The sequence below is a fragment of the Rhipicephalus sanguineus genome, chromosome 6 (assembly GCF_013339695.2).
Source record: "Rhipicephalus sanguineus isolate Rsan-2018 chromosome 6, BIME_Rsan_1.4, whole genome shotgun sequence".
Lineage (NCBI taxonomy): Eukaryota > Metazoa > Arthropoda > Arachnida > Ixodida > Ixodidae > Rhipicephalus > Rhipicephalus sanguineus.
In genome coordinates, this window is record NC_051181.1 from 16,626,726 (window position 1) to 17,203,441 (window position 576,716).

At 48.7% G+C, this 576,716-nt stretch overlaps 2 protein-coding genes, 1 non-coding gene and 1 pseudogene across 5 annotated transcripts in view; 3 read left to right on the plus strand and 1 right to left on the minus strand.

Moving 5' to 3' along the window:
• Positions 1-913: 913 nt before the first annotated feature.
• LOC119395618 (ribonuclease ZC3H12A) lies at positions 914-311,281 on the plus strand. Its single transcript, XM_037662598.2, has 9 exons — positions 914-1,317; positions 153,738-154,073; positions 154,125-154,309; positions 208,483-208,622; positions 209,123-209,357; positions 239,271-239,539; positions 260,925-261,132; positions 281,862-282,266; positions 302,694-311,281. Exons 1-9 carry the CDS (start codon positions 1,078-1,080, stop codon positions 302,992-302,994), a joined length of 2,319 nt encoding a protein of 772 aa, XP_037518526.1. The 5' UTR covers positions 914-1,077; the 3' UTR covers positions 302,995-311,281.
• Positions 311,282-323,473: 12,192 nt separating this feature from the next.
• Positions 323,474-576,716, minus strand: part of LOC119395622 (uncharacterized) — a 293,261-nt gene continuing 40,018 nt past the window's right edge. For 2 of the 3 annotated variants that reach the window (XM_049416706.1, XM_037662604.1), the window contains 10 exons: positions 567,347-567,416; positions 560,235-560,513; positions 516,379-516,467; positions 501,918-502,003; positions 471,814-472,047; positions 437,965-438,082; positions 405,162-405,337; positions 377,660-377,704; positions 376,320-376,443; positions 323,474-323,661 (listed from right to left, as the gene is read on the minus strand). In XM_049416706.1, coding sequence (XP_049272663.1) covers positions 323,544-323,661; positions 376,320-376,443; positions 377,660-377,704; positions 405,162-405,337; positions 437,965-438,082; positions 471,814-472,047; positions 501,918-502,003; positions 516,379-516,467; positions 560,235-560,513; positions 567,347-567,416 — 1,339 coding nt within the window. In that variant the 3' untranslated portion in view covers positions 323,474-323,543. The remainder of the gene's footprint in view (positions 323,662-376,319; positions 376,444-377,659; positions 377,705-405,161; positions 405,338-437,964; positions 438,083-471,813; positions 472,048-501,917; positions 502,004-516,378; positions 516,468-560,234; positions 560,514-567,346; positions 567,417-576,716) is intronic. The other variant, XM_037662606.1, reaches the window with a different exon arrangement.
• On the plus strand, positions 435,108-435,753 carry LOC125758924 (uncharacterized; annotated as a pseudogene).
• Positions 476,837-476,909, plus strand: Trnat-ugu (transfer RNA threonine (anticodon UGU)). Its single transcript has one exon. It is a non-coding gene; the product is annotated as a tRNA-Thr (tRNA).

Consider the following 576,716-nt stretch of genomic DNA (forward strand, 5'->3'; position numbering starts at 1 on the left):
TAGGTACCTAGCCGTCGAACACAAAAGGATTTTGTACGGGATATAGACGCTCGCGTTTCGGAGCACGCGGCAGGCTGTACCCGTGCGCTTTTTATCCAACGGCCGTGGTAATGGTTAGTGGTCTATACGAGCGAATCTTATCCTTTCCTCCTTTTCTTTTATAGATTACGTTCATTCTACTTTTTCGCCAACTGGTCGGTATTTGCCTGTCCTGTAAGCATTTTTCTACGGCTTCCAGCAGTGCTTCTTTATGGTACATTCGACTGGTCGTTTGAGAGTGTTTGAAACTGTTGAATTCAACAGCTTTAAACCTTTTCAAAAAGAAGAAGCAGGTATGCAAGTCATCTTTCTCCTTCCTGATCATGTTTTGACCCGATAATGTTAGTAGCAATGGTTATTTGCTATTTTACACACTTTTTTCAGCGCCTGCGGAGCGCTCGAAAACGACCAGTCGAATGTGCCATTAGTGTGATGTCCTAGTTCGTTAATGAGGCTAACGGGAACCCCATCTAAACCCGGGGCAGTGCGCTTTGGAATTTTTTTTTCGGCCTTTTCCTAGTTGAAATTCTCAAGTACTAACTCTTCCTCGGCTGCTCTCTCCGTCATACCTTTACTCACCTAGGAAATCCCCTGGACGATCTCTTTAAACGAATCGGCTGTGACCTTTCGGATGTTCGTACCCTCCCAATTGATTTCCTCCTTCATCTACAATATGTTGTTGCGTTGTGACAGACTTCCTACTGCGCGTCTTTATGTGGCTCAATAATATCCTAGGCGCGGTGAATGCAGCGCCTAGTCGTGTCTAGCGAATGCAGCGCCTAGCCGCGGCAAGTCCACGCGCGCGTTCCCCTCCGCCGGGCGCAGCGGGCACGTCTACGTATTTACGCTCCGTGTGCTCCACTGCTCCACTCCACGCCTTCTCGCGTTGCCAACATGGCGTCGTCGCAGCGACGAAGGTCCGGTGGCAGGCAGCCCGTCGTTGACGGCTCGGCCCTACTGGCGAAGCGGTGTGCGCCTGAAAGAGCGGTGTGGCGGTGAATCGCCGCGACGAATGCGTCGTCGCGCACCACCGTCGTCATGGAGTGCAGCGCCGACGTGGTTCTGCAAGTGCGCGACATGGACGCGCTGCACGGCTGCCTCGAGCGCATCCGGTCTCTCTTCAACGTGCGTCCGGAGATCGTGAGCGTGGACGATGTGCTGTGCTGCGCGCCTGAGTCGGGCCTCGCCACGGGATACCCGCCGCCCGGCGGCCGCAGCGTGCGGCTCAAGCTCTGGGCGGATACGGCGAGCAAGCCGTCGGCGCTCAAGGCTTCCAAGGTGAGCGGCCCGACGTCAACACCGGCCCGCCTACTGCGCCCGCTCCTGCCAAAGATGCACACACTACAGTGGCCCGAGAAAGCGATCTAACAAAGAAATGTGCACGCCGAATAACGCGCCCTCCTCGGGTGCAGCTTTTGCCAGTCCGAGGTGGGCTGGAGCGGTGCCTCTCGCCAAGCTGTTCGTGCTCGTCTGTGTTCGTGTCGTCGCTTGAGTACCGTCCGCACGAGATATGATGTGGTGCATACTAGAACGGCTCATCAATTTCCGTTGAGGAAAACGGACGCCTTTTTATTCTGCGTGGTATCCCCCGCTTGTTTGTTTGGTCATAAGGCCTTTTTTCCCTCGAGTATAGGGCACATAAGCGGCCGCGTGTTTATATACCGAACCTTGGCGACTATCCGAACGAGATATAACCGTTGTGGTCGTAGGAGAGGCGCCAAACTTGAATTGGCTTCGCAGAAACTTGAAAACCAACACACAAAGCAGTTGAACGGTTCAAGTTTAGCGCCTGTCTTCTCTCTACGTTCATCCCTTGTTAGCAGCGCCCAGTGGAGGAGCGTGTGCGAGAATGAATGATAAGTAGTTTTCGCCTGCAAACGTGGTTTTTGTGCTGGGAATCCGTGCCTGTTGTATCGATGTTCTTGTCGGTCGGCTCTTGAAATCGTCAAGAATCCTTCGGGTGAGAAAAGGGCGACCACAAAACGTTTCCATTCGGCCCCTCTCGGCGGCCGAAGATGAACCGTCACATTCGGCCGTTTCCGTCCTGCATCGTGCTGTTGAGGCGACATCATAAACCCGTGACCGACAACCATGTATGCGCTCGACTTTCGAACATTACGAAAACACGCTAGTCTGCCGTATGAGAAAATTTACAGCTTCACGTCGAGTTCGGAGAATGCTAGGTGAAGAAATATATGTTGGCCATATCCGCGGGTGCAACTCCACAACGAGTCTGCCGCGTGTTCTCAAACGCCGATACTCAGCACCAGTGGGCGGCTGACGTCATCAGCTGGACGGCATGAGGGGCACTATTTCTTTAGTCGCGTAGGGTGCCCAATCAATCAATCAATCGATGAATCAATTTATTTGGCATTGATTACAGCGTCAGCAACATAACCAACGCGAGGACAAGAACAAAGAGCTGCTACCTAGCAGCTGGACATGGGTCTTGCCTCTATCATTGACAGCCAAAACTACATTTAATAAGTAAACATTTTTTAATTGTCGTGTTTACCATTTGTAGATTATAAATAAAAGAAAAAACACACAATGTAATAGCCTACAAAAGGAAAGAATACATCGAAATGGTGATTATGAAATACAAGCTTTGTTTTGGAAAACTATATGTGAAATTTCCTACAATGAAAATACATAAATTATCCAACATGAACCATTTCTAGATTACTATATAAAAGAAAAAAAACACACACAAAGTAATAGTCTACAATTGTAAAAGAATACATCGAAATGGTGATTATGAAATACAAGCTTTGTTTCGGAAAACTCTGTGCAATTTCCTACAATGAAAATACATAAATTATGCAACATGAATGAGGAGCATTAATTTTTAAACACTATCGAATATTTGTGTAGGATACATAGGAAGAATGACTAGTGAAACGTCCCAGCCCAAAATTTGACCACCAGCGATTCTATATTTTACAAAAAATTGAGCTGGAAGGTGTGAGAGCCGCCTTAGTAAAGTATTTTCGTTCAAAAAAAATTATGTGGTCACGTGACCGCCCTTTGAATAGACTGGCTAGGAGGAAAAGTTGGGTGTGAATCGATTATGCGTATTGAACCTCGAAACTGGGTACAACGGCGCATTGCGTTTCAAAGTTTTCTATGGCCGTTGTTCCTTCACGTGAATTCACAAGTAAAACCGTATATTAATTTTCCGTCTTAAATAGGCTTAGCAAAGAAGCAAGAAAACATGCAAATTCAGACAAATTTTTATAAAAAGGGCGGCAAAGTCTCAGTCGCAAAAAAATTTTAGCTCTTTTACCAGCCGACATAGTATCTGCTAAAAAATATTTTCAACATATGTAAACAAACGTTTGTTGAGAGAAATGCTTTGAAATTTGACCAAAAAGAAAAAAGGCCTTTTCGGGAGATTTACTAGCAAATTAAGCATCAAGGCCCTCGCGATGAAAATATATGAGAGAGTTTATTATATGCTCCGACGTCTTCTCTTGTGATGTGGAAATTTTTATCTGGTAAATTTTGTTTAAAGCGAAATGATTTCTGATGTCCACAACCAATGTCACTACATAGTAGGCAGTACCGATGTATGTCTTCACTGTAGGACTGTTTGTGATTTTTCGGGCTTGAATGAGGACGCCGTCAGTTTTTCAAGCAAACTCTGGCAGCGTGACTTGGCATCATCAGTGTTTTACTTTTGTCCCGTCATAAGAGCCTTCCTTGGCACTGAGGGAAGTCGAGCACACGAGCACAGCGTGGCCGTGGGCTCACTTTGCTTCGTTTTATGCCACACTGGTGCGTGGATCACATGGTTCCTTGCTCTCGGGTGTTTCTTCACACAGCGCTTCATGGTTTACCAACGCTTACAAGAGGAAGCTTCGGGCTTTTTGCTTTGCGATGTGTCGTCCTCTGTTTTGGGCACCTTAACCGTTAGGCTACCTTGTCGTTCACACCGGCTTTCTCACTTGAATTTCATTAGTGTTTGAGAGTAATGTAATCCCAGCATGGAATGTCGAAAGAGTACACGTTTTGAAATGGTGCAGTTGTCGGGTCCCTTTGACAGCGATCTCTGAGCGAGCTGTATTCTCTTGAATTGTGGAAGGTGGCACCCAAATTTACATTCCTTTTGGTCCAGACGAACAAATCCTGTGGTGCCTGTGGACTTGCTCTTGCTAGTAGGCTGCCGACACGGTCGCACGCGCTTTCTGCCATCTGAAGGGAGTTCCGCTCTTCTGATAGGTTGTGGTCCTCCACGTGGTAGCAAACGTTAAAAAAAATACATTTTGCGCTAGGTGGCGCCGCCAAGCTTGGCACAGCGAAGCCCGTCGCCGCTCCCCGTGGACCGACACGTCTTCGTGATGCGCGACTTCCCCCGCGGGAGTGTACACACTTTCTTCGGACGCCCCATGACTCTGGATACCGTCGGGTATGCACTATAATAGAGCCGAGTTTGCGCTATAGGTGGGCGGGGCTTAGCTACTGCGCATGCGCGGCTTGACCAGGTGGTGCGGTGTCTGATCTTGCTTCCTCTCTCCCTCTCTTTCGTTGATCTTCCCTCTATTTCTCTCATTCACGCTCTACTCTCTCCCCTCCTCCTCACGCTCACTGCCCTCTCGCACTCCCTTGCTACACCGCTATACTATACCAGGTTATGATATATGCTCTGCTAGCGTGCCTCGATAGCCGACGGTCGCCTTCGGAACGCGAATCCATCCTCGTGAAGAATTCTTCTTTCTTTCCATCTCTGATTGTTTCTCTTTCTCTCTCTACCTCAGGGTTATTACAGTCCATGCCGTAGCGGTGAGTAGTAGGATCTGCCCAAATTCTGTGGCAAATACCCGTTCATGATGATGATAGTTTTCGGGCACACAAATTACGCCGAGCTAGAACAGCTCAAAAGTTCTTGTTGTTTTAAGCTTGTCGTCCATCCGCTGTCGCATGGTCACGCAGCGGTCAATACAGGCCTACGACAAGGTTAACAATGCTCAAAACCAGTGCAAAATAAATCAACAAGGTCTGAAACAATATAAACTTCACAAATAACCAAGAATCGATCGCAAAAATTACCTAAAATCGCGGAAAACGCTTTTTTGCTAGCGCGGCGGTATACCATTGACATTGGTTGTGGACATCAAAGATTATTTTTTCGCTTTAAACAAAATTTACACGAATAAAAACTTCCTGGTCACAAGAGAAGAAGTTGGAGCATCCCACTCATACATTTTTATCACGAGGGCCTTGATGCTTAATTTACGAGTGAATCTCCCGCAAAATACGTTTTTTGTCAACGTTGCAAGCATTCCTCTCAATAAACGTTTGTTTACATATGTCTAAAATATTTTGAGCAGATACATATGTCGACTTGTGAAAGAGCAAAATAATTTTTGCGGCTGAAACAGTGCCGCTGTTCTTGCAAAACTTGTCTGAATTTGCATGTTTTCTTGCTTCTTTGCTAAGCCTATTAAGCCGGAAAATTCTTAAGGTTTTATTTGTGACGTCACCTGAAAGAACGATGACAATAGAATTCTTTAAAACACAGTGGGCCGTTGTAGCCAGTTTCGAGGTTAAATACGCATCATTTACTCCTACACTGTAAACCACTTTGCACCCTTAAGGGGGTTTCAAGCAAGCAAAACACCCTTTTGCCTAACTAAAACTTGGGAAAATTAGGGTGTAAGGGTGTTTTCCTTCCCCAAAATAGCCTTTAAGGGGTAATGCTTTAACTAAACACTCTTTAGGAGTCAAGGGTGTTATGGGTTGTCGAAACACTCATGGACCATACCACATCGTGCCAGATGATAACTGGGACTCGCTGATTAAATGTCGTTGGATCTTAGGCGAGCTTAGATTAAAAGATATGTCTCTTTTAGGGCTATCTACAAGCGTACCATAAATTGACGCCTATTCTCTTAATGTTTAATGTTCATTTATACGGAACAGGAATATCTCCACCGGCACTGAACGGCGGCTTAGGATACTATGGCTATATATACCAGATGGTCAGTGTAAGGCTGTGTAGCACGAGCGCTCAGTCCATGTGGTATTTTACAATACGCTCTGCTGTGTGTGTGGTTTGGCGCGTGCGTGCACCTTCTATGCTGATGTCATCTGTAATTGCGTGTTCCCTGACTGGTAGATTTTATTGTTCATTTTCAGTGATAAGGGTGTTTAGGCCATTGGAAACACCCAATGAGAGGGGTGTTAGGCCAGTGGAACACCCTATGGTATGGGTGTTTTGATACGTGAAAACACCCTTTTCCTAGGGTGTAATGCTGTTAGTTATAGACACGGCAAAACACCCATAAGGGTGTAAAGTGGTTTACTGTGTACCCAACTCTTCCTCCTCACCGGTCGCTCTCACACACTCACCTTGCAGCTGAAATATTTTCGATAGAATTGCTGGTGGTCGAATTTCGGGCTGGGACGTTTCGCTTGGAATGAGCCAAAAGCAACGTAACTATGCAGAAAACACATGAACAAATCGACTACAGAAAAGGACTCAGAGATTTAGCACAAAACGCATAATAGGCAGTTATTCGGAGCATTTTATGAATATTAGCGTTACGCACTGCTAGTTTAAAACAAGTGGGCAATATCATACTGTTTTATTGCACCTGTTGGAGATTTTTCTATGCCATCTCTTTTAAATTTATTGAGCAGCCATGGCACACGATATGACAGTTTTCTGAATCCATATTTAGCGCGAGAAAAAGCTATGAGCCATTTGTTTTTTTTTTTTAATGCGAAGCATTTCTTAGCGAACCTTTGTTACTTTGAGCGTTTCTATCTACGTATCTATCTATCTATCTATCTAGCCGCCTACGTCTGGGTGCTCTCATGATCGCCTCCTTAACTGGGTGTATACCAAAATTGGCATGGGAGGGTAAGATGATTTGACGAATGTGACTGTCTGGTCATGACATGACTAACGTGAAAATCCTGTCGCGTACGTCGTCAAACCCTTTCCTCCAGACACGTGTGGCACATACCCGTTTACCACGGGCCTCGGTGTACGGGTATGCGCCACAGGTGATTGACAGTTTATATCTACCATGGAACGGCAAGAACAGACATTTGTAACTTAAAGGCGAGAACGTTAAGAAAAACCGACATCGGTAGCGTTGACCCGACTAATGGAAAGAATGAAAGTTAGGATCCTAGCAGGAATCGAACCCAAGTTTTCTGCGTGGCAATCAGGTATTCTACCACAGAGCCACGCATGGTCAATAAACTGGTTTGGAAAAACAGCGTAAGCAGGCGTAGTATCGGTGCAACGTCAATTGTGGTTGTGGTTCTTGCTATCTAATTTTACAGGAAAGCAACAAACACTACATGATATTCCTAGGATATGTACTCCTACAATACAGGCGTCATATCAGATTAACATATGTGGTTCCAGTGTTGGCTCCGCTTTTATAGCAGTGTAATAAACATGGCATTTGTATTCGTATGATCCAGCAAGCTATATTGAAGCATTGCCCGACCCCGGAGGAATACATTAACGAAAGTTACATATGATAATCACATCACTGCACTGTAATGTGCACTTAGTCCGCCAGAACGACGCAGTGTCCTCTTCATTTCTTACGATGATGGGCGATAGCCTCATGCTGACCGAGGGTGCTGCCAGATTGATTGAATGCCGCTTTGTAGACATGGCTACGTAGGCCACATACGCCCAGGTAGTTTACGAATGCAAGTGCTATCCACTGATGTTGGTCTGCGTAGCACTATCCAGGCCTACAAGTCTCGACGGCTTATACCTCACCAACGGGCAGGGTGACTTCTCGTTCCGACATGTCGCCGGCTTTATCGACAGACAACTTGTCGACGAAATGACCGAGGCGTGAACGATTTCGAACAGCTGTACTATACCTCATACTTCACTACGCAAGGACCCCTCGTCACATCGATGACGACCGGATCCGATAACAAGTCATGACCAGCTGCTGGTGCTCACTGATCATGGTGGCGATGACGTCGTTCAAGAACTGTCAAGAACTTCTACCACACATGCTCACGGGCTCGTGAAACGTGCGTGCGTTCTCCATCATAACGGACAAGTATAAGCACTACATATCAGCTTACCGCTTCTGGTGCTGGTAATACACATGTTGCCGTTGGCAGCGTTACCCAACTGTAAACAACTGGTTATGTAGCACATGTGCGGTTCTTCAACATATATGTGTGCCTATAAAATTTATACAAATCTCTAGCGTCATTCTGTAACGTTGCGCTCAGTAAAAAAAATTACGCCACATTCCCGCCGCATGCTTCGCATAACATCGACTCCCACGGTACGTGGGATCTGCCGAATTTTTTCTCTGACGTTATATGAGATAGCTTGTCGAATACTGAGGTTACTAAAAAAAAAAATAAAACTGCCTACTATACTATACCAGCCTTGTCCGCAGGTGTTATAACAATATCCTTTCTGTTTGAGGGTTGTTTCAAGATGTCGTCTTCTGCATAGGTTAAGTTCTTCGGCTTTCGACTCTCTCTTGTTGTGCTCAGGATTTCCCTTGAGGCTAGTTTTGTGTATTGGTCTAACTCTTGGCACTGTTCTGTATCTGGTGTCTCTTCTTGTATTTGTCCTTGTCCCGTTTTGCGCCACCGTCTTATATTTTAAAGGAGTCCTGACACAAAAATTTTCGCCCCGCGTTTTTTTGCTGCAATGTGTTGCTGGGGACCTGTTAGTCATAACACGGCACATCGTTTGCTGCAGCGCGCGACAGATAATTAATTACAAGCTCCTTATTACCGACACAGCCTCAGTTTCGGTTTGACAGAGCTCCAAAAACGGCAAGCCGCCGGGCGCAACTATCACCACCTAGCGAGTGAAACGCTCGGTCACGTGAGCACTCAGAACAGTGACGCATTTCCGCGCGGTCTGTCGTCGTCGGGCTCATCGTCGTCTGATGGCGACGATTTTCTTGCGGCGGGGATCGAAGGAATTTTCGACGTGGCGAATCACTTCATGTTTGACCCGCTGGCGAGGAGCGATTCGTCGGGAAGCGCGTCAAAACAGAAGTGGCGGCTACGACGTCATCGTAACTTGTACCGGCTGCAACGGTTACGTAGGGGAAGTAGGGGGGTCACCTCGGGTCACCTCCGAGGGTGTCAATGCACTAGGTGCGGCCTATAATGCTGGATCGCGCTCGCGAACTTCAAAATTCATATAAAATACATTCCAAGCTTTATTCGCTGCCGATATTTTGCAGATGGTACACGCACGTACACGGGAATCGATCCAGCAGGCTATCTCGGCCGCGAAATTTTGTGTCAGTACCCCTTTAACTATGCACCAACTAGCCCAGCAACAAATTTTATTGGGTGTTTTATTGGGCGGTCGCAAAGAGTCATTGCTTACGTTTTCTGTGTCTGCCTTATCAAAAGAATAACTTGATGGAATTCTTTTAAATTCGAAGCATTTCTTAGCGAACCTTTGGCACTTTGAGCGTTTTTATCTATCTATCTATCTATCTATCTATCTATCTATCTATCTATCTATCTATCTATCTATCTATCTAGTTTATATGTATCTAGCCAGGAACGGCGAGAACAGAGCAATGTCTGCTCTCGCCGACATCAGCAGCGTTGACCCGATTATTGCAAAGAATAAAATTTAGGATCCCAGCAGGAATTGAACCCAAGCATTCTGCATGGCAATCAGGTGTTCTACCACAGAGCCACACCAGGTGTATAAAGTGGTTTGGAAAAGCACCCTATGCACGCGTAATGTTGGTGCAACGTCAACTGTGGTTGTGGTGCTGGCTATCTAATTTTACAAGAAAGCAATAAACACTACATATGTACGCCTACGATACAGGCGTCATATCAGATTAACGTCTGTGGTTCCAGTATTGGCTCCGCTTGTATAGCAGTGTAATAAACATTACATTCGTACTCCTATGATTCGGCAAGCTATATTCAAGCATTGCTCGACCTCGTAGGAATACATTAACGAAAGTTACGTATGACATTGACATGATTGCACCGTAAAGAGCACTTTGTTTCGATAATACTGGCGTATGTACTCTAACGTGAGTGCTGACGTTACGTCAGGCCATAAGTTACCCCTTAAGTCCCAGTGTTGTCGACGTGCCTGGTAAGTCCACGATGTGCACACAGCTGCTACACTTAAAAAAACACGCCGATCCACTTCGTAACGCTTGGCTCAAAGTCACAAAATGCAGCATAGAACAACTCGCTGACTGCTTCGCATGAAACGGATTCCCACAAAGCGTGGCATCTGCCGAATTTTTTTGATAAGGCAGCAACAGAAGACGTAAGCAATGACTCTTTGCGACCGCCAAGCACTTGGACACCAGATATAGAAGAAATGCCAAGAGTTAGATCGATGCACACAACTAGTCTCAAGGGAAATCCTGAGCACAACTGATAGGCCTCAGCTGGGCGTTGCGGTCAAAGGCCGCATACAGGGAAGCTTGAGTCAACAACATTCGTTGCTGCCGGCTAATTATTCGACACAGCTGGAGAGAGAAAGAACACTCGTCCTAGTGTGTTCTTTCTCTCGCATTGAAGCTTTTATCGAATAGTTCTCACTGGCATTCATCAGGACATGACAGAAACTTTGGATCAACTTCGAAAATGAAATTGTGTACTACGTGTGCTGTTGTCTGCCGCACGTCTCTGATATCCGGGAAGGCTAGTCTTTCTTGCTTAATGGTAGAAAATAATCGACAGAAATGATCGAACGCTTGCTGCTATGTAAAACGCAGGGGGGGGGGGTGCACCGAACGGCATGGAAAGTACATTTTCTGTGATTACCTAAGGGTCACTTTATACACAAGCACCACTCGCCATTTGAAGTTAGTTCGCTTCAGTCACGCAAATGTGCGAACGTAATTGGCTAGCCGTATGCTTATCGTCGAATCGTTAGGACACGCGTGTTCATTTTTGCGACATGGAAACCTTCACTGAGTAGCATGCAGAGTGGTTAACAAGCATGTATTTGCTGCTCGGCAGGGAATAGAAGGCCGAATACGCGCGAAGGAAGCGTTCAAAACAATTTGCAGGTCTCGTAACAGTGGCGATCGGGAGCCAAAAATAGAACGACCACTGATGGGGCGGAGAGAAAGCCTGTCGATGACGATCATGCACGCGTCTTGGAAGCCAGCGGCGTCCCTTGTGCATAGACCAGCGGAAGGCACTGAAATGCGCGACAAGTGCTGCTGTGGCTGCTTTGTGAAATGGGCACGCCCGTAGCCAGGGACTGGATACGGGCCTGGTTAGAAGCATACTTCATATTGTCCTGGCACGGCCTCGCATATGCATCTTGCGGGTGCCTCATTATCAAAAGTACAATGCTTAAATCGTGTCTATCACCTGTTCAACTTCGTTTCCGCATTCGACTGGAAACGACCACTGCTAAGCTCTCACGGCACGTAGTACGCCAGAGAAGCGCGGGGGAATTGGATGACAGAGATGGGCGACAAACAACTGCATAGCTGAAAAGTGTAGACGCATAATGGAGCGCAAGAAAGTTGGCAACGAAATGGAAATACCATGTGAAACCGATGCTCACAACGAAAAAAACAAACAGCATGACAATTTGCAAGCGTAGAGAAAAGGAAATGACACACGCGTTGAAGCCAGTGGACACCGGCGAGAAAGTGGCCCCCACCACTCCGACGCACTGGTGAAGGCACCACAACAAACATTCGTGCACAATTCGTGCACATTCGTGCCTCCGCTCCTTGCTGGTGCGGTTACATGTGGTGTGTCTAGGATGGGAAGCACAGCCATTGTGCGTGAATGCGCAGTGATGGACGGGAAGGCGACCCTCTGGCCCGGCCATGGCAAGGCACGGGAGGAACTGCACTGCACGTATCAAATGTTCATTGTGCATGAGCTTTTGTCGTGCTTGTAGTTTTTGCAACTACTCGTCTTTCGCAGGGGCCTCAAACACGCGGCGCGGCAAGCACATGACGTTCCAAAATGTCTATTTTTTTCATTTCCTTAAAGGGCTAGTGAACAAAAATGTGAAAAATCTACGAAAACACTTACATTCGACTCGGACGACACGACTGTTCCTATAAACAGCGTTTATTTCACGTAATTTCGAGCAGTTGGCCGTATTTTTAGTGGATTGTGAGAGCGCGGCGACTGCACGCCAGTGCGCTTGTCGAAGGCCGTGACGTCGAATGCTCCAGCAAGAGGGGGGCAACCGGCACGCTCTCTCCTGCCCTGCCACTTCCCTTCTCCACCTCTCCTTTCAAGAACCGAGGGTGGCTGGGGGGGGGGGGGGTGCTGCTGTGGCGCTGAGCCTCGTCCCGTTGGACGAGGCTCAGCGTGAGAGACACAAGTGCTATTTTGTCACATGGGAGACAAAATAGCACTTCTTCCTCAAAAACCACTACAACTACCTAGCGTGTCGCGAACGCGCAAAGATGCAAAGTGCGAGTGACAGCGGTTCTACGAGCGGTGATTGCGACTCCGAGTTCGACAGGCCTCCAAAACGGATGCGCCAAATACAACCATATGCGTGTGACCCTTCTGCTTCGTCAAGCGACAGCGAGAACGACGAACCAGACGAGCCGCCATAGCCCAACATGGGTCGGCAGCCGGGACCAGCAATTTATAAAGTGACTCATAGTCACTATCCTCGAAGTGTTCGGAGCACCAAAAAGTCACGCTTTGAAGGCATCCATATTGGCTGCGATGGGCCATATCCTTCGAAGCTTCGGCCTCGGTCGCAAAGGTATGGCAGGGCTTGTCTCTCTCGACGCTGCTTTTCGCACACCCTAGCGCACAACAGCGTTGAGGCATTCTGCGTTGCGCCAGGTGCTTCACCGTTCACATTACTAGCAGCACACAAGAGGCAAATTAGTAGACGTGGGCGCAAGCTCCGCTTGAGAAAACACATATACGGCCGAGAGCGCGGCAATGGCGTCGTTGGCTGTCGGTTGAGAACACGCTCGGAGAACACGCTTTGAGAGAGACGCGCGGCAGCGGGTGCCGGCTTGTGATGTCGACTGGTAACGATTTTGCAGCGAGCACGGTTGGCGAGTCAATATCCGGCGGGTTTCGCGTCACTTCCTCTCTAGTTCGCTGCGCGACGCGCCAATTTGCGAAAAATGCAATAATTTCATTAACTTCTGCCACTTTCTGTCTGAAATGAAAGTTGTATCAACAAATTTCATCACCCAATGTTTCAATTGGGCCGTCTGTCTCGGCGGCGAAAATTTTGTCCAGTATCCGTTTAAGTATCTACGCAAACGTGACTGGTCTCAAGCATTGTTTTGCGTGAGGCACTCCACGCGGTCACTATGTCTTGAAACATAATTGTGGAACAAAATATTTCTTTATATTTCGGGGTCATTCAGGAGATAGGTATCGATATGCATCTCGAGGCCTGACGCCAAATCCCCTTGAGAAAAATATAAGAGATATGGGCAAGGCCCTCTTTCAAATGGCAACGTAGCGGACCCGCCTTGCTTCGGCCCCTGCAGGACTACATTTCGCGACTAGTTGAAGGGAGTCAGACCCCTGCTCTATTGGCCTGGTGTGCCACCGATGGCGGCGCTGCGAACGGCGCTCCGGTAGTGTGCCTCGATGTGCGCGCCCCCCTTAGGGTGCTGCCATTCTTTGAAGGGGCTGATGCCGCCGCGACGCCATTTTTTGCCCCGCGTCTCGCATCACACAGCACAGCCTCCGTAGAGTGGTAAAACACCAGTAAGACGCCGTGGGCTCAAATATGGCAGCCGCGGCGCAGTAGACGCTGCAGATGTCCTCACCCTAAAGCGGACAAAACGCGCATCAAGGCACCCTACGCTCCGGTGACGCAAAGGCCTTTTGTCGTCTGCTAGGCTGTGGCTAGAACAGCAGCATTTTCTTTATAGTTCGCTCACGTCGCACGGCGTTCCTCGACTACTAGCGGTATTTTCTTGTAATGATAGTTGCTAGCATTACAGGAGGTTAAGAAACGTTAATATTTAATGTATCTTCTATATACACAGAGCCATCGCGGTCAGGATCATGCCACCGAGTTCGTAGTGTCACTCACTAGAGTGGATGGCGTTGAAATAGCTTACGTGAAAGCGCGAACGTCCCACCAAGCGAGTTCAAAAGAGTCTGCGCTGATTTGGAAGCGAAGCGCGATCAATTTTACGGCTTATTCGCAAAAGTAAGCGTTATGTAAACAGTACGTGAACGAAAGTTCACACTCCACCCAATTGTAGTCACGTACAAAAAACGTTTGCCGACAAAATAAACTTGATAACTTCATCGGCCAGCGGGTTATTGCGGACAACTGGCGTAGACTGGGCGAGTTGGATGCACATTCAAACTATCGGCTCCGAATGAAACGCCAGCAGTGATGCGCGTGGTACAGTTCGCACCCTTATGATTAGGGACAGATACCTCTTGCGGTTTGCCGCTCGAGAGCCAGATTCATGCTTTCTATTTCGCAGTGCTGCGGAATCGGGTGTGCTTGCATGTCAAGGGTGATTACAGGACGGCGCCTATTATACAGTTCCTAATGCTTGGGGAACGTGCTCCGCTGTTCGTGTTTCGTTTGTCACCGATAATACAGCTTGGTAAACAGTCGGCGAATATGTCTAAGAAGAGGAGAAAGGGAGCTCTTTCCGACCATTCTTTTGGCCCCTGCAACAAGATTGAATATTTTACGGTAAAAGTTTCCTGATCAAAGGCGAAAATTCACCGTCGGCAGCGTCAACACGAGTGATGCAAAAAACCATCACACGATCACGTCCTCATGACATCACAGACCGCCAATATTTGTGACGTCATAATGTCACGTCACATGATGAGTCGTTTGCATTGCCTCCATGATCGGTGGGTCGATCACGGAGGCAATGCAAAACCAGGCGATGTGTAAAAAGCTTGCAATGCCTCCGATCCTGGAGGCAGTGAAAAACCACGTTACGTCCAAAAAGCATTCGGTAGGAGGCGGGGAACATCGATTGAACATCGATGAACAAAAAGAAGGAAATGGATTTCGCCTTCGAGTCATCTAGGCAAATGCATAAAGAACCCTGCGGGTCTTCTTCGTACATTGACCGCATCACGCCCTATCAGGAGTCGACCGTTGAGAGTGGTTTACACTATCTTATTGCAAATACATCTTACTACGACTTTTGATGCGAAAGCTTTGCATTTATCTACGTTAGTATGATTACACTGATTCTGTTCAGCATACTTTCAAACGCCCGGGAACGAGTCAGCAAACGTTGATTTATTAACGTATGGGTTAAAATATGGTGAAAAAAAGTTAAAAAACAAAACTCCGCACAACCTACGAAATATTTCATATAACCGTCGTGCATCCCTTTTTGACACGTGCTCTCAACCTCTTTATTTCTTGTTTTAACTTCAAGTACTTACGACGCGCTTACACGGGAGCTGCTGAAAACCTGGATTTAATGAAAGGTTATTGCCTGTAACGGCCATTTAATTTATTTGAATGACATCACACGTCGCTTGTCATGCGCTCAAAACTCCGAACAAAGGAACTGAATCGAAGGAGCAGGCTTGGCAACCGAACATGCGCAGCACGCGGTGTACGTATGTTGCGCTTTAACGCAGACACAGTAGCCGAAGCCCGAACGCTGAAATCAGTGATCGAAAATTGGCCGGAAAGTCATTTTGAGTGCGCCACAGCCATAGGACCGTCGCGAAAAGAAATCGTCGCGTATACATGCAGATGTACACATTGATGGCTAGCAGACGGCACCAGGAGCAATCGGCACTGAACGTGCTCCTGACGCCAACTCCGCTCGATTTCGCTGGGCATTTTGCTTGAACATTCAGTACAAATTGCTTTATGAACTTGCCCACTAATGCTTCAATAACTCGAGCAGGAGAGACTGGCCGGTAGCGTCGAGCAGCCTTCACGTAGCGAACGCGCGCTCGAAGACCCGAGTCCCCTCTCTGACGTCACACGCGAGAGGGCGCCACTCAAAGATCTCGAGGCCAATAGGGACACCGCAGCGGTTTCCACCGATTGTTAGCGGAACAGTGGCGGTGCTTCGTTCCTCGAAAAAGAAACGAATTCCAGGAACGCCGTTCCGTACAACACTGGATCAACATTGACGTGAGAGGCATTGGATGGTGTCACAATTACGCTCGTAGTACTCTGCACTAAATTCGTTGAACTGAAACACGTTAGCATTGGGTCCAGTGGCGCTTCGGTGGGGGATCAAAAGAACAACCGAATAGATCGTTCAGGTGGTATTAAACTGTAGCAACTGCAGAAATTGATCGCTTGTCCCCGTAACCGTGAGTGAGACTCCGAGTGAACCGGACGCCATTGGTGATGAGGAACACCTTCCCTGTCCTCGTCGCATCATCAGCGGGGCCTTTCATTATGCAACACCAACTGGCCCATTTACACAACCTTCGTGGTCACTGGAACATGTTTCGCAGAGGCCTTTGCACGTTGCACCGTACAGAGCTTATCGTAGACAAGTTGGCGTTGAGCACACTTTGCACGAATGTCCAAACTCTCGTGCAAACCTAGAATCCTCGGTACTTGCACAGGCCTTTCGTGCGCGCCCTACTCCAGGTTGACTGCGCCTGGCTCGTTTCCTTCACTCTTTTTCGCCGGGCATCCTCGACGTTCAGCAGCAGTCGCTTTCTTGGCCACATAAGCAGGGTCTAAACGTCGCCTTTGATCTCGATCTGCTGCACGCCGATCCTCGCGGTAAGCAGCCGCTTCTTCGGGTGTGCGGATTTGCTTTGGACGCCCCATGGCTACAAACTGCCTTGACACGGCTATGACTTTTATGGCGTTCTCCGCGCATGCGCAAGAAGTCTGTTTTATGACGTAGACGGTTGCTAGGCGATGATTTTATTTGCCACGGTCTACGCGCGGCTTTGCTGACGTCGCAGCAGCGGTTGCGCGGAGTGTTCCCGTCGGTGGCTTGCAGGGGGCTTCGTCATCTTTTATTGTGTCCTTTATGCGCAACATTATACCCACTAATGGCAAACCTTGGCTTCCCTCTTCTGTTGCTTCGGCGCATGCGCGGCTTGACGAGGTTACGCCAGGTGGTGCGCAGCTGTGGCTTGGTCGGTTGCTAGGCAACGGCGCGGCGAGGTTTTTTGCGGAGCAGGGACGTTTTCATGCCGTGCTTAACAACTTCGCTATTAAAGGGGCCGAAACTGACCAGAGCGTGTGATAAAATCCTGGTAGAAATGAAAAGACCGTGGAATATAATACAGATTCCAGCATCCTTTTCACGTTGTGAGTGGGATTTAAATTTCAAATTGTGTTTAAAAGTAACAAAAAACCGGTATGTCGCGCAGCCTAGCGGAAGAGCCTTGAAAATTAATTATGGAGTCGATCGCATTGCTGTACGTAGTCAGATGCTGTCTTGCGAGCCATAATTAGTACTGAAATTTAGAGTATGTATATTATTAGAGGCCGGATTTTTAGGCACTAAAAAAAAAGCTCGTTTTAGGCGCCAAAAGTAGGCAGGCAAAACAATATTTTAGGCTTCCAAATTCGTAAATATAGGCACAATAAATTTTCATATAAATGCAAATAATTTCAAACAAACACGTGCGCGACCTCTGTCTACGACAGGAAAACAAAAATGTTATTGCTTCAGATGGCACAAAGGCGCCAACATTTGAACATAGTATGCTTTGTCCCGTACAGTTCGCACTCCCGTGTTCTGCAGAGTGAGTCAAGTGTCCACTGTCGAATCAATACGCCCCTGAGTGTCTCTCCGGCATGACTGAGAAGTGCAGAACAGGAGCAGACAGCCACATTCCGAAAAGACCAGAGGGGAGAGATTCCTCCTATTGGCCGGGTCGAATTGCGTAGAGCCAATTTCTCCCCTGGCAGTAAACCAGTGGCGTAGCCAGGCGGGGGGGGGGGGGGGGGGGGACTCCCTTGAAACTTTTCAGTTCTGCGTGTCGGTATATACACGCACACATACAAACGCATGCACAAACATATATAAACTATGGTTGTCCTCGCCCCCTCCGCCACTCTGAAAAATATTTCTGGCTACGCTACTGCAGTGCACACATTAAAAAGTAAATTACAAACAAAAGGAAACCTGCGTGCACATCACATTTTTCTTTCTTTTTAGATGCGAAGCATCTTATAGCGGCGGCATGTCCCGCGGCGTCGTCGGCGTCCGCACTCACACTGTGCATGCGCGACTTTCCTCCTTCCCTCTCCATCAGCTGCGCGTTATTCTCTCCACTTCTCTCCTACCACCTGCTTGCGCTTCTCCTGCGTTCTCGTTTCTGCTCTCGCGGTGCATGCGCTACTCTCCTCCTCTAGTCTCCTCTCCTTCAAGTGTGAATATAAAGTGGGTAGAGCGCTGCGCGCGTTCAGTTCAGCGCTTGCTTCAGGCGGCGGTCTCACTCCGGCGGCACGAACACGTCGTTTTTGTCACTTTTCCAACCGACGCGGCGGCTGTTCTCCGTGCTTTATATAGTTGACTTATATATCATTGAAAAGCTTGATCTTTGTACTTTTCAAATATATTTATTAAAAACAAGTCAACCATTAGTATTTGGGGATGGATAGCCAAGAATAAGCGCAAGTTACACGGTTTTGGCTGACTGTGCCTCAGCAGTGACCATTTTTTTTTTAAATCTGCTACAGTTACAGCACTGTTCTTTGCGCAGCACATTCAAGACATATTTACCTATTTCCTCAACGTAGCAAATTGATGTTGGAGTTCTACTTTTTTGTTGCTGAGCTTTTGAAAACAGCCAAATTTAGTAACTTCCGCAGCAGATTGTCCAGTAACTATTCGCTAGAGAAAGTTCATTTTCGGGGCGTATGTAGAGGATAAAATTTTCCGTCTGAATACCCAATTTCATCGATGTGCACGTGCTACTTTTTAAATTATATTCATCTAAAGTGGGCGATATTCTCAATATAGGGACCTACCGTGGCCCATTTTCGTGGAAAGCTACTCAAGTTCCATGGCCGAATTTGCACGTAGAGAAACTATAGTCCCCGATCTATTTCCTGGACCTAGCGTTTTTCAATAAAGCAAGCAGAAATGCGATGCGAAGCTCGTAAACTGTCTTAACTTTTCAAGCTGAAAACGTCAACAAAAGTGGAGTAATCTTCAAACTGCGCTGAAATCTCCGCATGCATAGCTTAAAATATAATAGTTACGGTCTCCTTATATAATTATACACACTAATCACACATAAATACTGCAGGAACACTGAGAAATCTGCATTATTCCTATCACTACAACGAAAATCTTCCTCTAGCGCCACCTAGACGGACAACACGAAAGCGCTGCATTGGAAAGCTCCCCGTCTCCCCGACTGTGGCGTTCGAAAACATTTTACTTCAGGGGAGAATGTCAACTTCAAACCATGCCCCAGCATCTGCAAGTCTTTTCTTTTTGTCTGCCTTTCAGACGGCTGCGCGGGAGAGCGTGAAAGCAAGTGTGAAGCATGGGCGCCTTGGGGGGTGCAAACCCGTCTTGCATCGCGGCTGGGGGAGGGGGGGAGAGAGAGAGCTGGCATAGCTTGGGTGGGGGCAAGTGCCGGTGTGGCTGGAGGGGGGCAAATGCCGATTTTGCACAGAGAGTATGGGGTGAGCGTCGTCAAGTGAAAAAAAAAAAAAAAAGCCGTACTCTCGGAACGTCCCCCTCGTGTGCGTGCGTATGTTTGTGGCCCCACTCGGGCGACCACTAAAACCGAGGGGTGTGCAACGGCAGACAAAAGAAAGCAGAAAAACGGGCAGTGCGCGTGCGATGCGAGGGAACTGAGTAGATCTGCGTGGGCGAAGTATGTTTTGAATAGCACCTCAGCTTTCCTTTTCTTTCCTTTTTTTTTTAGAAAAAATGTCGTTTTCCAGAGGTGTGGTTTGCTGGGCTTGTTCATATGAATCCACAGCAATAAACATCATAAATACGAGATAAGGCACACATATATAGGAATGACACGACAACTGTTTTGTACTTGCTGCGTGTTCCTTTCTGCCACTGCTAACAAACTAAACACCGCACAGTTAAACTAACTAAATTAACAATTAAACACAATTAAGATGTATACCTCCGCTTCTAAAAAATGTAGGCCACTCGAATTTCTTTGGTACCGGCTTCCTTTCCTTTATGCGTCGCAGCATTTTCCCCGGGCAAAAGTGCGTGAGCGCGAAAGTAACCCATCCCGTTCAACTGGGCTTGCTAGATTAGGCTACAAGCGGAAACTTGGCAGGATACGCTCGCTCCGATTCGCCGTCTATCATATACTTTGGCAAGTTATGCATCGGACTGTTTCGCTTCAGGATGTGGGTTCGATTTCCGCCTACGACAGGCGCATTTCCATGGCAACGAAATCCAGGAACACCCGCGTATATATTTCCGTGCACTCTAAGTGTTCAGGAGTGCCCCATAGCGGCGTTCCTCATAATTACATAAGGCTAGCTCCAAGGGGACGCGGGCGTTTGCGAACTCTTCACTCTGAGTCGGAACACCGTGCAACAAGGCGCTCGCGTGGTTACCCTGCCTCCGCCCCCGCTTCTATCACGCGCACCTTTAGACAGCCTGCGGTTACAGCCTAGGAACTGCGAGCTCACTTTGCGTATTTCTCTGATTCATTGCTCTTGCTTTGAATGATTGTACTTTGGGGTGTGGAACGCGGTTTCTGTCAGCCCAGTATCGCAAACTTCACACCTAAATTTGTATACCTGTTTGCTCGAATCACAAATAAAGTTTATATAAAAAGCCTTAGTGGTAAGCTTCGGCCGTATTTGCGGTCACCCTGTGGCATGTGCGGGCACATATTCATTGGGATTTTCCGAATGGTCTACTCTACATCACTTCTGGCACTTGGATTTGTATGTTTCGGCCGTAAATAGTAGGCCTCCTAAGTTTTTTATTTCTTCAGTAAACCTCCTCAGGCAAGGTTTTACAAACGGCAGGTAGCATACATGCGTGATACGCTTGGGGTCCCGGTTCGTTCGCTGCTGTATATCCTTGTGCGCAGACCATATCGGTGACTACGCAGCAATTCTTGCGGTAGCGGGAATTTGCGTCCAATGCTGATGTGGTGAGCTGGAAACCCGAAGTATGACATCGTTCCACGCAACACAGCTTTGCCGTCGGAAGACAGTGACATCCGATTGATAGCCTCCGGCCGGGAATCTTAGGCGCGTGCCTGTAGGCTTGTGTTGCTGCACTGGCGGCTGAAATCAACAGCTATTCCTCGATATCTGGGCAGTGCATGCTGTTGTGCTCGTGACACGCGATCGAACACCTCCTCTCTGTTTTCTTTGCTCAGCTCGTGCTTTATCAGCCGCCGCTTTCGCCTGAAGGAGAAACGTTAGGAGCTAACAACTCAACGTCTTTGGAAAGTCTGCCGTGCTGAGAACTTGCGATGTCTGAGGATAGCGGGTCGTAAACTCGTAGCGTGAGTCGTAAGGCTGACGAGCCAACGTAGCCGAACTGGGACTTGCGCCTAGTAGCCAGACAAGAAGAGAAGCGTTTTTGAAAACGATAAGTTTATAAAAAGTATAGTTGGTATCGTTGTGCATAAAACACGTTTACATGAAAGCGACAGATGCGCATCGCGTTCATGTTAACAATGGCAATTCGCTAGGAAGGCGCATTGCAGTAATACGTCAGACAGGGATGGTTTTGCGAGTCCCGGTCGAATCACAGGCCGTAAATCACGAAGAGAGTAACGGTGGCCTCCCGTCGTGCGAACTCCGGGCGTGCCTCTTTCGCTATAAGGTATTCATATTAGCGCAAAGCAGAAAACAAACACTCGAGAAGGAATTGGAAGGGAGCAGACAGGTCAGGCGCTGAAACCTTTCTGCTTCCTCCCACTTCTCTCTGTAGTCTTTGTTTCTTTGTTCGCGCTAATATGTATCTCTTTGTATAGTGGTTCATGAAGGAGAAAAAGGTGGTAATTTTTGTCTCCCGTGCTTCAGACACGGCTAAGCGCATGTATCCCTCTGACATCAATGAACTCGGCCAGCAACAAGTCTTGCTCGCTATAACCCGACACCACATGGCCGCTGCGGCGAAGAGAGGACGAGGGGTTCTGTAAACGGCGTCGCATCGCCTTTCCGAAACGCGCTTGCAAAGCCGATGCGCTACTGTCGCATTCATGTAAACGGGATTATAACCGGCCAGCTGGGGCGACTCCATTCATTCAACAAGACGCCGACACGCCGTCTCCACAAAATGGTCTCCACGTTGTCTGAGTGTGGCCCAGTTCATCTTCCCACGGTAGGGAAGTGTGCCTGCGTTGACAGTTTGCCGTAAACCGGCACGGCACGCACCTCGTTCACACGAATGCGACAACTGGCGCATCGCATCCATGTAAACGGGTGTAAGCGCTGGAAAGGCGCATCGCACAAATGCGCCAGGCAGGTGTGGATTTCGAGGGGTAAGCCGACTCATGGACCACCTTACACAATTGAAGGGGAACGCCGGCCCCTCCTCGAGTCGGCTTCGAGTGCACCTCTTCGATACTACACGACAGCTGCGGGGGCAGAAAGCGAGGACTTCTCGGGAGGGTTCATGCACTCCATGTAAACGGCGGCGCATTGCTCTAGGAAAGGTGATGTGCTACCGCTGCATTCTGTCGCATTCGTGTAAAAGCAGCTGGAACGCGGCACTGTTTCCCACGGCAATGCAGTCTAATAGACCGATCTCACCGCGAGTTGCACTACGCCACCGCTGCCGCAGTGCATGCCGGTACTTGTAGTACTCGGTACGTTCAGCTGCCTACAGCTTGTGCATTGGCGAGCTGCATTACCGAGCTTTTTATAGCGGTCTTATTTAGATGAATTGCGATGGTTGGGTTGACGTGCTATGTGCTGGGATGCTACAACAGGAGCTTGAAGCAAAATGACTCGGATTTTACGTGTTCTCAAAGGACTACAAGCTCCGACAGGAATGTGTGCGACAGTCAACGAAGTCGGACAGAGAGGCAACTACCGCGCACTTTCTTGTTCAACGTGTTTGTGAACTCCCTGTGCATGATGCATCGTGGTTTAGCAGTGCCCCATTGCGTCATAACAACCTTGCTGCGCGAACGATGGACCGATCAGCGACAGCAAAAGTTCATACAACGCGAGCTCGATCCCCTTGCCGGGGCGATCGCCGCCAGCGGCGACAGATTGGATACAACGTCCTTTCCGGGCTCAACAGATAATGCTTTAATATATAGGGAGAACTAAACCGACCTCTCACCAAATGCGATGACGACTGTCAAGCGTCTAGCATGAACGATCCTGTAATACAAGCCAAGATTATAACTGCATGCTGTGTACAGCTTGCGCCGTGGAACGCACGGCGAAAACTCGGCCGTGCCGGCATCGCAGCCAACTCCGCCGCCGGGATTTCCCTATTCCTTCCAATATGCGATATTACTGTGAACGCATCGTAAAGCGGGCAACAGTGGTAGCAAAGCTGAACTTTATGAGCGTAGGCTATTAACCGTACACTGCCGTTTCGAAGCGGTAGGCCTAGCGATGATACCGGCGCCGAGCCACCGGCTGAGGCCGCCGCCGCCAGCCGGAGCGAGCTACTGCTTATCCGCCGCATTGCGTGTGTCGCCAAAATCTCTTACTGACTCATCCATCTCTTGTACAGCAGGAAATATTATGCAATTCACGAGATTTTTGTGATGTTAACCTTTGACAAACGGCATGAGCGGCCAGTCACCGTTTAGCGGACGCGCCTCTAACCTGCTTCACGGCGACCGTTTTATCTTCATTCACGTTTAACTTATTACTGTGATCGAAGTCCTGCGTTGACAACACAGTCTACATGGAAAGTGTCGCCTCGACAAAAAAAAAAAAAAAAATGCGCAATAATCTCTTTTTTTTTTTCTCCTGTTGTATAGCGGAGAGCTCTACGCAGTTTTCCGGATACTAAGCTTGTGTCGCTTGAGTGCTTGCGTTCACTGAAGAAGATATTTGCTCTCATGACGACGGGAACGCGATTTCTTTTTTTTTTATTACTAATATTTATTCAGCAAAACGACGCAAGCTCATCAACCCGACGAGACGACCTCGTCACATGTAAGCACTATCAACTGTTCTTTCTTTTTTCTTTTAGCGCTAGGATGCAGTTAACCTGAAATAAAATAACATACACTGGAGGTGCGGACACAGTTTTCCACTGCGTTCAATCGTCTTGCGTGTCGAGGATTGGTGCAAAACGCCAATATACCTGAAACACGCACCAAGCAGCCGCACCAGCAACGCACCGAGAACTACAACTAAGATGGCGGCAGTGCCACTGTCGGAAACTCGCGCATGCGCAGATGGTCTGGTGAGATCGGTCTATTGAGTTAGTGGGGGAGACAAGGGTTTCCCAAAAGTCTGTAGGCTAACCAATCCTTCCCTGGGAAGAAGGGGTGCACTATGCACGAGGCAACACCACCAAGACTGGTGTAGTCTAGACCCCACGAGTACAGGAGATGGGGCATAACATCCACTGTGCTAGCCTGAAGCTGAGAGGCAGCATGGGAGGGGGGGGGGGGGGGGCGATTGAGCGTGGATGAGAGCACGTAATAAAATGTGTGCTGCAGCACGAAAGCCGACAGTCTGTGCTTAGTAACGGGAGACGCTAGAGAACGGAACGCATTTCATTCGCATCCTCTGGTGTCCACTGCTCGCGTAGAGTGCTTCGTTTGAGCTTCTCGAGCGTGCGCTGTGCACTCTTAGAAAAAAAGTTAGTAAATGGTTAGTAAATGCTTGCATTTACTACTTTCGAGCGTATTTTACTACCATCGCGAAATCTGTTTACTAGCCAGCAGTTAGTAAAGGTCGTAAAGTGCTGCCTTCACTAACCAGAAATTTTACTTGGTGTTTTTAACTAAGTAACTACTAGCCACCCACATTGCCAGATCTTTCGTAGATGCGCAGTATACTTTGCCGTAATCGTGACGGTCTTTAGCAAAATTTAAACAATTTTTGTTTTGTTGATTACCTTGGAATTAAAGTTTCGTGCTACGTGATGGCACGCATATAAGCAAATATAAGGGCACACGACAATGTGTAGAAAACATCAATTATTCTTCTAAATTCTATGATTGCCAACCAGTACACGGTGCATAGGAGCATAGTCTTCAAGCCGCTGCTAGAGTAGATATCAGCTACGTAAAAGTCTTGCTATTCTGTGTGTGCACTTGCGTGTGTTTTCTCATTCGTGATCAATTCATGCCTCTATGTATGTTGCTTTGTGTACCTACAACGGTAATTACATGAAGTAATTAGCGGCCATTCGTTAATGTACGAGGACAATGCCACTTCGTTTTTTTAGTCCTTTAGGTACTTTTGTAATAGAATCATCTTTATATGGCAATGCACACGCACATATAAACAAAATAGGCGTAAGCCTCTAATTCAGTTGTTAGCGCGGTTACTAACAACTTAGTAATGGACTAGCCATTCGAGCTAGTACTATTCACTCACTAACTAGGTAGCAAGTTCCACTAGCCTGCATTTTACTACCTTCACTTACTAAGAGGCTAGTGTATTTTGTGACAAGTAAACGGTTAGCATTTAGTCAGTGAATATGCCGACCTTTTTTTTCCAAGAGTTGTCGCAATCGGCGAGCCACCCTTTGCCTCGGGCGCCGGGACGGAATAAAGGCAGCCGCCTCACTTTGCGGCGATAAGGAAGACGCCGGCTGTTTCTCATGCACCAGGAGGTGCATGGTTGCAATTGCTCGAAACAACACCATTGTCGCTGGTGCCGAAGCGGTAATGCGACACATGGCGCCTTTGTGCCCCAGGAAAGGCCGTGACGCCGAGTTTCCGCCGAAGACGGACCTCGGACTACCGCACTGTGCGTCTCCGGCTGTTAGGCCGTCTACGCTTCGATCAGCGCCAGCTTGCTGTCAATTACTGACAATTTGGGTGAAACGACCACTCATCATGTTATTGTAACGAACTTTATTGAAAATCAAAATCATATTGAAATAGCGTACGCGAATAGAGAAGTCGTTCCCCCGACAAGAGAATAACGCACCAGGACCATTCATGCCACGCATATATGTCGCTCAAGACGTAATTGCTTCAGCTCTGTCATAGAAATGGTTTTGCGGTTCGTCTGATGCTTTGCACACGGTAACATGATAAATAAATGCTGCATCAACCAAAAGATGAATTGATACTACTCTGCTGAAGTTTCAATTCAAATGAAATAAATGACGGTACGTATAGCAGGGAAAACTGTGCTGCTTAGGCAGTTAGCACGGGTTTGACACCATGGGTCAGAGCGGCAGCGTTGTAGCACGCAATTGCCAAACTACCCGTCTTTCGAACATTCGGAAGCTTAGGTTACATTCGGAAGCTTATGTTACACGGTGAAGGAAGAGCACAGCTAGTCAAATAGAATTTGTCTTCTCCTACAGACGAACGAGAAGTTGTGTCGGGTATAATGAGGGGAGGAGGGGGGGGGTGGGGGTGGAGGTGTTACACACAACCACTGGGCGCGTTTCTTCCATGGGGGAAGGAAGGAGTACATACGAGTTTGCTTACACCCCGTGTTGCAGGTCAGGGTAAAACTGTGCCGTGTTCCCAACAAGGGCCGCAGAAATAGCGTCACGACCCTCTACAGGGTATCACAAACGGCAGAGTTTTGACAACGGGACAGAGTTGAATGCTATCCTGGAGGCAGTCTCGTCTTTATTCTTTCTTTTTCTTCCTGTCAGACCACCATGTCTCACGTTCCAGCACAATTGCAGTGACAACGATGTCTTCTGCATACTTTTGGCGCACAAAGATTGCTGCCAATTCTACTGCGCAAATATATATATATATATATATATATATATATATATATATATATATATATATATATATATATATATATATATATATATATATATATATATATATATATATATATAACACTCGGAAACGACGCAGGGTTTCTAGGTTCGGTAAAAGATTCTCAGAAAAGTCAGACACGCGTGCGAAGCAATTTTATTTACGTTCCGCTCGGGGTCCGAGCTTTATCTGATGAAGCTTAGACCTCCAGTGAAACGTAAATAAAATTGCTTCGCACACGTGTTTTTTTTTTTCACTTTTCTATATATATGTGTGTGTGTGTACGCGAACAGAACTTCCCTGAGCATTTGCAAATAATTCATAAACTGTGAATAGGAGCCCTCATGTCACCACAGTTATTTGGAGAATAATTACTGCATAATTATAGCGTTCTCTCTACAAAATATTGCTGTCAATTCTTTCTCGAGAGAAATAAAATCTTTAGTACATAGATCGATTGTGTCAGGGTGTGTAACGGCATATAGAGTGGTAGACGTAAGTGGCTGTTTACTTGAGGAAGTACATAGAAATGGAACAAAGAAAAAGGAGAGTTTATTATGATGACCGCTGTCTAGCTCAAGCAGATGACTGAGTAGTGACAATCAGTAAATGAGGTAGGAGTAAACTACAGCGACAGAGGGGATTATTTACATAAGTACACTGTACACGGAAGGATGTGATGTCTCATGGTTCGCTTGTGATGTGACCTCCGCGATAGAGTTTGGCACCCAAACCCGCATTTCGGCACTGTATGTCACGGAGAGCAGCTGGCCAGGCAGCCTACGTGAGCGGTTTGCAGCGCAATTGTTCCTCCCGTGAAAAGAACCGCACCGCTGGGGACAGGGACAAGTGAGCGAGGGTCATCACAGAAGGAGAGATAGAAAGAGGCGTCGTTGAAGGGGAGAAAAAAAAAAGCAGCCCTTGCGGCAGCGGCGCGTAAATAGTTATACTACCAGGAGAAAGAGGCACCTCTTTTCTAGACAGTGGCATGGGAGTACGAAGGCTCTCTGGGCCGTGCTTTTTATTTTCTTTGGGGGGGGGGGGGGAAGCGGGCGGGAAGGGAGGGGGCGTCAAGCACATCTGAAACTTTTCAAAGGAGCAGCGGCGCCCCTGAAAAGAGTGGATTAGTTGCAGCAGGGAGAGGCTCTTCGCTGTCGCGACGGCCGGAGAGCGCATTTTCCTCTCTTTTTTCCAAATGTGACTTGGTGGCGTCTTCTGGCGGCTCAGAATGAAACTACACTGCAGTGGAACCCCCACCTTCAGTTCACTCCGCTTGACTTCTTTGATGCTTCCGATGAAGTGTGACGGTCCGATGAAGTGTGATGGAAGCATAGTCCCGTCAGTTAGTGGGTTGGCGCAAGCAAGCGTCAGCATCGGCCCACAAACTAACAGCAACGCTACATCCACTGAAGACAAAGCTGCGCAGCGAAGGGCTCGCAACGCTGAGCGCAAACGCTTGAAGCGAGCTGCGGACCCTGAGCTTCGTCACCTCAAGTACTAGACGCTGCTCAATAAAGGCCTTCGTTAACCGTTTCACTTTCGTCTACGCAATTAAAACAACCCCCCCCCCCCCCCCCGATGCTTCGCATCACCTCAGGGTTCCCTTCGGGAAGATGCGATTTAGATGCGAAACATCTTTTGGCGGAGTCCAAACCGGTGGTGGTGGTGGAGGTGGTGTGCGGCGTGACCACCCTTACTGCGCATGCGCAAGCCCTCCCCGCTCGCCCTCCCCCTTTCCCCTCTCCACGGCACCTCTCTCCTTCCCCTCTCCACTCCTCTGAAATGCGGGCTCGACATGCCGAAATTCTCTCCTGCGCAACGCCGCGATGAGCGCCAGCGCATGCGCGTCCCCTCCCCCCCTCTCCTCCTACGTTGCCCCCCTCTCGCGCGCCTGTCGACCGCGTTCCCTGCTCACCCTGTGAGAATTAACGGCCAGGTTAGAGGGAAGACATGACGCGCGTAGCGTTCCTATTCGCGTTCCACGACGCGAGGTCGGTAGCATACCTAACGAAGGCCAACGGAACGTGATCGTGCAAGTGCTCCGGCTTCGCATCGCCTCATGGTCACCTTTAGCGGGGGATGGTGTAATTTTTTTTTTTTTTTGCTCTTCAGTCTCCTTTTCCGCTGACGGCTCTCCGCGGTTTCGCATTGGCCAACCGTTCGGGCCATGTCAGCGTGGCGGCGAATGCTCGCCGCCGTGTTCCACTTGACTGCTGCTAACGTTTGTTGGTTGGTTAAACTAGACGACTAGAGTTGGTTGAATTAGAGGACTATGTTGAACGCCATAGTTCCCAACAGTCAATCTTACGCGGTAACATGAATAACGGTCTCAAACAGCATCCGGGAGCGAAACTTGAGGCTAAATAGCGTTCACATAAGCGCCAATTTTGAACATGCATTTGTAAGCGTTTAGGCACGAACGCCAAAAATAGGCATTTATAGGCACCAGAAAAACACTATAAAAGCCCTTCTTAACCTCTATCTAATTCATGCTCATATATCAAAATGGCGCGATAGGAGCGCAAGGAACAAAATAGGCATTTGCCTAAATAACGTCCTATCATCCTACGTATATATCGTCCTATCGTCCTCGTCTCGTCAACTGCAGCGCAACAAAGAAACCATGCCTAAAATCCGGTCTCTAATTGTTATCTATGCCAGCTCTATTCTGTGCTGCTTACGAGGTAAAAGCATTTGCGCGCTGAGAAGCGGCGTTGCCTTCGCGGTGGAACACGTCGAGCCGCGGCGCGTGTGCAGCAAACCGCCGCGCTCGAACCGCTCATGGCGCGTTCACACTTGGCTTTGACGGGGGCGGCAAAACTCACCGGAAATTCACTCGCTTCGCCGCCTAAGCGGCCGAAAAACCACGCCGCGAGCCGGACGCGAGAAAATCGGTCCGAGACCGATTCTTCCGCCACGTGAAAGCGGATCGCCTTTCCGCTTCACGGGAAGCCGTACCTTCGCTGCGCTAGCCTGAATCACGTGACGTAAACAACCGCCTGCAAATTCAACATGGCGGCCAAGGTGTCGGCGGTGGCTCGCATCGGCGCATTTGCAAACTACCCGTGCAGCACGACAAGACTCAGAGCCTCGACAAGGACGCGTTCATCGACAACCTGGTTTGGATTACGATTGACGAGAACAACACTAGGAGTATAGAAGAAGGTGTCGCAGCAGCGAGTCGGCGTGCCCCAACGTGTCTCGCTTTTGCACCGCCGGATGAATCCGCCGCCGTTGCTGGCGCTTATGTTGTTTCTGCTGGTGTATCTCCCGAAACAGCGGTGCGAAAAGGTGAAAACAGTGGCGTAATTAGAGGGGGGGGGGAGGGAGGCACACCGGGCCCGTGCCCACCCCCGAAATTTTTCTTTTTTGTTTTTGCCATGGCATACAGAGCACAAAGTGACACTCGACCACATGTGCCTGCCCGGCCCCCTCTTAGGACCAAGAAGGGTGCCCCCCTCTCCCCCCCCCTCCGAAAAAAATTTCTGCCTACGCCCCCGGGTGAAAGGTATTTGTTTTCCGTGTTTTGCATGTATAACTTTAATTCGGTACGAAATTAAATGCGCAGGAAACGGGAAAAAGAGAATGAATTCTCGAAGTGGCGAAGTGGAGAGGCAGAACAAATGTGAACATCTTCGACGCGCGCGAAAGCGGTTTTCCGGCCGCTGTAGCGCTTTCTCTTCGCTTCTCAAATGTGAATGCACCATCACTGTTTGCAGCATGTGCTGTCACTTGTGTATACGACCTCACAATCGCCGCAGATAGAAAAGTTCTGGTTACAAATGTTCCACGGCGTTTTCCACGTTACCATTCCGTGGTTAGACACTCACCGCTAAGCTTTCTATTGCGCTAATGAAAATAGGCACCACGAAAATTGGTTGTCGGTCTCTTTAAAATATCCATGCTGTGGGGAATGACGGAGCATGCTTTAACTGAATATGAAGGTATGTACCCGGGTGTGTGCCTGGGCCTACATGAAGCTTCGGGTTTTAGGGACAACGATGGAAAGGCAAGCACCTCCGCAGGCCAGCCCGTAGTTGGTCTTGTAGTGAAGCACTTTTGAGCACTTTGTCTCGATGTTCTTGGCGTAGCTCGGTGCACAAGCACGCAGCATATGGTCTACACGTTCACTGCGCTGTTCACACACGCACATGTTGTCCGTCGTAGTCTGGGTCCTTCTCTGGGCAATACCACCACCAAACACCTCCGCGATAGAAATGAGGCGGTTAGAGTATTGGCACAGTTAGAGAGAAAGGATAAAAATAAGTAAGTAAGCTCATTCAGCCGTAAGGCGCAGAGAGGTATGTAGTAAGAATGGAAGTAGACAAGCTTGGTGGCGCACAGCTCCGTACGCATCCAACCTCGGTTTCGGAGTTTGGAATTTGTCCGGAAACGGCAGTGCGTGGCCGAAACTGGCTGGCCTGTTTATTATTGAATCGTTTGGAATTCCATTCCTTCATGCTGGCTTTCAGTGCCCAAGTCCGTGGCCGCCAGTAAGATGTTTTTGGGTGCACACCTGCAGGCCAACTGGTGCCACGTCAAACCTTGCGCAGAGTGTCGACCACCGCCTATGGTTGCGTTCACGGCCAATGACCGGCTTTCGTTTTCAAGCGCTGCTGTGCCTGGAATGCCGTCGCTCAGCACTGCTGGTTGCACTGCACTGCCTTCCTATTGTGTGCTTCCGATTCACTGTTGTCGGCCATCATTGTCCGTGGTGGAGGCACCTCTCCTCCTACCACGCCCCCCTCGGCCTGATGGTGCGGCACGAAGCGAGCTGCCCATCGTGGTTCTCGGAGCGTTTGCTCTCCGCAACCGCTTTATCTGCCGGCCAATGTCGGTTTGCATGCGCTGTGTGTTTGTCACTAAATGAATCGGAGCTTGGTTGATGAGAGATGCGGAAATTTGCGCATTTGTACTGATGCACAGTTAATACGATACATTGTGCATCATCAGCACATCTGTAAGTTGCGTCCTCTTGGTCTTGAGATAAGAACTTTGGGTGGAAGGCAGCAAGCGACGAAAATCTTGCACATGTATATGCATGTGCGTCAGCGAGCGAAAGGTGATTTAGAGCAGCACACCGGAAGTTCCTGTCGTCGCCCATGCGAACAGGCCAAAGCACAAGCTACGCGCAACCATTTCTTTGTTTTTTGCCACTTTGTGAAATGTCCACTCGAGGAAACAAGCCCGAGTGGCGATTTTGCAGGGATGCCTTGAAACAAGCGCCGTGACACCGCCGAGAAGGTTGTTCCCTTCTCAAAAGACAGGGCGTGCAAACAAGGACACAAGAAAGAAGTCAGGACACCACATACGCCGCTTGTTCCCTTGTCTCCGCTGAGAAGACCCGCCGCCGTCGACGCTCGTGTCGGCACTGAGCAAACAAATTCGCAGGGCTTGTGTGTTGGTAAGAAGGTATCGGCGAGTTACTGGGCCACCCTCGATTCGTATATCTCGTCGGGAGTGCACCTTGTGCGTCGTCTGCATCCTTGGCAGTGCACGTGGGGCGACGGCAGGCGTCAGCGTTCTTGCAAGTTCGCACTCGCAGGGTTGTGTTTGTTCGTCTCACCGAGCTGCACGTTGCAAATGTATTCGGATACCTGGGCTTGAAGCGGCCATCCTTAGATGCCAGAGTGCGGCTCCTTTTTCGCGTGTGCAAGTAGGCTGGCGACGCACGTGCTTTGATTGGTTGAGAAGCAGTGTCCGCACGTGTTAACATCGGCATGGCCGTACACATACTGCCGTACGCGCACAGTGGCCCTTTCTCGAGCTGTCGCTTTTTGCGACTACTGCGTTTATCGCCTGTTTTAAAGGCATCGTTGCTGAAAATTGCGGAACCCAGCGCAGACGCACCTTTCGTGGCGCTGGGCGATACGCGGCGCCATAAAGCTCAGCGACTCACGCGCGCGGTTTGATGAGAGTCAATCGCGTGACGTCGTGGTCATGAACCTGACCGCCGTCAGTGCGGCCGCAAATCCGGGTTGTCTCCTCCTTTCTCTCGGCCCCACGAGAACGTGCGTGATCACGCTCGGCCGGGCCATTGGACGGCAACCACTTTCTTTCAACGCAGTGCAGTTTAGCAAGTATTGTTTTACGCTCTCGCTGGTTCTCGCTCCGAATTCCGGTGAATGCGAATGCTCTTTAAGAGAAAAGTGTCATTTCTTGCCTGCTGTCGTTCGGGGGACCGCCGGAACTTGCTCTCTCTCCTATCACCGCGATCGGTGTCTGTCGCCGTGCTCGTTTGATTTGTTCAGGTAAATCACAGGTTCCACATTGCGGGGCTGTACACCAAATATCAAACAGCATGGAGCGTGTGTTAGTGAATCCACAGACAGGTGAGTTGCTCAAGGTAAATGCAACTACAAATCTATTTAACACACCGGATTAGTATTGATTAGGCAGGAAATGACAGAGGAAATGCGCAATGAAATTGCTGCTACTGTAGGGAAACACTCGAGTAGGCAAATTGAAACATCGTTGTACGATAGCTGTATATGTGGAAGCGATTCTTGGATGCCGTCAGCAGCGGCAGTCCCGGTTCATGCTGTTGCCTAACTTTGTATGCGTTGTCCAGTTGAAACATCATGTTTACATGCGAACCGAAATGTTCCCGGATAGCAGGATTGCGGTGGCGCCACAAGGCCGCTGCTTCCGCCATCGGAACGACGCCGCCGTGGTTGGCCGAGCCTGATGCCCCATCAATCCATGCAGCGTCAAAAGTGGTTTGGTGTCAGCTGATGCAGCTTGGCCTTCTCTGCACTAAACGCGAATCGGTTCGCAGCAGCTGCTCGCTTTCTCCGCGAGACACCCAAACGGCGAGTACGAACCGAGCCACTGAAACGTCAATTCAATAAGCAGCGGATGACCAACACGTGTATAATGACGTGCAAGAAGTGATTTTGAGGCACGCCGCAGTGCGCGTGCCCCCATGGAGACCGCCTTGCGTGGCACTGCTATGAGATACTTCGGCGGGAGACATTGTAAGCAAGCAGTGTGCAGCAACCTTCCTCAGCAACCGCACGCCCGGATGCGCCAAAGGCAGGTAGCCGACTTGCGTTGATTCGTACGCTAACCACTCCCTGGGTTCGGAACCCAGCGTATCATCCCAAAACTCCTTCGCATGAAGGTCCGAGCGTTCACGGAGACATGGACGGTGCGCTTACGCAAACCCAAGTAACGCAACACCATAGGCAGACCGATGTGGCACCAGCCGAGCCTTCGTTCTGTTTTTGCCAACGTTCCCGGAAGAAGCCTTCGAGCAACCAGGCATCTTCAGTGCAACCGCCATTTACACGAACATTCAAGATATCTTATTCGTTGTTGTTGTTGTTCCTGCTGTTTGTGTAAGCCAATAATCCATGCTATTTCGCAAGTGGATGTTATTACACAGTTATATAGTTTAACGGCCTAACGGAATAGCGTGCTTAGTCCAACAGCGGTATCGAAACGCGCATGCGCGGTAGGCTCAACGACCCTTAGCGTTTACCGTACACACGCTGTTTTTCAGATTTAGCGTTACCGTGTTTGCGTGGTTTAATTACGTATGTGCACGTAAAACACGGCGGTGGTTTCAGGGCAACGTTCTTGAAAGTTCCTGCACTCCACTAAAACGAAAGGTCTGCGCGTAGTCTCGTTAAGTAGAATCACTATAAAGACACGTTCTTTTTCCGTGACTGCGTCACTGCTCCCAGTGGTCATGTGACGCACATGGACATGCACAGCCTGCTTTGTGTTCCCACATTGTTAACGTCTGAGCTTTCGTCTTGTTCCGCTATATGGTGCGAGAGCTACGTGATACTGCCGCAACAGCGTTGGAATGTGCAGGAATAGCATAGGTCCAATAAACAAGGTGTGGGGCACATGCATATTCACTTGACGATATTGTGGCGGAATAGCAGGGAGGCAAAACTTTTAGGTTGGACGACGACAGAGAATCAACACGTCCGCTCGGTTTGAACGCATCACGAAGACTCCTTTATTTGTTCACTATTTACGGTGTTCTCGTAGAGAGCAAAATAGAATCACAGAAACACAGTCAAAAGAGTTTTCTCTGCACCCCGCACGTGCAACGGACTTGAAGATCAGGGGGAGAAAACGCTTTCCCTGCGTTGGGTGACGGTCCCTGTCTGTCTGTCTGTCTGTCTGTCTGTCACCCGATTGAGCCACACGACCAAAGTTTAACCACTTGCTGAACGCCCAGCCATCTTGAACTGGTAGCGCCGTTCATACTTGTGAACATTGTCGATCAAAAAGGAAATATTACGCATATCTGAGGCACAACATCAATACGTAAGTATTAGGTGGTGTGTTCCTTTAGTAGAAAATACATAGATACGTAATTCTAAAGACCCTATATAGGGTGATTCCACGTAAGATCGAACAAACGATGGCTGGTCGTTGAGAATTGCACTCTTGAATTTATTTCGAAATTTTATATATTATTGCTTGATGAGTGAAAAGAAGAGATCCGCAATTTGTTTTGCCGCCAAAGATTGCTTCGAAGCACAGGAAATAAATAATAACGAAGAGGTGGAGTGGAGCGCTCATCCGCTCGGCTGTTTTGGCCAACTTTCGTTATGAATTGCAGAAAACACATTAAAGTTAGGCAGCTGAAATTTCTTTAACTAAATATATGCGTGTTTTTGCTCCTGCTCAGGTATTTTTAGTTTTTATGTGTAGTGTAGATGTTTTTATAAAAACCTCAAAATTGGCCCAGGAAACGTTATTTTCTTTACTTTGAAGGTCTTTATCTCAAAAAAGCCTTGTAGCAGAGCGACAAAAATTCCGCATTACGTTCTTCGCATGCTCATCTACCAAACTGCCGAATCTTATATTTATATAACTTTTCGGTAAAGATATATGATCGGGCTAAGTTCAAGAAAACACCGAACAATGGAAACTTCTGACGACAATTAAAAAAAAAAACATTTTTTATATTTCTTAAACTTTGTCCACTTATTCTCCTCTACATCAACTTTCACAATCATTGAAAACGTGTTGCATATATAATGTCGTTGCAGTAATAGTTACGGCCCCTCCAATGAGACGCTTAGGCAAGGATTGGCAATTCCGACTTCTTGCCCAGCAAGTGTATAATATACAGGCAGGATTGAATTTCTTTTTATTGGAAGGCCAGCAGGTATCGAAAAAAGTGTCGCCGGCACTGAAGATGTTAATTTTGAGATTTTAGACGAGCGCGGGGCTGCCGAGATGCTCGTTGTAAGAGACGGCGCAGTGAGAGCTCGTTTTCGCGTCCTCAGACCGATTGAGTTCGAAACTGCAACACCACTCGGCTGACTTGAACGCACGTGCACCGGTAGTCGCAATGATCTGGTTAATGACGTCGATTTCTTCTTCAGGGGGCACAAGAATGTCATCGTTAAACGGTGCGTTCCGTGAAGATCTTCCATTGCAGTGGTAACAAAAGCACGCGTAGCACAAGTAGTCCGTCTCACTGACAGTCACTGATCTTTCGGGCGTTAAACGTTCCTTCGAAGCATTTATGTCTAGGTCGGTAACTGCGAAATTTTGGCTTCTTTGCAATCATTAAAGGAGTAATGACACGATTTTGAGACATCGCAAAAGGGACATTTTTTGCTTCGTTGGTATGCAGTGTCCACGCTGTCCACACACTGGAGTCGGAGAACACGTATAAAATATTTTAATTTGACTTTGAAGTTTTCGTCGCTGAGCATCTGCAAGCCAGCCCCTCTGCAAGGACATTATCCCGACGAGTCAAGACAGTTCCCCCGAGTTTGCGACTTCTGCGTCCTGCATGCAGCCTAAATCGTAGAAATCACTGTCAGGGTCACTGGACGACAATTCACTCATCGTTGTTTATGTGCACCACGAGCAGATGACGGATTTGCCGCTAGTACGTCGCGAGTTTCTGTATCTCCGTGACGTCACACTGCTATGAAACGACACTGAGAAGCCACCTCCTCGAAATCTAAAGTGTCTTTTTAAGGTGGCGCTAATTAAAATATATACGATGCATTCCCAGGCACCACAATAGTCGTTTTAGGTTTCTCGACACCAGTATTTTTATTTATAGCAACAATCCGAAATTTTCTAAAATTCGTGCCAGTACTCCTTCAAGCTTCTTATGCTTCGAAAGGTAGTCTCGACAATAGGCTCATTCAGAGCTATACTTTATCGCCATGAGACGCACAGGAGGAGTAGAGTAAGAGCAAAGCACAAGAACTATCCGCGCCGAATGAAGTGTGAGCAGCGCACCGAACGCGCAGTACAGGCCGTCTGCTGCCAACATCTAAGATAGGCAAGCGCATCCGGTTACCGATAGTTTTGCTTTTCTTTCCTTTGACATTCCATATTTTGCTTTGCCACTGGAGCGCCACGTTCATGCTTCCCACTGATCGCAACTGGCGCAGCGCAGTTTCTGTGGCAGCAGCGTGCGTGAAGCGAGCGCTCAAAGCTCATCTTGCTTCCATCTCCACCGTGTTATCTGCGCCTAGCTGCGATGCGAACAGATTTCGATTGGAAAAACTTTATTTACGTCCTGCAGGACGCGCTCAGCGCGTAGCAGAGGGCGGATAGAATAGCGAAGCTCCAGTGCACGTGCGTTGAAGTCACCCGAGAGGTGTTGCTCTTTCGAACTCAATCGATTTGAGGACGCGAAAAGGAGCTCTCACTGCGCCGTCTCTTACAACGAGCATCTCGGGTGCCCCGCGCTCGTAGCCGCTGCAGTGACCAAATAATCTCAAAATTAACGTCTTCACTGCCGGCGACACTTTTTTCGGTACCTGCTGGCCTTTTAATAAAAAAAAATTCAATCCTGCCTGCATTTTATACACTTGCTGGGCAAGAAGTCGGAATTGCCAATCCTTGCCTAAGCGTCTCATTGGAGGGGCCGTAACTATTAGCGCAACGACATTATATATGCAACATGTTTTCAATGATTGTGAAAGCTGATGTAGAGGAGAATAAGTGGACAAAGTTTAAGAAATATATAAAAATGTTTTTTTTTTAATTGTCGTCAGAAGTTTCCATTGTTCGGTGTTTTCTTGAACTTAGCCCGATGATATATCTTTACTGAAAAGTTATATAAATATAAGATTCGCCAGTTTGGTAGATAAGCATGCGAAGAACGTAATGCGGAATTTTTGTCGCTCTGCTACAAAGCTTTTTTCAGAGAAAGACCTTCAGAGTAAAGAAAATAACGTTTCCTGGGCCAATTTTGAGGTTTTTATAAAAACATCTACACTACACATAAAAACTAAAAATACCCGAGCAGAAGCAAAAACATGCATATATTTAGTTAAAGAAATTTCATCTACCTAACTTTAATATGTATTCTGCAATTCATAACGAAAGTTGGCCAAAACAGCAGAGCGGATGAGCGCTCCACTCCACCTCTTCGTCATTATTTATTTCCTGTGCTTCGAAAAAATTTTTGGCGGCGAAACAAATTGCGGATCTCTTCTTTCCACTCATCAGGCAATAATATATAAAGTTTTGAAATAAATTTAAGAGGTCGACCAGCCATCGTTTGTTCGATCTTACGTGGAATCACCCTATAGTGTTTCTTAGGCTGCGCTGAAAATGCTAGTGTTTTTGGGCTGCCCTGAAAATGCGACGCTATGAGCCAGATGCGCGATTCAACATAGAGGAGGAGGAGGACTCATGTAGTACGGTCGGCAGAAGACTATCGTCTTTCGACGACATTTGCAACGAAGCACGCAGATACGCGGCCTATATTTTTTTTCTCGGGTTCGGGCCGGGCCCGGCTCTCGCTTTGAGTCACCGGGCCGGGTTCGGGCGGGTAAACTTGAACGAGTGCTGGGCCCGGGCGCTTAATTTTGTTTGCTCGAGGGATCGCGCACTCGAGAAAGAAAACGAAGGAGTGCGAGGAGGAAATTGGCACCGTTTGACCAGTGTTGGTTTGACGGCTGTTCCACCGCCGGACTTCACCCCCAGGAGACCGGTTTCCTCCTCGCACTCCTCCGTTTGCGAGGAGGAAACCGTTCTGATGGACGCCTGTTCCGCTTCTCGGAAGGGAGACGTGTGGCAGTTTATTTCTTTCTTTTTTGTTTCTTTTTTATGAGGGGGAGAGGAGGCGTTGGCGCTCGCCGCCCGCTCCCTGTCCGACCAAGTTTGACTGGTTTGGCGCGACTGATTCCGAAAGCACTCATGCGGCTGCGTGAGTCCTGGCTTTTCAGCGCCTAGTGCGAATCTGCGTGTCGACGTTGAGCAGTACTGTTGATGTTCAGGAGCCTATTCTCAGAAGGCACTTGCAGGACTTAAAGCATGAAGATGGCATTTGGTCTGGATACCTAAAATCGGAAAGGTTATTCACGTGTGTCAGGTACTAAAGTGCTCGTGAGATAAAGATCAGGCTGTGCTTAGAGTATGTGTTACTTTCGTGTGGGGGTATCAATGGGAACCAACTCGCAGGGATAATTTGTTTCTCCCTTCAATATCTGCTGGGATAATACATTTCTTTGTACACTAGCTTATGCCTCGGTTTGTAGTAGGCGCGTTGCTTATTAATGTACCGTGCTTGTAATCAGCCAAGCCATTTTAAAAACACGGCTTTATTGCTAAATTCGAGGCTCTAACTTACTAATGTTCGAAGTTTGAAAAACAGCGCATAGACAAAAACGTGCTCTCTTTACGGAAAAAGACGCAATTCCATTCCCATTCCATTCCGTACAAAAGGCGCTTAATTCCATTCCCATTCCATTCCTCCAAGCTTTGTCCCCATGCCATTCCCATTCCATTACAGGGTCGCGAAAATGCGGAATGATTCCGGATTCATTCCAATTCCGGAGTGGCAACTCCGCAACACTGGTAGATATCAAGCTAGAGGAGGCAGGCCCAACAACCTAATCTCAAATGACATGCTTACTTCTCATACGTTAATGGCTGATAGCCTTCAAATTCATTAGGCTGCAGTCTACAGATACAAATCCGAGTGTATGTGAAATGCACGTAATGCTGATAAATTGAGACTTATTTCCTGTTCAGCATTTCAGCTGGTTGGTTAGCTTTGGAAATTATCAATAATTGCGAAATCTACAAACACTGCTACGATGAACACCAGTGGTTGCATATTGTACACGAGCTCACATTATCAAGCACAGAATATAATTGTGAGAAGTACAGGGATCATATAATCGGCCTTCAACAGGATGGATACATAACCTCTAGATCCTGAGCCGACCATGCCCAAAGAAAATACAAAAAAAGCCTAGCCGTAAGGGGCGTAGTTCCAAGAGTTCATTCCGGGTGGGAAGGTTGTCTGACTCCTCATTACATATGTTCTTGCGTATGCTTGTATGACTTCCAGTATGGGCGCTCGTAGGTCAACATTGCCGCTCATTAGTACGCCGGAGAAACGTCAAGAGTGTAGTCCTTACGGAGCAGCCGCGCACGCACATGCGCGCACACACGCACACAATGCGATAGCTTCTCCTAGGAACGAGCCTTCCCCCTTCTGGTGGTGTGTAAACACACACACACACACACACACACACCACACACACACACACACACACACACACACACACACACACACACACACACACACACACACGCACGCACGCACGCACGCACGCACACACACACACGCACACACACACACACACACACACACACACACACACACACACACACACACACACACACACACACACACACAGAGAGAAAAGACGCAGTACCAGGTAGTACGTGGTTGCAACGTCTGACCCGGGACGAAGAGCCGCTTTAAACACACTTATATTCATTAATTTCTTATTTGCCCCGTTTCTCGCAGCTGCGTACGCGAAGTAGTAGCTGAATTAGAGAAGCGAGTTGGACTAGTTGGTGCGTATTAACTGCAGGCATATCTACTAGCGCGAAAAACGCAGAGGACGAGGTAAAGACGGCAGATTAGGGCTGCGTCCTGTCTGCCGTGTTTACCTCGTCCTTTGTGTGTTTTTCGCGATGTCTGCAGTTAGTAGCTGAACACCAAACTCTAGACGCGCGGGTACGCCGACAACGCAGACACGAAGTGTGGCCAAACCGGCACTGCCCGCGCTACATTGGACAACTGTACTACCCGCGCCCGCGCAATGCGCGCATCAAACCAAACAGAAAAAAAGAGAGACTGCTTCGCACGTGACAAATGACGTCGCGGAGCAGAAGCCCCGCCCTAGACGGGCGAGTTGTGGAAACAACGTCTCCCTGCAAATGCAACTTTCTGCTGCAATTTATGCCATTATATGAATCCGTCTTAAGGCGTGCACACTTCTTGTTGGTTGCTTGCTTCTTAGTGGGCATGTCGCCGTGTCAAAGGTCTGTGCGTGGCGCTGGTTACGCCTCTCGTGATAGTTTTCCTAGTAATGTTGTTAGCGACTGCAAAATGATCGCACTGGACTAGTTCACTGTCAAGAAGTTTACATCGTGCTTTAACCGCGTGGTCCGCTTACTATCTATGTTAACGCAAAGAAAAGGCGAGACAAGCATATGTCACTTGTTGTGTTTGTCTCGTTGGAACCTTATTCCTTCCGTTAACCAACTGGCCCAACAGAAAGTTCTATATCATCGTTGCCTCTGCAAGTTGTTCACGAGGCCATTGGCTTCAGGCCTCTTTTGAATGACTCACGAGTTTTGTGCATTGGCGCGGTGTGCTTCGTTGTGAAAGGGAAAATAGACACCCACCCGTTTGTAGCACGAAGCCAGAAGGAAATCCATGCGGATTTCTCAGAAATAAAGCCTCGTAGTTCTGCGGGTTTCGTTGTGTTGGGACGACATGGGGTGGCGGCGGTGGTGACGCGTTCACGTGACCCTCCCGTTCAATGGGCGGTTTGTCGTTGCTTTTGTAGGCAAGTACTTGTACTCAGTCGGACCGTCATTGCTGAAACGCCACGCAGGTATTCGATGATAATGGCAGCTTGCATTCCAAGAACTGTTTACTCCCGGAAAGGCAGGCCATTGTGAGAGGCACGCCATGGCTTTTGGAATGGACCAACAAACGGCTGTGATGGGGTTCCATCATAGGCGACAGCCGTTTGTAGCATTTATTCTAAACAAACGGTGTTGTTCTTAAAGGGATGCTCAAGTGGTTCTACAATTCGGTAAAACTTTGTTGTTAACAAGGACCAACATTATTGTCGACGATGGCGTAATTTTTTTCGCTGTTGTGGCAGCAGGAGCTCTAAAATACGCGAAAGAAAAGTTCGTCTTGCTCCCCCCAAGCAAGCGCGCCAAAAATGTTGGTGTGGAATGAACTAACCGGAACTACGTCATAGTCGGTAGTTTTGGCCACGGTGGTAGAATAACAGGTGGCCCGACGCGCCGCTACGCCAATGCGCCGCGCGTGTCATGGTGCTCGAGTTGCCGCCGCTTTTCCGCAAGGTGGCAGCAGGTATTGGACGCGAGATCGACCTATAGACGATTTTCCGCAGCGGCGCACGGGCGCTGCCAAGGAGGTTTAAATAAAACTTGCTGGAGTGGAGGCCGCCTATACTTGCCAATGGGCCGCAGTGAAGCCGCGCCGCGCGCGCGGCGGCCATCTTGCTATAGGCAAGAAACGGGAGGCAAAGCGCGCCCGCCGCGCTGACCGCGTCCCTCAGCCCTTGTTTTTAACGGTTATGGCCAGCATTAAGGGAGAAGTTGTCAAGAATAAGAAGCAAAATTGCAAATAAGTATGCAGTCAGTTTTATTCTGTTTCTTTTGGCGTTTTCCTTGCAAGCATGCACACCGAAGAGGGGTCTGTATCACTGGCTTTTAAGAATAATGATCCTCGTACGAGCACACCTCACTTCGCGGCACTCATTTTCCTGTTTATTTCATTCGTCATGTGACAGAGTCTTATGCATATGTGGAGTTCGGCCACTTTCTTTGAGAGGAATATAAATGTGGGTGTCCAAAGCACCACACTCAAGGATATGTTCATCAAGGCTTGAAAGCCATTTCTTGTCTCAACACAAGCACATAACCTCCAAAACCAACAGTTTTTGGCGTTGCATAGACGTGCTTCAAATATGGGCATTCAGCTTGCAGTCGACACTATTTCAATAGATATATAGTTTTTCGATACTATTTTGTTGGCTCGGCTCTCTCTTATCCTGTCAATGAATCAATTAAAAACGCCCAAGTGGCATCCTAAGTCGTAAGTTTAAGCCAACGAGCATATACGCATGCAGTCTGTTATCATGCATTCCAGTCCCAAATTCCAGATATCTAACCTCTTAGTCGCCCGCAATCTCAACATGTTTCCTCATTTGTCAACAACAAAACAGTACAGTTTTTGTGCGCCATTGGGCTAGCTTTTTCGAGACAGTGACTCATCTGTGAAGCCAACATTTCCTTCCATGGAATTCTGTATACCATTCTCATATAGTGCGCTCTGCTGACAGTGCTCGATTAAACTTCGAGCGTATTCGCAATGCCCACGGACTATAGGTGGCGCGCCGTGCTTTTCAAGATGGCGCCAGGAGGAGGGTCAACCCGTTTGTTAGCATAGGAACAGATAGGACGTGCGGACGTAGGGCCCGTGCCACTTTGACCGGATGAAGTCATGAGCCGCGCTGAATTGGATATGAGACTAAAATACTTTCCCAAACCATGAAAAGTGCAAAGTACCCCCCCCCCCCCACCTAATTATTTGCTGCGGTGTGAAAGGTTATATTTCAGCTCCGTTACCGTGCATAACGATGCTTTGCGAAATCCTGTGCGTGCTACATAAAACTGCATGAACTAAAATTGACGTATGAGCTGAACGGCACACAGAGGTAGTACGTACCGAGCCTGCCTGACGGATTTGCCGCAGTAGTAGGCCGCCAGCGAGTAGCGTCATCGCTGCAGCACGGGACCGCACGTTTAACGTGGTTATGGTTTGCAAACATCATTACTTGCGCAGTCGGGAACGCGGTATTACGTCTTCAACGGAACACGAGCATTTAACATCCCATTCAGTAGCGCTTGTGTCACAGCCATGCTGAGACTCTAGCCGTGTGCAATTCACTTCACTCGCATGCTGCAGATTCGATCAGCCCGATCCAAACATGAATATCGAAAAGAATGCACACATATGCTTTTCGCAACGTCGAAGAAGTTAGCCGAGAGGCGTAGATTGTGGCCGTGACTGCACGTTCCATCGCTCTAACCATTTCGCTTCGCTGGTCGAGCTCGAGCGTGTTGGCGGCATGCGGCGCTCCATAATATCCACAATAATTGTGATACATGCAATGCACAAGAGGAACTATGCTTTTATTCTGATCTCGCTCAAGGATATTATACGTTAAATACAATCAAAGTGACTTACGAGCGTGAAAGAACATTAACGCACGAGGGGACGTGAAGTGCAACTCGCTCCTCGTGAGTTCAGCTGATCGTTCATCGTCGCTGTTACAGCTGTCACTCTCGGTGCTTTCACAGTCTTCAATGTCCAGTGAAAAATCCTCGTCGTCAAGATGGTTTCTTTCAACATCACTGCTGAAAGCAATCCGAAGAAATTCCTCCGCCGAACGACTGCGACCACTCCGCGTCACCACGTTTACAATTAGAGAGACGTCTGGGGGTCTGGGCGCGAAGAACATTATGCTCTCGGATCGGTCAACGAGCAAATCGCTTGCAGTGTGCTGCCACCTATCAACAAACGTACAAAAACAAACGGCGCAGCGCTGGCTATGAAACAACGCCAACACACTGGCGAAGGACGGTGTGGAGAGAGAGAGAATAAACATTTATTATTATTGAGTTTACAGAAGACCATCGTTGGGTGGGGCCCTCAGTCCAGGGCTCCATTGCCTTGCGCGACCCGGCGAGCCCGCTGGACCAGCTGCTGCTGTTCCTGCCGGCGTAAGCTGAGCAGTGCAGACTCCCAAGAGGAAAGGGTGGGATTTGGGATGGAAGGAACGCCCCGTGGGCCAGGGCATTCCCACGTGGAGTGGTACACTGTTGGTACGGATCCACAGAAAGGGCAGTAGGAGGGGTATAGGGTTGGATGAAAGAGATTTAGCATGTAGAGGCAAGGAAATGAGTTAGTCTGCAGTTGCCGCCAAGCGACGGCATCTGCTCTGTTAAGTGAAGGATGAGGAGGAGGATATGTGTAACGGCTCTGTCGGTAGTACTCCAGCATCGCATTGTAGTTTAGTGGTTCTGTCGGTGCGTCGTCTGGGTTGGACAGCTCTTCCGATGGTGCCCGGCCGGTCAGACCTCGGGCAACCGCATGAACGCGTTCATTACCATGGAGAGAGGCGTGTCCAGGAGTCCAGACGATACGCACCGGACGTAGTGCGGACGGCGAGACAGAAGACAGGATATTGTGTGTATGTGCAGTTACAAGTCCTTGAGCGAAGGCACGGTAAGCAGCCTGCGAGTCTGTGACTATAGTGACAGGGGCGTCATGTGACAATGTCGTGGCGTGGACAATGGCCAGTGCGAGAGCACCCTCCTCAGCCGAACCACTGTCCGTAGTTCGAAGTGTGGCAGACGCCACAAGGGCGTCTGTGTCGTCTATCACAACACCGTAACCGAACTGCTCGAGGCCCACCACGGTGTGGAAAGCGTTCGCTCCACGAAAGGCGTGGAGCAGACGCGTCCTCGAATGATTGAAACGTCGCTCGCACAATTAGTAACAGCGCTTTGCTGACAAAGGATAGAGGCCCTATTTTGATGTATCGACAACTTGAGATCGCTGAGTTTTACAAGAGCACATCGCGTGCCCGCGCGACCTCCCGCGTAGCGTTATGGGATTCATCATAGGCGTGCGCAGGGGGGGGAGGGGCAATGGGGGCGAGAAGGGGGGGCGCAAAGTCAGCCCTATACATTGTAGGGGGGGCGAGGAGAGGGGCGCAAAGGCAGCCGCATACATTGACATAATAGGGAGGGGGGCGCTGCGACGAACCTTCGCCCCCCCTGAAGGGGAACCCTGCGCACGCTTATGGGATTCATGCTATACAAGAAACACTGACCAATGCTATATACAAGTAAAACAGGGTGAGATTCAACTGAATATGTCAGACGATAACATTTAACTAACCTGCGTGGCTACAGAAAGCCTCGGAAGCTGATAGTATGCGTACGCTGTGGGCTAGCATTGAAAGCGCGAGTCGTCACGTATTTTCACGAAAACTTCGCGCCTCGCAAGAACGCATCAGATTTCTCGTGTCACGGAGGGCCAGGTTTGTTCACTGATGCAGGGAACATGCAAAGTCGTAGTGTTCCTTCCTTGCCAATGCGTTAACACTGAGGTTAGCACAGCCGAACAAGGGAGAGACTGCGTAGTGCTGCCATTTTATCGTCTACTAATCTCGGCCCAACGTCGGCAAATGACGGCAGCAATATTGGCCCCACGTCGGCAAATCACACTCGCGCTACTTTCACCCGCATCGGCCCGACGTCGGCTAGCCGCCTTTGGGCCGATGCGGGCTTGCCGGCTTCGGGCCGACGTGGGCTAGCCAGCGTCGGTCCGAGACGGGCCTGCCGTTATTCAGCCGATGATGGCAAGCCGTCATTGGGCCTATGTATGCTAGCCGATGCTGGCGCGGTGTCGGCCCCGCCGACGTCGGGCAGCCGTCGGCGTGACCGTTTACACACGTTATTATGTTTTAGCAGTGGTGGCTTACCGTGCGTTAAGTACGGTAGTACTGTACCGTCGTGGTCGGCACGTAGCTAGTTTATATGGAGACACCGGCGGTAGCTGCTCGATACGTAAAGTAACCTGATCAGGCAGGCTGATACATGTGTTATAAAGTAAAATGGCTGCGTGCCGACCACGGCAGTTCGGTATTACTGTGGTTACTGTACTGTAAGTCAGCAGCGCTAAAATAGACTATTAGCGGCCCAACGACATTCATCGACTGCCATTGGTGCCATATTCGAAAAATGCTTCCTAATTAGAACGACTGCTCCACTGATGTCTTAGTGTGCGATTAAGACCCACAATTCTGTCGAACCGTGCAAGGCCGAGAACGAAAGTCAATATTGTCTCAAACAAAACTAAATTGATGAAAGGCCTGCTGCACCAACTACGCATGCGTCTGAGAAATTAAAGAACAACACATTCGCAAGGTGTTAAACACAAATTTATTCACAGATATGAACACACGCCAGCAGTTCCGGAATAATTATGCCATAAAGGAATATCTAAACATCTATAGATACCGTAGCCAACATCTAAAACAACCCTACAGCCACCGTATTCCTCAAAAAAAGCAGGACAATCCAATCGAGAATGGGATCAGGCGCAAAATCATAAGCGTGAGCAGGGTTCCCCTTCAGAGGGGGTGGGGGGGGGAAAGTTCATCGCGGCGCCCCCCCCCCTATTAAGTCAATGTGTTTGGCAGACCTTGCGCCCACCTCTTCTTAGGTGACTACGGGGGCCGGCCGCCCCCCCTGCCCCACTGTGCGCACGCCTATGCGAAGAGTTACAATCTCTTCAACGTTATGCGCGGCACATTCACTATAAATATTGAAAGAACTAGAACGGGCAAAAATAGGAATAAGGATTAACGAAGAATATCTTAGCTACTTGCGTTTTGCAGACGATATCGCGCTTGTCAGTAACGACGGTGCCGAATCACGAAAAAAAATGTTAGGCGGCTTGCCGAAAAAGCGAGATTAAGAGTGGCAACTAGACTAGAAGATCGTGTATACGCGTGAGCTAATTACGAGCAGAGGAGCTACCCCCCCCCCCCCCCCCCCCACGTTTATTAAGTTCACCAAGGAACGGTAGGCATTCGCAACACACGACTGGCAATTAAATTAGCTTTATCCTTTAAGCGGGAATTGCAATTTTTTCAGTGATATCTTAAGGGCCAAAAAGATGGATAAACTGCTGCACGCGACGCGAAAAACATTGCGAGCGGTACCACAAGATCCCATGAACTCTACATCTAAACAAGATAGACAGGCACGCATTCCTAATCTAAAGGTAAGATTGTAACAGAAAGGAATCGTGCATAAAAACCACTCACGTGTGCCCGTTGGATCGCTAAAAACACGAGCGAATAAAAAAATGCAAGCGCACCATATCACAATACACAAAACACGATGGTCAATAGAGAATACGCAATAAGAAGAGTACAAAAATCTGATGACACGTAACAGCAGTGAACACGCGGCCTTATATGAGGTGAGCATGGAAGCAGGGGGCCACTGGTTTCTCGCTGCGGTGATCTCTGCCGAAAACAATGCCGGAATCCTGCCGCGTATCCGTCTCGTGCACGATTTTGACTTTCCACCACACATGTCCACACACCGCACTTCTTGAAGAATTCTGCTGGTCGGAGTGAAAAAAAAAAACCTGCTCCCGCAGCTACGATTGTCCCGCCGTCTGGAAGGCTACCCTACCCTGCCTGGTCAAGCGAGTTTCGCGACAATGACTCTGAACGAGGGGAAGTGAGGGAGGGGGGGGTAGAGGTTGAAGAAAACGAAAAAAAAAATGCGAATTCTCCCTTCTTGAAAGCACGGCTCAGCCTAACACAATGGTGTGCGATCCCCCCAGCATGTCTATGGGCATGCCGTTTGAGAAAGGCGTTCGTCGAATTTTCAATGCATCACTTGTTGCCACACGTCGCTGCATGAAAACTTTGCGTACACCACGTTGGAGCCGCATTTTTCATCGTATTTCACGTGCCATAATTATAATTTTATGCGACTGTTTCTGAAAGCACGTGGGAAGCAATCGTTGAGCGAGATTTTTACTTGAAAAAGATATGTATGTCGCAAAATGGACGGCAAAGAAGTGCAAATGCGAACTGACAAACACGTGGCAAACACGTGTTTGTCACTTTGTTAAAGATGGTCAGCGGGCTAGTTGATTTGTAAACATTCAAACGACAAAACGTGTCTTCACTTCGCCCGGTCTTTTTTGCACCATACCTATTTTTCTCAAGTAATGAACGAACTAGCTCAGCAACACGCCTTGCTGAGCTTTTACTATTTTCATAAAGTGAAATTATGTGACATCACTGAAGCAAATGCGCTTGTTACGCTTCACCCTCACACGCGCGTGAGTAAATATGTGTAAACACAGAGATCGGAAACTGTCCGTGTAGTATATGAGCGCTGGCGGCACACATTCAGTGGCTGAAAGGATATAGCGCTATAAATATGATGACGGGCTCGATTTATGCACAGAATTAGTATTCACATAAAACTTCTTCCGCTAAAAGCATTCGTGCGGGAATGTTTGGGTAAATTTTGATGCTGGATACATTAGCGAAGTCGGCCGACCAGTGGCAAAAACATTTACGAAACAGAAGTACTTCGAATTTGACCCATGAAGTTAATGGTATGTGTTATAACGTTTCAACGTTTTTGATAGCATTGAACAACTGGTCAACGAAGTGGCCATCTAATTTCAGTCAGGTATTCTTCTAAAGACCACCTTTTTCGGTAGAAAAGTGACTGCGCTAGTGATAGTTGTGAGTCATTGTCATAGCAGAAACGAATAAGAGAATGCAAGCTATTCAGTCGGCGATACTTCGCGCCCCGAGTCGTACGTGCGGCATTAGCACGGTACAATATTTGAACTTTGTTATTTGTGCTAGTACAGCAATCCATGTAGCGGTATTCTACAGCTTAAGCTACAAATATTCAAGCGCCTAATGCTCTATTGCATTACGATTGTATCCTAGGCGGGCGAGCTGCCGGGCTTCTTCGGCGGGCTAAAGGTAGAGCGCAACGTCCAGGTTATTCTCGTCACTGACGGCCGGCAACACGGCGTCCAGCGTCGTTGAGGGGCTTCCGTGAACTAATTTGAACGGCGTCATATGTGCGCCGTTTCTTACACTGCCGTGTTAACCTCAGGTTATGTGCGGAAGATATAGCGTCCCATGTCATGTGTACGATGTACAGTACATTGCCAGCATGTCGGCGAGGGTTTTATTTACCCGCTCGGTGAGGCCATTCGCCTGCGGGTGGTGTCCGTCGGTGACTTGTGTGGCTCTATTTCAAGATGGTTTGCGTTAGCTCTGCCGTAAAAGACGTACCTCTGTCGGTGACAAGGACTTTTGGAGAGCCGCGACGCAGGAGGACGTTCTCAACAGGGCATGTATAAATGTCTGAAGGGAGAAAAGAAAGTTCCAACATCGTCGATAAGCCATCGGCTCCGCCGATGTCAGCTGAAGCACGGCAGAATGACGGCATGCTCGGCCCAATGGTGCCGGTGAAAACCATCGGCTCGGCCGATGTCGGCGAAAGTACGGCAAAACGGCGGCTAACTCGGCCCAATGTTGCCGGTGAAAGCCATCGGCTAAGCCGATATCAGCGGAAGAACAGCAAACGCCGGCAAACTCGGCCCAATGTTGCCGGTGAAAGAAATCGGCTAAGCCGACATCGGCGGGAAGACGGCAGAAGGCCGGAGAACTCGGCCCAATGTTGCCGGTGAAAGGCCAACATCGGCTGAAAGGCGGCAAAATCGGCCCAGTTTTGCCGCCAAATATCAACGGCTCCGCCGATATCGGCGCCAGGCTGGCAATGCTGGCCCGAGGTGGGGCCGCGCACAGCCGCCGTAAAACCAATATCGGCCCGACGTTGTGTGCTGCCTGGGTATATACATGCGCACATACAAACGCACGCACGAACATACATAAAGTATGGTTGAACCCCCCCCCCCCCCGAAAAAATTTTCTGGCTACGCCCCTGGCGCAAACGCCCGCAGCTCGGATGGATACGTGCCTTTCTGGTCTTTTCATGCCCTGTGAAAGCAGTAAAGACAGCAGTAAACATCCCTCTGCTGCCCTACTCACACATGAGCTTTTGATCCTTGATCTCCTTTATTATCGCTTGGGGATCGAGCCCCGCACTTTTTAGTCAGCCTGCAATTTTTCTGCTGCAGAATTTTCATCTTGAGCTGTTTTATCTCGCCTTGGGAAACATGAAGCGCTTCTTCGTAATGCTGTCGTGTAGGTGATGCAACTGTCACATCTTCAACAACTTTTTTCAATTTGAACACATATAACGGCCGCAGTACCCCGGGACCTCGGTTAGGTCGCTTTATTAGCAGCTGAAAGGACCATTGCACAGTTTAGACCTACTGGTTTAGCGCTCATCCTGTTGCCTTTGTTTCCTTCTTCGCTGAAGCCTCTTTTCTTTATGCTCAAACTGAGCTGCGCTATACCAATACGTTGTCATAATGCACCAACTTGCCCATTCTGCAGTACTTGGTTTTACTCGCTGCACTGCATAAAGTAAATACAAATCACAAAAGAAAAGGCACGAATGTAAAAAAAAAGAACAGGTCCTTGTGTATTGCCCAAATGACGTTACTTATCCTCGTAGTTGCGAGCTACCCTTTTAAAACACTACAGGGCAACGGATAACGAAATCTAGGGAGTCACCTATTAATATAATTTCAACGAATAGGAAACGGTGCGTCCTTTTCCTATTCGCACTCCTCACAAATGGAATCAACAAGCACACGAATGTGTGTCACTGGGTTTTGCAAGTGTTTTACAAGTGCGCCAAGCATAGTCGCAGCCTAGTGCGGTCGAAACAATTCGGCGAGAAGTGCGTCTAACGTTGTGATCGCCGTATTTTGGCTTCCACACTTCCCGTCAAACAGCCTGCCCCGACGTGCTTCGAACATTTAGGCCCTTAAGAAACCGGTTAGGAAAAAAGAATGACCGTCAGATGTGAAATTAGAGACAGACTGCGAGCTGTAAGCATCGGTTGCGGCATGTAGAGCTTTCATCAAGCTCGAAACGTTCTGCTTACAAGTGAAACTTCATTCCAGAGTACCTTTTCGCTCGATTTATATAGCCGTACGCAACGCACGATGTACCCAACAACGTCCGGACGCCACCACGCCATATAACAGCTGGAACATCTACGCGGCCGCTGCAGCCTGCGTTGCGGAAGGCGCGCTTTCTGCCTATGGCAAGATGGCGGCGAGCTACCCTTTTAAAACACTACAGGGCAACCGATAACGAAATCTAGGGAGTCACCTATTAATATAATTTCAACGAATAGGAAACGGGCTTCAGCTGAGGGGCGCCTCCTCCACTCCAGCAAATTTTATTTTAGCCTCCTTGGGCGCTGCCATGTTTGATCACGTGATCGTAACTGGCCTTCCCCCAGCCATTTGCCCCAGCCAACGCATTGGGCCAGCATTGGGCACGGTCAGCATTGGGCACGGTCAGCAATACGGCCACGGCCAGCATTGGGCCGTGGCCGCACTACACAAGCTGGCTGCTGCAGGGTGTAAGCAAGTCACATGCTTGCGCAGCAAAACATAGTTCTACATGTAATCGCCTCAGAGTTGAAAACGTTGAGACATTTACGTTTGTTTGGTACGTACCACGCCACAACGATAAGGGATATGTTTAATCTGCGTCGTATTTATGGTGTATGTCTTTAATTGTTGTATTAGCAACCGCCAGTAGCTGGGGTTACAAGCCAACATGGCAGCACCCACGCAGACGCGACACCACGCTTCGATCCGAACTCGCGCTTGCTACTCGCCCACTGTCCTCACAGCAATAAATAAATGGCAAAATCGGCCATCGCTTTGTGTCAGCTCACGCTGGAGAAGAAACGTCAGGTATGCCTTGTCTTTATTATTGCGATCAGCTGTGTTTATTTAGCCATGCCTGCTAAGCCTTGTCTCGGACTATATGAGAATGAATCTTGGAAATACTGCAAAATACCGACGAGTACATCGCTCTCGAAGCTTCAGGACGCGAATATAAAGCACATAAATGCGTAGGTTTTGAACTTATGGGCCACACAGCGCAGGACGACGACGTGATAAATTCGAGGCGGAATGAAACTACATTCACAGGTGCCGCCATGTTTACTTTTCCGGCGCTGCCGTCTGCGCCGTCTGCTCGCTTTTACTCGTGTGCGCGCAGACGCTATGGGAACGCCGAGCAGACGACGCGACGCGGATGGAGACATATTGAGCAGCGCTGCCAAAGGCCACGGCAGGGGGATGGCCATGGAGGCGGCCACGGTAGGGGGACGGCCACGGTGCGGGGGCGCCAGTGGCGCCATCTAGTTTGATTTAATAAACCAGCTGCGGAAAATCGTCTATAGTTGGCAGCACCGTCGCCGCGTTAGTGTGGAGAGGCGGTCGGCGGCGCGTATGCAAATGCACACAGCGGCGCTTCGTTGTGAGTGGTTTGAGCCTATTGTCGGCGAATAAGATGCGTTTATTGCAGCTCACTGGTAATATACGCTCTTCATTATTGAATCGATGCACGAAGATCATCCTATGTTACTATTACTAGTGAGAGGAGCGCAATCTGCCGATGAAAGGGATGCTCGCCCTGGATGACAGTCTGCGCTTACGCACTATATGACGCTTTTTGTTGTTTTCTCTGTACGTGTTTAGCTTGTGTTCAATGTACTACGCACTGCTGTAGCACGACTGAACTACTTAAGTGTTTACTTCTTGTTATACCAGCCCATATTCCTGTGCAACGAGTTCAATAGCACTTTTCACGCGAATACGCATACGCACGTAAGAGCTTTCATCGATTGATTACGTGCACGACAGTGATGCAACAAAGGTCCGATTATATTATGGAATAAGTGTCTTCTTTTTCCAATCAATAATGTCCGCTGCCTTCCATCAATTTATAACAACTCCACACAAACGCTCAAGATAATATAAGAAAAAGGATGAGGTTTTGCGCGAAATTATACGACATAAATGTAAGGCGCGTCATCGGAATTAATTTGGAACATCTGGTTCTTCAAAGCGTACCCAAATCTAAGCACATGGGTGGTTCTACATAAATTTCGACCCAAGTTAAAATTGCGCGCGGAAACTCCGTTCTATCACTGCCGTGTCATTCCACTGTCTGTTTTTTTTTTTTAGGAGACAGTTTCAGTACCGAAGTGTCAGACTTCACTGGATAGAAATATTTCGCTGTAACGGGACCACGACCATACAATAAAAGGACATATTAAGCACAACTACAGCTCATCATGAACTACAGTGCCGCAATTATACACCTAACAACAACGCGAAAGTGCATGAGCCTCGTTTTTGTTTACCACCGAGTCGCTAAAACGCTGCATTCACACACAGTTTAATGCTCCTCATGTTTGGGACTATGCCAAGTGCATTACGATGTGCTTGAACCAGAAAGCTGCACCAACACTGAAATGATTCTGGCGAATGAAGGGTACGACACCAATACACAGCACTCTCAAAAGTCGCACTCACTTATCTTTTTACAATGCGTATGCAGCCGAGCAAGCCCATTTGCTTCTGTACACCATGTTAGCTATACGTACGAGCAGTTAAACTCGCGCTAACATAACAGAACAAACCGCCCTTTGAGAACGTGCAGGACGTACGCGCACATGCAAACACGATGCGGCTAGCAGACGACGCAGGGAGCAATCCACACCACTGACCTCCATTTGCTCCTCCCAGTGGAGATCAGTGATCCACACTAGGCGCGCTTCAGCCAGTAGCCGCCAGGCGGCGACTCCGCTCGATCTCGCGGCCAATACTCTGGGCCGATATCCCCGCTCCGGCGCATTTGAAAGCATGTGGCCAGCGTGCGTCGCGAGCATTTAAACTGCAATTTACATCTTTAACTTTTGAGAAAGAGATCCGCGGTGTATTTATTGCACCAGAGAGGCCTTGAGCCAGGGGCGTAGCCAGAAATTTTTTTCGGGGAGGGGGGGGGGGTTAACCATACTTCATGTATGTTCGTACGTGCGTTTGTATGTGTGCGTGCATATATATGCAAGCAAAATTGAAAAATTTCGGGGGGGGGGTTGAACTCCCCCCCCCAACCCCCCCGCCCCCCTTGGCTACGCCCGTGCCTTGAGCAACACTGAAGAGTTGCCGTCGCTTAGAACGGACGCGCCACTAAGGAAAGCATGCAACGCAACCAGCGTTGCAGCGGCGTCTCTTCCTTTCTGCTTGGTCATCTTCGATAAATGCGGAGGCGTCCGTGGGTGCAAGCGTCCGAAGGGCAAGAGCGTCCCTATGCGACGCAACGAGCGTCGCAAAGTCGCAATCAGCCTTCGAGTCATGATCACGGCCACATCACGGTGGTCGTGATTAGGTGATCCCTCGGCTTGAGATCCGCTCTGATGCGTCGCATTTGTTGCGCTCTGTCCAACGTTTTTAGATTACTTCAGTTGGCAAAGAGCGCGGCTTTCCAGTGGCGCGGAGCGGCTCGCCGCGATCGCCAACCAGGCGGGGGCGCTGCGGTCGCGTTAGGATTAAAGTCCCTCTATCTTTCAAAAGTAGCGAAAGGTCTTGATCCAGCCGCCGCGCCCTGCGATAGGCCGGTTGGCGACACGTGACCTTTTCGCCTTCGCGTCCCGCCCAAAGGGTCCAGCGGCGGCAGCGCTGTGCCGGCGACAGGTACGGATCACTGTGTTTTCAAGCATGGAGTGGGGCGATTTTAGCAAGTAAAGAGTACTTCACGCGCCTCTGACGCACTGCTGTTGCAAACTAGAAGCGTTTATACCTGAAACTGAGTGGGCGCAGGAATTCCGTGTTTCAATTTAATGTTTGGAGCGTGACGTGCTAGTATGTCGGGTCTCTATGCCTTCGGTTGCCTCCCCGCGCGAAGGACAGAAAAAACGTTTCTTTTTTTTTCCGTTCCTTGCGGTGACAAAAATATATGCTGAAGGAAGGCCCAACAAAATCAGGCGCAAGAAATTTGTGCCCACAACACCCTGCTATGCGAAGTAAGTGATTTTGTAATGGTTATAACTTCGATCAACCTTTCGCCTGGCCCGGGTGCTTTTGTTCGTGCATATGCATGAGCATTATCTCAGCCACGCTATTATTGCTTCGGCATTCCTTATGCCGTAGATTTGTGCGTAGTATAGTCAATACAGAAACACACCCCGTATCTCTAACATTAAATTGCTCAGAACCCAATACAGCTGCCTTTGTCTTTCTCACCGGGGTGGCTTCAACGCTACAAGATCACAGGGAAATGAGCATTTGGGATTAGTTGTTTGCCACACCTTGCTGTGTTTTCCCGCACTGCTGTGTGCGAGATCGATTAAAGGGGTACTGACACGAATATTTTGAGTTGTCGTTTTTTTGCGTCAAATGAAAGGTCAAGCCCTCAAGAGCCTGGTAGTGCTAAGCGCGCCCTAAAAAAGTAATTACAGTATGTTTTTAAAAGCTAGTTTCGGTTCCTACTGTACCCTGACGTCACAACACGGTATGGGCTTCTCGTCACGTGCTTGCACAATATATAGTGACGTTTCCACGCACAAGCGGCCATTTTGGAAGTTTTGATGACTTACAAGCGGCCATCTTGGAAGTTTCGGTACCTAACGTCATCACAACAAGCCAGACTGCTGCGTGGTCACCAGAATTTGTACTGTAGCCTGACGTCAAGCTAATGTCGATGTGAGTAGGTGCGCCATGGAAAAATTGACTTTCATATCAAATTAAAGTATCTTATCAGCATTTGCTGAGCTTCACACTTGCTCAGAGCCGTCTCTGCATACAGGAGATATGTATGGCAGAGTAAACTTACCTTCGAAAAAAGGTGTCAGTACCCCTTTAAGGCTTCTTCGTTGAAGCATTCCGCGTAATGTTTTCCCTAGAGGATCACAATGCTTTTCAGAAGTTCGAATAAATTGTACTGCAAGACACTTGGAGGAAAATAACTAAAACCATATATGCCGCACCAAGCATCTTTGCTAATTTTCCAAGGCAGAAAATTAGCAGATTACCTGCCTATTTTATTCGAACAAGACAAGCACTTTTAACTCACCCAAACACCACCTGTTCTTCAAGTTACGCTCAATGTCGACATATGCGAAGGAACAAAAAAAAAAATGCCCTGCATGACAGCTGCTGTGGGGAACCCGCTCGGAACCTGCTTCGGAAACGCACGCGTTTTATTTCAATATTTAACGTGCTCCATGCACGTTAAAGTTATTGTCCCTGTAGTTTGATAACTGATGAGCATCTTAGGCCACAAATATAAATAATTTAACTGTTCAAGCGAGCACCGAGTTCGGTTTCAGGCGCCCGCAATATGCACGGGAGCGAGCGGCGCGTCGTCTGCTGTCGCTGCTCCTTGGACCCCTCGAGAGGGCGCGCGTGTAGTTTTGGTGGTGTGGTGGTGCTGCTAGAGGACGGACGTGTTTTTCGTGGGCTCCGGAATGACAGCGTCAGATAAGTGCTTTTTTTTTTTTTGCATGATTCGAGCTTGTTTCTTTAGTTAAGCCACTAGATTGCAGCTTAATAGAGCTTACAACTTTGTGCTGTTGGTACAAAGTGGTGTGACAGTCGCTTCGGGTGTTTTTTTTTTTAATATTTGTTTTTTTGCCACCACGTGGCTGAAAGGTGCACAGGTGTTTTGAAATGTAACATACTTGCGGAGTTTTGTGATATCATTTGGCTTTAAGTGTATCTAATCTGCCGCGTGAATGCTCTATAGCCATGGTCAAAAAGACCGTAAAGTGTTCAGGATGCGGAATGGGGCGGAAAATAGAGGTTTGTGAGGATGAGACGACAGAGAGAGCTGACGCCAAGTGTAAGCAATGCGAGTTAGAGGCGAAGATGGAAATAATGATGGCCGCCCAGAATGAGCTCAAGGTGAGAATCTCCGAGCTGGAGAAAGCGGTAGCGACAGAGCGGGAAAAAACGATGGCTATGGCGGAAAGGCTTAAGTCAGCCGAGGAGGGATTGGCAAAGGTAGCCATGCCAGCAAATGTAGCCACGGGGAACAGGGAAGCAGGCGACAGCGGGAAAAATGGGGCATCGACCCCCACAGTGGTAGGCGCGAAGGGGGAAACAGGTTTGGAAAAGACAGGTGCAAGGGACACAGGACCCACCTTCCGCGAAGTAGTCTTGGGAACGGGAGGGGACAAAACAACAGCAGTAGCACGCGCTAGTAACAGGTGCAGTGGCCAGGTGCGGGAGAGTCCACCAGAAAAGTCGGATCACGTGATAATCGCCGGGGACTCGAATTTAGCTACATGCGCAGAAGCAGTCAAGGAAAGGGTGAGAGGCGACAAACGAGTTTTAATAGGAAAGTTCCCGGGCCATAGGCTGGGATCAGTGATGAGACAAGCTAACGCAAAACTCGCAGCTAAGTCTAATGGACGTAACCTCGTGATAATCGCGGGAGGTCTAAACGACGTCTTGAGTAACGAATCAGCCGAACTAGCGACCACATTGGCGAAAGGGGTCGATGACATGCGCGCCATTTCCCCTCAGGTGCAGATAGTGGTATGCACAATACCGGAGGTACCGGTGCGTGACGGCAACCTGCAAAGAGCGGTTGTCGACGCAAACAAACAGATATGGCAGATGAGTAGAGAGAAAGGCATCGAGGTAGTGGAAATAAACAGAGAGGTGCACAGGTGGGGTGGTTTTCGAAGAGACGGAATACACTTCGATAGGAGGCTTGGCCATGAGGTGGGTTGGCGTCTCGCAGGACGCGCAGTAGCTTTTTTGGGGGGCACGCGGGCCCTTCGGTGCCCATGGTAGCTTGTAATGAGGAAAACAACCAGGGGGACTCTTTGACAGGTAGTATAGCGAAAAAACAGAGAAAAGGTAAAAGAAGGGAGAAGGCGCGTGTTGCAATTAGTTACATTAACATGCAGGGTGGCAGAAAAAAGGCAAAATGGTTAGAGATTGAGGGACAGTTAAACAAGGAACAGATAGGTGTTTATGCGGTTACAGAAACACACCTTAGAGACTTGGAAGAGCCACCACATATTGAAAATTATGTTTGGGAAGGATGTAACAGGATCACATCAGAAAGGAGCGGTGGGGGGGTTGGAATGCTAATTCATAGCAGAACAAAATGGGAGAGAGTGAAACAAACGTGTTCAGAACACATGTGGGTTTCGGGCACAGTAGGTGGAAAGAAAACGTGGCTAGGTGTAGCTTTTTGTGGACAGGCAATAACTGCAGAGAAAAGAATCTGGAGATAGTGAAATGCATAAGCACCGATATTAAAGAATTTGGTCATGATGCCGAGATAATCCTTCTAGGGGACATGAACGCTCACATTCATGACCTTGACGGATATTCAGACACCAATGGCAAGTTATTGCTAGATCTCTGCGAGCAACATAGTCTTGAGATAGTTAACGTGGGGCCTAAGTGTGAGGGGCAGATCACGTGGGAAGTCAGAAACAGGCAATCGAGCATTGATTACTGTCTCATGACAGAAGGAATATATGACAAACTTAGAGAGATGAGAATAGACGAAGAAGGCATTAACAGCTTAGGTAGTGATCATAAACGCATAATATTACAAATGGGATATAAAACTGAAAATAAGAACATAGAATCAAAGTTTGGCAGCTCGTATCTAAATGACAAACAAATAACAAATATAGCCGCAAGAGTCGAGGAAAAAGTAGACGAACTACCAGGCAAAGTCTGGAAGTATAGTGAGCTGCTACATGTAATCACGAAAGAAATGGAAATAGAGAAGAAAACTATTTGTTGGAAAGGAAAGAAAAAGCCAAAAAGTTGGTGGAACAAAGAAATCCGGGAAGCGATCGAGATGCGACGTCAGGCATCACGGGAGCACAGAAAGGCAAAAAAGGAGAAGCGGCCACAGGACGAAGTCAACCAAATATGGGAAATATATTTAGAGCAAAAATCCATTGTGCAGAAATTAGTCGAGGCAAAAATTAAAGGTGAAAGTGAACGCTGGATGACAGAGATTCGCGAAAAGAAGAAGGCCGCGCCTAGGATATTTTGGAGCCATCTAAAAGCGCTGGGTAGGAAGTCTGTCACAATGCAACAACATATAGTAGATGAAGGAGGAAATAAATTGGAAGGATATGAAGCGCTAGGTTACATCCGAAAGATAACAGCCGATTCGTTTAAAAAGGTCCCCCAGGGGATTCCCCCGGTGAGTAAAAGTACGCAAAGGAGAGCAACCGACGAAGATGTAGTACTAGAGAATTTCAATTGGAAGAAGGCCGAAGGAAAAATTCCTAAGCGCACTACTCCGGGCTTAGATGGGGTTCCCGTCAGCCTCATTAACGAACTCGGACATAACACTAAAGAAGCACTGCTGAAAGCCGTAGAAAAGTGCTTACAGGAGAGGGAAATACCAGACAGTTGGAGAAAAAGTAGAATGAACTTAATCTATAAAGGCAAGGGAGAAAAGGATAACATTCGCTCGTATAGACCGCTAACAATTACATCGGTGCTATACAGGTTGGCGATGCAGGCAGTAAAATTAAAAATAGAAGCGTGGGTAGAACAAAATGATATTTTGGGAGAACTTCAGAATGGATTTCGAATCGACAGGCGGTTAGACGATAATCTGTTTGTTCTTACCCAGTGTATAGAAATATCTAAAATAGAAAACAGGCCCTTATACGTAGCTTATCTAGATATCACCGGGGCGTATGACAACGTTAATCAGGAAATTTTGTGGGATATATTGAAGGAAGTGGGCATAGGTGACGACTGTGTACAGCTTTTGAGGGAAATATACCGAGGAAATACAGTTTGTATAGAATGGGAAGGAATAAGTAGCAAGGACAGCGTTGAAATTAGCAAGGGGCTGAGACAGGGATGCCCTTTGTCCCCGCTGTTATTCATGCTGTACATGGCGAGGATGGAAAAAGCGCTAGAAGGTAGCAACATTGGATTTAATTTGTCACACAAACAGGTCGGAGCGATGGTTGAGCAGAAGCTTCCAGGTCTATTTTATGCTGATGATATTGTCTTATTTGCGGACAGTCAAGATGATATACAGCGACTGGCAGATATATGCGGAAGGGAGTGTGAGGCTCTAGGACTAGGATTTAGTGCAACAAAATGTGGATTGATGGTATTCAATGATCACGGAGACCATACGGTATTAATACAGGGCCAAAAAATACCGAGGGTAAGCGAGTACAAGTACCTCGGAGTATGGGTAAATGAGGGGGATAGATATATGGAGGTACAAGAGAAAGCATCGGTAGCAAAGGGAAAGAGGAATGCTGCAATTATGAAGCACAGAGCTTTATGGGGATACAATAGGTACGAGGTGCTTCGAGGGCTGTGGAAGGGTGTGATGGTTCCGGGGCTTACATTTGGGAACTCAGTGGTGTGCATGAAGTCAGAGGTGCAATCAGGAATGGATGTAAATCAAAGGACGGTGGGCCGCCTCGCGTTGGGCGCTCACGGGAAGACGACAAATGAGGCGGTAAAGGGTGATATGGGATGGACAGGCTTTGAAGTGAGGGAAGCGCAGAGCAAAATGAGATTCGAAGAGAGGCTGAGGAAAATGAAGGAGAGTAGATGGGCAGAGAAGGTTTTCAGGTATTTGTATAGAAAAAGCGTTGACACGCAGTGGAGAAAAAGAACTAGGAGGCTCACCAGTAAATATACGGCTGGCAGTGCGGGCGATATGGCAACAAGGAGCATTAAGCGGGAGGTCAGAGAGGCGGAGAGGACTTATTGGATGACAGCGATGGAAAAGAAGCCGGCTCTGAGTAACTACCGAAAAGGAAAAAACGAAATAAGGAGGGAAAGGTTTTATGATAATTCAAGGGGAAGCGCTTTACTGTTTGAAGCAAGGTCGGGCTGCCTTAGAACGCGTAGTTATAAAGCGAGATTTAGTAACGAAGAAGAACAATGTACATGCTGCGGGGGAACTAAGGAAACGATGGAACATATACTGATTGAATGTGGCGATATTCACCCAGGTATACGTGTGGGCACGAGTCTACATGAAGCCTTGGGTTTTAGGGACAACAATGGAAAGCTGAACACGTCCGCGATAGAAATAAGTAAGAGACGGTTAGAGTATTGGTGGCAGAAAAGTAGAGATAAAGAACAAAAATAAATAATGGGGGAAAAATAAGGTCATTCTGCCTTAAGAGGCAGAGAGATGGACCGTGAATTTATATTTTTGGTATAATAACATAGATTTAATCAATGTAGATAAGGTATTAGGCCAACATGAAACAAGGAAGCTTTTTTTTTTTTTTTTTTTTTCTTCGAGCCTGGTGGCAGACATGTCACCGCCCCGTTTTAAAGGGGACGCTCATAGCATCCATCCATCCATCCATCCATCCTACCTTTAAAAATATAGGGACCTTAGTCAGGATTAGAGTTACTGTATATGCTACCTTTAGCAGACTTGCGCCTCTGATAGAACTCGCCGCTCACGTGCGCAAAAAGCATCCGTTTTAGGGAAAGCCAACTTCACGGCCGCGCGGGTGCTGGCGATCGCCGCGCCACCAAGGCTGTATCAAGCCAAATCACGCCGTCCGGTGAAGCGCAAGACGGTCCAGCTGAGTTCGGATTGTTTGTCGTTGTTGTGGCGGTGTCTTCTGCTAAAAATCAAACGAGACAAAACGGTGACAAAAGTGACTGTGTGAAGGAGGCGATGTGTGTGAATATAAACCTTACAAGTCTATCAAAACAGCGTGATTCATTCCGAGCACTGTGCGGCATAAAAGTTTGAAGCATGACCGAGTGTTTATTATATGCCACATCTACCTAGACGTACGCGAAATTCTCGTTAGCTTGCGCTATTTGTAAAACACAGTGATAATTTTAGCATTTGTCTTCTCGAGCTATTCACTTAATCTTTTGAAGAGCTGCATCAAAAACTACGTGAAACGAATAATTAGGCTGAATTTAATTGGTCCGGAATCGTGACCGTCGCACTTTTCCTATTTGCCATTTAAAACAAAAATATTACTTGCGATAGCGTTCCATCTCCACCTGCTCCATTTCCACCTGTTCCATCTCAAATTATTGTTTCTCCGAGCTTTCCATTGTTTTTTTTCTTCGAATCGAAAGTCACTGAGCCAGCGACGCGCAATGAACGAACGAGAAAGTAACGGAGCCGCTGGGCCGAGAGGACAGCAGCAACAACAGCAGCCGCGTCGGCTCCTACACTCCAGAGGGGTGGCTTTCCTGCTTAGCGTGGATGCCACGGCGGGCAAGATGGCGGACCTATGCGCGACACTGCTACCTAAAGGTAGCATATACAGTAACTCTAGTTAGGATTGGTCTCGGCGCGTCGTCTGCTACTGCTCTACTGACTGAAAGGGGTCGACAAGCTACTATACAACGATTAACTCGATGTGGTAGTCGCTCTCATTTCACTTGGCTCGAGCGAAACGCGCGTCTTAGTTGTATCTGAGCATTATAACAAGAAACAAGCAGCATGTAAGACAGGACATGAAGAAAAAATAAGTTAAAGATAAGTCGAACGCTGCACAGTGCGATTTTAATTTCTCGCCAGTATATGCGCAAATCATCGTAGGCTCCCGTAATGCTCAATCATATTCCAAGATCACCTGAATGCGTATTACGCCTGCTGTTGAAAAGCTTACCAAATCAAAAACCAACAAGAAAGCCAGAAAAACACGTCATTTTCATTCGATTTCGTGAAACAGAATGCAACAGCTACAATATTTGCAGACGTATTTACGAGTGTGTGCGAGTATTCGAAAATTTTGATATTCAAATGGAACAGTGCCTTCTTCGATTCTATCATCGAATCGATCGAATAGCAGTCATATGTAAGCCCGAATATTTTATGAATAATTCAAAATGTCAACTGCAATGAAGCAAGGCCAAAATTAGCGCAAAAGTACGATAACTGTAATCCCTGTAACTGTAATCCCTGTAACTGTCATCCCGGTAACTGTCATTCCAGTGCGTTCCTCCCGCCATACGCCTGCAAATGATGTGTACCTATAGCATGCGCCCATTCTAATACGTATCGACCTTCTTTTACAGCAAAGCTGTATATGAGTATGGGCGAAACCTACATTTTCAACATGAATTTTCGGCAATGCATATACTTTCATGTATTTATGTACCCACTCACACGGGCCGTGAAGGGCCTGCTGTATACTTAAAAAAAAAAAATATATATATATATGGAATGTCCTTCTATCTGCCATCGTCCTAACCATAGGCGTGCGCACAGGGGGGGCAGGGGCGGCGGCTGCCCCCCCTAATCACCTAAGAGGGGGCGCAAAATCTGCCCTGTACATTGACCCTTCTAGTCACCTAAGAGGGGGGGGGGGCGGCGTAAAGCGGGGGGGGGGAGGCGCTGCGATGAACCTTTGCCCTCCCCCCCCCCTAATAGGGAACCCTGCGCACGCCTACGGTCCTAGCCGACCTTTCTTTCTGGCATTACTTCTCATGCAATGTCTAGTTTTGAGACCTTTGAGTATAATAAATAAATAAATAAATAAATAAATAAATAAATAAATAAATAAATAAATAAATAAATTTTCACCTCATTGGCTCAATAAAATTTCCTTAAACTTGCCGAATTACTAAGGTACCTGACTTGGCTGGTTGGATATTCATACCGATAATAAACAGCGCGTAATGAATGAATGAATGAATGAATGAATGAATGAATGAATGAATGAATGAATGAATGAATGAATGAATACGAGGACGTGAACATCAATTTACATTTGTTCTAATTAGGAACGGCTGTTTCATAAATTCGTGGCTTATTCAAAAAGTATACCTTGTTCAATTCTATTCGCTTCTGTCACTATTCCATTCGGCCTCAAAAATCACTATTCGCACACCCCGCAACCGCTACGTCGGTTCAAGCTGGTTACGATGACGGAACTGTACGGGAAGCCTTCACATTAGCTTTAATTTCTTTTTTGCGGATGCGACCTTTTCTGAAGCAAAATGCTCTGCAGCAGTGGTGGTCCGCCTCGGTAGTGCAGTGGTTATGGTGCTCGACGGCTGATCCGAAGGTCGCGGGTTCGATCCTAGCCGCTGCGATCGCATTTCGATGGATGTGCTAGAGGGCCGTACGATGTGCGATGTTACTGCACGTTAAACACCTGATGGTCTAAATTTCCGGAGGCAGTACTACGACGCGCTTCATTATCATATCGATCGTGGTTTTGGCACGTAAATACCCCAGCTGTTATTGCAGCAGTGGTGTCCTTGTGAACGGGACAACCGACACTTATTATGTCACATCACAGTCCCGAAGTGCGCCAAGAAGGGTTCAAAAAGTGTCGAAACAGACCCAGTTCCTTTGCAGCTAAACTGAAAACAACTTGGTTTCAATTCCTCTAAACATAAAAAAGCTCTCACGAAGAAATGTCGCGCTACGGCTTGCCGAAGCCGAAGCGTACCCCGAACAACACGGCGCGCTGCACCTCGGCATGTCGAGAATCGGCGCTTACACTTCGCGGTATCTACTCAAATACGTACACACGATCACAGCAAAGAGCTCATGCCTTGGTGGAACGCGTGAAACCTCAGAATACATGAGTGATTAAAGTGCGAGCACGAAGAACGCAGCAAAAGCACGCGGCTGAAGCAAGCGTCGCCCTTCGTACTGCATCTCAACCGATCTCAACGCTACGCCAGCGCCACCTCTCGCGACGGCGACAAAACCTGGCCGCCTCTCGAAGCTAGTTTGCAAACTGAAATAATCTAAAAACGTTGGCTTCCCTTTAAGTGCACAAAAAGAGTGCGCGCATTTCGGATGCTGTCAGGCGGCGTCCAAAGCGTGTGCCGTCGTGGTAGGCACGCAGCTTTTAACAGCGGGGCTGTTTTGCCAGCCGTTATTTGTAATCCGGCAGCAAATAATTATCATCATCATGAACCGACAAGAGTATGAAGTTGGGCATGTTGGTAATGCATAACTGATCCTTCGTCTTCGTCCCTCTCTCTTGTCCTGTGTCAAATTTTGCGCTACGTGATCAGTTATCATGAACCGGCACGCGCTAACTTGGTCCTCTTCCAGAACACGTGCATCGATCTGCCCGGGTGGGATGGCATAACTCTGATGGGCGAGAGAACCTGGCCGGGATGAAACATACTAGCTCGTGCAGTGGCCGCCCAATCTGGAACCACGCAGAGACGGGCCGCGATTCCGTACGTTCCGGGTGTAAGCGAGCCTCTTGCACGAGTTCGTACGACGTCCCGTCCAGGAAGGAAAGGGTGTTGTCATCCCCTGTGTGGGCTGCCCTCACGTCTACGTGGGGGAAACCGGCAACTTCAAGACGAGACTTCAGCAGCGCGAGAAGTCAAGAATAAACATGTTGCGTCCAATGCCGTGGCCGAACACTGCGCAACTACGTGACACGCTGGCAGCTGGAAATACGCTCGTGTGATTGCCAGGCAGAACCATGCTACACGCCTTTATCTGGAGTCCCTGATCATCCAAACCACGCCGCACACCCTTAATCGCAACGAGGGTAATCTTCCTCCGATGTATGCCAGGTGTCTTGGTCACGTGATGCGCCGCACTTAAAAAGGCCAACTGCTGTGCCGATCCTTGTCATTGTGAACATGGTTCCCATGGGGCGCCGCACTTAAAAAGGCCAACTGCTGTGCCGATCCTTGTCATTGTGAACATGGTTCCCATGGGGCGCCGCACTTAAAAAGGCCAACTGCTGTGCCGATCCTTGTCATTGTGAACATGGTTCCCATGGGGCGCCGCACTTAAAAAGGCCAACTGCTGTGCCGATCCTTGTCATTGTGAACATGGTTATCATGGGGGAGCCGAAACGTCAAAAATACATTCGTTTTTTAAATCGTTTGGTGGGTGTCCGGATCCCTTCAGCTAGTAAGAGAGAGAGAAAGAGATGGAAAGAACGCGAGAAATTCTCAGCGAAATAATTTCCTGACGAGACGGGATTTGAACTCGTCTACCCATGATCTGAAGGCGAGCATCGTAACCACTCGGCTATCCAGGCACGCCAGCAGAGCATAACATAGCCTTGTGTACCAAGGGGGTGAGGAGGAGAGACGAGGGAAAGAACTAAAGCTTAGAAAGAAGAAAGAGATTTTGGAGATAGGTTTGCGAGACGCTTACCCTACGAGGCGACGTTCTCCACTGCCGCAGCGAAAAAAGACGCAGATGCGGCCGGGTTCGTCGACTCTCCGGCACGGCGCAGAAAAGGCACTCGAGAGCGGATTGTCAACAAACACCGGTTTATTAACCCAAGATGCAGCACAGTGCGACAATCACGGGTTTGCGGGCCGTCAGGGTAACTCTTCAAGACCGATCGAGTACACTTGCCTGCAGCGCTACGGTTACCACACAAAGGGGGAACCACCGAAGCGCGCTAACGAAAAGCCGCCTGCAATAGCAGCACGTGACTAGCTATTTGCATGCGTGCGAGCATCTCCCGCGGCGAGCCAGCGCCAGACAGAAGCGAGCTCATGTGGAAGGGGGTTGTCACTGGCGGCCAATGAGGACAGGCGTTGCACAGTGACGTAGGCTGTCGTGGTGGCGCGAGCATCCGGGCATGTTCGGACGCGTTGCTTGTGCGGGGCAGACCAACGCATGGCTCGTACCAAGCAAGAAGGCCTGGCGGCGTAGCCACAGTAGCCTTATCGCCGATTAACGGCGGTTCCCGGCGCTCGAGCCGCGCGGGGCCAGCACACGCGCTAACTGGGGAACGAGGCGCCAAGGGGGAGGGCGCGCTCGATTCCCACAAGATACAGAAGGAGCGAGAAATAAGAAGAAATACGTAGAGGAAGACAAAGAGCAACAAAAAGCTTGGCACCACTGGAGCGAAGCTGCCTTCTTCTTTTTTTTTTTTTACAATCGACAAAACAAGTAATAGCCATTTTGATAATCTTCTCATCACGTTACCGAACGCAACGATCAACTCGCGCGGCAAAAAACACTAAATAAAATTCAGCAGATCCCACGCATTGCGGGAATTGCTTTCACGCGAAGCAGTCAGCGAGTAGTTCTATGCTGCATCTTTCGGCATTGAGTCAGGCGTTACGAGGTGGACCGACGTGTTTTTGTAAATGGAGTAGTTGTGTGCACATGGTGGGCTTACCAGGCACGTCGACAACACCGGCGTTTAAAGGGTACCTTATTGCAACAGTATTGAAGGTTGGGCTAGTTGGTACGGTAGCATGTATGCGAACATGGTAACTTATGGTCTGACCTAACGTCAGCACTCACGTTAGAACACAGGCGTCAGTTTTATTGAAGCGGTGCGATGATGTGATTATCATTCGTTAGCGTATTCCCCCAGTGTCAAACAACGCTTTACTATGGCTTGCCCAGTCACAGGAGTGCATATATGTAATGTTTATTAGAGTGGTATATAAAAGCGGAGCTAACACTGGAAACACAGGTGACGTTCAGCCCACATGACTGTATCATATGCAATTTTGTAAAATTAGATAGCCAGCACTGCAACCACAGTTGAGGATCTCAGTTTTCTAGTACTGCTACTACTGCAAAGGATCTTTTTCCAAGGCAGTTTCAAGACCTGGCGTGGCTTTGTGGTAGAATACTTGACTGCCACGCAGAATGCCTGGGTTCGGGTGTTGTTATTTGCATTCATCGGGTGAACGCTGCCGACGCCGGACTTTCACCAATGCAGGTTCTCGCCGTTCCTGTGCAGATATAAACTGTGAATCACCTGTGGCGCGGCAAGCCGAGCCTGCCGGCCACCTTCGCGTTCTGCAGGCCAACGAACCTAAATTGCTGGTTCATAATAAAGTTTATTCCTCCTCCTCCTTCACCTGTGACGCATACCCGCATGCCGCGGCCCTTTGTATACAGGTATGTGCCTCACGTGACTGGATGAAAATTTGTCATGACGTGCACGACAGGATTTTCACGTTATTCGCGTCATGGCCAGACAGTCATGTTCGTCATACCCTCATGCCCTCCTATGCCAATTTCGGTCTATACTGAGTTAAAGGGGTGGTGCCATCAAATTTCGAGACTATAACAAGCCTGCTGTGGGTCTCCTCTGTATGCTAGGACACTCCACACGAAGGGTCTGACACAGCAGACGTTTAGAATATATTTTAATTCACTTCCAAAATGTACCTAAATGCCCATTCTCCCGATCGAGACCCATCGCTAGCGCGCCAACTCTGACGTAGCTCTGTAGGAAGGGCAACGAAAGTTGCAGTGACGTCACACCAGATCTGCAGTAGTGACGTGAGTGACCTCCGGACCTCTGCCACCTCCGCAACGTACGTACCGGCTGTAGTGAACTAGAATATATTCTAGTTCACTATAGTACCGGCAAAGCATCGGTGGCTACATCACTCGCCGAGTTTCGATCGCTTCCTGGCTAAGTGAGTCACAGCCTTGTGTGGTCACGTGGCCAAGCCCCCTACACTTCTACGTCACTGCCTAACCTCGGCACCCAGAAACCGAAACCGAAAGTTGTCCACATCAAAAGGCGATGTTAAATTATTTAGCGAGAATACATGAATCTTGGTGCGCGCATCATGGTTCCTGGAGCTATAGGAAACGCTTACAGAAAAGAACGCGCAAGCCACAAATTTGGCGGCACCACCCCTTTAAAGGCCAACTCCGGCGATTTTTCGAGGTCGATGGATCTCAATGAAATTCGCTGGGTACGTTCCTTTGCACGTTTCCGTCATTTATGCCAAATTACAGGCTTGAGACATGCGCAGATTGTTTGCAAATGAATTTTAAAGATTGTCTGCAAACGCCCTCCTGGCTTCCCACAATTATTGGCAACATTGCGTCTGTGACGTCAGTATTGGGAAGGCGGCGGAAGTGACGCAGCCGAGGGCACCGCTAACTTCGGGGCTTCGGCCGCTACAACGAGCGTCTGTTGTGCACAAGGCGATAGACAGCGTTGGTTTGGCCGGCGCTTCGCTGGTCGTCCCGGCTGTCACAGTTTTCATACTCCGCGCCGGCGTGACCGGCATGCCTTGCACGACTTCCGGTTCGTTCGTAACAACGTCTACGTCATACGTAGACAGACTCAGTTTGGTTTCGGTTTCGGTGTTGCGCTTTTTTGCTTATTTAATATTATTCTCCAATTTGTCAAGTATTTCTGCTATCGGGCCCGTAACAGGAGCGTCTCAGGAACATAAAAGCACCATTACTTTGACATGGCCAAAAAATCGCCGGAGTTGGCCTTTAAGGAGGCGACCACAAGAGCACCCAGACGTAGGCAGCTAGATAGATAGATAGATAGATAGATAGATAGATAGATAGATAGATAGATAGATAGATAGATAGATAGATAGATAGATAGATAGATAGATAGATAGATAGATGGATGGATGGATGGATGGATGGATGGATGGATGGATGGATGGATGGACGGACGGATGGATGGACGGACGGACGGACGGACGGACGGACGGACGGGTGGGTGGGTGGGTGGGTGGGTAGGTAGGTAGGTAGGTAGGTAGGTAGGTAGGTAGCAGTGCTGGGCAGTATCGAAGATACATGTATCTTAGATACTATCTTAGATACTCTATGGGTATCGTGTATCTGTATCGCGATACACGATACAGATACACGATACCCATACACGATACCCATTTTTACGCCCGAGCAGCGCCTCCTCTATTTTTCAGTGCCTGGGCGAACGCTCTCCTCGGGCCGTCGAGCGCGCGCTCCGCGTCCGCTCGCCGCTGCCATGTGGTGGCGCTGTGCAAGTAGACTACGGGAAGCTGGCGTTGAACGGCCGCGCGTATCACGAAGCTCACGAATTCGTGTTTGCATCCGAGTTTAATTGCATTTGTGCTTCTTGCAGGCTTTCACAGGTACAGAGGGAGGGAAAGAAACGCGAACATAGCGGCGCGCTGTTTTCATCATGCTCTAACCGTGGTGGCAATAAAGAGATGCTAGATGGTCCGTTATTGTGTCATAGATGACGTCGTATTTTCATCAATCATCCAGGCTACAACTACTTGAAAATAAATGCGAAACAGCAAAGAATGCAGATGCCGCATGTTCGCGTGTCTTTCCATCCCCGCTGTAAGTATTCCGCAGGCAGACTGTCAGGCCGTGCTGCCGGTTCGATACTTGCACTCGAGTTTGATAGTATTCGCGTTTTATTTTCTATTTCAGTCTATTGCAACCGCCCCAATGCCTTAGTATTTCATACTGTTGTGTTCCACTCTGCAAATGGAACTGAAAGAAATCACGATTGTCTTTTTTTATTTCCCGTTATTGATAAAGAAAAAAAATCTCACAGGGTCCTTTATGCATTCATCTAAGACGACTGAAAGGCGAAAGCCATCTTCTTCTTTTCCTTCTAGTCAATGTATTGAACATTTCCTGCCTCCCTCCGAGATATTTCTGTGCCTAAAGTGGTTTTCTTACAGCCTCAAGGATCGGAGGCACTGCAAGCTTTCTGCACATCAGCGGAGGCATGCACTGCCTCCGTGATCGGTCCATTTTGACCAAGCGAATATGTAATATGACGACGTCACGTTATGTGACGCCACGACGACGTCACAAAATTTTATGATCTGTGATGTCATATGATGACGTCATCACGTAATCATTTTCGCATCAGTCGCGCTGACGCCACCGACGGTCAATTTTCGCGTTTGACGAGGCATCAAATGCTTTCGCCTTAATACACTGTTCGGCTGCCGTTCCATGAAATTCCAGCTGCCGCTGGTGTTCGGTAGAGGTGGCTTGCAGTAATTAGGCGGGATAATTGGTCTCCTAATACATCCTCAAACTACACTAGAATATGCAGCCGTCGTTTACGACGCGAAGATTTCATAGAATATAAGAAGCGGCGGCTTACGAAGGATGCAGTGGCGTCACTCTTTGCAGACTACCCTTCACGTTTGCAGCCCAAGGTAACAACTGAATCAAGCATGGCAAGTATCCCTAAACGTGACAGTGTTGCGTCCGAACAGTCAACGAATGCATGTAGTACCAGTAGCAACGCTGCCTCGCGATCGCCGCCATCTGCATGCAGCGCTGACATTAGGTCCCGAAGCTGAAGAATCGGAGCCCATGGACACTACATGCGCTACCGGCGAAACAACCGACAATCATTATGCACATTGCCCTGGAAGCAGCTTAGTGACATTTCAAGCTATTTAGCGCATGAACTCATGGCTTGCGTATAGTGTGCTCCACCAGTATACGGTAGCACGCATCGGGGAACTTTAAGCGCCCAAGCTTTCAGTATTAGCTCTTGGCAAATGCTGCTTTCGAAAATCGACTTTCAGACAGTCAATAACCGACTCTCAGTCAAGCGAACATAACGGTGACAAAACAATTTTCCGGGCATCACTGGCATGGGCTCTCTGGAATCGGGCTAGCAGACGACGCGCGAGCGTCTCGATCAAATAGCCGCGAAAGACACATGCCTTCGAAATGGACTGGTTGCACAGAACGACAAGTGCTTCATGATTCCCGTTTACTAGTTTTGATTATACTTCAAACAACACGAATACAGCCGAAAACTGAACCATATAGCAGCTTCGAATGCAGCCACGGCATTCGTTTCCGCGAGCGACGACGCGGCGGCTAGTCTACTACGGTGGCGGCGCCCGGCGGTTAAAAGCCGCACTAACGCCGACGGTCGGTTCCCATTGCGCTCCGCTCCTTCGCCCAGGCACAGAAAAATAGAGGAGGCGCTGGCCCGAGTCATCCAGTGAGGGTAGAAGGTCAGGAAGACAAGCACGTGGAAGTCATTTGCGCAGCCCACGTCCCTCTTGTTTTCTCGATTTCTTTCCTTTTTAGTTGCACCAATGCAGCGACACTTGCTCTTAACCACTGTACTGCGCCGCGTACTCCACTGCATGCGGCGCCTATCGTGCAAAATCTGATCTTGTTGCAGTATCGTTATTGAAGATTCTCTTGCGTCTTGCTCCGTAACAGAAATGCGATGCGTGCAAGAATGGGGTTGCTTTGCGTCGCATAGATTTTACAAATAAGCGATTTGAAGGATCTCGTGGATGTAAGTTTCACTTGCATGCAATGAATTAACTTATATGCAAATAAAATTCTAACAACTTTAGCACCACTGGTACTGATGCTAGATCTAAAAGAGCAAGCGTTTACCTAACGGAAAATATCTTGGCGCCCCGTATTTTTCGGTTCCATCTACATTTATTCAAAGAATTTATGAATTCATAATTTGATTATTACCACAAGTGCTTTCTTAGCTGTCGCTTTGCATCACATACATTACCTAGGTCTCTGCACTGTTTTTCCGGTCTGGTCACTGCAGTATGTCTATTGTAACGCGCTCCCAAAATAATATTTCTGCTTTATTCTTCTAACTGTATGCTTTATTTCTACTACTATTTACACATTTGCACCTTGCCAAGGCGAGTTTGAAAACAAATATATTATTATGTGGGCTCGCCTCGAGTATACAGTACAAAATATTCTGCTTACCGCTTAAGAAAACAGCCAAATTGAGTTTGCATTATAATAATGGAAATCATTAAGAGCCATCTTAAAGATGTTAAGGAGGGGATTCGAGAAACGTTGTTTTACTGAATGCTCCGTTTTACTCACGAGCGTCCCAACGAGCCGTTTCAGGCAATTTTCCATAGGCAGGGAATTTCGTATTGTCTCCACAGGTAAGACGACTTCATGCTCATAGCTATTAATGGTGCCGTCTGTATCACGTTGCTGTACTCATTCAACGTGAATGTTTGATACACAACCACCTCTCTATTTTATTTATATTTGTTTTCCTGTTTTAGGCCTTCTTAAATATTTTTCTTATTACTAATCGCCGCGTTATTGCAGCTATAAGCGGGAATAGCGCGAATAGCGGCGCTGTCCTGCGACGCTTTGTGCAACTGTAGAATACGTATACACCAGGGGTCTGAAACTCAGCTTATAGCCGGCGGGCCGCAGTCGCGAAATTTAGCTCAAAGTGCCGGGACAGTGACGATGGCGGGGTCGGAGAGAGTTTGAACAAAATGACGTTGCCATTTGAAAGGAAGCCTTTCCCATATCTCATATATAGGTCATTTCTGAAGGGGATGTGGAGTCAGGATTCGAGAAACATCGATACCGATGTACACAACGAGTGAAATCTGGACGCGGATTGAAATATAGAGTTCTTGTTCCACGGTTATGTTTCAGCACATGATGACCACATGTTCCTCACGAAATAAATGCTTGAGACCTTTCATGTCTGTGTAGCTGACGAACGTACTTATAAGAAATGGGACGGAGATGGTCATTTGTGTCGGCCGGGCCGCTTCTTCTTTTGTGGTTATTAAGGAAAGGAAAAAGGCACCTAATTTCTGTCTGCCTATAGGCGACACGGCGCAGTGCCTTGTAGGGGTGGGGGTAAGGAGGGAATAAAAGAATAGTAGGAAAATAGAGAGAAAAGTGATAGGAGCACATCCATCCAACGAAGAGAAAAGAGGACAGGAAAGATGGGGAAACGGTAACGGTCTCAAACCCCGTATACACCATGCGTTCCCCCCTCCCCCCCCCCCTAAAAAAAAAAAAAGTCGCTACCAGCGTTGTTGCTGCTATACACCTGTCCGGTACGGTATTGTGCAAACTGTCTTTTACGGACAAGGTAAAAGTCCACACCGATATTTGCGCTGTCGTGAGAAGGCTTCTTATTGCCATTATTGTGATTATATGGCAACCCGCTAACTGGTCGGCAGGCTGGGCAGCGACTCCCATAAACTGCAAAAATGACAAGCAAGAACCACTGTCAGCGAAGTGTATAAAGAGTTGTCGTGTGAAGAAGCTAAAAGAAGCCCCAATAAGTTGTTTTGGAAGCAAACTAATGTACTTTGAGTAAGAAGGGCAAAACTTTTGAGATACTAATAGACATTTCATTCAAGTGAAACAAAATAGGCCACAGTTAATAAATTTTCAAGCAGACATTTTCGTGTATAGGCGTTTGCTGCTACATTATATAGATCTATAATAACAAATTTGAGAATGTATCGAAGTATCTTAAGATACGATTGCCAAGTATAGTATCGGATACAATTATTGCAGCAGTATCTTGTATCTGTATCTCCAATACTTCATGCCTGAGTATCTTGTATCGTATCGCGATACAATTTCAAAGTATCTTTGCCCAGCTCTGGTAGGTAGGTAGGTAGGTAGGTAGGTAGAGGTAGGTAGGTAGGTAGGTAGGTAGGTAGGTAGGTAGGTAGGTAGGTAGATAGATAGATAGATAGATAGATAGATAGATAGATAGATAGATAGATAGATAGATAGATAGATAGATAGATAGATAGATAGATAGATAGATAAATAGATAGATAGATAGATAGATAGATAGATAGATAGATAGATAGATAGATAGATAGATAGATAGATAGATAGATAGATAGATAGATAGATAGATAGATAGATAGATACGGACGAAAGAAAGAAAGAAAGAAAGAAAGAAAGAAAGAAAGAAAGAAATGCTCCTTTGGTTCGCTAAGAAATGCGATCGCAATTGAAAGGTGCATACGTGGCGAAGTTATTTGCACACTTACCGTCGCACGGTACACCGGTACTCGGAATGTGGCTAATGGGGAACCGAACCGGCGAGCTTGGCGCTCAGCCGCAGTACGGAACGCGATCACTACTGCCGTGCCCTTTGAAGTTATTCACTAGTGATCACAGTCCTTCATGGTCACTCCTCGGCTCGTGTCTTCCGGATCGACACGGGCTGCGCAAAACAAGTGCGTGGTGCCCTCAGTGAAAATGGCATTCATTACGCACCGAGGGCGTTCCTGTCCTGAATCGATCATTCATGGAGAAGGCGTGGCGGGCAGCCTTCGCGGACCTGCAGTGGAATGCACTAGCGACAGCACTCCGTCTCTTTTTTGTGTTTTTCATCGATAGGTGAAAAAGAATAATTCTTCTGACCCGCATTCTTTTTTTACAGAATCGCTTACCGCTAAAAACGAGACGCCCACGTGCAGCTAGGGCTTCGGAAAAGACGGCTGACTCGAAACGAAGGAGAGAACGCGCGGTCAAGACTTTTGCAAAAATACCTTGTCAGCAGGGTGTCGGAACGGAACGAAAACCGAAAACGAAAAACGAAAAAAAAAACGATATTTTCGACCGGAACGAAAACGTAACCGAAACTTTATTTATTATTTCGTTCCGGAGTGAAACCGAAATTTTTTCAATCGTTTTTCGGTTCACGAGAAAACTTCCCTATCCGGAGCAATTGAGCCCATGCTTTGTGAGCATATCTCAGGGTACAGTATTAGCGCGTACCTCAGGCAGGAATTCCAAAGCAAAGATATGTTGAAATTGTGCGAAAAACAAAACAGTGGCAACCAGAGATGTTTATATTAACGCAAGTGGACTTTTGCGCGCCTGTCACGCAGGCCAGCGTAGAGAGGGCATTGTCGGCGCTGAAGTTTGTTACAGCGAAAGCTGTTATGAGATCGCAACAGCTGATTTTGGCGCCATAGTTGTCCGCCACCGCCGGTGTCCGTGACCACTATCGCGTGATATAAGAAAAATTAAATGAGAAAAAAAAAATCCAGGATCGGATGGGATTTCAACCCGCGCCCTCTGCGTGGTAGTCGGGTCTTCCACCACAGTACCACGCTGGTGCTTGTAACTCCTTCGAAAAATTACTCTATACAGGCGTCATGTCACGCACGGAATCGGGTTGATATATGTAATATAGTGTGGCAGAAGAGTAAAATAACAACCAGTCATTACACAATGCTAATAGCGCAAGGAGTGTGTTGTTTAATGCTTCTAACCAGTGTTGCGGAGTTGCCCCACCAGAATTCGAATGACTCCGGAATCATTCTACGTTTTCGCGACCCCGGAATGGAATGGGGACAACGCTTGGAGGAATGGAATGGAAATGAAATTAAGCGCCTTTTGCACGGAATGTAATGAGAATGGAATTACGTCTTTTTCCGAAAATAGAGCACGTTTACGTCTACGTGCCATTTTTCACACTTCAATTATGAGTAAGTCAGAGCCTCCGAATTAACAATAAAGCAGTATTTTTAAAATGGCTTGGCTGATTACAAGCACGGTACATGTATAAGCAACGCGCCTACTAGAAACCGAGGCTTAACTCAATAAAACTATCAAGATGCCTTTCCTATGTCAATGAATTACAGGATTGGAAATGAACTGCCCGACCCTTCCCAGAGTGCGAATGGGCTAAGTTTTTTTCATTCCGAGGAATTGAAAGGAATGGAATTGCGGCAAGTTCTAATTTCCCGGAATGGGAGTGAAATGGAATGGAGGCGCCCATTACGCAACACTGCTTCCCACCCATTGCAAAGTGCTCAGCCATAATTCTTTATCATCATCAGTCACAGCACTAAGTGCACACAATGCCTTACAGATGCGTAGCGTGTACCACGAGACTACGAAGAATGATGAAAAATGGCATAGTTGGAACTTCGCTACTTCAGAAAAATTGGGATGATTTATGGCGTAGTAGGTACCTTGCATGTTCACTTGTATTATTGCCCCAAGAGACTCTCCAACGGGCTCTACAAAGTCCGCTCTTCCAGCTTTCGCTGTGACTGTGCTGCGTGTTCCGCGCAGGCCTAGCGATCTTTTTATTAGAACAGCGGTCTCGCCTATCAGAGAGTACACTCAATGACGCGCTGCTTCGGAGATCGTGCTCCCTCCCTTACAGAAAGCGTTGAGCCCACTAAAAAAATTCGTATTTGTCTTTTAAGAAAATAAATACTATCACTTTGAAATTATTACTGGTTTGTGCTAGTTGGTAGGAATTCGTGGTACAGTTACTTCCGCTCCTATGAAGGCATGTGCTTTACCTTGTCCCACTTTCCTAAGAGGAGGGCAAGTAACTACATCACAAATCCAATGTTCTTTACGATTACCTTAACTTCAAATTTTTGCATAGAAAAACCGTTACGAACCGTTACGGAACATTTCTTTTTTCGTTCCGGAACAGAAACGGAACGGAACTTTTTGCGGTGGAACGAAACTAAAACCGAAACGAAAACCAATTCGTTCCGACAGCCTGCTTGTCAGTCTCCGTGAACGTCTGCGCTTAGGCTTGCCGCAACACGGTGCAATTTCCGACGTCACCTGCGGTGGGAGGCAACACTGTGCGGCGCGTGAGACAGCTGGCGAGGCCGCCGTCACGTGACCCGAGCAGAAACGTCACGACATGCCGAAACTTGAACGGAAGTGTCGCCAGCATCTGCTGTGGTGTGCCACTTTGGGCCACTTGAAGAAAAGCCAGCAAATTCACAGCACATGAGAAAGAAGCAGTGTTCCAGCGTTGTGTGCGTTTGCTTCTTTCTCAAGTCCCGTGAATTTTCTGGCTTTTCTTCAAGTAACACGAACCAACTGGCCCAGATTTCGATATTTCTATACGCCACCCACACCGTTCGGCCATGCTGCTGTGGTGCCAGGGTCTACATTTCTGCAGCAGAGCGTGACTTTTTTTCACCTGAAAAAAAAAAAAAAAGAATGTGGTGCGGTTCTTTTGTCCGAATCAGTGTGCGTACAAATGAGCCACGCAGGCGGCCATAACAACTTATCGGCTCATTTCAGCGCATTCTAAGTGATCGCGTCCTCGAGCTCGGCAGCGCCACGAAGCCCCAAGTGGAGCCCCTGTCGAAATTGCGCTATAATGGGAGACCAGCGATGGATAGGTGGCGCGCCGAAAAAGGGTCGCGATATAACACAGCCGCTCGCGCCCAGACGGCGGGCTGCAGTCATAGAGTTAATATACTGACTCTAGAGGAAAAGCTCCCCATATGATGGAACAAAACGATCGTTGCCAGCGTTGCCAGACCCTCAGACGCTCGCTATATTTGACGGTTCAGTTTTAATCTACCAACCTAAGCCAGCTACGCGCTGTTCAGGGAACATCAGCTGTGTTTTGATGCGTGAAGCCGTGTGTTAGTGTACTGTTGTCTGTGTAGCTGGTCCGGTTGATAACAGTTAAAATTTCCACCTGTTTGTGCACGGTTTTTACTAGGCACTCCGTACCAAAGTTTCTCCGTTCGCTGGCACAAAGGTCACTTGACAGATTCGCAGCTCGAAGCAAAGTCCGTAGGCCGTGGTCGCGCGCTGATTCGACTTGCAGTGGCGAGACACTTGTATCCACGTTCTTTTTCAGCTCATTGCTGCCGTACTTCAGCGCAGAGAGCCGGAAAGCAGAAAAATGTCGATTGCAGCATGCAGCGGTGAATGTGAATGAGACGTCACCCGAAAGCTTCAATCGAAACTAAAGTTACACGGCCCACGAAGCTTTATCGCCGTCAAAAAGTCTTAAAAAAATCGGTTGCGACTAGTTCGTACATAACTGTCAGGGCTTGTCTCATCTCTTCTTTGCCGTCCGTCCTGGTTTGCACTGAAGTTTCCAGCTTGAAAGAAAAAAGGGCTGTCACATGAAGTCGAGTGGTATGCGGCGACAGAAAACGCACACAACGGGACACTATGACAACTACGAGATACACGACGCGAACGAAGTTTCAAGGGCTTTAACACGACGCGCAAACCGGCGCAATCGGCCGCAAGCACACAATCGCGTACTCGCGAGTGTTGATATGGTGGTGCCATCTAGTTAACCAGCCTGGAAACGCTCCTTTCCGCGCGCAGTAAATTGCATGAATAGTCGTCGTATTCTTTCGTAGAAGTATTCAAAGTAAACACAAAACAATATCCGCAAGTTTTTAATTGTGCAGATGCTTCTTTAGGATTGATATGTGATGGCAAGAATGACAATGTTCCAAGATGTCAGCGTTCTTGTGGTTATAGGTCTCGCGGCCCAGCTTTTCCTCTAGAGTCAGTATATTAACTCTATGGCTGCAGTGTATCTCGGTTAGGGTGGCTAGACCTATCTCGGTGAGCACACGCGCGTGCGCCATTCCCGCGATATTGGCGCGAACAGTTCGAACAGCCATTGCGTCAGAAATGCTGCACTGTGGTTTAGAAAAAAATGTGTTCGTCCGGCGATTTTCACAGCAAAAGGACTGGAAAACAGAGAGACGCTCTACAAAGCGGATACCTCTATGCATACGGCGTGGAAGAGACAGTGCTGTGCTGCGATGCCGATCCCTCGTCATGATTTTCTGGCTACGGGGAGAGGTTCTTTGCAGTACGTTCCACATGGGTCTCCTTTACGCATGCGTGTCCACGCCTGGCAACCATGGGCAGCGCGCGCTATCTAGTAACGTTGGGATACGGCGGCGAGAGGTCACGTGATGCGAGTAAGTCAATCGCGTCGGCGGCGGCGCTCGGAAAACAGATGCGATACTATTCTAGCCACCCTAGTGATACTCTGAAAAATTTCCAGTGACTCTACGCTAGAGTGACCTAGAATAGAGTCTTCTAGCAAGTTACGGAAATACGGTACGCAAATACGGTAAGCCAGTACAGTAGCGTTCCTCCTTTCCCACTGGTTGTGCTTTGGCCGCTCAACGACCGGGAAAGGAGGAGCGGTTCCGTACTGCTTTACCGTATTTGCGTACCGTATTTCCGTAACTTGCTAAAAGACTCTAATAGGGGGAGTGTCCAAAGCGCCGGCTCCCGCGTGGGCCTTTTGCGGTGAACTCCCGCGCCGCTGCTGCGCCGCACCCGTGGGCTTTCCGCGCTCGGGAAGCGCGCGGAAAGCGAGGGGCGTCTGCTACGCGTTGTACTTTCTTGCGCCGCGTTTCCACAAAGTCTACTTACCTTTTATAATGTGGTGCGGAATGGAGGTTATCCATCTTTAAGCGTTGTGTTAGTGCTGGGGCAACAACAGAATGCAAAAAAATCACAGCATATCCACGGAGTGAATGATGATGAGTGGGCGAAGCTGCGGAGGTTCATCGGTAAACCGTGAATCTTCCGTGAATTCTGCCCAGTACATCATCACCGACGTGAGATCGGGCGCGTTTATACTAAAGGTTCGATGAGTTATGACGACTTGCAGCTCACTTTAATTTTACATGTACGCTGTGAATTTTCATTGTTTAGAAAACCATTGCTTTAGAAAAATCTGGCGTCTTTCGTTAAGCAGCTGGCGTCTTTTCGTTTTGCTTTAGAAACATCTGGCGTTCTTTCGTTCTGCTTTTACAAGACATCTGGCGTCTTTCGTTGGTTTATTTCATCAATCAACGGCGTTTTGAACAAAATTTTTATTGTTTAATCACGCACAGGAGAAATCTCACCAGGCACTACCTTGGAGGTAAACAATGGCTGCTAATGGGAATGAGAGACAGAAGAAGTCGGCTTTTAGCTAACACTTACACTTCTACTTCTACTAACGTTTTCTACTGGAACATGCCAATGGCTGCTAATGGGGAATGAGAGACAGAAGAAGTCGGCTTTTAGCTACCGCTGCGAATTTTTTATTGTTCAACAACGCACAGGAAAAATCTCCCACCGGCACCACCTTGGAGGTCAAAGCGTAAGACTTGTTACGGACTACGACTACGACTACTACTACTCCAACGACGACGACGACTACGAGGGACGAACGGGTGCCGCCTTAAGGAGCTTCGCCCCTAAAATCATGTGTCAAGCGGCATCAGCGTGGCCTAGTTCCGGTCACAGAGTTCGAGAACGTTGGTGCGTGCGTAAAAACGCGCAAAACGGACACGCACAAGCAAAGAACGAAAAAAATACTTATTCGCACGTGTAATCGGGCAATATCATCACGCATGCACGAATTAAGAGTAATAAAAAAAGCAAATTGCACGCGCAGTCAGCTGAAATACTTACGCGCAGTCACTAGCTGCTTCACACTACGAGCTTTTTAATCATGGTCGCCACTGGTTTGCTAGCAATATGCACACCGCTTTATTCGACGATTCATTAGCCTCCACTAGCACTTTATTATGGACGGAGCACACCGGTAAGACGCAAGAGAAACAGAAAAAAGAAGAAAAATTCGGCAGATCCCACGTACCGTGGTAATCGATGTTATGCGAAGCATGCGCGGGATGGTGACTCTGGCGTAATTTTTCCCATTGAGCGAAACGTTACGGAATGACGCTAGAGAAATGTCGAAGTGGTATACGCACACTCGTATGTTGAAGAGTCGCATATGTATTATGTAACCACTTGTTTACAGTTGCGTAACGATGCCAACAGCAACGTGGGTGTTACCAACACCGGACGCGGTAAGCTGATATGTAGTGCTTATGTTTTTGAATACTGGATAGTGCGAATCCGAACAGGACAAAGAAGGAACATAGATGCACAGGACAGGCGTTACTCGCAACTAAGCTTCAGCCGAGTGGCACGCGCAGGCGCACTGCACGTACGTTACAGTCACAGTTGCAGTTGTTACAGTTGCGTTAAAGTCGTTATGCTAATATTTGTCCGTTAAGACGGAGAACGCACGCACGCTTCACGAAGCTGTGTGTATGTGAAGGAGGGGTTCTTGACAGTTTTTGAACAAGGTCGTCATCACCGTGATCAGTGAGCACCAGCAGCTGGACCGGACCTCTTAATCCAATCCGTTCGTGACCGCGGCTACGAGGGGTCTAAGTGTAGTGAAGTGCGAGGTATAGTGCATCTGGATGCCTCTTACAATGCCAAATCCTGGATGCCTCTTACGATGAAATGGTCTATGATGCCTCCTGTCCTGGACGGGGCAGCGAGGTCTTTTGATGCCCTGTCCACATCCAAGCCGTCTTTCACGCAGTATAAGGAGCATGTGTTGTTGGGTCATGATAAGTCAACGTTGAAGTCACCGTTACTGATGAGAGACCTGGTTCTCTCGGCATAATTATTGTAGGGAAGCATTCACCCCGGTTTTTCTTGTAATCAGTTTGTCTTCAGTTCCCCCACTTTCCTGGCGGCGGCTGCGGTGGTGTAGTGGTTACGGTGCTCGGCTGCTGACCCAAAGGTCGCAGGTTCGATCCCGGCCGCGGCAGTCGCATTTCGATGGAGGCAAAATGCTAGATGCTCGTGTACTGTGCGGTCTCGGTGCACGTTAAAGAATACCAGATGATCAAATTTCCGGAGCCCTCTACTACGGCGTCTCTCATAATCATATCGGGGTTTTAGGACATAAAATTCCAACAATTATTATTAATATAACTTTCCTTGCGTGTCAATGTGTGTGTTCGCCGTTACTGTGTTGGTTGAGACTCTGTATCACCTGTGGCACATAGCCGCATAACATGAACTATGATATACGGGTATGTGCCACACGTGACTGAGAGAAAGGGTTTCATGACGTACGCGACAGGTATTTTGCGTTATTCATCTCATGACTAGTGAATCATGTTCGTCACACACTGATCCCCTGCTGTGCCAATTTTGGTATATTACAAGTTATGGAGACGACCAGGAGAGTGTCCAGACGTAGGCGGCTAGATAGATAGATAGATAGATAGATACGTAGATAGAAACGGCCAAAGTGCCTGAGGTTCGCTAAGAAATGCTTCGCATTTAAAAAGAGTAGAGACAGCCATACGACCGCAACGCTGTTGGCTTATTTTTGCTTGTGAGGTAGCGTACAGCAAGGGTCACCGTGCGCAAACATTTGAAAGAAAAGCAATGCCAGGCAAACTAACCTTATTCCACAAGCTTTTGCATAAAAGGCGTCATATAGAAAATGCTTTACCCAGATATCATGAAACAAAGTTACAAATTCCCCCATTCTTGATGTACAAGCTGCCTGAACGAAAATACGGTAAGAAATTCACAAATAGCAGTGTAATATCTCAATCACTTCACAAAATCGTTCAAATGCAGAGATCCCTTATGTACCTAGCCTGAAAAAATGCAACATGCGATAAGATATATATATATATATATATATATATATATATATATATATATATATATATATATATATATATATATATATATATATATATATGTGTGTGTGTGTGTGTGTGTGTGTGTGTGTGTGTGTGTGTGTGTGTGTGTGTGTGTGTGTGTGTGTGTGTGTGTGTGTGTGTACATATATTATTATATTATCGCATGTTTCATTGGATCTCTGAACGTCACCACGAAACGTTCGCGCGAGATGTGTGCATTGCTTCAAGCCTTCACCATACGAAATGAAAACAGTTTCAAGCAACTCATTCTCAACTACAGATGTTTTCACGGTTCTCGGAGGTTAGCGTTCGCCCGGTTCAGAGACTTTACAAAAATATGTGGATGAGTAGTTACATAAAATACAATTGTTCCCGCGGCAGTTGAGCGCGCGCCAACAGGGCACCCGACCGCAATTTCCCGCTTTTTCCTGATGACCTCAATATAGCGTCCACCACAATTTCGTGCTGAAGCTCCGGAGTACTTAAATAGCGAGTCTGGTCATCTCTTGAATAAATATAAAGAGATGACCGGGCGGGTAAAGCAAGCCTCTTTTGTCCCGCAGACGCGTGAAATGAGCTGCTCAGAACTGAGAATCACGTTTGTTTTCGGGCGATCGCTCGTAACATGATGTGAGGCATACACGATGTTGCACTGTTATCGTTTCATTTTCTTTGGTTTGTCTTTTTTTAAGGCTAAAGCCTTAGACGCCTCATCAAACACGAAAATTAACCGTCGGCGTCCCGCGTAGCCAACACGAGTGATGCACAAAATCATCACGCGATGACGTCGACAGAACTTGTGACGTAACTATGACGTCATATGATGACGCCATCACATGACATGGTCACTTTGCATTGCCTCCGTGATCTGAGGCCGATCACGGAGGCAATGCAAAAGCAGGCGAGGTGCAGAAAGCTTGCAATGCCTTCGATCCTGTGGGCAGTCCGAAACCGCGTTATGTGCAGAAAGCTTTCGGAGAGGGGCGAGGGTGGATCAATGCATCGACTGACGGAAGAGATGACTTTCGTTTTCCAGTAATCTCATGCGAATGCGACCATGTTTTTTTTTTTTTCATGTAATTGTTTTCGCATACATTTTACCTATGCGGTCAGTTCTTCAATATTTATAGGTAAGTCTAACATGTTGACATCGATATTGGTGACCACCACGTTTTTTTATAACCTGACGGAACCAAATCGCCAGACCACACATCGGCTACTTCTGGCTACAGAAAGCGGGTTTGCGCGCCACACACCATATTATTATTGTTAGTCGTTACGCAAATGGAAAGCATATGTCAAGTTAGTGATGCCATGACCTATCGATCGTGTTGGGCATACGTACATTCGTGCCCCTCCGTGCCAATTTTCGTGTATACCAAGTGAACGAGACGCGAGTTACGCGAGTAATTTTTTACTTTTGGTACCGCGGCCACGCCGACTGACACATTCGGCATGGCATGAAATGGCTTGAAACAGGAGAGCGTCGGAGGCATCCTTGTAAAACAAATCGAATGCACGAAATAAAAAGTGGGATATGAAGGGTGCAAACGCGTTAGCATGCATGAGCTAGTTACTACGTGCATATGTGCTACGTTCTCCTCATTATCTCCAGTTTATTCTCTCCTGCAGCAAGTTTACGTTCGTCATTCCACACGAAAGTAAGTTAAGCGCCTTTTCTCACGATGACGTGCGCGCAGGATGCGTTCCTCAAACAGCCGCGGAAGTGTGGACCAATGCGGTGACAAACCAGCTGAGAGGATATATACAAAATCCCTGTTTCACAACACACAAACAAACAAACGCGTTCTCTGTGTGATGAGTCGCTGCAGTGACGAAAGTAATAAGTATTGCCCCAATTTCCGCAATTTTAGCTAATAGCGGCCAAAATATCACGCGCGTAGCAGACGCTCGCCGCTTTGACGGAGAAAGCTCACTGGTCCGGCACGGCATCGCCGCGGCGGGGAAGTTCACCGCAAAAGGCCCTCGCTCCTCCCGTGTATTCGCGCGGCGCTTTGGACACTCCCCGTATTCTAGGTCATTCTATCTACGCTGCGTGAGATATGGACGCCATCTGGCAATACGTCGGGAAACATGAGCTTGTGCAGCTTCCTCCGTGGTAGGGGGCGTTCGTCGGCGCGCATAGGCATTTTCGGCGCAGCTTAAGAAACTAGGGTCTTTAGAATTGCGTATCTATGTATTTTCTAATAAAAGAACACACCACCTAATACCTGGTGATATTGCGCCTCAGATATGCGTAATATTTACTTTTTGATCGACAACGTACATAAGTATGAACAGGCGTACCAGTTCAAGATGGGTGGGCGGTAAGCTCGTGGTTCAACTTTGGCCGCGTCGCTGAATCGGGTGACAGACAGAGACAGACAGACAGACAGACAGACAGACAGACAGACAGACAGACAGACAGACAGACAGACAGACAGACAGACAGACAGACAGACAGACCAAAATTTCTGCGTTTAAGTTCCCCAAGAAAGACTATCGTCTTTAAAAAATAGAGGCAAGGGGTAGTTGCGTGGTATGTATGCCCAGTCCGCAGTATGTATGCACGCGCACGTTGATCAAGCAAACCACCGTGGTAGCACAGCAGGTATGGTGTCGCGCTGCTATGCTCGAGGGCGCTGGATAGAATCCCGGCCACGGCTGCCGCATTTCGATGGGGGCGAAATACAAAGAACACACGCGTGTACTTAGATTGATGTGCACATTAAAGAACCTCAATCGGTCAAAATTATTCCCGATTCCAACACTACAGCGTGCCTCATAATCATACCATGTTTGGCACGTAAAACCCTCGCCATTATTGATATGATCGAACACCTTTATTCTAAGCAGACACAGGCAAGCGAGAAAAAAAAAAGAGTACGTTAGGCGAATTAATCGACGAGCAGAAATCCAAAACATTTGAAACTTCTCTAGTGAGGCATAAATTCCGATGTCACTTCGCCACGGCAGCCAATGGAGAAAGCTTTACCGCATCGGCTGACTGCAGTAATCTAAGCTTCGAGTAGTCCGCTGCTTTATTCCTAACAAGAACCCTGTCTGTAGCACGATACAAGTGGTTATGGCGCTCGACTGCTGACGCGAAGGTCGCGGGATCAAATTTCGGCCGCGGTGGCCGCATTTTCGATGGAGGCGAAAATGCTTGAGGCCCGTGTACTTAGATTTAGTGCACGCTAAAGAACCCCAGATGGCCGACATCTCCGGAGCCCTCCACTACGGCGTCTCTTATAATCATATCGTGGTTTTGGGACGTAAAACCCCAATAATTATATTATACTATGTAGCACAAATAAATTAAACGGAGGAATCTCAGCATCGAGTATCTATCGTGTGCGTATTTTTGTAGCGTTAGCTACACTTGCCTAGCCGGAGCCGATTTCGCGTGGATGGTCATGAGCCGTGCTGCACATGCGCGAGGATCAGTGATGTCACACAGCTGGGTCACCGGAGCTGGCATCTCACGCGCTCTCCGACACCGCCGCGCGTGGTTCGCCGCTGCTGGTCTGCGCGTTCGGGAGGAGTGGCGTCGTAGGCGCGGCAGACACGCTGGCGCCCGCGCGCGTCGCTATTCGCCTTCGCTGTGCATTCGCCGTCTGACACTGCGGTGGGGCCGCTCGATAGCGCCTCTAACTGGCGGTGGGTAACGCCATGGAGAAGGAGAGCGCAAATGCTGCTCGACGGCGCAAAAGAGCCGAGAAGCTTATCTCTTCGGATCCCGATGTAGTTGCCTGGCAATTGCCAGGCAACTACATCGGGATTCATCGTACGAAGAATGAACATAAGAAAGCTAATCATCCTAGACAATCTGGAAAGCTAAGAATGTTCAGCTGAACCTTTGCTAACGCTACGTATATCCTGGCATAGCCGAGCTAAGCCACTGCAAATTTTTATAACCGTTCAGCTGCTTAGGCGAACGTTCACCCGTACGCATCTTGTAGATAACGCAGATTTCCTTCTAAATACCTGTTTGCAAATAATGCAGACTGATTGCCTATCGTATCATTCACTTCACATGGTGGCATCAGAATGAGCTTGGTTGTGGTGGTAAGATGAGACAATTGTTACACATGCCATATGCTGCATAATATGCTCGTTTTATTTGCGCAAAACACCGGTTAAATTCTGCTCTTTGGCCCGGGTTTCCACTGCTAGCCGTCTTCACTATCGAATAAGTCTAGCAAGTACGCGCAATAGACCTTTTTCAAGCACACGAGCGCCACCAACGGGCGCGCAAGCGTTCATGGGAATTGTGTGTACGCCGCCGCAGCCGCCGCGACGAGCGCGCGGGCCTCGCGCTGTAGCTTTCCGCTTGCGGCGTGCCAGGACTTCTTAGACACAGTGAATTTGGCAAGGTGCAACATGTTACTGCGCCATTCAATCACGAACTTCAGTGTTTAGCTGCGACGGCCTCTCGACGATTTCCATCTGTCCCACTGTTGGACCAGTTGAGCGGCTCAGAAGCGTCACCTATCATTTATTATTTTTATTGCGATAGCAATTATATGGACAGTCTCGGCTGGATTTTGCCGTCGCCGTCGCCGCCGTCATGCACCGTATATGTATAAGTATGTATATATATATATATATATATATATATATATATATATATATATATATATATATATATATATATATAAAAGCCCCAAAGAAAAATAATTCAGAAAAATGCATCCGAAGCGCGGAATCGAACAAGGGACCTCTTCCTCCGCAGTGAGAGGGGCTAGCCACTACGCCACGACACGCAGATCCTCCACGTAGGTAACGGCTAGCGTTATATACACATCCTTTACCGCTGGATGGACTCAGAGACGGCTGCGCTTATAAGCGTATCTTCATTACCAGCGAGATGGCGTTAGGAGCGCGACAGGCGCATTTAAAAGTAGTCGGCGAGCTCGCTCTCTTCTTCCTATACTTGCGCAGGTAGAACCTTGCCCTTCCGCTGTCTGCTCGCGCGGTTTTCTTGTGCTGAGGGGAAGAGGGATGTTTCACGCTTTCACCGTGATGTCCGCGCTATGTTACGGAGCGTACGAAAGCCACTCGAGCTCAAGGGACGCCGCTAAACGAACAAACAGAAGATGAGCGCGAACTATCAAGTGTCACAGCTCGACACTTGAAGCACGCTAGTTTCATTCGCTGCTTCGGCCGCCTTTGCAACATATAATATAATAATATCTGGGGTTTAACGTCCCAAAACCACGATATGATTATGAGAGACGCCGTAGTGGAGGGCTCCGGGAATTTCGACCACCTGGGGTTCTTTAACGTGCACCTAAATCTAAGTACACGGGCCTCAAACATTTTCGCCTCCATCGAAAATGCAGCCGCCGCGGCCGGGATTCGATCCCGCGACCTTCGGGTCAGCAGCCGAGGGCCATAACCATTAGACCACCGTGGCGGGGCCGCCTTTGCAACAGGAACGCTGTTCAAACTGAGAGTATCCATTGGCGAGCCTCACTTCATATAGCATTAGTTTCTTGCTATCGCATTCATTGCTTCGGCCTTGCGGCGAAACTGTGACTTTTTTTTTTTTTTTTGGCGCCAGTGCGCCTTACGGCATAAAAGAAAAAGAAAAACTTGGTTGCCTATGAAGTGCAGGAGCGGTCTGTGATTCGCCGATGCATTTGGAATCAACGTCCATCAACACTGCCGCAGAGTACAGCGTGAGGTTCTGATATTTAAAAAGTACACTAGAAAGTGTAGTCGGCATTTGGGGAAATGAGATGCATTCATTGCCTCGCTCGCACCCTATATGTAACGAACGATAAGTGCCTACTAACCTTAGTTGGTGCTCTAACTACAGGTTGGAATAATACTTAGAGCGAAAAAAGAAAGGAGCAGTACAGGGAAGGAAATGCACAAACCAGCGCTCACACGCAAGTGAAAGTTTATTGCACACGTGAAAAAAAGCATATATACAAAAATGAGGGTGCGTCGCGCGTGTCATAAAGAGGCACGAAAAGTCAAACAACCAAAACGTGTGCTTGCGGTCGATTAATATAGTTCAATTCCTTGTCTTGTAACGACTGAGAAGGTTGACTGACACAAAGTGTGGCGTTATTTAATTGTGACATGATAGGCCTCCAAAATTTCTCGCGTTGTCTGATTAGATTGATTGTACAAAATTACTGTGCTTTCGACGATAAGATTACATTTTCATGACTGACATAGCGATGCGAGATGAGACGGCTCTATTCAATGAATTTCGATGCTCGCTGAGGCGCGTATTAATACATCGACCAGTCTGGTCGATGTACATGTAGACACAAGAAAGAGAAATTGATGGTTAACTCCTACACAATTTACAAAACAATTGGCATGCCTCTGACCGCATTTTTCTTTGCCTACCGCAGACCACTGCGACTTTAAAGGGACACTAAATAGCAAAACGATTTTTCTCGCATTAGTAAAGTAGTCTTCCACGATACCAAAAACACCACGCTTGCTGCGAGAAGACGCTTAATAAGCGAGAAACCGCGCAAAAAGAAAATACAGGTGGCGACGCCACCTTAGAATTCCCGCACCATTTGCCGTGACGTCACATATTTTTGACGGCGCCTGCTTGAGCCTACGTAGTTCTTAATCGGTTAAATCGAAGTACATTGTCCTCTGAGGGGGCCATAGACTTGACATAACGAGTTTGTGGAAATTTCGTCGAGCCAGTGGCGCTAAAATACGTTAAATTCTCTTTGAAATCTTTTACGTCACGAATTACAAAGTTCGGCGCGAAATTTAAAAATTAATCTTTGAACTTGGTTTTCTCCTGTAATAATAAACCTATGGTGGTGAAATAAACTACACGAGAGTTCTCCGAACACACTTTATCAATCTAAACCAATTCATTGTTTTTCTTTAGGGTCCCTTTAATGCGACTAAGCTTATTTGGGGCGGCAAACACAACCTTCACCCCCACATCGCTACGTTCTTCAGGCAATGCGACTTCTTATACATATGTGGAATAACTGCAGTATTTCTAGTTTCTTCATTATTGACGGATGGAGGACGTCCGTGTTAATCTTTCTTTGCCATGCGAACAGATTTTCGCAAACCGATACAACGATACGCAGGATATCCCGTCTCTTTGATCACTTTGCAGCTGGAAACCACTGCTCATCTTATGTGCGCAAGTTTTTTTCCCATGCCGTGCGAAATCATGACATCACCATTCCTCGTTTAACAACATTCGAATGCGCCGACTCGAAATTAAACACCGATTTCGCTGAACGCGGGCTATCCTGCCCGCAAACGTGCTCCGTAGTGAAACTTAAAAGCATGTATCAAGAAAGTGCAAATTATCAGAGCAAGGCATCTCGCAAGTGAATTATAGTCCCATCCCTTTTTTTCTTAAACACGTTTAGAATGTGCTCACTTCTTTGTACAGCGCGTGACTTGACAATTAAAATCAAATAATCATCTGTATACCTGAACACTGTAACACCTCTCTACAGTTTGGTTAAACCCGATCACGAGCCGCTATGGCATTAAATGCCATAGCGGCTTGTGAACAAGTAATCATTGAATAAATACAAATTCGGTCTTCCAGGTCACATTGCTCACAATAGCACGTTTTGACTGCATGTATCAGCACATGATAACTCGCATGCCGCTTAACTGCTACATCCGGTATACATCCGCTCGGTAATACCTACACTGATTGCATCATTCCTTTCGCATTTCATGCGTAGAGATACATGCAGATGCGTCCATACATGTGTAGTATTTAGGATTTAATAATAGTGAACCAGCGGCGACGCGTTTTTTTTTTTCGTTTGGCAGGGGCGTAGCCAGGGGGGGGGGGGTTCAACCCCCCCCCCCGAAATTTTTCAGTTTTGCTTGCGTATATAGGCACGCACACATACAAACGCACGCACGAACATACATAAAGTATGGATGAACCCCCCCCCCCCCCCCGAAAAAAATGTCTGGCTACGCCCCTGTCGTTTGGTGCTCCCACGGCGCCAAGGAGCAGCGAGCGACGGAACAGCCGGCGGGCTCGCCGTACACACTTTTCTCATAGTGCTTCGCGCGCCCGCGGGGGGTTCTGGGATTGCTTGGAAAAGGTCTATTCGGTTTCGAAACCAGCTTGAGAAAAGAGCAGAAGCAGAACATTCTGCCTGGATGCAACGCCGCCTCCGTTCCTATTCATGTGGCTTAAAAGGAAAAAGGTAGAACGATACGTGCTCCCCCCTCATTTCTACGTATTGGGGAACTTGAATACGCAACAGTAGCGCCAGCGTTCTTTTGCTTTGTTTCGGCGATCCGCATCGCCAGTCGCCGCTCTCGTCCGCAGGGGCGGCTGGGATATGCGCGCTTTGACCTCCAGGGCGGCGCAGCCCGCACCGCGGAAACTCGAGCGCTGGTTCCCTATGCCCGTGTGACTTTGAAACTGTGACGACGACGTGACGCCGGCGTTAGCGCCGCCTTTTCAATTATCATTTTTCTCTACATAATACGAAGCACACGAAGGCACGCATAGCGTCCCTAGCTCATCAGCAACCATAGCGCATCAAAGAACACGGGGCAAGGAAGTGACCAGGACAAGCGCTTCCTTGTCCAAGGAATGTCACGTCCTTGTCCCGTGTTCTTTGTTGCGCCATGGTTGCTGATGAACGATGAATAACCAACACGTCCAAACGTTCTCCCTTCCTAGCTCTTTTGCGGCCACCTGTTCAGGTCGCGTGGCAGCGATCTTCCACGATTCCTCGTCACCTCAGCTCTGATCGCTTTCCCTCACTGCTTCAGATGTCCGCGCGAAGCCGTCTAAGCTATCCGTAATTTGTTTGGTCAGAAAACTGTCATGTTCCACAGAAATTGTGCAGATCCCACCACTGGACCACTGAGAGAGATTGAAAGACTATAGTGCGAAGCGGCCATACTGTAGGGTTCAACGGCGGCTGCGAGAAGAGCCTGAAACGCCAGCGAGGACGTGCCCGTCGATCAAGGAGAGGTGCGAACGCTCGGTTCTGGTGTTTGGACATCCGTGTCGTGACTGACCTTGCTAAGGCCTAGCAACGACCTAAAAGCAGCCAGATTAGACTTGAAGCATTGCGCGACTTAGTGCGAGCTTCGCCAATTTTCTTTTTGTTTTAATCGGACTTTCGCTTCGCCCTCAATAGTGTCAACAAAACAGACTAGTTGGTACTCCGCAAGGAAAAGACACGCGTTTTCTGTCTTCCTTCCCTTGCGCATAAAGCTCGAGACATGTATTGCATTTTATGCTCCACAACAATCCACCTTGTGCGCTGATCGTGTGCCTTTTTCCCACGTGGCGCTTCACTAGCCATGATCACCAATTACATCGGGTCACTAATGTAACCATCACAAAATAAATGGGGACGTCCGTCTCTGGCCAGGCAGCCGACGGAATGCGAAAGAGCGGAGCGGGAGAGGAGCGCGTGCCTCCTCTCTGCTGCTCGCCTGGTTTCCCGGATGTCGTCGCTGACCCGCCGCATATCCTCGGCTCTGCATTCGAGACGCCGCCGTGTTGTTGCCCTTCCGAGGGGCTGCCGTGTAGCTTTGTGATGGTGCGTGACAGTGTTACGCGACTCCGCTCGAGCCCTCGATGCCGATGCTGTGAGTGATGCCGTGTTACAGTTACAGTTCGCGCACCACTTAAGGCGGCCTCGTGTCACCGAGGTCCGAGCCGTTTTCGGGATCCTTCGCCGTCTCTGACATTGGGCTTCTTCGATACGAACGCGTCATGCACCGTCCGGCGTCTGCCGAAAGCGCCTCCGCGCTGTGTCGGATGCGCCCGTCTGCCTCGCCGAGTTTGTGACCTGCGTGCCGTTGGATTGGTGCGCGTATTTCGAGGACATCCTGGCTGCCTCCGCTCTCCTGATGGCCGCCCAGCGCGTGCCTGTGAGTAGTCATTCTGTCTCAACGGATATGTTCGCTCGGGATTTGTTTGTAATATTACACTTTACAGCGCCGCTCCTGTAGATGGCACTGTCAAAGCGCTGCCGTTTGCGGCGCAGTGATTTGTGCTCGAAATTCTTGCAACCGTAGGAACCCAGTGAAAGTTTTTTTCTCTCAATTTTTTTTTTTTTTCAGAGCTGCCCACAGGCCGTTTTATTGACTTACGTTCCGTGACGGAAATCACGTTCGTCAGTTGTTTGTGGACCCCTACATAAAACACTTTTGTGTTCAAATGGATGCAGATTTTCTGGGTTTCCCGTATGGTGATGCATGCAATGTATCGCGGTAGTAAGAAAAGCCGAGCTAGTTGGTATGAAGGCATTGTGGAATAACGCAAGAAAAAAAAAACACACACACACACACACAGGCAAGAGAGAGGATAAAGGCGCTAACCTTCAACTGACGTTTATCTTGAGATATAAAGACACGGCATCGTTGGACGGAGTCATTGCGCATAACCAATTGTGTGTTGTCTCTCTGAAAATAAGCGTCAGTTTCTATCGTCTCTCTTGCTTGTGTCCCTGTGTTTTTCTGCGCGATGCAATGTACCGGCCTATGAATGTAAACGAGTCAATGAGAGTGTTGATTTTTATCGCGAGTACTGAGACGATAAGTGAACATTCAAGGAGAGCCAGGGAGTAGGTGTAACTGGCTATACGCGGCATCAAGTGGTCCCGTCCTGAGCGCTGCAATTTCACAAAGCGATTGTGTGGAAGCCCTTGTAGTTGCATTTGCACAAGGTTGCCTACTTAATCATCCATTTTGCCGACTGTTCTCTTCGCTCGTCTGGATCAGGTAGCTGATTTCTAGGGCGGGGCCTCACGGCTTGAGTCAACATTACGAAAACCGAGTTGGTTTCCATATGGGTACAGAATATTAGAGTGTGAGACGGCCGAAATTTGCCGTGGATACCCAGAAAGATAAGATGAACAACATTTGTCAACGCTTGTAGTCCGTGCTCGAGCGCAGGGATTTCCTACGCCACGGTTAAGTCAAAGGCAGTCCGGGAGGAGCAACGAACTTTCCGGTAGGAAGCAGTCGCGTAGCCATAAATTTATTTCAAGGGGGGGGGGGGGGGGGGGCTGGCATGTCAACACGCACACACAGTAACGACGAGAGAAGAGACGCCCGATCGCTAGTTCAAGCACGAGGCAAGCTAGGCTCATCGTCATGACACCATGACTGCGAAGCCGCCGACAATGTCTCTGGTGGCCGATGCTTGTCGCTGTGGTCGGTCGCTACAACCAGTGTGTCGGAGCGGAACGAAAACCGTAAACGAAAAAGAAAACGATATTTTTGTCCGGAACGAAAACGTATACGAAACTTCTATCTATTATTTCGTTCCGGAGTGAAACCGAAATTTTCTCAATCGTTTTTCGGTTCACGAGAAAACTTGGAAATCCGGAACAACTGAGCTCATGCAATGTGTGCATATCTCAGAGTACAGTATTAGCGCGTACCTCACGCAGGAATTCCAAAGCAAAGATATGTTGAAATTGTGCGAAAAACGAAAACAGTAGCAATCAGACAGGTTTATATTAACGCAAGTGGACTTTTGTGCGCCTATCACGCAGACTAAAGTGGAGAGGGCATTGTCGGCGCTCGAGTTTGTTACAGCGAAAGCTATTATGAGATCACAACAGCTGATTTTGGCGCCATGGTTGTCCGCCGCCGCCGGTGTCCGTGACCGCTATCGCGTGAAATAAGAAAAAAATGAAATTAGAAACAAATTTCTAGGATCGCATGGGATTTTCACCCGCGACCTCGGCGTGGCAGTCGAGTTTCCACAACAGTGCCACGCTGGTGCTTGTAAATCCTTCGCAAAAATACTCTATACAGGCGTCATGTCGGGCAAGGAATCGTGTTAACATGTGCAGTATAACTGCATGCAGACATGACTGAATAGCGCAAGAAAAAAACCACAGACAAGGTAGAGACGACAGACAGGAGAGGACGTCTGTCGTCTCTAATTTAATTAATTAGTCATAACTAGGTTTAAATAATTAGTCATAACTATATTTGTAACTGGACAAGTACTCACCTAATCGTCAGAATGTCAGGGAGGCAGGCACGTTCAAAGGACATCTAACTGCGCAATTTTTAACAACGTACTAATTATACTTTTTCATTTTTTCCGACTGATAAAGAAAGCCCGCGAAATATGAAAAATAACACGTGACTACGCTCCCACCCGCAAAGGAAACCAGCGCCCTCAAATAAGCTTGCTGCAAACAACCGCTTTGCCTGTTGTCCGTTGCGAGAGACAGCGTTCCGCATTTTGGCAAGGGTCGGGCGCCAACGATATGCGTGCAATTTCACTGACACTCATTCCGTTCGATAGTGCGCCACAATCATTATTCATATCTCACGGCCGACTGTTCTCACTGATAACGCGGCAGATGTTCTGATTACGGCCTCACTGTAAAACCAAGCGGTGCGTTTCTTAGGCCGGGGAGTGGCAGACAGGGCGATGCATTTTTTTTTTTCTTTCTGCATTTTTTCCTTGATACTGTCTACCTCATGGGAGCCTGTTTGAGGGCGCTGGTTCCAGACGCGCGCAACAGTCTAGTCACGTGTCACTTTTCATATTTCGCGGGCTTTCTTGATCAACCGAAAAAAAAAATGAGCGCGCAATTAACACGTTGTTGAAAGTAGCGCAGTTAGATGCCATTTCAACATGCCTACATACGCCTCATTGACATTTTGACAATTAGGTGAGTGTCGAGTTACAAATATAATTATGACTAATTAATCAAACCTCATTAACGAAAACATAGCAGTGGCTACTCCAGTGAGCTAGGAACAAGATGCAGTGCCTCTTTTTTTTACATCGTGCTGCGTGATAGCTGGGACACCACCTTACATGCTTAACAGTGACCAACTGTAACAAAAGTATATATATATATATATATAAACAAAAGCTGCATACGAGGCGACGTTGGTAAGCCCCGAGAGCCAAGGTAGGGTGGCTAAGCGAAGGAGTCGAGCAGAATGCTGGCGAGTCTTGTTGCGTCGGATGCGATTGCAGAGCAGTTCTTTCTGCAGGTATCAGCAACAAATGAGCGGAGCTCTGACACATACGTCCTTGTAAACGTCCAATAGAGGGCCGCGGTTGTCGTTGCAAGCCGGCGGTTTAAGACCAATGAACCACGATTCCAGGAGTTTTCTTTTGCCCCGTTCGCGAACCAATCGTCGTCGCAGCGTTTAGGCCCTGGGCAGGGGTGTATGCATGGGTGCTTATGTGGCGAAACGTGTGTGTCACTTTGTAAGTAATTGTTTTGTTAAATCGGAGTAAACATTTTACAATCATGGCTTCACCCGTCTTTTGGAACATTCTTGCGTCTAGAGAGATATATCATTTAGGAACAGAACTTGAGCGCAAACGAAGACGAACCACAAAGGCTAGGAAGACTTTGTGGTTTGTCTTGGTTTGCGCTCAAGTTCTGTTCCTAAATGCACCAACTAGGCCCAACAAAAGTTTTACTCGAGAGACCTTCTCGCGGAGCGACGCCTTCGTTCCCAGCCCTCATAGTTTTGTAGCCCTGACACTAAAATCCTTTACGCGAAGGGACATCTTCCGGAAAGGCGTTCATGTAAAGTGACAAAGCAGTATCTCCCTCGCGGAGATGTTCCTTTTCGGGAAAACAGATCCCGCGTCGACTTTTCGAACGTAAAGGCTGCTCTCGCACACAGCGTGCACGACAATGCAGCCTTTCAACGAAGGCTCTGTGGGTGCCGCGTAATCCCCGCTGTGATTTTGTAAATATGTGTGACCCCCCGAAAATGCACTGCTGAGGCAGTGACGTCGCCCTCTGCATCAAGCGCCGCCACGCTCATCTGCTCTTTAGTGAGCGCCGTCACCCGGTTTTTAAGATGTTTTCTCGCCCGCTGATTGAACGAGCAGCGTCTCTCACTGTCTTTTCTTGTGGCGCTGATCCGAGAAACCGCGGAGGCCACGAACCCACTAAGGAACTTGCCGTGTGTCATCGGCGCAACTTTTCTGCAAAGCGTCCTTCAGAGCAACGAAATGGGCTTGCTTGAAGCACTGTACTTTTTGCCCGTGTGTGAGGATTATTAGGTAAACAGACGAACAAGTGTGTGTCCAAAACGACTCCCCGCTCTCCGTACAGGGGCAAGAGAACGAAACTTGTCTGGACAGCTGTCAAAGATGACCACCCCCCTCTTTGCGCCCTCCGCTTGCTCGATAATCATTTCATGTTCAAGACGTCCCCGCCGCAACGGTGTATTCACAATGCCGTCTAGTCAACAACGCGCGGTGGCACAGCTCAGCGTGAGAGAGCGGAGCCCGTTAATCGCTGCGTCGCAAAATGGCGATCCACGGCATTGCGCCTCTGTTTGCAGGGTATTTCTGACGGCCATGCGCTGCGTAGCGAGGACAGCCAGCCGAAATCAGCGATGTTCGCACCGAAGTGTCTTTTCGGCTGTGGAACGGAATTGTAGAGAAAATGCAGGATGACATCCGGCGAAGGTTTTGGTCGACGGTACATGACAGTACGAAAAATTCCCGGGGTGCTGTAGCCCGGTCATGTGTTGCCCAGAGGTCATGTGACTTTGCGAGGAAGGTTTCGTTGACAAAGGGCAACTGCTGCTCCTTTGTATTCAGGAATGTTCTTGGAAGATAAGGCACTTAATAAGGGGAGAAATCCGGCCTCGTTGGTAAGACAGTCGCTACAATGCTGTGGTGAGAGGCTTAATGAAGCCGCCGCATAGCAAACTTGCGATTATTATTATAATATGAGGGAAGCCGTCACAAGCCGAATGAAGGAAGTTTGAATGCGTACTCTCCTCATTACCCGGACACAAGTGTTCCTTTACTGCGCGTGAAATTCCGTGAATAAACCATGGCCTCGGAGATTGGCACGAGCGATATCTCGGAGGCCCTTGCTTAGAGAGAGAGAAACGAAGGAGAAAGGCAGGGAGGTTAACCAAGCTAGGCTCGGTTGGCTACCCTACACGTGGGGTGAGGGAAAGGACGAATGATATATAAGAGAAAGAAAAAAAAATTGTCAATTAGTGAGAACACAACACGGACTCGCGCTGAAAGTTCACAGGCGCTTGTCAAGTACGGTCGCCTTCAGGCAGCTGCTTTCGCGGCCTTGTGCATACAGGAAACCGTGGGCCAAGGTCACATGATATTCTTTTTTTCTGACAGCGGTCTTGCATCAAGACTATTGAGTTTGGATCCTAGAACACGTCGTTGAGTCTGGTAGAATGTACAGTGGCATAGAATGTGCTCAATCGTCTCCTCACAGCCACATAAGTTGCACGCCGGACTGTTGGCCATTCCTTTGAGATGAGAGTATGCATTCGTAAATGCCACACCCAACCGCATGCGACACAACAAAGTTGCATCTCGACGGGAGAGTCCGGATGGCAGAACCAAAACTTGCGTTTTGCATAACTTAGGATGGCATAGCTGAGGTCAAAAGCGGGAGCTCCCGCTTTTAATCGCCTAGTAACTTGATACGCGCTTCTTTGCAGTCGTGTATGGTTCCCTTCCGTTGCACTCGATGCATCCGGAGGCTGTGAGCACCGGATTCGTGGAGTAAGCAACGTGCCTTGTATACCGTGGCGGTGGCTTATCGCTTGCTCCCTGGACGTTTCTTGACCTAACATGGCGGCCGCGATGACGTCATTGCAAGCTAACCGTCGAGGCTCTCACGCACTCGCTCCTCCGCCCGGAAAATGACAAATGTATGCAATTACATTACCTGCCGTCGTTGTGCTAAGAGTTGCCTTTTTTGTCTACCGGTAAACTTGTGTCTGTCGTTCTTCTCCGTCCCGTGTTTAGCGCCGTTTGCTCTCGTCTTAATCATGTACCAACCATGGCCCAGTTAAGCGCACTCCTGCAGTAAACTTGTCGCTTGCATATTGGGCGATCCAGGCCGCTATGATATAAGCGCCACGGGCAGCGCAGTGACGACGCGCGTGGCCCACTTCAAAAGTGGCGGCTGCCCGTGTGCCCCGCCGTTGCAGCAGTTGTATCAATTGTAGCAGTCGTGTTGTGCAGCTTTGTTACGGTAGTTAGTGTTAATAAGCGTTTATTTTGGAGCATCATTCCGCGGGACCTTGGCCCGCAATATATACGGCTGCATCAATACCCTGTTCAAGTGGTGATGGTGCTCGACTGCTGAAGTCGCGGGATCCTATTCCGGCCGCATTTCAATGGAGGCGAAATGATAGCGACCCGTGTACATTTAGGTGCACGTAAAGAACCCCAGGTGGTTGAAATTTCGGGAGCTACGGCCGTCCCTCATAGTCATAGACACCAACAATTGTGCCTGTCTTTCAAAGGGGATGGTAGTTCGGATCAGTCGGCGTATTCCTTCGGGGTTGGGCAACCCTCGACTATATATAGCTTGCTGAGTCATAGGATTACGTACGTAATATTTATTACATTTTTATCAAAGCGCGGAGCCAACACTGCAAACACAGACGACGTTGCGCCGACGGGGTCTTTTAGATGCGAAGCATCTTATGGCGGAGTTCAATCCGGTGGTGGTGGTGTGCGGCGGGATCACCCTTACTGCGCATGCGCATACCCTCTCCACTCTCCCCTCTCATCTTCCCTCTCCCTTTCCCCCTCTCCGCTTCCCCTCTCCCACCCCCCTCTCCACTTCCCCTCTCCCCTTCCCATTTCCCCTCTTCCTCTGAAACGCGGGCTAGACATGCCGAAATTCTCTCCTGCGCAACGCCGCGATGAGCACCAGCGCATGCGCGTCCCCTCCCTCTCTCTCTCCTCTCCTACGCTGCCCCCTCTCTCGCACGCCTGCTGACCGCGTTCCCCGCTCGCCCTGTGAGAATTAACGGCCAGGCTAGAGGGAAGACAAGACACGCGTAGCGTTCCTCTTCGCGTTCCACGACGCGAGGTCGGTAGCATGCCCAACGAACGCCAACGGAACGCGATCGTACAAGTGCTCCGGCTTTGCATCGCCTCATGGTCCCCTTTAGCGGGAAATGGTGTAATTTTTTTCCGACGCAGTTTGAAGTGATATAGAATGCACTCGACTGCCACGAACAGTGTCGGGGTTCGATTGCGGCTCGAACCGTGGTTTTAATGCTCTGCGTCTATCTGGATTTTCTGCGACACTGTCGCTGCGTCAACACTTGCCATGTTTGTTCTCGCCGTTCCTGCGCTCATATAGGCTGTGAATCATTTGTGGAGCAAACCCGCATTTCACGGGACGCGGATATGCGCCGCACGTGACCGAGGGAAATGATTTCATGACGTACGCCGCAGGCATGTCACGTTATTCATGTCATAAGCTGTTGGCCTTGCGCCCACGTCCTCCTGTGCCACTTGTGGAAGTGAAGCCGTGGTTCTGTGCGACAGTCGTTGTTGCCAGGCATTGGAGGCACCTTGATGGCGTTTCCTACTGCGGCCATTCTTTGCCAATCAGTCGCGAGAAAAAGATGAGGCGCGTAAGCGAGACGCATATTGTCGAAAACTGCTCTACGCGAATGACGCCTTATCTCTTTCATGATTCACTTGTCGACACTGCCACCAAGGCGTTGTCGTGCGGGATAAACACCCAATCGCGCCAATTGGGAACGTGTGACGTCAGCCAGAAGCCGTGTGGTGACTAAACCGTCGCTGCAACAGTCGCCAATTATATTCACCTGCTTTTTTTGCGGCGCCACACATTAGCGCATAAAGTTTTTAATAAAAACTTGCATGCTTATCAAATGAAATTATCCAAGTTGGTTTATTTGTTTATTATGAGCGCTGCACCAAGTGCAGTATGCAATCCAGTTGTATTTCAGTTTCGTACGTAACACACGAGTTGCCGAATGACGCTTTCAGGCTTTTATTCCATGACGAACGCATCGACTGGAAGTAGCCACTGCTTCCGTATCAGCTCCAAGTTGGTGAAGAGGGGAATATAGGGAATACTTGCTTGCTCATGTCCTGAGCGCATGAGCGAAAGCTTTAGTGAACAAATGGGCCGGTACGCGGGTTCACGCATGTGCTTGTCGACTGGTCAAAAAAAGCTGACACGAGGGAAGTCATTCCGTGTATACACGGGTTATCACACCGACTGAAAAAGATCGGACAACGTGCGAACGTAAAAGTAGTGTTTTCGGCTCCCACGAAATTTCGGTGTTTGTGCGGACTAACCAGACCTGCCTCATTGGAGAAGCAGGGCCGGGTGCAACAAGAAGCATACAAATAAGTTTATACAGAATCTACAGGCTTCTATCAACATGCGGCAAGAATTACCTGGGTCAAAGTGGACGGTTCGTTAATGCGCGTTTAAAGGAACACCACTGCAACGTGAAGGAAAGAAAGGGGTGGGTTCCTCGATGCAGTAATTCAGGTGCCAGTGCAAGTGACGATGTTCATACCACGGGTATGCCCATTTTGCAGCAGAACCCGCGAAATTATCGAGGCTGAATTGATTGATAGGCTGGAAGATAAGTGTATTTCCAAACCGTCGATTGCCCTCTTCTGCAAGGAGTTCTGCGTAAAGATTGTTGAATTTGCAAAGTGCGCGTAATGACGAGGGTGGAAAAGCGATGGGGTTCCTTGATTTCGAAAAAAAAAAAAAACAGTGTTGCAAGTTAGCGCCTGTGTGTGTCACGTCTTTGTCCGTGTTTTTTCGTGCGCTATAAGCTTCAGTATGACATACTAACACGCCCGAAACGCCACGTTATCGCATATTGCCGCGTAGAATGCTCCGGCCGCCATTTCACGTGTCTTTGGCGTTGCAGCTCTTTCGTCGCCAAGCGTCGAACATCGCCACCGTCCTCGACAGCCACAAGTTTTTTTCCGGGGTTTCCTAGGCCGGCATTTACCCCCGTATTGAGAAACGCTCCTTGACTTGCCACCGCCTAAAGGCAGCGCGTTTGAAACGCGTTGAAGGCGGTGGCAAGTCAAGAAGCGTTTCTGAATACGGGATATCGGTGCGTTCTCCTATGCTCTTCGCGCTTGGTCGGAGCGGCGGTCTGTCCGGTATGGCCGTGGTAAGGCATAGAATAAAGCGCGTCGCTACACAATACCGGCCCTGCATACAGTCAGACCGACACTGAATTGCACACTGACATCGGCCTCGGTGGAGCCCAGTCAGTGGCAAGTCGCCGTCTAACGGGCCATTGCTTGTGCCGCATTTTATCATCTGCGGAAGCGAATTACTTAACCACGCAGAAGGAATGCGTCCAGAGCTGTTATTTACTGCGACATAGACTTGCCCTCAAGGCATAATACTTTGCGTGTATTAGATGCGCGCCGTTAGACCGTATGAATTGAAGCAGCGTTTTGTGTTGACGTGTGTCCAGCGGCGGTCGTGTCACTGTAGCGCTCGCAGGCGTCATATCATGCCCTATGCTTAGTGGCAGGACAGCTCTCGCCTTGAAGACCTCGCAATCGTCTGGCCTAGTCTGCATGGCCGGAGGCACACACGCGCGCTCCACTTGCAACGACCTCAACCCATGACATAATCGAGGACCGTTTTCTTTGAGCATCCGAGCTTTGACAACTTATCTCTCTGGACATGATGCATTGTTCTGCCTCCATATCCTTCATAAAAACCAAGTGTCGCCACAGTCTTTCATTTTCGGGGCCAGTAAGAGCGTTCGTGTCTCCACTCACCAAGAAAGCTCGACTCGGTTCGCCATTTCACGTTCACCAGAAAGACGTGTCAGCTACACGACTTGGGCGAACCCACCGAAAAGAGTGATCGGTCGGTTGGAGGCGAATGCAAACCCCTCGCTGCCCAATGTACAGCTGCTGGCCAGCATGGACTGAGCCTGATCGACGGCGTTTTATTGTGATGGACATTTCTTCCGTCGCCTGCATCATCATCCCGTGTATGTGCGAGGGCTCCGAGGAGGTTCTTGGATCTTGACAGAGGTCCTTGTACTTGCTGCAGTGTTTGGTCGAGTTACGCCAGACGGGAAGCTGTTACTTCGTATAACGTGCGCTCGCACTGCTTGGCCCTTGCAGCGATTCTCAAACCTCGACGCCACAGCGGTCGGTGGCACGCCGCTTGCGCAGGCCATCGCCGGGGTCCCGCGCGTGTGCTGTTCCCGCGACGGGGCACGACGCAAACTCGTTTCTGCCCAGCCCCCCATCGGAAAGAGCTTCGTGTTTGCTCGTTGTTTTCTTTTTTCTTTACGGCGTAATGTAATGATTGCGTGCTTCTCTTGTGTTGTTTTTTACGGATCTCGCTAACGGATCTCGCTAGATGTGGCCGACTGGGAGCGGAGGAACCTGTGGCGCACTGCACTTTTGGCGAAAGTCGTGCGTTCGCCTCCCCCACCGTTGGCGCCGGCGATCTCCTGCCCATTGGAAAACGGGAAGGAGCGTGCTCATAGAATCCTCGGAATGGCCCCTTGAGAATGAGCTGTTCATCTAGGGAGCAATCGGTGCGCGTCGGAGAACGCTCTTGCGGTGTCGTGCACACGAGGCCGGTGGCTTACTCGAGTGTTCTTCGTACACCGCCACTTCATGGCCCACCTCAGTGCGACCTGGGGCGGGCAGCGCACCGCGGCAAGTCCGGCACGCGCCCGACAACCGGCTCTGGCAACGGCGGCCTGCTCCGGAGTGCCGCGGTCGACTTCTTAGTACGTCAACAGTTTATTTCCCTTCCCCGATCGTTAAATTCTTCCTAGCGCCATTTCGATACACTGCCAAAGCAGTGCGGCGCCAATTTTTCTACCTCGTGTCCGTTCCGACCCTGCCACGTGATCTTCTGTGCGACTCTTCGCCGCGTAGAAAAGGCCTCGGACTTGGACCACATTACGAGGCGTTCGTTCACGTCTGAGAGCAGCAAGGTTCCAGTGAGCATTTCCTCAACGTCTCGTGCTTTAATGGATTCCCGAGAGTTCCAAGCGCTATACAATGACTAGTGCGAGTTAAAAATTAAAGGGGGGACCAGCAGTGGAGTTTTGACGGTGCGTGCAATCGGGTTCGATTCCCAGTGCCGACCGGGAACCCACCGGTTTTTCTAAAGGGGTAGAGGAGTACACCTACCTGGCGCTCGGTTGTTAATGGGTATTAATCTCGAAAGGTGGCCCCGTAAGGTTCTGTAAAGGCCCCTGGGCGCACCTTAAGCCACCACAGCCTTGGTGAAATAGTTGAGCATCCGCCGCTGCTGTGGGAGGCAGAGATTTGCTGCCGCCGGGTACCTACCGGTAAAATAGGGACAAGCGCACTTCCGGCCTGGTGCTCGGCAGAACGAAGTTCAAAGTCGCTTGGGAGGGCACCCACCCTGTGGGAAATTGGCGGCATGGGACCGCCAGACCTAAAAATAAGGTCACCTTTTTTCTTTTTTTTTTTTTTTGTGGCGCTTTTTTGTAGCGCCGTGTCCTCGTCCCTTCTTGCTCGTGTTTGTGTCTCCTTGCGCTGAAACTTAAGAAATTATATTAAACTCAGTGTGAATATACATTGTTCATACAGAGTAGATAGTTCTTGAGAGATACAGAGTAATCTTAAACGTTCCAGCCAACAAGCCAGTAGAAACAATAAACCTCTAAACAGTATTTCCTCGAAGCTGCAGACCGAATTTGAGTTACAAGTCCAGATAGTGAAATGCACTGGGACAATGAACAGCCTAGTTTGACATTGTCTCGGATCTCTGTTTTTGTCAAGTTCACGGAGACTTGCGCGTAGCATCAGCACAGGTGCCATGCTTTTGCCAACATCTTGGCCACTCCGCACTTGCAGGACGCGCGCATCCTCTGAAAAGCTTAAAATGTGTGTACTCCACAAGAGAAATTTGAAAGTAGGGTATCCATGGAGCCGAAGGGTACTGCGGCCGCTCCGATCCAACATCCGAGTTGTGCGGCGTCTCTTCGCCTTTTGAGGCGAAGCAGACACTGTGAGATAGTTCACTATGCCGACACATGTGAATGTGGGTGTGCTCAAGTAACAGGGCTATATTCACAAACGTATTGATTGCTCGCCTAATTTTTTTTCTCCCGTGTGAAAATCCGCGAAATGTGCAAAAAGAAAAAAAAAGAGAGAGAAAGGCACGTGAGTACGCACAAGAGAGCAGCGCCCTCCACCAAACAAGCTTGCTTCAAGCGACCGCTTCGCCTGTTGTCCGCTGCCAGCGATCCGTACCTTCGCAATGTTACGCTACTATCGTTTTTATTGTGGCCGGATGATTTCATTGATAACGCGGCCGTTATAAACACGGCCTTGTAGGACCAAGATCGACGCGCTGCTTCGGCCGGTCAGGTAAAGCACATGCGGTGATCTTCTGCATTCTTTCCTTGATGCTGGCTACATCGCAGTGAGCCGGTTTCAGGGCGTTGATGCGCACTGCCGTTTAGTCACGTGGTATTTTCATACTTCGCGCACTTTCTTCTTAAGCCAGAAAAACTGACGACGCAGTCAGCGCACTGCTGAAAATACCGCAGTTACCCGAAGCACGCCAAAATGTACCTCAATTAAATCTCATTAAGGTGTACTGCTTAGCGTAACGCCGTTCGACATTGTGCATCGAGTAGCTTTGTCAATCGCGTCCGTCACGGCGTACTCGATAGAGACCGGATCGCCGTCACGCGTGCCCTTTCCCCGCAGTTTGGTGAGTCACAACGCTAATGGTCGTCTCCTTCGGCTTCCGTGGTGTGGTACACATTGACAGCTGGACGGAGACCATTCGTTTGACCTTGGCTTCAAACTTCTCACCACTGGCAGTGTGCCAGGCCACTGCGCCACTGCCGACATCGTCAGGTTGCAATTTGCCGCTTTCAGTGCAGAAAACGGGCAAAGAAGGAAGCGTGTTGTACGTAATGACTTCGCTGTGCGTGTTCGGTACTATGCTCGGTCATTGCACGTCAAGCGCATCAGTTCTGATTTTAAAAAGTCACAGTTTCGCCACAAAGGCGAAGCAACGAATGCGATAGCAACAAATTAGAATGTCACACGAAGAACGGCAAGCAGCTCGATACTCGCAGCGTGCCGCAAAGGACGCAGGAAAACAACGCACACAGGACGAGCGTGAACTAAAAGAAGGATGGCTGATCGCTCTGTCATGGGAATCGGTGTAACACGAAAGTGAAACGTGTCCGCTTGATGTAGACGCACTCACGTTGACGCCTAGTGGCACATCTCCGTATTGATGTGATCGGGGGTCTGCCCAGAGGACCGGAGCCAGCCAGAGTCCCGGGGAGATGTCGAGGAGAGGAGCCCAGAGCTGTTAACAGTAACGTTTATTTACAGGTAGCGTGTTGCTACATGATGGGGTTAGCATCATGGAAGCTCTCGGAGCTCGTGAGAGCTTGAGAGAACTTGTGAGAGCTTGACGGGAGCGCATCGGCGCTCGCATTTTATGTCCTGGCCTTCCCAGGGTTCCCTGTAGGAAAAAACAATAGAGGCCAGGACAGTCCAATGAAAATTTCCATCTTCACCTCAGCCCCCAAAAGGGGAAGGTGAACCGCCGCCTCCTTCCCAACCCACGAAAGGAGAAAGAGGCACATCCAGTTCGTCCCATGGCGAGGGAAAAACACTGCCCACCGCGCACACACGGCACAGCACGAAGACGTTGAGTCTTACGTGGAAGTCAATTTCGTAGTCTGTTGCAATGATGGTTATGCTCGAGGCAGACCACAAATTGTGGAAACAGCGGCAACAAGGCGCCACGGAGAACGTGGGAAATGCATCCGCAGACGGTTCCCAGACGCTGGGTCCTTTGTCCGGGGCACCTTGACGACAAAGCAAGCCGCCTCGACGGCCAACAACTCTTCCTAATCTGTCAGTCGGTCAGGCGTGCCCAAAGGGTTTTACGAGGGGCGCAGACAACCTGAGAATATTAGACGAACGACCTTCGTGTTGTCGCCGCTCTTGGGGCATCTCTGGAACCGCTGACCCGGAAGAAATCAAGGTAGTCTTAGCCGCAACGTCTCATGCGTCAAAGCGGCGCCAAGCCAGGCAGGCCGATCATAACAGCCCGTCCACCGTCACAGGAGGTCTCGAAGGGGTTGCAGCACCAAGGCACTCCGCAGAGACCGTAGACCTGCTCCCTTGTAGACGTTGACGCAGGCTGCACCAATCTCTGGACCTGAGCCATGGCCAGCAAACGCCAGAAACGAACCACGCAAGACCCGAGGCACAACAAACATATAGAGCACCCAACTGACCTCGAGAAATGCCAGGTTACAGTTTTGGTAAAACTCCCTAGAAATTTACAATGGGTGCGCTCACTCGTGAAAATCAAGAATCAGATAACGAAGCCATAACAAACTCAGACCTACTACGTGCGAAGCAAATCAACAGCCTAACGTTTTGTATCATTTCCCAGAGAGATTCACAGCGTTCAAGGCACGCAGGTGCTACGGGCGAAACAAAACTGAAAGGAGGTAGTTAATGAATTACGCCTCTCACAGTATAAGTAAAACTCAAAATCAAACTTGCGCGTATGAAAATAAAACAAACAGAGAAACAAAAAAACCTACACTACACTGATGCGCATACTAACAAGTGTGCTGCAATTTACACAAGGTTTATACAGAGGCTTTTACCCTCAGCCTACTTCTCTGTTAAAAATCAACTTGCGCAAAACCCTCAACTCGGGTGTTAGGTTTCGCTAAATGTAAGCACACTCAGTACAAGTATCTTAATGTCTGCAGTTATCATGAGGAAGAAAATAAAAGTTACAAAAATCGACATATTCTTTGCTCATCTGCAGACACGCGAACATTAAAAGCAAAACAATTCAAAACTGGATACAAGAGAATTTCTTGGTAGCCTTACACTGTCCGAAAATTATGCTGATAAAATAAAATCAACAAAAGCAAAAACCTACACTACACTGCAAAAACATAAGGTTTAAACAGAGGCTTTTACCTTCAGCCTACTTCTCTGTTAAAATCAGCGCCAAAACCCTCTACTCGGGTGCTAGTTTTTGCAAAATGTAAGCAAACAAGCAGTTTAACAAATGTCTCAATGTCTGCAGTTAAGGTGAGGAGGAAAATAAAACTCAAAAATCGACACAGTCCTTGCTCATCGGCAGACATGCAAACGTTAGACAGCTAAACAAAACAATAATAAAACTGGATACAAGACAAATTCTTAGTATCCTTCGTGACACTGCGTAAATTCATGCGGCACCCTTTCAGACGTGCTCTGGGGGGACGCGCATACCACAGTTGTCGATGGGCCAGATCGCGACGGAGGGACAAAAAGCCAACCTGTCCGAAGCACACAGTGGCGGTGACCCTTGCCCCGCGGGCCCCGAACTCCGACAAAGACGCACCCGGACGCCTAAGCTTCCTCATTGTGGGCCGCCCAGAGCAGCGGTCACTCTCTTCGAAACTTGGGGGAGGACCTTTGTCGTTACAGTCGCGTACGCACCACCTCGCCTTGCTCCACCGTTTAGCCTTCCAAAAAGATGATGAAACCAGGCGACCACTTCGACGTCTCTTTTTCTTGGCCCTCGCGACACGCTTTATGCCTAATCTCGATTTGTGCGAGACCCGCAACTTTTGACTTTTAGAGAACTTTTTCGGGGTTTCCAGCCTCCGCTCGAGGCAACTTGGACCTTTCCCCTTTCCCCGAAGTTTTCGCTCGGCGCCTTTCTCTTTCAGGGCGGCACGGAACGCTCCCCGACTCGGCAATAATACTCGGAAGTACATTGCTCAAAACTCCAGGCGGCTCAACTGGCTTATCCTCGGCGTTATTTCTAGCTGTCTGCTCTTCAGAAACAACGCTACAATCGACACTTGCTAAACCAGCCGGCTCGCCATCAGATGTCTCTCCTTGATGAGAGTCATCACCTTGCGCTAATCTAAGCGCTTCATCACCTCGCGCTATGTTGAGCGCCTCTTCCTCTCGTGGTAAGCTAAGCGCCTCATCATCTGAACTTTTACAGTCTGCTTCGTTAGCGCTTTCTGCTTCCGGAACCTCATGAGCAGACTCACAGGCCATCGGATCCGTCATAGCTGCCGCCGATTCGTCACCAAAACAAAGGCCTTTCGAAGGCATATCCACGTCATTCTGAGAGGGATAATGCTCGGGCAGGTTTTGGGACACCAAAGTTTCCGTGGCGAGCAGTCTGAACGGTCCCTCACTCTCAACGCGGGCTAATGGCAAACACACACTTTCATTTTCAACTACTTGCCATGCACACGGGCGTTCCCCTGCGGTCACCTCATTTGTCAAAGAGTACGGATGTACACTATCAAACGTTGCGGAAGAGTCCCGCAGTACGTTTTCCTCAACTAATTCCTGAATGGGGGGTTTCAATTGTTCCAGATTATTGTCGCTGCTGTCCCGAAAACAGAGAACATTCCTAGGCTTGCGGCAGCCGATTGCGATGTGACCTAGCTCTTTGCAACGGTGGCATACAACCGGCTTCCTAGCCTTAAACGCCTTTTCTTTCGATCTTCTGAGTGGCTCACTGTAGACGTGGACTTAGCAGGACTGCCTTTCTTTTTCTTATCTGAGGCTGCTTTCTCGTTATTCGGGTTACTTGATGCCTGATAAAGTGCTAAAGCCAATCGCCTTTTCTCATTTATCCTGTCTTCTTCAGCCCATCTTTTGATTCTCTCGGCCTCTTTTTGCCTTTTTTCTACTTCTTCCCAGCACTCCTCAATTTCGTCATCCTCCGCACCGCATTCCTGAATAGCCCTAATCAGCTGTGACTCTCTCTCTTCTCTCCCAACCTTAATTCCCAGCTCTTCACACAGTAGTAAGAGGTCTGGTCTCTCTAGCTTCTTTACCAACTCCATGGTCTTCACGAGTGAGGACTTTCTACCCGCCGTGACGTTAGGTAGCGAACAAGCGAAGCCTAGACGTACGGAAAAACACTGCCAGTTTTAGAACATGAAAGCTAAAATGGTGAATAGCTGTGACGTATGGTAGCGGTACAACGAAGCCTATACGCACAGAAGATTACACACAGATTTAGAAAACTTCAAAAGCTAAAACCTGGCAAAACTCAAAGAAAGTCAAGCACTCACCATATCGTTGAGGCCCGAGTCAAGCATGGGTCATCCCGTTGCTGCTAACCAGTTGATGTGTTCCAGTTGTCAGCAGCATCACACCGCTGCCATCCAGTTGATGTGATCGGGGGTCTGCCCAGAGTACCGGAGCCAGCCAGAGTCCCGGGGAGATGTCGAGGAGAGGAGCCCAGAGCTGTTAACAGTAACGTTTATTTACAGGTAGCGTGTTGCTACATGATGGGGTTAGCATCATGGAAGCTCTCGGAGCTCGTGAGAGCTTGAGAGAACTTGTGAGAGCTTGACGGGAGCGCATCGGCGCTCGCATTTTATGTCCTGGCCTTCCCAGGGTTCCCTGTAGGAAAAAACAATAGAGGCCAGGACAGTCCAATGAAAATTTCCATCTTCACCTCCGCCCCCAAAAGGGGAAGGTGAAACGCCGCCTCCTTCCCAACCCACGAAAGGAGAAAGAGGCACATCCAGTTCGTCCCATGGCGAGGGAAAAACACTGCCCACCGCGCACACACGGCACAGCACGAAGACGTTGAGTCTTACGTGGAAGTCAATTTCGTAGTCTGTTGCAATGATGGTTATGCGCGAGGCAGACCACAAATTGTGGAAACAGCGGCAACAAGGCGCCACGGAGAACGTGGGAAATGCATCCGCAGACGGTTCCCAGACGCTGGGTCCTTTGTCCGGGGCACCTTGACGACAAAGCAAGCCGCCTCGACGGCCAACAACTCTTCCTAATCTGTCAGTCGGTCAGGCGTGCCCAAAGGGTTTTACGAGGGGCGCAGACAACCTGAGAATATTAGACGAACGACCTTCGTGTTGTCGCCGCTCTTGGGGCATCTCTGGAACCGCTGACCCGGAAGAAATCAAGGTAGTCTTAGCCGCAACGTCTCATGCGTCAAAGCGGCGCCAAGCCAGGCAGGCCGATCATAACAGTATCGACGACAAACGCCCACGATTATGATTTAACCTTGCGCACGGCCGCTACATAAAAAAAAAACAGACCTGTTTTTTTTTTTTTTATGTAGCGGCCGTGCCTTGCGGTAGCTGAAGTTCTTAACATATTCCTGGACATCGCATATGGGGGGAGGGAGGGTGAATCCAATCGACAGGCATATAACAAACACTGATACTCTATATGCACTCCAACGCTTCGTGAAACGCGAAGAGAAACGCTACGCGCGTCGTGCCTTCCCTCTAGCCTGGCCGTTCATTCTCACAGGGCGAGCGGGCAACGCGGTGCTACAGCCAGGGCCCGTATTCTCAAACGATCGCAAAAGGCGATAGTATCGCGTTTGGTGACGTAGAATTTGATGCGTTCAATAAGTAAAAAAAAGACTTGCCTGTGACGTCATTGTTGCAACTGGCCGTTGGTATTACGAATGTCTCACAACACGGGAGTGAGCGCACTGTACGAGCGCAGAGCAACCCGAGTACGGCGTTTTCGAGCGTGTGCTGCTGCTTCTACGCAGTGGCCAGGCTTGGCCGGCTTGGCTGTGGCTACTTGAAGTGTAAGACGTGTTGAAAGTGCTTTCAACATTTTTTTTGTTCGATTACTTAATGCACAGTATAATATTTAAAGAATGCAACTTTGCGTGAAACGTATTTTCGTTGAGAGTTTAACACGGCGTGCTCGGAGAGTTCAGCTGTAGCGTGCAGCCGCAGCGACATCGTCTCAAGATCTCAACATGTTGCCGGCTCGCGATAAGCCACGCGAGCAACGCACGGTTCATGCTCCTGGGACGTTCGAACCACGAACAAACACGCGCTGGCAAAGAACGAGTGCTGATAACACCCCAAGGTAATGCTCGATGAAAGCTTCAGCGTAAAAAATGCTGCGTATATCCACCGAGGATTGAATACTAGAAGCTACCGCCTACGTCACTGAAATGCTAGACTTCACCACGAACCGACGGTTAACGGTGCCTTCGCTTATTGCAAATATGTTGAGAGCACCGTCGAGCACCATGACGCAAAATTGACGTCGGCGGAACTACCAGATGGCGCCCTAACTTTTCCGGTTTGCTCAATAGCCAATCAGCGCGCACCAAAGGCGATACTTTTGCGATTGTCGCCTTTTGGGAATACGGGCCCAGGGGTGCTATGCAGGATGGCCCGAGTTTGGCGAAACTCGGGATCTTTCCGAGCTCTGGCGACACCCCCTTTTGAACGAGCTAATAGTACGAGAAGGTGAAATCCATCCCTCAGCGCGCGCTCCGTTCCATTGGTTACGATGGAACGCGGCGTCACGTCAAGAGCGGCCGAGAAGGTTGGGTGGTGTCGTCAAACTTCTTTCATTTGTTTGTCGTTCCACTGAGTGCAGAAGTGCATCCATGCAAGGAAATTGGCAGAAAGCTCTACTAACTATACTTTTTAAGTGTGCGCGGGCCGTTTGAATTCATTTTCAAGCGTTTAATGTCTGCACTAAATATCCTTTAGGATAGTCAGCACCGTGTCCTCTGAGATTAGTTCCGACCGAGTGCCTTATAACACGGCGGCTAGAGCTAATCGCCGAGGCCATGTGTATAATCACCATGGTCGGCCTGTTACATTCTAGCGCCTTGCTCGGCCGGCGCGCGCCCTCGTCATTCTCTTCTTCATCGTCCGCTCGCTCCCAGAGCACGTGCGCCCGGCTGATTAGCTAATTGGCTGGGCGGCACACCTAGCTAAGCCAGGACGTGCTATGACGAAGCTGATTAGGCCAAATCATGCGAAAGCCGAGCTAACTAAGCCACGTCTTACTAAGACCGTGCTAATGAAGTCGTGTAAAGCTAGGAACAAGGTAATCAAGATCATCGTAACTAATACGACGATAATTAGGAGCATGTAATTAAAATCAAGATAATCAAGACCTTACTCACCGATATCATGTTAATTAGGGTCGTGCTAATTATGATTATGCTAACTACCTCTGTACTATTCAGGACCTTGCGAAATAAACCTGAGTAATTAACGCCATGGCAATTAATACACCATAAATTAATGTTATCTAACACGAGGCTAATTAGGAGTGTGTTAATTATGATCGTGCTCATTAAAATTATGCTAATTACCTCTGTACTATTCAGGACCTTGCGAAATAAACCTCAGTCATTATTGCCGCTGTAATTAAAACATCAACAATTACTGCTAATTAACACGACGCTAATTAGGAGCGTGTACTTAAAACCAAGATAATGAAGACTTTACTCACTGAAGTCGTGTTAATTAGGATCGTGCAAATTAGTATTATGCTAATTACCTCTGTGCTATTCAGGACCTCGCGAATTAAACCAGGGTAATTAATGTCGTGGTAATTAAAACATTAACAATTAAGAAGGGACATTCAATATCATGTTAGTTAAGACCTTCCTAATCAATAGCACCAATATTGAGACCCAACTGACACGGTCATTACTCCGAAGCAGACCAAGCATACTGAGTAGACGAGCCACGTAAAAAGCTGGAAGAAGCTAGGTGATCACAAGATCCTTCGATGGCCCCAGCCTTGCACAAGTAGTGCAAGCTGACCAAATTATTTTACATGCAAAGAAGCTGCCGAGTAGCGTCCACCGCATAAAACACTTGACAAGCACACCGGCACTATGACAGTTACGAGTTGAACTGGGGCCTTTTCAGAATCAACGAGTTTGTGCCCGAGTTCGCGCGTCAATCAATTTGACAGACAGACACGCCCGCGGCGAAGAGCAGGTCCGCCCACCGCGTTTCCTCTTGCCGAGAAACAGTGCTCACGACGCAACGCCAGCAAGCGGCACGATTCATCTCTGAGCCTAACCGCACAGACTATGCACACACGCACGAAGAACTAAAGGTTATATCATCACGTGGCTACGATGTCTCGCATTCACTTTCACCGCTCTCAAAACGTACCACTCACAGCTAGGAAGCAAGCGCCCCTGGTGGGATTTTCGGCGAGAACTATTTACTTGTTTACTATTTACTTGTTTGTTGAGGCATTGTTTCTACCGATTCGCTACTACAGAAAAATCTTCAGACGTGTAATGTAAGTATAGCAGTAACCTGTCCATTTTTTTATGTGTAATATTCCAGAGAAGCGAAACGAGCTGCACCAGAGTGTTGCGTGTGCGCCCTTGTTGCCTTCGAGAGTGGAAATTTCCATGCTGCAGGAGGAACGAAAGAATTTTCCGAAAGAGGACAAACGCCCACGAACACGCCCGTGGGAGGCGCGATGATTAGTTGGCAAAAAGATAGCGCGACAGTCACGCTGACGTCGCTGCACTGTCAAAATATTGACTGAGTGGCGGCGCTGACGCGTTCACACGCGTAAACGCGCGCGGCGTTCCTTTGATAACCGCCGCAAATGCCGCACATGCGTTTGTGACGCCATCCTCGTTCTCGTAGCCGTTTTTATCAACGCTGCTATCGCGTGCTCCGCACTGTCTTCCTGTTATAACCGCCGTAATGCGAGCTCGGAGCAAACTCGTGTGCCCGAGAAGCTCGGGCCATCCTGCATAGCACCCCAGGCTGGCGTCGGAGGGCTATTTTCGATATGGATGGATGCTATATGAGCGAGGCTTGGGCTAAAGCCACCACCTCCCCGGTGTGTTAAAGCGTTGACGAAATTACGCTTCTATTGGAAACGCGCCGAATCGGACGGTCGTAGCAACGGCGCGCTTTTTTTTTTTTTTCGAGCCTGGTGGCACACATGTCACCGCCCCGTTATAAAGGGGACGCTCATAGCACCCATATATCCATCCAAGAACACTGTGAGAGGAAAGTGTGATAAATAAAAGGCGCGTTCATGAAGCCCCCGTTTATGAAGCCATGAAGCAGCTCACTGAGCTATAGCTCAGTGAATAATAAAGTGGCTGACTGGGCTAGAGGAAAAAACTGTAATGACGCAAAGAAGACGGGGACGAAGCGAAGACACGAACAGACAGACAGACACGGGCGCCCGTGTCTGTCTGTTCGTGTCTTCGCTTCGTCCCCGTCTTCTTTGCGTCATTACAGTTTTTTCCTCAAGTTATGAACCAACTAGCTCAGCAACAAGCCCTGTTGACTGGGCTAGTTGGTTGTGCATACTTAAGGTTAACAGCGCGAAAATAACACACAGCGTTGGAAGACAGCGCTTGTCCCGTCTTTTTCCTGTCCGCTGTGTGTTATTTTCGCGCTGTCAACCTTAAATAGCTCAGTGAGCTAAACGCCCGCCAGCCATCATCGCGGACCTAGAGGTCACGAGTTCGCCTCCTGGCAACGGAACTTTTAAAGACGATAGTCTTTCTTGGGGAACTTAAACGCAGAAATTTTGGTCTGTCTGTCTGTCTGTCTGTCTGTCTGTCTGTCTGTCTGTCTGTCTGTCTGTCTGTCTGTCTGTCACACGATTCAGCCACAAGGCCAAAGTTGAAGCACTTGCTGAACGCCCAGCCATCTTGAACCGGTAGATGCGTTCATACTTGTGAACATTGTCGATGAAAAAGCAAATATTACGCATTACGCATAGGTGGCGTGTTCCTTTACTAAAAAAATAGATACGTAATTCTAAAGACCCTAGTGTTTCTTAGGCTGCGCCCAAAATGCTAGTGTTTCTTAGGCTGTGCTGAAACGGCGCAGAAACGGCCGGCAGAAGACTATCGTCTGTCGGCGACATTTGCAGCGAAGCACGCAGATACGCAGCCTGTTTTTTCTTAGTTTTTTTTTCTTTGCCATCTGATGGCGTTCATTTTGCTGACGTATTTCCGTGACGGATATACGTCATGAAAGTCTTGGTGGACCCCGGCATAAAACACTTTCGCGTTAAAATGGTCACGGCTCGACACTTGCAGCCATGCTTTGAGCGCGCAGCTCATACACAAGGAAGGACAATCGAAAAGAACGCACAGGTATACACAGGACGAGCGCGAACGAACAACTCTCACAGTTGTTACTTCTTCGTGTTTGAGCAGCGCGCTAAAACCCAATGCTCTTAGATTTTTTTTTTCTTGAAAAGTGCGGCGCGGGGACTGACCCCTCCGCGTGTCCTGCCGCGCAGTGGCGTTCGACGCATTGTTTACCCGGTGTTCCACATCGCGAGTGGGTATACAAATGGGCCACCTTTTAGCGCGCGTCTCAAGGGCAGTTTTCACGCTGAAGCATAATCTAGGAGTATTGCTTTAAAGCGCGCCCTTCGGGCAACCTTGCTGCGTACCGCCAGCCACAAGTAGTGTATATGAATTGCTCGCCGTTAGTATCCCAAAGAACGGATGGCGCGTGGTCTAGTCGTCTAACGCGCTGCGCTGCGGAACGAGGGGTAACAGGTTCGAATGCCGGTGGCGCGCTCCGTAATTTTTAAAGCGAAAGCTGTTATGAGATCACAACAAGGGCTGTTTTTGGCGCCGTAGTTGTCCGCCGCCGCCGCCGGTGTCCGTAACAACTATCGCGGGAAATAAAAAAAATCCGGGATGGAACGAGGTTCTAACCTGGGTCCTCTGCGTGGGAGCCCAGTATTGTACCTGAGAGCCATGCCGGTGCTTGAAGCTGCGTTGCAAAAAGATCCTATACAGGCTTCATGCCGGAAAAGAACCACATTAACTTATGTAATGTAGTGTGGTGGAAGAGTAAAATAACAACCAGGACGTCACACAACGCGACTTCTGTAAGCAGGCGTCACACAATGCGAATTGCGCAGCGAGTGGGTTGTTGAATGCTTCCAACCCATTACAAAGGGTTCTGCCATAATTCTTTATCGTCATTAGCCACCGTATCAACAAAGGGCATATAATGCCTTACAGGTGTTTAGCGGGTGCCACGGTTCTCCGCAGAATGACGAAAAATTGCATAGTGCACTGCAAACCGTTTCACACCCTTATAGGTGTATTTGCGATAAAACACCTATCGTACACCCTTTTTTCTGTCAATATTATCCGAAAGGGTGTAATGTCTTCTTTGCACACCCTTCGCGCACCCTTTTTTCATTTTTGGGTGTACAATGGGTGTATGTTCTGTTAAACACCCATGGGTGTTCTTTGGATTTTACACCTATGGGTCAATTCACGCAGTGAATTGACCCTTAGGTGTAAACAGGTATCGTTGTACTGCTGAATGCAATTAACTGAGACATTGAACACCACGGGCAACGCCTCCTGAAACCACGGGTCACCACCCTGTTCGACAGAGCGTCTTGGCACAGGATACTGTTTCACGAGGCACCTGTGTGTGAAGCTACCTGCTCGTGAATCAGTAATGGTTCACCTTGGTCTGCTAAGCTTGCCACTCAATTTTCATTCTTTTAGTTGTGCATCACAAGTCTGCTGTAATTGCAAAGACGCGAGTATTTTGCCTACTTTGTTAGGCAAGTGGTAGTGAAAAAAAAAATATAGCGTTGTCGTGCCTGAGGTTCTGAATGCAGTGAGTCAACTGATGTTACTTAATTTGAGCTCACATATATTTAAGCCTTTACATCCAGATTTATTTTTGAGAAATCATTTCCAAAATAATTTCATTTATTGCTTGATTGGATTGACACGTTGAATGAATGCCCGAAATACATTCGGAATAATATATGTATTTGTTTAGCATTCATAAGCATTTGTTCAGTTTAGAGACAGTTGGCTTCACTGCTCTGTGATCATCGCAAACACCTCTCCTAACGCTTAATCTATAGCATACATATACAGTGAAATCTCGTTGACACGATTCTGCAGACAGACAGACAAACAACTTTATTGTGGTCCTGAGAGGCAAGGCAGCGGGCCAACTAGGTAGGCCCCCACCCAGCCGTTGGCTAGTCCCATGTCGGAACAGAGAGGCCATGCCTCTCCGCTCTTTCACGAGCCCTCTGGACAGCCTGAAGCTGGACGTCTTGTCTGGGGTCTGTGATTGCCGTCGTCCAGTCTTCTTCTCCTTTAAAATCCTGTAACGCAGGGCACTGCCAGAGCATGTGACTCAAGGAGTCAAATTCACCACAATCTGGGCAAAGTGGATCAATATCCGAATGAAGCATGCTCAGAAAGCCCCTAGAGGGGTAAGACCCCGTCTGCAGCATGCGGAGCGTGCTTGCTTGTGATCTGTGGAGCTTATAATGGGGAAAGGGAAAAGTCTGTCGCTCTCCTCTGTAATGAGATGTGATCTCGTGAAAAGTAACGAGAGGATCACTTTGGACGAGCTCTCCCGAATTCACCCGAGAGGCCACCCCGTCGCGGCTTGTGAAACCTCGCGCACGGTCGTGGGCTATCTCGTTTGGGTTCAGGTGACCCGGCAGTACGTCTGGTCCCATGTGGGCGGGAAACCAGACTATGTGATGAATGGTGTCTGAGGGAGGTTTGCTGCGGAGAATTTTGGCTGCCTCTGTGGCTATCAATCCCGATGCGAACGCCCTAACGGCCGCTCGGGAGTCGGTGTACACCGTTGTGCGTTTCGTGTCCAGTAATGCCAGCGCTACAGCAGCCTGTTCTGCTACATCGACCAAGGAGGTCTTCACCGAAGCTGCCGAGAGGAGTTCTCCCCTGTCACTGACGACTGCCACGGAAAACTTGTTGCCGCTGGCGTGGCGCGCCGCGTCAACAAATGTCTCCGTTCCGGAGAGGCGCTTTATGAAAGCCCTAGCCCTCGCCAACCTACGACCTTTATTGTGTTGGGGATGTATGTTTCGTGGAAGTGGGTCTACAATAAAGGAATTCCTCGTTAGATAATCAAGTTGCGTAGTTTCTCCTTGATTGAAAATAGGACGGAGGCCTGCCGCATCGAGCAGTTGTCTTCCTGTTTTGAAACTTGATAGCCGAATTATTTGTGCTGACCTTTGTGCTTCAATTAATTCCGAAGTGGTATTGTGCACTCCCAACTTCATGAGCTTTTCTGTGCTAGTCGTGATTGGGACGCCAAGCACCTTTTTGACACTTTTGCGCATGAGTGTGTCCAATTTATCCCTCTCTGTTTTGGTCCAATTGAGAGCCGCAACTATGTAAATTATATGGCTCATGAGGAAAGCGTGGTGAGCCCTAAGGAGGATATCCTCGCCTATGCCGCCCTTCCTGTTGGACACCCGCATAATTAATCTTAGAATATTCTCCGTTTTTGTGGTGAGATGGGCTATAGTTTTTGCGTTGCATCCCTTAGAGTCTAATAAAAGCCCCAGAATTTTCATAGAATCGACTCTAGGAATTGTGCGACCATCCTTGGTGCAAACGGTAATGGGCACCTGATCGAGTGGGGTGAGACCCCTAGCACCCCGTCTAGCCTGTCTGTACAGCAGGAGTTCCGACTTTTCTGGCGAAAGCGCCAGTCCTGTACCTTCCAGGAATGACTCTGTAACGTCCAGAGCCTCCTGCAGAGCTTGTTCAACCGCCGCCTCCGATCCTCCGGGACACCAGATTGTAATGTCGTCAGCATATAAAGCGTGTCCGACATTAGGAATTGTTGAAAGACTTTCCGACAGCTTGCGCATGGCTATGTTGAATAGAAGGGGGGAGATAACTGCCCCTTGGGGAGTACCCCTTCGTCCGAGTTTGAAAGGCTCTGAGATTGATTGTCCCAATTTTATTGCCGCCGTCCGGCTCTCGAGAAAGGATTCAACGAAGGAGAAGAATTTAACTCCCAGGTTCAAAGCCGATATCTCCTTAAGAATATAGTCGTGTTTCACGGTATCGAAGGCTTTAGAGAGGTCCAGTGCGAGGACCCCTTTTACATCTTTGCTTGGAAAGTCAATTATTTGTGTTTTGAGGAGGAGCATGACATCTTGCGTAGAAAGTGAGGGCCTGAAACCTACCATATTATATGGGAATAGGTCATTCCTCTCGATGTAGCGCGAGATCCTGTTGTGCACTGCATGTTCCGCTACTTTGCTAAGGCAAGAAGTAAGAGAGATCGGGCGGAGGTGATCCAAGCTGGGTGATTTACCTGGCTTGGGGATTAGGACCACTGTGGCCCTCTTCCAACTTTCCGGTACGACGCCCTCCTCCCATACCCTGTTTATCTCCTGCACTAAGGCCTGAATGGCTTTATCATCCAAATTTCTTAAGACCCGATTAGTAACTCCGTCAGGTCCTGGAGCAGACCTTCCGTTTAGGCTATGGAGCACTTCCCTGATCTCAGCTTCCGAGAAGGGAGCGTCCAACTCTGGGGAAGGCACGCCCTCATACCGGTGGGGGACAGAAGTTAAGTTTTGGCTAATAGGAAGGTACTTGTTGGCAAGTATCCTAAATTGGGAAGCTTCTGAGATACCTGCCATTTTCTCCTTATTAATAAGTCGGTCTATGGCTAGTTTCTGATTGCCTTTGGATTGTCCATCGTCTAGGAGGTGTTTGAAGAGGGTCCATTTGCCTCCTTTGCGCATTTTCCCGTCCGCAGCCGAGCAGGCGTCCCTCCACTGTTGTTTGTGGAGTTCGGAGCAGTGCTCCTCAATGTGCCGATTGAGCTCCGCAATCTTTTTCCGTAGTCTGCGATTAAGCCTTTGTTTTTTCCATCTCTCGATGAGAGAGCGTTTGGCGTCCAAGAGGTGCGCTAACCTTGCATCCATCCCCGGGGCATCAAATTCTGTGACTATTTCTTTGGTGGCCTTCTCGACATCCTTCTGGATTTGTACAAAAAGTTCACTGAAGGTGTCGTGTACTGACTCATCTTCACCTCTGATTTGCCTAAAAAGGTCCCAATCTGTATATTTATAGGTTCTCGGGGATGGTGCCCTTATTTCCATCCGGAGTTCTATGATGCTGTGGTCGCTTCCCAAGTTCTCCTGTAGGTTGGACCACTGGACCACCGCATTTCTAGTGAAGCTGAGATCAGGCATCGTGTCTCTGGCGACTGAGTTTCCCAGCCTCGTGGGAAAACGCGGGTCGGAGATAAGCGTTAGGTTTAACTCTATACTGGCGGCAACTAGATTGGCCCCTTTCTTTGTCCTCGTAACATAACCCCAAGACGGGTGGGGAGCGTTGAAATCTCCAGCCACTATTAAAGGGTGCGATCTGGCGGCAGTTGCGACCCTATGAAGGAGTGAGCGGATGTTATGTTTATAAGCCGAAGGAGGGCTATACAGGTTAAAAACGAATATGTTACTTCGGATTTTGCCGTTGGGAATGATTTCAATTAATTGTGCCTCGAGGCCGGATCTCTTATCCGAGTCGCAAATTTTGACTTCGTGCTGCTCAAAGGAGGTATCTTTCCTGATCAACGTCGCGATACCTCTACCATTTGCGCCTTTTTGGCTAATCGAACGGTAGCCCGAGAGAACTACCTTCTCGTTAAGGGTTTCCTGCAAGAGCAGGACGTGCGGCCTTGATGCTTGTGCTTTGATGAGCTGCAGTAGAGCAGCTTTACGCCTTAAGAAACTTGCGCAATTCCACTGCCAGATAATTATGTTTCCGGTTTGGCCCGCCATGTTGAATTTTATTGAAGGAGCATAGCTTGCGGCGAATTCGTAGCGTCCGAATCCTGCTGCACTATCTTGGCTTTTGGAATCGTACCAGTGTTGGTCGTCTGTAGTTTGCTAGAGTCGATGATTTTCATTTTAGATTCGAGGAATCCTACTCGACGTGCCAGGTGGGAGACGCTGCCGTCCATACGCTCGATTGTGCTAGAATTAACGGCTAAGGCCTCTCTCATCTGCTTGAGCGATTCCTCAATCGCCGCTAAAGACGCGAGTACATTTTGCTCAGGGACCTGAGCGGAGGACTCGTCACTTTGCATTGCCTCGCTTTCCACAGTCGCGGGTGGGGAAACGGCCTTGCGCTTATTCGACCCTCCTGCTTGAACCGGTATGGGTGTGACGACTGCACGGGGTTCACGCGAGTTACGGAAGAGCTCGAACTCGGACCTCAGCGTACGTAGTGCTTCTTTAAGCTTTGCATTTTCTTTTTTAAGCATTAAAATCTCTGATTGTTCTCTTTTTTGCTCTGGTAAAATGCCCTGCGTTACCTCTTGGCCGCTTGGGATGTTCATCCTGGCCTTGTCCGCCCAAGACATTTGTTTCTGGACTCGGCCCTTGGAACCCGATCGTCCTCTGGAACGGGAGCGGCTGCTGCCCTTGTCACGCCCTCTGGAGCGAGAGCGCGATTTGCTGCCGGAGCGTCCTCTGGAGCGGGAGCGTCCTCTCGATGCCGATCTGCCGCGATGAGGGCTGGAGAAGGGTTCTTCTTCCGCCATTGCTTCTTCGCCACCAGCTGTGTCGGAGCCACGCCGCGCGCGCCTTCGGCGGCGCCGCCGTCTTTGGCGCACGATGTACGGCACCTGGAAGCGCTTCTTGCACTTGCGGTCCGCCGTTGGGTGCGCTCCGCCACAGATCGCACACGTGGGATCACACTGATGATCCGGTGACGGTGACTGCACGCCGCATCCGCGGCATTTCTTTTGGTCATCGCCCTTGGGGCAAACATCGGACCTGTGGCCCAGATCACCACACGCATAGCACACGTCCACTTGCCTGCGATACAAGGAACATGGGTATCGAACACCATCACACAGGACGTGTTGGGGGACCTTTTGTCCATCAAACAACACGATCACTGTTGGTGTCTTCTTGATTCTTCGAACTCCCAGAGCATCGGGGTTCCTCCGGTTGACGATCATCTCCGTCAGTTCTGCGTCACTGAGATCCACATTGATTCCACGGATCACTCCTTTACATGTGTCGTCCGACGCAGCCACGTAAGCCGCCAAGCCTATGACAGTCTTGCCCATACTTATCTCTTGGACCCTGGCGTAGGCGCGCGCGTTCGCCTCGAACGGCGTGGCAACGACGAAAATGTTCTGGAAGGGGTTCGTGCACAGCGTGTCGTCGAACACCTGCTCCGCTGTTAGGGAAGCCGCCTTTGCAAGCGAGCGCTTGAAGATAAGAAGGTCCGTCTTCTTGACATCCATTCCTCCACGTGGCCGTATAATGGTCTTAAAGTGATCCCTGGGAAGGTTCGGGATCCTGGAAGCTTTCACAACACGCCTCAACACGTTCTGTGAGGCGGCAGTGCGGGAGCCGCCGTTAGCGCTTCCTGTCGCTGTCGTGGGCGCGTTACCAGCGTTACAATCCGCCCGCTCGGCAAGTTTCTTCTTCTTGCTGGCTACTTCAATCCATCCTGCGCACTCCGCTTCTTCCGGATTGATGTCCATGCCTTCTACAACCGACACATTGGGGTTGGAGGCCATGCTCTAGCCCGACGACGCGTTAGGCGTCGTCGCGACGCTGTTGCAGAAACCGAGAAACGCGTCGACGCGGCGTCTGCGTGGCGTGGGGTAAAAAGTCCTGAGTAAGTCCAAGAATTTCACCCACCGGTAAGATTTGGTATCCGCTGGTTCACTGCAAGGAACGGCGTCGAATGATGCACAGTTCTTGCTGGTTGAGGCAAAAAATCAGTGCCAAAACGCTTGCACAAACGGGAGCCGACGTGTTCGCACATCCGCACTGGACGAGCGCCCCCTGGCTTTTTTTACACATAATACGCATAATACGTTTTTTAGCCTAGTACGTTTTCGTTTTTATTTCCTGCCAACATCCCTTGAAAATAATGCATTTTCATGAGTTTAATACCATCACATTTTTGCCAAAACTGGATAATACGACCGCGAAAGTGGATCTTGACCGATATATCGAGAAACCCTGCGTTTATTCTTCGCTATGACAGCTCTCACCGCGTTCCAACAAGCCACGATCTGCGCGTAGCAGAGCCGCTGAGACCACAGCAGCACCAGTTTAGCGGCGAAAAGATCGCTGCTAGGCGATCTTTTCTTTGAGATTATATATATACATATATATTGCCGCTTTATGTGAGGGCCTCCCCTCTAGTGAAGGGAGACTTTAAGCCCTGCTTGTAGTCAAGCAGCCCTTACTGTGTCGTCGCAATGCTTACTGCGATTCGAATACACTGTGTAAAGCATAACAAAACATAACACTGCAGCAGAAAGAAAGCTGCGCCCACGCGACCCAACAACGGCCGGGGCGCCACCTCCTCTGCCGGCGCAGCCGCCGCGCGTGCGCAGCGCGCGGAACAGCTCTATCACCACGTGACTTAAGCAACGCGCTCAGACACGCCGCCGGACTCCATCGTTTTCTGCGTGTGTTGTGCATCGCCTCCCGATCGGTCGAGTTTTGCAATCGGTGTGTTTCGGTTAATTGAAGTGTGCCTGCGCTGTGTGCTCGTCCTTTACCTTCTGCCAGTGCTGCTTATTACGAAGATGCACTATACTCAAAGGGAGACCTGCTGCTTCATATCGTGGAGCACTTGAACTGAAACGGTATGTACCACTATCACGTTGCTACGGCCAGCGCTTTGTTAACTCCGAGAGCGCGATCTAATGCCGTTAACTAAGCTTTTCTTAACTAATTGACGATCGGTGAGCATTGTTAACGTAGCGAGCATATGTGAGTGTATTGTTTCATCGGGATGAAGGCAAAGTTGTGTGACATTAGGCGCGGGCAAGCTTGCTTTGTTTGGTGTTGAAAGCAGTGTGCGCATGCGCGGCTGTGATTCGGAGGGGGATTTGAACGCAGTTGTGGCGGTGCCCTCCTGTCGGCGGTGGTGTTGGAAGGGGCCCCCGCTCTCGATGAACCACTATTTTGATTTAAGAATAGTTGGGTTGTGACGGCACCTGTTACCTCTAAGCGTCAAGCGTGTCTAAGGCGCGTATGCTTCGGCCTGTTGGTAATTCAAGTGCATTTTTTTCGCACAAGAAAAAAAAAAAAAAAACAGGACAGAAAACAACGACGTGGTGTCCGCGTCGTTCTTTTCCGTCCGTGTTCGTTTTGTGCGCTAAAACTACCGTGATGCTCGGGTTGATGCGTGTGGGTCATTTTAACGCAGCATGTTGCTTCGTTTTAGGTACGCCGCGCGACGCTCGCCTAAGTGCTAATACATTCCGTTTCGTTAAATTCGTAACGACGTTTTAATTCATCCGTAACATAGGTTTTCTGATAATGCCGGCACCCGTGCACGGGGAGCCGTTCGTTAAACTTGACTTGTGTTCGAATGAATTTTTCATGTCTGTGTTTTGCCGAATCGCCTTAACTACCTGAACTGTGCAAGCGCTAGTTCGAGCATCAGTGTGCACTTAGACGTGCGCAGGGTTTCCCATCAGGGGGGAGGGAAGTAGGAAGGTTAATCGCTGCCCCCCTCCCCCCGCCTTACTAAAAAGTCAAAGTATGGGGGCAGACTTTGCGCCCCCCCCCCTCTGTCTGAATTGACTAGGGGGGTGCACCCCCCCCCCCCCCCCTTCGTGCGTACGCCTGAGTGCCCGCGTTCGAGCACAATTTATTTTATTCTATTTGGTTCCATTATGTCTAGCTTTCATTATTTTGTTGTGGTTATTAAGAGTTATATGCGCCTCGCCTCGCTTTGGCGTTGTAACTTCGCTAAATACTTTTACGTGTGCAAACATTAAAAAACGCAGTTTGTACGACTACCTCCAATGATATTATTTGGTAAAAGATAAGCCTAATTATTTATAAGACATTTGATTATAAGACTTATAAGACATTCAAGGCTGCAACTTGCAGCCTTGAAGAGAAGTCCTTATGCAGAGTTTTGTTTTATATGCTTTTTATCGCTGTGCAGGAATCCTTCATGTCACTAAAGAATGCTCCTTTTTCTTTAAAAATGCGGATGATATTTGTCAAATAGTACTTTCTCTTTCCCAAACAAGCTAATTGCACGTAGAAAAGTTGTTAATTCTCTCCAGTTCCATATGGGCCATGTTATGAGCTTCATTTTTGGATGGTACTATCGGGAACAATATGAGCTCGAACACGCGAGCGCGTGGCGAACAGCCTTGAACCTTACGTCGGCTAGAGTTACTGTATATGCTACCTTTAGGTAGCAGAGTTGCGCATCTGTCTTCCAACGCCGCTAGCAACCATGCATTGCGGAGAAGCTGCCGCTTGGGCCAATTTTTTTATTTCTCGACGCCGCCGATGCACCGAGTTGAATTAACACTAGCTATCGACAGCCAATGTTTATCGTCGGTCTTCGACACGCCAGACAGGTTAACCGGCGACACGGTAGGCATGTCGCCTACAAAAACGAAGTGCGACTTCACCGCATAGCTGTGGTTGCTAGCCGGACCTATGCGCAACTCTGCTACCTAAAGGTAGCATATACAGTGACTCTAACGTCGGCTGATTCGCAGCGGCGCCTGTCGGAAACAAAGCGGAAAGGGCGCCGCGCTTCCACTAGCTGTTGACCCTCCCGCTTCGATATTGTTGATGTGAAACAGCATCTTAGAGAGTGTCAGAGGCCGCTAGCGGTGATATGAATTCCCATCAACGCGAACAGCCACATCAGACTAGGTAGCTGCTGAGATATCGGCTGTGACGTAGCCTGCTACGATGCGCAGGCCATGCTTGCGCATCGGTATCTCGGTGGTGTCGGCTGAGGATTTTGCTGCGCCTCATTTATTTATTTTGTTATCATTGCTAGCGGTCATTGGCACGCAATCAGCCGATCGACACCTCGCAGCAACGCTAGCGAGGCGGGAGTACCAACAGTCAGCGGAACAGCCCCCCCCCCCTCTCCCCTCCAGTTTCGGCAGCGCCATCCACGTATCACCCTATCTCAGCTTTAAGGCTATTTTCCACGTGCTCTCATGTTCGAGCTCATATTACTCACGATAGTACACGGTACAGAAACTGTTATTTACTGAAACAAATAATTGGAAGTCTGCGTAGCGCTTTCCAGACAATGATCTTTTTATTTTTTATCATGCAGGGAGCGAGCGTTCTAATAACACCTTGCATTGTGTACGATGGCCCCGATCTTCCCTATGCAAGCAAGCTTTTCCTCCATGTGGACAAAGAACTGCTCTTCAGTGGGTCCAATGCCGAAGAATGAGTAGCTGCACTCATGGCAGCACATTGGCTGTTAAATATCGACTGCCATCACAAGGCGTTCAACGTTCTCGTCGCTGTTGAATGACTCCTTCTTGGCCAGTGGGTAATGACTCCGAGGACACAAGTAGTAAAGCTCCTGAACATTTTCAAGAAAGCCTAGAAAATAGGCCTTAGCTTCTGCTTAAAGTATGTAGCCACCTGTGATTAACTCGAGCTTAAGCCATAAAGTTATATTTTCATATGGTAACGAGTAGTTATTTGTTTTACATTATACAGAAACGAATACTATGGCGGTACTAGTATTTCATTTCAACTTCTTGCTCATTTTCTTGTGACATTTTAATACAAGCCATTTTGTCTCTGCCGATTTCAACATGTTCTCGCAGTTTTAGTTTGGCTTTTAGTGGCTTAGTTTTTATATTCAAAGGACTTCGTGACTTTCTTGCAGTAGTTTTAATAATTTAAATCTTTTGCTGTGGAAACTTTAGCTTAACAAAACTTCCAGTACTTGTCAGTAAAATCAGTGCATCGAATATTGTTTTAAAATTTATATTTGAGCTATATGACAAGCTTTAAGTTTTGTCAATATTTTTAAAGGAAATAAATACTCGTTTTATTCAATTACCAATGATTCTGTTGTCTTTGCTTGGAAAGGGATAATCTTTAAATTTCTCTGAACATGCCCGTGTAAAATTTGATTGAACTGTTGTTATGTAGGTAATGCTTCTGCAGGGCTGTCGTGGTCATAACGTCTCTATTCCCATGCATTTCCTGCATATTACCGCATTCAGCATACGCTGCAACGTGCGCGTCATGGCCCAATTGCTCACTTTTTTGTGTTGGAGCCACAATCCATTGCTTTTGAGAAAGTGGGAAATATTTCATAATTCCAGCAATGTGCGCAGTTTTCTACTTCACTCATGTACTTTCCCAGAAAAGAGATAATATGGAGGCCTGCTGTGGAAAACGACATTCTGAGTCCTTAAAATGTTGCGTGAGTTGTCACGGAGCATTGATACCCTGCTCGTGTATTAGCTACAGCTGTGTGATGACTGTGTTTACCCTACTAAGAAAGTCGACAACAGGCACAATGGTGTGGGCACTGCTGGAATTTTGAAACTTTATCAATCCACTTTCTCATCAAGGAATTGCACATTTCTGAACTATCTCTTTAAGAGGAGAACGACCAGACCGTACCTTGTGTGTTCCAGTTGATTTCAAACACATACACTGATGTTATGCAGCCCATTTAAGACGATGGCACCTTATTTTATCAACTGCATAAGTGCAGGTATAAGAAGTGGCACCAATATTTCCCTTCTTGGGAAGGGCAACTACAGCGGGAAAATTCATTCTGGGGTGCGCCCGAAGGGACCATGTGTCTGTAGTGCCCCAAGGGGGCTGACAGGGAAGAAGGTTCATTTGTGCTTCTCCCTGTAACTGCTACCTTTTCGAGGGCGGTTTCATCTATTACACCCCACTCGCACGGGTGTAGCTTGTTCTAAGACCCATACTGCACTATATGGCTGTGTTACAATGAATTCCTCATTATTCCTCAATGAATTCCTCATTATGAAGTGGAAATAACACCCTTGCTTCATATTTTGACACAAACGCCATGGTCATTTGTGCTCCATGTCATTTGTGCTCCTTGTTTGGCGGCATACGCGATGCCGCTCCGCACACTCGAGAAAGGTCATTGAATACCGTAAAATTTTTCTCGGATGTATGTACGAGCTCTGTGTTTAATAAAGCTGGACTTTATTTTGTACTATTGGATAATTGTGTGAACATCTTGCAATATGTCAACATATTTTAGGTAATGACTTTGTATTCAGTCACGACTGCACTGTATATGTAAGGGCCATATACGCCGTGCTTCATATGCACCATAAAATCAGTGCTGCTGCCAGCATTTTCCTTCTGTGGCAGGAGCCACTATAATAGGTCATGCGCCCTTGAAAGGACTAGCTAAAGGGTAAGCTTTCTAGCGTATCAATGGGAGCCAACTGGGAGGGGGGAACCACTCGAATTATGGAAATTTTTGCCTGGGTGTTTGGGTGTAATTGTGCATAAACACCCTAACGCCCTTTTTCTCGTTTGGGTGTAATGTTCTTTTACACCCTACACCCTTTTTTTCATTTGGGTGTAATATGCTTTTACACCCATTGGGTGAAAGTTTGAAATTACACCCATTGTATAGGTGTAATCCTGCTTGGTACACCTATTTTTTGGGGTGTAGGGGTGTGAGTTATAGACACCAAGTTACACCCATACGGGTGTAAAATGGTTTACAGTGTGGTTGCTTCCCTACTTCACAAAAATTATGATTTATAGCGTAGTGCATGGGTATGGTTCCTCCCAAGTGCACTTCTATTGGTTGCCAAGGAAGCCCATAAGGCTCCCATGATTCAATTCTTCAGGGTCTCAATAAAGTTAATTCCCTCTCTCTCTTTCTTTCTCACGTTAACGTATGTTATAAAGCGTGGTGGGAGAGTTAAATAACGAGCGGGTGTCACACAATGTGAATTACGTAACTAGTGGGTCGTTTAATGCTTCCAACCAAGGGTTCAGTCATAATTCTTCATCGTCATCAACCGTCGCATCAACGAAGTGTACATAATGCCTTACGGATGCTACCTCGCTTCTCCGCAGAACGACGAATAATGTCGTGGTGGGTGCTTCCCAACCTCACGAAAATAATAATTTGTGGCGTAGTGGGTACGTTGCTAGTGTACTTCTGTTGGTAGCCACTAGAAAGTTTATAACGAGCTCTAGAAATGCCGCTTTTCCAGCTTTCGCTGTGACTGTGCTGCGCTTTCCGCGCAGGCCTTGCGTTTCTTTAATGACGATCGTCTTTCTTGGGATACTTGAACGCAGAAATTTTGGTCTGTCTGTCGGTAGGTCGGTCTGTCTGTCACCCGATTGGGCCACACGACCAAAGTTTAAGCACTTGCTGAACGCCCAGCCATCTTGAACTGGTAGCGGCGTTCATACTTGTGAACATTGTCGATCAAAAAGAAAATATTACGCATATCTGGGGCGCAACATCAATACGTGAGTATTAGGTGGTGTGTTCTTTTACTAGAAAATACATAGATACGTAATTCTAAAGGCCCCAGTGTTTCTTAGGCTGCGCTGAAAATGCGACGCTATGAGCCAGATGAGGCGATTCAACACAGAGGAGGAGGACTAGCCGGCAGAAGACTATCGTCTTTCGACTTGCAGTGAAGCACGCAGATACGCGGCCAGTTTTTTCTTCCGATTTTCTTTCTGGCTTTTATTTTTATATACGTACGTATACATATCCGGGACAATGCGGCAACGGCGATGGCGAAAACCCGCCGAGTGTGTCCATATAATTGCTATCGCTATAAAAAAAAAACATGTCTCAACTTGCCTTTGCAAAAGTTCATTTAGACAGTCTATAGACTGTGTAAACCCATTTTTAGAGTGTCTATAGACTGTCTCAGTATGTTTTTGTAAGGGTGGGAAGTAGTAGTTCATGAAAATAATAACTGCTTACTTTTTATATTAAAGATATGAAAGTATTTTTCTCATGGTGGGAATCATGCAAAGTAGTCACCGAGTAGCACCGGATTTCTCGCTTTGAGCCAAGTATTGCGGTCGACGTCTTTGCGTAAATTGAGTACTTGTGCCTATATCGTGTGCTTACGAGGCACGTCGACTACACTGGCGCCAAAAGGGTCCCACTTAACGCCGGCACTCACGTTAGAGCGGAGACGTCAGTTTTATCGCACAAAGTGCATGCTACGGTGCGATTACGTGCGTATCGTAAGTCGTCGAGCAATGCTTGACTGTTGAGTCGTGTGTAATGTTTATTACATCCTTATAAAAGCGGATGATCGACTCTGCAGCCACAATGGCGTTGTCCCGACATGACTGTAGGATCTTTTTCCGAAGCAGTTTAATGCACTGGCGTGGTAGAATACTTGACTGCTTCCATTCAAAATACCTGCTTTCGATTCTTTGCTTCAGTCGGGATTTGCCACCAATGGACAACGCCTCCGACGCCGCATTGTCTGCGACACGGGTTCTTTCACCGTTGGTAAAAATTTTATTCAGTGTCCTGCAGTTTGATGACCTGGGCTGAGGTCTCCCACGTAGGGAGGCCTAATTGCCTAGTAGCCGTTTCGCGGGCCTACTCTGAGTTGTGCACCTCGCCTATCGGGATTAATGCCTTTAGCATTTGCTTCACATTCCCTGAGCATGTGTCTCCGTGGTCCGCAGACCTTGCAGCAATTGGGATAGATCTCCTATACCATGGGAGATCCATCCTTCACGAGTCGAAAGTATGGCTTGATATAGACTGTGAATCACGTGTGGCGCATACCCGCATACGTCACTGCTGAAAAGGGTTTCATGTCGTACGCGACAGCCAAGTCATGTTATTTGTGTTGCGAATCGCCCAGATTAATGTCATTCGAATGGAATGACATTCGCATCCAGTGACATTATGCGGCTGCTACGCAGTGATATTTAATGTCATTAGATTCGAATGACTTAAGAAATCGAATGAATTCGAAAAACAAATTCGCCGTCGCGGTCAAACGGAATGTATACTCTCTACCCCAGGGACTGCTTGAAATGCGGCATTCAGCATTCCCAATTGGACACGCATTCATACAAGCTCGCTATTAATGTTGCTTTTTTACGGCATCTGTCATTTTCACGAGAACGCAAGGCTGTTGCAAAACCTTTTTACTCTCCACCTAAACCTGCTGGTTTCTGCCAATAGAGTTTATTCCTCCTCCTCCACCTCGTCCGGCTGTCGGCCATAATGTAAACAAACAGACACCAATGTGCACGTGTATCTGCAGCGATGGCATCAGCTCCTCCACTGGACGGAGAAGTTTGCTCTCATAAGGAAGACAACTTTGCGGAGTTCCCTTGCAAACTATTTTCCCGCGTGGACGCGTGCGAGACCGCGTTTTGAAAGCGAACAAACGTGGAACGCTCTGGGTTTCTGTGTGTCTGCTGTCGCACCGCAATCTGCCACGGGTGCCTCTGTCACTTCGCGTTCAATAGACGCGGCACATTTTTTTCTTTTCTTCTTTTTTTCCCCCCGTTGAGCGAACGCACTCCTCCGCCTTGTTTCACGTGCATACTCAAGAAGCTGCGTCTTTCTTCTTCTTCTAATCATCTGACGATCAAGTCTCTATACGCCAAGTATATAGCAACTAAATGCTTTACTTGCTCCAGCATAGCGTCGTTGTTCATCGGCACTGCCATGTCAGCCATGTTGCTTGTGTTCATTCGATCGGCTGTGGCTACTGGCTAAGCGTCGTGTTGGCTTATGGTGGCCAGATATTCTGCGATATAAAATTTTTATCCGTGTTTATTTAGTGAAGCGACTTGCCACATGGCCGGCCATTTTTTGTCTCAATTATCGACATTCGTATCATGAACGAATGACTTTTTCCTCTGTAGCATCATCACGGATCGAATGGCATTCGTTGCACCGAATAACATTCGAACCTAAGGACACCTCCAGTGTGACATGGGTATCAGACAGACAGACAGACAGACAGACAGACAGACAGACAGACAGACAGACAGACAGACAGACAGACAGACAGACAGACAGACAGACAGACAGACAGACAGACAGACAGACAGACAGATAGATAGATAGATAGATAGATAGATAGACAGATAGATAGATAGATAGATAGATAGATAGATAGATAGATAGATAGATAGATAGATAGATAGATAGATAGATAGATAGATAGATAGATCTGAGGCTCGTATTGGCAAACGAAACTTACCCTTTACTTATGACTTCAGTAACCGATCAGTGCTTAACGCGTTTCACAGACCATTATTGTCTGTGCCAAGATTGGTCCACCGGAAAGTAAAGTACAGCTACTGGCTAAGGCGTGTGGAAGAAATTGCAGAGGATGAAGTATAATTGTTATGCGCCGCTGTTACGTCCAATTCTCAGGGGTCGACAGAAACCCATACAAGCGCTGGACACGTACGATTCGGCATCCGATCCGACGTGCGGCGTACGACGATTCAGGACACATGTGGCGAACGAGCAATCAGCGCGCAGGCTCCGCCTACATACGGCACCTCAGCTTGCACGCTCGGAAGACATCGTATCCTCTTCATTAAGTACAAAACAAACAACCTTACACAGCCATGCTTCGTTTTCTGAGAACATTGCCAACAAATCTAAGCCTTCGCGACGCGGGCTCATCGTCCAGCGGTTATTACGATAAAAACTTGTACTCTTAATATGACGTGTTTACATGCGCAATTGGTTTTCTCGGCCTCGATGTCAATAGAAAAGGTGGGAGCGAAGCGAGCCTGTTCGCCGAGACGACCGGTCGCTCGATGCTGCTATTTACCTGCGAAGTGGCCTTCCGTCGCGGCTCGATATCGCGCTAGTGGTTCGGAAACGGGCGTCGCCTTGCAGAAATCGCATACTTCAAGCGTCATTTTATTCAATCATGAATTATTCCATGTCAGAAACAAAGTTTATCCAATGGTTTTCATGCCACCGTCAACGGCGATATCCGCAAAGGCTAGGGCGATCGGAGCCATCGGAGCGGCGAGGAGTGGATGGATGGATGGATGCTATGAGCGTCCCCTTTATAACGGGGCGGTGACAAGTGTGCCACCAGGCTTGACAAAAAAAAAAAAAAAGAAACCCTTTACTCTTCTTTTTCTTAGTGTTGGCCTAGTGTCTTTACTTCAATTAAAACTGTCTTACTCCAGAAAAAAAAACAAAAAAAACTTAAGTTTTCAGCTCCGTTCCCTGCCCTTCACGGCAGAATGTCCTTATTTTTTTCCAATATTTATTTTTGTCCTTTCTCTCTAATTTTCTGCCACCAATACTCTAACCGTCTCTTACTTATTTCAATCGCGGGTGCGTTCAGCTTTTCATTGTCTCTAAAACCCAAGGCGTCATGTAGGCTCGTGCCCAAACGTACACCTGGGTAGATATCTCCACATTCAATCAGAACATGCTCCGCCGTTTCCTTATCTTCCCCGCAGCACGTGCATTGTTCTTCTTTACTGAATCTAGCTTTATAACTACCCGTTCTAAGGCAACCCGATCTCGCTTCAAACAGTAAAGCGTTTCCCCTTGAATTATCGTAAAACGCCTCCCTCCTTATTTCATTTTTGCCCTTTCAGTAGTTACTCAAAGCCGGTTTTTTCTCCATAGCTGCCGTCCAGTAAATCCTCTCCGCCTCTCTGACTTTTCGCTTAACGCTCTTTCTTGACATATTGCTTACACTACTAGCCGTATATTTACTAGGCCTCCTAGTTCTTTTTCTCCAGTTTGTGTCCACGCTCTTCCTATATAAATAACGGAACACCTTCTCTGCCCATCTACTCTCCTTCATATTCCTTAGCATTTCTTCGAACCTTATTTTGCTCTGAGCCTCCCTCGCCTGAAAACCTGCCCATCCCATATCGCCCTTTACAGCCTCATTTGTCGTCTTCCCGTGAGCACCCAACGCGAGGCGTTCCACAGTCCTTTGATTTACATCCATTCCCGATTGCACCTCTGCCCTCATGCACACCACTGAGTTCCCAAAAGTAAGCCCCGGAACCACTACACCTTTCCACAGACCTCGAAGCACCTCGTACCTATTGTATTCCCACAACGCTCCGTGCTTCATTACTGCAGCGTTCCTCTTTCCTTTTGCTGCCGAGGCTTTTTCCTGTACCTCCATGTACCTGTCACCCTCATTTACCCATACTCCGAGGTACTTGTACTCGCTCACCCTCGGTATTTCTTGGCCCTGTATGGACACCGCCTGATCACAGGGATCATTGAATACCATCCACACTTCGTTACACTAAATCCTAGTCCAAGAGCTTCACCTTCCGCATATATCAGCCAGCCGCTGTGTATCATCTTGACTGTCCGCAAGTAAGCCGATATCGTCCGCATAAAATAGACCTGGAAGCTTCTGCTCAACCATCGTGCTGACCTGCTTGTGTGACAAATTAAATCTAATGTTGCTACCTTCTAGCGCTTTTTCCATATTCACCATGTACAGCATGAATAACAGCGGGGACAAAGGACTTCCCTGTCTTCAGCCCCTTGCTAATCTCAATGTTCTCTTTGCTACTCATTCCTTCCCATTCTATGCAAACTGTATTTTCTCGGTATATCTCCCTCAAAAGCTGTATACAGTCGTCGCCTATACCCATTCCTTTCAATATATCCCACAAAATTTCCTGATTAACGTTGTCGTACGCCCCAGTGATGTCCAGAAAAGCCACGTACAAGGGCCTGTTTTCTATTTTAGATATTTCTATACACTGAGTGAGAACAAACAGGTGATCGTCTAACCGCCTGTCGACTCGAAATCCATTCTGGAGTTATCCCAGAATATCGCTGTGTTCTGCCCACTTTTCTATTTTCATTTTTACTGCTTGCATCGCCAACCTGTATAGTACCGATGTAATGGTTAGTGGTCTATACGAGCGAATGTTATCCTTTTCTCTCTTGCCTTTATAGATTAAGTTCATTCTACTTTTTCGCCAACTATCCGGTATTTGCCTGTCCTTTAAGCATTTTTCTACAGCTATCAGCAGTGCTTCTTTAGTGCTATTTCCTAGTTCGTTAATGAGGCTAACGGGAATCCCACTAAACCGGCGGCAGTGCGCTTTGGAATTTTTCCTTCAGCCTTTTTCCAGTTGAAATTCTCCAGTACTAGCTTTTCCTCGGTTGCTCCCTCCGCCACACTTTTACTCACCGGGGAAATCCTCTGGACGCTGTTTTTAATCGAATCGGCTGTTACCTTTCGGATGTAACCTAGCGCTTCGTACCCTATACCAATTGATTTCCTCCTTCATCTACAATATGTTGCGTTGTGACAGACTTCCTACCTAGCGCCTTTATGTGGCTCCAAGATATCCTAGGTGCGGCCTCCTTTTTTTCGTGAGTCTCTGTCACCCAGCGTTCACTTTCACCTTTCATTTTTGCCTCGACCAATTTCTGTACAATGGATTTTTTTCTCTAGATATACTTCCAGTGAACCAGCGACACGGGCGCCACCAGTGGCGTGACGTCACACGCCTCCCGCGCTGCTATTGGCGGCGGCCGCTAGACCGGTACGGCAGCCGCGCGGCTACATTCAGCAAGTTCGATGCCCGTGCGGCGTGGGAATCGTCTCCGCGTACTGTTGGAGCCTGTTGGGCGTATGTCGGATCCGACGTGCGACGCCGCACGCGGTATACGGCGATTCAGGACACATGGGGGCGAACGAGCAATCAGCGCGCAGGCTCCGCCCACACACGGCACCCCGGCTTGCACGCTCGGAAGACATCGCATCCTCTTCGTTGACTGCAAAACAAACAACCTTACGCAGCCACGCTTCGTTCTGTAAGAACATTGCCAATAAAGCTACGCCTTCACAAGTGACAAACATCTCAACAGCCCGCATTCACTCGCGACTCCGAGAGTAGGCCTGTCACGACACCGAGCGTAGGCCTAGCAAGGCGGACGCTGTCGCTAGCGCCGTTCGCGATCAAACGCGAGCTGATCGTCGAGCACTTATTTTTATCAACACGATTAAAACTTTTACGCTGATGACACGCGTTTACATGCGCGATTGGTTTTCTCGTAGGCCTCGATTTGACGAGCAACGGTGGAAGCGAAGCGGGCCGGTTCGCCGAGACGGCCGGTGCGGCTGTTACCTGCGAAGTGGCCTTCCATCACGGCTCGATATCTCGCTAGTGGTTCGGAAACTGGCGCCGCCTTGCACAATTATGACACACTTCAAACGTCATGGGTTATTTGATGTCAGAAAGAAAGTTTATCCAACGTTTTTCATGATCGGAGCCGTCCGAACGTAGTGCAACAAACGCGCAAACAAACAAACAAGCAACAAACGCGCCACCAGAGGGCCAGAGGCGTGACGTCAGGCGTCTCCCGCGCTACCATTGGCTGCGGCCGTCAGACCGACGCGGCAGCCGCGCGGCTACATTCAGCAAGTTGGATGCCCGTGCGGCGTGCGAATCGTCTCCGCACGCTGATGGAACCTGTTGGGCGTCTGTCGGATGCGGCTGTTGGCACGAACAGCCGTACGACGAATCGCATCCGAATTCGTACCATGTGTCCAGCGCTTTACGGTGAATCGCATCCAAATTCGCACCGCTTTCCCAAGCGAGTGGCGCTACGCCTGTTAGAAATGTTGCCGCTGGGTCCAAAGGACAACGTGCGCGGTCACCTGGTTCCGCCATTTTATGCCGATGATATGCGTGAAATATTTAACACGAAAGTGTTTTATGCCGGGGTCCACCAAGGCTTCAGTGACGTATTTCCGTCACGGAAATGATGTCGAAAAAATTTACACGATCAGATGGCAAAGAAAAAAAGTTCCGTCAACGGGCGTCGAACCCACCACCGCTCGGTCTGCAAAAACACATGCCGGTGACGCTTTCCACTGCGCCACGGTCACAGGCTCTAGAGGCGTTGCAAACGCGCCTTTTATATCTACCACTCTCCCGGTCGGAGGGGTGGTGTTGCCCCCTGGGAGCGGTAATGTAAAGTAATTCGTCATTACTGTGGGCTCTGCGATTAGCACCTACAACGCGTTACTCGTCCGTCCCATTCGGCGCATTTTCAATAGAAGTTCAATTTTGTCAATGCCTTCATACACCGCGAGGTGGCGACCTTAGCGCAAGCGTCGCAAAAGCGTCGGCCTGGCTCATAGCATCACGCTAATCCAAACCAAAAATAGCTCTGCGACGCGCGCCTGCCTCACCCGGCTGTAACACGGCGTTCCCCGCTCACGCGCTCACCCCGAGAACAATCGCGGCCGGGCTACCGGGGCGGCACGACGCGCTTTGAGTTTCCCTCTATACTCGCCGACAACTTTTCTTGGCACTGAAGGGAAAGCTACGGGGGCGGAGCGTCTGCACATGTACTGCTACGCGAAGTAGTCCGGTTTGGCGCGCGTCTCGTAACGCTGTGGAGTGTGATGGCTAGCGTTGCACTTCGACGCAAACGCTGCTTAGCGTCTAAGGTACGGGTAAAAGGCGCGACTTTTTCACGCACGCAAAAACGCGAAGTGAGAACGTGTAAAGTAAAAGAAATGCAGATATCTCGCTTGTGTGTGCTGCGTTCCGTCACAAAAAAATCACAGCATATCCACGGAGTGAATGATGATGAGTGGGCGAAGCTGCGGAGGTTCATCGGTAAACCGTGAATCTTCCGTGAATTCTGCCCAGTACATCATCACCGACGTGAGATCGGGCGCGTTTATACTAAAGGTTCGATGAGTTATGACGACTTGCAGCTCACTTTAATTTTACATGTACGCTGTGAATTTTCATTGTTTAGAAAACCATTGCTTTAGAAAACACCTTGCGTCTTTCGTTAAGCAGCTGGCGTCTTTTTCGTTTTGCTTTAGAAACATCTGGCGTTCTTTCGTTTTGTTTTTACAAAACATCTGGCGTCTTTCGTTGGTTTATTTCATCAATCAACGGCGTTTTGAACAAAATTTTTATTGTTTAATCACGCACAGGAGAAATCTCACCAGGCACTACCTTGGAGGTAAACAATGGCTGCTAATGGGAATGAGAGACAGAAGAAGTCGGCTTTTAGCTAACACTTACACTTCTACAGAGACAGAAGAATTCGGCTTTTAGTTAACGCGCACGCTGCGAATTTTTTATTGTTCAACAACGCACAGGAGAAATCTCCCACCGGCACCACCTTGGAGGTCAAAGGGTAAGACTTGTTACTCACTACTACGAGCACGACGAGGGACGAACGGGTGCCGCCTTAAGGAGCTTCGCCCCTAAAAGCTACATGTAGAAAATGAAGGAGCATTTTATATATCTCACGCAGAAAATACGGACGCAATTGTGGGACTACATTCATTAGCGGTAGGATACGTGCATTGTGGCTCTGTAGCCTTCGCTTCAATGCCAAGAAAAGTTGTCGGCGAGTATAGTACGGCCGTGGTGTTCAGTCACATTTAACAGGCCGCGGGATGGCGACCAAGTTCTGCGTCCAATATGCGACGCTCTTCTGGCTATCACACCTCGTTCTCTGCTTTCGCTTTCGCCGTTAACTACTACAGCTACCACAAGGGTTTGTTCAATCATTTAACATGGACCCTAGTCGCCGGGATGGAGATGTACCACCAATTATCAAAGTGGGTGCATCCACGCTAAACGCTGCTATAGCTGCCACTCATCAATACACATTGTGCAAACTCTCTTATATCAATGTACAGTAAACATTCAGTTACTTCTGTAAGGGCACGCTTTACTTTCGTGTTTTTCCGATTCCTATGACGGAGGGATCAACCATTTTTTTGACAGGTGAGGTTTTTTCTCTTGCTTCATGAAACAGATGGGCTATTGTGCTGTTGGGCGTCCGCAGCAGCTCTGCAGACGCAGGCTTTCATTGAAATGGCTGGCAGCGCGCGTCCGTAGAGCTGCTGCGGGCGCCTAACCAAATCTGTTGACAGCCTGCGTCCGCGGAACTGCTGCGGTCGTCCAAAGAAACTGTGTAACGAAGCACGTGAAAGGCGCACACCTGTCAAAAATTTTTGTTGTTGCCTTCCGTATGGTAGCACTCCCCTTATCAGAAAAAATGGGAAACGCACACGGGCGGCTAGAAAAGAAGTTGGCGAAATGCACAAAACGCCGAAAAAGAGTGCCGGGAGCACAGTGCACGTTAGGCGACAAACAACCCTCTCGTGTTGCGACAAAATAACCGCTAATTGCGACGCCGGCCGGCAGCATTTCGCTTCTCACGCAGTAATGATGATGATGAAAACATTTTGCTATTCAAGTGCAAAGACCTTCCACTGCTCTGAGGTGGACCGGTGGGAGGGCAGTGGTGCACTCTACGGTGACGTGAAAGGTTGTGGCTCCACATCCTGGAGTCGGCTATAGTGTATGTGCTGCAGATTTGGGAAAGCTTCTGGTGCGGGCGGTTGGTATATCGCTGTCGTATGTAATGACCTCGTGATGTGTGACAAGCGGGGGACCTAGCTCTGTGTGCTCGGAGGGCGGCCGCATGTTCATGATAGCGTCCAAAGTAATAGGTGTGGCTGATGTGGTGCGGATGCGCGTCAAAGAATAGAATGTGAGCTTTTGTTAGGAAAGCCTGACATGCCTCTTACGAATCGGTGATTATGTTTCCGCGGGGAGTCTCGAGATGTGTTGGACGGCCGGGGTCTCGCCCAAGTCGGTGGCTGAACGTCGGGAGGAGGCAGCACTTTTCATGAGGGCCGCTAACCGCCATAGGCGTGTGTCCGTTATCCGTGCAAGTAGCAAGGACGTCTAGTAATTTATTTGTGCCTAGTTTAATGAACCAAAAAGTGTGAAAACTTTTATAGCCTTGTTCCCAGGAGCCTTACTTACCCAGAAAAGCTTTTGAAACCTTCCGCAAACTTATCTCAAACTTATACTTTTTTTTCCTACATTCATAGGTCAACCGTTCGCCAAAAAGTTAGAGAGAGAAGCAATGAAGGAAGGTTAACTAGACTACGTAGGGGAGTAAAAGAGAAGGAAAGTTACAACACACACAGTGCAGGGTTTCACAGGCGGTCGCTCAATGCTGTTGCCTTCAAGTACTGCACGAGGGCTCGTGTGGCTTTCTGGGCGGCGGTGCTGTGAGACCAGGCTCCCAAGATCTTCCTTGCAGTAAGGGGCCGAGTCTCCTCAAGGCACACTGGAGACTTCTTGTTCAAATTGGGGACGGTGGCACAAGAGATGATCAATAATCTGTGTACAGTGGCAGTTATTGCACATGGCTGACTCTGCCATAGCAATGCGATAGCTGAATGAGTTGGTAAACCGGCCCACAACCGACACGTCAAGGAACCTTGGACGGCTGGTGTTCTGTGCGCGACGATTGGAGTTCCAGAGCGTCGTGGCATTGTGCGCGATCTTCTCTTGATAATGGTATGAACAGCGTGGGCGCTCCATCGTGGGCACATCGAGCAGCGTCGTCGGCTAGCTGGTTACCACTGATCCCATGCACCCGGCAGCCATCGTAAGACTATGTCGTGTCCTTGATTAGCGGCGTGATGACAAATTCCATTGACATGAGACACCAACTGATGGTAGTTTCCACGTCGTAGACTTCGCACGCATTGGAGGGCCGCCTTCACTCTAAGCCAAAAGAGAGCAACGGGGGTATAGGGGTTCCTCCTTTGAGGGAGTAAGTGCATTGCCACTCCCATTACTCTCCGAAAAGGAGCAACGGCAAGGGGATGAACCGTTGCTCTCCTTTCAGTTGCTCCTTGAGGGGATGAACGGTTAGTCTGCCCAGTTGCTCCTTGAGGACAAACTGTTACTCCTTCCTGATGCTCCTCAATAGAGCTGTGCACGGGCCGTATTTCCGAGCCCGAGCCCGGCCCGGGCCCGCTGACTTTGTCGAAGGCCCGCCCGAGCCCGACGGCAAAGGGCTGCGAGCCCGCCCGGCCCGGCCCGACGTACGAAAACACAATGCCGGGCCCGGCCCGGCCCGGCTTTTTGAAGGTTCGCTGCGAAAACAACACATCGTTTTCCGGTAATTTGGCATTTTATTGAGCATATCAAATATGATCAAACGACACACGACGAACAGTCTCTATTACACAGATTACAAATTACAAGGAGACGGCCTCGTGCCAGCAACCATGGAGTTCGCTCGTCAAAGCCGTCACGTGTATGCCCATGCAAGCGTCAGCTTGCACGAAGGCCATCTACGTCGGGTCGCAGTCGCGTGCATTTTTCACTCATATGGGATTTGGCCTTAAATCTAACGCGAACAGTTGCGTGACGCCGTTACTAGCTCAGGTGGTGTTACTTCTCTGTTTGTCGGAGTGCAACAGAGCATAAGCGTGCGCAGGGGGGGCCAAGGGGGCGAGAAGGGGGGGGCGCAAAGTCAGCCCTATACATTGTAGGGGGGGCGAGAAGAGGGGCGCAAAGACAGCCGCATACATTGACATAATAGGGAGGGGGGCGCTGCGACGAACCTTCGCCCCCCCTGAAGGGGAACCCTGCGCACGCTTATGCAACAGAGGCAGTGCTTTACCTGCTCTCCTTTTGTTTAAGGTGCATCCAGACGACGGGCCAAACCGCTCTTTTGGCCCGCGGCCTCGCCGTCACGTGACCCTCCACTTCCGGTTGGGCGAGGCCGCGGGCGGCCCGGGGAGGGAGGGCGCGAGAAATCCCGAAAACATTTTCACGGGCTGCCCGTACCGGCCCTCGCGGGGGTGGTGTCAACAAAACCGGGTTTTTTATTATCTTTTTTTGGCAGCTGGGCACGCCGGCGGCTATTCGAACATGTGTTTCTGTTTGAAAACAAGCGCGCGGCATCATTCGCGTCGTTTTTGCGGCCCAGTACTCGTCTTACCGTGCTTGTGTAAAGATGGCTACGTGGAGCGACGATGCTACGTTATACTTTCTCTCATTGGTGGAGCAGTTCCCGACACTTTTGAACGAATATATCTGCAGATCCTCGTCGTCCTCAACCGATAGCGCGAGAGCCGCCAGGGTTTTCTTTCGCGCAACCTCCGTGTTCAAACTGAGAACTTCCGTAGCGGTACGTTCTTTCCTCTTAGCTTTCGTCTTTCGCGCGGTTCTTCTCAGTGCATTTCTTTCCGTCATTTTTTTTTCTTGTTCGCATGCGAAGCCCTCCCGACTGTCGCCTTTTCCAATTTTCCGGCGCTTCCTCTTTTGTCTAGCTCCGTAGCCTTCGCTGCTCTACGTTACCTTTAGCTTTACGTTACCGTATTACGAGTTGCCGAAAGGAATCTGCGCAAGCGCGGGCCTTTACGGAACGTGGACTACTCGCCGGATTGGCTTTACGTTTACGGCCCTATCTCGCAAATCCACAGTCATTCACGGCTACTCGCGATACCCGCTTTGCCGAGGCTCCAGCCGCCGAGTAAAAATAAGCTGCAAGTGCGAGCGCCAATTGCGATCGCACTTGTTTCAGCGGCTAAAGTCACTGAGTGAGCCGTAAGAACGTGAGAAGCCTTGACATAAATACCCCGACAGGCTGGATAGGTGATGCCATCTAGCGGGAACAAGATGAACCATGCAAGCAAAATATTGTTATTGCAGAAACATCGTGCGTTCTACTTCTCTACTTCTGGTGTAGAAGCCTTGCCGCGGCATAATTACAAATAAGTTACCTTTTCAATCATTTTTTTTTCCTGAAAAACACTATATAAAACACTAAAACAAACGTTTGCACGAAGTGTCACAAGATGGCAACACTATCGCCACCCCTTTGCGCATGCCGGGATAGTGTACACGCTAAAAACCTCTCGTGATTTTGCCGCAGCGGTGATACAATCTTATCTGAATTAAATATAATTTAAATGCCGTTATCATCGCCATCTCATGATTTATTCAAACGTAAAGGTATCCGTTTACGTACGTGCGTAAACGTTTACGTACGGGGAGCTAAAACTTTTCTAAAACATGGGTTAAATGTCCCTATTAGCGGGCGTATCTCTCTGTTCAGTTTACAAAAAATGGTTTCCTTACGCCAGCCCGCAAGAAAATGTGGCCCATGCATCGACCGAGACAGGGTGCGTCCTGCAGGAGAGCAACGGTTGCGCGCCGAGTGCAACCGTTGCTCCCCTGCAGGACGAACCGTTGCCGTTCGTCCTTCTGTTGCTCTCTTCCAACCTAACACTAAACGCTTACTCCCCCAACTTGAGACATATGTCAGCCATCTTGTTCCAGTTGGTCTTTTTGGGGAGTAACAGTTGGTTTTAGGACTAAAACACCCCGTTACTCTCATTTTTTCCATTTTTGGCTTAGAGTGTAGAGTCGCAGAATATGGCCCATTTATTAGAGGATTCCTGTGCAACAAATTCCATTGCGGCTCGAAGAGCGGCAAGCCGGTAGATGTCGTGACGTGTGAGGTTTTGAACTTGACGGTGATTGATCGAGATGGCACCACAAGGGCGCCCGTCGAACTTCCCGAGACCGAACCATCCGTGTAAATATGAGTTCGGTTGGCATACGACATTAATAAATTCTGTTCTTGAATACGGGCCTAAGTGCCATTGATTCGCAATGAAATGCCTCGCATTAAAACTACTTTTAAACTTTCTATGTAGATTGAAGATGCATACTACATATAGGCCGCATTTCTGGTATGCGGTATAGACCGCATTTTTACTTGGACTACACTGCGAAAAGAAGCCGCAATATAGAAAAAAAACGGTATTAAATGCGAAGCATTTCTTAGGGAACCACAGGTACTTTGACCGTTTCCATCCATCCATCCATCCATCCATCCATCCATCCATCCATCCATCCATCCATCCGTCCGTCCGTCCGTCCGTCCGTCCGTCCGTCCGTCCGTCCGTCCGTCCGTCTGTCTGTCTGTCTGTCTGTCTGTCTGTCTGTCTGTCTGTCTGTCTATCTATCTATCTAGCAGGGGCGTAGCCAGGGCGGGTGGGGCTGACCGGGCTACAGCCCGTCCTCCACTCGAAAATTTTTCGTACTGTCATGTACCACCGACCAAAACAGCCACCTGCGCCGGAAATTATCTGTATTTTTTCTAGAATTCTTTTCCACAGTCAAAAAGACACTTCGGCGCGAACACTGCTGATTTGGTCTGGCTGTCCTCGCTACGCCCATGGCGGCCCTGTAACTGGCTGCCATGCTGGCTGCGCAGCGCATGACCGCGAGAAATACCCTGCAAACAGAGGCGTAGTGTCATATATATATATATATATATATATATATATATATATATATATATATATATATATATATATATATATATATATATATATATATATATATATCAAAACGTTTATTGAGGGGGAAAAAAATAAAAAAAAGTCTTTAGGGAACGGGTAGGTGGGGCCCTATTCCTGGGCTCCACTGGCTTGAGCGGCCCGCTGCGCCTATTCGAGGAGTGCTAGTTGCACCACCCGATCCTCGCTGGCGAGCAAAGTCTCCCACTGCTCCCTTCCGGAAATTTTGCTGGCTATTTGCGGCGAGTTAATTTCGGGTGGCCTGTTCTGGCAATCCGACGTTATGTGGGCGGGAGTGGGCCTGCCTCCGCACCATGGACAGCTATCGCTGTACAGTGTGGGGTGAATGGCATGTTTCAAATAAAGGTTCGGATATGTATGTGTTTGTATACGGCGCCAGTCGTAAGAGTCCCGCCCGGATAGATCAGGGTGTACTGGTGTACTGTACTGTCGTCGCTCAAGCCGTTGGTGCTCAAGGATGTCTCGCGGTAAGAAAGGATGTTCGTCGGAGTGGTCGGCCGCTCGGTTGATAAAAGCACGAGCTGCGCCGTCCGATCTCTCATTGCCATCGAGTCCTGCATGACCCGGGCACCAGATGATCGCATGGTCCTGCATGGATTGCCATTTTGCGACGCAGCGACACGCTCAATAACGGGCTCCGCTCTCCCACGCTGGTGCCGTCCTACCGCGAATGAATAACTATTGTTGACTAGCCGGACCCTCGGGATTGAGCTATAGAGAAGGTATTGTAAATACACCGTTGCGGCTGGGACGTCTTGAATTGAAAGGATTATGTTGTGTTATTGGAGGGCCCCAAAAGGGGGTGGCAATCTTTGACAGGCAAGTTTCGTTCTCTTGCCCGGAGAGCGGGGAGTCGTTTTCGACAGACTTGTTCGTCTTTTTAACGACTGCCCCTCAGACGCGGGCAGAAAATGCAGTACTTCACAATAAGCCCATTTCGTTGCTCTCCAGGACCCTTGGGAAAAAGTCGTGTGTCTGTCACGGATAGCCATTTTTGCGACCCGGCGCCACGCCGATTAACGGACGCCGCGCTCCCCCACTGACCGGCGGGACCGCTTGACCACGAGCAGAAGGGGTATTCTTCTTCGAACGTTCGCCGCTGACGTTTGATCCTTTGTACCTGTACCGGCGGCGACGGCAGAGTCGTTGAAGGCCGCGATGTACCCCGAACCAGGTATAGAGTGCAGGCTGAGAGCCAAGGAAACGGACCATTCTCACGGTGAAAACTGCAGGTGGGCAAGTCGTATGCCATCGCCTTAACAGGTTGTCACTCTCGCTCAGTTGAGTTCCCTCCCATAATTAAAAAGGGGGCGTGGTCAATATATCTTTATGGCCGAGTTGGCAACAATGAAACGAGCATGACTGGACCCATGTCGAGGTCCCTGTTCCCCCAGGAGGAGAAGCGGGGGACGCGAAGCGATATCGCCCCGCTAATCAGTCTAGTCGCTTGTCTAAAATGGTGTAGAAGCAGATCAGTAAATATCCCTTCTGGAAGCTTTTAGTGTGGCTCTGTATCGGCTGACCACCTAAACTTAGCCGTTCGTGTAGTTGATACGCGTAATTAATATCTGCAACGTAGGTATCGGCTATTCAATATGAAGTTATCTCAACTTGCTTGAGATCGCCTTCAAGCACTATAGATCAACGTTGAAACTCCGCCAACATCGCAGTCGTGTCAGACCTCTCTGTGACTTCTCCCATCCGATCGTCGGGGACTCAGTGCTTCCGGTCATCGCACGTATGCCTTCATCTATTTATACTTTTGAACTTTCACATCTTTAGCTACTGTTAACTCGATTAACGTCCGCTGTTAACCTAGATGTACAGCCTGCGTTAATATCTACTACTGTTTGTTAATTGTGTGATACTTGCCTCTTGTAAGCCGATTGATCGATTTTTTACGCATGTTAGTTACTTATGTTGGGTTTTATGGCTCAAGAATAGGTATGTTAATTTGCTTCAAGGGTCGTACTGCTGAAATTCCTCGAGCTGCGGTACTGCTAGATTAAAGTTGTTCTTTTGTTTTCCAAACACGTCTCTGATCTCTTCGCTGTATTTGCTTGCGTACGGAACGACCTAACCTGCTGTCATTCCCGTCGCCGACTTCGCGCTGGCGAGGCGCCAATTTGAAACAGTGTCACTGCACATTAACGCCTTTCCGGAAGATGTCCCCTCACGTGAAGGACTGTAGAGTGCCCTTGTGTCAGGGCTATAAAACGATGAAATGGCCGTGTGCCGCGCGGGCTGGGAACGAAGAAAGCGCTCCGTTTCTTAACAGAACTGCAAATTGGGCTAGATGGTGAGGATTCATTGTGGGCGAAGCGCAAAAAAGGTAGACGGAAAAGAAGAGAACGAAACGGGACATTCATCTGTCGTTCTCTTCTTTTCCGTGTACGTTTCTTGCGCTTCGCTCCGTTTCTATGAGAAAATCGCAGGTGCAGGATGTACACATCTCTTTGGATGCAAACATGTTCTAAAATACCGGCGAATTTATGATTGTAAAATGTTTACTCCAATTTAACAAAACAATGATTAACAAAATGACATAGACGTTTCGCCACATATGCACCCATGCACACCCCTGCCTGCACAGGACGATGCGACGACGTTGGCTCGTGAACGAAAGTGGGGCAAAGGACTGGCATCGTGGTTCATTCGTCTTAAACCATCGGCTTGCACCAACAGCCGCGGCCCCCTACTGGACGTTTACAAGGACGTATGCGACACTGGTCGATCTCCGCTCATTTGTTAATTACCAGTGTATATATACTGAGAATGCCACTTGGCTCTGCAATCCCATCCGACGCAAGAAGACTCGCCAGCACTCTTGCAGACTGCTCGTCTCCTTGGCGTGTCGCACGCTAGCTTTTCTTTACTTTTGAACTTTTGTTATAGTTAGCCACTGTTAAGCATATGCTTTTGAACTATCTTGTAAATAGACTTGAAAAACTTCAGAACCAAGCGGCAAGGTTTGTTTTAAATAATTACAGCCCCTACGCCAGTGTTTCTCAAATGAAGGCTACGTTGGGATGGGATCTGCTCCGTGTACGTAGACAGAAACTACGGCTTAAGCTGCTGCACCAGATCTATAACTCTAACACAGGTATTAATCGTCATAGCTACCTTGTTGAACCATACTACAATCCACTCGCTGTGATAATAGCAAAAAGATTTCTACCTTTAAATGCAGATTCAACACTTTTTTCTACTCGTCCTTTCCTAAAACAATAAGAGATTGGAACAGTTTAACAGACGACTTAGTAAATATAACAAATAATGATTTATTTTTTTCCATGTTGCGAAATTGTTCTTGCAATAACAAATGTATGTATTACGTGTCTTGAAATTGTATTTGGTGATCCATACTCATGTTACTCCTGATAATGTGATATTTCTATATGTGTGTATATATCTCTGCAAGCGCTCATTTGTTCTGGTTATTGTTTTTGTCCCCCCCCCCCTACGTAATGCCTATATGGCGATGCGATGTAGGTAATCTGGAAATAATATATATATACATATATATATATATATATATATATATATATATATATATATATATATATATATATATATATATATATATATATATATATATATTGCCCTACGTGATGCCTATACGGCGATGTAGGTAATCTGTAAATAAATAATATATATATTCTTGAGGTGTTTATTAGACGGCAGTCGGCGACGATGCTCAATGGCGACAATTAAGGAAGAACACGGGCTCAGAGCGCGAGCGGGAAGAGCCAAACAGGACGACCCACTAGAAGGCTATAGAGAGCGCAACCCATTACTCATCTCAAAGGCTTCGCTACAATTACCCCGGGTACGAAAAGGGAGCCGTCCGGCGACTTAACAGCTCGTCACTATGAGTGGGTCATAGTAGGCCTTGAGGCTCTCCACGTTGACTATGTCGCGCCCTCGACGGCGCATGTCCTAAGATGGTTCGATGGGTTCGATCACGTAGTTGACCGGGGATGTGCGCTCGACGACCCGGTAGGGGCCTTCGTATTTCGGCAGTAGTTTTGTAGAGAGGCCAGTTGCAGTGGTAGGGACCGAGAGCCATACGAGCGCTCCAGGGAGGAACGTCGACTCAGAAGTGGCGGTTCCACCGCGAATGCTCTTCTGCCGCTCTTGTTCCTGCGTTGTAAAAGTCTTGGCAAGCTCGCGACACTCTTCCGCAAGCCTGGCTGTGTCAGATATCGACGCACACTCAGTTGAATCCGGCTTGTATGGGAGTATCGTGTCGATGGTGTGCGACGGGTGCCTTCCGTACAATAAGAAGAAGGGTGAAAAACCAGTTGTGCCTTGAGGGGCGGTATTATAGGCGTAGGTGACGAAGGGCAGAATGGCATCCCAATTTGTGTGATCGGCGGCGACGTACATTGAGAGCATGTCGCCGAGCGTGCGGTTAAAGCGTTCGGTTAGGCCATTCGTCTGAGGGTGGTAAGCAGTAGTTTTGCGGTGAACAGCATGGCACTCTTTGAAAATGGCTTCGACGACTTCGGACAAGAAGACACGGCCTCGATCGCTGACAAGCTCCTGGGGTGGATCGTGACGCAGCATGAATAGGTGTAGCAGGAAGGAGGCAACATCGCGCGCTGTAGCCGCTGGGAGGGCGGCGGTTTCGGCGTATCGCGTGAGATGGTCAACAGCGACGATGGCCCAGCGGTTACCAGCCAATGTCAGAGGAAGTGGTCCGTACAAGTCGATGCCCACGCGCCCGAACGGACGGTTCGGGCAAGGTAATGGTTGTAGACCGGCGGGTGACGCGTGCGTTGAAGTTTTTCGGCGTTGGCAATCGAGGCAGGAGCGAACGAACTTCTGCACGTAGCATTACATCCCTCGCCAGAAGTATCGTTGTCGAATGCGGTGGTAAGTTTTGGATACCCCAGAGTGCGCGCATTGCGGATCAGAGTGAAAGGACTCGCATATTTCAGAGCGCAGACTGCGGGGTATCACAAGTAGCCACTGGCGGCCATCGGAGTTGTAATTGCGTCGGTGCAGTAGGTCGTCGCGAATGGCAAGATGGTGGGCTTGACGACGCAACGCGCGAGTGGTTGGTGTTGCCGACGGATCAGTGAGCAAGTCTATCAGCGAGGCGATCCATTTAGCCTTGCGCTGTTCGGTAGCGATGGTGTGAACGTCGATGGAAGAAACAAAAATGTTACGTGACGAGCAGGGGGCATTGTCGTCAGGCAAGGGGGAGCGCGAGAGGGCGTCGGCGTCAGCATGCTGGCGTCCGTTGCGGTACAGCACGTGGATATCGTAGTCCTGTAGGCGAAGTGCCCAGCGGGCGAGGCGGCCTGAGGGATCCTTCAATGACGACAACTAGCATAGTGCATGATGGTCGGTGATGACATCAAATGGGCGACCATACAAATAGGGTCGGAATTTCGTAAGGGCCCATAGATCGCCAGGCATTTCTTTTCAGTGACGGTGTAATTGGTCTCGGCTTTAGTAAGCGTACGACTTGCATATACCACGACATATTCAGGGAACCCTGGTTTGTGCTGCGCAAGAACAGCACCAAGGCCAACACCGCTAGCGTCTGTGTGTACCTCTGTAGGGGCCGTAGGGTCGTAGTGGCGTAGTATGGGAGGAGACGTCAACAAACGACGGAGCTTTGCGAAAGCGTCGTCGCACTCTGACGACCACGAATGGAGGGGCCCGTTACTTCCGAGGAGCGTTCGTCAGCAGCGATATGATAGTCGCGAAGTTTCGAATGAAGCGCCGAAAGTAGGAGCACAGTCCTACGAAACTGCGCAGTTCTTTGACGGACGTAGGTTTGGGGAACTCGGTCACGGCCCGAAGCTTGGCTGGATCGGGGAGAATTCCGTCCTTAGACACGACGTAGCCGAGTATTGTCAGCTGCCGTGCTGCAAATCGGCACTTCTTTAGATTCAGTTGCAGACCAGCGTTGCTCAAACGCGTCAACACGTGCCGGAGGCGTTGAAGATGCGTGGAGAAGTCTGGAGCGAAAACGACGACGTCGTCGAGGTAGCACAAGCACGTGTGCCATTTCATGTTGCGCGTAGTATCCATCATGCGCTCGAATGTGGCAGGCGTATTACACAGCCCAAACGGCATGACGTTGAATTCGTACAAGCCATCGGGCGTGACAAAGGCGGCCTTCGGTCGAGCGTGATCAGCCATAGGTACCTGCCAGTACCCTGAGCGCAAATAGATGGATGAAAAGAATTCTGCTCCTTGTAGGCTGTCAATCGCGTCGTCTATTCGCGGTAGTGCATACACGTCCTTACGAGTGATCTTGTTGAGTCGTCGGTAGTCCACACAGAACCGCACAGAACCGTCTTTCTTCGCAACAAGAACGACAGGAGACGCCCAGGGGCTGTTAGATGGTCTAATAGAATTGCGTCGAAGCATCTCGTCGACTTGCTCGTTGATTACGCGGCGTTCTGTGGGAGATACGCGATATGGACGTTGCCGCAGTGGTGGTTGGGCGCCAGTGTCGATGCGATGCGTAACGGCGGACGTGCGGCCGAGAGAAGTTTGAGCGACATCGAAAGAAGCGCGAAATTCTTCCAAGAGGCCCAGAAGCTGGGTACGCTGGACCATCGTAAGGTTGTCGGCAATTGAAGAAGCAAGTACGTCATCGGGCGATGAACCAGACGTGGTAACAGCATTGAGCGTACTGGAACTGGGGCAGTGCGTGTCATCTGGTTCGTCCATAACTTGGGCGTCTTCGAGGGGTTCCACGCTGCCGAGACATTCTCCTCGCACCAACGTAACGTTGTACGGAAATGGGTTCATAACAAATACTGACGCGCTGCCCTGAGTGACTTGCACGTTCGCGAAAGGCACCAGCAAGCCTTTCCTCGTGCAAACACGGTCAGATGGCGAGAGGAGTGCAACGGTGTCGGAGAGACTGGCGCAGTAGACGGACACCGCCGTTGACGAGTTTGCAGGCACTTTGGTGTCGTCTTTCACGAGTACCTTGCTGACCGACGATGGACTGTCAGCCGGCGTCAGATCAGAGAATGGTGAGAGCTCTATTTCGGCTGTTGCGCAATGAATCACGCCGTCGTGGTGGGAGAGAAAATCCCATCCTAGGATGACGTCGTGAGAGCATCCTGGAATTATGATCAATTCGACGGCGTACAGAGCATCGTTAATCATGACGCGGGCTGTGCACACCGCTGTAGGGTGAATACTTTGGGCGCTGGCTGTGCGGAGGGAGAGCCCGGGAAGTGGCGTCGTCACTTTTCGCAGTAATCGGCTAAGTTTGGCGTCAATAACGGATACGGCGGCTCCAGTTCGATAAGGGCCGATGCGCCAACACCGTCCACAAACACGTCTAACACGTTCGATATGGGCTTCGCTGAGGGCTTTCGCTGTTCGATAGCGTCGCAGCTCTTGCCTCGTGGACTACGACGACTAGTCTTCCTGGTCACGTGGGACCGGACGTGGCCGCATCGGTGAGATTGATTGGCGTCGTGGTGACGGCGAACGGCATGTAGATGGAGCTGGGCGAGACGACGGTGACCTAGGCGGCGGTGAATCGTAATACGGGCGGCTTGACTGGCTGGTGATGGTTGAGGCGACACTAAGCGGCTGCACGCGATTGCAATAGCGGGCAACATGACCGACGCAACCGCACGCGAAGCAGATCGGGCGGTTGTCAGAAGTGCGCCATCGGTTCGCCGGGGTAGGTCCCATCCATGACGCAGGACGCGGTGGACGAGGCGTCTGCTGATGCGTCTGCTTATACTTTCCTTTATACGGGGGCACTTCTGACCGATTATTAGTGGCGAACGTTGCCTTTAAAATATCTTAATTTGGTTTTAAAGTAAGCGTGAGTGCTCATTTTAGTTGGCTGCACCTCGCGACATCCTAGTATGACGTATATCGAGGCCCCGTGTGACGTTCCACAAGTAAAGCAAGTATTGTGGACGTCACAGAAGGTTTGCGGGGCGCACACAATACCACGACTGGCACCCGGCGAGGCCTATTGTTTCTCACCCCCTCTCGCTTTGTTGTCGGGCTGCTGTCGAGGTAGTTTTCGTGAGGGGACACGCGCTGAACAGGTTTAACCCATACCAAGGCACCCACGTACTTTCAATCTCTACCGCGCGCGGGGCCCCGATTTGAAAACTGCGCTTTAACGTCACCACAAGTTGTGTGCACGTGATCTTTGGCGCTCCCCCGCATGGGGCGCTAATTTCTTATGGTTTTTAGGCGGGCGTTTTGAAGTGACGCTAAAATGATCACAATTAAGTACGCTAGAATTAGTTATACGATACGTTAGAGCATTTACATTCAACTTAGGGATTACCTGACACAAAAATTGGGGGACTCTTAAGCTTCGTCTTTAAGAGTTGAACGCAATAGCAAAATCCGGCCCCTAGTGCGCACTTCAACCACTAAGTGCATACTTATTAATGTGTATTGTTACACACACACGCATACACACACGCGCGCGCGCGCACGAATGGTACATACAGGTTTTTGATCTAAAGCAAGAGTCGCATGGCCTCCAAGATAGACGCCGCGCGCTCGCCATGTCGGAGGCCATAAAGAGTCTCACAATGCCTCACAGATGGCAGCACATTATCTAGCGTTTGCTGTTTGCTTGATGAACGCCTCTGGAAAGCCGGCGTTGGCTTGATATGTTTTCCGCTAGATGGACATAGTTGTCTATTTTTAGAGCTGTTTGAAAGTTCGTGTGTGTTTTTAGCGGCGATGGCTGCACTATCCCGGCCTTTTTCGACGTAGTTTGATGGCCTCCCAAATGCGCCTACAAATCGCCGAATGGGCTCGTTTTCGTCGTGACACCTGTCGAACAAAATGCGTTAGGGAGACTCCTTCCACTACATGGCATTTATGTAGTGTTTTTTTCCGAAGCAGCTGCAAGTAACATCGTGGCTTTGTGGTAGGACACCTGCATGCCACGCGAACGGCCCGGGTTCGACCCTCAATGGGACCGAAAATTTTATTCTTTAGTTTATTTGCTTCTTTCTCGATTTTTCGCTCACGGACGATTTTTCGCTCACAACCAGCGGTGCCGACACCGACGCCGACGGCGGAATTTCTGCGACACGAGCTCTCTAACGCTGTCGCGTTAAAATTACAAATTACAGTAAAATGTCACAAACAAAAATTTTGCTGTCAGGGGTCCCATAAGTACACGCACATTTTGAGAAATGTTTCGGTTTCCGACTGGGCTTGCACACCACTGCCGTGTGAGATGCTTGGGGAATCTCCACTACACGAACAAGTTATGCAATCAAGTGACACCACAGCAGAGGTTCACTGTAGGTTGTCTGTGCAGGAGCTGCTGGCGACGGCGTGCGAGTCCGTGTCGGCGGCCGACGCCTTGTCAGCTCTACGCTGCGGCGCCTTCTCGTCTTCGGGCTCGGTAGAGTCCGGAGGAGGGGGCCGACCGGACTCGGTGCGCCGGCGCCGGACCCTGGAGTCCGAGGACTCCAGCTACGACTCAGACACCGAGAACCCCGGGGACACAACGTCGTCTACGCGGCAGCACGAGGACGTCTCCCGGACCGTATCCGACACGCTAGGCGCAGAGTTCGCCGAATACGTGACGGCAGGACCCCAGTACGCCAGCAGGCTCGAGTTCGCCGTCAAGCTGGGATACACCGAGCAACAGGTGAGGCGTCACGAAGCGTCACTTGCAGGTCTAGAATTGTGAACGTCGCAGGTGCAGCAGGCCCTTCGTCGGCTGGGCCCTCAGCCGGGCCAGAACGAGCTGTTGGCCGAGCTGGTGCGGCTGGGCGCTCGGGAACAGCCTGGCGACACGGCGGCAGCCCGAGCCGACGCGTCCGCGTCGCAGGCCGAGGACCCGCTCAGGCCGATCGTCATCGACGGAAGCAACGTCGCCATGAGGTGACTGTTCTTGAAATACATGCTCCCGTTAGCCCATGGCCATATAGCTGAGCCGGCATCGAGGCTGATCCCTCGCACGACCAAAGGTGTGGCTCAATCATTGAACCGCATCGTGTTGTGACGAACAAATGGCGGCAGTGGGGTGACACTGTTTTGCGCACCATACAAAGGGTAGGGATCGTCGATTAAAATTTTTAATCGATTAATCGTTCGTCGATTTAGCCTTTCATCGATTAATTGCTTTCTATGTGATGTTTTAATCGATTAATCGACATTTTTGATCGGTGCTTTAAAAAAGATATCTGATTGTTTGAGAGGCATTGTTTGTGTTTCATCTCGACCGAAGTTTTTCTATCAGACGCGCTAGAGATCACATTTGCGCCTTCGCGAGCATTCGCTCTTTCGCCCAATGGGGCCCTTCTTCGTCTTTGGGTGATGTCACGGATTGAAGGATCTGTGGCCATCATCCATGGACTGTTCGGCAGCAGGTCGTATTTCCTCGAAGACTGCCCACTCAAGCGCACCGAAATCGGAGGCGTTTTTGGTGACCACGCTGGTCGAAAAGACGCACCGGCCTTTTTACGTTAGATATTGTGGAAGCCCTCGATAATTGCACACTGACGTCATCTCTTCTTTTTGAGGTCACCCATGCGAGAATGCACAGCAACATACTGGCCTCAAACAAACCACTTATTATTATTATTATTATTATTATTATTATTATTATTATTATTATTATTATTATTATTATTATTATTATTATTATTATTATTATCATCTGGTGTCTTACGTCCCAAAACCACGATATGACTATGAGAGACGCCGTATTGGAGGGCTCCGGAGACTTCGACCCCCTGGGGTTCCTAAATGTGCAGTTAAATCTAAATACACGCCCCTCAAGCATTTTCGCTTCCAACGAAATAGCGCCTGCCGCAGCCAGGATTCGCGACCTTCGGGTTAGAAGTCGAGCACCGTAAGCACTAGACCACCGAGGAGCCCGAACTCTAAGCGTGTCTAATGTATCAGACATTAGAACATAAAAAACGAAAAAAGGAGAACCTTAAGAGCTCGTTTTTCTTTGTTAAGCACACAGAAAAAAACATATATATCCCATAAAGTGGACCGGGGGATGACCGCCGCTGTAGCTCAGTTGGTAGAGCATCGGACGCGTTATTCGAAGGTCGCAGGTTCGGTCCCTGCCAGCGGCAAGTTGCCTTTTCGTCCACTTTACTTTCTTCACATTTACATCATAATTACTACAAATAACATCCCCTATGCTTTCCTTGGCTTTTTTTGTCTGTTAGTTCTCATTAGAACACACTGTATTTCGCGACTGTCCTCCTTTCGCGCAACAGCAGAAGACGGGGAGTGCAAGCATTAGTTGAAAGCTGCATATCTCCAGGGCCTTTTAGACCCGTTTCATAATCCGCGTGTGCGCTTCCTTGCGCTGCCTATTCGCCCATCTAATGGAGGCACCTGTTGTGCTTCAAGTGGAGACGAGGTCGTGGTTGCGCGTGCTGGGGTTTGTCTATTATGCGTGTTTATGTCAAGAGAGCTGCTGAGTCTACATTTTCTGCGCCATAGCGCAAGCAAACGGCGCTTCAACACGCTGTTCGCAGAAGTGACTAGACTAGTTGCTATGAACTGGGCTAACTGCATCGCAGGAAAGCTAGCTTTGCAATCACGAAAAGGGTACGCTATAAGGCGGACATTTGGGCTAGTTGAAATCAAGATCATCATAGTGGAAATCAAGAAGAAGAAATGGATATGGGCCGGGCACGTAGCACGTCGGCAGGATAACCGGTGGTCATTACGCGTAACTGACTGGATTCCAAGAGATGGCAAACGCGTGAGGGGGAGACAGAAAATTAGGTGGGTAGATGAGATTAAGAAGTTTGCAGGTATTACGTGGCAGCAGAAAGCACAGGACCGGGTTGATTGGCGGAACATGGGAGAGGCCTTTGCCCTGCAGTGGGCGTAGACAGGCTGATGATGATGATATATATATATATATATATATATATAGTTGCAGCAAGGAAGTCAAGTTGGACCCGGTAGAATAAGGAACAAGAGAGAGTACGACGCACGTTGGTTTTTGCGGTATGTTTACTGACGTTTCGGCTGGTGGACCAGCCTTTGTCAAAGTAACAAGTACATGTCAACGAGTCTCCTTATAAATACGATATACATGAGATAGCATAGCATGGCGACGTAAATCAGCGATTACACAATTCACTGCGTGCAGTGCTCATGACGGTACAGTTAGATCACATGCGGAAAAAAGAAGAAAAGAAAAAAAGTACAAACATCACTTCTTCGCGCACACAGCATTACAATGTACGAACGCGATATCGACAATTACAATGCTAACATGGCAATATCAATGTGCCGCGGACAGTGCAGCGAGATTGTACGTTCAGTTATTGCGAGGCAAATAGATGAGTAGTCTACTCTTTTTATTGGCGCGTGCGCGGTGAAATACAGTCTTGCATCCATACCTATGGTAACAGGAGGGGTGATTAATCAGCGCAACTAACTATAAAACATGGATACATAAATGCACACAATCAAAGCGGCATTACAGACAGTATTCAGCAAGCTTAATCGATGACGTAACGGGCTGTGGGTTCAAGCGCAAAGCTGAACGTTCATGGATTGTCCCAGTTAAGGCTGATGATGCTTCGTGGGCACGCTAGAAAGTGTGCCTGTACTTTCGTTTAGACCTGATGAAACGGTGTTGAATTTATAGATTAAGTAAGACTCGCGGATTTCACGATCATGATGAGAATGAAAGCCTGATTCAAGTACAGTGGCCCTGATTTTGTCGAAAGAATGCCCTGGTAAGCGGATATGTTTAGAAAGCGGCAGGTTGGGTAGCGTATTAGTATGAGATCTATGGTTGTTGAAGCGTACTCGGAACGGCGTTTCAGTTTGGCCAATATACTGTTTTTGGCAGACGGCGCACTCGAGCATGTATATGACGTTAGAGCTATCGCAATCAAAGGAGCCGCGAACCTTAAGGGTGAAGTTTGAAGACGTACTAATGACTTCCTGGGTGGTTTGCATATGTAGACACAACTTGCAACGTGGTTTGTTGCAAGGTGCACAACCAGATATTGTGGGTACATTTAATTTCGACGATGTTAACATGTCGCGGAGATTCTTTGACCGCCGGTAAACCACGCGAGGTGGTTCAGGAAAGATATTTTTCAAATGTTCACTTTGGGTAAGGATGTTGTGGTGGCGTTTCAGTATAGAAACAACCTTTGGCACTGATGCTGAGTAAGTCAATACGAGATTAGTATCAGTACGTCGTTCAGGTAAACAGTTTCCGCCAAGAATGTCGGCCCTATTCAATTGGTCTGTTCGGTCTATAGCGTCATCAACCAAGTCCGTCGGATAACGGCGTTTAATGAGAGCGCTTTTAAGTTGCTCGCAATTCGATACGAAGTCTTTGCGGTCGGAACACAATCGCTTAAACGAACGTTCATGGGACAATCCATGAACGTTCAGCTTTGCGCTTGAACCCACAGCCCGTTACGTCATCGATTAAGCTTGCTGAATACTGTCTGTAATGCCGCTTTGATTGTGTGCATTTATGTATCCATGTTTTATAGTTAGTTGCGCTGATTAATCACCCCTCCTGTTACCATAGGTATGGATGCAAGACTGTATTTCACCGCGCACGCGCCAATAAGAAGAGTAGACTACTCATCTATTTGCCTCGCAATAACTGAACGTACAATCTCGCTGCACTGTCCGCGGCACATTGATATTGCCATGTTAGCATTGTAATTGTCGATATCGCGTTCGTACATAGTAATGCTGTGTGCGCGAAGAAGTGATTTTTGTACTTTTTTCTTTTCTTCTTTTTTCCGCATGTGATCTAACCGTACCGTCATGAGCACTGCACGCAGTGAATTGTGTAATCGCTGATTTACGTCGCCATGCTATGCTATCTCATGTATATCGTATTTATAAGGAGACTCGTTGACATGTACTTGTTACTTTGACAAAGGCTGGTCCACCAGCCGAAACGTCAGTAAACATACCGCAAAAACCAACGTGCGTCGTACTCTCTCTTGTTCCCTATATATATATATATATATATATATATATATATATATATATATATATATATATATATATATATATATATATATATATATATATATATATATATATGTACACACACACACACACACACACACACACACACACACACACACACACACACACGGATCACTTCTTTCTTTCTGTCACCATCATCATACTTCATCGCTATTTTTCCGCCGTTGCCTTTTCCTTTTCCAGGCGCAGTGTGGAGGCCCGGGCGTACTAGCTCAGGCCACTCTCCCTGCCTTCTAACATATATTCTCTCTTTCATTCATTAGTAAACAATAATCTTTTATTTGCTCAGGAGTAAAATATAACGGCAGTAAGAACCAGTCAAGAAATAAACAACGCATATTGCAATGTGGTAACTCTTGGACCACTGTATAGTGCAGTTAAACAAGAAAAAAAAGCAAATAAAACCTTAGAGTTACATAATAATAATATGTGGGCTTTTACATCTCAAAACCACGATATGATTATGAGGGATGCCAAATGGAAAGCTCTGGAAATTTTGACAATCTGGTGTTCTTTTAACGTGCACTACATTGCACAGTACACGGGCCTACCAGGGCCGTAGCCAGAAATTTTTTACGGGGATGGGGGAGTGTGGGGGGCACCTCCTTGATCTGAAGTGGGAGTCGGGCAGGCAGTTGTGATCGAGTGTCATATTGAGCTCTCTATGCCATGGCAAAAAAAAAAAAAATCGGAGGGGGCACAGGCCCGGTGTACAAATATGGGCTGGCTCTTAGTAAAGCTTAGCAAAGAAAATAGAAAAACAGTTGAAGTTCTATTTTTTTTTATTGCGCTAGCAATTATATGGACAGTCTCGGCTGGGTTTTGCCGTTCCCGTTGCCGCAGTCATGCACCGTATATGTACAAGTATGTATATATATATATATATATATATATATATATAAAACTCCCAACGAAAAATACTTCCGAAGCGCGGAATCGAACCAGCAACATCTCGCTCCGCAGCGCGTGGCGCTAGCCATTACGCCACAAAGAGCAGATCCTTCAGGTGGCTAACGGCGAGCGTTATATACACACCTTTTACCGCTGGCGGGACTCGGAGACGGCAGGCGCTTATAAGCATTTCTTCATTACCAGCGAGATGGCGCGAGGAGCGCAACGGGCGTAGAGAGCCTTCATGTGCGGCGCGCACATAAACACATAAAGGCTCCCTAAACGGGCGCATTTAAAAGTCCTCGGCCAGTTCGCTCGCTCCTTCTAATATTTGCACAGCGAGAACGTTGCCCTTCCGCTGTCTGCTCGCGCGGTGTACTCGCGGACAAATTTTCTTGGCAATGAAGGGAAAGCTACGGGGCGGTGCGTCTGCACATGTACTGCTACGCGAGCTAGTCCGGTTTGGCGCGCGTCTCGTAACGCCGTGGGAAGTGATGGCTAGCGTTGCATTTCGACGCAAACGCTGCTTAGCGTCTAAGGTACGGGTAAAAGGCGCAACTTTTTCACGCACGCAAAAACGCAAAATGACAACGTATAACTAAAAGAAATACATGTATCTCGCTTGTGAGCGCTGCGTTCCGTCTCAAAAAGCTACATGTAGAAAACGAAGGAGTATTTTATATATCTCACGCAGAAAACGGACGCAATTGTGGGACTACATTCATTAGCGGTAGGCAGGCCCGTAGCCAGGGGGGGGGGGGGCAGGGGGTTCTCCCCCCTCCTTCCGAAATTTGAATGACACATGATGTTTTATCGAAAATAAATCATGAAAGTAGGCGTTTTTCTCAGATAGTCAAGGTTTTCAGGAAGTGCCCCTCCCCCCCCTCCCCCCTCCCCCCCCCCGAAAAAAATTCCTGGCTACGGGCCTGGCGGTAGGATACGTGCATTGTGGCCCTCGCTTCATTGCCAAGAAAAGTTGTCCGCGAGCATAGTTGCTGCTGGCGGGGGACAGATGTTTATGCAGCGTAGCAGCGCGTCCATCACGGGCCGCTTTTCTTGCTCGCATTCTTATCGCATTCATTGCTTCGCCCTTGCGGCGAAACTGCGACTTTTTCTTTTTAAATGATTAATCAGGAACGTCTTTGAAAAAATTGTGTAATCAATGTTTCCAACGCGAGTGTAGAAAAGAGCGTTAAAGAAAATGTCCCGGGTTTGCTTCTATCCGCTTTTTCATGTTAGTTGTGCAATTCTTTTAAATAAATTTTGTTGCTATGTTTTACTTTCACCGTACTTTAATGACTTGACATGTGCCATATAGGCAACATTTAATTTATATTCTGTAGTGAAGAGGAATGTCCAGCGCTGCAGCCACATCGCCAGCCCTGCGCGGGGCACGAGATGGAGCAGCCCGTGTTTTTGTCTAAAATAAGGTACCGCCTGTTTCATGGCCGATCCCCCGTGGTGGGTTGCGCCAAGTAACTGAGGACCAACCAACCAACCAACCGTGTTTTTGCTGCAACGCTGCCCGCGCCCGTCCAGTTCCTGCTGCTACTATTACGACGACCACCGCTTGTAGCCCAGTGTTTTCATTATATTTTGGTGGAGGCTGCTGCGGTTTTCCCCGGCCCTGGAATTGCGTAGCCGAAAGCTCCCGTCCGTCATGCCTGACGACGCCGTCTCGACACCGGCTTCCCCGCCCATGTGTCCCGGTGCCCAGCGTCTGCGAGAGCCCGAGATCTTAAGATGAAAAAGACGTTGAGGATTGGCTTGAATCCTATGAACGCGCGAGTGCTAGCAACAAATGGGACGATCCCATGAAGCTCGGCATCGTGATGTTTTACTTAACGGATGTTGCCAGGCTATGGTACAAAAACCACGAGGCCGATATCCCCACTTGGACGACCTTTAAAACCAGCATCGCAGCTGTTTTCGGACGTCCTGGTGTGCGCAAACTTCGGGCAGAACAACGACTTCGCAGCAAACTGGCGAAACATTCACCAGCTACATCGAGGACATCCTCGACCTCTGCCGGCGTGTTAACCCAACCATGGCGGAAGCGGACAAGGTACGCCACATCATGAAGGGCATTTCCGATGATGCCTTCCAAATGCTGCTCTCAAAGAACCCTGCCACTGTCTCTGAACTTATCGAGCTTTGCCAGAGTTTCGACGAGCTCCGCAGACAGCGTCTTCTCACGCGGCGCCAGCACGTTTCGGACGAAACCATTTCGAGCGTGGCTACCGCTCCTGACCTTGAGCCACTGCTGTCCCAGATCAAGCATTTCGTACGTGCTGATGTTGCTCGTCAGCTTTCTCTGCTATCACCATCCGGACAGCCACCGTCGCCTTTACCAGCAAACATTCGCCAGGTAATCCAAGAGCAAGTTTGCGCGGCCCTGCCTTCTGCCCGCGACACTCCGCCGTTGCCGACCCCTGTTGTCTGTGCCGATGTGAATGCGCCTCTCAGCTATGCTGAAGTTGCCGCACGGCCACCGCCTCAGAAATTTGCTTCATTACCATCAGCCGTGCCACTGCGACTAACTCCCCGCTTCGACCAGGCAAGGTACCCACTGAGTAGTGGCCAATGGCGCACTCTCGACAACCGACCGATTTGTTTTGCGTGTGGCCTGCCTGGCCACGTCGCGCGATATTGCCGTCGGCGCGTACCTCCCTACCACCAGAGCTTCGATTCTGACCCGTATGTGTCACCGCGCCCACCGTTCTCAGCGTCTCGGAACCCCGGCCAGATGTCTTCTTACACCGACCACCGCCCTCCTGTGAACCGCCGCTCGCTATCGCCGATGCGTCGTCGTTCATCCACGCCGGAACAGGAAAACTAATTGCCGCAGTTCCAGAGGCAGGAACTGCGTCACCCGCTAAACGACCAAGACCTCTCCCTTCACCGACGAATGTTATTGATGTATCTGTGGACGGCGTCGCTGCACTCGCCCTTGTCGACACTGGTGCCGCAGTTTCAGTGATGAGTGCCAAACTCTGCCGCTTGCTAAAAAAAAAAGTTACGACGCCGCTATCGAACATATCTCTTCGTACCGCCAGCGCAGATCGCATCACGCCGGCCGCTGCATGTACTGCTCGCGTTGTGATTAATGGCCTGCTCTATGTCGTCGAATTGTTAGTGCTGCATTCGTGCTCCCACGACCTCATTTTGGGCTGGGACTTTCTCCCCGCTAATAAGGCCGTCATCGACTGCTCCCGCGCTGAGGTGGCATTTGAAGTGCTTTGCGGCGCCCCGTTATTTGACGCTCCTGAAACCGAGGACAAGCTATTTGTTGCGGAAGACGTTTCAATACCGCCGCACTCTTTTGCCCTTGCCACGGTGTCCTGCAACAGCATCGCCGAGTCGAGCGCCCTTTTTACGCCATCTGCCATTTTCGCCCGTCGCAAATGCTCCCCGCTGCCTTTTGCCCTTTGGGAAATTCGTGACGGCGTCAGCAGACTGCTCGTCTCGAACCTGCTGTCATGTCCTTTAACACTGCTTCGTGGCGAGTGCGTCGGGCGTGTCCACAGTGTCGACCCTTCTACCATCATTGACCTGCCAACTGGTTCTACCGCCGAACACGAAGTCGCCGGAGTTTCCTGTGACTACTCGCAGCAGACTACTACGCCTGATGTACTGAGCAGCTTCATCGCCGACACGCTAACCGTTTCTCAACGCGCTACGCCTCCTCGACAAGTTCCGCTCTTCCTTCGACTGCCAGCATGCTTCCCTCGGCCGCACGTCCGCTGTAAGTCACCGCATCGACACGGGTACCAATGCGCCACTGCGACAAAGACCCTATCGTGTGTGCGCGACAGAGCGCCAGGTTGTCGACGACCAAGTAGCTGACATGCTGAAGCGTGGCGTCATCCAGCCTTCGAATAGCCCCTGCACATCTCCAGTTGTTCTCGTTAAGAAGAAGGATGGGTCAATTCGCTTCTGTGTTGATTACCGTCGTCTTAACAAGATAACTCGAAAAGACGTTTACCCCTTACCGAGAATTGACGACGCCCTTGACTGCCTCCAAGGCGCGGAGTTCTCTTCTATCGACTTACGGAGCGGCTATTGGCAAGTCCTCATGGCACCTGACGACCAACCTAAAACGGCTTTCGTCACACCTGATGGTCTTTACGAATTCCATGTCATGCCTTTTGGTCTTTGCAACGCGCCCGCAACATTCGAGCAGATGATGGACAATCCTTTGCGTGGTCTTAAGTGGAAAACGTGCCTGTGCTACTTAGATGACGTGGTTATATTTTCACCAGATTTTCCCACACATCTCTGTAGGCTAGAGGAAGTACTGCAGTGCCTAACTGACGCCGGCCTTCAGCTCAACCTGAAGACATGCCGCTTTGGCGCAAGTCAGCTCACCGTCCTCGGCCATGTTGTGTCCAAAGACGGCATTCTTCCCGACACCGCCAAGCTTCGGGCAGTCGCTGACTTTCCTGGACCTGCGTCTTTAAAAGAACTTCGCAGCTTCCTTGGCCTCTGTTCGTACTTTCGCCGCTTCATTCGTAATTTTGCGACCATCACCGCTCCCTTGAATCAACTCCTACGAAGCGACTCGAAAACTTACGTTTTGTCGCCCGCCTGTGACAATGCCTTCGAAGAGTTGCGCTGTCTGCTAATCTCACCACCAATCCTGCGTCACTTCGACCCTTCCGCTCCGACTGAGGTACACACCGACGCCAGCGGTGTTGGACTCGGCGCCGTGCTCGCGCAGCGCAAATCGGGGTCCCAAGAGTACGTCGTCGCATACGCAAGCCGTACCCTCACTAAAGCCGAGAAGAATTATTCTGTTATGGAGAAGGAATGTCTGGCCATAATTTGGGCTCTTGGCAAATTTAGACCCTATCTTTATGGCCGCCCCTTCGACGTAGTGACAGATCACCATGCCCTTTGCTGGCTATCTACGTTGAAGGACCCCTCCGGCCGTTTAGCTCGCTGGGCTTGCGGTTGCAAGATTTCGACATGCGTGTCGTATACAGGTCTGGCCGCCGCCACGCCGATGCCCTATCAGGCTCGCCTGTGTCAACTGAAAGCGCTGCTTGCCTATCTGCCGTGGACGAAACACTTCCGTTCCCAGCAGGCTGCGACATGGCGTCTGAGCAACGCAAGGATGCCTGGATCAGCGCCCTTCTGCGATTCCTTTCCGACCCGTCAACTTCTCAGCTTCTCGAGCATTGCGCCGTCAAGCTTCCCACTTTGAAATCCGCGATGGTCTCCTCTATCGCCGGAACTACACTTCTGACGGCCGCAAGTGGTTACTGGTCGACGCTTCGTGCAAAAATATGTTCAGCCTTCCACGCTGACCCACAGTGCGCACATGCGGGCGTCTTCAAAACATACGCCCGCCTTTCCTCCAGGTTTCATTGGCGAGGCATGTACACCTTTGTGCGCAAGTACATTCAGTCCTGCCCACAGTGCCAACGACGCAAAGCTGCTCATCAGCACGCCTCTGATCCGCTCCAGCCAATCCCGTGCCCGGCCAGGCCTTGCGACCGCATTGGCCTGTATGGGCCCCTTCCGTGCACGGCTTCTGGAAACCGCTGGGTAGTTGTCGCTGTTGACCACCTGACGCGATACGCAGAAACAGCCGCTCTGCCTGCTGCCACGGCCCGCGACATGTCATCTTTCCTCCTGGGGAACTTCATTCTCCGTCACGGCGCACCGCGCGAACTTCTGAGCGACAGGGGACGTGTGTTCCTTTCCGAAGTCGTGAACCCACTCCTTGCCGAATGTCGTATCGTTCATCGTACTACTACCGCCTACCATCCTCAAACTAATGGCTTGACGGAAAGATTCAACCGCACCCTTGGCGACATGATCTCCAAGTATGTTGCCTCGGATCACTCTGACTGGGACCTAATTTTGCCCTTTGTGACGTACGCCTACAACACTGCTCCACAGGCGACTACAGGCTTTTCGCCATTTTTCCTCGTATATGGCCGAGAACCCTCGACCACACTCGATACCATTTTGCCGTACCGACCCGATGCCTCCGAATCTACACCCATCTGTGAAGTTGCCCGCCGCGCCGAGGAATGCCGTCAGCTCGCTCGGTCGTTCACAACCGTCAACGAATGGAGACAAACGTCTCGGCGCGACGATGACCACCCGTATCCTCACTTTCTTCCGGACTCCCTTGTGTGGCTTTGGGTTCCAGCTGTCCCTACTGGTCTCTCCTCCAAGCTTGTTTCCAAGTATCAGGGACCCTATACCGTGTTGTTGCGCAGACGTCACCTGTGAACTATATCGTCGAACCAGTCACACAATCTACGGACCAACGCTTTCGGGGTCGTGAAACTGTTCACGTACAGCGTCTGAAGCCCGATCCGCTCGTAATAAGTTCACCGTGAGTCGCCTGGATGGCTCCTTTCCGCCGGGGGAAGAATTGTAGTGAAGAGGAATGTCCAGCGCTGCAGCCACATCGCCAGCCCTGCGCGAGGCACGAGCTGGAGCTACCTAGCCCGTGTTTTTGCTGCAGCGCTGCCCGCGGCCGTCCAGTTCCTGCTGCTACTATTACGACGACCACCGCTTGTAGCCCAGTGGTTTCATTATAATTCCTTGATATTACGTGCCAAAACCACGATATGGTTACGACGCACGCCGTAGTGGTGACCGGATTGATTTCGGCCACCTGGAGTTCCTTAGCGTGCACCTAAAGATAAGTACACGGGTGTTTTTGCATTTCGCCCCCATCAAAATGCGGCCGCCGTGGCCGCGGGAATCGCACCCGCGTCCTAGGACTTAACAGCAAAACAGCTTAACCGCTGAGCTACCGCCGCGGGCAAAGCAACATTTCGATGCATATACACACCGGATTTTCCGTCCGAACGCCCGCTACAAAGCGCAAGGCATCATTAATAATAATCATCAACTAATATCCTCTAGCGGGCCTGGGCCGGGTCTGGTCATGAACACGCGCGCCCTGGATAAGTTTAGTAATGAACGCCCGGGCCGGGCTAGGTTCGCTCGTGTACGCCCGGGCCCGGGCTGGGCTCGGGTTTCATAAAGCGGGCCCGGGCCGGGCCCGTGCAGTGCTCTAGCATACACTGCCGTATGGATGCGTAATTTTTTTTTCCCGGCACTTGAGTGTCCGAATTCCGGAGGAGGCCTTTTCCATCGTTCGTGTAGGCTTGCAAGGGAAGAGGCCGAAGTAGGCAGCGCTAGCTGTGTCCTAAAGGAAAACGTCTTCTTTCTAGCTCTATAACTGGTCTGGGCTGTTGAAAACATTTTATTTTTACCCTTTAATTTCAGCAGACAGGGACGAATGATAATATAATAACGAGTTCTCGACAGTTTGCTTACTAATTATGGATGTCAGAATTGGGGTCATTACTTCGGTTACTGTTCTGCATATGGAGAAATCCTGAGAATGTGCGTCACCGAAATGCGCCGCTCTGTGTTGCTCGCGGCTGTCGGCCGAACCGCTGCGTTGATGGTATTGTGTTCGAGTGAGCTGCAAGTGTGGCTGTGTGGCGACTTGGCAGCCGCGTCGTCCTTCTCGCCGAGTGCATTCGTCATCCTCATCGGCTACGCCGTCTTTTACAATCAGTCTAGGAACCGTTACGGGACGCCCCTGTGAAGAAAGGCTTGGTACGTTTGCGACCTTGAGAAAACACGGTGGAGGCGGGCACGACCGCACCGCACGTCATCAGTGTCACTCGTGGTCGATGAATACGAAGCAGTGATGCAGATGTTCACTTGGGTTGGCTGTCAGTCAAGTCGCGCACTCGACGTGCGATATGGACCTAAGAGAACGCGTTTTGTTTTCACGCGTGCGGCTCCGCGAAAGCGCCGCCGTCGGATCCGGTGTCTGGCGGACCAATGGAGCCGGGTCGAGGATCGCTCCTGTCCGCCGGCATGGCGGCGGCCAGGCACGCCGACCGGATGCGGGAGGGTCTCGCGTGGAGAATAATAATAAGTGGCCGAGGGGGAACCAGGATGCGGTCGGCCGGTGCGCTACCCGGATCTCTTCGAGACGCAATGCGAGAGGTCGGCCGGTGGCAATTACAGAGCAATCCGTCACGACTGTGTGCGTGCGCAGTCGATCCTTAATTAAAGTGATCCGTATTGAAGCTTCGCGTGGTGCTATACTGAAAGGAATATTTTACAGACGGACTGAAAGCGTCTGAAAGAAAGCCCATTTGTCTCTGTTCCTTCGGGAAATATTCGGCTTGTGGTCGATGCGATTGCGGCCACTGTCCCATGAAACGATGCACAAAAGTGAACGTTGCTTTCAATAGGCGCTGTAAAAGACGAGCTTTCGGAGATGCTACGGATTACAAATGCTTTCTTTTTTATGCTTCAAAATACTTATTTTTTAGACGGATTTGGTGGAAGCTATGTATTAAACCTCGACTATGATTGTGTTACTTTAAAATTCACCGGTCAACGTCGACATCAGAAATGCATCCGAATGGACAACTGTTGTGGGCCTCCTAAAAAGTGGCCATAGGGTGTCTGAATATAGTATTCGGCTTAGTCTGCATCAAAAACAGTCGACCACAAAAACGATCAAACAGCTATTTCTTAATATTCTACCCTTCGCCCTGTTGGCTACTCCCTCCAGTGACGCACTTCCTCGCGGTTGCTGCATCGTTCACATATTCGTGACGGGTCAAGCAGAGACGCTTGTAATGGCCCATAATCGCTGCTGGGGTTTTCCTGCTTTTCAGCAAGTCTTGATCCAGATCCTTGCACCTGTGTTTTCTTTTTTTGTTCTTTATAGCCACGGTGCGGATTTACTGTATATACAGTTCACTTTCCTCACCTCCTTTGGCAAATAATTTTCTGTGTGGCCTCTTTTCCGCGTTCGCTGCTCTGTGAACGCGGAAAATCCGTGTTTGCCGCGAAAATCTTTTATCGCACGTGCGTGGCATGCGTAGCAGTTCAGTCCGCTGCCAGTTTCGCGAAGCGTCAAAGTACAACACAAAATGAGTCGAAGGCGCCATTGGGCAAGCGCAGTGCGGCAGTACGCGTGTTTGACGGGGTCCTGCTACACTTTGCGGATCAGTAGTCAATCCTGCGAACGTGTGAGCTAACATATGCTCTGCACGAACCAGGGACGGCCCAAAATCGCAATATGACTATGAGGGACGCCGTATAGTGTAGGGCTCCGGAAGTTTCAACCGCCTGGAGTTCTTTAAAGGGACACCAAAGTAAAACAGTAGATTAGTTTAGACTCTAAGAACTCTATTGTCGTTAATTTCACCATCATAAGTTTATTAATGAGAGAATTTATTAAGAGAGAAACAAGACTGCCATTTGAGGCCCGAGAGGACACTGTCCATCATACGCTGGAATGTCGCCGGCGCACAACAGAGGCCGAATGGGAGTGCTTTAAATTCATACAGGCCGTCCGGCGTTACGAAAGCAGTCTTTTCACGGTCTCTTTCATCCACTTCAATTTGCCAATACCCGCTTTTTAAATCCAATGAAGAAAAATAATATCTTGCGTTCCGGAGCCGATCCAATGTATCATCGATTCGAGACAAGGGGTATACATCCCGCTTGGTCACGCTGTTCAGCTTGCGGTAGTCGACACAGAATCTCAACGTATTGTCCTTCCTCCTCACAAGAACTACCGGCGATGCCCATGGGCTTTTGGATGGCTGAATGACATCGTCCTCCAACATCTCTTGCACTTGACCCTTTATGATCTCTCGTTCTTTCGGCGATACTCGATACGGGTGTTGGTATACTGGCCTTGTTGTTTCGTCTGTTATTATTCTATGCTTAACGATCTGGGTGCGCCGAACTTTTGACGAAGTGGAGAAACATCCTGCAAAATCTCTTATCAGGTCTTGTATGATTTTCTTCTCGGCTGGCGACAGATTTTGGCTGATTGCAACTGTTCCTCCAACATCATGCACAGTTTCTGAGGCAGGTGGTCCTGACGCCAGGCTACTTAAATCTGTCACAGCTGCAAAGCTGTGTAGAAAGGCAATGGCAGTTCTTGCAACATGCTGAATTTCATTTCCGAAATTCGTGAGCAATACATTGGCACACCCACCACGTAACTGAATAATGCCCCGAGCTATGCAAATGCCTTTCTTCAGTAGCAACTCGACGTTGGCATCCGCTATGCCTTCAAAGTCGACGAATGCGTCATTCCTTACGCCAACCAGCACGCTGCATCGTGGTGGCACCGTTACGTCATCGTCGATAACACGCAATGCAGGACACTCCGGCTCCTTCGTGTCTATGGCCAGCTTCGTCGAGAAAGAAACGCTAGAATTCTGCAGGTTGATTATAGCACCGTTCGCCAACAGAAAATCCATCCCGAGTATTACGTCCCTCGAGCATTCTGGAAGTACGACGAAATCAGCGACGTAAATAGAACCTTGAATTCCGATTCTTGCGGTACATCTTCCCAGAGGTGTAATGAGATGGCCCCCAGCCGTACGTATTTGTGGTCCACTCCAAGGCGTCAAAACTTTCTTTAAGTCCTTTGCGATAGCATAGCTTACGACTGAATAATCGGCACCTGTGTCGACTAAAACGTTCAATTCACACCCGTCTACGGTAACGCGCAAGTCCGAAGAAATTTTTTCTTTACTTATCTTAGTCCTCGTATTCTGCTCGTCGCTGCTGCGCTGGGGCCTTGACGGAGGATCTTCGCTTTGTCGGACATCAGCGGCCTTGCCTCCCCAGGTCGCTGGCTTCAGTTTTCCTGACGGGGACTCATTGAACGGCGCTTGTTGAGCTTGAAGTTGGTGAATTTGAACGCCGAGGGCTTGGCGATCGATAACGAGCAGGCGCTGGTGACCTTGGCTCGTGCTGGAAACTAGCAGCTGGAAATTGATGCCTTGACAAGTAGTCCTCGATTTCGACGGGTCTTTCGCCATTTCGGGGACATGGCGCATTTACAGATAACCCGCGGAGACCGACTCTACGATATGGGCACATTCTGTAAAGGTGTCCAGCTTCTCCGCAATGAAAACAAAGCGGCGTCCTGTCGGGTGTGCGCCACACGTCGCTTTTTCGTGGCCTCAGATCTCCTTGAAAAGGTGAGCCGCTCGAAGCCGATGGACGGCCACCGGGGGCTGCAAACGAAGCACTGTGCACGACGGGTTGGCGCAAAGCGTCGGCGTACGTTGGTACTCGACGTTCCTGCAATGGCTGTTCGAGTCGAACAGGTTGCGCCTCGGGTTCCGCTTGCAGAATGGCGTGACGAACTTCATCCCGAATAACAGTGGCAAGAGGTGAAACTGTCGGCGTAACTTGTGGGTGCAGGAGCTTTCGAAGCTCTTCCTTTACAATGGATCGTACCATTTCCCTCAGCGCTTCGCTGTTGCTGCCCATGCTTGTCGAAAGGACATCTGCAGGTACACTACTGGCATCACGGTTGTAGTGACGGGAGCGCTGCTGCAATGCGCGCTCTATGGTCGTGGCTTCGCATGCGGAACTCAGCAACGGTGCGTGGTGGGTTGCGAACGAACCCTGCGAATAAGTCCTCTTTGACTCCTCGCATCAGGTGACGCGGTTTTTTCTCTTCGGTCATGTTTGGATCGGCGCGTCTGAAAAGGCGGGACATATCCTCGATATACATGCCAACGCTCTCGTTCGTGCGCTGGTTCCTGGACTGGAGAGCATTCTCTGCCTTCTCTCGACGATCGGTGCTGGCATACGTAGCGACCAGATGTCGTCGAAACTCTTGCCAGGTCGGTATCACCGCTTCGTGGTTTTCATACCATGTCCTCGCTGCATCCTCCAACGCGAAGTACACGCGGCTCAGTTTTCTTGCCTCGTCCCAGCCGTTGATGTTCGCCACCCGCTCGAACTGTTCCAACCAGTCCTCCACATCTTCGTACGTATCACCGTGGAAGGGCTCAGGCATGCACGGTGGGGACACGATGAGTTCGGATGTCACCGGGCTGGCCATCGTTCTTTCGTTGGCAGTGGACGATGCCTGTGTTGCCGGAGCAGTAGGGAGCGGTCCAAATTCAGGCGGGTCTCCTCGGAGGCGGCGGCTTGCACGCTGGTGTACTGGAGTCAGTTCGCCAGGTTCCAATCGCTGAGGGTCAGGGCTCCGCTCTCTTGCACCCAAGGGACTTCCAATCATACCCCTCCACCAGAATGTAGCGTATTGAAGAGGGGAAACACTCGTTTATTGTAGGCGAACTTGTGCCCAGATAACTAGATACAAAATCAAGGAGTCCGCTATAGCGTGCCACACATAAAAAGTGTCCGTTCGACGAACGCACTTCTTCTTCTGGCCCGCAGGTCAACCTGCAGTCTCGTGACCGTGCGCGAGAAGCACGTATTGTCGGCAGTCTCTGCGGCAATATAACACATATGCGGCTCTTCAACATGTATGTGTGCGCATAAAATTTATACAAATATTTAGCGTCATTTTGTAACGTGTCGCTCAGTAAAAAAAGCTACGCCACAGTCACCTTCCCGCCGCCTGCTTCGCATAACATCGACTCCCACGGTACGTGAGATCTGCCGAATTTTTTGATGACGCCGCCCGCGTGATTCCATCCTGACTGCCATTCCCCGCACGTGCTGAACGTATCGCTCATAGCATGGCGTCCGACGATGGCTGTTTATTTATTTATTTATTTATTTATTTATTTATTTATTTATTTATTTATTTATTTAATAAATGCGAAGCATTTCATAGCGAACCTTTGGCACTTCGAGCGTTTCTTCCACGTATCTATCTAGCCGCCTACGTCTGGGTATTCTCATGATCGCACCCTTAACTTGGTGTAGAACAAAATTGGCATGGGAGGGTAAGAGGATTTGACGAATATGACTATCTGGCCACGACATGAATAACGTGAAAATTCTGTCCCGTACGTCGTCAAACCCTTTGCTCCAGACACGTGTGGCACATACCCGTTTACCACGGGCCGCGGTGTACGGGTATGCGCCAAAGGTGATTGACAGTTTATATCTAAGCAGGAACGGCGAGAACAGACAATGGAAACTTAAATGCGAGAGCGTTAAGAAAAACCGACATCGGCAGCGTTGATTCGACGAATGGAAAGCATGAAAATTAGGATCCCGGCAGGAATCGAACCCAAGCATTTTGCCTGGCAATCAGGCATTCTACCACAGAGCCACGCCAGATCTACAAACTGGTTTAGAAAAACAGCCTATGCAGGCGTAATGGCGGTGCAACGTCAATTGTGGTTGTGGTGCTGGCTATCTAATTTTGTAAGAAAGCAATAAACACTACATAATACTCCTACGATGCGTACTCCTGCGACACAGGCGTCATATCAGATTAACATCGGTGGTTATAGTGTTGGCTCCGCTTTTATAGCAGTCTAATAAACATTACATTTCTATTGCTATGATTCAGCAAGCTATATTGAAGCATTGCTCGACCCCAAAGGAATACATTAATGAAAGTTACGTATGATATTCACATCATCGCGCCGTAAAATGCACTTAGTCCGTCAGAACGACGCAGTGTCCCCTTCATTTGCAGGAGGATCGAAAGGTGGGCCAGTTGGTAATTCATTTTCTTCGTTCAGCGAACTGGGAGCGCGGAAAATACACAAAGGACGAAGCGAGGAACCACATAAGACGAGCGCTCACTAACAACTGATTTATTTTCCACATCGGAAGGACACATTTACACACAAATTGCGCATGTCAAGAAAGATTATGACGACGGCATGAATAGCATGCGAAGCGTATGATCAAGGCACATGTCTAACGGTTATCTAGGTAGCTCAATTCACAGTCATGCAGTGACAGGGAAGGATGGCTTATACATTGATCTGTATTCCTGGAAATGTGATATGCTTCAGATATTTCGCGCGTAGTTTGATGAGGATGCCGGAACAACACAACTGTATTCTCAAACAGAGGTTGGCACTTGCACGAAAAGCAATGTGACGCTAAATGGGAGTAAGGTGTGTTCTTCAACGAGCTTTTGTGTGTATAAGCCATCCTTCCCTGTCACTGCATGACTGTGAATTGAGCTACCTAGATAACCGTTAGACATGTGCCTTGATCATACGCTTCGCATGCTATTCATGCCGTCGTCATAATCTTTCTTGACATGCGCAATTTGTGTGTAAATGTGTCCTTCCGATGTGGAAAATAAATCAGTTGTTAGTGAGCGCTCGTCTTATGTGGTTCCTCGCTTCGTCCTTTGTGTATTTTCCGCGCTCCCAGTTCGCTGAACGAAGAAAATCCCCTTCATTTCTTACGAGGCTGGGCGACGGCCTCATGCTGACCGAGGATGATGCCAGATTGATTGACAGCCGCTCTGTAGACTAGGCTACGTAGGCCACATACGCGCAAGTAGTCTACGAATATGATGTTGGTCTATGTAGCACTATCCAGACCTACCAGCCTCGACGGCCTATATCGACAGATAATTTGTCGACGAAATGACCGAGGCATTCACAATTTCCAACAGCTCCACTACACATGGACCCCTCGTCACCGCGATCACGACCGGATCCGATAACAAGTCATGACCAGCTGCTGGGGCTCACTGATCACGGTGATGACCTTGTTCAAGAACTGTGAAGAACCTCTTCCACGCATGCACACGGGTTCGTGAAACGTGCGTGCGTTCTCCATCATAAGGGACAAGTCAGGGGCGTAGCCAGAAATTTTTTAGGGGGGGGGGGGGGGGTTCAACCATACTTTAGGTATGTTTGTGCGTGCGTTTGTATGTGTGCGTGTATATATACGCAAGCAAAACTGAAAAATTTCGGGGGGGGGGTTTGAACCCCTCCAACCCCCCCCCCCCCCTTGGCTACGCCCCTGGGACAAGTATAAGCGCTACAAATCAGATTACCGCTTCTGGTGATGGTAATACCCACGTTACCGTTGGCAGAGTTACCCAACTGTAAGAACTGGTTATATAACACATATGCGGCTCTTGAACATATATGTGTGCGTATAAAATTTATAGAAATCGTTAGCGTCATTTTGTAACGTTTCGCTCAGTAAAAAGACTGCGCCACAGTCACCTTCCCGCCGCATGCTTCCCATAACATTGACTCCCACGGTAAGTGGGATCTGCCGAATTTTTTATCTACGAATCTATCTGCCTAGCCACCTACGCCGAGGTGCTCTCATGATCGCCTCCTTTACTTGGTGCAGACCAAAATCGGCATGGGAGGGTAAGAGGATTGGACGGATATGGCTGTCATATCATGACATGAATAACGGGAAAATTCTGTCGCATAGGTCGTCAAACCCTTTCCTCCAGACACGTGTGGCACATAGCCGTTTACCACTGGCCGTGGTGTACGGGTATGCGCCACATGTGATTGACAGTTTATATCTACCCAGGAACCGCAAGAACAGACATTGGTACTTTAAATGCGAGAGCGTTAAGAAAAACCGACATCGGCAGCGTTGACCCGACGAATGGAAAGAATAAATATTAAGATCACAGCAGGAATCTAACCCAAGCATTCTGCGTGGCAATCAAGTATTCTACCACAAAGGTACGTCGGGTATATAGACTGGTTCGGAAAAACAGCCTATGCATGCGTAATGTCTGTGCAACGTCAAGTGTGGTTGTGGTGCTGGCTATCTAATTTTGCAAGAAAGCAATGCACAGTACGTATGTACTCCTACGATACAGGCGTCATATCAGATTAACGTCTGCGGTTCCAGTGTTGGCTCCGCTTTTATAGTAGTGTAATAAACATTACATTTATATTCCTATGTTTCAGCACGCTGATGTAGTCGGGGGTCTGCCCAGAGGACCGGAGCCAGCCAGAGTCTCGGGGAGATGTCGAGGAGAGGAGCCCGGAGCTGTTAACAGTAACGTTTATTTACAGGTAGCGTGTTGCTACATGATGGGGTTAGCATCATGGAAGCTCTCGGAGCTCGTGAGAGCTTGAGAGAACTTGTGAGAGCTCGTCGGGAGCGCATCGGCGCTCGCATTTTATGTCCTGGCCTTCCCAGGGTTCCCTGTAGGAAAAAACAATGGAGGCCAAGACAGTCCAATGAAAATTTCCATCTTCATCTCCGCCCCCAAAAGGGGAAGGTGAAACGCCGCCTCCTTCCCAACCCACGAAGGGAGAAAGAGGCACGTCCAGTCCGTCCCATGGCGAGGGAAAAAACACTGCCCACCGCGCACTACACGGCACAGCACGAAGACGTTGAGTCTTTCGTGGAAGTCAATTTCGTAGTCTGTTGCAATGATGGTTATGCGCGAGGCAGACCACGAATTGTGGAAACAGCGGCAACAAGGCGCCACGGAGAACGTGGGAAATGCATCCGCAGACGGTTCCCAGTCGCTGGGTCCTTTGTCCGGGGCACCTTGACGACAAAGCAAGCCGCCTCGACGGCCAACAACTCTTCCTAAACTGTCAGTCGGTCAGGCGTGCCCAAAGGGTTTTACGAGGGGCGCAGACAACCTGAGAATATTAGACGAACGACCTTCGTGTTGTCGCCGCTCTTGGGGCATCTCTGGAACCGCTGACCCGGAAGAAATCAGGGTAGTCTTAGCCGCAACGTCTCATGCGTCAAAGCGGCGCCAAGCCAGGCAGGCCGATCATAACAGCCCGTCCACCCTCACAGGAGGTCTCGAAGGGGTTGCAGCACCAAAGCACTCCGCAGAGACCGTAGATCTGCTCCCTTGTAGACGTTGACGCAGGCTGCACCGATCTCTGGACCTGAGCCATGGCCAGCAAACGCCGGAAACGAACCACGCAAGACCCGAGGCACAACAAACATAGAGCACTCAACTGACCTCGAGAAATGCCAGGTTACAGTTTTGGTAAAACTCCCTAGAAATTTACAATTGGTGCGCTCACTCGTGAAAATCAAGAATCAGATAACGAAGCCATAACAAACTCAGACCTACTACGTGCGAAGCAAATCAACAGCCTAACGTTTTGTATCATTTCCCAGAGAGATTCACAGCGTTCAAGGCACGCAGGTGCTACGGGCGAAACAAAACGAAAGGAGGTAGTTAATGAATTACGCCTCTCACAGTAAGTAAAACTCAAAATCAAACTTGCGCGTATGAAAATAAAACAAACAGAGAAACAAAAAACCTACACTACACTGATGCGGATACTAACAAGTGTGCTGCAATTTACACAAGGTTTATACAGAGGCTTTTACCCTCAGCCTACTTCTCTGTTAAAAATCAACTTGCGCAAAACCCTCTACTCGGGTGTTAGGTTTCGCTAAATGTAAGCAAACACTCCGTTCAACAAGTATCTTAATGTCTGCAGTTATCATGAGGAAGAAAAAAGTTACAAAAATCGACATATTCCTTGCTCATCTGCAGACACGCGAACATTAAAAGCAAAACAATTCAAAACTGGATACAAGAGAAATTCTTGGTAGCCTTACACTGTCCGAACATTATGCGGATAAAATAAAATCAACAAAAGCAAAAACCTACACTACACTGCAAAAACATAAGGTTTAAACAGAGGCTTCTTACCTTCAGCCTACTTCTCTGTTAAGGTAAACTTGCGCGTAAAACATAAAACAAACAGTGAAACAAAACCTACACTTCACTGCAAGAACAGAAGGTTTAAACAGAGGCTTTTACCTTCAGCCTACTTCTCTGTTAAAATCAGCGCAAAACCCTCTACTCGGGTGCTAGCTTTTGCAAAATGTAAGCAAACAAGCAGTTTAGCAAATATCTCAATGTCTGCAGTTAAGATGAGGAGGAAAATAAAACCCAAAAATCGACACAGTCCTTGCTCATCGGCAGACATGCAAACGTTAGACAGCTAAACAAAACAATAATAAAACTGGATACAAGACAAATTCTTAGTATCCTTCGTGACACTGCGTAATTTAATGCGGCACCCTTTCAGACGTGCTCTGGGGGGACGCGCATACCACAGTTGTCGATGGGCCAGATCGCGCCGGAGGGACAAAAAGCCAACCCGTCCGAAGCACACAGTGGCGGTGACCTTTGTTCCGCGGGCTCCGAACTCAGACAAAGAGGCACCTGGACGCTTAAGCTTCCTCATTGTGGGCCTCCCAGAGCAGCGGTCACTCTCTCGCAAACTTGGGGGAGGACCTCTGTCGTTACAGTCGCGTACGTACCACCTCGCTTTGCTCCACCGTTTAGCCTTCACAAAAGAAACCAGGCGACCACTTCGGCGTCTCTTTTTCCTGGCCCTCGCGACACGCTTCATGCATAATCTCGATTTGTGCGAGACCCGCAACTTTTGGCTTTTAGAGAACTTATTAGGGGTTTCCAGCCTCCGCTCGAGGCAACTTGGACCTTTCCCCTTTTTCCGAAGTTTTCGCTGGCGCCTTTTTCTTTCAAGGCGGCACGGAACGCTCCCCGACTCGGCAATAATACTCGGAAGTACATTGCTCAAAACTCCAGGCGGCTCAACTGGCTTATCCTCGGCGTTATATCTAGCTGTCTGCACTTCAGAAACAACGCTACAATCGACACTTGCTAAACCAGCCGGCTCGCCATCAGATGTCTCTCCTTGATGAGAGTCATCACCTCGCGCTATGTTGAGCGCCTCTCCTTCTCGTGGTAAGCTAAGCGCCTCATCATCTGAACTTTTACAGTCTGCTTCGTTAGCGCTTTCTGCTTCCGGAACCTCATGAGCAGACTCACAGGCCATCGGATCCGTCATAGCTGCCGCCGATTCGTCACCAAAACAAAGGCCTTTCGAAGGCATATCCACGTCATTCTGAGAGGGATAATGCTCGGGCAGGTTTTGGGACACCAAAGTTTCCGGGGCGAGCAGTCTGAACGGTCCCTCACTTTCAACGCGGGCTAATGGCAAACACACACTTTCATTTTCAACTACTTGCCATGCGCACGGGCGTTCCCCTGTGGTCACCTCATTTGTCGAAGAGTACGGATGTACACTATCAAACGTTGCGGCAGAGTCCCGCGGTACGTTTTCCTCAACTAATTCCTGAATGGGGGGTTTCAATTGTTCCAGATCACTGTCGCTGCTGTCTCCAAAACAGAGAGCATTCCTAGGCTTGCGGCAGCCGATTGCGATGTGACCTAGCTCTTTGCAACGGTGGCATACAACCGGCTTCCTAGCCTTAAACGCCTTTTCTTTCTTTCGATCTTCTGAGTGGCTCACTGTAGACGTGGACTTAGCAGGACTGCCTTTCTTTTTCTTATCTGAGGGTGCTATCTCGTTATTCGGGTTACTTGATGCCTGATACAGTGCTAAAGCCAATCGCCTTTTCTCATTTATCCTGTCTTCTTCAGCCCATCTTTTGTTCTTCTCAACTTCCTCCCAGCACTCCTCAATTTCATCATCCTCCGCCCCGCATTCCTGAATAGCCTTAATCAGCTGTGACTCTCTCTCTTCTCTCCCAACCTTAATTCCCAGCTCTTCACACAGTAGTAAGAGGTCTGGTCTCTCTAGCTTCTTTACCAACTCCATGGTCTTCACGAGTGAGGACTTTCTACCTGCCGTGACGTTAGGTAGCGAACAAGCGAAGCCTAGACGCACGGCAAAACACTGCCAGTTTTAGAACATGAAAGCTAAAATGGTGAATAGCTGTGACGTATGGTAGCGGTACAACGAAGCCTATACGCACAGAAGATTACACACAGATTTAGAAAACTTCAAAAGCTAAAACCTGGCAAAACTCAAAGAAAGTCAAGCACTCACCATATCGTTGAGGCCCGAGTCAAGCATGGGTCATCCCGTCGCTGCTAACCAGTTGATCTGTTCCAGTTGTCAGCAGCATCCCACCGCTGCCATCCAGTTGATGTAAACAGGGTTCTGCCCAGAGGACCGGAGCCAGCCAGAGTCTCGGGGAGATGTCGAGGAGAGGAGCCCGGAGCTGTTAACAGTAACGTTTATTTACAGGTAGCGTGTTGCTACATGATGGGGTTAGCATCATGGAAGCTCTCGGAGCTCGTGAGAGCTTGAGAGAACTTGTGAGAGCTCGTCGGGAGCGCATCGGCGCTCGCATTTTATGTCCTGGCCTTCCCAGGGTTCCCTGTAGGAAAAAACAATGGAGGCCAAGACAGTCCAATGAAAATTTCCATCTTCATCTCCGCCCCCAAAAGGGGAAGGTGAAACGCCGCCTCCTTCCCAACCCACGAAGGGAGAAAGAGGCACGTCCAGTCCGTCCCATGGCGAGGGAAAAACACTGCCCACCGCGCACTACACGGCACAGCACGAAGACGTTGAGTCTTTCGTGGAAGTCAATTTCGTAGTCTGTTGCAATGATGGTTATGCGCGAGGCAGACCACGAATTGTGGAAACAGCGGCAACAAGGCGCCACGGAGAACGTGGGAAATGCATCCGCAGACGGTTCCCAGTCGCTGGGTCCTTTGTCCGGGGCACCTTGACGACAAAGCAAGCCGCCTCGACGGCCAACAACTCTTCCTAAACTGTCAGTCGGTCAGGCGTGCCCAAAGGGTTTTACGAGGGGCGCAGACAACCTGAGAATATTAGACGAACGACCTTCGTGTTGTCGCCGCTCTTGGGGCATCTCTGGAACCGCTGACCCGGAAGAAATCAGGGTAGTCTTAGCCGCAACGTCTCATGCGTCAAAGCGGCGCCAAGCTAGGCAGGCCGATCATAACAACGCTATATTGAAGCATTGCTCGACCCAGAGGAATACATTAACGAAAGCTACGTATGATATCCACATGGTTGCACCATAATGTGCACTTAGTTTCGATAATACTGACGTGTGTGTTCTAACGTGAGGGCTGACGTTACGTTGCACCTCAAAGTTACCGTTTAAACGCCAGTGTTGACGTGCCTGGTAAGCCCACGATGTGCACACATGCTACTACACTTACAAAAACACGTTGGCTCAAAGCCATAAAATACAGCATAGCAGTACTCGCTGACTGCTTCGCATGAAACAGATTCCCACAACGCGTGGGATCTGCCGAATTTTCTTCCGGTTGATTTCTTTTGAAATGTGGTGAAGCCTGATTTTACAGCGAAAGCTTTTGGGTGATTCCACGAGAGATCGAACATGCCTGTCCGGTCGCAATTTTTGTTTTGCCTGGGTTTTTTATATGTTATGTGGGCACATTCAAAGTGCACGGAACTGAAAATTTTATTTCGAAGAAACGCTCCCAGCGTGCCAAAAAAATATTTGAAGGTGGCGGCGCGGGCCTCCTGTTTTTGCTCACTGCAATGTTTTCGGATTTCACGGCCGAATTTAGCGCGAACTATAAATGATGTGTCGAAAATTTTTTTGCTGCTTTTAATACGCATTACTGTGAATTACATCCATGCTTTCTTTATGCCGTCCTAAAAAAAAGAAAATATGAAAAAATGGCAAACACGGCCGAAATCAAAAAAGGGTCCTAAGTTAAAGGCGCCTTGGCGCCTTTGCTACTTCAAACAGAAACTCGAAAACAATGTCAACTATAGAAAAGTGCCTTTGCAACATTTGTACGGAAGATCATTTTCCTACGGGCAGCGCAAAAAAAGAAAAAAATAGTTAAAGAAGCGAGTTTTTTCAAAAAAGTACATTTTCAAAAAATAAAATAAAAAAAAACTCCGGTCTCAATTTTGACGACAATTTTTTATCGAAGAGCGCTTATGTCAGTAAACACACGGTTTTAATATCATATGTCCTCATTTGCTTTGTTTACGAGATATAACTGGTCAAAGTGACCCCTGCTGTGTGTGCTCACTTCAGTGCGACTGATGGTTGTTTTTAGCTTGCATTGTGCGTACATCGCAGTTTTAATTATTCTGCTGCAGCAAAACCTTGCTCTGGTGGCTCTTCGTCAAGAAAAATGTGTTCTCAGATTTTATTTGTGTCTAGAGTGTGCAAAAGTGGGCTGCTGCCGCCCTTTAAATGGCTAACGTGTAAACAGTTTGCAGCCTACAACCTCGCCTACAATCATCAAAGTAAAGATGGGCGCGCCTGTTCAAGATATCAATCGCTTCTTCCTGAAGGAATGCCTGGTCTACCTCATCGCGGTTAGATGTATACAGGTTTTCCTTGAGGAGCGTAAAACAATGCAAGCAGACTTCGCAGGTGTCGCGAAGATCCTCAGCCTATGACAGTAGCTTCTGGAGGTAGGCAACAGCAAAAAGAGCAAGAAAAAAAATTTGCGCCACGAAAACGTTTTTCTCAGCAATCTTCTTTTTGTGAACGCGTAAATAATCGGCACAGAATACTCAGACATAGCCATGGGCCGTGCGCATCGCGTGTAGTGAACAGATAGACCAAGTTGAAACGTTTATACTGAACGACGCTGCACACATTTTCTCACTTCTGTGCAGCTATCATGTATGAGTTTCCAGAACTGCTCACGGTTTCACATTTTACGACCAATGGTGTCTAAGCGCTTTGGGCTGTGATAATTAATTTGTAGGCCACACTCATTGTCAAAACTAAGGGTAATGTCCGTCTGGCCTCTGCTGTCCTCGACATGGGAAAGCACTTTAGTAAAGTGGCAACAAAACATCATCAATCGGGCAGCTTCGGCCACTTATGGCTTAATCATGTCGCACCGCACGTTTTCTGGCTGTTGAAACGCTGAGGTAAAGGTCGAGATGATACAGGAAGACGTTATCTGCGACGCCGAAAACATGTGATAGCGGCAAGTGAAATAAACGGCTCGGAAATCATTGAGCTAACTTTTTACAAATGTTGTTTAAGCACAGTGTGCGTCGAACGGGGAAGATGGTTAGAGCGTACAATGCACGTAATGGAAGGGAAGCAAGCAGGCAGTGAGAAAACAACTGCATAACAGCGCGCCTGCTGATTGTGGCATTTAGTTACTGATTAAGTTGGCCTTCGCTGCATACAGATGCTTTATTCTGTGTGCAAGGAGAGTTTTGACAAAGTGACCTAAACCATGTGTTCGCGCTGTCTCGCGTGCTTCTGATGAGCGAATACTGGCGGAGTAAGTTGAGGTTGTAAGCTGCAAACTGCGTGCGCGTTAGGCCTTTAGAGAGCGGCAGCAGCCCACCCCCACACACACTAGACACAATTAAAGTTTGAGAATACATTTTTCTTGACGACAAGACACAAGAGCAAAGTTTTACTGCAGGAAAATAATTAAAACTAGGTTTACGTGCAATAAAAGCTGATGACAACTATCAATCGCACTGAAGTGAGCACACGCCGCAAGGGTATTTTGGCCCGTTAAATCTCGTGAACAAAGCAAATGAGGACATACATATTAACATGGTGTGTTCACTGACATAAGCGCTCTTCGACAAAAAAAATGACGTCAAAATTGAGGCCCGAGTTTTTTCTTATTTTTGAAAACGTACTTTTTTGAAAAAAGCTCGCTTCTTTAACTATTTTCTTCTTACTTTGCGCTGCCTGTAGGAAAACGATCTTCCGCATAAATTTTGCAAAGGCTCCTTGAAATACTTGACACTGTTTTGAAGTTTCTGTGTGAAATAGGAAAGGCGCCAAGGCGCATCAAACTTAGCAAACGTTGTTGATTTGGACCGGATTTGCCTTTTTTTTCACATTTTTTTATTTTTGAGGACGGCATAAGAAAGCATGGATGTAATTCACAGTAATGCGTATTAAAACTAGCAAAAAAATTTTCGACACATCATTTATAGTTAGCGCTAAATTCGGCCGTGAAATCCGAAAACATTGCAGTGAGCAAAAAGAGGAGGCCCGCGCCGCCACCTTCAAATATTTTTTTGGCGCGCTGGGAGCGTTTCTCGGAAATAAAATTTTCGGTTCCGTGCACTTTGAATGTGCCCACATAACATATAAAAAACCCAAGCAAAACAAAAATTTCGACCGGACAGGCATGTTCGATCTCTCGTGGAATCACCCTTTAGAGGGCGGTAGCAGCCCACTTTTGCACACGCTAGAACCAAATAAAATCTGAGAACACATTTTTCTTGACGAAAAGTCACCAGAGCACGGTTTTGCTGCAGCAGAATAATTAAAACTGCGATTTACGCACAATGCAAGCTAATAACCATCAGTCGCACTGAAGTGAGCACACACAGAAGGGGTCATTTTGACCAGTTATATCTCGTAAACAAAGCAAATGAGGACATATGATATTAAAACCGTGTGTTCACTGACATAAGCGCTCTTCGATAAAAAATTGTCGTCAAAATTGAGACCGGAGTTTTTTTTATTTTATTTTTTGAAAATGTACTTTTTTGAAAAAACTCGCCTCTTTAACTATTTTTTTCTTTTTTTGCGCTGCCCGTAGGAAAATGATCTTCCGTACAAATGTTGCAAAGGCACCTTTCTATAGTTGACATTGTTTTCGAGTTTCTGTTTGTAGTGGCAAAGGCGCCAAGGCGCCTTTAACTTAGGACGCGTTTTTTATTTCGGCCGTGTTTGCCATTTTTTTACATTTTCTTCTTTTTGAGGACGGTATAAAAAAAGAATGGATGTAATTCACAGTAATGCGTATTAAAACTAGCAAAAAAATTTTCGACACATCATTTATAGTTCGCGCTAAATTCGGCCGTGAAATCCGAAAACATTGCAGTGAGCAAAAACAGGAGGCCCGCGCCGCCACCTTAAAATATTTTTTTGGCGCGCTGGGAGCGTTTCTCGGAAATAAAATTTTCAGTTCCGTGCACTTTGAATGTGCCCACATAACATATAAAAAACCCAAGCAAAACAAAAATTGCGACCGGACAGGCATGTTCGATCTCTCGTGGAATCACCCTTTTATCAAATCACAACAGCTGTGGGATGGTTGTCCGCTGCCGCCGCCGGTGTCCGTAACTACTATCGTGCGAAATAAGAAAAATGAAATAAATAAAAATAAACAGGCTCATATGGGATTTAAACCCGGGTCCTCTCCATGGCAGTCGAGTATTCTACCACAGAGCCACGCTAGTGACTGGAAGGAACTCCTTTGCAAAAACATCCTTACAGGCGTCATGTCGGGCAAGGAATTGCGTTAAATGTGTAATATAGCGTGTCAGAAGAGTAAAATAACGACCAGGCGTCACATAATGCTAATTGCGCAACGAGTGACCGGATCGTTAATTGCTTCAAATCCATTACAAAAGGCTCAGCCATAATTCTTCATCCAGGAACCACAGGCAGCATCAACAAAGAATGCCTTACAGATGTGTAGCGGCACCTCGCTTATCCGCAGAAAGACGAATAATGGCATAGTGATTGCTTCCGTACTTCACAAAAATTATGATTTGCGACGTAGTGGGTACCTTGAAAGTGTACTTGTATTAGTTTCCCCAAGAGAGTTTAGAACGGGCTCTAGAAAGGCCGCTCTTCCAGCTTTCGCTGTGACTGTGCTGCGCGCAGGCCCGGCGTTTTTTATATACAGCTTGGTAATCTTCGAGCAATGAACGGTGGGAACGCGTTGTCACGTTTCCTCAAATATACTTTATCCTTAGAAGGGTGGTGGCTTGGGCTAGTTGGTAGGTCATGACAATTGTTTAGCGCGAACGTCAGGACAAGGACAAAGTCCTTGTCCTGACGTTCGCGCTAAACAATTGTCATGACCTACCAACTAGCCCAAGCCACCACCCTTCTAAGGATAAAGTATATTTGAGGAAACGTGACAACGCGTTCCCACCGTTCATTGCTCGAAGATTACCAAGCTGTATATAAAAAACGCCGGGCCTGCGCGCAGCACAGTCACAGCGAAAGCTGGAAGAGCGGCCTTTCTAGAGCCCGTTCTAAACTCTCTTGGGGAAACTAATACAAGTACACTTTCAAGGTACCCACTACGTCGCAAATCATAATTTTTGTGAAGTACGGAAGCAATCACTATGCCATTATTCGTCTTTCTGCGGATAAGCGAGGTGCCCTTATCCATGGATCTTATCCAGAAGAGCTTTTTCGTAATTCCTTCCTCCAGCATATCCGGGTTTGTAATCGCTCGGTAAATACGCCTTAAAAGGCCTTTCGAGCTCGTGAGTGCTGGGGTCCCAATTCGAAAAAAATGTCATCTCATTAATAAAAGCATGCCTGGAGAGGAGAAAGAGGGGGAAGCGTAGGAGAGGAGAGGGCGATACATATCACGTACTGTCGCAGCGCATTGTCTTTAGGGAGCCTTCATGTGTGCACGCCCCCTCCGTTTTTAAGACTGGTTACACACTACTACGACGGGGACGAACGGGTGCCGCTATAAGGAGCTTCGCCCCTAAAAAAAAACTCAGTTTCGCCTAAAGGCAAAGCAATGAAGGCGATACCAACAAATTGTATTGTTATACGAAGTAAGGCTAGCAGCTAACTCTTTTGGATACGATATCGCGTAACTCAACAAAACGCTGGTTTAAGGGAATATGGCCGCTCCAAGAACTGAAGCTGTTTTCGTGCTGTCAGCTCTCTAAACGGGAAGTAAGCGTTGAGAGCACAGCAAGTTTACGAGCCGTCTTCTGGTGTCTCGAGATAGCGCGCACCAGCGACGCAGCCCTCCCCCCTCTCCTCCCCTGACATACCGCTGCTTCCGAAGGAAGGGCGGAGCGTCTCCTCTCTTTTGATGAGCAATCGACGGCAGGCCTAGCACGCTGGATGATGTCATCGCGTGCGCCGACCGTGCGGCGGAGACGGCCGGCTCGTTTCACCTCCACATCAGCCGCGCTCGTCGCCAGCGCTCGCGAGCTTTTACCCGCGGGCATAGGTCGGCAAACTCACTCAAGAGTCGACTCACTCAGACTCAGATCGGGCCGTGAGTCTGAGTGAGTCCGGGTGAGTAATATTTTGGTGAGTTTGAGTCGGAGTGAGTCCGGTTGAAGAAAATTTCAGTGAGTCTGAGTGCCGAGTGAGTCGAGCTGAAGAAAATATTGGCGAGTCTGAGTCCGAGTGAGCCCTAAGCGCAGAATATATTTCTTGAGTGAGTCCGAGTGAGCTCCACCCTTTGATGCCGACTTATATGGTCCTATCTACTCATCTTCAGCATTACTATCAGCCTTATGTCGGCTTACGTTTTTACTCAAGTCTATTCACACATACGCCAGCACACTAGCGTTCATGCACCACCTCAATATTTATTGATCAGAGGCGTGAGTTAGGGGAAGGGGTACCATGACCTTCCCCCGCAAACTCTTTTATGGGAAGTTCTTGATAAAAATATCTTATGTCAGCTTAGAATAACAGAGAGCTGAACTAGTTGGTAAGTATTCATTCTAAAAAGACAGGGCGTGCAAACACGGACTCAAGAAAGAAATCAGGTGGTGTCCTGACTTCTTTCTTGTGTCCGTGTTTGCATGCCCTGTCTTTTTAGAATGAATTCTTACGTCAGTCGCGTATTTGATAAAAATGTCTTTACTGGATCGATATATGATAATGATGATATATGATATGTGATGATAACTCGTATTTGGAGGTACAAGATCAAAAGGTGTATTGTAGAGCTCTGATTATGCGAGATATTGGCGTTAAAGAGGACTGTCACCATGATCGAAAAAGCTAATTTTATGCCAACGAACTCATGAGTCGACTCAATAAGGCTCACTCAGACTCGGGTGAAGCCATGAGTTTGAGTCTGAGTGAATCCGGCTGAGTAATATATTGGTGAGTTTAAGTCTGAGTGAGTCCGGCTGAGAAAAAGTTTAGGGACTCTGAGTCCGAGTGACTCCAGTTGAGGAAAATTTTGGTGAGTCTGAGTCCGAATGAGCCGTCAGAGCAAAATATATTTCGTGAGTGAGTCTGAGTGAGCTCCAATTTTTTTGCCAACCTATGCCCGCGGGTAGAATGCGCGAGGTGATGTTATCACTTTAGACTTCATACGGAAAATGACGGCAACGGCAATGGCAAAACCCGTCGAGAGTGTCCATATAATTGCTATCGCAATAAAAAGAAAAAAAAATGAGCCATTCCACTCTGAGGTGGATGATCAGCGAAGCTGTTACGCCCACGGCACAGGGGTGGCATGCTGGAGGACAGTTTGGTATGCAAGGCCAGGTTGTTAACGAGCATGCTGTTAACGTTCAATACGCAATATTAATGCGAAAGCCTCAGATGCCTCATCAAACAGGAAAATTGACCGTCGGCAGCGTCAACACGATTGATGCAAAAAATAATTACGTGATGACGTCATCATGACGTCATAGATCGCCAGAACTTGTGACGTCACGTCATGGCGTCATCACATTCATTTCGTTTCCGAACAGCGCAAAGACAAAAGACGTCATCACGACATCGTCGCTTTATACTGCATCCGTGATCGGTGCGCCAATCATGGAGGTGCAGAAAGCTTGCAATGCCGCGGATTATGGAAGCGGTGCAAAGCCGCGTTAGGTGCAGAAAGCTTGCAGAGGGGGGCGTTACAGTGAGAAGAAAAAGAGGAAGATGGATTTTGCCTTCCAATCGTCTTAGGCATAAGGGACCCTGTGAGGGTTTTTTTTTCTTTTCCTTTTTTTTTTAGGGGCTAAGTACCTTAGGGTCTCGGCTTGCATGTCGTCGTCACGGTCCATCATAAACAGGTATGCGCCACAAAAATTGGTGTATGTTTAGCTTAGCAGCATTACATTTGGCTTAGCAGCAATTTCAGAATTCCCGACGAAATCTGCCAAGGCGCCCAAGTTTCGTATCTAAAACCAGAGACACAAACGTGGATCTCTACGGTAAAGTCATCTCTTTCAAACACCACTTCTTGAAACATATCTATATTAGAGGGCATTCTAATGGATCCGTACCAACGAGCTCGCCTCAACACCCTCTTATATCTGCAAAGTGCTGGTGCTTTACTGGCCACTGGTTGACTAAAAAAAAAACGCCAGGCCTGCGCGGAAAGCGCAGCACACTCACAGCGAAAGCTCGAAGAGCGGCATTTCTAGAGCCCGTTATAAACTCTCTTGTGGCTACTAATACAACTACACTAGCAACGTACCCACTACGCCCCACCAAATACGCCACAAATCAAATTTTTTGAAGTTGGGAAGCGCCCACCACGACATTATCGTCATTCTGCGGAGAAGCGAGGTACCATCTGTAAGGCATTATGTGCAGTTTCTTGATGCGACGGCTGATGGCGATGAAGAATTATGACTGAGCCTTTTGTAATGCGTTGGAAGCTTTAAAGGACCCACTAGTTACGTAATTCGCATTGTGTGAAGCCCGGTCGTTATTCCACTCTCCCACCACGCTTCATAACATATGCTAACGTGAGAAAGAGATAGAGAGAGGGAATTAACTTTATTGAGATTCTGAGGAAATGGATCATGGGAGCCTTATGGGCTTCCTGGGCAACCAATAGAAGGGCATTGCGAGGAACCCACTGGGCTATAAATCATAATTTTTGTGAAGAAGGGAAGAAGCCACTATGCAATTTTTCCTCATTCTGCGGAGAACCGTGGTACCCGCTAAATACCTGTAGGACATTATGTCCACTTCGGTGATGCTGTGGCTATGGACGATGAAGAATTATGGCAGAACCCTTGGGTTGGAAGCATTCAACAACCCACTCGTTGCGCAATTCACATTGTGTGACGCCTGGTTACAGAATTCGCGTTGTGTGACACTTGGTTGTTATTTCACGCTTCTAGCACACTACATTACGTATGTTAATGTGGTTCCTTCCCGACATGAAGCGTATATAGGGTCTTTTTGCAAATCAGTTCCAAGCACCGGCATGGCTCTGAGGTAAAATACTGGGCTCCCACGCAGAGGACCCAGGTTCGAACCTCGTTCCACCTTGGGAATTTTTCATTTCGTTTTTTTTTTTCTTATTTCGAGCGATAGTGGTTACGGACACCGGCGGCGGCGGACAACTACGGCGCCAAAAACGGCCCTTGTTGTGATCTCATAACAGCTTTCGCTGTAAAATGAAGAAGGCAACAGTTAGCCCAACAAATAGCCGACGACGTCAGCGGAGCTGAAACACACGATCCCCACATGCTGTAGGGAAGTGAAATCGGGCATGTAGGGAAGAAGAAGAATGATAATAAAATGAAGAAGAACGAGACGCACCTTAGGGTAAGCTGCGTTCCGACGCAGCTTACCCTAACGCTTACCCTTCACTGTGTCGGAACGCCGAGCTGCGTTACGACGCAGTGAAGCTGAAACACCGCCCCCAGGTGAAAATGTGTAACTGGGAATCCAACTGGTTTCAACTGGTATCAACTGGGATCAAATGGTTCCAGTTGGGATACAACTGGTCCCAGTTGATTTCAGTTGCAACTGATTCCAGTTAGCAGCTGGTCCCAGTTAAAACTCAACTGGTCCCAGTTGATTCCAGTTGCAACTGGTCCCACTTACAACTCAACTGGCCACCAACGGGAACCATGACCAGTTGAAGTGGAAGCAGCTGGTCCCAGTTGGAAACCATAACCAGTTAAATTGGAAGCAAGTGGTCCCAGTTGTGCCCTAACTGGAAGTGTGACCAGTTGTCCTGGTTGTGCGATTCTTCAAAGTGAAAGAAGAAAGAAAATTGAACTCGAACGTATACGCAGAATTGCTGTACTTGAGCGAACGGGTTTTATCCAAGAGCTTTTTGTGTCCTACTCACACCGAATCACTGGCCTAGTAATATTCCTAGGGGCTGGCATTAAAACAGAGGACAATGAGGGAATAAGAAAATAGCATCTCATGGTTTACGAATGGTTTATCTTTTCTTGTTAACACATCATCCTCTTCGCGTTGTTTAAACCCCATTACAATAATATAAACAGTCTTCCCTCACCTGATATATGTATTTTTTTAAATCATATTATCATGGATTATTCCGTCACGCAAATGCGCAACACAGTGCACTCAAACGTACGCTTGTTTTAGCATCAATCAGTACATTCAACTAATATTACATTTTACGTAATATTAAAAAGCTGTTGTCAATCTTTTTACGTCCATCACAGTGACAATATGCGCAACCGAAGCGGGCCCGATTGATGTCGGGGTGTTAACCGATTGACGTCGGGGTGTAAATATTGCCGTTGTCTCGCTGAGAGCATGCAATGCTTAACAGTCTTGTGTGCAGCACAGTGGTTACTTCCGTACGAGAACGAAAAATTGAGTAGTGCCAAGAGCTACCACAGCTGAGACTGCCGACATGCTGCTGATGCTGCCGACACAAACCGTTGCACAAACGCAGCCTCTCTACATCGACAGCCGTCACATTAGTTCCGTATCTCATACGCCCAAACATTGAACGAAACAAAACATAAAGATTACACATAAAATAAACTGAAATGAATTATTTCGTGCCAATTCCGCATTAGTTAATGAAAGAAAGAAACTGGATAACAAAGAAAGAAAATTTAGAAGCACATGCGATGCTAGTTTCGTACACCACACGGGACGAGGGCTAGCTACCAAGCGGTGGTCCGTGGACGCGCTGGCGGCGCTGCTTAGTTGTGCTGTTTTTCAAAAGGAACGTGCAGTCATGGCGTGCGTAAATTAGATTTTGTCGAATTAGTGTTCGACAGTTTCACCTCTGGAAGACGCAAGACTGACTTCAGGCGAACACCGGAGAATAAGTGGATATATGGATCAATTGTCTGCGAAATGCTGCGCTGCCTGCCTTGTCCGCGATGCAGCCGTTTGAAGGTAATTATATCACTTTTGCTTCGAGTGCTAGTTGTTCAATATCCTAGGGAAGATGCAAGGCAGAGTTTGTTGAGACGATGAAACTTTTCATTGTAAACAAATGCTAGCTCGGTACTGCTCTGTCACATGTTTGTTTATGGGTTTGTGTGGAGTGCTCGCAAATTTGCTGCCATTTGTTTTGGAGCATCACAGAAAACGAGTGTCGTGCAATACTTGTGCTTTGAACAGCGTGCTAAATAACTATGAAGTATACTCGTGCAAATTTGTAACTCTGTCCGTGAGTTCCAAGGATAGCGCAAAGGGCCCGTATTCGCACTCTAAATGAATATTCCTGGACCTGTTGCATGTGTAGGCATATGAATTCGAGTAAAAATAAAGGTGTTTATTAAATGCAAAGCATTTCTTAGCGAACCTCTGGCACTTTGAGCGTTTCTATCTACGTATCTATCTATCTATCTATCTAGCCGCCTACGTCTGGGCGCTCTCATGATCGCCTCCTTAACTTGGTATAGACCAAATTTGCATGAGGGTAAGAGGATTTGACGAATATGACTGCCGGGTCATGACATAAATAACTTTAAAATCCTGTCGTGTACTTCGTCAAACCCTTTCCACTAGACACGTGTGGCACATACCCGTTTACCATGGGCCGCTGTGTACGGGTATGCGCCACAGGTGATTGACAGATTATGTCTACCCAGGAACGGCGAGAAGAGACATTCGTAACTTAAATGCTAGAGAGTTAAGTTAAACCAACATCGGCAGCGTTGACACAACGAATGGAAATAATGAAAATTAGGATCCCAGCAGGAATTGAACCCAAGCACTCTGCGTGGCAATCAGGTGTTCTACCACTGAGCCACGCCAGGTCTATAAATTGGTTTGGAAAAACAGCCTACGCAGGCGTAATATCGGGGCAACGTCAATTGTGGTTGTGGTGCTGACTATCTAATTTTACAAGAAAGCAATAAACACTACATGATACTCCTACGATGTGTACTTCTACGATACGGGCGTCATATCAGATTGACGTCTGTAGTTCCAGTGTTGGCTCCGCTTTTATAGCAGTCTAATAAATATTACGTTTGTATTCCTATGATTCAGCAAGCTATATTGAAGCATTGCTCGACCCCGGAGGAATACAATAACGAAAGTTACATATGATATCCACAACACCGCATCGTAAAGTGCACTTCGTCCACCAGAACGACGAAGTGTCCTCTTCATTTCTTAAGAGGCTGGGCGATGGCCTCATGCTGACCGAGAATAATGTCTGATTGATTGACAGCCATTTGTAGAATAGGCTACGCAGGCTACATGCGCCCAGGTAGTCTACGAATAGGACAAACACCATTCACTGATGTTGGTCTACGTAGCACTATCCAGGCCTACCAGCCTCGACGGCCTAATTTGTCGAGGAAATGACCGAGGCATACTTCAATACATATGGACCCCTCTTCACCACGGTCACGACCGGATTCTATAACAAGTCATGACCAGCTGCTGGTGCTCACTGATCACGGTGATGATGCCCTTGTTCAAGAACCGTCAAGAACTTCTTGCACACATGCACACGGGTTCGTGAAACACGCGTGCGTTCTCAGGACACGTATAAGCACTACATATCAGCTTACCGCTTGTGGTGTTGGTAATACCCACGTTGTCATTGGCAGCGTTACCCAACCGTAAACAACTGCTTATATAACACATATGCAACTGTTCAACATATATATGTGTGCGTATAAAATATATACAAATCTTTAGCGTCATTTTGTAACGTGTCGCTCAGTAAAAAATGTTATGCCACAGTCACCTACGCGCCGCATGCTTCGCATAACATCGACTCCCACGGTACGTGGGATCTGCCGAATTTTAAAAATTTTTTTTGCCTCTCATATATAAACTCGACTTAAAAATTCGGTATAGATCAGCCCATCCTCTGCAGATGGTGTTTGTAGTGTGATTTTTAAGAAGGTAGGTCAGCTGCGTATATCTGTAAATTGATATGACTGTTCTGAGACATGCATGGAACATGTTACCTCTTATTTTGCAGCTAGGTCATTTCATTGGTCACGGATGAATGGCACAGATTCATCAGCTGCGCTGCCCGAAACTTCAGTATATTGGTTGAGAAAATACAGCACTGCATTAAAGCCGAGCGGAGGAAATCTTTGCACTGAATGTGCAACCACAGTGCTGGTTCAAACCAGCTACAGCAGGAAATGCCTATATAGAGCTGTGTAATATTTTTTGTGTAATATCAATAAGTCATGATCATCTTCTACACTTAACATGGAGTGTCAAGTGTTCCTTTGGAGTGTTTGATGTGCTCAGAATGAACATTATTTGCACGTTCAAGATTGTTTGACCTAGCTGGAATGCATGCATGCACTTTTGGGCACCGACAGGGAATGGGACCAGTTCACAACTGGGAAAGCATTTCCAACTGGTTGCAGCTTCCAACTGGGAAAGCATTTCCAACTGGTTCCAGCTTCCAACTGGGAATGCATTCCCCACTGGTCCCAGTCGCCAACTGGGAATGTATTCCCAACTGGTCCCAGTTACACATTTTCACCTGGACATGCCCGGTTTCAGGCTTGGCACCACTAGTGCCTCATCAAAGAAATCTCTCAAAACGATGTGGCAAATTACCTCGGCCAGGCCCTTCTTCTTCTGTCTCTCATTGCCCATTAGCAGCGATCTTGCTGTGGGAAACACCGGCGCACACTGCGTGTTTCGCCCCCTCCCCAGGTTTCACGTTAGTGGAGCTGAAACACCCTTCCCCGCGATGGCTCCGCTCCGGCTTTTTACAGACTGGCCAAGGTACACAAGCCTGATGTACCGATGCGGCCAATCGTGGATTACAGACGGTCACCACTTCTTAGCCTTCTAAAGTACTTGCACCGCATCATATCGCCACTTGTGGGATGCGGTCCAACACACTTACGCAACTCGTCCGACTTCATTAACAAAGTGCACGATCTCAAGCTTGACGATGGCGACACTATGGTGTCGTTCGACGTTACGTCCTTGTTTACGTGTGTCCCAATTGATGTCGCTGTCGAAGCATGCTCTACTGCCCTCCAAGACGACGCGCCGCTTCCCCAGAGGACACCGGTTGAGGCATGCTTGCGCAAGCTCCTGCAGTTCTGTCTCGAAAATACGTACTTCGTTTTTCAGGACGCATATGGGTGCCTCTCTCTTGGTCACCCCTGCAAACTTAACGATGGACTCAGTCGAACGCCGGGCTATCGCAGCATTCATGCCTCAAAAAAGAATTTTTCTTCTGTACACACACGTCCCACGTTTTTGCGTTTTTGTCACGCCCAAACTCAATTGAACCGGCCATAAATTTCATAGTTGAACTGGAGAAGGATCGTTGCCTTCCATTCCTTGACGTTTCGGTGCAGCGTGAAGGGACAGGATTTCGTTTTAACATGTATCGAAAGGCTACACACACAGGACGCTACCTAAAATTCACTTCAATTCATCCTGCTTGCCACAAACGCTCCGTCGCTTCCTCACTCATACAACATGCACAACAAACTTGTAGCTCTTCAGACGACTTGCCTAACCTAACCTAATTCCTAACCTAACCTAACCTAACCTGGACCTGGAATTGGTGCATGCTGAACTTTCAGGTAACGGCTACCCTGCTTCGTTTGTTAATTCTGTGCGCCAATTATCCCGTCCGCCTATTACTGCCTCCTCCCTGCTTGCTCCCTGTAAACGTGCCGCGATATCGTATGCTCCCGGAACCAGTGATGCCTTAGCACGCGTGCTCCGTTCCTATGATGTACACGTGTCGCATGTGCCGGTAAAAAAGCTGAAAAGTGTACTGACAAAGGTGAGGGACAAGCTTCCTAAAGACAAGTTCCCAGGCGTCGTGTACAATATTCCCTGTGCAGACCGTGTGTACATCGGCGAGACAGGCGATTTCCAAAGGCGCCTGAAGGAACACTGTTATGACATTAAAAAAGAAAAAGTGTCTTCAAATGCACTCGCCGAGCATTCTGTGTCAAAGGGACATGACATTGACTGGGCCAGTGCGCATGTGCTAGCCACTGAAAGAAATCTAACCTCGCAACTTCATCTCGAGTCATTACTAATCCAAACCACTGATATCACTCTAAATCGCAATGACGGCACCCTTCCTTCTGTTTATGCACGCTGTTTGCACCATCTATTTGCACGTACACAGGCGTCCACTGTTAAAGGGAACATCGGAGCGTGTGGCGGCAGCTCCGCGCCACCGCCGGCCAGCGGCTGCAACAAGTTTTGCGCAGACGCAGTGAGCACTGTGCCCGGTGCTCTTTCGCCGCGTCAGCGGTTCGCTTCGCGACGATTCGCAGCGCGGAAGCAGACGGCAGCAGACGACGAAAGAGCACGACTCAAAGCGCGCACTGCGCCTGCGCAAAACTCGTTGCAGCCGCTGGCCGGCGGTGGCGCCGAGCTGCCGCCACACGCTCCGGTGTTCCCTTTAACAGTGGACGCCTGTGTACGTAGTCAACCCCCATTCTTTCAGTAACACTTCTTTTGGGCCTAGGTGCTTCATAATCCTATAAGTACATTTACAGCGCAAATGCAAAGACGCACCACAAAGAAAGAAACGACACACACAAGCGCTGACTATCAATTGACTTTATTTCGGCGATTGTCGTTTGTGTCGTTTCGTTCTTTGTGGTGCGTCTTTGCGTTTGCACTGTAAATGTACTCCCCATTCTTTGATTGCTTCATGTGTGAACAAGGCCCCCGTACGGGAGCCGAAACGGCTTTGTTATTTCTAAGTGTTTTTGGTCGGCGTCTTCTCACTTTTGACCATGATTGTTCCCAACCAGACGAGGTTTCGTCGAACTCTGGATTTCACACCCTTCCGTACTTGCTTCGCCCCTCCCCAGTTTTTTCACTGCTCCCTAGAGCGGGTTTTCGGCTTACAATGTCCTAGCCATATGCAGCTCTGCTGTAAATCGAGTTAATTATGTAGTCCCCCGTTTAACGCACTTGTGCACATTTCCGCGGAAGCTCGACTTAATACGGATACCCATCTTCCAGGCAAGCCGGCGCATGCGCAAACGATAGTCTGGAAGCACTGCGAGAATGCTCTTGCTGCAGCGCAGAGACGCCTCAGGGGGAGGGAAGGGCTGGTCCTGTTTCATCTGTCTCGTCCTTGTAGTTGTTTTCGCGCTGTTCTTTACTATAAATGTGTACCAACAAGCTCAAGTTCACACGCTTCTCAAGGGAAGGGTGTGTTGGAGGAGGTTGGGTTTTAGAGGCTAGCTAAGCGACGTCATGTTGCGCCCAGCAATACAATCGATTGAGAAAAAGAAGCTGGCTTTCGTCTTCGAGTCTTCTTAAAGGGGTACTGACACAGATATTTTCAGTTGTTGTTTTTTTGCGTCAAATGAAAGGTCAAGCCCTCAAGAGCCTAGAAAAGGTAAAAGCGCGAGTGCGCCTTGAAAAAGAAATTACAGTATGTTTTTAAAAGCTAGTTTCGGTTCCTCTGTACCCTGACATCACTTCTCGTCACGTGCTGGCACAATACGTAGTGATGTTTCCACAGCCGCTCTGCACCGTGGCTCCGTTGGTGAACGGAACAGCACATGAACGGAACTATTTTTATTTGACCTGATTTCAGTAAACTGGCCGTATATGATCTTTACTGGCCGCTTGATGGAGCTAGTTTGAATACATAAGTTAGCTTAAGCAGCGTTTGCCACATAAGAAACTCGGAGAATCGTTACACATGTGTCACGTACGTGCTTTCTCGTGCCACTGCAACAAATATCTGGATAAGAGAATCTTCTTAATGACAGTGTACTAGTTCGTCGTTTTTCGCACAGTACTATAGCACAGTACTATGCACGTGACAGTATGTTTTTAAAAGCAAGAGCCCGGGCGCACTTTTCTATTAGTTTCGAATTTCTGAGGGCATGATAGAAGTAGGGCATTTTTTCTCAGTTCCTGATGACAATTTGCCTTTAATGTCTCGACGCGTGCGTTGGAAATTGTGGCTTTTATTTTCCCTTCTCTGTTAACCTCCTCCTTCATCTGTTAGCAGAATGATGGAAAAGTTGTCGTCGCTTGCGCCTGCTTCATTACAACAACATGCTCGCTCTCAGCCGTTATCGAGTTTTCGCTTGTCTCGTATTAATGCATATGACAAAATTCTCTTTTTCTCATTTTTTGCAGGTGGTACTTACTTTAGATGTTTAGAAACGAGCACTACAGTACCAATCAAATTATGACTTCTCTATTGATGGGGTTACCGTATTTTCCGGTGTATAAGACGCACCTTTTTTCCTAGATTTTCGCTGGTGCGTCTTATACAACGGTGCGTCTTATATACGCAAAAAGTCACTTCTGCGAGACCAATTTGTTTGTATTTAATTTATGAGTACGATAAACAGAGCTCGAGAGCATTCGTAAAAATATATCTAATTTTGTTTTAACAATGAAGCGGCTGCGACCTTAGATGTCAGCTACTTGCTGTTCAAGCAGCGCGGCGACCACGGAGATTACGGCCGCAATAAAAGTCACCACTGTCGCGTGCCCCATTGTACTGTTTGAATTGTTTGTTCTTAAACGAAGAATTAAACCCACAGACCTGAGGCAATAAATAAAAAAGAGCACCACAACGGTCCATTGTAACGTTGTAGCGCCCACAATATCAGTTACAAAAGCGAAAGTACCACTTCATTATTATCATCATCAGTTTTCGTGTGAGACGTCGCTGCAGTCCAGCAGTAGTCGCAGCTTCCGGTCGCCATTTACGTTTTGTATGCGTGTGTAGGTGGTATCCGACGATCGTGTGATAACCGTGCGGCGCGTTCGTTGTTTATGTGTTCTCGCCAAGTCTGGTAATGCCCTAAAGGTATGGTAGCCACCATAGTACAGGCAGTGCCAACGATGTGCTTCAAGGTGCTTACAATGCTGCGTAAAAGTTACTCAGAGGCTGACGACGGCAACCCAGCGATGCTGCCAACCGAGGCGGAAGAACTTTTGACAGTGCGCCGGAGGATGTGGCTTCAAATCCAGTAGACTAAATAGTGGTTTTCTGCGCCTTAATAAAACTGCTGCTTACAGATATTCAGTGCCGTGCGCGACTACGCATTTCGCAATCAATGTACCCTGCGTGGGTCATTGTGTTTTATCATGTCGACTGAGTTAAAAATAGATGCGTCTTATACAAAGGTGCGTCTTATATATGATTTTTTCTTTCACAAGTCGTAAAAAGTAGGGGGTGCGTCTTATACAAAGGTGCGACTTATACACCGGAAAATACGGTACTTGTTTTTTTCGTATGAATACAGATACTAGATGTCAAAATATTTTACGTTTTTTATTTTCCTTGGAGACTGTAAGGACCGAGTGGTAGTTCGTCACGTTTGCGAGCGCTCTTTACCTCTGTTGTCTCGTCCCTTCCTAATCGTTCTTGCGCTGTAAACCTTTTTGAAATGAATCCACACCAACTTGCCCAAGCATCAACCCTTGCAAACGTTTGCGAGTGCGTGGCTCAACGGAACAGGCGACAAGAGAATACGCACGACTAAGTTTCAATAAACATTTATGGGGACGAGGGATTCTAGGGACGATGACGGAGAACAAGCACAGAGATAAACACACATAAATTAATACGAACGTCCTAACCGCGGAATGTCCGATCGAGGGTACAAAAAAAAAAACATCTCACAACTTGTAGATGTCGTTGTCTTGCGGAGGGTCAGTCCCCGTGCGGCGACGAGTCTTGTCGAAGGCGAGCCCAAGCACGCAGGTGACACGTCCCGTGTGCTTCACAGCAGGAAGACAAGGCCTCCGTAAGGCCTCCCGCTTGATCACGGCCTTGCGCCGTCCCAGGTGGCGACTGTGTTCAGGAACTCGTGACGCCTGCCCGCCGACACAGCAGGAGCCTCACCCGGTACCGGTAGCCTCAGGCAGGTAGCTCGGCTCCCCAGGTCTCACCGAGAACAGGCAGGAGGAGCTCCCCGGACAGCGCCCTGGTCCGGCACGTCCTCGCTGGAGCCAACGCCCGAACCACCAGGCAAGCACCAGTCCTCGCTGAGCACGGCCACGACGAACTTCTCGGACAGCGCCCTGGTCCGGCGTGTCCTACGGCTAGCTTCGCTCAGCCGTCTGCGCGTTCCACACGCGCCTCTCTTCTTTCTCGTCTTCTTTTCTCTTGTGCTGCCGCCGCGCGTGCCACCTGTCCCTGGCTCGCCTTCATGTCGCCGTCGTCTTCACCCTCACAATTCCGCACAAACATCTCAAAATTACACCAAAAATTCCCAAACATATAAATTTCTTTCAGAAATTCCCTTCATTCATTACAATTATCCCCCCACTCAAGAAAGTTGTTCGGCACAACAACTTTTCCACGATCATGAAGTCCAACAACACAATAATGCTATTTACATGAAGTCGCACATGTTTTGCGATAGTTCTGAGCAAATGTCAGCACACCTTTGTTCGAAAGGACCCTATCGGTGATGGGGTTGGATTTCCCTTTCCTCATATCTCTTGAGGAGGTTAGCGTGAAATAAGCTAACTCGCGAACCCAGGTCTACTAGATAATCCCAGTCGTTGCGTCTCTCGACGACTGTAAAGGGACCTTTCCATGTGAGGAGTAGCCTATTTTTCTCCGATGGAAGGAGCAGCAACACTCTATCGCCTGCATACAGCTCTCGAGGTCTTTTCGTTCTGTCATCATACTTCTTTTGTGAAGCTTTTGCTTTCTGGACCTCTTCTTGGGCAATCTTGCAGGTGTTCTGCAACCTCTCTTGTAGCTTGGTGACATATTCGTATATCGTCTTGGTCTCAGCATCGAGGTTGTCGCTTGTCCACAGTTCCTTGAGGATGGACATTGGGCCACGTACAAATCTTCCGTTCAGGAGGTCAAATGGTGAAAAGCCAAGGCTCGCTTGTGGGACCTCACGATAAGCAAAGAGTAGTGGAGCCAAGTACCTGTCCCATTGTTTAGGGCACTCCTGACACATTCGCCGAATCATCTGTTTGAGGGTCCCATTGAATTTTTCCACAAGCCCATTCGCCATGGGATGGTACGGCGTAGTGGGGAGTTGTCTAAACGACATTAATCGTCCCAGTTCTTGCATCAGACGAGATGTAAATGGCTTGCCACAGTCACTCACGATTTCCCGTGGGACTCCAACGCGAGCGAACATTTCTAGTAGCGCTTCTGCTACTCGCTCCGTTTCAATGCTTGGCAAGGCTACCGCATCAGGGTAGCGCGTGGCAACGTCTATCATGGTTAAGACGTATCTATTTCCTTTTTCCGAAGTTGGGGACAGAGGACCGATAAGATCAATCGCAACTCGATGAAATGGGGTTTCGATTTTGGGCATATTACCCAGATCAACGCGACCCACGAGGTGCTTCGGCACTGTTCGTTCACACAGGTCACACGACTTTACAAAGCGTGTGACATCCGCTTGTACTCTCGGCCAATAAAACTCTTCAAGGACACGGTCTACTGTCCTCTTTTGGCCCTGATGTCCAGCGAGCAATCCCTCGTGTGCCATCTTCATTACTGTGGCCTGTAGCTTCTTCGGAACCACCAGTTGTTTGAAGTGTCGCTGTTCCGCAGTCTGGTAATGCCGGAAAAGGATGCCATGGACCAGCACGAACTTGGTAGTAGCTCGTTTCTTGGACGTTGTAGTTTGGTCCAATGCCTGGAAACAAGCCTCCAGTGTCTGATCCGTGCTCTGCAATTGCCAAAGTTCTTCCCGGCTGACGTTTAAGGGGTCAACATGCGGGGCAGGTAATTTTTGCAGTTTTCCCGTCTTTCCTGCAGCGGCCGTCACTTCCTCACTCCGTACTTTAGGCTCTGTCTCTGTATTCTTGGCTTCCTCTTTCGATGAGTTGGCTTGCTTGGAATCATGATCCGCCATTGGGGCAGCACCTTCGATGTTGCCAAGGATAACCTCGTACAGAGGGTTCTCCATGCAAACAGCACGAGCAACTCCCCTGAAAAACGGTGAATCAATAAATACGTCGGCCTCTGGCAGACACTTTTCTGACCGGTCTAGTAAGCGTATAATGCGTGTGTTGCCAGTTAGCTTGGTGTCGGGAACCAGTGACCGTTTTACTACAACCGTGTTGCAGCCAGTATCTCGGAGGACAGTCGCCAAGTTCCCTTCAAGACGACCCGTGACCGTCGGCATCTTTTCCAGCGCTCCACAGCACGTTGTACTGCTTTGAGCAGCGTCAAGCACGTCATCACTGTTGCGTGCACCTTGTTGCGGAGGCTTCAGTTTTTCCGGGTCACTCTGCACCTCATGTCTTAGAAGTGTGCATGAAGCTTCACCATGTCTGCCAGAGCCGGTGGGACACATATCGGCGCTGTGACCTGTCTTCTTGCATTTCCAGCATGGTGGCTTCGGTGCCCTCGTTCTGGTCCAGCAGTCGGAAGCTTTATGTCCCGGCTTGCTGCAGAGGAAGCAGAGAGGTTTTCCCTTGCTTGCTGTTGTCGCAGCTGCTTTATAATGGCCAGGCGGCTTTTCCTTCTCTTCTCTGGTTTCTTTGCCTTTAGCCAGATTAAGGATGCCTTGAGCTTCCAAGTACTGGTCGGCTGTCGTGGCCAGTGTATCTATGTTATGACACGCTCTTTCCTTCAGAAAGATCGCCAACTTTTCCTCGCAGCTGCCTAGAAACTGCTCCGACACGATCTTGTCTCGCAGCGCTTCATACGTCTTCGGTGTCTTGGCTAACTCTTGCCAATGGTCAAAATATCCTAGAAGACGCCCAGCAAACTGCCGTGCGGTCTCAGCATTTTCAGGCTTGGCATCCCGAAACTTTACACGGTATCCTTCTTCCGTGTAGCGGAACCGCTGCAGCAAGGTCTGCTTGAGCTTGGCATAATCGGTAGCGTCTTCCGCGGACATCCGACCTACTGCCGTTAGTGCTTCGCCCGTCAGACAAAGACTCAAAGACAAGGCCCACTTGTCTTGTGGCCAACCTTGACTAGACGCTACTCTCTCAAACCTCTGTATATAAGCATCTAGTTCATCCCTCTCCTCGTTATAGGGAGGGATAATCTTATGGGGGCTGCGAAAACCCTGACCACTACCTGTCTCGCTACCTACGGTTCTCGGACTCGACCGCTCTGCCTCTAACACACGCCTTCGTTCTTCAAGGAGCGCCCGTTCCGCCTCTATACGCGCCAACTCTCGCGCGTGTTCCTCCTGCGCCGCTACCCTCGCTTCTTCGCGCTCCTTAGCTCGCTGATCCCTCATATCCTTCTGTTCTGCACTAACCCATGCCTGCAAGGCCTCTCCACTGAGTCCCATCTCCTTCCCTAACTCAACGAGCGTTCTCTTTTCGTCCATTGCCGCCCACCACACACAAGCAACGTGAGGCTCTAAGGTGTACGGAAGAGCTTGGTCCTGTCTCGCGGACGCCAGAAAATTGTAAGGACCGAGTGGTAGTTCGTCACGTTTGCGAGTGCGTGGCTCAACGGAACAGGCGACAAGAGAATACGCACGACTAAGTTTCAATAAACATTTATGGGGACGAGGGATTCTAGGGACGATGACGGAGAACAAGCACAGAGATAAACACACATAAATTAATACGAACGTCCTAACCGCGGAATGTCCGATCGAAGGTACAAAAAAAAAACATCTCACAACTTGTAGATGTCGTTGTCTTGCGGAGGGTCAGTCCCCGTGCGGCGACGAGTCTTGTCGAAGGCGAGCCCAAGCACGCAGGTGACACGTCCCGTGTGCTTCACAGCAGGAAGACAAGGCCTCCGTAAGGCCTCCCGCTTGATCACGGCCTTGCGCCGTCCCAAGTGGCGACTGTGTTCAGGAACTCGTGACGCCTGCCCGCCGACACAGCAGGAGCCTCACCCGGTACCGGTAGCCTCAGGCAGGTAGCTCGGCTCCCCAGGTCTCACCGAGAACAGGCAGGAGGAGCTCCCCGGACAGCGCCCTGGTCCGGCACGTCCTCGCTGGAGCCAACGCCCGAACCACCAGGCAAGCACCAGTCCTCGCTGAGCACGGCCACGACGAACTTCTCGGACAGCGCCCTGGTCCGGCGTGTCCTACGGCTAGCTTCGCTCAGCCGTCTGCGCGTTCCACACGCGCCTCTCTTCTTTCTCGTCTTCTTTTCTCTTGTGCTGCCACCGCGCGTGCCACCTGTCCCTGGCTCGCCTTCATGTCGCCGTCGTCTTCACCCTCACAATTCCGCACAAACATCTCAAAATTACACCAAAAATTCCCAAACATATAAATTTCTTTCAGAAATTCCCTTCATTCATTACAGAGACCTTAAACAAAACAAAAGGTGACAAAACTTATTAAAGCAGTTGCGAACTTCTGCGAGTGTCTGTGTGTGTTGGCATTGTCAACAAATCGCACCGTGGGGCGCCCGAGCCGTTTCGGCCAATCATGGTCGCACCATATGTGGACGCCATACGCGTGCTCTCCATAGCTGTGTGCATTATTTCTTCTGTTAAAGGTTACAGCATGCTACCGCTATTTGTGTAGCATACCTTTAGGTAGTTCTCACTTAACTGATTTTAACCTTTCCCATTGTTCTTTTGTGCAGTGTTTGAACATATATACTGCCACTATATATTTATAGGGAACTCACAATTGCTATCTTTGCTCTGTATCTTGTTTCATTACTTAGCTCTGTGATTATACTCTTCTATCAAATTGTAATATATCATGGGAGCACCGTCTGTGCAACTGATTTCTTGTTGTCACTTTTGCGCATTTAGTGCGTGTGAACAAACAGCTGTGCGTTTGAGATAAACCCTTGTAGCCAGTGAGCTTAAATATAAGTACATGCTCTGTTGCTGCTCGAGTCATCTCACCTATATACAAAAGTCTACATACGAGCTAGCTTTATCATTATCATCAGCCTGTCTACGTCCACTGCAAGGCAAAGGCCTCTCCCATGTTTCGCCAATCAACCCGGTCCTGTGCTTTCTGCTGCCACATTATACCTACAAACTTCTTAATCTCATCTACCCACCTAATTTTCTGTCTCCCCCTCACGCGTTTGCCATCTCTTGGAATCCAGTCAGTTACCCCTAATGACCACCGGTTATCCTCCCGACGTGCTACGTGCCCGGCCCATATCCATTTCTTCTTCTTGATTTCAACTATGATATCCTTAACCCCCGTTTCTTCCCTGACCCACTCTGCTCTCTTCCTGTCTCTTAGGTTACACCTATCATTTTCCTATCCATCGCTCGCTGCGTCGTCCTCAAGTTAAGTTGAACCCTCTTTGTAAGTCTCCAGGTTTCTGCTCCGTAGGTAAGTACCGGTCAGATGCAGCTGTTATATACCTTCCTCTTGAGGGATAGTGGTAGACTACCATTCATGATTTGATAATGCTTGCCGTTTGAGCCCCATCCCATCCTTACTCGCATGGTTCGGCTCCGCGGTTACTACCTGTCCTAAGTAGACGTACTCCTTTACAACTTCCATTGTCTCGCCACCTATCGCAAAGCGCTGTTCTCTGCCAAGATTGTTCCACATTACTTTAGTTTTATTCATATTAATTTTCAGACCTACTCTTCTACTTTCCGTATCCAGTTAAGTAATCATGAGCTGTAATTCGTCTCCCGCGTTACTCATCAATGTAATGTCATCAGCGAATTGCAGGTTACTGAGATACTCTCCATTAACTCTTATCCCTAATTCTTCCCAATCTAGGGCCCTGAAAACCTCCTGTAAACACTCGGTGAATAGCATTGGAGAATTCGTGTCTCCCTGCCGTACGCCCTTCTTTATTGGGATTCTGTCGCTTTCTTTATGGAGGACTATAGTGGCTGTGGATCCGCTGTAGATTTCTTCCATTATGCTTATATAGGCTTCGTCGATGCCCTGATTCCGCAGTGCCTGCATGACTGCTGATGTCTCCACTGACTCAAATGCCTTCTCGTAATCTATGAAGGCTATGTATAAGGGTTTGTTGTATTCAGCGCATTTCTCTATCACCTGATTGATAGTATGAATATGGTCTATTGTTGAGAATCCTGTACGAAATCCTGCCTGGTCCCTTGGTTGATTGAACTCTAATGTCGTATTAATTCTGTTAGCAATTACTTTTGTAAATAGTTTGTAGACAATGGACAGTAAGCTGATTGGCCTGTAATTTTTCAAGTCCTTGACGTCCCCTTTCTTATGGATCAAGATGATGTTGGCACTCTTCAAAGATTCTGGTATCCTCCCCGTCGAGAGACACTTCGTATACAGGGTGGCCAGTTTTTCTAACATAATCTCCCCACCGTCTTTCAACATTAATGGACTAGCTCTGAGAGGGAAAGTACAGGAATTCAGAGTTTCACTTCAAAATAGGTACGCGGCTTTAACCGAGGAAACCGACCTTAGCGTTGACGCAATGAATGATAATCTGACTAGTATCATTAAGGAGTGTGCAGTGGAAGTCGGGGGTACAGTCGTCGTTAGACAGGACACTGGTAAGCTATCCCAAGAGACGAAAAACCTCGTTAAGATACGTCAAGCCATGAAAGCCTCAAATGCAACAGAAAAATAGAGCTGGCGGAGCTTTCGAAGTTAAGAAAGTATAATATGGAGAGAATTGAGCATGCTCTAAAGAACGGAAGAAGCCTCAAAGCTATGAAGACAAACCTGTGCATAGGCAAAAATCAGATGTATGCATTAAGGGACAAGGAAGGCAAGGTCACAACCAATATGGATAGAATAGTTGAGGTAGCGGAAAAGTTTTACAGAGATCTGTACAGCAGCCGAGACAGTCAGGATGATAACGTAAGAAGCAGTAATATCCCAGAGGAATCTGACATCCCACCAATGTTGACAGGAGAAGTAAAGAAAGCCCTAAAGGGAATGCAAAGAGGCAAAGCCGCTGGTGAGGATCAGGTAACATCAGACCTGTTGAAAGACGAGCTAGCTTATTACAATCTTTAAAATCCAGGCAGTTGTGATCTCCACACGAGACTTGCGTGTTTTTCATGGCCGTTCCTGCAATTTCACTTGTGACACATAATAAAATATTGTCGCTGTACTTGTGCCTCCCGCATCATCACCTGCCGGCAGCCGCCCCCGAATGTGTACCAGAAAGGGAGTGCATTTTCGGGGGAGCGGTACGAGAAAGCTAGGATCATGAGAAACGTAAACAAGGCAAGGAGAGGGGGCATAAATAATTAGAAAAGGGGCATTACAACCCGGATTGTAGAATTGAGATTCTATTCCTACTTTTCAAGACTTACACGGTGCTCATTGAATATCCGCTTTGAAGAACAGATTTCTGGGACCTCCTTAAAGCAGGATTATAGAACCGCTTGAAATGTACTGCCGGGCATTAGCGGAGAAATACAACCGATACAGTCAGATGAACGGATTTCAAAAACCCGTCGGAAGACGTTCGTCTCGTTTTGGCCAGTCCGCTCCGTAGCAGTTTTAAATCGCTTTTGTTAGCTGGGAAAGTGCAGCATGTCTTTCTTTGTGCCCTTTCCCTCTACAAGTATGTCTTTTAAGGCCTTAAATGCCTCATCAAACGACCGGCGGTGGCGTCAATAAGCCTGTGTGGCATGCTGCGAGGATCACGTCCGGGCCTTCAGGTGTCAGTGTACCACCGTGGAAACGATGATACCGCACCTTCTAAGCCTCTTTTTTTTCGTCGATTTTATTTGTAAGACTGCAGATCAGTACGCAAAAAACTGTTTCTAATTTAATTTAGGCTGTCAGAAGCGTGTATAGCGTGAACCAAAAAACCAACAGTCGCGCCGCACTGATGGTCGTGAAAGGCACGTGCGGATATGTTCATATCAATTACCATAGGCGTGCGCAGGGTTCCCCTTCAGGGGGGGGGGGAAGGTTTGTTTGTCGCCCCCTCCCTATTATGTCAATATGTGGGGCTGACTTTGCACCCCCCCCCCCTCGTGCGCATGCCTATGTCAATTACAGACAGTTTGCCGAATACTGTGAACAAAGTGGTGCGACATCTTGAGAAGGGCCCGGGGTTTAGCGGTATACCTTTATTACACCAGCGAAGACTTCATGGAGTTCGATGTATGTATCGTCCAGCGCTGGACAGCTTTTGTGCTCCGGACATCTGTGGTGGGGCCATGCGTAGTACATGCCTTCCTTGCATATAAACGCATATGCACCAGCTTGTAGCCAGGAATATTTTTCGGGGGGGGGGGGCACTTGCTGAAAGCTTTGACTATTTGAGAAAAACGCCCATTTTCATGATTTATTTGCGATAAACAACATGTGTCATCAAAATTTCGGGCGCCCCCCCTCCCCCCCTGGCTACGGGCCTGACTGGTATACATGCTAAAAGGCTACTTACGTATGCTGTATTTTATGCAAACATCGATGAGGTTGCGATAAAATGGTTTATTGGAGCAAGTTTGTGTGATCAGCGTTGTCATTTCGCTCGATCGGCCTATATGCGGCAGCACTTACCTACTAAAGTAAGTATGCAAGATGTTTCTTAGTTTCCAATGAATAATTTACTACAATGTGCATTATGGAAATGAGAGAAATTCAGGGAGGGGGAGAGGGGGCTGCCAGAGCGAGCGGGGGACGAAGCAGACGACGACGGCATCTTCTAGCTGCTACGCGGAACGCCAGCCGCCATATCAAAGGGCCCTTGTGCTTTTGAAACACAATTCGTATGACGTAGCGCACCACGACAGGGACAGAGAAGAGGGCCGCGTACACACAGTCTCTCTCCCTGTCGTGGTGTGCTATGCCATACGAATTATGATTCCCAAGCAACTAGCCCAGCAACATGCCTTAGCAAGTTTTGAAACACATTTCATTTTATACACAGCGATATATTATACAAACAATACTCATTAGAACTAACAGACACTAATGCCTGTTAGTTCTAATTAATATTGTGTCTAACAAAGAAAAACGAGCCCTTAAAAGTCATCTTCTTTCCTACAAATAATACTCATAGTTCATCAAACTAAATTGCATGTGAAAGATAACAAAAGCTTTTCTGTTGAGAGCAAGATAACATTTTTCATTGTTTGTGCAACTACCGTTAGGCGGCACTACCATTGCGTCCAAATTTTCGTCCCCATTGGCTCTATGGGCATGTCACTCCCTTGCCGGTGTCCTGCGGCGTCGGGCACAGCACGAGTGATGCAAAAAATCATCATGTGGTGACGTCACCACATAGCGTCATCGTGACGTCACAAATTCTGGCGTGACGTCACACGGTGCTGTCTTCATAGCTTTCGGAGGGTGGCGGGGCAGGATCAACACATCGACTGATAAAAATATCGCCTTTTCCATTGGCATTATCCTTATAACATTGTTGCATAGATGCATGGTGCATCAACGCCAAGCCAGGATAATGCATTGTGCATTATCCTGCCTTGGTGTTTTGGCATTTTCAGTGTGTGAGAAGTGCGACTCATGCGTGTAAAAAAAAGAAGCGTAATCTCAAGACCTTCCTGGTGGATAGACATAAACATTACACGAGTTGCATAAGATGTAAGTAAACCTAATAGTGCAGTCGACCACAAAATAATTTCCTGTTGAGTCTCCTACTGTCAAGCACAAAAAGCTGCGCATTGTAAGTAGCATCCATTTTGGCAATGTAGAAAAGATATGCAGTCAGGATGATCAGTGAGCGAGTTCTCATTATGAAACGGCATGAAATGCTGTTTCAGTGCTGGCTTGTGACATTTGCTTCGAGCATCTAATGCTCACTCATGGCTACTCCTGCTGTTGCCAATTTGTATATTTGCTTTGCTAGCACACCACCAGCTGTGTGCGTGTTGTTTTGTGAGCTGACATGATTATACATAGCGGTTCTACACAATTTCTTTTTCTCAGTCATGGAAACAAGGAAGTGTTCTCATGCCGAGGCATCAAGTTGGCAGTGGACTGGTTCCGAGACAGGGGCCACACCAACATCAGCGTCTTCGTCCCGAGTTGGCGAAAGGAAGCCTCACGTGCGGAGACTCCTATTAAGGGTGAGCTTGTTGCTGTCCTCTTCTACAGCACTGATCGAACATAATTTAAAGAGTATCAGCCATCCTTTACAGCTTCCCAAGATGTCTGAGTTTGTTGCATTTATGCTTCAGTGACTTTTGGGACCATACATTTTGTTTAGGGGGTCAGCCCAGTAGAAAGAAGCTTAAAATGTCCCCATCCTGCTTACTCTCTTTTTCTCAACTTGTTTATCAGATTGGCCCAATTGTTAGTTGTATTGTGAAAGGTGCCAACGCGTGTCAGTCAAATCTACAACTTTGTTGCAATGTGATGAAAGCGAACATATTGCACTTTCAGATGTTTTATTTGCATATAATTTATGTTAGGAACAGGCTAGCCTATTTAGTACCAAGTGAAAGCCTACAAGAGAGGCTTTAGGAATGTCCCTGCACAAAGGACGTTGTCCTCATATTTTGCAGAAAAAAGTGAAAACTGGTTAATCTGTTGACCCATTAAATTGATGCTCACATACCCCACACAGACCAAGAGATCCTGCTGCAACTCGAGAAGGAGCGATTGCTGTTCTTCACACCCTCGCGCAACGTGGGTGGCAAGCGTATGGTGTGCTACGAGGACCGCTACATTCTCAAGATGGCTGCACAGACGGGTGGTGTGGTCGTGTCCAACGACAACTATCGGGACCTGGTGGCCGAGAGCCTAGACTTCAAACGTGTTGTTGAAGAGCGCCTGCTTATGTACACATTTGTCAACGACAGGTATGTCAGCCAGTCATGGCAACAAGGAAGTGTAGAGTTTTCCTGTAGAGTTTTTCGCAATTATCAGCAGAGGGAAAGGTAGCGTAGGGTTTTATGTATTGTAATACTAGAAAGTGACTCATATCGGCACCGGTGCAAAATTATGACGCTGAGTTTGTGGGCGTCGAGACACCAACAATGATGTGTTTCCATGCAGATGAATGTGCTCACGATACGCAACAGCACCCTAATGCTAGCACTGCTTGAGATGCATCTGTCGACTCAAGAGTTGAACGAGCAAAGCTTGTTTATTTTCAAAATTCAACTACTTGCGTACAGTTATATTACCAGTCTTCCTTTCTGGTCGTTAAATTTAAAGAAAAAAAAGGTCAACATAGTTTGCACCAACTGTTCTGGTCATAATCTTAGAGGGCCAGTAAGCAACCTCGCAGTCCAAAATTTGTAATGGAGAGATAACTGTGCAATTGTACGATTTGAGCATGCTGCCGCAAGAATTTGGAAATAAGTGCTGTAATAAGAGTGTAATAACAGGGCGTAGAACAACCCGCTTCGGCCAATTTTGTTTTCTCGCTCGGCTTTCCCACCCTTCTTGGCAGCGAAGAGGGCCTTAGTTGTGACTATGCCCACTTGTGCAACGTAGCACGACGTCAGCGATTACGTCATCGGTGCACAGCCAACGAACAAGCAAGGCTTCCTCTGTGTGTCACTTGTGTGGTGAGTAAGTGCAGTGTGAGGCACTGGCGAAGTGAACAAGTATACCACATGAACCCAAGCAGTGATGTCGTTCGGGCAGTACCGCTTGGCTCTACCAAAATGGCAGGAAAATGAAAATGCGCACTGTGTGGCCAAAACTGCATCACAGCAGGGCCAAGGTGCCATTTTGTTGTGCGAAGGACCAATCGACGAAGTCGGTGCTACGCAATATTGCCCATGAGCAAGATTACGTCACTGCGTGGCCGAAAGGACTAGTCGGGCAGGCGCAAGAGAAGGGCGTGGGGATCTTTTGCTTAAGTGGAGCATCTGCGCGGCACACAGCACTGTGATATATTCACAAAATGTGATCACTGCAGCCTTCTTCACAAATAGCAAGCTTGTTTTAGAGGTATAAAAAAAAAAAATACCGGAGCCTGTTTAGTGGCCCTTTAAAAAGGCCCTGTTGCTCAGGTTTTTTTTTTGCCTGAGTCATTCGCACCTGAAAATATTTGTGGTGCTATTTCACACCTGAATGGCACCAGGGTTCCCACAATCTGTTGCACTGCTATCGGCAGCCCTTAGACGAAAAGAAATCATGGGTGCTTGGTTGACAATGGGGATGTAGAACTTCACTTCACTTCACTTCACTTTTATTTGCTTGAAGGCCCCCTCAAGGGGGTTATTACATAAGGGGTGGGTGTACAATTGGGTGACATATATACATAATAATAATATATATACAATTAAACATACACAAAAATTATACATAATAATATGTACATTCATAAAATATACACAATAACCACATTTGCATATAACTGGTAACCACATATAAACATAAGAATAAATTAGTGCTTAAGCTTTTCAGCAAATGATGATGGGCAGGCGATATCAACGATAGAATGAGGCAGGCCATTCGACTCAGTCGATGAACGGCAAAAAAAGGAGGCCGAGAACGTAGTACATAGTGCGGCTGCGTGGACGGGTTACTTGTAAGTGATGCCCAGGGGAAAGACGTGGGGGTGGGGCCAAGATGTATGGTGTCTGATGAAGCGAGCTGTAATAGAACTTGTGAAAAAGGATTAGTGAATCAATGCGGCGCCGGGATGACAATGAATCTAAGCCGGATCGTGCCTTCAGTAGTGATACGCTTGTGTGATAAGAGTACGATGAATGAATGAACCTTGCCACGTGATTTTGGACTGATTCGAGTGCATTGATGAGATATGCTTGATGTGGGGACCATATCGGGGATGCATACTCAAGTTTCAAACGTACAAGTGTTTTAACTGCTAGTAGTTTGACGTGAGGGGGTGCATGACGTGACGTTTTAAGAATCCCAAGGTTCGGTTGGCTGAGGCAGTAATGCGCGACGCATGAACAGACCAATCTAAATCATATGAAAGGGTGACACCAAGGTACTTAAATGAGTTTACTTTTTCTAAGGGAGTATTGCTGATGTTATAGAGTATATAGGAGGGCTGATGGCGGCGAGTGAAACACATCACTTTATTGAGGTTAAGGGTCATGAGCCTGTCGTTACACCAGTGTTGTAGTTTGTTAAGGTCGTCTTGCTGTGATCAGAGTCGTTATTAATTGCGCGATATACGGCACAGTCATCGGCAAACAGACGGATATGAGAAGAGACATGGAGGGGAAGGTCGTTAATGTAAATAAGGAAGAGTAGGGGACCCAGGACACTTCCTTGTGGGACACCAGACGTTACGGGGAGGGGTGCGGATGTACGATTATTGACATGCACTGACTGATGGCGGTTAGAGAGAAATTCAGCAATCCAGTTTAGAATGTTTGGGGGCAAGTTCAACCGGGATATTTTTAGTAATAGCCGTTGATGAGGTAATTTGTCAAGTGCTTTTGCATAATCGAGAAAAATAACGTCAACCTGGGTGTTTCTAGACTCAAGGTTATAATGTGCAAGTCATGGGTGAAGATGGCAAGTTGCGTTTTGCGTGATAAGAATTTGCGAAAGCCATGTTGGGCAGGGTGAAAGAAGTTTGCGGTGTCTAGGAAGTGCATGATTTGGGTGTAGATTACGTGTTCCATTATCTTTCAGGGTACACTTGTAAGGGAGATTGGCCGGTAGTTAAGAGGTGAATTTTTATTTCCTGATTTGTAAATCGGAACGACTTGCCTGCTTTTCCAGTAGGTGGGAATAGGATGATAAAGACTGAGCGAAGATTAGTTTCAAGTAAGATGCTCACACATGTTTTGTATTTTTCAACAGTTTAGAATTGAGACCGTCTACCCCGGATGCTGACGATAACTTTAGTTTTTATAGGATTAGCATTATGCCATGTTCGGCGAATTCGATGGGTGGCATGGCAGACTGTAAATGTGCAGGCGGTAACGGACCGGGAGTGGCAGGTTCAGTAATAAAGACAGATGAAAACGCGACGTTAAACGCATCGGCACACTCTTGGTCAGTGATCACTAAGTCATTGCGATCTGTGAGGATGATAGTTTCAGGTACCTTGGGTTGCAAGATTTGCCAGAATTTTTGGGGGTTGTTATTTAGTACACTGGGTAGGGTATCATGGAAAAAGGAGCATTTTCCGCGACTAACAGCTAAGAGGTAGTCTTTCTCTGCCTCATAATATTTGCTCCACATCACAGGAGAATTGTGTTGTTTTGCGGAGCAGAATAGCCTTTTCTTCTTGTTTTTTAGGGTTCCTAACTTTTTTTGTGAACCATGGTTTATGATGATTGGCCCGGACAGTTATAACAGGAATATGTTTAGAAGCAAGTTCACTAAGCTTGCTATGAAATATCGACCAATTATCTTGAAGTGTGCGGTTGTGGAATTCGGAACAGAAGATAGGGTAGTGAACTCTGAAAGAATAAGCGCTAAAATTGACGAGCACACAAAGAGGAGAACAGACAAAGGACTGGCGCTACTAACAACTGTTTATTTTCGTCACACCCACCTAGTTTAAATACATATAATCATGGTGTCGCGCGTGCGCAACTTCACATTGGAACATAGAGCACAAGAAATCAAGTGTAATACAAAAAAAAAAACCAAAATGCGATAACACCTGCCATAAAACAAGAAGCGAGTTACAACTGCGCATGTCAAAGGGAGCCTTGCGGAAATTCAAATTCGGAAGCATGCAAGGATATCGAAGCCTCACTTATACAAGCGCCATCATTCTTTTTGATAAAAAACGCTTCTAAAGCGAGCCGAGTGTCTCGGAAAATCGGCTCGCACCCACATGCAGAAATGTGCGCGACCAGATGCGCATACTTGTCCTCTTTCCTTTTTGCACTTAGTGCGTGCTCCTTAAGTCGGTCATTGACGTATCTTTCGGATTGGCCGATGTACATTTTCCCACAGGACATGGGAATAGAGTAAACAACTCCAACAGAGCATTCGACGAAAGGAACCTCGTTTGCTTTGAGCGCAAATTCGAGGGCAAAGTTTCTGCAGTTTATTAGGGGCAGAAAACACCAGAGGCACTTCATGCCGGTTTGCCACCTTCTTGAGACCGTGCGACAGGGTGTGCACGTATGGCATGACCAGTGGTCTCCCATTCAACCCCCGATCCCCTACCCTTTCTGTTCCGTGTTTGACTCTTTGCAAGAGCGACTCGGCGACTGCTACGATGACCTGCGAAGGGTAGCCTGCCGCCAAAAGGCGGGACACTTGCCAATTAAAGCTTTCCTGCATGAAGAGCAGCCTCTGCCTTTTAGGGGCGAAGCCCCTTAAAGCGGCACCCGTTCGTCCCCGTCGTAGTGCGTAACCAGTCTTAACGCTAGTACCAGATCTTGACCTCCAAGGTGGTGCCGGTGGGAGATTTCTCCTGTGCGTTGTTGAACAATAAAAACTTCGCAGCGTGCGCGTTAACTAAAAGCCGAATTCTTCTGTCTCTCATTCCCCATTAGCAGCCATTGGCATGTTCCAGTAGGAAACGTTAGTAGAAGTGTAAGTGTTAGCTAAAAGCCGACTTCTTCTGTCTCTCATTGCCATTAGCAGCCATTGTTTACCTCCAAGGTAGTGCCTGGTGAGATTTCTCCTGTGCGTGATTAAACAATAAAAATTTTGTTCAAAACGCCGTTGATTGATGAAATAAACCAACGAAAGACGCCAGATGTTTTCTAAAAGCAAAACGGAAAGACGCCAGATGTTTCTAAAGCAATGGTTTTCTAAACAATGAAAATTCACAGCGTACATGTAAAATTAAAGTGAGCTGCAACTCGTCATAACTCATCGAACCTTTAGTATAAACGCGCCCGATCTCACGTAGGTGATGATGTACTGGGCAGAATTCACGGAAGATTCACGGTTTACCGATGAACCTCCGCAGCTTCGCCCACTCATCATCATTCACTCCGTGGATATGCTGTGATTTTTTCCTTGCGGTCTGTGCTGGCGTAAGTAGACAGCACTTGGCGTCGAAATTCCTCCCACGTAGAAAAAGAGGACTCATGGTTCTCAAACCATGTCTTTGCAAAGTCTTCCAAAACAAAGTACACGCGACGAAGCTTCTCCCTCTCGTCCCATCCATTCAAGTTCGCCACGTGCTCTCTCGAAGAGGTCCAACCAGTCGTCCACGTCTTCAGACGAGTCGCCATGGAATACTGGCGGCTTGTGCGGTTGATTGACGACCACTTGTGACGGTGTTGCCTGACTAGTCATAGTGGCGGCATCCGTCGTCTGAGTTCCCCTTGGCGTGAAGTTTTCATCAGAAGTCCCGAGCGCGTGACGCATGCGAGCCAGGTCCGACCAGGTGCGCGTGCCACTATGGTCTTTGCGCGGCACGACAATAGGCTTCCCAAGCAACGCTTAGCGGCGCTGCTGCTCTTGACAGGCAGCGCCATCTCTGGCAAAAAAAGAGAAACTGGGGTGTAAGCAGCGAGCGTTTTCCCTTCTCTCCACCGCGTTGCCGCTCGCTTCTGTGCACGTGCAGAGCTCTCGCGGCGCCTCACAATGTACCGCCTGCAGTGCGGGTTCAAAAAGATCTCACAGCTGGACAAGCACTTCCGAAAAGCGAACTAGATAAAAGGAGAAAGGCTCGTCAATCACGTTAACGGTGAAGAGCAGACGATCGACGACAACGACGCCCGACTCAAAGCGAAATGCATTTCCCAAGTCGCGATTACACCGTGTAGGACGTATACCTCGAGGTAAGTCTCATTCTGTTATGTTAAAGATGAGTAATGGTCCACATGCATTCCGAAATGAAGCCGTACACGCTATGGATGTTCTGCGGTGTGGACTACGAATCATATGATTGTTGTTTTGATATGGCATGCTTAACAGTAGCAGCCGTGTACTTTCGTGAACAAACGTTTGCGGCGTGCGAAAAAAAGAAATAACACGGCCATGGCCCTGTTTCCTGAGAAGGTTTGAGTTAAGTCCTCCGTGCCGCTGGAGAATCACCCGCCGATTAAGACGCGAGGCAGCTAGCTGAGCTTTAACCACTGTGAAGCAAGATGAACTGCTCGCCTCGTTTTTTCGGCTCTCGTACGAGTCATGCTTGCAGTCTCTTTTTACGATATCGACTTGACAGGCGTATATAACCTGCTGCGCGAACGCGGCTACAAAATCGCACAAAGTCAGAAGTTCAAGGTTGCAATTGCAAAGCATGTATTAAGTGCCAGTTGTATTTAGCGGCTCAAATATATATCACACTAATAAAGTGACAAAAACAAAGCAAACCTGCAGAACGATGTCAAAGCTTGCTGAATCACGGACGTCCGTTCCGGCGTGATAAAGCAGCCTTCCCGACGCGTGAATTGCAGGCGCCGAACTTCTGACAATGTGCCGAGTTCAGTTGAATTCAACCAACCGCGCAACGCTAACGGTATAGCGCGAGTGTGAACGTTCAACAACGACGGGTAGGTCTCACGAACACGAGGAATGAAAACACAAAGTTGTTTCACCTACAACCGTAACTGGACTTTCACAATGCGAGAAGACAGCGTGTAATCATTACTGTAGTCGCTGCATGCACGCGCCGCGTTACTTACCGATTCAGGTAGTCGAAACGAACAAAAGCGATGAACTCAGACAACCAAAATTGAAAGTGAGACATCGCTGTCAGCTATCCACGCTTGCCGCCTTTATTTCTCGTGCGACACGACCGGGAAACAATACAGTTTCACACGTAAATCGCGTGTCTTGGTGTTGTCTGCACTGTTGTGGCAGCCCACGACACAGGAATACTTCCGACCTCACGTCCACTTTCGTGGGGTCGCTTCTGCCATATCGCGGAAATGCGCAGCTTCGCACAGCAAGCCTCTCGGTTCAACGTGCCGAGCTGACAAGAACGCGTGCGCACGTGCGCTACCGCTACCGTGAAAGGGGCTGAGTCGGCCGCGCATAAGCTCCAGAGCTTTCCGACAGAACCGCAGCGCGCGCCCAGCGCGGCGCTGTCATCGCGCCGCAAACTTGAGCTTGGGTTCCCTATACGGCGCGCATGCGTGTCCTGTATGCATGGGGATGTGCGCGTTATTTGAATGCAGCCAAGATGTCGCGGCAATATGTATACCCTCCTTCTTACCACTGCCTCGCCCTCTCAACTCATCGAAAACAATGTCGTCGCTGGCGACTGACGTGCCCTTATGAGTGCACTTGAGGGGTTGAGCTACAGTGTACTAGAATAGGGCTGGCTGCAGTTTGCTACAGTGTACTAGAAAAGAATTCTAGTACACTGTAGTTGAGCTCTGTCGAATGCGCCCGGCAGCGCGTGCCGCCTGGCAACAGAAACGAAGCGAGTAGAGTGGTTGATGTCTGCTCCGACAGGGGCCGCCATCAGCCGTTCGAATTTTATTCTCCAGTACAGCCACAATCTGCAAAGGCATGCGGACGAACAAAAAGTATTTGAGAATGATCACCGATAAGCGTAAACTCGGGCAATGTGACTGTGTCTTCAGTGGTGAAGTTCCAGTCGCAGATGCGTGGATCCTGGCGTTGACCAGATCACGAGGTCGTGGACCAGATAGGGCTGATGCGCTGGAGTTTTGAGTACTGTGGCGGAGCCTGGTGGCGTGCGCCGAAGTTGGTTGGGTAGTCAAAAATGGACGCCGACCGGTGAGTTACACAGTTCTCACTTGCTTTGAGCGTTTTACTTAATTTTGCGCGTTGTTTTCAGACTCAAAAAGTGCTTAAAACGTACGCAGAAACTTGTCCGCTATGCCTGCAAAGCCTGACATGTTTGACGAGCGATCCCTGCCTCAAGAAACCGTGCCGAAAGCAGGCGGACCGGGCGACGGCTCTGAGCAGCGCGCGGTCCCGAAGCGCGGTCGCCGCTGTTATTGTTGCGTGGTTAATTGCCACGAACATGAGGGTAAGGATCCTAATGCGCGATTCTAGCGGTTCCCCTGAAAGCCGTACGAAGTGGAGCGATGGAGCCGCTGGATACGTGCCGTCCGACGCGTGAAGTGAGTACGCGAGAAAAACGCGGTCTGCTACGTAACGTGCTGATTACTTTTCTTGCACGCGTTCTATATATAAGGCCTAGTGCGCTGCAGCTTGATGATGAGTTGATGATGAGTTGTGGCCGTGCCCTTTAGATCGGGTGGACTCATGATCGCGTCCTAGCCGGAGAAGAAAAAGAGAAAAAAAAAAGCAAAAAAGAAGGAAAGCTAAGACAGAACGGGGCGGAGATTGCAGTCATCGTCTCACTAATGTCCACCACATTCGTAGACGGGCCTTTGCAACCGATACTGCATTGTAGCGTCGGTCCTCAGATGACTCAAATCCCAGTGCCATGTGGGAGCGTGGTGCCCTAGCTCTGTTGGTCGTGGCGTCAGTTGCGTACACTTGAGAAGTATGTGTTCTGTCGTCTCCTCCTCGCTCCCGCAGACCCTGCAAAGTGCCATCTGTACGTCTGGATTGGCGTCAAAGTGTCGCCGGTAGGACAGTGTGCGAAGCGCTCCCGCCCGAGCCTCAAAGAGCAGCGTACTGCCGACACTATTATCGTATAGTGGCTCCGCGGAGATTTCGCCCTTGTGCTCGCAGTACAGTGCCATCGTGGTACGCCTTGGTACCTTGGTACGCCAAGCGGAAACCTAGAGTTACTGTATATGCTACCTTTAGGTATACAGTAACTATTCTACGGAAACCGAACAGGCAGCGCCACCGGACGGCCGCGGCGGAAAACTTGAAATTGTCGTTTGTTGCTCCCGTGCCCGCAGTCACGGTAGAAACGCATGGCTCCTCGCCGAAAGGACGTAAAAACGTCGCAGTTGTAGTGTGCACGTACTTCACAGGAGTACGGCCACTAGCGTGGGTTCGGACTTAGCGAGCGACAGGACCGCGTCTGCCGTCGCCTCGCGTGAACTAGCGCGCCGCTGCACACGTACGTTCGAGCGCAAAGGCGCCGAGCGCAACGCGGCAAGTACACAGTACTGCTCCCGAGATCCGCAACAGTTTATTGCCTGCGGCAACACCACAAAACGCCGTACAACGCCCGCTCCCAAAGGCGGCGGGAGAAGCAAACAGGCTTCGCCACGCCACGGGCGAAAATACAACACAAAGGGTGCCGCTAGCACGTCTCCGCGGGCAACGGGCTCACGGCGACACGCCGCTGAGAGAAAACGGGTCTCTCGCGACTATGCTGCGTACTCTTACGATCCGCGACCACAGGGCCCGATCGCTCGAGTGAAGGCAAACTCCGCTCGCGTTGGCTTCGATAAGCACGGTTTCGGCGTAGTACGACCACGCGCGAATGCACCGCACCGCTCTTCAGCCTAGCGTTCGGAAAAGGACAACGTAAGGTAAGCGCTCGCCGCTGGCGCAAGGCACCGTTAGCGAGTTCCGTCCGAGCGAGCCCAAACGAGGAGCCGACGGACGGGAGAGAAAATACGTGCTTACCCTACGAGGTCCAGAGAGGGTCTCTCCCCCCCGCTGCACGAAACGTCTCGCGAGACGCGAAACACGAGCGCAGCGCCCCCCGTCGAGGTCCGGCGCCGGGAGAGAGGAGGTTAACGTCACTCCCGGCTCGCCCAGCGCCGTAAGACGGCGGAGGAGAGGAACGGCATGATCGGACGTGGGGATGGCAGAAATAGGCGAAAACCAGCGCAATGGCGACGGGCAAGCCTCAATCCCCACATCCCCCTCTCCTAAATTTGCCCTTTACCGGTCTGCCAAGGCAGCCGGCGGTCACCCATGCAGTTAAAATAACACTGCTATGAGCAACCACTAGCCTCATGTCCAGCCCTGAAGCTGCTGCTAAGAAAAAGAATACATTATAGTGCGAGAAAAATCAATAACAAAAGACAATACGCTTGAAACACATAATACAATAAAATGGCGCTGCGGAAGGAAGGTAAAGAAAATTAAGGCAAGTGTTCGTGATGCTTGCGCGAAAGAGCGTCCACAGCGCGGAGGGGAGGCGGAGGCAGGAGGCTTCATTGCAGTCCTCACACCGCGAGCGGGCTCACCGATGGCGCGTCGCTCTTGTTGGTGATTAGCCTGAGTCCGACGAACGCCACTTCGGTGGTGGTGCGAAGGTACCGGATTTTTCGGCTGGAATAACGGGAGACCTCGCTGGGACAGCCGGCCCTTTTTTGGAATCAATAAGGCCGACCCGAACTGGCTGCGAGGCATCCTATGCCACCTGGCCTAGCGCAGGAGCCATGATGGAGAGGGCAGCCAGGCTTCTCGACGACGGCCGAGAGCAGAGCACCGCTGGTCTGTCCGGCGTCAGCGGGTCATTGACCCGAGTGTCCACGTAGATTAGGTGAATTCACCACGCGCACTCTTTCCAGGCACGCACCAATGCACCACGCACGTACGCACGCACACACACACGTCACTGCACATAGCAGCGCTTTCACCAAGCGCAGCCCGAGTTCGCCGTCCAAGGCCACTGCGCCTCACTTTTCACGGTGTCATGTCGCCAACCGCGCGCGCTCGCGTGGGAAGGCGCAAAGCGTCCTTCGTTCTTCTCCCCCCCGCAAAGCACCGCTAGTCACGAATCCTTCCGCAGGCACAAGAAATAAAACACCGAAAAGAAAGTAAAGAGAACAAAATGACAGTCAATATGCGGCAAACACAACCGAAAAAACGTATTAAATACACATGAGTATTCAAATAAAACAGAAAACACTAGCAGCAAACTGGGCGGGCCGATTTCTTTGCGAGCACTGGCCGCAAAGAAGCTAGCATACTGAGGCTAGAAAGTTAGTGAGGGCCTTCGGTTGCGGAAAACAGAGTCCGCCGTCCGGCGCGAAATCACAAAGGTGACCGCTTCCTCAGATTATACCGATGCGGGGTCCGAATGCGGTCCGCCGCACCGGGTGTGCCCCGTTGCTTGCGCGAAGTACCACAGGGCGCTGGCGCAAGCTCGTCAGACCGTGATGCAAAGGCTTTCAGGTCTGCGATATGGGCACGGCTGAGTTTTCCCGAAATGGGATCTTTCAGCAAGTACGCGAGTGGAGTCCAAGCTTTCTCCACTCGGTACGGACCAAGCCACTTAGGAGCGAGCGAGGCTGAGAACCCCTTACTCGCGTTGCTAAGGGCGTGGTTGCGCTTCAGGACAAGATCACCCACCTCAAATGCTAGGTCGCGATGCTTGCGGTCATATTGGGCCTTCTGCTGAGCCCTAGACGACGCCAAACTTTGCCTTGCTTTACAGAAAGCTCGACAAAGCCGGTCCCGAAGCTGTGACGCGTACGCAGAACAGTCTGCCTGCTTCTCCTCGTCCCCGAGCTGGCATTGAATGACACTGGTCACCGGATTTGCCAACTCCCTTCCAAAATTTAAGAAGGCGTGCGAGAAACCAGTCGAGCGACTCTCGGATGTTCGAATGGCGAACGCGAGCTCGCTCAAATGGTCTGCCCAGTCCTTTTGACTTTCGGCAAAGGCCGCCAACGTTGGTTTGAGCGTACGATTGACGCGCTCCGTCAAATTGGACTGGGGATGGTAGGGTGAAGTGGTGCAGTGATCAATTCCGAGGGAACGGCACGTGACACCAAACACTCGAGCGGTGAAATACGAAGTGTTGTCAGTGATGAGCCTTTCCGGAAAGCCGAACCGGCAAAACACTTCCTGCAGCTCCTCGAGCACCGCCCTCGCTCTCACCTTCCGAAGAGGGAACAATTCCACCCACTTCGAAAAGTGATCCACGACTACCATGAGGTGAATGAACCCCTGCTTACTTCTGGGAAAAGGTCCCATTAGATCGCAGGTGGCCACTTGCCACGGACGCTCACTGACAATCGGTTTCATCAGACCAGGTGGCTTGCCACCCCTAGACTTCACCGTTTGACAGACGTGGCAGGAACGGCAATAGCGATAAATGTCACGCTTCATGCCGGGCCAGGTCACCGTCTTGCTCAGTTTTGCGAAAACTTTGGAGCCACTCAGGTGACCGGCCATGGGTTCGTCGTTAGAGGATCGCAACAGGGCGACTCTCAGACTTTTGGGCATAACCACCTTAAACGGATCGATAGACTCGTCATCGGTGGCTATATATTTCAGCAGGAGCCCGTCATGGTCCAGCAAATATGAATCCGCCGGGGACTCAGCGACACACGCTGGTTCCAGCCCCCTATCCGCGCCCGCTGCAGGGCAAGCAGCGTAACGGCGCTCCGTCTCCCTGAGACCGTCGCACATTTCGCGACAAAACGGATCACTTTGCTGAGCCTTCAGTAGCTCTTGTCTGCTGAAAGCGATTCCTATTCTCCCAAAGGGGAACCTGGTATCGCGCCCACTCAGGACCACAGCAACCGCCGCTTGCGTCGGCGTCACGGGTTCGCTCTCGGCATCGTGGCCTTTGGAGAGCTCACCCGCTGGCCGGCTTCGCGGAGCGCTGTTTGCCTGGATAGCAGCCAGGGTTCGTCCGAATGCGGCGGACTCGCCCCTTTCGCCGAACGGCGGCGAAGCCGCTGTTTCGCCCCCACCGCTTGCTTTTGCAAAGGCACCGCTAGCGGCTGTCGCACCGGAATCAAAGTTCTCGGCAGACAATGGGGCACGAGATAGCGCGTCAGCTACCACGGTGGTGCTCCCCTTTCGGTACTGCACTGCAAAATTATAGTGCTGTATCAGGAGAGCCCAGCGCGCCAGCCTGCCCGCAGGGTCACGGAGCCGCATCAGCCAGCTGAGCGCACTGTGATCCGTTTGCACCGCGAATTTCGTCCCATCAAGGTAGACGTCAAATTTCCGCAGTGCAAACACGATGGCGAGGCACTCCTTTTCGGTGACGGAATAATTTTTCTCCGCGGGTACCAAGGAGCGGCTGGCAAAGGCCAATGGCTGCAACACGCCATCGTATTCCTGTAGGAGAACGGCTCCTAATCCCAGATCGCTCGCATCAGTCTGTACAACGAACGGTCTGGTCAGGTCGGGGAGTCTGAGCTGCGCTGTCTCCGCAATGGCGCTAGACAGTCGGCAAAACGCCTCTTGCTGCTCAGGTCCCCATTGCCAAACAGCAGACTTACCCAAGAGCTTGGTCAAGGGCGCCTGCAGTCGGGCACAGGACGGTATGAAGGAACGATAAAAGTTAACCATTCCCACAAAGCGGCGAAGGCCACGTACGTCCTTGGGCACGGGGAAATCGAGGATTGCTCGAAGTTTCTCCCGATCCGGCTCAATGGAGCCTTCGCCCAGCGTAAACCCGAGTAACTGAATACGGGTCTGCGCTAATTGGGCTTTTGCAGGATTTAACGTCATCCCGGCAGCCCGCACCCTCTCGAGCACATCGGCAACATGGGCCAAGTGTTCTTCGAAGGTTCGTGAATAAATCACGATGTCGTCGAGGTAGCACAAGCAGTAAGACCACTTTGCTTCCCCGAGGACGCGGTCCATGAGTCTTTGAAACGTCGCAGGAGCATTGCAAAGACCAAAGGGCATCCGAGTGAACTCGAACAACCCTCTGTGGGACGTGTTATGACTGGAGTAGGGCCCTTCGGGTGCGCGGCGTAGGATCCGAGGTCGTTGCATCCCACCGCTGCCACCACTGTTAGGAATGGGGTAGCGTGGCCCATCGCTATCGTGCTCGGAGTAGTCAGTAATGGCAAGGTGAAGAAGGAAAAGATTTTATGTACAACTATTTACATATTTTTGCTACTAGGCAACATGACTGCCAGCCCGACCACGTCGGCTGGTTCGACTCCGTTCGAGTCGTTCTCCTTCTCGTTCCTCCTTCTCTCCCCGTTCCACGGACCGGCACGGCCTTAAATCGTCTAGCCGTCCATTGTCCTGTTGACTGTCCGCCGGTCGCAGGTGTTTGGCTCCTATCCAAGTTCTCCAAACTGCGGCGCGCTGCCAGAAGTATCAATTGCGACGCGCTGCCACAAGCCGCACGCAGGTGTTGGCTCCTATTCAAGTTCTCTAAATTGCGACGCGCTGCCAGAAGCCGCACGCAGGTGTTGAACCTCCTTTACACCGCAGGAGTTGAGCAGCCTTTCCATAGCTGGGCAGCTTTGAAGAACGACTGGCGTCAGTTGACGGGGCCGGCCGGGTGAAGACGCCGTTTTCCCCGGATTGCAGACAAAGCATGCAGGGGTTGATCCCTGCTTCGACGTTCGGTCACCTGCTCTGGCACAACAGACGTGAAAGCAGTTTTGCACTGGTCACGCTTACCCATCCGGACCTGTGGGTAACCTTTTGAGGCGTCAAGCATGGTAAAGTACCGTGCCTCGCCCAGGTTTCCTACGATGGAGCTTATCGTAGGGAGTGGATAGGCATCCTTACGAGTCACTCCGTTCAGACGGCGATAGTCGACGCACAGGCGATGACTGCCGTCTTTCTTAGGCACCAACACAAGTGGAGACGCCCAGGAGCTAGACGAACGGCGAATAATGCCTGCCGATAGCATGTCGTCTAGCAAGCCGTCGATAATCGGCCTTTTGGCGAGACTGACGGGCCTGGGGTTACACTTCAAAGGGAGCGCGTCGCCAGTTTCGATCACGTGGCTCACAAAATCGGTACAGCCCGGTTGATCGGTGAAGAGCTCATCGTGTTGGCGTAAAAGTGCCGACAGACGAGCCTTCTGTGTATCATCCAAATGAGTCGCACAGGCGATCAAAGGATGTGGTGCCTCTTCGTGTCGTGTCGGTCGATCCAAAAGGGGGTTTCGAGCCGACGAGCGCGTACTGCCGGAGTATGACCCCGAAGTTTGCGCGCGACATGGTTCGTGCCGTCCCTCTCGTTCCCAAAGGGGACTGTGAGAGGAGGACTGCGTTGAGCAGGGGTATGACCCCGAACTCTCCGCGTGGCACGTTTCCGACGCTTCTGCGGCAAAGGCAACAGTAAGCGCCGGCGGGCTGATGAACGGCTTGAGTTGGGAAAAGGGCCCATCACGATAGCCGCCATTCGCAATGTCCACAACGATCCCGGTCTTCAAAAGAAAGTCCCGACCGAGAATCACAGGAACATTGAGCCCTGGGAGATGAACAAAACGCGCGCGTCTCATTCGATCTCCCCATCTGACAGTCAACCTTGCGGCGCCAGCCGAATGGGCCACGCCTGTTGCAAGAGTGAATGTCGTTCGGCAGTCCCGCAAGCGCACCGAATGCTTCTGCAAGTGGGACAATACCTGCGCGCCGAACAACGAAGCGCTAGCGCCCGTGTCCAGCAACGCCGAAAATTCACGGCCGGCAATAATGACCGGAATAAACGGCGCGTGCGCACCAGCAAGACAGCTTGCCCTGCACGCAGAGGGTAGAAGCAAAGGTTCGGCCGCCCGTGCTTTCACGAACGACCCGCAGTTCCGTTTCCCTGCCTCACAGGAGGCCTAGATCCGGTGCATTCCCTTGCTACGTGCCCTCTTTCACGGCAGCGAAAACAGCGCACTCCATCTCGATCTCTTTCACGAGACGGAGCAGCCTCGAGCTGCTGTGATCGGCTCGCCACGTTATCAAAGGATACGTATCGACGAGCGTCACCCACATTGCGTTGGGTCGGATGGCGTCCCTTCGCGTGGGTTTCAGGTGGTGCAGCACAGGCTGCCCGCCTTTCGTGCGTATAGGGGTCAAGAGTGCGATCGCTCAACTCCCACGCACAGCCACCGGCAGCCGCAAAGGCAGCGCCATGTGACTTTTGTTGGGGCACGGCCCCTCGCCAGGCGCAGCGCGGCTCAAGGGCATCGCTGGCTGGCGGCGGCGGGCGATAGGCGCGCGCGGCGAGAAGGTCGCCTTGAATGCGCTTTGCCTCGGCGGCCAGCTCCTCCAAATCGCGGAAGCGACCGCCCCGCAGGTACGCCGAAAAGGTCGGATGTGCCTGCCGGATCACCCGTTCGACGCGTTCCTCGTTCGAGGCTCGGGGCTCAGCGATAGAGAAAAGGTCGTCCATCGCGTGTACGTACTCCTGAAGCGACTCATCAGGAGCTTGTGTACGGAGCTCGAGCTCTCGCCGCATCCTACTCTCGTAGTCAGCGGGAAGGAATTCGCGCAGAAAGGCCGCGCGGAACTCCTCGAGGGTTGCTGCTCGGTAGCCGGCAAGCCGATACCACCTCGCCGCCGTATCAGTCAGTGCAGCCGGGACAACGTGCCCGAGCGCCTCCTGATCGTCCAAACCCATTGCTCTCTGATAACGTGACAGAGAGTCAAGGTAATCTCGGGCGCTGAACATATCACCGTATCCGCTGTAAGTTGGCACAGGCAACATAACAGCGGGGTGAGCGCGTTTCGGAACGGCCGAAAGCGTTTGTACAGCTCCCGAGAGCGCTTGGATCATCTGGACGGCGTTTTGCAGCAGCGTCTGAGTCGCACCTGCTTCACAGGAAGCCGTTGGTGCGTTAGCGGCGCGGTCGAGCGAAGGTGAACAGTCTCCCAGCTCGATCAGTGGAGCGGTTTCAAAAGGACTACCGCCCTGCGCGCCATTCCCAGAGCAAAAGAGGCTCCTAGCGGGATTTGCCTGCTGTCGAACATAATTTGCGGCTACCGTCGACAATACAGGCGCCTGATCAGCGTGCGGTCGAACTGTCGGTTGCACGGCTGACGGCGGGCAAAAGTCGGCACAGGCCAGAGCCTGCGTCCCGTCACTTCCACAGGGAACCGACGGAAAGCGCTGTGCCGTCGAACTGCCACGCATTTCGAAGGGTACTGCAGCAGTCGAAGGTGCCTGAGCACACCGTTCGGGTAGGGCAAAGGGCCCAGTCCGCAACGATGCTCCATCTCCAAACGGAGCTGGCAGGCGCTTTGTGTCGTCCCCACAGGGGGTTGCGACACGTAAGGCACTGGCCTCATTCTCGTGCAACGCGGCATCCGCCAGAAAAGTCAGCGGACAAAAATCCCGCGAAGCAGACATGTTGCGGCGAGCCCGAGACGCACAGGCGTACTGACTCGCTTTTGATACCGCGTTGGGCGCCAGTGTAGTGTGCACGTACTTCACAGGAGTACGGCCACTAGCGTGGGTTCGGACTTAGCGAGCCACAGGACCGCGTCTGCCGTCGCCTCGCGTGAACTAGCGCGCCGCTGCACACGTACGTTCGAGCGCAAAGGCGCCGAGCGCAACGCGACAAGTACACAGTACTGCGTACTGCTCCCGAGATCCGCAACAGTTTATTGCCTGCGGCAACACCACAAAACGCCGTACAACGCCCGCTCCCAAAGGCGGCGGGAGAAGCAAACAGGCTTCACCACGCCACGGGCGAAAATACAACACAAAGGGTGCCGCTAGCACGTCTCCGCGGGCAACGGGCTCACGGCGACACGCCGCTGAGAGAAAACGGGTCTCTCGCGACTATGCTGCGTACTCTTACGATCCGCGACCACAGGGCCCGATCGCTCGAGTGAAGGCAAACTCCGCTCGCGTTGGCTTCGATAAGCACGGTTTCGGCGTAGTACGACCACGCGCGAATGCACCGCACCGCTCTTCAGCCTAGCGTTCGGAAAAGGACAACGTAAGGGAAGCGCTCGCCTCTGGCGCAAGGCACCGTTAGCGAGTTCCGTCCGAGCGAGCCCAAACGAGGAGCCGACGGACGGGAGAGAAAATACGTGCTTACCCTACGAGGTCCAGAGGGTGAGAGAGAGAGAAAAACTTTATTGAATAAACAGAGGAGTTCGGAGCTCGCAAGCTCCCGGGCCCCCGCACGACCCCGTTGCGTTCAAGCGTTCATTTGGAGGTGGTCCATGACGCTGGCAGCCCGGCAGGCAGCCATGGTCTGCGTAACCGGGTCCTCTGAACGCAGTAGGGTCTCCCAATCCTCCCATGTCCTTAGGTGTGCTAGGGCCCGCGGGGGAGGATCCGCCGGGCAGTTTGAGAGGATGTGAATAGCAGAAGCGTGAGGTTCAGGGCAAATAGTACAGGCTGAGGTGAGGAAGAGGGGGTGATAGTGTGATAGAATGAGAGGAGAGGGAAGAGTGTGAGTTTGTAGCTGGCGCCAGAGGGTTGCCTGTCTGTTGTTGAGGGACGTATGTGGTGGGGGATATAGCTGACGCGCTGCCCTGTAGGCTTGAGTCAGCTCGTTGAAACTGTGCGCGCGCTCCCTCGTGAATCCCGGATCGGAGGCCGCCAGAGCCCGGTTTAAAGAACCTCGGGCTAAAAGGTTGGCAGCCTCGTTTCCAGGATTCCCGCAGTGCGCGGGCACCCAGATCAACTCCACTTGACGGGGCGGGGGTGCAGCGGGCGAGTCCATTATGCAAAAAGCAGGGACGTGAACTCGGCCTCGCGCAAAATTTAGGATCGCGGTTTTGGAATCTGATAAGACATACCGTGCTTCTGTGTTTACGATTGCTAAGGCAATGGCAGCTTCCTCTGCAGCTTCCGGGGAGGTGTTGGGAGGAAGTGTGCGTGTACCTATGGGGGAGAGATTGTGATCCACCACGGCAGCGACCGCTTCATCGCCCACGCAGGCTGCGTCTACCCATACGGCGTCCGTTTCGGAGCCGTAACATCGGTGTAGAGCTTTAGCGCGAGCTCTGCGGCGTTTATCGTGGTGGTCGGGGTGCATGTTGCGGGGAAGTGGTGTAATGATGAGTTCGCGATGCAGGGGTTTTGGTATGGGGAGTAATGTCGGATCATTGGCGGGTATCTGGATTCCAAGAGAATGCAGAATATGCCGACCAGTGTCGGTTTGAGTGAGACGAAGGTATTGTGCTTGGCGGTGCGCGTCTATGAGTTCTCCGATAGTGTTGTGAAGGCCTAGATGGAGAAGTCGATCGGTAGGTGTACTTATGGGAAGGTGGAGGGCTACTTTGTATGCCCGACGTATGAGGACATCCACAGCGTCAGCGTCGCGGCGAGAGAGTTGGAGGTATGGGATGGAGTAGAGCACGCGGCTGAGTACAAAAGCATGAATGAGACGACACAGGTCGCCCTCCTTCATGCCCCTGTGGCGGCCTGAGACCCGTCGGATGAGGTGCGAAATCGCCCCTACGACCTGCTTGAGTCTCCGAATTGTGTTTGTGTTCTTCCCATCACTCTGGATATGCATGCCCAGTATCCGGAGGGTGTCGACCTCTGGTACTCGTCTGCCATCCAGTTCGATCTCTCCCCCCCCCCCCGCTGCACGAAACGTCTCGCGAGACGCGAAACACGAGCGCAGCGCCCCCCGTCGAGGTCCGGCGCCGGGAGAGAGGAGGTTAACGTCACTCCCCGCTCGCCCAACGCCGTAAGACGGCGGAGGAGAGTGTGGCATACTTTTCTTCTTCTTCTGGCACGACACACTTAGGACATAAACTAGTAGTGGGTAGTCTGCTGAGGAGGAAGAAGAGGTAGTTGGAACAATGGCGGAGATACAATAATAAACCGCGCTGTGTTTTCGGAACCGCGTTTCAGTGTGCTATATTTATTGGTGACCCGGACTACGAACGCGACCTTCCATGGAGCAGCGTGAGCATCTCGACGGCCTCAGCCCTCGTACCGCTGCCGCTGCACCCGGCCATGTACCCTCTTCGGGCGTTGTTGGAGGTACTACTACCATAACGCTACCACAGCTGTGGCTTGCCGATCCCTCCTTATGGCTCATTCAAGTCGAGAACAAGTTCCGCATTCATCGCATCACGTCAGAAGTTCGCAAGCATGAGCTCCTCGTTGAAGCGTTGCCGCCACAGGCAATGGCCGAAATACGCGACATCCTCGTGGGCCCGCCTGGTGACACTCCATATACGACAGTCAAACAGGCTCCGTCTGATCATTCTTCTTTCTTCAAGTGCCCACGGCCACTTGTCTGCAGGGGGGGCCTATCTGTGGCATACTTTTCTTCTTCTTCTGGCACGACACACTTAGGACATAAACTAGTAGTGGGTAGTCTGCTGAGGAGGAAGAAGAGGTAGTTGGAACAATGGCGGAGATACAATAATAAACCGCGCTGTGTTTTCGGAACCGCGTTTCAGTGTGCTATAAGAGGAACGGCATGATCGGACGTGGGGATGGCAGAAATAGGCGAAAACCAGCGCAATGGCGACGGGCAAGCCTCAATCCCCACACAGTAGTCCGGTACTTTTTCGTACTTCTGCGTGCATGGCTGGCACAACAGCTGTAGGAACACCGTTCGGAAGCAACTAGCTTTAAAATTCTGCGGGTTACCTCAGAAGTCGAATGAAAATGAAAGACAACTCTACCGCAGCTGTGCGGGGTTGCGTAAGCAACGCCTCGAATTCCGTCCATAAGTGTCCCCACTCTCGTGCGTTTTTTTTTTTTCGCCTTTTATTTATTTTAAGTGTATGCACAAGCTTACAAGGTCACAAAGAAATAGGAGGATAGCAGGCTAAAAACGGCCACCTAGAGGGGCAATGTGCCTGTCTGCGTCTGCTCTCACGCGTGATTTCTTGCCAGCCAGAGCGGCGAGCAGGGGTAGCCGGTGCGGAATCAGATACAAATTTGCCGCGTCCTCTTCGTTGGGTACGAAAACAGTTCGGTATGGCTCAGCACACGTAGAGCGCTGAAAAATCAAAAGCTCACCTCCACTCGTACGTCGTAGTCCACGATTTTCGATTGCACTCTGCATTTCCCAATAATGTCGGAAGATTCCATCGCGCACATCAATTCTTCTTTCAGACCACACACTGACCACTCGCTTGCAACTTCGTACCAAGCGACCAAGAACTCCTCTTGAAACGCACGTTATTGCAATTTTATTCCTACGGAAACCGCACAACAACACACGATCGTCGCTTCTTGTCCTTACGTTCACGCGCGGGCTGGCGGCGATGCGCTTTCCTAGCAGACGACAACCAGTGACGAACTGATGGGCGCTTGCACTGCCTTGCAGTCTCACTGTCTGTAAAGTGTGTATGCGCGTTGTGAGCGTGTTGGTGTGTGTGTGTGTGTGTGTGTGGGGGGGGGGGGTAATCTACTGTTCCCCGCGTGGTGTCCAAGGGATGGAAAAGAACTTGTTTCCGGTGCAATCAGCTGGGTTTGTCGGCTTTTTCTTTTGTTTTTTGTTTTTTCTTGGCAGAGCTCGCAGTTCGGTTTTCAGTGAAGAGAATGACTGAGAGGGGTCTCTCTTTCTCGAATGGCTTGAGGCGAATAGGGGACGAAGTTTTGTGGAATGCTTTTTTTAACAAGAGTTGCTGCCTGCTGGTTTTTCGGCTACAGCTTTAAACGGCTCTAGTTTGAGAGGTTTTTCAGACAGAAAGAAAAACATAAATACACATGAGTTACCACAACGTATTTGCACACGCAGACAGAAAAAAAAAAAAAAAAAACTACGGTGGCCGTTCTTGGAGAACGCCGCCGCAACCATAGCCGCCGCCTTGAAACATGCAGACGGGCCCGTAGGCGACAATCCTAACAGTGCGCCGCTAGCCCGATAGAGGGCGAGAGCAGTAGCGCCACCATACCAGCTCACGAGGTCTATATGCCGACGGCAAACACGATGATATGCAGCCCGCACTTGGTGGGAAACGAGAAAAACGATGGCATGAGTCACCCTGCATATTATGTGCCTACGATTTTTCCGGCAGCTTACAGCCGGCCGCTTCCAGCTGACCCCTCAACTGGACAACGAGAGGTCCAGGCCCCCCTTCGAAGCGAAGCTTTGCCACACAACAAACATTGCGTGCCGTCGCTCCTCGACCGCCAGCGCACGCTGACAGAATTTGACGAATTCCCTGGAAGCAAATGTTGAAAATTACGACCGTGCATCGTGCAAAAGTGGGTTTGCGACTGAATGCGGCAGAAAATGGCACACGTCGCGAATGCGCTCATTCGCGCCGCCGCCGGCTAGCCTTCGTCACTGGACCTTTCTTAATTCCGTTTCGTCGTGTAATGTGCATCATTTTGGCTTTCTTAACAGCAATCTTTTCGTTTATGCACTGTTGCTAATCGCGCGAACATGCCTCGTAGAACTTACCTCGAGTTCAACGTCGTATGCGAGTTGGAGCGCGCCGAAACGGTTCCTTCAATCTCCTGCACGTCGTAAACATACTTGGCGTTGACGAGTTTCTTGCCTTTACGCAGATTGCTTGGTCTGAAGAACTCAGCCACGCCAGAAATTGGCCGAAATCCAAAGCGCAGCACAACCGACAGCGGCGGCTCCATCGTGCATTTGAGCTTAGTGCTGCATGCGGCCGCCAGTCTTCCTACTCGAAACCAATGAACTTACCGTAGGGGGCGCTTATTAGCACCGCTTTCGCAGTGCCGCCTGGGCAGCCAGGCAGGCCTATTATCATAGGCGTGCGCAGGGTTCCCCATTAGGGGGTGTAAAGGTTCGTCGCAGCGCCCCCCCACCCTACTAAGTCAATTTGTATGGGGCAGATTTTGCGCCCCCCCCCCTCTTAGGTGATTAGGAGGGGCGGCCGCCCCCCCCCGCCCCCCCTGTGTGCACGCCTATGCCTATTATGACCAAGCGCCGCCTATTTCACCGACGTCCCACCCCGCACCGTGTACCCACCGTTCACCGTCTCCACGACGTCGCTCACTGTCTCCGATGCGGCCACGTCCGGTCACACACGACCAGGAAAGCTAGTCGTCGTAGTGCACGAGGCAAGGGCTGCGACGATATCGAACTGCGAAAGCCTTCAGCGAAGCCCTGCAAACGTGATAGACGTGTTTGTGGACGTTGTTCGCGCATCTGCCCTTATCAGCACTGGAGCCGCCGTATCCTTATGGACGCCAAACTTAACCGATTACTGCGAAAAGTGACGACGCCACTTTCCGGGCTCTCCCTCCATACAGCCAGCGCCCAAAGTATTCACCCTACAGCAGTGTGCGCAGCCCGCGTCATTATTCAGGATGCTCTGTATGCCGTCGAGTTGATCATAATCCCTGCCTGCTCTCACGACGTCATCCTAGGATGGGATTTTCTCTCCTGCCATGACGCCGTAATTCATTGCGCACCAGCTGAAATAGAGCTCTCACCATTCTCTGATTTGACGCCGGCAGACAGTCCATCGGCTGCGGGCAAGGTACTTGTCAAAGACGACACCAAGGTGCCTGCATACTCGTCAACGGCAGTGTCAGTCTACTGCGCCAGTCTCTCCGGCACCGTTGCACTCCTCTCGCCATCTGACCGTGTTTGCACGAGGAAAGGCTTGCTGGTGCCTTTCACGACCATGTAAGTCACTCAGGGCAGTACATCAATTTTTGTTATCAATCCATCTCCGTACAGTGTTACGTTGGTGCGAGGGGAATGTCTCGGCAGCGTGGAACCCCTCAAAGAAGCACAAGTTATGCATGAACCAGATGAAATGCACCGCCACAGTTCCAGTATGCTTGGCGCTGTTTTGACGTCTGGTTCATCACCCACTGATGTATTTGGTTTCTCCATTGCTGACGACCTTACGCCGGTCCAGCGTTCCCAGCTTCTGGGCCTGTTGAAAGAATTTTGCTCTTCTTTCAATGTCGCTCAAACTTCTCTCGGCCGCACGTCCGCCATTACGCATCGCATCAACACTGGCGCCCAGCCGCCACTGCGGCAACGTCCATATCGCGTCGCATATCTCCCACAGAACGCCGTGTATAATCAACGAGCAAGTCGACGACATGCTTCGACGTCTTGATGGGAACTGATGCGCACAAAAGATTCGTCTGTCCATTTATGTTCCTTCTTGTGTCCCTGTCTTTTGTGCACATCAGTTCCCATCAAGGTGAATCACCAACAAGCCCAAGTCGAAACCCTCTTGATGCTTCGATGCGATGTTATTCGATCTTCTAACAGCCTCTGGGCATCTCCCGTCGTTCTTTTTGCGAAGAAGGACGGTTCTGTGCGGCTTTGTGTGGACTACCGATGACTCAACAAGATCACTCGTAAGGACGTGTATTCACTACCGCGAATAGACGACGCGACTGACAGTCTGCAAGGAACAGAATTTCTTTTCATCTCTCGATTTGCGCTCAGGGTACTGGCAAGTACCTATGGCTGATGACTCTCGACTGAAGACCGCCTTTGTCACGCCTGGCGGCTTGTACGAATTCAACGTCATGCCGTTTGGGCTGTGTAATGCGCCAGTCACCTTTGAGCGCATGATGGATACCGTTCTGCGCAACCCGAAATGGCACACGTGCTCGTGCTACGTCGACGACCGTCATTGTTTTCGCTCCGGACTTCTCCACGCATCTTCAATGCCTGCGGCATGTTTTGACGCGTTTGAGCGACGCCGGTCTGCAACTGAGTCTAAAGAAGTGCCGATTTGTAGCACGGAAGCTGACAGTACTCGGTTGCGTCGTGTCCAAGGACGGTATTCTCCCCGATCTAGCCAAGCTTCGGGCCGTGACCGAGTTCCCCAAACCTACGTCCGTCAAAGAACTGCGCAGTTTTGTAGGATTGTGTTCCTACTTTCGGCGCTTCATTCGAAACTTCGCGACTATCATATCGCTGCTGACGAAGCTCCTCAGAAGTAACGGGCCCCTCAATTCGCGGTCGTCAGAGTGCGACAACGCTTTCGCAAAGCTCCGTCGTTTATTGACGTCGCCTCCCATACTATGCCACTACGACCCTACGGCCCCTGCGGAGGTACACACAGACGCCAGCGGTGTTGGCCTTGGCACTGTCCTTGCGCAGCGCAAGCCAGGGTTCCCTGAATATGTTGTGGCATATGTAAGTCGTACGCTCACCAAAGCTGAGACCAATTACACCGTCACCGAAAAGGAATGCCTGGCAATCATCTGGGCCCTTACGAAGTTCCGACCTTATTTGTATGGTCGCCCATTCGATTTCATCACCGACCACCATGCACTCTGCTGGTTGTCACCATTGAAGGATCCATGAGGCCGCCTCGCCCGCTGGGCACTTCGCCTACAGGACTACAATATCCGGATCAATGGAACGCTTCACTGATAGACTTGCTCACTGATCCATTGGCAACACCATCCACTCGCCCGTTGTGTCATCAAGCCCACCATTTCACCATTTGCGACGACCTCCTTCACCGACGCAATTACAACGCCGACGGCTGCCAGTGGCTACTATTAATACCCCGCAGTCTGCGTTCTGACATATGCGAATCGTTTCACGCTGATCCGCAGTGTGCGCACTCTGGCTTATCGAAAACATACCACCGCATTCGCCAACGGTACATTTGGCGAGGGATGTACCGCTACAACGTGCAGAAGTTCGTTCGCTCCTGCATCGATTGTCAGCGCCGCAAAACTCCAACGCACCAGTCACCAGCAGGTCTGCAACCTTTACCTTGCCCTGACCGGCCATTTGGGCGCATTGGAATCGATTTGTATGGGCCACTTCTTCTGACGTCAGCTGGTAACCGCTGGGCTATCAACGCTGTAGACCACCTTACGCAATACGCCGAAACTGCCGCCCTCCCAGCAGCTACAGCGCGCTATGTAGCCTCTTTCCTGCTGCGCCGGTTCATGCTGCGCTACGGTACACCCCAGGAGCTGCTCAGCAATCGAGGCCGTGTCTTCCTGTCGGAAGTTGTCGAAGCCATCCTCAAAGAGTGCAACGTTGTTCACCGCAAATCTACTGCTTACCACCCGCAGATGAACGGGCTCACGGAACGCTTTAGCCGCACGCTCAGCGACATGCTCTTGATGTACGTCGCCGCCGATCACACAAATTGGGATTCTATTTTGCCTTTTGTCACCTATGCCTACAATACTGTCCCTCAAGGCACCACTGGTTTCTCACCCTTTTTCTTATTGTACAGGAGGCACCCGTCGCACACAATCGACACAATACTTCCATACAAGCCTGATCGATCTGAGTGTGCGCCTATTTCTGCCACAGCCAGACTTGCTGAGGAGTGTCGCGAGCATGCCAATACCTTTACTACGCATGACCAAGAGCGGCAGAAGAGCATTCACGGTGACACCAACACTTTTGCACCCACGTTCCTACCTGGAGCACTCGTATGGCTCTCGGTCCCTACCACTGCAACTGGCTTCTCTTCCAAACTACTGCCCAAATACGAAAGCCTCTACCGTGTCATCGAACGCACATCCCCGGTTACCTGATTGAACGCCCGGTTATCTGATCGAACTACCTGATTGAACCCATCGGCCCATCTTCGGACATGCGCCGTCGAGGGCGCGACATAGTCAACGTGGAGCGCCTCAAGCCCTACCATGAACCGCTCATAGTGACCAGCTGTTAGGTCGCCAGGCGGCCCCCTTTTCGTACCCGGGGTAATTGTAGAGAAGCATTGGAATGCTGTAATGGGCCGTCCTCTCGAGCGCCTTCTAGTGGGTCGCCTTCTTCGCCTCTTCTCGGAGAGCACGCCCCTCGTGCTCGTGCTCGTGAGAGTCTGCGCTCTGTTGTGACTGTCGTCGTCGTGCATCGTCGTTGTGAATCCCTCCGTCAATGAACGCCTTTACATTTACATCATAACTACTACAAATAACATCCCCTTTCCTTGGCTTTATTGTCTGTTAGTTCTCATTAATTGCTAGATTTGTGGCACACACCACAGCTATGGCAATCCATGGGTGTCCAAGAAAAGAAACCTCGTGATAAACACTGTTGCTCAGCTCACATCAACGCGGAGCACATTGTAACACAGGTAGATGATGCTCGCTGCCTACTTGAGGTTCAGTCACGTGGAGTCATATCCACTCAGATCGATTGCTGGTGTCACGTAAAATGGAACAATGCTACATGGTGCGAGAAATTAAAACTGCATGGTGCGAGTTTGACTGAGCCATTGCGACCTGTAGTGATTCACATGTTTAAGGTCTTGTAATAAAGTCCTGCAAAATCGTCAAAACCGTATCAGGGTCCCTTTAAGAATGCGCGTACAGATGCTTGGCACACATTCACAGCGTTGACAGTTTGTTGGCAGTCTCATCCCATGAGTTCACAACCTTGCAGGTTGTCACCTGCGCCACCACTGGTGGCATTGTGACCACTAGCTCTTGCAGGTTGTCACATGTGGTGTGCACTTACTTGACCTTGCCGGTGCCTCATGTGTGTCTGTTGCGTTTACCATTATATATCAACAATTAACTTTTACCTCGCAGCAAATCAATTGGTTGTTAGTCCTTTCTTGTTGCTTTGTTTCTTACTCATGGTTTTCTTAATTTCTTAGCATCAGTTTGGCCTTCTACGTACAGTGCAATAGCTAGTGTATCAGCTGGCCACCCCTGTGACATTGCTTCTGGCACGTGCAGTACACAGGAGACATACTGCTGTGGATGTGCATATACCACATACTGCTAATTTTGTGTACAAAAATCTGTAGCAGCGATCAATTTTTGTAAGTTTCATGCTACAGTGCAGCATTCCAACTCTATTTGAAAGTTTGAAATAAATACATGCAAGATTGAAGCAGCACTAAAGATGAAGACGTAAGAAACGGAGTGCACAGGACGAGCACTGTCTCGCAACTGAAAGATTTACTTTGAAAAAAAAAAACATACTGGAAAACAAAGCCGAGCATGGCAGACATGCACATAAGTAGGAAAGTAATACATGTCATTTAACATCAACACGTGCGCATCCGTAAGAAGATCAAACATGTCACTTAACATTACATGTGCCGAGCAAATATGAGAACTCCTTGTCTGCTAAGAAAATCGACGCAAAGCTAACGCATGTGTCTCCCATTCTTTTAAAGGAGCACTGACATCAAATTTACGCAAGATTTTTGCATCCACGAGTACTTATCTACCGCCTAGCAGCGATTCGCAACCGAAAATGCAACTGAGGGACGAATAACTATCTCTTTTATTGATTTATATCACCGGTATCTAGCACGATTCAAAACGGCCGGCAAGCCCGCCATTTCTTAGCGCTGGCAGCGCTCCCTCGCGGTCAATTCCAGACCGCGTCCCAGTTTACCACTTGTCCGCAGAAAGGAGTGACGTGAGGATCAGCTGCTCAGCTAACATTTCGTCTGCTAGGCGCGCACGTTCAGTCATGCCTTGTCACCAGCATCGCCGTCGCCGCCGTCAAGAGTATAGACTAGTGTTGAAGACGGCATTCTGGAACTTAGAATCACTGCGATACGCGACGTCGCGAATTGTTTTCGCTTCGACCCTTAGCAAAACAGCGATTCAAAAATGGACGCTGTTCCAAGCAGCAACGAGCAGGTGCCCAGGGACGCACGCTTGGGCCACACTCGCTGGTGTGTCTCAATTAGCTATATCAGGGAACTTTAGCGTGCACAGCACTCTGGTATACGCAAAGGGGTCTGGAATATCAGCATAGCGAATGCACACCAGCGGAGAAATAGAATACGATAGGTTTCTACAATAACAATTCTGTGTTTGCCAGGTTCTTCTTTGCACCGCCAGATGGCCCCACCTATCCGGCCTCTCACGGTTACGGCTGCAGTAACCCGGTATTACGCTAGCGCAAGGAAGTCCATGGACGAACTAACATTCACTAATAACGCTACATACGTGTTACTTGTTAGTGATGATATTTATCTATAGGCTGCTCCACTTCGATAGCTTGTGCTCGTGTTGGCGTGTACCGTACATGTAATGAAACGCCACGCACTTTCCGCTTTTTCCACTCCTCGACGAGCAGGTCCGTACTACGCAGCGGTTCCCCGACATGCTGGCACGTAGTCGCTCCGATTGATCGCACTCGTGCTGAGGATCACACGACAAATCAGTCGATACGACACGATGAATCGCAGGCACGGATCTGGACAGCAAGGAGAGCCACTGGCTGGGAGTGAGAGCCGGTGAGAGCGTCGCCTGGCGTCGACGGCACAATAAATACACTCAGATCGTCGATGTCATTGTTACTAGCGTATCGTCACTCAGGATGGTATGGTCGGAATGTATCACACCTGTTACGTAGCACTAGTGTTGATGTCGCAGCGTGATCAACCTTCCGTTGAGCTTTCGTGCGCTGTTTGCCCTCGAAATAAAATTACTTCCACGCGATGGACGCTATTCAAATTTGGCGAAGGAGACCTATGCATACCGAGCAATCGAATGAAGGGCACATCTCGACTTTGAAATTTGATGTCAGTGCTCCTTTAATGTGAAAAGCTTCGATTGTTTCTCAGGTTAATTTGCAACTGTGCCTAGAAAGTACTTCCACATCTACAAACACAGGAGAGCAGCCACACGTATTACAATGCAATGCAAGATGTGATGCATTAGGCTTTTTCAAACACTGATTATGCTCCTTTAAGCGAATGTTAACGCATCTGTCGCTTTGTCCCAAGTACGATTTACAGCAAGTAAGGGGAATCTGGTACACAACCCCACGCTTACAAGGTACATAAGTGGACACATGTTTAATTTCACAGCGATCAGTTTGCTTTTCACTACCCTCCATTCTTTTCTGAACAGGAGGGCAGATTCTAGATAGTTTTCCTGGAGCAGAAAACGCTGTGCTAGTACCATATCTCTTGCCAACATTTCTCCATTGTTTTCATGTATGTTTTTTCGAAATAAATCTTTCAGTTGCGAGACAGCACTCGTCCTGTGCACTCTGTTTCTTACGTCTTCGTCTTTAGCATTCCAACTTCAGTCATTTCAACTAGCCCAACTTTCCATTCTACTGAAATAAATAAACTTTCAAACAGAGTTGGAATGCTGCACTGCAGCATGAAACTTACAAGAAAATGCCACCTTAACGCTGCTACAGGTTTTTGTGCACAACATCAGCAGCATGTGGTATCCACATTGCACTCCACAGCAACGGTCAGAGTTATCTGTAATGGATTGTAACTTAGCATTTGTAAGTGGGATATGCATTATTAGGCTTGAATGACATTATAACTTGTCATCAACCCACAGCTGCGTAATTTCTTCAGGAGCAGGTTTGCCAAGTGAGTTGCTAGTCCAGCTTTCTTGAGGTGAACGCCACCCTCTTAAAAAAAGCACTCTTCACTTCTCTGCACTGCGTATGTGTTCCTTCTGTTTTGCATCGTTTACCGCTTTCTGTAATATCATCTGTAGTAGTACTGCGTACTCACCCTGCAATAAGACGTGATGTGTGCACTCAGGTTCATGCCCCCTGACGACCCCCTGGGGCGGCATGGGCCCTCCCTGGATGCCTTCCTGCGCAAGAGTGGCACCCTGGCTCCCGAAGGACCCCCGAGCTGTCCGTACGGCAAGAAGTGCACGTATGGCAACAAGTGCAAGTACTACCACCCCGAGCGGGGGAACCTGCCCCAGAAGTCGGTCACTGAGCGGCTTGCCGAGCAGGCCCGCCTGCAGCTGCAGGAAGTCAAGGCTCGCGGTGCCATCAAGAGCCGCGACTCCTCCCCCGGTGGTGAGTCAAGTGATTTCCGATTGTATGTGATTGTCAGCAGTGCATGGTTTATACTTGGCAGAAATGCATGTGCACAGAGCATGCCAAGAAGCACCGATTGTGATCTGGGAAGGAAATTAATTTTTAACGCGACAGCGTTAAAGAGCTCGTTTCGCAGAAATTCCGGTGTCGGTGTCTTTGGTTGTGAGCGAAAAATCAGCGTTGTCCATGAGTGAAAATTCGAGGTAGATGCAAATAAAAGAAATAATTAAAAAATGTTCGGTTCGAGTGGGACTGGGGATTTGAATCGTTCTGTGCGCGACGCGTTTAGCCGCTCAGCCACCGCACATACATTCTTTAGCACACTAACGGCGAGCTGTTCATCTACACCATTTACTGTTGGTGGTACACCCATCTCGCAGGGGCTTCAGCGGCTTGACTATCACCCGCAAGATGGCGCAAAGGGCCCACTGGTGCGCTTTTAACCGGCATGGCCCCACCGTGTGGCCATGTTTCGTCGCTCCGCATGCATGGATATTGGAGCGTCCGCACTTTAACTTTTTTTGCTTTAGGTCTCCACTGAGAAGAGAAGCCAGGATAGCGATTGGGAAGGTGATATGAACACGGTCCGATTACTCTATCGCGTTCTACTCTTGAAAGCGAAGCTCACGCATTCTTCAAGCTTCTACTTTCCTTACACACTAAATCGTCATCTGTAGTAGACTGCTTTGCAAAATGCCTGCTTAAGTCTCCAGCCTTTGTGATCACTGAAGGTCAAGGCAATACAATATTTGAAGTAATACTTGCAAGGGATGTTGTTTTTGCTTCTTAGTGGTGCCTGTATATTGCCTCGATTTGCATGTACTTTTCCCACTGGACCCATCCCAGTCTATGCCAAAGACCATCCTTTGCTTCGCTGCTTGCATTCACAAGGCAGACATTCGCAGCATGTTCCAATTCATCCACATTGACAGACATATCTCCTAGGTATACAGGGAACAAACTGGCAAAGGAATCCCACTACTGTTTGTCACAGATCTCCGGACAACAGTCGGCCAGAAGGGACGGACGAGGCGACAGCGTTAGACACACAGATATTTAATTACACACGAAAGAAAAACAAATGAATATCCAAAACCACTGCAAACATATTAAAAAAAAACACCGGCACTAAATAAAGCTATCACAAAAAAGAACAAATGAAGGAAACAAACATCTATACAGCACGAAGCGTTCTTCGCTCAAACAACTCGCGGCGTTCTGTGCCGATACACAATGAGGCGAGGCATTGTCGAGGACACTGGCTTAACGTCGGCATTCAAGGCGATGCCGCACGCTTGACCGGTTGCAGAACGCGAGCTGGGATTGTAGTTGAAGCTGGGAGGCTTGGAGTTCAGTGACCTGTGCGTCGGAGGTACTTGAGCTGGCCAGCGTTTCGTGGGAACAGAACTGGTTCAGACGAGGCCTACGGAGCGGTGCCATAGGACGAAGCGCTCGGGACACAAGCCGATGACGCTCCCTGGCCGCTGCAGGTGTTCGTGACAGCCATTCAGTTCCTAGGACGTGTCCTTGAATGGCCGGTGACTACGGTGCGATGCCGTAAGCAAAGAAGGAGCACGAGACTACGGTGTGACGCCGTAGAATAAAAGGAGCCGGAGCACCCGGAACACAGGCCGGCGACGCTCGTACCCGCCTCACACGCTCACGATCGAACACCCAGGGCCCCCTATGGCCACGTCGCCTTCTTTTTTATATCTCCCACTTCGTTTACATCTTCTTTACTCCTCTTAGTTTTACGTCACGCTACCCTTGGCATCTTCCTCTTCCTTTCCCGCGTTTTTGCTGCCACCTGTTACATGTGACAATGGCCCCCTTCTTAAAGAGTTTTCTCCGTAAGAAAACTGCTTCAGACCTCCGATATCTTCACACGAGTAACAATCCGATCTTTTCCACGATCTGTCGTGAGCTAACGCTATAACACCACCACACTCCTAATAAGCTGATCACCAAGCAGTTTCAGGGACACTTCACCAAGACACTGAAATCACTCACAGTTCGCACTGTTCAAAAATAACTTTGTATGACACACCTTGGTGAGTGAACACCAACTAGGTTGCTCTATGCGCTAAGCGTCTGAGTTAATATCTCTTTTCTAGCACATGAGAAGTATAAAATTCCAACTTTGTCTTCTCCTCCTCACGTTGCGCGTCTTTCGTGACTTTCTTCCGCGTCTTTGTACTGTGCGTCGTTGCGAACACTCAGTACAAACGCTGCCTTTATTCGTGCTCCTAACGATCATGGAACACCTCATCCATACGACTTTTCTAGGGTGCGTCCTGGCTACGTATCCACGGCTGAGCTTTTGCACAACTCCTTTGACATTCGGGTATCCGTTATTAGTTTTCGGGGCAATTTTCTTTCTACAATGCTTTAACTGAGCAACACCGTGAGTATCAGCCAAGCCAATTAATCTAATGCTCTCCGATACTACTACGTCTTGCATATGCCCTGTGGGTTTCTCTACAAGACGCGTTCCTTTCAGCGAACTGCTACTCTGAATTTCTGCGACGCCAGTGAAAGCAGCGACCGTTTCTTGAGGTCCCTGATCATCATCTTCGGCGTGCCGTTCACTACCAACTTCATTACTGGATCTACAAGCCACATCTGAGTCCACTTCTTTGTTAGTGCTAATTGCCTTTCTTTTATACAGCTCCCATGGTCGCTAGTCTTTTCTTCTACCGAATGGTCGCTAGTCTTTTCTTCTACCGATAGATGTTTGATCTATCGTCTGCGGCCTTTGCCAACCTCAGTTTGTGCTCCCCACCTTGACCTAAGGCTGTCCGCTCACACAGATGCAAGTATGCATCTAGGTCATCTCTTCTGTCGTGACAATGAGCCATCAATTTTCTGGCACACACTCGCGTTGATCTTGGAGGTTCTGTCTCTGCTATGGAGCCCCTATCATCTGTGCTCCTCTCACTACTTCTCTCCGAAGTCCGCTGTTTGCACAAAGTAAACTCCTTCTCGCGCTCAATCCTCCTGATTTCGTGTTCCTCCTCTTCGCACCTCTCCTAGCGTGCCTACGCTCGTTCATCTCTCAGCCTCATTTCCTCGCGATCATAGAGGCTCATCGCATCTTCACTCGATAATCCAAGCTTAAGTGCCAACTCTAGAATCTTTGTCAAGTCCATCCTCCCTGCCGAACAGAAATTCGTGAGATCCGAAACAAAAGATAAGAAAAGGAATCCTGAGAGGCTCGCCACTTATTTTTGTCACGGATCTCTGGACAACAGTCGGGGAGAAGGGACGGACGAGACGACAGCGTTAGACACACAGATATTTAATTACACACGAAAGAAAAACACAAATTAATATCCAAAACCACTGCAAACATATAAAAAAATTACCGGCACTAAATAAAGCTATCACAAAAAAGAACAAGTGAAGGAAACAAACATCTATACAGCACGAAGCGTTCTTCGCTCAAACAACCCACGGTGTTCTGTGCCAATACACGATAAGGCGAGGCGTTGTCGGGGACACTGGCTTAATGCCGGCGTTCGAGTTGATGCCGCACGTTTGACCGGTAGAAGAATGCTAGCTGGCGTTGTGGTTGAAGCTTGGAGGCTTGGAGTTGAGTGACCTGTGCGTCGGAGGTACTTGAGCTGGCCAGCGTTTCCCGGGAACAGGACTGGCTCAGGCGAGGCCTACGGAGCGGTGCCGTAGGACGAAGCGCTCGGGACACAAGCCGATGACGCTCCCTGGCCGCTGCAGGTGTTCGTGACGGCCATCCAGTTCCTAGGACATGTCCTTGAATGGCCGGTGACTACGGTGCGATGCCGTAGACCAAAGGAGCACGAGACTACGGTGCGATGCCGTAGAACAAAGGGAGCCGGAACACAGGCCGGCGACGCTCGTAGCCGCCTCACACGATCGAACACCCAGGGCCCCCACGTCGCCTTCTTTTTTATATCTTCTTTACTCCTCTTAGTTTTACGTCACGCTACCCTTGGCATCTTCCTCTTCTTTTCCCGCGTTTTTGCTGCCACCTCTTACATGTGATACTGTTGCATGGGGAAATTCAATTACGGCAGACTGTTTTGAGGAGAAACGACATGCACATCTCGCATCACAAACTGCTTTACTAAATTCGGCAGCGTTCAGCGAATAATGCCAATATGAAACAAATGGACAGCCATCAAGAGACGAATACGTTGAAGAAGACGGCGACTCGGAGACTGTTTTGTGCTTTAGGATGAAGTGCCCACGTACTCTCCTGTAAATACACTTGTCTATAGCCTTTCGTCTGCATCTCTTCGGGTAATATTTTGGTAGAGGTGCTGGGTACCTCCCTTCATCATGAAGCTTTGCAGTAGATGTCAACTTGAGCCTTCCGTCGTGGCTCCGGAAAATACGTCAACCATTCTGGTTGAAACACCTGCCGCCATGCGACCTACGTCAACACCACTGCTCCTCGTGATCCTGGTGTTTTTTCTGGCACCAATGGGCAAGACGTCGACAAGTGGCTCAAAGGTTGAGCCACTCGTCGACGGTGGGGCCCGATGGGGCCCACTCTCATGCTTACAAATGTGCTATTTTACCTCGATGGCACACCTCGTGTCTGGTATGAGACATGTGAAACTGAGCTGACCAGTTGGGACACATTTAAAGAGGAGATTCGAGAGCTGTTCGGCAACCCTGATGGTCACCAGCTTGCTGCGAAAAAGGCATTATCAAGCCACGTGCAGACGTCGACAGAGCCTTACGTGATGTACATTTAAGACTTCTTGGCTCTCTGCTGTGTAGACTCACACATGACGGAACAGGACAAGGTTGCCCACATCTTCAAGGGTATCTCTGATGATGCCTTCAACCTGCTCATTTTCAATAACATGTCCGCTGTTGATGCAGTCATAACAAAATGCTGGTGCCTGGAACTCGCGAAAAGCAAACGCATCACTGAACAGTTCGCTCGCTTGCCTAACATCGTACCGACGTCGTCTTGTGCCAATGTTCCCCGTTCTACTAGCAATGATGTCAATGTTACCCGAATTGTGTGGCGAGAAATTGAAGCTGCTTATTTGGCTACTTGGAAGCCTGCTCTCCACCTGCAGTCCCGGTTTCTATGATTCAGGCAGTTGTTTGCCAGAAGAACATGGGACTCCGCCGGTGAATCAAGTGGACTCTCGGCCATATCCTCCGACTGCACTATTCTCACCGCCTCAGTTCCAACCACGTTTCTGCAACTCTGAATGGTGCACCACTGACGACAGGCCCATTTGTTTCATTTGCCACCGGATTGGACACATATCTCGGCATTGTCGCAACTCTCCTGCACACAACACGTACACTGGCTACCACCTTGCGAATGGCTCTTACCATCCCTCTACAACATGTACTGATCACGCTGCCACTGATGCTCTCGCTCCTAGCCACCCGTACTCACGCTCACCTTCACCCCTACACCGGCGGCCTCACTCACCCCAGCCTCGTCACTCCAATTCGCCAAGCTTCAACGCACGCCCCCAACTGGAAAACTAAATGATGCAGAGTTCGGAGGTGCTGCTGCATTGCTCCCTATGCTGTCAAATCCTCTACTGACCTTTCCAGCCAATATGAACCTCGTTGAAGTGCACATCGACGACGTTCCTGTTCATGCTGTCATCGACACGGGGGCCCATTTATCTGTGGTGGGCGCTGATCTTCGAAAACGTCTGAAAAAAGTTCTAACACTCGCCACGATGCAAGTTGTCCGTGTTGCCGACGACGGAACAGCTTCTGTAATTGGTATACGTCTACGGCCCTAGTCGACATCGCTGATCGCTCTACCTTCGTCGTTTTCACTGTCCGCGCCCACTGCCCCCGTGACGTCATTCACGGCTTAGACTTTCTTTCTGCTCATTCGGCCCTCATAGACTGCTCTACCGGTACTCTCTGCCTTGACTGCCCTCTTTTTGGTCACCCTGAACTGCCTCCCACTCGCCTAAGCTCCGCAGACTTCATTCGCTTAGCACCCACAGTTCTAACATACGTAGACTTGGTATCATCCCCACCAGTGCCCGGTGGTGAGTACGTCGCGACTCCTGTCAAGGATATTCTTCTCTATCAAGGTATTAGTGCCTTGTACTGTTTTATCTATTACGTCTAATCGCACGTTTGCCAGTGGTCAACATTAGCTTGACAACACAAGTGCTGGCCCAAGGAATATCCTTGGCGCAAATTAGCGCCTTCGACAATCACTCGATAGCATCAGTGACGTTGGAGGATAGTGCCACCGACCATACCAATCTTTCGAAGTCTGCCGCTTGTATTATTAACGACCTGAAGAGAATGATTGCACCCGACCTGCTGTCGAAGAATGCTGACGACCTCTGCTGCATTCTGTTTTCATAACGTGATATTTTTTATCTTCACAACCGTCCTTTGGCACAAACTACAACCGTGAAACATCAAATAAATACTAGCGACGCCCCTCCTATTCATTGACGTCCATATCGAGTGTCACCCGCAGAGCGTCAAGTGATCCAAACAAAAGTTAAGAAGATGCTCACCAAGAACATAATCGCACCATCATGCAGCCCATGGGCGTCACCCATTGTCTTCGTGAAAAAGAACGACAGTTCGTGGTGATTCTGTGTGGACTACCGGCACCTTAAATAAAGTTACAAGGAAAAAGGACATGTACCCCTTACCTCGTATTGATACCCTTGACTACCTCCATGGTGCTTGTGTCACGGATTCGGGTGGTTGCGGGTGATGGACTCGGCCAAGACTCGTTGAACACCAAAACACATTTAATAAACAAAACACACGGCACTCAAAAATATATATAGATGTAGAGAAATACAATCAAACAAACTTAAATTATAATAAACTATTTAACTAAACTGCTCGACTCGTAGTCAGTCGTAGAACAACTAATACATCGGATTGGCCTTACTTGGCATTGCTGATGACATGGTACATAACCAATGTCCCGTCTGTCGTCGTTCCTGTTGGGTCATCTGTCGTGGCTCCTGATGTCTCCACAAACTTAATGTCAACTCTGCAGCTCGACGCAGCAGCCGTCGCCTGTACACAAGCAGGTCGTCGTAGCGCTGGCCTGACTGCTAGGCCCGTTAGGCCTAACGTCGTCGTCGGCGCCTTCACCCGGCGTGGCGTTCCACCGCCGACGTGGCGCTCTGGGGATTGCCTTCGGCGGCCTGCTGCAGAAGGGGTCTTGCGTCAGGAACGCTGGTACTTGCGGTGCACGGTAGCTGCATCTCCAAGGAGCCTTGCTCGAACGCCGTCTCGTTCGCCGGCAGCACCTCGGAACGCCCGCGTCACCAGCCGCACACCCGAACGCCCGTCGCTCCCGTCGCCAGTGTGGAGGCTGGCGATGCAACCTTCCGCTGCCGAGTTCACCCAGACAATGCCAGCTCACTCCGCTTCGTGTTCTTTCACTGCTCAGTTCACGCGCCACGAGCTCTAGAATTTTTTCACGCACGCGCTCGTGCCGATGCGAACACTTCTTTGTCGTTTTTCTGCCTCCGAGGTGCTCTTACAGCTTGCTACTTTTCGTCTATTGACCTGCACTCTGGCGATTGGCAGATCGCTGTGGATGACCAAGACCGCGACAAAACCGCCTTGTCACACATGAGGGTCTCTATCAATTCAAGGTGATGCCATTCAGACTATTTAACGCACCGGCCACATTTGAGCACATGATGGACTCGGTCCTTCAAGGATTCAAGTGGTCCACATGTCTGTGCTGCTTGGACGACGTTATAGTGTTCTCCCCCAACTTCACAACTCATCTCGAACGCCTGTCTGCAATTCTGCACGTTTTTGCTGAGCCGATTTGCAACTTAATGCATCGAAGTGCCTTTTGGTCGTTGCCAGATTACAGTGCCTCATTGATGCCAATGGAGTACAACTAGACCCAGGCAAAATATGCGCTGTTATGAACTTCCCTGTTCCTAAGTGTGTTAAGGATGTATGCAGCTTCGTTGGACTATGCTCATACTTTCGCTGCTTTGTAAAAACTTTGCACACACAGCCCGACCACTTACTCAACTTTTGAAGAAAGAGGTCTCATTTATACTCGCAATGCCCACCAACTATAGGTGGTGCGCTGTGCAATTCAAGATGGTGCCCAGAGGAACCCGTTTCTTGGCATAGGAACAGATAGGACGTGCGGCTCGTGCCACCTTCAGCGGATGAGGTCATGAGCTGTACTGAAATGGATATGAGACCTAATACTTTCCCAAACGATGGAAAGTGCTAAACGCTCGCCGCCTAATTATTTGCCACGGTGTGAAAGGTTATATTTCGGCTCCGTTACCATGCATCAATGATAGTTTAAGAAATCCTGTGCGTGCTACAGAAAACTGCATGAACTAAAATTGACGTATGAACTGAACGGCACTCCGAGGTAGTACGTATCAAGCCTGCCTGACGGATTTGCGGCAGTAGTTGGCCACTAGCACCATCGCTGCTGCACGGGGCCACATGTTTAACTAAGTGTTTCCAAACATATTGCGCCGTCATCGTTACTTGTGCAGTCAGGAACACGGAGTTACTTCTTCAACAAAACCCATTGAGTAGCGCTTGTGTCACAGCCATGCTCAGACTCTAGCCGTGCCATTTCACTTCTCTCGGATGTTGCAGGTTTGATCAGCACGATCAAAACGTGAATATCGAAAAGAATGCACACGTATGCTTCTTGCAACTTGCTAAAAATTTGTCAAGAACAATGACGTTCGGAAGGTACCGGTGGAGTAGCTGAGAGGCGTGGATCATGGCCGTAACTGCACGTTTCATCGCTCTAACCATTTCGCTTCTGCTGGTCGAGCTCGAGCGTGTTGGCGGCATGCAACGCTCCATTATATCCACAATAAGTTGTGCTACATGCAATGCACAAGAAAAACTATGCTTTTACTTTGATCTTGCTCAAGGATATTATACATTAAGTACAATGAAAGTGACCTACGAACATGAAAAAAAGATGCGGGCAGTTTGCACTGTCGCGCTAGTTTTTTGCGACGATGATAGTTTTCTGCGATAGACTCACAAGGAATGATTTGCCAAACAGCTTCGCTGTTTGGCTAATCGTTAAATTGAAATTAAAATTGAAAATAAAATAAAAATAAATGGGAAAAAAAATAAATGGCAAAATAAATAAATGAGTCAATTTTTTCTGATGCGAATGGTGTATAGTCGTTAAAAACGCTGCTCAAAGGATGGACGACTGCAGAAGCTGAATTTCCATTTTCATTCTTCACTACCTCCTTACTGTCTGCCTCACTCTTAGCATGAGTGTCAGACAACGCTACCCTTTATTCCCTACATAGCTCCAGAGCAATATCAAGGAAATAGCAGTCAGTACACGTTGAAATCATTATAACATGCACAAATAACATTGGACTGCTCTAATGTACTCTGACTATATCTACTGAGTTTATTGGCCTGTTAAAAATAAAGACACCTTTTAAAGCTCCATGTCATGCTTCAGGTCTGTTATCTAGAGGAAAGATTATTTTTCTCTGGTTCAGCTTGACATAAAAGACAAATTGCTTGAACAAATGCAACGGTGCTCCCCTATTTCTGGACAGTGTCTGTTCACATATCATACCATTAATGCAAAGTTGATTGAATAGAGCTAAAAACAAATTTTTTCAAATACATTACAAACTGCACAGCCTGTTTCATAAGACACTGTCCTTAAGCACAGGCTTTCATTCTCCTACTCCCATCATCAAACATTATTTATTTGATCTGTTTAATGACGGGACGAGTGCTTTGCTATTTCAGAACAATATCACTCCGTACAATCAAGTGGTATGCGTAACTTTTTGTTTCAGCACTACTGTAGCTTTCCCTGCTATGCAACAGTCTTGACATTTACAGCAGTCTATACTGAGTGTGAAAAAGAAGTGCTGCTAAATATGCACTGCTACTGGCCCATTTGCTGCCAAGTTATACTATGTGGCACTCACTGTCCAAGAAATTTGTAGCTAGCAGACATGTCCTCTAAATTGAATAATTCATGAAGCAAGAAACAATAATCTGTGCGCCCAGACTCTTGAGCATATCGTGCACTGTCGGTGCTTTTCAGTACCGCCTGGTAAAGTGTTGTCGCTATGGGGAAGCTTCTTACAGAGACTTGGTGTGGGTAGCTTGCAAACCAATGATCTTTCTTTATGTCCAGTTGAAGAAAAAAAAATCGAGTCACTTGAAAGAGGAAGGGAGAATGGTGAAACTAAAATTTGGTTCAATAAATAAAGTGTCCACGACCATACCTTGCGAGGATTTTGGCTCATGGGTTCAGTGATGACACATTTCCTGCTGACTTGAGGTAGGTCCAGAGATAAAATGCCCAAGGGTGTGCTGATATTGTCACATGGTTGTGACGGTGAACAAGGTTGCAGCAAGACTGGGAAATACGGAACTCTTTATTTGGGCAAATTTGTGCCCGGATAATGAAAGCTCGAAATACAAGCTGTAGACGCTGCGCACTGATAGCAACGTGAACTGTCGTCCGAGTGAGCCCTAAGCGCAAAATATATTTGTCGAGTGAGTCTAAGTGACCTCCACCTTTTTTTTCTCGACCTCTGGCAATATTTATGATTGTAAACTTACGAAAATGTGCGTTGAATTTATCAGCATTTATTGCAGCAGACTAATTTGTGCAGAAACAGGTAAAACTTATGATGTGGTCCGTGTTGCAAAGTTTAGCAGCAAACATACTTTTTGTAAATGTGAGAACGGAGTAGGCAATTTTAGAAAATGTCATTAGAATCCACAAGCTGTGCATCTGATCAGCTGTGTAAGTCTTAAAACCTCATGAAATGACAAAAATCGTAGCGCATGCAAAAAAAAAAAAACAAAGCTGTGTTCAAAATGCAAAGCAGGGCATTTTTATTGACCGGTGCGCATGCCCACATGGTGTACGGTTATTTCGTTTTCTAGGGAGTCCCCGAGCACTTTGCCGGCATTGAATTTTCATGCTGTAAGCTGGATTGGTGGATGCTATGAACGTCCCCTTTATAACGACATGTGCCACCAGACTTGACAAAAAGAAAAAGAAAAAAAAAGACACCTTTTTCTAAGTTGGCCTAAAACCGTGTCTACTTCGATTAATTCGATCTTACCATTGAAAAAAAAAACATAAATTCACAGCCCAGCTTTCTGCCTCTTACGGCAGGATGTCCTTATTTTTTGTTCTTTCTCTATAATTTTCTGCCACCAATACGCTAACCGTCTCTTACTTATTTCTATCGCAAACATGTTCAGCTTTCCATTGTTGGCCCTAAAACCCTAAGCTTCATGTAGGCTCGTGCCCACACGTATACCTGGGTGGCCACATTAAATCAGAACGTGCTCCATCGTTTCTTTAGCGTCCCCACAGCATGTACATTTTTCTTCTTCTTTACTGAATCTCGCTGTATGACTACGCGTACTAAGGCAACCCGAACTTGCTTCAAACAGTAAAGCGCTTCCCCTTGAATTATCATAAAACCTTTCCCTCCTTATTTTGTTTTTACCCTTTCAGTAGTTACTCAGTGCCGTCTTTTTTTCCATCGCTGTTATCCAATAAATCCTCTTCCAATCCCAATAAATAAATTTTTGGCCACGTTGAGCGCTCCTAACAGGGAAAATGCAAACTAACTTAGACGACCGCTAAAAGAGGAGTCAGTAGCTCCACTGCGTGCATCTTGATGGAACTCGTCCCGGTTAATTTTTTCGCCCTCTGCGGCAATTGCTGGAGCACTGTAACCATAGGTCGGCAAACTCACTCATGAGTCGACTCGCTAGGGCTCACTCAGACTCAGATCAGGCAGTGAGTCTGAGTCTGAGTGAGTCCGGTTGAAGAAAATTTTAGTGAGTCTGAGTCCGGGTGAGTCCGGTTGAGGAAAATATTGGTGACTCTGAGTCTGAGTGAGCCCAAAGCGCAAAATATATTTCTTCAGTGAGTCTGAGGGAGCTCCACCTGTTATTGCCAACCTATGGTCCTATCTACTTATGTTCAGCACAACTATCAGCCTTATACAGGCTTAAGTTTATACTCAAGTCTACTCACATATATCTCAACGCACTAGTGTTCATGTGACATAGTATCTATATTTATGGATCAGAGCCGTGAGTTCGGGGGGGGGGGGGGGCACCGTTTATGAGAGATATTGGCGTTAAAATGCATTGACACCGTGATCGAAACAGCAAATTTTGCCCAACGGACTCATGAGTACACTCACCCAGGCTCACTCAGACTCAGGTCAAGCCGTGAGTCTGAGTCTGAGTGAGTCCAGCTGAGTATTGTGCTGGAGTTCGAGTGAGTCCGGTTGAGAAAAAATTTAGTGAGTCTGAGTCCAAGGGAGTCCGGTTGAGGAAAATTTTGGTGACACTGAGTCCGAGTGAGCTCTTAGAGCGAAATATATTTCTTGAGTGAGTCTGAGTGAGCTCCATTTTTTTTGCCGACCTATTGTAACCACTGAGAAACTGCAATGACAGAGAACCTGTGACGTGCACGGCGGCTCAAAGACACTTGACACACCACCAACACGACCATGTGCAGAATGACAACAGGAAAAACAAATGCACAAAATGAAACCCCATCAGCGTATTAATGGTTACTATAAGGCTGACTGAAAAAGAACAGTTGCATCCCCTAGAGCGTTTTGCCAGCCAATGAAGAGCAGGCATGGCCTCTGAAACTGGAAGATTGTGCACACTCCCACTCCTGCAGAGTCAACACAATTGGCTACTGGAAGCCAAACTTGACCAAGCCAGCGGCAAATTCAACTGGGCAGCTTTCAAAATCAAGTGGCGTGGCTTAAGGTGGCGGTCCCACTGCCGCCATCTTGCCATTAGTTCAAATTCAGCCACCAGATGATGCCACTCAGTCATGCTAGGAAAAAAGGGGGGAAAACTATGTTATTCGCTGTCGCAGCATGCTCTGGTCTGTCCCCGTTGCGACTCCTCCCTTCTTTTCGGGGGTGCAGGGGTGCGGCGACACCAAAGAGCTTCGTGGGTGTTTCGATAATCTCTTTTGGAATGTTGTAAGTATGCGTGCCCCCCCCCCCCCCTAAGAGAAAAAGAAATGCTTTGCCCAGGGAGCCTTTGCATTCCTGTGCAACTCTCCAGAAACTACTCTCTCTCATGGAAAGTTAGAACCACTGGTAACTGGTACAACTATATCTGATAGAGCGTCGTCGACGAAAATAGCACAGGATGAACAGGGACACGAGAAGAAGACGCACAACACAGGCACTAACTTTCAACAAAACGTTTATTTTGCATGTGCACAGCTACTTATACTGAACACCTTACAAAAAACAAGATCACACGTGCACAGATCCTTCTCATGTCACTATCGCCCTGGCATGTTTATCTAATTTCACTCAAGGGAACAGATGGGCAGCTAATGCAATTGTGACCAGCACGTGATATGGCGGCTGCCTTGATGATTTCTCACGAAGGGGATGACACACATCGAGTTAACCCTTTGTATCCCAGCGTCCACATATGTGGACAAAACATATCAGTGAAGTAGCATCAGGCTAGCCAATGCATTGCCTTAAAAATCAAATTGAAATGTTGGCATTACTTCAGCATTTCATAAAAACATTTATATATGTGTCCACTTCTGTGAACAAACAGTGGTAAAACAGCGGCAGAACAATGGCATTCTTCTCACGTCGCCTGTAGAGGTGTATGCCTAGATATTTTTTTATAAGTTCACTCTAAATTCGTAAGAGTTTTTAAATTATTCAGCTTTATTCAAGAAAAGGAAGGTTTTTATGTGAGTTTTTGTTTGCACTGTGAGCGACGAAAGTTTTGTAAGTCTGGTTGTCGCAGGCATACCGAGTTCGTGTAAGAAGCTAATAGAACACCACACGGTAGTAGGACCTGCTTCGTTGCCGTGCAGCTCTGCGCAAAACATTACCTGTAATATAGCTAAATACGCCTTTTAGAAGTTATGTTTTGAATTTATTTGCTTTATTTGGGACGTGGATTAAGTGATGAAGGCACATGTGCCATAATTTTACAATACAAGCTGACTAGCGGAAGCAAATGTTCTGATTGCACCGATAATTAGCAGCCTGAAGCAGAGCCTCTTGAACAGTGCTACTGCTGATGATGAGAGCATTCAGTATGAACGTAACCATGAACGCATTGGTAATGATGATCAACGACGATAAAGACGATGACGAACACGTTGCAGCAGAGCTGTGGGCAAGCAAACGGGCCTTGAATGGTGCTGGTTATGATGAAAGCGTTGAACATGAGGATTAACGTGTTGATGATGACGATAATGAACGATGATGATGAAAGTGTTGAATCAGAGGCATTAGCAAGCGTGATGATGATATTAATGGTGAAGGCATTGATTATGGTAAGTAGTGATGATGGTTAATGCGTTGAAACAGAGCCAGCAAAATTCCCATGTAGGATGAAGGAGGATGCGCCCAGTGTCCACAGATGTGGACACTTGTTTTCTTCTAGAGCTACATTTCCCTCTTAATATGTATTCTTATTGTATATACGCTAAAAAATATTTACTTGCGCAACTGGATTGGCTGTGGGATACAAAAAGTTAAAAATCTTATACCTATCAAACATATGTTCGCACCCGCAGTCACGACAGTGTACACTAAGATGACCTTGAATCGCACTATTCACATCGTACTAATGTTCACTTAGCTGATCGTTGATTCATCGGCCAGTTTGGCCGATGTAAACTTTACTACAGGTGATAGGGATCTGGTACACAGTTCTGTGAAACGCTGTCTGTGCTTTTTCATTACATACAGCTTTGGTTTGTTTGCACAGTGAGACAACAAGCTTCCTAGGTGCTGAAAAAGCATAAAAACAACATCAAGGCCAGGGTTCTAATGTTGGTGCCTTAAATTTCATTTCCTCTGTTAAGGCTCTCGTTGATGGCTTCCAAGATGTGGGAACATAGCTCGTGTTGAAATCGAGAGTTCGATGGAAACCGGTCTGGTCGGGAAGAAACATGATGAAGGGAACGAAGTAAAAAAAAACCTGTAAGGAGACATTAATAGTTGTTTGGCCTCATTGTGAACAAAGCTACCGTATGGAAGCCAAAACGTCGTTTTCTTTTAAGCTTTTATTTGGTCGGTGTACTTCATTCCCTTCATCATAGCTCGTGTTACAATATCTGACTGACTTGTGCACTTGGAGATCAGCTGAAAGAGCTAATTTTTTGAAGTTGAACCACATGGATTCCACAATTAATGCTGGCTGCGATTAGCCTGGGGTGGAGCTAGTTCTACAAAAACAAAAAGGTTCCTGCTAGGTCATACTTCCTGGCTCCTGGCCACTTGGTTTAATTCATTTCCCAACCAACTGGTTCTAGCTGGTTTTCAGACCAGCTGGTCACAGCTGGTTTTATTTCCTGGTGAACTGGTTCCAGTTGGTTCCATTTCCAGAACAACTGGTTCCAGCTGGTTTCATTTTTCAGACTGGAGTGGTTTCTGCTGGAGACCAAATGGAACCAGCTGGTAACCCACTGGAAGCCAATGGGTCCCAGTTCAAACCAGCTAAAAACCATTTAAATATGTTCACCTGGGAAATGACTGCAGTAATTTTTATGACTGTCAGTAATTTAGTACTCGCAATATTTTTTATAACTGCATATTACTGAGGTCGAGAGTATTTATTCCGCCACTAATTGAGATTGCCTAACTCTTTTTGCGATAAGCTCCGTTTAACTTCTGTGCCATAACAGAGAGCGTGTGACAGGGTTATTATAGCGTGTGACAAATCTCTGCAACTCTGCTCAGTCCCTGAAGCATGTGAAAAATTTTTGGTGCACTTGAATTGTGGGGCAACAAGCCAGAGTTGCCAGGTGCTTTCAAGCCAAGAGAAGCCCAATGAAGCGGAAGTTTAGCCGTTTGCGGTCCTTTACCCGCCTTTTGTCCATTCCGGTCTGAAACTAAGGAAATCAAAGCTTATTTATTTTATTTATTTATTTTGTTACCCTCAATCGCCGAAGCTTTACAGAGGGGAGTGGGTTACAACATGAAAAATATACGTGCTATTTTATACATGAACAAGACTAAAGCAAAAAACATCTCTACTCAATGAAACGCAACAAAAGTGAAACGTAAAAATAAGGAAATCACAATAAGCAAATAGTGAATGTGGTAAAATTATACAGTACTAGCAAGAAAGTGTAAAAGTAAGAGAAATGACACGCACACACAAAAAATCAAGAATCCACTGGAAAACGCTGGCATCTTGACACGTGGAGACAGAAATTCGTAGGGAGGGGGAATAGATCGGATGACTAAGGAGAGCTATCGCGAAATAGGTGAGCCGATAAAGAATGACGAAAGAGGGAGTGATCAGAGATGGAAACGATGTCACCTGGTAGCCGATTCCAATCGTTTGATGTGACCGGTGTGAAGGAGCAAGAAAATGTGTTTGTGTAGCAGAAAGTACCTTTAACCTTGTGTTCGTGGTCGATCCGAGAGGAGTGATATGTGGGAGGCGTAATGAGCTCATTACGCAGTCATGGATGATGGTAGGTCTTATGGAAAAGGCAAAGGCGGAAGTACTTGCGACGCAGTGATAGAGGTGGCAGTGACAAGTGGTGCTTCATTGCTGTTACGCTTGATGTACGGTGATAATCCGATAGAATAAAACGTACAGCGTTATTTTGAGTTAGCTCAAGGTGCCTAATCAAGTTTTCGTGGTGAGGGTTCCAGATTGCAGCAGCGTACTCCAATTTCGAGCGCACGAGGGTTTTATAAAGAAGCATCTTCAAGGAAAGTGGGGCGTTGCTAAAATTTCGACGTTTTATATCCCAATGTACGGTTAGCATTGTTCGTGATGACGTTAATATGGGCATTCCATGTTAGATTGAAAGAAATGGTAACGCCTAAGTACCGGTATGACGACACGTGGTCAAGATAAACATCACCCAGTTTGTATGTTGAGGAGTTATTAAACTGGCGGGAGACTGTCATTAGCTTGCATTTTTTGGGATTTAATTTCATAAGCCATTTATCGCACCAATTCCTAATGGTATTTAAGTCTGTCTGCAAGATGTTCCTATCATCATCGGTACGTATTTCTCTGTAAAGCACACAGTCGTCGGCATATAAATGAACGGATGAAGAAACGCAGTCAGGGAGGTCATTAATATATATTAAAAACAGCAGAGGTCCCAGAACTGAGCCCTGCGGTACACCCGATGTTACACTTATTTCCGGCGAGTCATGACCGTTAACAGTGACGTACTGAAGACGGTTTGTTAGAAAGTAGTCGAGCCATGCCAGTACATTCGAGTCAAGGTTGAGAGAGGAGAGCTTATGCATTAGTAAAGCGTGATTGACTTTTTCAAATGCTTTTGCAAAATCCAGGAAAATGCAGTCAATTAGAGATTGTTTATCAAGAATGGTATGCAGGTGATGAGTGAAAAGAAGCAACTGGGTTTCACAGGAAAACGTAAGCCTAAAACCGTGTTGGGCCGATGTAAAAAATGAATTCGATTCTAAAAATTTCGCAATATGTGAGTGCAGTACATGTTCCATTAGTTTACACGGAATGCTCGTTAGTGAAATGGGCCGAGGAGTGTTTATTACCAGACTTGTGTATCGGCACAACCTTACCGACCTTCCAGTCCAGCGGCAAGGTTGCTTGGTCAAGTGACTGCTGGAAAATCTTACACAAGAAGAGAGACGAATATGCGCTTGTTTGTTTGAGAAACCTTGAGTTGATACCGTCAGTCCCACATGATGAGGATGTTTTTAAGGTGTCAATTAACTTCGAAATTCCTGCAGAATCAAAAGTGATAGGAAACATTGAGCGGTAGTCACGGCACACAACTGCGTCAACAGGTGCAGCAGTGTTTCCCGAGAAATTGGCTGAAAAAATATTGTTAAATAACGCGGCACATTCAGATGGTGGTAGCGGCTCACCAGAGTCATCGTTGATTGATAAATCCGCATTTTGGTTAGAATTGATAACATTCCAAAATTGCCGGGGGTTCCTTGATAACAATTCAGGCAACGTATGCGTTTGGAAACGATTCTTAGCAGCACGCACAGCTTCCACGTATTCTGCCTCAGCATTTTGATACGCTACCCAGCAATCTCTAGTATTTTGCAACTTGGCTGTGCGGAAAATGCGCTTTTTTCTATTAGACAAACGTTTGAGATGCGTGTTATACCACGGTCTTTTTGTGTTGTTCCGTATGCGTCGAAGGGGAATGTGCGCATTGGTGAGATTAGTAACTAAGTTTTTGAAAAGATCCCAGTTCTCTTGTACACTTCTCTCTTCAAAATTGCAACAAAATGTGTCTAAGTACGCGCACATATCTTGGTTAATGGCGTCAAAATCTGCATTGCGGTAGTCCCGGATGTACTTGTCTTCATCAGTTCCACGTGAAAAAGACATGGTGATGTCGAAATGTAACACCAAATGGTCGCTCAGACCAGGAAGATAGATAATTGGGGATATGAAGTCTGGATGTCTTGGCAAGACTAGGTCTAATGTATTAGACGATTCATTAGTTACCCTTGTTGGTTTCGTTACAACCTGGGTGAAGTTAAAACAATTACAAAAATCTAGGAACTGTTGGGATTGTGTTGAAAAGGGGTCGAGCAGAGGAACACCAGTGTGCCAGGTGATGTTAGGAAAATTCATGTCACCAAAAAGAAAAATTGGTGACGAAGGATACCGAGTGACGACATAGCCGAGAACGTCATGCAATTCATCGACGAATGACGATGTATAGTTTGGAGGACGATAGCATACGCCTAATATAATCTTTGTGTGCTTACTTGAAATACCAACCCAGACTGTTTCCAGAGAGGACACAACTTCTACTTGAAAAGAGGAAATTGTTTGCGATACGACTATCAATACACCACCACCCTGTCTATCTTCTCTATCGCACCGATACACATCATATGTGACGTCAGTCTGGAAAATTTCTGTATTTTCCACCGTTGAGTTGAGCCATGTCTCGGTTAATATTACTAATTTTGCCTCCATTGAGGAAATATTAGAATTAAGCTGAATCCTGTGTTTCATAATGCTCCTTATGTTGGAAAAAAGAACAGGGACTTTGAAAAGAGCAGTCACGTCATCATTCCTACCTCCGGCTAATTGTTACTTGTGAGAACGACTGGAATGAGTAGAATTCGCATTAATTTTGCGGTTACGAGTACTAAAGGCGGGTCCATTGCGACTACCCGATGGCTTATCTTGGGTGACACTGTCGTTTGGAACGGGAGTTGTAGTCTTACGAGTTTCCTTCTCTAGTATACCATCAGTTGCACGGTCATAAATGTAGCAAGTGTTACCTACATACAACTTATCATGCCGAACTGAGAAAGCTGGTGACTGTGGCAATGAGTTTGCAAACTCAAATAGTTTTTTCCGTGCAACTCGTGTGGCTATTGAAAGGTCTTCTGTGACGGAAACATTAATACCTTTAAACGTTGCTCGCTTAAAAAGAACTTGTTGCCGAAGCTTAAAACGACTAAACTTGACAATGACAGGTCTACACCTGTTTTCTTGGTAGCTGCCACCTAACCTATGCGCACGCTCAATTACATCATCAGTTATGTTCGGGTCGACATGTTGCGTCAGAAGGCTTACAATTTTTTCCTCGGTTTGTATCCACGATTCCTTAGCGTCCGGGATACCATGAAAGATTAGGTTATCACGACGCGCCCTGTCTTCAATGTCGTCAAGGCGTGAACTCATGACAGTGCTTGTTCGTTCGAAGGTTTTCACGGCCTCTTCTGCTAGATTGAGCCGCTCTTTTACGTCATCGATTTTGTCACATTGGGCCTCGATTTTCAATATTCGCGTATTCATTGCGACAAACTTTTCTTCGAAAGACTTCTGCGCTGTTGCGACATTAGCCGAGATATCCACTTGGCCCTGGGCTAGCCTACCCGTCTCAGCCTTTAGTTCTCTTAACATCGTTAGCACTTCTTTTTGCCATTCATCGGGACCGGGGTTGCTTTCAATATCTCCGCAACACAACAGCTTAGAAAGTACATGAACATATTCATCATATGCGGTACACAGTGCGTGGGGGCACGGGAAAAGCAAAGTACATCTGTTGCTAGTGCGCTTAGCGAACAGGGAACATTTGTTACTAACCTGCACGAAGTAAAAAAGTCGCATGAAGCGGAATTGAGCCATGGTGTCGCAGGTGACTTTCCCGTGCCCACTGAAGCGATGCGAAGCTCCGAGCCTGGTTATAGCTTGCGCTGAAACTGGTTGCTTTGTCGATGCGGCTGTCCGGGTCAAGCGGAGCGATGCGTCTTGCGGATAATCGTTGAAAGTCATCAGATGGTACGGCGTTTCACCGCTGTCGCTGTGCACCGGCTGATTTGACTGTTGATCCGTAGGCATCAGATAGACGGTGCGTGACACGTGGCAGCTCGGATAAGTGGCGAAACGGACCAGAGCCTGCACGAAGTAAAAAAGTCGCATGAAGCGGAATTGAGCCATGGTGTCGCAGGTGACTTTCCCGTGCCCAGAAGTCTACTTACTCAATTAGAGACGGTGCATAATGCAATGAGAAGATGCGCGTGTGAATCCAGCAGGAGACAACTTGTCGCGCAGGGTCCGACCACGGACTGCTGTGGCCGTGTTGCAATGTCGGGAGGGGCTTGACCACAAAGGGTTCATAATTGTTCTCATTCTTGAGCGTATTTTTAAATTATTTTAAAAAAGTCATTCAGATATAAAGGGAAAGTAAAAGATAGCCTTAAACATTCTGTGCAACGACAATGGAAAATATGTGCAACTATGAACGAAAGCACATTTTAAGGTAGTCTACCGGGTAGTTAGTGCCCACTCTGTTTAGTGCACATTTGCCAGTGTATCAATAATGTTACGTGTTGACTCCTCCAACGTATCTTTGATTTCGACACTGTACTGCGCAGTCATAGACAAGCGTACTATTAGTGAACGCGACGAGCACTAAAATCACTATACATGCAGGAGAAATGTGAGTGAGCCCAATAAACTGAACAAGCAGCTCGGGGAAAAAAGAAAGCCAAGTCCGCTTATTATAAGCGGAAAGGGCAACTGTGCAGTAAAACTCCAATAGCGAGGTAGTTATTTGGTGGTTACATGGAAAAGTGTTGCAGGGCTCCTTGAAAACTACCCAACGATGCATAAAAATTTATAAAAGCAGCTCTCTAGCACTTTTTCTTAATTCAGGGTCTCGGAATTGGCTGCGAAAATACTAGTTATAGCTCTTCAGTGCTGCCTACACCTTTCTTAGACCAAGTCATACAACAAACATTATTGATGCATTATTGTGACACGCTTAGCTTTGTGCCAAGTGATTTTGAGTTTATATATGCTTGACTTTTGGGAAGATGGGGCCAGTGCCACATTGACTGAAGTGGTTCTTCATGCAATGCAGGTGAGCTGCTGAAGACGAAAAGCCTGCCGCCTGGAACGAGTGAAACGATGCTGCCCAAGAAGAAAGTGCCACTCTCGCGGACAAAGTCGTCAGTGCCGTCTCTGTTGGGTGCTGACCTGTTGGAGGCTGACGGTGGAGGCCACTTGTCCGTGGCTAAGCGGCTCTCTGATCCGGACTCGGGACTCGGAGCGTTCTCGCTGCCCAAAGGGTGAGCTGCCACAAGACTGCTTCCCCTGATTTGGCCACAAGCATCTGCCACGCAAAGGAAAAGGGCCCAAACTGAAAATTTTAGGCTGGTGGAGTTTCTTCAACTTATCATCATCATCGGGCTAATGATTTACCCTGCCTAAGGATAACCTTACTTATTTCTTGACTAAGTTAGATGAAACTGCGCAGATTTGTTCAGCTGACTTTCACTTGCATCTTTAATAGGTCAAGTAAATCCCGATGTAACTGGTGATGACTTTCTTTTGTCTGCTGGAACAATAAATATATATGTATGGATGCGAGAATTCATGAGGAGTGCAACGCTGCAAGCAGACTTGAGATGGAGCTGTTACTGTTTTGACTTACAGCACAATGAAGCTCGGTGTTTGCACATGAAGAACATTAAAATTAAAAGTGAACGTTTGGAGCCATAAATGAAAAGCTTACTTTCAGCGGTGCCTACCCTGCCTATTTAGCTTTATGTAGCAAAATGAATTGTAGCTCTAGCTGTCCTAGGTCCAAATACTATACAGTGATGCTGCAAACAAGGAAAGTGGCCAAATGCTGTGTTCTGAGAAAAGGATGAAAATATGGTGAAACATTTACATAGTCTTATGCAGCGAAACATATGAACAAAGTAATGAACAATAAAGCGTGAAACTTGCAGATTAGTGCAAAAAATAGTAATGGATTCTGTAAATGTGTTTCTTAATGTTCACGATTTTCGGCCTTCAAAGACCCGTAAGAAACTCGTGAATTTCATCACTTTCCTGTTCCCACTACGTGACCCTCCCAGCCACATTTCTTTAATGTCAACTGCAATACTCAGCTCCCTCTTACCATTTTCCGTGGTTATTTTTTTAGTTTCTTTGTTATCCTCCAAGTTTCTGCCCTGTACGTTGGAACTTTCCACTTTAGGGACGGCTGTAAATTGCCTGTCACGATTTGGGAATGCCTTCCCTATGCACAAAAGTGCATGCTCATTCTTTGGTGACTTTCAGGAGCAGGCTCTTAGTAACTGCAGAGCTAGACTGTGACCTCTAGTGGTGGCTGAACAAGCGCTCACAGTGAAGCCCTGCATTGCATCCAAGTGGTGAAGCATGCGTTCTTTCCTCTTGCTAGCCACGTTACTCGTTACAGTGTTCTTAATTAAAATGAACACAACAAAGCCACGCATGCGAACCTGTCTCTCCTTTGGATTGCCCCGCGCGCTATATCGGAGTGGCAGTCTCTCTCACTAGTATTATGCAGCAGCCCGATCAGTTAGAGCTGTGACCCCCTATTCTGCGGTTTGCGTTGAGCCGCGACCGCAGTGGGTTTCAGGCCAGTGGGGATAAAGACAAATCTTTCAACTGAAGGCGTTTAGTCACCTCAGATACATATCTGCCAATTGCAACAAATACAGCAGCACACCCAATTAGCACAATAGCACTTCAGCAGCTGGGGGCAAACAACAATTAACAAATATCAAGCACACGTCGATGGAGCGATAACTGCTCAGCTCACCTTGCGCGGCTTTTGCACTCCGGTCTGGGGCAGTAGTTGACACTCCATGACTGGGACGCTGCAGGGTTTGATGGCGGTGCTCGGGGCTTGGGTCCGATGTGGTCAGTCACACCTGACTCAGACACACGCTCCCGGGTTGGAAGGAGGAGTCTCCCCACCAAAGGGGCTGTGGGGCAGTGGCAGAAAATGCCCCCTTCCCGTCTCTCGTTGCTGCACGCGTAAGAGGTGCCGTGTTGAAGAATGTAACCCGACAAACGACAGCTACACGGTCGTCTGGGAAGAGAGAATCATCGCGCCTAATCTATTTTCTATTTAATTAGACAGCTTTAATATAGTGGACGCAATGCCTTAGCGAATTCAAACTGCTCATGTTTGGCTCATGATTTGGAGAACCTTGTGGGTTTTCGTAATGTGTGGCAAAGCGCAGGGCATCCAAGCGGGAAAGACAACATGGATAGACCAAAACTAAAAGCAGGCCAGCTTCAGTGTAGATGCCTCAGGCAACACAGAGGGAATGAACTACACTGACATTCGAGCACTGAGGCAAGAAGTAAGCAAGCTCTCTCAAACCACTAAAGACTCGACTACAGGGTGATTCTTTTAGAACTGACCTATTTCGTTTGGGCTGTAGTTTTGTTACAAAGTATCCGATTTTAATGTGTTTTGCGGAAAAACATTCGGGAGGGACGAAAATTCAATGGCCTTTCTCGTTTTTTTTTTGTTTGTTTTTTTGTGCAACGCAAACAAACAAGAATGAATAAGAAATAATGAAAACTGCGAAATGCTATACGAGAAGGCATGGCTTGCGCTTATAAAACATTAGTCTGATTGCCATGCAGTGTGCCAAACATGACTAGTAAAGGTTTGTAAAAGTTATAACGGTTTATAATCACTTAACGTACAGTAGATGTCGAAATGACCACCCGAAACGTCAAACTGTTCTGACTTGAACAGTACGCAGTCTCTCATTGTATGGAAGTTCACGGAGGGTCATCGTTATTTCTTATTCTTTTTTTTTTTTTCGACATTGCAAATAGCTCCCCGAATCTTTTGCCGCAAACCGCATTAAAATCGGCTAATTTGTAACAAAATTTGAGCCCAATGAAAGAGGTCAGTTCTGAATGAATAAAGAAAATGAGAACACATGACAGATAAAATGGAATTCTCTGATCTGTCAAACAGAGACATATGGAATTATGACCTCAAAGAAGAGTAGCTAGCGGCTGTAAAAAAAGGCCGTCTGAAAGATGAGCAGGGAAATATTAATAGCAATTTTAATGACATAGGTCATTCAACCTTACTAAGAAAGCCAAACGGGACACCAACGTTGCATGGGTAACTATCAACAGGATTAGAAAGGCAACTTCTCCATTAGGAATTTACCTATGGCAAGGTGATTCACTGCTTGTCTAGAAGTACTTAAACCACTAGATTTTGAAGAAATGCGAATTAACATTGAAGGGGAATTCCTCGATTGTACAACACTGAGGGGACCAATCGAAAAACTAAGAACGTAGGCAGTTTTGCCCAAAAGACCATAAATAAGCCTGCAATTCTCCAGGGAGGGTACATTAATTTATTTTTAAAAAAGCATTTATTTGCAAGAGGTGCGAGTGAATAGTTATCCTTACCTTTAAAAAATATCGAATATAGCGTGATACAACAACTCCGAAAGTTGCCTGCGCATTCAAACGAAACCATTGCCAACAGCCTCCCGTCAGAGGGGTCAGATGTAGTGTCATTGCCATCACAAAATGGCGACGAAGCACCTTTTGTTTTGAGCTTGCGTACACGATTTCGTGCGCAACTGAGCTGTCTGTGTCATATTTGTTCCCAATGAATTGGAATTGGTGATGTGCACTTTTATCGTCAATGCTCTTGTCAAGGGAAGGTTATTTTGCATGCTAAAGATAGCAGCGTCGCATCCTTTTTGCACCTGTGACTATGAGTAGCGCAAACAAAATGAGGAGTTCCTCAGCTGCATGTCAGTCGGGAAAAGTTTTCATGGGCCAAAAAAGGGGATAATAATCAGACGAGCTTGCCATGTAGCCCAAGTTACTCCGTGTAGATAAAGCTTGTTTAGGTAATAGCCCTGGAACACTCACGCTATGGCGTATCTAGTAGCCCAGGGAAACTGGATCACTGGAGAAAATGAACTGTCAGGAGAATAAATGTTCCATTCTAAGAAGGCAAGCCGGCGTCATTGCATTTGGGTACGTTTTTATTTTGAACCCGTGAAAATTTGGTGTAAAAAGGGTGATTCTTTTGTGGATGTTTCTAAAAGTTCATCATACGGTGCGGTGTCGGCATACGACTTGCGTAGTAAAATCAAGGTTACATTATTTGTGTAGTGGCGTTGCCAAGTAAAACAGAGGTCGGGGGACGTATAATCAATGTTCCGCTGCATCTCACCAATCTAAGACTTGCAGATGACATAGTGTTCTTCAGCAACGAAGGCAACGAATAGTAAATGATGATGACGGAAGGATTAAACTGAGAAAGCATTAAAGTAGGGCTGGAAATGAGTACGCATCAGAATACCTAAGCCAATTACAAACAGTGCTCATGATTCACCGGAGAGTGAGGATGGCCCGGTGCCTCTGCATTCCCAATTCATGACTGGCTTGAAGCGGAGAGTCATTGCACATAGCCAGCGCTTGCGTATGTGGCAGAATTGTGGAGAATAAGAAATACCGCACTCGTGAAGAAGGTGTGTGATGGACAACAGGCTGACAGCAGAGTGGAGCAAACAGGAGTAGCTGATGTGCTTGTCGACATGGCAGAGGTCCAATTAATGCAGGGATGAAATGCTTCAGGGTAAATTGGAGATTGAACAGGCTGCTTGCTTGTTGCTGGAATTGTTAGCACGTGTAGTTGCCCTTTTTTGCATTTATAGCCTTATTCATGTCCAGAATGGCCTTTACCAACATGGCATAAGATATTCTAACATACCAATTAGTTCTAGCAGCCTTGCTGGTCTCGATATTGCCATCTAGAGGCGACTTTAAAAGTAGGCGGCTATCATACGACTACCAAAACATGAAAATTGGGGCGGTCAGCAGTGCCTGTTCTTTGTTGCATCTCTGTGCAGAAGAACGAAGAGCACCACAAGTTGTTCAGGAAAGTTCTCCCTGTGCATCAATAGGAATGTCATACTAGTACACATGTTTGCCCTTCTTTTTTTGCAGCTCTGCATTACTTCTTTATGTTCAGTAAAACTTGACCCAATTAAGCTTCAAGAATCTCTTTGCCTAATGGTGACGCCTTAATAGCTCACTTGCAACTTAATGACTCAAAAGCTGTGGCATGAAATGTTTTAATAACCTGTTTAAAGAGGCTCTGCGGCACAAATTAAGTATGTCATTTTCACCACTTCTTCTGGTACCGTGGAATGCGGCGATATCATAATGCAAGTGGGAACGCTGAAAACAAAGCAGTTATAATTCTATTTTTAACAAAGAAACCACCTTCTGCTCTGACTACAGCGCCACAAAACATCAGTTCTCGGCACTAAAAGTGACATTTGGTCACGCCGGCGGCTGTGCATTCTGATTGGTGTTGTGGTAGCCTCGATGCTCACCGGAGCCGAAGACTACCGCGGGTTCAGGCTTAGCGAGCCACAGGGCCGCGTCTACCGTCGCCTGCTTACGTTTAGCGCACCGCTCCGCACGCGCTCAGCTAGCAAAGGCGTTGAGCGCCGCGCAGCATAAACACAGTGTTCGAGCTAACATACACACACAAACACTTTATTTGCCTTCTGCGGCACCCCAACACACACACAGTACACGTCCGCTCCCGGGCACGGGGAAGCAAAGGGCTTCCCACGCGGACGATACACCAACTGGGGTTCCGCGAAGCACGTCGCAGCTCGCAATGGCGAGCTTTGACACGCCGCTCGGGAAAAAGGTCCCTCGCGGCTATGCTGCGCACCCTAGCGATGACCACTGGGCCTGGTCGCGGGAGTTAGGGCAATCTCCGTACGCGTGGGCCTCCGGCAAGTGCGACTCGGCGTGGTACGACCGCGCACGAGCACTAGGCACCGCTCTCTGGCTTAGCGTACGAACCGGAGCTAACACTGAGGTAAACACGCCTGCAAGGATGCCGAGGCACCCAGGCAGGCTTCAGTCCAGCGATTCCCAAAGGGGACGTTGGACCGGAAAGAAATACGTGCTTACCCAGCGGCGTCCGAGGAGAGAGAGAGTTCGTTCCGGCCTGCCCGCGCGTCAGTCGCCGAATTTCGCGGCTCTCCGACCGCGCGCAGCGCCACCACGAGTGTCGGCGCGTAGCGCAAAATGGCGCCGCTCGCCGTCGCGGGAGAACGGGAGAGGGAAAGGATTCGAAATGCCCGCGCAGTGGCTTCGGGCGCGCCTCGGATCCCCACATCCTCCTCTCCTTAAATCACCCTATACCGGTCTGCAAAGGCAGCCGGTCGTCGCCCATGCATGCAAAGGCGTTATGCAATGAGCAACAGCTAACCTCAGCCCAGGCCCACAACTGCTCTCTACAAATAAAAAAAGGAAAAAAAATAATAACACAATACACTTGAAATACACTATACTATACAATATGGTGCTACGGAAGGGGGTAAAAGAAATTAAGACGAGTGTTCGTGATGCTCACACGGGAGAGCGTCCACGGCGCGAAGGGGAGGCGGCGCGTAATGTTGTTGGCCAGAGTGCGAGGCAAGAGGCCTGTTTGATGTCCGCATGCCCGGAACGGGCTCACCTTCGGCTCGTCAATCTAGTCGATGACAGACCCGCGAGTCCGACGAACGCCGCTTCGGTGGTGGTTCGGAGGTCCCGAATTCCAGGCTGGATGACCAAAGACGTCGCTGGGACAGCCGGTCCTTCTGCTGTAACCCTGACGCCAAACCAAATTAGCTGCAAGGCGTCCCGGCGTCGGCAGAGAGCCGGGCGCAGCTGCCATGTCAGCTAGCCTCACGCAGCAGCCGTGAGGCAGACGGCAGCTAGGCTTCTCGACGACGGCCGAGACAAGGACACAGCCGGGCGGTCCGCCTGACGTCAGCGGGTTCCCGAACACCTCCGGGGTCCACGGCGATAGGGTGAAGGTGGTTTCCTATGGTGTCGTCACCACGCCGCACACTTCCAGGGCACGCACAGATGCACCACGCACGTACACACACGCACACACACCTCCGAGGTCGGGCCTCTCCCAACGCGCCACGCGATGGATGGATGGATGCTATGAGCGTCCCCTTTATAACGGGGCGGTGACATGTCTGCCACCAGGCTCGAAGGATAAAAAAAGAAAAAAAAGAAAAAAAACTTCCTTGTTTCATGTTGTCCTAATGCCTTATCTACATTGATTAAATCTATGTTATTATAACAAAAAATATAAATTCACAGTCCATCTCTCTGCCTCTTAAGGCAGAATAACCTTTTTTCCCCCAATTATTTATTTTTGTACTTTATCTCTACTTTTCTGCCACCAATACTCTAACCGTCTCTTACTTATTTCTATCGCGGGCGTGTTCAGCTTTCCATTGTTGTGATGGAAGGCGCGAAGCGTCCTTCGTCGCTCTTTCCCCGCGTAAGCACCAGTATTCACGCCCCCTCCGCAGGCGAAAGAAAAACACAGCGAAAAGCAAACAAAACAAAATGACACTCCATACGCGGAAAATACGAAAAAAAAAACACATCAAGTATAAACATGAACACTCAAACAAACAAAAATAGCAGCAAACTGGGCGGGGCCCACTTCTTTGCGAGCACAGGCCGTAAAGAAGTTAGGCAACTGAGGCTAGATAGCAATGTGAGGGCCTTCGGTTGCGGAAATAAGTCCGCCGTCCGGCGCGAAATCACTAAGGTGACCGCTTCCTCAGATTATACCGGTGCGTGGTCCGAATGCGGTCCGCCGTCCCGGGTGTGCCCCGTTGCTCGCGCAGTGCCACTGGGCGCTGGCGGGAGCTCGTCAGACCTCGACGCAAAGGCTTTCAGGTCTGCGATGTGGGCACGGCTGAGTTTTCCCGAAAGGGGATCTTTCAGCAAGTACGCGAGCGGAGTCCAAGCTTTCTCCACTCGGTACGGACCAAGCCACTTAGGAGCGAGCGAGGCTGAGAACCCCTTGCTCGCGTCGCTAAGAGCGTGGTTGCGCTTCAGGACAAGATCACCTACCTTAAATGAAAGATGGCGATGTTTCCGGTCATACTGGGCCTTCTGCGCCGCCCTGGCCGATGCCAAACTCTGCCTTGCTCTACTGAGAGCTCGACAAAGCCTGTCCCGAAGCTTTGATGCGTAAGCAGAACAGTCTGCTGGTGCTTCCTCGTCTCCGAGCTGGCATTGCATGACACTGGTCACCGGATCTGCCAACTCTCTTCCGAAGTTGAGGAAAGCGGGAGAGAAACCAGTAGAGCGACTCTCGGAGGTTCGGATTGCGAACGCAAGCTCACTCAAATGGTCTGCCCAGTCCTTTTGACTTTCGGCAAAGGCCGCCAACATCGGTTTGAGCGTACGATTGGTTCGCTCCGTCAAATTGGACTTGGGATGGTAGGGCGAAGTGGTGCAGTGATTAATTCCTAGGGAACGGCACGTGTCACCAAACACCCGAGCGGTGAAATACGACGCGTTGTCAGTAATCAGTCTTTCCGGAAAGCCGAACCGACAAAACACTTCCTGCAGCCTCTCAAGCACCGCTCGCGCTGTCACCTTCCGAAGCGGAAACAATTCCACCCACTTCGAAAAATGATCCACGACTACCATCAGATCTATGAACCCCTGCTTGCTTCTGGGGAACGGCCCCATTAGGTCGCAGGTGGCTACTTGCCACGGACGCTCACTGACAATCGGTTTCATCAGGCCGGGCGGCTTGCCACCCCTTGATTTCACCGCTTGACAGACATGGCAGGAACGGCAATAGCGGAAAATGTCACGCTTCATGCCAAGCCAGGTCACAGTCTTGCTCAGTTTTGCAAAAACTTTGGAGCCACTCAGGTGACCGGCCATGGGTTCGTCGTGAGAGGATCGCAACAGTGCGGCTCTCAGACTTTTGGGCATAACCACCTTAAACGGGTCCACGGACTCCTCATCGGTGGCTATGTATTTCAGCAGGAGCCCGTCATGGTCCAGCAAGTATGTATCCGCGGGGGACCCAGCGACACACGCCGGTTCCCGTCCCCCTGCGCCCGCCGCACTACCAGCAGCGTCACGGCGCTCCGTCTCCCTGAGACCGTCGCTCAACTCGCGACAAAACGGATCATCTTGCTGGGCCTTCAGTAGCTCTTGCCTGCTGAAAGCGATTCCCATTCTCCCAAAGGGGAGCCTGGTATCGTTCCCACTCAGGACTGCAGCCATCGCTGCCGCTTGCGTCGGCGTCATGGGTTCGCTTCCGTGTTGCTCACCCTCTCGCCCGCGTCGCGGCGTGCTGCTTGCCTGGCTCGCCTGGCTCGCGGAAAGGGTTCGCTCGTCGGCGCACTCACCCTTCTCTCCGCTCGGCGGCTCGGCCGCCGTTTCGCCCCCGTCGCTTGCTTGCGCAAAGGCACCGCTTGCGGCTGTCGCACCGGGATCCAGGCTCCCGGTAGACACTGGGGCACGAGATAGCGCGTCAGCTACCACGTTAGTGCTCCCCTTCCGATACTGCACTGAAAAGTCATAATGCTGTATTAGGAGAGCCCAGCGCGCCAGCCTGCCCGCAGGCTCACGGAGCCGCATCAGCCAGCTTAGCGCGCTGTGATCTGTTTGCACTACGAACTTCGTCCCATCCAGGTAGACGTCAAACTTACGCAGTGCAAACACGATGGCGAGACACTCCCTCTCAGTCACGGAATAATTCTTCTCCGCGGGTATCAGCGAGCGGCTTGCAAAGGCCAGCGGCTGCAACACGCCATCGTATTCCTGTAGGAGAACTGCTCCTAATCCCAGATCACTCGCGTCAGTCTGGACCACGAACGGTCTGGTCAGGTCGGGGAGCTTGAGCTGCGCTGTCTCCGCAATGGCGCTAGACAGATGGCAAAACGCCTCTTGCTGCTCAGGTCCCCATCGCCACACCGCAGACTTACCCAAGAGCTTGGTCAAGGGCGCCTGCACTCGGGCACAGGACGGAATGAACGACCGGTAAAAGTTGGCCATTCCAAGAAAGCGGCGCAGGCCGCGTACGTCCTTGGGCACGGGGAAATCGAGGATTGCTCGAAGTTTCTCCCGGTCTGGCTCAATGGAGCCTTCGCCCAGCGTAAACCCAAGTAACTGAACTCGAGTCTGCGCTAATTGGGCTTTCGCGGGATTTAACGTCATCCCGGCAGCCCTCACCCTCCCGAGCACATCGGCAACATGGGCCAAGTGCTCTTCGAAGGTTCGTGAATAAATCACGATGTCGTCGAGGTAGCACATGCAGTATGACCACTTTGCTTCCCCGAGGACGCGGTCCATGAGTCTCTGAAAAGTCGCAGGAGCATTACAAAGACCAAAGGGCATACGAGTGAACTCAAACAACCCTCTGTGGGAGGTGAACGCGGTCTTGCACCGGTCACGCTCATCCATCCGGACCTGCAGGTAACCTTTGGAGGCATCTAACGTGGTGAAGTACCGCGCAGTGCCGAGGTTTCCTACGATGGAGCTAATCGTGGGAAGCGGATAGGCATCCTTACGAGTCACTCCGTTCAGACGGCGGTAGTCTACGCACAGGCGATGACTGCCATCTTTCTTAGGCACCAACACAATTGGAGACGCCCAGGCGCTGGACGAACGGCGAACAATGCCAGCTGAAAGCATATCGTCCAGCAAGCCGTCAATAACCTGCCTCTTGGCCAGGCTGACGGGTCTGGGGTTACACTTCAAAGGAAGCGCGTCGCCAGTTTCGATCGCGTGGCTCACCAACTAAGTACAGCCCGGCTGATCGGTGAAGACTCGTCGTACTCGCGTAACAGTGCCGACAAACGAGCCTTCTGTGTATCATCCAAATGAGTCGCACAGGCGGTCAAAGGATGCGGAGCCTCTGCGTGTCGTGCCGCTCGATCCCGATGGGGATTTTGAGCCGACGAGCGCATGGCGCGGGGGCCTGCCCCCGAACTTTGCACGCGACACGGTTCCGACGCCTCTACTGCACAGGCAGTTGTATACGCCGGCGGGCTGATGAACGGCTTGAGCTGGGAAAAAGGTCCGTCGCGATAGCCGCCATTCGCAATGTCCACAACGATACCGGTTTTTAGGAGAAAGTCCCGACCGAGAATCACAGGAACACTGAGCCCTGGAAGATGAACGAAACGCGTGCGTCTCCTTCGATCTCCCCATGTGACAGTCAACCTTGCGGCGCCAGCCGACTGGGCCACGCCTTTCGCGAGGGTGAATGTCGTTCGGCTGTCCCGCAAGCGCACCGAGTGCTTCCGCAAGTGGGACAAAACCTGTTCGCCAAACAACGAAGCGCTCGCGCCCGTGTCTAGCAACGCCGAAAATTCGCGGCCGGCAATAATGACCGAAATAAACGGCGCGTGCGCACCAGCAAGACTGCTTGCCCGGTACGCGGAGGGGAGAAGCAAGGGTTCGGCCGCTCGTGCCTTCACGAACGACCCGCGCCCCCGTTTCCCTGCCTCACAGGAGGCCTACATACGGGACACTCCCTCGCTATGTGCCCTCGCTCGCGGCAGCGGAAGCAGCGCATTCCGTCTCGGGAAAGGGAAGATGCGCCGTCGCGGCCCCTCTCCCGAGGAGGAGCAGCCTCTAGCGGCAGGGGTCGGTTCGCCTGTTGATCAAAGGATCTGTCACGGCCGCTGATCTGTTATGACGAGTGTCACCCTCATCGATGCGCTGGGTCGGATAGCGTCCCTGCTCGCGCGCGTCGAGTTGCGGTGCAGCACAGGCTGCTGCGCGCCTCGCGTACGCGTAGGGATCTAGAGCGCGATCGCTCAGCTCCCAACTGTGCCCGCTCCTAGCGGGAGCCGCAAAGGCAGCTCCGGGGGGCTGTTGCCGTTGGGGAAAGGGCACGGCCCCTCCCCACGCGCAGCGCGGTTCAAGGGCCACGCTGGCTGGCGGTGGCGGGCGATAGGCGCGCGCGGCGAGAATGTCGCCTTGAATGCGCTTCGCCTCGGCGGCCAATTCCTCTAAATCTCGGAAGCGGCTGCCGCGCAGGTACGCCGAAAAGGTCGGATACGCCTGCCTAATCACCCGTTCGACGCGTTCCTCGTTCGAAGCTCTGGGCTCAGCGATAGAGAAAAGGTCTTCCATCGCGCGTACGTACTCCTGAAGCGACTCATCAGGAGCTTGCGTGCGGAGCTCGAGCTCGCGCCGCATCCTACTCTCGTAGTCTGCGGGTAAGAATTCGCGCAGGAAGGCCGCGCGGAACTCGTCGAGGGTTGCTGCTCGGTGGCCTGAAAGCCGATACCACCTAGCCGCCGTGTCAGTCAGTGCAGCTGGGACGACGCGTCCGAGCACCTCCTGATCGTCCAGACCCGTGGCTCTCTGGTAACGTGTGAGGGAGTCCAGGTAATCTCTTGCACTTTGCAGATCACCGTACCCGCTGTAGGTCGGAACGGCCAACATGACAGCGGGATGAGTGCGTTTCGGAACAGCCGAAAGCGTTTGGACTGCCCCTGTGAGCGCCTGTATCATTTGGGCGGCATTTTGTAGCAGCGTCTGTGCACCTGCTTCAAAGGAAGCTGTCAGTAAAGTTTTGGGTCCTTTACCCGCGATCGGATGATCGCGATTCGGCCAGAGGCCGACCACCAGGCTTGTGAAGGTTCGTCACCGAGGTGCCCCGTCAGCGACGGTCGTGGTGGCGATTTGCAGGCAGAGGCTCGGAGATGATGGAGAATTAAAGCAGTTTATATACAGATGGTTACAAAAACAACATATTTACAGCATATTTACAAAGTCAGAGCGTCTACGTTGGACATAGCCCACACCTCGGGAGACCCGAGTACTGCCTCGCAGTAACACCGCCCTGCTCAGACTGCCCTACTTTCCACGGTCGGCCTCTTTTCCTCCTTCTCAGCATCCCTTTCCTCAATGCGGCTACGTGGTCCCGCCAACTCTGGCGCGCCAGTTCCTAGAACCCATGCGGCCGCACCCGCGGAGGGAAAAGCGCTCCACCGAAGGGATGACGTTACACAGTGTTCCAAATGAGGTCACCTCCCGAGTTGTTTTCGCGGCAGCCCGCACTCGGGGGAGGGGGGGGGTGCTTTCAAGAAACGACGCCGGCACGCCGCAACCGGCCACCGACTGCCTTCCCTCGGCGCCGACTTGACCCGTTGACAGATGTCTGTAAACCCCACGCCGTCCCTCTGTTTGCGTGGGGCACGGTGCCGGCAAACTGGCGCCAACGGCCCTCCCCAAGCTCTCTGTTTTTTTCCCGAACCTTACACGCCCCCCTTAAGCTTCACATAAGAGGCCGACGCGTCTTATGGGAACAACAATGAAACAAAAAAAAGGTTTGGGAAACCTTAAGTCCTCCGTACTCGGCTAAGGGTTAATGGCCCTTCGCAACGCTAAACATGTATGCACCACGACACTTGCGTCAACACGCTCTCGATTTTCCACAAGAAAAAAAAAAGGAACATGGCAACAATGTCTAACGTTGCGTTACGCGGCCATAAACACAGTGGGCCAGGGTCTCCAGTTACAGGGGAGACCCGGCGAAGGTAAACAACAAAAAATAACGTTCATGTACGTCCGTCCAATAACCGTCCACTGCGCACACACACTTCCACCTCGCAGTTTGTGGGTGACACGGTTTCAGAGGCGTGCAAAACGCGTGCACAAAATGTCAACCGCGGCACGGAGTTCACAGACTTAGTTCCGTACTGCTGGTGCACAAAGGGGAGCACTCCCCCCTCCCGCCGACTGCCCGGCACTGTTACTCGGATACCGCCATGCATTTGGCACGCGCAACACCGGACCCTCGTTGACATGGGCGCTGCCCTTTCTGTGATGTGCAGAACGTTCTAGCCCTGGAGCGCCAGCGACTACCGCGTTATCTTTGCCCCGTCGGCGTCGCCAACGGTGTCTGCCGCGGACCCTACCCGGTCCGTTCCGCTTAGGGAACATTTTTCCGGAGCACTGATCGTCGAACGCTAACACGGCCTCGCTCACTCGAACCCTCGACGGCTTCGCCCGCATATCAGGCTGCGGTGCGTGCGCGGTCTGTTGTCTAACTCTATCCGCCTCCTTGAGCAACTTCCACGCATCCTCGGACAACAAACAGTCAGTGCGTGCCCTTAGTTTGTCCGTCAGCGCGCACAACACCGGCACTGCTGCCTTACCGTCCGCGAAGATTACTGGGCCACGCGCGAGCGCCAGCGGCAGCATTGTCAGCCTTGCACGTACCTCTTCCCCGAACGCGGAGATCAGTGTAATTGACCCGTGCGGCTGCACAAGCTCCGGCGGGACTACGCTTTCCCGGACGACCGTGACGTCAGTGCCCGTGTCAAGAATGGCGCGAACCCCAACGTCTCCGCAACATAATCCGATGGGCTCGCGTTCATGCCCTCCTGCAACTATCGCCGTCGCCGATACGCGTGCGGACAAACCTATCCTCTCCTGAGAGCCAGACGCCGCGGCGTCGCGATTTTCCGCTCGCGGGCAATCCGCCTTCAAGTGTCCATGCTCACCGCATAGGAAGCAACCCCGCGCCTTTGTGGGCTCCCGCGCTAGTGGTTTAGCCCGATCCTTTGGGCCCGTGGTCATTGTATCAATGATTTTGCGTTCCGACCTTTTCACACCACTGTTTTCGCCTTCCGCTTCCTCGAATGTTACGACTAACGCCGCAATTTCGTGGGCCTTGCGCCAGCTCCCTCCCTCTTGGAGCGTTACATATTTTAAGGCGGCCTCCGACAAGCTGTCTTTCATCTGGTCCGCGGTAAAAAGGTCGACGAGCTCCTCAAAGGTACTCACGCCTCTCGCCTCCACGTAACAACGCAAGTAGCTCTGCAGCCTGGTCGCGAACGCGCGCCACCCTTCTGCCGCTCGCTTCTTCGCCCCATGGAACCGGCGGAGGTATTCTCCTGCGGAAAGCTTCATTTCCTCGAGTACCGCGCCTTTCAGTACCTCGTAGTCCCTATGCTGTGGTGGTGCCAAGCGCGTCGACAAAAATGGGATTTTTTCCGCGACCAATGGAAAAATAATCTGGCCCCACCAAGCTTTTGGTACTTCGTACCCTTCCAGCGCGCTCTCGGCAGCCTCAAACCATACCGGGACCTCGGCTTCCGTCGGGAACTTTGGCAGCACGCTTCTAATCAATTTTGAAAAATGTCGCATTTCACCGTGGTTCTCCTGCCCTCCGTTACCGCGCGGGGTCGGCCCGGAGCCACGTTGTTCTCTTGCAATTTCCAGTTCTAACTCTCTCAATCTGATTTTCATTTTGAGAACTTCTACTTCTGAATGGCTCTCTGGCTCCTCCAGACCGGCGGCCTCGTTCCCGACTTCCTCGTTGTCGCTAGAGTCGCCCATACCGCTGGTCGTGCCTTTATCTGGATTTAAATAGGCGAACCGTGTTTCCATTTACACCTCGACCTAGCCTAATCCGAACACAGTGCACAGGCCCAGGCGGAAGAAGAAGAGCACTCACCCGTCGAGACGACCGCTGCGTAGCTCCTGTCCTCCCCTCCGCGCTGGTTTTGCTGTAGCCTTCCGCTTCGATCCGCCGGCGCCCAGTGGACGACTTGAAGAAGCAGGCCAGCCGACTCCCACGGCTGTCTCCTGGCGTCCTTAGGACCCTGGTCCTCGTGCTGCACTGCTTTGCTGAGGCCGCTGCTTTCTCTCCGCCCACGCCGAGTGCTCGACACGGAATCTTCACCCGCTGCCGAAGCGTTGCCTCCCCTTCACAGCCTGTTGAATCCCTTCGCCGTCTCGAGATGCTTGAAGAGATCCCACCGCTGCCACCAGTAAAGTTTTGAGTCCTTTACGCGCGATCGGATGATCGCGATTCGGCCAGAGGCCGACCACCAGGCTTGTGAAGGTTCGTCACCGAGGTGCCCCGTCAGCGACGGTCGTGGTGGCGATTTGCAGGCAGAGGCTCGGAGATGATGGAGAATTAAAGCAGTTTATATACAGATGGTTACAAAAACAACATATTTACAGCATATTTACAAAGTCAGAGCGTCTACGTTGGACATAGCCCACACCTCGGGAGACCCGAGTACTGCCTCGCAGTAACACCGCCCTGCTCAGACTGCCCTACTTTCCACGGTCGGCCTCTTTTCCTCCTTCTCAGCATCCCTTTCCTCAATGCGGCTACGTGGTCCCGCCAACTCTGGCGCGCCAGTTCCTAGAACCCATGCGGCCGCACCCGCGGAGGGAAAAGCGCTCCACCGAAGGGATGACGTTACACAGTGTTCCAAATGAGGTCACCTCCCGAGTTGTTTTCGCGGCAGCCCGCACTCGGGGGAGGGGGGGGGGGGTGCTTTCAAGAAACGACGCCGGCACGCCGCAACCGGCCACCGACTGCCTTCCCTCGGCGCCGACTTGACCCGTTGACAGATGTCTGTAAACCCCACGCCGTCCCTCTGTTTGCGTGGGGCACGGTGCCGGCAAACTGGCGCCAACGGCCCTCCCCAAGCTCTCTGTTTTTTTCCCGAACCTTACACTGTCGGTGCGTTAACGGCGCGTTCGAGCGGTGGGGAACTGTCTCCGAGCTCGATAAGCGGCGCGGTTTCAAAAGGGATACCGGCCGGCGTCGCGCCACTCTCGGGGAGCGCCTGTCGCGCATGCTGGTCGAAGGGGGCACTGGCCCTGTTTTCGAGCAAAGCGGTATCTGCTAAAAACGACAGCGGACAAAACTCACGCCTAGCAGACATAACGCGGGTAACACGGCGAGCCTGATACGCAAAGGCGTGCTGACTCGACTAAGTCTAATCAAAGGCTTAATGAGCTTTTGATACCGCGTTGGGCGCCAGTGTGGTAGCCTCGATGCTCACCGGAGCCGAAGACTACCGCGGGTTCAGGCTTAGCGAGCCACAGGGCCGCGTCTACCGTCGCCTGCTTACGTTTAGCGCACCGCTCCGCACGCGCTCAGCTAGCAAAGGCGTTGAGCGCCGCGCAGCATAAACACAGTGTTCGAGCTAACATACACACACAAACACTTTATTTGCCTTCTGCGGCACCCCAACACACACACAGTACACGTCCGCTCCCGGGCACGGGGAAGCAAAGGGCTTCCCACGCGGACGATACACCAACTGGGGTTCCGCGAAGCACGTCGCAGCTCGCAATGGCGAGCTTTGACACGCCGCTCGGGAAAAAGGTCCCTCGCGATGACCACTGGGCCTGGTCGCGGGAGTTAGGGCAATCTCCGTACGCGTGGGCCTCCGGCAAGTGCGACTCGGCGTGGTACGACCGCGCACGAGCACTAGGCACCGCTCTCTGGCTTAGCGTACGAACCGGAGCTAACACTGAGGTAAACACGCCTGCAAGGATGCCGAGGCACCCAGGCAGGCTTCAGTCCAGCGATTCCCAAAGGGGACGTTGGACCGGAAAGAAATACGTGCTTACCCAGCGGCGTCCGAGGAGAGAGAGAGTTCGTTCCGGCCTGCCCGCGCGTCAGTCGCCGAATTTCGCGGCTCTCCGACCGCGCGCAGCGCCACCACGAGTGTCGGCGCGTAGCGCAAAATGGCGCCACTCGCCGTCGCGGGAGAACGGGAGAGGGAAAGGATTCGAAATGCCCGCGCAGTGGCTTCGGGCGCGCCTCGGATCCCCACAGTGTGACACGCCAAGTCAAACCTACCTAACATTTTCGGGTCTGAGCTAGGCACACTGTTGTGCACTAGGCGTTTATTGGACGCTGGCGTAAGGGTCGACCAATAGCTCAATTTCACAGACCCCGAGCATGAGTGGCGTTCATGAGTAATGCACGGTAGAGACAGAACTCATGATTGGTGCTTGAGAGGATGCAGTGTTACTTTTTGATACAAAAGCTTCTGTATTTTTAAATATCATACTTTGAAGACAATTGCAACACATGACAATAAAGTTGTTTCCACTACAGCTGTGGTGGCTTGCAGCAGCCAGCATGAGGTGATTCTTTCGGTATATCTCCATCAAAGGCGCACCTAGGCTGGAAGCTGCCAGTGACATCACTGGCACAGTGAAATGTGAAAGGAAATGTTTTCACTCGTCTGCTTAGATTTGCAACTTTGAAGACATAACTTTAGTTCCCACCCACCAATTTTTATCATTCCTGTATTGCTCAGTGTTCAGTACTGAACACACTACAGTGCTACAGAACGCAATTGCAGGGCTCCTTCAAGGGGCTCTCTTGTTATTTTTTGACCACATTCAATTAAAAAGCACAGATATATATGTATATTTTTGTGCTTATTTTAAAAGTGCAGTAATTATTCTTTGGTTCATATATATAGTGAGAAATTTAAATGTTAATTGCTATTGTTTTGTGAGACAATAGATAATAATAAACTGGGCAGAAAGTTATGTTTAATGCATGAGTGGAAAGCTGAATGAATAAGAATCCAAGTGCTGCAAGCAGTTTTAAAATCCAACAACAATTACCAATTGAAATTCAGCGTTTACAGTATAGCCACTAATGATCAAGAACATAGGAAGGTCAAAAAATTATAGAAGTGACGAAAGAATCTGCTTGCAGCATTTCAAGCTTTGTACATCCAGCTTCATACATCAAAAAACGTTACAGCCGTAGCTTTTCTAGAGCTTGAGAAATTGTCGCACCAAACAACCAGGGTGAGTAAAAGCTTGTTTTGAGAAAATGCAAGAAAACAGATAAATCTCATTTTTAACCGCAGTAACCGAAAATATGGAAATATTTTTATTGGATGATTAGTAGCCACCAAGGACATGCTGCAATCCTACTGCATGTCATTAAATGAGCCCATTTTTTGTGATTTTTCTCAATCGAAATACAGCTTGTCCTGGTGATATAAATTGCTGTTGGGGCTGAAATATCAATTCACGATACTCGTGGCAATGCCTGTATGTTACAAAAATGCTGTATTCAGAAAACTGACTTTTTGCCATGGGTAGTTTGTTTTTTATTTTATATATTGCCACACGTGTTTATATCTGCTTGTGTCCGTTTCTTCGTACAGCATGATTTTCAATTTACAGCACTGCATCTGGGCCAGTTGGTTCATGATACTTGAGGAAAGCCGGCAAACGAACGGGACAAGAGGCAGACACCACGGCTGCTGGAACTTACAGCAGCTGTTCCAGCGGTGTTTGTGCCTGCCTCGTGTCCCGTCCTTTTGCTGGCTTTCGTCAAGTAGCACTGGATTGCTAGTGTGTTGCAGATGCGCTTGATAAAACAGTGGGTCCACTTGATCAGCTGATGCATGCACATCTGTGGGTTGTTCTTGAACGTTTCGCATCGCGGTTATAATGGATAAAGTGTTTGCATTCTTTCCACCGAGGTTCAACCGTGCATGCTGTTTTCATCACAAGTTCTGTTATGGGCACAAGTTTGCCCAAACAAGGCCAATTCCCAAGTCACTTGGTTTCTGTGGCTACGGATAAAGACTGTCGCTTCAATGTGGTAATATACAGTACCCTCTGGTGAGCTCTACTACGCTATAGCCATCAGGAAGGTGATGACCCTGTGTCATGAGCTAAGGTCGTTGCGAAGCCTCCTTAACACTTTCGTGACCACGCCTATTCCCATCGATAGTATGTTATCGATGACTTCAAGATCAAGTTTTGGCACTCTCTGAGCGGTTCTGGACAGCTAACGCAATACAAAGCATAAAATAACATGTTTTTTATCACTTTTGTTTGCGAGTTTGTTTTTCCCACCGCGGGGAGATTTTTAAAGCTCGTTCGCAGTCGGGTAGGTGAGCGCTCATTGTTTCGGACTTCGCGTCGATGCCGCTCGCCGGTGCTCCACAGAAACGGCGAATTTCGACGGATTCCGATTAATATGAGCGGTAATCTCTGGATCATGGTAGCACCACAGACACAGAAGACGACTTCGATTCGCCAGGCTTCAGTACGGACGGCGAAAGTGCGTCAAACCTCCCCGGAACATCAGCAGATATCCGCCGTAAGTTTCGTCTTCTCCTCGGGTCGTTTTATCGCTGCTGCGCGTCGATGTAAACGTATCTGGTGTGTTCTAAAATAACAGCTATTATCTTCGTTCGGGCGGGAGCATTTGGCGCCGGCTGCAGAAAGAGCGCAGTTCTCTTCGCGAAGACGGCGCGGAGCACACTTTGACCCAACGCTCCGGTGTGCTGCGCGGCGGCGTCTTCGTGTTGTTTTTTACCGCAGAAGTCGTCAGAGAGATATGCAACCACACAGATAAGTATGCGTGGATGCATACTTTCGAAAAGCCAGCATACAGTGAGAGGAACGGATCCATGGAGGGAGGTTACTGAAGAGAAGATGAGCAAGTTCGTCTAACTCCATGTGTACATGGTAATCGTTGAAGTCCCGCGCTTGCATTGGTGTTGGTGTCGACGACACATATTTCCAGGCCTTCGTCCACCGTCACTGATGCCACAGAAAAGGTTCAAGGCTTCTTGAGTGTCTCTGATCTGAAGAAGACGACCGTCGCCTCCCACGAGAATCTTCACCCCGTGTCTTCTCTATTGCAACACATGAACGATTTTTCTACGCTATCTTTTAACCCCGTCGGAACCTTTCAGTGGATGAGAAAATGGTGAAATGTGAAGGTCGGTATGGTATTCGGCAGTATATGAGCGAGAAAGAGGTCAAATGAGGGTACAATTATGGATTTTTGCAGATTTCGAACAGGCTACACTGTTCATTTCAACAAATAAACAGGAAAATTGAAAAATACCAGAAATGCAAACTATGCTAGGAAAGTTGAACAGAAATAAAAATTTTTTTCCCGAAACATGCACAGCCAGCCTTTGTTTCACCGCGTCGAGAACCTGCATCGCGCGGTGGCATGATGGGCACTAGTGCCTATATTCTCGTATTTATGTAAATAATCTGTGCACTTACAGAGCTTATATTTCCACTATTATTCTACGAGGGCTTTGCGTTCAAAACGTATATTTCGATTTTTTTAAATGTTTAACCATTGCAGAGTAGCATTGATGTTTTTATGAATCCTTCTTTCTTTTTGATGCATTTTTCTTTGTTTGATTTTTTTTTATTGAATTCGAAATAAATCCGCTGTTTGGAATTAATACTGTTAGAAAGACCAATTCTTCCTCTATCATTTCATACCCTACACGTTAGCATCAATTATATTCTGTGGCAGGAAAAAAATATTTCCTGGACTAGCCAAAAACAACCGATTTTTCCGCGGTCACGAAAGTGTTAATTTAATGAAACGACCGTGCCTTTCATGCAGCAGTCCCGTACTGTCGCCTGGCGGTGCGAGCAGCGCTGAGGACACTCTGGGCAGTGGAAACCTCCACCGCAAGCTCCAGCGGCAGCTGACGCTCAACCCAGCGTTTGACCCGCGGCTGTACCAGATGCGAGCCGCAGTGTCGTCGGGCCTCGTTCCGCCACCTGCGGTGAGCCTGGCGGACGCTGTGCACGGCCGCGCTGGAAGCCACGAGAACCTCCAGCATCGAGCCCTCGGACGGCTGGCAAGCGACTCCGGCTTGGTCGCCGTGGCTGGCGGAGGGTGGGGCTCTCTGCCAGGGGCACACACCGAGGTGACGCGCATTGCCAGTGCCCCGGACACGACACGGCAGCAACGGTCACAACAAGGGGCCGGCATTCAGCGCCTCAGTAGCACATCCGACACCAGGTTAGTGCAGAGCTCTTCATTGAAACATTCTGTACCTGTGAAACAGCATGATTTTCCGGTTGATATTTCTTAGATATAGTTGAACCTGCTCAATGAATTTCAGTACTTATTTCGTTACACGGAATATTATCAAGTTGGGTGAAGACATGCTAACGAAATAACAGTAAAAGCTCATTAATTTGGATTTTGTGGAGCCGGAAGAAATGTTTACTGTGTGACATTCTGCCTCTAGTGAAAACAACACGCAAAAGAAAGACACGAACACGACATGTTGTCATGTTCATGTCTTTCTTGTGTGTGTTGTTTTCACTAGCGGCAGAATGTCATACAGTAAGCAATACCAACTAGGCCAAGAAGTTCTCCTCACGGAAGAAGTGTCTCAATTAACCCAATGTCGAATGATTGAGTATCAAGAAAACAATAAACAAATGTCTATTACATCAATATAGTACTTTTATTTGCTGCATGAGAATGCAATTTCTGTTCTTGTTTGAGAGCAGTGCCACAATGCCTTCACAATACGACTGTGGCCCCGTATCTTAATTAATCCAAAGCATGTTCTGCTCCCATCCCTTCTCAATTACCACCACCACCATGTGCTCTTGACGATAATTTTGTCACAGACAATACGCCCAGCAACAGATCGTTCGTCCATTGCAATGTAGCAGGCAAGTTTTATGCCAGGATAGCACTCTGAAACGCGGTTCCGAAAACACAGTGCGGTTTATTAATGTATCTCCGCCATTGTTCCAACTACTTCTTCTTTCTCCTCAGCAGACTACCCGCTACTAGTTTATGTCCCAAGTGTGTCGTGTCAGAAGAAGAAGAAAAGTATGCCACAGATAGGCCCCCCTGCAGACAAGTGGCCATGGGCACTTGAAGAAAAAAAAATGATCAGACAGAGCTTGTCAGAATGGGTGCCGGCTTGATCCTTTCAATGCTGACTGTGTCTTCATGCCCATCACGCAGGATTTAAAATGATGTTCAGAACGCTTGATGACTGGGAAAGGACCGTCATAGCGAGGCTGAAGAGCACGGCGAGACGCATCGACACGAACAAAAACGTGTGAAGATGTCTGTAGGTTTGCCGGCAGAAAAACGTCGTTCTTAGTATGAGCTGAAGTTGGTGATGGGCGCAAGTTTTGCATGAAGACCCGCAGACGCTGGACGAAAGAAGATGGATCCGAAACACTCTGCGTAGTAACGGGGCTGACGAGGTCACCAGGCAAACGGAGTGTGCAGCCATAAACCATCTCGGCTACAGAGCAGGCAAGTTCTGGCCGAAGTGTTGAACGCAGGCCCAGAAGCACGATGGGGAGGTGTGATACCCAATCTTCGGCGTGAGGCTGCGAGGCGAGTGCTGCTTGGGGGTCTTATCCATTGGAGACTGCGTTGTAATCTCCGGAAACTCGTTGAGCAGAGCTGTATATGGTGACGTAGGCGGTTTCACGAAAGTGGGGTTTAGGGCCGTAGCGCGTGACAGAAAACCATTGACCGATAAGCCGGTATAGCTATCCACCAGGCGACAGCGGTTCATATTGTCACGTGGTCGTGACGTCGATGAAGACAGCAGTCGGCGTTTGCAGGATGAAACTGTTTATTTGGCCGAACTTGTGGCCGGAAAATGAGAACTATAACTACAGCAATACACGCTGTACAAATATAGCGGCGAACAGGGCGTCGTCCGTCGATCAACTGACAAGCGGTCAATCGCGTCGGCTTTTATACAGGCGGTATCGAACTTTCCAGCAATATCGCTGGTGGCGGCGTTATCTCTAGACAAAGCTGGAACGTTCGCGTGCGGGGCGCAATCTTAACAGAACGATCTACTATAGACGTGAAGCTTCTCGAACAATGCTTCGCGGACAGCGTCGAGCGTTGATAACCGTCCCTGCCGGTCAAACCCGAATACATCAAAACAAGACAAGAAGTGGGCGTGGCATTGCCCCCCTCTGAAAAAGCATCGTCCCGATGCTTGTGAAAGAACATAGAAGAGAGAAAAAAAAAACAAAACAAGTGCATACAAAAATAAATTACAATAACAAAGGAAGAAAAATAGAGTCCCCAGGTTCGCTAACGCGCAAAAAACGGCTTAAGGCGCACGACATGGACGACTTCAGGTCGTGCGCGGCGTCGCTGGGAGTTCGTAATGCCGTCCGGGATCACCTCGTAGTCAAGAGCGCCGAGGCGTCGAAGAACCTTGTATGGCCCGAAGTATCGCCGAAGGAGTTTTTCGCTAAGCCCACGTCGGCGTATCGGCGTCCAGACCCAAACACGGTCGCCGGGCTGGTATTCCGCGAAGCGTCGTCGAAGATTGCAGCGACGGCTGTCGGTGTGCTGCTGGGTCTTGATGCGCAGGCGGGCGAGCTGTCGAGCTTCTTCGGCACGTTGTAAGTAAGCGGCGGCATCGAGGTTTTCTTCGTCGGTGACGTTGGGTAGCATGGCGTCGAGCGTCGTCGCCGGGCTCCTTCCGTAGACCAACTTGTACGGAGTCATCTGCGTCGTTTCTTGGACGGCCGTGTTGTATGCGAAGGTCACATACGGAAGGATGGCATCCCACGTCTTGTGTTCGACGTCGACATACATGGCCAACATGTCGGCGATGGTCTTGTTTAGCCGCTCGGTCAGGCCATTTGTCTGTGGTTGGTACGCTGTGGTCCGGCGGTGGCTTGTTTGGCTGTATCTCAGTATTGCCTGAGTTAGGTCAGCAGTAAACGCCGTACCTCTGTCGGTGATGAGAACTTCTGGGGCGCCATGACGCAGGACGATGTTCTCAACGAAGAACTTCGCTACCTCGGCGGCACTGCCTCTAGGCAGGGCCCTCGTCTCGGCGTAGCGGGTAAGGTAGTCTGTAGCTACGACGATCCATTTGTTTCCGGTATTGGACGTCGGGAACGGACCCAGTAAGTCCATCCCGATTTGCTGGAACGGCCGTCGAGGTGGCTCGATAGGCTGCAGAAGTCCGGCTGGCCTAGTGGGCGGTGTCTTGCGTCGCTGACAGTCCCGGCAGGTCTTCACGTAACGAGTGACGTCGGCGGAAAGGCGCGGCCAGTAGTACTTCTCCTGTATTCTTGCTAGCGTGCGAGAAACACCCAGGTGTCCAGCCGTCGGGTCGTCGTGCAGAGCCTGGAGGACCTCTGGCCGCAATGTCGAGGGTACCACGAGAAGGCTATCGGCTCGAAGCGGTGAGAAGTTCTTCTTTAGGAGAACACCGTTGCGCAAGAAAAATGACGGCAGTCCCCGCGTGAATACCTTCGGAACAACGGTGGTCCTGCCCTCGAGGTATTCCACAAGGCCCCTGAGTTCTGGATCCGTTCGCTGTCGTTCGGCGAAGTCGTCGGCACTTATGATTCCCAAGAAGGAGTCGTCCTCCTTGTCGTCCTGCGGCGGTGGGTCGACGGGGGCGCGAGACAGGCAGTCAGCGTCGGAGTGTTTCCTTCCGGACTTGTAAACGACGGTAATGTCGAATTCTTGAAGTCGTAGGCTCCACCGTGCGAGGCGACCTGAAGGGTCCTTCAAGTTAGCTAGCCAACACAATGCGTGGTGGTCGCTCACAACTTTGAAGGGCCTGCCGTAGAGGTAGGGGCGAAACTTGGATGCAGCCCAGATGATCGCTAGGCACTCCTTTTCTGTTGTGGAGTAGTTCGTTTCTGCCTTTGATAGCGACCGGCTAGCATAACTGATGACCCTTTCCTGCCCGTCAGTCTTCTGCACAAGGACGGCGCCGAGTCCTACGCTGCTTGCGTCGGTGTGGATTTCCGTATCGGCGTATTCGTCGAAGTGTGCTAGTATAGGAGGCATCTGAAGGCGTCGTTTCAGTTCTTCAAATGCTTCGATTTGCGCCGTTTCCCACTTGAATGGCACGTCGGTCTTCGTGAGGTGAGTTAGCGGTTCGGCGATTCGTGAAAATTCCTTGACAAAGCGCCTGTAGTAGGCGCACAAGCCGAGAAAACTGCGCACGGCTTTCGTGTCGGTGGGGGGCGGGAAGGCAGCGATGGCAGCTGTTTTCCGCGGGTCTGGGCGAACACCACCCTTGCTGATCACGTGACCCAAAAACAGCAGCTCCTCGTATGCAAAGCGGCACTTTTCAGGCTTCAAGGTGAGGCCAGAAGTCTTGATTGCTTGTAGTACAGTGTCCAGGCGCCGGAGGTGTTCGTCGAAGCTTGAGGCAAACACAATGACGTCGTCCAAGTACACAAGGCAAGTCTGCCACTTCAGTCCAGCCAGCACGGTGTCCATAACGCGCTGGAACGTCGCAGGTGCCGAGCAAAGACCAAAGGGCATAACCTTGAACTCGAAGAGGCCGTCTGGTGTTATAAAGGCAGTCTTCTCTCGGTCTCTCTCGTCGACTTCGATTTGCCAATAGCCGGTCTTGAGGTCCATCGACGAAAAGTACCTCGCGTTGTAGAGTCGATCCAGGGTGTCGTCTATCCGTGGGAGAGGGTAGACGTCCTTCTTCGTGATTTTGTTGAGGCGGCGATCATCGACGCAGAAGCGTAGGGTTCCGTCTTTCTTCTTCACTAACACCACGGGTGACGCCCATGGACTCTTCGACGGCTGGATGATGTCGTCGCGTAGCATTTCGTCGACTTGTTTCTTTATGGATTCGCGTTCTCGCGTTGAAACTCTGTACGGGCTCTGCCGGAGTGGCCTGGCACTTTCCTCTGTTATGATGCGATGTTTTGCGACTGGGGTCTGGCGGATTCTTGACGATGACGAAAAGCAGTCCCTGTATTTCAAGAGCAGGGTTTTGAGCTGTTCTTGTTTATGCTTCGGAAGGCTAGGATTAACGTCGAAAACTGGTTGAGAAGCTTGGTTCGTCGGTGTTGGCTCGGAAGAATCGGCGATGGCGAAAGCCATCGACGTAGCCGTGATTTCTTCGATGTAGGCGACTGTCGTGCCTTTGTTTACGTGCTTATACTCGTTGCTAAAATTTGTGAGCATCACTGTTGCTTTGCCTCCCCGCAACTCTGCTATTCCTCTTGCGACGCAAATCTCGCGGTTAATCAACTGGTGCTGGTCGCCTTCAATGACGCCTTCCAGGTCTGCTACTTTCTGAGAGCCGACGGAAATGATGACGCTGGAGCGAGGGGGAATGGTGACTTGGTCTTCCAGCACATTCAAGGCATGCTTCCCTGGCGGCGTGTACCGCGGTAATGCTTTTTCTGTAGATAGTGTTATCGACTTCGATCTGAGGTCGATGACTGCACCATGAAGGCCTAAGAAGTCCATACCAAGGATGACATCTCGGGAGCAATGCTGAAGGACTACAAAGCTTGCGGGATAAATCCGGTTGTTGATGGAGACCCTCGCTGTGCAGATTCCTGCCGGCGTTACTAGGTGACCTCCCGCTGTGCGGATTTCGGGGCCTTCCCAGGCGGTCTTGACTTTCTTCAGCTTCGTCGCGAACGGTCCACTGATGACGGAATAGTCGGCTCCAGTATCGACGAGAGCGGTGACGTTGTGGCCGTCGATGAGAACGTCGAGGTCACTCGTTCGTCGCCTACCGTTTCGATTTGGTCGCGGCGTCGGATCACGGCTACGTCGGTTTGTCCCGCTGCTTCGTCGTTGTGTCGTCAGGTCTTCTTCGGGCCGTGAAGTTTCGACGTCAGGGCTTCGTTCGGCTTGCGGCGTGTTCTTTAGATGTCGTTGCGGCGTTGTCGTCGGCGGCGGAGGATCTTCGGTATTTCGTCGTACAGCAACCGCACCTCCATCGGTTGCTGCCCTTAGTTTTCCGGATACGGGCTAGGTGACCGGCCCCGAGTTGGGCCAGTGTATGGTCGGCGTTGGGGAGAGACGTAGCGGCCTGGCGACGGCGAACGGGAAGGTTGTCGGGGCGTCCATTGCGTTCCCGCGAGGTAGTCGGCGATGTCACGTGGTCTTTCCCCTCGCTGTGGACGCGGCGCGTCGATGGCGAATCCACGCAGTCCCATCTGTCGGTACTGGCAGCGGCGGTAAGTGTGGCCAGCTTCTCCGCAATGGTAACAGAGTGGGCGGTGGTCGGGGGCGCGCCAAACGTCGGTCTTCCTCGGCGTGTATCGTTGGCCGGCTGGCGGGCGGTGTGACGTCGGTGGCGGCGGCGGTGGTGCCTGGCGGCGGAACTGTTGAGGCGGCGCGGCGTCTTGACTTGGGCGAGGAGGGGGAGCGTTGCGTCGGGCTGCAGCAGCATAGGTCACTGCTTGCAGCTGCGGCTGCGCTGACTCGGGGGTGCCCAGAGACTGCTGGATTTCCTCTCGGACGATGTCAGCGATCGACGCAACTTCAGGCTGTGGTGAGGGTAAGAGCTTGCGTAGTTCTTCCCGCACGATCGCTCGGATCGTTTCGCGCAGGTCGTCGGAGCCGACAGCATGAACAACTGGGTTGTCTTGAATCGATCGGCGATTATACTGCCGGTTGCGCATTTCCAACGTCTTCTCAATCGTCGTCGCCTCTGAGACGAACTCTTGGACTGTCGACGGTGGGTTCCGCATTAGCCCAGCGAAGAGCTCTTGCTTTACCCCTCGCATGAGCAAGCGGACTTTCTTGTCCTCGGGCATGGCTGGGTCGGCGTGTCGGAACAGTCTGCTCATCTCTTCCGCGTACAGCACCACGTTCTCGTTTGGAAGCTGCACACGGGTTTCCAGCAGAGCTTCGGCCCTCTCCTTGCGGACGACACTCGTGAATGTGGCAAGGAATCTTGTGCGAAAAATGTCCCACGTCGTGAGGCTTCGCTCTTGGTTCTCGAACCAAGTTCGGGCAGAGTCCTCCAAGGCGAAGTAGACGTGTCTTAACTTGTCTTCATCGGTCCATTCGTTAAAAATGGCGACGCGGTCGTACTTCTCCAGCCAACTTTCCGGGTCTTCAGCAGATGATCCGTGAAAGGTCGGTGGTTCCTTTGGGCGCTGTAGCAGCACGGGTGCAAGCGGCATGGTTGCTGTCATTGTCGCTGTTGTGTTGGTCATGGTCGGGGTCTTCCTGGTCTTGTCGGGTAAAGGCTGGTATTCTGGAGGTAGTCCTTGTGTCCTGCGGCTTGCTCGCTGTTCGGGGTAGGCGTCGATGTCTTCGTTGCGGCCCGGACTGGGTTCACGGCCTGACGGGAGCGACCGGAACATGAGCGAAGCAGCACCTCCACCAGATGTCACGTGGTCGTGACGTCGATGAAGACAGTAGTCGGCGTTTGCAGGATGAAACTGTTTATTTGGCCGAACTTGTGGCCGGAAAATGAGAACTATAACTACAGCAATACACGCTGTACAAATATAGCGGCGAACAGGGCGTCGTCCGTCGATCAACTGACAAGCGGTCAATCGCGTCGGCTTTTATACAGGCGGTATCGAACTTTCCAGCAATATCGCTGGTGGCGGCGTTATCTCTAGACAAAGCTGGAACGTTCGCGTGCGGGGCGCAATCTTAACAGAACGATCTACTATAGACGTGAAGCTTCTCGAACAATGCTTCGCGGACAGCGTCGAGCGTTGATAACCGTCCCTGCCGGTCAAACCCGAATACATCAAAACAAGACAAGAAGTGGGCGTGGCAATATCCACGAGCAGATGAAAATGCCTTAAGAAATCGGCGCCTAAGATTGCGTAGCGCACGTCTGCTATGCAAAATAACCACTGCAGTTTCCTCTTGAGACCAAGATCAAGGGTCAGAGACTTCTGTCCACAAGTTGCAATGACAGAAGAATTGATCGCTTGCAAAGGAGTTGACTTCTCGCGGAGACGCCGGTCAGTTTTGGACGCTCGAATTATGCCGACTTCTGCTCCAGTGTCCACCAGCAAGCAAAGACCTGTGGTTCTGTCGGTGATGTGGAAGAGGCGGCTTGATGCTTGGCCTTGATTGCCCGCCGCTGTTATTGACGATCGGCCGGAGCGTTTCCCATGCGCCATGAGCAGGGTGGCACACATCTGCGAGCCGCGGCACGAAAACGCCGGTGATAGTAGCATGTCTTCTGCGGTGAAAAGCGGTGCTCGGGCTGGTGGAGGGGCCGTTGCGGAGCAGGCGACGTAAGAGATGGTTGGTGTGGACGAGGCTGGTCATTTAAGTTGCGAATGCTCAGCAATTGCAGACGCAAGTTGGCGACTTCAGCTGCGAGATCTTTTACCATTTCTCGAAGGGAACCTGCTTCGGAAATCGGAGAGGTGTGGGCAGCGTTTATGACTGCCGGAGCAACATCCATCATGTCATCGGCCATTTCTGCCAGCTCCGACAGCGTCTTATCCTGAGCTGGGACAAGAGCCATTCGCACGGTAGGTGGAAGACGCTGTAGAAACAACTCACGTAGTATGGATGTTTCCAAGCCGTCCGGCTGGTCCCCAAGCAGGTGCTGCTGGTGACGTAAAAACTGTGTGGGACGGCGGTCCCGGAGCTCTTCGTTGCACAGAAGTTGCGCCGATGCTTAGGCGGAATGAGTCGGCGAAGAAGAGCCTCTTTGACTGTCGTATATGGAGTGTCACCAAGCGGGCCCACGAGGATGTCGCGTATTTCGGCCATTGCCTGTGGCGGCAACGCTTCAACGAGGATCTCATGCTTGCGAACTTCTGACGTGATGCGATGAATGCGGAACTTGTTCTCGACTTGAATGAACCATAAGGAGGGATCGGCAAGCCACAGCTGTGGTAGCGTTATGGCAGTAGTACCTCCAACAGCACCCGAAGAGGGTACATGGCCGGGTGCAGTGGCAGCGGTACCAGGGCTGAGGCCGTCGAGATGCTCACGCTGCTCCATAGAAGGTCGCGTTCGCAGTCCGGGTCACCAATAAATATAGCACTCTGAAACGCGGTTCCGAAAACACAGCGCGGTTTATTAATGTATCTCCGCCATTGTTCCAACTACTTCTTCTTTCTCCTCAGCAGACTACCCACTACTAGTTTATGTCCCAAGTGTGTCGTGCCAGAAGAAGAAGAAAAGTATGCCACACCAGCATGTGGACCGCGGCTGAAACGCTCCTCATTTTTGAAAGCTTTTGCCATGTATGAGTGTTGTGATATTGCTTGCGCATTGCATTGAACCAAAACAAAGCTACTGAATGTCGCACCCACTGTGAAAGAAACCGTGGTTGCTAACGACGCAATCATAGGTAGCATCCATGCATTTCTGTAGCATGTGATACAAGTACAGATGGCCGGAAGATAGCCGGAGACTAGACAGCAAAAATAAGACATGGCGCTACGAGAGCCCGAAACGAACTAACCCTTTATTTTCCCGCGTCCCCATCTTTCAATCCCCAGGCGTGACGCCACAACACACAAAGCAGCAGCGCCGCGTGTTAGCTATTAACATTGTGACAGCATGCACAGGGCCTACGCACACAGAGTCGAAATGAGACTAGTGAGCGGTGCGACCCAAATGCCCACGCAGTTTTGAAGGCCTGTGTGGCCTACACGTGCCGAATCAAGAGAAAACTGCTGTTTGCCGCAGCCATTGCAGATGAAAGCCAACTCGCTGATGCACGATGACAAATGGTAGCTAAGCAATTCTGATGGCATGTGGCGAAAACAAAACTACTGCTTGTCACAGCCGTTGCAGATGAAACAGCAGTCGCTGTTCACGCATTCATCGATAGCACCCGTGCTGTTCGCTTGCACGAGTCAAAATGAAACTAGTCTGCCAGCAGCCGCACAAGCCTTCGTCGCCAGCGTGTGATAGTAAATGGCGACCACACTCTTCTGAAGGCCAACACTGTGTCACATCCCAGTGTTGGTCATGGTACCAGCGTTATGACACTGTCTCGTTTCAGTTGGACGCTGTTTTCTGTTGCACACTTGCAGCACTTGGCCAGAGAACAGCTGCATGCTTTGAGGATCACCCAAGTTGACTGAATTAATGATAATTTGATGCCAACAAATAAACATGGTGGCCTTGACATATAGGCACTGCCAAGCACGTGATGCAGCACATATGCAAGCTTGGCCTTTGAAATTGGTGCACGCTACTACAGATGCTGTTGTTGGCAGTGTGACTCGGACACCTCTCATCTGAATCTGAACTAGCGGGCCGCAGTCCCGAAATTTAGTCCAACAACGGCTTTGAACAAGGGGGATTTCAACCGCCATTTGAAAGAATGCCTTTCCTATATTTCATGTATGGGTCGTATCCAAAGAGGATTTGATGTAGGTTTCGAGAAAGATGTCGGTACTGACCTGCAGAATAACTAAAATTCTGGAATAGATCTTTTGTTCTACGGGGTGCCTTAGGAAAAAAATGCTTGAAACCAGTCCCGTCTCTGTAGCTCCCCCGAACAAAGTGTTATTAATCGCAATAGGTGAGAAAATAATGCAAATCCCATTTAGCAAAGTCACAAAAGTTTATTCCTTGTGAAGCCTGCGCGTTTGAGACCCCTGTCCTAGTGCCGATCACCTGCACTCTGGGAACTGTCTGAAATAACTGAAGTATGAGCAAATACGTCCCAAGAGTTTCGTGCCATAGGCTTATCTGCATATTTGACACCGCCAGACGACATGTCCTAATTAAACAAATTTCCAAATTTAAGGGGGCTGAGTTAATGAGGGTCATGCCATTCATCATGCTTAATGTGCTCCAAAAGCAATTTATTGTCCAACAGTGTGCACTTACTTGCAGTAGGTGGTGATATTAGTTGGCACTAGCAACATGAATGTGAATTGCATTCCCACCATGTGAATTAATGTCATCCAACTCAAGTTCACTTCCTTGGACATGGGCATAGTATAGTGGTGAAGCACATGAGGTCACCTTTATTGAAGCCTTCTGCACCTCACGTGGTGTTGCACTGCCCCTGGGACCTTTGACCCAGCGACAATGCCATGTCATGATAAAGTGACAAAATTTTGACAGTCTGTGACATCACAAAAGCAACCAAGCTTTGCCCTCCCTTCTCGCCGACTGAGTGTACCGCATTTTGAGTGCCACCATCTGATGAGGCACTGAAGGCCGCCCTGTCACATGCCACCTCGTCATCAACCACGACATCTTCACAGCAGACTTATCGGGGCAGGAAACGTCGGCCTTGCAAAAAGCAGCAACCTTCCTTTGGCTGCACTCACGGCACCCGCCTATTGCACTCCGGTGTGTCGAAAGAAGTTTGATGTTGTCTTGGCGAGAACATCTGATTGTCTGGACTCCACTTCCATGCAGCATGACCAACTACGGGATGTGAGCAAGCCACATACATAGTTCGACATAGTTACATTACAATTGACATGACATGCGCTTGTGTGGCATGTGTTACATCATGTCAATACAGGATATAGTGATTCTTTTCCACGTTTGTGGTATGCCTTTAATTGTTGTTGCAGTAACTGCTGGTAACTGCAGTTACAAATCAACATGGCAGTGCTTATGAAGACACGACCACCTGCTTCGATCCGAACTTGCGCTTGCTACTTGGCCACTGGGCTGACAGCAATAAATAAATGGTGAAATCAGCCATTGTTTGGTGTCATCTCATGCTGAGGACAAAGCATCAGGTTTGTTTTATCATTACAGTCGAACCCACTTATAACGATCCCACATATAACGATCTATCGGTTATAACGACCATATTTGGGTGCACTTACGATTTTCCTGTGCTAACCATTGAAGCTGCGTCCAGATATAGCGAACATTTTTCAAAGCCTCCTACTTTTACAACGAACACTTCAGACACGGTCGCGGTAAAAATATGGCGCATACGAAGCGAAAAAAAGTTAAAACATGCCTTCTAAAGCGTGACAGGGGCGCGCGCTCGCGCGTGCCCCGCTTACTCACGACTTGAGATATCCCTGATCGGCGAGCACCGCACGCAGATTTCGGACGCTGCGAGCGCGGTCGCTCACTTTCCAGGCGTTTCTTCAGTGGTAGAATGACAGTGAGGAAAAAAAAATAGTAGGTAGCATGAAGCCTTGCGGTCAGCTTTCGCGCGGTAACCTTTCCTGACGCTGTTCTCTGCAGCTACGACCGCCTGCGATGAACCAAACAATGCCTTGGAACGCAAGAAGGCATAAATGCAAGAAGTTATAACCGCGATAACTTTCCATCGCAAAAAGGTTCACTGCGTCCCTAAACATGTACGCCGACGCCACAATGTGCCGCGAAAAGTCCTCCGTCATTTCGGTAACGGCAGAGACCGCTCGATCGGTGATTAAGACTTCCGCGCGATTGCGGCGATGCCTTCACGGATAAGCACCAGAAAAGAGCGAAGGCGAGGTGGCGGCCGTCGATGAACGTGCCATTATGCCTTATAGCCGACAACCTTATCACAGTCATCTGTAGATATCTGCTTGGCTGCACGTGTGGCGTACGCCGTACACTGCGGATTGACGGTGGTACTAGGATACGAGCGCGCCATGCTTAGCCATGCTGCCGTTCGCAAGTTCGCCACCGCCGCGTCGTGCGAGACCGCTTTAAAGTGCGCATCGCTTTGTAGAAACAAAAGTAGCTCGCTGTTGCTGAGCGACGCGGGCACCGAGAAACGTCCATGCACTGACAGCGATCGTATACTGCGTTTGACTTGGTGACAACTGAAGTGCGCCGCGCATCGTCGTGCAGGGCCGCAAGAGCACCGCGGAGACGTAGAGTGTGCGTTGCTTGGAAAATGCTTGTTTTCGCTGGTTTTCGCCGCGTTGAACGAAGAGGCTAGTCGGTGCACCCGTGCACGGTCCGGAGTGAAGCAAGCACGAAGAACGTATACAAACGCGCGCATACGGCATACAGCAAGCGGCCCGGCAGTGACTCCGCGACCCGAGTAGGCGACGCGCTGAACTAGCCAGAGATGATCGGCTCCACGGCGCGATACCGCGCTTCGGTGAAACGGTGTCAGGTCACTGCAAAGGCGGTTAATTCACTCGTGAGCACGCAGCGGGCGTAGCTTCATGACGCGAAAAGGCTTAGCTTGTCACCGAAGGGGTTGTTAGCACTTTAATAAAAGTGCACAAAGAAAATAAAAAAACACAGCTTGGCCGCTAAGCGCACGTTTTTAAGGGTGAGTCCATATACAACGAACTACTGATATAACGACCACTTTTCGCGACACTTTCGAGTTCGTTATAAACGGGTTCGACTGTATTAACGAGATCAGCTGTTTGTTCAGCCATGCCTGCTAAGCTTAACACGCTTAGAATTTCATAATGTTTCTTGGAAATAATACAGTATAGAGGTATTCCACCACCCCTAATCACGAAAATGCAGCGGCACTATCGTCGGGTACTTAGCTTCTTGCAGTAGGCAAAACCCGCTGTGGCTACCGCAGTTGCTGCTGTGTTTTTGCTGGTGCGTGTGCTGTTTCCGTCGTGCAAAGAAGAAAAAAACCGTGTACCGACGAGCTGCATTGTGTTCACTTACGCAGAAAGGCAAAAAAAAAAATTGGAATAAGTTTTTGTCGGTTCTTTTTTTACGTAGACCATCGCAAGAAATTAGCTGTAGCTGCAAAACATGAGAACTCGTCTGCGACACCGGCTCATCGATTACGTGGCAAAAGCTGAGCAGTTTGCACAGCTTGTTTTATCTAACAAAGACAATTAGCTTTGTCAACGTAATATCCCACGCAACCTTTTTTTGGCCTTGTGTGTAGCCATAGTGAGCATGCTTACCTCAGAGCACAAATAGCAAGCGGTGTGGATAGCTTCATTCAGCATGGTTCCAGACTGCAGAAGTCAGACGGGTCTTAGGGATCTTGTAGTATTCGCATGAATTAAAGGTGTGGCCCGGTTCGTTAACACAGCAGCGAACGAAAGGAGTACGACTTTGGCTATTAACTGTGGACATATCTACTAGCGCGAAAAACACAAAGGACGAGGTAAAGACGGCAGACAGGACACAGCGCTAACTTCAACTGATCTTTTACTTCCACAAGACACAAGAAATCACAAGCTGCGCAGGAGGCTGCGCCACACGGAAGAAAACAGCCAAAAACGCCCCCATAAACGTAACTACATTTTTTTACTTTCACATGCCCTAAGTTGATGAATCGTGTGATAACTAATCCAACGGTTCTATGCGCAGATTACGGTTCAAGTATGCGCACTCCTTGTTGCTGAGGGCCAGCGATGGTGCGCTTACACACCGATCACCCGCTTTTTTTATGCAGAAGGCCTCGTAGATCTCTCTGTCTGATTAGCGCTGTGTCCTGTCTGCCGTCTTTACCTCGTCCTTTGTGTTTTTCGCGCTAGTAGATATGTCCACAGTTAATTCGCACCAACTAGCCCAACTCACTTCTCTAAGACTTTGGCTATGCTTTTCCAAATTGTATGCGGGTGCTATGACACATCTGACACAAGTGCATTGGACATGGCTGTTCTGGCTGCAATGCACATTATAGGGCCCCTAAACTACCTCCGATATTTTTTCAAACATTTCAAGTAAACACGTGCATCGTGTGCAGAATGCTATCACCAAGGAGGTTGAAAAAAAGAGGGTGAAGCCTGGGAAACCGGTTCGCAGCCATCTTGCTCCAGGCAAGAGGGAGCACAGCTTGAGTGCGAGCAGCGTAATTAGGAGCTTCTGCGGGGGCGTTGCAGCATGAGAACGGGACAGTTAGTGTCACTAATATGGCCCATTTTTTTTTGTCCTACAAGATTGAAGAAGGCAGTTTCTTACGCCATAATACATGGGCCGAAGCGTACCTGATAACACGTAGAATTCGCTTCCAGCATTTCCGAAATGAAGCAAATAGTGGAGCCAATAAGTCGTACATAAAGTTTTATTCAGCCCCGGCTTTCATACAACTTCAAAAGGAAAAAGAAGCATATACAGTGTGGTTTATACGTGAATCGATAAGCAACAAATCCCACAAGAAGTTCAAAATGCATCATAATGCAGGCAGTCACGAAACTAACCATATGAAACACGCGCCCTTAAAAAAATAAACACAGCAAAAGAAGAGATACGAAAGAAGATTAATTGACTAGCTTGCTGCAGCTCTTGTTTACGCTCGTTTACAAAATTTTTAAAATAACAGTTCTTGTCAGCTGTGTTCTTACTCCGCTCTGGGAGCTTTAAGTGCGAAGCATTTCTTAGCGAACCTCTGGCACATTGAGCGCTTCTATCTACTTATCTATAGGTCTATCTATCTATCTAGCTGCCTACGTCTGGGTGCAGCAGGACTGAAAGTTGGGCTAGTTGGTGATACATAATGGGCAAAAAATAGCACGCAGACGGATGGGACGAAGAAAGGTATACACAGAACAAGCGCTTGTTCTGTGTATACCTTTCTTCGTCCCATCCGTCTGCGCGCTGTTTTTTGCCCATTACGTCTGGGTGCTCTCATGAGCGCATCCTTAACTTGGTGTAAACCAAAATAAGCATGGGAGGGTAAGGGGATTCGACGAATATGACTGTCGGGTCATGACCCGAATAACATGAAAATCCTGTCGCGTACGTCGACAAACCCTTTCCTCCAGACACATGTGGCACATACCCATTTACCACGGGCCGCGGTGTACGGGTATGCGCCACATGTGATTGACAGTTTATATCTACCCAGGAACGGCAAGAACAGACATTGGTAATTTAAATGCGAGAGCGTTAAGAACAACCGACATCGCCAGCGTTGACCTGACGAATTGAAAGGATAAATATTAGTATGACAGCAGGAATCGAGCCCAAGCATTCCGCGTGGCAATCAGGTATTCTACCAGAGAGCCACCAGAGTCGATGCCTCTCCGCTTTATTCGCTTAATCTCTGGCATGAGCACGCTGCGCTGTTTCGGCACCTTGCCTTCTTTGGCTTCTCACAGTGCTGTACATCATATATAGCGCAGCCATGCCATCATGCTACTACCATGAGGCAAGCGCAGCTGCACGAGTGCACTCTGCCAGCTGCGCCATCTTCATTTTTTGTCGGCATTATTTTTGTTTACATAAGGACGAAAGACACTCAAAATACCCTCCTTGGGAACGCATGGGCTAGAGGTAAACAGAATCACTTAAAAAAAAAAATCTGGCAGATCCCATTATCTGTGGCAATTGATGTAATACGAAGCAGTCAGCAAGGAGCTGCATACATCGCTTTGCTTGCCTTTGAGGCAAATGAAGTCATTCATGTCATGGCATGTAGTTCACTGTCGCATGTTTGCCATGCATGCATGCATGTACAATCTGGTATATACTGTGCTAATAAAACATATATCCTAGTAATATACAACACATGACCTGTCATTTATGTTCGTCACACATTCATGTCATGCCACACCAATTTTGGTGCATATCCAGTTATCAAAATGTCTGGAAGCGCACCAAGACTGTCATGTAAATCATGTTGTACATGACATGCATATCATGATTTGCATGTTAGGACCTGTTCATTATACAGTCATGTCACACCACAATTTTGGTATATATTCAGTGAATGAAGCGGCCACGAGCGCTTCAAGTTAATGTCTCATATAGGTCGTGCCGTTCATGACATGCATGCCATGATTTTAATGTTACTACTTGTCATTTATGTCGTCATACAATCACGTCGCATAATACCAATTTGGCATATATCAAGCAGCAAAACGGCCGCGAGCGCACCATGAGCATGGCATGTAAGTTATGCCGTACATGTCATGCATGTCATGATTTTCACGTTACCACCTATCATTTATGTTTGTCATACAGTCACGTCGCGTAATATCAATTTTGGTATATATATCAAGTTGGTGAAACGGCCGCGAGTGCACCATGAGCATGGCATGTAAGTTATGCCGTACATGACATCCATGTCATGATTTTCATGTTACCACCTGTCATTTATGTTTGTCATACAGTCACGTCGCGTAATATCAATTTTGGTATATATCAAGTTGGTGAAACGGCCGCGAGTGCACCATGAGCATGGCATGTAAGTTATGCCGTACATGACACCCATGTCATGATTTTCACGTTACCACCTATCATTTATGTTTGTGATACAGTCACGTCGCGTAATATCAATTTTGGTATATATCAAGTTGGTGAAACGGCCGCGAGTGCACCATGAGCATGGCATGTAAGTTATGCCGTACATGTCATGCATGTCATGATTTTCACGTTACCACCTATCATTTATGTTTGTCATACAGTCACGTCGCGTAATACCAATTTGGCATATACAGTCAAACCCCGCTACAACGAAATTGACGGTGCTCGGAAAAATGTTCGTTGAAGCGAACATTTCGTTGTAGTGAAATCGAAAAAAATATGGCTGACCTGAGCTAGTAGAACAGTGAAACTTTTATTTCCAATATTCAAAAAGTGTCTGCTGCTTCCTTTGCGTCCCCAACAGCGTTACGACGCGATTCTCATATATGCATAGCGACGCCACGTTGAAAAGCACGCAGAAACAACGGCTTCCGCGAACGAATCAAACAAGCACGGGCGCGCAACACGAACTGCACAGTTGCACCAACACGCTAACACTAGCTATTCGACGACAACGGCGACATGCAGGCGTGCTATCGCGGAGCGATGACTTACGCCTTATGCTATGCTATTCTTATCCACCACTCGCGGCTGGCTGATCCCGTTGATAACGCGGACGAATTGTTGCTCCGACCACCGGTCGCACTCGCCAAGCACGAAAAGCATTGGCATTGGAAAAGGCACCATTCCGCGACTGCACCCCAGGGCTACTCGCGTTGATAACGCGGATGTGGCGGATGTACCGTCGCTCTGACCACTAGCGAAGCGCGAAAAGCACGAAAAGTATTGGAAAAGCATCGGAAAAACTATCGTTTCGCGATTGCACTGATTGCACCCCAGTGCCGACAACTGAGCTTTGGCTTCGGATTGTCTGCGACTCAGAAGCAACTCAAGCCAGTTGCGAAAGCAGGGCAGTCTGATCGCCGTCGCTATCAAGCAATGGCGGCCCCCATGCTCAGTCAACAGCGGCGGTTTCTGGTGGTTCCAACACGCGATTCAGACTTTGAATTCGTATTTTTATGTTCTAAAATGCATCAAAATGTCCGAGATTGTGTTTATTGCACGGTAAATTAAATTTTTGAGCCCCGGATGGCATCGTCAAATTTCGTTGAAGCGGAACGGCAGCAGAAAAAGTGTTCGTTGTGGCGAGCATATTTATGCATTGACTCCTATGGACTGTTGACGGGGAACCGAGAATTTTTCGTTGTACCGGAAATTTCGTTGAAGCGGAGTTCGTTGTAGCGGAGTTCGACTGTATCAAGCAGCAAAACGGCCGCGAGCGCACCATGAGCGTGGCATGTAAGTTATGCCGTACATGTCATGCATGTCATGATTTTCACGTTACAACCTATCATTTATGTTTCTCATACAGTCACGTCGCGTAATATCAATTTTGGTATATATCAAGTTGGTGAAACGGCCGCGAGTGCACCATGAGCATGGCATGTAAGTTATGCCGTACATGACATCCATGTCATGATTTTCATGTTACCACCTGTCATTTATGTTAGTCATACAGTCATGTCACGCGGTACCAATTTTGTGTATATCAAGCTAGCGAAATGGCCACGAGCGCACCATGAATGTGGCATGCAAGTCATGCCGTACATGACATGCATGTCATGATTTTCCTGTTACCACCTATCATTTATGTTTGTCATACAGTCACGTCGCGTAATATCAATTTTGGTATATATCAAGTTGGTGAAACGGCCGCGAGTGCACCATGAGCATGGCATGTAAGTTATGCCGTGCATGACATCCATGTCATGATTTTCATGTTACCACCTGTCATGTATGTTAGTCATACAGTCATGTCACGCAGTACCAATTTTGTGTATATCAAGCTAGCGAAATAGCCACGAGCGCACCATGAATGTGGCATGCAAGTCATGCCGTACATGACATGCATGTCATGATTTTCCTGTCACCACCTATCATTTATGTTTGTCATACAGTCACATTACGCAATACCAATTTTGGTATATATCAAGCTAGCAAAAATGCCGCGAGCGCACCATGAGCGTGGCATGCAAGTCATGCCGTACATGACATGCATGTCATGATTTGCATGTTACGACCTGTCAGTTATGTTCATACTCTTGTCACGCGATACCAATTTTGGTATACATATACAATTAACGAAACGGCCACAAGAGCACCAAGACCATGGCATGTAAATCTTGTTGTTCATGACATGCATGTCATGATTTTTTTGTTATGACCTGTCATTTGTGTTTGTCATACAGTCATGTTATGCCATACCGATTTTGGTACATAACCCATTAACGACACAGCCACGAGAGCACAATGTCTCAGGTAGCTAGATAGATACATACGCTCAATGTCGCAAAAGTTCACTAAGAAATGCTTTGCATTTAAAAAGGAAGTCATGATGGGCATCTTATGCACATCACCCTCTTTATGGTTTCGCCACGTTTCTCCGAGCGCAATAGGCACTGCAAGAATATAGCTCGTTCATAGCAGTTGCCAAATAGCACTTGCACTTCTAATACGCAAAGGAGTTTTGCCTGCGTGTTTCACGGGCACAGCATCTTCTATTCCACTAAACAACTAGTTCCACCTCCGTTTACCTCGAATGACGGTCACATGCACCATTGCATGGGACATTACGTAAATCTACCACAAAAATACCATATTTTTCCCCATATAACCCACCCCCTCTACAAAAAGAAAAAATATGCATATAACCCCTGCATATAACCCACTTTTTAAGCACATTTCTCCGTTTCTTGGTGTGGGTTATATGCAAGAAAATATGGTGTGCATGTATGGTACGTCTCACCTCAAGAGTGATACCTCAAGATGGCCTGTTTGGCTTTTGCACGATCAGTCTTTTTATTTCTCAGCTGCCAATTGAGCGATGCAGGCCTGGCAGCCCAGCTTCACTAGCACATCGGCACATGTGGGTGTTCATTGATCGCGTACACTGAGTTTTAAATGTGCAGCATGTTATGGAAAGTAAACTTCGCTTGAATAATTGTGAGACAGCTTTGAATATTCTATATATAAGCATAGTTCACTCTACCCGGGTTTATTATACACAGGTTTACCTGAATAACTGCCAGTTGGGCGTGTTGGTATACATTCATGATGGTGAAGTGCTAAAAGAAACGGAGACTTACGAAGAACACAGGACGCAGCGCTTCACTAGTTAGCGCTGTGTTCTTTGTAAGTCTCCGTTTCTTTTAGCGCTTCACCATCATGAGGTTTACCTGTAGTCTATTTGCATTTGTGGCTGGCCCGACTACTATATGCTGTACTGTGCACCTTTGGTGTAATCATGCCATGAAACAAAATGGTGCCACATGAAAACTTCCTTATACTGTGCATCATCACTGGGAATAAAGTGAGCGTGATACATTTACACATCTAGTGCATACAAAATATGTCACAACAAAGCAGATTTATGTGGATATCATCATAGATTATGATAACAGCAGCACAGCTGCACCATAATCGACTGTTACTTATTTTTGTGTCAGATTCAGTACTGTTTACTGTGCCAACGCATGGATTCTAATCGATGAACCGTGTACAAATTTTGGATGACCTTCAGTGGCCACTGCTAAACTTGTGGTGCAGGTTGGACGCATTCCCGCTGGCGGGTGCGGCCACACCGCTGCCCCCTGGTCCCCCATTCCCATCTTTCTCGGCCCTGACTGGCACCGGTGGCTGGGGGGCCCTGCCGATGGGCAGGCCACCCCCGCCGCTTGAAGTGGGTGCACTGCCGCCAGACACGGCCAGCCCCCGTTATCGCCTCTACTACCACCTGTCGTCCATCTTTCCTGAGGAGCAGGTGCGTGCCGCCATGGACCTTTGCCCTGAGGAGACCAACCCGCAGAAGGTGTGCGCCGCCATCCTCGCCATGTTCCCCAAGGGTTAACCACTCCTTGGCAGATGGATAGTATTGCCATTTTTGTTTCTTGCCAGGGCACGGTGTTGCAGAGTTGGGTGGATTGTGCATTGCTGCAGTCTTGTTTCTCTGCCACCACAGTTCCTCAGTCCTGGGAGCACTTCCTAATCGGGAGGACGAAACGCTCCACTCGAATGTTGCGGTGGCAATGGTTGTTGTGTGCGGTGCCTCTCAGAGAATGCCGCAAATGTAAGTGAGTGTGCGTGTACAGCTGTCCCCCGACGACCTCCAAGCCCAAGTTCTGGTTGGCATCTGTTCTAGAAGACCACTGCAGGAAATTTCAATGTTCCTGTCAGTGAGCCTGCAAGTGTCTACAACCTATTTCATGGGTGTGAGGATATCTCCCCTGGGGCAGCTCAAAGGAAGCTTCCCTGTTTAGCCCATTGTACGTGATGCTCTCAGGTATGTTTGCATAGGAAGGGTTTATTCACATTTTTCTCTTCGAAAAGTCTGCGCTTGCATTGTGTTGATCTGCAGCGCACTGTCAGCACAGTCCCTGTCATTTCCTGCACTCGTTCAGACCGAGGCTGTTACCATTAATGTGAGGCCCAGTCGTGACAAAGGTGTGCAGAGATTTGTTAATAGCAAGGTGTAGTGAACAATACTGTCTGAGCCATATTATTTATTAAGTAGTGCACGAGCTACGTTTGCTGTTGGGCTTGACTCTAATGAATCAAACGGCGCAAGTAAACGACCAGGACCCAGAATGGGAACACACAAGAGCATTGTTGTGTGTTCCCGTTCTGTGTCCTGGGATGCAATCGCAGAATGATGCCTTTTCCGATGCCAATGCTTTTCATGCTTTTCGCGCTTGCCAGTGGTCAGAGCAATGGTTCGTCCGCGTTATCAACGGGATCAGCTAGCCGCGAGTGGTGGATGATAAGAATAGCATAGAATAAAGCATAAGCTCCACAATAGCATGCCTGGTCGCTTAAGTGCGCTGTTTGATTCATAATGCTATACCAACAAGCCCAAATTCTCAATATTGTAAACTTGACCATTAGCTGTGACATGTTGAGTCATTGATAGACGCAGCCTAACTACACTCGGCAGCGTGCATTCACACCCTCACTGGCAGCACACCGACGGTACTGTTGGCCACATACTTGAGCACTGCTCTCAAAGACGTCTTGTTTGCTCGCCATATCACACTGCAGCTTGGTGCACGTTTGTCCAACAAAAAGGCACCATACTTGCAGTTGATTAACCCTGCAAATCAGGTTTGCATTCGCAACCTGATCTCTACGGCCTTGGCCGTCATTGTTGTCTACATTCCTCCTCACCTGTGCACAGGGGGCAACACAGCCCATTGAATCAGACACAGCTTCAAAATTGATGCCATGTTCTGTGGTGCAATGCCAAATCTGATGTGGCATTCCAACATATGACATGTTCTCGGTGCCTAGTGAGCTTGGAAACAATCTTGTTGATGTGTGAACACTCCTTAATGATACCTAGGCACAGCAAGCTCTGAAGCCTATGCGTTTGTGGCCACAAATGCAGTCACTTCGCTGTACATTGGGTGGATAGAGAGGACTTGATTGAGCCTTTTGTGGACAAAATGTCTTTTGTGGAGGAGTGACATCTTCAGTGGCTGTGCCATGTTTTCTTGTCATTAGCTGAGCAGTAGGTGTTGGGACATCATGCTAACAGTTGCCATATGTGATCTTCCGGGGGTGGGCAAAACACTCATAGGCGTCTCGTGAAATCAAAGTGGACTGTTGCCAAAAAAATCTCCAGGGGCATGCAAACTTTTGCAAAGGTTTGCTTTTTTTTTTTTGCTAGGAGGGAACATTTCTCAGTGGTTTGTTTTCTGCTTGCAAGTTCTTGTGCCATCTTTCTGATACGTTGCCTCATGAACAGAACTGCAAGTTGAAAGTTAGCTTCTTTTCCATGTTGGCGGGTTTTGGCCTGGCTTTTCTCTCACCTTCACTTTGGAGGACCAGTACATAACAATGGATGTTGCATTGCTACTGCCACAGTAATGCGTCGGAGACGAGTTTTTCAAAGTTGACATACACATACAAACAGCGTCGCTATTTTTTTCCTTTCTCTTTCTTACGGCAGGCCTTCCATGGTCATTTTTACATTTGTACGTCGTGTCTCTCGTGTCAGATGTGCAATGCGTTTTGCTGTCGGCACATCTTGCAATTTTTTATGGCAAGTGTTTCCATTCTCTCTGATGCCCCAGATTAACATTCTGATGCAAGAGTTCTGCTAACATGCAACTTTGGCTGTGTGCAAGAATTAATGGGAATCTCTTACGAGTCTGCTGTAATGCTGCATATAGGTGCTTTCCTTGAATGCAGCCGACAAAGCGGCTAGACAAAGTGGTTCATTCACAAGGGCTGAAACATCCGAGAGGGCAGTTTGTTACAAAATGCTGGGGCCCTTGTCTTCAGGCACAGGCAGCGCATTGATGAGTCTTGTATGTCCTGGCTGAGAAGAGGCAGGCCACGGGTTTCAAATCCTGCCACCGCTGGCTACCAATCGGTAGAAGTGGGTGCGAGCATGCCTTGGTTTAGCACCGAGCTGTTCTTTGGGGTACCAACCGCTCGAGGACGCACCGCTTCCCCAGTCGAAACAGTGTGAAAAGCTGACTTGGGCAAAGGGTATAGCAGGGTTTTTATGCTTAATTTTTAGTAAGATGAGGTATTGGGTGGGTTGTGTAACGGGTGAACTAACTGAACAGAACGGTTGTCGAGGGAGTACAGCGGGGAAATATGTTGTGTGATGAGTGTGGGAAAGCTGCATCTCGAGGCTTGGTCATGTCTCACATCCAGCAGCGCACAGGACGAAACACAGAGAGGGTGAAGTAAAGCCCCTGAAACTTTGTACGCTTTGGCACTCCTCTCCGAGGCAGAGTTTGTTTTTGCTCTCGTTTGCCATTGGTGCTCCAGATATCTCTGGGTGCTGGCGCATGTATCATGTGTAGGCATCGTTGCTGCTCCATGCGTGTTGTCTTGCAACATTGTTTACAAGATTGGCATCACTTTTCATCGCCATGAGTGGGTGCTGCACTTTCGGAGGCCGAAACAGATTTCACAATAGCAAAAAGCTCCTCGTGACACCATGCTGTAGGCACAACAAGTTACAAGGAAAGACATTGGAATGGAGAAATTCAGGCCGATATCTTTGACTCGAGTTAATTAAGTTATGAGTTTGTTAATGCTTGTTGGTGGGCTAGTTTGTTCTCAAGCATTGTAATGAAAGACAGGGACGGAAAGGGTCACACACAGGAGCGCTCATGTGTGTGCCCCTTTTCGTCCTCCTGCGCGGTTACAAAGTTATGAGTATCTCAGCGTAGTACATTTCACGGTTTGCACAATTTGCTGCGTGCTATAACATTGTAAACAGGTTAAATTTCACTGAGCACGTCAGTGTTTCTCTTGGCCGCTCTAGGCCAGCTTCCACGGGATCTTTACTTTGTATCACTGTCTGCTTTTTGTGTGCTTAACACATAGAGTTTCATACTATATAACCTAGAGGGTAATCTGGTGACAGCCAGATACGTCCCACTTTTCCGTCTGCAGAAAAAATGTTCTCCCACATCACCCATTGAAATTAAAGCAACGTTAAGTCTTACCAGAGTCTTTGTAACTTTCGAGGAAAATTCTTTTACCACGCTTTCGAAGGACGAAAGTAGTGTTACAATGGTGTTGAATTTCTATCAATCTTTTATGATAGGTTTTGAATTTTCCTCTTCTTCAGATAAAAAGAACCTACCAATCTAAATGTCGGATAATTTCCTCTTTTTCTGGTTTTTCAGAGGCGATTTTAGCTCCCAGTCAGCACGTGTTTTTGTAAATTTGCGCAATAACTTGACCGATAAATGCATCAAAACGCAGTCCCCTGCGAAATTGCCACGCTCAGCGTAATTGCGGATATTAGTGCTTGGAAATATTTTTGTTGATATCATATACCTCTCACAGCCAAAGCAAAGGCAGGCAAATGGACAAAATAAAATGGTTGGTGCATGTGGTGAAGTAAGCTTTACAGGAACAGACCACGGGGCTATCAAGGCTCGCAAGAGGCGCAGGTGTTGTTCTACTGCTGGAAATGAAGTCCGCACAATGGCCGAAGCAAGCAGTACAGAGTACCACTTGCTTCGGCCGTTTCATCCCAAATACCCATTGATGAAATTGCGAGATGGTGCCTTCGTGAGTCAGTGGGACCATGTTCTCCCACTTTTTGAAAACACTCTCACGAGTCAGTGGGACACATATGTCCCACTTTTTTTCAATAAACTACTCGCTTGATTTTGATGAAATTTGCTGTATACTATTTCTTTGCAGTTTTTATCAGTATACCACAGCCGGTTTTTATATCATCGTTTCAAAAATATAGGCAAACCTACAAAGGGTTTCGTACCGCGCGCAGCAGGTGCATCCTCCTGCAATACCTACGGTGTTCTCTGGTGTGGGTGCGTGTTGGGGTGTCTTTGTTGTTGAAAGTGGCTGGAACGCACTAGGTTTGCTGCGACTTTGTGGCTTTACAGGTTGCATTTGACAGTTTTAGCAAAGCGTCGTTCACTCACCGGTACGCACTGATGTAGTGTCCCAAAATCTACGCAGTTCCCTGCATAGATTACTTTTATATATATATAATTGCGCCTTGCCAAGGCGCCGTCAACTTGGCTGCCAAACGACAACGAAACAAAGTGGACGCACCGCCATGCTCCGCCAGCGTGAGTGTGAGCCATGCGTATACAAGGATCAACTCCGCTGAATCTGCTTTACAGTGGAGGGAGAGATGCGTTGTACGTACCGCTGCTCTCACAATCGTTCAGCACACGGGCAGACGCACCTGGCGTCTCAGCAAAAATATGTTTAGTGTTTCTCGCTCAATACAGTATTTCTAATTTCCATTAATAAATTTGTACTTTCGAGAGAAAAACACACATGTTTGTTCTCACTGTTGTTAAAAAAATAATTCGTGATTGGTAATGCGAAATCTGGAATGCAATTGCAAAGCAATGCATAATACCCTGGTGGAAATTTGTATCGGTTTCGCTTTAATCTCACGGTCACGTAAACTTGCTCCAATGAATTTTACATACGGAAGAATTAAGTTAGCCAAGCTTTAATTTCATATCATTTTGTTTAAAGCTCAGTAAACCAGCGTTGCGAACCTGAAGAATGAAATCCATCCGAAGCAGACCTGAGGCGTGTACTTCCCATCATTCCCATGGTGGTTGAAGCGCCGCTCAAGGAGCCCGCGTAGACGCTAGCACCGATGCCCCTCTAGGTAGTATAGTATGGAACTCTATGGCTTAATGTTATACATGCCAAATGGCTCAAAGTCGTGGTTATACTTTGTGTGCCCAACATTATAAACGCCGACTTACTAATTTACGGGCAGGCATGGGCAGGTCCGAGAATCGGTTTATGGTACTTTAGAAACTCAGCCCAATTTTTGTTTTTTTATGACAAAACATGGGGCTCAGGTGTGAAATCTCACCCCAGGATTGCACATTTGTGCCTCTTTTTACAGCTAATTGGGCTTTTTGGCTCTTTATCCCTGACGGTGCAATTGGGAGAGAAAAGTAGATTACGTACCTTTGCATAAGGTGTGAGCCCGACCGAGATACGTGGCGGAATCGTTGCCAGACAATGGCACAAGCCTTGGACGTACGATTTCGCACCGCACACTGCTGTTGACGTTGATGCGTTAAAACAATAATAGTGCCCACCATCTGTGCGTGTCTGCATGTTTGGTACAAACATTGGCATGTAAGCAGTACTGAAGCTGTAACACCCTTCCGAATTTTTGGCGCAGCTGCCACTCGTGCTTCCTGCCAGCCTTCGTGAGTCATAACTGATATACCCTGCAAATTCACCTGGCAAGATCGACGAGGATTATCTAGGTTCCAGAGGGTTTGCCGTATACCATGATGTAAACGTTCAGTCTTGAATGTATAATTTACAACGATTCGCAACAGGACCTGGTGATACGGACTCTTCACAAAAGTTGCGCACTGAATTGTAGCGTGCACAGTACCTTTGGACATGTCATGGGCCACCGTTACGCCAGTTGAGACACTTTCATTGCAGCAGAATAGCTGTCAAAACAGTAGAAAAGTGCAGTTAATATACGGAGAAATTTTGTGCCGTGAATGAGATGCTAGAATGCAAGTGTGAATTGTAGTGCGCGCTCTGCGAAATGTCTGCTGTGCTGGTAATGCTCGACGTCCCCACGTGGGAGGCCTAGGCCAAGGAACTTAAATTGCTGGTTGATAATAAAGTTTATTCCTCCCTCCCTGGTAATGCTGGCGCAGTGCTGGTAGTGCCACAGTCGTAGAGGGAGAACAGGGTGTCGCTACTGGACCAAGTTTTAGGGGCTTCAGGATGAAACGACCTCGCATTGCGGCCACTGCTGCCATTTTTCATGCCACATTCTGAGCATGCCTATTGACTAGTGCGTAGAAGAGTGAAGCAGCATACTTTGTGACATCACTGCCAGGGTTGACAGTAAGCTTGCCTTGAACACCAGAGTGTTTGCACCTAATACGCTGCAGCGTTTGATGTGATATCTGCAGATGCTGAGCTGACCGAAGAGATAAGGATTTGAAAGACCTTTTTTTTTTTTAGAATGCACCAATGAAGCGAGTGTTGTGTACAGCTGCTGGGCCTTGGCGTTCAGAGCACCCTTGTGATGAGATTACTTCGCAATCCACTCCATCCCAACTGCAAAAATAATAATAATCGAGGGTCGTGTACAGCACAGCAGCCCTCCTCTATCTAGAGTGCGGCTCTGCAGTTTTTTGCACTGTGTCTTGGGCTGAACAAAGCATTGTGTGAATGTGTGCGAGTTTGTACATTTATATGCTTACACTGCGTCACAAAAGAATACTATGAGATAGGAATTACCAATGTTTGTTATTGTGTATACAAGTGTTGTCTTTGGTGGTTGCACATTTTTTTAGAAGCAAGTGGCTGTTCTCAACATGCTTGTCGAGTATGAACATTGTAAGATGAGGATTTCAGACATTCCTTGGACGAGCACGAGTTGCATTCCCAAGTCTGTTGACAGGTTTTGTTGAAACAGTTGCATTAGCTGGCATGATACAAAAAAATCTTTGTACACTGGGCAAAAGTAAGCAAGAAAATATGAAGCGCTCCTTTATGTGTACAGCTTGAACCATGTTGGCATTGCCACATAGTTGAATTACAAATTTGTGCCTACATAGTTTGGAACAGATGGGCGTGCCATGTGCATGTACAGATAGCAAGAATTGTGGCAAAGCAGCACCATAGGGATGTCACTTTGCCATAGCCTTGTGTTTTTTGTGGACTAAATGATAATTTCCCCTGCGTGATCACCTGTGCCAGACATGCTTTTGTCATTTAATTTAACAGTCAGATGTGATGAATGTGCTAACAGGCTTGTTCTGCAACAAGGTCAAAAACATGCCTCTTACTTTATGCCAACAGTTTGTGTGCCATGTTATCAGTGTTACACATGGGTTGGTGTTGTTCATTCCTTCTGTTAGCCTCCCATCCGTTCTGCACTGTCCTCCTTGACATAGTGGCTGCACTACCAATGGTTGTGTGCAGCTAAGCCCATGACTCAGCATTATTTTGCATATCATTCTGTTGATACCCGTGATGGCTGGTAATTACTCTAGTTTCGGTAGCTTTCTCTCAGTTCAGGAAGAAAGCTGTTAATTTTCTACAGTTTTGGCGTGAGCAGTCCCGTGAAAAAAACAGGAGATGGCACTTCCGATGTGAAGAAGATTATGGATTGCCTTTCTCAAGTGCTGCGAATCTATCCTCTGACCTGCACCATGAAATGGTTTTGATGATACAACAGGCTTTTCAATTAGGACATTTTGCAGCAAGGGCTGGATGATCTGCTTTTTTCTTACCATGATTCTTATTATTTCTCTTAAGTGCTATTTATTACACCTCGATGAAGCGATCCAAGCCATTTTGTAATCCAAGGGATTGTGTGTAGACAGCCTGTGAAGAAAATTTGTGCCAGCCCTCTTAGTTGTTTTATCTGGGAGGTTTGAACCTCTGAAGAAAGAAAATGTTTGCATTGACTACGAAGGCTATTCTTTTTTTCAAGGTCCGATCAGTTGCTAAATAAAAACCAGAGTGAAAATTAAAACTGCTTTACCTGGACATACCAGCTACTTCTCTACATAGTTGCTGTTTCAGCGTGGCACCCGCTTTCCTGTACCCTCCTTTCAGAAGGTCTCTGCTTTCAACCAGTTCTGCAGCTTGCTGTCCTCCCAGCACGTGAGCAAAGAGATCGCGGTATCATGGAGGCACCCTGTTTCCCTTGCTGTCACTCATAAAAGTTGTGCAGCTGCATTGCACCCATGCAGAGAGCGAATTACAGCTGGCACTGGCCGGCCGAGGCATGCGCGCTCACAACTGTGACCTCATGCAGTGGGCACGCATCCTATAGAAATTGTGCAACATATGTGCACCTAGCGTCATCAGATAGATTTTCACTGTGGTTTTTATTTGGTGGCCAATTGGACCTAGGGAAAAAAACAGACCTTGTACTTTTTTTTCCCATCTTGTTGTCTGGACTGGATTCAATGTCTGGTGTAGATGTTGTTGCTTGCTTTTACTCAATGCATTTAGCTGTGTCACCCATCGTAGCTTTGTAATATAGCAGTTTATCTATTTGTTTGTTTCACAGCAGCTGTAAGACTGTGATGTAGAAAATGTTCTGTTTGCAATCTCGTAATTCGGCGCTTTTTCTCTTATTCAAACCTTGCCGATTTTTGTCACTTCAATATCGTTTACATAGATGTCCATACAAATGCAAAATGGGGCTTTTCCAGTTCGATGCACTGTCAACAAGCGGTAGGCTTTCCTTTATAGGAGACTTGGCTTACGTGTCAACACGTAAGCCAAGTCTCCTATAAAGGAAAGCTTGCAGCCTATACCTGCAGATCGAAGTCAGCTGGTACAAACCAATGCATTGACATATGATGCACGGTGGTGGGACCAGAAGTATTTTTTCCTGATGCCAGAAGTGTTTTGCGCTCCACAACTGATTCTTTTTTGCTGTTAATAAAAATTTTGTTTGGACATCCTTAATGGTTTCTGCAGGGCCATCCTCTTGCAGTGCAGCACAAGAATAGCCTCTCGACAAAGCTCACTACTTGCTAAATGCTCGCTAAGGTCACAAGTTATACTTGAAAAAGAGCTCTGGCTTTGTGTCGACATGAACCTCGCTTAAAAATATTAACGAGGGATAAAGATGTATGTGGTTAAACACTGCAGATATATGTAGTCTGCTTTCTGGCCTCCCCTACACGTTTATTTCCAAAAGCACATTTTAAGGGGCAACACAGTATAGCAAGTCCTTTGGAGACCGTGTTTAGCAGATATGTGTACGCAGAACATGCCGGCAAAGTCACGCATCAAAAGTCATTAATGTCTCCAGGCAATGACCGACGAGTTGGAAGGAGGCACCTTGCTGATGTTACGGCAATCACACTTTCACTCAAATGTGAGGAACACCAATACTACTTTGTAGATGCAACGACCATCACGGAAAGCAGGTCTTCCGTTTTGACACATTGTTGCTGAGCCTTTGTTGGCTAGAGCATTACGATGTAGAGTTGTTGATTTATTCGTTTTTTGTTGCTTCCTTTATCTGCATTTGTCTTGACACCGAAAAATGCGGTTTCCTTCGGACTCACGTGTTGTCAGGAGATGCAAGTACGTTGCTTTGGCAACGCTGTTATGGTCGCCAAAAATTGTTCAAGCATTTTTTTTATTTCTTCACTTGCACCCCACCTCTTCCTTAGCAGGGTCCACTCCTTGAGTGGAGAAAGAGATGTATTGTTTAAGGGAGGAGGATTGTTGCACTTTTGGAGACTGTGTTTGACTTGGTTTGTCTTGTCTTAGTTTGACAAAACACCTACTCCTGCAGGTCCTTGATGAGTTTGACTTTTGCACGGGATGTAGAGCGTTTGCTGAGCATTGCAAAAGGCTTTAGAGTTGTATGTCATCAACATATTGGGCGCAGTGCTCGACATAGTTGAACTGCCATTGTTGTGTTTTAATTAATGTTCTTTCTTCATTAACATAGTGCATCAGCTGGACAGCTAGCCAACTGTATTATCAAATTGGAGCTGGAGGGTCTGTAAAGAAATCTTTTTTTTTTTTTTTGTAGGAATCTCGGCTTGAGATGTTCAGGTGAATTGGTGGCGTTTGGAAAATTTGTACAAAACCGGAAATGGCCTGCCAGAAATGCACTACAAATGCCTTTAAATTAATTGTAGAAAAGTTGCAAAAGAATATAGTTGTACAAAGGTTGTGCAAATTAATAGTTGCGCAGCTTATGTACAAGTACCATTTTATGCGGATTACAATTTGTATAACTTACAGATGCACAAAATTATACAAAAGTTCTGCGAATTACAGTCCTGGTTATGAGAATACGTCTGTATTGTTACATGGCTCGTCTGTCAGACGACTGACAACAAATTTGAGAACACATTTTCGTCTCGCGAATAATAAGACATATGCTGTCGCCAGAAAGAATAAACGTTGCTGCAACCATTGACTAAAATACTGCTGCTTGAATTTATAGCACAAGACTTGAAAACACTTCCCGAACCGTGAAGTTGCGTGCATAAGCTTGTGTAATCCAATTAATGGTAAAGATGTTTGCCTGGGATTAGCATTAATTGAAATGCAAGCCTTTGGTCGTTTTCGATTATTGGAGGCAACTGCGACAGCATGCGAAACTACCAACTAGCTTCTTAAGTAAGTACCCGAAGTAATGGAAACACTTAAGTTTGGCTGCCAGGTGGTCTTCTCCCTTCAGTTGTGTGTGGTCCTAAAAGGTTGAGTGGATGAGGTGGCAGTGGCTGTGCCCTGCGACTAATACAAGTGTTGCTACAATACCATGTATTGTCATGTACTGGGGTCTTGTGATATGCCCCTCCCTCCTCCCACTTTCTTGTCTCCATCGTTTTCCTTTCTTCTTCAGGCCATTAATGTCCTGATATGTGAGTGTTTTTTTTTTTAATGTTATGGATGTTAGTATTTAATGTGTGTCACTTCTACTGGCATGTAATAAATGTTTTTTGTCCTTTTTTATTAACATGACTGCCTCCGACTGAGTTCTTGTCTCATTTCACAGAGACAGCTTTGTCACAATTTCTGTAATAGCCACAGCTGGCTTTACAGGTAACAAGTGTGACACTGGACTTGCGAACCGATTTCATGAGGTACATATTTGTCTGTTTTGGAGTGGAAGATATATATTTATGGAGCAGCTTGGTCAAGTTCAAAATGCCTAAAACACAGGCAGATTAAGAAGTGTTCGTTATTTGACTGGAAAGAACAGCATTCATGTCTTCCAACGTTGCCCGAGTCACAAATGGAGGTGTCTGACATTCCAATAAGAAACAAGGTGGAGTCGCTAAATAAAGTGATCACTTTTGAAAAATATGTCACTATGCATCCTTGCTTCAGTGATGTCAGTGGTCTCGCATATAAACCTTTTCAAAGAGTCACTGTCCTGCATGACAAACCTTTTCTAAAACTAAGAAGCATGTTCTTCTGTTGTCCTTTTATTATTTCCAACAACCTCCCCCATAAGCACACGTGCGCACTAGGTCCCTGTATAGGCCGTCACAAAGCAAGAAACAAAAAGCTTACTCGCACACATTTCTGTACTTGCATAGTTTAAACAATGCTGTAGAGGGTAACTGCAGCCACGTGCTTTCCCAAGGTGGTATAGCTAGCAGTTGTACAGAAAAGTGACTGTTTGGGATTGGTAAATTGCAGTGCAGAAAGACAGAAAAAGCTAGACAACACACAATTGCTAGTTGTAGACATACATCTCGGGCATCCCCATCATAATTTCAATCGAGATAGATGATATATGTGCAGCTTGCAAAATACCCCCCCAATGCATGCCCATGGCAAAATGAGTCAAATGCAGACTGTAGAGTTGCACAATTCTCCTGAAGCTGGTACCTTTGCTCACAAAGGCTCGCTCTTCCAACTTTCTTGCCGTGCACTTCTTGAGTGAGCCAGTCTTCAAAGTCTGTTGAGTCATGCAAGAGAACAAGGTCCCAGACATTGGTCCAGTGTGAAGCTGCATGTTTGGTGTGCTAAAAGGCACATACTCTTGGACCAACATTCTCAAAATGTAAGTCACGCCACTGGATGAAAAAATTCAGCTCCTCTTTTTCACCCAAGTCGTCTTCTTTTTCTTCTTAGTCAATTGTACTGATCCTTTTCCCAGCCAGCCAAAACGTTTTTGCATCTCATGTGATTTTGCACTGCCTCTGTCATCAATGTGACATCGCGCCATGACATCATCATGTCACATTTGGCGATGGTGACGTTATGATGAAACACGTTCCCGTAAGACTGACCTGGACGAGTTGGTTCATAGTTGTTGAAAAGCGCACCGCGAACAAAACAGGATAATAAGAGGAAACGACGTCACAAGTGCTTGTGATGTCGCTTCTTATTGTCCCGTTTTATTTGCGCTGCACTTTTGATGAGTCGTGATGTGACAACACGTGGGTTTCATGAGCAGTGAGGAATTTCAGGTCTTTGCTTGCATTGTTGCGTGGTCTCGCGCTTTTCTTCAGAGCAGAAAGAAAGCTTAGCAGCGTGCAAATGTGGGTGAGATGTAGGTGAACCAAAGCGAAGACAAGGACGGTAGTTGCGCTGTCCTCCTTCCTTTTGTCCTCGTCTCGGTAGCTGAGGTTCATCAAGCTTTATGAATCAGCCACTCATGAAATTATCCCAGTCGCATCATCTAGAGCATGCAACCAACCGCCTGCCAAAGGGAAATTTTGTATTTTTGTTTAGCAGGTTGCTTTGTCATTAGGTAAATACTGCAAGTTTTGCCAATGTAGCCAATACCAAACTGTCTACATGTTTTGCAGGATAAACTCAATACATACGAGTTACGCATGTAAAAGACCAATATTTAGCAGTTAAAGATTGCCGATAGCTATGATTGTTGTTGAGTTGAATTAATTTTCGAGATATCAAAACGGCGGTTGTTGCCATATACAGAAAAACCCGCAATAGTAATTAAGTGACCTATAGTAGATAGAACCATCTGCCTCATTGCACTTGAATGAATGCATACTGGATACTACTGCGCCAGTTTCTACACTCTGTAAATATTGATTATATATAAACATTATGTACATGTACAATTCTCACATCATGGGTAAAGTGCATTAAAGCCACACTTACCGGCTTGCCGGTGTAGATCCCCAGGTCATTTGGGTGCGCAGGTTCGTCGAATGAAGCATCCTTGGTGAGGACTTGCTGACCGATGGACTCATCTGACGACGATATCTGACCAGTCACCGGTTCCTCTCCGACTGGAATTTGGCATTGCGGCGTTGTTGCTTCATCTCTTGAATTCGCACACGGACTCTTTTTGGGGAAGTAAGTGAGGAGCGCGTTCGACTGGCGCTTCAGCGAGGAGGCTTTGGCGAGGTAGCTCATTGTCGACGCTGATTCGCTCAGCATACAGAAAAAGAAGTTCCAGCAAGCGATCTAAACGTAGGTGTGGGTGCACACCAAACTTTATAGCTTCCGTCGGCTATAAAAAGAAGAAATGGTAAAGAGAGAGAGAGATGTTTATTAAAAAAGGGAAACGTGGCGCGCGAAATATCTTTCGCACTTGCCCAAAACCCTTCCCTTTCCCTGCTAAACGTACCCAAAAACATTGACTCATTGTGCCATGGCCTCTTGCTCTGCCCGCACACAGACACGGTGCAAAAAAGCGCTCTGGGTAGGTGGGGTCATGCGATGCTGACGGCGCACATGCTACAACTTTCCTAACTTTGAAGATACCGCACCGTCGGTGCGTTCACAGACGACAAATGACACTCGTGCACTGAACCAGCGTACTAAAAGCAAGGCTCGCTCAGAAATGCAGGAAGCAATATGAATGTGCTTAAAGTAATTTCGTCGTGTGGCCGTGCTATGCAGCCTCCGTGGGGTCGCGGTCGCTTCGACGAACGAGCCGTGTGTGAGGGCGCCTTCTCGCCGCACTAATGCGCCTCGTTCAGGAAAAATGCACGATCACTCCGCTGCAGCCATTAAGTGACAGACGAAACGACTCGTCTGCCTGCGCCACAGCAGCTGTACTATAACAGGCACACATAGCACATGTCGTTGAAGCAGTGGCTCATTGTTTCCCTGATGTATGCAGCGGGGCATGGCCCGCGTCGTCTTGCGTTTCTTCAGCCGCAGCAATGTCCGAACAGTGGTGGGTGATTCCAGACGATGAGCCTGCAGTAAACACAGGCTCCTAAGAAAATAGAAAACATGTGTGTCGTCGGGTCGAAACTTGCTTCAAAATGAAAACATGTGCCTAAAAGCTCGGCTGATGGATCGGCCGCTGCCACCGGCGCGAACGCCATCGTGTGATAACCGGGTAGTCCTGGGCCATGCCGGTCACCGGACCGAATCACACACATGTACGTTGGCGGGTTCCACACATGACTGGCTGGTCATGTGCGCCGTATTTATTTCATTGCAACATCGACGCCCCCGGGCGCCGGAAAGGCAAACTAATCTTATCACATCCCTCCCACCTTTATTAATGGATGCAAACAATTTGTTTAAGGTGAGTAGCACGATACTGGTCGTAGAATTCTGGTACTTCGACGCAGGACAGGAGTACTGGGTGCTGTGACAGCAAGTTTCGTTTCCCTCGCCACGTCTTCCCTGGGATCTTGCCTAGACTCGGTGTCATGAAGGCGATCCGGAGTTAGCTACCTCTGATCCACGTCCAAGCTTGGAGCCAGACCTGTAGCTGCTGGGCTGCCTGACTCTTGGTTGTCTGCACTTAGTTCCTCAGGGGGCTGGTGGATGTGATCCAGATGTCAAGTTAAACGCCGTCCGTCCTCCTGTAGAACATCCATGGACGAAGTGCATTGTTCGGTGACGACTGCAGGGAGCCATGCAGGACCTGGAGGGAAGTTCCTTGCGAACACCTGGTCACCAGGGTGACCCAAAACCCTGGGTCTTGTTCCTTGGTCGCATCTGATTCTCTGCTTTAGTTGCTTCTGTAGCACCTTAGTCCTGAGGTCTGGGTGTAGCAGGTCCAACGCAGTCCTCAGCTTCCGCCCCAACAACAGCTCCGACGGACAGCAACCCGTGACCTCGTGAGGCGTTGACCTGTAAGTCAGGAGCATGCGGGCAATTTGAGTGCGAATATCTCCAGGGCCAGCCTTCCGCAACTTGTTTTTGACAGTCTGCACTGCCCGCTCTGCAGCACCGTTTGACGCTGGATGATACGGCGGCACCAGCATTCGCTTCACCCAATTTTTTGAGGAATGTGGAGTAGAGCTCATTGGTAAATGCTGGCCCATTATCCGACACGACCACATCTGGAAGGCCTTGGTTTGCGAACATAATTTGCATGCAGGAAATAGTTGCTTCATCCGAGGGTGTGGAGACCGGGAACACTTCAATCCACTTTGAGAACGCATCGACTGCGATAAAAAAATAGGTGTTCCTGTAAGGACCGGCATAGTCCACATGCAGCCATGACCACGGTTTCTCCGGGAACGGCCAGGGCATGACAGGCACTGGTGGTGACACTCTTTCATGCTCCTGGCACATATGGCACCTTTGAATAGTTATCGCTATGTCGTTATCCAAGCTAGGCCACCACACATGGCTACGCGCAACTGCCTTCATTTTGGACAGTCCTGGATGACTGTCATGCAGCAACTGGAGGACTTCCCTTTGTAAGGATTTCGGAACAATGACTCTGTTGCCCCACAATAGACAATTCCCTTGCACACTCATCCCATGAAAGTGCGTCTCGTAGGGTCTTCCCTCTGACCCTAGGTTTATCTGGCAGCCTGACCACAACGCTGCTCTTACTTGCGACAGCACCGGGTCTCTGGAGGTAGCTGCCGCAACAGCATTTGACGGCAGTTGTGACAGATCGTGCTGTCGTGCCTACACCAACGCGTAGAATGACCTCCCCCACAACTGAAAGCAACAGCTATCATTTTTCCCCGAGGCGACAACGTTCGCTTGCTCCAGAGCTTCGTCAGATAGTAGCTGTGCTTGCTGACAGCTCGAATGCGCGTGAATCTTTACGCGCAGCTTCCATAGCTACGACGGTGTCCTTCGCAGTTTCGAAGGTTAAACACGTCGTTTCCAGCAGCCGTGTTTGCATGGTTACGTCATTGATTCCGCTGACTATCTGGTCGCGCAACATGCGTTCTCGAAATGCTGCGAAATTGCAGTCTTCGGCTAATTTCTTCAACGAGGCAATGTAGTCACTTACGGTCTCCCCCTCTTTTCAATGCCTCGAGAAAAACTTGAAACTTGCCACTACTTCTGATACGCGAGGGGCGTAGTGCTTGCCAAGTGTGGTAAAAGTTTCGGTCAGTCCTGCTTGGTGCTAGGAGGCCTCGTAGCAGAGAATAAGTCTCTGGACCGCAGCATGTCAAAAATACAGCTGTCTGCTTGTCGCTCGGGATGTCGTTCGCGATGAAGTACAGCTCGGCCCGCTCACGGTATTCCACCCACTCCGATGTACTCGGATCGAACGAATCCAGCTTCCCGACGACAGGCATGACGACGTGTGATTGTGCTGTGCTCGCCCGGTTCGTCAGTCGACCTCGTCGCCACTTGTGATAACCGGGTAGTCCTGGGCCATGCCGGTCACCGGACCGAATCACACACACGTACGTTGGCAGGTTCCACACATGACTGGCTGGTCATGTGCGCCGTATTTATTTCATTGCAATATCGACGCCCCCGGGCGCCGGAACGGCAAACTAATCTTATCACACATCGATGCCTTCTTATCTTTGGAAGTTTGGGTAGGCATTGTGCAGACGTTTGTCAAACCATATGGTTCCTTCTTCAAAGTTTGAGGAAAGGAGACGCATTTCTTGTTCGGCGTGTATGAAACGGTGCGTCGGGCGGTGGTGGTGCATGTCGGCAAGAACACAGGAGTTCGAGTGCTTGACGGGTGTTGAAGCTCTATGGCTGTGTTGAAGCTGTGTGGCTGTGTTGGTGAGATTGGGGACAGAGAAAGGGGGATACTTGGAGTGCTGGGCTGTGCGAGGCTGTACGCCCACGTCTTCTTTTTTTTTTTTCTGCACTGCGCAGAGAGGAGCGAAGGCCCAAAGTGTACACAAGAGGCAGATTGCCTTGAGTGAGGTTAGCGTTGTTTGGGGCCCTTTGGATATGCCAGGATTCATTTCTGGTAATTAGTTTCAACTGCGAGAACTGCAGTTTCAGTAAGATTGACTCAGTGGTATACGTCTTGGAATGTTCGGCTATGGGGTTGCGATCTCTTGCAAAATCGGGGACGTCGTTTCCGTCTTTCTTTAAGGTTCTCGGTTTCGCTTATGCAGCTTGCGTCGCAGCCATGGCAAGCAATTTTTTAGACAATGCCTTGGGTTCTCTCTTTCAGCGGCCGGTCTTTGGAAGCAGGTAGAGAACGCGCTATTCTGTTCGTAGACTTGCACGCTACTCGAATGCTGTAGAGCTAGTTAGTAAGTATTTTCTGAGGCTACAAGCGATGGTTTCGCTGGTGCCTCGGACATAGCGGAAAGTGACGTATTCCTGTGGTGGTGTTGATTGGGAGGGCCTGTTGCTGGATTTCTCAGCTTGCGTGGCTGTGTTTGTGGAAGTGAATTGCTTTCTGAATAAAATATTTTAAGTAGGCGTTTTTGGTAATTGTCCTGAATATCGTGTCTTCTTCCTTTTCTTCTCTCTTTGAATTTGTGTGCAGTGGTGTGTTTCGGCCCCTTTCGAAATGTCTTTAAGACTGACGTATTGTGGATTTTTAAATGGCTAGAAGTAAACTGTGTGTTTCCATAGTTTTATTTTCAGGTTATGAGAACACGCGAAAACGGCAGGGAGTCTTCTATTTCAAGGGTGAACGAAATTCTAATCCAATGGAATTTAGATGAGAGAGGAAATTCATGACTTAGCATCTCTTGAAGATCGAAAAACAGTCGTTGAGAGTATCCGAGAAAGATTTTCGGCTGCGGCTGGAATGAGTTGAGAGCTTGTTCCTCGATGTGCTCCATAGTTATAATATTTGCATGATGACAGAGATGGACACAGAATTTCAAATAGTCAAACATTGGTGTGGAAGTTTTTATATTTAGCAAACTTAATGTGATCCGATAAGCACGGAAAAGGAAGGTTCGCACTACATGTACCTGGAAAGTCGCAAGTGCTTCAAATGATTTCTTTTTTTGCGGATAGATAGTTATTTTGATTTGGTCCTGCCAAATAGAACCATGTTGTGCCTCGTTCGCACATTGAAAGCGGCGCTAATTGCTAAAACCTTTAATATAAAGCGGTGGCACGTAGCTATAGAATTTAGAACTTGATAGCATGTGTTTACAGCCAGATAAGCTCCCTCAACTCAAGTTGGCCGTCGAATGAGTGCCCTCGTTCTCAGTTTGTGTTTTGCAGAGCTGTGATGCAAAAAGAATGTATGTTGGCAGGGAGATCGCATATTATTCACTATTTAAAAGAAAACAAGGATGCTGCTTGACGGACACACTTCACGTTCACTTTAATATCAAGGATTTTAAACGAAGTGCCGAATACACTGCCGACAGCGACACCGGAAACGTGCATCATTAAGCGTGTTTCGTTTCCAGAGCGAGTAAAGCCATTGAATGCACATGACAACGCTAGTGACTTCTCTAAAAAATGTGCTTTATGACATCGAATTTGAAGAAACATGCACATTCAAGGCAAAACGAACATAACCTGTTTATTGCGCAACTATCGCTCTCGCTCCTTTAATGCCATTAAATCTTGTCGTGCGGCAATTTGATGGCATTTATTAGGTACCCGAGACCCTAAACACATTAGGAGCGTCCCAGTGAACCAGGTATTATTTAAATATATGCAAGTCAGTGCATTAGATTTCTTCGTGTGAACCGGATATATGTGCCACTGTGTACACAGCTGCATGAGCAGCTACATGTAATATATTTTCATGTCACATACATTGTGCACCGAAGCCTGTGGCTAAGTCGCATTACCATTGTACACCAACAATAGCTTGTTTCGAATGTTCCTGGGATATCTCCGTGCGCTGTGGCAGTAATCAAGAAGGGGCAAGAAAAGAAAAGGGGTCTGACTGACAGCCTGTGAAAGCATCTTTTTCGTCCAAAGCTGCGTCACTAGATTGGAACGCAGAGCCACAAACCATGCAGTTTGCACTCATTCAGTTCGTAAGCACGTGAGTGAATACAGCACATTTCTGGAGTCAATCAGGAAAAATTGACCTCAAGCCACATCCTGAATTAAAATTACATCAACAGGGCCCTTGAAGGTGTACGTTGGGCCCTCGGCGATGAGGACATTGGGGCAGTTACAAGGGGGGGGGGGGGTTAGGTCGGCCTCAGGGGGTGGGGGTTCATCATCATCATCATGAGCCTGTCTACGCCCACTGCAGGGCAAAGGCATCTCCCATGTTCCGCCAATCAACCCGGTCCTGTGCTTTCTGCTGCCACGTTATACCTACAAACTTCTTAATTTCATCTACCCACCTAATTTTCTGTCTCCCCCTCGCGCGTTTGCCATCTCTTGGAATCCAGTCAGTTACCCTTAATGACCACCGGTTATCCTGCCGACTAGGGGGGGGGGAGGTTATCCTGCCGACGTGGGGGTTACAACCCCCTAAACCTCCTCCCCCCCCTCGGTGCGCCACTGCCTTTAAGAAGTATGTCCATGAGGTACACAGACATGACTGGTCTCAAGCATTCTTTTTGTGAGGCAACCCATGTGGTCACCACGTATTGAAACATAACCATGGAACAAAAACTACATTTTTGAATAGGCGTCCAGATTCCAGTCATTCTGCAGATCGGTATCTCCGTTTTCCGAATCCTGAATCCAAATCCCCTTAAGAAATGACCTATAAATGAGATATGCGAAAGGCTTTCTTTCAAATTTCAAATGGCGACATTAGCTAGTATATCTGATATATCAGCATCTCGCACTGAATATTCTCAAGATGTGCAAGCTTTGTATCATCAGTACATGGAAAAATACCATTGAGATATGTTTGTCAACACTCTGCAGATATGTTTTGCCAACACTCATCTTTTCCTACTGCATTTGGCATTTGCAGGGTGGCAGAGTGCATACATTTAATGCGTGACATGCTGATCCTTGGCACACCGCATCAAATTTCAAAGTGACCATTCACATCCAATGCATTCTAGCATGCTTCATCGGGGTGCAATGTATTGGTATGAAAAATCCACACCATCAGTAATACTTCATTCTAATAAGAGACAGGGCGTGCAAACACGGACACAAGAAAGAGATCAGGACACCACAAACGCGTTTGTGGTGTCCTGATCTCTTTCTTGTGTCCGTGTTTGCACGCCCTGTCTCTTATTAGAATGAATACGTACCAACTAGCTCAGCTCTCTGTTATTCTAAGCATCAGTAATAGTCACAGGCAACACTAGTAACCTTGGGAATGAGATTTTATTACTTTAAACTCCGACATTTAAAATGCAGTGGTGAATGCAGCAGCGACTACACAACAAAAAGCTGCACGTTCTGACTGATGTGCTCCAGCTGGTCTGCAAGTGTTGGCCGCTGGGCATCCTCCCTGTTTGCACTAGCCTCTGCACTGCCTTGCTCCGAGCCCAACCTGAGCCAAATTGAGGTAGGAACAAAAAGAAAACACTACTGTTGGCAAAGCATAAATTAAACAACGAACATGCACAGTACACAGCCTTTGGTTGTTGAAATGTTATTTCCAGGTAAAGCGCCTTTTATACACACGTCATCAAACTTTCCAGCGTAATCGTTTGCGCTCATTCTAGGATATACGCTGCTGTTCACATCTGGTAAAATTGGTGACAACGTTCGAGAAGCGCTCAATATACGAAAGCCCATAACAGTGTGTGACGTTGGGAGAGTTGGTGCATAGCTTAATTACATAATTGTGGCGCAACCGAGACAAGCAGGAAAACAAGAGAAGACAGGAGATCCTATCCTGTCTTCTCTTGCCTCAGTTGTGCCACAAATATTTTATTAATCCATAACAGTGTTTACTGAGTGGAAAGCAAGTGTTGCGTCCCAACTTTGTGCTCAACTGATACAAAGGAGAGAAAAGTACGAACCACATCAAGGTGAAAATCTTTTTGATCAACACTCTGTATTTAGAAATAACGTATTATTATTTACAGGTTCTCCTGACCCGTAATTACTGTATATCAATAACAAAGACGGGCAACCAGCTTGGTTTAGCAACTTAAGCATGTTTAGGGTTGCCACTTTTTCCTGAAAAAAAAGAAAAGAAATAAACCAGAGGGGAGTGGAAATAGATGGGTTAACAGGAGATTAAGTTAATGTTGAACAATAGACGCTATGTCGTCTCAGGCAAGCAGTGCCATTTAATGTAACATTGCTTTCCTTAAAGGAGTACTGACACGAATTTTAAAATTTTTCCGATTGTTGCTCTAAATAAAAATACTGGTGTCGAGAAACCTAAAACGAGTATTGTGGTGCCTGGGAATGCATCGTATATATTTTAATTACCCCTACATTAAAAAGACATCTTCGGTTTCGATATCGAGGGGGCGGCTTCTCAGTGATGTTTCATGTCAGTATGACGTCAGGGGGATACAGAAACTCGCGACGTACTAGCGGCAAATCCGTCATCCTGCTCGTGGTGCACATAAACAACGATGAGTGAACTGTCGTCCAGTGACCCAGTGATTTCTGCGATTTAGGCTGCATGCAGGACGCAGAACTCGTAAACTCGGGGGAACTGTCTTGACTCGTCGGGATAATGTCCATCGCAGTGGGGCTGGCTTGCAGATGCTCCCGGACGAAAACTTCACAATCAAATTAAAATATTTTATACGTGTTCTCCGACACCAGTGTGTGGACAGCGTTGACACTGCATACCAAGGAAACGGAAAATGTCCCTTTTGCGATGTCTCAAGATCGTGTCAGTACTCCTTTAAGTGAAACGAACCTCATGCACAAAGAAAAGAAGTAGTACACTGAGCTGACCAACTAGCCTCATTGCTTGCATAAAAATACCCGTGACTGGAATGAGTTTCACTATTGCTCTGAATGTGCTGTACTGAAAAGGAACCGCAATACTTCGTCCATAAAAAGCTCAATTTTTTGCGTCTGAATCCAACATGTCAGTGGTATTATCAGGAGTGAGACGGCTGAAACTAAATTGGGAGCAGTTTTTGGAGCAGCAAAATTTTGATTTTGGAGCAGAACCTTGATGTGGAGCAGTTAGCGGCATTTAACATGTCGTCTTAAGAGCTTGAAAAAACAAATTTTTAGCAACTTGGGGGGCAAAGTACATAGTTTAATTGGCTTAGAATACACGTTAACACTGAAACAGCCTTTAAGAAAGTTTTTTTAACATTATCGCCAAGTATGAACTACACTGCCTTTTTACATAGCCCACAACCTATCTAGCCCGTGTAACAAACATATGCAATAATTGAAAAAAAGGTTCTGCAAACTAGGTTCAGCTCGCACATGAGAAAAAGAACAACAAAAAACCATCACACTTATCATAAAATTTAAAGAAATGTGATTACACAAAAACTGTAGTTACATAGCAGCAGGCTTCTGCTTAAGATGAGTGATATTGTATCGGATGATATCGCTACACGTGTCGATCAGTCACGTGATCTTTGTGTTTCGCTCTCCTGATCCGCGCATGTATATAAGGCGTGGTGCAATAAACTTGATTCTTCCCGTTACGCATGGACTGTCGAGATGCGCCAACGACAACAAACGATACATGGTGTCAGAAGTGAAGCCAGGGCATAAACACGTACAACAAGGATTTTGTGAAGCCACAGCCCCCGCTACGTACTAATGGGGATATCAGCAAGAACTGGCAGGGCTTCAAGCAGCGCTTCGAGTTCTTCTTGACAGCGTCGGAGACCAGTGGCAAGCCTCGAACGGAAGCGACAAAGACTGCACTCCTTTTAGGCATCGCAGGTGAGGAAGCCATTGAGATTTTTAACACGTTTGAGTACCAGCAAGACGAGGATAGCAGAGACTACAAAACTGTCGTGAAGAATTTCGATGCATATTTTGCCGGACAGACTAACGAAGTGCACGAACGTTATGTATTTCGCTCAAGGATCCAGACGCCGGGAGAACCCTTCGATCATTTTGTAAGCGACTTGAAGACTCAGGCAGCGGCGTGTAACTTCGGCAGCCTTAAGGAGTCGATGATGAGAGACCAAATCGTATACGGCACCACAGACAGCAACCTTCGAGAAAAGCTGTTAAGAGATAATTATTTGACTCTGCAAAAGGCAGAGCTGGCATGTAAAGCCGCGGAAGCAGCAGCAGCGCACGAAGAAATCTGGGCGCGCGAACAGAAGCAAGTAGATCCGGTGGGCGTGGCTCCCAATAGCAAAAATTTCCCACGAGAACACGCCTTTTCGAAGTGTCTGAGATGTGGGCGCGAGCATGCACCATGAAGATGTCCAGCCTTCGGCAAGAAGTGCAGGAAGTGCCACAGGCGCAACCATTTCGCCATATGCTGCAAGGCATCCACGGAAGTTCACGAGCTCCTAGACTCCGAAGACAACCTTGACATTTTGGACGTTTCAAATCTAGGCAAAAGTCAGCGCGACTGGACGGTGGAAGCTGAAGTTGAGAACGTGCCAGTGGACCTAAAAGTCGACACGGGAGCACAAGCAAATCTGCTGCCTTGGGGGTGCTACCTCAAGATGCGCCCAAAACCACCGCTGAAGCCAAGTAGCGCCGTGTTACGCTCCTACGGAGGAAGTGCAATTCAGCACGTCGGCGTCATACATACCGAGGTTACGCTCAATGACACAACCTCAGTGCTAGATTTTGTCGTTGTCCAGAAGGGCGCCAAGCGATTCTCGGACTTCAAGCATGCCAACTCATGGGACTCGTGCCGCGTGTTTACAGCGTATCCAAGAGCAGCCAAGAAGGCATCGTGGACGAATTTCACTTGTTCACCGGAACCGGGTGCGTGCAACGAGTATACAAGATGGTGTTACGTGACGGCGCCGTACCCATTGTCCAGGCCGCACGGCGTGTTCCAGTGGCCTTACAAGAACCCCTCAAGATGGAATTGGACCGCATGCAGCAGGCAGGAATTATCACGAAAGTGACCGAGCCAACAGACTGGGCGAGTCCTGTCGTTATTGTTCGAAAGAAGGACGGAAAAATCCGAGTGTGCATTGATCCACGGAACATAAATGAGTGCATAAAACGAGAACATTACATAATGCCTCGCAGGGAAGACATTGAAGCAGATCTCGCCAGGGGGACAGTTTTCTCGCGGCTGGATGCAAACTCGGGATTTCACCAGATCCCTCTAGATGACGAAACCTCCCGAATTTGTACCTTCACAACACCATTCGGCCGCTACTGGTTTATGCGCTTGCCCTTTGGTATAGCATCTGCGTCAGAGGTCTTCCAGAGGACCTTGAATGAAATTTTTGAAGGACTTCCGGGAGTAAGAGTGTACGTGGACGACGTCCTTATCTGGGGTGCGTCTATAGAAGAACATAATGAGCGCCTTAGGTCGGTGCTACGAGCAGCCGAACGTGCCGGTCTAACATTCAACCCAGAGAAGTGCACAATAGCGGTCGAAAAGATAGAATTTCACGGGGACGTGATTGACAAAAACGGCATCAGACCAAGCCCATCCTTGATAAATTGCATGCTACAGATGCCAACACCGGTGGACAGGCTTGCGGTGCAAAGAATGCTTGGCGTCGCCAACTCACTCGCTGAAAGAACAACGCTACTGAGGGGCCTGATCAAAAAGGACCGCATTTTCGAATGGACAAGTAACCATGATCAAGAATGGAAGCAGGTATGCGACAGTTTGAGCAAAGAACGTTTGCTATCTATCTTTGATCCTCAGCTAAGAACTAAAGTGTCGTGTGACGCGTCGCGAAATGGGGTTGGATCAGCCTTGTTGCAATACCACAATGATACGTGGAGGCCGGTCGCGTACGCGTCACGAGCGCTCAGCGAAACAGAGCAACGTTATTCACAAATCGAAAAAGAAACGTTAGCTCTGCTGTACGGCTGCGAAAGATTTCATCACTTCATTTAGGGCCGCCAAGTCATAGCAGAGACCGATCATCAGCCCTTGATTACTATTGCTCGAAAACAAATAGGCGATATGCCGCCAAGACTTCAGCGTTTTTTCCTGCGTCTGCTTCGTTATGACCTTGACTTGCAATTCATTCCAGGGAAGCAGCTTGTCCTTGCCGACATGCTCTCGAGAGCCACAAGCAGACAAGCAGACGGAACCGAAAGCGATGACGTAGAAGTCCACGCGGTAAGTGTGGTGTCTTCTTTAGTGAGCGACCGAACATGGAAGCGGTTGGCAGCAGAAACAGAGAGGGACGAACAGCTTAAGGATGTTCTGAAGAGCCTAGAGTCCGGGGAGCATATCAAAGGCCAATGGAAGCCATTTAAAGCTGAGCTATCTTAAGTTAAAGGCGTACTTTTGAAAGGCTGTAAGGTGGCAATACCCGCTACCATGAGGCGGGAAATGCTAGATCGCATTCACCAAGGCCACTTAGGCGTGAACAAATGCAAAGCGAGGGCAAGAGAGCTTGTTTTTTGGCCTGGATTGAACCAAGATATCGAAGCGGTGTGCCATAAATGCGCATCATGCAGAAAATACGCATATAAACAGCCGACAGAGCCCCTGAAGATGCGCCCAGCGACACCCCAGCCTTGGTACCGAGTAGGGGCTGACCTTTTCGAATATTGTGGTAGAGCATACTTGTGCTTTTATGACGCGCTCTCCAACTTTCCCGAGGTGGAGTTGCTCAAAGACACATCTTCGAGAACCGTCATAGAAGCAGCGAGTGCAATCTTCGCCAGGTACGGCATACCAGTTGAACTTTGTACCGATAATGGGCCCCAGTTCACAAGTAATGACTTCGCGGCGTTCTCTCAGCGGTATGATTTTAGACACGTTACTTCAAGCCCGAGATACCCACAGTCAAATGGACTCGCGGAAAAGGGGGTGCAGGTTGTTAAGAGGATTCTAAAAAAAAAACAACGGACTCGAAACAAGACTTTTGGCTCGGATTACTCGCTTAGAGGACGACACCGATGGAGGGCGCCCCGTCACCTGCCGAGGTGTTACAAGGAAGACGACTTCGAACGACGCTGCCGGATGCCCGGGCCGTTCCAGAACTTATGGTATGAAAGCATCGCCAGAGCAACGCCCGAAGGAGAACACTAGTGTAGTGTCGAAGGTCGACACTAGGTGACTTTAGTTATGTTCAACTGTCATCAAGAGATGGCGCCACCTCTGACATATATAAATACGACTGTCACCGGAATAAAGGAGTTCTTGTGTGGCATGGGTTGAGTGTGTTCGTTGTCCTCAGTCGCGCCGTGTTGCCGACACTACAATCTGGCGACGAGGTTTTCGATCACACCGCGATGGCTTCCGCCGCGCTTTCGCCGCCGCCCCCCTTTCTCGCCGCCCCGGGCACTCCAGCCATACCATGGACCCGCTGGATACGCCTCTTCGAGAATTTTCTTCTCGCGTCTGGAGCGGCCGACCTGCCTGCGCCCCGCCGTCGAGCCCTGCTATTGCACTGCCTGGGCCCGGAAGGACAACGTATTTTCGATGCGCTTCCACCGACGCCCACCGCACCCCAGCTACCGACGACTGAGCCGTTGGCCGCCGCCGCTACCTCAACCGGTGAAGTCAAAGACCGTGGCGTGCCCTCCAAGCAAGAAGCAGCAGCGACGAGTCTCCCAGACGTATACGACGCGGCCCGCGAGATTCTGGAACGACATTTCGCCGGCGCGCGCAACATTCGCCTAGAACGACATCACTTCCGAGAGCGCCGTCAGCTACATGGTGAGTCCATCCCCGACTTCGCCCTCGCGCTTCGTGAACTGGCAGCCTCTTGCGATTTCGCCGAGCAAGCCAACGATAATATGTGCGATCAGTTCGTTACCGGAGTTGCATCCCCGCAGTTGCGATCACGGTTGCTCTTGGAAGGTGACACGTTGACGTTCGACCGTGCCGTTGAAATTGCGCTACTCAGCGAGCGAGCCCAGCTGCAGTCGGAAGCTTTTTCTAATTCCGTTGAGCGCATCACACGCCAACATCCACGTCAGTATGACGCTTCCGAACAAAGCACGCGCGATAGTCGCCGGTACAGCAACGAGGCACGCCCCCTTTATCAGAGCCGCCCTAGCTTGCCGCACGCTCGTCAAACGAGCTCGCCATCTTCAGATACCAACGCTGCCGATGTTCAGTACAGCAAAAATACGCAGGCTTGTGGTAATTGCGGCACACGTCACTGTGAACCGACGGCATGCCCCGCTCGCGGTAGAACCTGCTTCGCATGCGGCCGCCGTGGCCACTTTATGCGAGTGTGTCGTAGCTCACGCAGAGCACAAGGACAACGCCCGACTCACATCCAAGAAGTAGTTCCTGAACAAGATGCATCAGATGTCATTAGCCTACTCACTGTTCACGAAGACAAGCGCAGGGGCGTCTACATTGATGTCGTAGTCACGCCAGTCGCCTCGAGCTCAGAACCGCGCGTTGCTAAGTTCTTGGTCGACACGGGATCAGCTGTGTCAATTATACGGGAACAAGAATTTCGAAACATGTTTGAAGGGGTTCAGTTGACCAGCTCTGCCCTTACATTGTTGGACTTCCAACGCCGGAAGATCCCCGTACTGGGCCAGTTTAAAGCAAGCATCTCGTTTAAAAGGGAAACAGCCGTGATAGCCATTCATGTCACCCCCGGAGGAACTTCTCTTCTGGGTCTGGACGCGGTGCAAGCTTTAGGACTGCACATTGTGGGCGCGCAGCTACGCTGCCTGTGCACGGCTGCCGAAGCTTCAGAGACCATGAGTCAGAAAACAGCAACATCTGCGCATACGGGCGGCGCAGTTCCTGCAAGCCCGCCGAAGTTCGATATGCCACCTCTGTTATGGGCTAAGTTTTCACATTTGTTTTCACCGGGCCTTGGCCTGGCCAAAGGCGTCCAGCATCAGGTCAAAATGAAGCCGTCAGTCCCTCCAGTGGTGCAGAAGCTGAGACGCCTCCCACTTTCCCTGCGCAAGCCAGTTAGCGACCAGCTTCAGCGGCTCCTCTCCGATGATGTAATTGAAAGGACTAACGCCTCTGAATGGATCTCTCCTATAGTTGTCGTCCGCAAGAAAGATGACAGCATCCGCCTATGCGTTGACCTCAGAGAGCCCAACAAAGCAATTGTAGTTGATAGCTTTCCCCTGCCTCATACGGAAGAGCTGCTGCACTCTCTTAATGGTGCACGTTACTTCTCAAAGCTCGACTTGGCCTCTGCATATTACCAAGTTACCCTTCATCCGGACAGCAGAGACCTTACGGCTTTCATTACGCACGACGGCCTTTTCCGGTTTAAAAGAGTGTGCTTCGGATTGGCGTCTGCTCCAGCCGCATTTCAGCAACTCATGACTGCAATCCTGCATGGTTGCAAGGGGGTCCTCTGCTACATAGACGATATCATCATCTTCGGCAGGACAGAGTCAGAGCATGTGAGAAACCTGGAGCAAGTTCTGCTGCGCATCTCCGAAGCTGGACTCAAACTCAATGATAAGTGCATCTTTAATGCATCAGAGCTATCATTTCTTGGCCATCATGTCAGCGCAGAAGGAATAGCACCCCTTCAAGCAAAAGTTGACGCAATTGTACATGCTTCCACCCCCACAGATGTAGGCATGCTGCGTTCATTTCTTGGTCTTGTGGAGTATTATGCCAAGTTTATTCCCAACCTTGCCGAAGAGGTAGAACCTATGCGTAGGCTACTTCGCAAGGACATTCATTTTGAATGGGATCTTGCTGCTGAACAAAGCTTTACAAAGGTAAAGGAACTTCTTGCATCGAGAAGAGTTCTGCGAATGTTCGACCCAGCGCTCCCAGTTATTGTAGCCACAGACGCGTCTGCATATGGCCTGGGTGCAGTACTGCAACAAGTTGACGGTCCATCCATTCGAACCGTTGCATTCGCATCACGAACCTTAACAGAGACAGAACGGAAGTACTCGACAGGAGAACGCGAGGCCCTGGCCTGCCTATGGGCATGCGAGAAATGGCACATTTACCTCTGGGGACGATCATTCACTTTGGTAACAGATCACCAGGCCCTCGTATCCTTGCTGTCAACACAAAGCACAGGACAACGACCACTTCGCATTGCAAGGTGGACTGCTCGGTTGCTGCGTTACAACTTCGTTGTACAGTTCCGGCGTGGGGAACACAACAAAGTAGCAGACGCTTTGTCCCGGCTTCCTGTCCCAGGCACAGAAGACGGCCTTAAGATTGAAGAAGAAATAGTGTCCATCGTAACGTCTTCAGTCCATATCAATGATCTCCGTATTGCCACAGCCGAGGATTGCAAGCTCCAGCAGGTTGCACAATGCGTTCAGGCTACATGGCCAACCAAGAAAACATTGTCACCTGAACTAAGACCGTACTATGATGTGCGAGAGGAACTGTCAGTAGTGGACGGCCTGTTGATGCGCTCAGAACGCGTTGTAGTTCCAGCCAAGCTCACAGCTACATTTGTTCAACTAGCCCATGAATCACACCCGGGAATAGTGAAGACAAAGCAACGTCTTCGCGAAAAGTACTGGTGGCCAGGTCTGGACAAGCAGGTTGAGAGTGCTATCCACAGCTGCGCAACCTGCCAAGCTGCAGACAAGAGTGTTAAGAGCTACCCCACTCCACTGCAGCCAGTAGCTCTTCCCGACCGGCCTTGGAGCAAGATAGCTATTGATGTTGTTGGGCCGTTTGAGCGTGCATCAGCTGACTGTCGTTTTGTCATCTCTGTAGTCGATTACTTCTCAAAGTGGCCGGAAATAGCTTTCTGTCGTGAAGCCTCCTCCCGTACAGTGCTTGACTTCCTCTTGTCGATATTTGCACGGGAAGGCTATCCGGTTGAACTCGTCTCGGATCACGGACCACAGTTTTCATCTCAAGAATTCGAGTCCTTTCTTCAAGACAGAGGTATCAGGCACAGCTTTTCGGCTGTATATCACCCCCAAGCCAACGGACAGGTTGAGAGGTTTAACCGTGTCCTCAAATCATACATTCAGTTGGCAATACTGGAGCAGCGCCCAATAAAAAATACTGTTACAGAGTACTTGGGAATCTACAGAGCCACTCCTCACAGTACCACTGGACTCTCTCCGGCAGTGCTTCTACATAGCCGGCACATGAGGACATCCTTGGACGTCATTGGCTATCCCACTGCAAACTTCTTCGCAGATCCCGCTCAGGAGATGTCCTCACTGCGGAAGAGGGTGAAAGAGCGCCAGCTTAAAAGCAAGGATTATGTTGACCGACGGAGAGCTGCCCGAGTACCCAAGTTCCAAGTTGGAAAGTACGTGAGGGTCAAGAAACCAGTCCCTGGTCCGAAAGGCACTCCCACTTTTGGACCTCCTTTGAAAATTCTCAAGCGAATAGGACGCTGGTCCTTCTGCCTGGAAGATGGTCGCACGTGGAATGCCTCTCAATTGACTGCAGTTCCCAAGGAAGCCCTGCCGCACCATGCGCTAATATGGAATGACAAAGGACACTCCCACGACACCGTGCGAAGTCCACCAACGCCTGGCAGACCGACTCTCTCCTCTGAGCTTCACCAGCACCCTGCTCCTAATGATGATGATCGTGATGGTGATAGTGCTCCAGTGGATGGTGATGGTGATAGTGCTCCAGTGGATGGTGATGGTGATAGTGCTCCAGTGAATGGTGATGGTGATTGTGCTCCAGTTATTGGCACCGAACCGGCTGGTGAGCCACCACCTCTTCGTAGGTCCGCAAGAAACCGAAGACAACCCACGAGATTTCAGGACTATGTATAATGTACCATGATGTGAACATTGACTCTTTTTGTAATTATTTTTGTGTAAATATGTATATATTTAGGGAGGAGTAGATGTAGTGTCGAAGGTCGACACTAGGTGACTTTAGTTATGTTCAACTGTCATCAAGAGATGGCGCCACCTGTGACATATATAAATACGACTGTCACCGGAATAAAGGAGTTCTTGTGTGGCATGGGTTGAGTGTGTTCGTTGTCCTCAGTCGCGCCGTGTTGCCGACACTACAACTAGCGCCACTGGACACAGGCAACACTGTTCGAGTTAAGACAGGGTCATGGGCTACCAAAGCACAAGTTCTCGAGCCCTGCAACACTCCCAGGTCGTACCACGTAGTCGCAGAGGAAGGAAGAGTGCTCCGCCGCAACCGGCAACACCTACTTCCGACCGGTGAAAGCTTCCGAAGGCGAACGTGTTCCACCAGCGGTGAGGACTTCGGCGAACAAACTGCAAATGGCATAAGGGGACCGGCTTCCCTACATGCACCCAATGCTGCAAGCACCACCACAACTTCGAGAAGGTCAACAAGACGAAGGCGGTCACCACAACGGTTGACCTATGACAGAAACTTTGCGCAGGTGTCGTGATCAGCTTCTGGGTGACGTCGCTAATCTTCTAATAAGAACTTAACTGTTCTATTTTTGTTTTCTCAAACGAAAGAGGATGTATCGGATGATATCACTACACGTGTCGATCAGTCACGTGATCTTTGTGTTTCGCTCTCCTGATCCGCGCATGTATATAAGGCGTGGTGCAATAAACTTATCATGATTCTTCCCGTTACGCACGGACTGTCGAGATGCGCCGACAACAAACGATACAGATATAATTGAGCACATTACTGCTTTGGCTTTTTGTACGCCTGTTTATTAGCTTTTGAAGCTTACCAAGAACTTCCTGTCTTTGTCAGGAGAACATAACAATAAGCGCCTTTAGCTATCTGCTCGGCTGCGTGGGTGGCATAGCGTCAAGTGTACTGCACACTTTTAACAGACAACAAAAAGGCGCTGCCCCACCGTTCGCTTCTCGACGCGCGCAACCACAGCATTAGCACTGCCTGTGTTGGGCTGTTTTCTTTAATGTCAAAGGCCATCGAATATTGGTGCAGAACTCCCAATTCGCCCCCCCCCCCTTGCCTGCGCTCCGCGCCTCGCGAAGCGCCTGCCCACCATACACTGCATGCTTCAGGCACCGCGCAGCGTAAGCAACGTGTTCACGTGAACGAAGCGCCGGACGTACAGAGGCCTGTTTTATTTTTTGCAAAAAAAAAAGGAGGCATGCAAGTCACACAGCGAAATGGCTGTCGACCAATACACCGGTCGTAAAGCTAAGCCTAAATGCTCGTGTAGCCCACAACCGGCACGAAGCGACGCCTCTTACGCGTATCAAAGCGCTCGTATTACAAAACCGAGCAGTAGCAAATCACTGTGCACGAAAACTGTGCCACGTGATCGCCGGCGCACCATGAGCGACGAATAAAGCGCCGAGGTGCCCGTTAAATCGTGCAAGTTTCATGGCGCGCACTAGACGAAGAGTCTTTAGTGCTGCTACCGTCTGGGTCTCTCATTACCCGCAGACACCCGATGTGCGTATGCGGCGTCGATGGCTTCGTTAAAAGCAAAATGAAATGCAAATCTGCTCGTCTAAATAAATATATTGCTAATGGGGGGTAACACGGGAGCGGGTTGTATTCGTTCTGCCCGATCGCGGAACCCTAAGATGTCCTCCACAGAAAGAACCTCTGGGTTCCGTGGAACCCAGTTTGACAGCCCACGCGCTAGAGCCTCGCAGAGATGTGTCGCATGCAGGAAGGTATATAGTTGATGCCGCACTGACGCAACAAGGTACTCGCCAACGACAAACGGTGACCACACACAGCAGCATCGACTCGAACACCGCAGCAAACGGAGGAACATGTTACGCGCAACAAAGAACCTGAGAGTCAACCCCGCTACGCATGCCACTCGGTAGTTTTCGCTAAGCGACAGTAGCGTCAGAACACACAGCCTAGCGAGTAGAAGCAGTAGGCTCGGGGTACGGCAGCAAATTTTAGATGCGAAGCAGCTTTTGCTCGGGGCTATGTCCGTCCTTCGATCGGCGATTGTCCGCTCGGGAACCATGTGTCCTGGCCAGGGGCGTAGCCAGAAATATTTTTTTGGGGGGTTGGACCATACTTTATGTATGTTCGTGCGTGCGTTTGTATGTGCGCGTGTATATATACGCAAGCAAAACTGAAAAATTTCGGGGGGGGGGGGGGTTGAACCCCCGCAACCCCCCACCCCTGGCTACGCCCCTGGTCCTGGCACACGCTAGCGCGTTCGGGCCTGTGTAAGGGTCTGAGTAAGACGCTGTGGCCTCTCCCCCTTACACTCTCACAGCAATCATGTGATGGCGTTGGGGAACGAGATTCTGCAGACGCGTGATGAACCAGCGCGTTGTATCCTAGTCAGAACGCTCTGGCACGCGCTAGCGCGTTCGGGCCTGTGTAAGGGGCTGGGTAAGACGCTGTGGCAACTCCCCTTACACTCTCTCAGCAATCACGTGATGGCGTCGGGGAACGATATTCTGCAGACGCGCGATAAACGCATGTGCTCCCGCGCGGCGTGGCGATGAAGCCGCGGGGCGTGTTCCAACAAGAGTTCGGGACGAGTAACAGCAACAGCAACCACAGTGAATTCATGGTGTGCTCCACTTGGAAGGACGCGTTAAACATCAGGCAAGGTGCCCGTGATGAATGGAACTTTAAGTCGACCCATGCGCTGCTTCGCATCCCCACATGGTTCCCTTCAGTGGGAAATGGTGTAATTTTTTGCGGGGTCACGCATATTTACAACAGTCCAGAGGAGATTATGGCGGCACCATGGGAGCCTTCATTAGAAAGGCGCATAGAAGAGAGACGCTTGGGCGCGTCTAAAAGTGTCTTGGTATTCCTGGCGCTACTTGGAAAATCACGTTGCCTCAGCCTTTTTTTTCCACTGAAGCTCACGTGGGCATCAAAATTCCTGCTTTTGAGGCTGTTTTGGAGCAGTCCGGCGCAATTTTTGTGATTTTTACGCTTTTGGAGCAGCTTGGCGCAGGAAAACGGAATCATATAAAAAATGCGCAATATGCGCAGCTGTCTCACCCCTGATTATAGACACAAACGAACGTAAAAGTGTATAGAGTGCATATGCCACAAATATGTCGGATATTCATGTACCATACAAGCGCAATAACATGCTCTATTCCAGTGATTGCTAGACTATATTTTAACGGGTATCTTTTCCCCAGATCCCTAGATGGGGGAATTGCTCCTAGTTGGGACAGTCCAATCACGTCACACACAGCACTAATGAGGGTGCCGCCCAAACCCGCCCAGTTCAACGTCCTCGACTGGGGCGTGGCCACCGCACTCTGCACGTGTGGCACCAAGGGAGTCCTCCCTTGTCTTGTGAAGGCCGTACGGCGAGGGTCACACGCTCGGACAACTGGGCGCATCAAAAGGTGCGCCGCTCCGAAGTACCTTACCGCTCAATTAGCGGGACTGGTTGTAATCTGCGCGGACGCCGCTGTCTCTTCAAGGAAGATTTGGTGACAGGAAACCATTACGGCCATCTCGTCGATCCTTGATGTGTCGGACTGCATGGCGCCTCACTTCCCGTCTCGGGAGGACAATTAAGTGCTTGAACGGCTGTCAGCAGGCAAACAGCCCTTCGGCGCCTTGTTACGATCGCGTTTGATTTGGATGATGCTAGAATGGCGACATTACTTTGAAGTTATGAAGCGGGCCGCACGATTTTGGATGTATTCCAGGTTATCTATTAGGCATTGTTGATACCTAAGACTAATCATTATCATTACTGCCATGTGCTTTTCTTTTGCTATTTGTATGTAACCGGTCCATTACACGTATAATCACTGTCTTGTGCAAACCGCGCCCGAATGTGTGGGAACCTTCCACCAGAATGTTCTATTAGGCTTGAGCATGCTTCGTCTTGAACTCGCCGACTGCTGCTTTTGTCAACGTCACAACCACGTGACATTAATGATGCTCTTCACGAGCTGGCGTGTGCTCTCGTGGTAGTGCCGGCTCGTCAGTTTTATTTTCTTCTCAGTTCCATTATAGCCTTTCATCCTGCAAGATAAACGTGCTGCCAGTTGGAAGGCTCAGAGGTCAAAACATGGTGCCGAAACCCGGGACCTTTAGACGCCACCAACATCATCAATGTGCAGAGCCGCGACACCTGTGATCATGGCAAGACTGCGGGCGGCAGAATGGAACGACAGCTTAGACAATGCCACAGCCTGCGGTCCCAACTGGATGTCCTGTTAACTGATGCGGAAGACCACTTGTGAGGAAATCAAGAGGTTACGGCAGCTGCAGTAAGTGTACTCCTCGATTTAATCAGATCATTTTATGGTCAGATAGAAAATGTGGGGGATTTCTGAAGAGACGCCAGATGACCTGTTAACAGCAAGACATTAGACGCTGGAAAATACCGTGACAGCAAACCTACGAGTCAAGCTGAATGAATGCCTGTCGCCTTCAACCCCACGCCCTACGAACACCTTTCTGACGAGACCATGCTTCCCCAGCTAGAACTCCTAAAATTTGACGAGAACTGCAGACTATGGCCGTGATTTTGGACGCAGTTTACATCAGCAGTTCACAAGAACAACGAGCTAAGCACAGCTGTCATGTTCAACTACTTGAGCAGTCTGGTTAGCCGCCTTGGCCATGTCGGGATTTCAAGCTACCAAAGAGTGCTATAAAGAGGCCATTGAAATTTTAAAGAAGCGTTTTGTAGATGAACAGATCATCGTGCAAGATAATCTGTCATCTGTAAGGTTTGCTGGACCTAAAGCCAGCGTCGTCATCAGCAGATGTCCGTCAGCTGAGGTAACGTTACGACAAGGTACAGGTTCGTATTCGAAGGTTCAAGGAGCTTGGCCCGAACTCGACAACTTATTGCACCATGCTGTGAGAAAACCTGCTAAGAGTTCTCCCGATGGACATGGTACAGCGGTTCCACCAGGGGCGCAAGGCATCATCATCAGCTGCCGCTTCTTCAAATCCACAACCCGTACAACAGTTCCACCCGATAACGAGCTTCAAATGCTTTTGGAAGTCTTCGACCTTCAACTTACTTGTTGGGAAGCTGTTGCTGAACAAGAGATACAGAAAATTCGTCGCGCCCCAGAGAAAGGAGGACTAAAAACCAGCCATCCACGTGACGTTTCCATGACAGCTGCTCTACAAAGCTCAGATGTAGTCCACAGCAGTGCCCATTTTGTCATTCTGAAAAGCATTCTGCCGAAGTCTGTGATAGAAAGGAAATCAGCCTCTTGCTCAAAAAGGAGATGCTTATCAAAGCCGGACGATGCTTTCGTTGCCTAAAGCAGGGTCATTTGGCGAAAGATTGCAGAAACCTGTAAACTCTTTCCGGCATGGTGGTCACCCACGGTAACCACCTTTTCTTCATTTTTTTTTTCTCTTGAAGCACACAAGCCCCTCACGTCAGATTTTATACGACACGTTTCTAAAGCTTTCAACATAGTGACAGAGATGATGCCACTTCGTTTGGGCTTCATTGTTATGGGTTACGTCTGTTTTCATCCGGCTACCGTCGTCTTCAAGGCGCGCTAAACGATGGACCCGAGATATTTTTACAGAAATGAAAGTATGTGCGGTTCTTATTAAGTTGATAGCTTAGGACAACACGTTGTATATGTAGCTAATACCAAGGAATCCAGAAATTAAGAGCTGTACTCAGTCAGCCCAGAGCACTGTGTCGCTGAAGTTAGTGGTCACCTAGAGTGACCACCGTGCACGAAGGGTCTTAGAAGGCTGGTAATATATTATTATTTTTATTGGTGCTTGGAGGAGAAGTTTTGTGAAATACTTTAATGAGCCTTCAAGATTGAGATAGGTGTGTGGTATATACAATGTCCCCGTGCTCCTGCAGGGAAAAAAGCACTGTTTTGCAGCCTTCCATCGAAACTGACTGGTAGACCCTTACTGCATGGTGGTCACCTCAGGTGACCACTTCATATCTTTTGAACTAAAGATGCCAATTTTTCTTGCTTTTAAGAAAATCATTTTCTCAAAAAGAATTGACCGTTTTTTGCATGAAACTCTGTTTCCTGCCAAAAATGCAATTCTGTGCATGAAAGAGTTAAAATGCGGCAAGTGCGCTAGAAGGCATGCAACATCCACTTGCGCATCAGACGACATCAAGAACGACAAGGAGAAGGTGATATCTGCATCGGTCAATCTAGTCTCCAAGCAGGCATGCTCAGTCGCAATGCTGCAGACTCTGACGGCCACCATATCAGGCGCCAGAACATGCTGTCACTATCGAGTCCTTTTTGATGGTGGAAGTCAGCGGAGCTTCATTACGGCCAAAGGTCACAAAATACTAGGTTGCGAATAGTTAGAAGAGGAAACGTTGACCATAGGCGTGTTCGGTGGTGAACACATGCGTAAAACCATGAAGAAGGCACGTGTATCCATTCTCCTTGCGAATAAGAAATTTCCAATTTCAATCGATGTGCTGGTGGTCGACACGATATGCAGTGAATGCATTCTGGTACCAGAAGAAAACTTTTTTAAGAGCAATGAATAAGATGCATTTGGATACATAAGCTCAATCTCTACAAGGAGTTGAAGACAGATTGCGGTCGTCATCGGATCATACTATTATTGCGATCTAGTAAGTGGTACCATGAAGCCTGTGCTCGAAAAGCTGAAAGCTGTCGAGACAAGACTGGGATGGACTGTACACGGCCGAGTGTCTGTTTTAGCCAACGTAATCTAGTATGCCAGTGTTTTAGTCCTTCAAGCAACGGTGACAGCAAAGACCTCAAAATTTTTTACTCGTTTCTGGGATCTGGAAAGTATCGGGATCAAGGCTGAATATGAAGGAGCGGTGGTCGCCGACTTGGTGCAGGCAAACTTCGAGGACATCATCAAGAAGAAATGCAATCGATACGAATTGAGCGACGATCACCGATTTGGTGCAGGCAATCTTTGAAAACAACATCAAGAAGAAATACAATCGATACGAAGTCACGCTATCATGGAAGGAAAGGGTTGACCTGGGTGAAAACTACGCAGTTGCAACCAAACACATCTGCACAGTTTGATGAAAGAGCTTAACAAGGACAGTGAGCTCTCAACAAAATACGATGCGACTATTCGAATGTACCTCGATGAAGGATCTGCTGAAAGAATACCACCAACAGAAGAGCATCCACTTGGACGACTGTATTATATGCCACATCGAGTTGTAATACGCGAGGACCAATCTACTACAAAGGTACGCATCGTATTTGACGCTCTGTCTCATAAATATGGTTTAACGTCCATGAACGATAATCTGAAAAGTGGCCCAAATCTAAATCGCAACGTAGTGATGCTACTGCTTCGTTTCCGATGCTACAAGGCAGCGATGAATGCCGATGTTGAGAAGGCGTTACTACAGATCGGCCTGCGACAACCAGGGATGTGCTTCGCTTTTTGTGGTTCAAGACTTCACCCCAAGTGGACAGCCCACTTCTGGAAATAGAAGTTTGTAGAGTGACCAGACTGCCCTTTGTGTAATAGATTGAGCGCAAATGGACGGGACACAAGAAGACAAGACGACTACACGCTCGTGTAGTCGTCTTGTCTTCTTGTGTCCCGTCCATTTGCACTCAATCTACTACAGATTGAGCCAACACGCCCAACAGAGCATTTTATTAAATAAGACTGCCCTTTGAAGCTACTTCAAGTCTGTAGAAAATCACTATCCTGCGACAGTCCGGCTATTGCAAGACTCCATATATATGGACGATCTTTTCATTGGTGCCGACACCACTGAAGAAGCTATCCATATCCACAAAATAATAATTGAGATCTTTAAAGAAGCTTCCATGAACATTCGTAAATGGGCTAGCAATGACCTGGTTGTATTAGCCACCTTCGAACAAGGAATCACTTCTGAAAAATCCCTTTGCTCAGGACCTCTAAATGTCCTGGGACTTCATTGGAATAAGCAGACGGACACCTTTTCATCTAAGCCCCAGGATAACCTTCAGTTCATAGAGGAGCATCAATTTACTAAACACTTTGTGCTTCAGTGTGTTGCAAGGATCTACAACCCCTTGAGGTTTCTGTCACATTTTCCAGTTCGGGCAAAAAGCTTACAAGATCTCTGGAGGGAAAACCTCGATTGAGATGAGACTTTGCCACCCAAAATGTCCGCTGTCTGTTTTAAATGAAGCAAGGAGGTAGCCGTGATACATGACCTCAGTATTCCAAGGTTCCTAGCAGCTGGCAGTGAAGGCCCTTACCAAAAGGCAGAACTGCACATCTTTTCCGATGCAAGTGAGTCGGCATACAGGGCTGCAGGCTACCTTCGTATCGTTGACTCAAGTGGCACCACCCGCACTACCCTACTAATGGCAAAGACCTGAGTTGCGCCGTTAAAGACGGCCACCCTTGCGAGGCCGGAATTGATGTCGGCCTTACTTGCAGCCCACCTGTATGCCTACATCATTAAGAATTGTGACCTTGGCATTGGTGAAGGAACATTTTGGTCCGATTCTCAGATTACACTTTGCTGGATTAACAAGGATCCCGTTACCTGGAAAAGCGTTTGTGCGGATCCGAATGCAGGAAATCAGAACTTTGACAGCATATACTCTATGGCGATTTTGCCCCAGAAAGGAAAACCCCGCAGATCTGTTCACTCGAGGATTGCTTGCACACAAACTGAGTTGGTCACAGTTGTGGTGGTATGAAAACGAATGGCTTGCCAACTCCGATATGTTCTGGCTTGAATTCGGGGTAAAGCTTGACCTCGAAAATGGAAAACTCGAGGTGAATGGGCCAGAAGTCAATACCCACGCTGTTAATATGAGACCATCGGTGCCATCACTGCTTGACAACGAACGATTCAGCAGCCTCACCAAACTTGTAAGTGTAACAGTATGGGTCCTATGTTATGTCAAAAAGTTGAAGAAGGAAAGTGATAGGTTTGACGAGCTGTCTGCTGAAGAAGTTCAGCAAGTGGAGTGCTATTTGCTTCGCATAAGACAGACAGCTCATAGTGCAATAGCGCAACAAACACAGGGCTGTTTGTTGCCTGTGTCCCTGTGTTTGTTGAGCTATTGCACTATGAATTCGTACCAACTAGCTCGGCTTTCCGTACTACTGTAATGAGAGAGCTCACTCTGGTAACGAAGTAGACTGCGTCGCAAACGAGAATCCGTTTTCTTTACAAAGTCCTGTTGGTATAGTTAAGATTGTTCCTCAACAACAACGAGCTTCTTCGATTCCAAGAGAAAGCTCAGAAGGCTGACGACTCATACGGTTCTCGCCATCCCACCTTCGCACCGAAAGACACTCACCTCAGTACTTTAATCATCAATCATGCTCACCCAAAGGTCTTTCATGGAGAAGTTCATGACACCCTGACTAAAGTTCGAGAACGATTTTGGATTCTAAGCACGACAGTCGGCAAAAAAACAATACGACGGTTTGTCATCTGCCAACGCCTCCAGTCTAAATCGGTTGATCAAGTGTCACCTTGTATGCCCCGGGATCGTTATAACCAAACCCCTCCGTTTCTCGTGAGTCGAATTGATTTTGCGGGGCCACTACACATCAAAGGGCATCACCAGGAGAGCTCTCACATAGCTCTTTTTACGTGTGCGGTAACAAGAGCTGTTCACATGGAACTAGTTGAAGACTTGACAACAGTGAATTTTCGTTGCGCACTGCGGAGATTCGTATCACGGCAAGGCTTCTGGCACACTATGTACAGCAACAATGCACGAACATCCGCCAAAACGTCCAAGGGCCTACAGAAGCACTGGTGAACAATTAGGCACCCCGAGGTACTCGCATTCTTCCCCTCCTTGACGATTCAAAGGAAATTCGTTTGCCAGAACGCTCCTTGCTGGGGCGGGTGTTACGAGAGACTTGTACGTTCTGTAAAGACCTGCTTGAAGAAAATGCTTGGGCGATGGCTTGTCAATCAGACAGAGTTGGTTACTCTACCAACAGAAGTGGAAGCTGTCGTGAATTCTCGGCCTTTAATGTTCAATGACGTGGATGAGCCGTACCCCCTATCTCCAGCAGATTTTCTCGTCAGAAGGGGAGTGACAACGCTACCACCTTACAACCTCAAAATCAACACCGAGTAGACCAACGATCAACTGAAGAAGCTTTGGAGCAAGCGAGATGATGATTTGCAAGCCCTCTGGTCTCGTTGATTTAAAGAGTACCTTAATGAACTCGGGAACTTCACATCTAACCAAGCAAAAAGAAATTACTTATTGAAGAAAGGCAATGTAGTTCTACTTGGAGGAAAACAGCGTACAAGGCAACTGTGGAGCTTGGCCCGTAGAGAAGAATTGATCGGCAGACGCGATGGTATCTTTACGCTCGCACGTCGACACTGTGGTGAAGCGGCCTGTACAGCTACTGTACCCGTTGGAGGCCGAGGGAGACTGTTGTGGCTTCCTTTTCATCATCCCTCGTAGCAGAGGACTAACCGTTATCATTATTGATGCTCCTCACGAGCTGACGCATGCTCTTGTGGCAGTGCCGGCTCGCCCTTTTTCTTTTCTTTTTTTCTCAGTTCCATTAAAGCCTTTCATCCTGCAATACGTGTTCTTCGCTCGATGGTAAACGCGCTGCAGTTAGAAGGCTCAGAGGTCCAACAATGACAAACCTAATTCTGGACGTCCGTCAACTTCACGAACAGACGAAAATGTAAAAAAATCTTGTGCACTTGTGCTCGAAAACTCACAACGGACCACTAAAGAGTTGGAGAAGTTACCTGGTATAGCTTGGAGCACGGTTCAGCAAATTTTAACAGAAGATCTGGCGACGAGAAGGGTTGCTGAGAAACTTATGTCTTGAATTTCGACAAGCGAGCAAAAAGATGTTCAAGTGAAAACAGGCCGTGCTTTGAAAGAGCAGCTCCAAAGCAACTGACTATCGCTCCAAGGTTGTTACTTGAGAACAGTCATAGTGCTATTCTTACCACCCTGAAACGAAATATCATATTTGCACAGTGTTCATTTAACGCAGCCATCACAAGAAACGACGAGCGCGCGAAACTGATCTCACGAATAGATAAAATCACTGCACTTGAAGAAAAGCTTATTTTTCTTTCTGAAAGATATTCAGTGTTAAAGTTTACAAAGAAGCACACAGGAAGACATGATGGGCGGGTGCTGTACTCCAACTAACTTTATTGAAAAATAGACACACGCCGCACACGACGCGAAAGATCCTTAGCGCATTCAAGTAAGAAGATCGAGGAACACAGGCTGCTAATAATCGCTGATCTGTACTCGTTTGCACATAAGGAGACAGAAGTGGTGCTGGCACACATATCTCCTTTTGCTTGATAAAAAAGAAAGCTTCTGAAAGCTCCCAAGCTAACAGCTAATTTTTCCTTACTTTTAGCAAGAATTTTTATCCTTTGAAGTCACGGGTCACAGTTTTTTGCCTTTATCTTTACAGGAGTGACAATGGGCGGGTAGATTCATGAACGTGGCTGAATTGTCATCTACGATCTTGCATGTTCCCTGGCACAATTAGCACAGCGGCTGGTTGGAGCCACGTAAACCTTGCCACATGAAAGGGGGATCCCATAGACTCTTCATATCTTTCTTGGAATATGCACGCTGAACATGTAATAACCAACGCAAATCGCATGCTTGGATTTCTCCGCCATAACTTTTCATCAGTTCCTTCATATTTAAAACTTAAAATTGCACACAACACTCGTTAGAATACGCTTGTTCTATTTGGGGGGGGGGGGGGGGGAGAGGGTCGGCTACGTTGCTCTACGAACTTTGATCGTAAGGGCACGGTCACTAGTGCTTGCGCACGTGTTAACTCCGCAGACATCAGCAAACAGACCGCAAACGGCACGCTTATTTCGCATTGAGACTACAGACAGCATAAAAACTGCTTCGCTCCCTGGAGCGGCTGTACTCCCATACACTAGCGTTTTGTAGATTTATGCGAGATTGGATCCAAAAAGGAGTTAGCTGCTAGCCCTACTTTCTTCCAATTTTTTGCTATAGCATTCATCGCTTTGCCCTTGTCCCGAAAGTGTGATTTTTTTGCAGCGTCACCAATATTACAGAAAGTGCGCCATGTGATGATGATGAGAGGAACTCGCATGGGCGTGCCGTGTTGCAGATGACAGCGGCACATGAAGGCACCAAAGACTGCTAGGGAGCAGTTTTGGCGCAATAATACATTTTGAAGCAGGATGGCACAGCAGAAGCGGATTGGCGCAGCGTGCCGCAAATGGTGCAACACTTGCACCCCTGCTTGTTAATGAGATGGGGCGATAGTTACCCTATATGAGTTCGTATATATTTTTCACATGATAACAGAAAATATGCCTGCCGAATATCTAAAATACGTGCTGAGAAATAGTATGAAGCAATTTTCAACAAAATACGAGTCTACAAGAAAAAAGTGGGACGTATGTGTCCCATTGACCAATGACGTGTCTTTAAAAAAATCACAGCATATCCACGGGGTGAATGATGATGAGTGGGGCGAAGCTCCGGAGGGCATCATCGGTAAACTGTGAAACTCTTCCGTGAAATTCGCCCAGTGCATCATATAAAGAGTGTGAAACACCGTGTATATATTAAACATCAAACATGAGCGTACAGATCTTTTTCTGGAGTAACTTTCCTGCTTGGGCGTCCGATACGCACAGTCAGTTGGGACAGACAGACAGAGAGACAGACAGACAGACAGACAGACAGTGAACTTTAATGTGGTCCTGAGGGGCGACTCGGAAAGCCCCCTTACGGGGGAGGAGCCGCCGCGGGCAACTCCCACGTCGGGACGGGCAGGCCATGCCTGACCGCCACGTCGCGGGCCCTCTGGATGGCCCGTAGCTGAACGGTGAGGTCGCAGCTCTTGAGTGCCTTCTGCCACTCTTCTTCCGTGGTTAGACGATCGTGCTGCTGTAACGAGGGACACCGCCAGAGCATGTGTTCTAAAGTGCAGAAAGCATCTCCGCAATCCGGACAATCGGGCTCGAACGAGTCCGCGTACCTGCTGACCCTGGCTAGGCTGGGATAAGACCCAGTTTGCAGCATACAAAAGATGGAATACTGAGGCCTGGAGAGCTTGGTGTGCGGCGGGGGGTATACCCTCCTGCCGAGCTTATAGTGCTTCGTGACCTCGTTGAACGTGGGGAGCGAGTTCTTGTGCAGGGATGCAACAGCCGAAATAGGATTTGGAGGAATTTTTGGAGCAGCAAGATGTTGCTTTTGGAGCACAAAAATCCAAACTTGGAGCAGGTTACGAAGAAAAAAACCTGAATTTTTTAGCTCGAAATCCCAAATTTGGAGCAGTATAACAAAGAAGGCTTATTTTTAGAAAAGAAAAAAATATGTAAAAACCATTCAACATCAGCTAATTCGTGCACAGTGCATGTGAACACTGCTATTTCAATAAAAGCAGTGTGTTGAGCCACCCCACAGTGCAAACAATGACTAAGTCAGTGCAAACAATGATAAGTTCACATTAGCATTTGCGGGACCTGTCAAATAATTCGACGGGCACTGGAAATGCTAATGTGGACCTGCGAACCTGGTAACCTAGAAATTTGGGAGATTCGTAAAGCAGGAGCAAGTGGGGGTAGCGAAAAGAAGAAACCTGGCATACGCTTTTGTCTGTTGTTTCTCAAGGCCGCAGAAACGCCATACACAGCAGCTCCAAATGATTCCCAATAACTTTTTAGACGTCAGCGATCATACTAGTACTCGTAACTACACGGTGCGTGCACGAATGAGTAACTAAGGAACAAAATGTGCTGTGTCCCTGACAGCTAGTACTAATAGCCCCTTCTAAATCTTAGTATGCTTTTCCGCAGGACAACAGTGTACTGCGGCAAAAGTGGCTTAAAAAGCATTCTGCACGCAATAAAACAAGCATCAGGAAATTTGAGAACTACTGTCCTTTTCTATTGCAATAGCAACTATATGGACACTCTCGACGAGTTTTTGCCGTCATCTCTCATATAAAGTCCAAATTGATAACATATCCCTGCGCATAGTATGTTCTACCGTGGGTAAAAGTGCGCGAATGTGGGCAACGAACGCGGCTGAAGCAGATTCGAAGGCCGCGGCCGCAATCGCTGGCGCGCGCGCTATCTCGGCAGCCATCAGCGGGCGGCTCGTATATCCTGCTACGTGCTGCGCTCTCAATGCAAAGACTGTGTGCAGAAAGAGCATCTTTCCCCGGAGCGGCCGTATTCTCTTACACCAACGTTTTGTAGAGTTACGCGAGATCGGATACAAAAGAGTTTGCGTTGGCGTTGGGAACGACGGGGGAGACCTGAGGCCCCATGTGGGCCGGGAACCAAGTGATGACATGGGGGACGACGCTTCTGCCGCAGAGCAGGGAGGCCGCCTCCCTCGAGACCGAACCCGACGCGAAGGCCCTGGCCGCCGCCTGGGAATCTGTGTAGACCTGCGGCTTGCTCCCGTCCCGGAGGGCGAGAGCTACCGCCACCTGTTCTGCCAGTGCCGGGGACGAGCCCCACACCGATGCGGCGTTAAGGAGGTTGCCCCTGTAATCTACTACGGCCGCCACGAACCGGTCGGACGAACCGTACTGAGCGGCGTCGACGAACGCGGATCGCCGGCGACGGATTTGAGAAGCACGGCAGCCCTGGCCCTTTGCCTGCCTACATTGTGTTGTGGGTGCACGTTGCGCGGGATCCGCGAGACCATAATGGCCTCCCGCGTTTGCGCGTCGAGCGCGCACCGCCTCTCCCTGATGGCAGTGGGATTGCAGCCGAGCGCCTCCAGGACCCGCCTCCCCGCAGGCGAGGAAGAGAGCCTGGCGACCTGGGCCGTCTGCTGTGCCTCGACAACCTCAACGCGGGTATTGTGGACTCCCAGCTGCATAAGCTTCTCCGTGCTGGCTCCCATGGGGATGCCGAGCACCTTCTTGATGCTCTTACGCATCAGCGCCTCGAGCTTTGACCTTTCGTATCCAGGCGTGGTACAACCTGAGGAGGTTTTCTTCCCCCGGCCCTCCGCGGCTGTTGGAGACCCTGGTGATGAGCCTGACCATGTTGTCCGTTTTGGTGGCGATACGTGCGATCGTTTGTCCATTAAGGCGTATTCAGATGGGGGAGAAATGCTCGGGGGATAAAGGCAGAGCCTAGTGACGTCAGCTCGTGAGGAGAAGTCTCCACAAATGCCTTCCACTCACACGGACGGGGCAAACGGAGGGGCAGACGAGTGTTATCAGACTACTCCTGTGGCTTGTACCGCCCATTTCACCAGCTGCTGACGACGATGACCCCAGCTACAGATGACCCCAACTGCAGATTGGACACCCACTGCCGCTCTCTGCAGGAGCAAGTGCAACAATGTGGCCAAACAAGAGCCCGAAATTCCGCCACACAGTGATGCTACCGAGGACTTCTGATTTGGAGCAATTTTTGGAGCAGCAAAATTTCCGTTTTGGAGCACTTTGGAGCAGCAAAATTTTCATCTTGGAGCACTTTGGAGCAGATAATTTTGCATCTGGGAGCACTTTGGAGCAGCGAATTTTACATCCTGGAGTGCAATACAGAAGCATATTGCATTAACATTCAAGCACCTGAGTATTATTATGGGGCTCTTATGAAGGCTAGAAATATTTCGATTCACTGCAAATCTCATGGAAAAAATCATCTCAGGAGCATAGGCGTGCGCACAGGGGGGGGGGGGGGGCGCCCCCCCTAATCACCTAAGAGGGGGGGGCGCTTAATCACCTAAGAGGGGGGGACCCTTGCGATAGCAATTATATGGACACTCTCGGCGGATTTTTGCCGTCGCCGTTGCCGTAATTTTCCGTATAAAGTCCAAATTAATAACATCACCACGCGCATTCTAGCCGCGGGTAAAAGCTCGCGAGCGCTGGCGACGAACGCGGCTGAAGCGGAGATTAAACTAGTCGGCCGTCTGTCTCCGTCGCACGGACAGCGCATGAGATAACATCTTCCCACGTGCGGGCCTGCCGTCGATTGCTCATCAAACAGAGAGGAAACGCCCCGCCCGTCTTTCGTAAGGAGCATGAAGGGACGCCAGGGGAGCGGAAGGGGGGGGGCCGCATCGTTCGAATGGCGCAGTCGCTTGCGCGCGCGCTATCTCGAGACATCAGGAGACGGCTCGTCAACTTGCTGTGCTCTCAACGCTTACTTCGCGTTTAGAGAACTCAGAAAAGAAAGCGCTTCGGTTCCTGGAGCGGCCATATTCCCTTAAACCAGCGTTTTGTTGAGTTACGCGAGATCGGATCCAAAAGAGTTAGCTGCTAGCCTTACTTCGCTTAACAATACAATTTTTTTGGTATCGCATTCATTGCTTCGCTCTTAAGCGAAACTGTGTTTTTTTAACCGTTAGCTATTGACCCCCGAAAGCGAGGGGCGGACGTGTAATATGGCGTAGCCGCTTCACTGTGGGCCGTCAGCGATGGGCCCGCTACTGACAGCTGCGCATTTGCGGCTGCTCCGACCAGGAAATATGATTTTACTAATGAGATGACATTTTTAAAAAGCAAGCAAACATTCGAATTGGAACCCTAGCACGTGAGCTCGAAAGGGCAGGGCCTTTTAGGGGATATTTACCGCAGAGTGATTACAAACTCGGACGCGCTGGCGGAAGGAATTACGAAAAAGCTGTTCTGGATGAAGATCCATGGATAAAGTACACATGAGAAAAAGTGTCAACGCGTTTCCACCGCTCGCCTGCTCTTCCATAAACGCGAAGCAAGGAAAATTCGATATTGTCCCATATATCTACTGCGAGCGGTCCACGATTTCATTCCGCGACGTCCGGAAACAGAAGTGACAGACATTTTAGCGGCACGCATGTAGTTATTACTGAACATTGCTTTCCTTACGTGCCGTGCGACGCTTGAAACGAGCTATCAGCAGCGTTTCTGGAAGAGACGGCGTCCGCCGATGAATCGCCGTCGCACTTTCTCGCTACCGATAGGCCTAGACGTCACGAGCCTCTGCGGAGAGCGCGTTTTGCTGTCGAGCCGACTTGCAGAACAGAAGCTGCGTCGGCAGGGGCGTAGCCAGAAATTTTTTTCGGGGGGGGGGGGTTCAACCATACTTTATATATGTTCGTGCGTGCGTTTGTATGTGTGCGTGTATATATACGCAAGCAAAACTTAAAAATTTCGGGGGGGGGGGGGGGGGTTTGAACCCCCCCAACCCCCCCCTTGGCTACGCCCCTGTGCGTCGGCACCGTGCATGGCATCGTGGCTTACTCGGAACGCACGCGCGCGCGCTATTTACTCAGCGGAATAATTCTTGGTCCAAGATTGCGACTTTATTGGCAGCCCCAAGATCGAGCTGCACATGTTCTGACGCGCCGGCGGTGCGATTGCCGGTGATAGACGCCCCCAAACCAGAGACTTTTGGCGCAAATTTCGTCGATATTATCAGGATGGCGCAGTAAATACAATTTGGCGCACTTTGGCGCAGTTGGCGCAGGAGTGGAATCACTGGCCACATCCCCCACCGCCGGGGGATCGTTTGTCCTGTCGGGGAAAAGGTCCCAGTCTCCTCCGAGGAGCCGCGGGGAGGTCACGCCCACTCGCTAATCCGTAACGTCGCGGTCACGTGATCCGCAATCCCCCCGTCTCCCCCGAGCATTTCTCCCCCGTCTGAATACCCCTTTACAACCGTTTGCCTCGATCAGCATACCGAGTACGTGGATGACCTCAACTTTTGGGATGACCTGTCCAATGGCTGTGTGAATGGAGATGTCGACCTTCCCCAGAGGGACATGCCCCTCGGGGATGCGCCCCCTCCTCGTCGGGCGATACAAAAGAAGTTCGGACTTGGACGGGGAGAGCCGGAGCCCCGTGCCCTTCAAGAATTCCTCCGTGCAGCTCAGGGAAGCCTGCAGGGATTCCTCGACTCTACCTTCCCTGCCGCCGTCGCACCACACCGCGATGTCATCAGCGTAAAGAGCGTGATTAACGCTGTCCCCTTTAGAGAGGCGGGCGGAGAGGCCGCGCATGGCGACGTTGAAGAGAAGAGGCGAGATTACCGACCCCTGAGGAGTGCCCCTCGCCCCCAGCTCAAAGGATCAGACGTTACGTCGCCCGCCTTGAGGGTGGCGCGCCTGCCCCGAAGGAACGAAGTGACGAACCCGTGAAACTTGCACCCAAGTCCCATGTCCGAAATGGAATCCAGGACGTGCTTATGCAAAACAGTTATCGAAAGCCTTTTCGAGATCCAGCGCCAGGATACCCCTGACGTCTCAGGTGTCCCTATCAATGATCTGGTGCTTAATGAGCTTCATGACATCCTGAGTGGACAGGGATGGGCGAAATCCCATCATGTTGTAGGGGAAGAGTTCGTGTTCTTCGATATACCTAGATATCCGGTTGTGAAGGACGTGTTCTGCGACTTTACCCACGCACGAAGTGAGCGAGACCGGTCGCAGGTTGTTTAGGCCGGGGGTTCGACCTGGCTTTGAAATAAGAATTACCGACGCTAGCTTTTAATCGTCCAGGACGTCACCCATATCCCACATGCGATTGATCTCGTATGTTAAGGTGACGATGGCCTTTTCGTCCAGATTGCGAAGTAACCTGTTCGAAATGCCGTCCGGCCCTGGGGCCAATCGGCCATTAAGGTTGAAAAGCGCTTCACAGACCTCGTTTTTAGAGAAGGGAACGTCGAGGTCCTCCCTTTGGAGACCCCGGTAGTGGGGGTAGTCCGCGTCGCCCGAGGGACCCATTGGTAGGTATATGTCGGCCAATGACCGGAGAATGTCGTCCACCATGGAGCCCTCCTGTTTGGCTTCGTGTAAAACCCTATCCATGGCTAGTCTCTGATTTGATTTGGAGGCCGACTCCTCTAGGAGCTGCTTCAAGAGGTTCCACTTGCCTCCCGTGCGCATTTGCCCGTCGACTGAGTTGCAAAGCTCGTCCCACTGCTGCTTAGCAATCGCGCAACAGTTTTCCTCAATGGTGCGATTGAGTTCGGCTATCCTCTTACAAAGTCTACGATTGAGCCGCTGCCCCTTCCACCAGGCTAGGAGAGCGGCCTTTGCCTCGAGGAGGTGAGCGAGACGACTGTCCATCCTGTCCACCTTGAGGTCCGTGCGGACTGTCTTGGTGGCGGACTCGACGTCCCTTTTTAAGTGCGACAACCAGTCTTTAAAGTCTGCATGTTCCTCTGTCTTTTCTTCCCTGATTTTGCGAAAGAGGTCCCAATCAGTGACCCTAAATTCGTGCGGGGGCCTGCTCGACACCTCGAAGGAGATGGCCAAGACGAAGTGGTCACTACCCAAGTTCTCATGCAGCTTACGCCACGAGGTCGCCCCCCCCCCCTTGACGAAAGCAAGGTCCGGCGTGGAGTCCCTAGTGATCGAAGTGCCCGTTCTGGTGGGGAAGGACGGATCCGTCAAGAGTACGAGCGCGTGATCGGCGGCCGTTTGCCAGAGGTCACTCCCCTTCACCGTCGAGGACGGGTAGCCCCACTCGCGGTGTGGAGCGTTGAAGTCGGCCGCGACCACCAGCGGTGCACCCGTCGCCAGCCCCGCGGCCTTCGCCACGAGGGACGCAGAGCGGTGTCTGTGGTCCCTGGGAGAACTGTATATGTTGAGAATAAAGATACAGGACTTAAGCCAGGCGTTGGGAATGATCTCAATTAGCGAATGCTCGACCTTGCTGTGGTCCATGGGCATGGAGTGTACGATAAAAGAACATCGCTTGGACAAGAGGAAGCAAATGCCCCTCCTGCCCTCGCCAAAGACCGAGTGAGACCTGTAACCCTGCAGCGAAACTGCCTCCTTGAGAGTTTCCTGTAGTAAGATGACGTGCGGCTTGCGCTCGCATGAACAAACGAACTGCTGCAGGACCGCCCTTTTCGGCAGGAACCCGGCGCAGTTCCATTGCCAGATTTGGAATCCGTTATCCTGACCCGCCATGTTTGGAGCTTTTGTTTGGCCTTTCATTTGGTGAACCGCGTCTCATACCCTCCGATTCTGAGGGTAGACCATTTCTGTTGGCTGTCGTCAGTTGGGAACTTTAAAGAATTAATAAATTAATTGAATGTCATGCACAGCATGATTTACATGCCACGCTCATATTGCATTCGCGGTCATTTCGCTAGATTGATATACACCAAAATTGGTATTGCATAACGTGACTGTACGACTAACATAATTGACAGGTGGTCACATGACAATCCTGACAGGCATTTTAAGAGCGAGCGCCTTGTCTGCCTCCATCCGGCGACTCCGAGCGAAAGAGAAAGCGCGCCAAGAGCGAGCGCCTTTTACGATCGCAGGCATCCAATGACATGCGCCATTCGCATTATACAAGCGCCATCTGTCATCTTTAAACAGCAACTCTAAGAAATACATGAAACGCCATCTAGTAAGCAATTCATTAAACTAGAGCTGGCTACATACATACTACTACTACTACTACAGAGGAGGGAACGACCCACACCCTAAGGAGCTTCGCCCCTAAAAGAGGGACAGCACCTGTACCATTGTCTCATAGTGCACCAAGCTGTAATCCTTTTGCCAAATTTGTTGCACGAAAACACTCGAAGCAAGTGGTTCAGAGGGGCACTTCAGAAACAGTGCAAAAAAAAAAAAATTATGGCGCAACTTATTTCCAGCTGTCATACACAATGTGCGCCTGTTGTGCTCTGCCAGCAGCTCTGTCTGACCTCTTCGCATACACCAACGGTTTTAGCTCCTTTCTGTCTCTTCTGTTGGTGTAAATAACAATGAGCACCTCAGTTATGCCTGAATTTCCACCTATATATAAAGTTGCAGCTATGAATCAAGGCAAGCCACATTAATATGCTGAGAGCAGCATTTCGGGCAAGTTGGTAATTCATAGCTTCAGAACAACTGCGCAACGAAAAAACACGGACGACAAAGATCATGAACGACAACGATTGCGCAGGGTGTGTCTTCTTTGTCGTCCGTGTTTTTTCGTTGCGCAGTCATTCTGAAAGTTATCAATATTGCCACGCGCGCTTCTTTCGTTATGTTTATGTAACTGGTCCGTTACACGTATAATCACTGTCTTGCGCAAACCACGCCCAAATGTCTGGGAACCTTCCAGATTATTTCAGAATCTTCTTATAGGCTTGAGCGCGCAAACACGTTGAGTTCATTCTGGAACCAACGCGGCCACCAGCGATAAGGCTCGAATATTCAATGCCGCATGTATAAATGCCGACACGCCTTACCGCTGAGCAGTTTTATCGACGGCCGACACTGTTCACCGCTATCATTGTGCAGTGTGTATTGCTGTAGTTTGACTTTCTTTTTCCCGGCCACAGGGTCGGCCAAATAAAGAGTTTCATCTTGGACACGCCGACTGCTGCCTTCGTCGGCATCACGATCACGTGACATCTGGTGGAGGTGCTTCCCGGTCCATGTACCGAACGACCCCCTCCAGCCGTGAGCCAAGCCCACGCCGTCAAGGGAACATAGACGACAACCCTGACCAGCGAGCCAGCCACAGTCAGCAAGCTTGCACCAGAATACGGACCCCTACCCGACAAGACCAGGATCACAACGAAGAAGACAACAGCCACAATGACAGCCGCTGTGGCGCTTACAACGGTCATCATGCATCAACCGGGGGAGCCGCCGACATTCCGCGGATCACCATGCGAGGATCCAGAAAGCTGGCTGAAGACATACGACCGGTTCTCCACGTTCAACAACTGGGACTGCGACGAGAAGCTACGCCACGTCTACTTCGCCCTTCAAGATGGCGCAAGGACCTGGTTCGAGAATCGAGAGTCCAAGCTAAGATCATGGGACCTCTTCTGCGCCGGATTTCTGAACACCTTCACGAGCGTCATCCGGAAAGAAAGAGCTGAAACTAGGGGTGTGCGAATAGTGAAATTCAACCTTGAATCGAATTCGAATCAAATCGAATAGAGCCGAATAGTGGCTAAAAATATTGAATATCGAATAGTATATTTACACGAAATGTGTACAGCCAGTAACGGCAAGACAAAGGAAAAATAGGGGACGCTACGGCGTGCTAACAGTTTTATTACACAGTTGTTCGGGAGTGGCATTTGTTTCAGCTTTTATAGGCACGCAAGGATGTTGATAGAAGAGCCGCTATTCCAGTCAGCAGCGCCACTCCTAACCTAACGACTAACAGAGGGGGGTACGGCAGGGGCGTAGCCAAGGGGGGGGTTGGGGGGTTCAAACCCCCCCGAAATTTTTCAGTTTTGCTAGCGTATATATACACGCACACATACAAACGCACGCACGAACATACATAAAGTATGGTTGAACCCCCCCCCCCCCCCCCGAAAAAAATTTCTGGCTACGCCCCTGGGGTACGGTAGCTAGTTATTTTTCCCCATGTTAGCGCAATACGGCTCATGCGGCAATGGTAACGTTGTCCTTCATCGCCATGGGTGCTCCGGGCCAAAAAATCTTCAGGTACCTATTCACAGAAGCGTTTTAACTGAGTGCCGGAACGATGGGAGTTCCTGAACCAGTGATTCGGTGCGGCAGTAATGAGTGCCCAGCGTAAACAAATTTTTACATGCAAAGTCAATGACTGAGGGTTTCGCAGGCCAAAGTCAGGACGTTTTACGGCACTTGCGGAATGCGCGATCGAACTACGCAAGAAGTCTGTGCCTTCGTTTCGGGAACCAAGTTGTGAAGAGCTTGACAGTTTTCTCATGTGTTTTTCTACGTGCGGAAATTACATAATCTCCTTTAAGATCAGCATGCCCTCGCTTTTGAACCAGGATGTCGGTGAAAGTTTTAACGAAAGGCCTGCTGTGACGACGTTAGCATTAGTTTTAGCCACCACACCCTAACAAAGTTGCACCATTGGCCTTTGTCACGTTTCAGATATTCGTTCTGTTGAACTATTCGAAACTTCGCATACTTGCTATTCGAAAGTCGAACCGAATTATTTGATTAGTTACTATTCGATTGGAATTCGAAAGTCGAATATTCGCACACCCCTAGCTGAAACCCTTTTGGGGACCCGCGTACAGCTCCAGTGCAACACAGGAATAACAATGCTATTTGCAAAAGTATAGTTAAACCTGCCTATAACGAACCTCCATACAACGAATTCCTTGATATTATGAAGTTTTTCTATTCTCCGCCGTTACTCCATAGAAGCACATACATTTGCGACTTCTAGTAGCAAAGTGGCAGCAGGAGACACCCTTGATATAACGAATTTTCGCCACCGACAACCTAGGGATTTTGCCCAGAATTCTGTCATTTTGGCACGAGCAGGAGCCACATGCATCTGCGGTTGCCCCACTGACGAGAGCACGAAGTGGTGGCATCGCGCATGGCACGCTCAAAGCACCGGCGACTGCGAAACGAGAGCGAGCGCTCATTTGTGCGTGCGCGTGTGAGCAGACTGCCCCCCCCCCCTCCTTGAAACTTCATCCAGCCGCTCGCGGGTGCCACCACGCTAACCATGCCGGCTTTCATTAAAAAAAAAAAGAAAAAAAATCGGCTGTTGCGCTGACAGCGCCACTCTTCAGTTGTTGCAGTAGTCTGTGAACTGCACTTCGTTAACGTGACACCAGGTGACGCCAGTAAAAAAAATCCTTGCTCCGTGTCGTTAGGCCAAACTATATCCAGCATTTCTGGCGGTGTTTTCCCGGTGTTTCGTTCCTTGGCGTCACTCGGCGTTGACGCTATAGGTTACGGTGGCCAAAACGTCCACCTCAGGACGGTCACCGGCGTCAGCGTCGGCGCTGGAAGCAGTTCGATGGATGCAGAACCAATCAGCGTGCGGCTGGCAGCGGCTTCCGCTACGTAAAGTTGTTGTCGCTGCTGCCAAAATGGCTGCCACCCGCCTCGGATTTAATAAGTTGTCGCAGTGCACTGTGTGGCCCTTAAGTTCTCAAGTGATGCTTGTGTTTGACTTCGCTTGTTCCCTAGAAGCTTTGACAGCAAAGCGCTCGTGATACCTTTGAACTCTTTCCGAGAGCCGTACTCAAGTTCATCTGTAGGCTTAGCAGGAATGAGTGTATTGGCCGAATACGTGGCCTCAAAGATGTGTGACAACATCAAGCTCAGAGGCCATATATTACGAGTTTGTGGTTCTTCTTAATGCCAATAGCTGGCGCTACAAGTCAAATAAAAAAAAAAATAGACCTTTCGGCGGCACTGTGACTCGTTTTTTGCACCACAAAACTGCAAATGAGATAAAAGCTATAATCAGGAATATATGTTGTTGATCCATTGACAGAAACTGTACACTGCTTTACGAGGTGTCAGGTTCATTCCCTCTGGTCACACTGTGCGACGCTGAGCTGACGCTGGCTTTAAAGGAGTGGTGCCACCAAATTTGTGGCTGGCGCGTTCTTTGCTGTAAGCGTTTCCTATAGCTCCAGGAAGCATGCTACACGCACCAAGATTCATGTATTCTTGCCAAATGATTTAATATCGCCGTTTTAAGTGGACAACATTCGATTTCGGTTTATGGGCGCCGAGGTTAGGTAGTGACGTCGAAGTGTAGGGGGCTTGGTCACGTGACCACACAGGGCTGTGATGCACTTAGCCAGGGCGCGATCGAAACTCGGCTAGTGATGCAGCAACCAATGCTTTGCCGGTACAACGGTCCCTAGAATATAGTATATTCTAGGGACCATACCGGTACTTACGTTGCAGAGGTGGCGGAAGTCCGGAGGTCACTCATGTCACTACAGCAGATCTGGTGTGACGTCACTACAACTTTCGTTGCCCCTCCTATAGAACTACGTCAGTGTTGGCGCACTAGCGATGGGTCTCGATCAGGAGAACAGACATTTAGGTACAATTTGGAAGTTAATTAAAATATATTCTAAACGTTTGCTGTGTACGACCATTTGTGTGGAGCGTCCTAGCATACAGAGTGAACCCACAACAGGCTTGTTACAGCCTCGAAATTTGATGGCTCCACCCCTTTAACGCTCCTCATATGGTTTGCCGCCCTCTCTGGCGGCATTGATGTGACGCCGCCGAGGGACGCAACGTCAGAAAACGCCGGCAGAAACACTGTATATGTTTTGGCCTTTACGCATCGAGATTGCGCCGCATATGGAGTTCGCTCTTCATTTTCAATGCCAAGCGCATGCGTGGTTTCACTGCGTGCACGTGGAGCAGCCCCTGGCAACGTGCAGCTTTTGTGATTCTCTTTAATGCAGACAACCGTGTCGTCACTACCGAGGAGATGTCAGATTAGGCGCTGGTGGAAACTGTCCGCAACCGGTGACGACGGATCTTTGGAGGTCGACTCGTAACGCGCTTTGCTGTCTTGGGCCGCGAGTTTGCGAGACTGTGGGCTCTAAGATTAGCTCCGGCAATGTGCCGCTACGTTGCCGGAGCCAATCTCAAAGGCCACGGCTAGACGATGACTGAGCAGCGTTGTACTGATGTCCTACGAACGTACAGCATTTACATCCCTAAAAACCAAGCAATAGAGCAAAATAACGCAGTTTTCTGCCGCTTAATAAAAGTTTTGGGTGAGCTCTGCCTTTAATTCCTCTTGTGTTTAATTTGTGCATTTCTTTTCCAAATTTTGGGGGGAATTAGTCGATTCCACTATATCCTGGTTTAACTATAAAAACATAAATAGAATCACAGGCACAAATATGCAACTCATTATACAGTAAAAGCTTGTTAATTTGAACTCGAAGGGGACTATAAAATTGTTCAAATTAAGTGGAGCGTGAATTAGTGGGCGGGCACTAGAATGAACGAAGTTCATGCCATGCTGCACGGGCAGAACCCAAAGCAGCCACCTCTGTACTCATTATCGCGAATAACGCGATACTACATGTTTGTGGCAGGTGATTTCGTAAATTAAGTTCATGGAGCTCTAAAAGCGAACAGAATTAATCAGGGGTGGAAGTGGGCTTCAGCCTTTTGGAGCAGCTCAGGGAGCAGGAATAATGCTGTTTTGAAGCAGCTTCCGAGCTGCTTAGGAGCATCAAAAAGTGTTTCAGAGCGATGCAAGTTAGTTTTGGAGCAGACTTCTAGGGCCAAACATGATCGTTTATTGAAATCTTTTATTTCTGCCCTATTGAAAATCGTGGGTTGGTGGATGCTGGAAATCTTGGTGGACACGGTGGAAACAATAATGGACAAGGTGGAAAGAATAGTGGATGTGGTGGAAGCTGTGGTGGTCATAATGGCTGATGATGGCGAGAGTGGAAAAAATGGTGGCAGATGGTGGTGGTGGTGGCGAGCTTCTTTTGGTGTTAAGTGGAAAATGCTGGCTGATGGTGGCGAGCAAAACATGCTTTGGTGGATCACTTGGTGAACAAGCTGGATGACGGCGGCAGGATGGAAGCATGGTGGATGACGGTGGCATGATGGAAGTGAACGTGACATTATGTGAAGTCGCTGTCAGTTGTAATGTTTTCCTCTTGAATGTGCACAAATATATGCAGTTCAAAGAAGCCAACACCGATCATTAAGCTTTCCAGCACTATCTTTTTTTTTTTATTCATGCGGCGTCAATAACCGCCACAAGTTTTCTGGTGCACAGCAGCCGTGAATGTTTACATTTTACGCACGTACTTATCAGGTTTACATCCGCGATGTGCTGCTGCATTTTGATGTTTACAAGTCTAGAAGTGTCGGTGTGAACAGCGACAGTAACTGTGTTACATCGCCGCGCATTTGCCGAGACGTATATGAGTCCTTCCAGCGGGGAGACCAGAAAACCAACGTTTCCGCTTGATACCGCCACGCTTGAAACGCAACTCTGGCAATTCTTGCACACTCACTTACCTCAGCGGCACTTTAAGGTAATAGTGAAAATGCATGCAAAGCTAAAATGCACAAACTTTTACCTTCGGCCTGCGTCAAGATAAGCCCCACCAAGTATGACTTCCGCCATCATATTCTACCACCATGATTGCCACCAAAGGTTAGGCATAGCGTAGCGACCGAGTCCGTCTACGTGTTATCGGCGCTTCTGGTTTCAGTATACACGATTCCGATAAGTACGAATGACTTTACAGCACACCTGTGGCATCGGCTAACCTAAATGAAGTATTTTTTTTTTCTTGTGTACGGTGTCCGCACAAGAAGCGATGAGCATAGATGCGACGTGCTTCCAGGAAACGCCTTCGGTCACCAACCGTCGCTGGTCGCACTCGCCGGCGCTTCTCTGACACGTATGCGAGAACATAGACTTGTCAATTCGTACGGCTTACTGAACCAATATGATGGCATATTTTTCCCACGCACTGCACTTGTTTTGGCCCAGCTGTTATGCCGTTGTAGCTAATGATACAGCGTCAGATTAGTGCGCTGGCACGGCTGCGCTGTACGTTGCGGGGAAAAAAAACATCACAATACTCAATCAATTGTGCGCGCGCGTATTTATCGAACGAGAATAGAGTCGACAGAAAGCCTCTGCAGATGTCACACTTTGGAAAAAGCGAGAAACGGCTATTAAAACTTCGCAGTAACACCCGGTTCACTATACTCGCACTCCTCGCTCCACTTGACATATTTCTTTGGAGTTACGTTGTGAATTCTAAAAGAAAGTTAGCGCGTAGTGGTAAAGTACTCGGCTCGGGATCCGTAGGTCGGACGTTCGACTCCCGGTGGCGGAAGTTTTTTTTTTTTATTCCATACGTTTTTTTTTCTTCTTTTGTACTAGGTGCTTTCTACATCGCCTTCTATACAATTATTCGTGTGTGACGGCTAGGCACGATGGTGTCGACGCTGTGGAGCCGTTTTACGCTCCGTCCATCTCCAGCATCCATCATACGCCAGCATCCAGCATACACCACGTGCCACCATCTTCCAGCACCATAACCCACCATAATGGTGGATGGTGGAATCCACCATTCCTCATGCTGGATGAATTTTCAATAGGGTGGTTAACACAAAAAATTCCAGTGGTTTTTACTAAACATCCAGTACTGACGGGCCGACCAGATTACCCCAAATTAATAATATGCATGTACAGGGGTGGTCAAAAGTTCCCAGGCCGCAACGCCCGGCCGCGGAGCAGCGGCTCGCTACTATTGGGACGCTGCCATCGCAATCACGCCTGGGCGCGCGCTGGCGTCCAGCGTGTGTGTGGAAGGGGAGGGGGGGTGTATCCCTCTCTCTCTTTGTTGCGCTCCTTCATAAGGAACCTAGGTATAAACTACTACTGTGCAGCGCTGCTTATTCCACTAAGATGTTCCAAGTAGCTCCAACACAAGCTCTTCTGAATACATTTTGGGCTCCGACCAAGCTAGTATGCAGCGAAATGACCTGCGAAGACGGCTGATAGAACCACCGCAGTGCCAATGGAAAGTTAAACGCACGATATTGTTTTCCAGGAAGCCGAAAACTACGGTAATGTATATGGTGCCTAGCTAAATGTGGCCGCAGTCATAATGCGTCAGTTTTCCGGAAGACTGCCGCCTCGCTACACGCTGCACAGTAGTAAAACATCGACGAGCGGACAGTGAGGGAACATGATGCACCAAGTTTATACGTCGCTTTCTTATCAAGGAGAGCAAGAAATGGAGAGGGGTGCCCCTCCCCCTTCACGCACACGCTCGACGCCAGCGTGCGCCAAGGCGTGATTGCGATGAGAGCGCCCCGATAGCAGCGAGCTGCTGCTCCTCAGCCGGGCGTCGCGGCCTGGGAACTTTTGACCACCCCTGTACATATGATCCCATCACTAAAACATCACAGCTGACAGAGCAATAACTTGGAGAAAACAAGAGATAAGCGATGATTTGGATCGTTACACTTGACTAGACCTCAGACAAATGAAGAAAGTTCATGAAGAACGTAGCTTACATGAACAACAACTGAAGACTAGAGATAATAAAAGTTACCTTCATTCTAAACTTAATGACACTCTATAAAAATGAATTTAAAAAGCTTATGCTCCCGTCATTGAGGCCCAAACATTCAATACTGATGAGCCGACCAGACTTACCTTAGAACATCACTGCTGACAGAGCAATAACTTGGAGAAAAGCAAGATATAAGCGATGCTTTGGATCACTACATCTGACTAGACCTCAGACAAATGAAGAATAGTCATGTCAATAAAACAACGTAGCTGAGATGAACAACTGAAGACTAGAGATAAGGTAATAAAAGTTACCTTCATTCTGAACCTATTGACACTCTATAAAATGAATTTAAAAAGCTTATACTCCCGTCATTGAGAACTGAGAGGACAATAGAGATAAGCACTGCACTGCGTAGCTAAACCTGACTACATATCAGAGGATTTTTTTAATGTTAACAAGAATGCTATGGCAGTGTATAAGACAGAACACCAGTACAAGGAGAATCGCAGGCGGTAATAGGCTTGTATACTCGGCGACGACTTTTCTTGAGAGTAGTGTGGAAACTACAGAACCGAAGCGCAGGCCTTCTACCACGCCTAAAAATAGTACTTATATTTACTCATAATTTCTTCATTTGCATTACTGAAATAAGTGCTGCTTTATGTATTATGAGTTGCGGGAAGTTGTAGGTAAAACACGGTTACCGTTCACTTTGCAAGAATGCCTTCGTTTTCTTTCCATTTCTTGACAGCACCACGCTTAAGCACACCCGTCTTCCAAACATGGCATCCACGACGTAGTGCGTCAGTGTGCACCCGCAAACACGCTGTTTAGTTCTCCAAGAAAAATATACTCGTAATATGGCACTAATATGTACACTGAACCATTGAAATGTTTCTCCCATACACATTTTCGTGTATATAATTTTCTAAAAGCGTTAACGATGTGAGCTAGCAAAACTGAAATCAGCCGCAAGCTGGCATACTACTTGCGGAGCAACTCGAATGAGCGGGTGCCGCGCCTCCATAGCATTTGCTCCAATGTCAAAATAAGTTGTTGAGTATGTTATTGTAATACTTGAAGGAACTAGCTTGCCGCTAAACATGAAAAAAAAAAAAAGTCACGAAATGAGGTTTGCACACAAACACCACCATAACAAGGATTCAGATGGCCATCATAGACTTAAGGTAGGTCACCACCTTCAAAAACGAATTTTTTTGGAAAGAATGATTTTTTTTAATTCGACATTTTCAAGCTCCTTGTCTATTCAAGAATATTTGGCAAAAAGAATTATGTAGTTATCTTGAGCCGTTCGAAAGTTACGACCATTTTTCCAACACCTCTTCGACGCATTCGAAACCGAAACTGAAGGTTTCCGATTCCACAACATCTGTCATGTTGTCATAAATGTTTTTCCTTATACATATTACATAATGCTAAGTGTCTAAGTACATTCTAAAGCTTGTGGGGCATGATGTTTTCGATTTATTTGAAAATTTCCAATACACTGCTGCAGCATTAAGTTGCGCGCGTTTTCGCTCGGCTGTCTATGCTTTTTCGTACATCATTTCGAGCTCTTGGACCTAGTTGTGGCCTCTCAAAGAGAAAGTTATAGTACTCCATGAAATATGGCAAAGTATAGGACAAAAAAGAAGCATCAACGGAAGTTATGGAATCAATATACCAAGAGTGGACCCGCTCTGGTGCACATAGATGAGTCAGCTGGAGACGCAAAATGAGCTAGAAAAAATATATGTGCTTCAGCTCGCTCAAAAGGAGAATGCGCTGCTTTAGAGGAGGTCCCAAGCTATGATGCTAGAGAATTTAAGACATATTGAATGTTTCTTTATTATATGTACATTCGACTGAAATCTTTAGAGCCATTTTTTTCAAAACATGATTTTTTTTCCGTCCTAGCCTTACGCAAACATTGATAACTTTCCTTCTGCTAAACATTTTCACATACAATTTTGCATACTATTTCTTTATAGGTTGACTTGTGCATTCAAGCAGAAGTATTGAAAATGAGCTGTAACTATTTGTACTATGGCCAATTATGTGCAAAACAAACCTGTGAAATATAAACTTTTTCATTCTTTGTACGATAACGCGCCTTAGATGAGAGATGGTGTGATCGTGGAGATTAGATGCACAGGATAGTGTCCTCACTATGTACCTGCCAAGTTTCCTTTCAATCGCACCAACCATTTTGTAGTTATGACTGTTGGCGCAAGATGCATATTTTGGCAGATTTTGATTTTTATAAATTTTGTGTTTTGCATTGTTAGCAGTTTCTTCATTCTAAAGTTTAAATTTACCTAAGCCCTACAAGCCAAAACTATAGTTATAACTTTTGGACCGCAACTGTAAAATTTTTTCTCGAAGGTGGTGACCTACCTTAAAAGCTGAGTCAACTGCTTTGATTCACTCAAGCACAGAGGGCAGTTAAGAGTTCACATCCCCCAGCAAAGCATTGCCACTCTCTACTGTATCCATGTCCCTAGTGTGCAAACCTTTGCTTATAAACTCTTGTGCATTGAGGGACGACAGTCGGGTTTGGTGGCTCAACTTCTCCTGCCACGGTGATAACAGTGCCGAGACGAGCACTTGCAAGCATCACAAGTTATCCCAAATACAACGTGACCGAATGACACTGGATATGGATGCGGCTGCATCCTTTGTGTAGCCAACGCTCAGTCTTGCTTGGTCGACGCAGTAAGACTCGACTAGATTTGGCGCTTAGTACTTCCAATGTTCAATTCTCTCGGAAATTGCCATTTGTGCACAGCTTGGCGCAGCAGGCCAGATTGGCGCAGAATGGCGCAATGGGCGTAGCACTTCCACCCCTGAATTAACTGATCAGTCAGTAATACACCAGACACAATCAGCAACATGCATTCGTGTAAGCAGTGAGCCGAGCCTTAATGTGAAATATATGACGCTATTTATGCTCCAAAACACGTTTATTTACATGGCAGAGTTAAAGCAATCAAAATTAAATGCAATTAGTAATTTTCATTTGCCTGTGTTTCTTCTGCCGCAACTCCATGAGCATCGTTTGCAGCTTGCCCAAGAGCTCGAGCGCAGCATCCGAATTCTCATCTGCTGAGAAATCCTGCTGTTTCGCTGTTTTGCACCTCTAGTAAACTTGGTTTGGTTTGGTTTTGCAACACATTGTGATGATCACTCTGGGCGAGGAGCGGTGATATCCAAAGATCTTGCAGTTCGAATGAACTGTTGTGGATACTGTTATGACTGACAGTCGGTGGCGACGCGTTGACCATGAGAATGGACGGGCGATGCGTTCTCACACTGCTAGGACACCTGCGACCATCCCAGAAACAGACTCCCCGGGACGGGAAGTGACCGACAATAGAAGAATCTCGAATGAAATCCGCTGAGCGGCGGAGATTAAATGACCTAGCAAAGGGACGTCAAAGTTGGGCTGGCCCCACAAGCGTGTCGTTGACCACTGGACTTTTTGTTGTTTCAGGAGTGCAACGACTCCTCGGCAACCGTGTTATTGGCTGGTGCCATGGTGGGTGGTGTCGTGTGTGTGATTAGTTTTCATGAAGAAGGAGGAGTTATGGTTGAATTAGCGCAAATACCACGACGAGAGAAGACGGGAGACGAACAAGCGCAGAGACGTTGCGCTTGTTCGTCTCCCGTCTTCTCTTGTCGTGGTATTTGCGCTAATTCTACCATAAGAATGAACCAACTCGCCCAACAAGTCACTCTACTGAAGAAGGAGGAGCCAGCCTGAGGGGTTAAAACGATGGTGCTGAGTGAGAAAAGGGGTTCTGAGCCCTCGGTTACAGGCTCATCCAGTTCGCTCGTCGCTGAACCTTGTCACTATGTAATTGAGTGTACAAAAAGTGCCTGTAAAGATGCTTGTTATCATTTTCCCAACTTGCTAGCATCAGTTCCTCAACCTGGAGACTCTGCCACACTACCAAACGGAGTCCGGGTACGACGCAATCCTAACGTCGCAATAACTCGTAGCAGCGTAAGGACGGATCTAAATACCCGGTCGCAACAACTGGTGATCAGCGCTGGGATCTGAAGCTACAAGCGACAACAACAGCCGGCCTAAGGAAAAGCAGCTGTCTTGACACATCGATCACATGTGGGTGAGTGCTTGGCTTTTCCTTTGATGTGGACCAGGTTCTAAACGAGGGTTTTAGAACTGGTAGATAACTTTGCCGAGAGACTCAAGGCTATGTATTCTCGGATAGTTGTTTTGGAAGTAGCGAGCACTCAGGACATTCATGGACTTACAGAAGCTGCAGGAGCCGGACTTGTTGCTGTTGTGTGAGGAATTGGGGATCGATACAAAAGGTTTGGCACGAAAATCAGTAATCATACAGGCAATCATTGATTTGGGGGCCGATGATGAGGAGCTCTGTGAAGAATGGGAGTTCGTCAAGCAAAAAAAAAAAAAAAAAAAAAAGGAAGAGCAGCTCAGAGAGCATGAAAGACAGGAGTCTGATCGCCGCATAAAAGTCGAGTATGAGGAAAAGTGGCGTGAGCATGAGATTGAGCTCCGTAAACTAGAAGTTGAGTTTGAACTCCTCAATTTGAGTAAGAGGTTGGGCAGTTGTCCCCAGTGAGTGGTACTTCTCAACAAGAAGGCAGAGTTCAAGATGTCAAGGTATATTGTCACGTGGTCATGACGTCGACGAAGACAGCAGTCGGCGTGTTCAAGAAGAAACTCTTCATTTGGCCGAACTTGTGGCCGGGAAATGAAATCAGCTGTCAGCTGTCAGCCTATCAGCTGTCAGCAACCTTCAAAGGACCAAGAAACGCGTGCAATGTCACACCAATCATAAGTCTGTCTACGCTGTGTGTACTGCAAACGTAATGTACCATATTCCTTTGAGTTGTGGACGTGTCTATATTGTACAGACTAGTCAATGCTTCAATGACAGGGCGAGACAGCACAATAACGATGTCAGAAAGGGATTCGGTAGCCACTTGGCAGAACATTGCAAACAATGTGCTTGTACCCCTTTATTTTGCAACACCACTTTTCTAAAAAAAGGCAGTTCAAAAACAGAACGCGAAATTGCCGAGGCTTACTTGATAAACAAAGCAGGTGATAAGTGTGTCAGCAGCCCCTCTTTGATGTTAAAAGAAAATGAAGTGGCTTTTCTTTCGACGTACATTGATACACCGTAGATTTGTTTTCAAATATCATGTTTTCAAAATAAACCCCCGCTATCTTTTGTGGGATGACGAGTGCATATGCATGAGCTTGATGCAGGGGTATATCACGATGTTCGTTTCCAATAAACGCCAGTTGCAAGTTAAGCGCAAGTCCTGTTGTATGTGTTTCGTCTTCGTCGTTCGCGCTTTCAAGTTTTCACTAATGTAGGTGGCTCCCTTGGTTGATGTAGCAGCACAGGTGCAGGCGCAATGGGTCCTGTCGCCGTCACTGATGTCGTGGTCGGGGTCTTCCTGGTCTTGTCGGTTAGAGGGCCGTACTCCGGTGGTAGACCTTGTTGCCTATGGCTAGCTCGCTGGTCGTAGTTGGCTTTGATGTCTTCTTCGCGACGTGGGCTGGGTTCACGTCCTGACGGGGGCGTCTGGAACATGGACGAACACCACCTCCACTAGATGTCACGTGGTCGTGACGTCGATGAAGACAGCAGTCGACGTGTTCACGATGAAACTCTTTTTTTGGCTGAACTTGTGGCCGGGAAATGAAAACTCAAACTACAGCAATACACGCTGTACACTGATAGAGGCGAACAGGGCGTCGGTCGTTGATAAAACTGACAAGCGGTGAAGCGTGTCGGCATTTATACATGTGCCATCGAATATTCCAGCGTTATCGCTGGCTGTCGCAGAGGCTCTAGAATAAGCTCGAGCGTTCGCGTCTTGCGCGCAATCTTAACAAAACGATCTACAATAATCGCGAAGCTTCTCTAACAATGAGGGGTGGTTTGCGCTGAGCGTTGCTGACAGTCTTTGTGGGCGAAAACTGAATGCAGCAAAAGTGGTAATAAGAAATGCACGTGGCAATATGCAGTCATATGTGGTATCAGGGGATATCGGCCTTTATCTTGCAAAATTTGAACAAATGTGTGAGGAACTGTCTTTTGAGCGAAGACACTTGGTCTCGGGGGCTATTGATAGTTTTGCCCAGTGAGGCAGTTGAGGTTGTTGCGCGACTCAATGAGCAGGACGTGGACAACTACAATGTAATTAAGGCATCTTTATTCCGGAGGTTCGGAACTTCGGTGTGGAGAAAGGAAAACAAGAGTAGCATGCAAGGAGATCCTTCTCCTGAGAACAACGAGCGACAGGTCGCCGTTGGCGTGATCGCTCCAGAGAAATGCCCGCGGTTTCAAGAGTGCCTGAAGGTAAAGCATGTAGAGAACGAGGCCTCGGCCGGTCTAGAGTTAAAGATAATTCCGAAAGACATTCCTTGCACGGACGAGGTTTGTACCAGCCGCCCTGATGGGCTCAAGGAGGAGCTGGAAACCTTCGTCGTGCCTCAAAAGCACGTTTCGGAATCGTCAAACGTAAACACGGTTAGCGTGATGGCTGATAATAACAAGGACGCGACGCTTCAAGGGTTCGGCAATACCGTCGGTGAGGGCCCAGCTTTTAGATTTTATCAGCGCTGATAGAGATAATTTGGCCCGACAGTCTGACGTGGCGGAGAATTCAAGAGGTGTGAGCGAGATAGAAGGTGTAGCCAGAAGCACCAATGAGCTGCACGACTCCACAAGTCACGACTCAATGTAATGATCGAAGCATTGTGGGAAAGGAGGTTGGCCGAAATCACAGAAAAAGAAAGAGGCAAAAGCGTTCGGCGGAGTTTCAGAATCGTCAAAAGTAGACACGGTTAGCAGGGCGGCCGACCATAGCAAAGACGCGACACTTCAGGGGAGCAGCGATACCATCGTAGAGGGCCCAGTGTCAGATTTTGTCAGTGTTGAGACAGATAATTTGGCCCGACAGTCCGACGTGGCGGAGAAATCAAAAAGCTTGAGCGAGAGAGAAGGTGTAGCACAAACACCAACGAGTTGGGTCGCGACCCGAAGCAATGATAGAGGCATAGAGAGAAAGGATGTTCTACGACATGGTAGAAAAAGAATGAGGCAGAAGTGTTCAGCAAAGCGTAAGCTTAGGACAGGTCCCACCCCGGCGTGAGAAAGACGAAAGTGTAGGCCACAGGACAGTTTGCGGAAACGTAATGTGAGGCGTTCGTTCAGCCGCAAGCAGCACGCAGTGGGAGAAAGCAAGGCGAGGTTGAGATTGACAGCTTCGGGACAGTCGTCAAAGTCCAAAGGCCAGTGTACGGCAAGTAACTAAGAACTGCGCGGGGGTGAGCACAAAAAAAGAATGGCCACGGTTTCCGCCCCATTTCTGGCATTCCATTCGCCTTCCCGAGGGGAGCCAGGCGAAGCGCCGAATGTGGCATGACTGTAGAATGTAGCCGATAGCTCGTGCATGTTGTAGCCTCTTTCGAGCTAGAAAGCCGGCAGGACCGCGACCCCATCGGGTACGATTCAAGCGAATCTAATTGACATAAAGGGGGAACAGTCAGTTTGAGTATTCCTGCATGTGCGTGTAACTTATGGAAAACCGTTGTTTTGTTAGGAATGTAGGATTCAGCCAGTTTAATTTTGTGGGTTACGAGATGCAGTGTAAAGTTTTAAGAAGAAACACCACGCAATAGTAAAGGCTGAAGAGAGCATCGAAGTTCTTTAATCATTAGGATGAACTTCTGAAGAAAGTGTTTTTAGCGCTAAAACTGTATTTTCTAGTTTTCAAAGGTTTTGAAAGGATATCGTATGCATTCACTTTCATGTCGATTTGGGTTGAATAAGCATTTGAGCAGAGATATCAGCATAAGACCTAATCAGTTTGCAAAATGAGTTTGGCACTGAACAGTGCAGTTTTTGTTATGCGCTATTAGGATTGACAGCTTCTTCGGCTTACTGGGAGCGCGGTACACACAACAGACGAAGGAAGAACCACAGAACACGAGCGCTCGTGTTCTGTGGTTCTTCCTTCGTCTGTTGTGTGTACCGCGCTCCCAGTAAGCCGAAGAAGTATGAATTACCAACTAGCCCACCTTTTGATACTTTTGTAGGATTGACAACCACTCGGTGCCAAGTTTTAGCATAAAACCTATGTAAATATTTGAGGTGCTTTTGAAGTGTATTGCACCTGGGGTTATTTACTTTTTTTTGTTGTACAATGTGTGTTGTAATGTAAAGTAAGGATCAGCTTTTAGAAGAACTTAGAGGGAGTAGGTGAGTGGTTAGTAGTACTTTGTATTTTGCAATGCTATAGGAATGAGAATAATTGAAGCTCTCAGGAGGGCCATGTAGTTTTATCAGAAGCATTGGCATGGGCAGGTAACTTTAACCGAATGAGCCTGCAAAAAGGCAGTGTTTATCGCCTTATGTTTTGTTCTTTTTCTTTCAAGAATTAATGATTGAGTGATCACATGAGCGGATCATTAGGCTTTTCTGAACGTTACAGTGTGAGCGATCGTTCAGACAGGTATGAGGCGCGGTCAAACCTAATGTTGGAGTTCTGACTGTAAAGGATGAGAAGATTGTTTTGCAAGAGCAACCATAGACTATTTAGGTCGCAGTGTAGGCCAAGGTTTCAGGAAACCTAGTGAGCTTAACAGCTCAGCAGTAGCAGACTACCCGCGGCCCAAAACAAAGACGGACGAAAGGGTGTTTTGAGGCTCGCTGGAATGCAATCATTGCATCCGAGTTTATTCATCGTTGGCCACACCTTGACTGATATTCTTCGCGGGACAGAACAAGTGAACGTAGTCGAGAACGAAAAGAAGGAAGCTGCCTTCTTAAAGGCCAACTCCGGCGATTTTTCGAGGCCGATGGATCTCAGTGAAATTCACTGGGTACGTTCCTTTGCACGTTTCCGTCATTTATGCCAAATTACAGGCTTGAGACACGCGCAGATTGTTTGCAAATGAATTTTAAAGATTGTCTGCAAACGCCCTCCTGGCTTCCCACAATTATTGGCAACATTGCGTCTGTGACGTCAGTATTGGGAAGGCGGCGGAAGTGACGCAGCCGAGGGCACCGCTACTTCGGCGCTTCGGCCGCTACAGCGAGCGTCTGCTGTGCACAAGGCTACAGACAGCGTTGGTTTGGCCCGCGCTTAGCTGGTCGTCCCGGCTGTCACAGTTTTCATACTCCGCGCCGGCGTGACCGGAATGCCTTGCACGACTTCCGGTTCGTTCGTAACAACGTCTACGTCATACATAGACAGTACACTCGGTTGGGTTTCGGTTTCGGTGTTGCGCTTTTTTGCTTATTTAAAATTATTCTCCAATTTGCCGAGTATTTCTGCTATCGGGCCCGTAACAGGAGCGTCTCAGGAACATAAAAGCACCATTACTTTGACATGGCCAAAAAATCGCCGGAGTTGGCCTTTAAGCCTGAAGGCGGCACAGATTAGCCGTCTGATTTTGCGAGCTCACCATTACGGCCGAGAATACACAGTCCAGAGTGATGTGAGTGATCGAGGCCTAAGTGCCGATTTTGTCAGAAGGATGACGAAGGTAATCAACATCCCGTGCTCTACTTGATCCGAAAATTGGGCTCTCGTGAGATGGCGTACTGCGCTTCAGAAAAGAAATGTGCTTGCATTGTGTGGGCCATTCAGAAATTGCCGTGTTATCTCGGAGGCGCTAAATTCAGCGTAGAGACGGACCCTTATCCCCTTGCCTGGCTGCAAACCGTGACATCAAAGAACAGTCGACTTCTGAGGTGAAGTTTCATTCTTCAGCAATATCATTTCGAGATTCAGCATAAGAAGGGCAAATTGAACGGAAACGCTGACGCGCTTATCTGCTCTTTCTAAACGATGCTGGGGTGCTCTCTCCAATGTCTCGAAATTGATATTTGATTTTTTTTTTTAATTTTTCGTGCAACTATTTGTGTGATTGAGTAATGTAGGACATTTGGTTTCTCAGCATAAGAAAGTCCAGAGAGTATTGAGTGTGAGCTTTTCATAAAAAGCTATAGTAATGAAAGTTTGTTTGCCATCTCTCTTTTGGCCTGGTCTTGCTCTGCATGTGGTTGAGTTTCAGAGACGCCGAAGAATTTGGGCTGCAACTGACCAGACAATGCAACAGGCGAAGGCGAGCTTTGGGCATTCAACTGTGGTGATTTCCATCGACCCTTCAAGCAGCAGCGTAGACTGCTGCCCTTCGTTTCTCCACTGGCGAGGGAGGAGGCTGTTATGACTGACAGTCGGTGGCGACGCGTTGACACTGAGAAGGGACGGGCGATGCGTTCTCACACTGCTAGGACACCTGCAACCATCCCAGAAACGGACTCCCCGGGATGGGAAGCGACCGCCAATGGGAAGAATCTTGAACGAAGTCCGCTGAGCGGCGGCGGAGATTCAATGACCTAACAGAGGGACAGGAGAACTTGCGTTTGGCCTAGTTGGTGCTTGCTGTTTGACACTTTGACCGCACAAAAAAGACGTGTCGTCGTACCTCCCTCTGTCCTCGTCTTTTTTGTGCGGTCAAAATGTCAAATAGCAGAGGGACGTCAAAGTTGGAGACGTTTTCACAATGGGCCACCTGGACTTGGATTGGTGTGCTGCCATGACGACCTGTCCTGTATGTTTGGCAGGAGTCAAAGTCGCCGCAGGCCCTTTTCTGCCCTTCTGCATATCTGCCAAGTTTGGAGAAACGGAATCCGGGAGATGTACTCAAAGGGGGGGGGGGGATATAAAGTATGCCGACCACAGGGGGGGGGGGTACTGCGATAGCAATTATATGGACACTGTCAGCGGGATTTTGCGGTCGCCGCTGATCTGTACAGAGTCCAAACCGCTAACATCGCTTACGCATCGTCTGTTTCATGTGCGAGTAAAAGCGCGCTAGCGCTAGAGACGCACGCGGTTGAAGCAGGATGAAATGACCCGGCCGTCCCCGTCGCGCGAAGGGTGCATGCGATAACATCGCTCCGCGTGCGAGGCCTGTCGTCGCTTGCTTACCAGTTATTTCATCGGGCAAGAGTGAGCGAGCGAACAGTTAAGTGTATCAATGCTGAAGCTCTGCGGGCCCCACTTGCCTCCCCGAAGCGCAAGAAATTGAATTCCTCGGGCCAAACTGAGAAGCGCATCACCGGCAGGACGTGGCTGCAGCGCTATGACAGGTTTGCGTTGGCAGCACTGCGGCGCAAAGTGCACAGCTATTTCTACCATCGTTAAAAAAAAAAAAAGAAGAATCCTTTCTACTACGTGGCCAGACAGCTTTGCTCATGTGGCCAGACAAAGCACTGGACGCGCGGAGCAAAACTGGATTTCCGGGAGATTTTTCTATGACCCGTACAACCGGGAGAAACGTTCAAAATCCGGAAGTCTCCCGGGTAATCCGGGAGACTTGGCAGGTATGCTTCTGGGAAGAGGCAGATGAACATGCCCGAATAACCTGTTTCCCGGCTGGCCCCACAAGCGTGTCATTGACCGCTGGACTTTTTGTTGTTTCAGGAGTGCAACGACCCCTAAGCGACAGTGTTATCGGCTGGTGCCATGGTGGGTGGTGTCATGTGTGTGATTGGTTGTCATCAAGAAGGAGGAGCCAGCCTGAGGGGTTAAAACGATGGTGCTGAGTGAGAAAAGGGGCTCTGAGCCCTCGGTTACAGGCTCATCCAGTTCGCTCGTCGCTGAACTCTTACCTTGTCACTATGTAATTGAGTGTACAAAAAGCGCCAGTAAAGATGCTTGTTATCATTTTCCCAACTTGCTAGCATCAGTTCCTCAACCTGGAGACTCTGCCACGCTACCAAACAGAGTCCGGGTACGACGCAATCCTAACGTCGCAATAAATGGTTGCAGCGTAAGGACGGATCTAAATACCCGGTCGCAACAATACCGACGCGTTCGAATCATCGGTAGTTTTCCCCCGCAGAAATACACAGGGCTATGCCGGGACCAGGGTGTCAGTTCGAATTAATAGAGCTCGAATTAACGAGCTTTTACTGTACAAGGCAATCATTAGTGAGGGTTAAGTGAGGCTACTTTCAAATAATGATGGTGTACTTTGCGATACCATCATACCACATCATTAAAAAAATTGTTCCACTCTATAAGCAGCTTTATGAAAAAAAAAAAAAACCAAGAATACTTGTAACAATTAATTCGGCGTGTAACAATCAGTTTAGATATGACGCAAAGAGGCCTGAGCGCATTTTGGAGTGTGCTGACCTTTCGCGAGCCAACAATGTGTGGGAAAAGATCTCGTCAGTCTTTGATGTTGCGGGATGGCAGTTTAGTGACATTTTGTAGTTGAGAAATGCGAGATGCATGGAATCCTATGGGCTAAGGACAGGAAAATATTTCATGGCTGCGAGAATTTAGTTTTTGCGTGATTTTAACAGTGCAGGTTTCGACTGCAATGCCTTATGGTGATGTAGGCATTCTGTACATAAATAAATAGATAAAACAAAGAATACTGCCAATCAGATAAGCACAAAGCGCTGCAGTCACAGTACATCAGCTCCAAAGCCAAACAAATCGCTCAAGTCTGCTGTCTTTTTTTTTCGGTGTTACAGATTTTAATCATTGCAATTCAATGAGTTTGGAGAATTCTTGTACTAAATTTTGCAAGATGCGCTAGTCCCCAAATAAAAATTGCACTTCCCAGAGTATCTAGGCATTTCTGGGTTTTACTGGTTGCTTGAAAAGAGAAATCAGAGTCTACCCTGAGCTTCCTCATAATGGAAATCTGTGGTCACACCTGACACTGGACAGATGTCACAAAATGCCTTTCAAGTGGTCACTCATCTGTAAGAGGCTCACGTGCAACTTGTGATGTTTATATGCAGGTTGACAGAAAGGCGACATTCCCACTGCCGTGGTGCCCTGCTCTGATGCTGATGTTCCCTCCTTTGCCTCTCTGCTCTGCAAAGGCACACCGCTGTCGCAAGGCTGCTCTGTCTTTTGTGACTGACCGCATCTTGCATGAGCTGCAAACGTCGCTGCCTGCTGTCACCCCAGGGTCGGAGTCCCATTTCATTATGGTTTCCCACATGAAACTGCTGCGGTTCCTGTGTATTCCTTGCTTGTGGTGCCGTTCACATCCCCACTGACCTGAACCTGCCGTGGTCTCAACTCAATGGGGGAAGGGGTAACAGCGTCAATAGGTGCCAGAGGAGTGTTGGCGACTGAATAATAAACATGTTAATTATATGAGGACACTGCTTCACACCTCTCACGCAGCGAATGCTGATGCACCACTGCCCTTTACTCAGCTAATTTACACAATTGTTTTAGGACAGGATTGTTCCCTGAAACAATCCTGTGAAATGCAACATTATTTTCGGAAAGAAAAGTTCCGGAAAATGCAACCAAAGTGAAAAGAATACAAAGACCAATTACACCCACAGCAACTTTAGGTGTACAAAATAACACAAAACAGAAGGAATGACGAATGACACAGACAGCACTGTGTCTGCATCCTCCTGTACTGTATTGTGCGCTAAAAAGTTGCTTATTTGCCACAGCTCATTGTCAGCTAGTTTAGCTAACGTGTAAAACAAAATGCTTTTGCCTCAACCACGAGCAAACTGTGTGCAGTGCTGACCTTGCCTCTTCTGAGCTGGGTGCACCGATTGGCCTCAGCTCCTTGAAGTCGAGGTTCAGGTCAAGTCTGTCAGCAGGGAATCCAGGCAGCTGTCCGACAGGTGTGTCACTCCACTCCATTGCAGCTGTGAAAAACGCAAGTAATGCTGTTTGCCAACGTGCCTGCAACAGAAGAAGACTGCAACACCACCTTTGTAGCAATGATGGCCAAGAGCCGCGCTTTGTGTTGTCTCATATACCAAACGTCCCCGGAGACCAAGCTCAATGCAAATGCCCCAATAAATACCAAATAAAAATTTTCCTGCCAAGACCCGCATGAAAGCTAAGGTTATACAAGCGAGAAACACAACGTCCTTTTCAGTGAATGGACAGTAATGAATTTACTGATTTTTCTTATTCGAAGCGCTATAACTTGCAGCTGCACATTGAAACATGGAATGAGATGTTAACCGTACAGGTTACTACTTCTAAAGACAGTTTGCTTAGTACAAGTACTTGAAGCAGAAAAAGTAGACAACACACCAGTGCTTTGTCTGGCTTGTTCTTCATGCACTTGTACTAAGCAAAGTGTACTAAACACTGCGATCTTATTTTCGCTGGTGTGCCTTGTCACTTTGGAATGTGACATGTGGAACAGCTAGCCCAACAAGGAGGACATTGCTGAGCACAAACACGTTTGGGCAAAAAACTCCTTTCAGGGAGAGCCAAACTGTCCATGAATCTGGATTTGTGCTGCACAACCATCACAGCCAAAATGGGTGCCACTTAGATGAGCTTTGCTTTGCTGCTGATTCTTGGCATGTTGTCCATGAAATGGCATACAATGTCCTCGCATTGATGCTGTAAGCAGGCATCACATCACGCCTGCTGGCAGGCCACCAGCACATGCTCATAAACTTTAAAAAATACAGCAATCTCTTAAAAAATGTTTTCGCGTATAACCAACCTTTGCATATAAGCCGTACCCACAACTACAACCAGCAAAAATTTTTTTTAAATTTCGGCGTACTATTACTTGCACATTTTAACTGTGCAAATTAACTTTACACTGTGATAAAAATGACCCATATAATAACTACACTTGAAAATTGTAAAAACTTTATATTTACTCAGTTCCAGTCACCAGCACTACTTTCCATCCTCAACTATTGACAGTTTTAGCCACTTTCCTTGCATTGCATAGTGAAATTCGTGTAGAACCTGCACCCCAACTTTAGCTCTGAATTATTCTTATTTTTGGGAGACTTATACATGAGAAAATATGATATGTGAAATAAACACTGCATCTTTTCTCAATATTTTGGAGCGGTATCCCTTAAAAAGAAAAAGTGGAAGGCTCACCTTGAGGCAGCTTCCAGGCTGGCTCGTCAAAACCATCTTCAGAGCCTGCAGACATTACTGTGAATGAATTCTTGCAAACAGTAACATTTATACATGCAATCATGGTTCCGTGTGCTTTCTACGAAGAACGGCACAGTTAAATGGCAACTATCATCTTTTTGCTCCCCCTGACACCTTACTGCACTTGCACAAATATAGACTTTTATTATTCCAAGAAGCTTCCCACCTTGAAAAGAAATTCTGCACTTATCATAGCCTGTAGTGGCCAACGATACCACAGTCTACAAAGCAAGCTAAGCCACCCCCTTTGATCTTTCAGTATCACTGAAATGCTATAATGATCTGCCAATTTTGACCAAGACAGATAATAGTATAGCTGCTGTTTGTTCCTTAGGGTGTGCTTCTTGCCTATCTTGTAGGCTTGTGCAAATATCTGAGCACATTGAATATTCGAAAGAATACTACAGTATTCGAATTCTCTTCAACATGAATTTACATGATCCGAAATTTCGAAGTATTCGAAATGAACAAATAAACATATATACTGCATGAAACCCCCTGTAAAGGTGGTATCACTGCAGTGGAGGGGTGCTGTACCGTGAATACACCTATCCAGATGAAATCCGCACTGCCACGCAGCCACACTTCAAGGTTAAATGAACATATTACCCTCACATCGACTCATCATTTCTTAAGTTTAAATGCTTGTTGTACCAGCTTATAAGCTCTAAGTATAGTAAATTTTAAAACATAACGTATTTTACAGGTTATCACTTGCATTCTACTGAAAGTCAAATCCTGCTACTCTTCAAAGTTGCTTCCATTACCCTTTGAACCAAAAAGAATGACATTTGCACATGCTTTGCTTCACTTTAAAAAAATATTGTGCCGGTTAAAATTGGGTCATGACAAATATGCTCATCTACTGGAATTTGATTCGAAATTATTCGCTTCAAATTCACTTCAAGCCTAAAATTTCCTATTTGCACAAGCGAATCTATAGCTGCACTTGCTTCCTTCACCCAGCCGTAATTCCCTACATTCATAAACTGTCCCATAACATCAAGAAATTGGCCCTATGGGAAAATAAACGGGTGGTTTTTCCTGTGCCCCACAAGCTAGCAAGCCTCTGTTTGAAAACGAAGCTTTCTAGAACAGACGTGTTGTTGTTGGTGTATCATCGTTGTTTTTCTCTTCTGATAATACGGACTGCACTAAAATTTATACTTGTTCCTTTTTCTAGCCATTTCAAATGTGCATTGTGTAAAAGCATCACTACTTATATTTGTACACCGAATATTTGTCACTACAAGTTGTATTATCGCATGCGACACACCAGCTTACTTTTTCTGTTGTTTTGTTAGTAAGAGAGCTCTCTTTTGTTATTCACGTGCATTGTACTCAAGATGTAACCAATCCACTCCTGCTCAAGGCCTGGAAATTCAAGCCAGCAGTATTCGATAAATAAATAAAAATAAATAAAAAAGAAAGAGTGTGGCATTAAGCATAAATACAAGTTCATAGAATGCAAGGCATTCATCATCTATCACATCCCGCTGTCCTGTGGAAAATGCTACGTCGGACAGACTAGCAGGTGTGTCAACATGCAGCTCAGAGAGCACAACAAGACCAAGAAGCCCCGATGGTTTGCTCGGCCTCCACAATCAGTCGTGTTGTTGTGGGCCAAACATTTACCAGACTATTGTTCTGGGTCGTCAAAAGGACGAGAAGCTGAGCATATCGACGCTCTTAGCTCGAACCTGTGTTAGTAGCCATTTGTATCATTGTTGACAAAAGAGTTGAGTTTCCTGTGAAAACGCTGACATCTTGGTACTGTCCGGTGATCACCTGTTACGATGCTGTCCTAGGGGTGACTCCCTCCCGCATGTCTGTCGTTATCACCACGTGACCTTTGTTCACTGTTGCGGTTGTGGTATATTGTTACGTGCTACGGAGTAGCTTAAAGGGGTAATCGTGGGAGCTACGTCATCGTCCTCTTTCTCTTCTCGCACTTCCCTTCTTTTCCACTGGCAGTGACACTTCATATCAATATTTAGGGCGCTCGGGGCCTCGAAAAATAAACACTGTTGTTGCTAGTAGCGCTGTGTGTGTGTTGTCTTCTTTCTTTTGTGCTTGTGTCAAGTTTGAATAGCAAGCTCTATCAGAAAAATATTCGAAAGTTCGAATATTTGCACACCGTTCAAACGCGTGTTGTAACAGCTACACTTTTTGTTCACATTTCAGACTGGAATGCAGTGAAACCCCTGTGATACGATCCCAGCTGCATACCTTCTAAGTTTAAGGAATCTGAATCGGGGAGATTTCCGAAAAAAAAGGGGGGGGGGGTTCAGCCAATTTGGGAGTCTCAAACAGACCTGTAAGTGTAAACATCTCCGTTGCGGTCTTATAATAGCTTATAAACAACGCAGGTAAGGTTTCCCAATTGCAGTAGAATCTAGACTGATGATACCAATCTCAAGGTGGAGTGAAAATATTCGTATCACCCGAAATTTCATATCAAAAATCCTGCAAAATTGGTTTTCAAACCACAATATACGAACAAAACACTTATTTCCGTCAAAAGAATTCTCGTATGTCTTTCTGGGATCAATAGGGAAGACCCACACCGTGAAGGGGTGCTGCGGTCAGGGGCGGATTCGGGTGCCTACTTTGGGAGGGGGGGGGGGGATGAGGAGAGAGGTAGAGGACGGGGACAAGATTCTCCTCTTTCCTTTTGAGAAGTGGTAGCCAAAGCAATCTGACAAAGGAGGTGGACGACATGGCACTGAAAGAAGGGGGGTGGGGGATGGCATAGGCTTTGGGGGGGGGGATCGCCCCTACCGCCTTCCCTCTGGATCTGCCACTGGCTGCGGTATGCGGCGCTGCTGCTGAGTGTGGAGAAAAAAACCATTATGGTTAAAGCAACTAGCCAACTAGCCCAATTGTTGACCTTGCTGCAAGAAAAAACCCGCAACGTAACTGTACACCTCTCCGTTCTCCCCTTCACGCCGCCTAGAGTTCCCGTTGCTTTGCGCACGCTGCTGGCACTCTGCACGTGTTTTTGCGGGTTTCGTGCCTCGCGAGGCGTTCTAAGAAGGTCCACGTGACTGAGGACTCCTTTTGTAGCTGCAGTGTGGCAAAAGGACAGCGTTTACTCAGCCTTGCGGGAGATGCGGAGCAGGTAATAGCAGACGACATCGTCCAGGTCTGGGCAAAAGGCTTTCATTGCGATAGCAGTTATATGGACCCTCTCGGCTGGTTTTTGCCGTCGCCGTTACCGTTACCGTCACCATCATGTCCTGGATATATATATATATGTATGTATATATAAATAAAAGCCGCAAAGAAAAATAAATCAGAAGAAAAAAATTTCCAAAAAGCTCCACCGGGATTCGAATCTGTGACCCCTCGCTCCGCAGCGCGCTGCTTTAAACAACTTGGCCACGCGCCACTGGCTGTTTAGCATAACAATGGCAAGCTATTTATGTACACCATTTAACGCTAACGACACGCAGAGCTCAGAGGTGCTTCAGTGTGTGTAATATTGCCCGAAGGGCACGCTTTAAAGCAACACTCCTACATTTTCTTTCAGTTTGAAAGCTGCCCTTGAGACGCGCACTAAAGAGTGGCCCATTTCTGTACCCGTTGACGATGTGGAACACCGAGTAAAGAGTGCGTCAAACGCCACCGCGTGGCAGGATACGTGGAGGGGTCACTCCACGTGCCGCAGATTTAAAGAAAAAGAAGTTTAAGAGCGTTGGGTTGTAGCGCGCTGCTCAAACACGAAGAAGTAACAATCACAACAGTTGTTAGTTCGCGCTCGTTTTGTGTGTACCTGTGCATTCTTTTCGAGTGTCCTTCCTTGTGTTTTAGCAGGGCGTTGCAAGTGTCGAGCTGTGACCGTTGTTAGTTCGCGGTCGTCCCGTGTGTGCTCTTTTTGTCAGTCCTTTGCGCTCGAACGGCACGATGCGAGTATCGAGCTGCTTGCCGTTCTTCGTGTGACATTCTAATTTGTTGCTATCGCATTCATTGCTTCGCCGTTGTGGCGAAACTTTGATTTTTTGCACAACGAGAAATATGTGGCACAACTGAGAAGGAGGAAGAAAAACGAGAGAAGACCAGATAGGGCGCCAGATTCACTTCACTTGCCCCAAGAGACAGGATTGCGCTGTTTCCCACAAAATATATCTGCTACAAATTTGTGTTGCCTCGCTTGGCTACCATGCATTTCCATCGGCACAGCGTAAATATACAAAATATAAAAGCAACCAACACAAATAGGACATATGTGTACACTCCTTTCACTAGTACATCCTCTATGATATAGAATAGTGGCAGCAGCATAAATACAGGTAGGCACGGAGTCAAGTGACCTATTTCAAGTAGGGATATTTACGGGCTCGTTTCTCTGTTTGATACAACTTTAATCAAAACCAACAGCTAATGAAGCCAAGGCAGGACGTTAATTGTACTGTTGTGACTGTATTGTAGAAACTGTGATATAAATGTGGAAAAAAGTGAAGTGGACAAAGAGACAGTTGAAAAAGTTGCCGTTTCATAGAAAACTGCCGGAGTAACTTTAAATGAGGTTTGTTCATTCATTCATTCGTCCACCTTACTTTCTTCACATTTATATTACAACTTCTACAATACAGTTAAAACAACAATTAACGTTCCCTGTACTTTTCTTGGCTTCATTAACATTATATTTCAAGTAGTCATATATTATATACAGACGCAGGGAAAAAATAGGTGTGTAGGGAAGATCATATGCGGCAGTGGGCCACGACCTGAGCTGAAAGAGCCGAGTGCGAGCTGTTGGCGCTTGGACTGTGATTCTTGTGTCAGTTTCATCGGCCATTTTTGGGGGAGTGGGTAGTCTCCTGGTCGATTCCACGAAAGATCAAAAAAAGGCGTATACTTGATGTTTCCGATTTTCCTTATAATTTTGTATGTTGTTCACATATGACTGCACAGCACGAAATCGCAGTTTGTTTTCACATAAAAATTTTTTTCAACACAGGAAAATTCGACAAGTGTAGCCGGTTGACGATGACCATTTTACGAAGAGTGCGTTTTCGTAAATTCCCAACCATGCTGGCAGCTACTGAAGCTATATATTACAAATATCTTTCCTTTTAGCGGGAGTAGAAGTAAAGAGGAGATAGCTCTTATCATTTCACAGAACTATGAGCAAATTATGTATTTTTAAAAATTCACGAAAAACACTGCGTTTTTAAAAATCAGTCAAATTTGGGACGCTATGGCTACTTCTGTGAACATCTTAGCTTGTACATATTTGCAGTATGAATAGACCTTTATGTGAATAATGAACCTCTGCATTTGTATTTCTCTAATAATTTTCAAAGCAATAAATTTTCATGCTCGAAACACCAAAAAGACAAAAGTGCTCCTCGATTCAAAAATTTATAATAAGAAAACCCCAATCTCAATTTTGTTCAAAGTCACCCAAAATGTTCTCAAAAGACTGCAGAATGATATTATGAAAAAAATGTTGCATCATTTTTATTAGAACAAAAGTAGAAAATGTCAAACATTGTGTTTCCAGAGCTTGGTGGCAACTGCGTAAAGGACATCTCTAGTAACAAGAAAATACAGTAACACGTCTTTTTTCTTCTCTGAGCTTCGCTAAACAACAGTAATGATCTGTTGTCGAAAAATGGGAACTGTTTTGTAAAGAAAAACATCCTTCCAATTAAATGCATTTCAGATTAACGAACTTTTAAGAAATCCCGTGCTGACTGCTTACAGTTTCAATGTAAAAATATTTCACTACTATGAACTTCAGAATAACGAACATTTCAGAATAACGATCGTTATATGCCCGTGTTATCTTAACAACACCTCAGTACTACGAACTTATATCCCGAAATGCGAGGATTCTTAGATTTCAGTGTATCGGTCATGGCAGTCGGAGCTGTAAGCTAGCAGACGACACAGCGCGAAGAGCGGACGCCCTCCTGCAAAAACCTGAGATGGCTCGGGAGGAGAAGGACGTGGGCGGAGAACTCTTTTTTTTTTTTTCTGCCCTCCGTTGCGGAGGCGACGACGCATCAGGTTTTGTAAGTGGAGTGCCGGGGAACATGGGGTCGGAAAACCTGAGACGGTGCGGGAGAAGAAAAAAAACAAAAACAAATAGCCACCGGTTTTCTTTTTTCCTGCATCACGTTTTACTTGCTTGCTTTATCAGTTGTTCGCGAGTATCAGTCTTCAATGTATTTTATTGTACTGGAAGTGTGTCCCGGCGTTCGTGTTGCCCTGAGCTCAAAACAACTCCTCCTACGGCAAAGAAGCGGAAGCAGTTTTCTTTGAATGAGAAAGTAGACATTCTTTGTGAAATAGAAGACAGGAAGAAACAAGCCGTCGTGGCTAAAGAACGTGGAGTGGCGCGGTCGACAATCGCCACGATTCTCAAAGATAAAGGATTGCAGCGATGACATGGACGACGATGTCACGGTAGCACTCGAAGATCGCGACGAGTCCGTGTCGGCCACGGATGCGTTGGACTACTTGAGGAAACTCCGCATATTCATAGAAAAAAGCGGCACAGCGACCGAAGCGGCGCATAAAAATGCGGACGGTCTAGAATCATTCGTGACGCAAAGTTTGTGCTGCACTCGTCAACAAACGATCACGGACTATTTCAAATAAACTTGCCTTGTCTGATGTTCACGTGTACATTGTTGTGAGAAACGAGTTCAAGGACGTACCGTTGCAAAGGTAGGACGTTTGCGTTACTGAAATTCTATTGTTATGGTAAACTTTTGGGCTTTCACTATAACGACCTTTCAGAATAACAAACATTTTTCCGCGGTCCCCAGAAGGTCGTTATACTGAGATTTCACTGTATTTGTAATATATAGCTTCAGTAGCTGCTAGCATGGTTGCGAGTTTACGAAAACGCACTCTGCGTCAAATGGTCGTCGTCAACCGGCGACACTTGAATTTTCCTGTGTTGAAAAAAATTTTTATTTCGAAACGAACTGCGATTTCGTGCTGTGCAGTCATATGTGCACAACATACAAAATTATCAGGAAAATCGGAAACATCAAGTATACACCTTTTTTTGATCTTTCGTGGAATCGACCTCCTGTTTCGGAGTTCCAGGTCGAGTATCCAGTACCTCCACCACTCTGAAAAGGGGTTTATTGGCGACAAGTAGCGCTTGAGAAGGAGGCTCACGGACACTGAAGGCGGCCGGCGAAAACCAACACAAGAATGACAGTCCAAGCGCCAACAGCTCACGCTTAGCTCTTTCTGCTTGGGTCGTGGCCCACTGCTGCATATGATCTTCTTCTTCCCTACAGGTGTCTATAAATAGGACCAAGTATGTCGTTTCTTTGCCACCAATTACAAGGTCATTTCTTGAAAACTACATCTGGCAGATGGCCTCCTTTTACACCAATGCATTGTTGCAAACACTTCTTGAAGTCACACAGCGCCTCCGTAGGTCCTCATAAATCGCTGCAACTTGGTCATCAATGGCTTGCGATTGCCATTAGCGTAAATAATTTGAAATGTGTAAGTTGGCTCCGCGCCACACTTTATATAGCTTCGTAAGTTTCTATCATTGGTGAAAAGACGGAAGGTGAACGCACTGTAGTACAGTAAAACCTCATTAATCTGAACTCGGTTATTTCGAAATCCTGCATAATTCGAAGGATTTCTGCAGCCCCGTATTTTGCAATGTAAGTTTGAGTGGATAATTTGAAGTGGCAGTCATACCAGCCCAGTTAATTAGAAAACTTTGGGTGCCGTGTGCCAATTCCCGATCCCGATTTAGCCGCATATCTGCAGAAACGATGGCCGTTAAGAGCCACAAGGCAATGCAACGTAGTGATACTAATGAATGACAAGTGAAGCATCCTAGCCTCGCTGCTGCCAGCGCAAGAAAAAAAAAAAAAAAAGCAGTCTTGTGGTCAGCTGAAATGTGTGCCTGCGGATATGAAGGCGTGCTTCGCTGCAACGCAGCGGTGACATGCGGGCAGCATGATGCATGCTTCTCGCAATGTCAGCGCATCATGATTTACCCACTCTTTCTGGGAAAATAGAGAAATCAATAAAGGAAGGTTTGACGGAATTCATGACGTATGCGAACCTCAGATTAGCAATTGCTCCAGCAATTTGCGCACTTGCACAGCTGGCGGAGAACTTGCCTGCAACGCCTACTTCGAAAACTTCAATCATCTTTTCCACCCAAAACAGATCGCGAATTCCATCACACTGGCCATTATTAAATTCTTTATTTTACCAGAAAGAATGGGCAAATGGTCGCATCATGACACGCTGATGCTGCGAGGAGCAGGTGACATCCGCTTGTCACCACTGTGTTGCAGTGAAGCGTCTTCTTTCCGCAGGCACAAATTTCAGTTGACCACGAGACCATTTTCCCCCTCCCCCCTTTTTTTTTCTTGCGCAGGCCGCAGCGAGGCCCGCCGTTTACCCGATTTAGCGGCAAAATTGGGGCTGGGTATTGCTGGAAAACATAACCCTTGGAGCTGCAAACTAGCAGGCACAGCAAACGACCACCACTGATTACTACCAGTAATTCGAAGTCCCTTGCATCCCGCTTTTTTTTTTGTATGTTTAGTTAATTCAAAAACCCGCTTAATTGGAAGATTTTTCACAGTCCCAGTGACCTTAAACTAACGAAGTTTCACTGTAATTTCTGCTTCAACACCGGCACAACAAAGACGTGGACGTATATCACCCAGTAACTCGATTGATCAGTGCAGTTGTGAAGCAGGAATGGACTCTGGTTATGTTCAATGCTTCACACAGATACTCATTTTCTCTGCACAAGTCAACTCCGACCATGCACTGCTATCGCATGAAATAAAATTGGTTTACCTTGTTCAGTGCACTTCAATAAGCCGTGCCTGTCGTCTCCTATTTGTCGCCGCGTTGACGCAACAAGGTACTTGCCTCACATGTGCACGGCATGGGGCGTAAGGGTACGAACGCTTCCACGATAAACGCGCGTGTAGTAATAATTGTTGGGGCTTGACATCCCAAAACCATGATATGCTTATGAGGGGCACGGTAGTGGAGGGCTCCGGAAATTTCGACCACCTGGGGTTCTTTAACGTGCACCTAAATCTAAGTACACGGGACTGAAGCGTTTTCGCCTCCATCGAAAATGACGCCACCACGGCCGGGATTTGATACCGCAACCTTTGGATCAGCAGCCAAGCGCAATTACCACTAGACCACCGTGGCGGGTACAAACACGTGCGTAGGTGACCACTCGCAACAGCGTCAACATGAAAACCGCAGCTACTGGAGGAGCAAGCTACACACAACAAATAACCTGAGAGTCAACCCCGCTATGCATGCCGCTCGATAGTTTTCGCTAAGCGTCAGTAGCGCCAGAACACACAGCCTAGCGAGTAGAAGTAGCACACTCTGGGCATGGCAGCACATTTTTTGGGGGTCACGCATGTTTACAACCCAGAGGAGATTATGGCGGCACCATGGGAGCCTGCATTAGAAAGGTGCATAGAAACACACTTGGACACATCTATGTGTTCTGCGAATGTCTCATTTTATGGTATCTCTGGCGCTGCTTGGAAAATCATGTCAACTCAGCCTTTTTCCCCACTGAAGCTGACGTGGGCACCAAAATTGTTGCTTTTGAGGCTGTTTGGAGCAGTTGGGCACAATTTTTGCAGTTATTGCACTTTAGGAGCAGTTTGGTGCAGGAAAATGAAATCGTATCAAAAATGCGCAATATGCGCAGCTGTCTCATCCCTGATAGTTCGTTTTCTCTGGTAGGGGAATGGCAAGTGCCAAAGTCCACTCCACCATAGTCAAAAGCAAAGATCAACAGAAATGCCGAAACGCTTCGTGCCATTTTTACGACTTTATTGCCTTTAATCTATCACTGCGTTAGCCACGTACCTTAAGAGCTGGGTAGTCGCTATCAATGCGATCATCGATAGCGACCGCGATTTCGTGCATGGTGGTTATGACAAATGGCAGTTCCGTTTTCAATCCGTGTGCACTGGCCGTGCACATGCCTTCATAACTACGTTGTTTGTTGCTATCTATGATCGCTTCTGCCTCGGTTTTGTCAGCAGCGCTGGCGGAAAGCAGTGTAGCTTTCACTAAGTAAGACGCGCGTGCACTTAATTTTGGAGTTCCGCCAGTTTCGTCGTCGCCATAAATGATTGTGTCAAGAGCAAACGGTAACCACAGTTCTGACAGTGTGTGCGTTGGCTGCGCGCATACTTCAGAAGCTTCCAGCACACTGCTCAGTTCAGCCGTTGATCGACGTTTTCGGTACCAAACAAGTTCGTATCAACCGCCACGACGTGGGAAAGTGTTTGGAACATCCCAATTTTGGCCCATTGCACACAATATAATTCAGCTGGGAAATGTCCCGAATTCGTATCACCAAAATTCTACCATACGTTTACATCAACGCCTCCTAAATTGGTTTACATAATGCTATGTGTGATGGGTTAGCAAAAAGCCTGCATCGGATAGGGTTTAACTTCTGTCAATGTGGCCAGATCATGAACAGAAATTTTGATTTCCGGGAGACTTTCCTGCCAACCGTACAAACATAAGAAATGGTTGAAATCCCGGAGTCTCCTGTTATACAAATTCATGATATTTGTATAACAGGAGACTATATACAGGAGACTATATATTTGTATAACACCAAAATTATACAATTTTGGTGTTATATAAATTTTTTTTTCTTTTCAATTTAAGTTTCATTCCACCGCAGAAAGTTCCGTTCCATTTCTGTTCCGGAATGAAAAAAAAAATGTTCCATAACGATTCATAACGGTTTCTTTATTTATTTTTTCTTTGTATGCAAAAATATGAAGTTAAGGTAATCATAAAAAACATTGGATTTGTGATACAGTTACTTGCCATCCTCTTAAGAAAGTGGGACAGGGGTAAAACACGTTCTTCAGAGCAGCGGAAGTAACTGTACCACGAATTCCTACCAACTAGCACAAACCAGTATACCCTTCAAAGTCATAGTATTTATTTTCTCAAAAGTCAATTATGATTTTTTTTAGTGGGCTCAATGCTTTGTGTCAAGGTAGTGAGCACGATCTCAGAAGCAGCACCTCATTGAGTGTACTCTCCGATGTGCGAGACCGTTGTTCTGAAAAAAAAAAATCGTCAGGCCTGCGCGGAACATGCAGCACAGTCACAGCAAAAGCTGGAAGAGCGGCCTTTCTAAATCCAGTTGTAGACGCTCTTGGGGCAACTAATACAAGTACAGATGCAAGGTACCCCCTACGCCATAAATCAATTTTAATTGCGATAGCAATTATATGGACAGTCTCGATGGGTTTGTGCCGTCGCCGTCATTTCCCTCCCATATGAAGTCCAAATTGATAAGATCCCCCCGCACATCGTATGTTCTACCGCGGGTAAAAGCGCGCAAGCGGGGGTGACGAACGTGGCCGAAGCAGAGAACAAACGAGCCGGCCCATTTCCGTCACTCGGAGGGTGCATGCATCACCCTGCTCGGGAGGCCTGCCATCGAAGCAGACAGAAAATGCCCCGCCCGTCTTTAACGAGCATGAAAAGACGCATGCACCCTCCATCACTCAAGGGGGGGGGGGGGTGTTGAACGAGGAGCAACTTTGAACTTTGAACAGCCATCACAGCGGGCGGCTCGTATACCCTTCCAAGTGCTGCGCTCTCAACGCGAAGTGACTATGCGGAGAGCATCTCTCCCTGGAGCGGCCGTATTCTCTTACACGAGCGTTTTGTAGTTATGCAAGATAGGATACAAAAGAGTTAGCTGCCAGCCTCACTTCGTATAACACTACAATTTGTTGCTATCGCATTCATTGCTTCATCCTTGCGGTGAAACTGTGACTTTTCTGTAGTAGCGAAGCACCTACTATGCCATCTTTCGTCATTCTTTGGAGAATCGTGGTGCCTGCTACACATCTGTAAGGCATTATGTGCGCTTTGTACTGTGGGGGATGACAATGAAGAGTTATGGCTGAGCCGTTTTCTGCGGTGGACCTCAGTTGTTCCAGATTGCCATGTTTTCTCGTGAACCGAAAAACGATTTAAAAAAATTTCGATTTCACTCTGGAACAAAATAGTAAATAACGTTTCGGTTACGTTTTCATTCCGGTCAAAAATATCGTCTTTTTTTCGTTTTCGTTCCGTTCCGGCACACTGCTGGCTGCAATGAACTGCTTAAAATACAGGAAGGATTGACTATTTCACAGCAGCGTGAAAACGCTGCTGCGGATCGCATGAATGCATGAAGCACAGTGAAAGTGTTCTTCAAGTGTCCTCCAAGCACACTCCATGTAGTTGCCTGTGCTAACTTTGCAAGATTGGTAATCAGTCAAGACACCACCACAGTGTTTGTGTTATCTTGACTTCCCTCTTGTGTCCGTGTTTGCAGGCCCTGTTTTTTTTAACATGAATGGCAAACTGCTTATGTGCTACCAGGTATTGAAATTGCGGGTGCATATGCTGCGAGACGTTTCCCCATTCTGGCCAATCGGGCCACAGAAGGCTGTGACCTTGTAAATAAATTTTCTTCCAAGTGCAGCATGTGAAGCTCTTGTCTCAGTGGTACTTCACATCAAGGGATGAGAACAAACGTTGCAATAAATTCCTTCCATGCCATAAATATGGTTGCGAAGCGCTACCACAACTTGATGTTACCCTGCAGTGTAGTGGGCTTAATGTCGACTTGTTGCACTGCCACACTTGCACCATCTTGTTCACCTTCAGATAACCACAGTCAAATGCATGCTCCAAGTACCTCACCTTGCATGGCTCACGAGCTCTGCCACAATTCACTCCAGGGGCCGTATCCCGAGATAATCACAAAAGGCGACATCGCCAAAAATTACACACATCTCCCCGTCAAGGGAACCCTGAGTAGCATGCGAAGCAGCTCATGGGTCGACTTGAAGTTCCGTAAAAAAGTTGCTGTTAAAGTCGTCAGTGCCGGGTTGCAGAAGTTGCTTCGTGCGTTTCGCTGCCTTCGCCGCCGACTCGCGTTGCAGCGCCACTTCGGGATCCGCTGCTCGGTGTTTACGTTTCGCTTCGGCTTCGCATGGCCGCGCCGCTTCTATGTTTGCTTGCCGGCGTTGACGTTGCACTTCGGCTGCGCGAGCCCTCGTTGCTTCCATGGATTCTTGCAGGCAGCGTTTACAGCGAGCTTCCGCGTCTCTCGCTCGAAGTTCGCGGTCAGCTTGCCGCCGCTGCCGTTTCGTGGCAGCAGCTTGAGTCCTCTTCTCCGCAGCAGTAGCAGCAGCATTGCTGCCGGTGGTGCTCATCGTGGCGTTGACGGTGGTGTTGTTGGGAGGAGAATGAGCAGAGCGCGCGTGGGTCATTTTCATCTAATGGAGCTGCCGTGGCGCCTCTAGCAGTCTCCTCCGGGAGCTTGGGCCAGCTGTTGCGCATGCGCAGTGCGGGTGTGGACGGTGCAGGGAGGGAACAGGCTTGAGCATAAGCTGCTTCCAGGGGTGCAACAGCCGAAATAGGATTCGGAGGAATTTTTGAAGTAGCAAAATGTTGCTTTTGGAGCACGAAAATTCAAATTTGGAGCAGGTTACGAAAAAGCCTGAATTTCTTAGCACGAAATCCCAAATTCGGAGTAGTATAACAAAAAAGGCTTACTTTTAGAAAAGAAAACAAAATATGTACAAACCATTCAACATCAGTGCACGTGAACACTGCTATTTCAATAAAAGCAGTGCGTTGAGCCGCCCCACAGTGCGAAGTCCACATTAGCTTTTGCAGAGCCTGTCAAACAGGCACTGCAAATGCTAATGTGGACCTGCGAACCTGGCAACCTCGAAATTTGGGAGATCCGTAAAGCAGGAGCAAGTGGGGGTGGAGAAAAAAGAAAACTGGCAAACGTTTTTGTCGACTTGTTTCTCAAGGCCGCAGAAACGCCATACACAGCAGCTCCAAATGACTGCCAATAATTTTTTTGACATCGGCAATCATACTAGTACTCGTAATTACACGGCGCGTGTGCGAATGAGTAATTAAGGAACAAAATGTGCTGTGTCCCTGACAGATTCGGACGCTGAAAATTCAGACATGCTCGTTTATTCGGACACCTTTGCGGCACCGCCACTTGTCCCATTGAAGTAATGTAAACTCACGACCGAAAATTCGGACGCCTCACAGTCCGGTGTTCGATTTTTCCGACTCCGGCTGGCTGATCAAGTGTTACGTTGAATGCCATGACAAGCTGTCAAAAATATTGCACTGGCTATAAGTGGAGATCGTGCCAGTGTCAGAAATCCACGCAGGAATTACTGATCTCGAAGGCTATGTTTATTGGCTACATGTAACGGTTGCTTTTGCCTTTAGCCAGTCAAGTATCCATTGAACGGCTACTATGGCCAAACAGCAGGCCAAGCCAAGCCAAGAATGGAATCAGCTCGGTGCGGCGTTTGAAGTGAACGACAGCGCGTACAAGTACGACGTGGATTCCTAATTCGGACAAAGAGAGTACGACAACAGAAATGCTGCAAGATCAACTAGCCCAACGTCATTTCCTTTTAGCGTGTGAGAGTTTGCGTTGTCAGATGTTTCTGTGGCTAGGATCGTAAAATAACAGCACAAAAGACGATGGACGAACACAAAGAGACAAACGAGCGCTTCGGCGCTCGTTTGTCTCTGTGTGTTCGTCCGTCGTCTTTTGCGCTGTTATTTTACGATCATGAGCAACCAACTAGCCTGATTTACCGCCACTGTGGCTAAGCCTAATGTGTGTCCCGAGCTTTGTGTCCTTGGTTGCTTGGCGTGCAAAGCCTGATCTTATGAAACTGCTCTGACGCCGCCCGTTCCATGTGTGCCGTCGGAACTAAAGAAACGCGGCAACTACAAGGCCCTGACGATGGCGAAAAAAGCGGCGATTATTCACCAGGTGGAAGGCGGCCGACCTCAATCCGAAATTGCTTGGGAGTTTTCGTCGAGTTGGGCGATGAGATATCCGTCAGCTACTTGGCATGTGGACAGTGACTGCCGTGATGACACACCTCCCACCCCACAGCCATCAAATGCAGATTTAGCGTAGGCCATTGCAGTGCTATTGCCGACCCACGGGGGTGGCCAAACATTGGCTGAAATACAGGCCGACTTGGTCGCGCATGCACATATATGTGTACAGACACACACTGACAAGTTTTTTCCAGCCGCTGGGCCAATAAAGGTGCTTTTTTCTGGTGAATCCTTTTTTTCGGACTCTCGATTATTCGAACTTTTCGGCGGGAATAAACGGTCGGCGACTGTAAAACAAGCGTCATGAAATTTGAGAACCACACTCCTTTTTTATTGCGACAGCAATTATATGGACACTCTCGACAGGTTTTTACCATCATGTCCCATATAAAGTCCAAATTGATAGCATTTCCCCGCGCATAGTATGTTACACCGTGGGCAAAAGCGCGCAAGTGCAGACGACAAACGCGGCTGAAACAGAGATCAAACGAGCCAGCCCATCTCCTTTGCTCGGAGGGCGCATGCGATAACACCACTCCGATCGGGAGGCCTGCCGTCGAAGCAGAGAGGAAACGTCCTGCCCGTCTTGAACAAGCATGGAAAGACGCGAGAGGGGGGAAGGGGGTGTCGCTCGAGCAGCAACTTTGGACTTTGATTCTAAGGGCGCTATCTCAGCAGCCATCAGCGGGCGGATCGTATACCCTTGTACGTGCTGTGCTCTCAATGCGAAAACACTGTGCAGAAAGAGCATCTTTCGCTGGAGTGGCCGCATTCTCTTACACCAGCGTTTTGTAGCGTTATGCGAGATCGGATACAAAAGAGCTTGCTGCCAGCCTCAATTCATATAACATTACAATTTGTTGCTATCACATTCATTTCTTCGTCCTTGCGGTGAAACTGTGACTTTTCTTTCGCGGGGGGTTAGGGTCTGCCGTCTGCAGACTCCATTTGTCGCTAAAACTTGAGCAACTGAAAAAATTTTGAAGCTGGTCGGGCATTTTGGCGCAACGTGGCCCAATTTCAACAAATTTCACTGTTTTGGCTCAGCTTCGCACAAAAATAAGGAATTGTATCAAATTAGTGCAATTGGCGCAGCTGTTGCACCCCTGTGCTTCGCATCTAAAAGTTGCCTTTGATGCATGCTGATTGGACAGTGTGCAAAACCAGAAAATTTGTAATGCCATCTAGTATTGCCGTTGATGTCACGATAATCTACGGTGCTCTTGACATGTCTGGAATAAACAAACACACCTTTTCACTGTTGGTTGGTGGTGAAGTGTAGCATTTGAGTGACAGAGACTAGCTTCTAGTACTGTGCCTTGGTGGATCTGTGCAGCATTTTTAAAGACGATAGTCTTTCTTGGGGAACCTAAACGCCTAAATTTTGGTCTGTCTGTCTGTCTTTCTGTTTGTCGGCACGTCCCTCGATTCAGCCACCCGGCCAAAGTTGAACCACTTGCTTGCCGCCCACCCATCTTGAACTGGTATGGCTGTTCATACTAGTGAACGTTGTCGATCAAAAAGTAAATATTACGCATATCTGAGGCGTAACATCATCAGGTAAGTATTAGGTGGTGTGTTCCTTTAATAGAAAATACATAGATACGCAATTTTAAAGACCTTGATGGTATGCGTTTAACGTTGAGACAGTAACGCTGAAGCGATCAGCGGTCCAAGCCGAGCAAGCGCGAGCGCCAACAACAACCGTCTTCGTCTTCTTCTTTCGCAGGCGTTCTTGTCTGCGCCCTACCATGTTACAAATCACTCCCCCGCGGAAAGGAGCCATCCTGGCGACCTAAGAAACAGGTACAACTGGTGGGTCATAATGCGGCTTCAGTCGATCGACGTGAAACAGTCTCGCGGCCGCGACGACGGCGGTCCGTAGATGATTGAACAGGCTCAATCATATAGTTAATTGGGGATGCTTGACGTAGGACGCGGTAGGGGCCTTCGTACTTAGGCAGTAGCTTTGTGGAAAGGCCAGGAGCGGAGGAGGAAACGCGACGCCACACCAACGTTCCAGGCGAATACGACTGAGGAGGCAGGTTTTCGTCGTGACGGTCCTTCTGGCCCTACTCGCCCTACAATGTTACAACCCTAGTTTCTTAAGGTGCGCTGAAAATGCGACTGCGCTGAAACTTGTCTTCCTCCGTGCCCTCTGCACAAGCTCACGTTGTGTTTCGGTTTCGGTTCAGTATTGCATTGTACGAATGACAGGGGGCGCCGCTCTGGCATTCCTGTTTTACCCAGGCGACGTGTAAGTAAGAGAGTTTGTGTAGAGTACTCGTTGAGTGCGGACGTTTCTTCTCCTTCGGCGCATCGCGCCAAACAGCCTGTTTGGGCTGGCCGGCGTCCCCACCGGTCGCGTTGGTCACCGCCGGTCTTCGCCTGCCGCTGCGCCGGGACTACCAGCCCGCAACACAGCACTCATGTTTCCCGACGTATTGCCAGATGGCATCGATATCTCACGCAGCGCCTCTTCTATCGTCTTTAGACGACATTTGCAGCGAAGCACGCAGATACACGGCCAATTTTTTTATGCTGAAGCTTTCAGCAAGCATTACCATGTTCTGTTTTCAGTGACTGTAGAGGGCGTGTATTTTGTCATTTGAACGTGTCAGCAGCATGAATCGTGCGTGGCTCGCGTGGTTTATTGGGCGCTGGCAAGATGCTGAGATGTGACGACGTCGCTGCACCAGCGCACAAACTCAACAAAAATACATTTCACACAAGCTTGTATGCTTTAAATGTTATACATAATGAAATTTAAACAATTACGTAAGAAACGTTTAACATACTTTCAACACATTTTATAAAGGTTCAGGGAAAGACGGAAGCTTGAAGAAATGAAAAATCTGTCAACATTGGTACTCGCTGGGGCCAACGTTTCGACAAGTCCGCTTGTCGAAACGTTGGCTCCAGTGACACCCCGTGTTCATGAATTTTTCATCTTTTAAACACTCCTTGTATCTCAAGTAGCCAGAACCAAGCCTAGCCACTGGGTAGAAGCCGGTACACTCGAAAACGCCACACTCGGGTCGCTCTGCTCTCGTGAAATGAGCTCACTCTTGTTTTGTGAGACGTTCGAAATTACCTACAGCCAGTGCAATGGTGATGTCATGTCAAAGCAGTTTTCAGTTATTGAATGTGCCAGACTGTACATCACGCAAGGCAACACTGTCGCCTTTCGTGATCATCGCAGAATAAGGATTGCCAGTTTGTCCCGTCGTTTCCTTTTCACTGGGTCTTGTGTTTCCCACTGGTTTTTATTTATTTTGACACTAGCCCAGTCCAATCCCTTGGTCCTCAACGGCCCTGTACTAGCAATGCATGGTTCAATAACAATCTTCTTCGAACGTTTAGGCTTCGCTGTGCTGGAACACAAGCTCCGTTTTTTAGCAACAACTTGTAGGTTTAGGCGAGTCGGTTCATCTTGCGAATAACTTGAAGCAGCGCGGAAAAACGATGATGATGATATATCGTGTAGGGATGGGCGAATAGGTTCGAAGCGAATCCGAAGAGAATAGTGATTTGGTCGAATAATTTCAAATCGAATAGTTCGAATAGTAATCACCACATATTATTAAGAAAAATGAGCATTTTCGTCATGACCCTTGCACAATATTTTTAAGGATTAGAACTAGGTATGAGTGAATGCCACTTTTTTGGTTGGAGAAGAAGTGGAAGAAATCTTGAATAACATAAAAATTTGAATAGCAGTACGGTGCAAGTTATAAGTAGTAAAATACATTATCATTTAAAAATTACTAGACTTAGCGCATATAAGCCCATATAACACCGGTTTTAAATTTTTTAAAAATATATATGTACATCTAACCTGATCGCCTGGACTATGTTGAGGACTGCGTCCTCAACATAGTCCAGGCGATCCACAAGTGAAAGGCCGGTGCCTTCAATCGCGCTGCAGTGGCGGCGCGCAAGGGCCAAAGCGGCTACGACCTCAGCTGATGTCGGGAGCGGGGCACCATCAGCGCTTGCGGGATCCACCTCGGCAGCGTTTTCATTCGGCTGCTCAGCGGTAGCTTCGGCGACGATCTCTACATCCGTTAGCTCCGCCGTTGTACCAGTGCTGTCGTCACCTCCAACGAAGTCTTCGATGCACATGCTTTGCGGCTCCGCACCAACAAAGCTCTCCAGCTTGCTCCACGTTTCGGCGAGCTCGCTTTCTTCATCTGCGCATGCCAACCCAGCTTCCTCGGATTCTTCCACTGATGCTTCGTCAGTGCGTCCACCGAAGCCCGCATGCCGAAAGCAGTTGGCTATCGTCGACTGCTTGACGTTTTCCCACGACGCCTTGAGCATTTGGATGTCGCCCAAAAGATCGATCTTCAGATCTTGGCCCATCCGGAGTCTTACAAGCAAAATGTCGATCAGCCGACGCTTGTAGATAGACTTAACTGTGCGGATAATGCCCTGGTCCAACGGTTGGAGCTTCGAAGTGGTGTTGGGTGGCAGAAATACCACTTCGATGTTGCTCAGCTGGGCATCGGTGTGGTGTGCCGTGCAGTTATCGACGATAAGGCATACCTTCCGTCCCTGACGCACCAGGTCCGAATCCCACGCCTTCAGCCACTTGAGGAAAATATCCCTCGTCATCCACGACTTCTTATTCCAGGCATAAGTCAACGGAATATTGGGGCAGTTCCGCATGCACCTCGGGGTTTTAAATTTGCCAATTACAAGTGGCCGCAGCTTCGTGCTCCCATCCATATTGGCAGCCAATAGGACCGTCACACGGGCCTTGCTTTGCTTGCCCCCGTGGCACTTGTCCCCGCGAGTGTCCAGCATTTGCCGCGGAAGCATTTGCCAGAACAGGCCCGTCTCGTCAGCATTAAAGATTTGGCTCGGCTCATACTTGGCGAGAACTTTGGGCCACTCGTGATCAAGCCACTTCTGAATTTCTTCATCATTGGCGTCCTCACTCTCTCCCGACACAGTCTTCCCGACAATGTTGAAACGAGTCTTAAAACGTTGTAACCAACCGCTACTCGCACTGAAATTCTCGACGCCGAGAATGAATGCAAAGTTCTTTGCCTTCTGTTGCAACATCGGCCCCGATACAGGAATATTTCGGGCCCCTGCGTCCATGAACCACTTGTGGAGAGACTTCTCAACATCTTCGAAAGCAGCTTTGCGTACACGCCGCGCGCCCGAGTGCTGACTCTTCTCGGCCTTGGCCTTTATGTCGGCTTTGTTTTTGAGCAGAGTACTCAATGTGCTCCTTGGTATGCCTAACCCGTCCGCGACGCTTGACTTCTTCTCACCATTCTCAATGCGCTTGATTGCTTCCAGTTTTGCTGCAAAAGTCAGGGTCGTCCGTTTCTTCGCGTCTGCAGCCATCGCTACACACACCACAACGCGCGGCAGGCCTAACACACGAGTACAACAACGACCCATGCAACGGATGCCTGGCGATCTGGTGCAACAAGTGCAGTGCGTCGTTGCTGCAAGGCTGCGGCGTGCGTATGCCGCTACGTTCAAGTGGCGCACTCGGCGCCATCGATGTGTGCAGCAGTCGTAAACGCCCACCGCGCTACCGCTATTTTCGAGAGTTGCGGGAAAGCTCGCCACCTGTCAACGGAGCGCGGCGGGAAAGCTCGCTGCCTGTCAACGGAGCGCGGGCGGTTTGGGGTGGCCGAGTTCGATATATCCATTATACGTCAAACTTCGTTCGAAATAAAAAATAAAAAATGCATGCGATTTCCCACGTGATATAGGAACCGTTCGATATAGGCAATAATTCGATATGTCCGTGTTCGATATACAGTAGAACCCCGCTGATACGTTTTTGAAGGGACCGTAGGAAATAAACGTAAGAGACGGGAAACGTAAGAGCCGAAAAACAGGAAAAACGGCAAAATATTTAGTGGTACAGAATTTTATTTCAATTCTTACGAGCAGCACGAAAATTGGCGCGCTCAGCCGCGATCTAGTCGATGGGTAGAAACGCGGAGCTTAGGACGGCCTTATCCACAGAAATGTAATCAACGTATGTGATTTTTTTAACACCAACAGCTGTAGGCATGAAAGAACTAAGCACACGCAATCACGACCGGCGCGGCAAGTCCGACCGCGAACCGCACGCACGACCATGCGAGCTCCAACCAGCTCGAACTCCTCCCGTTCTCCGACAAATAATGATTATGATGAGTCTACGCCAACGCGATGGCAGAAGTGAATGCCAATCTCGAAGGCCTTGCTTTCGCAAGCAATTACGTCATACACGCCATGTTTGTGCAATGCAAATCTCAGAGGCTATGCTTTTGTCAATAGTAAATGCCAATCTCGAAGGCCTTGCTTTCGCGAGCAGTTACGTCATAGACGCCATCTTTGCAACTTGAATCTCCAAGGCCATGCTTTTGTTTGCATCAATTGAAAGATTCTGTTGCTTGCGCCTCTCATGCGGCTAATATTACGGTCAAACGAGGCCAAGCTGCGTGAAAATGCACCATGGCCGCTCTCTTTGGTAGTCACTCGGTCGGCTCCGGGCGCACTTCACGACGTATCATACGGGAACGGTCCGACAGTTACGACGTAACAGCGGGGTTCCCAATACATTGTATCCTATGGGAACTATGCCGGGACCGGCGGAAAACGACGTAACAGCCGGGAAAACGCAGCAGTGAGGAACGTAACAGCGGGGTTCTACTGTATCGAGGTTTGACTGTATATCACCAAAACAAGCTATATTTCGATTGAGAAAAGGCACAAAAATTGGGCTTTTATATCGATATGCTGCTTCTGAATGACGTGCGCTGCAGCAGTAGGCATGCAGGTTATGTCCCTGGTGGAGACTAATCATCTAACAAAAATATTTCTATATCTTCTCTTACATGTGGTTCAAAATGAGCTTTATCTGTTTTCTTGCATTTTCTCAAAACAAGCTTTTACTCACCCTGCTTGTTTGGTGAAACAATTGCTCAAGCTCTAGAATAGCTACAGCTGTAACGTTTTTTGCTGTATGAAGCTAAATGCATAAAACTTGAAATGTTGCAAGCAAATTCCTTCTTTTCTTCTTCTATAATTTCTTAAACTGCCTGTGTTCTTGATCGTTAGTATCTGTACTGTAAATGCTAAATTTCAGTGGGCTGCTCAATTGTGAATTGTTGTTGGATTTGAAAACTGTTTGCAGCAGTTCAATTCTTATTCATTCTGCTTTCCACTCATGCATTAAACATAACTTTCTGCCCAGTTTATTATTATCTATTGTCTCACCAAATAATAGTAATTAATATTTATTTATCTCAATAAATAATTGAGTCAAAGAAAAAATTACTGCACTTTTAAAATCAGCACAAAGAAATACATATACAGTCGCCAACCGATAAATCGGACACCGATAATTCGGACATGCTCGGTAATTCGGACAGACGCGCAGCACCGCCGATGATCCCATAGAAGTAATGTGTAAAGACGACCGATATTTCGGACAGCTGCGAGATCTACATTCGATAATCCGCACCCTGTCCGAGACTGTCGCGCATGCCGAATCGCCAGCCATTATCTCCTATGGCACCCGTACCATACAAAGTATAGCCTCAGAGATCAAAACGAAAGCTAATTGGTGATCTATGAGGCTTTATTTCGATCGCTACTTTATGCCTCAGAGATTTGTGATTAGAAATGCTGATCTTGGAGGCACTGGTCAACTGTGGGAAATCGTATCGACATCGCAAACATCCTACATTCCGGTTCCTGTATCCCCACGCTGCTGTGCTGCTATCACCGCCATTCTGTCGAATGCGTCTCCGGTAAAGCGTTCCGCACGCGCGTTCATTTTTATCTTGAGACTTGCTTTTTATATTACGCTCTGCTGTCTCAAAAGATCAGAGTTAAATGGCGCCAACGGTGCCCTCACAGCCAGCGCCGAAGGCCGCGCCGACGGGAACGAAACGTGGCAGATAGTCAACTGCCGATTTTTCGGACGCCCGATTTTCCGGACATGCTCGAAAATTCGGACTCTTTCACGGCACCGTCACCAGCCCCATAGACGTCAATGGTCAAGAACATCGGAAAGTTCGGACACTAAAACTCTTCGGCGTCCGTTTTTTTGGACTTTCTGCCCAAATTGCAGGTCGGAAAGGCAATAATTGAAGCCCCCACCTCTGCCGCGTCTATCATCTCGTAGGGTCGAACCAGCGCTTTCGCGAGTCGACCTCTTTGCGCCATTAGCAGAGTCCGAAAGTCAGCTTTGTCGCGATGCCGAAGTGTTATGGGATGAAGCGTACCGGAAATTCAAAGGGGCCGCTATCACGGCGCCGTGCGGCGATGTCTTTACGGATAAGCAGTGGAAATGCACGGAGGCGTGATGGCAGCAGGTGGCAAACGCGCCAGTATGGCTCAGTCGCTGACAAGCCTTACGATCATCTTCAGTCAACTGCTCGATAGTGCATGTGGCCTGGTGCAGTTGCATGCGTAGTGCACGCATTTAAAAGGCAAAAACCCAAACGTGGCGCGCCGCCATTCATGCTCCCTCTTGTGTGACCGCTAAGTGCGCTGCACAGATGCGTTGCCCTCATGAACGAAACCAGCTCGTCATCGTACAGAGATCGCACTGGCGGAGATACAGGCGGACTTGGTTGCACGTAAGCGGAAGTGCGCCAACGCATTCACAACTTTTTTCGGCCACCGGGACCCTGAAGTGACAATAAAAGTATTTTTTTTCTGACGCATTCGTTTTTTCGGACATTCGATAATTCGGACTTATTGACGTTGCCCGTGGAGTCCGAATTATCGGTCGTCGACTGCATGTCTGTGCTTTTTAATTGAATTTGGTCAGAAAATGAACAAGATAGCCCCAGGTACCATGTCCCCCCTTAAGGCGTTATACCGGCGATGCATGCTCAAGTGGCTCGTGTTGACGATTGACTGCTCGGCTCCCGGTACATCGGGCAATGCAGACGGGCCCTCTGATGCCCCTGATCTGAAGATTAGCCTTCTAAAGGCCATGCGCTTCATTTACGGCGCGTGGTACGAGGTGAGGCAGACCATCATTCAGAACTGCTTCAGGAGGGCAGGCTTTGTGCGCCAGGACCAACCTCCCTCGCCTAGTGACAGCGAGACCGGCACGGAAACTGCGGATCTGACTGAGCTCTGGGAGCACATCACTACTGGTGACGCAGATAGCGTGTTCGAAGCGCCTCTACGAACCCGTCGATGACAACGCAAGGTGCACTGACGTCTATCGACTCGCTGATTGACTTCATGCACATCAAAGGAATGCCGCCAGAGTTTTCGCAGCAGCTGGAAGCTATGCGCACCGCGGTTGTGAAGCTCAAGCTTCCGCGGAAGCAACGGCAGATTTCGGACTACTTCGGCGTGCCGAACCCGTGATGCGCTCTTCGGAGGAAGAAATAAAGTCTTGTTTTTGACATCCTACTAACTACCATATTTATTCATTGGTGCAAATCGCGAATTCAAGTCTGGAGCTACAAAAGGTACGTCCGGCAACGATATTTTTGCCGCAGTCCAGATATAACGATCACCGGTTATAACGATCATATTTTTAGGTTTTCTCGTTATCGTTATAAGTGGACTGCACTGTATAGGAGGCACACGACAAAAAGAAGAGAAGAGAAAAACAAGAGAAAGCGCTCGTGTGTGTGCCCTTCCGTCCTCGTCTCTTAGCGCTGTTTCATCACCATACCTTAATCCATACTTTCCCCTCGTCTCTGTAAGAGTTGACTGTGATGAGTAAAGGAGGGGCACGAGGCGCGTGCCGAACGTGGAAGCGCGGCAACGGTGCGCGAGAAGCAAAGTCACCCGATGGCACGCGCACCAGCCACGTCGACGCAGAGGATTGGCCAGATGGGGGCTCGTGGCATGCGACCCAAGCCGTGATGTTGAACGACAAAGGATGATCGTGGGACTGTGCTGTGGGGCGCCGGACGGAGAAGATCGAGGAAGGAGCAAGCGTTGCACCCGCGGCGAAAGCGGCTGGTACTCGGTTCTGGAGGTGGTGGAACGCAAGGCCCGGGGAGTGGCCGTCGACCTTGGAAGGCTCCGAGCGAGGCTGCCCGGACCCGTCGCCCCTCAATACAGCAGTTCCGGGATCGCCAGCAGCCCTTCTCTTCTCGGCAGGACGGCTGCAGACTACAGTGCAGTCAAGGAGACGCCCGTCATCTGTGGAGTCCTGAAGCAAGGGACCAAGGCCCAGTTAGGCCTAACCTCGACGGACTGAGGACGGAGAAGACTACTGGGGACACACGCGACGAGAGCAAGCGGTAGGCTGGACGAAGGCGACCGACGATGAACTTGGAGGCCTACTGAGGACGTCGGCGACGGTCTCGACGAGAGATTGACGCAACGGGAACATCGAGTCGTCGCGACGAGCTGTAAGAACATTCTGTTATCGCAAGGCCCATAGTGGCCAGACTGAGTTGAAGATACGTAGCTAAGCCTAGCTAGAACGCATTGTTTGGCTAGTTTCAGTTCTAAGCATGAACTGAAATTTTGAAAAATGTAAATACACTCAAACCTCATTATAACAAAGTCACATCTGCTACGAAAATAACTTCTTTATATCCGAAAATTCGTTATAAACGTTTATTTGTAACACTGTAGCAATGACAAGACTATTCTTCATTTACTTCGTTATAACCAATAATTCGTTATATCCGTGTTCGTTATATCAAGGTTTAAGTGTAGGTTTTTGTTTGGATTGCTCAGTGTCACTAACGCGTTTTTATGTTATCTTTTTGCTCATTATAAACTTTGGTTTTGCCGTCCTACCACGGTCTCCTGTGCCCGTCTCACTCTCTCCCGATCCATTATTGCAAGCACCCCCGAGATAATCGTGACATTGATACTGGATATAAATTTCGCCCAATTCCCTCGCCTTGCTTGTCGGCGCATTCTCCTTCCCTGTGATTTGATGTGCTTGAAGTTTTCGAGGTTTTCTGCTTTTGGAGATTCGCACAGCATACCCCATGCTTTGCTCTGCTTTCTTCGAACTTTCCCGCATGCATAGTTCCACCAGGGAACACAGTGTTTTCAACCTGTATTGCTCAATTCAGGAATACACTTAGAAGCGGCATCAATTAAAAAAGCTGTAAAGTACTTTACACTGTCGTCTATGCTTAGCGCAGACACGTCGGCCCATGACATGTGCGTCAGGGTTCAGTAAAGTTCCCCATCGGCTGAGTCAACCTTCCACCGAGGGGCCTGCGGAATGAGTTCGCTTTCAGTTGGTGCACTAAGGATTATCGGGAAATGGTCACTTCCACAAGGGTTTTTAAAAACATTCCATTCAAAATAGGTCAAAAGCGAGGGCAATAAAATGCTAAGATCTATGGTGCAGTATGATTTGTTTGCGAGGCTAAAATATGTGGGCTCCTTCGTATTCAAGAGACATAACTTAGAGGTAAAAAGAAGCTGTTCAATAAGACGTCCTCGGGTGTCTCTTATAGGTCGCCTCTTCTTATTTTGATTCTTTGCACATTGACGACATTTTGTTGTTTCCATCCATCAAGAAGTTCAGGTTCAGAGAGATTCAAGAGATCGTCATCTGAGACGACACCACGAACGGTGTTCATGGAACCATGTGGGGTGACTGTGACAGGGATACTTCAGAATGATGTAAGGTTAGAGAGGTTTTTGTAGTGTTTTCTTTCTTTAAGCTCAAGGAGCAGATTGCCACTGGCCATCTTAGACGCCTTGCGACCTGGTCCTAATTTTTCCATTAGGCTTTTTGCCATCAGAAATGGTGAGATTGTTCTCGCTTTTTCATCTGACTGCTCGCTATGAATATTGTGGTACTTTGGAAACTGTTTGTGTGTTTTGGAAAAGAGTTGGAGGGATGCCTCGGTCCGTACCCTTTTCAGGGTACGATCGGCTTTGAAAAAAGATGTGCTTAACATAGCACGCGTGTTATGTTTCGGCGGCGATGCCAACCGCCCACCACGGAGCCCAACAAGGGGACGCGAGAGGAAATGTGCAAAGACAAGTCTGCCAATGCCAGCCGTACACCAACGCTATAACCACATATGGTGAGCCAAGACTGGTCATGTGAACCCTTGCAGAAAGGAAAAATTTGAAGTAAACAGACGAGAGGAGGAGACAGGACAGAATAAAAGTGAGAGCGAAAGACGAAGATGTAGGGAGAGAGAGACAGAAAAAGGCAACTGCTGATTTCCCCTGGGTGTGTCAGCCCAGGGGTGCCGTCTACGTGAAGCCGGGACCAAAGGTGTGTGTTGCCTCTACCGTGGAGCCTTAAAAGCCCAATCACCCGGCGTCGGCTCAACCCCAGGATCCCCTTTTCCCCGGACACGGCTAAGCCACGCACGGCTAGGCATGGAAGGGGGTCGAAACCCTCGCGTTGGCTTTGGTCCATGGTGACGCCGCTCACTGTATGCCTGTTTGCGCAGATGCCCTTGCGGTGTGTGAAAAAAACGAGGACAACGAACGAACATACAACACTAGTTGTGTGTTCCTTGGTTGTCCTCACCTTTTCGTGCTGCTTCAAGTTATTGACAAGCTTCCTGTAAGAAAGGCTCACCCTGGAAGTCCTCGACGGTGTATGGCACGTAGTTCCCATCGCCACCAGCCTCCTCCTCAGCATTGTCAGTGGCGTCCCACCTGCGGCCCACCATGAGACCTCCCTGAATGGCTGCCAGGGCTGTCAGGTGGCCCAGCTCAGCTTCACTCAGCTGTGGCCACATGTGCTGGGACAGTCTGCAATTGCGGAGGAAACAAGAATTCCTCATTATATTCGAAGCTTCGAAATAAAAGGACCTGGGTGGCAGTGGCAGCAAGGATAAGTAGTGCATTAATAAACTAATACAGTGCAGACCACTTATAACGTAACCGCATATAGTGCAGGACCAGTTACAATGCGGTCTTTTTCGACTCTCGTTTACCCTCCCATAGAACCCCATGTATACGCATACCAATTATTGTGCAGTCCCCCAAGATGAAATACCATTTATAATGGGGTTGTGGGAAAATATTTCTGACAAACGCAGTAGCGAGTGCGGTTTTCAAAGGAGGTACGCTGCTGGGGAGGGAGCGACAAGGTCGTTACTGAGGGTGAGGGCACGCGCAGTGAACGAACGAGGGGCGGAGGGAGGAAAAAGAAAAAAGGCTGCGCCGAGTGGGGAAGGATGGTGGTTGCCTAGGCGAGGGAGAAGCCTTTGCACCGGTGCCGGCAACGCTCCGGCTGCTTGCCGGCCGCGCGCTCCACGTGGAACATGCGATGACGTCCTCATTAAGTGCGTTATAAGCTTCCTGTCGAGAAAAGCGTCGTTGTTATCATGCTTGCTACAGATATCGCGTTTACTACCTCGTCCGCAAATTGAAAAGTTTTACAGCTTCATGACGCGAGCTTTCGCCTTTTCTGCCAGTAAGCAGACTTAAACGAGCTTGGCGGGCTTTTGTCGCTGTTGATCTCCCGGCCGCGAACACAAACTTCGTATCACGCGCGCTGTTCTTAGGTTAGTGCTTGAGTGCAATCTTTTTGACGTCTAATCTTCATGTTGTCTGGGGCAAACTTCCCACGACAACATGCTGAACCGCAGGCTAGGCCTAATCAGCATTGGTTGCATTTTGGTAGCGGTCGTGGGCGATAAAAGTTGCGATTTGGTGTGGAATCAACGAAACTCTTTGCGATGGCTGCACTTGAAGGGAAGGGAATCATATTGTCATGGGGTCGCGACATCAACGAAGGCAGCAGTCGGCGCGTCGAAGAAGAAACTCTTTTATTTGGCTGAACTTGTGGCCGGGAAAAGGAGTCAAACTACAGCAATACACACTGTACACTGATAGCAGCGAACAGAGCGTCAGCCGTCGATAAAACTCATGATCACTGGGACGTGCCGTTTTTTATACATCATGCATCGAACTTTCCAGCCTTATCACTGGTAGCTGCGCAAGCTCTGGAATAATCTTGACTATTCGCGTCATATGCGCAATCTTAACAAAATGATCTACCACAATCGTGAAGCTTCTTGAACACTGCGGCACGGTCAGTGTTGAGTGTTGCTAACCGTCCTTGCGGGTCAAACCCGAATACATCAAAACAAAACAAGAAGCAGGTGTGGCAATGCCCCCCTCTGAAAAAACGTTGTCCCGATGTGTAAAACAGAACATCGAAGTAAAAAAAATGCATGTAACTCAAAAGAACCACAAAGAAGCAAGCAAAAGCAGAGTCCTCAGCTTCCTCAACGTGCATAAAACGGCTTGAGGCGCACGACGTCAACAACTTCAGGTCGTGTGCTGCGCCGCTGAGAGTTTGTGATGCCGTCCGGTACAGCCTCGTAGTCCAGTGCATTGAGACTTCGCAGCACCTTGTATGTCCCGAAGTATCGCCGAAGAAGCTTTTCACTGGGTCCACATCGGTGTATCGGTGTCCAGAACCACACACACAGTCACCGGGCTGGTATTCCATGTGGCGTCGCCGAAGGTTATAGTGCCGGCTGTCTAGCTTCTTCGGCGCGTTGCAAATAAGTGGCAACATCGACATTGTCTTCGTAGGTGGTAGCTGGCAGCATTGCGCCGAGCGTTGTTGCCGGGCTCCTTCCGTAGACCAACTTGTACGGCGTCATCTGCGTTGTTTCTGGCACAGCCGTGTTGTATGCGAAGGTCACATATGGAAGGATAGCATCCCACGTCTTGTGCTCGACGTCGACGTACATGGCCAGCATGTCGGCGATGGTCTTGTGGCGAACTCGGTGAGGCCATTGGTCTGTGGGTGGTACGCTGTGGTCCAGCGGTGGCTTGTTTGGCTGTATCTCAGTATTGCGTGAGTTAGGTCAGCAGTAAACGCCGTACCTCTGTCGGTGATGAGGACCTCTGGGGCGCCATGGTGCAGGACGATGTTCTCAACGAACTTCGCTACCTCGGCGGCACTGCCGCTGGGTAGGGCCTTTGTCTCGGCGTAGCGGGTGAGGTAGTCGGTAGTGACAACGATCCACTTATTTCCGCAAGTCGACGTAGAGAATGGCCCCAGTAGGTCCATACCGATTTGCTGGAACGGTCTGTGAGGTGGCTCGATCAGATGACGAAAGCCTGCTGGTCTTGTCGGCGGTGACTTGCGTCGCTGGCAGTCTCGGCATGTCCTTACGTAGCGAGTGATGTTGGCAACAAGGCGCGGCCAGTAGTACTTTTTCTGTATTCTTGCGAGTGTGCGGGAAACACCGAGGTGTCCAGCCGTTGGGTCATTGTATAGCGCCTGGAGGACTTCTGGTCTCAATGCTGAAGGCACCAGGAGAAGGTGGTTGGTTCGAAGGGGTGAGAAGTTCTTCTTCAGGGGAACGCCATTTCGCAAGGAAAACGACGCCAGTCCTCGCTTGAATACCTTCGGAACAACGGCGGTCCTGCCTTCGAGGTATTCCACAAGGCCTCTGAGTTCTGGGTCCACTCGCTGTCATTTGGCGAAGTCATCGGCACTTATGTTTCCCAAGAAACAGTCATCCTCCTTGTCGTCCTGCGGCGGCGGGTCGACGGAGGCCTGAGACCAGCAGTCAGCATCGGAGTGCTTTCTTCCGGACTTGTAAACGACGGTAGCATCCAATTCTTGAAGTCGCAGGCACCACCGGGCCAGGCGACCTGAAGGGTCCTTCAAGTTAGCCAACACAAGGCACGGTGGTCACTCACAACATTGAAGGGCCGGCAGTAGAGGTAGGGGCGAAACTTCGATGTAGCCCAGATGATGGCCAGGCACTCCTTTTCTGTTGTGGAATAATGCTGTCTACCCTTGACAGCAACCGGCTAGCATTACTGATGACCCTTTCCAGCCCGTCAGTCTTCTGCACAAGGATGGCGCTGAGTCCTACGCTGCTTGCGTGGGTGTGGATTTCACTATCGGCGTATTCGTCGAAATGTGCTAGTATCGGAGGCATTTGAAGGTGTTGTTTCAGTTCTTGAAATGCTTCGATTTGCGCCGTTTCCCACTTCAATGGCAAGTCGGTCTTAGTGAGGTGCGTGAGCAGCTCGGCTATTCACGAAAATTCCTTGACGAAGCATCTGTAGTAGGCGCACAAGCCGAGATATCGGCATACGGGCTTCTTGTCGGTGGGTGGCGGGAAGGCAGTGATGGCAGCAGTTTTCCGTGGGTCTGGGCGAACACCATCCCTGCTGATCACGTGACCCAAAAACTGGAGGGCCTCGTACGCGAAGCGGAACTTTTCAGGCTTCATGGCGAGTCTGGAGGTCTTGATTGCCTGCAGTACAGCTTTAAGGCGCCGGAGGTGTTCGTCGAAGCTTGAGGCAAACACGACGTCATCCAGGTATACGAGGCACGTCTTGCCACTTCAGCCCGGCCAGCACTGTAACCATAACGCGTTGAAAAGTCGCAGGTGCCGAGCAAAAACCACAAGGCATGACCTTGAACTCGAACAGGCCATCTGGCATTGTAAAGGCAGTCTTGTCTCGGTCTCTGTCGTCGACTTTTATTTGCCAGTAGCCGGTCTTGAGGCCCATTGACGAAAAGTACTTCGCGTTGTGAATTCGATCTAGGGTGTCGTCTATTCGTGGGAGAGGGTACACGTCCTTCTTCGTGACCTTGTTCAGGCGACGATAGTCGACGCAGAAATCTAGGGTTCCATCCTTCTTCCTCACTAACACCACAGGTGACACCCACGGACTCTGACGGCTGAATGATGTCATCGCGTAGCATTTCGTCGACCTATTTCTTAACAGCCTTGCATTCTCTCGTCAAACTCGGTACGGGCTCTGACAGATTGGTTGGGCACTTTCTTCTGTTATGATGCAGTGTTTCGCGACTGGGGTCTGTCGAATTCTTGACGACGACGAGAAGCAGTCCTTGAAGTGCAGAAGCAGGGCTTTAAGCTGGTCTTGCTTGTGTTTTGGCAGGCTCGGGTTGACGTCGAAATCTGGTTGGGGACCTCGATCCGTCGAAGCAGGCTCGGTAGCATCGAAGAGGGCCAAAGCATTGCTGGCGTCCACGAATTTGTCGATGTAGGCGACCGTCGTACCAATGTTGAGGTGCCTATATTCGTGGCTGAAGTTTGTCAGCACTACCTTTGCTTTGCCATTACGCAGCGCGGCTATGCTTCTTGCGACGCAAATCTGACAGTTCAGAAGCAGGTGCTGGTCGCCCTCAATGACGCCTTCAAGGTCTGCTGGTTCTTCGGTGCCGACGAAAATGATGACGTGCTCTTCTATAACATTCAAGGCGGGTTTCCCTGGCGTCGTGTGCAGCAGCAGCGCCTTTTCTGAGGTTAATGTTATTAACACAGACCTCAGATTGATGACTGCGCCGTGGTGACTTAGGAAGTCCATCCCAAGTATCACATCCCTGGAGCAATGTTGTAAGATTACAAAGCTCACAGGATAAGTCCAGTTATTGATGGCGACTCTTGCTGTGCAGACTCCAGCCGGCGTTATTAGATGGCCTTGTCAAGCACTCCTAACTTTCTTCAATTCTGTGGCGACAACGTGAGCGGTGACGTTGTGGCCGTCGAACAGTACGTCAAGGTCGCTAGTCCGTCGCCTTGCGTTCCGGTTAGGTCGCGGCGTCGGATCACGGCTACGTCGGTTTGCTCCGCTGCTTTCACGCTGCGTCATCAGGTCTTCTTCGGGCTGCAAAGTTTCGACGTCAGGGCTCCGTTCGGCTTGCGGCGTGCTCTTTAGATTTCATCGCGGCGGCGCCGTCAGCAGCGGAGGATCTTTGATGTTTAGTCGTAGCGCAACCGCACCGGTTGCTGTACGACGCAACGGGTTGCTGCCCTTAGTTTTCCGGATACGGGCTGAGCGACCGGCCCCGGGTTGGGCCAGTGTACTGGTGGCGTTGCGGTGAGACATAGCGGCCTGGCGACGGTGAGCGGGAAGGTTGTCGAGGTGTCCACTGCGCTCCTGCAAGGTAGTCAGCAATGTCGCGTGGTCGCTCACCCCGCTGTGGACACGGCGCGTCAATGAAGAAACCACGCAGACCCATCTGTCAGTACTGGCAGCGGCGGTAGGTTTGACCAGCCTCACTGCAATGGTAGCAGAGTAGGCGGCGGTCGGGGGCGTGCCAGACATCGGTCTTCCTGGGTGTAGCACTGGCCGGCAGGTGGGCGGTATGGCATCGGTGGAACTGCGGCGGTGCAGTGCCTTCACGTGGGCGCGGAGGGGGAGCATTACGACGCGCTGCAGAAGCGTAGCTCATAGCTTCCGGATGAGGATGCGGTGGTTCGGGAATTCCCAGCGATTGCCGGACTTCCTCGCGGACCATGTCGGTGACCGAATCCACTTGAGGCTGCACCGAAGGTAGCAGCTTGCGCTGCTCCTCCCGCACGATTGCTCTGATGGTTTCCCGTAGGTCGTCAATGCCTAGCGAGTGCGCTTCGGTGTAGCCTGTAGACAGGGTTGAGTGGTTCTATTCCTTCGTCTGCATCTAGAGTGATTTTTCAATGGTTATAGCCTCCGTTAGGAATTCGGTGACTGTACTCAGTGGGTTCCGCACCAATCCTGCAAAGAGGTCTTGTTTCACTCCCCGCATAAGGAAGCGGACCTTTTTCTCCTCAGGCATGGCAGCATCGGCCAAGCGGAAAAGTCGCGCCATCTCTTCCGTGTAGATGGCGACGGTCTCATTCGGTAGCTGGGTTCTTGTCTCCAGCAAAGCAGCCGCCTTTTCCATGCGGACGATGCTCGTGAAGGTATTCAGGAACGTTGTCCAAAAGAGGTCCCAGGTTTGAAGCGTTGATTCTCGGTTGTCAAACGTCTTTGTGGCGTCTTCTAAGTAGAAGTAGACCTGGCGCAGCTTCTCTTCAGAGTCCCAGTGGTTGAAGGTGGCGACTCGTTCGTAAGTCTCCAGCCAGCTCTCCGGGTCTTTAAACAACGATCCACGGAAAGTTGGTGGCTCCCTTATTGTGGCTGTCGTCTTTGTCGTTGTGGTCCTGATCTTGTCGGGTAGGGGTCCGTATTCTGGTGGGAGACCTTGCTGCCTGCGGCTGGCTCGCTGGTCAGTGTTGGCGTCGATGTCACCTTGAAGGTGTGGGCTTGGCTCACGGCTGGAGGGGGGCGTTCGGTACATGGACCGGGAAACACCTCCACCTGATATCACGGAGTCGTGACGTCAACGAAGGCAGCAGTCGGCGTGTCAAAGAAGAAACTCTTTTATTTGGCCGAACTTGTGGCTGGGAAAAGGAAAGTCAAACTACAGCAATACACACTGTACACTGACACCGGCGAACAGAGTGTCGGCCGTCGATAAAACTCATGATCGCTGGGACGCGCCTTCTTATATACATCATGCATCGAACTTTCCAGCCTTATCACTGGTGGCCACGCAAGCTCTGGAATAATCTTGACTATTCATGTCATCTGCGCAATCTTAACAAATTGATCTACTACAATCACGAAGCTTCTCAAACACTGCAGCGGGGTCAGCGTCGAGCGTTGCTAGCCGTCCTTGTGGGTCAAACCCGGATACATCAAAATAAAACAAGAAACGTGTGGCAATATTGTTAATGAAAACGAGGGCATGGTTAATGAAAACGAGGACATGCAACTCCCGAACGGTACCGAACGATCGGTACTGTTCAGCACGTGAAATTTCGATCGCGATTCGACATAGTTTCTGTGTAATGCGCATACATCGAGGTGGCCTGAAACAAAGCTGGCGCATTTCCGCAATGGCGCTTTGTTTTGTTTGCTTTTTTCCCCCATGTTCATTTTTATTTATTTCAGCATACTGTTGGCCCTGAGGCCGTTACAGGGGTGGGTTACAGTTGTTATCACTAATACAATACAAAACATTTCAAGCACAACAAATACGACATTTCAAAATACAGAATTCAAGCAATACAATAGAATAAAATACAGTCGAGCCCGACTATATCGAACCCGTTTATATCAAATTATCCCGTATATCAAACAATTTCTAAACACGGCAATTTTACATTGAGAATATATAGCAAAAGTTACTGTTACATCAAACGAAAATAGCAACGACAACCGATATATCAAACTCCATGTGCCTCAAAAGTGCCCCAGCAAGTTGGCTTTCCCTCGCGGTGGCGGGGAAAACTGCCGGCGCCACCCTAGAAAAAGGGGTTTAGACCCGGTTGTGCACGGGCGAACACCCCCCTGCAAGAAATGATCCTGACCCGCTCGCAGCGCTTACAGCCAATCAGAGGCCGTCGTGCTTTCTCCGAGGTACAGAGGCGGTAGAAGTGAGCGCCATTATTTCTTTCTTTATGCTTGTGTGCCTGCTGCTGCCTGTTTTCCTCGAGTCCTCATTCAGCGTGGTCCGTGCTGGTGGTGTTGCCTGTTGGTGCTCTGTGAACCTTCGTGTCGGCAGGGAGCTTAAGATTGACTTGCTCGGAGCTCTTCCTATGTTGAGTAGATCGTGGGCAGATGTCACGAAGGAGACGATCCAGAACTGCTTTAGGCGTGCCGGCTTCCGCAAGCCTGGTGATGACACCCCAAATTCCGATGACAGCACTGAAAACACCGCAGATGTTTCCGCCGAAGTTTGGAGCGAGCTGGCAGAGTTCCCGGGAGCTATCGACGGATCGACATTCGACGAGTTCGTCAGTGCGGACGATGATGTCGCCATCATGGGTGAGCTACAAGATGAGGACTACGTTGCAGACGTCGTGCCGACCACGAGCCAAAGCGACAACAATAAGGAAATTGACGATGGCCCATTGCCTACATCCTCCGAAGTGATTAGTGCACTTGCGTTGGTCCGGCGCTATTGCGTGAATGTGGAAGGTTGCAGCCTCAGCTGCTCCGACTCAGTTGGACAACGTGGAGGCGTGTGTGCTGTCGCAGGCAGCGAAGTCGTTGACACAGAAGAAAATCCAGGACTATTTTGTTCCAAAGTAGGGCACGCAAGTAAGCCACCATATTAATAAAGTACTTTTCTTATTGTTATGTGCCTTTGTGTCAAAATCCTATAGCGGGCCTATATCGAATTATGCCATATATCGAACTAATAAACGTTTTTTGGCGAGTTCAATATACCCGGGTTCGACTGTACAGTGCAATACAATACGGATGTGTATTTGTTAAGCAAGCTCCCAAATAAAGTTAATATAGCAAGAGTTACAGCATAACACAATTAACATCGAAAAGTCAAACATATGTCAATCTTTGAGCTCAGGTTGCGCTAAATATTGCTTGTGCTCTTCCTCGAAGTTTTCCACTGAGGTACATTGGAGCAATGATGAAGGCAGTGAATTCCACTGCTGAATAGTTTTTGGAAAAAATGAATTTGCACATATATTGAGGCATTGCTGGAGTACTTCATATCTATGTTCATTAATTCCTCTCAGAATTCTTACTCTGCGTGGCGTTAAGTATTGGTCTATATCTATGTTTAGTTTGTTTTTTGACAGTAGGAAAAGGAATTTCAGTCTGGCCAGTTTTCGACGATCAGCTAGAGTGGGAAGTCCCAAAAATCGTACCATTTCTGTTACCGATTCTTTCGAGGCGTATTTTGAAAGTATGAACCTAGCAGCTCTCCACTGTACCCTTTCTAACATTTTTATTAGCCCAACTTCTGAGGGGTCCCATATGATATTTGCGTATTCCAGAGTTGGCTGTACATACGTGAGATACGCTGTTAGCTTAACCGGGGTCGTAGCGAGCTTCAATTTGCGTCATAAATAATACTCTTTCTTTTTCGCTGCTGAGCAAATTTTTTCTATATGGCTACTCCATTTTAAATTACTTGTTATGGTCACGCCTAAGTACTTTATGGCGTCAACTGTAGAGAGGGGGGTAGAGCCTATAGTATAATTGTAGACGAGGACGTCTTTACTCTTATTCGTGATGCGTAGCGCAACAGTTTTGGTCTTATTTATTTCCATTTTTGAAGTAGTGCACCAATTACTGACAACTGCAAGGGTGTCGTTAAGTGCCTTCTGATCATTTGCATTTTTTATTTCTTTATAAATTAAGCAATCATCTGCAAAAAGCCACACCGTTGTACTTGTATCAATGTTACGTGTAATATCATTTATATAGATTAGGAAAAGTATTGGTCCTACGACGGAGGCCTGTGGTACTCCGGAAGTGATTTTGTTGGTAATGTGGGTCTTTGGCGGTTAATTTTTGAACATTAGAAAATTTAACTGGTTGAAGTTTAATGTTTGACGGAAGCCTGTCTGGTCGAGATGATACATGGTGAAGGTAAAAGAACCTCGAGGCACTGCGCCGACCAAAGTGAAAATTAAAACGCACAGAAAAAGACGTTTCGGCTCCCACACGGTTTAATGTTTGACGGAAGCCCGTCTGGTCGGGATGATACATCGTGAAGGTAAAAGAACCTCGAGGCACTGCACCGACCAAAGTGAAAATTAAAACACACAGAAAAAGACGTTTCGGCTCCCACACGGTTTAATGTTTGACGGAAGCCCGTCTGGTCGGGATGATACATGGTGAAGGTAAAAGAACCTCGAGGCACTGCGCCGACTGATTTTTTTTTTTTTTTCACTTGTGAATAAGGTTCCTGTGCGGGAGCCGAAACATCTTTTTCTGTGTGTTTTAATTTTCACTTTGGTCGGTGCAGTGCCTCGAGATTCTTTTACCTTCACCATTTAAGTGGTTGTAAGCACCCCGAATCGCATGTGTTGATTATCGGACACGTGAGGCTACATGCTCAACAAGTTTTGCGCAAGTGCAGCCTTTGAAGAATGTTGTTTCGGTTATAGTGCGGTATCGCTTATAGTGCAGATATTCGCGACTCCGGTGACTTACGCTATAAGCAGTCTATACTGTAGATTCATTACACAAAGGACAGCTTTTCCGGTGGTGTGCAATCACAGACAAATACAGCAGATTACAGTGCATTTCATGCTTGTAGTCGGAAAAATTATACCAAATGATGTGTTCTCATGTAAGGGCTGTAGTGTACAGCAATACCACTGGATGGCGGCACAGCATCCATGTAGTGTACAGCAGTGCCACTGGATGGCAGCGCAGCATGTATAAATATATATATAAGGGTTGTGAATAAACATGGGGGAATTGCCCGCCCGAAGACTTGGCTGTTGTGTCATTCTCTCTCTCGACACGCTTGATATGGTGTCAGAAGTGGGCGGGATCCATCTCCACTGATCTTGCGCTTGCAGTCTCGTCACACGGCCTTGCTGCAGCTGCTCCGCCATGGCCACCGGTGAAGGCTCCGCCAGGACGTCTGCTTCATTGGCCACTCCGTCTTTACAAGGCATGGCCCAGCTGCGTCCACTGTCAGCATTTGACTTTGTGGGGATTGAGGCTTGCCCATCACCATTGCGTGGATTTTTCACCTATTTCTGCCATCCTCATGTCCGATCATATGACGCTCCCCTCCGCCGTCTTACGGCGCTGGGCGAGCGGGGGAGTGACGTTAACCTCCTCACCCCGGCGCCGTATCTCTACGGTGGCACTGCGTTCGAGTCTCGCGTCTCGCAAGACGTTTCGCGCGGCGGGGGGAGTCAGACTCTCTCTGGCCCTCGTAGGGTAAGCATGTGTTTTCGCTCCCGTCCGTCGGCTCCTCTTTTGGGCTCGCTCGGGCGGAGTTCGCTAACGGTGCCTTGTGCCAGCGGCGGGCGCTTACCTTACGTTGTCCTTTCCGAATGCTAGGCCGAAGAGCAGTGCGGTGCATTCGCGCGTGGTCATACTACGCCAAAACCGTACCTATCGAAGCCAACGCGAGCGGAGTTTGCCCTCGATCGAGCGATCGGGCCCTGTGGTCGCGGATCGTGAGACTACGCAACGTAGTCGCGAGGGACCGTTTCGCTCCGCAACGTGTCGCCGCGAGCCCTTTGCCCGCCGAGACGTGCTAGCGGCACCCTGTGTGTTGTATTTTCACCCGTGGTGTGGTGAAGCCTGTTTTGCTTCTCCCGCCACCTTTGGAAGCGGGCGTTGTACGGCATTTGTGGTGTTGCCGCAGGCAATAACGTGTTGCGGATCTTGAGAGCAGTACTGTGTACTTGCCGCGTTGCACTCTGCGCCTTTGTTTGCGCTCGAACGTACGTGTGCAGAGGCACGCTAGTTCAGGCGAGGCGACGGCAAACGCAGCCCTGTGGCTCGCTAAGTCCGAACCCATGCTAGTGGCCGTACTCCTGTGAGATACGTGCACACTAGCGCCTTCCCACGCGAGCGCGCGTGGTTGGCGACATGACACCGTGAAAAGTGAGTCGCAGTGGCCTTGAACGGTGAACTTGGGCCGTGCTTGGTGAAAGCGCTGCTATGTGCAGCGACGTGTGTGTGTGTGCGTGGTACATCTGTGCGTGCCTAGAAAGAGTGCGCGTGGTGAATTCACCTAATCTACGTGGTCACTCAGGGCAATGACCCGCTGGACAGACCAGCGGTGCCCTGCTCTTGGCCGTCGCCGAGAAGCCTGGCTGCCCTCTCCATTATGGCCCCGGCGCAAGGCCAGCTGACATAGCAGCTATGCCTGCTCTCTGCCCGACTCCAGGATGCCTCGCAGCCAGTTCGGGTTGACAACGAGCCCTCAACTTTGACAACCCCAGCTCCTGGCCTACATGGCTGCTGCCATTCAAGGACAACTCGATCGCCACCGGACTTTACACCGCTCCGACGGAAGTCCAAGTGCGCTTTATGCTCTATTGGATGCGCCCACAAGCCAGGGTTGTCCTCGCGTTCACCATGCTGGGAGAAGCGGATCTGAAGGACGTCACCACCGTGAAGAAGGCTGTGGTGAAATAGTGAAGAAGACGAGGACAGCAGCGAGGAATGCGCCACGTTGCGGACAAAAATGGAGCGCGTGGTGGTGGTGGCGAAGAAAAAAGGAAGAAGAAGCAAGGAGCTGGCGGTAGTGGCCACGGAGGCACAGCGTTCGAGAGGCCACGTTCGCGAGGGCTACCCGGGACAACCGCTGGGCAGCCTCCTGACGGGTCGCGCTCCTGCGGGCGCTGGTGACCAAGGTGTCCGTGTCCTGCCCGGTACCTGGCCGGTTCCTGCCTGCTTCTTTCCTGCGCTTGCTGGTTCCGGTCTGCCTGCCTGAACGCGTGGTCCACCACCACTCACCCTGCTGCTCACCTAGCCGCACCGCTACGTCTCGTCTATCTGCTGAGACGGTCGACCGTCGGCCTGCTGTGCTGCAGACGTTTACCCGGGACGTGAGCAGGACGTCAACGAATGTGAGCGCATCACTCTAGGACATTCCACACGTATTGACATTTTCGTTTGAAGTGTGTTTGGGGGATATCTGTTATGCGTGTATTGTCTTCGAAGCTTGTTGCTGCTTGATAATATATGTTGCTTACCAGCCTTATCGTGCACGGCTCCTTCCTTCACCGCACCGTACATGAATCAAAGTGACGGTCCGCACCTTACTCTTTACATTTCTGGCGTCCGCGAGACAGGACTAAGCTCTCTTAACATCTTTTGAGAGCCTCACTTTGTTCACGTGCGGTGGTTGAAAGATGGATGCCGAAAGACTGATAGGTGTAGGTAAAGAGTTGGGACTCACAGGCAAGGCACTCCAGCAGTGGATAGAGAAGGAACGCGATAGAGAAAGCGAGGAGTACACGCTAAAGCGTGAGGCAGCTAAAGAAGATCATGAACGAGAGTTACAGCGGCAAGCTGGAGAACGCCAGTTGCTTGAGCTTCAGCTGCGCGTGCAGGAATTAAAACAAGCTGGTCAAGCAGTCCTCGCCGAATCAACTGATCGTGACACAAGCACTCAAGGGTTTCGAAGCCCGCACAAGCTCATTCCTGCGTTCAACGAAGCCCGCGACGAGCTCGATGCTTACATTCAAAGGTTCGAGCGAGTGGCCACTAACCAGGGATGGCCTAGAGATAAGTGGGGCCTCTCCTTGAGCTTGTGCCTAACGGGGGAAGCTCTGTCGGTAGTCGGACACATGTCCGCTGAAGATGCGACTGACTTTGTGAAGCTTAAGTCGACATTGCTTCAGAGGTTCCGGTACACAGAGGAGGGCTACCGAGTCAAGTTCCGAGAGGCCAAACCGGAAAATGGCGAAACAGGACGTCAATTTGCCGGCAGATTGCTGGGGTATTTCGACCACTGGCAAGAGATGGCGAAAACCGAACAAACATATGACGCCTTGCGGAACCGGGTTGTCTCGGAGCAATTTTTGCTTCAGTGTGACCAGGGGCTCGCTGTATTTTTGAAGGAGCGAGGCTGCAAAGATTTGGACAGTCTGGCTGAAACAGCAGACCACTACCTGGAAGCTCAAGGCCTCACTCATCTGGCTAGAGGTGAAGAAACTGTATATTTGAAGAGTGGGACACCACACAAAGAGCCACCAGGCGCTCATGACAAGCCCCATTGCTTCATATGCAACAAGCGAGGGCACAAGCCATCAGATTGCTGGTCTAAGTCTACGGGAAGCAAGTCGGCGACAGGTTGGAGTGGAAAAAAGCCGGACAGGTTTCCCAAAACTACGAAGGGCTGCAACGAGGCTTTGTGTTCTTTCTCTGAATCTGCCCAAACACCACAAGAAGATAATAACCTGTCCATACAATACCGAAGTGCTGCATGCATGGAAGGCGTCAATTATGACAACATTGGATCGAGTGCACAAAGCTTTTCTGGACTAAAATGTCGATCAGAAAGAATGGCAACAGTGCAAGGGTACCTAGAAGGACAACCCGTTACGGTGCTGCGAGATTCCGGCTGCGACACAGTCGTAGTAAAGCGTGCACTCGTCCCAGCCAGCACGTTCACTGGGAAAACGCGGACTGTTTATTTATTAGATAGTTCCATTCGGTACCTTCCTGAAGCTAAGGTCTATATCGACTGTCCGTTTTTCAAGGGCACGGTACTTGCTATATGCGTGGAGCAGCCACTTTATGATGTTGTGTTGGGTAACATTAACGGCGCCTGCCCCTCCCTCATGCTTCCTGAAAGCAGAGATGACGCGAGGAAGCCTACCACGCTGGAGTCACGAGGAACAACACAAGACATCCCGCATCACAAGTATGCAAGCTACGTTCATGGCAATTACGTGGCTGCTGCGTCACAGTGTCTTCCAACATCACCGAAGCCGTCAGTAGGCATCGCAAACCTGTTAGACGTCGATCCCGAAGCATTGGCGACGTTACAGAAGGACGATCGAAGTCTCAGAGGTTGCTTCGCGGACATGGGCAAGACCATAACAACGCGATCTACCACTGCCACCTTCGTCGTCCTCAACGACCTTCTCTTCCGGCGCTATAAGTCCGCCACAAACAGAGAAGTGGAACAGCTCGTTGTTCCGAAGGACCTTCGAGCATCCGTCTTGAAGGTCGCGCATGAAGGTATCCTTTCCGGACACCAAGGGACCAAGCGGACTGCGGACAGGCTTTCGGAAGAATTTCACTGGCCTGGTATGCAAGCTGATGTCAAGCGATACGTGTAGTCATGTGGCATTTGCCAGAGGACCGTTCCAAAACACCTTGTAGGACGTGTACCTCTTACAAAGATGCCAATCACCAATAAACCGTTCCAGCGTGTCGCTATCGACATCATCGGTCCACTAGCGCCTACATTGGTTAACGACAATCGTTACGTTCTTACTATGGTGGACCTTGCAACGCATTACCCAGACGCGGTTGCTCTGCCAAGTATTGAAATTGAGAGGATCGCCGAGGCGATGTTTGAGATGTTTTCCCGCGTTGGGATTCCACGGGAAATAGTCACTGACCTAGGCACTCAGTTTACCTCGCAGCTAATGAAAGAGTTAAGCCGCCCGCCTTCTCTTCAGCAACTACCAACGATGCCATACCACTCGACGGCCAATGACCTAGTGGAATGGTATACCGGAAAGTTGAAGCAAATTATCGGAAGAATGTGCCAGGAAAGCCCCAAAAATTGGGATCGGTACTTGGCCCCACTTTTGTTCGCGTACCGAGAAGTCCCACAGACGAGTTTTGGTTTTTCCCCTTTTGATCTTCTCTACGGTCGCTATGTACGAGGACCAATGGGTATCCTCAAAGAGCTGTGGTCAACAAGGCAGTTGGACGAAGATATAAAAACAACGTATGGCTGCATTTTTGAACTTCAAGAACAGCTGCACCAGACGTGTCAACTCGCCCATGAGCTACTCCTCAGTTCGAAGACAACCCGGAAGCAGTACTGTGATCGCAGGACTAAGGCGCGGCACTTCTCTGTAGGAGACAAAGTACTGCTTTTACTTCCATTAGAGCAAAACAAACTTATACTGACATGGAAGGGGCCATTCAGGATTAATGAGACAAGACACACTGATTTCGTCGTTGACTTGGGCACAGGAGAAGGTATCTTCCACATAAATCAACTGAAAAAGTACGAAGAAAGCGACTCCTTACCACCGGCAGCACGCGACACTGCTACCGCTGTCAACCCTTGCGAACATATGAGCGACCCTGTATTTATCGCGCTGAAGCAAGCTGAAAGCAAACGGATGAGGGCAAAAAAAAAAAAAAAAAAAACTGTCAGAGACTTGCCGTTACAAAGATCCATTCGTTTTTGCCAAGTGACCATAAGCCGCTTTCGTGGTCCGACTATTTAAGCGGAGTATCGTAGCTCCTTCTTATGGCCTGTATATATGTAAATATGTCTGTTACATCATTTGTGAACGCGTGTAGGGCCTCTTGTGATGCGTGAACGGTGTTAAGAACTGTGAACTGTGCCCTGTGTGTGTTGTGCGACAGTGAAACTTGTCCTCATCCTGCAAGCCGACTATACAGCGCAAAGTTGTTTCAAGTGAAACAACTTTCTTGAGTGAGGGGTAGTGTGGTGAAATAGTGAAGAAGACGAGGACAGCAGCGAGGAATGCGCCACGGGGGGTATAAAATATGCCGACCGCGGGGGGGGGGGATAGCAATTATATGGACACTGTCAGCGGGATTTTGCGGTCGCCGCTGATCTGTACAGAGTCCAAACCGCTAACATCGCTTACGCATCGTCTGTTTCATGGGCGAGTAAAAGCGCGCTAGCTCTACAGGGACGAACCCGGTTGAAGCAGACATGAAACGACCCGGCCGTCCCCATCGCGCGAAGGGCGCATGCAATAACATCGCTCCGCGTGCGAGGCCTGTCGTCGCTTGCTTACCAGTTATTTCGTCGGGCAAGAGTGAGCGAGCGAACAGTTAAGCGTAACAAGGCTGAAGCTCTGCGGGCCCCACTTGCCTCCCCGAAGCGCAAGAAATTGAAGTCCTCGGGCCAAACTGAGAAGCGCATCACCGGCAAGACGCGGCTGCAGAGCTATGACACGTTTGCGTTGGCAGCACTGCGGCGCAAAGTGCACAGCTACTTCACGCGCAATGAAACTGAGTGAAAAGAGAAGCGTGTGAACGGAAAAACACACAGAAGCCTTCTGTCAGCTCCATTGAGCTGAATGCAGTTGCACGAGTGTCCAAACGCAAACTTCGTCGAGGTACTCAACAATGGGTGCCCATTTTCCTTCAAGGTGGACTCTTGTGCCGAAGTTTCTGTTGTACCCAGTATAATAAAGTGCTCTTTTGGGCTAGTTGGAACAAGTTGATCATAGGTTGCTGAGTTTTGCATTGCATGGGCAGTACACAGTAGAAACCTACGGAGGAAGCTGAGATGCGCAGCGCAACGTTGTCATGTGCAGCATTCTTGATAGCAGTTCCACTGCTCTGGTTTGATTTATCACTTTTCATGTTCGCACTTTCACACCTTCGCACGCGATCTTTCCTTCTTTCTTGAGCCAGCCTGAGGTGGCACTTCACGAAAGATTAACAGTTGATAGTTCGCGACCACCCGTTCTGGTTGTGTTTTTTGTGTGCCTCCGTAACTTTCTACTGTGTACCGCCCATGCAGCGCCAAACACAGCAACCTATGCACCCAGTACGTTTCCTGGCATCCCCTCGAAGCTTCAAGACCCCAACAGCGAGATGAAAGACCATGGCGACAACATCCTGCCAGTCGTAGGCACTTGTCGCTACCCTCTCATGGCATGGCAAGTCCACCAAGCAGCTGCTCTACATCTTGACAACCAAGGCGGTCTCGCTGCTGGACTTCCCAGCAATCTAAGACTTGGGCATCTGCATGTTTGCCGATGAAGTCTTGGGGACTCCACAGCCCTCGGGCAACTTGTGTCTCGATCCCAGCTTCTTCCAAGGACTGGGGATGCTCCCCGAAGCTTACACTATTAGTTAGGTGCAACTCAACGCTACGCCTTTCTCCTTGAGCATACCCCGGCGCCTTCCACTCCCTCTCCGCGACATCTTCAAGACTGAGCTAGACAACCTAGAAGCAGAGGGCGTGATCCGTCCAGTGGACACACCTAATGACTGGTGTGCTGGTATGGTTGTCGTGCCAAAGATCTCAAGCCACTACCGGCAGTGCGTGGACTTGACTCGCCTAAATCAGGTGATTTTTCGAAAGCAACATGTGCTCCCTACTGTGGAACAATGCCTGGGATTGCTTGGAGAGGCCACAGTTTTCTCCAAGTTAGACACCACGTCGAGCTTCCAGTCCAGCTGTCACTCAAGTTCCAAGAGTTCACCCCGTTTGGACGCCATTGTTTCCTCCGGCTGCTATTTAGGATAATGTATGCACTGGGCACGTAGCACATCGGCAGGATAACCAGTTGTCATTAAGGGTAACTGACTCGATTCCAAGAGATGGCAAACGCGTGAGGGGGAGACAGAAAATTAGGTGGGTAGATGACATTAAGAAGTTTGTAGGTATAACGTGGCAGCAGAAAGCACAGGACTGGGTTGATTGGCAGAACATGGGAGAGGCCTTTGCCCTGCAGTGGGCGTAGACAGGCCGATGATGATGATGATGATGCACTGGAATACTTCCAGCGGCAGATGTCCCGGATCCTAGAGGGCCAAGCGGGTGTTGTGAATATGATTGACAACATCCTGATCTTTGGGAAGACACGCTCCAGGCACGACCACCGTCTCTGACAAGTCATGGACCAGCTAGCAAAGGCAGGAGTCACGCTCAGCCAGGAGAAGTGCTTGTTCGCCACTTCCAGTGTCAAGTTCCTTGGCATCGTGGTCAGCGCTGAAGGCATTTCTCCAGACCCAGACAAGGTTGTGGCGAACCGAGCCATGCATGCACCCAAAGATTTCGCAGGGGTCCATTGCCTGCAGGGCCTCGCAAATCACATCGGCCGCTTCTTACCCACGTTTCGTAGGCTACTGCACCGATCTGAGCCTTGCTGCTCAAGAACGCTGCCTGAACTTGGGGCCCTGCACAGCAGGCTGCTTTCTCAGAACTGAAGAAGCTGCTGTGCTCAGACCTCTGTATGGCTCGCTACAACACCGCATATAGGACCACGGTCTCAGCTGATGCCAGCTCCTATGGCCTCGGGACAGTACTTCTTCAGGAGTGAGTGTCGGGCTGTTGCTTTCGCATCGTGTTCCCTCACCCCCATGGAACGCCGGTACAGTCAAATGGAGAAAGAAGCTCTGGCGGCCAGCTGGGCGGTGCAAAGGTTCAAGAAATATGTCCGTGGACTTCAGTTCTTCCTCGAGACGGACCACCAACCTCTGGTGGGTTCCATGGATGTTGACCTTCTGCCACCCCAGATCCAACACAGCTGCTTCAGTACTGCGTTAACGGCTGGCCCTGGCAGTCCCACTTGCCTCTCCACGTGAAGAGCTACCAAGGGGACCTCAGCGTCAGTGAGGGACAGCTTCTGAAGGGGTCTCACATCGTCGTGCCGTCCACACTTGAGCGCCGCGCACTCGAACTCCTCCATGACAGCCATCAACTGGTACAAAGCTTCAGCTTGGGAGTCAGTCGGTGGCCAAGCATCAACAACCAGATACACATTGTTGTCTAACTGCCCCACATGCGCCGAAACCAGGGTGCAGCGCTCGGAGCCCATGCTGCCGTCAACCACTCCAACTCTGCCCGGAGCCAAGTTGGAGTAGCCGAGTGGTCTTTTTCATCTGAATGGCCAACTACATCCTACTGGTGGATTACCGGTCACGCTTTCTGGAAGTCATCAGCCTGCGCTTGACCACTGCACCTGCTGTCATCAACACCATCAAGAGCGTTTTCGTGTGCTATGGGATCCCAAGACTGGTGCGCAGTGATAACAGTCCTCAGTTTGCTGCAAGAGAGTTTGCGGCGTCCACCGAGCCTTACGGCTTCCGCCACGTCACTAGCAGCCACAATTTTCCACAGACGAACAGAAAGGTGAAATGGATGTTGAGGACAGTCAAAGACCTGCTGCGGAAGGCGGATAATCCCTACCTGGGGCACGTCACACCAAGCAACATGCACCAAACAACATGCTCGCATGCCTTTCTCCGCGACAACACTGTATGTGTGCCTTTCCAAATGCATTACTCCGGACCATATAATGTCTTCCATCGTGATGATAAAACATTCACCCTGCAAATCAGCAGGAAGGACGTTCGCGTCTTTATCGACCGACTGAAGGCATCATGCATCTTCTCCGAGGAAACTACCAACTCCTGTGTGCCTCCCATAATTCATCCAAAACAGCCTCCAACGCCTCGGCCCATGCCCTACGCCACCCGCTTTGGACACCGGGTGCAGGTCCCCAATCCTCTTCAACCTCGAGGGCTCCTCTGCGTGTAAATATGAGCGCTTGCAATAAGAACACTCTCGCTGGACAGAAGCTACAAAAACTATGTGTGTACTCCCGATCGTATCTGTTGTTGTTATGTCTTTCATGTGGAAGCATTAAAGCTATGTGCTCCCACACTGTAAAATCCCAAACAAGCGCCCCCCTTCTCTTTTCCGAGAGATTTGAAATTGGAGCCAATCACCGAGCAAGCTCCCATCCACCATTTTTTTTTAACCTGTCCCCGCTGCAGAATCCTGCAGCAGCAGTTCCCAGGAACCCAAATTCTGAGAGTCCTAAGATATGTGCGCAATATTTTAGTACTTTTACAGCGTGGTGCCTCGGGGTTGCTTTCTGAGTTGTCACAAACTGTCGGAACATTTCAAGAATGTAATTTCAAGATTGCCGCTGTTCGCGGCAAGTTGGGCATGCCGAAACCGCCACAAGTGCAGTGAGCGTGCCGATTTCGCAAAGCATCGTGTTGACAATAGGAGCACCTACCGGTCTAGGCTCACTCTCAAAGAACCCAATCTTCTTTTCGGATGCAGTGATAAATTACACAGCAGCGTCAATTTCACAACTACTGTCGCGGGGTTCAGTGTCGGCATTAGGCCTATCCGATGTCGGAGCGTCGGTGGCATTGCCCATCGCTGTCGCTTTGGGAAGCGTCCGACGCCGTTTCCCTCGATACTTGTGGCGAGTTCTGAACTTTCGAACATCAGAACTGCGTTTTTCAGGGCTTGCCATGGTACAAAAATACAGAGGAAACTCAGAACAACTCGATCACGGCATTTGACGCTTTGCTCTTTCGCCGGAAAGATAGGAGAGAGAAGGGGGTGGAGCGCCGCCGTCCAATGGCGGCCTCGCGCTGCGTGCCGCGAAATTCAAAACGCTCGACGTACGCGTTGTTTTTCTCGTTTATTGTTTATTCTGCGTGAAGATACGAGACTAACCACTGGTGGATTGTGGAGAAGACAGCTTGCACTGCATGCATGCAGGATTGCAAATGGCAGGACACACGTCGTTTTCGCAACAGAAGGACGCAAACTACACCATTTTTCGTGACTTTTGCGCATTTCTCGCGTCACCTCTGCTCACTTGGAAGCCTTTTTAGATAATTTCTCGTGCGAATTTCAGCTTGATATTTTCAGAAATAAAAGACTGTAGTCCAAGGATGCCAATACAGCCGAAAAAAAAAATACCCAATTTTTTTCGGAAAACCGCGACTTTTCGGCCCGCGTCTCCCCTTAATGAGCCTTCGCATTCCAGATGAATCTTGTAACAGTTGAGTGTTTTTTTTCATATCGTTGCACATTCCACTTACAGCTGGCATTCCATCGTTAAAGGGGCCCTGCTACACCTTTCTGAGTGACAATGGAATAGTCTCATTATTGACGTATGACTCTTTACGAGTCATATGCCGCAAAAATTTTTCGAATCCGTCAAGTCTAAGTGGTGTTACCAAATTACAGAAATCACGTTCCGCAGCTTTCTCCCTCTACTCAACGCCGCTAGCGCGCGGAAAGCTAAGCAGGGAGTGGAGGGAGGGAGCGCGGCGGTGCGAGGCTCCGCCCAAGAGCGCCGGCGGAATTATTTTCTTCATTTTTTTCTCTCTGACGTCTGGGCGCAACCACGTGGTCTATGGCGCAACTTCCGGTCGGCTCGCGTGTCCGCGTGTCCTCGTCGAGCGGAGGAGCGGAGCCCGCGCATGCTTGAAAACTGCGCGTCGGTTTCGTAATGTTGGGTGTGCACCTCGAACTGCCGTAGTGTTTTCATCGCTCTGCCAACCATGGAAGCAAACCTGTGCGCGCGTTTGGAACGAATGAGAGCTGAGATGGGTTTCGACCCATACTCCAATATACCGCCTCGTAAGACGGCACTGGCAGACGACCCCAAACCGCCGCCATCACCGGACGCCAGCATTGTTATCGGAGAAATGCTGCACGCCTGCCTAGGTTGGTCGTGAGAACGTGCCGACGATGCAGTTCCCAGCTGACGAAGCAACACTCGAACGGCTGCCACTCTCAGCGGCAACCGGCGATGGTCAAAAGCACAGAAATATTCACGTTTTCGGCACTGCGCATGGTGAAGAAAACGGAACCACGCAACTACGAGCAGACGAGCTGTCGGTGAGACCGGAAGTGCTATAATTAATGTTTGTTCGGTGTTTTTAACGTGATAACAGAATATAAACATACATATTATCTACTTATAGAACTCAAAATTAACAATGAAAATAATAATGAGGGTGTTATCGTGATTATAACATCAGCCAATGGTGGAACTGCCGACAATCGCGTCATATTTTGCGGACTAATACATCATTTGTCAAGAGAAGAGGGAGCGATTTTCAGCTGACTTTGAGAATTTATTGTAAATTCCAGGCCGTGCGCATCGCTATTGGCTCGCGTGTTCTCGGGAGCCTCGACTACCGATCGGCAGCGCTTTTTGAGCATGCTCAAAAAGTGTTGCAGGGCCCCTTTAAGAGGGGACCCTGCTTCCGAGACATATTTCTTTGTTTTTGAGTACATTTTTATGAAACTTTTGCAGCTTATCTATCTTTAAGTCCTGATTTCAAATATGCAATTATTTTTCTAGTACACTATGCTGTTTTCAAAATATCAAATATTCCATGTATATTGTTGGGAGCAAGATTTATTTATAAATTGTGAAAGTTATAAAGCAAATCAGCATATCACAATAAGCTTGAATGAATACTGTAGTGGTTCTCAAATGGGGGTCCGCGGACTTTAGGGGGTCCGCGAAGCCATTTCTATGATCCGCGAAACCCTCACCCGCTTTTCTTTTTTTTTTACATTTTTTGGAGTTTAGTCCGGCCGTGACTCATTTGGAGTTCCGGGACCTGCCCCCGGAACTGCCGCAGTGATCCGCAATCCGCACAAGGTCATCTCGATCACCTCCTTTCCCTCTTCCCCACACCTTCCCGAACCACGTGTCTCGGTGCCCCGCAGCCGCATTATCATATCGCCATTTTGGCCTGGCATCAGTGGCTGTGCCGTGCAGTCTCACCCGGTAGGCTTAGGTCGCGAAGCTACGTGTTCGTCTGAGTCGCGTAGCCATGTCCAAGTTACGTGGCTACAAATAAAGTTATGTGAAGTTTGGCTTTGTCAATATCGGCGACAAACCACAATGCATTTTCTGCGGTGAAGTACTCGCTCTAAGCTCCATGGTGCCGACGAAGTTGACACGCCAACTCCGGACAAAGCATCCAAGCTACCAAGACAAGGACATAGAGTTCTTCGAAACCAAGAAACGACAGTTGGAATCACAAAAGCTGGATAATCCAAACAAGGTGAGGTCGAAATTATCATAACACAGTTTTACGTTAGTTGCACATACGATGTTCGCTGCGGCAGCGAGCCTCGATCGGTCGCCGAATGCTTGTTCAAGGTGCTTTATGTCAGTTGCGCAGACGAGGTTCGCGGCAGCCGCGACCCTCGATATGCGTTATGTTCGCTGTGCGTACGCTGATCGGCGAGGCTCCGGCCTCACGGTTAGCTGGCAGATTTTGTTGGTTCACTTTAGTGCATGTGCCATCGACTTTCCACATGTATACAACGCGTCGCGGGGTGGGGAAGGCGACCGGTTAAGGCACCAGTTTTAGACTGTCGATGCAGTGTTTGTAGGTTTGGTTCAGCGTACAAAGTTAGACTTTCGTTTCAGCTGGCAAGCTCTGCAGATGCTATCAAGGCAAGCTACATGCTCAGCTACCACGTGGCCAAACAGATGAAGCCTCACACCATCTGCGAGACTCTGCTTATGCCCTGCATGAAGGACGTCGTCGGTGCTGTCATAGGGAAAGAGCATGTGAAAAAACTGGACAAAATACCGTGCTCGAACGACACCGTGGCACGGAGAATCAGAGAAATGGCGTCTGATGTGCAGGACCAAGTAATTGATAAATTGAAGTCCGCTGGGAAGTTTTCCCTCGCCGTCGATGAAAGCTGCGACGTATCTGGGAGCCCACAGCTTATAGTGTTTGTGCGCTTTGTGAATAACTCTGTCATTGCCGAAGAATTCTTTGCTGTCTGGAACTTGAGACCACGATGAGAGGTCAAGATATTTTCGATGCCATTAAAAATTTTTTTGTTTCGCGCGGTCTTCGTTGGGACGTGTGTGTAGCTGTGTGCACCGACGGCGCTCGAGCCATGGTTGGAAACTCTGTAGGTTTTTTAGGACTCGTTACGAAAGTGAACAGTGCAGTAGCGTTCACACACTGTATGCTTCATAGGGAAGCTTTGGCATCAAAGGAGTTGAGTCCAGAGCTTGCGAGTGTTATGCAACATGTTGTCAAAGTCGTGAACAGTGTAAAGGCAAGGCCTAAGGCCAGTCGCCTCTTCGAGGTACTGTGCGAGGAGATGGGTGCCGAGCACCAACACCTGCTCCTGCACACCGAGGTGCGTTGGTTGTCGCGCGGAAAAGTGCTCGCAAGGGTGTTCGAGCTCAGAGAGGAGCTGAGTCTTTTTTTGGCAGAAGATAGGGCACTCGGAGATCCTTTTCAGGACTCTTCTTTTGTGGCAAAGCTTGCTTATCTGTGTGACCTGTTTGAGCACCTGAACCATCTTAACAGCAGCATGCAGGGGATGGGCACTAATGTTGTCTCTTCTGGGGACAAGGTGAGAGGCTTTTGTAAAAAGCTTCAAAGTTGGTTGAGCCGGGTAAACAGAGGCGACTATTCTTCTTTTAAGCTGCTCGGTGGTCTTGCAGGCTCTGGGGTAGTATCTGGAAGTGACAGAGCCACAATCACGGCCCATCTGAGCACATTAAGGTGCCACATTAAGGACTACTTCCCAGAATCTGCCCCAGACACATGGCTTGTGGCCCCTTTTGAGGATGAGGTAGCTTGCTTTACATATGACTGTGTCGAAGCTGAAAATGAGCTGATGGAGCTCCAGGAAAACACAGTGATGAAGGCAAAGTTTGCCACTGTGAGCCTTGAGGCATTTTGGTTGGGGACTGCAGAAATGTTCCCCCTTCTCCATGAGATGGCTGTAAAGCTTCTGTTACAGTTTTCTACGACGTATGCATGCGAGCATGCTTTTTCCAGACTTGCATACTTGAAAAGTAAATATCGAAACAGGTTGAATGTGGCTGCAGACATGCAACTCTGTTTAAGCGCGACTGTGCCACGTATTGATGAACTCTCCAAAATGAAGTGATGTGGTACGTTTGTTTGATGTTTTTGGTAGCAATAAAAGGCACCTGTTTCACGCTCCAGTTGTGTTAATTTACCTACATACCCCTCCTCCCTCCCCTCCGCTGCAAGGGGTCCCCCATCACTTCCACCAGTCCACAAGGGGTCCCCGACACATCCATGGCTGAGAACCACTGCTGTATGCAATAAAACAAGAATGGATGTTCGAGGCCCACATGAACAAAAGTTATAGTATGTTGAACACTTGGCAAGTGAGCGATGTCGAGCTCAGTCAAACTGGGATCAAGCTGGGAATGTTCAACATACCATAACGTTTGTTCAAATGGGCCTAGAACATCCATTCTTGTTTTATTGCATACAGTATTCATTCCAGGTTATCGTGATATGCCGACTTGCTTGATAACTCTCGCAGTTCATAAATAAAGCCTGCTCCGAACAATACAAAAACTACTTAACAGTTTCAAAATTACATATTGAATTAGAACAATAATTGCATGTTTGAAATTGGCACATAAAAATACATAAGCTGTGAAAGTTTTATAATGATATGCTCAAAAACAAGAAACATGTTTCAGAAGCAGGGTCTCCCCTTAAGTGTGGGAAACACAGGCTTAACTGCGTCCACGAATGGTTGAATGGCCTTGGAGAAATTCCAGGAGTGGGTGTCTGGGGACAAAACACCGACGACGTGCGATGCTTGCTCATAGTTGATCAAGCACCAATTCAGAAGACCTAAGTGGCGAGGGAAGCAATTGCGACATGGATGTTGCGTATGTACCTGTCAGTGGCATAAGCCTGCTTCAGCTGGCTGATGTCTATCAGATCAACTTCGCACCGCACCGGAAGCACAAGGCAACCTTCAAAAACCGTTCCGGCAAGATGTTTGTTTCTCAGGCATTAGCAGCTGTTTTCAAAGAAACAGTAATGCGATCATTCACAGGATGTGGCACATGTAATGCACTAGACAGTTCAAAGGATGGTGGCCTGCGTGACAGGCTCTCCAGTGCTGGCCATGTACAGCCAGATCACAGGTCCCCCCAGGTCAAGTTTACGGACTTAACTTTTGTGTTCAACTCCAAGGAGTAGTTTGATAGGTTTCAAAGCAACGAGGGTGAATAAAAACAGTAAATGCGTGTGTCTTAAATAAATCATTTCATTAAAAGCACGGGTCGACATTTCTTTATTTTTAGTGGTTTTTTGGCCATCATCTTGAATTTTGGACTACGACCGAGCAAGGCCCCCCTCCCTAAATCTTGTCGGAATATCTTTCACCGCAAAGGGGGCGGTTGCTCAGGATTTTACAGTAGCTTTCTCCTGTAGAGGGCGCGAGTGCCAAGTCAAATATGAGGCGCCCTCTACAGGATGTAGTATATACAGGGTGTATTGTCAATAAACAGGGGCACTTCTGCTGGGGACACAGAGCGTGTGTCTTTACTCGTGACCCTCGGGCTTCAGCCTGCCTCCTCGGCCGCCTCGGCTCGAACCCTCTCACCACATGGTGTCAGAAGTACCTGGTGCCTGCCACTCGACATTGATAACAAAGACGCTCCAGTTCCTGCTCTCGCTGCCGCCAGTCTTGGGAGTCCAGCTCCGTTCTCGTTCGATGATGCCGGCGAGTGGCTGCCCTGATTACAGCAATTTGAGGACTATGCCTTCGGCACCGGCATGCACGCAGCCCCGGACGAGACTAGGGTTACGACTCTCCTCTACTGCATGGGTCCCCGTTCACGCATCGTCCTTAGTTCACTCATGTCCGACGAAGAAGTGTACAAGTCCTACAGGGAAGTCACCCAGCGGCTCACAAGCTACTTCGTGCACCCCTTAAACAAGGTGTACGAGAGCTCTCGGTTTCATAAGCAGACCCAACAGCCAGGTGAAACTGTCGACAGCTTCTTCACGGCCCTTCGGAACATGGTACGCAAGTGTAACTACCCGTCACCTGCCGTGGAAGAGCGTCTTGTTCGCGACCGTTTCTTCGTGGGTTTCGGACAAGCTGTGCCACACTCCGAGGCTTTCCCTGGACGACGCTCTCGTGCAAGCTCGTCAGCACGAAGACGTCGAACACGAAAAACAACGCCTGTCCCTCTCCGCTGGGCAACCGCCTACGGCAGCTCACGTGGACGTGGCGACTTCCCGTAAACCCGTGCAGCGTGCACGCGGACGACGCACTCTGGCAACATTGCCGACTTTGCGTCATGTGACTGGCCCGACGGTTCGCACACGAGCAACAGAGCTGGCGAGGCTTCAAAAAGCGGCCTAGGCCTAAGTGGGCAGTGCCAATTTTGCGGTCACGAGTTTCACCGACGGTCTGACTGTCCAGCGGCCAAAGCGATCTGTAACCACTGCAAGAAGCGAAGCCACTTCGCGTCGGTATGTCGCTCAAAGAAGCGCCTCGGATCCGTAGAGCTCCACTCCATCGTGGCGGTAGCTCGCAACGGGAGGTACGTTGAGGTGCGTGTCAACGGGACCCCTCTTGTCTTCAAAGTGAACTCTGGTGCCAACGTCTTGGTGGTTCCGCGCATGTTTCCCGGCTGCCCAGCCGTCCTCGATAAGCCACGAGGCGAAGAACTTTTCGGACCCAGGAAACAAGCCCTGAAGCTTCTCGGCACCTTCGACGCGGCGTTGTCTTGGAGAGGCAGGCAAGTCAACGAGCGCCTCTACGTCGTTGCGGGACAAAAGCAGCCACTTCTGGGCTATCCCGCTATCGTTGCCTTTGGGGTCGTCAAGTTTGTCAGCGCCGTCACACCAACCCTGCCGGAAGCACCACCTCGTGAAGTCCCTCCAGCCCTTTTCACCGGCCTGGGCACGTTTCTGGAAGAGTACACGATACGTGTCAAGCCTGACGCGGTACCGTATGCCCTCAGCACAGCCCGGCGTATCCCTATATCACTACAAGACGTAGTCAAAAAGGAGCTCGACAAGATGGAGCAGGAGGGCGTGATCCCGCGCGTTGACGAACCGACGGACTGGTGCGCGGGGCTTGCCGTCGTCCCGAAGCCAGCGGGGCGTTACCGCCTGTGCGTTGATTTGACAAAACTCAACCAAGTCGCTCTGCGTGAACGCCACGTACTCCCGACCATCGACCAAACTCTCGGACTTCTCGTTGACACACGTGTAAGTTCGACACAACTTAAGGCTTGCACCAAGTACGCCTGGCGCGCGACTCCCAGAAGTACACGACTTTCATCACACCGTTTGGCAGGTATTGCGACTGCCGCCTCCCATTCGGCATAACATCGGCCCCGGAATACTTTCAGCGTCAGATGTTTCGCCTGCTGGAAGGGTTGGCCAGTGTTGTTAACCTTATGGACGACATCCTTGTGTTTGGCCGCACCACAGAGGAACACGACCAACGCCTCCAGGCAGTCCTCGGTCGCCTCCAAAAAGCGGGGGTCACCCTCAATATTGCCAAGTGCACTTTCGGTGTGTCCAGCGTGCGATTCCTTGGCGTTGTCGGTGTCAATGGCATCACTCTGGATCCAGAGAAAATGGCCGCCATTCAGCGCATGCCAGCTCCTTAGGGCGTTCATGGTGTCCAACGATGCTCAACCATGTCGGTCGCTTCCTCCCCAGGCCTCTCTCTCAAACGACTGCGCCAATCAGAAGTCTCCTGAACAATACTGCAGCCTGGACATGGGGACCAGCGCAAGCTTCAGCATTTGAAAAGCTCAAGAGCATGCTGTCCTCAGACATCTGCCTCGCAAGGTATAACCATGCACTGTTGACGTCAGTCTCTGCAGATGCCAGTTCCTTTGGGCTGGGTGCTGTTCTTCTTCAAGACCAGCCATCAGGGGAGCGCCGACCAGTTGCATACGCCTCTCGAGCGCTGACTGAAACGTAACGGAGGTACAGCCAGATCGAAAAAGAGGCAATGGCTGCCACCTGGGCCATCAACCGATTCAATGAGTTTCTTCGGGGTCTTCGTTTCACCCTGGAGACCGACCATAAGCCGTTAGTAAGGCTCCTAGGAACCGCGGATCTCGATCTCATGCCACCATGAATCCAGCGCTTCTGCATCCGCCTTCTCCAGTACCAGTTTGACATCAAGTACGTTCCTGGGAAACAGCTGGCCACCGCAAATGCACTCTCAAGGGACCCAGTCCACCTGCCAGCGACTCCAGCTGTTGACAAGGTGGAGCTGTACGTTCAAGAAGCACTCTGTGCTATCCCTCCCACATTTGCAGTCCTCCTTGACGACTTCTGAGCTCACCAGGCTGCAGATGGGGAGTGCGCGCAGCTCAAGTTGTACTGTGAGCAAGGGTGGCCTCGGAAAGAGAATCTGCCTCTCAGCATGGCTCAGTTCTGGGCTCATCGGGCCGAATTCAGTATCGGTGACGGCCTTCTCCTCTGCGGTGGACGCCTGCTGGTGCCCGCTTCTCTGCAGAAGCACATCCTCTCCCTCATCCACGACCGACACCTCGGAGTGAACCGCTGCCATGCCATCGCCAGGGGAGCTGCCTGGTGGCCAACCATGGGAAGCCAGATCAAAACCATGGTGGAGAACTGTCCCAATTGTGCCACCAGATGGGTCCAGCGAGCAGAGCCTCCGTTGCCTACTGTGACGCCTAGCCGTCCCTGCGAGCGAGTCGGGGTGGACATCTTTCATCACGAAGGAGCCGACTAAGTTCTCGTAGATTACTACTCGAGGTACCCAGAAGTGCTGTCCCTTCGCTCGACCACGTCTACAGCGGTGATCTCCATCATCAAAAGTGTCTTCGCAAGGCATGGGATCCCAGAAACCCTCGTCAGCGATAATGGGCCTCAATTTTCGTCGGCAGAATTCCGTGTCTTCGCCCAGAGCTACGGCTTCTCCCACGTCACCAGCAGTCCTAGGCACCCGCAGTCCAATGGGGAAGTCGAACGTATGCTGCGAACGGTCAAGGAACTCTTCAAGAAGTCTTTGGACTGGCCTTTGGTCCTCTTAGCATATTGCAATGCACCTGGCGTGACCGGGTACGCCCCTGCTCAGCTGCTCATGGGGCGCAGCCTCAGGACACGCCTTCCGGTCCCAACGGCCGCGTTGCTTCCAGAACTGCCTAACGCTGCCGACTTCTCCCGGCGTGACACTGCCCAACGACATCGCCAGTGTCAAGATTTTGACCGTCGACATGCTGCACAAGATTTGCGGCCCCTGGAATAGGGAGAGAGAGTGTGGATTCGCAACACAGATTGTGCTGGCACTGTTCTTAGCCCAGCGCAGCGTCCACGATCCTACGTGGTCCAGACGGATGCCGGTGCTCTTGTCCACAACCGGAGACATCTGGTTCCGCAGCAATTGCCGTCATCAGGGGGTCTAGACCTCGGCAGCTCCAGTCCACGGACACAAGGATCCGAAAGCCTGCCACAGACTCCAACTCGCCCAGAGCCTGTGTGCAGCAGTCCAACTCCCAGGGCACTTACTCCTCTACCAGTTGCATCGCCACCGGTTGCCCCAGCTACTCCCTCAAGACCGCCTGGGTCGCTTGATAGCACTCGGTCTGGACGTTGTGTTAGGCCACCGGTGTGGCTGAACTTGTAGAGCGTGCCATGAGACATTTGTTATTACGTTGCATACCTAAGAGTGAGGAGTTGTTGTCTGTTACTTTCCCAAAAGCGGGGATGTAGAGGGCGCGAGCGCCAAGTCAAATATGAGGTGCCCTCTAGAGGATGTAGTATACAGTCGAACCTCGTTAATACGTACCCGCTTTAAGCGTACTAACGGTTAGAACGTAGTGGCAACGAATCCCCGAGCGAGTCTCATAGAGCCTCATGCATTCGCTGACCGCTTAAGCCGTAGTGCTTCGCCCTACGCCTCCCGGTTAGTGCGTACCCGGCGTACCGCGATAACGTTTTGTGCCATAAAATTTTACCGCGCCGCTGAACTTCCCGATGCCACCATGTGCCGCCAAAGGTTTTCCGTCTTTTCGAGAAGTGCGTAGATCGGCCGATCACTGATTCCGACTTCCGCGCGATTGCGGCGACGCCTTTGCGGGTAAGCATCGGGAAAGAACGAAGGTGAGGTGGCGGCCACCGACGAACGCGCCACTCGCCAGCATGACTTATCGCCAACAACCTTATCACAATAAGCATCTTCAGATATCTGCTCGGGCACGCGTGCGGTGCAGCACTGCTTTAAGCCTACTGCACGCTTTTAATAAGCGACAACCTGAACGCGCTGGGCTGCCGATCCCTGCCGCCTCGTTGTGCGGGGCCGTGTTCAAGCGCGCGCCGCTTTGTAGAAACGAAAGCAGCTCGCTGTTGCGGAGTTGAGCGTTGCTAGTCGTGGGCGACGAGAAACCTCTTTGCATAGACGCTATCCCGCTAAACGCACGCGTACGGTTCAGCAAGCGTAGCGCTGTTGTAACCTTACTGCACGCTTTTATTGGGCGAACACCCAAAGGCGCTTCCGTCCGCTGCCAGGACCGCTAGAGCGTCGCGGAGTGCGCATCGCTTGCAGGAAGTTCGTCATCGCCGCGTTAACCGAACAAGCTAATCTGTGCTCATCGCCGCATCTGTGCACGATCTGGAGCGAAGTGGGTACGAAGAACACTCCCACGACAAACGCGCACGTGCGGTACAGCAAGTGGCCCGGCGGCCCGGCAGTGACGGCTTGAGCCGAGAAGGCGACACGCTGCACGCAACTAGCCAGGTGACGATCGGCTCCACGCAGCCGTACCGCATTTCACTGGAACTGCGTCAGTTTTCGTTTAGTAGCAGATCGCGGTACAGACGCTCACACATATATCGCGGAAAGCCGACACTGTCTGTTCTGTCGCTACGTTGGTCACTGCGTATACTGGACCCTGTAATAGTTCCGAAATGCTCCTTGGCGTCGCCACCGCGCGCTATCGGCACTATCGGACGGTCGTGCGAGAGTACCAGAATCTTTTCTCCAGTTTGGCAAAAAGAAAGAAAAGGCTTTGCAATGGGTACTTTAGGCAATATTTGCTATGGCACTGTATTTATTTCTTTTCTGGCGGCGATGGCGTACGCGAGGAGATGCAAATTTTTACTTGGTGGTTAATACGTACTACCGTTTAGTGCGTAGTTATGCGGCGTTCCCGGCAGGTACGCATTAACGAGGTTCCACTGTATACAGGGTGTACTGTCAATAAACAGGGGCACTTCTGCTGGGGACTCAGAGCGAGTGTCTTTACTCGTGGCCCTCGGGCTTCAGCCTGCCTACTCGGCCGCCTCGGCTCGAACCCTCCCACCACTTCTCCTGTAGTACACCTTCAACAAAATGCACCAGAACAGTAGTCTTTGGTGTCCTTGCCAGTAGGCAACCTTCTGGGCCTCTACTTTTTAATTTGGCAGGGTTTACGAAGTTTATTAGCCTCTTATCATTTACCACAGGCACTCTTGTGTAGCCTTTTGGAGCCACTGCAACTAAGCCATAGCAGCTAAGCCAAGCTTCAAGCTTCCAAATGACGCCAAGATGGCTGTGCTCAGAGGCTGAAAAGATGAGATATGGTGCCGTGGATTTGGAGTTTTTTTTATGATTTTTTTTTCTCGCGCACTTAGAGTGCGTTTTCAGTGTAATCATATTGATACTGTGAAGATAAGGCATTGCAAATACCAAAATGAGTGTCTTCCAAAAATTGGTTTTTTAGTGCTTTTCGTGATTTGATCCCCACGTCCTCCCTTAAATGCTGCACTTGTCGCCTCGTAATTTCTAAAGGCGCCCAAAGATTCCTCACTCTACGGCACTGCACTTTTATTGTGTAACCCTAGGCACTTACACTGTGATGGCCTTGGTCGAGTATTCCATCGGAGAGTCCATGGCAGCCTTGAGCAGCCGTGTCACGTTTAGCGTGGAAGGAGCCGATGAACTGCTCTGATCACTGCCACTGCCGGCTCCTGCTTACAGAGAAAATGATAAAACAATGTGAATGAAGCTGTCCAGTGATTGTACACTCCAAACCCACACAGAGTCACTGGTGCTCAAGGCAGCATGCAAGCTCCATTGGGTGTGATCAGTTTCGATATTGCCCTTGAAATTCATTTATGAATACCTCGAATTACGTGCAACTTTTGTGATTTCTATAAAATGGTATGCCATAAATTGTCATGCACTACAACTATCTAATATAAACAACTGCCTTCAAGTCAATAACCAAAAATTTAATTAGAGGTCTTTTCAATTAGTCACAACAGTGTCATTTCAGCCAGGGCAAAGTATTTCCACCTCGACGTAGAGTTCGTGTGAGAAAACTACAGGAGCCTTACTGTCATAGGATTTTGATCAAAAATCTGTATTGTCTAAAAAAAAACATCCTGCATTTCCCTTTTCCGGAAGTTAGAATACTTCAAATAGTAAAATTTCCGTGCGAATAGAACCGAACAGCAAACACTATTTGAAAAATATTCGAAAGCTTGAATATTTGCACACCCCTAAATATTGTACGAGGACGGGACAAACTGGAAAGGGTGACAAGACACCATCTAGGATTTATTTACACACCTCATCTCGCCGTCGTACAAAGTGAATGTACCACTACAAGAGTTTGCGTGATCTCTGGCGCATCAGCACATGGACCTGACTCTTCGTCACTAAACGAATATTTAGAAAAAGGTCCCAATCTGCTGACTGACACAGTTGCTCTTGTTATATGATTTAGGATGAACTAAATTGCTTTAGCAGCCTATATAGGGAAAGCCTTTCTACAGATCAGTATTACACACAATCTGGTTCAAAAACTTTACAACTACAGCAAATCCGGAACCTGAAATTCAAGAGTCGAAAATGACTAGAGTGCCCTTTGGAACTGCAGTGAGCTTATTGGCATTAAACGCCACTTTGCAACAACACCTGGTGTCTATACAGTGTAAAGAACAGGCCCCAGCCAAGGTTTTAGCTGCATCCTTCAATGTAGGTGACTTCCTCATCGGAGCTCCAACACAGAAGGATGCTCAGCAAATCTACGGAGAAGCCAATGTTAGTCGACAGGTATGAGGCTGAGGAAATGGGCGTCAAACTCGAAGGACGTGAACAGTGTGTTGCGACTGAGGAAAGCGGCATTTCCTCAGGCTCAGTGAAAGTGCTCGGACTTATATGGAACCCGGCGACGGACACAGTTGCCAAAGTCTGCACTTCGATTTCTGCCGACAGAACGAAAAGCATGCAAGGGGTCTCTGCTAAAGACTATATTGCCATGCTTGTTTTGGTAATTTTTATGTAACTAGTCCGTGGAACGCATAGCTGCCGCCTTGCGCAAGCCGCGCCCTAATGTCTGGGAGACTTCCAGATTATCTTAGAACCTTTTTATAGGCTTGAGCGCGCAAACGCAAACAGTTGAGACTATTCTCGAACTAACGTGGCCATCAGAGATAAGGCTCGAATGTTCGATGCTGCATGTATAAATGCTGACACGCCTTATCGCAGAGCTGATTGTCGACGGCCGACGCTCTGTTCGCCGCTATCAGTGTGCAGTGTGTATTGCTGTAGTTTGACTTTCCGTTTCCCGGCCACAAGTTCGGCCAAATAGAGTTTCATCTTGGACATGCCGACTGCTGCCTTCGTTGATGTCACGACCCCGTGACAATATCAAGAATATTCGAACCCGTGCGCAGCGTTGCCAGGTTTGGCTACTTTGTGCCAATTTGGCTACTTTTTTAGGCCGGTTGCAGCAGAAAAACGTCTTGGCTACTTTCTTGTTACCTCAATTTCAGCCAAGTTATCAGTAGGGATTTTTAGCTTGTACGTATACTTTTTAACGTTACCGTGTTACCAGAATACCGGATTGCGCTTACTGTGTTAGCGGAACGCATGTTTTAGAAAAGTTTTAGCTCGCCATACATAAACGTTTACGTACGTACGTAAACGTATACCTTTACGTTTGAGCAAACCACTAAATGATGATGATAACTGCATTTAAACTACATTTAATTTAGATAATATTCAATTACGCTGTGGCAAGATCATAAGAAAGTCTTTTTAGCATGTGCAGTATCCCGGTATACACAATACCGGATGATGGTGTCGACATGTTGCGACACTTCGTGCAACCGCAGTCACAGACACGTTTGTTTTCGCTTAGTGTTCTTGAGGGAAAAAATTATTAAAAAGGCAACTCATTCATAATTATGCCACTGCAAGGCATTTACATTGGAAGTAGAATGCCCGATGTTTCTGCAATAACAATTTTGAGCTTGCCTGGTTCACCATGGCCCCATTAGATGGTGCCACCTATCCAGCCTGTCAGGGGCTTTAGGCCTCTCACGTTTAAGGATTTGGTAGTCTTATTCGCTCTAGCCTCAGTAATCCGGCTGAAACAAGGTGATCGCAACTGGCGCTCGCACTTCGGCTTATTTTGACTCGGCGGCTGGAGCCTTCGCAAAGCGGATATCGCAAGTAGCCACAAACAAAGGTGAATTTGCGAGATAGGGCCGTAAACGTAAACCTATCCGGCGAGTAGTTTATGTTCTGTAAACGTTTACGTTCTGTAAAGATTTGCGCATGCGCAGATTCCATCCGGTATCCGGTAACACGGTAACTTAAAGAAGTATCCGTGCAAGCTAAAAGCCCCTAATATCTGGTGACGTCGCAGCTGCTGCCATTCAAGTGTGCAGTGTCAGAACATGGTGGCCAAGGCGTGTTTCCAGCTCCCAAAATTTAATTTGGCGCTTGCATTACCGACAAGAAAACACCTTCGGATACGTGGCTGGGAGTCAGGGGAAGACTGTTGCGCGGGGTCTCACTTTGCAAACCACCCATCGCTGAACGCGACTTTAGCCCTTTCAGATGACACCTATGAAGAACTGTCTCTAAATGTGCCAAATTGATACAATGTTATTTCAAGGCACTCGGTCTTCCACTGCAACAAAAATGTCCTAATACGTTAATTTATGTGTTGTAGTAATGAATCCTGATGATGATATGTGGTGTTTAATGGCACAAGGGCCAATTGATGGCCAAAGAGCGCCAGTTCATGAGACAAAGGATGTGAGCAATGGTTGCGGTAAGTAGCTGTAAAGGGGCCTTAAAATTCCTCGCGCTGAAGGCGGGTAAAACATATATATATATATATTAAAATCATGACAGTGACGTGAAATATGTGTAGTGGAATGAATGGCAAGTGGTCGCAAAAATAAGACTATGAAGATATGACATCAGCACGAATGCCTCGTCAATGCCCTTGAGTCCAAGGGCCGCGAGGCAAGTGCTGTCTTTAGCGTATTCACCGCAGCAGCGACCTCTGTTTAGAGGCCGTGCTACGGATCACCTTGATATATGACATGAAAACTCCGTACGTCGTTTAAAAAAGCAGACTGTGACTGATATGTAAAAAGCGGGTCCCTACCGATGAACATTGAAGGGTGAAATGGAAATTGCTGCCGGTAGGGTAATAAAAAGTGCTTTTTTCTGATAGCATCGAGTTCCTTGCACTGAATGAGGACGTGAAGGACAGTGAGTGGCTGACCACATCTATCACATAAAGGTGGCTCGCCACCGGACAGAAGGTGTGTGTGTGTACTGTATGTGTGGCCGATCCTAAGTCTGCAGAGTGTAACTTCTGTGTGGCGTGATTTTGATACTGGAGGCCAGTTACCGAGATGCGGTTTGACAACGTGTAGCTTATTTCGTGTATGCATATCCCATGTGGTCTGCCAAAAGGCTCTGAGCTTTCTTTTCAGGAAGTGTTTTAGGTCTAGTGGAGGAATAGCTAAGGATGTGTTGTGACTGTTTTCGTGGGCGGATGCTGCTAGCTGGTCCGCCAACACGTTGCCTTGAATCTCGCGGTGCCCTGGCACCCAGCACACTACGACATGTTGTTCGAGTGCGTATATCGTGCTTAAAAGAGAATGCAGCGAGACAAAGACGGGGTTTTTGTGTCTTTTCAGAGTTTTTAAGGCTTTTACCACGCTTAGAGAATCTGTGTAAATCACTGCCTTTTGTAGTTTTAATTGTTGAATGTGTTTAACGGCCGCAAGTATCGCGTAAGCTTCTGCCGTGAAGATACTTGATTCAGGGTGTAGAATACCGGAATCCGTAAAGGATGGCCCGACGGCTGCGTAAGACACAGAAGTATTGGACTTTGAGGCGTCTGTAAAGAATTCTGCACAAGTGTATTTGTGTTGTAGTTCAAGGAAGTATGTACGGATATGTGCAATAGGCGCGTGTTTCGTTACTTCCATGAAAGAAAGGTCGCAGTCTATAAGCTGCCACCGCCACGGCGGTAGTTGTGCAGCGGGAGCCAATAGACAGTGTTCGAAAAGTGGCACACCCGTTTCCTCAGCCAAGCCCCTCACACGAAGTGAGTAGGGCTGTCGCACCGAAGGACGGTGGTCGAAAAGGGCAGAACTAGATAAATCATTTATTGTGGGGTGTGAGGGGTGTTCTTTGTCTGCGTTCACTTTGAGATAGTATAGAAACGACATGTAGGATCGCTGCAGGTGGAGAGACCACTCGTTCGATTCGACGTAGAGGCTTTCTACGGGGCTGGTGCGAAAAGCACCCGTAGAAAGACGAATGCCCGAGTGGTGGACAGGGTCAAGCATCTTCAACGCGCTTGGTGTCGCAGACTGATATATTATCGCCCCATAATCCAGGCGCGTGCGTATGAGGCTTTTATAAAGATTCATCAGACACTTCTTGTCACTACCCCACGTAGTGCGTGACAACACCTTTAGAATATTCATGGTTTTTAAGCACTTGTTCTTTATATACTTTATGTGTGATATGAAGCTTAGTTTCGTGTCTAGAATTACGCCGAGGAATTTATGCTCCGTTTTCACAGGCAGCCGCTGACCATGCAGATTAATGTCCGGATCGGGATGGAGGCCTCTTTTTCTTGAGAATAATACGCAAGTACTTTTTTGCGGGTTAAGGCTGAACCCGTTCTCGTCTGCCCATTTGGATGCCTTGTTTAATTAAGGGGGGACACTGGTCTGGGAGGCGGAAAAATTTTGAAAAAAACAATTTTCTGAAATATTTTTTTCATAATCTAGAAGGTCTAAAAAAGTCATTTCCAAAATATTACAGACATGTAATGCATACTTGTCGAGTTATTTGGTCTTGAAGTCAGTTTCATGACCATTTTTGCTGACCAAAGCACCTCAAAAAGTCCCTTTCAATAGCACACCGTGCAGGAACCACATTAAGTAGCACAGCCATTTTGGTCTCATTTGAAACACACACTTTTCTATTAGCTGTTCCTAGCACAAGAACGCTTTTCATCTAGCAGAGGCGAAGCCATTGCGCTTAAAAAAAAAAAAAGTGCTCGCACAGCATTGGTGCATTTCTATCACATGGGGGAAATTATTCCTTCCATCTTGGATGCTTGAGGATGCTCCTGCTAGACAGTGGTGCATCGTCGCATTGTCCGCCATTTTGCGGAGATGCTTAACTGATGACAGTGCAATGGCAGGCAGTCGTTAGAAGTTCAGAATTGCTCATGCATTCGGGAGGAAGTGATATCGGCAGCTGCAAGAATGCAGCATATCACCAGCGAGGCCAGAGTGAAAAGAAACCATACTAAGAAGAATAATGATGACTATGTTCCTGGTGGCTTCTACTATCCTAAGAACACCAATTCAGGCCTTTTCCAGTTAAAAATAGGTGCCCAACATGTTTCTAAACTTCTTTTCTCATTTTCTCAAAACCACATTTTTCATCACATTATAGGCTGTTGCCCACAATATCTTTTGATGTAGCGGTCAGATTTTGATAATTTTTGCGGTATTTGAAAGCTTATGCATTGATTAGTGCAAGAAAACCAAGAAATTACAACATTTTATTAAGAACTGTGATTTAATTAGCAGTAAAATTAAGCAACAGTTTCTGATTTCTCATTAGTGTACTTGTTAAGGCCATAACTTTTGAATGGATACAGCTAAAAATTAAGTTATGGTTATGTTGCACTCTCTGGTTTTTATAGGATGCAGTGATATCAAATTCATAAAGGTATTTTGTGAGAAAGCTGTCAAAAGTCTGGGCAGAATGCAAGTGTATGGAACAGTCAATATCTTACAATCCGTGCACGATAGACAAAAAGTAATTGCATATTTCTTTTCAGCAGTCGAAAATACATATTGTGTGTAAATTTCAGCCAGAAATACTAAAAATTGAGACAAGCAGTTTTCAGACCAGTGTCTCCCCTTAAACCAAGTTGCACCTGCCGCTCGCACATTGAAAGGTTGCAGGATTTATAACCGATCTGCACATCGTCGACATATGTGCAATAAAACATATTCCGTGGAATACACAGACGTAGGGAATTCATTTTTATAATAAAAAGTGTGCAACTCAGGACACCACCTTGCGGCACTCCAGTTTCCTGGACAAATATTCGGGACAAGGCATTGCCCACTCGAACACGAAATGTTCGATTGGACAAGTAACTCTCTATTATATTTAACATTCTCCCGCGTACCCCTAAGTGGGACAGGTCTCTTAATATTCCAAAGCGCCATGTGGTGTCGTAGGCCTTTTCCATATCGAGGAACACCGAAAGGAAGAATTGCTTGTGGACAAAAGCGTCGCGAATTTGTGCCTCGATACGGATAAGGTGGTCAGTGGTAGACCTACCCTCTCGAAAACCGCACTGGTATGGGTCAAGTGATTTGTTTGTTTCGAGGAAATGTATAAGTCGGCGGTTTATCATCTTTTCAAAAACTTTACACAGGCAGCTCGTTAGTGCAATGGGCCTGTAGCTCGCAACGGAGGATGGGTCCTTGCCCTGTTTTAGAATAGGAATAATAATGGCTTCTTTCCAGGCCGAGGGGATCTCGCCTGAAAACCAAACAGCATTATACAGGGAAAGGAGAGTTTTTTGTGTTTCAGATGGCAGGTGTTTCAACATTTCATATACAATACGGTCAGAGCCTGGGGCAGAATTATTGCAGCAATTAAGCGATGCTTCTAGCTCAGCTATGCCGAAGGGTTCATTGTATGCTTCGTGTTTTGTGGATTTACGCTCTAGTTTCTCTTTTTCGATTCTTGTTTTGTATCGTTGGAAAGCTTCAGAACAGTGCGACGAGCTCGAGACCTGTTCGAAGTGTGCGCCTAGGAAGTTCGCCTGGTCTTCCAAGCTGTCGCCTTGTGTGTTTACTAGAGGAAGTGAGTGTGCTTGTCGGCCTGCTACCCTACTAACCATGTTCCAGACTTTAGCCTCCTGTGTATATGAGTTAATTCCGGATAAAAATTTCTGCCAACTTTGTGACTTTATGTTTTTAAAAGTGTCCAAGTTCTCGGCTGTCGGCGAGTCCCGAAGCAGCCTCCATGCTTTATTTTGTTTTTTGCGCGCGTTTCGACACTCAGTGTTCCACCATGGCACTCGTCGTTTGCCGGGCAGTCCAGCTGTTTGTGGGATACACTTCATTGCAGCATCAATCAAAAAAGCTGTAAAGTAGTCTACAGCTTCATCTATGCTTAAAGCACGCATGTTAGTCCAACTTAAGAGAGCCATTTTACGAAACTGTTCCCAATCGGCTTTGTCAATTTGCCATTTGGGAACCTGTGGAGGACATTCAATAGCTATCGGGGTGCTCAGAACTATAGGAAAATGGTCACTTCCATAGGGATTATTAATGACTTTCCATGTTAGTAGGGGCAGAAGTGATGGAGATGTGATGCTGAGGTCTATGGACGAGTAGGCATTGTTCGCGAGGCTGTAGTATGTCGGCTCTTTTTTATTCAAGAGACATGCGCCGGAAGAGAAAAGGAACTGTTCAATGAGACGTCCTCGCGCGTCGCAGCGAGGGTCACCCCATAGACCACTATGTGCATTGAAGTCCCCAAGTACCAGATAAGGATCTGGAAGTTGATCTATTAATGACTGGAATTCATGTTTTTGGAGGTGGTAGTGTGGAGGTATGTAGAGAGAGCAAATGGTGACGAGTTTGTTCGAAAGAACTGCTCGAACAGCCACTGCCTTGAGGGATGTTCGAAGTGGTAGATGTGTGCATGCTACTCCTTGATTAATTACAACAGCGACACCACCGGATGACGCCACAGCGTCATCTCGGTCCTTCCGGAAAATAATGTAGCTGCGTAGAAAGTTGGTGTGTTTGGATTTTAAGTGTGTTTCCTGTACACACAGCACCTTTGGTGTATGTTTGTGTAAAAGTTCTTGGACATCGCCGAGATTTCTAAGGAGTCCTCTGACGTTCCATTGTATAATTTGTGCTTCCATATTGGAAGTTAGGTAGTGCTGTGTGTACAAAAAGGAAGTGAGTGTTGTTTAGGTTGAAAGTTAAAGCTCAAGTAGCAGGGCCGTCGTCGGGCCCCATTATAGGCTTTTTGGTTTTCTTGGCGCGCTCCAGGGAGCTACGCCGCTCTTTCGGTGCCAAGGGCACCGGAGTTGTGTCCATTGCGTCGTGTGAGGCACTGGACGCCCGCGTACGCGAGCTGCTGGCTTGTGTTTCCGACCTCGCCTGGCGAGGCGTGGTCGTGAGACCGGACGACTCTGGAGTCGCCGGGATCTCTGGCTTGGCAGGTGGATACTTCGTCTGGTGTGACGAAGTCTTGGACGCCACAGCGCCGGAGAGCGATGTGCTCTCCTTTGTCTCAATGGTACCGGAGCTTGTAGTGGCCACCGGTGTGGTCAGATTCAAAGTAGGTGGGGCAGCCTTCGCTGCTCCCACCATAGGGGCGGGTGGCGTTTGCCTCGGCACGCTGCGCGTGGTCCGGGCAACCGCGATAGGCCGTTGTGGTGCTGCCCCCCGTCGCACCACTTCGGCAAAAGATGTTCTTGGTGGAAATGACGTTGAAACTCGCTGTCGTGCTTCGCGGAACGTTATGTTTTCTTTTACTTTTACGGTGAGTACTTCTTTCTCTTTCTTCCAGGCCGGGCAGGCCCTGGAGTACGCAGGGTGATCACCTTCACAGTTCGCGCAGCGAGTCTCATCGCCAGCGCAGTCATCAACAGAATGACCCGTCGTTCCACATTTTTCCACAGGTAAGCTGTCCTCGGCAGCTCTGAGACGCGTGACCAAACCTTTGGCATTTAAAGCATCGCCGCGGGTTTGGAATGAAAGGCCTTACAGGGAGTTTGACGTAGCCGGTTTCAATGTTCTCGGGTAGTGTGTTGCAGGCAAAAGTAAGGATCAAATGCTTGGTCAGTATTTCTGTGTTGTCGCGCCTTATCTTGATTCGTTGGACATGAGTGACACTTGAGTCTTTCCATCCATCTAGTAATTCTTCATCGCTGAGGCCAATCAGGTCCTCATCGGACACTACACCTTTGACAGTGTTCATACTCCGGTGTGCGCTCACAGAGATCGGGAAATTTCCGAAAGCAACAAGGTGTGCCAGTTTGTCGTACTGCTGCTTATCTCGTACTTCTAGGAGTAAATCGCCAGCTGCCATTCTTGTGACTTTGTAACCAGTTCCAATTGTTTCTCTGAGACATTTCGCAACGAGGAATGGCGACATCCCTCGTGCTGACTTAGTTTCATGTTCACTGTGTATGACATGGTATTTGGGAAATGATTGTTTCTGTTGCTGAGATATGGTTAGCGTTTCATCGGTGCGCCACCGTTTGAGGGAGCGATCAGTTGGTGAAGGGACGATATGTGCCATATAAGACGTGAAAATTTCGGCAGCGATGGTGGCCACCCACCACCGAGCCCAACAAGGGGACGCTACAAGGTTGGATAACGCTTGGAGACGCCAGCCATGCATCGCTGCTATAACCTAATATATCTAACCAAGGTTGGTTATTTACACCAGGTTAACCGTTGCCGCCCAGAAAGATGGAAGTCAAAAGAAGTAAGGAGAAGACAGGACAGATCAAAAGTGAGAGAGAAAGACGAAGATGTGAGGAGGGAGAGAGACAGGAAAAGGCGACTGCCGATTTCCCCTGGGTGGGTCAGCCCAGGGGTGCCGTCTACGTGAAGCTGGGGCCAAACGGGTGTGTTGCGTCTGCCGGGGGGCCTTAAAGGTCCAATCACCCGGCGTCGGCTCAACCCCCAGGATCCCCTTTTCCCCGGACACGGCAAAGCCACGCACGGCTAGGCGTGGGAGGGGTCGAAACCCCCCGTTAGCTCGGGGTAGTAATGAATCCTAATTAAATTGTAATTAAATATCTATTTATTCTGCAGTCATTCATGCTCTGTTTTTGCATAAATAGAATGAAACTTCTGGCTAAAAATATAGTGCAAATTTGTTTCCCATTATGTCAATTTTTCGAACGATTCGTCGAACATGGTAGTGCCTTCAGCAAAGTGATCACGGCAAAATGAAGTTAAATGTAGGCAAATTTATTATGCAGAGGTTCAATTCATCCAAAGCTGGATGTACCTTGCTCTTTCTTAGCCCATAGTCAATACAAAAGCAAAAACAAGTGGTGTACACTAGAGCACTGCACAGGCTCGGGCCTACCCGAAAACCTAGGCCCGGCCCGGCCAGGTAAAGTAGTTCTCACGGCGGGCCCGGGCCAGGCTCAGGCCTGAAGCTCCTGGCTTAGGGGCGGGCCCGGTTTGAGGTGGCGGGCTTGGGTCGGGCCAGGCTTGAAGTTTGCTGGATTCTTAAATGGACACTATAGTGAAGCACTGAATCGGTTTAGACTAGGGGTGTGCGAATATTCGAAATTTCGAATATGTTTCGAATAGTGTTTGCTATTCGATTCGATTCGCACTGGCATTCTACTATTCGAACTATTCGAACTTCCCAAAAACAAATACAGTCAACGCCCGATTGAAAGTGACCCCTTCAGATTTTTAATATGCTTCACCACATTACACTCTCGTATTGCGGCAAAGCTGCCTTTCAGGCTCCGTTACGGTCGAATTTTGCCAAAAAACGCCCGATTGAAAGTGGCCCTTAGATTTTCAGTATGCTTCACCTCATCACACCACGGTATTGCAGCAAAGGTGCCTTTGAAGCTCTGCTACAGTCGCAAATGTATTAACTCAGGAAAACGCTGGTTCCAACATGGAGATGAAAGATGTGGCAGAGATAGGGGCTCAATTAATGCTGTTTTGGACCTGAAATTTGGGCAGGAAGTTCGAAAAATCGGAAGCCAATGCTTTTTGCCATCCAAAATTTCAGTTGTTCTTATATATCGACGTCTACGAGGCAGATTTGGAACTCCGGACTTGAAGGGAGCACGCCCTTGTCCGCCACATCAGTTGGGCTTCCACAGAAGTTGAGAGAGGAGGAGAGGCTGAGGAAATGGCATCTTTGTCTATTACATGTAAAGTGTTGTCGGCAACACTTTGGTTGCACCAAATCATGTACATGAATACAATTCGGCCTCTACATTGCCTCATTCTTGATAAGACAACTATGAAACACCACCCCACCAATGCTTCATCAACCTAGCGAAAAGAAACACTTTCATGTTGCTATCTCATAAGAATATGCTTAGGAATCCTCTCTAACTTTTTTTTCTGCAATTTCACTTCGAAGTATTCGAAAGATATTCTAGAAATATTCGAGAAATATTCGAAAAATATTCGATTCGATTCGCACTCACACTTCAATATTCGAATTCGCTTCGCACCCAAAATTTTGCTATTCGCACAGCTCTAGTTTAGACTGATAAAGTGAAGTCTAAGAACTCGAATGTCATTCATTTCACCATCATAAGTTTATCATCAGACGAGAAAATCAAGGTCAAAATTCCATTTTTTAAATTTCGCGCTGAAATCTCAAGAGCGTGACGCCACGGATTTCCAACTGTATTTGTCGTACTTGGGGACACTGGCTCTATAAAATTTCCTGGAACTTGGTATGTTAAGTCTATGGCCCCTCAGAGGTCAATGTACTTCATTTTTAGTTTTTAGGAACTACGTGGGATCCATTAGACACCGTCAGAATCTAAAATGTCATGGTGTCTGCTGCGCGATATTAAAGGGCACGTCGCCACCTGCATTTACCTTTTTGCGCGTTTGCTCACTTACTGAGAGTCTTGCCCCGGCGAGCGTGGTGATTTAGGAATTGCTAAAGAGTAATTTACTGATAATAGATAAATTGTTTTTCTTTCTAGTGCCCCTTCATGTTTGTTCCACATACGTTGTGCATACACATATATGTTTCACATTTTCTCTCGAAATAAACGCTTTTTTTATGTGGGGTAAGCCATTTAGAGAAATTTCATTAGAGACAAGTTCTGAACTTCTTTTGCTCCTTGCATATGGGGCTGCTTGATTTATCTTAAACGGGCAAGCTAAAAGTAGATATACCAGGCGCTTATATAGTTAAGATGTCGTTATTCTGTACTTTATTTGCATTCATTATCATTTCATATCCGAAATGCTATTCTGTAATCGCAGTAATAAATGTAATATAATAAAGATATATACCTGTAACTTATCGCAACAGTGATCATAGAGCTCCAAAGCGAGGAAACGTTTTTGAAGTTTCCAGCCCTCCACTAAAACGAAAGGACTGCATAGAGTCTCATAACGTATAATTTCTATGCAGAGACATTCTTTTTCCGTGGCTTCGTCACGGCCCCCAGTGGTCATGTGACGTGAGATGGACGTGCACAGCCTGCTTGGTGTGCCCAATTTGTTTGTTAACATTTGAACTTTCGCCTTTTTCCGCAATATCAGGGATGTCAAACCCACCTAAGCTAACGGGCCGCATTCAGGAAAATTTACTCCTGCAAGGGCCAGGACAATAACGCAGCTAAAAGCGGGGGGGGGGGGGGGAGAGGGGCTAGGTCGTACCAAATGTCAGCCAACGTTGCCATTTAAAAGACGAGATTTCTCGTATGTCACATTTGGGTCGTTTCTGAAGGATATTTGGTGGCAGGATTCCAACAACGTATTGATACCCACCTTCAACATGACTAAAATCAGGACGCCGATTTTGAAATATAGAGTTTTGTTTCACGGTTAGGTATCAACACATGGTGGCCGCAAAGGATGCCTCACGACAAAAAAGCTTTAGACCTGTCATGCATGTGTAGCTTAACAACATACTTATAAAGAAAATGAAAAATTGAGACGAAGACAGTGATGTATGGGCCGCGGGCCTATAAGGGAGAGGCCCACGGGCCGCGTGTTTGGGTCGCCTACGCTATACAGGTACAGTGCGAGACTTACATGACACTGCCACAACACCGTTGGAATGTGCAGGAATAGCATAGGTTCAAACAGCATAAGGCACAACGCAAAATATATTCGCTTGACGAAATATCAGGCTTGAAAAAAGACAATTACGAATTCCGTGCCGGGTGATGTCCCTTTACCTCGAACCATAGGCATCCAATGAGTAAGCGCCAAGAAGCTTATTCGCGCCATTATTACCAAACTGTAATGAACACCAAAAATATATCGAAATCGCTTCATCCACCTCCTGCCATTCCTACCCGCGTAGTGCAGTGGTCACCTTCTACCAGTACAACATCGTTAGGAAGGCATAGAGCATTATGATACGCAAGAAAAGCAGAGCACGGTGCAAGCCGTGCATAACATGCACTGCTGAAAACTGCAAGCCGAAGCCCTCAAAGAGGAGTTTTACAGGTGACACTGAAGAGTGTCACGACGTTCGGGAACGATAGAAATGAAGGGATAAGCTGCACAGCTACGTTCATTCTGCAGAGGTCCACAAAGACATCCTAAATTTGCTCCAGTGGTGGAAGTTAAGAACGACGACTGCCGACGCCTTCGCATTTCGCAAGGCAGATGTGCACCCCTGTGGCTAGCGCATGCAGTGCGAGACACTTTAGCGTGGCAGGATATGTGATACAACGGTGGATGGCATGCTTGAAGCTGGAATATCTAGATAATCAGGTTTTTTGCACAATAACACGTGAAGAAATAATCTATAAAATATGCTGCACAAGATTTATGGACTGTATATAGTAGCAGTGGTGTGATACATGAAAAGAATGCTACCACAAATGCTTTTTTCGTCCTTTCGGCTGCCTATACGCATTTATAAAGGTACACATGGTGCACACGGTTCATTATAATTTTTATCTAGGTTAGTGTACATACAGCAAGGTAATAAACTTGGCTAATTTCTTCCTCCATCTTGCTGTGGCAAGGTACTACCATGCTGAAGACGTGTTAAATACAGTCAAACCTCGATATATCGAACACGGACATATCGAATTATTGCCTATATCGAACGGTTACTATATCACGTGGGAAATCGCATGCATTTTTAATTTTTATTTCGAACGAAGTTTGACGTATAATGGATATATCGAACTCGGCCACCCCAAACCGCCCGCGCTCCGTTGACAGGCGGCGAGCTTTCCCGCAACTCTCGAAAATAGCGGTAGCGCGGTGGGCGTTTACGACTGCTGCACACATCGATGGCGCCGAGTGCGCCACTTGAACGTAGCGGCATACGCACGCTGCAGCCTTGCAGCAACGACGCACTGCACTTGTTGCACCAGCTCCTCCATTTATTTATTTATTTTATTTATTCAATACTGTAGGCCTTTTCAGGCCTATACAGGAGAGGGCATACAAAATAAGGTGGACTTCATATCAGGAAAAAGCAAAAAGGGAAAATCCGCAGTACAAGGTAACCATAACAGCGACAACACCAAAGAAAAAGTAATAGAAGAACCATGCATATAAGTATTTCAAGGGTGTAAAAAACAAAAAAAAAAAAAAACAAAAAAACGCATACATGTTTATGATAAATAAGAACATAGCAATAACAAGGTTATGCCCTAGGAACAAGTAACATGAAATACTACATGTGAGAACTGTTAACACGTGTAACAATGTGCCAGTACATGCGCGATACAGTGTTTTTGCCTTTATTTGCGCACAGATACCAGTCAATTTATTCCAATGCCTCTAAATGAGATTGCAGCAGCGACAAAAATGAATCAAGTGATTGAGCACTGACGACGTCATTCGGCAGGTCATTCCACAACTCTATAACTGCGGGAAAAAAAGAATACTTAAAAGTGTGACAGCGTGACAAGAATGGGCGTATGCATTTCTCGTTGTTAGTTCTGCTGGAGTGACGGTTCGGAGCTTTTAGGTACGTGTCCTTATTTATATTTACTGAGTTGTTCGAAAGAAGGAAAAGAAACTTCAGACAAGCCAGCTGTCGTCGGCTAGCGAGAGTTGCGACACGTGCTTGCAAACGCAGCGCGGAAACACTTTCCTGCCTGGCATACTTTGAGTAAACAAATCTAAGAGCCCTATTTTGAATTTTTTCTAATACGTCAGTCATGTTCTTTTGGTGCGGGTTCCAAACTATTGCTGCGTATTCTAAGACGGGTCTAATCAGTGTTTTGTATGCTGTTAGTTTAACCTGAGTAGAAGTGCCAGTCAGTTTACGCCTTAAAAAGCCTAGTTGCTTGAATGCTCGCGCAGAAATCTGATCAATATGAACGTCCCACTTTAAAGACTGCGTTATTGTGACCCCCAAGTACTTTACGGTGTTCACGTGTTTCATGTCTGCCCCAGAGAGAGAGTATTTGAAGTGGAGTGGTGTCTTTTTATGGGTAATTGTAATACACATAGTTTTATCTGTATTAACTTGCATACCATGTTTTTCACACCATTTTCCAATATTCTCTAAAGATTTGTCGAGCTTTACCTGGTCCTCTGTTGTGCTAGTAGGAGAGTATATGACGCAGTCGTCTGCAAAGAGCCTCATTGTAATACCTGGTTCCATAGCCGTGTAAATGTCATTGATGTAGATGAGAAAGAGTGTTGGTCCCAGTACGGATCCCTGGGGAACTCCAGAAAACACGCCGGCGCGATTAGACTCAGCATTGTTAAAGGAAACATACTGGGTACGATTGGAGAGATAAGCAGCAATCCAAGAGACTATTTTCGAGTTAACGCCAAGTGATTCAAGTTTTTGTATGAGCAACGAGTGCAGGACGCGGTCGAATGCCTTAGAGAAATCAATAAATATCGCATCTACCTGTTGTCTAGAATTAATAGCTGCGATATGATAGTATCGCCAGGCATCCGTCGCATCGGTCGTTGTTGTGCTCGTGTGTTAGGCCTGCCGCGCGTTGTGGTGTGTGTAGCGATGGCTGCAGACGCGAAGAAACGGACGACCCTGACTTTTGCAGCAAAACTGGAAGCAATCAAGCGCGTTGAGAATGGTGAGAAGAAGTCGAGCGTCGCGGACGGGTTAGGCATACCAAGGAGCACATTGAGTACTCTGCTCAAAAACAAAGCCGACATAAAGGCCGAGAAGAGTCAGCACTCGGGCGCGCGGCGTGTACGCAAAGCTGCTTTTGAAGATGTTGAGAAGTCTCTCCACAAGTGGTTCATGGACGCAAGGGCCCGAAATATTCCTGTATCGGGGCCGATGTTGCAACAGAAGGCAAAGAACTTTGCATTCATTCTCGGCGTCGAGAATTTCAGTGCGAGTAGCGGTTGGTTACAACGTTTTAAGACTCGTTTCAACATTGTCGGGAAGACTGTGTCGGGAGAGAGTGAGGACGCCAATGATGAAGAAATTCAGAAGTGGCTTGATCACGAGTGGCCCAAAGTTCTCGCCAAGTATGAGCCGAGCCAAATCTTTAATGCTGACGAGACGGGCCTGTTCTGGCAAATGCTTCCGCGGCAAATGCTGGACACTCGCGGGGACAAGTGCCACGGGGGCAAGCAAGGCAAGGCCCGTGTGACGGTCCTATTGGCTGCCAATATGGATGGGAGCACGAAGCTGCGGCCACTTGTAATTGGCAAATTTAAAACCCCGAGGTGCATGCGGAACTGCCCCAATATTCCGGTGACTTATGCCTGGAATAAGAAGTCGTGGATGACGAGGGATATTTTCCTCAAGTGGCTGAAGGCGTGGGATTCGGACCTGGTGCGTCAGGGACGGAAGGTATGCCTTATCGTCGATAACTGCACGGCACACCACACCGATGCCCAGCTGAGCAACATCGAAGTGGTATTTCTGCCACCCAACACCACTTCGAAGCTCCAACCGTTGGACCAGGGCATTATCCGCACAGTTAAGTCTATCTACAAGCGTCGGCTGATCGACATTTTGCTTGTAAGACTCCGGATGGGCCAAGATCTGAAGATCGATCTTTTGGGCGACATCCAAATGCTCAAGGCGTCGTGGGAAAACGTCAAGCAGTCGACGATAGCCAACTGCATTCGGCATGCGGGCTTCGGTGGACGCACTGACGAAGCATCACTGGAAGAATCCGAGGAAGCTGGGTTGGCATGCGCAGATGAAGAAAGCGAGCTCGCCGAAACGTGGAGCAAGCTGGAGAGCTTTGTTGGTGCGGAGCCGCAAAGCATGTGCATCGAAGACTTTGTTGGAGGTGACGACAGCACTGGTACAACGGCGGAGCTAACGGATGTAGAGATCGTCGCCGAAGCTACCGCTGAGCAGCCGAATGAAAACGCTGCCGAGGTGGATCCCGCAAGCGCTGATGGTGCCCCGCTCCCGACATCAGCTGAGGTCGTAGCCGCTTTGGCCCTTGCGCGCCGCCACTGCAGCGCGATTGAAGGCACCGGCCTTTCACTTGTGGATCGCCTGGACTATGTTGAGGACGCAGTCGTCAAACACGCCATTACCAACAAAAAGCAGGCTACTCTTTTTCAGTATTTTAAGCCAACACAATAAATACTTCGTTTGAATCTTCAAGTGAGTATTTACTGCACCACGATTGGTTCGTTGGTTATTTTCCACAAGTTCTTGACGCATGTTTTACGTGATTTTTTATATCAAATTCTGGATATATCGAACTATTTTGCAATCGCCGTGCCGTTCAATATATCGAGGTTCGACTGTATCCAGAAGGGTGCATGATTTGCTTTGTCGTTAGAGCATGTTTTAAGTTTCAGTAAAGAGCGCAATGAGAGCATTGTGTTCTCTGTCTCCTCTGTTTTTATTGCACTTCCTATCGAAACGAACTCACGCTGCAAATCGCTTTCCTTCCTGCAATATCCGCTACAAAACGCTCTTGATGATCCCCATTGCATAAGCAAAAAAAAGGAAAAATAAGTTAATAGTACAGTCGAACCCACTTATAACGATCCCAGATATAACGATCTATCGGTTATAACGACCATATTTCGGTGCACTTACGATTTTCCTATGCTACCCATTGAAACTGCGTCCACGTATAGCAAACATTTTTCAAAGCCTCTTACTTTTACAACGAACACTTCAGACACGGTCGCGGTAAGAATATGGCGTATACAAAGCGAAAAAAAGTCAAAGCAGACCTTCTAAAGCATGACAGGCGCGCGCTCGCGCTTGCCCCGCTCCAGTTTACTCGTGACGAAGATACCCGAGATTGCCGAGCACCGCACGCCGATTTCGGATGCTGCGAGGGAGGTCGCTCACTTTCCTGGCATTCCTTCACTGGCAGAATTGCAGTGATGAATAAATAAAAAAAAAGAAAAGAAAAGGAAAAGAGGAGGCAACATGAAGCCTTTGTGGTCAGCTTTTGCGTGGCAACCATTTCTGGCGCCGTTCTGTGCAGCTACGACCACCTACAATGAACCTATGCCTTGGAACACAAGAAGGCATGAAATGCAATAAGCGATGACGCCGCAATGTGCCGCAAAATGTCTTTCGTCTTTTTGGTAACGGCAGAGACCAGCCGATCAATAGGCAGTTTTAGAATAGCGTACGCTAAGTTAGCGTTAGCGTTTGCGGCCCGCTATTTCCGTCACTTAACGGAAGCCCGCAAGCGGTTAGCGCATGCGCAGTTGCGCGAAAGGCCACCGCAAAGCTTTGCATACACTATTCTAAAACTGCCTAATGATTACTACTTCCGCGCGATTGCGGCGATTCCTTCACGGATAAGCATCAGAAGAGAGTGAAGGCGATGTGGCGGCCGGCTATGAACGTGCCATTATGACTTATCGCCGACAGCCTTATCACAGTCATCTGAAGCTAGTGGCTCGGCTGCACGTGGGGCGTACGCTGTTCGGACTGATGGCGGTACAAGCAGTACAAGCGCGCGATGCTACCATTCGCCGCTGCCGCGTTGTGCGAGATAAAGTGCGCGTCGCTTCGTAGAAACGAAAGTAGCTCGCTAATGTTGAGCAGCACGGGCACCGAGAAACGTCGATGCATTACAGCGAGCGTATACTGTGTGTTTCATTAGGTGACAACACAATGCGCCCCGCGCCTGTCGTGCAGGACCGTCAGAGCATCGCGGAGACGTAGAGTGCACGTTGCTTGCAAAATGCTTGTCTTCGTCACGTTGAACGAACAGGCTACTCGTCGCACCCGTGCACGGTCCGAAGTGAAGCGGGCACAAAGAGTGCACAAATGCGCATAATACAGCAAGTGGCCCGGCAATGATGGCGTGAGCCGAGTAGGCGACGCGCTGCACGCAACTAGCCACGGTTGATCGGCTCCACGTGGCGGTACCGCAGTTCAGGGAAACGGTGTTGGTTCACTGCAAAGGCGGTTTAACTAACTCATGCAAGTAGCGGGCGTCGCTTCACAACACGAAAAGGCCTAACTTCTCGCCGGAGGTGTTAGCACTTTTCAATAAAAATGTACAGAAAAAAAAAAGCGCCTTGGTCGCTAAGTGCATGTTATTGAGGGCGAGTCCATTTACAACGAACTACTGATATAACAACCAGTTTTCGCGGCACTTTCGAGTTCTTTATAAACGGGTTCGACTGTATACCATTGCCGAACAAACATTCATTGTACCCAGTATGTCCACTCAACTCTTTCCACCGTGAGCCCCTTTGTACATGAAATTACCGTAGGTTAAACTAGAATTGTTAGCGAAATATTCACCAACAAAGCGTAGATATTTGCTACTTAAAACACTTTGCTGTAGATTCTATGTTCTGGTAACACCACCTATATTTTTGGCTTGGGCCTCTGTCGGGCCTGACCTGCCGTCGGGCCGGACAGGGTAGGCGAAATTTTTTCTCGGGTTCGGGCCGGGCTCGGGCGGGTAAACTTGAAAGAGTTCCGGGCCCGGGCCGAAAATCACGGCCCGTGCAGTGCTCTAGTGTACACAATTGTGTACATAGCATCTTAATGGGTTAAAGGGACACTAAAGTGAAACAATGAATCCGCTCAGACGGACAAAATCATGCTCTGAAGACTCTATTGTCATTAATTTCACCACAGTAGGTTTATCAATAGAAGAGAAAATCAAGGTCAAAGTTTCATTTTTATATTTCGCGCCGAAATCTCTGCATGTGACATCAGGGATTCAAACTGCTTTTTTCGTATCTTGGCAGCACTGTTCGACGAAATATCCTGCAACTTGGTATGCTACATCTCTGGCCCCCACAGAAGATAATGCATATTACATATTCACCGGTTATGAACTACGTAGGCTCTAGCAGACACTGTTAAAATTGAATAAAAAGACGAAGACGCCGACCACAAAAGAATAAAAATGTAATGACGTTTCGGCACCCAGAACGGGAGCCTTGTTCACAAACGGGCGCCGAAACGTCATTACATTTTTATTCTCTTGTGGTCGGCGTCTTCGTCTTTTTATTCAATGATTCTTCCTGACCAGACGGGTGTCCGTCGAAGCCTTGATTTCACACTGTTAAAATATATGATGTCACAGAGATTCGTGCTGGAACTTCAAGGTGGCATCACCACCCGCATTTTGTTTTTGCGCATTTTCTCCTTATCAAATGTCTTCTCGCAGCAAGTGCGGCAATTTTTGTATTGTGAAAGAGTAACTTACAAATACAAGAAAAATTGTTTTTCTCTTTAGTGTCCCTTTAAAGTGTAATTGGAAGTGAGCAGGACAATCGAAAGCACTCTGCATCCAGGACGCTCTGCACTCATCGATATTATACAAATCGTATATCTGACGAACTGTCTGTGTTATTTCTTAGATAACAACTGCTCGGACTTCGTGATTACGCGAGAAACGATTGCAAAAGTGATTACAATTTATGCCTCGATCCCAGCAACTGACTTTGAGCACACACACACACACACGCAACTGTTATTCTTAGTACTGATTTTTATTTCTCGCCACAAGGCAGGTACTACTAGTGCTTTTAAGAAAAGTCATGCAAGACGCGTCAAGAGACTCATTTCTGCAACAGCGCAAGAAGCTTAGTCATCCTGCAAAAAATGTTTGCTAAAGTCAACAATTTAGGCTTTCATCTCAGCAATTCTGATTTTGAAGGGCTCTTGCATTACTTATTTACATTTCCGCCAAAAGGCACACACATTTACTCATTTAAATAAAAACGTCGCAGTTGTTTTCGCACATGCATGGCTACTCTTGGCTACTTTTACTGCCCTTGGTTCAAGTTGGCTGCTACTTGGCTATTTTCTCCAATTTCTTGGCTATATTTTGTCCTTTCGACCTGGCAACCCTGCCCGTGGAGATGATAGCACCTTTCATCACACAAGCAAAGCTCCTATTTCAAGAGCTGTGGAAAAAGAAAGCCGGCTGGGCTGATGAGCTACCAGATCTTTGTACGGTAAAAGCTCATTCTTTTGACCCTCGCCAATTCAGATAATTCGGATGTGTTCTACGGTACCGGTGAGAATATATATCGTTCAAATGCATCAAACTCTCATTAATTCGGTCATATTTGGCCGCAAACAGGCTACTCCGGACGACCTTCGGAGTGCGCCAAGTGCGATGCGCCGCAAATGTGCATCGCGAAAGAGTGAAAACGACGTTTGCGAGCAACCGAAACAAGGCAACGCAGTCCGCATTGCCATAATCATTAGTGCAAACCACACAGTAACGACCGAAAACCAGTGTGCTTCATGCCTATATGCACTTACCACCGTGTGTGACGTTTACCACAGCGTGTGACACTGCGTTGGCTGCGGGAGTTCAATTTAGCGTCGTCACCATCCTCATTCACGTTCTTGACGACCAAGGCTTCAGCAGTTGCGGCAGATTTCTTTCGTTTTTGATTTTACTAGACATACGTGAACTGCGTGGGTGCTATCTATGATCATGTCGATAGCAACTGCAGCATCGTCTACAGTAGATCTGTTTTAACCGCGTGCCTTCAGAACTGCATAGTCACCATCCATGAGTGTGCCAGGTTTCTTCCGGAGTGGCTGCAGCGCTAAGTAGCTTCATTTCGACTCTGAGTGCGTAGGCCGCCCATGTGCCTCCATAACTGCGTGAACACCGACTATGATCACGTCGTTGGTGACTATGGTCTCATCCACAGCGGATGTGGTAATCAGTAGCTTCATTTTGACATATTGCAACGCAAGCACAATGTCACAAAACTCTAACATGGTAGAAGCTGTTGAAGGTTAAAAGCTTTCAGCCATGGACTGCATGCTGGCATAAAACTTGTTTGCTAAATTGTGGTGGACGAATGATTAGTGTCCGCCCAGTTTATCTGCGAAAGAAGCATCATCACGTGCGTTGTGTAGCGGCGGTGGCGGTATGTAATAAGGGAGGGGTGCAGAGCCCTTTTCGGTCCGATTAAAGGACCCCTAACACCAAAACTGAAACCTCGAGATGTTTGTGTTGTTTGACTTTCCCGTATACGGGGCACTTCTGACCAATTATTAGTGGCAAACGCTACCTTTAAGATATCTTAATTTGGTTTAAAGTAAGCGTGAGTGCCCATTTGAGTTGGCTGCACCTCGCAACATCCTGGTATGACGTAGATCGAGGCCCCACGTGACGTTCCACGAATAAAGCAAGTATTGCGGACATCACAGAAGGTTTGCAGGGCACACACAATATCACGACTGGCACCCGGTGAGGCCTATTGTTCCTCACCCCTGTCGCTCTGTTGTAGGGCTGCTCTCGAGGTAGTTTTCATGAAAGGACACGCACTGAACAGGTTTAACCCATACCGAGGCACCCACGATTTGAAAACTGCGCTTTAAGGTCACCACAACTTGTGTGCACGTGATCTTTAGCGCTCCCCCGCATGGGGCACTAGTTTCTTATGGTTTTTAGGCGAGCGTTTTGAAGTGATGCTAAAATGATCCCAATTAACTATGCTAGAATTAGTTATACGATACGTTAGAGCATTTATGATTCAACTTAGGGATTACCAAACACAAAGCTACAAATTACAGTAAAAAAGTCACAAACAAAAATTTTGCTGTCAGGGGTCCTTTAAGACATGGGGGTCTTGCACCACGGTCGCAGGATGACGAAAATTGCAGCTTTTACTCTGTTCTTATGCGAAATGCACAGCATTTATGTATTCATCAAGAAAATGAAAGTGTGTTGATGTAAAAGACATTTGTTTACCGTTTTCTTGATGCTTTCGATAATTCGGTTAATTCAGACATTCTTTCCGGTCCTGTGCAATCCGAATTAAGAATGACAAGTTGAATGAAAGAAGAAGAGGAAGATGTTATTTTAAACAGACGAAGAATGTCAAGGTTAAAGATAGAAGAAAAGGATGATGAAAAGGGAGCACGTGGCAACAGATTTTCTATGGGAGACAAAGCAAATTGCTTATTAGGTTATTTAATTTCATTTTATTTTTCATTCATACTGGCTTCGAAAAATCTATATATATATATATTTTTTTTTTTTTCTAGCCTTGAATATTAGTGTGAGTTTTTCCTCACATATCCTTTTTATAAACATATTTGAAATGTAAATCAATTTTATCTCAAAAATAAGGTGCCACCCGTTTCATGGCCGATCCCCGCAGTGGGTTGCGCCAGGTTGCCAAGGTCCAACCAACCAACCAACCAATCATGGAAAAGGGGTGCGTGCAGGGAAGAACATGGTGGCCGGGACGAGAGGACAACGGCTGCGGAACACCTCGCTGGGTCTTGCCTCAGCGAGCAGCTGTTCGCGGTTCTTGGGACTACCGCTGGCCTTGGTCTGGTGGCTGAGGTGTTTCAGGGTTTACGCTGCTGAGAGAGAGAATGTGAAGGCTGGCTCTCCCAGTCTGGGTCCCATGCAAGGAACATGGCTGGGCCTGTGCGGGCCAGCAGCACTGGTCAGCTTGGGAACGTGGGTGGAGCTCGACGACAGAGTGATGGCTTATCATGCTTGATGACCTATGAGCGATCACCGACAGACCGGGTAACTCAACGCCGGAACTGTAAGCGCTAAGACATGCTGAAAACGAGCGACATTAGACAGTTAGGCAGACGGCGCTGTGACATTTCTTTTTTCTTTGTGAGTGTACGTATTTGATAGTGTCAAGTTACAAGTAATGAAGTTCATGTTTGTTTGGAACCATTGTGTTCCAACCAGCGGTGTATGACTTGGCGCCGTACTTGTACAACGGAAAAAAGGTCGAGAAAGGGAGTCATGAGTAAGGGGCACGAGGCATGTGCCAAATGATGAAAAGTTTTGATGGTACGCAATGGTATGCGAGGAATGGAAAATTCCTCGATGGTGTGCACTTCTGCCAAGTCCACATACGCGACTGGTCAGAGGAGGGCTTGTGGCATGCGACCCAAGCCGTGATGAAAAACCCAAGGAGAGAGAATGGGCATTGTCTGTGGGGCAACGTTGGAAGAAGGTCGAAGAAGCCAGCATCTCACGGGTGACAATAGAGGCGGATGTCGAGTCCGGAGGTGCGACACCAAGAGTCCATGGTGTAGACGTCGATCTTGGCAGTGACCGGGTGAGACTGCCACGAAGTAACAGCATCCTCGTCACAGCGGGTCCTGGAGCATCTGCAACACTCCACCTTCGCTAGCAAATGGCTTGGCTCCGCAGTAGAGCCCCCGGGGTGCCCTGTCGTCACTTAAAGGGATACTGACACCATTTTACGAAGGTGAGTTTACTCTGCCATACAAATCTCCTGTAGTAAAACTCGTTCCTGGCCTAATGTGTTCGACATACTTGAAATTAAAAGGTTGCGCGAAAAAAAGACACGGTCACATGGGGGGGGGGGGGTTACAGGGACAAGCGCAAACTCCGTTTGAATCAGCGCGTTCTAAAGTGGTAAAACATGCTATTGTGATCATGTGCCTTGAGTCTTTTCTCAAAAAGTCATGTGATCACAAGATGCGTGACAGTCTTTAAGCACATATTGGCAGACTAGAGAAAGCAGGGTAACCTCGCTCGGCCGTTGTCGCAGTAGCCGAGTCCTTCTTATGAGAGCTTAAGGCACAAGAAAAGCAGCAGCAGCAGCCGACAGTGCACAGCGTGTGACATGGCCCAAAGTTCTGCTTTATGTGCACCGTGTGTCGCACTCCCTCAACAAAGTCACTTGGAAATATGGAGTTCCGATTGTTCTTTCAGACCTAAAGAAGCTGTCGGTCCTTTACTCCCACATTAGTGGGAAGAAAACAGCACCTTGCGACAAAAGGCACGCGAGGCCCTACGACAAATGCGCAGTCGGAGTTGTATAAAATTCCACTTAGCTGTGGAAAGGTCTACATAGGCCAGATGAGATGCTACACAAATGACAGAGCAAGGGAGTATCTGCAATATGTAAATAAAAATAAAAAAACTAATTTAACCGAGCATTGTAATACGTGCACGTGTGATCCTCGACTGAATGAGAGTCCCACTTATCCTTCCATAGAACTCCATGTATACACATCACTTATTGCGCAGCGCCCGAGATGAAAAAGACCGGTTGTAATATGGCCCAAATAAGCGAGGTAACGACTGCACTTCTCAACGGCGATACGCTGGCCATGGAGAGACAGCGATGAAGGCGTTAATAGTGACAGAAGCGGCATTTCGCTTTTTGGAGCAGAAGAAATGCGACTTAAGAGCAGCTCTAAGTGTTTTAGGAGCAGAAAAAATGCTAGCTTGGAGAAGCTATTGGTGTTTTCGGAGCAGATGCAAAATATTCCAAACGACTCCACGAGTTTAGGAGAACTTTTGTTGGGCAAGTTGATGAATGTTCATGATTGCACTTTGTCCCGTGTCCTATCTTGTGTATGTCCTCCTTTGCGCCTTAAAATTCAATTATGATCGATGAGTTTAAAGCATCATTTAAGCATCTAATATATAGTATTAATATGTATTATGAAACATAGTTCACATACAATAATATGTAAATTGCAAGAGACGAATATATAATTAAGAAGATGGATGGTCACTGACCACTAACATGAGCTATATGTTCAAGGTACCAGTACTTGAGGCAGAAACCATACCAAAGCGATAAAGCTGAAAACTAAATTGTAAAAGTAACCACTATCCAGGGGTGAGACGGCTGAAATCGATTTGGGAGCAGTTTTGGGAGCAGCAAAATTTCAATTTAGGAGCAGGAGAACCTTGTTTGGGAGCAGTTAGTGGCATTTATTATGTCGGTTTTGGAGCTTGTAAAAAACAAATTTGTAGCAACTTGGAGGAAGAAACGCACATTTTAATCGGCTTAGAATACACATAACGTTCAAAGAGCCTTTGGAGAACGCTTTTTTTTAACGTATTATTGCCAGGTATGAACTACACTACCTTTTTACAAACTACGCAATTTATATAACCCGGGTAACAACATATGAAATAGAAGAAAAAAGTTTTTTAACTAGGTTCACTTTACATTTGAAAATAAAAAAAGAATAAACATCACATTTTTCAAATAATAAAAAAATCTGATTGCACAAGAATTGTAGTCACATAGCAGTAGGTCTTTGAACGGTCAATGAACGATTCTTACTAGCACGCGATTGTGGCGACGCCTTCAAGGAAAGAACAAAAGCGGTATGGCGGCCACCGATGAACGCATGGGGGGGGGGGGGGTCACATATATTTACAACCACTCAGAGGCGATTACCACAGCACTATGGAAGCCTCCATTACAAAGGTGCGTAGAAGGACACGCTTGGGCGCGTTAACATGTTCTGCGAACGTATCCCTGGTGCTGCTTCTAAAGTTACCGTATTTACTCGATTCTACCGCACCCTCGATTGTAACGCGCACCCGTTTTCCGCGACCAAAAAAAAAAAAGTACAACATCGATTCTAACGCGCACCCATTTTTCGTGAGAGAAATGAACAAAAGAAGTCCGTAGGAGTCCACCTTCGCATATTCAGAAGAACAAGTATTTGGCTTTTAAAGAACTAAAGTTTCAAAAAAAGAAAACACAAAGTCAAACGGCGGGCCTTGCCGCTGAAACTGTAACCACTACGGCGGCGATACGAGTCGCATAATGGATCAGTCTTCGTCGCTGTCGGACAACTCATTGTCGCTGTCAACGCTCTTCGATTTCGGCAAACCGGCCCTGCTTTTGTCCACAGAAACTTTTTCGTGAAGCTTTGCTGTAAAACAATCTTCTGCTTCTGTTTGCGCCAGTCTCGCACGCATGTTTCGGCAACTCCGAACGACCGCGATGCGGCCCGATTTCCGTCCGTCTCTGCACATGTAATAACTTTTCTTTGAAATGCGACATCGTGGTGCACTCATCGAGTACTTGGAGTGGGCACTTCCATGCCACCGATGCGAATGTAGAACGGGATGACAAACTCCTCAGCACACGTACGAACTGAAACAATGACAGAAATGGCCGAGGCGCGTAGGAGGCGGCCATTTTGAAATGCCGATGGCAATACCATAACCGAGTTTCTTTTTTTTTTTTTCGGTACTCGATTCTAACGCGCATGCGATTTTTCGACTCGTTTTGCCGAAAAAAAGGTGCGCGTTAGATTCGAGTAAATATGGTACGTTTTCCCACGCTGAAACTGATGCAGGCTTGAAAATTATTGCTTGAGGGGCCGTTTCGGCGCAGTTCGGCGCAATTCTTGCAATTTTTATGCTTTCGGAGCAGCTTGGCGCAGGAAAACGGAATCGTATCAAAAATGCGCAATATGCGCAGCTGTCTCACCCGTGACTATCACGCAAAACTGTCGCCAAAGTAGCGGTTTATATTCCGTATGAGATCAAAGCAATCTGTTATTTTCATATTTCACCAAAATAACCTGCATTGACAGTCGCAAAAAAAAAGGAACGGCTAAATGAGCTATGCACTTAAAATAAGTGAGCTCAACCCTGATAACGCTATAAATGTAATCAGTCACACATCACAGTTGTCACAGCAGCAGATGGTAATCAGTACGATATCAAACTAATCTCACACATTTCACCAAAATAGGCTGGTTGTAAATGTAATCAGTCACACATCACAGTTGTCACAGCAGCAGATAGTAATCAGTACGATATCAAACTAATCTCACACATTTCACCAAAATAGACTGGTTGTCAGGTACAAATATACAGCTAAATCAAATATATATCGACAATGCCAGTACTTCTCGCATTGCCAGTGTGATAGTGTGCAGCTAGTACACAAGCTGTATACAGTATAACCTCGTCACAACGGATCTGTTTACAACAGACATTCGGATATTACATACCAATTTGCGGCGTTATGCCGACCTCCGTATTTGTTCCATTGATTGAGCTTCGTTTACAACGGATTCTGGTACAACGGATATTCGGATATAATTGACTAAAATGTCAGGCCAGCAAGGTGGTCAGGACTCCATTAGAGCGGACTTTTCAACCACGGACCTACCAAATTCAATAACTTCCGACTTCAAACATCGCTTAGCATACTTTTGGGACGGGAACAGCGCGCCGCGGATATCGACATACCGATTTAAGAACGAAGGCCGCCGATCTGTCAATGATCAGCTATGCCTAGCTGTAGCGACAAAAGATCGGTGCACAGCGTGCTTGGTGTTGCGTTTTGGGATGCTGACGCGCGAAATTGCTAGCCGCTGCCAGCGCTTTTCCGAGCGGTCGCTGCACGGTGAGCATGGCCGGGGGGGTCCGCTGCCAATGCGCAAAATGCCCATCGGCAGTTCTTATAAGCCAGCGGGTGATGCGATTCGTTGCTTGCGACGAAGGACATTGCGGCTTCTTCACTTTCACATGTCCGCTAGCGCGATGTTCATGTCCGCAAAGTCCGGATTTGTCTCGTACATCGGCACCGTGGGAAGAGTTAGACCTAGCCACGACACCGAGTAGAAAGCTCAGTTGCGATGTGTGTGGCCGCGGTGCCCGATGTTTCAAAGTACGTCATGCTCGATTGCGAGTACAAAGAGTTGTCCCGTGGTGGTCTTCGTCATAAGCTCCGAAGTGCTGATAAGAAGAACGTCTAACAGCGGGTCCAACGAGTCAACGCTATTACAGTCGCACGCCTTACAGTCGCACGCACTGCGCTGCGGTATCGTAATCTGATGATTGAGCTTCCGTTTGCTGCTGCCAAACTAAAGCATTCTAAATTATCGTCGACCCGTGAACACAGAACGAGTGCAAACGCGTCACTAAGTAGCGCAATTTTCGACAGCCACGACCTCGCGACGCACAAGCAGCAGGCGACGATCCCAAAGCGAGCATCATGGCAGAAGCAGCCAATCGGAGGCCTTGAATTGAACTTGAAACGTGCTTTTTGTACGCCTGTCACTGAATGGAGGAGGAAGCTGAAACGGAGAACTTGAACACAGAGAAATGCTCTTTATGACGAGCCCAAAATGGTGGCGCCCGGTTGTGCCGTTGCCGAGCTATAGTTTTGAAAAACACTTTCTTCTTTTTTTTTGCTATTTCCGCAATTTTCGCCAAGTTGGCAGATGCAAAACAAATTTTTATAGCACTTCTAAGTAGTTTTCAGTGAAGATATTTTGGAATCAGATAGAAAATGGGCTACCGAAACTGAAAATGCGATTTTCCAAAAACCATATTTTTTTTTTGGTCCCCCGTTAAAAATAAGACCATGTTTGTGAGTCGTAATTCTCTCCGGTTATAACAGACCCATTTCGCGTTTACATAAAAGTCTGTTGTAACAGTACTTGGATTTTACATACTCCCTTTACAACAGACCAAGATCCTCTTCACTATGAAGGTCTGTTGTAATGAGGTTATACTGTACCAGGAAGGGTTGTCTAGGTGCCGAAGAAGCCTTTGCTCGTGCCGCTTGCCACACGTTCTGTGCGTGCTCCGCACCGGACGGGTGTCCTTGTCCATGTCAAGTGCACGATATCACTGTTCAGCTTTTTTTATTTTTTGATCTCGAAAATAGTGCCATACAAGCTCCTCTTTATCTGTTTTCTGTTACTGGCCCATTGCACGTGTAGCTGCTCCCTCGCACCAACTGCGCCAGAATGTCTGGGAACATTCGAGATTATTTTTAGGAGCATCTGATAGGCTTGAGCACACATACGCGAACAGCCGAGTTTATTCTCGAATTAGCTCGGCCACCAGCGATAAGCCTCGAATGTTTGATGCCACGTGCATAAATGCAGACGCGCCTTGCCGCTATAAGTCTACAGCGTGTATTGCTTGTAGTTTGACTTTCTGTTTCCCGACCACAAGTTGGGCCAAATAAAGTGTGTCATCTTGGACACGCGACGGTCGACGCTCTACTTGCCGCTATAAGTCTACAGCGTGTATTGCTTATAGTTTGACTTTCTGTTTCCCAACCACAAGTTGGCCCAAGTAAAGAATGTCATCTTGGACACGCCGACTACTTCCTTCGTCAGCGTCATGACCCCGTGACAATACAGTTGAACCCCTTTATAAGAGACACGCACCGGAGAGCAGTTCTTGTCCCTCATGGGAGAAGTCTCTTATAAGCAGGGTACCATGTTCTCATTTTCTGACCAAGCCCTCTTTCTACGTAGGCACACAGGCATCTCTTATACCCAACTGTCCCTAAACTGTAGTTACATCATCGTAGAGTGCATCATCGTAGAGCGCGTGTACGAGCTCTATTCCACCATCAGTGAAGGCAGTGTTCCACAAGTGTAAAGGCTTTGCGAGGCGGGCTTTCACCTTTGCCACTAGCAGTGCACTTGCCAGCTTGGTAGGCTTACGCAGGATAGTTGTTGCGGCTGTTCTCTCGACCGCGAACCCTAACTTAATTTCACGCATGCTGCCCTTGGTTGATTATTATACCGTATGGTGAAGTAGCACACTTTTGACGGGGACAAAGGGGACAAGAAGGACACAACACTCACTACCTTTCTTCTCCCCTTTGTCCCGGTCAAAAGTGCACTACTTCACCATACAGTATAATGATCAGTCACTGACTAGCCCAGCTCTCATTGCATTCAGGAGCACTAAATTTCTAATACTTTGAACTCATGAATACTGAATTCACGTTAGATTCAGTAATGTGTAAAATGTAGGGGTGTGCGAATATTCGAAATTTCGAATATTTTTCTTATAGTGTTTGCTATTCGATTCGATTCACACTGGAATTTTACTATTCAAACTTCCCAAAAACAAATACAGTCAACGTCCGACTGAAAGTGACCCCTTCAGATTTTCAATATGCTTCACCTCATTACGCTCTCGTATTGCGGCAAAGCTGCCTTTCAAGCTCCGTTACGGTCGAATTTAGCCAAAAGACAGTCAACGTCAGATTGGAAGTGGTCCCTAGATTTTCAATATGCTTCACCTCATCACACACCCGTATTGCGGCAAAGCTACCTTTCAAGCTCCGTTACGGTCGAGCTTGGCCAAAAGACAGTCAACGTCCGATTGGGAGTGGTCCCTAGATTTTCAATACGCTTCACCTCATCACAACCCAATTGCGGCAAAGCTGCCTTTCAAGCTGCCTTTCATAGCAAATGTATTAACACTTTCGTGACCGCGCCTATTCCCATCGATAGTATGTTATCGATGACTTCAAGATCAAGTTTTGGCACTCTCTGAGCGGTTCTGGACAGCTAACGCAATACAAGGCGTAAAATAACATGTTTTTTATCACTTTTGTTTGCGAGTTTGTTTTTTCCACCGCGGGGAGATTTTTAAACTCGTTCACAGTCGGGTAGGTGAGCGCTCGTTGTTTCGGACTTCGCGTCGACGCCGCTCGCAGTGCTCCACAGAAACGGCGAATTTCGACGGATTCTGATTAATATGAGTGGTAATCTCTGGATGATGGTAGCACCACAGACACAGAAGACGACTTCGATTCGCCAGGCTTCAGTACGGACGGTGAAAGTGCGTCAAACCTCCCCGGAACATCAGCAGCTATCCGCCGTAAGTTTCGTCTTCTCCTCGGGTCGTTTTATCGCTGCTGCGCGTCGATGTAAACGTGTCCGGTGTGTTCTAAAAATAACAGCTATTATCTGCAAGGTGTTAACTTCGTTCGGGCGGGAGCATTTGGCGCCGGTTGCAGAAAGAGCGCAGTTCTCTGCGCGAAGACGGCGAGGAGCACACTTTGGCCCAACGCTCCGGTGTGCTGCGCGGCAGCATCTTCGTATTGTTTTTTACCGCAGAAGTCGTCAGAGAGATATGCAACCACACAGATAAGTATGCGTGGATGCATACTTTCGAAAAGCCCGCATACAGTGAGAGGGACAGATCTATGGAGGGAGGTTACTGAAGAGAAGATGAGCAAGTTCGATTCACTCCATGTGTTCATGGTAATCGTTGTAGTCCAGCTCTTGCATTGGTGTTGGTGTCGACGACACATATTTCCAGGCCTTCGTCCATCGTCAGTGATGCCACGGAAAAGGTTCAAGGCTTTCCGAGTGTCTCTGATCTGAAGAAGACGACCGTCGCATCCCACGAGAATCTTCACCCCGTGTCTTCTCTATTGCAACACATGAATGATTTTTCTACGCTATCTTTTAACCCCGTCGGAACCTTTCAGTGGATGAGAAAATGGTGAAATGTGAAGGTCGGTATGGTATTCGGCAGTATATGAGCGAGAAAGAGGTCGAATGAGGGTACAGTTATGGATTTTTGCAGATTTGGAACAAACTACACTGTTCATTTCAACAAATACACAGGAAAATTGAAAAATACCAGAACTGCAAACTATGCTAGGAAAGTTGAACAGAAATAAAAATTTTTTTCCCGAAACATGCGCCGCCAGCCTTTGTTTCACCACGTCGAGAACCTGCATCGCGCGGTGGCATGATGGGCACTAGTGCCTATATTCTTGTATTTATGTAAATAATCTGTGCACTTACAGAGCTTATATTTCCACTATTATTCTACGAGGACTTTGCGTTCAAAACGTATATTTCGATTTTTTAAAATTTTGAACCATTGCAGAGTAGCATTGATGTTTTTATGAATCCTTCTTTCTTTCTGATGCATTTTTCTTTGTTTGATAATTTTTTTATTGAATTCGAAATAAATTCATTGTTTGGAATTAATACTGTTGGAAAGACTAATTCTTCCTCTATCATTTGATACCCTACACGTTAGCATTAATTATATTCTGTGGCAGGAAAAAAATATTTCCTGGACTAGCCAAAAACAACCAATTTTTCCGCGGTCACAAAAGTGTTAACTCAAGAAAATGCTGGTTCCAACATGGAGATAAAAGATGTGGCAGAGGTGGGGGCTCAATTAATGTTGTTTTGGACCTGAAATTTGGGCAGGAAGTCCGAAAAATCGGACGCCGAAGCTTTTTAGCATCCGAAATTTCAGATGTTCTTATATATCAACGTCTACGAGGCAGATTTGATACCCCGGACTTGAAGGGAGCACACCCTTGTCTGCCACATCAGTTGGACTTCCACAGAAGTTGAAAGAGGAGGAGAGGCTGAGGAAATGGCATCTTCGCCTATCACACGTAAAGTGTTGTCGGCAACACTTTGGTTGCACCAAATCATGTACATAAATACGATTCGGCCTCTACATTGCCTCATTCTTGATAAGACAACTATGAAACACCACCCCGCCAGCGCTTCATCAACCTAGCAAAAAGAAACACTTTCATGTTGCTATCTCATGAGAACAGTATTCAAAAAATGTTTGAGAAATATTCTAAAATTATTCGAAAATTATTCGATTCGATTCGCACTCAATCTTTATTATTCGAATTCGCTTCGCACCCAAAATTTTGCTATTCGCACAGCTCTAGTAAAATGCAATGTAGAAGAAATGGCACTGAACACCCACTGGATAACTGTTCCCGCCTTCCAGTCAGCAGGTGGCCAAGCCAAGCCACAGACAGGTAGCGACGCAAGCTCTCGTCCTCAATGCGACGAGTGTTGTGTGGCTGAGACAATAAACGCTCAGCCAACTTCTGCAGCGTGGGAGGCTGCAGAACCGCCAGAAGCGGGTCCCAGCGGTCAGCAAGAAGACGTGGAAGCCGGCAGGGCGAACCATCCATTGACGAAGGCAGAGACAGCCCTGCAGCAGGGAAAGACAATAGCATTCTCGGCAGTGCAGCTTCATAAAGGAGCTTTCATGGTAGTACTGTGGAAATAAAAAAAAAAGAAACTGGCAAATACAGTGAACTCCCGTTAAGACGAACTGGGTTAAGACGGATTCTCGCTTACGCCGAACAACACAGGAGCGTTTCTTTGGTTTCCCATAGAATCAATGCAAAAAAAATTCGCTTAAAACGAACTGCCTAACTGTACTCTTCTGTTAAGGCGAACTTTTGCGGTGACCGACAACGTTGGCGACCGAGAAAAAGCAAAAAAGCAAAAAAAAAGCGCATCCTGGAGCAATGTAGCGAAGCAAATCGCAACACGGAGGGCGTGAGATAAACGAAAAAGAAAGGTCAGCGGATGGTATCCCCCCACCCACAGGCTGGGGGAGGTGCGGGCTTTATCAGCAAAGAAAGCAACAAAAAGGGTAGGGGGATGTACAACTGGGACCCCCAAGCCATTGCGTCCTTTTGTATCCCCGCCTTCCATTCTTCGGTTTCCCAGCTGGAGTACAAAGGAGAAACAACAGCTTGGGGCCCCTCCGCCCTGGTCAGAGGGGCAAACGCAAGGAGCAAACGAAAAGAGAGTGGGCGAAAAAAAAAAAAAAATGAAAGCAACAACGGGAACAAAAGTTGTGCATTATGTTCGAGTACGAAACCAAAACCACGCTTGCGGCCCGTCGGAGGGGTAAGTGCATCGTCATCACCATCACACAATGGCTGCCGAGCACGTTTTGTGGCCAGTTCGCGTTGGTTCGCGTAAGACCTGTGCGCGTTGTATCTGTTACCAGTGAAGTGCAAATTGTGATGAGCCATTTGGATTATGGAAGTGCACGACAAAGGAAGGCTATTTTGTACACAGCATATATGCATGTAGCTGCATCGTGTCTTTTTCGTGTGCGCGAGGCTTGTGACCGTGAGTAGCGCGATGGGATATCTTCAGCCACACGTCGATCGGGAAAAATAACTATGGGACGATACGGGACGAAAACGGGAAAATATCCAGACCTCTAAGAAAACCTTGCACACTTTCTTAAGCAACTCAGACTTTGTCAAGGCAACAGCACGCGACTGAGGCATATCCAGAAGTGGTCTTAGATACATCATAGAAGCAGCGCAAAAAGACGTAGACGAAGAATAAACAAGCACACAGGACCAGCGCTGACTCGCAACTGAAAAAATTTATTTTCTTCGATGTTCTTTCCAAATAAATTTTTTCAGTTGCGAGTCAGCGCTCGTCCTGTGTGCTTGTTTATTCTTAGTCTACGTCTCTTTGCGCTGCTTCTATAATGCATACGTACCAACTAGCCCAACTTTCTATCCTGCTGCAGTGATCTTAGAGCCAGCAAAACAGGCTCGCAAGAAGAAGAGGAACTGCCAGGGCAAAATTTACATTCTTTGAAGGAAAATCGTGCTTCTCCCTATATTTTTGTTTTTTGTAATCATCAACATAGGAGTGCACTACAGTTTTATTATTAAAATGTGGTAGCAATGTCTTCATGAGAACGTTTGTTTGTGAACCCGCGAAATCAGGTGATCTTAAGATTCGTGTAAATACAGCTGAACCCGTTTATAACGAACTCGAAAGTGTCGCGAAAAGTGGTCGTTATATCAGTAGTTCGTTGTATATGGACTCGCCTTTAAAACGTGCGCTTAGCGGCCAAGCCTTTTTTTTTTTTCTTTGCACTTTTATTAAAGCGCTAACAACCCCTTCGGTGACAAACTAAGCCTTTTCGCATCGTGAAGCGACGCCCGCTGCGTGCTCACGAGTGAATTAACCGCCTTTGCAATGAGCTGACACCATTTCACCGAAGCGCAGTACCGCGACGTGGAGCCGATCATCCCTGGCTAGTTGCGTGCAGCGCGTCGCCTACTCGGCTCGCGGAGTCACTGCCGGGCCGCTTGCTGCTGTATGCTGTATGCGTGCGTTTGTACGTTCTTTGTGCTTGCTTCACTCCGGACCGTGCACGTGTGTGGCGACTAGCCTCTTCGTTCAATGCGGCGAAAACAAGCATTTTGCAAGCAACACGCACTCGACGTCTCCGCGATGCTCTCACGGCCCTGCACGACGATGCGCGGCGCACTTGAGTTGTCACGTAGTCAAACACGCAGTATATGCTCGCTGTCAGTACATCGACGTTCCTCTGTGCCCGCGCCGCTCAACAACAGCGAGCTACTTTCGTTTCTACAAAGCGATGCGCACTTGCGGTCTCGCACGACGCAGCGGCGGCAAACTTGCGAACGGCAGGCAGCATGGCGCGCTCGTACCGCCGTCAATCCGCAGTGTACGGCGTACGCCACACGCGCAGCCGAGCGGATATCTACAGATGACTGTGATAAGGTTGTCGGCTATAAGTCATAATGGCACGTTCATCGGCGGCCGCCACCTCGCCTTCGCTCTTTTCTGATACTTATCCGCGAAAGCATCGCCGCAATCGCGCGGCAGTCGTAATCACCGATCGACCGGTCTCTGCCGTTACCGAAAAGACGGACAACCTCTTGCGGCACATTGTGGCGTCGACAAGTTTAGGGACGCAGTGAACCTTTTTGCGATGGAAAGTTATCGCGGTTATCAATTCTTGCATTTATGCCTTCTTGCGTTCCAAGGCATTGTTTGGTTCATCGCAGGCGGTCGTAGCTGCAGAGAACGGCGTCAGGATAGGGTACCGTGCGAAAGCTGACCGCAAGGCTTCATGCTGCCTACTATTTTTTTTCTTCCTCACTGCCATTCTGCCACTGAAGAAACGCCTGGAAAGTGAGCGACCTCGCTCGCATCGTCCCAAATCTGCGTGCGGTGCTCGCCGATCTGGGATATCTTAGTCGCAAGTTAACTGGAGCGGGGCACGCGCGAGCGCGCTCCCCTGTCACGCTTTAGAAGGAATGTTTTAACTTTTTTTCGCTTCGTATGCGCCATATTTTTACCGCGACCGTGTCTGAAGTGTTCGCTGAAAAAGTAGGAGGCTTTGAAAAATGTTCGCTATATGTGGACGCAGCATCAATGGTTAGCATAGGAAAATCGTAAGTGCACCGAAATATGGTCGTTATAACCGATAGATCGTTATATGTGGGATCGTTATAAGTGGGTTCGACTGTACTCTACTTGAAGGCATAATTTTTTTCAAGCCGAGCTAAATAAATTCTTTCACTTGTCTTTTTGCCCCTGTTCTAAGTCTACACCATTCAATGTTTCCAAGTAACATACTTGGATGCAGTTGGCATGTTAGCATGTCTTTTAGGGGGCACTTCTGATAAGCCGAACTCCTGATAAGACGAACAGATGACCGCGGTCCCTTCGAGTTCGTCTTAACGGGAGTCTACTGTAGTTCCAACTGCGCCAAGCTTGCCGTGAGGAGCCAATCGATTCAACACTGCCAGCAAACTGCCACTTCAGCATCGCCCGGATTTTTTACTACGCCACCGTTCTGTGCAATCACGCTACCCAAGCTGCACATTCCGAGTTTCTTGTTGCCAGCAGGAAGGCTTCTGGGGCCAATTCCAGACACGCATTCATGGCGAGCCAAGTTTAAGTATTTGCTGATATACCTGACAAAGTCGGTGAACTATAATGACATGTTGCAGCATGGGTGTGTCCCAAATCTACAGCCACTTGAGTCATCATGAGAGTCTATGAAGCCAACCATATCGCTGTACGTGGGATTGGTACGGTGCGAGTGCAGTTCAAAGATTTTGACGGCGAACAGCGCCTTGTCATTGTCAAGGGGAAGCGCCCAAGTCTTCTCGGACTTGATTTGTTTCCGCCACTCAGGATTGATATTACAGGAGTGCAACACAATGACCAACTGCCATCATCACTTGACAGCACATTCAAAGACCTTGTCTCTGTGTTTGATGGGACATTGGGCTATTACATGAGACCGCCTGTGCATTTTGCACTTAACCCCGAGGTTGTGCCCATCCGCCTGAAGGCAAGAAGGTTGCCTTTTGCACATCGACCAAAAATCGACGCTGAACTCGACAAACTGGTACAACAAGAAATCCTGGAGCCAATTGATCACGCTCGGTGGGAAACCCCCATTGTTACGCCACTGAAGGCAAATGGGGACGTCCGCATCTGTGCATACTATAAGTGCACGATGAACAATGCCTTGCAGCAGCACTCATATCTCATGCCAGCGGTCAGCCACCTGCTGGCATTCCTCTCTGGCGGAGCAGCTTTTGCAAAGCTAGACTTGCCACAGGACTACCAGCAGCTGCCAGTGACTGATGAATCTGAAGACGCACAGACCATTGCGACTCATCAGGGTGCTTTTCGTTTTCGCTGATTACAATTCGGGATCAGCGTTGCACCTGGCATTTTCCAGAGTTTAATGGAGAACCTCCTGAGTGGACTACCAGGTGTCATTCCATGTCCGCAGTCCCTGCCCGCGGCAAGCTATCTTTTCGTCCACTTTTTTTTCTTCACATTTACATTACATATACTACTAATAACGTCCCCTATACTTTCCTTGGCATTATTGTCTGTTAGCGCTCATTAATATTGTGTGTAACAAAGAAAAACGAGCCTTAAAATTTCCACTTCTTTCCTTCATTCATAGCGAGGGTCTCGTTCTGGCAGACTTGATGCTTTCAGGTAGTATGCGAGGGTATTGGTCAGCTGCCAGCTCGTAATAAGTACACGTGCGTCGTGACGCCAACAGGCAGAAAAAGAGTGTTTCACACTCGCCGTCATGGCTACTGGCGGCGCTGACTGACGCTCCCACGTTTAAATACACATATATACCCCATAAAGTGGACGGGGGGATGGCCGCCGCGGTAGCTCAGTTGCTAGAGCATCGGACGTGTTATTCGATGGTCGCAGGTTCGGTCCCTGCCCGCGGCAAGCTATCTTTTCGTCCACTTTTTTTTCTTCACATTTACATTACATTTACTACTAACAACGTCCCCTATACTTTCCTTGGCATTATTGTCTGTTAGTGCTCATTAATATTGTGTATAACAAAGAAAAACGAGCCCTTAAAATTTCCACTTCTTTCCTTCATTCATAGCGAGGGTCTCGTTCTGGCAGACTTGATGCTTTCAGGTAGTATGCGAGGGATTATTGGTCAGCTGCCAGCTCGTAATAAGTTCACGTGCATTGTGACGCCAACAGGCGGAAAAAGAGTGTTCCACACTCGCCGTCATGGCTACTGGCGGTGCTGACTGACGCTCCCACGTTTAAATACACATATCTACTCCACAAAGTGGACGGGGGGATGGCCGCCGCGGTAGCTCAGTTGGTAGAGCATCGGACGCGTTATTCAAAGGTCGCAGGTTCGGTCCCTGCCCGCGGCAAGCTATCTTTTCGTCCACTTTTCTTTCTTCACATTTACATTACATTTACTACTAATAACGTCTCCTATACTTTCCTTGGTATTATTGTCTGTTAATGCTCATTATCATGCATTACTGTCACACGAGGCAGCTATCGCGGAACCCCTGCACTGGTTGTTCAATAAGAAGGTGCTCCGGGTGTGGGAAGACCCACAACAGATAGCGTTCGACCATGTGAAGCAACTACTGGTGTCAAACCAGGTGCCAACAAATTGTCATGGGCAGAGTAGATGGCAGAGAATGACGACAACTAAGTGCTGTACGCTTTTGGCTATCAAATACAGTCGAACACGGATATATCGAACCCACATATATCGAATTTTCGGCTATATCGAACTCGCAAATTATCCCCTTGAAAATCCTTTGTAAAAGTATAGAAATTCGCAGGTTTATATCGAACAGTATTTTTATCCGCCATCGGATATATTGAACGCCGCGCAAGCTGGAAGGTGCGCTTCGGCACTCACTGCGCACCGCGACCTTTGCCACCTTCGCGGCACTGCGCCTCCGCCGACACCCAAAACGCTCGAAAAACAGGAGGGCGAGAGGGCTCGGACTGCACTCCTGTTGAGCGCGTTCTCTAACTTGTGGAACGGCTTTTTTATTCTCTCTCTCTCTCTCTTTTTCTCCAACACTCTCCGCGTTACCGTCGGCTCGGACAGCAGGAATGAAGGAGCCGGCGGCCTCCTCTTTTCGCCTTTTCTCTTTTTTTGTTGCTGTTTTGTGAGTTTTGATCAGTACACCACAGCCCGCGCCTTTTGTATTTTCTCAGCCAACCACAGCTCGTGCCTTTCGTACATCGTTGCTGCCCTCGCAGGTAGCCCGGGTAGCTATCGCCGCCATCACGACTGATTGCGAGCGCTTTGTTGGCGGAGTTCACTTCCGTGATTTGTCACATACCACCGCATTCCTCTTTTGCGTGCGTGCTGTGCAAAGGCACTGTGGACTTCTTCAATTTTCTACTTCTCGTGTAGCAATGGCCAGCGTCAAGAAGCGCAAGAACACAGTGGCCAACTACTTCCGGAAGGCAGGCTCTGTGACGGCGGAACTTGCGGAAACCGGTGAAGACGGCGACGAAGAGCGCATAGACGACGCGTTTCGCAAGTTGTCATCCCTCTTCCCGGCTGCCGTTCCACCCGAAGTATCTGCGGACGATTTCGTGGAAGCGGACTGCAATGTTCAGGCTGTTGCGAGCCTCGCTGACGACGACATTGTAGCTGCGGTTGCAGGGACACAGGATGCCCAGGCCGACAGCTCAAGTGGCGACAAAGATCGTCCGGACGAGGCGGCGGCTACACGCGCGTACTCCACCGCTGAAGTGGCGGCAGCGTATGGCTTGATTTGCCGTTGCGGCGACATGGAGGCAACCGGGCTGTCGCACCTGGACAGCCTCAATAAGACCGAGGCCAGCATCTTCAACTTTCTTTCGAAGACGAAGCAGCAGGCCAAGATAAGCAATTTTTTTTCACGCAAATAAAACATTCCGTTGCATCATGTGTGCAGAATTAGTTGTCATTCTTGAATGTGCCGATTGTAGGCAATCATCCGCTACTTGTAAGGTCTCGGGGCCTGTATTTTTGTATATCGAATTTTCCATATATACAGTCGAACCCGTTTATAACGAACTCGAAAGTGTCACGAAAAGTGGTCGATACATCAGTAGTTCGTTGTATATGGACTCGCCCTTAAAGGAGTACTGACACGAACTTTGAATATTTTCGGATTTTTGTTGTAAATAAAAGCACTGGTGTCGAGAACCCTAAAGAGAGTATTCTGGTGCTTCGAAACGCATGGAATATATTTTTAATACTGCTTTCTTAAAAGCCCACTTTCGGTTTCGATTTCGAAGGGGTGGCTTCACACTGACGTATCATGTCAGCTTCAGTCACGTGGGGACAGAAACTCTTGACGTACCAATGCAGCTCTGTCGTCTGCTGTCAGTCGCACGTTGCGCACGCGAACAACGATGGACGAAATGTCGACCAGCGACTCCGACAGCGATTTCGGCCATTTCGGCCGCATGCAAGAAGCTGAGCTCGCAAACCCGGCTAACCACTTCGCGTTCGACCCGTTGGCAAGTTCGTCGGAAGAAGAATCGCACGACAGCACCGACAACTCTTTGCAAGGAGCCTTGCGAATAGGGAACGTTGAATGGTAAGATCCCTTTATTATGATCAGCGCCTTAGGGAATATTTCACGGGTGAGGAGAAACATTTATTGTGCATGGGGTATCGATTCGCGCGCAGCGAGGGAGTGTGTAGTAATTACTTCGTAGCCTCCGCATTATTTGGCAGCGTTATTCATGCCGCGCAAGTGCACATGTCACGCTTGATTGAGGCCATGATTAGTGCTGCTATCAAAAATGGCGAAGCACAGGCACGCTCCTGCACGAGAAAATCATGGGATATGATGCAGCGAGCACGAATACAGCGCTAGTAATATTATAGCGCAATTTTTGTGGCACGCACGTTTTACGTGCGTCTACGTGCCACACAACGTACGTGCCCCGCACGTTTTCAACAGCCTAAGTGCAACGGCGTTTTTGCGTTTCGCCTGCAAAGTAATGCGGCTTCCGCGCCCGGGATACTAGTTCACTGTACCCGGGATCTGAACCTGCGATCTCGCGCTTAGGACAACGCGCCTAGGCCGACTGACCGCACCGCGGCTTATTCCCTATGGCAAAAAGAAAGATAATAACAATCAAAGAAATTAAGAAATCAAACAAGCATTATTCCGTGCTGTCAGCTGTCTCTTCGAAGATGAGTTCTGCGATCGTACGTATGCCACTTTTTCAGCCGGATTTATATACATATGTCCAAAACATGCAGCTAGGCTTGCAGTTACTCCGCGGGTTGTCCGAAACGCTTATGCACGAGTACTTAGTAGTGAACGAGCGACAAGACGCATGGCTACAAGATAAAATGCGACGACACAGCCCGACTATGCATTTCTTTTTTTCGTACTGGCTATGTCATTATTACGCCCTAGGCAGGACTTACTGATACAGAACCGATGGCAAAAAAGAATACCGTGCGACATAACAACGGTTTATCTGATCAAGATGAAAGTAAAGTGTACAGAAATACTAAAAGCCACCCCCCCCCCCCACACAAATGGCCGAGGTGGAAATGACTGCAGAAAAATAAGTGCAGGTAGAGGAAAAAAAGAAAGACAGCGACACCATCATTGCCTCTGAGGCTCTCGTATTCAAAACAAAGTGCCAAGTACAGTGGTTGATGGTAATATTGATAATGCTAAAATAATTACTACAGGTGCCAGTGTGGAAGCTGTCAAGCAATGGAGACAGAAGTTGAATCCTTATGCTGCCATGAAATTCAGAAAGTGCACGCTCTTATGCCAGAAAATGAGCAGTGCATTACTGCCCATCAAACTTTCCAGCGGGGATGCTTGGACGTCAATGTCCTGCAAATAGCCTATTATGCACTCATGGAGGATCGTCCAGGCATCGTTGCAGCCCCAGAAATTCACAGGTAACAGCACATCTTGCCATTTTATTTATAAACAGCAAAGGTCCACACAGTCTGTTCTCGAAACATCGCATAACATTGTGTCATCAGTCCACCACATTTACCATATCTATATTTTGGTACCACAAGAGGAGAGAAAAGCAATAGCAACCAATATGAACATATGACATTTTTTTTCATCCTGTATACTTTTTCAATATTCCACAGTAATTAAAAGCTAGTATGCATTGTGGTGAAACTTCCATGCAATGGTAACATAGTAACAGTTTGATTCAACTTGATGAAAAGACAAGTTTGGCGTGAAAACGTTTTTTTTTTTATATACAAGGAGTTACAATTGAAGTGTGTTGGCACCACAGTACCCCAGATTAAAAATATAACTGCACATATACACATGACAGCTGCTTGTTAGGCAGCTGCAGTGCTGGCCTAGTTGCATATCCTCAATGGTGCATGATGCTTACGTTTCAGGCGTTACAGGTACACTGCGTACCGACAGTTTGTGCGATGGGTGTGGCACCGTCTCGGCCGAAGGAAAAGAACAGTGCTACCAAGCTGTGTTGTAGCAGCAGTGCGGGACGCTTTCCCTTCCGAAAGCTACACTGGCTTCAAGTACCCTGAATATTAACTGGATAAAATGTTTATAGAGTACTCGAACAAATTCTTTGACCTGATTTTCACACAGTGTTATTACTTTTCCAAAGACCACAGTAACATGCATTGAGTGCACAATTTGTCATGTAATGTGTGAGACAATCAAGCACTGATGTCCACCATACACAAGCATTTAATGAAAGACCTTGATGCTTTCAGCATGAGGAGCACACACAATACAGATATACTGTTGTGGGAAACAGAGAATAATTACACCAGAGGACAGCATCACAATAGACTCATAAAATATATTTATACAAGAACTAGCATGACATGATAATCATTTTTCTGAGCTCATATGACATATTTCTCTTCCCAAACAAACTGAATTAGTATGAGTGGCCCGACTATGCATCCATGGCAGTCGCATTTCAATGGAGGTGAAAATGCTAGACGCCAGTGTACTTAAATTTAGGTGCTTGTGAAAGAACACCACATGGTTGAAATTTCTGGCGTGCATAACAATCTTGTCGTGGTTATGGCCCATGAAACCACAGACATTACTGTTATTACTATTAAGCATTCATTGGTGTGTGAAGACTTTGTTCAAGATTTGCTTTTCCTGAAGCTCTAATTTCATGCGATCACATTTTAAAACACAACATCAGGTGAACTGCATTCAAACTGCAATCTGGACAGAGAATTGTGCTTGAAAGCAATTGTAAAAAAGTAAGCAAGTCATAAAAATGCCAGTATTTTAAGGTGTGCAAAAGAGCCATACATGTGTGTCAGCTCAGAATATGCTTGCAAAACACGGAAATTTAGTTTCATATCTGACGTATTTGTTATTCACAATGTCAACAGCTGGAGCACAAAGCACCTGATAAAAAACAAGAAAACTGCTTACCAGCACCCGTGAAATGTAACAGATTTCAGGCCGAGAATATTGCTATTCTCATCTGAAGAATACCAATGGGAAAATGGTGAACTTTTTTGTTTGTAGTGCTGATTGAAGATTTTTTATTTGTACAGCATAATATTTCGACCATGCTTGCTTGTTTCATCCTAGCAACCGCGCATGCATTTCTTTAGTCTCTTAATCAATTTCATACACTTTTTTTTGTTCAAAAATTTTCTGTTCTGAGAATGTGTTGTTATGCAGACACTCGGCTCTACACCAAAGACAAAGTTTATTTATCCCCCAAAGGCAACTCATTCAGTGGGACAGCAAAATAATAATTATGATTCCTGCAGATGGGGGTTTGTTATGAAAGATACAAATATTTAACACTCACATGTTCGGACACGTAATGCAACCGAAAAAGAGACCTGCGATCTAGTCAGAGGCACATTGTTGCAGCTATTCATACCCTTGCAATATGAACATGGTATGGATGTTACCTAGGTACAACAAGCACACGAAGGCATGTTTAACATTGAGAGTGCAAAGCAGTTAACTCAAAGTCTGATTAACAGTTATTTTTCAAAAGATTCATGTACTGAAAACTTATAAAGTCGCGTCATTTTTCGAACCCCATTACAGCAGCATATGTTGGCATTTATTGAAAGGGAAACGCACAAATTTTCTCGGGTTTCATCAGAAATTTGTTCAAACTTGTTGTATTATTTGAAGTAATTTGACATTACTTAAGAGAGCAATGCTGATTTGTTTAAAAGAGTCCTGACACAAAAGTTTTCGCCCCGCGTTTTTTTGCTGCAATGTGTTGCTGTAGGCCTGTTAGTCATAACACGGCACATCGTTTGCTGCAACACTCATGAGATAATTAATTACAAGCTCCTCATTACCGACACAGCCTCAGTTTTGGTTTGACAGAGCTCCAAAAACGACAAGCCGCCGGGTGCAACTATCACCACCTAGCGAGTGAAACGGTTGGTCACGTGAGCACACAGAACAGTGACGCATTTCCATGCGGTCTGTCGTCGCCGGGCCCATCGTCGTTCGATGGCGACGATTTTCTTGCGGCGGGGATGGAAGGAATTTTCGACGCGGCGAATCACTTCAGGTTTGACCCGCTGGCGAGGAGCGATTCGTCGGGAAGCGCGTCAGAACAGAAATGGCGGCTACGACGTCATCATAACTTGTACTGGCTGCAACAGTTACGTAGGGGAAGTAGGGAGGTCACCTTGGGTCACCTCCGAGGGTGTCAATGCACCAGGTGCGGCCTATAATGCTGGATTGCGCTCGCGAACTTCAAAATTCATATAAAATACCTTCCAAGCTTTATTCGCTGTCGATATTTTGCAGATGGTACACGCACGTACACAGGAATCGATCCAGCAGGCTATCTTGGCCGCGAAATTTTGTGCCAGTACCCCTTTAAGAAAATTCTGAACTAGCCATACTTTAAAACGATAACACTGTCTTCGAAAACACAATATTTTTAAATGAGTTTCCTGGCTTCCCCCAAAAAATATTGTTTATATATATATACATATAAGCATCCGGTATTATTGCCAAACATATGAACAAAAATTTACACTGATTTGAGCTCCTCTAATACGCAAGTACATGCATGTCAACAAGAAACATTAATTGTAGAGCTCGCAGTGATTTCATTTCATTCTGTGCATGGAACACGTGCTGTGGTTGGTTTTTTCTCCCTTTGTTGCAATCGTTTAAACATGAAGCACGCAGGCCTGACGCAGCATGACCGTCACGTCAATGAATTTCACTGCATCACAGTCCCAATAGTTGAAAAGTTGGGAGAAGTGAGAGAAGTGTACCATAAGTGGGAAAAAATTGACAGCTGTGACGACACTTATTAAAAACCTTCTGCAAACTCTGCTTCCGATATCGCTTTGTCCATTGCGAGTGTGAATTGAATGTAATCTTCATAACATTAGAATGTCTAAATAGGGGCACTTCTGCTTCCTTACAATACCCTGAGTGTGAAGCGTAGTCATCCTCACGACTCAGGGGGCAGGCAGAATGACGGGGTAGTAGTATGATTTCAGGTGGCCCACGTGTACTGTCTCGAGCCCCGAATTACACACGTCTGGCATGTTGTGAGTAGCTCGACGACGTCATTACAGGCTAGGTTGCATCGATGATATGACAAGGACTGTGATAACGAGCAAGTAGTTTGGAAGAGAGGCCAGGTACGTGAGGTGGCATCAAGAGGCAACCGGGTGTGTGTTGAGTGCCTTGGATTTAGGATACTGTGGTAGCAACTGACTGAAATCATCGCATGGATGTCGTCTCATCGCCAGAAGAAGAGGACAATGAGCATCTGTCGCGCGAGTCAGTCGGCCACAGCTCTAGCCTGAGCTGCCTGGGTGGGACCCGCGTTCCCGACCAAATGTGCGGCAACCAAGGACTTGTGCCCTGGGTCCTGTGCACAACAGGCATCGACGTGTTTCGGTGAGGCCGGTATCCTAGGCCGCTACTGTGCTGGGCAATGTTCCAGACCACCTGGCACTGGGCCTTCGTCCCGACGCATGCCTGGACCATCGGTGACAACATCTCCTCGCGGTCAACGTGCCGTGAGTGTGCCGTTGCTGCGCTGATAGACACTACCCACTAGACGTAGACTGACGTGTGTGTCATATGTATGCGCTTGTGCAACGTGCTCGTCAGTTCCATCCCGCGTCCACATTAAAACCTCTATGTTGCCATGAGATCTTATCTGTGTGTAAGAGGCCTGAACACACAACAACATCACAGATACTCCTCACTAGCTAGCTACATCTGAAACCGTGAAACATGAGCTTCAACAATAGCTGCTTTGTCAACTGGACCATAGGTGCTTGACAGGTGTGGTGGCTGTGATGTAGTGCCACTTCTGCCAGCACTCCCCGCAGTAACCAGCTCCTCAACGGCGGATAGAAGGTGGCTCAGGTAACCTGCAAACACAATGCGTTTACAAATAGAGCAATCAGTCGCTTTAGAAGACGCATAGACTGAGAAGCAGCAGATAAAAAACGCCATTTCACTAGCTTGGCAAGCATATGCACCATCTCATGCATACATACTAACGGTGCTATGTTGGCAAGAGCGAAATTATTTTTCTTTCATGATGCTCTGTTCATCGCTAAGTGTCACAGTTATTTTGATGCTTCTTTCATTTTGCCCACATTACATTTGCTGTCGAAATGGTACTGGAAATGCTTGTTCCTATTGGCTTGTAGTTTTGGCATTCCAGCAAAAGAAGTATGGAGAGTCGCAGGCCGCATCTGTCACAGCTGGGTGGGTCGCCATCATATGAAATGCATGCGTGTGTTCTGTACATGTGTCCTATTCTAAGTCTGCAAAGTGTTACTTCGGTACAGTGTGTCTTTGATGTGGGTGGCCTGTTACTGAGGTATGGTGTAATCACGTGTAAGTTATCATGTATTTCTAGATCCCAGTAGGCCCTGAGCTTTCTTAGAATTACAGGAACATGCATAGATGAATTAGCACCTTTTGCATGAACAGATGTAGCCAGCTGGTCACCTCTTCGATATTGCGGCGCCCTGGCACTGAGCATACCACAACGTGCTGCTGGGATGCCTAAGCGGTGCATAAAATGAATAGAGCCACAGAATTACTGAATTCCTGTGTTTTTTCAGAGACTTGAAAGCCTTTATGATGCTTAAAAAGTGTGTATACAACTGCCTTGGGTATATTTTAAATTCTTTAATGTGTTTCACAGCCACCAATATTGCATAAGCCTCTGCTATGAAAGTAGTAGTGTCTAACCCTTTGTGGGACAGTGGGACACATATGTCCCACTTTTCCGTCTGCAGGAAAAATTTTCTCCCACATCACCCGTTGCAATTAGCACAATGCTAAGTCACTCATGTCTTGCCGAAGTCATCGTAATCTTGAGGAAAATTCTTTCACCATGCTTTCAAAGGGCGGAAGTGTTAAAATGGCGCTGAACTTTGGCAAATTTTTTTTATCATAGGTTCTGAATTTTCCTCTTCTTCAGATAGAAAGAACCTACCAATGTAAATGCCAGGTAACTGCCTCTTTTTCTGGTTTTTCAGAGGCTATTTTAGCTTCCAGTCATCACGTGTTCTTATAAGTTTGGGCAATCACTTGACGAATAAGTGCATTGAAACACAATTCCCTGCGAAATCGCCATGCTCATACCTCAGCGTGACTGCGGATATTTGTGCGTGGAAATATTTTTCTTGATATCATATAACTCTTGAAAAGTAGGCACATATTCAGGGACATCAGCCATGCTCGAAAATTTTGACAGCCAAAGCAAGGACAGGAAAATGGACAAAAAAATGGTTGGTGCATGCGGTGAGGTAAGCTTTACAAGAACAGACCACGGCGCTATGAAGGCTCACAAGAGGCGCAGGTGCAGGTGGTGTTCTACTGCTGGAAATGAGGTCCGCACAACTTTCCTTAGTCCAACTTGAGAAGTGACACCCTGTGCCACTTGCTTCAGCCGTTTCCATCCCAAATACCCGTTGATGAAATCGCGAGATGGTGCCTTCATGAGACAGTGGGACAGCGTTTTCCCACTTTTGAAAACACTCCCATGAGTCAGTGGGACATATATGTCCCACTTTTTTTCAGTAAACTACTGGCTTGATTTTGATGAAATTTGTTTTATACTATTTCTTTGTAGTTTATATCAGTGTACCACAGCTGGTTTTTACATCATCATGTCAAAAAATAGGCAAACCTACAAAGGGTTAATGCACTCTAGTAATGTTGTGTACATACCGTAAGATGGTGGTTCTTTGATGGCGCAAGCAACAACATCTCCTTTCCTCGCCTTCGGATGCTTGATCTGCCATCGGAGCTCGCCACTCTGTGTATGTGCCTGCATTCTGTCCGCATTTTCATTATAGTGCAGAGCAGCCAACTGACACCTGCAGAAAACGATTTTGCGTCATTATTGGCAGCCCTGTATTGGTTTACTGAAACTGTCACAGAGCAAGCCCAGATGCAAGTGCCAAAGCATAAATGCATCTGTCACAGATAACCCTCGGCACTGCAGCACAATGTGGCATAGCAATCGGCGAAGAAAGCAGTGGTGCAACAACTTGAAATTTGAGGCAGCACGGCAGTACTAAAATGCAGCTCTTACACACACAAATTCAGCTTCAAAGAATCATTGGAAATGTAAACAGGTGCCTGACTGACATTTTATGCATTATCTTATTAAAATAAAATGGCCACAAGCTGAGAAAGAAAAAACAGTACAAAGGCTGGACGCAAGAAGAGAATCAAACAACACCAGCATTGACGAATGACTGAGTGCAGTTCAATGTGGCAGGAAAATATATAAGATGAACAGGCAAAGAATGAATAGACGTGACTAACAGCACATTGACAAGTAGAGACCGCAGCATAACATCTGCCTCGTCTCAAAACAAAACAGCATGAACCAGCACAATTACGCAATTGTGCTTTCGAAGTGATATTGATGGTTCGTTGACACAAGTGTTTCCCTTCTCGTTTGTTGCAAAAGCTTCCGAAATTTCACACTCTTACCCAGACAGGGTACCTCACAAGAACTGCACAGCACATGAAGAATGGTGCACAGCCGCAGGAAGAACAATGCACTGGTAATGCACTAGCTGTGGACAACCTGACATTACATGTGTGCTCCCTCAGACGGTCATACAGACAGCGCCCCATCTGTCCTGTCTAGGAGCGTCAACACGACAATGAACTAACTAAACGATGTTGTCCACACAGTCACCATAACACATGTCATGTGCTTCTTGACAAAAGTGTGTTGCATTGGATCCTCATTACCGCGCTTGCAGAGACGACTTATCCGGTTAGTTAAAGGGTCAAATAAATAGAAACAATTCTTGTAAATCATATGCATTAGCGCCGGCAATAATGTCGTTCTGCTACAATGCTGTATACCTGCCACTGTGGCTTGGTAGATTAAATACAAGGTCAAATCGTGGCAGAAAATTTTGGATTGAGGTGAAAAGCGAACCTTTGCATAACTGCATTACCATGCACATTGGGGAACCCTATCCTGCTTTAAATTATTCTTGAGCCCTCCACTGCTCAATGTGCATCATAAAAATTTAGTGGTTCCAGCCCATAAAAGCCCAGAACTATATCATTTTACAATGCTTTTGTATATGGTATGATTGCTGCCTCTGAAATGTAAGAATAATTCTTATCAGTGGCTCGCAAAATAAGACAGCAGCCACAAGATAAGTAAAACCGTATAAGATTCCCCTCAAGTAAGCTACCACTGGCAAGCAGTGATATATGAGTATAGGGGTCACTTCACAGAATAATCTTTCATAGTGATGTGAGGTATCCTTAACATCAATTCATTAATTTCAATAAATTAATGCAACTGAAAGGTTTATCACAAAAGATCAGAACACTACACAAAAATATTTATGTACTTTTGCACTAGCTGAATGTGTGAAACTAGTGATTGATACTATACCCTATCACATGTTTGCCACATTCTCAAAATCCATGTACATACCTGGCCAGGATGCCGTGGTAGGAGAAGGCATAGCACTTGGGTGCGAATCTGTTTATAATAGCGTGGAACGATTCCACACCATAGGTCTGAAAGTTTGGCGACATCTGTCTGATGTCTTCCAAAAGACGCTTATTTGACAAGATGCTGCACACCTTGTCATAAGCATCTGTCCCTATAAAAAAAAAGCAGAAAGAAGGGTATTCAAGTGAAGGTTTGAGACTTTGTAAGTGTATCAGTCACACAGTTGACATTTTTTTAAAAGGGCCCTGCACCACAAATTACGCATATTGTTTTTATCAGCCATTTCCTTGCTATGGGTCTTGATGACTGCTGTGGCACAAGTGAACATGGCGAAAGCAAAGCGTTTGAGATTTTAATATGTTTCCCAAGTGGGTTCCCACACCGAGTGCAGCCTTGTATATCAAAAAAAATTTCTGGGAGCGGAAGTGAGGTATCATGCTGGGAATATGCTGGGCGTGTTGATTAGTTAGAAATAAAGAATACATTGCACATGCTTGCGATCTACTCAGTGTGATGAATTTACAAATTGTGCTGTGTTTCACAGTTTTCAGAGTTGTGAAAAAGACATGAATTTGTGAATTGTGATTTCGAATTCTGAGCAGCCGACATACTTGGTGCAATCGAACAGCCTACACAAAGCGCACACCTCATCAAAACATGGTACTTTGCATGTCTGCATCAGAGCAAAACCATTCATTCCTGTATAAAAAAACACAAAATTTTCTCCTGTCCTCACCGTTTCTAACCCCTCACTTGTCAGCACAGAGACGCCTGCTAACCCATGCAGTACATAATCCGGCAGAAAGTGTGGTGGCCGCTCGCGGCATGAAGGCCACAATCTGCTGCATTGATCTTGTACAACATAGTGTGAGCCGTGTTTTCACTGGAACTAGATTAATACGTAACTGGGCGAGTGGAATACAAAAAGGTATGCCAATTTCTGTCCTCTGATTTCATTTTGCAGTTGTAAGCTTCAAAGCTGTATGCTGTTGCATGCGCCTATCTCCAAAATTCTTCTTGCATTCAATTCAAGACAATACAAGGGACACGTTGCAATGCAACACTTGGCTAGTAACGTTTGGGTGCATAGCCCCTTTAGTGTTTTTGAAAATTTGACTCCACACATCAGCACTACATTACCTGGTTGCAACCATTTTCTCGGCTCCAATTCATTGTGCTGGCACTTTGGGTACAGCACACTGTGTCCCTCGTGCTTGTCCTTGATGTGGTTGAGGACGGACATCCAAACAGCCACAGCCATATCACCATCACCACCACCAACTTTCACGGAAAAGTAGAGGTGTGAATTGATTGATTTTATCCAAGGGCCGATGGCTTCACAGCCTCTAGATTTAGTGGCTGCCACAAGTTGCTTCTTAAGACCTGCACAGATAGGAGTTTACATAGCATCATCAATTGTGAAAAAAAAAATGTGTTCCATACTCATCGCCATGACAATGAGTGGCACTGGCTAACATTTCCAGAATTACGCACAGAAATACTCAATAAATTGGATGGGGGAACGACCGTTGTCATAGGCTAGCCATAGGTCGGCAAGCTCACTCATGAGTAGACTCACTCAGACTCAGATTGAGCCGTGAGTCTGAATGATTCTGGGTGAGTAATATTTTGGTGGGCTTGAGTCCGAGTGAGTCCGGTTGAGAAAAATTTTAGTGAGCCTGAGCCCGAGTTAGTCCGATTGACGAAAATTTTGGTGAGTCTGAGTCCGAGTGAGCCCTAAGCGCAAAATATATTTCTTGAGTGACTCTGAATGAGCTTCAAACTTTTTTGCCGATCTATGAGCCATCTACACAACTTCAACATTACTATCAGCCTTATGTCGGTTCATGTTTATACTCGTGTCGACTCAACATACTTCAAAGCACTAGCGTTCATATGCCAGCTCATTATTTATTAATCAGAGGCATGAGTTGCGAAAAAGTGGGGGGAGTTGGTTGACCTCCCCCCACAAAGTCTTTCACAGGAAGTTCTTGATAAAAATATCTCGCGTGAGTCACCTATTCCAATAAATATGTCCTTACTGCATTGCAACCACTGATGACTTATATTTGAAAATACGAGATCAAAATGCACCGAGTAGAGCACCAATTATGCGAGATATTAGTGTTAAAGAGCATTGACACCGTGGTCGAAAAAGCCATTTGCTAATGGACTCATGAGTCGACTCACTCCGACTCAGATAGAGCCGTGAGTCTGAGTGAGTTCGAGTGAGTAATGTTTTGGTGAACTTGAGTCTGAGTGAGACCGGCTGAGGAAAATTTTAGTAAGTCTGAGTCTGAGTAAGTCCGGTTGAGGAAAATTTTTTGTGAGTCTAAGTTCGAGTGAGCTCTAAGAGCAAAATATACGAGGGTTATTTAAAAAGCAAGGGCCATTCCTTCCCAAAAAAATAAATATTCATTAGTAAAAGTTTTTATTGGCGGGTTTAGTTTAGTACAGTCCTACTTCACTTTTCTACATAATCACCGTCAACTTCTAAGCACTCTTCGTACAGCTGCACCCGTTTCTTTAGTCCCTCTGCATTGAAAATTTGCCGCCCGAGAATTCTTTCTTATTTGAGTTGGTCGGTAAGCATTTCTGGTATCCACCTTGCGCACACTTTGTGAAATCTGAGCTTTTCAGTTACAATCATGTAAATTGTAGTGCGGCCAAGAAATTTATCCAACAGACCACTAACTGTCATTCGTCGATCTAATCGCAATTCGCGATCCTTGTTGAACAGTTTCATCGGTCTTGACACCGAGCCTGCCACTCCGCTCTTCGTCGTGCTCATAGCGTGGTCATTTGCGAAGTCTCGACATCATTTGCTGACCTTTCCTTCACTCATCACTGTAGGCCCATAAACTAGGCACAACTCCCCATGAATTTGAGAAGCTGATGATCCTTTTGCATTCAAACATTGAATTACAGCTCCTTGACAACAGGCGGGAGAAGCGATTCTCTTGGACATTTTCATCTCCATTTCCCATCAAGCAGGCAGCCATTGTAGCCAGAACAATAACTTCAATACCTTCTCGAAGAATTAAGAGATAGTGCTGCACAAATAAATTACTATTCTGACATTTAAATATTTAAGTATTAGCAAACGGTCCTTACTTTTTGAATCACCCTTGTATTTCATAAGTGGGTCTGGGTGAGCTCCACATTTTTTTGCCGACCTATGGTCATAGCTCAAAACTGATAGAGCAGCAGACGTGTGGTTCGAAGGTTGGCCCCCACTGAGAGCAAGTCGCTTTTTTGTCCGATTTAATTCATTACCATGTATGTCATAATTACTACACCACATTTAAGATCGACACATACTGTCGGCTACGTCTTCATTAGGTTGTGTACAAAAGAAATGAGCCCTTAATCTATTTCTCTTCTTACATCAGTAGCTAGCACTTCAGTAAATAAAGACTGCCAAACTAACCTTTGCTGACGTGCCACGAATCAATTAGATGGCTGGTACCAGGCCTTACGGTCTTGAAAAACTTTCTCACTTGTGCATGCCTGTCAGTCACCACCTCGTGCACTGGTACACCACTGTCATCAAGGTGCTGCAGTGCCCTCTTGAGTCCTTCGAGCTCCATGTGGTTGCTCGATGCAACCTCGTTTGACTGCACATAAAAAAATATATGAGAATTGAACAAATGCATAAAAAAATACAATTAACACTTAATCATTAGTGCTGAAAGCAATTTGTTACCTGGACAAGCCTGACGTCCACTAGACGATTGACTGTTGTCTCTAACAACGAGTAAGTGCCATACTTGGCAGTATATCCCGGCGAGTCAGCACGGCTGTCCCCAGCCAGCTTTACTCCAGCCGACTTGAGCTGCTCCAGCAGCGCCTGCTGCTGTTGTACCCACACCTGTAAAAGCGTAAGAAAGAAGACTATACAGGCTGAGCACAGTACGCACTTGAGGCAATGAAACTTCCAATACCTAATGGAAGTAGAAAAAAATATTGTTTAAAAGCGAAAGTAAAAAATACTTTCTTGCAAGATATGGATGACGAAGTGCCAAGTACCGAGGCACAAATTCAGCAGCCACCTTGCTTGTTTTTTAAATACACAGTAGCTTACACTTCTATATGCAAAACAGCTGTATAGAGGAGTTTTCTATGCAACCTCTTTTGGTGAAGGTGTCCCAATGACTGCCTACATCACGCTACAAGCACAAAAGTTTGATGCAGCTGCCAACTTGATTCCTCCCTGATGGTTGATGACTGAACCAGTGCATCCCAGCCTTCTCCTGCTAGGCTTATCGCAGTTCCTCATGAAATGAGAACATTCTGCAGTGCTGATGACTGTGATATTGACAGTTAAAATGGGATACCACCATAATGCTTGCCAACATCATCTGTTACTTGAAAGGAAATGCTCAAGTTTGGTTTTCGATGCATTATAGACAGATATGACCGCAGCTAGGAGCTCTGCAAAGAAGAACTACATGACCTATTTGGAAAGCCCCCAGCATATTAGGTAGCTGCCAAGGGCCTACACTCCCACAACAAGCTGTCAACTATACCACACGTGCCACACATTATGGATTTGCTCACTCTCCTGAAAAGCTAACCGTACTGTGACTAAAGCAGAAAAGGTGTGGCACGTTTACAGGCATCACAGACGACGACGTGTTTCACATCCTTATCGTTCAGAGCCACCAGCATATACACTACTGCAGGAATGCCAACATTTAGACGAAACACCACTGCAACTTAATTGTACAATGGTTCACCTGCTTCAGCGTAGCCAACAATATCTGATACCTTGATATACACTGCTCGCCATGAAACTGAAGCACTGATCACAGTAATTGTGAATTCTAATGTTTCGTCAACTAACATGGACCCACACATCATGGCTGACACAACCACACCGGCTGACGCAACCACACCGGCTGACACAACAGCATGGCTGACACAACCACACCGGCTCTAATTTGTCAACTGCAAAGAGGACCCCACCCCTCTTCTGGCTTTTTCCAGCTGCCTGACATTTTTAGCGGCCCCACAAACACAGTCATGCAACGATATTCAATACCTTGCTGACTGCTGGTATCAAGAAGTCCTGCTGTATGCGGTAGTACGTTCTAGCAGAGAAGCAGGCGATGCCAGCATTCTGCAAGAGGCGCAGAGACTGGGTGGGGCTCCCACCAGTGAACAGGATGCTGGCAGCTATGGCGATGTTACCCAGCGCATAGTTGCCGCTCTTTGGCTGGCTCTGCCAGGTCAACAAATGGCCATCTTTGCACAACGTTGTCACAACCACCATGGACCCAAACAGCTGCAAAGAAATTGAAATAATTTTATGCAATATTTTAAGAATGCTCCAGCAACCTCTCTACATGACATTTTTTTGTAGACTTGTGCTGCACCAAAAGGGAAATCTGAGAAGAGAAGCAAGTACTGAATTCCTTCTCAACTTATAGAAAAGGCAAAGAAAGTGGAGTGCAAAGGTTTTCTCGACAAAGTAGCAAGCAAACTGGCATGTAAGATGATTTTGATATACCTCTACTGATGCTTCCGCAGCAAGGCGACATGTTCTGCAGATTTTCATCAGTTCTAGCAGATTTTCTTCATAAATTATGAATTTCCGTACTGCCATTGGCTCCGCTGCTGCTGCTTCTTCCTCAGATGATCTGTAAGCCATGCATTTTTAAGCACTTTAGTCAGCACAATTGTTGTCACACAGTCCCACATGGCATTTGTAGCGAATGCATAATATTAGCTGAGCCTACATGCAGCACTCTGTAGCCACACCACTCTTTGTGCTGGCATTAAAATGAAAACAAAGACACATAGTTGCTCACATGCACTGCAAGCAAAACATTTAGCTTACATTAAAGAATCCATCCAAGAAGGTGCATATGTCTGGTCTGCAGGGTCATCTCTAAAAACAGCCGATTCTTCTTCAGAGTCGCTGAGCAAGACTGGCGTGGACGCTCTTTGATTTGTTTCTTCGAGCAGCTCAAGGTCTGCGAGTGTAATGTCTGTTTGGCACCCTGCAAAGTAAATGACATCAAACACTGCCACTGTAATAGAGTCAAACATAATGTAATAATAATAATAGCTGGGGTTTAACGTCCCAAAACCACGCTATGATTATAAGAGACGCCGTAGTGGAGAGCTCCGGAAATTTCGACCACCTGGGGTTCTTTAACGTGCACCTAAATCTAAGCACACGGGCCTCAAACATTTTCGTCTCCATCGAAAATGCAGCCGCCGCGGCCGGGATTCGATCCCGCGACCTTCGGGTCAGCAGTCGAGCGCCATAACCACTAGATCACCCACATAATGTGGGTGAACAAACACAGCAGCCTTCAGTGAGCTTTCCTGCCTTGAACTTATTCAATGTGGAGTGAAAAGTGGCAAGTTTGACTTATTTACTAGGAAATAATATGACACATAAACAGGAAATTAAAAGATAGAGCACCTCATTCGCATGGTTACTCGGAAGTAAAATGTACCACAAGCATACATTTCATCTCGGAGTACGCTTCGGAATATGAATGAAGCTCCCAATCATAAATGACTTAATGACACATGACAAGGCCAAGGTACGATAAACACGATCAAAAAAAGGCATTTTCAATAACCCTTGCTGTTTCCTATCGCATTTTACGCTGACATACTCTGACGATGTCGCAGAAGTTGCAATGGCAAAAAAGACGCACAGAAATGCTACATGTTTCCAAGTACGAATATTGACGTGAAAAATTGTAATATTATCCCTAGTGAGGGGCATTGATGGTTGCAAGTTTGAAGAAATACTGAAGATGCTATGGGAAGTTTTTAACATGCTTTGAATTCGGCACACTACGAACCACCAGTGTCTAAGAAACACCAACAAGAAAGGGGAGAAGCTCAGTGGGGCAAGAAAAAGTAAAAATTCCACAATACGTTGGAATCTAATTGCCACAAGGTCTCCTTGGGTTTACAAAGAAAGATTGAAATCAGAACTGATGTCTGCGCCTAGAGTCATTCTTTTTTAGCGTGTTTTTATGTCACTTGGAATGGTACATAGTATTGGGAAAAGATTAAATACATCCCAGCCCATGTAATGTGGAACATATTAAAGTTAAATTTTTGTATTTGATTTTCTGCAAGTGTGACGTTGAAGAACTTAAATATTGTCCTTTGCTTTGGTCCCATATTCACTTATTTTTCAACATTCAAGGTGGAAATATTAATAACTGCTAATACCAACATCATACCTGCTACGCACGATTGTGCTGATGCTAAACTCTGCAGATGGCACATTTATGTTCTGAGAAATCCATGGCTTCCTTTCCTATGGTTTAAAGGCACAATGAATTAAAAATCTAGGCCCACTGTTTTGTTTAGCTGCGTAACGTAGCCACATTGCAAATTAATCCTAACATGGAATGCCGTTAGCTGGAACAGTCTTCTTTATTAGGAGCTTGATCAAACACCAAGAGCATTGTCACACCGGAGCCTTTGTAAGCTGCATACTGAAACACTAGCGAAGTGAACTTTGTGGACATGTTAGTACTTGAATTGAACCACCATACTGGGAACAAAATTTTTACACGATAAGAGTCAGTGGCGAGTGTGGTGACACACCTTAAATTAAATCTTACAGCTGTCTCATAACAAAGAATGCACCATAAACACACATACCAATTTCAGCACTCGTTTGAACTGCTTGGACACCGAGGCTTTGCATCTTAGTCGTTGCTGAAGTCTGGGTGGCTTTGGAGGCCAGTTGCACATCGCACTGTGTTTGGGCGTTGTGCTTTTCATTGCACTGTGGGGAAGCTGCCATGTGCATAGCGATCACACTGTCACTGTCGGAAGGAACTTGTGAATCTATGGACAGAAAATTATGCCGAAAACTCAAATGATTTTTAAACCTAATCACATTGGAAGTGTTGGCTTGTAATATTATTATTATTACTTGGTTTGGATACACAAAAAGCATGAAGACAGAGAAAATATGGAGGGAACAGGCTGCCAAGTCCCACATAAAGGGGCACAACGCCTGCCTGCTCCTTCGGGAAGGGGAAACATACATAGAGGAAAGGAAAACAGTAGGAAAGAAAAAAAAACAAATAACATAGACAAGTACGTCAGAAATAAGTAGTCGCATGGAAAAATGTCACCACAATGATTGAGCTGAAAAACGCGTTTTTCTGCTTTACAAGCCGTAAGCGTTTGGAGCTTGAATCAACAAACCTGGGCTTGAGAACTGCGATGTTTCGTCGACGATCGGTGGTTCGTAAGGACTCTCGCACGAAGTCCCACTGACACGAGATTCCTGCAATATATATTGAGAGATACATTTTACTGTAAGTATCGTGACACGTGCGACAGAAATTTCACGCGCATTGCAACCCGCGCGGCCCGAAACAACAGGCATACGCACCTCGCAGCAGAGACGCTTGCATGTAGGCTCTGATGCGGGACTTGCATCGCGATGCTTTGCTGAAGCAACGTACAGCGTGGGCACAGCTTCTGGCTCAAGATATTGCTTCTTTGACAGCTCTATGCCGAACTCAAGGAGGTAGCGATGGTTTCCGGCCCGGTAGCAGTCGGGTCCGAAGTGCAGCGAGCAATCCGGCTTCGCTTGGCTGGCGTCCAGTCCCAGTTGCGATCGCGACGCACAAAATCTACCCACATTTGCCTCTGCGCTGGGTCATTCGGAAAACTGTGCATGCAAACGTCACCCCCGCTCTTGGTATGACAGCCTTTGACGATACAGCAAGTAGGTGCCATCGCAAAACAGGGATGCGGTGATCGGAACAGGCAATCCAAATCACACTCGCATCCTTTCGCATACACCAGAGATGTTGCAGCGCTCGATCGCTCTCGATGCGACGACGAAGCGTCGCGGCAAAACAGCGCACAGCACTACTACGAATAACGCCAGTCGGCCGAGCACCTGTTGTGAGAGTCGAGAAGGCGCGCGCGCGTCTTTTTTTTTTCCCATTTTATTTCAGTCGTCATCACAACGTGCACACATATACATGACGTCACAACTTTCGCAAAAGCTGACTTGATACGTCATGCACTGTCCATTGCAGTGGAGCTGCCTTGCAGATGCTGGACGATGAAAACTTTAAAATCAAACTAAAATATTTTATACGTGTTTCCTGGCTCCGGTGTGGGGAGAGCGTCAACACTACATGCCAAGGAAACGATATACGTCCGTATTGCAACACCTCAAAATCGTGTCAGTACTCCTTTAAAAACGTGCGCTTAGCGGCGAAGCCGTTTTTTGTTCTTTGTGCACTTTTATTAAAGTGCTTACAACCCCTTCGGTCACAAGCTAAGCCTTTTCGTGTCGTGAAGCGACGCCCGCTGCGTGCTCACGAGTGAATTAACCGGCTTTGCAATGAGCTGACACCGTTTCACCGAAGCGTGGTACCGCGACGTGGAGCCGATCATCCCTAGCTAGTTGTCACCTACTCAGGTCGCGAAGTCACTGCCGGGCCACTTGCTGTATGCCTTATGCGTGCGTTTGTACGTTCTTCGTGCTTCCTTCACTCCGGACCGTGCACGGGCGAGTGCGGCAACTAGCCTCTTCGTTCAACGCGGCGAAAACAAGCATTTTTCCAAGCAACGCGCACTCTATGTCTCTGCGATGCTCTTGCGGCCCTGCACGACGATGCGCGGCGCAGTTCTATTGTCACCTAGTCAAACACGCAGTATGCGCTCGCTGTCAGTGCATCGACATTTCTCGATGCCCGCGCCGCTTAACAACAGTGAGCTACTTTCGTTTCTACAAAGCGACGCGCACTTTAAAGCGATCTCGCACGACGCGGCGGCGGCATACTTGCGAACGGCAGCATGGCGCGCTCGTACCGCCGTCAATCCGCAGTGTACGGCGTACGCCACACACGCAGCCGAGCAGATATCTACAGATGACTGTGATAAGGTTGTCGGCTATAAGTCATAATGGCACGTTCATCGACGGCCGCCACCTCGCCTTCGCTCTTTTCTGGTGCTTATCCCCGAAAGCATCGCCGCAATCGCGCGGGAGTCGTACTCACCGATCGACCGGTCTCTGCCGTTACTGAAAAGACTGACGACTTTTTGCGGCACATTGTGGCGTCGACGAGTTTAGGGACGCAGTGAACCTTTTTGCAATGGAAAGTTATCGCGGTTATCAATTCTTGCATTTATGCCTTCTTGCGTTCCAAGGCACTGTTTTGTTCATCACTGGCGGTCGTAGCTGCAGAGAACGGCGTCACGAAAGGTTACCGTGCGAAAGCTGACCGCAAGGCTTGATGCTGCCTACTATTTTTTTCCCCTCACTGCCATTCTACCACTGAAAAAAAGGCTGGAAAGTGAGCAACCTCGCTCGCAGCGTCCGAAACCTGCGTGCGGTGCTCGCCGATCTGACTCTTAGTTGCGAGTAAACTGCAGCGGGGCACGCGCGAGCACGCGCTCCTGTCACGCTTCAGAAAACATGTTTTAACTTTTTTTTTTCGCTTCGTATGCGCCTTATTTTTACAGCGACCGTGTCTGAAGTGTTCGTTGTAGAAGTAGGAGGCTTTGAAAAATGTTCGCTATATCTGGACGCAGCTTCAATGGTTAGCATAGGAAAATTGTAAGTGCACACAAATATGGTCGTTATAACCGATAGATTGTTATATGTGGGATCGTTATAAGTGGGTTCGACTGTAGAACTAATTCGCGATCCCCTTCGAGTTCGATATATCTGTGTTTGACTGTATACCCTGTGTATATAGTTTCTTCCCCGTAACATCTCTGGTGGAGGTGCTGGGTACGGCTCGCTATACAGCACCAGGAACTGGATCTTCGCAGTGGACGGCGCGTTGCTGCTACCACGATGATAGACCAAGTGACTCAGTGTGAACAAGAACCGTCAGGCCCACAGCTAATCGTTGTGGTGCACCCCTGTGATCCTGGCACATGCAACGGCACAAGTGGTGTGGACGTCGACGACTGGCTGGCTCTGTATGAGTGCGTTAGCAGTAGCAACCACTGGGACCCAACGTTGATGCTGGCAAACATCCTCTTCTACTGACGTGGCACTGCAAAACTCTGGTACGAGACGCATGAAGAAGAGTTGACAAATAAAAAAGTTCCATGACTATGTATTTGGCCACCCATTCCAGATCTATACAGATCATAAGCCACTCCTTGGGCTATTCACGTCAGACTGGCAGACGCCACAGATGCTTTCGCCAGGGATGCTGCGGTGGTCCGTCTTTCTGAACGGATACCAACATACTCTCCTCCATCGGCCAGGGAAACAAATGAGACACGCACGCAGATGGTCTCAGCAGACTTCTCCTAATGCACCAGCGCCAGGACGACCCTTCCCCACACAGGCAGTCATGCTTCTGGAAGAACTTCCAGAATCTCCTGTCCACGCAGATGATTTGGCTCAATACTCTACCAAAAATGGTGTTCTCTCCCGTGTCCTCAACTGGGTGTGGAGGGTGTTGCCAAGGTGTGCTCAGAGTTCCCAATTCACATCGTTCGTGTCCAGGCAACATGAGCTGTCTGCCCACAAGGGATGCTTACTGTGGGGCGACCGTGTGGCGATTCCGCAAAAGTTTCGTTTCCGTGTCCTTGAAGCCCTGCAAACTGGTCATCCCAGTACTGTCAGGATGAAGGCGCTTGCTCGCAGCTATGTATGGTGGCTTGGCATGAATGCAGCCATTGAGGAATGGCTCCGTTGGTGCCTTCCCTGCCAGGAAACACGGCCGGAGATGCCTCAAGCACCGGTTCATCCGCGGGAGACGACCCGGATTCCATGGTTGCGCCTGCACAAAGATTTTGCTGGCCCCTTCCAAGGACTTACCTTGATTGTGGTGATTCTTATTCCCAATGGCTCGAGGTCATACCAATGCCATCAATGACATCAAGTGCTGCAATTAGTACCTTACGGAAGTTGTTCGCAACACATGGCCTGCCAGATACCCTGGTATCAGACGAGCCCCAATTTACATCTGCAGAATTTCAGGGGTTCACGGATGCCAACCTTATTTGCCATGTAATATCTGCACCGCTCCATCCATCCATGAATGGGCAGGCTGAGAGGATGGTACGGATCACCAAGGAGGCATTATCACAAATAATCCAAGGGAGCTGGGCACGGCGCCTGGCAGACTTCACTCTACAGCAACACATAACTTCGCACACGGGACGCTCCCCGTCCAAGTTACTGATGGGCTGCTGACTATCTACCATGCTAGACCGGCTGCACCCAGAGCGGGCCCCTGAAAAGTCTTCCCGATTCACAGAAGCTCTGCCTGCACCACGCACGTTCCAGCCCGAGGACCTTGTCTTTGCACGGAACTACAGCTAGGGCTCACCATGGGTCTCTGCCGTGATCTCCAAGCAACTGGCCCAATCTCATACGAGGTGGTTTTTCCGGATGGCCATGTGTGTCGCCGGCACATGGACAAACTTCGTCGTCAGGGCAGCACTCCGATTAGAGTAGCAGAAGCTGTACCGGCAGGGTAACCTGAAGTCCGGGGCCCGCGTCAAGCCCTTCACTTGGTGAAGTCATCGGCAGCAAGAGGGAAGATCACAGTGAACCCGAGGAGCAACCAACAGCCATGCTGCCCTTGGACGATGTAGCAACACCTCAGTCGGCACCACCAGAGGAGAGTGTAGAATCGCCAGGCCCACGCCGTTCGCAGCGTTCACGGAAAACACCCCAACACCTTTGAGACTTCGTGCTTGCATTGCGTGACTGTTGAGTCGTCTGAACTAAGAGGGGAGGGGTGTTGTGTATTGGCGCTGGCCGCTGAAGTCAGCGTATCACTTAGCCTGGTCAATCAACCCTGATATTGAAGGGCACCATCTTCTGGGGTCAGATGTATTATATATCTATACTAATGCTTTGCTAGTTTGAGCTGACTGAGTATTTGGTTTTCGTGATGCCAAATAAAGGTGTATTGCCGATACTGCCCCGTGCCCATGTTGCCTTGTCGTCTAACCCACTTAACAAGAGTGTTCTTGGCATCAGGCAGCACTCACTTATGTTGGGGCACAACTCATCCAGGGAATCTCTGGACGGCAGCAGGTAGTCTCCACCGGTGACCAGCATATCCACCACAAGGTCACTGCAATGCAAAATGACCGTGTGCAAGTGAGGACACATTCTACGACATGCTGTCCTGTCTCCAATTTGCACTGTTCACGCAAGGTTGTGGGATAACTGACAAGCCAAACTTTACACTGCTAGCTCAACTTTGTCTGTTCCACATTTAAGCAGGTGTACGCACTTATTACCAGGGTCAACCAGTTGTGAGCAGTGGATAACACGAAAGAGAACCAGGCAAATCAAATCCTCAAAGTTATCACATTCCCGGGGCAGCATTTTTCAAACAGCAAGTTTCAATAATACCATCCCTTTTGATGGTTTTTCAGTGAGCTGGCACAGCAAACAATGGTGTCTTTAGCTTACAGTTTTCTTGCTGCAGTATTGTCACGTGGTCGTGACGTCGACAAAGACAGCAGTCGGCGTTTTCAAGATGAAACTGTTTATTTGGCTGAACTTGTGGCTGGGAAATGGAAAGTTAATTTACAGCAATACACACGGTATGCACTGATATAGCGGCGAACAGAGCGTCGACCGTCGATCAACTGACAAGCGGTCAAGCGCGTCGGCTTTTATACAGGCGCTATCGAACTTTCCAGCAATTACACTGGTGGCGGCGTTATCTCTCGACAAAGCTGGAACATTCGCGTGCGGTGCGCAATCTTAACAAAATGATCTACTACAATCACGAAGCTTCTCGAACACAGCTTTGCGGACAGCGTCAACCGTGGATAACCGTCCTTTCTGGTCAAACTGGAATACATCAAGATAAAACAAGAAGTGGGCGTGGCAGTATCATACACGCCGCCTTGGTAGAGGCAGGGTTCGTACAGGTTCCAAAGGTAAAAATTCAAGGATATTCAAGGACTTTCAAGGCCATGCCACAAGCTTTTCAGGGACTAAGAAACAGCATCCAAAAGAGGAATTTTTTTACTATAACATTATTTCAAAATTCTATGACTAGCTTTATTGTGCTAAAAGTAAACATAGATACTGATCTTAATACAGTTAAAACTCGTAACAAGATAGCTAGTTGGGCGAGTTGGTGCATATTCATATTTGAAGAAAATCAGCACAAAGAAAAACGAAGACAAAGAAGAGATGAAACACACACAGCGCTGCATTCACAACTGATAGATTATTCAGAGCAACAAGAGCTTAAAAGGGGAAAACCGCGCATGACAAGTGAGGTACGAAGTGATTAGGTGATACGCTCATCAATGAAAGTAAACTCTTTCTTGTGCAATGTCACCGAGGTCTCCTTACGCAGGTATCACGTGACTTGTTTATATGATAGGCTTCAGAAACTTCACGAGTGAATTGATCGTGGTGCTTAAAAATAATAACTGTATTAGACAGAACAGGTGTGCACCCACACGTGGAGCAATGCGAAGCCAAATGGGAAAGGGAGCCATTATGCAAAGAGAGATCGTGCTCCCGCAACCTTTTATTGATAGAGCAGCCCGTCTGTCCAACATAATGACGGCCACAAGAAAAAGGAATGCGGTACACAACCCATACTGCACAAGGAACGTACTTAATTCTATGGTTAACGGCACATTTCTTTACATCTGGCTTATCTTTGTTCTCTAGCTTATTTGACACCAAAGCACATATTTTTCCCAATTTATTGGGTGCCCTAAAAACAACATCAACTCTGTAGCGGGAGCCAACATTTTTTAACCCATGTGCCAGTTTATGCATATAAGGAATGACTGCGTACTTCTTTTTATCCCGATCAATATTGGGTTTCCTAGCTACACGTCCTTTTAAAATACGAATTAACTTATCGCAAAGAGCCAAGAGTATGTTAAGGGGGAACCCTGCTTCCTCTAGTCTTGCAACTTGCTTAGCAAAACTAGAGCCCAACACATGTTTGAAGATTTTTCTAGAACGGATTTAAGACACGTGAAGACGATGCCCCTTTTTACCACCTTTGAGTGGGCTGATCCGAAATTAAGAATCGGTTTCACAGATCGTGGCTCATAACACCAGCAAATATGGGAACTCTTAAACCGAAGGTTTGAACTTGAGTTCACCATGCAGTATGCCCTGGAAAACTACTAGCAACTACTGATGCTCTCTCGAGGATACCAGCGAAGGTTTCTTCTTCCCCTGACACTGTGGAATTGTTCGCAACAGAAGTTGTTAACAACGCATTCTCAACTTTGCCAGTGAATCCAGATGACATCAAGACAGCTCAAAGCACAGATGGTGAGTGCACATCCCTTATTTCTTTAGCCCAACGTGATTAGCCACAGAAGAAGAAGCGGCCCTTACAGAGAAGGAAGTATGCTGCTAACGAGATCACACTCCGTGACGGCCTTCTGCACAAAGGCCCATGCATCGTGGTTCCTACTGCCCTGAAACCAGCAGTCCTCAATTTGCTGCACAACGGTCATCAAGGTATGAACTGGTGCAAAGCAAAAGCCAAGTTCTTCAGTGTGGTGGCTGGGAATTACAAAAGACATCCATGGTCCATGGTCCATGGTCCATGGTTGCCCGATGCGAGAAGTGTGCACACACTCGCATAAATCCAGCAGAGCCACTTATTTCCACACCTTTACCGGGCCGCCCATGGGAGGTTCTGGATATGGATCTCTTCCACAGCAAAGGACAAACGTTTTTGCTCGTTGTGGATTGTTACTCTGGCTTCCCTGAGATTATTACCCTTCAATCAACAGCTGGGGGATCAGCCATACTTTATGTACGTAAGTTCCTTAGCACATTCCTCCGCGGTCGAGCAATGCTTGAATATAGTGACGTGAACAGCACGTGTAACATACAAGGACGAAGAACCGACGAGGGCTAGTGCTAACTTCCAACTGAAATTTATTAACACAAACATGGAAAAACGAGAACAAGTAGGCACACGTGTTCACTGCTTATTTGAATTGCGCATGACGGCAGACATGGAGAGGGAACCAAGAGACACAAAGAATTAATAAGCAAAAACCACAAAACCGCGAAAAGACATCAGGGAAAGCAACCGGAGTATGTCTAGGTTATCTGACCGGATGAACTTAGGTAATCTATTTCTTTGTCAGTGAGGGCGATTGAAGGTTTGCTGATGCAATTGCCTATAGTGGTAGCTGCAGCTTCAATGATTATGCGCGTGCTATCCTGACGATGTGGGTGCGCCCAGACCAAGTGCAAGCTACGGTCCCGGGGCAAAGGCCAAGAAGCTACGTGGTTGAAACAGACCGAGGGGGTGTTCTACAGCGCAACCGCCGTCACCTAGTGCCTTTCGTGCCTTCTGCCTCCGGTGAGGAATCGCTGCTGACAGCTGCACAGCAACCATCGCCACCGCAGCAAGTTCCCCTTCAGGAACCTCAGCCTGCCAACAGCGTGGAACCCACGGTCCCCCAAGGGCAGTCTTTGCAACATTCCCCTGCAGCCAGGGACCGTAGTAATGGTGTTACACGAACCCGTTACCGCCGGCACGCTGTTCCGCCACGCCGTTTGAACTTGTGAAATTGTGAAGTGTTTGGCGTCCTCCATCCTCCCATCGGACTTTCTCAAGGGGGGAGATGTAGAGGTCGCCACAATTCAGATCTTTGATTAGGCCGCCACTGGAGCGTGGTGCCCCCTGTTATTGCATGAGTGCATGATATATGTTCGTGCCCCAATGAAGTGTGGATTCCACTTTCGTCTGAGCCAGCAGCATGTACACGTCAGTCTCGGCATGCCCGTGCCCCCTGCGGCACTAACCACGCGACACTCACGTTGTTCGCATGTTCCTGCAGGCGGTCGTTTAGGCATCGTCCAGTCCGGCCAACGTACGTCCCGGCGCAAGTGGTGGGAATTTCATACACTACACCACTTTTGCATTCCACTGGGAGCGACACGTGGCTCTTCCAGCAGGGATCGTGGTTACAGTGGGTCCCATTCACACGGACCACTACGATAGACAGCTCTACGATAGACAGCTCTCCACCTCGTATCAGTTGGCTCAACCAAAATGTCTCGTTATGTGGACGATTTTTTGGTTCTGTTCGACGCTAATTCGGAAGACACCCTCGCACATGTGCAGCTGATTTTCAGTGCCTTCCAGTCTATCTTCCGAGGCCTCTCCTTCCCGAAAGAGACCCCAGTCAATGGCTGCATCCGTTTTCTCGACCTTGAGCTTTGCCTCAGCCAAAACTACACCTGCTGGGCATACGCGCCGCGCTCAAAGAAGCAGCTTTTGCCATTTTCCTCGGCCCACTCAAGAACCGTCAAACGAGCCATTGCATTAGGAGCCCTGAAGAACGCTCTCATCCGCTCCTGCCACCACAAAGTCAACCGCAGCTTTCACAAGCAAATGAAGCGCCTCAGAATAAGCGGTTTTCCGGAACTTCTTCTATCTACTTCAGGAGCTCAAGTCGCCAAAGGTAAAGGCTCGGCCCGAACTCGACAAGTCGAAGTTAGCGGTCATCCCGTACGTACATGTGGTTTTCCACCGAATCAAAAAGGCTGCAGGGCGTGCCGGTGTGCAGGTCGTGTTCTCGGCCCCTCGTAAACTAGGGTCTTTTTACAAACGTGCGAACGGGACCCACTGTGACCACGATCCCTGCAGGAAGAACCACATGTTGCCCCCAGTGGAATGCAAAAGTGGTGTAGTGTATGAGATTCCCACCACTTGCGCCGGGATGTACGTTGGCCAGACTGGACGATGCCTAAATGACCGCCTGCGGGAACATGCGAACAACGTGAGGAATAAGCACGGCAATAATCTGGCGATCCACTGTGCTAAATGCGGATGTGTACCTCTGCTTCAAGACACCAAGGTACTACGCAAGTACAATGACAATCGCACTCAAGAAATTTTCGAGACTTTCACGATGATGCGCAAAGGCTCAGTGTGTGTCAGCGCCCCGTCACTCACCCTGTCTGACAAGGAATACAGTTTCCTACAGCAATCTTAACCATCTACACGCCTGTTTTTAGTACCTCGTGCATCAGCATCCATCTCCCTCCCTCACCCCCTTTCTCTCATAAGCTATATATTTGTGCACGCACAATAAAAGCTTTGTTGGCAGTCAGCGCCCATCCTCGTTTGCTGTTTTTTCTGTCCATGTTTAAATTTGCGCTGTGTTTTTAAGAGGAATCCGTACCAACGAGCTCGCATCCAAACGTTTCAAGATACCTTTGTCAAGCTAGTATCCACGAATTTTGGGTGAGTGAAGCACTGTCGATATATGGAGAACCACTCGGGAGGGCACACGTTTATCATTTTTATATAATGGCACGATACGACGAACCAAAGAATTCAGAGCCAAAGGTGTTCACTTCGGCCTGCACGACGCCCCACAAATTATGTAGTGACCTTACGTAAGCGTAAACACAGGCCGATGGTTGCTCTTTAAAGATGACAGGAAGCAAAAGTACTCTCAGTGAGTTGACAGTGGAATACAGGTTGTATTATTTCAACCTTACTGCTGAATCCATCTTCGGGATATCTTTGACGTGAAGTGTATTATCCAAAGGTTAAATGATCGTGTGCATTCTCTGTCAGAAGAATAATAGTGTTAAAACCCTCAGCTATAATCCAACCCTGATGGTTCACGAGGGGCCGCTCTCCGGCCTGTTAATTAAGAACATGCTTGCAACTCAATCTGTGCACGCACTGACCAAGTCAGCACAAGATCCGTTGAGTTAGAACTCAACGCCACACACAGGTTTTGTAAGATTTGAGGCCATTTATGACATTTAAAACTAATCGAAACAAGCGAGGCACAAGAGGCTGCGATACCGAAAAGGCAGTGTGGCCAAATTTAGGTTACGCTTGAACGTGCGCGGGCGCACTGAGTTCAGCAAACAACAGTTGGCCTCTACCGGAAGTGAGTCATCTCTTTGAAAATTCGCAACAAAGATTTTCCATATTTCAGCCTGTTTATTTAACTACAACAAATATTGTACACAGTGTCAACGGGAACAAGCGCATCTGATCCAAACATCGCTCTTGATTTATGTTGACTATTGGCCAATAAGGATGCTTTGTCTTTTGCGACGCAGAAAAAAAAGATACATGACATACACTGACAGACGACCCGCCCATTGACGAGAGTGAGAACCGGCCTCTGTTTGAAAAGAGGGCACCCGAGAAAACAGCAACTTCGCGCTCCGCTTGTAGCCTTTACGCGGCACGCACGACGGCAATATTTGGCAGAGCAGTTCATAGCCGTGTCAGCTTTTCGCAGGACGTGTTTTTCCAACAAGCCCAAGGGGTGCTTCATGACCCCTTTAAAAGGATACAGAAATAAAAGTTTTTTGTCGCCAAGATTTTCAGCCTAACTGAAAGACTGGTAACCGAAATCACACAACCTTCGTTTCAGACAGCAACTAACAAAAAATAATGGATTTAATGCGTCTCTTTCGATACTGCCCTCTCTCCTCCTAACCGTCACATTACTCCTCCTGCTATGCTACGGTTGACGCTCCCCTGCTTTACCCTCCACATTTCCTTCCTCCCCACCCTTGCTATGAATGGCTATGCTATGCTAGGAGCTGTTTGGCACACACCTGCTTTCTGTGGTGCATACCCGCCTAGGAGTTTTCTGTTTACGACACCGGACTCACTCCAAGCTTAAACAGCTCCCCTCTTAAAAGAAAACTGGCGTATGTTGTTAGTTATTGCTTCTCAGGGCCGCAGAAATGTGTCACGTATCTCGGGAGCGCTTGCAATGTGTGATGGAGTTGGGAGAGTGAGCGAGGCGGGAGACCGTGGCGTCACTGCAAACACCCTTTATAAAACACAACACTGCAAACAACAAAATTAACACACTAAATAATTAGAAGTAACATATGCGAAAACCCCAAGTGTTACAAAAGAATACAACAAACAAACTAAGCTCGGCTTTACTGGCCCGAAAGTCTGGCCACTATAGCGTCCCAGTCTCGCTACGCTAAAGTGTTCTAGAAAGGGGTAGTGGGCTGACTGGAGGCCGTGCACTGACGCACATTATGTCTCACCTGGTAGATGGCGCCACCACCACCTGCAATGTAAGCGACGCGTTGCTGCCCTCAGCGCGAAGGTTAGTTTGCCAGCGCTTCAAGCACAAACTACTCTTGTGCAACCCCTGTACATAGCCATTTTCGTTGCTTTTTTTCTTTTGCGTGAGCATATTCTTGCTTCGGCCGTTGTTCTGGCGCATGAAGTATCGCTAAACATGAGCGCGTCATCAGCGGGCGCCGGATGCAATATATGCTGTAAACCGCCAGTTTTGTATTGCAGTAGCGAGCTCTCGCTTAAAAAAAAAAAAAAGATCTCGCAGTTTAGATAATTCATTAATTTATGGGGTTTTATGTGCCAGAACCACTTTCTGATTATGAAGCACGCCGTAGTGGAGGACTGCAGAAATTTCGACCACCTGGGGCAGGGGCATAGCCAAGGGGGGGGGGGGGGGTTCAAACCCCCCCCGAAATTTTTCAATTTTGCTTGCATATATAGGCACGCACACATACATACACACGCACGAACATACATAAAGTATGGTTGAACCCCCCCCCCCTGAAAAAAATTTCTGGCTACGCCCCTGACCTGGCCGTTCTTTAACGTGCACTGACATCGATTGCCTTTAGATAAAAGAGACTAATATTTTCATGCTAGCGTTTGTACTCGGTAGTCTCTTTAGTGAGGTCATACTCTCACTAAATAAAACAATATTACTACAAACTTAAGCACCTTACACGCTCTCAGTTGATATATTCTCCTGAAAAGTGCAAGAAAATGTGTGGGAGTGCACAGCAGGAGAGACCTATCCTAATCATGCCCAAGAAATAAAAGACCGAAAGTAAGGGTAGACCATACAATCAGATTTTGCTTCTTGAAGACCCCTCACATGCTGGAAATTATATTTGTGTAAGAAATTGCATGCAAACACCGCTATCAGTTGAGTGCAAAATTCAGTTAGCAATTCTGCTGACACTATAATATGCCTAAAAGGTTGATATGCACTCTTTTCTACAGAACTATTTGTCCGCACTCCTGTATTTAGAAAAATGAATTTGTAATGAAGGTGTGGAAAAATGTAGACAACAATCGTTCACGGAAATAAGTGAAAAGTTTATTTGGTGGGGCAGCACATGCAATGACCTCACTCCACAAAAGCCATGCGTACCAATCACTTTCATTTTTTTTTTTCAAAGTGAAAACAGATGGAAAAAAGCTGAAATAGCTTGAAGAGGGCCTTGCCCCATTTTGTACTTATCAGCGTGTGCGGCAAAAAGCATGTCTCCTAAAACAGCCCAATAGATGCTAGAAAAATACTCACAAAGAGACGCTAAATATTTTCAATAGCATACTTAGCGTAGCATAAATTTAAAAAGTTCACAAAAGCACATGAATACTCAACACATATTGTTCACACAATAAGTGAAGACACTGAATCAGAAGAAATGCTAAAAAAATGACAATAATAGACACATTTTCATTCAAACACATGCATTTTTATACAGATCTACTGACGTTCTGGTAGATCATATTAATCGCACTGTTGACGGTACGCCAAGGACCAAAGCCACCATTCACAATTTAATTAAGGGTTTATTGCTATAGTATGCATGGCGAATGGCAATTAACATACTATCTTGCTTGTTTTTCAAATCTGGCATTTTCTTGTATTTGGGTCAGTGAAACAGAAAAAGAATATTCAGAGAAGATTCATACTTCAAGTTTAACCTACACCTGTAAAATCTAAACGCAGGAACAATAATAAAATTTAAAAAATCTTCTATAGCAAGGAAAAAAATTTAAGTGCAGCGGCTTATCTTGAAGTGCTTTGCTTTTTGGCGTTTGCCTGCTCTGTCTGTGTTTAGCCCCTTAATGTAAAAATGAAGTCGCGTAACAACATAGAATTGTATTATTTTTTGAGAGAGCATTGAGGCATGGCTTCGGCACCCAACCTTTTGCCAAAGCCTTGCTTTCACAATGGTCAGCACATCTAAAATGCTGTCTGCATGGAGTTCTTCACATGAAAAGCAGCCCGTGAACAAGTCTTGCTACCAATCTACATTATTCACAACTACAGGAACTTAAAAATGAAACGTATTGACAAAGCAATGCTCGGCCGAAAACCTGCAGCGACGACGAAACACAGCAGCAGCCCTACAGCAGCGGGGCGAAGGCGCGAAGGCTCCCATTGCTGACGATGGTAGCGCCGCCACGCGGGCACTCAGGAGAACGAAAACTCGTTCACATTTTTTGCGTTGCGGCAACGTACCCTCTCCCCGGAGAGTGGGCTCACTACCCAATATTCTAGAACACTATAGCTACGCGAATCGAACGTTCTTACTTCGGTGTGCTCGTCGCCTCGATCCAGTGTTAAAGTCGCCGCTGCTGTCGACGTCTTGGGGTCGTCGTCGTCGTCGATCCGCTGCCTTGCTAGTCGTCTTCGTCGCCGATCCTCCGGCCCTTTGTCGAGAACATCTGTCTCGTCCAGTTAGGCCTAACTCCTGGCCTCCCCTTAGTGCCACCGGTTCGAACTGCCGATGTGGCTCTCTGGTGATTGTCCGTGGGTCGTCGTCGTCTTGCCGCACTGTGGGAGTGCCGTAGGTGCCCTGCGAACTGCTGTGACGGGGCTGCTGCAAGCCCGGGGAGCCTCACTTGAATAACACCAAGGTCGACGGCCACCCTCCCGAGCCTCTCGTGCTGCTGCCCCCAGAACGGGGCCCTACTGCTCTCGTCGCGGGTGCGACGCTGGCTTGCAACACCTTGCTCCTCGACGACTCCAACGAACAATGCCCGCTTGTTCCTCCGGGGTTCCACATCTCACCTTGGGTCGCGTGGCACGCGCCTTTCTCCGGCCAATGACTTGCGTCGACGTGGCGGGGGTGCACACCATCGGGTACTTTTCCATTCCCCGCACACCATCGACGCATTGCGCTGCCCGGCACGCGCCCCGTGCCCCTTTACTCATGACAAAATGTCATAGACAGCTCTCAACGATAGCCAGCAAATTCTTTAGATGTCAGTGGTCATACTAGTACTCGTAATCATACGGCAAGTGCACAAGAGTGCAATTAAGAAACATTGTGTGCTGTGCCCCGTCACAGCCCCTTCTCAGACTCAGTACGATTTTTCACAAGTCACCGGTGTACTGCAGCGTAAGTGACTTAGGCGTCCTGCACGCAATAGAAAAAGGCCAGCAAGTTTTAGAACCGCCGTTCTTTGTCCTTTCATTTTGCGGTGGGATTAGGTCTGCTTATCAGCAGATTTATGTCTTTGCCTGTATAACCGGATGGATTGCTAAAAATTCCGGAGTCTCCGAGCCAAATCAGGAGAGTTGCCATACAGGCATGAAATGGCCAATGTTTCCATCGTATACACCGGTGGCACGTTTCAATGTTTTTTGTTTATTTTTTTTACGCAGCGCTTCCGCTTTAATTTTCAAGTTTTCTTTTTCTTTTCTTTTTCCGAACAAGTAGCATCACGCTATTGGAACAACGTGCTGCACTCGAGAGTATCGCAAATTAGCCAGTTTCACACGCTTTTCCATAAACGCCACCTTCACAACGATTTTCTTCCATACCCTGTCCCTCGTCATGATGGTTCTTTGAAACTAAAACGCATTTTTTGCCGCATATCACGATACGCTTTTTCTGTGGAATAACCTGCCATCTGATATTGTAATGGAACTCGACTCTGATAAATTTCAGAAATTAGTTCACTCTTATGTCTTGACTGCTAATCATCCGTGCAAGTCCCTTTATACGGCTCTCTTTGTTTTTTAAAACTTATTTTTCCATATATATATATATATTACTTACAGTTATAGGGAACTGTTTCGTAGTGCGAAATATCAGTGTTCTGCATTGTATAATCTTTGCATATCACATATATATATATATATATATATAATTCAAAATAAAGTTCTGAAGGTCCGGTGCACATGTAGTTGAAGAAATGAAGGAGCACACTTACGAAAATTGCATATTTTTACTCATTTACGTTTCGGCCGTGGCACGGCCTTCGTCAGAATCTTCTGATGATTCTGACGAGGGCCGTGCCACGGCCGAAACGTAAATGAGTAAAAATATGCAATTTTCGTAAGTGTGCTCCTTCATTTCTTCAACTATATATATATACATATGTATGTATATATATATATACATATATACACACGTCACTTCTTGAATTTTCAACACATGTTGGTCTTAAAATATGTTGTCTTTATTATTTTTTAAAGTTGATTCGTTTCTCTCCGTAGAGTGCGACTGCTTTCAATGTTTTTTTTTTTTTCTTTTCTTGTTTTACCTGGTATACTTTTCTTATTCTTATTTGACGATGTTGCACAACCCCCTATGGAAGGCCTTCAGGGTATGCAGAAATAATTAAACAAAAATGTCCATGTAGAGCAGCATTGCAACCAGCAGAAAAAGAAGTTTTGAGGCGCCCAACATAAAGCACACTTACACCTTTTCTGCACGGCTGGATTGGATTGAATTGAGAGTGTCCAAACTACAGCTGCTATAATTAAGTGGCCTCTATTTCTTGATACAAATGGTGCAACTGAGAAAATTTTGATGTTGGTGTGGCATGTCGGTGCAGTGTGGCACAATTTAGACAAATGTCACTGTTTTGGCGCAGCTTGGTGCGAAAATAAGGAATTGTATCATATTGGCGCAGCTTGCACAGCTGTTGCACCCCTGCCGTTTAGAACGAAGTGGCGAGTGGAAGCGTCGCCGAGCGGTGGCAACCCTTTTGCCCATGCAGTGTCAAATTAATGCCACCGATGAACAGGCCACGAAAGTACCAAACGCATGACTGCCAGGTAACGGCTACTGTGCCGAGTGCTCCCAGCTGTTCACTGTGGAGCGAACGGAAGCTGTCAAGTCAGAGCACCCAGACCATTAATTTCAGTCTTAATCGCATCCCTGATGTCTTCCGTGATAGAATCTATACAAAAATTAATTTTTCCTACCGCTTTGCAACACCGGAAAACTGCAGTCTCTCGAATGCCGAAAAGTGGCAAAAAGACCATGGGCTGACTTGCGCCGCAGCATTCCATGGGGTGTACTCCAGCAAAGCCTTAGCACTCTAAATGGCACTTCTGACGCTGAAATGCGCCATCCAACTTTAGAGAAACGGTCCAAATGCATGCAATGGTCATGGAATCTTGTTCCTAGACATTCGTCAATGGCGAGGACACAATGGTGCTTGAACACCGACACTCGATAGGTAGAATCGACAGTTTTGTCGACAACGCGGTGCCAAAAAACTATTGTTTTGCAAACTTCGCGGCTGCACGCCTCGGGAAAAAATTGCCCAGTGATCACGCAAAGCCCTTACTGCGAAACTGGTCAGCTTTCACGATTGCGCTATGCATCCACAATGAGCCGTTAATGATTTTTTGAGCACAACTACCAAAACCTCAGACTTGACCAACGGCTTTCCAGTGCAAAAAGTGCGAAACTCTTGCAGCATTACGTGACGTCCACACCCGGCCCATAAAAGCAGCCACTGCCTTCCCTCCTCATTCGCTCTCCACTCTGCGAGCTGCTTCAACACCAGTCACTGCTCTTGCTCGCCTTTGTGTCAACTCCTTGCTGCCAGTTTCGACATTGCTGCTCCTCCAAAGGCGCCCTCCTGAGCACATACTTCCACCAACAGGTGCCCTTCCGTGGTTCCTGCTTCTTGCACAACTCCACCTTTCTTCTGCAACATGTGAAGCCGAAGCCAAGCCCGCCACTGCAGCCGTCGCAATCCCCAGCGTGCACGAGGAAAGCAAGATGCCTTGACGACATTTTGAAGCTTCTGCATTGCCCACCATGTTCAGTCACTTTGGCACCAACGGCGCGTGCCTTTGAATCTGTGCTGCAAGCAAATTGATTGTGTTATTCAGAGTGCTTCGTTAGGAATGCCTCGCGTGTGTTTTTGTGGTCTACAGTGAGAAGTGGCTCCTCCAGGCTCTTTAGTAGTGCATGCTCACAGCATGTGACGCCAGCAAGAGGTACAACATTAATTTACTTGGTGCGATCCATTTGCTGAACTTGCACCTTCGAAGGTCGCCAACTGCTTTGCAGCTTTTCCCACGCCGCTGTCGGCGACCTTGACGATGACCAGCCTGGTGATCACCAGACTTGCAGCGATCTGTAAGAGGCTGTTTGTAAAATTGCTGGCCAAGAGGTAGAAGGTGACTGAAACGTTCGCACTGGCTGACGTTGCTGCTCTAGCGATGGGTGCAGAGATAATTGACACTGTTGGTGGCCCCAATGAGGACGAAGAACTGGCAGACAAAACAGCCACGTGAGGGCCGACTCTGGTGCAGACGCACACCAGAGTCGGCCTGGCGGCGACCACGGCCTCCCGCAAGGCTCGATCAAATTGGAGCAAGGGTGGCACGCACCCGGCAAGAACTTGAAACAGCCAGAGCTCACGGTCATTTTTGCACCTGAATAAAGTTTTACTTTACTGAATACATTGCATTTTGACTTTTTGCAGTTGCGGCGCAATCAAAGCTCAGCTGCTTTAGCTTTTCTCGAGTGGCCACTTACATCGAAATACCACTTATAACGAGGGATTACTGTCACTGGTAGCGGGAAGTACTGTGCTGCTTTGTGGTTCTCACTATTTTGCCAGCATCATCACTGCCAGAGACCAACATTTCCTCAAAGCAACTGACCCATGACATCACACGTGACGTTTCTGCTCAAGTCACACCTGACGCCAGCACACATCCACGCGATGCCTGAACACATACTACAGTTGCCCGAATTTAGAGAATAATTGTATTGAAATGCCATTTTCACGCAGCAAGGCAGCTTGGTGCAGAACGGTGCACAATAGTGCAATTGGTGCAGTGCATCCACCCCTGAAAATATGATCATAGTGCTTATAATATACCAGGCTTCGATACGTGAAGAAATAATTCTGCTTGATTTCAGCCAAGTCTGTAGCATTTCCAAGAAAACTTAACCAAGTGTTGAGTACAGATTACTAATTTAGGCCAACAGTTTTCCTTATCGAAATCTACAAGAAATGAAAACTTAAAAAAAAAAACGGAAAAAAATGAAGCACCAAGTTAAAAGCTACTGCTCAACAACAACAAAAAAATCATAAATTTGCAAATTGCCCCTGGTGAGATAGTTGAAAAAGGTAGAATTGAGGACATGCACTGCCATTAATTAAAGCATAGAACATTTCTGAGAACTCATAGAAACAAGGCAATAGTTTTATCTAAGCTACTAAATAACGCATCATATTTACCAAGTTTTGAAACTTACAGACTGTAAGTAGAATACTCCTGTGAACTTTCAGCCCAGAGTTGAAATGTTCAACATCTGGCTGCAATTTTCTTTTGATGAATGTAATCTCAAGGCAATTTGGTAAGAGCACGGCAGCAGCAAATCACAATTCTGCTTCGAACAGTTAGCAGAACACTAATTCAGATTGGTTCAGCAGTTGATGAGGCTCACCTGTCCTCCTCGGCAAACGCAGCAATCTGGTCGAGGCATGCCTGCCTCTTCTTCTTCAGCTCAGCCATTTGGCGCCTGGTGCACTTGCGCTGCACAGAGCAAGTACAGTGAAATGCTGACAGCTGTGCAGTTGCACAACCAAGCTTCCTTCACACTGACCACATCTGGTAATAGAATATCAGAATAGTTGTAACAACAATAATGCAATATGTCTAGCACTCCAGAAAACTCTCTAAAAGGCATGGGCAAATATTTGAATGCTTCGAATACTTGAACGAATATTACAGTATTCCAGTTCGCTTTGACACAAATTTAAATTATCTGAAATTGCAAAGTACTGCTCAAAATTGTGGAATTCAGAAGGTTAACCGCAATACCTGATGTTACTACCTTAGAAAGGGAAAATTAATCATCTAAAATTGGTTTCTTTGAACGGGGAGAATAAGACCAGCATAACTTATTCGCTTGAAAAGATAACTCAAGATCAAGAAAGTGAAATATATTATCTTGCGGAACCTCATGCGAAAAACGCAGTCCATGCCCTTTTTGCTCAAATGTTTCTATAATCTTAGCCCGATTTTGTTCCATGGAAGCACATTCGACAAGCACGAGGTAATCGTCCACATATCTGGAAACATTAATTACAAGGCCATTCAGTGTCATTTTCAAAAGCCTCTCCAGATAACTTAAGATACCACACAGGACGGGTGCTACACGAGAGCCAATAAAAATGCCGGATTTTTTATGTAAAACGTACGGTATCAGCTATTGCCGTTAACCTTCTGAATTCAGTTGTTACGATCATTGGCGTAAATCATGGGAGGATCAGGGGAGTCGACCCCCCTTGTGTTCAGGCTGGGGGGGGGACACCCATTGCAAGTGTCCCCCCCTTGAGGTTTAGCTCAAGAACATCATATATTTGAATTACTTGACAGATATAGTGCATTCAACTTTTTTTAAAGTGATTATTTTTTAGTGTGTACCTGTGTTCAATACCCCTCTGCTGTGTCAGACCATAAAAATCGCAAATGCCGCTCAACCGGTTCAAAGAAGACTGAATAGAACAATGCAACTGCTCGAGCTAGGACCCCATGCTCGTTTTTAAATGCGAAGCATTTCTTAGCGAAACGATGACACTTTGAACGTTTCTATCTACGTATCTATCTATCTGGCCGCCCACGTCTGGGTGCTCTCATGATTGCCTCCTTAACTTGGTGTAGACCAATATTGGCGTGGGAGGGTAAGAGGATTTGACGAATATGACTGTCGGGTCATGACATGAATAACATGAAAATCTTGTCACATACGTCGTCAAACCCTTTCCTCCGGACACGTGGCACACAGCAGTTTGACGTGGTGTACTGGTACAGGGAACCCAAGCTCAAGTTTGGGCGTGACGTTAGCACGGCTGAGCTATGTGTTACTGCGGGGCAGACGCTGCCCGTGAAGGCGGTTTGTCACCGGATTTGCCAGCAGCGGCGGCAAGGACACGTGCGCACATGCGCTCCTCATTCGGCCCGGTGCACTGCTAGTCAGCAATAGTTACACTGTGACGCACCACAGATGCAATCCGAGAGCTCTGCGCGTGCGCAAAAGCAGGGGCGGCAGTGTTGTGGCCATGGATGTCCCCAGTTGCAGTGATGCTACCGAGGACTTCTGATTTGGAGCAATTTTTGGAGCAGCAAAATTTCCGTTTTGGAGCACTTTGGAGCAGCAAAATTTTCATCTTGGAGCACTTTGGAGCAGATAATTTTGCATCTGGGAGCACTCTGGAGCAGCGAATTTTACATCCTGGAGTGCACTACAGAAGCATATTGCAATAACATTCAAGCACCGGAATATTACTATGGGACTCTTATGAAGGCTAGAAATATTTCGATTCATTGCAAATCTCATGGAAAAAATTATCTGAGGAGAACTCCATACTTCACTCGCTAATGAAAAAATAAGGGCTCATGCAGTTGAGTGTTCTTGAATTAACCTCTTCGGCGATTCTTTTCGACACTAGCAAATAAACAGAATACCAGATCAATAAAATTTCACTTTATGAAATAACACTCTAAATACATCTATGTGGTTATCAGCAGACATTGTAGACAAACGCAGTGATGTACAGCAGTGCCTCAACACCAAAGAGCCACACTGTCCCTAATGCTTTCCCCCCTAAGAAAACTCCAAGGCGAAAGCCAGGTTCTTTTTCTTCTCTATCGACGGGTTGATCCTCCCCCTCCTTCTCTGCAAGCTATCTGCACCTCACCTGGTTTTGCGCTAGCTCCATGATCGGCGCACCGATTACGGAAGCAGTGTAAAGCGACGATGTCGTGATGGCGTCATCACGTGACATCACGATATATGACGCAATAATGACGTCACAAGTTTTGACAATCTATGACGTGATGATGACGCCATCGATTGACGCCGCCGACGGTCAATTTTCGTGTCTGATAAAGCATCTGACGCTTTCGCATTAATATTGCGCATTGAACGTTAACAACCTGGCCTTACATACCAAACTGTCCTCCACCATGTCGCCTCCTTGCCATGCGCGAAACAGCTTCGCTTATCATCCACTCCACTGAGTGAAATGGCTCCTCAACTTTTTTTGAATGTTTATTGTGATAACAATTATATGGACGCTCTCCGCAGATTTTTGCCGTCGCCATTGCCGTAATTTTCTGTATAAAAACCAAATTAATAACATCACCACGCGCATTCTAGCCGCGGGTAAAAGCTCGCGAGCGCTGGCGACGAACGCGGCTGAAGCTGAGATTAAGCTAGCCGGCCGTCTGTCTCCGTCGCACGGACAGCGCATGAGATTACACCTTCCCGCGTGCGGGCCTGCCGTCGATTGCTCATCAAACAGAGAGGAAACGCCCCGCCCGTCTTTCGTAAGGAGCATGAAAGGACGCCAGGGGAGCGGGAGAGCGGGGGGGGGGGGGGTACCGCATCGTTCGAAGGGCGCAGTCGCTTGCGCGCGCGCCATCACGAGGCATCAGGAGACGGCTCGTAAACTTGCTGTGCTCTCAACGCTTACTTCGTGTTTAGAGAACTCAGAGCAAGAAAACGCTTGGGTTCCTGGAGCGCCCATATTCCCTTAAACCAGTGTTTTGTTGAGTTACGCGAGATAGAATCCAAAAGAGTTAGCTGCTAGCCTTACTTCGTTTAACAGTATACAATTTGTTGGTATCGCATTCATTGTTTCGCCCTTAAGCGAAACTGAGTTTTTTTACCCGTCAGCTATTGACCCCCGAAAGTGAGGGGCGGACGTGTAACATGGGGTAGCCGCTTCACTGTGGGCCGTCAGCGACGGGCCCGCTACTGACAGCTGCGTATTTGCGGCTGCTCCGACCAGGATATATGCTTTTATTAATGAGATGACATTTTTAAAAAGCAAGCAAAAAATTCAAACTGGAACCCTAGCACGTGAGCTCGAAAGGGCAGGGCCATTCAGGGGGTATTTACGGCAGAGTGATTAAACTCGGACGTGCTGGTTTAAGCAATTACGAAAAAGCTCTTCCGAATGAAGATCCATGGATAAAGTATATCTGAGGAAAAGTGTGAACGCGTTTCCACCGTTCGCGCGCTCTTCCATAAACGTGAACCAAGGAAAATTCGATATTGTTCCATATATATACTGCTAGCGATCCCAGATTTCATTCCGCGATGTCCGGAAACAGAAGTGACAGACATTTTAGCAGCACACATGTAGTAGTTATTACTGAACATTGCTTTCCTTACGTGCCGTGCGACGCTTGAAACGAGCTATCAGCAGCGTTTCTAGAACAGACGACGTCTGGCGATGAATCGCCGTCGCACTTTCTCGCTACCGAGAGGCCTAGACGTCATGAGCCTCTGCGGAGAGCGCGTTTTGCTGTCGAGCCGACTTGCAGAACAGAAGATGCGTCGGCACCGTGCATGGCATCGTGGCTTATTCGGGACGCACGCGCAAGGGCTATTTATTCAGTGGAATAATTCTTGGTCCATGGTTGTGACTTTGGCAGCCCCAAGATCAAGCTGCACATGTTCTGACGCGCCGGCCGTGCGATTGCCGGTGATAGACGCTCCCAAACCCGAGACTTTGGCGCAGTTTGGCGCAATTTTCGTCGATATTATCAGGATGGCGCAGTAAATACAATTTGGCGCACTTTGGCGCAGTTGGCGCCGGAGTGGAATCACTGCCAGTTGCGATGAGAGCAGCAGCACTGCTCGACGTTGCTTTGGAAGCCTATGCACCACAGGTGATCAGTTTTATCTATCCCGGAATGGCGAGAACAGACACAGGTCATTTAAATGCGAGAGCGTTAAGAAAAACCGCCATCGGCAGCGTTGGAAAGAATAAAAATTAGGATCCCATCAGGAACCGAACCCAATCATTCTGCGTGGCAATCAGATATTCTACCAAAAAGCCACGCCAGTTATATAAACTGGTTTGGAAAAACAGCCTATGCAGGCGTAATGTCGGTGCAGCGTGAATTGTGGTTGTGGTGGTGGCTATCTAATTTTACAGGAAAGCAATAAATGCTTCGTATGTCGTAAGGCGTCATATCAGATTAACATCTGTGGTTCCTGTGCTGGATCCGCTTTTATAGCAGTCTAATAAACATTGCATTTGTATTCCTATGATTCAGCAAGCTATACTGAAGCATTGCTCGACCCTGGAGGAATACATCAACGAAAGTTGCGTATGATATTTACATGATTGCACCATAAAGTGCACTTAGTTTTGATAATACAGACGTATGTACTTTAACGTGAGGGCTGATGCTACGTCGCACCATAACTGACCCTTTAAATACCAGTGTTGTCGACATCCCTGGTAAGTCCACGATGTGCACACATTACTACACTTACAAAAACACGTCGATCCACCTCGTACCGCTTGGCTCAAAGCCAAAAAATACAGCATAGAACTACTCATTGACTGCTTCGCATGAAACTGATTCCCACAACGCGTGGGATTCGCCGTATTTTAAAATTTTATTTCAAAGCATGGTTTAATTTTTATGTAAATAAAAATACAACCCTTATCTATAAAACAAAATGGCCACGATGGTCTGATGTATGTCCCCCTTTGTGATTTTTCTGGATTTACGCCACTGGTTACGAAGTAATGTCACCACAAAATGGCATGTGTTTTCTCAAAACAAATAACTAGGTTGCAAGATGTAGGCTTTCTGACTAATGTTGTGGTGTTCGCCGCTCAAAAGGTTTTGCGAATGAAAAAAGAAAAAGGATGCCCTATTAATGCTGCAAGAAAGCGACAGAGGTTTGCGGTTGTTCCGTATATATGTGCATGGGTTTTCACATAGGGTCAAAAAATTTGCAACAAAAATTTAACACTGACGTTGTTTTTTCCGCCAGCAGGAAATTGCAGCACATATGTTCAAAGACTGACATGAAAAAGCAAAATGAAGGTAGGCCCTGTGAAAAGGGGATGCGGTGTTAATCATAACCATCGTTTCACTAACTGTCGAACGAATGTGGTATATTGCATTCCATAGCCTTGTGACAGGGTATATAACGGGCAGACTGCCTGAATGTGCGCCTGCGAGAGCACTACAATGCGCTCAAGTCGGTTTGCACTTGTCCACTTATTGCGCAAAGTGTGGTAGTGTAGCAGAATTTTCGCACACGTCTGTTCTGTGCGCTAATCATGACGCAAGAACTAGGGAGACTGCGGAAGCCTTTTTTATAAAGAAGAACACTGATAGTTGTGTCAGTTCACCCTCTACATCGCCTTTAGATTATGAGATGTCATTTCAGGACGACACTTGATTTCAGTGGACGTTTGCCTCCTGTATTTCCCTTTCCCTTCATGTTTTTTCTGGTATATATATATATAGTGTGAGCGCTGACTGTGTCGGTCATCATCTTCACTTGTGCATACACATCATCGTGATCATCATCATTGTGTTGGATCGCCGGTGTTCGGTTTTTGGTTCGCGCGCCTTTGCTGTAAATACAACAATCGTTCCGTCGTACCTGACGTCGTCTCACAAGTGGTGGAGCGTGCTGTGATTCCCACGTCCGCTTGCTCTACCGGTCACCCCTGGAGCTCCGGTCTGGTCGACGACTGTGCTTGCCAACAACATCCATGGCACAAAACGACGCACCTCCTACCATCCCTGCCGCGCCCGCTCAGCCTGCTGGGCCACGGTACACCGTGAGTACATCCCAGCGAGACCCTCCAGTATTTTCCGGCCTTCGCGGTGAGGACGTCGAAGAATGGCTGGACAACTACGACAGAACCAGTGCTTGTAATTATTGGGACGAGGCACATAAGCTGCGCTATGTTCCCTTTTACCTCAAGGAGGTCGCGAAGACGTGGTACCATAACCACGAAAGCGACTTTCCCGATTGGTCAGCATTCACGGTGCAGCTGCGTCAGATCTTCGGCACGTCTGCAGGACGCTCTGAGGTAGCGAAACAGAAGCTCGCTACTCGCATCCAGGGACCCGACGAATCGTACACGTCGTACATTGAAGACGTTCTGGCTCTCTGCCGCCGTGCCCAGAGTGACATGCCCGAGTCCGATCGCATTCGTCATGTACTGAAAGGCATCAACTCTATTGCTTTCAATGCTCTTGTCATCCAGAACCCAACTTCGGTTCAGGATATCATTACTACGTGCCAACGCCTGGACGCACTCCACTCAATGCGCCTTCCACACGCCTCCTGTGACTCTCGCCTTACTGGAGAACATGAACTGCGCGCCCTCATCCGCACCATCGTGAGAGAGGAACTTCACGGCATTGTTCCTGGCAGCCCAGCTACTTCATCCGTCCGCTCTCCTCCTTCTAATCTGCGGGACATCATCAAGGATGAACTGGTGTTAATGACGAGCGTCGCACGTGCCCCGTCTCCTGCGGCTTTTCATGCGCCTTCATATGCCGAAGTCCTATCACGGCCTCCGGTACCAACTCCACCTGCGCCTGCGGACGTCGTATACGACCACTTGGCCGCGATGGCAGCCAAGGCACCAGCACAACAGCACTCCGCTCCTTGGCGCCCTGCACGCCCCATCTGTTTCTACTGTGGCATACGAGGCCATATCTCCCGCTTTTGCCGCCGCCGCCAGCAAGATGAACGACGAGGATATTCTTCCTACGAGAGAGATTTTACTCCGAGGTCCGATTCCTACGTTCCGGGACCCTACGTTCCCTCGTCACAACGCTCGCCTTCTCCTCCTCTGTCCCACGGCGACCCTCGTCCTTCCCGCTCACCCCGCCGTCGTTCACCGTCGCACTTCCGCCGTACTTCTTCGCCCTTACGTTCTGCCCCGACACCTCTCGACAGCCACTCGGAAAACTAGAAGCTGCAGTTTTTGGAGGGGAAACTGCTCGTCGTCTAAACGCAATAATTCCTCCTGCGCGCCCTGCAAATTTACTGACTGTATGTGTGGAAGGTATTTTGGTGGACGCCCTTGTAGACACTGGAGCCGCTATCTCGGTCATTCATCGCAAATTATGCCGTCGCCTACGAAAAGTGCAAACTCCGTATGTTGGTCCGGTGTTATGTGGCGCCAATGACAATCCCATTTACCCTATTGGACAGTGCACTGTTCGTGTTCTGATCGACGGAATTCGCCATCATATTCAGCTTGCTGTACTTTCTTCGTGTGCTCACCAGATTATATTAGGCTGGGACTTCCTGTCAGCTGCTTCCGCTGTAATTTCGTGTGGCTCGCCCGTTATTCACATTACGGACACCGAGCATTCTAGTGCTTACAATTTCTCGTCGCCTCACCTTGTCGCAGCTGCGGATTTTGTACTGCCTCCAGCCCAAGAACGTATTCTCACAATCAAGTCAAGAGATACTATAGACGGTGACGCAGTGGTTGTCCCTGATCAGCGGTGTATTTTTCGAGGAATCGCATTCGCCTGTTGTCTAGTGCGGTTTTCACGTGGTCATGCCAGTCTCACCGCCTACAACACGACATCAGAGACGCAACTCCTGTCTGAGGGGTCCACTGTTGCCAGCCTTATCGACACAGCACCGGTATGTGTCGTCACTGTATCGCCTTCCTCGTCAATCGCAAAGTGTACGCCCGCGGGAGGTTCATCTAATGCTCTCAAGGCCACTTTGAGTACCGACCTGACTCCAACCCAAACCCATGACTTATTGGCCATTTTAACGAAACACCAAGCTTGTTTTGACGTTTGTTCGGATGGCTTGGGTCAAACTACGGCGGCCTCTCATCGTATCGACACAGATGGGTCTCGTATCATTCGCCGTCGCCCTTACCGTGTCTCGTCTTCAGAACGCAAGGTTATCGAGGAACAAGTCAATGACATGCTCGCACGCAACGTTATCAGACCTTCAGCAAGCCCTTGGTCTTCTCCTGTTGTCCTGGTTAAGAAAAAGGACGGGTCAGTACGATTTTGCGTTGATTACAGGGCACTAAACAAAATTACCCGGAAGGATGTATATCCTATGCCTCGGATTGACGATGCCCTTGACACCTTACAGGGCGCTGAATACTTTTCAAGCCTCGACTTGCGATCTGGCTATTGGCAGATCCCGATGCACGAGTCTGATAAAGAGAAGACCGCATTTGCTACACCTGATGGCCTCTTCGAATTTAATGTGATGCCTTTTGGGCTCTGCAATGCCCCAGCCACATTTGAGCGAATGATCGACACGGTACTGCGGGGCTTAAAATGGAAGACCTGTCTTTGTTACCTGGACGACATCGTCATCTTTTCGTCCAGCTTCTCACAACACCTAGAACGTCTAGACGAGGTACTCACGTGTCTAGCCAAAGCCGGTCTCCAGCTAAATACCAAGAAGTGTCGGTTTGCGAGCCGCAGCATCAAAGTGTTGGGTCACGTCGTCAGCAAGCTTGGTATTGAACCTGATCCTGACAAGGTGGCCGCTGTCTTGCACTTTCCTAAACCCACTACGCTAAAGGACCTTCGCAGCTTCCTCGGCTTAGCGTCGTACTTCCGCCGGTTTGTCCGTGATTTCGCCACTATCGCAGCACCTCTTCACAAACTTCTGACCACAAGTGCATCCTTCGTTTGGACGGATGACTGTGAAGCTGCTTTCCAGACCCTCAAGCGATGCCTCACGTCCGGGCCAGTTCTTCGCCATTTCGATCCCACAGCACCTACTATCTTACACACTGACGCAAGTGGGCATGGAATCGGCGCTGTCCTGCTGCAGCTTGACCAGACTTCGCAAGAGCAAGTAGTGGCTTACACGAGTCGCACTCTCTCTCCAGCTGAACGGAATTACACCATCACTGAACAAGAATGTCTGGCCATCGTGTGGTCTGTGCAAAAGTTCCGCCCTTATTTGTACGGCCGCCGTTTTACGATCGTGACAGACCATCATGCGCTCTGTTGGTTGTCCTCTCTGAAGAACTTGTCAGGACGCCTCGGCCGTTGGGTGCTCCGACTCCAGGAGTATGACTACATTGTCACATACAGGTCGGGTAAGAAACACCAAGATGCCGACGCTTTGTCGCGTTGTCCGCTGTCGCAAAATAACCATGAAGCACCTACCTCCTGTGTGGCACCTCTCAGCGAAGCGACCACGTCGATGACCAGCGTTAGTCCGATCAAGTCCACTGCGCCGGCTGACTTGCTTCAGTCCGCAGACATCGCCGCGCTCCAACGTGCAGACACATACTGCCGTACAATCATCGATCGGCTCACTGGCTCATCCCGTGCTCCCAACAGCCGCTTACGACGACAGCTCGCGCGTTTCAAACTTCACGATGGAGCGCTCCTTCGGTACATTTACCATCCTCTCGGTAACCGATGGGTCCCAGTCATCCCTCGCTCACTTCGACTCCAAGTTTTAGAAGCCTTTCACGACGACCCGACGGCTGGCCACTTAGGTTTTCACAAAACCTACGATCGCATCAAGGCTCGCTGCTTCTGGCCTGGCCTTTCCACTAGTGTTTTCAAGTACGTCGAGTCCTGTTCGTCATGCCAGCACCGAAAACGTTCGACATCTCTTCCCGCCGGCCCTTTACAACCTCTACCGTGCCCGTCCGCTCCCTTCGAGTTCGTGGGCATAGATTTATACGGACCTCTTCCGCTTACACCCGCCGGTCATCGCTGGTTCGTTACTGCCGTAGATCACTTAACTCGCTACGCTGAGACGGCAGCTCTTCCTTCTGGTGCTGCCTCCGAAGTCGCCGACTTTGTCCTGCGTGCCATTATCTTACGCCACGGCGCCCTTCGAGTTCTCCTTAGTGACCGTGGCAAGACGTTTCTTTCTCATGTCCTCGCTGAAGTCCTACAGGCCTCTGACACCATCCATAAGACCACCTCGGCATATCACCCGCAGACAAATGGTCTCATCGAGCGTTTTCACCGAACTTTGTCCGACATGATCTCTATGTATGTTCAGCCCGATCACAAGAACTGGGACACAATACTGCCTTTCGTCACGTTTGCCTACAATACGGCCATACAGCGCACTACAAGCTACAGCCCGTTTTTCCTCGTGTATGGCCGTGCACCGTCTTTTGTTCTGGACACCACCTTCTTCTCCGCGCCCTCTGTCCCATCAGCGTCCCTTCCAGAAGAGTTCGCTGCCCGCGTCGCCCGCTGCCGTGAAATTGCCCGCGCCAACACCTCTGCCATTCAGGCCAAGAGGAAAGTTCGCTGTGATGAGACACGTAGAGTTGTGTCTTTCCACCCAGGCGACGAAGTGCTCCTCTGGACACCTGTTCGCACACTGGGGCTCTGTGAAAAATTCGTTCACAGATACCTGGGCCCTTACACCGTGCTTGAACGAACGTCTGCGGTGAATTACCGCGTCGCTCCTGTTAGTTCGGCTTCGGACCGCCGTCGTCGCGGTACCGAGATCACCCATGTGTCTCGCCTGAAGCCCTATATCCGGCGTTCGTACCCTTACTAAAGGGACGTCTTGCTGACCGCTTTCGTGAAGGGGGAAAATAGTGTGAGCGCTGACTGTGTCGGTCATCATCTTCACTTGTGCATACACATCATCGTGATCATCATCATTGTGTTGGATCGCCGGTGTTCGGTTTTTGGTTTGCGCGCCTTTGCTGTAAATACAACAATCGTTCCGTCGTACCTGACGTCGTCTCACAATATATATAGTTTTTATGCGAATAAGTCTAAGTTTCAGTCTGCGTTTGCTTGTGTCCCACTCTTTCTGTGTCCCATTTGTTTGTGCTGCCAGCATTTCACAATGAATCTATACCAACTAGCCCGCCTAACAACCCTTCTGAAAACAGGGGTTAGTTCAAACAGCAGCTTGCAGTAAAACTTGTGTCCACACTGACGGCCAAATTGGATAACGGAGCACATTTAAAAGAGCTATGGCGCTAGTGCAGACGGACGTTCTAACAGCAGCCAGTCTGGCCCATGTAAAATTTTTCACATGAAAAGGGATCACTACCCGCTTTACACAGAAGACAAATCGAAGGCCATGTTTCATGGTGCATTCCCCTCTTGCTGCTTCTTTCCTTCTTTGTGGATACTGAAGTCACGGATACTTTAGCTCATGCTTGGTGGAAAATACCCCATTCACATTGTAGCGTGCCGCTACTTTCTTGAAGCGGTGGGCCCCCCATGAATGTAGGGGCCACTAAAAACCGCCCATTTTCTTCATCCTGCCAGCGCCAACTTGCCACCTGCTCTTCCATTTTTCAGCACACATTCCCTGGTAACCGCTATTACTGCATCAAGGGCACCTGCTTGCTGGTATTTTTCAGCCCGTTCATGAACGCTTCGGTGCATAAACTGCATAGAGGAATTCACGATGCCGTCATTATCCGGTAGCAGTAATACCCTGATGACAGGCGTGTTGTTTTGTCTTTTTTGCTGTTGGACCATTGGGTATGTTTGCCTACGATGCATGGTGATTCCTTGCTTAGTAGTGTCACTGTTTTTTCCTAGGTAGTGCAATAGTTTTTTCAATACTGTCATTGCATGAGCATGATGCGTAAGAGCTTTGTCATTTGAGATAGTATACATTTATATACGTTCCCAAGTAAACATGGTTTGAAGATCAGTGCTTGTCCTGTCTACGTCTCTTTCTTCTGCATCTGTTTTTTATGCGCTGCTACTCATTTGAAGTTATGCAACCTGCCCAACTTTCCGCATTTAGAAGCACAGGAGCAGCGCTCGTATTACCTGCACTTTTTCCTCTGTCCTTGTTTTTCAGTGCTGTGAAGCTATTCCATCATTTCTGCACTTGTCAAATGCATATTTGACTGCATGTAACCCCCCCCCCCCTGTAAAGATGGTTTCACTGCAGCGTGCGGCTGCTAAGCCGTGAAACCACCTTTCCAGGGAAAATCCGCACAGCCACAAGTCAAGGTTATATGTACATATTGCCTTCACCTCGACTAATTATTTTTCTAAGTTTAAAAACTTGTTATAAGGGCATATATGCGCTAAGTATAGTCAGCTTTAAAACGCAATGCATTTTGTTGCTTATACACTACTGGTATTCCAATCTTGCTACTGTGGCGACACGCTGCGCACAAACCGGCGCAGCCTCTGCCTTGTCACTAGCTAGCCTGGCGTGACACGGCTGCATGCTGCACCACGCCTCTAAAAAGGGAGAGCACCACCGCAGCGTCACCGGAGGCTTAAATCAACGACGGTGGCTATAAACCCAAGCTGCCAAGCTTGGAAGTATTTCATTTCCTTCGCTAACTGTTCGAGTGCAGTGTCGGTATGCTCGCCGCGCTGCTACTACGTTAATGAACAGTCACTATGTTTTATGTTGGGATGCCTCCTTCCATCGACACGGCATCCCACATCTGGTGACCCGGAAACCGGTTTCACAGGCACCGCCATGACCGACCCAGAAGCCTTCACCGCTCTTCGCCAGCAAGTGCAACAACTTCAGGAACTGCAGACCCAGCAACAGCAGCATTCTCGCAACGCCTCCACAACCGAGGCCGTGCCTGCCGGCTCCGCTGAGGACATCAGAGCTCCTACTGAAGGCATCCAGCACGCTGCCTCATACGACACCTGGTGTGTCGCTGTAAAGCTTCCACTATTTTGGGTGGACTCGCTCGAGGTCTGGTTCGCCCAGGTCGAGGCCCAGTTCTCCCTGGCGCGCATCATGCAAGACCGGACCCGCTACAATTATGTCGTCGCCCACCTGGATGCACGCTATGCCAACGAGGTCCGGGATATCTTTGCTAACCCTCCAACGGCCAACCTCAATGAACCCATGAAGACTGCACTTATCCGCCGCCTGTCGCTCTCAGAAGAACAGAAGGTACGACAATTTCAGTCCGCAGAGCTTGCTGAGCGCAAACCTTCGCAGCTCCTGCGCCACATGCGTGCGCTCGCGGGCGACATGGAAGCCCAGGATTCCTTCCTGCGAGCGCTTTGGCTCCAGCAACGTCCAGGCAATTCTGCAGGCTCAGGTTAGGCTACCTCTCGACAAACTTGCAGAGATTGCTGATCACGTCATCGAGGCCTCATTGCCACAGTTGTCGCCCACCATCCAGGCTGTCGCCGCACTGCTGAACAGCTAACCTCCACTCAACAACGTCTGGGTGAACATCTTCCGTTGCAAAAGCGCCGCTACTTGCAAAGCCACGACCGTGACACCACTTCGTCGCGGCAGCCTGATAACAACGGCCCATGTTACTATCACCGATGCTTAAAGGACAGAGCCCGGCAATGTCGACCACCCTGTTCCGCTAGGCATGCGGGAAAACGCCAACAGCAGCTCGTAGAGACGGCCGCAAAGTGCCAACCCGGAGACCGTCGCATCTTCGTCACCGACCAAATCACTTAAACTTGAACTCTGAACTTTATTTCCAACAAAAGGTTGGGGGTTCCCCAGGCAAAAAAGCTGTTGAAAACAGCTTGAAGCAGCGGTTCCTTGTCAACAGCGGTTCTGACATTTGCTGCTACCCGCGATTCCATCTTCAAGGTCCTCGTCCGCCTACGTCTTTCGTTCTCAGTGTGGCAAACCGCTCTACAATCAAGACATACGGCTCACTCTGCCTGCACACCCAGCTCAAAAACTTACGCCACGACCTTCACTGGAACTTTGTCATCGCCGACGTCGCCGAGCCAATCATCGGTTCAGACTTTCTGGCCCACTACAACCTCCTTCCAGACTGCCGCAATGACCTTCTCATCAATGCAACAACGGGACATTCCACATCAGGCCAGCGAACGACCGCCCAACAGCCAAGCATCAAGGTACTCAGTGTTGACAATCATTCGTCGTACCACGCCATCCTCGTCGAATTTCCTGGATTGATGCGCCCCAGCGGACTGCCACACAAAGTGCAGCACACCACCATGCACTACATCCGGACTACATTCATACATTACATTCAGGCCCCCCTGTTTTCTACCGCACCGTCGCCTTGCCCCAGACCACATGCGCATAGCCAAAGCAGGGTTCGAGGCCATGCTCCACGAAGGAATCGCCCGCCGCTCCGACAGTCCATGGGCCTCGCCACTCTACCTTGTTCCGAAAAGACCGAAGGCTGGCGGCCTTACTTCGTATAATATTACAATTTGATGCTATAACATTCATTGCTTCACTTGCGGTGAAACTGATTTTTTTGTAGATCTGCTTATTTAGCTTTTCGAGCTTCGCCAGAGCTTCCTGTAGGTCAGCGTTTGTGAGGAGGACATCACAATAAGTGCCTTCAGCTCGGCCGCGCACTTGGCGTAGCGTCAAACCTACTGCACGCTTTGAACAGGCGAGAACAAAGGCGCACCACCGCCGTTCGCTGCGCCCTCGTGCAGGACCACCTTCGAAAGCGTGGCGCGGGCGCCAAGATACCTCGCCGCATTGACTATCTCATAAAGCTATCTTGCACTGACTATCGCGTTGTAAGCGTACTCCGCGCTTTTATTGGGGAACGACACAAAGGCGCTTCGCATCAGTCCGCTGCCGGCTTCGGCAGAAAAATCGCCAGAGCATCGAGGAGACGCGCCGCATGCAAGAAGCTAGCTGTCGCTGCGTTGATGCAACGAGGGTGATGCTTCTCCCATGCACGGTATGGGTCGTAACAGTACAAACACTCCCCCAGCAAATGCGCAGGTAGGTGACCACACGCAGCAATGGTTTTCGCGATCGACGCGAGAACCATTGCCACCGGAGGAACACGCTACGCACAACGAAGAACATGAGAGCCATTCCCGCTGCGCATGCTACTTCATAGCGCCAGAAGACACAGCCTAGCGAGATCCAGCAGCACGCTCGGGGCACGGAAGGACATTTTGGGGCGCCACACATATTCACAACAACCCAGAGGAGGTTATGGCGGCATCATAGGAGCCCTTGTTAGAAAGGTGCATAGAAACACGGTTGGACATGTCCACGCATTTTGCGAGCGTCTCATTTTCTTGGTATCCCAGGCGCTGCTATAGGCGCAACTTGGAACATCATACTCTCAACTCAGCCTTTTTTCCTGACGAAGCTGACGTGGGCACCGAAATTCTGGTTTTCGAGGCTGTTTTGGAGCAGTTCGGCGCAATTTTTGCCATTTTCATGCCTTTGGAGCAGCTCGGCACAGGAAAAGGGAATTGTATCAAAAATGCGCAATACGTGCAGCTGTCGCACTTCTGTATTAAGTCATGAGTTGCCTACATCGTTTCTTACTGGCACCGTGTCCTCAGACCTGCATTTTTCTCATTAAAAAAGATCTGCACTTACTGCAGCTCCATTCGGGCTCAAGTATTGCAGAAAGGTCCCATAATATAGTCGTCATCTTCCTATATAGCACTTTTCATTATCACTTGCTTAGTATGTAAAAAAAAAATGTTGCAGTGGCTGAGCTCAGCTATGCCAGGATAACGTAGCGTTAGCAAAGGTTCAGCTAATTATACGTATTATGTGGCACATGTATATTTATTTTGCCAGGCAACTACTTCGGGATCTGACGAGTTAAGCTTCTCCGCTCTTCTGCGCCGTTGAGAAGCATTTGCGCTCTCCTTCTCCATGGCTACTGGCAAACGCCAGTAAGAGGCGCTGTCAAGCGACTCCAGCGCAGTGACAGACGGCGACTGCACAGCGAAGGCGAGTAGCTGCGCGCGCGCCGGCGCCAGTATGTCTGCCAAGGCTACGACGTCACACCTCTGGAAAGCGCAGACCGGCGGCGGTGGAGTGCGCGAGACTCGCCGCCGCCGGTGCGTGACATCACTGATCCTCGCACATACGCAGCACGGCTAATCCACGCGAAACTGGCTCGGCTAGGCCAGTGTAGCTAGCGTTACAAAACCTGCAAATTTGTTTTTGTTGGCACCTCGGTAATACCTCCAACTATTTCCTGGACTACAATCTCGGTGATACTCTGCATCAACTAAATGCACAAATGTGCAAAAAAAAATGACATATCATGGCTCGAATCATTCCGTGTAACACTTTTAATTGTTAACTGTTTTGTTTGTAAAGAAAGAGACCGTGAACCACATACCACATTATCAAAAAGTCAGGGCTATGCTCTACTTCAGCGTTTTCACTGTGCTAAAGCATCACGTTTGGTATCACGTTTGCTAGCCACCTTCTTTCTGTTTCCGCTGCACGCTGATGGCCACATAATTCTCGAGAAATGCTTGCTGAAGGCCCAGCAGTATGTTCATTAGCAGCTCAGTAGACCACAAGATATAAGCAAAAAGTAAGAAAAAAAAGTCACGAACGATTACGATACTGCCTTAAATTACGAACTGTTGGCCTTAAATTGTAACAGCAGAACTATTTAAGCTTGGCAAAACTCCGTTGTCGTCCCACATTAACTGGCTGAGTGAGGAGGAGCCATGTTAAGCCCAGCCTACCCTTGCTAAGGCACGCAAATGACAAAAAACAAATACAGCCAAGAAAGGAGCATAGTATATGAGGAGGAGGGGAAGCATAGCATAGCAACGAAGTGGGTAAAGAGAGGGAATGATGATGGAGAGGGTGAAGCATACAGGGGTGCACCTGCAACAGCCAAAATAGGACTTGGAGCAATTTTTGAAGCAGCAAAATGTTGCTCTTGGAGCACAAAGATCCAAATTCGGAGCAGCTTACGGGAAAAAAGCCTCCATTTTTTAGCACGAAATTCCAAATTTAGAGCAATATTACAAAGAAGAAAAAGAATTACAGAAAAGAAAAAAAGAATATGTACAAACTATTCAACAGCTAACTCGTGCACAGTACACCAGAGCACTGCTATTTCAACAAAAGCAGCATGTTGAACCATCCCACAGTGCAAACAATGATCAAGTCCACATTACCATATTATTTTACAGGCACTACAAATGCTAATGTGGACCTGGTGATTCAGGAGATTCGTAATGCAGGAGCGAGTGGTGATGGCGAAAAAAGAAAACTGGAGCATGTTTTTGTTTACTGTTTCTCAGGGCCACAGAAACATCCTACACAGCTGTGAATGATTGCCAGCGCTTTTTTAGACGTCAGTGATCATACTAGTGCTCGTAAAGATATCGTGTGTGCACGCCAGGGTAATTAACAAAATGTGCTATGTCCTATGACAGCTAGTACTAAAAGCCTCTTCTGAATCTTAGTACGCTTTTCTGCACGCCACCAGTGTACTGCAGCGAAGGTGGCTTAAAAAGTGTTCTGCACGTGATAGAACAGGCCAGGAAATTTTAGAACCACTGCCCTTTCTTCCTTTCTTTCACAGTGGGGTTAGGGTTGCTTATCGGGCGATTTATGGACATTTCCACATAATCAGGAGGTTTGCTCAAAATTAGGGAGTCTCCTAAGCGAATTTCAAGAGTTGGCAGGCAGGCAAATGGCCATTCCAGTGATGCTATCGAGGATTTCCAATTTGGAGCAATTTTCGGAGCAGCAAAATTTCCATTTTGAAGCACTTTGGAGCAACAAAAATTTCCATCTTAGAGCACTTTGGAGCAGATAACTTTTTCATCTGGGAGCACTCTGGAGAAGCCAATTTTACAGCTTGGAGTGCATTAGAGAAGCAAACTGCATTAGCGTTCAAGCACCTGAATAATTATTATGGGGCTCCTATGAAGAGGTACAAATATTTCGATTTATAGCAAATCTTATGGAAAAAATCATCTCAGGAGAACTCCATATGTCACTCAATAATGCAAAAATAAGGGTTCATGCAGTTGAGTGTTCTGTATTAAATACTTCGGTGATTATTTTCGACATTAGCAAATAAACAGAAAAGTCACAGTTTCACCGCAAGGGCCAAGCAATGAATGCGATAGCAACAAATTGTAGTGTTACACGAAGTGAGGCTGGCAGCTAACTGTTTTGCATCCGATCTCGCGTAACTACAAAATGCTGGTGTAAGAGAATACGGCCGCTCTAGGGAGAGATGCTCTCCACAAAGTCACTTCGCGTTGAGAACGCAGCACGTAGAAGGGTATACGAGCCACCCGCTGTGATGGCTTTCGAGATAGCGCACGCACCAGCGATCGTTACCACGCCCTTAGATTCAAAGTTCAAAGTTGCTGGTTGCGCGACACGACACTACCCCCCCCCCCTGCCCTCGCGTCTTCACGTTTTTTAAAGGGACACTAAAGGCAAATAACAATTTATGTCAGAGTGAAAGCTGAATGTATGACAACGTCTAAAACGGCAATATTATCAGCAGCAGTGCCCTACATACCGAGAAATTAAGCTAAATGTATCACATGATGAGTGCCACTAGTGGGACATTTTCGAAGTGATCCCAATGACGTATGAGAGTCAGCCTACAATAAATCACTAGTTATCAAACTAGCAGCAATAAAAAGAGAACCTTCCGTGCATCAAAAGATGTAATAAAATGCTGTTTGTTCGTTTCCGCTTGATTCATGGAAAACAAAACCTCCGTGGCGTTGCCATGGGGAAAGGCGCGCATGGTTCAAAGGTTCCGTTTTCGCCGAACTGCGCTTTGCCCAGCGCCCTGCTTCGCTCACGCGGTCGTGTCTCAGTGATAGTTTCAGTATCGCGTACTGCCGTGTGTGTTTGCACGCTCGTGAAAGTCGCTCTGACAGAAAGTTTGACAAAATGCCGCATGCATGTGATGTTGCTGGATGCCCGAATGGCGCACGCCGCCAGTGCTGCAGCAAGGAAACTGATGTGTCTTTTCACTGGGTGCCGCGGAATGAACCCTTATGCTCGAAGTGGCTTAGTCGCTGAACTGGAGCCCAGCATTGTGAGCCAATGTCTCATTGTCAAGTTCTCCGTCCACATCCAGTGCGGCGATTGTGGCAAGCTTCGATGGCTCCGATGGCCGTTGTTGCTGCTGTGGGTCCCGTTACTTTCGCTCTGCTGCTACTAGTGTCGGTGGCCATGCAGTAAAGGCGGGCAACGTTGGGCACGGCAGCAGTGACGTATGAAAGTCTGATTTCAGGCGGGTGATTTGAAGTGCATTAACGCGATGCGGACCACTAAAACGTGATTTTATTTCATAATAAGCGCTTCCTTGGCACAAAAGCAGCACTACGAGGTTTCTGGACCGCTATTTCAACAATCAACATCGATTTTATATTTGCCTTTAGCGTCCCTTTAAGGCTCATTAAAGACGGGCGGGGCATTTCCTGTCTGCTTCGACGACAGGCCTTCTGAGCGGGGTGACGTTATCGCATGCACACTCCGAGCGATGGGCCATCTTGTTTGAACTTTGCTACGGCCACGTTCGTCGCCCCCGCTTGCGCGCTTTTACACGTGGTAGAACATACAATGCATGGGGGGATCTTATCAATTTGGACTTCATACCAGAAGGACATGACGGCGACGGCGACGGCAAAAAACAGTTGAGACTGTCCATATAATTGCTACTGCAATAATACTGGATCAATAAAAATGTACTTCATGAAATAACACTCTAAATACATCTATGTGGTTATCAGCAGACGTGGTAGACAAACACTGTGACTTACAACAGTGCCTCAATGTTTGTGGAGATAGGTTTGCGAGACGCTTACCCTACGAGGCGACCGGCAAAGACGCGGCATTCTCCACTGCCACAGCGAACAAAGACGCTAACGGCCGGGTTCGTCGACTCTCCAGCACGGCGCAGAAAAGGCACTCGAGGCAGGATGTCAACAAACAACACGGTTTTATAAACCCAAGATGCAGCACAGTACGACAGTCACAGGCTTGCAGGCCGTAAGGGGAACTCCGCAAGACCGATCGAGTACGCTTGCCAGCGGCGCTACGAATCTCACACAAAGGGTGCAGTCGAGCACACGAACGAGAAGCTGCCTGCTAGAGCAGCGCGTCAACCTCTCGTGCTGACATGAGAGCATCAGACGCGGGCAAGCGCGCGCCAGACAGAAGCGAGCTTAAGGGGGAAGGGGGTTGTCACTGGTGGCCAATGAGGACAGGCGCAGTGCAGTGAGGTAGGCTAGAGGGGTGGTGTGAGCATGTTGAGACATGTGCGGACGCATGCCCTCGCGCCAGGAAGCCGACACATGGCTCACACCAGACAAAGAGGCCTGGCTCTGTCGCCGTGGTCGCCATACTACCGATTAACGGCGGTTCCCGGCGCTTGAGCCGCGCGGGGCCAACAGGCGCTATCTGGGGAACGAGGTGCCAAAGGGGAGGGCGCGCTGGATTCCCACATTCCCCCCTCCTAAAGACCGAGGCAAGCCTGTGAAAGAGGCTGTCCGAGGCCAAGTGGCAAGGTCAGCTCAGCCACAAGGGGGCTGGCCAACATGGCAATGTCCAAAAGGGTGGTGTCGTCTTCCCAAAGGTACAAGTCCATAAGTCGGCCATGGTCACACCAAACGTTCCACCACAAGGAAGGGCCCAGTGCCGGGAGAAGGTCCGCAGCCCAGGAGGAACGGGACGAAGCTGCATCAGGGCGGGAGCCAGCCCGCTTGAAGTTCACCGGACTGGAGAGGTTGGCAGCCGGGAAAGTACGAGGCGTGGCTGCCAGTTGCGTGCGGCAGCCAACCGCCGAAAGTCGCTGGGACGGGGGCCACACAGGAACACCAGGCAGCCAGGAACAGAAGCCAGAGCGATCACGCTCGGGCCTGGGCCAAAGCTTGAGTGGGCGGACCAGCCGCCGAGGACGGCTGCCGAAGCTGCCAGGTGGGTAAGACAGGGTGGTGGTGGCTGCAGGCCAGAAGGCAGGAACCAGGCCCCCGCAGGAAGGACCAGGGAACAGCAGGCCAGCCAGTCAGGACCAGGCTGGTGGCACGGTAGAGCCAGGCGCAGGGAGACGACTGGGCGATGCAGGAGTGGACCGGAGTGCCCCCGGCATAGCCGGCTTTCCCAAAAGGGTGCCTGCCTGACAGTGCTGCCCAACAACGGGGGCGCTTGCCAGGGTATGGCTTGGACAACACTTCAGAGGGTATTTTCGACCAAGAGGGCCTTCTACCCCTTCTGGACGTGTGTCTGGGCACATTAGCGGTTATTCTCCATTTCACTACCATGGTATGGAATAAAGTCCAGCTACCTGTTAGTGGAAGAAAGTTTGCTTAGGTGCGTTTCCACAGGTTGTACCGGTGGCGTGGCTTGGAGCCAGCATTCTCACGGCTTTCCTGCGGTTTGGTGACCGCCTCCCCCCCTCCCATGTCGTTGCTGCGGGCAACGAAAGGTTTGAGGTCGGAGACGTTAACTGGACCACCGACTTGCCTCCCTTGGGAGTCAGCCAGCTTATACACCAGAGGCGACACTTTGGTCTGCACTTGGTATGGGCCCAACCACTTGGCCGACAGGGAGGCAGAGATGCCTTTGGCGGCATCACTCAAGACGTGATTGCGCCTGAGGATGAGGTCGCCGACATTGTAGTGCACTTCCCCATGCGACCGGTCCTATTGAGCCTTCTGTCCAGCTCGCGCTTTTGCCAGGTTGGAACGCGCCAGGTCGAGGGCTGCGTCTATCCGTGACCGCAGTTCCGCAGCGTAGCCAGACGGGCCGGCGTTCGTAGCGGACGCCCCGCTGCTGCCCCGCAGAACGCGGTCCATGGTGTTAGGTGGCTCTCTCCCGAAGTTGAGGAAATCGGGCGTGTACCCGGTTGAACGGTTCACCATGGACCGCAAGGAGAAGCCTATCTCGTTAAGACAGGCATCCCAATCCCTGTGTTGCTGCGCAAAGGCTGTCAGCAAGGGCTTGAGATTTCGGTTTATCCGCTCAGTCGGGTTGGCCTGTGGGTGATACGTGGTTGTTTTGTGGTGCTTAACGCCAAAGGCAGCACACGCATCCACAAACACCTTGGCCGTGAAATAGGACGCACTGTCCGTGATCAACTCCGCCGGAAAGCCAAAGCGGGTAACGACCTCGGTCAACTTGTCCCAGATTGTGCGTGCCATCAACTTCCAAAGAGGAAACAACTCGACCCACTTCGTGAAGTGATCTGTGACGGCCAGGAGAAAGACATGGCCTCTCCGGCTTCTTGGGAAAGGTCCCATAATGTCACAGGCCGCGAGTTGCCAGGGTTGTCGATCGGCTGCATGAGCCCGGGAGGCTTGCCCCCACGAGGCTTCACGCATTGGCACACGCAGCATGAGCGGGCATAGTGGAGGGCATCACGATTCATGCAAGGCCAGGTAGCAGAGCAGCACAACTTTTGAAAAGTCTTAAGGCCACTCGTATGTCCGGCCAACCGCGAGTCGTGGAAATAGCCGAGGGTGGCTTTCCTTAGACTGCGGGGTATCACCACCTTGAAAGACTCCTGGGGAGCTTCTTCAGATGGGATGTAGCGCAGGAGAACGCCATCAGCATTAAGCAAATACGAGTCCAACGTGCCCGCAGCAATACCAGTCTGCGTACGGCACTCGGCGCCGACAGCAATACCAGCTGTCCGTTGCGCCCAGCGGCTTGACTGCCCCCGCTCCTCTTGGGGGCTCAGCTCTTTTAGCCCATCAACAATTTGCTGACAAAACGGATCGTCGTGCTGTGCCTTAAGTAGGTCCTCTCTGCTGAAGACAATACCGGCGGACGTCACAGGGTCTACCAGGTATGCGCCCTCACCCGAGGCAGTCGACTCGAAAGTCGCTTCGCCGTCGGGGTTTGCGCCTTTTGACCCATTGGTGCCAGGGGCCCCGCAGTCTACTTGGTGCGACTGATCTTGGGAGTTGCGGACACAAGTGTCAGACACCAGAATGTGGGCACGCGACCAGGCGTCGGCCACGACACTAGAACTCCCTTTCCGATAGCGCACAACAAAGTTGTACCGCTGCAAGGTCAACGCCCAGCGCGCGAGGCGGCCCGAGGGCTCGCGCAAGCGCTTAAGCCAGGTGAGTGCCATGTAGTCCGTCTCCACCACAAATGGCACGCCGTCGACGTAGCAGTCGAACTTCCGGAGAGCAAAGACTATAGCGAGACATTCCCTTTTAGTGACGCTGTAGTTACGCTCGGCGGCTTTAAGTGACCGGCTCGCAAAGGCGACTGGCCGGAGAACGCCATCGTGCTCCTGAAGCAGTACCGCTCCGAGACCCAGGTCACTTGCGTCCGCTTGGACAACGAACTCCCTGTTGAGGTCGGGCAGCTTCAGATCGGCTGTGGCCACTAGAGCTTGAGATAGAGCCTTGAAGGCTCGCTCTTGCTCTGGCCCCCAGCTCCATCGTGCCGACTTTTTCAACAGTGCGGTCAAGGGCGCTTCGAGGCCTGCGCAGTTTGGGATGAACTGTCGGTAGTAGTTCACCATGCCCAAAAAGTGCATCAGGCCCTGAACGTTCGCTGGCGTCGGGTACCCTACAATGGCACGTACCTTCTCCTCGCACGGCAGAACACGACCACTCTCGATGGTAAAGCCCAATAGCGAAATGAGTCTCTCAGCTATTTGAGCTTTCTTCGGGTTCAAGGTCAACCTGGCGGCACGCAACCTCTCGAGGAGGTCCTCCAAGTGGCAGAGGTGCTCCTCAAACGTTCGAGAGAAGATGACGATGTCATCCAGGTAAGCCATGGCGAATTGCCATTTAGCGTCCCTGAGGATGCGGTAAATCAGTCTCTGGAACGTAGCTGCAGCTCCAGAACAGCCAAACGGCATGCGGGTAAACTCGTACAGACCTCTGTGAGAGGTGAACGCAGTTTTCTCCGCGTCAGCCGGCTCCATCTGAACCTGCAGGTAACCGCGGCTAGCATCCAAGGTGCTGAAGTAGCAGGCACCGCCTAGAGCAGATACGATCGAGTCAACGTTAGGCATAGGATAAGCATCCTTCCTCGTGACCTCGTTCAGCCGGCGGTAGTCCACACAGAGCCGATAGGAGCCGTCTCTTTTGGGGACCATTACCACCGGTGAACCCCAGGGACTGTTTGAGCGTTGGACAACTCCGGTCTCAATCAACTCATCCAATGCCTGGCCAATTGCTTTCCTCTTGGACACACTGACGGGGTGAGGATTGCATTTCCACGGTTCTGCGTCGCCTGTGTCAATCCGGTGCCTCAAAAGAGAGGTGCAACCCGGGCGTTCTGTGAACATGTCACTGAAACGAGTCAGCAGCGACGACAGGCGTGCCTTCTCATGTTTCGACAAGCTGTCCGGCAAAGGCAGCAGCGAGCGATCCAAGCTGCTGCTTACCAGAGTGGTCACCGGCGTAGCCGAGACCTCGTCCACCACAGTAGCGCTATGCTCTAGAGAAAGCGGTAGGCACGGACCGTTTTCCGCCGCGCCGGCCAAAGTGGCTACGCTTTGTCTCCTCTCCTCCTGCACTCTCGTGGCGTCCGGCGAATTACGGGCAGCCGAGACCACGGGAGGTGTAGCGAATGGCCGTAGGGCGCCAGAAGGGCCGTCCCTGTAGCCTCCGCTCGCGACGTCTATCACGATACCCGTGCACGCAAGAAAGTCGCGACCAAGAATCACGGGCACGGAAAGACCCGAGAGATGCAAGAAGCGCTGTCGGCGCGCGCAATTCTCCCAGCGCACAACCAACCGCGCAGCGCCGCACGAGGTGGCGGTACCGCTGGCAAGATGGAAGGCAGTGTCGCAAGCTCGAATGCGGACAGAGCGGTCGCGCAAATGAGCCATAACCTCTTCGCCGAACAGCGAGATCGAAGCCCCGCTATCCAGCAACGCCGCAAACTCTCGACCAGCGATCGTAAGGGCGATGAACGGCGCCGGCGTGGCTGGAAAGTCATGTCCAGCACGACACGCCATCGGTGCCAGAGGTTGGGTTACACCACCATGCTCTCGTACTGCTGTAGCCGCCGGCGAGGGGGAGCTCACGGACGGCTCACCCCGTTTCCCGACGGGCGAGCAGGCCCTTGCGTCGGATGGGGCGCGTTGCATGATCGCGTGGTGTGGCCACGCTCATGACAACGGTAGCAGACGACGCCTTTTCCCCCATCAGTGAGGGATTTTGGCGACCCATGAGAGCCAGGAGGCCCCCGTTCGCTAGCCGCAGGGGGGGCTCCGCGATCAGATCTCCCCTCGTGCATTGGGACCCGGGGGTTCCGTTCTCGTTCGCGCTGCAGTGCAAAGGGGCACGCCCGGGCGTACGAGTACGGGTCGAGAGCGTGGTCCGAAACGTCCGGCGCGTCTCGTTGCTCTCTCACGGCCGAGGCCACCTCGTGTTTAAGGGGATTACGGGGTGACGAGTCACCACCAGCCCACACACGACGAGGCTCGAGAGAAGCGGACGGCGGTGGCGGCGGGCGGTAGGCTCTCGCCGCCAGTATGTCGCCCTGAATATGCTTCGCATCGGAGGCTAGCTCGTTTAGGTTACGATAACAGGCGCTCCGAAGGTAAGCGGCGAAGGTTGGATAAGCATGGCGAATGGCTCGCTTTACTTTCTCAGCGTCTGATGCTGTAGGGTCGGCAAGGAGGTAGAGCTCCTGCAAAGCCCGGACGTACTCGAGGAGAGATTCGTCAGGATGCTGTGTTCCAAGCTCTAGCTCGAGACGCATGCGGCGCTCGTAGTCAGGAGGAAGGAATTCGCTACGGAAGAGCGCCCTAAACTCCTCCATCGAACGAGCTTGCTGGCAAACAAGTCGGTACCACCGCGCCGCTTGGGCTGTCAACGATACAGGCAATACACTACCGAGCATAACGCTGTCGCTCAGCCCCATCGCCCGCTGATAGCGGTGCAGCGCCTCGAGGTACTCTGTGGCACTCATTGTGATAACCGGGTAGTCCTGGGCCATGCCGGTCACCGGACCGAATCACACACACAAACGTTGGCGGGTTCCACACATGACTGGCTGGTCACATGCGCCGTATTTATTTCATTGCAACATCGACGCCCCCGGGCGCCGGAACGGCATACTAATCTTATCACATCCCTCCCCCCTTTATTTATGGATGCAAACAATTTGTTTAAGGTGAGTAGCGCGATACTGGTCGTCGCATTCTGGTACTTCGACGCAGGACTGGAGTGCTGTGACAGCAAGTTCCGTTTCCCTCGCCACGTCTTCCCTGGGATCTTGCCTAGACTCGGTGTCGTGAAGGCGATCCGGAGTTAGCTGCCTCTGACCCACGTCTAAGCTTGGAGCAAGACCTGTAGCTACTGGGCTGCCTGACTCTTGGTTGTCTGCACTTAGTTCCTCAGGGGGCTGGTGGATGTGATCCAGATGTCAAGTTAAACGCCGTCCGTCCTCCAGTAGAACATCCACGGACGAAGTGCGTTGTTCGGTGACGACTGCAGGGAGCCACGCAGGACCTGGACGGAAGTTCCTTGCAAACACCTGGTCACCAGGGTGACCCAAAACCCTGGGTCTTGTTCCTTGGTCGCATCTGATTTTCTGCTTAAGTTGCTTCTGTAGCACCTTAGTCCTGAGGTCTGGTGTAGCAGGTCCAACGCAGTCCTCAGCTTCCGCCCCAACAACAGCTCCGACGGACAGCAACCCGTGACTTCGTGAGGCGTTGACCTGTAAGTCAGGAGCATGCGGGCAATTTGAGTGCGAATATCTCCAGGGCCAGCCTTCCGCAACTTGTTTTTGACAGTCTGCACTGCCCGCTCGGCAGCACCGTTTGACGCTGGATGATACGGCGGCACCAGCATTCGCCTCACCTCGTTTTTCTTGAGGAATGTGGAGTAGAGCTCACTGGTAAATGCTGGCCCATTATCGGACACGACCACATCTGGAAGGCCTTGGTTTGCGAACATAATTCGCATGCAGGAAATAGTTGCTTCAGCCGAGGGTGTGGAGACTGGGAACACTTCAATCCACTTTGAGAATGCATCGACTGCAATAAAAAAATAGGTGTTCCTGTAAGGACCGGCATGGTCCACATGCAGCCGTGACCACGGTTTCTCCGGGAACGGCCAGGGCATGACAGGCACTGGTCGTGACACTCTTTGATGCTGCTGGCAAATACGGCACCTTTGAATGGTCATCGCTATATCGTTATCCAAGCTAGGCCACCACACATGGCTACGCGCAACTGCCTTCATTTTGGACAGTCCTGGATGACTCTCATGCAGCAACTGGAAGACTTCCCTTTGTAAGGATTTTGGAACAATGACTCTGTTGCGCCACAATACACAATTCCCTTGCACACTCATCTCATGAAAGCGCGTCTCGTAGGGTCTTCCCACGGACTTTAGGTTTATCTGGCAGCCTGACCACAACGCTGCTCTTACTTGCGACAGCACCGGGTCTCTGGAGGTAGCTGCCGCAACAGCATTTGACGACAGCACCCCTGGGTATACTCCTTCCGGCATTAACACTTCGGCAGGGCAGTCAACAACAAATTCGGCAGTTGGCAGAGGTAGCCGGCTTAACCCATCGGCATGTGCAATTTGCGAACCCGCTCTATTCTTCAGGTCGTAACTGTACCCCGACAGCAGCAAGGCCCACCTTAGCACTCTCGGAGAACAGGATTCGGGAACTGGTTTGTCTGCTGCAAGCAGGCCGAGCAGCGGTTGGTGATCTGTGACGGCCTCGAAATGCCGGCCCCATAAGTACTACCTGAACTTTGTAACGCCAAATACAAGGTTCAATGCCTCCTTATCTAATTGGCTGTAGTTTTTCTCCGCGGTTGCAAGGCTGCGGGAGGCAAAACCAATGGGGCGCTCTTCTCCAGATCACTCTCGTTGCGCCAGTACTGCTCCAATACCGAAGGGAGAGGCATCAGTGACAAGCACAGTTGGCTTTCCTGGGTCAAAGTGTGCCAATATAGCAGCAGAGGCCAATAGCTCCTTGCTTCTCCGAAATGCCTACTCTTCATCAGTTTCCCAGCGCCATGGTGTTCCTGACGCCAACAAACTATTGAGCGGCTGTAACACAGCAGAAAGGTTTGGCAAAAACCTTCTGTAAAAATTTACCAGCCCGAGGTAACTCTGAAGTTCCTTGACCCCTCGGGGTGCGGGGGCTTCCAGCACTGCTTCAGTCTTAGCCGGGTTTGGACACAGCCCAGCCCACTAATGATGTGGCCCAAGTACTGGACTTCTGGTTTCAAGAATTCGCATTTGGATAACTTCAGTCGCAGTCCCGCGGTTTTCAGGCGATGCAACACTCGGCCCAAATTCTCCCAATGCTCTTTGTCACTGGTTCCTGTGACCAGAATATCGTCAAAGTACATTACGACATGGTCGTGCAAAAGATTTTCCATCTCTCGCTGAAATATAGCCGGAGCTGATGAAACCCCAAACGGCAGCCTTGTGAATCGACATAACCCCCTCGGGGTGTTAATGGTGACTAGGTCTTGGCACTCCTCATCGAGTGGGACCTGCTGGTAGGCGTCTTGCAAGTCAAGCTTTGTGAACTTCTTGCCCCCTGTAAGCCGCGCAAAAAGTTCCTCAATCCTAGGAATAGGGTAGGACTCGACGACTGTCACCGGGTTTATGGTAGTCTTAAAATTGCCGCAGAGGCGAACCCGGCCATCGCGCTTCAATACAGGAACGATGGGCGCGGCCCACTGAGAAGTTTTAACCGGTTTGATAACGCCTTCCCGTTCCATCCTCTGCAGTTCTTCAAAAACCCGATCACGCAAAGCAAATGGTATCGGACGTGCCTTGACAAAGCGTGGCTTCGCGCCCTTTTGTACGGATATAGAAGCTGCAACGCCGTGAAACGTGCCAAGTTGCTCCGAAAAAACTTCATGATATTGGCTTACCAGGTTTTCCGTAGACTTCACAACGTTGACTCCCTCCGTCTGAGCAATGCCTAGCTTGAAGGCCTTCATCCAGCTTCGTCTAAACAGCATAGGACACGCCCGTTTCACGACAAATAGTGGTAGCTGGCGCTCCTTGTTGCCAAGTTTGACCATTGCTTCCAGCTTTCCCTGGACGCGTTTCATGTCGCCGAAAAAACTTCTCAGCTGCACACTCGATGGCTCCAACGGCACCGACGGAAAAAGCTCGGCGAACTTGCCATCATCAATGGTCGACACACTTGCGCCGGTGTCCAACTCCATATCGAGCGTTACGCCGTTAACTTCAACCGCTATGCACATTGGCTCCGAACTAGCTGTGTGAAGCGTCCACAAGTCGAAAACTTCGGGCTCTTCAGCAGAGACAGGTAGGTCGCGCAGGTTGTTCACGCGACTAGACCGGCTGCGACTAGACTGGCTCCAGTCGAAATTTCTACTCCCCGGCTGAACTCTGCAAACACTTGCAAGGTGCCCTTTTTGACGGCAGTTGTGACAGATCGTGCTGCCGTGCCTACACCAACGCGTAGAATGACCTCCCCCGCAACGAAAGCAACAGCTATCATTTTTCACCGAGGCGACAACGTTCGCTTGCTCCAGAGCTTTGTCAGATAGTAGCTGTGCTTGCTGACAGCTCAATGCGCGGGAATCTTTACGCACAGCTTCCATAGCTACGACGGTGTCCTTCGCAGTTTCGAAGGTTAAACACGTTGTTTCCAGCAGCCGTGTTTGCATCATTGATTCCGCTGACTATCTGGTCGCGCAACATGCGCTCTCGAAATGTTGCGAAATTGCAGTCTTCGGCTAATTTCTTCAATGAGGCAATGTAGTCACTCACGGTCTCCCCCTCTTTTCGATGCCTGGAGAAAAACTTGAAACTTGCAACTACTACTGATACACGAGGGGCGTAGTGCTTGCCAAGTGTGGTAAAAATTTCGGTCAGTCCTGCTTGGGCAGGCCTGCTTGGTGCTAGGAGGCCTCGTAGCAGAGAATAAGTCTCTGGACCGCAGCATGTCAAAAATACAGCTGTCTGCTTGTCGCTCGGGATGTCGTTCCCGATGAAGTACAGCTCGGCCCGCTCACGGTATTCCGCCCACTCTGATGTACTCGGGTCGAACGAATCCAGCTTCCCGACAACAGGCATGACGACGTGTGATTGTGCTGTGCCCGTCCGGTTCGTCAGTCGACCTCGTCGCCACTTGTGATAACCGGGTAGTCCTGGGCCATGCCGCTCACCGGACCGAATCACACACACGTACGTTGGCAAGTTCCACACATGATTGGCTGGTCATGTGCGCCGTATTTATTTCATTGCAACATCGACGCCCCAGGGCACCGGAACGGCAAACTAATCTTATTACACTCATGCGGTCCGAATAACCGCTGTACTCAGGCAGAGGTACCCTTAGGGTACTCGGTGCGCTTAGCTGAGGGGACTCGAGGTTTCCCTTTAAAGCACAAGACTGCGAGCGCGCCGCTTCCAATAGGACGTTTAGGAGCTGCGCCGCAGTTGCGTGCAGCGGCGATTGCTCCGACGCAGGTGCGGCCGTAACAGGGTCGCGCGCCTGTTCTCCGGCATGCACGTCAGACCGAAAAGGGCCAGTAAACGGCATGGAGGAGTGTAGGGTTGCTTCCGCTCCAACGGGCGCATGAGGCCTCACACAATAGGCAAGCGGATCGACCGCGGAGCACGGTGGCTCACGTCTGTCGAAAGTGCCGCCTACGTGAGTCTGAGGCATGCAAGCGTCGGGAAACGCGGCGACGTTGTAGGCCAAGCGAGCTGGCTCGCGCACGACGTGTCAACCCTCTGCGCTCCTGTCCAAGGTGGGTCAGTGAGAGCGTGCATGCCGACACCTAAGTGGCCTAGGTAGGAAGGCTTGGGTGCGGCGGTTTGGGCCGTCAACTACGCTACTGACAAAGAAAGGCCAGAGCGGGGTGGCGTGAGCATGTCGAGACATGTGCGGACGCATGCCCGCGCGCCGGGAAGCCGACACATGGCTCGCACCAGACAAAGAGGCCTGGCACTGCCGCCGTGGTCGCCATACTGCCGATTAACGGCGGTTCCCGGCGCTCGAGCCGCGCAGGGCCAACACACGTACGCGCTAGCTGGGAAACGAGGTGCCAAAGGGGAGGGCGCGCTCGATTCCCACATGCTAAAGAGTCACACTGTCTCTAATGCATTCCCCTAAGATGACTCCAAGGCGAAAGCCAGGTTCTTTTTCTTTTCAATCGATGTGTTCATCCTCTCCCTCACTCTCTGCAAGCTTTCTTCATTTCACCTGGTTTTGCACTGCCTCCATGATCGGCGCACCGATCACGGAAGCAGTGCAAAGCGACGATGTCATGTGATGACGTAATCATGTGACATTACGATATATGACGCCATTATGACGTCACTAGTTCTGACGATCTATGACGTTGTGATGTTTTACCACTTGTCACGTTTTACCGCTTGTCAGATTATCGACGGCCGACGCTCTGTTCGCTGCTATCAGTGCACAGTGTGTATTACTTGTAGTTAGACTTTCGATTTCCCGGCCACAAGTTCGGCCAAATAAAGAGTTTCATGTTGGACACGCCGACTGCTTCCATCGTCAACGTCACGACCCAGTGACATCTGGTGGAGGTGCTGTTCGTCTAGATTCCCGACGCCCCCGTCAAGCCGTGAACGCAGCCCACGTTACGGAGAAGACATCAAAGCCAACCATGACCAGCAAGCTAGCAGTAGGCAACAAGGTCTACCACCAGAGTACAGGCCTCTACCCGACAAGACCAGGAAGACCCCAACCATGACCACCACATCAGCGATGGCAACAGCACCCATGGCGCCTACACCTGTGCTGCTACATCAACCGAGGGAGCCACCTACCTTCCGCGGGTTACCACTCGAAGACTTGGTACGGCCGGTACGACCGCGTCGCTCTTTTCAACAACTGGACTGATCACGACAAGCTACGGCATGTGTATTTCGCCTTGGAAGACGCCACTCGAACATGGTTAGAGAACTGAGAGGCCACGCTCACCGCCTGGGACCTTTTTCGCGCCGCTTTCCTGGACACCTTCGCAAGTGTCGTCCAGAAGGAAAGAGCCAAAACTCTGCTAGACTCGTGTACAGCTGCCAAACGAGAACATCGGCATGTGGTCCGCCTTTTTCGCCATGCTGACCCCGCAATGTCCGAGGAGAAAAAGATCCATTGCCTAATGCGAAGAATCAAGCAGGAACTGTTTGCCGGCCTTGTTCATAACCCACCTAAGACGGTCGAAGAATTAGTCTCGAAGACCACAACGATCGAAAAGGCACTTGAAATGCGTACGAGGCAGTACAACCGTCGAATTCCCTCGCTACCTATGAGGAGGTTCAAGCGCTACAATCCGACGACCTACAAGACACAATCAGAGTGATCGTGCGAGAGGAGCTGCGAAAACTGTTGCTGTCCTTGCAGCCTCAAGTAGATTCGATTGCTGACGTTGTAGGCCAGGAAATACAGCAATAACTGGGAGCACCTCAACTAGTGCAGCGTGAGCCACAGAGGATCAGCTACGCTGCTGCAGTCCGCCGCAACGCTCCTCCTCGCCCACATCAGGACACTGCACCACCACAGTTCCGTCGACGCCATACAGCCCACCTGTCAGTCAGTGCTACGCTCCAAGAAAGACCAACATCTGGCGTGTCCCTGACCACTGTTCACTCTGCTACCACTGTGAAGAAGCCAGCCGCACGTACCGCAGCTAGATGGGCCTGTGTGAATTTGTCATCAACGCTCCACGTCCAGAATGAGGCGACTGGCCACGTGACATCGCAAACTCTCTCGCAGGAGCGCAATGGATCCCCCGAGGACCTTCCCGATCGCCCTCGCCAGGCTGCTACGTCTCTCCCCAACGCCGACCATATACTGGCTCAACCCGGGGCCGGTCACGGAGCCCATATCCGGAAAACTAAGGGCGGCAACCGATGGAGGTGCGGTTGCTGTCCGACAAACTACCGAACATCCTCCACCACCGACGATACCCTAAGAACACGACGCAAACCAGATGAAGGCCTCACGACGGAACCTTGCGGCCTGAAGGCCTGTCGACGCGACGTAGTAGCAGTGGGACAAGCCGACTTAGCCGAGACCCGGCGCCGCGACTTAACTGTAATGCAAGACAACGAACCACCGATCTTGACATGGCACGTCGTCACCGCATTGGTCGACACTGGAGCCGACTACTTCAACGTCAGTGGCCCATTCGCCGCCAAGCTGAAAAAAGTACAGACCACTTGAGAAGGACCCGAAATCCGCACAGCTGCAGGCCACCTAATAACACCAATTGGAATCTGCACGGCAAGAATCACGATTGATGACCAGACTTATCCGGCAACCTTCGTGGCCCTGCAGCATTGTTCGAAGGACGTTATTCTAGGCATGGATTTCCTAAATCAACATGGCGCAGTCATTGACCTACGATCCCAATCGATCACGCTTTCTGCGGACAATGCCATGCCGCCGGATAGAAAAATTGGTCACCACATTGAATGTGACAGAAGAGCAGGCCACCGTTCCACCTCTCTCCAGTGTCATTCTTTCCGTCGGAACCGAAGAACCCACAGACTTAGAAGGGGTCATCAAGGGCGACCAGCACTTGCTTCTGAGCCGTCAGATCTGCGTCGCAAGAGGGATAGCCAAGCTGCAAGATGGCAAAGCGACGGTAATGCTGACGAACTTCGGCCACGAATACAGGCACCTCAACATTGGTACGACGGTCGCTTACATGAATGATTTCGTGGACGCCAGCAGTGCTTTGGCCCTCTTAGATGCTACCGAACCTGCTTCGATGAATCGAGGTCCCCATTTCAACATCAATTCGAGCCTTGTGAAGCCCAAGCAAGACCAGCTCAAAGCCCTGCTCCTGCAATTCAAGGACTGCTTCTCGTCGTTGTCAAGGATCAGCCAGACTCGCTAAACATCACATTATAACAGAAGAAAGTGCCTGACCAATCTATCAAAGCCAGTATCGAGCTTCGACACGAGAACGCAAGGCCGTAAAGAAGCAGGTCGACGAAATGCTAGGCGACGACATCATCCAGCCGTCGAAGAGTCCGTGGGCATCTCCCGTGGTGCTAGTGAAGAAGAAGAATGGGACTCAATGTTTTTGCATTGATTATCATCACTTGAACAAAGTCACGAAGAAGGACGTGTATCCTCTGCCCTGTATAGACGACGCCCTGGATCGATTATACAATGCAAAGTACTTTTCGTCGGTGGACCTCAAGACCGGCTACTGGCAAATCGAAGTCGACGAGAGAAACCGAGAAAAGACTGCCTTCATAACACCAGACAGCCCATTTGAGTTCATGCCCTTTGGTCTTTGCTCGGCACCTGCGACTTTCCAACATGTCATGGATACAGTAGTGGGTGGCTTGAAGTGGCAGACTTGCCTCGTGTACTTAGGCGACGTCGTCGTGTTTGCCTCAAATTTCGACGAACACCTCGGCACCTTGAATGTGTACTTCAAGCAATCAAGAGCTCTGGACTCACCCTGAAACCAGAAAAGTGTCGCTTTGCGTATGAGGAGCTCTTGTTCTTGGGCAACGTGATAAGCAAGTCCGGAGAACGCCCTGACCCACAGAAGACAGTTGTCATCACTACATTCCCGTCACCCGGCGACAAGAAGGCCGTGCATCGATTTCTTGGCCCTGTGCGCCTATTACAGGTAGTTCATCAAAAACTTTGCCCGCATCGCCGAGCCACTTACTAACCTTACCAGGACCAACGTCGAGTTCAAGTGGGAAACGCCGCAGGAGGAAGCATTTCAAGAACTAAAACACCTGCAGACGCCCCCTCCGTTACTTGCGCATTTCGACGAATACGCCAAAATAGAAGTACACACCGACGCAAGCAGTGTACGACTAGGCACCGTTCTTGTGCAGAGGACTGACGGAGTGGAAAGGGTCACCAGTTATGCTAGCCAGTCGTTATCAAAGGCAGAAGCCAACTATTCTACAACAGAAAAGGAGTGACTTGCCATGATCTGGGCTACATCAAGGTTTCGCCCCTACCTTTATGGCAGGCCCTTGAACGTTGTGAGCGACCACCACGCCTTGCGTTGGCTAACTAACTTGAAAGACCCTTCGGGTCGCCTCGCACAGTGCAGCCTGAGGTTTCAAGAATTCGACATTACCGTCGTTTACAAGTCCGGAAGAAAACAATCCGACGCCGACTGGCTGTCTCGTGCCCCCCTCGACGCACCGCCGCAGGACGACCAGGATGAAGACTGCTTCTTGAGAGCCATACGTGCCGATGACTTCGCTGAACGTCAACGAGCCAACCGAGAACTGGGGGCCTTTGGAGTACCTTGAGGGCAGCACTGCCGTTGTTCCGAAGGTATTTAAGTGGGTACTGGCATCGTCTTTCTTGCGAAACGGCGTTCTCCAAAACAAGAACTTCTCAGCACTTCGAGCCAAGTACCTTCTCGTGGCGCGTTCTGCATTGTGACCAGAAGTCCTCCAGGACCTGCACGACGACCCCATGGCAGGACACCTGGTTGTTTCCCGCATGCTCGCAAGAATACGGGAAGAGTACTACTGGCCGCGCCTTGCCACCGACATCGCTCATTACGTAAAGACTTGCCAAGATTGTCATAGACGGAAGACACCGCCGGCTAGGCCAGCCGGACTTCTGCGGCCAATCGAGCCCCCTCGCTGGCCATTCCAGCAAATCGGGATGGACTTACTGGGGCCGTGTTTGATGTCGACTTCCGGAAACAAATGGATCGTATATACCGACTACCTCACACGCTACACCGAGACAAGGCCCCTGCCCAATGGCAGTGCCTCCGAGGTAGCCAAGTTCTACGTTGAGAACATTGTCCTTCATAATGGAACCACAGAGGTCCTCATCACAGACATAGGTATGGCATTTACTGCTCAACTAACTCAGGCAATATTGAGATACAGCCAAACAAGCCATCACCGGACCACAACGTACCACCCACAGACCAATTGCCTCACCGAGCGGCTAAACAAGACCATCGCCGACATGCTGGCCATGTACGTCGATGTCGAACACAACCCGTAGGATGCCATCCTTCTGTACCTGACCTTCGCATACATCATGGCCATGCAAGAAACGACACCGTACAAGTTGGTCTTCGGAAGGAGCCCAGCAATGATGCTCGATACCATGTTACCTAATGTCTCCAACGAAGAAAACTTCGACGTCACCGTCTACCTTGAGCGCGCCGAAGAAGCCCAACAACTTGCCCGTCTTCGCATCCAGAGCCTTATCGACAGCCCTCGTTACAACCTTCGGCGACGCCACGTGGAATACCAACTTGGCGACCGTGTCTGGGTCTGGACGCCAATACGCTGACGCGGACTTAGCGAGAAACTTCTTCGACGATACTTCGGACCATACAGGGTACTTCGGTGTCTCGGCGAACTCGACTACGAGGTTATCCCCGACGGCATGACAAACTCTCAGCGGCGCCGAGCACACCCCGAGGTCGTCCATGTGGTGCGCCTGAAGCCTTTCTATGCACGTTAAGGAACCTGTGGACTACACTTTTTGCTTGCTTTATTATGTTTCTTTTTGTATTACATGCATGTTTTCAATTCGAGGTTCTGTTTTAAGCATTGGGGCGATGCTTTTTCAGAGGGGGCGTTGCCACGTGTGTTATTTTGATGTATTCAGGCTTCACCCACAAAGACTGTTTGCAACGCTCCGTGCAGACGGCGCCGCAATGTTTCAGAAGCTTCACAAATGTTTTAGCTCATTCCATTAAGATTGCCCACAGGACGCGAATAGTCTAGTTTCTTTGGGAGATTACGCTGCCACCAGCGATAATGCTGGAATGTTCAATAGCACACATATAAAAGCCAACACGCTTTACCGCTTGTCAGATTATCAGTTCGCCGCTATAAGTGCACACTGTGTATTACTTGTAGTTTGATTTTCCATTTCCCGGCCACTAAGAGTTTCATCTTGGACACACCGACTGCTTCCTTCGTCAACGTCACGACTCCGTGACAATATTGCGTATTGAATGTTAACAGACTGGGGGTTAACAACCTGGCCTTACATACCAAACTGTCCTCCATCACGTCACCACTGTGCTGTGCGAGAAACAGCTTCGCTTATCATCCGCTTCACAGAGTGAAAAGGCTCCTCAATTTTTTGTTAAATTTTTATTGTGATAGCAATTATATGTAATAGAGCGAGCGCAAACGGACGGGCCACAAGAAGACAAGATGACTACACGAGCACACGTGAAGTCGTCTTGTCTTCTTGTGTCCCGTCCGTTCGCACTCAATCTATTACAGAATGAACCAACGCGTCCAACAAAGCATTATATTAGCAATTACATGGACACTCGACAGGTTTTTGCCGTTGCCGTACTTTTCCGTATAAAGTCCAAAATGACAACATCACCCCGAGCATTCCATCCGCGGGTAAAAGCTCGCGAGCGCTGGCAATGAACGCAGCTGAAGCAGAGATTAAACGAGCCGGCCGTCTCCGTTGCACGGAGAGCGCATGTGATAACATCTTCCTGCATGCGGGCCTGCCATTGATTGCTCATCAGAGAGGAAACATCTCTCTTTGATGGGCCCGCCCGTCTTTCGTAAGGAGCATGAAGGAACGCCAGGGGACGGGTGGGGGGACTGCATCGCTCAAAGGGCGCAGTCGCTGGCGCGCGCGCCATCTCAAGGCATCAGGAGATGGCTCGTAAACCTGCTGTGCTCTCAACGCCTACTTCGCATTTAGAGAACTCACAGCACGAAAACTGCTTCAGTTCCTGGAACGGCCATATTTCCTTAAACCAGCATTTTGTTGAGTTACGAGAGATCGGATCCAAAGGAGTTCGCCGCTAGCCTTACTTTGTATAACAATACAATTTGTTGGTATCGCATTCATTGCTTTGTCCTGAGTTTTTCGCATTCATTGCTTTGTCCTGAGTTTTTCACATTCATTTCGCAGTTATCGCATTCATTGCTTTGTCCATTGCTTTGTCCTGAGAAACTGAGTTTTTTTAACCATCAGCTATTGACCCCAGAAAGCGAGGGGCAAACGTGTAACATGGCGTAGCCGCTTCACAGAGAGCCCTCAGCGACGGGCCCGCTACTGAAAGCTGCGCATATTAAAACGCAATTGTGGCTGCTCCAACCAGGAGGCATGTTCTTTAGGAGCCAAGCTCCTTAGGCCTGCACTCCTCCGCGCCGTCGAAGCTCGATGCTCCTCTTAACCTTTTGACACGCTATGCACACAATTGTGTACACCACTTGTTTTTGCCTTTTGTAATGACTAGGGGCTAACAGAGAGCAAGATACATCGAGCTTTGGATGAAATGAACCTCCTGCATAATAAATTTGTCTTCACTGAACTTTATTTTGCAGTGTACTGTTGTATATGATCAGTTTGCTGAAGGCACTACACTGTTCGACGAGTCGTTCGACGTGCCCCTTTCCGCGAGCCACATCAAAAGTATAATTTTTCTTTGCTCCAAATGGACATACCCGAAAATGAACCTGCAGTATATTTCTGGCGTAAGACTTCATTCTATTAATGCAAAAACGGAGCATGAATGACTTCACCATAAATGGGTATTTAATTACAACTGAATTAGAATGAATTACTATAACACAGATAAATCAACACTTATGGCATTATTTTTGTTGTAATAGAATATCGAGTGCCTTGAAATAACGTTGCATCGATTTGACGCATTTACAGTTCTTCATAGGTGGCGTCTGAAAGGGTTAAGCATCGCTTTAGGTTGCAGTGGTTGCTGATTTAAGAGGAAATGTTTAGGCCTTGAGCAGTTTGGTTCTAGCACACCAGAAACGTATCAGCGGGGTTCTACTGTATTATTATCTTTTGCATAATGCAAGCACCAAGTTGAATTATGGGAACTACGAACATGCCTTCATCGCCATGTTTTCACACCGCATATTCGAACGCCGACGGCTGTGACGTTACAAGGTATTGATAATTTGGTTCAGACCGAGGGAACATGAAAGTAGCCAAGTTAGCAAGGAGTTTTTTTTGCCAGCCTAACAAAGTAGCCAAACTGGCAACCCTGGGAGAGGAGAGGGCGAAGCATTGCATAGCCACGTATAGTACAGTATGGCAAGGGGCGGGAAAGGGAAGTGAGGGTGCCCCAATTGTTTCTGGAATTCATCTGCTACGTAAACACTGCCGGCTCTTTCTTTGATCTTCCTGAAAGTCTCCTTGTCACGATCTGCCCCAGGGACCGTTGACGAGGGGGGGCCGAGGCGCCCGCGATCTAACAAGAACGACCCAAACGCATGGCGGGGTAACAGCTACTGACTGCCGAGCCGCACTCGTCAGTGTTTATTATTCACGCACGACCAAGGTTGCCTGCCGAACCTGGCGAAGTAATGAAACTAGGCTAGGCAGGGCACCACACGCTCGTTACACCCCTCACCCTCAGTTATCTACCCAAAATAAGAAAATACAAGTCCCAGCCGGTTCGACGTTGGTTTAGGTAGGCGAAAAGCGGTCTGGTGCCCTTCGTCGTCGATTGCTCCGCCTGGGTACAGGTGTTGAGGGACTAAGTGCGGTAGCACCAGGTGCTGCCTGAGCAGCGCTTGATTCCTCCCGAGACTCTGCCGTGGTTGGCAGACATGGCACTGAACTTGGCGGTGGCCCAAGTAGTGGCGCACAACTGGAGGTGCCTGTCCCTTGCGAAATGGTTGTCTCACTGGCCGCAACTGGTGCTGCCGTGGATGCAAGCCAGGTCCCGCGGTTAGCCCTCACATGGTCAGCATGCCGGTGCCATGTGGTTCCATCCTGCATTCGTACGAGCAGAGAGGAGAAGCTTGCAGGCGAGACCACTAGTCCAGCAGATCAAGGTGGGCCAGAACGGAAATTCCTGGCGAATACTGGCACTCCAGGCTCTGGCAACGTCCCAGGACGGCACCCTTTGTCAGCAGCCAGCTTCTGCTTCAGCTGTTTGAGAAGCGCCGTGGACCGGAGGTCTGGATGCAGGATGTCCAACGGTGTCTTCACCATCCGTCCCAGCAGAAGCTCACAGGGGGCACGGCCGGTGACATCATGAGGTGTAGTCCGGTATTAAAAGAGTATGTGGGCGACCTGCGTACGGAAATCCCCAGCCTGGCTCTTCTTAAGTTTGTCCTTAATAGTCTGCACCACCCACTCAGCTGCACCGTTTGAAGCAGGGTGGTACGAAGGAACCATCATTCGGCGGATTCCGTTCTTTGTCAGCCAGGCCAGATACTCTGCGCTGGCAAAAGCGGGCCCATTATCGGAGACTATGATGTCCGGCAGCCCCTGGGCTGCAAAGACCTGCCGCAGTGCTGCAATGGTCGCACCTGCTGCGACCATTTCCGTTCTGGCCCAGTGGTGACAGGTAGAACTTCCACCCACGTTGAAAATGCGTCGACCACCACCAGGTAGTAGTGGCCTCTGAAGGGGCCCCCAAAATCCACGTGAAGGCGGGACCAGGGCCTCTGTGGGAATGGCCATGGGGTGATCTCCACATGACGCGAGGCCCGTTGATGTTCCTGGCAGACTTGGCAGCTCTGCACCATATGAGCGATGTCCTGGTCCAGTCCAGGCCACCAAACGTGGGACCGGGCCACCATCTTTGTCTTTTCCACGCCAGGATGCCCTGCGTGCAGCAACTGCAGGACCCTGGACCAGAGACTTTGTGGGATCCCCACCCTGGAACCCCAATGTAGGCAGCCCTGCTCCAGGCTCAGCTCAGCAGCCTTGTGGCTGTAGGGCTGCTGCACCAACTCCTCCCCTCGGGATACTGCCTTCACCACCTGGGACAGGACCGGGTCCCGACTGGTCGCCTGCGACACAGCAGACCTGGAGAGTACCTCTGGGTACGCATGGTCCAGCATGAGCACTTCAGCTGGCTCTGGAGCAGCAGCAGGCACCTCTGGCAGCAGCAACCGGCTCAGGGCATCAGCAGGCCCCAGGTCTTTTCCCGGACGGTACACCAACTGGTAGCTGTAGGCCGCCAGCTTCAAGGCCCATCGTACTACTCGAGGCGATGCCTGCACGGGGACCGCCTTGTCTGGCCCCAGTAGCCCCAGCAGTGGTTTGTGGTCCGTGACTGCCTCGAACTTTCGGCCCCACAGGTACTGGTGAAAACACTCTACGCCAAACATGAGGGCGAGGCCTTCCTTGTCCAGCTGGCTGTAACGCTGCTCTGCTGTGTGAAGACGACGAGAAGCAAACGACACCGGGCGTTCTTGGCCATCCTTGTCTCTGTGCGCTAGGACAGCTCCTACACCGTATGGTGATGCATCTACAGTAAGGACAACAAGCTTGGCTGGATCGAAGTGCACCGGCACCGGTGCCTTGGTGATTAGCTGTTTACTGTGCTCAAAGGCCACGTCCTGCTCCTTCTTCCATGCCCAATGCTGACCATCTCGAAGCAGAATGTGCAGTGGCTGTAGATGCGCAGACAGGTTGGGCAGGAACCTCCTGTAGAAATTGATGAGACCAAGGTGGCTTTGCAGCTCTTTCTTGTTTCGGGGCTTCGGCGCCTTCAGAACAGCCTCAACTTTGTGGGGCGCCGGAGTCAGGCCAGCCTGAGAGATGACGTGTCCCAGGTATTCTACACTGGGAACCATGAACACGCACTTTTCCCGCTTGAGCTTGAGACCAGCATCCTGAAGTCGGGCCAGAACGTTGTGCAGATTCTGCATGTGGTCTCCGTCGTCAATACCAGTGACGAGGATGTTGTCCAAGTACACTGCCACGTGCCTCATGGCCCTGAAGAGGTTGTCCATCTCTCTCTGAAAGATGGCTGCTGCCGAGGCCACGCTGAATGGTAAACGTGTATACTGGAAAAGCCCCATAGTTGTCGATATCGTGACATACTTCCGTGAGGCCTCCTGGAGCACCAACTGCTGGTACATGTCTCTGAGGTCGAGGTTCGTGAACTTCTGGCCACCAGACAAAGCCGACCAGAGATCTTCAATCCGAGGCAGGGGGTATTTTTCGACGGTAGCGACGGGGTTGATCGTAACCTTGAAATCCCCACAGATTCTGACACTACCGTCTCGCTTGGGGACTGGAACGATGGGAGCGGCCCGCTCCGCAGTCTTGACTGGTACCAGGATGCCTTCTCGCTGTAACCGTTGCAGCTCATGGGTGACCCCATCCTTCAGTGCGAACGGCAGCGGGCGAGGGGAGAGCCCGGACTCCCTCGGGTACATGGATGCCAGCAGTCGTACTGGCGAATGTGCCCACCCCTGGCTGGAACAGTGACTGGAAATCTGTTAGGAGGCTCGGGATGTCTTGTACGCCATGTAGGGCTGCTTCCTGGCCTTCTGGCAGCCGAACACCCAGTGCACAAATCCAATTTCTGCCGAGCAGCGTTGGTGACGACCCCTTGGTCAAATAAAGAGGAAAGGTTGCTTCCCTGTTGCCAAAACGAACGCTGACCTGGGCCTGACCTTGTACCTGGGAAAGCCCTCCAGAGTAACTCCGCTGAAGCATCGACGGCCGCTCCGGGGAAGGTCCTTTTGAAAAGTTTGCCAGCCATGACCGACACACTGGCCCCCGTGTCCAGTTCCATGGAAATGGGGCGCCCGCAACCTTCGACGGTCAGCACGTACGGCGACACAGACGACAGGACAAGGCCTGTGTGCCACATGCCGAAAATCGGCGGGTCCTCGGACACGACGTTGAGCCTGGCCGCGGAGGAACCTGAGCCCGCTGCCGCACGTCCCCGCCGCCACTTGCAACGCCTACCCTGACCGCGGGCTGGTGTGGAACCTGGGCTTGATCCAGGCTGCTGCTGTGGTCCGCTGTTCTGCTTCCCTGTTCGGCATACTCGTGCAAGGTGCCCAGTTTTTCCGCACGTGAAGCACTGTGAATGTACGAACTGGCACTGTGAGGGGGAATGGGCGTCACCGCAGCGACTGCATATGCCGCCCCTTACCACCATCTTGTTGACCGCCGCTTACGTTGACGCCGCACGCGCAATCTCGCCGGCGTCTTTTGTCGCCGCGTCCATCGCCAGCGCTGCTTTCACCACGTCGTCCAGCGAGGGGTCGGGAAGTTCCAGGAGACGTGTCTGCATGGTGGGGTTGTTTATGCCGCAGACGAAATGGTCCCGTAGCAGCGAGTCCAGCTGGTCCCCGAAAGCGCAGGTACTCGCCAAACCTCGTAGCGCAGCGACGAACTGCCCGAGGCTCTCCCCTTCCCGGCAGCTCCGGTTGTTGAAGCGGAAACGCTCCATAAGCGTGGACGACGCCGGACTGGTGCGAGTGCAGTGTAGTGAGCAGCTCGCTGAGCGTCTTGGTATGCGGTGTAGCCGGCTTTAGGAGGTCGAGCAGGAGACTGAAGACTTGGGTTCCACAACTTGCCAGGAAAATGTCCCGCTGTTTCTCCTCGGGCATGTCGTTAGCACGGAAAAACACGTGAACTTGCTCCTCATAGATGGGCCAGGCGGACCCGTCTCCCTTGAACAGCTCGAGCATTCCGTACAGCGGCATGGCGACAGATGCGAGGGGCGTTGTTTTGCCGCTCCCAATGGCGTGGGTCGACTCGTTGACTGTACTCGTCGCCAGTGTCATGATCTGCCCCGGGGACCGTGGACGAGGGGGGGCCGAGGCGCCCGCGCTCTAACAAGGACGACCCAAACGCATGGCGGGGTAACAGCTACTGACTGCCGAGCCGCGCTTGTCAGTGTTTATTGTTCACGCACGACCAAGGTTGCCTGCCGAACCTGGCGAGGTAATGAAACTAGGCTAGGCAGGGTGCCACACGCTCGTTACACTCCTTATGCTTCCTGGCATTACAGCATGATCAGCATTACACCTGTCCTATTCTGTATCGTGGAAAGGAAATGGCATGACTTTTTCAGATGGGAACAGTGCTCGTTCCCTTTGGTATTGTCCCCCTTTAAAAAAGTCACGCTGTTTCACTATGCTTCAAACAAGAACCTGGCAGCTTGCCTTGACGGACACCAGCAGCCAGACATCGAGCATCTGTCGCACTTGGGTCGGGCTGCAGCACGCACGCTCAATGGCATCGTTGCCATTCGTCGAGTGGAGCATGGCGGATGCCTCTGTGGCTACCACCAGGGTGTCCCTCTGCGGCTCCCAGTGGTGAAGGCGCAGCCACTGCAGCAGCAGGGACGCCGCCGAGCGTAGAATCCCCAGGGATGCCGCGCCACTCACGGAAGCATGCGCTGATGCATGCCTCAGCTCCAGGATCCAGTCAGGGACGCCCAGCTGCAAGGGTTTTATGCAGGTCAAACGGATAGGTGCCTCCGTCTGAGATCACCAACACAACTTTCCAACGGTTGCATGCACTCATCTAGTTGTGATTGTGGCTGCTGCCCGCATTTCAAAAGGTGCACTGTCATAGGCAGGCAACCGTGCCCTCACTTTCCCGCTCCAAGAAGGAGGCACACAGCATCCTTTTCTTTGTAATCATGCAACTTCCATGGCTGGTTTCTCGGTTGGTTTTAGGATTTATATTTGTAATTACTTTTTTTTTTACTTTCGCTTTGTATACCATAGGTGTGTCAGTTTTTGTTTTAGACTGCACGGCCACCATTCTTTGATTGCCCTTTTCAGCAACTTCTTGTCACATGGTATTATCATAAGGGGTGTGTGAATATTTGAGTTTCGAATTCGAATCAAATAATTCCATTCGACTTTCGAATAGCTAGTAAGTCGAACCCGTTTATAACGAACTCGAAAGTGCCGCGAAAAGTGGCTGTTATATCAGTAGTTTGTTGTAAATGGACTCGCCCTCAAAAACATGCATTTAGCGACCAAGCCGCTTTTTTTTTTTCCGCGCATTTTTATTGAAAAGTGCTAACAACTCCTCCGGTGAGCAGTTAGGCCTTTTCGCGCTGTGAAGCGAGGCCCGCTGCGTGCACAAGTGAATTAAACCACCATTGCAGTAAAGTGACAACGTTTCATTGAACCGCGGTACCGCAACGTGGAGCCGATCATCCCTGGCTAGTTGCGTGCAGCGCGTCGCCTGCTCGGCTCACGCCATCACTGCCGGGCCGCTTGCATTTGTACGCGCATTTGTGCGCTCTTTGTGCCCGTTTCACTTCGGAGCGTGCACGTGTGCGACGAGCGGCCTGTTCGTTCAACGTGGCGAAGACAAACATTTTGGAAGCAACGCGCACTCTACGTCTCCGCGATGCTCTGACGGCCCTGCACGACAGGCGCGGCGCGCTTGGGTTGCCACCTATAATAAAACACACTGTATACGCTCGCTGTAAGTGCATCAACGTTTCCCGGTGCCTGTGTCGCTCAACACCAGTGAGCTAGTTCTGTTTACACAAAGCGACGCGCACTTTATCTCGCACGGCGCGGCGGAAGCGAACTTTCGAACGGCAATGGCATCGCACGCTTGTACTGCTTGTACCACCGTCACCCCGAACACTTTACGCCACACATGAAGCCGAGCCGATAGCTGCAGATGACTGTGATAAGGTTGTCGGCAATAAATCATAATGGCACGTTCATCGCCGGCCGCCACAACGCCTTCGCTCTCTTCTGATGCTTATCCTTGAAGGAATCGCCGCAATCGCGCGGAAGTCATAATCATTGATTGGCCGGTCTTTGCCATTACCGAAAAGATGAAAGACAATTTGCGGCACGTTGTGACGTCGATGCAGTGAACATTTAAGCGCCGAAAAGTTATCGCGGTCATCGCTTATTGCATTTTATGGATTCTTGCGTTCCAAGGCATAGGTTCATTGTAGGCGGTCATAGCTGCAGAGAACGGCGCCAGGAAAGGTTGCCGTGCAAAAGCTGACTGCAAGGCTTCATGCTGCCTACTATTTCTTTCTTTCTTTTTTTTTATTCCCCACTGCCATTCTGCCACTGAAGAAACGACCGGAAAGCGAGCGACCTTGCTCGTAGCGTCCGAAAGCAGCGCGTGCGGTGCTTGCCAATCTCGGGTATCTTCGTCACGAGTAAACTGGACCAAGGTACGCGCGAGCACGCGCCTCTCATGCTTTAGAAGGCCTACTGTAAAATTTCTGCTTCGTATATGCCATATTTTTACCGCGACCGTGTCGGAAGCATTTGTTGTAAAAGTAGGAGGCTTTGAAAAATGTTCGCTATATGTGGACGCTATTTCAGTGGGTAGCATAGGAAAATCGTAAGTGCACCGAAATATGGTCGTTATAACCGATAGATCGTTATATGTGGGATCGTTATAAGTGGGTTCAACTGTATTCCAAGTTTCGAATCATTCGACGGGACGAATATCTAAAACGCGACAAAGGCCAATGGTGCAATTTGGTTAGGGTGGGGTGGCTAAAAATAACGCTAACGCTTTTACAGTAGGCCTTTCATTAAATCTGTTGCCGATATCCTGGTTCATAAGCGAGCGCATGTTTATCTTAAAGGAGATTATGTTATTTCCGCATGTAATGGCTCCAGCAAAGAAGGCCAGGGAACAGACTGGGAGACCGTCCAACTGCCAGCGTCCAAAAATAACCAGCACACTGAGCTCAGACCTTAGAGTCAAGAGGCTCAAAAATACTTCACTGAGCCCCCCATCCCAAAAAAGGATGCTCCTTTGAAATCCCTGCTACTGAGGTGCCCAGTGAGCGCATGTTTCCAAGTGCAGGAAACACCATAACATCACTGTGCGAGAGCCTGAAGCCAGGTCACGTGGAACAGCTTGTGTTTCTGCATGACAATTTGTAGTCTTTTGGTAGCAGTCACTCACCACGTTAGATGCTCGAGAACATGAGCAGATTTTATTTGTTTTTTCTTTCAATTTTCAATCAAATACTTTTTATTCGATATGCGATAGTTTTTGCCACTATTCGCACACCCCTAACTATCTTGCAATATTTCATGCCAGCACCTTTCCGTTGCTCTGATGCATGCCATGAAAAAAACTTGCGCTCGAAGCAATAGAAGCGTTGTGAGTAGTGGGAATTCAGGCGTCCGCCCCAGTTACTCGGCGCCATCTTCCCTTGGAGAATTCTCGTGTCTCTCTCCTCTCGACTGGACGGGTGGCGGCTGGTCATAAATCGCCGTCACTCTGCTGCCACGCCGCCCTCGAAGGTTAAACACGGCGTCCCATTGGCCTAATTATGGCGGGATTCGGACCTCGCTCGCGCGCGCCGAGGTTCGGGGAGACCACTTGGGGACCTCGGAGGGTGCGTATGTGTGTTGGCCGGTCTGGCCGGCGGCGATCCTTTGTTCTTTGTTCTTCGTCGCCGGCCGGTGGTTAAAGGGACCGACAACTGATTTTTCTCGACCCAGTTTTTTACGGCGCGACAGGAAGCTCACCCTTCGTAGCGTCTGTAGCTGCAGTGGTTTATCCAAAAAGCATGTAGTTATTTTATAAGTAGTATTTTTCGATCTGAAAGGCTCCAAATACGCATGGAGGCTTGCTCCAGCAACGCTGAGAATTGATAGCGATGTCGCTAGCCCTTGTGAAAGCTGTCGTTGTTCTTCTTTCGCAGGAGTTACTGTAACTATGCTTAACCACCTTTATTTTGAGCTTTCCAAAAATTTTTGAAAATAGCAAGCTGTTACAATGAGATGTGTGGCCATATACACCTTCCCGGTATTTGTACAGCGTTGTGTGCGCCTGCGCCCAAGGTTGCCTGCGCCTGTGTCGTGGATGGCTTGTCCCAGCGTCGTTACTCTCTCGATACACAAGCCAAGCCAAGTTATCGAAAACGTAACTGTGCATATGCACGGCTGCACCGAGTAGCAGCGCGCGTCATTTCTGAGACGAAGTGTAGGTAGCAAATGTATGTCGCTCCAAAATCTTAGGAACCTGTAAACTGCGTGCACGGTTGCATGAGCGCGCTGAAAAGTTGCTCGACGCGCTGACGAGCATGGAATCATTACGTCACGCAAAGGCAGCGCCACTTTAATGCATACTACTAACGCAGGCCTATGTGTACATTATTATGGAGTAATACCTTTTAATATAAAGAAACGAACAATATTTCAATACTAACAAAAAAATCGTCGACCGCGTACAGCAATCAACAGTCACATGGCCGTCTTCATCGGATCATTCATGTTTTTGCCGCCAGAGGCGCCACAGGTGATTTTTCGAGACTTTCAATTATGAAATAAAAATATAAATCTATCTCTCAGGAAAAAAACAGGGTTGGTTTGAGTCAGTGCAACGGACAATCTTTACATCAGTGGAGTCCGCGCTCCCCTCCGCGGTGCACATACGGTGCACGATCGCGAGGCCGACCTACCCTTCGGCCAGCGCTCCCGCGATCTCGCACCCCAGAGCAGAAGAAATGGAATAGACATAGGAACACTTAAAGAAACATACAATGCACGATCGCGAGGCAGCGCCTCGCGATCCTGCACCGTATGTTTCTTTAAGTGTTCCTATGTCTATTCCATTTCTTCTGCTCTGGGGTGCGAGATTGCGGGAGCGCTGGCCGAAGGGCAGGTCGGCTCTCCAAACCTGTTTCTTTGTTTGTTTGTTTTATAGGCGTGCCATTCGCGGCCACTAATCGGTGTAGTGTGTATTAGCTAATTGGTGCCATGTGTAATTATGTTACTTATGATTGGCTGCATCCAGTGATGCTACCGAGGACTTCTGATTTGGAGCAATTTTTGAAGCAGCAAAATTTCTGTTTTGGAGCACTTTGGAGCAGCAAAATTTTCATCTTGGAGCACTTTGGAGCAGATAATTTTTCATCTGGGAGCACTTTGGAGCAGTGAATTTTACATCCTGGAGTGCAATACAGAAACATATTGCATTAACATTCAAGCACCTGAGTATTATTATGGGGCTCTTATGAAGGCTAGAAATATTTCGATTCATTGCAAATCTCATGGAAAAAATCATCTCAGGAGCATAGGCGTGCGCAAAGGGGGGGCAGGGGGGGGGGGCGGCCGCCCCCCCTAATCACCTAAGAGGGTGGGGGGGGTGCAAAATCTGCCCCGTACATTGACCCTTGCGATAGCAATTATATGGACACCCTCGGCGGATTTTTGCCGTCGCCGTTGCCGTAATTTTCCGCATAAAGTCCAAATTAATAACATCACCACGCGCATTCTAGCCGCGGCAAAAGCTCGCGAGCGCTGGCGACGAACGCGGCTGAAGCGGAGATTAAACTAGCCGGCCGTCTGTCTCCACCGCAAGGACAGCGCATGAGATAACATCTTCCCGCGTGCGGGCCTGCCATCGATTGCTCATCAAACAGAGAGGAAACGCCCCGCCCGTCTTTCGTAAGGAGCATGAAGGGACGCCAGGGGAGCGGAAGGAGGGGGGGGGACCGCATCTTTCGAAGGGCACAGTGGCTTGCGCGCGCGCTATCTCGAGGCATCAGGAGACGGCTCGTAAACTTGCTGTGCTCTCAACGCTTACTTCGCGTTTAGAGAACTCAGAGCAAGAAAACGCTTCGGTTCCTGGAGGGGCCATATTTCCTTAAACCAGCGTTTTGTTGAGTTACGCGAGATCGGATCCAAAAGAGTTAGCTGCTAGTCTTACTTTGTTTCACAATACAATTTTTTGGTATCGCATTCGTTGCTTCGCTCTTAAGCGAAACTGAGTTTTTTTAACCGTTAGCTATTGACCCCTGAAAGCGAGGGGCGGACGTGCAACATGGCATAGCCGCTTCACTGTGGGCTGTCAGCGACGGGCCCGCTACTGACAGCTGCGCATTTGCGGCTCCTCCGACCAGGAGATATGATTTTACTAATGAGATGACATTTTTAAAAAAGCAAGCAAAAAATTCGAATTGGAACCCTAGCACGTGAGCTCGAAAAGGCAGGGCCTTTTAGGGGGTATTTACCGCAGAGTGATTACAAACTCGGACGTGCTGGCGGAAGGAATTACGAAAAAGCTGTTCTGGATGAAGATCCATGGATAAAGTATATCTGAGGAAAAGTGTCAACGCGTTTCCACCGTTCCCGTGCTCTTCCATAAACGCGAAGCAAGGAAAATTCGATATTGTCCCATATATCTACTGCGAGCGATCCCAGATTTCATTCCGCGATGTCTGGAAGCAGAAGTGACAGACATTTTAGCGGCACTCATGTAGTTATTACTGAACATTGCTTTCCTTACGTGCCGTGCGACGCTTGAAACGAGCTATCAGCAGCGTTTCTGGAACAGACGACGTCCGCCGATGAATCGCCGTCGCACTTTCTCGCTACCGATAGGCCTAGACGTCACGAGCCTCTGCGGAGAGCGCGTTTTGCTGTCGAACCGACTTGCAGAACAGAAGCTGCGTCGGCACCGTGCATGGCATCGTGGCTTACTCGGAACGCACGCGCGAGCGCTATTTATTCAGCGGAATAATTCTTGGTCCATGATTGCGACTTTATTGGCAGCCCCAAGATCGAGCTGCACATGTTCTGACGCGCCGGCGGTACAACTGCCGGTGATAGACGCCCCCAAACCCGAGACTTTGGCGCAGTTTGGCGCAAATTTCGTCGATATTATCAGGATGGCGCAGTAAATACAATTTGGCGCACTTTGGCGCAGGAGTGGAATCACTGTGCAACGAATTATTGATCTCTTGTACTAAAATCCCAGTAATAAATCCCCAATTTGGAGAGTGTCGCCTAGGGTTTCTCTCGCTGCGCGCGATGGCTCGCCGTCCCTTCGCGGTGACGGGCCGAGTTCTCCTTGCGGCAGTTCGACCGGTACACAGGCGCAGGACGAACGAGGACACGGCTCCCTGCATGCAGCTCGCAGTGCTCGAACCCGTGGTGGTGTTCGGTAAAGGCAATGACTAACATAGGTAAAACCAAGTGACGACACCACCACAGAGTTCAGCGCTGTGTCAGTGTGTTCAGTCTTTTCTTCACTGTTTAAATCTTTCTTATGCAAGGGTTCACTGGTTGTGTTGTATGTGCCACCTTTTTCTTTTTTTTTTTCTTCCTCATGCGACTCACAAGTGGAATCAATTGGATGAGAATGCTTTTCAGAGTTCCACCATGAATGTTTCTTCCATAATTACACAATGTGTGTTTAATCACAATGTAAATACGCTGATCCACCAATAACACAACTGTGGTTCATATGGAAGCTTTGCTGACTGCATGGGTGTAGTATGAATAGACAAATAAAAGAACACAGCACTCGCCTGAAATGCAGCTTCTTTAGTAGTGATGTTCTTCACACCCCGCACGGGCTCAACAATGTTGCCAACAAACCTGCAATAAAATAAAATAGTCAGCCTTTCATACAAGCATCCACAAAATGCTGCAGACTGCCCAAGCGTATGCATGAAAGGTAAAGGAGCACAGTGTAATGGGAAAAGCTGCTCAGAAGTTGCCAAGTTTCCCAACAGCAGCTCCTGCACGGCTACAGTTGACTAACGGACCAATGCCATGATCATTTCCAGCACATTTATGGGCCTTCCTTACACAAAAATATGTAGACTTCCAATTTATATTACAAAAACTTTATATAAGAAAGCAGAGGGATAATTTTTCCACCTTCCTTACAGCAAGGTGAGCACTTCAAAGAGGCCATTTGTACAAGTTTGTCGAGATTACACTCTCCCTTGCTTGCTTAAGCACATAATGAGGATGTAACAGTCTTTAATTAGTTTTTTTTTTACTCTATAATAGCATTACACTTGATAAGCTTCAACAGCCATTTTTCATCATCAGTCCATATTGTTCGTATGTGCACACTGTTCAGTGTTATCCTCTACCGGATTTAAAGGCCAACTCCGGCGATTTTTTGGCCATGTCAAAGTAATGGTGCTTTTATATTCCTGAGACGCTCCTGTCACGGGTCCGATAGCAGAAACACTTGGCAAATTGGAGAATAATTTTAAATAAGCAAAAAAGCGCAACACCGAAACCGAAACCCAACCGGGCATACTGTCTTCGCGTGACGTATAAGTGGTTACAAAAGCGGAAATCATGCAAGGCATGCCGGTCCCGCCAGCGCGTAGTATGAAAGCTGCGAAAGCGGCGAAGAGCAGACGCTCAGTTGAAAGGTGACTCCGTCGGAAATCTTGTGTGTGACTGACCGTGTCACGTGCACAAGCTGAGCTGTCGGAAAATGACAGCTGCGAATCCGACGTATTTGGAAGCCAACTGTCATGGCCATTCCTCTTCGATGAAGTGGAACACACCTGTTTAGCTCTTTGCTTGCCTGGTTGCACATTCCACCGCCAGATGGCACCACCTGTCCAGGCAGCTCAAGTTTGTGGGGCCGTGATCGGGTAAAATGCTATCGCTGAGAAGTTCGCGGACTAACTAAAGCTTCTTAATATTGCTATGGGAAAAGTGCATAATAGAGCATGTAGCGTGAAAATTACGGGGACACAAGAAAGCAACATAAACACGAGACGAGCGCTAACCACTCGCGCTACATGCTCTACGATGAATTCTTACAAACTCGCCCAGATTTCCGTTCTCGTAAGAGTGCATAAGTTTGGCAATAGCGGCGTTCAACATCGCGTTGGTACGGCGGAAGGAATTTAATATAAGCCAAGTACGAGCCACCTTTCGCACCATTAGGTTACGTTGTTTCGCACGATGCGCAGCTCACCGTATACCGATAGGCCCGGTCACGGTGCACCCTATATATGCTACGGAAAGTGTTTCCGTGGTGTTCACGCATGTGCATTCTTTAGCCGGTACGGTATTACCGTACTTTCCGCGCGGTAAACCGGCATTGCTAGCTAAAACACTCTAATATAGAGACGCAGGGTAATTGTTAGGTGCGAGTGTTTCGTGACTGACAACGGGGAATCGGGTGCAGCCCACAACGCGACACCACTTGCCACCCATCGCACGCATTACCACAAGGAACTGAAATTCACACGTCCAGCCAACGAAGCGCTCTCCAAATACTTGCGATTGTTGCCTTGCGGATAGCAGACGCTTTAGGGGCCCCTCGGTTCCGTCACTTCCGCTTAACAAAAATGACGTCACGCACCCAATGTTGCCAATAATTTTGGGAAGCGAGGTGGGGAGAGTCGGGGCAATCAATAAAATTCATTTGCAATGAATCTGCGTATGTCCCCAGCTTGTAATTTGGCATATATAACGGGAACGTGGAAAGGAACGTACCCAGCGAATTTTATTGAGATCCATGGACCTCGAAAAATCGCCGGAGTTGGCCTTTAATGAACTAATGTGACCACCAAACCCGATTTAACGAAGCTTTTTTTGAAACAACCAAGCAAAAGAAATTATGCACTCAACGTGAAAGCTGTAGGAAGAGTGGAGCAGTCCTTTAGCGACAAACTCAAGGAGCGCGTGTTGAGGAGATAGTTGGCAAGTCATTACTGTGTGAACTCAAGCTGCACTTGGGACGAGACACCAGAGTGGAAGGAGACGGGACGAACGCAGCCTGTGAGCGTCACTGAAGGATCTGCGTTCCTTCAGCGACACTCGCGTTCACGGGCAAGCATGCCCTGACGCTCCAACCGTGCAGCCTGCCATGGCGGGAACAGAAACCTTCATTTGTGATGCCACTCCTCCTCTCTCCCTTCTCCTTACCCTCACATCGCTCCATGCTCACTTCTTCATGCTATGCTATAGAGGGCTATGCTATACGTGGTTTTGCCTGCGTTACGCCAAGCGACAGCATACGACAGCCTGGGCCCCTAAAGTGCTCCACACTCAAAACACTGCGATTTCTTCCTAATTTTGATAGAGATGAGTCGTTCTTCGAGAGTGTGCTCTAACACAATTGCCTTAAAACATCTAGGCGCCCTAACTATCGCCCTAGTTTTTCTCTGACCAGGCTGCACACCGTGGCCATGCACAAAACAAGGGGCTAGACAATTGGTAACCCTCTTACGCACCTGATGGTGCTGGAGGTGGCAGTGGCTGCTTCCGTTACTTTATCGTTTACATGAAAGGGAGCCCTCCTCGCAACTTTCTCGCTTTGCCTGCTCACACAGTTACTCTATTCATTCTGCGCATCATCGCATATTGGCAGCCTGTCATAACTTCATGTGACCGTACACCTGACCCGTATCGCACAGACATGGTGCCCCCTATGCCTGGGCCACCCTTGCAGATTTTTGAAATGCGCAGGAGTGGGTTGCAGCAAAAACAATGCTGTGATAGCTTTTGGGTATCGCTAGGTTACAATCTTAAACTTCGAAGGACCAAAAAATATCTTTTCCAATTTTACGAAATTTCCGATTTAGTAAAATAAATAAGGTTCAGCTGTATTTTCTTTTAAGCCAGCAGCCACAGTCAACGTTCCTAAAGCTTTTCCTAAACAAATGTCATCCACAATCTGGCATAGCTGGGACGATCATTATATCATTAAGATATAATGATCATCCCAAGATATAATGATATAATATAATGATAAGGCAGGCACTCGGGAACAGTTCCTAACGATGATGATCAGTGGGTTTTTGTGGCACAAGGGCCATGGGTGGCCAAAGAGCTCCATGTCTTTCTACGTGGTGTTAGCGATGACCAATGATTACGATGACAGGATGCATTAAGGCTGTACAGAGGCCTAAAATCACGTGCTATGTGACAGCGTAAAAGATGTGTATAGAATATAAAATTATGGCAGAGACAAGTGATGTGATCTATGGGTGTGGGATGAATGACGAGTGAGCATGGTATCTACAAGTGAGAGGTGGGAAAATAGCACGGATGCCTCCTCAAGGCCTTTGAGCCCAAAGGCCGGGAGGCAGCAGCCTCAATGGTGAGGCCGCGCTACGGAGCACCTGGAAAAATAACGAAATTATTTACATCTTTTAGAAATTCGAAGAGGGACTGATATTTAAAGAGGGGTTCTTTGCTAATGAACATAGCTGGATGGAGTGGGAACTGCAGGTATATTCATAAAAAATGCTTTTTCCTGAGAGCGTCTAGTTCCGTGCATTGCAGTAGGATGTTGAGTACAGTGAGAGGGTCACCACAATTGTGACACAAAGGTGGATCGCCTCCGGACAAAAGGTATGTATGTGTACTGTGTGTGTGTCCTATTCAGAGTCTGCAGAGTGTTACTTCTGTACGACGTGTCTTAGATATCGGCGGCCAATTACCAAGACGCGGTTTTATAAGATGCAATTTATTTTGTTTTTTCTTATCCCACAGGCGCTGCCAATGAGCCCTGAGCTTGTGTTTTAGGAAGGGCTTAGGTCTAGTGGAGGGACAGCCATGGGTGTATCGGCAGCGTTTTCGTGGACGGATGCTGCTAGCTGGTCCACCAAGACATTCCCTTCGATCTCGCGATGTCCTGGCACCCAGCATACAACAACATGCCGTTTGAGCGTGTAGTTCATGCATATGAGTGAGTAAAGAGAAATAAGGACAGGATTTCTATGGGTTTTTTTTTCAAAGTTTTCAAAGCTTTTACTACACTTAGGGAACATGTATATACAACTGCATGTTGTATTTTTAATTGTTTAATGTGTTTAACGGCCACCAATATTGCATATGCCTCTGCTGTGAAAATGCTTGTATTAGGATGCAGAACGCCGGCATCCGAAAAGGATGAACCAAGCACGGCATAGGACACACTGGTGTGAGACTTTGATGCATCCGTAAAGAATTCAGGGTAAGTGTACTCGTGCTGCAGTTCGAGGAAGTATGTATGAATATGTGCAATAGGCACATTTCGTTAACTTCCTCAAAGGATACATCACATGCTATGAGCTGCCACTGCCACGGTGACAGATATGCAGCGGGAGCCATTAGGGAGTGTTCATGGAGTGACAGATTTCCTCAGCTAGGCCGCCCATGCGCAGTGAGTAGGGCTGCCTCACCGAAGGACGGTTGTGAAAGAGGGAAGAACTGGACAAATTATTGACAATAGTGTGAGGGATGTTCCTTGTCTGCATTCACTTTTAGAAAATATACAAAAGACATGTAAGATCTCTGCAGGTGGAGCGACCACTCGTTCGATTCAACGTAGAGGCAAAGCGCCAGTGGCAAGGCAGATGCCCAAATGGTGAATTGGAACAAGCATGTTCAGCGCACTTGGTGCGGCAGACTGATAGATCACACTACCGTAGTCCAAACGTGTCTTGACAAGACTCTTGTACAGGTCCGTTAAGCACTTCCTGTTGCTTCACCATGTTGTGTGTGACAGTATTTTTAGGATATTCATTGTTTTTAGGCATTTCATTTTATGGTGCTTGATGTGTGGGATGAAGGACAGTTTTGAGTCAAGGATGATGCCTAGAAACTTATGTTCTTTGTTTATCTGTATGTGTTGTCCATCCAGCATAAACTCAGGATCCGATACAAGGGCTCTTTTTCTGTTAAAAAGAACACACCACCTTTTAAGGGGGTTTATCTCGAAGCCATTTTCATTTGCCCACTTTGATACTTTGTTCAGGCCAAGCTGAACATGTTGCTCACAGATTGAGAGATTACATGATTTAAAGCTTATTTGGACATCATCAACACATACACAGTAAAACATTGCGAGAGGAATAACCGTACAAAGGCAGTTCTTTTTCACAATGAAGAGGGTGCAACTAAGCATGTCCCCTTGCGGCACATCAGTTTTTTGTGTGAACGGTTTCGACAAGACATTTCCCTCTCTAACGCGAAAAGTGCAATTAGACAGGTAACTTTCTATTGTTTTGAACATGCTGCCACGAACATCCAACGCGGACAGGTCTTTGAAAATTTCAAATCGCCATGTTGTGTCATAGGCTTTCTCGACGTCGAGGAATACAGAAAGAAAAAACTGTTTATGGATAAAGGCATCTCTAATTATTCCCTCAATGCAAACCTGGTGGTCTAGTGTTGACCGACCCTCCCTGAAGCCACACTGAGGTGGGTCTCGTTGATTGTTGCTTTTGAGAAGATAGATAAGTTTACACAATCAGCTTGTCAATGCTATTGGCCTATAGCTACTGGCCAAGGACTGATCTTTCCCTTGCTTATGTATTGGAATTACAATGGCTTCTTTCCAAGAAGTTGGAATGTACCCAGTTGCCCCCATGGTGTTGTAAAGATACAGAAGTGCATTTATTGCTTCGGGGTGTAAGTTCTTGATCATCTCGTACATTATACGATCACCACCTGGTGCTGCAGGAATTCAGAGCGGCTTTGAGTTCGGCTATATTAAACTAATGGTTGTAAGGTTCACCTTTTGTGCACTTTCGTTCAAGGCGTTCCTTGAACTTCAGGAAAGTTGCATTATAATGGGATGCACTATAAATATGTTCTAAATGTTCACCCAGAAAGTCTGCCTGGTCTTCCTTTGGTATTTGCTAATGGTAGTGGTCGTGTTTCCAGCCCATTTAATTTGTTTAGGCTACTCCACACCTTACTCTCATCCGTATAGGAGTTTATGTTAGATGTGTACTTTTGCCAGCGTTCTCCCCTCGCCTGACGACACACTCGTCTGCCCTGCGACTTAGTTTTCTTGAAATTAACAAGGTTCTCAGCTGTTGGATGGTTACAAAGTAAACCCCAAGCTTTGTTCTGTTTCTTCCTTGCCTATCTACATTCTTCATTCCACCAAGGTATACGACGTTTGCCGACTTGTCCATTATTTTAATACATTTTTCAGCAGTGTCAATAATAAAATGTGTTATATAAGCCACAGCATCCTCTATGCTAAAGGAAGCAATGTCATCCCACTGTAGATATGTATGTTCTTAGAACAGCTCCCAGTTTGCTGACTTGTGATGCTACCGAGGACTTCTGATTTGGAGCAATTTTTCGAGCAGCAAAATTTTATTCTTGTAGCTGGAGCAGATAATTTTGCATCTGGGAGCACTCTAGAGCAGCTCATTTCCCATCCTGGAGTACACTGGAGAAGCAAGTTGCATTAACATTCAAGCACCCGAATAATTATTATGGGGCTCTTCTGAAGAGCTAGAAATATTTCAATTCATTGCAAATTTCCTGGAGGAAATCATCTCAGGAGCACTCCGTATTTCACACGATAATGCAAAAATGAGAGTGTCATGCAGTTAGATGTTCTGGACTAACCTCTTCAGCGGTTATTTTTGCCACTAGCAAATAAACAGAATACTGGATCAATAAAATTGTACTTTATGAAATGTAACGAAGAGAAATATCTACACCCGTACGCTAGGCCGGCTGTTCTTATTCTTTGCTTTGTCGTTTTCTTGCTCGGCCAGCGCGAGGGCCCAAGTTCTTTTGCCACTTTTTGTCATTACATTCGGCCATGACTGCGAGCACGCGGAGCTGCCGAAATTGTCTCTGGAGGGCGGCACTGGCAGTCATTTGTGCACTGTGACTTGTCCTGCTGAACACCCAAAGATTCTGGTGGACGACTCTGGCTGTGTCGGAGTGGTCTTTGCAGGTCTCGTCCACACTGGGAGTTAATGTGGTAAGCTGAAGAATATGGCGCCAGCAGGTCGCACTGGCTGATGCGGAGTGGACGCATCGGTTGCAGGTCGTCGTGACGACTATCCAGTCGCAGTTGGGAGGACAGGGCAGAAAATTGTGGATGTAGTATGGCCACTGAGCGGAGATGTCTGCGCTGTTCGCGGTGCGTCAGGGGGCGACTGGACGTCTCGCTAAACATCTGCGGCAACGCAGGGCCAAGTTCATGCACTGTCCTGACAGGCAAGTCGTGCTCTTGCAGTATTTCTGACGTGCTGGTACTCGAGCTGGTACTTCTTAAAGTGGCGCGTGCAGTCAAGCCGTCCTCATCAGAAGCCGTGTCATCAGCTGTGAAGATGAGCTGCACAGGCTGGTCTTCGGTCTCAGGCGGGATGGTCACTTGCGCTTCTTTTAGTGTGGCGGTGCTTGGCAAGAGGTGAGAGTCCGCGCACTCAGCCAATGACTGCAGTGATGTCTGGGGATGATGTGGCTCCTGACTGTGAACCAAGCCGGGAGTGGTGGCTAGTGTTTCATCTCTGGCTGGTAGCGAGGGAGGTGTCGTCGTCACACAGTAGGCCGACGCCTCCAGGCATTTTAGCGCTGGCCAACGTGAAGGCCGGCTCGCCGGCTGCTGTGGCTTGGAGACTGTCTTGGTCTCTGTCAAGGGTCGTTGTGGGGCAAGTATCAACGCGGAGTCTGACACCTTTGGGGAGGAGTACACCTTGAGGCTAGTGTTGATGACTGCCGCAGGGCACCCCGCGAAGCTGTCCGTGGAGCAGCTACAGGAGGCAGATGTATCAGGGGCGAGCTGCGCCTTGCGAGCCCAAGCTGAATGGTCGAGGTGGTGTGCCTCACAGCCCCCAGCCGCGGTAGAGAATGTGTCTGAGGATATAGGGTCACAGGCGTGTGAAAGTGGACGAAAGGGACTTGCAAGTCTGGCACACCATTCAGGCCATGATTGCTGCCTGATGCCTTCGTAGGTGTGCTAAGCCTTGGCTGCACCGCGAAGGTGGTCGATGGCCACCAGCCATTTCCAATGGTCCGGCCAGGCATGGAGGGTGTTGAGAGAATTCATGGTGTCGATCCACAGGAAAACATCGTCCTGGAAGCGGCGGAACTCCGCTACTGACCAGATAGCCGACGATGAAGAGGCAGGCGAGAAACCAGAGCTCAACGATGCCATGCGGTTGAGCTGATGTGATAATTCCGTCAGGACATGCAAGAGCTCCGGGCCGTTGTTCGGGGGAGCGCCCAACGAGCCAGGAATCACGGCTGCGGAGTATGCAGCGGTCCCGGTGCTCATGGTGGTGGAATCCATGGCCAAGGACGCGTGGACGGCGTCCCTTGTCATGAACTGGTGTCACGGCATTGTGAATTGGTGTGGAGCCGCCAAGGAGACCTAGGCACCGTCCCCGAACGGTGGTTTCAGCGGCGGCAGGTGAGCAGGTGCCAAGGAGGCTCGGACGCCGTCCTCAAGTCACGCTTACTGCAGCTGCATGTTGGCGGATTCCATGAATGAGGAAGTGTACACGTAAGCTTACGGTTCGATGGTCGTAGACTGCGCCATTGTAACGAAGAGAAAACACACAACGCCCGTACGCTAGGCCGGCTGTTCTTATTCTCTGCTTTGTCGTTCTCTTCCTCGCGCTGGCCGAGCAAGAGGGCTCATGCTCTGTTGCCACTTTTTGTCATTACAGAAATAACACTCTAAATACATGAATGTGGTTATCAGCAGACGTGGTAGACAAACACCGCGACGTACAACAGTGCCTCAATGCTAAAGAATCCCACTGTCCCTAATGCATTCCCCTAAGACAACTCCAAGGCGAAAGCCAGGTACTTTTTCTTCTCGATCGATTGCACTGCTGGGCGCAACATGTCGTCACTTAGTTAGCCTCAAAAAGCCAACCTCCTCCGACACGCCCTTTCTTCTTTCCGAGACCTCTCTGTGCTGTAGCGAGAACATCCTCGCAGTGCTTCCAGACTATCGTTTTTACATGCGCCGGGCTGCCTGGGAGATGGAGATCCACTCCAAGTCGAGCTTACAAGAAAGTGCCCCCCAAAGTGGGTTATAACAAACTTCGTTTTCCTTTTACAGCAAAGCTGTATATGGCTAGGACATTTTGTTTGTACATTGAAAACTGCCTAGTGCCCTGTACTGAACAGTCCAAAAAAAACATGACTGATCCCTCCGTTATA

Bases quoted from the DNA above. Each gene is read 5' to 3' on its own strand.
- LOC119395618 (XM_037662598.2), top strand. From the start codon at position 1,078: ATGGAGTGCAGCGCCGACGTGGTTCTGCAAGTGCGCGACATGGACGCG. The intron at 209,358-239,270 runs GTATGTCAGCCA...GTGTGCACTCAG, and splicing joins TACACATTTGTCAACGACAG to GTTCATGCCCCCTGACGACC. The intron at 239,540-260,924 runs GTGAGTCAAGTG...CATGCAATGCAG, and splicing joins CCGCGACTCCTCCCCCGGTG to GTGAGCTGCTGAAGACGAAA.